Source organism: Lissotriton vulgaris, chromosome 6 (assembly GCF_964263255.1).
Source record: "Lissotriton vulgaris chromosome 6, aLisVul1.2, whole genome shotgun sequence".
In the NCBI taxonomy this organism is placed as follows: domain Eukaryota; kingdom Metazoa; phylum Chordata; class Amphibia; order Caudata; family Salamandridae; genus Lissotriton; species Lissotriton vulgaris.
The window spans coordinates 1,845,524,440-1,846,101,155 of NC_141694.1; the positions used below are offsets into that span (position 1 = coordinate 1,845,524,440).

Here is a 576,716-nt window from a genome sequence, read left to right on the forward strand (position 1 = left end):
CCTGCTGGTGCAGGGTGGACACTCCTTGCCCACAAGGGAGATTTCTTCAGTCTTCTGTGGAGCAGAACGTCGAAGTCCAGAGTTTCTTCTTGTAAAATCAATTCAGGATAATCTAGTTTGGAATGGGACCAGCTCCTACCTTTATTCTGCTAAAGGGGGCTGTACTATGACTAGGTCCCTCCTATGGGTGGGACCAGAAGGGGGGGGTTACACCCCCTATCCTTTGTCCGGTTTCGCGCCAGAGCTGGGGCTGGAGTGCCCCAGCAACTGGTTTGAACCGGTGTATGCACAGAGGCACCTTGTGTGCCCCAGGCATGTCTCATTCCTTTCAGGCCTGTCCTACCTAATACAAAAAGTCCTGTCTGGGGTGGTGCTAGCCCCTCCAAAGGCAGGAAACCCTTTGTCCAAGCCTCCCTCGCTGGAAGGACTCCCAGCAGCAGGAGGTCAGACTTGTGTCTGGTGGCAGCATCCATTTTATGATGCTGAGGCTCGAGGTTAACTTTAACCGGGGTTCACAGTTAGGTACATGTTGTGTCCCTCTAGAAGGGTGGAATGCTACCCCCGTTGCCAGAATTGGCGAGGGGGTAGTATTCCAATTCGTATGACACCTTACTCGACATATTTCGATAATGCTATGCCAAAGTTAGCAATAACCGCAAGGATTATAATGCACTTAAGAGTATATGGTAGGAAGGAGCTACGTCAGCAAACAAGATGGCTGCTTAGGCTCCCGGCTCCGCGGACCTCCGTAACCCGCCGCGATATCCTGTACATTATCCTGACTTTACGCCTGGTCTCTGTGTGCATGAACTGTACCGCACTCCGATGGTGAAATCCGGAAACTTTTATCGGCTTGTTGGAAGAAGTTCTGTCGTGTTGAAGTTTGCGGCCTGCTCCAGCGGTGAAGCCGGGGCCTCGAGTACTTTCACAGCCGGGCTGCAGTGCAACAACATCGGCCTGAAGAACCAGGTTGGGTCCGGTCAACCGGAGTGGAGGCTTTGTTTAAGCCCGAATTTGGCGGCGATCGTTTCTATTGCTCATTATCGATGGAGGAGTGATTCTGCTTATTGCTGGCTGTGAGTGGGGGTTCCCGTCCCACGGACCCGGTATCGGGGCCGCCGGGGTTCGTGTTTCGGGGCCTCTGGCCTGCGGCCTTAACAGTGTAGACCGTGGCTGCGAACAAAGATCGGTCACCCTCCGCATCTGCACGTTCGCGATCCTGTTTGTCCCTCCCGAGGATGCCGGATTCACCCGGGGAGGTGATTGGGATTGATATCGGGCATGAGACCTTGGATCGAACAATGCATGAGCCATCGCTGAGGTCAGTACTGGCGGAAATTTGGGCATTTCGATCACAGGTGGATATCTTATTGAGCAAATTGAACTCGCGCCTATCTGAGATGCTCCTGGTAGACCCGGACCCGGCCTTACGGTTGAAACAGGAATCTGCAGCCATTCAAACCGTGGCCATTTTGACTCCGTGCGAGAGCCCCATGAGGAAACAAGCATTGGAACCATCGGATGGTGCCCTGGGAGACTGTGTTCCCGAGGATGTCATGGTATCACCGAACCTTCCGCCACTACCGGCTCTAGAGATATCAAAAGGCGTTCCCCTCCCGGAGACTTTTGTTTGTGACTTTCCTTTCCCTTTGTGGTCGTCTTCTCCTTTCTTGGTGACTTTACCACTCCCGTGCAGGATACATTGGGACTGTTCATCCAGGAGGGAGAGGTCTTCAGCGTCTAAAGTTCCCGTGGACCTACTGCCTGCGAGTCGCCATGGATTGATTTTTGATGACTCTTTTTTCCTTTATTATCTCTTTGTGTGCCTTTGGGTCTCGATGGGAGGGGTCCGTGTTCTTGTTCGGAAGGGCCAAGGTTAGGATTGACTAGGTCGGGAAGGATTGGAGTGGCTTTCACAAGTGTTCGACCTGTAGTGCTTGCTCTAAGAGGCTGGGCGGTGTTTTCTGGTACCCTCTACTTTCTTCTATAGTGTTGTCATAAGTGTTCTTTTATTGATAGGGGGTGGCTGTATCTGTCGGGGGGTCTAAAGGGGCTGGGAGCCCGAATGTCTATGCCCTCCTCCATTCTTTTTTCCTTCCTTTAGAGTTTTAGTTATTAGGGGCGACAGGCACGCTGCTAGTGGGGTTAGGCTGTAGCCATCTACAGGGGTGCAGGGTGGGGGGCTGGACGGGGGTTTATTTATTTTGCCTTTTTAATTTTCTATGGCCTTTCTTTTCCTTCTTTTTCTTTCTTAAGGATCAGTATAGCTACGAATCATTCGGACTTTTATCGTATGCTTGTATCTAGTGCTCATGCTTTTCTGATATCCGATTTACGGGTGGGCAGGTTTCGAGAATTGGCGCAACATGGAATGTATATTGTGTGTTCATTTGCATCGATCTGTATACTTTGGCGCTGATTCTCCATCACAGTGGTTATTATGTGTCTATCCTGTTTCTTACCCTGTCCCCCGCATTATCTGGTTTTGATTGTATGGCACCTGATCCTCTCTCATATAATATAAAACGAAACCTCTGACTCATTCTGAAACTTAGTTGTGCATTCTTATACCAGTTTTGTCCTGAATCGCCGCCGAACCTCTGGGTTGTCGGCTGATGAGCTGTGTAGTACTGTAATATCGGTGGTCTTAATCTATCTAGCGGCCAGCCCCCCCGGTTGTAGGCCCATGCTTGTATTTTCTTGAATGCTACAATAAAGGTTTTTAAAAAAACAAAAAGAGTATATGGTATAGCGTTATCATGGAAACAGCTAAAGGACTTGGTTCCGAAAGCTGCAGACAGGCTCAGCTCATGCTAGAGCACCGTCTCACATAATTCCAAGCACTCTGCCTCCAGGATTGTTAAGGCCTGCCATAGGAGTGACTTATAGGAGTATATGTGTCCATTTTAGGTTTAGATATAGGTATACTATATCTAAAGCAAAGGGTGATTACACCACCTTGACCCAGCTGATTGATCGACCAGTTGTGTCAGATTTGGATGGCCAGCTGGGGTGGCATAATACATGCTGCAGCCCTGGTAGGCCTTGGGTTCACTTATGCCCTGTTACTTTTGGTACACTGTACAAGGACTTACAAGAGTGACCCAATACCAATTGGTAAATGCACCTAAAGTACATGGATTAGCAGGCCCACAGCCAGGGAAAGTCGTAAACCAGTGAAGCAAAAAGCAAAAATCTGGGCTGACCATAGGATTGCAGACCCTACTCTCCTACACTCAGAATACAGTTAACACTATTATAACAGCTAATAAGGTTGATGTCCCGTCAGTGCTTTACTTGATAAAAGAAAAGCACTTTCATTCAAACATGAAAAATATACAACATATACAACTAAAATACACAGTCAAAACAAAATGTTTCTAAGACCATCTGTAGGAAAGTGCCCGTTTTTGACATGGTCAGCCCCCACATTTTGCTTAGTATTTGATGTAATTTCGACTGGAAATGCACTGGGTCCTTGCTAATCAGGCTCCCAGTGCCAGATTCTTTCCCAAAAGCGTACAAATGTTTTCTCCAATAGGCAATACCTTTATCATTCTTTGTAAGTCCCTAGTAAATAGTATCTAGGGCCTGAGGTACTAAAGAAGGTCTCTAAGGGCTGCAGCATGAATTGTGCGCCCTAAAAAAACCCTCACCATAAACCTGCACGACTGCCACTGTAGGCTGCATGTTTTGGTGCAGACATAAGTGAAAACACAACATGACACACATACCTGAGTGCCATATCCCTTAACACTGCATGCAGTATTTGTAAGTCACCCCTAAAGCTGGCCTTACAGCCCTAAGGCAGGGTGCTTAATATTACACGTGAAGGCATACCAGCATGAGCAGATATGCTCATGTGCTGGTCAGTTCCTTTTTTTTATTTTTTTAAGATTTTTATTTGCATCTCATGGGACAAGTACATAATCATTTGATCAGAAAAAAAACATAATAAATTCACTAATTCCATCAAATGAGAAACAAAGCAATCATAATCAATTTTTCCGCAAAGTAAAACGTATCTCCAAGAAGAAGGTATAACAATAACAAGAGGCATATAGAAAAACAGAGAAAAAGGGAAGTATCATGACATTATCAATCCCCATATCCTTTCCACTTTCAGCTTAGCCTGAATACCCCGTGTTGTAGCTAAAGCAGATTCCATATGATAAATTTCCTTAGCTAGGCTCCACCATTCCATAACTGTCGGCGGGTTGTGTTGTATCCAAGCCCTTGCTATGACTAATCTCGCGCATGCACGTACGATATTAAGTAAGTCAATATTAGCTTTATCCCCCCCGGAATAACCAACAAGCACGTCTACAGGTGTCAAATCAATAGAGCAGGCCAATTTCGTAGATATAACTTCAGTCACATCATTCCAATATTCACCTAATTGTGGGCAGGAAAAAAACATGTGAGTTATGTTTGCTGCACTCGTATTGCACTTTGGGCATTTTGTACGCTTGTTAAAATTATTATTGTTTGCCCATCTAAGAATCCTATCTGGTGTGTAATATAATTGACATATAGTTTTGAATAATTGTAGTTTTAAATTGGAAGAATGTATAGATCGGTGGAGGCTGTTTAGTGAAGAAGTAATTAGGTTAGGAGCCACAGCAATTCCCAGTTTCCTAGTATATTTTTCAGCAAGTTTTACAGTCATCATTTCTATGGCTGATAAAGATTTTATAGCCTAAACTAATCCATGCTTTATCATTTTCTTTATATATACAGTCCCACAAATCTGAATCCTGGATTTTCAATAGTCTTAGTTTCCGTACCAGATAGTCTCTGATTTGAAAGTATTTAAAACGGGCTTCCTCCGATATGTTATAGCAAGCTTTTAGCTGTTCAAAAGAGCAAAATCCGTTGTGATCAAACAGATCTCCCAAGCTTTTAATACCCACTTCTGACCACCTAAGAGCCCATAGATCATGGAATATTTCAGGTAAGCCCGGGTTAAACCACAATGGGGTTTTATGATGAAAGTTAGAGGTCTTGCATTTGACCAAAATGGAGCGCCAAATGTTAACCAGATCTCGTATAGTCTTAAATTTAACGCGTTTGAAGTAATTGGGGTCGTTTATTTTGTAAAGGAACATATTTACATCCTCCCCTAACACAAATTTGTGGAAATACATACTTTTATCTGGAATTATTAGACTTTGGAAGCGGGTCAAGAAAGCAGCCAAATAGTACGCTTTTATATCCGGTAGGCCGAGTCCTCCTTGGATAAATGGAAGTTTAAGGAGTGAGATAGCGCGGCGGACTTTCTTATACCCCCATATGAAACTGCTAATAATTCCGTCCAATCTATTAAAGTAAGAATTATTTATACGTAAAGGAATTGAGCGAAACAGATATAGATACTTAGGTAGTATTTTCATTTTTACTAAATTAATTCGGCCTATAATACTTAATGGTAGTTTATGCCATTTCTTGAATAATATACCTGTTTCTTTCAATAGAGGCTCGTAATTTAACGCCAATATTAGATTAACATCTGATGAAATCTTTACCCCCAAGTATGTAGCCAGATCACATACCCCTTGTAATGGATTTGATGGTCTATAATTAGGGCTCCCGGTTTTATGGTATTTATTTTTTTGCCATTTCCGTCTGTATTTATCCATATTTATTTTTTGGGCATTTTTTCTGTATTTATCCACATTTATTTTTTTCACAAGCAAAAGACGACGCTACAGCTAGTATTTTTCCACATTTATTTAAATTGACAATGCACACATGCGCTCGGTGGTTATTGGTCAATTCGCCAGGCTAGATGAAGATTTGCTTACTGCTCTGGCTGTAACTGAAGCAGTTTGCAGCGTGGGCGTGGACTGTAAACTGGCTGATTTAATATATCGCACCAGCCCTTTTTTTTTCAAAATTGCATTTATTGTTAAAAGAGCAGCAGGTTTTAACAGCAAGTCGCCTGGTCATTACTGCAGGTCGCAGCCAGTTGTGGTCCCAGTGCCAGCTCTCACCAGATGTGCAACTGGACTGCTGCAATGTTACCATTCTGAACAAAGCTGCCAGCGGTCAGCGCTGCTCACCGCTTGGGGCTGGCTCAGCTGCGCACTACTAGCAAACTCTGGATACATTCACCCATAGAGTTCTGAATCACATGCGCAGGTCAGAAGAGTCAGTGCAGTGATTTTCCCAATGGCTGCGCAACCGAGACTGGGTACTTAAAGGCGGGCCGAGTTGGCGGTAACTATGTGCCATTTGAGATAGCCGCAACTTAGCACTGCCGCTCTAGTGCTCAAACCATTTGTGTTGAATGTGCTGCAGTGCCAGTTAAATAAATAAGTCAATTGATTATGCGGGCACCCGAGTGAGAGTGCCTGCAGCTATACCTCTTGTGAATGCTGTGTGAATTCTCATCAGTGTAACCAGATGTACCGTGACCGCCGTGGGAGCATTCGTCATGGCTCAGTTCTGGCCCGTACAGTAGTGGCCCTGGCTTTGTCAAGTAAAATTAGTGCGAAGGTATTTACCTCATTTGACACACTAATGATTGGAATCTCAATGTCCTGCCCACCCAGCCCCCAAAAGTTAATTGCCCCTGTGCCGAGTTAAAGAATTACAGGAGGAGGCCGGTGCTCGTCCTGTCACCTCCTGACCTGACACTTGCTGCCTTGCTGCTTAGCCCCTGTTGTGCGGGGTCCCCCATGATTCTTTCAGGTCAGCGTGAGTCTTAGAGCAGGTGCTGAATGTCTTTAAAAGGCACTAGCAAAGCTCTGAAGACAACGTGCTGCTGACATAAATTATTTTCCTGCTAAGGTCCGAGTTGTAGTTTAAATCTCATGATTGAAGTTTTATTATCAGGGTTAGATACTTGTTTTACGATAGGATCAGGTTACAAGGGCTCTAGGTTAGTGCCCTTCCGTTTCGTGGGCTTTAAAGCAGTTTCAAAATCTTCTTACAGTTTCTCGTTGTTCAAATGAGTAGAATTTCTGATATATATATGTTTCCCTTATTTCATTGTTTGATTTCGGGCGGCCGTGAGAAAGTGTCACTCATAGTTTTTTAAATGCCACTCATTATTACACAAACATTTTGGAGATGTCACACGTAGCAATCTGAAACCTTGACAGCTATGTGCAAGGCAACTGCCTTACTAGTTCTCCCTCTGTATAATCCTATTTGCAAACCGAGCACTACATCACAGAATCTGCTCAATTAAAACCCAGTCTCCGAGAAAAAGATGGGTGCTGGGAGCAATTGGCATAGTGAAGAGGCCGGGGATGAGGTGTGAAAGAACTACAAAAGCCTCATTAACAATTAAACGGTCTTTCAAAGACCTGTGAAGTAATCGGCTGCGCCCGGGAGAATGTCAGCCCGGGCTGACACCTCTTAACCCTCTATGGAGGGGAGACACCAGATGGCTGGGAGTGTGATGTTAATAAGAAAATATACTAGTATTTTCCCGTTTTTATATATAAATACAGATAAAGGAAAACTTGTTTTCCGTCTGTATTTATATGTAAAAATCCGTTTAAACGGAAAACCGGGAGCCCTATCTATAATTCATAAAATTTGAGTCTTAGTACTCTATTTAATCTATATCCAGATACTGAGCCAAAATCCCCCGCTTCTATTATAATACCCTTTAACGCTTCTTCGACATCATTGGAGTACACCGCTATATCGTCCGCGTATACAGTTATTTTGAGTAAGTCTACTCCATTAACAAAAGGGGAAATCTGATCCCTACCTTGTAGTGCGATCAGAAATGGTTCCATTATAAGGGCAAATAGTAAAGGGGATAGAGGACACCCTTGTCTGGTCCCCCGTTCAATCGGAAAGCTAGAAGAGCATTTGCCCATATAACAAACTTTACCAGCTGGTTTATCATATAGTGCCTGAATCCAGTTCAAGAATTGACCCTTTATACCAAAAGCAAGTAATGTGGCCCATAGAAAGTCCCACCCCACTCGGTCAAATGCCTTTTCTGCATCTAATAATATCATACCGAGTGGGGTTGACTTAATCTGCGCCACATCGAAAGCCATAATAGCCATATTATTATGAGCCGTTGTGTCCCTTTTAGGGATGAAGCCGTGTTGTTGAGGTGATACCATTTGTGTCATTAATGGTGCTAACCTAGTAGACAGTATTTTTGCAAATATTTTGGCGTCGCTATTTATGAGGGATATAGGTCTATAGGACCCTCTTTCAACAGCTGGTTTACCTTTTTTCAAGAAGAAAATAATTTGTGTTAAGTTCCATGAACTAGGTGCTTGCTCCCCTTTCCCAATAGCCTGAATCACTATAGACAGGAGTGGTATTAATTCCTCCGCGCATATTTTAAATAGCTCTATAGGAATCGAGTCTTCCCCTGTGGCTTTCCCTGATGCCAGAGAGTAAATGGCTGTTCTAATTTCTGACGGTGTAATGTCCCCAGCTAATTGATCTTGCTCCGGGTCAATAGGTAAAACTTTATTTAAGTTTAAATAGTTCTTAATTTTGTCATTATCCACCTCGTTCTCCGGGGTATATAGCTCCTGGTAGTATTGTGCAAATTGGTTTAAAATAGCCTTTGTGTCTTGAAAGATTTGATTATTGGCCCCCTTAATTTCTTTAACGGCCGTCTGCGCTCGATTCTCGGCCACTCTATATGCTAATATTTTCCCTATCTGTTCCCCACATTCATATTGGCTTAGTTGGTATTTCTTGATTTTAATTATGCTTTTTTCCCTAAAAGTCTTTTTTAAAGCTGATTTTAGATCAACTAGTTTAATACGTAATGCTTTCTCGTCCTCTCCTTTTATAAGCGCTTCAGACAATAAGTTTTCCATATTAAGTATATCCGTTGTCATTTTCTCATCCTGATTCCTACGTTTCTTATTTTGTTGCCATATATACTGCTGGGAAAACCCACGGATGCTGGCTTTACATGTATCCCATATATCCTTGGTGTTGCAGAGTGGATATTAAATTCTACAAACTCCTTTATATGTTCTTTTACTTGGCCTAAAAAGATAGTATCTGTAAACAGATATCTAGGGAAAGAGAACACACGGGGAGCTTGTCTTTCCATTGTTATCTCAAATGTCAGCATAATAGGGTTATGATCAGAAGTGACTCTAGGGCAGATTGCCATAGTGCCATTTTCAAGGATAGTTTGTGTGCGTCAGAGTAGTATGTGTATCCTGCTACATTGGGGTATAGATATCTCCAAGCATCCTTGATTAGATGAGTTGCTGCTAAATCTAAAATTGCAGCCCTAATCTTCCGCATCCTTTGAAAAGATCCCCTTCTGGTTGTATCTAGGTTATAGTCCATAATGCAGTTAAAGTCTCCGAGCATAATGAGTTCCCCTTCCCATCCAAACAGTTCCAAATTAATTTGATCAATAATCCGGGGTTCATCCACATTAGAAGCATAAACGCCACAGATAGTGTATTTAAAGCCTTCAATTATTACTTGTGCCATTGCCCATCTCCCAGCTTTATCAGTCAGTGACTTATTTACCTCTACTCTAAGTTGTTTATGTCTTAGAATTGCAACGCCCCGAATAGAAGCATTAAAATTGGTAGATACTAGGACCACATAGCCAAGCTGTTCAAGTAGTTTCCTATCTTTGTATGCTATGTGAGTCTCAGTTAGTACTATAATTTGAGGGTTATACATTTTGAGCTCTTCAAACACAAGATTCCGTTTAATTTTACTATTTAAACCAGATACATTCCACGTTAAACACTTTAATTGAAACATTTAAAATAATAGATTTTACTATCCTTGATTACGAAGTATTCTAGTGTTTTCCCTTTACTACCCCCTTCACTTATCTACCCTGAATTGATAATATACCAAATGTACCCAAAAATATCATACTCTTTGCTTATCTGCCAGACCAATACTTTTATCAGTTTACTTGCCCTCAAGATGCTTTTTTTCCCCCGAGCAATAACCCCCCACCACCCCTTACTAACCCCACCCCCACCCCTTCTGTTTCTTCCTACAGGTCCCCCCTTTCTCCTTGCTGCCGTTGTAATGGCAGCATGCGCAGAGTCGTAGCTCAAAGGATCTGGTACTATGACCAAGCTAAGTAACCTGTGCTATCCCGCAGTCATTAAGGAGAGAAGAGAAAAAAAAAAACAAGAGAAGAGAGAGAAAAAAAAGAAGCATAGGCTATATTGAATCTATAAGTAATCAATAAGCAATATTGAATCAACCTACGCTGCAAATTAAGTAAGAAGACAAATAGGTGAATTCAAAAAGTTCAGTGATTCAATAATTCATCGCGATATAACCAGAAACTTCAGTAGCTGTGGACTATGTAGTTTTCAGCTGCAGTATCAATATCAATGTTTAGGTCCATGTCCACTTTTCTCCACTTTCCATTTGTCTACAATATGCTCGATCTCTTTTGCTTCAGAAAAATAATATGTTCGACCATTCTTTAGAACCTTTAGTTTAGCCGGTTCTTACAAAAATACCTGACCGCCCAATTCTTTTATCGGGTCGATAAATTGTCGTAACTGCCAGCGCCGATCCATAGTTAGCTTACTTAAATCGGATCTAACAAAAAAAGTAATTGAGTCCGTGGTCACTGGAGTATTTGGTCTTGCCTTTAATGAGATCGCTTGTCGTAATAAAAAATTACCGATATAGATCAAAATAGGACGTGGGCAATGTTCCCTCTAATTTTTTTCCTCTGTGTGCAGCAGTGTGGGGTCTCTGTGCGCTGCAGCCATGGTTATGTGCGCCAGGAACCAGACCGCGTGTGTGGGTGCAGCGCCAAATATCAATCCAAACTCATGCTAAACAAGTGAAAAGACGGGATTTTCACACATAAATCGCCACGTTAAGGGTCTTATGGCAGGTTTGCAATTTAGACACACACCATTACATGAATTGGTTATACAGGCAAGTACACTTCGGGTTTAGAAAAGCACAAGACTCCAATGATAGTACCATTATAAGATTTTACTGCTGTAGATGTAACGTTACTTGTTGTATTGTATATCTGGATGCACAGACGGAAAGAAGCAACAAAATACCAGTCAGGCGGCACACTAGGCTAAGCAGAGAGATTTCTAACTTGCGTGATATCTAGAAGAAATTCAGAAAGTCCAAAAGAACGACGTGTGCTTTGCAGGTTGTTCGATTGGACTTTGGTCAGCCAACTTCAACTAGGCACAAGCCAGGCCGCCTTTAACACTGGTGGAGCCCTTCTGCGACAATGTTTGTTGGCGCCCTCCAATGGCCACCTCTACCATGGATTCCCTCACTAGCACCCTTTAACAGCGGCCCTCAAGTCTCCAGAACTACTGGCTCTCTGAATCATTTAGTATTATAGCACCACTCATACCAGTGTAGGGTATCAGAGCACTTTACATAATACACACATTGCACAGAGACAATCATAGTTGTGTAAATCAGCGTATTGGAAGTGTTACATCAGACAAGACTACAAGGTGTAGTGTAGGAGTCATCGATACTAGTAGGCAATATAGTTTACCAATGCTTATTCTGGAAAAGTACAAATTCAGAATTCAAAATGTGACCCCATTGTTAGAGTTTCTCTTAAAAACAAGAATAGTTTTTTTACCCAAATGAACCCTTTTGGAAAGATTAGGATAATAAAAGACTGGGCAATAAAACACATTGCTCTAACATAATACTTGCAGTTAACACGCAGCTGTTTGATGACAGTTAATCAGGGGTGTGGAATTTTCCAAATAATCTAGTTGTCCAAGGGACAAAATGCCACTGAGATCTACATGTCCTGTAAAAACCACGTGTCCCACCTACTCCAATCCCTCATCAAACATAAGGGCTTTGGCTGACAGAGAAACATTAACCCAATTTCCGTTTTTATCCACATTTAAAAAAAATACAGATAAGAAAATAAATGGTTTTCTGTCTGTATTTATCTGTAAAAATTAGTAAAAACGGAAAACAGGGAGCCTTAATTATGAAGAAAAAGTTAGCTTTGGTGAAATAAAATATTTGCCAAAGATCACACAATTTAAGCATGGAAGCCCTTTTTTTTAAATTAATCAAGCAAGGTTCTCTCTCACAAAGAGTATGTAAATAGTTCTGGACCATCAAGAATTCTGCAACATCACAAATAGCAGATAACTACTGTAAATATACTGTGCACTCAAGAAGGATATTGCACAATGTCACGACTATGCACAACTAATTGCAACCAGTACTTACTTAACTCACTGCTTAAAAAAAAATCATGATCACTAATAAGGAACATCTGTCGCCAACAAGCCACACCTATTCAGAATACTGGACTATCCCAGAGCATGGCACAAAAAATGGACAGACAAACAATATCCACCTGCTTCAAGTAAAACTGTAGATACAAAGACCAAAAGAATCCCGGACTATGATTAAATAATATAACGTCAACGTGCATTTGCAGACCTATTAGAGGCAGAACTGTAGTACATTGCAGTGCTATTTATAGAGGCCTGGCTCCCCTGTTTCATACAAGTCAGAGTGGTCTACTTGTGTGTTCATTGGCAGAGGTGCCCACAGCCTGTTTTGTTTCCGTGATTTAATGTCTACTTGTCCGTCGGACAAAATAGACATTAAATCTTCTTGCCCAATGATAAAAACAACATGGTTCGGGTGTTGGGCGATATGATTCCCCCACCCGTTAATAGCTCAATGCTCTATATTAGGATTTTGACTTACAAACCACAAGTAACAAAATGAGCTCTCTTACAGAAGCCGTAACCCACTAACCTATTTTCATTTATTCACTTTGTTATCTGCATGGCACATGTTGTTAGCAGGAGACATTTTAACCCACTGTAGGACCTTTGGATGTGTCAAAACTTCCACTAGACAAACCTCTATCTCTTTCCAGCAAGACTATTAATCACCAGAGTTATCTAGACATTTTAATTGATGCCTGAAAATAGCTGGAGGCCAGGAACATGCATGACATCCAACTCTTCACACGAGGACAACACCCTCATTATATGTATAGTCAGCTGCATGCAGCAAAGCCTCGCAGCGGCCTTCGTCTATCTCCATGCACAGCACACAATCTGGCAGCCAACTACTGCTGTGTATAACTTTTAAGAGGCTTGGCTGCAGCAAGCCCAAAAGCACGATGTGTGCTTTACACATAGCTGCCAAGGTTTCAGATTGCTTGTTTGTGACATTTTCATAATTACAGTGTAATTATGAGTGACATTTCAACAACTGAGTGACCCTTTCTGGCAAGTAAAATCCAGCCATGAAAAAGAGGAAAAACCTATAAATAAAAGAAATTACAGCTATCTGAGGGGTGTAATGTCTCATCTTTATGTTTCCGTCATTTTCATTGCTTGATTTTGCTTGAAAGTGCCACTCTCATTTGTTGAAATGTCACTCAAGATTACACTGAAATTATAAAAATGCCCCCCATAGCAATCTTAAACCTTGGCAGCTATGGCCTCTGTCCCGCCCGAACTGTCAGCTGAGCAGAGCGCACATGCATATGCCCGAGCCAGCCACAACAGAGACCTGTAATACTAGTGAGGAGGGGCTGGTGAGGTGACTTGATTGAAATTGGCAAAATAGAGGCGGGAGACACCGCCTATTCCCTTCTTTTCTTTTGCTGAATTTGTTCTATAATGGGCTATGGCTGAGGGCTGTTTGTGGCCCTTTGTGAAAACATTTGTTAATTGCAGCACCGTCATGCGCTGCAATTAACAAACATTTTCACAATGGCTCACAATCAGCCCCCAACCGCTCCTCCTTAAGAGAAGACATTTAGCAAGTCCAAAAGCACGAAACGTCGTACTTGCCCGGCTAAGCTTTCTGGCTCATTGGAAGATAGGTTTTGACCAGTCTGGCCCTACAACAACTGCCGCAACAACTCTGCCCATGATGGCGCCTAAAATCCCTGTAAGGAGCACAAGAACCACAAAGCAGACGGGAGTAAATACTGTGGAACTCGAAGCAACAACAGCGGCGACAGGGACAGTAGTATTAGCGGCAGCGGACTTAATCCCAGACGGCGGCAAGAAAGGGAGCAAACAGGAGAAATCTGGCCTCAATGCTGGTAAGACGCTTCCCTGCACACAAAATCTGAATGTGAACTCTAACCTGATCCCTAATGTAGCACCTAATGTAGCACCTAACAATTGCATACTAAGTCTTGCTACTATTGACTCTTTAACTCAATTGAAAGGCAAAGCTAACTTAATAGGGGTGGAGCATAATATTATTGACACTGACACTGACACTGTTACCGACACTAACACCGATACTGCTCTAAGTGCTCTAAGTGCTCCTGTCGCCTCTACTGATGGTAATGATACACAGACTCAACTAGCTACCCTGTCTGCTACCGATGATGACACCAGGCCACAGCTCAACACTAAAGCTTTAAAAGATATAAATTCCTCAACGCCGTCATCTAGCCCTTCTACCTCCCTACCAACAGAGGTCATAGAAGATATATCGGATTGCACCTTAACTGTAGGGGAAAAATCGATAGTAGTGGCTGACCAACTACAAGGAAATGGATTGGAGGCAACAGGGGCGGCAAAGCAAGATGATCAGATTAAACCGGCTGAGCAATTAGATGGGTCAGACACGGATGAGAATTATAGTGATTGTCCAGATCAGGGTAACTCCATGCCATCGCACCCAGCAAAAGGAAACGTCAGCGGTATAAGGAAAGGGAAAGGAAAAGTGAAAAATAAACTTTAAAAAATGACGACCAAACCTAATCTAGCAACGGTGAAAATAATTGCCGAAAACAGTCCTATAAGGAAGTGGGTACAGGCAAAAGGAGGTTTTAAAACAATGGTCAGTTCCATTACTGCCAGTGCAAGTGTACAGGGAAGCCATTTTAAAACGTGCTGAACACTGGTGAAAATGAGTTCCCCAGCTACATGTTGGCTTCACTGAAAGTAGGGATGTTTGGTATGAAACATCTTGTATTAATAAACCCACATTGATTCCAGTGTATGATTTATTAATACATGCTCCCAGAGGGAACTTTAGAGGTGCCCCTTGAACACCTACCAGCCCCTGGTGTGTTGGCTGAATAGTTTCTGTCTGTGTGCCACCAGAGAAGAGTGTATGACCCCAAAAGTGAAAGCTTTTGCTTGCAGGAGCTTCCAAACACAGCCTGCTCAAGAAGAGGATGAGAACACCCCCCTCCCACAGGATGACCTATTGAATCGAATTCCAAGGCAGGGGAGCTTCAAAGAAGCTACTGCCTTCGAAATTTGAGTCTGGCTCACCTCACAGGGGAAGAAGCCAACTTCCTTTGATCAGGCCCCTTTGGCACTTAGGCGGGCACGAAAATTAGCTAGTCAGGTAGGCGTGCCAACCCCCAGGCTAGCACCACCCCGAACGTGGCCTAATCTGAGGTGGGCACGGCTTTTCAGTGTTAGCTATCTTTGTATTGGCAAACTTAGGAAATCTGGGACAGTGTTATGCTCACTAAAGAACCTTCTGCACCTGTCACCCTCTGGGCCATGGAGAGGAGCAACAAAAGTGTCCCTATGTCCCCAAGCATTGTGAGGCCCGAGCCCCTCTGTTGGTTCAGCCTGACTGGCCTCCCAGTCAAAGCCTGCAGCGCCTTTACTCAAAGAACTATCTCCATAGAGTAACATTGGGCTGCTGACTTTTTTGTACCCCTGCACCCAACTGCCCTAGTAGTTTAGTCTGCCCTGTTCCCATGATGCACTGGGCCAGGGACAGACTGATTTGCATATAGCCAGGTTCTGAGCTGGGTTGGGGCAGTGAGATAAATAACGGTGATGGATCAAGCCCTGATCTTTGGACTGGGTAAGAGTGGTCTGTTTAACTCAGACACTCTGTTCATCACCACCCCCTTTTCTAAATCCCAACTGCCCTAGTGCCCCTAGTGGTGTTCTGCTAATGATGCCTTGGACTTTGTGTACCACTCACCTTAACACCTTGAGTTTAGTTCTGTAAGTCGCTGTAGTGCACCTGAATGCTGTACTTGTAACTTCCTCCGAGATGTTAACATAGCAACTTCTAAAAATAGTCAACTTTTTGAATAAAAAAGTATTTCTATTTCAATACTTACTTAACAGGTTGAATTGGTTCTGGTGCCATATATATATATATATAAAGATACTTGTTATTTTTAAAAATTGGTGTGGCTCTCATTATTGGTTTGTGTGCATCATTTTATTGTTGTATTTGCAAATGCGTAACGGTCCTCTCTGATAAGCCTAAGGCTGCTCGACCATAATACCCCTTAGAAGAGCCCTGTATGATTGCTAGAGCCAGCCCCTGTCCTCTCATAAGGGAACCCCTGGACTCTTTACACAATGGATCTAATTTTGATATGTCGTCAAAAGAGCCAGTTTCCTACACCAATTGTGTGAGAGCTCTGACAGTGAATAGTATTACAGTGCCTGGACGTAGCCATTCCTAGGATCACTTAATGCTTGCTTTCTGCCACATGTCTGAGGTATTACTGACTTCTGCAGCTGGGCTTCCAACCCAATGTCCTTCTGGCACGGTACCATCAAATTTGTCCAGCACTCTGCTTCCTTCACTCCAGCTTCTAGCAGCACAGCCTACCTACAGAGCTCCTATGGCACAAGGTCCCTCTGCCACCTTGAATCATACCTCCGTACAGGCATGTCTAAGCGCAAGAGTCTGCTGAAACATGCTCAGGCCCCTCCACTGGTGGAAGTACCCCTCACGTGTAAGGCAAGGGGTGCTACCTGATAACCATAAGCACTAAATCTGACACACATGTGAAAACCTCTCATCCAGTGACAGCCATTTCCTTGTGCTTATTTACCAGTAGATGCAACGGCTAAGACAAACTAACTGCGAATGACTAAATTCTTGGTGCATGAATCTGTTCATTTTGAGTTAGTATCACACATGATGCGTGACCCTTAGCAGACCAGCCCTAGGAAATTAGTGCATAGTCCTGCACCCATTCTTACGTACCTGTATTAGTGACCCATAGAAGTGGCCACTGCCCACGTACTGCCTTAGTAGGAAATCAAGGGTGCCATCTCAAGGAGACTCCTTTCTATCTCCAATGCTGAAATATTAGGCAAAGTCAGGAGAGAACAGGAATGCTTACTGAAACTTTTTGTGACAGCAGTCCGCTCTGCACAAGGCCATCCAACCATTGGATCCAAAAGAGTCTTGACTCTTCATCCGAGGAGGCCCCTTAGGGTGAAATAAACTGCTATTCCTTCTTCCCGCACCCCTGAAGTGTGCAGGAGCAAAGAAGAGTTTGATCCTGCTGCACCATGACTGGATCAATGAACTCCAATGCTTTATAAATCCTTGATTGAGTAAACACAAACAAATATAACTGTTAAAATAATCACTGGTCTTGTGGGTCCTCTGTTAACCCTCTATTTTAAGTGACAGTTCCCTTTAAAAATGGCTCGTGTTTGAAAATGATCCTACACTCACAAGTCCCTACTGCATTGGATGTAGATTTGTTAGAGTGATGCCACTGACGAACTGGAAAAGGGAGGAAGATATAGGGGTTGGCTACTACAACTGCAAGTCCACTGCGCGTCATAACAACAGGAATGCTGCACTCGTATGAAGCAAAACGAATTCAACTTTGACAATTCACACACCCAGCCCTCTGGTGCCCGAATCACGTCTGCAAAAATAAGAGATTAAAATGACAAACCAAGGATTACCTTTAATTAAAAAACAAAACTGTTTGACTTGTTCTGGGTGTAGTTGAGGAGAAACAAATCACTCATGAATTGTTAGTTCTGCCTGTGATGTAGTTCCCAGCTTCCCAAGAAAACAATCGTATGACTGTACTGGTGGATGCTGGAGGCTTCCCCTGCTGCAGGTCTTTGTGGTATTGAACTTTTCAATAGATTCATCATCACATTGTATGTATTTTGGATTCTTTTTTTTATTCACCAAGTATGTATTGCTTTACTTGCCTTGTGTGGCTTGAATGTCTTTGAGGAAAGGACGATCTGTCCATCCAAAGCCTTTTGAATATCTTTACTGAGATTTGTAAATAACAGAGACCCCATCCACAGACGGAGCACAGGTCCACCCCAGCAGCTCTCAGCCATGCTTTCTATTTCTCGCCCAGTTCGTGCTTGGTTGCCACCCTACGCATCACTCCTAGGTTACACACCAGCTGTCCAGGGGGTTCTATAACCTAGGATACCACAGTCTCTTCATGTTCTAGAACAGAATGGTGGTGTCTGATTCTTACAGTGACAGATGATTAAGTTGCTCTTGGGACCTGGGAGTGACCAGCTACTTTCAGTCGTGGCCAACAAACTCATGAATACAGTTCTGGAATTCAGCTTTCTTCCGGAGCCGATCACTTTCTACAATCTCCCTGTAAAAAATTGCTGGGTTTCATGAGGGTTGCCTGTGTGTCAGCACCATTCCCTCCTACCTACACTGGGTGAGTAAAGATTTCTGTTTTTAGGGAGTCTTGCATTGCCACTGTTTGTGTTGTATTAGCTTGGTGTCTAAACCTTATTATGCAGCTACTTGTGCCTGGGGTGGCCACTTTTCTCAGTAAAATACCCTGGCCATTGCTTTACATCTTGCTTTTCTGGAATGGCATCTAGCCAGTTACACCTCTGTTTGCTAGTCATTCAGAAAGGTTCTCCTGTTTAGGTGATTTGTTTGTTCCTGTTCTGCATTTATATTTCAAAAGTGAAAATATGCAGCATTTAACTGTTTTACCCAACTTTTTTGTTACGGACCAGGCAGTTAAAATATAAGCTTTTTAAAAACCCTACTCGTCGTGCAGGTCCTCCTAAAACTGTGTACGTAAGCGAACAGCACAGCCATCTGTGTTGTTGATGTGCTATACAATATTGGGGTTGTGCGTTGTTGATAGGATGCACTGTTTGGAGTGATTAACTGCTGCTGTGCTTTACAATAGAGTGATTGACTGCTGCTGTGCTGTACAATAGAGTGATGCATTGCTGCTGTGTTGCAGTTTGAGGTGATCCATTGCTGCTATGCACAAGTTGTGCAGTACAGAAGAGTGCTGCATTGCTGCTGTGTTGAAGCTGTGATGTAAAGTGTGAGGTCGTGCACTTCTGCCTTGTTAAAGTTCTGCTGTACAGTTTGAAGTGATGCATTGCTGCTGTGTTGAGGCTGTGATGTACAGTGTGAGGTCATGCGCTGCTGCCTTGTTAAAGTTCTGCTGAATGGTTTGAAGTGATGCATTGCTGCTGCATTGAAGCTGTGTACAGTCGCACTGCTGCCATGTTAAAGTTCTGCTGTACGGTTTGAAGTGATGCATTGCTGCTGCGTTGAAGCTGTGTACAGTGTGCGGTCGAACTGCTGTCTTGTTAAAGTTATACTGTACTGCTTGAAGTGATGCATTGCTGCTGTGTTGAAGCTGTGATGTACAGTATGAGGTCATGCACTGCTGCCATGTTAAAGTTCTGCTGTACGGTTTGAAGTGATGCATTGCTGCTGCGTTGAAGCTGTGTACAGGGTGTGGTGGCACTGCTGCCTTGTTAAAGTTCTGCTGTACGGTTTGAAGTGATGCGTTGCGGCTGTGTTTCAGTTTGCGGTGATCCTTTGCTGATATGCTCAAGTTGTGCTGTACAGTAGTTATACATCGCTGCTGCGTTGAGGCTGTGTTGAATGGTCGGGTCATGCACTGCTGCTGTGCTGAAGTTCTTCATTACTGCTGCGTTGAAGCTGTGATGTACAGTGCGAAGTCGTGCACTGCTGGCATGTTGGAGTTCTGCATTGCTGCTGTGTTGAAGCTGTGATGTACAGTATGAGGAGGGAGCACTGCGGCCTTGTTAAAGTTCTGCTGTACGGTTTGAAGTGATGCGTTGCTACTGCGATGAAGCTGTGATGTACAGTGTGACGTCATGCACTGCTGTGCTGCATGTTAATGTCCTGCTGTACGGTTTGAAGTGATGCATTGCTGCTGCGATGAAGCTGTGATGTACAGTGTGACGTCATGCACTGCTGTGCTGCATGTTAATGTCCTGCTGTACGGTTTGAAGTGATGCATTGCTGCTGCGATGAAGCTGTGATGTACAGTGTGACGTCATGCACTGCTGCATGTTAATGTCCTGCTGTACGGTTTGAAGTGATGCATTGCTGCTGCGTTGAAGCTTTGTTGTACAGTGTAAGTCATGCACTGCTGCCATGTTAAAGTTCTGCTGTACGGTTTGAAGTGATGCGTTGCGGCTGTGTTGCACAGTTTGCGGTGATCCTTTGCTGATATGCTCAAGTTATGCTGTAGAGTACAGTTATACATTGCTGCTGCGTTGAGGCGGTGATGAACAGTATGACGTCATGCACTGTTGCCATGTTAAAGTTCTGCTGTACGGTTTGAAGTGATGCGTTGCGGCTGTGTTGCAGTTTGCGGTGATCCTTTGCTGATACAGGGGCGTAACAAACGCCCCCGGAGGCCCCGCAGTGCGGGGGGGGGGCTCCCAAGCTTCAGTAAATGAAGAGGGCCTCGGGACCCCATCAGTGAGAGAGGCTTGCGCTGAAGCAAGCCTCTCTCCCTCCGAAGCAGATGCAGGCTGTCTGCAGCCCACGCTCTGAACTCTGAGCTCTCGCCCCCTCCCTCTGACTGAAGAGAAACAATGTTTCAACTTACATTGTTTCTTCAGTCAGAGCCGGAGGCAGGCCCAACAAGGGTGGGGGCCACACAGGGCTCTGCTCCTCTGAGAAGTATCAGCTACTCCGACTTCCCACAAGTGCCAGCCGCTCACTCTGCCACCAGTGCCAGCCACTCACTCTGCCACCAGTGCCTGCCGCTCACTCTGCCACCAGTGCCAGCCGCTCACTTTGCCACCAGTGCCTGCCTCTCACTCTGCCACCAGTGCCTGCCACTCACTCTGCCACCAGTGCCTGCCGCTCACTCTGCCACCAGTGCCTGCCACTCACTCTGCCACCAGTGCCTGCCGCTCACTTTGCCACCAGTGCCTGCCTCTCACTCTGCCACCAGTGCCTGCCGCTCACTTTGCCACCAGTGCCTGCCTCTCACTCTGCCACCAGTGCCTGCCGCTCACTCTGCCACCAGTGCCTGCCGCTCACTTTGCCACCAGTGCCTGCCTCTCACTCTGCCACCAGTGCCTGCCACTCACTCTGCCACCAGTGCCTGCCGCTCACTCTGCCACCAGTGCCTGCCACTCACTCTGCCACCAGTGCCTGCCGCTCACTTTGCCACCAGGGCCTGCCGATCACTCTGCCACCAGTGCCTGCCGATCACTCTGCCACCAGTGCCTGCCGATCACTCTGCCACCAGTGCCTGCCGCTCACTCTGCCACCAGTGCCTGCCGATCACTCTGCCACCAGTGCCTGCCGCTCACTTTGCCACCAGTGCCTGCCGTTCACTCTGCCACCAGTGCCTGCCGCTCACTCTGTCACCAGTGCCTGCCGCTCACTCTGCCACCAGTGCCAGCCTCTCCCTCTGCCACCAGTGCCAGCCTCGCTCTCACACTGCCACCAGTGCTAGCCGCTCACTCTGCCACCAGTGCCTGCCGCTCACTCTGTCACCAGTGCCTGCCGCTCACTCTGCCACCAGTGCCTGCTGTTCACTCTGCCACCAGTGCCAGCCACTCACTCTGCCATCAGTGCCAGCCTCTCACTCTGCCACCAGTGCCAGCCTCTCATACTGCCACCAGTGACTGCCACTCACTCTGCCACCAGTGCCAGCCGCTCACTCTGTCACCAGTGCCTGCCGTTCACTCTGCCACCAGTGCCTGCAGCTCACTCTGCCACCAGTGCCAGCCTCTCACTCTGCCACCAGTGCCAGCCGCTCACTCTCCCACCAGTGCCAGCCTCTCATTCTGCCACCAGTGCCTGCCGCTTACTCTGCCACCAGTGCCAGCCTCGCTCTCACACTGCCACCAGTGCCAGCCTCTCACACTGCCACCAGTGCCAGCCTCTCACTCTGCCACCAGTGCTAGCCTCTCACTCTACCACCAGTGCCAGCCTCTCATTCTGCCACCAGTGCCTGCCGCTTTCTCTGCCACCAGTGCCAGCCTCGCTCTCACACTGCCACCAGTGCCAGCCTCTCACTCTGCCACCAGTGCCAGCCGCTCACTCTGCCACCAGTACCAGCCTCTCACTCTGCCACCAGTGCCAGCCTCTCACTCTGCCACCAGTGCCAGCCGCTCACTCTCCCACCAGTACCAGCCTCTCACTCTGCCACCAGTACCAGCCTCTCACTCTGCCACCAGTACCAGCCTCTCACTCTGCCACCAGTGCCAGCCTCTCACTCTGCCACCAGTGCCAGCCTGTCATTCTGCCACCAGTGCTAGCCGCTCACTCTGCCACCAGTGCCTGCCGTTCACTCTGTCACCAGTGCCAGCTGCTCACACTGCCACCAGTGCCAGCTGCTCACACTGCCACCAGTGCCTGCCGCTCACTCTGTCACCAGTGCCTGCCTCTCACTCTGCCACCAGTGCCTGCCGCTCACTCTGTCACCAGTGCCTGCCGCTCACTCTGCCACCAGTGCCTGCCGCTCACTCTGCCACCAGTGCCTGCCGCTCACTCTGTCACCAGTGCCAGCCTCTCACACTGCCACCAGTGCCAGCCTCTCACTCTGCCACCAGTGCCTGCCGCTCACTCGGTCACCAGTGCCAGCCTCTCACTCTGCCACCAGTGCCAGCCTCTCACACTGCTGTCACCAGTTCCTGCCGCTCACTCTGCCATCAGTGCCTGCCGCTCACTCTGCCGCCAGTGCCAGCCTCACTCTGCCACCAGTGCCAGCCTCTCATACTGCCACCAGTGTCAGCCCCTCCCACTTCCCACCAGTGCCAGTCGCTCACTCTGCACCAGTGCCAGCCTCTCACACTCCCACCAGTACCAGCCTCTCACTCTGCCACCAGTGCCAGCCTCTCACTCTGCCACCAGTGCCAGCCTCTCACTCTGCCACCAGTGCCAGCCTCTCCCTCTGCCACCAGTGCCAGCCGCTCACTCTGCCACCAGTGCCAGCCGCTCACTCTGCCACCAGTGCCTGCCGCTCACTCTGCCACCAGGGCCAGCCTCTCACTCTGCCACCAGTGCCAGCCTCTCACTCTGCCACCAGTGCCAGCCGCTCACTCTGCCACCAGTGCCAGCCTCTCACTCTGCCACCAGTGCCAGCCTCTCACTCTGCCACCAGTGCCAGCCTCTCACTCTGCCACCAGTGCCAGCCGCTCACTCTGCCACCAGTGCCAGCCTCTCACTCTGCCACCAATGCCAGCCTCTCATTCTGCCACCAGTGTCAGCCCCTCCCACTTCCCACCAGTGCCAGCCGCTCATTCTGCACCAGTGCCAGCCTCTCACACTCTCACCAGTACCAGCCTTTCACTCTGCCACCAGTCCCAGCCTCTCACACTGCCACCAGTGCCTGCCGCTCAGTCTGGTACCAGTGCCAGCCGCTCACACTGCCCAGGTTTGCTACACTCCTGCCCAGTGCCAGTTCCTGTACAGTGATGCCACCTATATCACACTGTGCACCAATGCCCAGCAGTGCCAGCTCTGTGCACTGCCCTCATGTGTTCGTCAGTCCCCCTCAGGTAGTTGATGGAAAGGTTTAGACTCCTTGGCCAGCACTAATATTTGTTCACTGTCTTGCAGCTTATCTTTTTTAGCCTACGTTTTCACATGAAATCCCCTTAACTCCGTGCCCAGAAAGCGCTATAACTTAAGATGCCTACTTCATTCCATAAACTTCTAGTCACGACAGGAAGTGACGTCACGAAAGGTGGCTTGCACCATCAGACTCATTGCCTCCCCTCGCTCACCCCTTAGATGCGATTGCTTCAGAGAAGCCAGCGCATGAGCAGCGTTCTGAATGAGCTCCGATCTTGCCCCAGAGAGGCCAAAGAGTGAATGTGTGGCTCCATTTGCTCCAGTTATCGAGATCCGGGTTAAATAAGTGGGAGGGCGCCGTCCACATGTGTGGTACCCCCGACTCGAGCCCTGCATTTACTCCTGTAAACCCCTGCATCTAGGTATAAATCTAAACCTTTTTGCTGTCCAGTATTTCCTACTGTAGATTTACACCTAAGTGTAAACTTACATGTTTCCACCCACTAGTGGACTTTCCTTCAATAGGATTTATGAGTCTAAAATAACTCCCAGAAACTTTTCTCTCGTAGGTAGTGATTTCCACCACTGTAGTGGACATCTCCCTATGAGGAAGTATAGGGAAATTATTAAAGCTTATTTTTAATTTTAAAAAAATGAAAATATTGAAATATAAAAATAAATGTAAATTCATTTAGGATATTTATAATAAATCTAGTTGTAATAAAATAAAATGTTGCAGCTGGGGAGACAGTGGAGAGAGAGAGTAGAGAGAGAGTGGAGAGAGAGACAGTGGAGAGAGTGGAGAGAGAGAGAGGAGAGAGAGAGAGTGGAGAGAGAGTGAAGAGAGAGAGACAGAGTGGAGAGAGAGACAGTGGAGAGAGAGACAGTGGAGAGAGAGTAGAGAGAGAGAGTGGAGATAGACAGTGGAGAGAGAGTGGAGAGAGCGCGGAGAGACAGTGGAGAGAGTGAGCGAGAGAGTGGAAAGAGAGAGAGTGGAGAGAGACAGCAGAGTGAGAGTGGAGAGAGTGGAGAGAGAGAGAGAGAATGGAGAGAGAGAGGGTGGAGAGAGAGAGTGGAGAGAGTGGAGGGAGACAGTGGAGAGAGAGTAGAGAGAGAGACAGAGAGAGAGAATGGAGAGAGAGAGAGAGTGGAGGAAGACAGTGGAGAGAGAGATAATGGAGAGAGAGTAGAGAGAGAGAAAGTGAAGACAGACAGTGGAGAGAGAGTGGTGAGAGGGGCAGTGGATATAGAGTGGACAGAGATGATAGAGAGAATGGAGAGAGAGAGAGTGGAGGTAGAGTAGAGACTGACTGGCTGACTGAGACTGAATACTGACTGACTGAGAGACTGACTGACAGAGAGAGAGAGACTGGCTGACTGAGAGAGTGACTGACTGACTGACATAGAGAGAGAGACTGACTGACTGACAGAGACTGACTGACTGATGTAGAGAGATAATAATTGAAAGAGAGAGAGATTGACTGACAGAGAGAAAGATAGAGAGAGAGGCAGAGACTGACTGACTGAAAGAGATAGACCTGGGGTCTCCAACCTTTTGTGTAGTGGGAGCTACTTCTGGTCAGTGAAAATCATCGTGAGCTACCAAACCCCAAGCAACTCGCACATTTTTCAGAGAGACCTCCCACGCCCAGTTTCATTGCCATTAAGGTTAAAAACCCTATTTTCTTGAGAGCCCACTATAATGTGGTTTGAACGCAAGACTTAAAGTTCACTAGAAACACTGAAAGGATTGACTTTGGATTTGTGTTGTGTTGTCAAACCACTTTACAAAATTTCACATTAATAGCTTCAAAATCAAGACCTTTTAATAGCTGTCACTGAAAAAATCATTGTAATGCAGCTCAATTAACAAACAAACAGGAAAAACAATCCTACCTTCAGTGTGGAACTGTAGGATGACCTCTAAGGCTGTGTAATCTGGTAGCCTGGCGGGGGCAGTTCCAAATCACTTAACCTCCCAGTGCCTAACAAAAAGTAATTTGTCCGTTTGTAACGTAACTGGTGCTCATGTAAAGCGCTATGATACCTTCGGTTCTAGTTTGCACTATAAAATTGCACACAAAAATAAAATGTCACAGTTCCCCTTGAAAAGTACATTCCCCAGGGCCCAGCCTGAAGAACATTACTGCTTTTCAAGACAAGCTGGCATACTATTGCAGCCATACAGGAAGATGATGGGTACTGGGCAGCATGTGTGAGCCTTGGCTCCTGGCCAATAGGTGGGAATGTATTAAATAGGTAGGGTCATGACATGCCACATTACTGACATGTGGGCTGTACGTTAAGAAGACTCACACACACAACAGTGAGACAACAAAATAAAGCATACGTCACAATAGTGACACAACACAAGGCGTGAAAGAGGAGGCCACTGCTTGTCGGAATGGGGAAGAAAAGAGGCCCGGGCACCAAATTAGAAGTGCACGTCTGAGGCTTAATCCTATCCTGTGTGGAAAGTGTAGGTGTGTAAAAACATGAGATGGTGAGAAAAGGTGTTAGGACAGGCTCTACTACTGAACACACATGAGAATGCAACAATTGTCCCATGAGACTCACTTATCACAGTACATCACATACTTTTGAGGTATACAACGTCGTAATGGAATCATTGATCACTTATCAAATAATACCAAAAACGAGAACAGAACAGTTCTCTCTTAGTTTCCACAAATAACTAACTTACTAGGAACGCAGTGCAATATGTAATAATGCAGATGACACACTGCTCAAACGGTGGACTTATACAAAAATGACACTGTACAAAGGCCCACGTTGTTTGTAAGATGATCTGAAACAAATATGATAATTAGATAGTAAATTAAATAGCGCTACACACAAGGACACTTTCAGTTTTTATGGCTCTTTTTTTCACTTTCTTTTTTTTTCATTTAAGGTACAGGGAGATTAAGTGATTTGACCAGAATCACAGGATGTCGGAAAGTAGAAAGATGCATGTGCCCAGCCCGGAGAGCTTGCTCAACCCCTGCCACCAGCGCCCTACAGTGAGGGTGCACAGCTCTTCGGTGCCCCTCCAATGAAAGACCGAAAGTCTGCCTCTATCAAAGCTCTTTCTTTTCTGCCCAGTGCTCTGACGCCCGTTTCAAGGAGCAGGGGAATGTTGAAGCGAGCGAGGGAGCAGAAGGACAGGATTAAAGGGTTGGTCGGACAATCATATATATTCGTACAGCCAGCGTCTCATCCCCGGCCTGCACAAACACAAACATATCCCTTGGACAGGTTCTGTGACCTTGGATGCTCGGAAATGCAGGCGGGTGGATTACATAGGTTTGTGAGGCTGAAGAGGCAGGATTCAAGCCTATATGTGTTGCTTTGCTAGTTTGCTGTATTACCCAGTCCCGGAATCTTGTGAAGATTATTAGAAGCAAACGCAGGGAGACAGCCTTAGGTCGTCGCTAACAGAGATTCGCTGTGGGGCTGGGCTCACCTGGGTAGGGTCGGCCTATAGGTGGCTGGATCGCACGGTGCCAGTCACATTCCCGGATCTCCAATTACAGGCACAAAACCACAATGCAAATGACTGTACAGATCTGCTAGCAACGTTACCGGAATAGTGCAAACTGGTGTGTCTTAGCCACGGTACATCAGAGGACTTGGAAAGAAGATGACCAACCGCTTCTCTATCTCTCAGTAAAAGACCCTGCATGCTGGATGGAGGCTTACACATGACGGCATGCACTATTGCAGGGTCTTTAGCAGGCTTGGCCTTTAGTGTCGTATTTCAAGACTCCATGCCGGATGTGCGCCCATGACTTACCTGCTGCTCTGGTATTTTATTTATGCGTTTTTATATAGCTCGGACTTTACCCGAAGGTGTCAGAGCGCTTCACAATAGGAACAGAACTGATACATGCAAATATTACAAGTGAACAAATTAAAAAAACAAAAGTTACATTGCATGAGATAATGCATTTGCGGTGAACAGAGACCCTCACAATTAAAAGAGAAAGCGTGCCACCTTCTGTTGTGGAAGGACACGCATGGGGACTGCAGGTGGAGGGAGAGACTAACTGGGCACCTGCTGTTATGGCCTGCATCCCGGCTGAGCCCTCCCGCTCCTATCCTCTTACAAATAAATAAAAGAAAAAAGTAGTTTGGCTTGGGAAACAAGACGCGCTAGTGGCTAATTAGGTAACTGCAGAATTAAGTTAAAAGAATTCTGATCTAGGCTGTCCCCCTTGACCCCGCATCGTGTGATCCTCGGCAATTTTCTTGCCATTAGCTCCCTCCCATATGTACGCCAGCCTTCCTGCTGCTCATTGGGCATTCTCAAGCGGAAAAGAAAGCTGCAGGCCCAACACCTGAAATCACCAATGGCAGAATACGGAGCTGTACAGTATTTTTTATTCTTTTTGCAATTTTATATAGCACAAACTGGAGGGCAGAAGCCGCCCGCCGTTTTTTTTTGCTCCCCGTCTGTTGAACACCGACACTTTCACTTAAAGAAGGGAGATGCGAGAAGGGATCAGACTGCGGGGGGGGAGGGGAGGAGGGGGAGGGCAGGGACACGGGAAAGACATGCTGTGAGCTGCTGACATACCCGTGCAGGATCCCGCATTCTCCCTTCCACTGAGGATCGAGGGAAATTAGGTGGCAGGCTGTGCTGCTGAAAAAAAGGCAGACGGCGCGGGTCACAGCAGTTCTATACTGCTTGCGCGACCGGCATCTCTGTCCATCCACCTGCTCTACCCTGCCCGCCTGCTGCAGCTATGACGCACCCTTCCTTGGCAGCCCAAACAAGCCCAAACAACACTGAAGGGCTACTAAATTGAGCAGGAAGCAGCGCGAGCTACTCAGAGGGTCTCTGCGAGCTACCTGTAGCTCGCGATCGACCGGTTGGAGACACCTGAGATAGACTGATTGACTGCGAGAGAGACTGACAGAGAGAGAGACAGAGAGAGAGAGAGAGAGAGAGAGAGAGACTGATTGATGTAGAGAGAGAATGACTGACTGAGAGAGACTGACTGACTGGGAGAGAGAGAGACTAGGAGAGAGAGAGAGAGACTGACTGGCTGAGAGAGAGACTGACTGAGAGAGAGAGACTCACAGAGAGACTGACTGACAGAGAGAGAGACTGACAGAGAGAGTCACTGACTGAGGGAGAGAGAGACTGACAGAGAGAGAGAGAGAATGACTGACTGACAGATGGAGAGAGAGACTGTCTGGAAGACTGACTGACAGAGAGAAAGAGAGTGAGAGACTGACAGAGAGACTGAGAGAGAGACTGACTGAGAGAGAAACTGACAGAGAGAGGAACTGACAGAGAGAGGGACTGACAGAGAGAGGGACTGACAGAGAGAGGGACTGACAGAGAGGGACTCACAGTGAGAGGGACTGACTGACTAACAGAGAGAGACTGACTGACTAAGAGAGAGACTGATTGAGAGGGAGACTGACAGAGAGAGACTGACAGAGAGAGACTGGGACTCTGACAGACAGAGAGACTGACTGACTGACTGACAGAGAGAGAGACTGACTGACAGAGAGAGATTGACTGAGAGAGCGAGACTGGCTGACTGAGAGAAACTGACAGAGAGCGACTGTGAGAGACTGACAGAAAGGGAGAGACTGACTGACAGAAAGAGAGAGGCTGACTGACTGAGACAGACTGACAGAAAGAGAGAGATAGAGAGACTGACAGAGAGAGAGACTGACAGAAAGAGGGACTGACTGAGAGAGACTGACATAGAGAGAGACAGACTGAGAGAGACTGGCTGACTGAGAGAGACTGAATGACAGAGAGAGATGGACTGACAGAGAGAGAGAGACTGACTGACTGACTAAGAGAGAGAGAGACTGACAGATGACAGACTGACAGAAAGAGACTGACTAAGAGAGATAGAGAGACCGACTGACTGACAGAGAGAGAGAGAGAGACTGACTGACAGAGAGAAAGGGAGAGAGACGGTGATGGAATTGGGGTCAAAGTGTGAATGAAGCTATGCAATGCCTATTAAGATTGCTATTGTCTACAAATAAAAATGTATTATCAAAATTTGCTCTTTGTAGTTACATCTGCTTTTGAAATACTGCATTGTCGCTTTGTCTAATGTTTTAAAACGGAAACGAGAAGGAGCAGTGGATGCACATTTGTCAAAACTGAACGATGAGTGGGCCCGGTGTTGTATATCATGACAGGAGTCTGCATCAGGAAACCCACCTAAAAATGGGCAAACTACCCCGGACTACTGATGGCAGGGGCCCTGTAAGGAATGGACCACCACCTATGATAGCCTGCGGGCAGACTAAGCCCAACTTTTAACTCCACCATCCAGTGTTACTTATAACGGCTGTATTGGTGACAGTGGCGTAACAATAGCCCCGCATCCCCTGCAGTATGGCGGGTCACTGGCCTGAGAGATCTAGACTGGCACGGAGAATGGGAGGGGGCCCCCTCCATGTAGTTTGCAGGGGGGCCCCCTCAAGTTTTGTTACGCAACTGTGCTGATATGCTCAAGTTGTGCTGTACAGTAGAGTTATACATTGCTGCTGCATTGAAGCTGTGATGTACAGTGTGACGTCATACACTCCTGCCATGTTAAAGTCCTGCTGTACGGTTATGCATTGCTGCTGCGTTGAACTATGTTGTATGGTTTGAAGTGATGCATTGCTGGCGTCTTATATGGTTGTGGCTTGACCAGCTCGAGTCTCGTGCTCTCTGTATCAGTTATTTGAGGGTCTCTTCCAAGATCCTGTCTGTCAAGGGTGGTCTCGGTGAAACTTTCCCATGCACAGTTTTATTCACAATTACATTTGGTTAGAGCTGAGAAACGTATAGTAAGACTATTACAACGAAGACCCGAATAACAGCTAACACGTGTGTACGTGCAATAATTCTACGGGTGCATGCAGATGAGACGAACAACTTCTGTTCTCGCCATTGACAATGTGACATTCACGTCCTTGGTATCTACTGTCAATCATTCACTGTGCTCCCGCCCCCGTGCATTACGTCGTCAGGACGCCTCTGTCCTTTCCCACCCAACGGCCTTATCCCGCGCGAGGCGTGACTTGGCAGGCTCGCGCCGGTTCATCCTCGTGCTGTGACGAGCAACGAAGCAGCTGAGCCAGAGCCCTGAAAGGACCGCGGCCTCCCGTCCGACAGGTAGGCAGCGTAGCATAACCCGCCATGCCTGACTCGCGCGCTCCTCCCCAGCTCTTCGTGCGCGCACGCGCGCTCTCTCGCGCCTGTGAGCGGAAGCGGCGGTTTCCGCTCTGTGATGTCACGCTGACGCCGTCATTAACGAGGCGGTTGTTGCTGATAGACATAAAAGAGAGACGCTTTGAACTCTGGTGCGCACACACAGGGTTCCCACCTGGCCTTTATTATTATTATTTTGTTTTGCATTTTAATGGCCCATCAGTATGCGAATTAGGAAAATTCCCCGAAAGCCAGTGTTTTTTTCTCGTCTCAGTAGACGCTCCATGACTGCTAGTTAATGTAAACAAGGGCAGAAATGCCATGTTATTCAGGAATACAGATACTTTACATAACTCTGGAGTGAATGTGGCGTTATGGAGTGGTTGGAGTCTCGTGTTGACTGCACATCCTGTGATTCTCGGCAAATCTTTTAATGTCGAGGTACCTAAAAATATGATTGTAACTTAGTGTAATGTGACATGCACGAAAGCATGGCATTCTCTTTATAGTGAGTTAAAGGCTGTTTTAATCAAATCAGGCGCCATGCCCTGTTAGGACATGGTACACACTACAGCGTTCGCATGCTGAGCGTAAAATGAAGAGTTTCTGATATCCTGGCTTTTGAATCTGGACTCTGCCTCGTGCTAGGATAGTCTATGTACAAAGGCTGAGTAAAGCCCTGCATCTAGAAGGGTGTAAGAGTCTTCCCTGATTGGACAGTGGACCAATATGTTTAAAAAAAAAATGAGTTTAGCATGTAGAGTAGTGGCGGCAATCACACTGTTTTCTGAATCAGTAGTTGTGACCTGATCTTTTTATCTAATTCACAGGAGTGGAGGTCTGCTGGTCCACTCGGGTAAAGTTCTGCTACTATCTGATAGCCCAGGTCCTAATGCTACCATCCAGTGCATGTTCTGCATATGCACAAGATGGAGATGAGGTTGTTTCCCTATACAGTTGGAAGTGTATTGCTGATATTCCTGATGCTGGAACGAGGAGACCTAAAAACTGAAATGGGTGAAGGAGGTTGGGCTCTCTTTAGCTTTAGAAGATTAGGTCCTTCTGCTTTGAGGGGTTGCCGATTAGCCTCCCTGAGCACTGCCATTTGGTAGATAGTGTGGTTGAAGGGTGGGACTGTAGTCTGCTGTTGAGAGTTAAGGCGAGGTCAGTATTTTGTCTCTTTCGTAATTAGTGCTTAATGTGTCTGTTGATAGCTTGGTGTAGATAGTACTTACTTCTCTGTGCCTCTGTTTTGGTTGCTCTAAATTGGATTGGAGACAACCCTGCTGTGAGAAGTATACTATATACAGAAGCTGGGTCTGGAAGCCAGCCTGTAAACGGAACATTCTTTGAACCAGTTGAATTGAGTTTTTTTTAACAATATTGCATCACAGTTTCAAGAGTATCACATTAGATTCACTGACATTAACATGGGCTACATACCCATTCTTTGACCCAGAGTAATGTTGAAATACAATATAACTGACAGGAGTTATTGGTCCCCTCTTCTTGTTTCTGCAAACTAACAATAAAGTAAAAATCAACAACTGATCATGTAGTATCCATTATTCTAAATAATTAAGATGTTTCTCAAGCATTTTGGGCTAGACTAGTGTGCTCCAATTATTTGCAGTAACCATTAATCAGGAGGCATACATCTCTGTAATAACGTTCACAAATTCACAACCTCATGGTCAGAAATATATAAAAGTGCCAGTGTCTGCAGAGGCCTGAAAGGGGGAAGCGGAGAAAGGATAGAAGAAACCCGCACTTTCCATTTTTAGCACCTAGAGGTCACCGCAGCAAATCATTTTCAGGAATCTATAAAAGTAGCCCATCTTTGTAAGTCTTGCAGTAAGACTTCCTAGTCTGCTGCTATGGGAAGTCTGCAAAGACCATGTACTTTTTTGCGTTGTAATTCCACAGACTCAGCCTTATCCCACTTAAATGTCACCGGACACCAGTGGACAATACTCAGCAGTGTCTGAGCCTTCCAGTGCATGGCAGTAAATCTTGAAACTATAAGGAGTGCTGAGTCAATAAATTTATTTATGTCCGCTGTTTTTTGAACGCTTATACAGTCCCAGTAATGCACCCTCCATCGTACTTATTTTGGTGCGACTGATTACTTCGGCCAATGCGTTGGAAACATCACCCCAGAGCGAAAACTACTGGTTAGTTCCAAAACATGTGAGCCATATCTGCCTCTGGTCTATGACATCAGTTCGAGACAGACTAACCTAAACATCTGGTGTAGTGTTGCTAGCGTGAGATACGCTTGATGCAGGATGTTATGCAGTATATATTGAAACTTAGCATTTCACAATTGTTTTATTGTGTACAGTAGTGCCCACTCCTTTGTCATCAGTTCCCACCCCACGTCCCTCTCCCAATGCCTATGCGTCCCGGCGAACAGGTGGAGCAAGTAGTAGGTCAACACTCGAAAAAAAACACGTGATCAGTCAATGACCCAGCACCTATTATGTGGAGTGTGTGTACCTATAGGTGCTGGTCTGGCTTTGCATCCGTGATGTTTCATAGTCAGGCCATCTCAGCTAACAGACAACCATGAGCCATGAAATGACCCACCTTTAGCTTGTTTTCCTCCTGCAACCTATGACAGAAGCACATAGTCATCATATAAGGCACCCAGCATGCTCACCCCTGCTGACTTCCATAACTCTGAGCCTTCCCATCCTACCATGTCAGCAAACAATGCGATTTAGCTTAAGGTGATTTCTGATGAATATTGCAGGATGGAAGGCATAAGTGTAGACGATGATGAACACTACCACATGCTATCTTCAATAGACTATTCAAATCTGATGGTGTATTGGCTTTTGGAAGCATGACCTGCTGAATCTCCCGCTGAGCCCGCTCACCGGTGGGGTGCCCTAATTCCTCTGTATAATGTCCTGCAAGCCAATGTATGGACCATTGGAGCTGTGCTGCCAGATAATAGTGTTCAAAATTAGGGGCTCCTAATTCCACCTTGTCCACTGGGAGTTGTAACTTGCGAAGTGCAGCTCTCCGCCTACCTAGGGCTGGGTATAATGTGCTAAATATAGATTTTGTAAGATGCACCAGGAGATTGCAGAAGTAGTACAGTAGGTGGGGAACATGACCATCTTGGATAGCGACTCTCTACCTTGTACCATGAGTGGTAATGTGCTCCAGAATGCCATTTGGGGTTGTAGAGAGGCAATAGCCTTAGTGAGGTTGTCATCTATGAGATCTTGCGTCATCTGATAACAAGGTAACAGAATGTGCGAGGCTCCCACCGCAAGGGGAGAGTGTCTACAACTATGTGTTGTTGATGACAATTAGGGTGAAGTGGGTAGAGACACGATTTAGCCCAATTCACACCCAAACCAGAGGCAGCTTGAAAGTGCTGCAGGAAGCTTAATATGCTTGGTATGCCTTCTCGGATGTAACAGATATAAATTAATATGACCACATATTGCAAGACTACGTGGAGCTCAGCATTTAGTGGAATGCCCTAATCCTGCCCTTCTTGCCCAAGTCACTGTGCGAGGGACTCCATCGCCAGAGTGAAAAGTAGAGGAGACAATGGGCAGCCCTGCTGCTTTGCTCTGCTTACCCGGAATGAGTGGGAGATATAGTGACCAATCCTCACACTACCTGGCTCCACATATAGGAGGCGGATACATTTATGTATTCTACCCGAGATGCTTATAGTGGTTAGGTCGAGAATAAGTAATCCCAGTCCACTGTGTCGAATGCTTTCTCTACGTCCTGTCTCAAGCATGCTGCATAATGCAACTTGACCGTCGAGAGCTTCATCACCCTGTGCAAGCGACTGATGTTAAGGGTGGAAGACCTGCAGGGCACAAAACCAGTCTGATCTGAGTGGAACGGGCGTGGCATGTGTTCGTATAGTTGGCCTGCTACAATCTTGCTCAAGATCTTGTAGTTGGACCGAAGCATGGACAGTGGTTGATACAAGCAGAGCTCCAAGGGATCCTTCCCTGACTTCGGGAGTGACACCAGTAATGACTCCCAGAGTAATAATGGGGGTTGAACTACTGACAGGGCAGTTTGGTATAGTTCTAACAACTTGGGAGCCAACTGGTGCATGTACGGCGTATACAATTCGATGGGTAGTCCATCTAGCCTGGGGGTTTTTATTAGTGGCTGCTCTCCATATTGCTCATCTCACTTCTTGTAGTGTAATGGGTGCATTAAGCTCCTTCATATCCAGGGGGTCGATAGAGGTTAATGTAACCAAGGTAAGAAATCTTTGTATGTCAGCCTGGTGGTCAAAGAAAGGAGGATCATATAAGGCTTGCTAGTCAAAGTCAAAGTCAAATGATTTATATAGCGCGCTACATACCCAGAGGGTCTCAAGGCGCTTGAAGAAAGGAGGGGAATTACTTGTCGAATATCCAAGTTTTGAGTTGTTTTCTGAATGCTAGGTGGTTCTGAGTGAGGCGAAGGTGAGTGGGAAGTGAGTTCCAGGTTTTAGCTGCCAGGTAGGAGAAGGATCTACCTCCCATGGTGGTTTTGTTGATGCGAGGTACAGTGGCAAGGGCTTGGTTGGAGGATCGTAGCTGGCGGGAGGGGGTGTAGAAGGAAAGACGTGAGTTGAGGCATTCGGGTCCAAGTTCGTAAAGTGCTTTGTGCGCGTGGGTTAGGAGGCGGAAAGTAATCCTCTTATTGACAGGGAGCCAGTGGAGGTTTTTCAGGTGACCAGAGATGTGGTCTTTACGCGGGATGTCTAGTATGAGTCTGGCTGAAGCGTTCTGGATGCGTTGGAGTTTTTTCTGGAGTTTTGCTGTGGTACCGGCGTATAGGGTGTTTCCGTAGTCCAGGCGACTCGTGACCAGTGCGTGGGTGACCGTTTTTCTAGTTTCGGTGGGGATCCAGCGAAATTTTTTTTGAGCATGCGAAGAATGTTGAAGCAAGATGAAGAGACGGCGTTGGCTTGTCTGTTCATAGAGAGTGAGGAGTCCAGGATGACGCCCAGGTTACGTGCGTGGTCCGTCGGGATGGGTGCTTTTCCAAGGGCCTCTGGCCACCAAGAGTCATCCCAGGCGGAGGGGGAGGTACCCAGGATAAGGACTTCTGTTTTGTCTGAGTTCAGTTTCAGACGGCTGTGCTTCATCCACTCGGCTACTTCTTTCATTCCTTCATGTAGGTTGGTTTTGGCAGTGTTAGGGTCTCTGGTGAGTGATAGGATCAGTTGAGTGTCGTCAGCGTAGGAGATGATGTTGAGGTTGTGTTGGCGTGCGATGGCCGCGAGGGGGCTCATGTATACGTTGAAGAGGGTGGGGCTGAGTGAAGATCCTTGTGGCACGCCGCAGATGACTTCAGTGGCCTCTGACTTGAATGGTGGGAGGCGGACTCTCTGGGTTCTTCCGGTGAGGAACGATGTGATCCATTCCAGTGCTTTTCCTTGGATTCCGATGTTATTGAGGCGCTGTAATAGGGTGCTATGACAGACTGTGTCGAAGGCTGCGGAGAGGTCAAGGAGGATGAGGGCGACTGTGTCTCCATTGTCCAGTAGAGTTCGAATGTCGTCTGTTGCTGCGATGAGGGCGGTCTCAGTGCTGTGTTTGGCTCGGAAGCCGGACTGTGAGGAGTCGAGGGATTTGTTGGTTTCGAGGAAGGCGGCGAGCTGGTTGTTGACAGCTTTCTCGATGACTTTGGCCGGGAATGGAAGGAGCGAGATGGGGCGGTAGTTTTTGAGTTCGGTGGGGTCAGCTGTGGGTTTTTCCAGAAGGGCGCTGAGTTCTGCGTGTTTCCAGCTTTCCGGGAAGGTGGCGGAGTTGAGGGAGCAGTTGATGACGTCTCGGAAGTGTGGTGCTATGATGGAGTCTGCTTTGTTGAAGATGTGGTGAGGGCATGGGTCTGTGGGGGATCCTGAGTGGATGGAGTTCATCAGGCGGATGGTGTCCTCAGTGGAGATTGTGTTCCAGTCATTAAGGATGTTCAGGGGGGGTGAAGGTGTGGCAGAAGGATGGGTGGGTTGGTCTCCGGGTTGGTTGTCGAAGCTGTTATGGATGTCTGCGATTTTGTTGTGGAAGAATGAAGCTAGGGAGTCGTAGAGGGCTTGGGAGGGGGTGATGTCATTGGAGTTGGCAGTGGGGTTGGTAAACTCTTTGACGATGTTGAATAACTCCTTGCTGTTGTGGGCGTTGTTGTCTAGTCGATCTTTGAATGCGGCTTTCTTGGCAGACCGGATAAGTTGGTGGTGTATGCGGGTGGCGTTTTTGAAGGCGTCCTTGGTGCTGGTGTTTGGGTCTTTTTTCCAGGCCTTCTCGAGGGAACGACAGAGTTTCTTAGATTTCTTAAGATCATCGTTGAACCAGGGGGCGTTTTTGCTGCCTAGTTTGATTTGACGTTTTTTCAACGGTGCTAGGATGTCAGCACTGTTGGATAGCCATTGGGTGAGGTAAATGGCTGCTTGGTCGGGGTATGAGGAGTGGGTAGGGGGGTTTTGGAGAAGCGATGAGGAGATCTGGTCGATGGTGATTTTGTTCCAGTTTCTCGCAGAGTAGGTTGAGGATGGTTGTGGGTTGTGGTCTTATTGTAGATAAAGTGAACGCATCTGTGGTCCGTCCAATGGAGAGCTGTGGTGTGACTGAAGGAGACATGTTTGCTGGAGGTGAAGATAGGGTCGAGTGTGTGACCTGCAATGTGGGTGGGGGAAGTGACAAGTTGTCCGAGTCCGAGGTTAGCGAGGTTGTCCAGAAGGGTGGCGGCGTTGCTGTCATTGCTCTTTTCCAGGTGAAAGTTGAGGTCTGCCAGTAGAATGTATTCTTCGGAGGGGAGGGTGTGTGGGGTGATAAAGTCAGTGATGTCGTCACTGAATTGTGCACAGGGTCCTGGAGGTCGGTAGAGGAGGGTGCCTCTGAGTGTGGTTTTGGGGTCGGTGTGGATCTGGAAGTGAAGGTGTTCGGTGTTGGCAAGGTTGACGTCTGAACTGGTTGAGATGCGGATGGAATTCTTATGGACGATAGCGATGCCTCCTCCAGTTTGGTCGGTGCGGTCCTTACGGATGATCTTGTAGCCTTCCGGGATGGCAATGGTGATGTCTGGGGCTGATGAGGCGTTCATCCATGTTTCTGTTAGGAAGGCGACGTCCGGTGAGATGGTGTCTAGTAGATTCCAGAGGTCGATGGCGTGCCTGTGGACTGTGCGGGTGTTGAGCAGGATGCATTGTAGGTGGTTGGTGTCAGCTCTCTGTTTTGTGTTTGTGGATGGGGAGTTGATCTTGGTGCCGTCGAACTTGCAGGAGTTGCAGGAGAAGGGTCCATGGGTGTGTCCAGGAGCGGCTTGGACGCAGTTGGGGGACCGGCCGGGGTTAAGGGCTAGGAGGGTGGTGGCATCGTATGTAATGCGGGTGGGGTGGGTGGTACGAGGCCCAGGGGGTCTGGCGCTGGGCGCGGTCCAGGCGCGGACGGGCGTAGACAGGCTTACCTTTGGCGCGAATGGGGCGCGGTCGCTGCGCGTGAACGCTGCGCGCAAATGCTTCTTTCATAAGTGGATAGTGGGAGGGGAGGGGCGAGGCAGGCTCAGCTGGGAGGCGGGAGCGTGATTGGAGGGACGGGCTTGGACGTCACAACAAGCAAATGGCTGCAACAATAACAACAACTTAACGCAGGGAGAGGTTGGGGCGAGCAGTGGAGCGCTATTACTAAAACAGTTAATTTGCAAATGAAATGGCTGAGTGGTGGACGCTGTGAGGGGTCACAAAGTAGCGCTATGAACACAGCACATTACAAGTATAAAGCGGCGCTATGAAATTGAGCACAGTGCAATGAATAACAAAGCAGCAAAGCAGCGCTGAGGTCAGAGCACGTTTAAAACACAATGCGGCACAATGATAATACAGCAGGAAGAATGCACAGAGCACAAGCAGCGTAGGAGTAGCGCTACGATACCCAGGAGGACAGAGGGGAGCAACCGGATCTGCACGAGTCAGGACGGTTGGTTGGAGTGGTAAATCCAATAGGTATGTCCACTTGGTTGGTAGCCATGAGTGTCTGGTCATTCTGATCATAGTGATAGGTGTAGGTGGTGTAGCACTGCGCAGGAGCCATGCTAATAAATGGCTTGACTTGTCACCTTCCGCAAGCATTTTGGCTTGGTACGCCTGAAAGTCCAAGCTGCGTGGGTTGTTCTATCAGTTGGGCATGTCGCTCTAGTGACTCAATTCTCCCTGTTTTGCACCGTCAACCTGAACTGCTGCTTCTAGTACACCCAATCAACTTTCAATATGTATCAAATCTTTGTGCAGGTCAGCCCTGACCCCCATCACTGCATGGATATTATGCCCTCTATCAGTGATGAAATACAACTAACGTTTGGAACTAAGATAGGTAACTGAATTCACAAACTCTCGAAACAAGGAGTAGCACTGCACTTGTGCCTAATACTTATACCTGCCATTACCAGACCCAAACCTGGAAGTATGGGAAACAGCGAAGGGAAGGAGGAATTATCGACCCTTGGGTACCAGTGGCCCCAAGCCAGTTCGATTAGAGATTTACAGAACCTGCATATTGTAGCATGTTGTATTATGTTTTCTGTAAAGTACTTTTCTTTTTACAAAACATAAGCACTCATTTGTACTCTCCGTTTTTGTTCTGCTGGGTTATTATTGAGTTCTGAGCTTGACGCACCTTCATGCTCCCTCCCAGAGCAGCCTGTGACTGCTCGCCATTGCTAGCACTGAGGGTCAGGTGCTGAAGGAGTTGCACTAGACCCAGTTCCCAGTTTTCACAGCCATAGTAGGGCGTACCCCGGAATATTAGAGGCAAATGATCCCAGGCCACTGTGCTGGCATACCCCCTCACCCGAAAGGGGTCTGACATGCCTAATACTTAACCTGGCCTTAAAACTAACTTTCTTCACAAATACAAACATCAACAATACGTTTTACAACATTGTAAATGGATGAGCTAGTTGGGAACATGAGTGAAGCAACACAGACGGGTGGCGTGAGAGGCAACATGGTGGGCGGTTGAAAAGCAACACCAGAGAAGCATGGGGGCAAAAGAGAGCAACATGGAGGAGGAGAGCTGGAAAACACTAGCACTCTCGTGATTGGTTAAACAAAAAGAAAAATGAATTCACTACAAGTGAGCAGAGGAAGCATAGAAGCCAGCTAATCAAAAATATAGGTAAGAGGCATGCACCACTGGGAAGGACAAACAAGATATATAATAAGCCCGGTCCTTCACCAGTGCCCCAAAATGAATCTTCTTTTAAGCATTAAGGGGCAGATTTACAAGGCCCTTGCACCACTTTTGCGTCACCTTTAACATGGGAAAAGTGACGCAAAAGTGGCGCAAGGGCCTTGTAAATCTGCCCCTAATTGTCTCTGTCAAATCATCTCTCCTCTGCTACTGCCGCCTCAGAAAATTACTCAAACACGGTTTACGTAATCTATGAATCTCAAAATCTCAAACCTGGGATAACTGTGCCAGTCACACACATTTTCAGAAATGCATTTAATAATATTGTGACAGGAGAACATAAAACAATAAGCTGACTAAAGGCATGTTAGACATGTGTGACGTGTGACGGGAAATGGTTATCTTTATCAGACTTCAAATGCTATATTTCTATGGTAAACATTTAAAAAAGTGACAATTTAACCTGGTTTTAAATAAGGATTTAGCAAAGAGAAAGCAGTGTATTAGGCCTTTTCGGAAATTTACCGAACAGTTTTAAATGTAAAGACAATGTTCACGAGCTGCTAAAAGGAACCCTAAATTTGGAAAGGCACGGATTATGGAGGTGAAGTTTGAAATTGGTACGAGGTCATTTGAAAGCTTAATTCTTTTCACGGACAATTCTGCATGAGAAAGGGTAGCCAACACAGGTGATAAGCGGGCCATTTACATACGTGCAGGGCACCTCAATCATTGTAAAATAAAAGCCAATTGTTGCTGAGCAGCTTTAAAAGAATACTGTAAAAAATCCTGTATAAGTAGCTCTTAAAATTGTGTATTCACATAGTGCAGAAAACACAGTTCTGAAGGAGGCACCGAAAAAGGGCAACATCTGCCTTGTGGGTTTGATAAGATCAGATCTTACATTCCAGGCTTTGAAGCAAAGGGAAATTGAGAAAAGAGGAAGGGCGGAGCATGCACTGTCTGCAAAACACGAATCCAGCCTGGGAAAGTATTCAAACTAAGTATCTCTAGGACCCAAAAGTATGTGAACTGCTCAGGACTGTAGTCTTCTCTCCGATGCTCCCATTTTTCTAATACACGTTGTGCATAACCTGCATCAAATGCTGCCATTTTCAATAATGTAATTTTGCAGACCTGTATCAATGCCATACATCAACAGTAAGGAAGAGCACAGAAGCACACAGTGCTTGAAAGCAGCACAACGTGGGGGCAGGCGGTGGGATGGGGGAGAAGCGTTTAAGAGAGCAGCCTGAAAAACACATGCAGTCTCATGGAGTGCTTCACGAGAAAGAAAAAAGTTCCTGAAAAGCAGACCCTGGTGGAAACATAGAAGAAGACAATCAGAGAGATGGCAACGAGGCTGTGCTCCACAGGAGGGACATAGACATTCTGGACGGAATAAAACAAATAACGTCAGCAAATAGATGTCAAGCTAATGTGAGTCACAAGGCAAGGGTAAGCAATCAGTGGAATGCTAGGTAAGCTTCCAGCATGTCCCCAATATGTCTTTACAACCACATAGCTACGCTGCCTGATAGGTTTCAACCTAAAAACACATCTCCCTATTAATCTTCCTATGTACTGTGTCTCTGGCTTTCAGCTTCTCAGTCCCACGCCATACCATTCTGGGCACCGTCTTTGTCCAAGTTACTGCCTTTACACTTCCTTCAAATTCTTCTTTTTCTGTTTCCAGAGCGCCATTCCAGTCAGCTCAATCATTCTCGCCCAAATTCAACAGCAGTACATCTGGACAGCCTCTTCCCTTTTGCCAAAGTGGGCAGTAACTACCCCATCACATAACCTCTATACCCGATCACGCTACTTTTATCCTCCCTACTCACATTCTCAGCTACCTCCCAAAAGCCTGCTTCTCTGCTGGACAAGCTGCCAATTTAACAAGATAATAAATGCAAATCCACTCCATCTTGTTTTCCTTTAGACTCTGAACACAAAGTGCACACTGAGAAGTGTGGCTCACTGGTTAGAGGAGGCAGACCCTGATGCAGAGGTCAGACCCGGGACCAGGGTTCAATTCTGGACGCGGCAGGGTCTTGAGCTCAAATGTCCACGGACTTGATAATTCTCGCCTCGGTGCCTACTTGAATCATGGGTTCACACTCTGCAACTCTGGGCAATAGCTTGCTTAATCTCCACTATGGCCCCACCGCGATGGGATGCCTGGTCTTCACCTTGGGGATGCCCAGTAGGGGTTATCTCGCAGGGAAAGCCAGGACGGGTTCCCAAAGCAAGCGCTAAGAGACCTGTTGGTGATTTGGCGCTATATAAATCGAAATTAACATAACATAACATAACACATCAAACAAAAGGAAAAGATTTTGCCCCCCGGGCCGAGTATCTGAACCAACTTCTTACAATGCCACTGCAGTCGCCACCCTCAAGTATCTGCTCACATAAGCTCATCTCTACCTGCCGATACCACTTACCTTTAGCTGCAAGTCCAAAATATTCCACCTTCATAGCCGCTCCTGCCCTGAGGAAGTGAGCCTCCAACTCCAGTGATTGGAAACCCCAAACCATCCTTACATCACTCAACAACCCATTCCTAGTCACCGCTGCTCCATTTATATGTCTAAAAACCTCACCCCACCTTTGCCCGCAACCTCAGAAATCACTCCAAACAATCATGCAGACACAACCCGCTGATTCTGATGTTTGATAAAACAATTTCTTTACCTCTGCCCGTCTGGTATTTAGCAGTACAAACAATAAATAACCCAACGCTCAGTCTTCCTCTCAAATTCCACATCATGCACAAACTGAACATGACCACTTCCCACTCACTGAAACACAGTATCCAATACCACCACCAGCAGCTCTTAGCCACCCAGTCATTAATCGGTGTTTCAGTTTGTCCTCCCTCACCGCCTCAACCAGCAGCTTTAGAACCTCCATCTTCTTTCTCACCCGTTGTGCCTCCATCTTTACTGAATCCAGCTCAGTACCTAAGAATATGATGCGTGTGTCCTGGCCACCAGTTTTCACAAGTGCCAGTGGTACCCACAGACACTCCATCAACTTCTTGAATGCCCCCAACGCAGCACTTTACTCCCCATCCCACTATTACCAGAGAAAATGCATCCCAAAATGTATTACCTCGTGTAAACCCATCAGAGTCATGAACGTCCATTCGAAAAAGGCGCTAAACTAATCAAAAAGTATGTATGACACTGAGAACCTCACGGGCAATGCTTTGTCCACATAAAATCTTCCTTCAAAATGCATTGCTTACAATTGAAAATCATCTGTATGCACTGGTAACAACCTAAAAGCCAATTTGATATCACAGCCACCTCTGCTCCCATCTTAGTATTCTTGACCAATAGCAGTGCATCATGCATGGTAGCATACCTCACCAAACTGTCCTTTTTAGGTTTCGCCTGGCGAACAGCTGCGCAAGTAGCATTTCGCGCAGGCGAAAACTTTTGTTTACTAGTATGGACAAAAGTCCCGCCTCAGTCTTCCATTGGCTAGCTCTATAAATGGAGGCTAGCCATTGGAAGACCGAGGCGTCCGTCATTCTGCGAGGCGACTCGTGGGCGTTTCTGAGATTTTTTCTCATCCAGCCCCTTTGTTGCCATCATTGCGGCGGTGGGCGGTTCCTATTTTTTTTGGGGGGGGAGGTTTGTTTTGGTCATTGCAGGCCAACCGCCGCCGGAAGAAGTCCAGGTGAGTGCTTTTTCTTTCCTTTCTTGCCGTTTCCGCCCCCCCTCCCGCTGTCCGTGCCTTTCCCGGCCCCCACTCCCGCTGTCCGTGCCTTTCCTGCCCCCTCCCGCTGTCCGTGCCTTTTCCGCCCCCTCCCGCTGTCCGTGCCATTCCTGCCCTCCCTCCCGCATACGAGTGCAATTTGATGTACGTTGTTCGGCTTTGTTCTGAAAAAACATGATTTTCACTATTAATTTTTCAGATTTTACCTTCTTTTCCTACAAAATGCAAATGCTTATGTAGCATTCCATGTTTTTAGCTAGATTTGTACTGCCCTACTTACGGTCAATTACACTGAAATCCACATACAGACGAGTCTTTCCGAAAGTGCAACATCTGTGTGTAAAAGTACATGTGCAACACAACCCAGTCCCTTAAGAGTCCCAGGATTACTGAATCTCTGTAGTACAGATCAGCATCTCACATTGATAATTTGTCCCCACGCGCTTTTAACTCCAGATAACTCACCTATTTTCTAAATACCTAATCTAAAAAAATAAGGAAACATGGTATAATTCACAATGAGCATCTTAGGAAATGGGAACTATCTCTAGACAGCAATCAACCTGGTAGGTGGGTACGCAGCAGCAGCAGTGGACGTTCCTCAAACACATCCAATCTGAGTTGTCTCTGATGAAAGATTCAGACTGCATGCTTCCAACAATGTTTGCACTCCTATGTCCCTCGGTATGTCAGTTTGGGAACTAACATGCACTGTAGCATAGGAAATTAAAGGAATCTTCCGGGCATCTTTGCAAATTAAATCCCTCAAATACTTGTTTCGGCGGTGAAACAGGGCATGTGGCTACATCCCATGCCGAATCCAAAGAGGGTAGTGTTGGAGAAATGTCTCCCTTTTGGGTCACCAGGATTCCATGCTCTTGCTTATGGGAAGGGTACCTCTCTGTGTTGTGGTTCTCTTTTAAGGAGAATCAATCGCCAGATTGGTACCTTTGAGTGTAATGATTGCATGGCTCCATTAAAAAAGATCATCAATTGCTTCCAGTATGCTAATTCTGTAGAACGGTTTCATGTTAGCCAAGCATGTTCATGGCATGTAATATTGCTGTTCCATATCCATGATCGAGTCAGTGCAGTTCAAGTCAAGTCATAGAATTTATATAGCGCACTACATACCCAGAGGGTTTCAAGGCGCTTGGGAAGGGGAGGAGGATTACTTGTCAAATATCCACGTTTTAAGTTGCTTTCTGAATGCTAGGTGGTTCTGGGTAAGGCAGAGGTAAGCGGGAGTGAGTTCCATGTTTTAGCAGCCAGGTATGAAAAGGATCTGCCTCCCATGGTGGTCTTGTTGATGCGAGGTACAGTGGCGAGGGCTTGGCTGGAAGAACGTAGTTGGCGGGAGGGGGTGTAAAAGGACAGTCGTGAGTTGAGGCATTCTGGTCCGATGTCGTAGAGTGATTTGTGTGCGTGGGTAAGCAGTCGGAAAGTGATCCTCTTATTGACGGGTAGCCAGTGGAGGTCTTTAAGGTGACCAGAGATGTGTTCGTTGCGTGGGATGTCTAATATGAGCCTGGCTGAGGCGTTTTGGATTCGTTGGAGTTTCTTCTGGAGTTTTGCAGTAGAACCTGCGTAGAGGGTGTTTCCGTAGTCCAGTCGGCTCGTGACCAGAGCGTGGGTGACTGTTTTCCTTGTTTCGGGGGGGATCCAGCGAAATGTTTTTCTGAGCATGCGAAGAATGTTGAAGCAGGAAGAGGATACGGCGCTGACTTGTCTGTTCATTGAGAGTGAAGAATCCAGGATGACGCCTAGATTCCGTGCGTGGTCTGTTGGGATGGGTGCTTTTCCGAGGGCTTCCGGCCACCAGGAGTCGTCCCATGTAGAGGGGGATGTACCTAAGATGAGGACTTCTGTTTTGTCTGAGTTCAGTTTCAGACGGCTTTGTTTCATCCATTCGGCAACTTCTTTCATTCCTTCGTGTAGGTTAGTTTTGGCGGTGCTGGGATCATTGGTGAGAGAAAGGATCAGTTGAGTGTCATCCGCGTAAGAGATGATGTTGAGGTTGTGTTGGCGTGCGATGGCCGCGAGGGGGCTCATGTATACGTTGAAGAGGGTGGGACTGAGTGAGGATCCTTGTGGTACGCCGCATATGACTTCAGAGGCCTCGGACTTGAATGGTGGAAGGCGGACTCTCTGGGTTCTTCCGGTGAGGAACGAGGTGATCCATTCAAGTGCTTTTCCTTGGATTCCGATGTTATTGAGGCGTTGTAAAAGGGTGCTGTGGCAGACTGTGTCGAATGCTGCAGAGAGGTCAAGGAGGATGAGGGCGACTGTGTCTCCATTGTCCAGTAGAGTTCGGATGTCGTCTATTGCTGCGATGAGGGCGGTCTCAGTGCTGTGTTTTGCTCGGAAGCCAGATTGTGAGGGGTCGAGGGATTTGTTGGCTTCGAGGAAGGCGGCGAGCTGGTTGTTGACAGCTTTCTCGATGACTTTGGCCGGGAATGGAAGAAGCGAGATGGGGCGGTAATTTTTGAGTTTGGTGGGGTCCGCTGTGGGTTTTTTCAGAAGGGCGGTGAGTTCAGCGTGTTTCCAGTCTTCCGGGAAGGTGGCGGAGTTGAAGGAGCAGTTGATGATGTCTCGGAGGTGCGGTGCTCTGACGGTGTCTGCTTTGTTGAAGATGTGGTGAGGACATGGGTCTGTGGGGGATCCTGAGTGGATGGAATTCATCAGGCGGATGGTGTCCTCAGTGGAGATTGGGTTCCAGTCGTTAAGGGTGTTCACGGGGGGAAGATGATCAGCAAATGGTAGGGTGGGTTGGTTTCCGGGTTGGTTGTCAAAGCTGTTGTGGATGTCTGCAATCTTGTTGTGGAAAAATGAGGCTAGGGAGTCGCAGAGGGTTTGAGAGGGGGTGATGTCGTTGGAGTTGGCCGAGGGATTGGAAAATTCCTTGACGATGTTGAAAAGTTCCTTGCTGTTGTGGGCGTTGTTGTCAAGTCGATCCTTGAATGCTGTTTTCTTGGCTTTTCGGATTAGTTGGTGGTGAGTGCGGGTGGCGTTTTTGAAGGCGTCCTTGGTGCTAGTGGTTGGGTCTTTTTTCCAGGCCTTTTCAAGGGAGCGGCAGAGTTTCTTGGACTTCTTGAGATCATCGTTGAACCATGAGGCCTTCTTGCTGCCAGGTTTGCTTTGACGTTTTTTCAGTGGTGCTAAGGTGTCGGCGGTGTTGGATAACCATAGGGTGAGGTTGGCGGCGGCTTCGTTAGCGTTAGAAGAGATGGCTGGGGTGTTTCGAAGGAGCGATGCGGAGATTTGGTCCGTGGTGATTTTGTTCCAGTTTCTTTGCAGGGTAGGTTGGAGGTGGATGCTGGGTTTTGGTTTGTTGTAGGTGAAGTGAACGCAGCTGTGGTCAGTCCAGAGGAGGTCCGTGGTGTGGCTGAAGGAGACATGATTGCTGGATGTGAAGATGGGGTCGAGTGTGTGACCTGCGATGTGGGTGGGGGAAGTGACTAGTTGTTTAAGTCCGAGGTTGGCGAGGTTGTCCACGAGGGTGGCGGTGTTGCGGTCGTTGATCTTTTGAAGGTGAAAGTTGAGGTCTCCCAGAAGGATGTAGTCTTTGGAGGGGAGCGCGTGTGGGGTGATGAAGTCCGTGATGTCTTCACTGAATTTTGCGCGGGGTCCTGGTGGTCTGTAGAGGAGGGTGCCTCTGAGTGTGGTTTTGGGGTCGATGTGGATCTGGAAGTGAAGGTGTTCGGAGTTAGCGAGGTTGGCGTCAGAGCTGGTTGAGATGCGGATTGATTTCTTATGGACGATAGCGATTCCTCCTCCTGTGTGGCTGGTACGGTCTTTGCGAGTGATCTTATAGTCTTCAGGGATGGCAATGGTGATGTCTGGTGCGGAGGAAGCATTCATCCATGTTTCCGTAAGGAAGGCGATGTCCGGAGAAATGGTGTCTAGTAGATTCCATAGGTCAATGGCGTGCCTGTGGACCGATCGGGTGTTGAGAAGGATGCATTGTAGGTGGTTGGGGTCGGGAATCTGTGGTGTGGTCGTAGCGGAGATGTTGTCGGTGCCGCTGAATTTGCAGGAGAAGCAGGAGAAAGGTCCATGGGTTTGTCCAGGGGTGGCTTGGACGCAGTTGGGGGCGCGACCGGGGTCAAGGGCTAGGAGGGTGGCGGCATCGTAGGTAATGCGGGAGGGCTGGGGAGCGCGAGGGGCAGGGGGTCTGGCGCTGGGCGCGGTCCAGGCGCGGACGGGCGTAGACGGGCTTACCTTTGGCGCACCTTCGGCGTGGCCGAAGCGCGTGGACGCTGCGCGTGGGGACATCAGACATAAATGGAGAGTGGAGGGGGGCGGAGGAAGGGAGGAGCAGCTGGGGAGGCGGGTGCGGGGCGGAGAGGAGGGGCTTGCTCCAAAGCACACACAAACAAAATGGCAGGGGAAGAAAATACGATCTGGGCGAGCTTGGGGCCACAAAAGTATTAAACAAAGGGGAGAAGGCACAGATGAACCAGCAGCAGTAAAAACGGTACCAGCTTAACAAAGCGAGCGCAGTGCGAGCTGAGATATGCAAATGATATTACTTCAATGCGGGCGGTTACAAGGAGCAAAAGCGCTGCGTTGCAGGTAATGAGTGAATAGCAGTGCTGTAAATGCTAGAAGCGCTACGATACCAGCCAGCAGTAATCCGTCAGGGATGTGAGGATGGCGCTGAGGGAACTCGGCAGAGCGCGAGTGAGCGGCCGCCTCTTACACCTGCTTATCCTGAGCCTCGGTGTCATGTCCTCTCTAAGAACGAGTACTTTATGCTCATGGGAGCCAGTCTCCATCCATTTCCAGATACTGAATTCCTGGACACCAACATTTTCATTTTTTCCTGGGAGACGGTCGGATAAGTGATGGTTTGTTCAAGTGTAGTGAGGGCTGAAGGTGCATATTTTTGTTAAGGAAAGTGAGAAATTATACATTTTCTGCTACATTTTTCAGTTGCATCAAAGGCCTAGCTGATGAAAGGAGTTTGAAATCGCCGGCGCGTGTGTTCATTTCTATCTGGCAGACGTCTGAGGCGCCATGTTCTCGGTCTTGTTTCAGTGACGTGCTCATCTGGAGAGGTCGGAGGCCCCCTCAAAATTGGTTATCGGTTGGATGCCGGCTTCGCGTTGCCTTGGTACTTATGTCTATAAAAACCTGCTAAATCAATGTTAAGAGTGTTCACGTTGTCAGTATCGTTCTATGATTAATTGCCTCCTTCATGGATTCTTCCGAAGGTGTTAATTTTGTAATGGTAATCGGCTTGGAGTGCCAATCAGATGTGATTGAATGCATCCCTCAGTGCGGGCTGCTCTGTGCCTTTTTAATTTTTTATTTTCACCTAAGGTTAGGCTGAGCTCACGTTAAGACTAACATTTGAGTGATTTTGAAGAGTGTTTTATTTTATTCGTTTTACCTGGACTTAAACCCTTGCTGTGAAAATTTCCTTACAGCAGGCAGCAACTGTGTAATATAAATTAACTTGAATATTACACTGCCCTGTTTTATTTGATGTTCTTTGTATTTTTATAGGAAAATTCCACCAATTATATGGCCTAGTAGTGCTTTCGGAATCTAATGGCTTTCGGAAGCTAATGGCAATGTAAATGACAATGCCATTTATTTATCTGTTTTCAAAACCAACACATAAATACAAATTTTGTCATTTACAATGCCAATAGCTCTAACTTTTCCAAAGGCGAAACCATTGCATTGTAAATGCTTGTTAGGTCTAGTCTAGCAGTGCGCATGCGAGGCTCTGCAAGGCATGGTTTTAGTCCCTCTCTGGGCTTTGGCCAGGCAAATCACTTGTAATTGGCTCCTTGTAGTGCCCCTCGTAAAATCTCCATGCTCTATGGTCTCTTTGTTGTCTCTGTCCCACCTTTTGGCTATTTGTTTCCGTCATGGCGACTGCCCAGTTACATGGATCAGGTCACTTTTGACCACCTATGCACGTCTGGCGCAATACGTTTTTTTTTTGCTTCAGCTCCCTCGCCGTCCCTAAACCACTCACCAGTATCTGCCTTTCATGCTCTTTTCATCCAGCCCCCTAACCCCCCACCCCCCCAACAGACAGTGTGCTGGCTCATGGATTCAACACGCCTGCTTCTCACCCAAGCAATTTCAGGGAATTTCATTGTAGTCCAGTACCGCAATGGCTGCCGTGACCCGTTTGTCTTTCCCAACGCTGTTTACACACACACACATGCTGTCTCTCGCTGCTGCTTCACCCAATCTCCCCATGTCCACCACTCCTCCCCTCCCAAGTCATTGCTTGTTTGGTTTGCTACTAATTGTCTCCAGAACAGTTTTTAGGTCTCACCTTTTCCATTCCGAAGGAATGGAAAATGGAGAGAATTCAAGTGCTCAAAATACTCGTCAAACCAAGGGTTTTTTGGTGCGGTTTTCTTCGAGTTCACGTGGCCACAGGCACACGCTTTTGGGCCATAAACTTTCACGGCCATCTGTTCCCCAGCTCCAGCACCTCCCCTCTCTCTCCCCGCACACAGCCTTACTTGGATTTCTCCTCCCCCTCCCCAGCCAGCTTCCCCCAGGCCGTGTTCCCTCCCACCTTTCCTCCTGTCTGTCCCTTCTTTCATTCACAACTTGTTTGTGAATGCATTAAAACCAAAAATGTTCTATATCTGTTCTAAGTGCACCTGCCTGCAGGTAACCCATACTATGTTCTTTTATAGCAATAAGCCATGGTTCATTTTTAAAATTGCTATTTTTTATTGCACACATTTGACTACCATGTTTAGTTGTCAGTTTGTGTTTTGTTTAACTTGTTATTTTGTGGCACGCTGGTATAATAAAAAAAAAATAATAACCTTCGCCCACGCTTGCAAAACATTTTCGTTTGAGGTAGCTCAACGGACTAAGTGCCTGCCCTTGTAAAATGATAGATTACATCTTTTATCATTTTGCGGTCGTTAAAAATTGGACCCTCGATTAAGATAATAAAGTCTGCAAATAAAGCGCCACGAGTGAACTGAAGTGTGGTGTGCGCTAGAAAAGGTTCAAATCACTGTAACTTTCTTTCTGTATCTGTTGGTCCCCTCTCTTTTCTCAACATTTTCTCTCGTATCTAGTTCTCCCCCCTTCCCATTTTCTATCTTCTTTCTGAGCTCAGAACTATTTGATTCTCAGCCTTTTCCATTTTTTCTAGTAACTGTCATACGTGTGCTCCTTAGCACCATCTCCCGTTTTTTTTTTATTATTATTATTTTTTTACAAATTTCCCATCCTTGCCCCTGCTTGGAGTGACCCCTTTTCCCCCCTGATTTCTGGCATACGTGAGCCCGGGCTCTCCCACACACTTACTGGTCTGCCTCTTTTCTCACCATCTCAAGCTTTAGGTAATATATCTGAGCCATTTGTTCACCCTCCCTCTCCTGTTTCTTCCTCAGCTTCTGACCCACGCGCGTCTCCTCCCAGCACCCAGCCCTCCCTCTCTTGCCCCCCCCTAATATCTCATCTGTGTGTGCTTTCCTTTATCTGGCCAGGTCTACCGCCCATTTTAAGAGGTCCGCCAAGCAGGCTCAGAGCTCTTTTGAAGGTTTGTTTTCTCTGGAGGGGAGGTGGGGCTCGGATGAGAGAGAGTAGGCCGCTTTTAATCCTCTTAACAGTTCAAACTTTTCCCTCCGCTTCATCCTGCCTCTCCTTGAATATTTATCCCTTTATCGCTTCAAATGGCCCCCTTCTGCCTCTTTGTTTGCGCCCTGGGGGGCTCTGCATATCACACTGTACTTTGTGTTTACAAAGCTTTCTCTGAAAGGGGATAGAGGTGGGGGCTCGCGGGACTGGGCACCCCCTGCCTCTCCTCTTGCATATGTGTCTCCCCCTGCTGTGCCTTTGTCACTGACACCGCAGAGGAAAGCGCGGCTGTGCGGTAGGTGTGACTGTTTACCTTTTCTCGGTACCCCGGGTTGCAATGCCATAGAGATTATAAGGCCAAATGCTGAGTGGAATGTACGTACTGTACCTGCTTAAACGGCAGGTACAGCGCTAGCCCCTCAAAACTCGTGGCCCCAAAACCTAACAATCTGTACCACTGTTCTCAATCTTGATAATCTGAACCTGTTTCGACATTTCGCGTTGACATTTAATTAAACAATACTGCCCTTTGTTGGCCCCCAAAAATGATCACAACATATAGTTTATACCCTGGCGTCTCGTCTCACACCAAAATACAAACCAAAGAATGCGTAAGGTTTCTGACGAGATGTTAGTTGTGGGAACAAGTGACGCCAACATTAATTGGTGGTAAGAGCCTGGACAATGAATGAACAGGGATTATATAGCGCTGCAAACGTCCCGGGTTTACCAGGAGAGCCCCGAATAGTCAATGACTGCCCTGGAAAATATTTGGCATTTTTGGTGAAAGTGAAACACACAAAAGGTGATACATATCCTTATGTAGCGGTGCGGGATTGGTATGGAATCCGGACCAGAAAGCAGTTTCAGTAACACAAATGATAATGTGTCAAAGCTGCATTTAATTTCCTCCTAGTGACATTGCCATGTGTTTTATATGTTGGTGAGTCCTGTCAAGTCAATTCACGGTGTCCCACCGTCACTACAAAATAATAGTCCTACTTCTATGTTCTTGGCATGTCCCAGTAGGACCTCTAATATGAACAGAACTTGGAAGACTTCTTTCTGTAGCACTCCTCCCCTCTCCTTCTAACTCAGGGTGTATCCTTCTCTTCACTGCTCTCCTTATCTCCCTCTCCCTCTCTCCTTCTCTCCTCTCTCCTATTCTCTCTCTCTCTCCTTCCCTCTATCCCCGTCTCTCCTGTCTCCCTCTCTGCACTTCTCTCTCATCCTCTTCTCTTCTCTTCTCTCCTTCTTTCTCTCTTTCTCCCATCCATCCTTTTCCCCCTACTCTCCTCTCTCCCTCGCTCCACTTTTTTCCTTCTCTCTCCTTCTCTCGCTCTCCCTCTCTCTCTGTCTCCTTTGCTTTCTCTATCTTTCTCTCTACTTCTCTCCCCTTCTCTCCGCCCACACTCCTCACTTCCATGCTCTCCGATTCTCCATCACTGTGCCTTCCTCTCTGCCTTGCTCTCTATCCTCTCTGCTTCGCTGCATCCCCTGTCTTCCATGCTGCCCGCATCTGTCTCCAGACTCCCTTCTCCCGTTTTTATCTCTCACTAACACACCCTCTCATCTTTTATATCTTCGTGTCTCGCTCATACTTTTTTGCACTCATCACCTTTCCTCATCACCCTCGCACTTCATTATACATCTCTCTTGCACTCCTTCCCTATCTCTCTCTCCCGCCCATCTCAGTTTACTTTCTCCCCTTCTAGAAGGGTGTAAAAAGGCTGTTTATTAGGGAGCAGGGTGGGCAATGAAACAAACATCATAGCAGGATGGGCAATAAAACAAACACCCTTCAATAATTAAAAAAAATAAAAGCCATTGTTATTTGTAATATCAATACATCTAAGTCACGTCAATACAAAACATGTGGCATTACAAATGCTAAAAGTGTCCCATTTGCTAAAGTTAAAAGTATTGGCATTGTAAATCACAAAACATAAATATAAAATGTCATTTACAAAACCAATAGCTCCAACTTTCCTACTGCGAGACCTATTGGCAACGCCAGTGCTTGTTGTGCACGTGTCTGTCCCTTGTGTATATATGCCCCTAGACCGATTTAGGCAGATGACTTCCGATTTTCGTAAGCAAAACCGGCTTTCTTGTGGAGCTGATTTTTTTTTTAATATACCGCTTTCCTGCTGTAAAACACTCGCATATATGTTTATGTAACTTTCCTGCTGAAGGGCGTGCTCCCTGTGACATGGAAAAGGGGGGAGGGGCGGGGGGTTAAAGTACCCGATGCAGAACTCTTTGTGAAACTTGCAACACACAGTGGGCCAGCACCAGTAAAGTATTTCAGAACATGGGGTTAATATGCTGAAAGCAGAGCTCTGTGTATGAGCTTAGGTTTAAATATGTTTAGTCCGTATTTATTATGCTCGTTGAGAGTGGAGCCTGGTACAGTCGTAACTGTACCCCCTCGGTGTACAGTACACAGGCTGTCTGGCCGAAGCTTGAGGTGGCATTGGCGTGAAATAAGACAACCTGCCAACTCTTTCTTCAGGGCTGCCAAGGGCTACATGTCATGAGTTACTCCTGACCAAATCTTTTTTTATTTGTTATATTGCCCGTCATTTTGTATTGACTAGTTTGTAGTTTTAAGCCTCCCTGTGTAACTCTGGGACTACAAATACCAGAATGCAAAGCAGGGTTTGGTGAAAGTCAGGCCTGGTTGGTGTTGTCACACATATTATGGGTCACTTATTAGCTTTTCATCTCATCTCTCCCACCTGACACTTTCCTTCTCCCACAAACTTTCTCTCTTCCTTTCTGTTTCCCTCTACCTTTTTTCTCTTCCTCTGTCTTCCCCTTCCAGTTAACTGACTCTCTTTCTCTCTCACTGGATTTTATCCCACCAGTTTCTGGCTCACTTTTTTCCCCTACGACCACTTGCGTTTCCAATATGCCCACTGTTATGATGAGAGTGGCCAGGCCATCCGCTCTCTTTTTCTGGGACTTGTTTTTTACTTTTTGCATTATTACTGTGGCCTGCAAGTCCCAGCATGCACTGTTGGCGAAATACCCAGATTCCTGAATCGCCGTGTCTTGGCTTAGATGAGTTGTACACCTGCCTCTCTCATTCTTTATAATGTGTGTGATTGAACCGCCTGCCTCCCTTCTCGCTTACAGATTTCTCTCCACCATATCTCCGACTCTAATCGCCCCAACTTTTATTGGTCGCTGTGCAGCTTTCTCCAAAGCTTCTCTTCCCCTCACTCCAAGCTTTCTTCCTCAGACGGCTGTTTTCTCCCTCTAATTATCCAGTTGCCTCTTCCATATTTCTCTCGCTCCCACTTCTCCCTCTGACTTCTCTTCCCTTTCTCTCCTTCTGCCTCACCACTTGCTTCCTTAACTTTCGTGAGTCTCTTTTCTGCTCTCCTACCCTTCTCTCTCCCACACATCTCCTTACTCTCTCTTTTTTCTAGCTCTCCCGCCTGCCTCTCTCCATTATAAACTTCTCCCACTTCCCTCCCCCAGCATTGTGTCCCACCTCTCCCATAACCACTCTGCAGTGGTGTCATGCAAAATGATGGGTTACTTAAAGTGTGTGGCGGCGGGTCCCCGACTCATGAATCTTGGAGATTTATTAGGCCCTAGGCTAAACTGTTCTAGGGACAGAAGGTTGTCCACCCCCTGGCCCCTCCCCGTGTGGGGTTGTAGGCTCCTCGGTTACACCACTGCGACCATTTTACTCTCACCTTTTGGTCTCCCCAAACTCATCCCTCTCATTGTCCCACCTTTTTCACCCACCTCTGTCTCTCAGACCTTCCGTTCCCATATATGTTTCCTTAGGCAAGTATTTATTCCTGAATCAGACTGCATGACCCAGTGTGTAGTAATTGTATAGCTCTTCAATACCTTGTGGCACTGCACCCAGGATAATGTGCTGTATGGTAAAAACGTATAAGGTCCCAAAGGCTAGACTTGTCGGCTATGCCAATGCTTGTTTCACAATAGTCATTTACCGACAAACCCCAGGCAAAGATAAGGGATGTATTTTGTGAAACTGTCATGTCAACCTTTTTGGCACTGCATCCAAAAGTTGACATGAGCAAGTCCCTCACATGACCAACCCATAAAGAGACCAGCCTCCCTCCCTTCTCCTTTACTCAAATAGTTCCTCACAACCACTGGTCAGTCCCTTGCCAACCTCAAATTCTCTGGCACAATCCTACTCTCGGGCTCCTATACCCCAACCTAAAACAATGTGCTGAGCTCTCCATTAGTTCCCTGGTAACCTTCCTAACTGGTAACCAAGCAGCAAAATCTCCAAACTGCCCTGCCAACCAGAGGAGGTGCCCCCCCCTCCAATGCTATTACCACTTCTACCTCTCCCTGACACCCCCCCCCTCCAAACCCTCCTTGGCACTGAACCACATGATGCTTCACTTCACACTTGAAACACTTATGTCAAATGTCAAAACCGCTTGTTGCAAATGCCCTTTCTGGTTGTCCTGAGGAATACAAAAAAGTGATGGGAGAAATAGTTGGATTAATCTTAGCCCCTAGTAATTAGTCTATCGTTTTTTTTTGTCCACAATGCCACCTTAGACAGGACCCCTGTATGCAAACTAGCCTTGATTCTGCTCCAACAGGCCAGATTAGGTTCATTTTGAACTAAAATACAAGCAACCCCAGAGCAGTTTTGGTATATATGGGTCTTTTCAGTCGGGTGCAGCTTGGTTCCGATGGCACAGTGAGCACGGGATCTACGCCTGGGCATACCTTCACACTGAGGGATACAAAAAAGTGATGGGTGGAATGCTTGAATTAATCTTATGCTCAGGTATTTACTTAGGAGGGCACCCTAGTGCATTGGTTTTTCCAACGTGCCACTTCAGACTGGACTTAGCCTAATGCAATTCAGCCTTAGTTGTGTTCTAATGGGATTAGTCCAGAACTGAACATTCAACATGCACCCACTTACCCTCGTCCCGCAGGGTGGGGCCAGTTATTTGCCATAAAATTACTGATACCCACAAAGGGATAGTAAGCTAACAGCAAACCACTGTGTGTGTGGTTGGCCAGCAGAGAAGGCCTCGTGGGTGCTATCCACTGCAGCCACACATTTTCCAACTCACCTCCTAGGACCTCATTATCCTCCACCATCCTTGCCCTGAATGCCTCGTCGTATCACATCCAGGCCTGTCCCGCCAAATTCACATAGGTCTTAAGTATAATGTCCATATATATACACACCGCGCATAGCACCATTCCAGATGCCTCGCTCAGTAGAAACTAGCATATATCAACAAGCATTGGAAATGCAATAGGTCTCGCCTTTGTTTAAGTTAAAGCCATTTGCTTTGCTAATGGTATTGTATTATAGTTTGTATTAGTTAGTGTTTGTTTGTGTTATGTTGTGGGAGTATATTGTTAGAATTGTTTTTGTTAGCTGTGCAGTAGTTTAAAGCATAGCATTAGTATGAGAAGAGCGGTGTTTAATATTTGTTAGGAAAAATGATTCGAAGAATAGCATGAGGGTTAATGAAGTATAGTGAGGAGTAGAATATATTGAGGCAGAAGAATGGTGCGGGGGAGAGCATCTATGGAGAAGGAAGAAAGATTGGAGGAGATTAGCGTTATTTTGAATGAAGGAAAGTGTGGAAAGCAGTATGATGCATAATGCAGGTAAGATAGGTAACCACCTATGTTTATAGGATTGGTATCTTATGGCAAAAGTGTGTACCATGCCTAATTCCGGTGGAAGGAAAACCAACCAACCTGAAGCACCCGATGACTAAATGACTACAAACCACCGAAATCTGGAACTTGTAGCTCGATCATTTGCACTAGCAGGAACCAAACTACGTATCCCATAATGCATCAGTCTAGTAAATAAAAGAAAATGACGGGATGGGAAATATAGTGTCATTCAAATCTGTGGAAAGAATTAACACTCCTTTAGTATTCCAGAACCTTGTTAAAGCCTTCCCTTAGGCTTCACGTTCAACCGTAGTGCGTTAAGGCGACTGCACTGGGCATACAATAGTATGGAAATAATTAACTTAACATAACTTCTGGGCCAGGAGAGGTTAAACTTAGTTTAACGTCGAATCATATGGCTTCTGGCAGCAAGAGAGCAATGTCCCAGCGACTTAGCAATACAAGGGCAAATCAACCCCTCCCCAGGCTCCTACACAAAAGCTAACTTCAATATTTTGGTCTGAGCTTCACTTCTTGTAGGATTAACTTGCTGAAGTGCAGCCAAGCTGTCAAAAAGAATCCTGCAAATGGATTGACAGAGGGAAAGAAGTGAAGCGTGCATGCATGTGTGTGAGGCAGAGGTGTGGTGCAGCGGCCAGGGCACCTGACTTCGGAGCACAGGGTTCACGGTTAGATCGCCGGCAGCTCAGCTCAGCACCATGTGACTCTGGGCATTGCTCGCTTAATTTCCACGACGGCCCCCAGCGCCTTGAGACCCGTAAGGGTGAGTAGTTCGCTCTTTACAAATACGGATTTACATTTTTACAGAGAGAAAGGGAACAGAGGGAAATATATATATACATATATATAGAGAGAGAGAAAGAGGCAGATAAACAGATAGTGAGAAATGGTAGGAAGAGAACAAGTTCCAGACTTTCCCCAGATCCTAGAGCTGGAGTGTCCAGGATAGGACCAGGGGGCTGGAAGCATGCTAAATGTTCAGTATGTTGTCTCAAAGCTACTTACATATAATAAATCCGCTCAGAATAGTCAGGAGTTACCATGTTTATGACCTTTCTGGACCTCCGGTGGACACCTCTGTCATAGTCTGTAGGGAGTACCGAGGTAGTATCAGAGGTGTAAGCAAGTAGGGTTCATGCTTATTTTGATATGGAAAGATTTGTGTCGAAAGCCTACTTGACTATCCAGGGCAGTTTATTTGTGTAGAAAAGAGCCATCTCCTGGAAAGTGGGGTGAAGGTTGTATAAGATACAGTACAACATAATTACCGCACAAACAAAAAAAAAGCAGTGTCAAATCACAAGTTTCACTTTAAAAAAACAATAGTTCATTCGCACACACTTTATAATAAAAGAAAGATTGAACCCCAAAATAACGGTGGCAAGTGTCCAACCCTAATTGCTGAAAAAATATTCAACCTCACAGATTTTAAGTCATCTGGCCTAATGTGTAACTCATGACACTGAGGCTTTTGACACCTGTGAACACCCCTATTCCTCTCCACAAAGTTAAACCAAAATAAAGTCCTCAGTTACGTTACAGGCCACACTGCCTTCCTCTAGTTGCTTGCGCTCTCACTCCACCGCCATTGCAAAGAACAGACCAGTACAACATTAGCTAAAGCACATGCCCTGGCAGGAGCCTCCACTTGCATCACACATTGGGCTATGTCCGAGAAGGCCTTCCTCTCCGGTGGCTGCTGGGGGCCTGTCTGACCTGTTTGTGAAATGTCCCATCTCCTATCACCTCCTTCCTGCTCACTGGCCAGCTGACTGCTGAAGCATCCCAAGCATGCTGTACAATCCCACCCTGAGTAAAGACTCGGAGCCAGGAGTCAAGGAAGGCACTTCTTTACTCTCCGCCTTCTGCCTTACAACTGCCCTCTTTCCCCCCATTTCCTGTCCATCCCCTGCCCCTTCCCTTCCTGCCTGCCCTGTCCCAACTGCAGGTCAGGCAGATGCGATACGACACCTCCCCCTTTTGTACAAAACAGTCTTACTGTCTTTAAAGTTCTTCAATGAGGCGAACTGGTCGCTTGATGTGTCGTCGTGGACGGCGGGGCCGTTCCGACCCCGGAGTCTGCCGATCCCTCACATCTTCATGGCTTGCCCGGGTGAAGTGATCTCGGTCACTGCTCTCACTCTGACTCAGGGAGTCGGCACTAAAGTCGTAAGTTTGAGTTTCATCACACTTCGGGGACGTGCATCTCTTGAAGTGTGATATGTTTCGAGTTATTCGCTTGTGATCTGCTTCAGCTGTGATCATAGTCCCTTTCCGACTGGAGACTCACAGGGGGGTGAGCAAGGTATCGACTGTCCGCTTTTGTCGTGCGATCTCGTCTGACCATCACCCAGTCTCCTTCCTGAATGTCTGCATGTTTTGCATGTCTCCGCTTATCAGCGTATATTTTCATCTTCCATTTCTTGTCATGATCTAGTTTGACCAAGGTGTTGTTGTCAGTGGTCACAACTCGAGATTGTGAGGCGTTGCTCAATGCAGGTAGCCGGGTGCGAGGAACTCGTCCTAGCATTAGTGTGGCTGGGCATTGATTTGTGGTGCTGGAGGGGTGGTGCGGTATGCCCGCAGTACTTCATTCAAGACCTGTTGTATGTCACGGTGAGCGAGCTCAGCTTGTTGGATTGCTTTCTTAAGTGTTCCCATAAATCGCTCAACCATGCCGTTGGCTTGGGGCCATAACGGTGTTATTTTCTTGTGTTTGAAATTAAGATGTGTTCCAAATTCAGCGAACTCATGTCCGTTGAATGGTGGCCCTGATTTTACTCTCATGGGGATGTCCCAGGCTGCGAACGTTTCATCAAGGATGGGTATCACTGCTGTGCTTTGGTGGAGGAAACTTGATGTGCGATGGGGAATCGTGAATATTCGTCCATGATGACGATGATGTACTTGCCCGACTTCAGGGGCCCGAAGAAGTCGATGGCCACTTGCTGCCATACCCCTTCTGGTAAGTCTGACATCTGCAGTGGGGCTGGCGGTTCCTCACGACTCACTAGCTGGCACGGGGTACAGTCTTTAAGTGTGTTTTCCACCATCTGGTCCAGTAGTGGGAACCAGACACGTTCTCTGAGTGCTTTCTTGGTATCGACTATTCCTCGGTGGCCTTCATCGGCCAAATTGATGACACCTTGTCGTAATTTCTGCGGGATCACTATCCTACCCCCTCCCAGCAGGAGGCCCTCAGTACTGACAGATAGTTCTTCCTGTATGTGTTTGAACGGCATTAGTTCTTGGGTGTTGTGGCTACCATTTTGAGAGCCGTCCTGCAGGTGTCTCCACGAGTTGGTGCGTATGCGGTTCATGACGTCTTGAAAAACGGGGTCTTGTATTGACGCATCACGGGTGGCTTCCAGTGGTACTGTTGGAGGGCACGCGTTGTCGATGACGAAATGAATATACTCCTCTGCCATGGAGCTTCTTTCCTTGGTGTGTGGATGGGGTGTTGTGACATGTACTCTGCTGGATTCTCTGATTTTCCAGGCTTATGGATGATGGTGTAGACGTAGTCTTGGAGGCGCAGTCCCCATCTTTCGATGCGCGGGGGCATTTTGGCTCTGGGGTTTCCAAATATCGTGACAAGGGCTTGATGATCCGAAATGAGGGTGAAGTGTTTCCCATATACAAAGAGGTGGAAGGGTTCGCAGGCCCATACAACCGCGAGGCTCTCCTTCTCGGGCTGCGAGTATTCTTTTTCAGTATCAGTGAGACTGCGACTGGCATAGGCGACTATGTGTCGTTGATGAGAGTCCTCTTGATATTACGCAAGGATAGTGCCTAGTCCGACTTGGCTGGCGTCAACAGTCACTTCAGTCTTTCACTTGGTGTCGAAGTATGCGAGGTTGATGGCTGAGCCACTGCTCTCTTGATTTTGTTGAAGGCTTGGTCACAGGCCTGTGTCAACAGGAATGGTTGTCCTTGGCGAGTGAGTTCTCTGAGTGGATAACTGATTGTTGCATAGTCTTTGATATATCGTGCGCAGTAGCTCGCCATCCCTAAGAAGGATCGGAGGTCACTGATGTCTTGTGGTTGTGGTGTATCTGCCAGGGCTGACACTTTCTCTGGGTCAGGTTTCATGCCATCTTTGGAGAAGATGTGGCCGTAGAATTTTAAGGTCGATTTGTGGAATTCACACTTGTCGGGATTCAAAGTAAGGTTGGCATTGAGCAATGCATGGCAAACTCTGTCTAGTGCTGTGTGATGTTCAGTCTGATTATTTCCAAATACCAGGATATCATCACTATAGTTGAAGGCATTGGGGATGCCTTGAATTACTCGCCTGATGGCTTCTTGGATTATCTCGGCGGCCGAGGATATCCCGAAATTAAGGCGCGTGTAACGGAAAAGTCCTTGATGTGCTGTGAAAGTTGTGATATACCGTGACTTCTCGTGTAGTTCTAATTGATGGTATCCCTTGTTGAGGTCCAGTTTTGAGAAGACAGTCGCTCCATTGAGGCGGGCGATCATATCACTAATGTGATGTCCTGGATGCCTTTCTCTCTCGATGGCCGTGTTGGGCGCACGCATGTCCACACATAGGCGTACTTTGTTGTCTTGCCCCTTTTTAGGTACTATCACCACTGGAGATACCCAAGGTGTGGGACCAAAAGAGCATTTAATGATGTCCGTCCTTAGTAGTTCCTGTAGTTCGTCATCTATAGCCTGCTGCAGATGGAATGGCACTTTCCTGTGATGTTGCGCCACTGGCGTTACTAGCTCATCGATGTGTAGTTTGACCTTAAATTGGTTGAGCTTTTCTAGACCCTTGAAGAGATTTGGAAATTTGCTGACGATGTCAGGGGTGTCATCTACCATATAGAGAAGGTCTACGAGTTTGAGCTTGTTCTGCTGTTGGCAGACTAAGGAGACAGTCTGCTGCGTCAGGACCTTCGACCATATGAACCTATGCTTCGATTTGTCGATCTTTGTATGTTAGTGTGGTACTAAATCTGCCTAGGCATGGCAGCGGTTTTCTGGACATCCAGGTGTAAACTCGTACTGCAGCAGGTTCTAGTTTAGGTCTGGGCGTCATGCTTTGGTATTCGAGGGTGCATATATAGTTCAACGACGCTCCAGAGTCTAACACGAATTTCGCCGGGTGATTTCCGATTTTGATGTCTAATTTGGGATATTTCTTTAATCTGTCCGGATCTGACACCATGTATATGTATTCGTCACTGTCCTGTGACACGGGAGTATGTGGCGATGAGTCTCTGGACGTTGACCTTCTGGATTGGTATGAGTTGATTGAGCGATCGCTTGATCGTGATGAGCTGCCTGAACATCCTTCCTTGCCTTTTACTGCTCGAGCATGATGGTGCGTAGTCGGCCGTGATGTGGTTGACTTCCGCTCAGACTGTCGCGTTTGACAGGCCACTTCAAAATGATTGTCTCTTCCACATCTGTGGCATTATTGATCGGTGGCGGGGCATTGCCCCGAGTGTGGGTATTCTTAACCACACCGGTAGCATCTCGATGCAGGTTTGCTACTTCTATCATGTCGTGGCTCATAACGTGATGACGTTCTTTGGCGAGATGATGTTCGTTTGGACGCCTGCGTGAACTTTCTTGACTTGGGGTGATCCGAACGACGTTTAACGTCGGTGCGGGTTTGCATCCTAAAGGCATGTTCTTTCTTTTCAGGCTTCGTGGCTTCCATTTTCTTGGCGTGATCTTCCTCCTGATCATTTATTCTCGTCATTTCCTCTATTTCTTCCAGCGTGTAGTTTTTCTTTAACAGGCGGCGTCGCAGGGATTCGGACTGGCAGCCTTCAATTATGCGCAGTCGCAGCGCATCTTCTGTGTTGAAGGCGGCGAACTCGCAATGTTGGGCCAAACGCTTGATGCGTACAATGAAATCACCCATGGACTCGTCCTTTTCTTGTGACGCTAAGTTAAATGTGTAACGCTCGTAGTCCAAATTGCGCTTGTGTAGGAATTTCCGGTCTAGAGCCCCTTTTACCTCATCATATGAGGCGGCGTTGGCGGCGGGCAATTCTTTGATAATCTGCGCAATGTCTTTCCGCCCAGCTCTTCCATTTAGGTCCCATGCTATTTCCGGAGGTCAGCTCCAGGGGATCTGGCGGGCGCAGATAGGATATTCCCATGAATACTTGCGGCACTTGTTAGGGTTGAGCCGCCGCTCCGGTGCCCGAGGTGTCAAGCTGGGTGGTCATCTCGAGGCCGTTAGTTGATTCCTCTAATCACTGGCTGCTCGGCGCAGTTCCTTTTATGTCTCCTTCACTTGGGCCTTGCCTGACTTTAAGATGGCCGCCACTGAAAATCCAATAGGGTCCTATGGGCGATGCCTGACTTTAAAATGGCCACCGCTCGGGACAAAACTCTTCTCCCACAGTCATTGAATATGTCTCTCTCTCTGTTGTAGAGGTCCTCAGACTGCAGTATCTTCACTCTTATAAAGAACTTCAGGCACACCCCAGCTCATTCACTGTAACTCACAGAGAGATGGGCTCCTGGTCGTTTCCACACTCCTCACGCATCTCAGTTGGAGTTCCTTCAATTTTGACTGCAATCTGTGTCCCAGCATGGACCCCGTGTGCTTGGGCTGCGCCTGGCGTGCAGCGCTCCTGTTGAGCAGCACTTTTCGTTTCGAATGCGGGCTGCCGGCTCTTCAGTCTTCGGCCGCGATTTTTGCGGCAGGTGCGGGTGATGTGGGTTTTGAGTTATCCCACCCTTGTCGGCAGTGTACAATCCCACCCTGAATAGTCATGGAGTCATGGAAGGCACTTCTTTACTCTCCGCCTTCTGCCTTACAACTGCCCTCTTTCCCCCACTTCCTGTCCATCCCCCGCCCCTTCCCTTCCTGCCTGCCCTATCCCAACTGCAGGTCAGACAGATGCGATACGACACACGCGGTCCGGCTGATGGGAAGTGGATGTGTGGTGCTCACCTCTGACCTGCAGGAGCTGAGACTGTCCATAGAGATGCAGACACAGAAGGAAAGGCCGCCTGCCCTCGCTGGGGGTGCCACACATGCTCTGGCTGGGTGGCTGCCTCAAACCACACTATCTCTCAACTTTTGGCAGCAGCATGGCAGCGTGTAAGAAGCAATCCAGTTGAATAAAATTAAGATGTTTATTAACCAGCACAGCATACAGATCCCAGCAGGACAAAATCCAGATGCAACTGACTCTTAGTAATAGAACAATACATTAGCAAAGTTCTGTTTGGAATAAAGAACTGTCATGGAAAAAACACATGTTGCATGCCTTAAAGGAGCATGTATACATAACCTAAACATACATAATATATATACTATAAATTATAGAATGTAACACAGCGCTACTCTCAACTTCAGACATAGATTCCCTATTTATTTATTTGTGACCAAATATGACATTATTTTAACTTCCTGAATGTTTAAAAACAGTGGATAAAAATTGATTCAAGTGCATAGCATATTTAACAAAGTAGTGTTATGTTATACTTAGTCTCAGTCGTACTCCAATCTTCACCCAGCAGTCAGATTCTCTTGTCGGCACGACTGACAGATAGCTCAGTGATTTCCAACATACAGCACTTCAACAAAGCCAGGATGGCAGAATCAATATCCTGACAAGACATCCTCCCATGTTCCAAAAGGTCAGTTAATGGAGTACCTTAAATTGTGTAACGCTGGTATTTGTGTTTTACAGGACATGAAGAGCTTTTTGGAAAAAAACTGTTTTTAAATTATTATGTGCAAATAATAACACTCGCTTCCCGCGCAGGTGTTTGTTGCAATATATCGGCTGAAGAAGTGAGGATGGCGGGTGAGCGGGGGGAGAGGACAGATCCCGTACCCCAGGCCCGTGAGTTGAGAGCCATGCATGGTACAAGTCATCAAGTATACTGCTCCTGTTCTGGGATTTTTGCTTATTAATCATCTAATTAGTGCAATGGAAGGAAACCAAGACCACAACAGTCAGAATGAAGTCCATTTGCAAGTCCAGAACTGGTGGTCAGCTGGTTCATGTTGTTAGGTGACCCTACAGCTGTTCTCTCATATGTGGCACATCATCGATGGGAGGCACCAGGGCTGGCTGGAGATCACACTGCTGTTGATGGCAATGACGCACACCCTCCCAGCCTTTTAGAAGGAGCGGTCCGTAAAAAAATCTCCAGTTTTCCACTGGTGCTGCACAAGCCTTGCTAGTCCCTCAGACTGACTGCTAACCGATGAACAATCGACCGGACAGCTAAACTTAGTTCCTCTCAGCCCTTCGATCTCTTATCTTTATGGGGCCATGTGTTTCTAATTAGCGTGGAGGCATGCACTGCCCCCGACCTCTCAAAGGAAAAAAATCTTGAGGAAACCAAGATTTTTTTCATTTGAGAATCCGGGGGCAGTGCGTTCCTCCAAGCTAATTAGAAACACATGGCCCCATAAAGATAAGAAAATGATTCACGACAGCCATGAAGCAGACAAGCCTGTTCAGAAGGGCCATCTGAAAAAGGGAAAGGGCAGTGGCTACAAATCCCCATTTCCAATGGCAGGCCACTGTTTAGCATAAACGGTGATGCTAGCCAATGGAAATGACGGGCGGGGCTTCAAGCCACTTATTCACACTTATTTACATGCTGTTATGGGCAAAAGATGCCAGAAATTTGGTGCTGACAGTGATGAGTCTGTCTTGTCTTTCATACAACAGCAGGTGACATGTGCCATTCCAAAAGATGGGGGTGACAAGAGCTTGAGATATGTTCTACGATTTCAAATTCATAGATGTGGGAAGTACTGTGGATGAAAATACAGATGCAAAGGAAAATTCTACACAAGATGTTGATTTGGATTCCCATGACCTGTCATCTCAGAAGGAAGAGTTAACAGCTTTTGTCTGCAGTCAGACACACCCTGACATGGAGATCTCCGAAAAATACGTATGTCAGAAGAACAGAAGCTTCCAAGTATATCAATGACTACAAGCCTGTGATTCTGACGATGTGGATTGCAAATATGGATCTACAATTTATTGCAGACAATTCTATCGCTGTGGCTTGTATTGTCACTTCTTATATAATAAATCAGAGAAGCCTGTGATGAAAACGATATGGGAGGAGATTTCTACAGAAAAGATTCTTACGAAGAAATTATAGTTTCAGTTTGAAAATGCATTACCACAGAGAAATGTAATCCTACGAATGTTCAAAGAAGTTGAGCTCGGCTAGTTTGTTCTCCAAGTCAAGAGAAATTGTGTGGCTAAGCCAAGCCCTTTGCAAGAAGTCGAAATAGAGTATTAATGTTTTTCCCAGAAATACAGTACCTTGCAGAATTTGATCCCGAAAGTAGAAACATTCTGAAAACTAACATGCTCGATACATACTACCCAAGAAGGACTCCTCATCTTCAAAAAATGTGTCTCTATGACGTACTTTGGCGCAATACCTATAGAAGTAATGTAACTGAAAACATACAAAATGGAATATATTCAGTACTTGGGTGTGACAGCTGTTTGGTGAGACACAACAAAGGGAATCTAATTAACCACCAAAAGCTTAGTTGCCAAACTGTGGAGAGAAGACTTTTTTTACTTCACACTTTTGCAGTTGTTCAAGCCACGGCGTGCAGAATCAGATTTACTTGGACAGTATGACTGTTGTAAAGACTCTTTGGATGCTTTGAAAAACAGAATTGACTGTTCAGTCTTTCCAACCTACTTGCAAATGTTGAAAGATGAGAATGAACAGGAAGAAACAATTGCAGCCAAAGTTCTACACCAATAAGTCAAGATCCTCTTGGAGAACCACTTATTCAAAATGAAGAAGCTATAGCTGTGAATGAGCTGCAGACTGCAATGCAAGAAGCAAGAGAGGAAACTATGGATTTTGAACACTTAAGAGACCAAATGAACATGAACAGAAAGAAATTTACAACGAAGTTAAAGTTAAAATAGAGCATGGGTTTCTCCACAAGAGGAAACAGTGTGACTGTTCCTTGTACAAACCAATATTACTATACATCAGTGGTCAAGTTGGCACTGGAAAAAAAAGTTCTCATTAGTTATCTACAGAAGACTACAGAATCAAATGTGTCATATGTAGAAACAGCACCAACAGGATAAGCTGCTCATAACATTAAAGTGATTACTTTCCATCACCTACTAATGCTACCTATTGAATATAACAATACAATGAAATACTAGAAATGATCTGGGGAGGCTTGCCATGAGGTATGAAGAGTATTGAAGAAAATGAAGTTTTTAATAATTGATGAGGTTAGCATGGTATCTAACGTAATGCTTGCCTTCCTACACTTAAGAATGCAGCAGATTTTAAGAACAAACTACGATGTGCTCTTTGGCGGTAAGCATTTGATTGAATTTGGGGACCTACTGCAACTGACCCCCGTAAAAGGACAAACTGTTTTCAAAACTAGAAATTCTCTGGGGAGTATTGGCAATGTGAATATTTGGTTAAAATTTAAATACAAGGAACTACTGAAGAATATGTGTCAGGCATCCAATATGCAGATATCCTGATGGACATTAAAGTAGGATTTCTAACACAGGAGGGAAAACATGCTTTGGAAACTCATCTTATTAAGAAACTATTTCCAATTAATATTACTGCAGCTGAACTAATGTACAAATGAACTGATGAACAGAAGTCTATAGTTTGTTTAATGCCAACACTTGACGAGCGCTCCAAGTTTAACAATTACTACAACTAGAGAAAGAAGATATTTTGTAAATCACAGCTATTGATAAAAAGGAACATGAGGGAGTCACAATACTACTGACAGAAAATCTAAAAGCAAAATTGGATGCTTTCGAGAAGTCGGTATGCAAAACTGCATGATTAGAAAAGTGATTATGCATCAGTAAAGACTGCTGAGTAATTTTGCGCTGTAATTTAAATGTTGAGGCAGGGTTAGGAAATGGTGCAATGGGTAAAGTAAATAATTTTATTCATTTTCCAAATAGAGATGTGGTTGAATACTTGGCCATAAAATTTGATCAGATCGATAGTGTAAAGCCGATTGGCCGTTGTGTTGTTTGTTTTTTGCTAGTGAAATACTTATGTGTAGCGCCAACATCTCTGTCATATACTGTTACTGTCCATAAATCACAAGTTTTAAATGTAGATACAGCTTTTATTATTATAGGAAATACTGTATTTAAAGAAGGCATGTCATATGTAGCATTGTCGCGAGTTAGAACATTGTCCGGTATGCTTTTGATTGATTTTGATGAAAAGAAAGTTAGTGCCGATGCAAGTTGTGTAAGAGAGTACAATTGGTTAAAAAGTGGACGTGCTCCTTATTTTGGCCAATACCGTTTAGAAGAAACTGATAATCTTTCCAAAACTGAAGATTACAGAATAGTGTACAGATGCTGAACAAAAGAAAGGACACCAGGATAAAGTAGAAGCTGTTAAGAAGAGAAAACTGGAAAATGATGTCGATATTTTAGATTGCCAGTTGCAAAACAGTTCAGGTACCAACTGCTATGCAAATGTTGTTCTCAATGTACTGTTTCATCTACTACATCTAGTGAACCAAGTTGAACAAAAAACAGATAAGAGATTGTGTGCTACACTGTATCACTTACTCCAACGTTTACTAACTGACAGAACTCTGACACATTCTGCTGTAGGTTTTCAAGACCTTTTAGATAAATGTAGTGGATCAGTAACGTTTACTCTCAACAGTCAACAAGATGCACAAGAATGTATTATGGTTATGTTTTGAGTTTTAGAAGAAGATGATGTAAATATTGATGATTTATTCAAACTGAGTTACTTAAACATGGAATTATGACTGTGAAGATTGTGATCATTCATCTATCACTAAAATATACTCTATTTAGCATTATCAGATTCAAAAAGTGTACCTTTTGACAAATAGTTGAAAACCCAAGACTTGACCTGTCCAAACTGCAGATCTCTACATTAATCCTAAGACGAACGGGAAATACCTTATAGTATTCTACAACGTTACAGAGGAGATGGTTCCAAATTCTAAAATCAAATTACAAACTACAAAGCTGTACAAATATCAACTAAAGGAACTACTTTACAACCTCAGGGCACTACATTCTCTATTTATAGAGTCAAACTCAATGGATGGAATATAATGACATCAACCTAAAAAACTTCGTTTTCAAACTACCAAACTCTTATCTTTTCTTTCTTCACCCGAAGTTCTAAGGAGGAATTCAGGATATAAAAGTGTCCCTCTGCATTTCTTACACATGGTTCATTACTCTTCTAGACATTATTCAGCCTTTTGGGGGTAATGTCTTTAAAACGTCTTCAAAATTCAACATTCCTTTTATCTTCCAGAAAGGAGTTAACACCACATCTAAATACTACACTGTGTAATTTAAGATACAAACAGAATGGACATAATTCAATTACAGCAGCTTTAAGTTGAAAATGTCCCCTTTTGTTTCATTAACCAAACTTCTACTTACTACTCGTGGAAAATAACGATATTGTCTTTAAGGATCATCAGCATTTTAACATCATTTGGCCTACCAGGAGTGATTTTCTCAAAAGGAGCTCTAAAACTGAAAGGTGCTCATAATTATTTGTAATATTGTACCAGGTATAATAGTTTGCGAAATATGTTTAACATATGTTTATTTTGAGTACTGTAGTAACATCAGAAAAAGCTTAATGAATTGTACAGACCACCGTGTATAATGAAGTAGTATGAAAGCTACAGCAAAAAAGCAAAAATGATATTTTTACTACATTGTAATACAGTGTTACAACATGTGTAATGAGTATTGTTATAATGGTGTGAATTTGGCGATAAAATACTAACAAATCTTTGTTCTTTTTCTTTCTAAATAGTGGCTAGAGTTCAACTTTATACGATGTCTCAAAACATGTTTTCTATAAAAGACATATTGTTTAGAGATTATCAAGCAGACTGTTTTTAGACATAAAGTGTTGTTGCCATAGATTAGCATAACTTTCATTGGCCGATTTTGGAAGTAAAACTTTCACTATGATACAGGATAGTTACAGTCAGTCACATAACAACTTATGCAAACATTCAGACAGTTATTCATAAAGGCACTCACAAAACCACTATTTCATTCATAGAGTGTATCACACCGCAACTCGTTCACTGAAATAGTCACTGATACACCCATTCACTCACCCTTACTGTACTCACATACTCTCATTTACTGATACAGTGAGGTGTGATTTAGCTTTGGGTGGTAACTGGAAGTATTAAACAGTGAGGTGTGATTTAGCGTTGGGTGGTAACTGGAAGTATTGAACAGTAAGGTGTGATTTAGCATTGGGTGGTAACTGAAAGTATTAAACAGTAAGGTGTGATTTAGCATTGGGTGGTAACTGGAAGTATTAAACAGGGAGGTGTGATTTAGCGTTCGGTGGTAACTGGAAGTATTAAACCGTGAGGTTTGATTTAGCATTGGGCGGTAACTGGAAGTATTAAACAGTGAGGTGTGATTTAGCATTGGGTGGTAACTGGGAGTATTAAACAGTGAGGTGTGATTTAGCGTTGGGTGGAACTGGAAGTTTTAAACAGTGAGGTGTGATTTAGTGTTGGGTGGTAAGTGGAAGTATTAAACCGTGAGGTTTGATTTAGCAGTGGGCGGTAACTGGAAGTATTAAACAGTGAGGTGTGATTTAGCATTGGGTGGTAACTGGAAGTATTAAACAGTGAGGTGTGATTTAGCGTTGGGTGGTAACTGGAAGTATTAAACAGTGAGGTGTGATTTAGCGTTGGGCGGTAACTGTAAGTTTTAAACAGTGAGGTGTAATTTAGCGGTGGGTGGTAACTGGAAGTATTAAACAGTGAGGTGTGATTTAGCGTTGGGCGGTAACTGGAAGTTTTAAACAGTGAGGTGTGATTTAGCGTTGGGTAGTAACTAGAAGTATTAAACAGTGAGGTGTGATTTGCCGTTGGGTGGTAACTGGAAGTAATAAACAGTGAGGTGTGATTTAGCGTTGGGTGGTAACTGGAAGTATTAAACAGTAAGGTGTGATTTAGAATTGGGTGGTAACTGGAAGTATTAAACTGTAAGGTGTGATTTAGCGTTGGGTGGTAACTGGAAGTATTAAACAGTGAGGTGTGATTCAGCGTTGGGTGGTAACTGGAAGTATTAAACAGTGAGGTGTGATTCAGCGTTGGGTGGTAACTGGAAGTTTTAAACAGTGAGGTGTGATTTAGCTTTGGGTGGTAACTGGAAGTATTAAACAGTGATGTGTGATTCAGCGTTGGGTGGTAACTGGAAGTATTAAACAGTGAGGTGTGATTTAGCGTTGGGCGATAACTGGAAGTTTTAAACAGTGAGGTGTGATTTAGCGTTGGGTAGTAACTGGAAGTATTAAACAGTGAGGTGTGATTTGCCGTTGGGTGGTAACTAGAAGTAATAAACAGTGAGGTGTGATTTAGCGTTGGGTGGTAACTGGAAGTATTAAACAGTAAGGTGTGATTTAGCATTGGGTGGTAACTGGAAGTATTAAACAGTGTGGTGTGATTTAGCGTTGGGTAGTAACTGGAAGTATTAAACAGTGAGGTGTGATTTGCCGTTGGGCGGTAACTGGAAGTAATAAACAGTGAGGTTTGATTTAGCGTTGGGTGGTAACTGGAAGTATTAAACAGTGAGGTGTGATTTGCCGTTGGGCGGTAACTGGAAGTAATAAACAGTGAGGTGTTGTAATGGCCGGATTTTCTGCTTAGATGGGATCAGCCCCCAGGGGCCCCTATAACCCAGCCAAAACGTACTCACCTCCCTCCTTAGAACGTATTCACAATGGATATGGATAGATATATAGGTATATACAGGTCGCACCTAAGGATGGGGAATAGCAATACACATGCATAGGTTTTCTACAATATCTTATTCACATCAGTTGGTCTCGCGGCCACCCCGACCCAGACCGGTCTACCCTAGGGCAGATATGACACACAATCCGGTGCGTCTACACATGGGCCTGCAGAACCCAATGCTCTCCTTTCCAAACGATCCACAATCCTGTAGATCTACACGCCAGTATCCTCCCTGACGCTCTCACTTATGCAAGCCACAATCCTGTGGGTATCCGCGTTGGTAATCCCCCCCAACGTTCTCACTAGCGCCGCATATCAACGACGACCACATTCCTATGAGCAATTATCGGGACAATGTCTCAGTTATCTACTTGGGATAAAACTATGATAATGACTTTTAATACGGTTCCCAAATTATATGATGTACCTCCTATTCTTGGCATCAAAGGTCCACTCACTCCCTCTTTGTTCGATCACTATTTACCTGATCGGGATTTCACATCCGTTCATGCAAACAATTTGCGACTAGGAGATCCATTTACCAGGATTGAACAGGAATACAAGGCACACATTAGTTCTCTAAGAACTAGGGTATTTATTGACAATAGATACACATCACATTACTATGCAACATAATTTCTGTAAAGAAAAGGTAAAGATTAGAATGCGCGCTTATTGGGAAAGGGCGGAGGTCACCTTGTTAACATGAAGTCGGGGCTCGGCAGTCATCTAGGTTCCCTTCTCGTCTCTGTGTCCTGGCTCGCCTCGCAGTCACACCCCAGCCGTCACAAGTACACGTCTGCACCGCTAGGCTCAACCTCGTCTGCTTCCCTCCAGGCCACCGGAACCTTGCTGGTTATTAGCTACCGTCTCTCTCTCTCTCTCTGTGCCAGTGCGCTCCGCGCTAATTCTCCTTCAGTCTTTCTCAGAGAGTTTCGGTCTTAAATCTTTCTCGGACTTCAAAGATGGCGACTGTCCGCCATGAAATAATTAATGGCAGAGATGCTAACGGCTAGATGCCGCCTACGAACTAACTGACAACTGACTAACACCTTCGCTAATATCAAAGCCCGTTCCTTCATGGAAAGTTACGGCCAGCAACCTGCCGCCCACCAAATTCTTGTACCTCCCCGTACCAAGGACACGTTCCCAGCCGGCCGGCCTGAAGTTGTGTCTTCGGAGTGGAGAAAAATACATTCCTTCGATAAGGGCCAGCCTGAGCCGGTTCTCTCCAAGCGAACAACAGCTTGAAACTAAAACACTACACTTGACCTAGAAGGCCTCTCGAGCTACCAGGCAGAGAGCAAAATGGAGTCTGTCTCGTTGATGGCCTACAGGGCCCGCAATATGCGTAACTCCATGGGAAATATCCTAACACGTTAGCAAATGGGCAAATCATGATTAGTACTTATGTATCTATCCCTTAACTTAAATTCATAAGCCCTACACTAAGGAAAGTGACACGAAAATGCTCTAATATATGGAAGGCAGGGGTCCTGTCTATAGTCCTAATCCCTATGCTATGGGGGTGATAGGCTGGAGTCATTCTCCATCATTCTCCCTCTTAAAGGAGCCAGAAAAAGGCAGCCATTACATTACACCCCTTGACTCCAGTCTATTAACCACAAACTAAATAGAACTTACATCAGTAGAAGAATAATAGGAAACAAAATTAACTGATCTAAGTCTCTTGCTAAGTCTACAAAATTGGAGCAGGGAAGGGATACACTGAATAAAGCAACAAACAGCTATTAAAACACAAATGGCAACGATAACTCCCCCTAAAATCTGTCGTAAAGAATGCAAGTCAGGTAACCAATTAAAGAGCCAGTCAAAGAAACCCTGATCTATGTGTTGTCTAATTTCTGCAGTCAAGTCGTGGAGTTTGTCAATATGGGCTTGGATCGATTTAGAATGGTCAGACAAATTAAAACAGCATAGGCCCTCAAAATCAGAACATTCATGTCCATGTTTTAACAGAAGGTAATCAATAGCAGCGCGATTCTGTAAAATAGCTCTACGTTCGCCTTGGGCATCTAATAAAAGATCAGATAAAACAGTAGAGGTTTGATTGATGGACTTAACCATCCAGCAGGCCATCTTGCCGATCGTTTTGGCATTATAAACGGCCAATGCAGGCACTCCAATAATAGAAAAAGCTAAACCAAGATATTCCGATTTAGAATAAAGATGGACAGAGGAATCACAGTCCTCATGCAATGACATTGAATCACGTACAATACGGGAACGTGAATTAGGATGTGAGGAAAACATTAATAAACTCAATCTAGTGATGGCACATGGGCCACCAGAAATATTTGCAGGAATATAAGGCCAGGATGAATTCCCGCAAGAAAAGAGCCATCCAGATGGCAATAACATGGAACGATAATAACTAGGGGCAACTAACAGACGTTGACATGTCATATTATTCTTCACAGAAAGACATGAATTCGGAAGTCTCTTTAAACACAGCAATCGTTGATGAGCTGAAAAAGAAGTTGCAGCTTGTATTTTTAGCTTAATACATTCGGTGATAGCCTTAGGATCACATGTCATTATAAAACATAGGTCTCCAGGGGTAATATTAAAAGTAGTAATCCGGGAATGAATAGGGATATCGAGGTCTGGAAGAGCAGTACATAAGGGACAGAATTCGTGGGCCGCAAAATCGCCCAGAATAACATTTGGTCGGGCATTCGAGATATTAAAAATATGTCGCAAAGTCTCGGTAGATGCTGGGACGGCAACCAGACAGGTCGCTAAAATGTCAGTGACAGACCTCATTGGGGTAAGACAGAAATGTGGAGAGTTCGTCACTCTCTTTGCGAGCGTTATCCAGAAGTTAGAGGACGTGCTCCACGCAGACCGTGGAGCTCGGATTCTCCCATCAACCGGCGTCGGTGGATCCTCTCCTCTCCCGGCGTAGCAGGCCAAAAGGAGTCCAACGCCGACACATCCTGCAGCAGCAGTCCAGAGAATGATCTGAAAGAATACACATACAGGCCTTAATCATTCTCGTAAATAACATTTATCAGCTGGGACAGCTTCCCAGCCATCTTTCCCTGGCTTCTTCACCAAAACGGTGTTGTCATGACCGGTCGCAATAATATCAGCCTGTTCAGGAGGATTTTTAGGCGATTGCACCCATATTTTAGCTCCAGGAAGATCACATGATCCGAAGCCTTTTTGTCCTCGCACAGTTAGTAACGTTGGGGCAGAGCCTTTTTTGATCTCACCACTGAAGACAGGCATAATCAGTAACTGAGCAACGCGGTCAGACTTTTTAATCAATAAGTCAGTCTCACTGCTATTAAGCAGGAGAACCTTAATCTCTCCCTGATAGTCACTGTCAATCACTCCTCCGAGCACTTGTACACCTTTCAGGGCCAGGCCCGATCTGGGGGCAATTAATCCAAAACTACCGGCAGGTATACAGACACCAATGCCAGTTTCAACAATGATTCGGTCTTTTCCTGGTAAATTTGCGTCATTTAAAGCATGCAGGTCTAGGCCTGCGGAACCTGGGGTCGCTCTACATGGAGCCAAAGCACCGGGGATAATTTCCCAATACATGATAGTGTTGGATAAAGAATTAGGCTTTACATCAACATTTGGAGGAAACAAACGCATCAAAGGGGATTCAGCATGTAATAAAGGGCGATTATTCAAAATCAATAAAGCTTGAAACAAAACATCCTTCCAATTCTTGTATCGGTCATCAGTCAATTTGCGCAATTGTTCCTTTAACAAACCATTCATTCTCTCAATCAGTCCTGAAGCTTGTGGGTAATATGGAATGTGAAACACCCAATCAATATTATTTTCCGCACAGAATTCCTGTACTAATCTTCCACGAAAGTGGGATGCATTGTCTGATTGAATCTGGAATGGGACACCATAGTACAGAATAAGCAGCTCCAGAGTTTTAATGGTATTCACTTGGGTAGCGTTCTTGCAAGGGAAAGCGACCAGAAGGCCACTATAAGTGTCAACAACTGTACAAATATATTGACAATTCCTGCTCATAGGGAGCGGACCGATATAGTCAATCTGCCAAATTTGAGCGGGCAATTTGCCTCGATGTAAGTGGCGTCGAACAATTTGAGGCACCTCCTTTTTCCTAGAATGCTGACAAATGGGACAATGTAGAATGACATCTTTAATCAAAGAAAAAGGAATATGAATTCCTCTATCGGCAGCCCACCTGCTAGTGGCTTTTTCTCCAAAATGTCCTGCTTTCTGGTGGGCCCACTTCGCCAATCCCGCCAAATCAGAATCTTGCATGTCCACCACTGCCTCAGCAATTTTAGATTTTTCATCTGCAATGTTATGAAAGAATTTATCAAGGGAGTCAATTGGAGTGTGAGCATCCACGTGAAAGATTGTTACAGTACTCTGCGGGAGCAACTCCCAAATTTCTTGCCATAATTCTTTTCCCCACAATTCTTTTGAATGCAATTCCCAATTATGATAATGCCATGTTGGTAACCAAACCGCCAGTCCATTCGCAGTGGACCAGGAATCAGTAAAAATATGACATGTGCCAGGCAATTCCTGTTTCAAAACCTGGTAAACTGCATAGAGTTCAGCATACTGACTACTCTTACCATCTCCAGTTGTACTCAATAATTTCTGCGTGATTGGGTTATAAGAAACAGCTTTCCAATGTCTTTTGTCACCGATGAACTTCGCTGAACCATCCGTAAACCACACATGTTTTCTATCCTCCACGGACAGATCATCAAATGATTTACCCCACTTAACGGGAGACTCCTGCACTACGGGTACCGAACAATCGCTTTCAGTCTCATTGGAGGACGCCTGCGCCACTCGCTCATGCAAAACCGCCACACCTTTCGGACCCACACGTGCCCTGTCCTGAACGTACCATTTCCATTTAATCACACTCGCCTCCTGAGCATGTCCAATACGATGGGACTTCGGTGAACTCAAAACCCACTGCATAATGGGAATTTCAGGCCTCAAAATCACAGCATGGCCTAGGGTTAGTTGCTCGGTATCCACCAGAGCCCAATAACAAGCAAGTAATTGTTTCTCAAAGGGTGAGTAACGCTCACCAGCCGCAGGTAACTTTTTGGTCCAAAAACCCAATGGCACCTTTTGTCTGCCCTGCTTTTGCCACAGGCTCCAATTGGCATACAAACCTTCCACGGACACATTCAAGTCCACATCACCTTCACTCACAGGCCACAAATCCAAAGCATACTGAATAGCTTCTTTAGCCAAATTAAAAGCATTCTGTTGAGACTCACGCCATTCAAACGCATTCTTTTTACGAGTGACTCGATATAATGGAGCCAGAATCTGACTTAGATGGGGAATATGCTGACGCCAAAAGCCAAACAAACCAATAAAACATTGAGCCTCTTTCCTGTTCCTAGGAACTGCAAAATCAAGTATTTTTCGCTTCACCTGTGGGATCACTTCTCTGTGACCTTCATGCCAATTGATACCTAAAAATTTCAAATTTTGGGATGGAGTTTGTAATTTGTCAGGATTAATTTCCCAACCTTTCGCTCGCAAACAGTCAAGGATCTGATCTAAATGGGACTGTACCTGATCTCGCGTTTCACCTTGAATCAAAATGTCGTCAATATAATGACAGACCTGAACTTGTGGATTCGTGGGCACTTCAGACAAATGCTCTGCCACCAGCCGGTGACAGATCGTAGGACTGTGCACATAGCCTTGAGGAAGACTCCGGAACGTCATTTGACGTCCATTCCACGTAAAACTGAATTGTTCCTGACACTCGGGGGCAATCGGAATTGAAAAGAAAGCATTAGCAATATCAATAGAAGCATACCATGTACCTGGATGCTTTTGAATTCTCTGAATCAAAGTGACAATGTCCGGTACTGCAACAGTCAATTTAGGTGTATGTTTATTCAATTCTCGATAATCAACAGTCATGCGCCAAGAATTATCACTTTTGCGCACGGGCCAGACAGGGTTATTCCAAACAGATGTGACCGGAGTAATAACTCCCGCGTCAACCAAATCCTGAATTGTAGCTGTAATTTCTTCATGACCACCTGGGATACGATATTGCTTCTGAGAGACCACTTTCGTGGCTAAAGGAATTTTAATAGGGGGCATTCGCAAACGGCCAACCCGTACGGGTCTGGTCGAAATGTACTGTCTAGTTCCAAATTGATAACAACCATCATCCAAATGCAAAGTCATTCCTTTCAAAATGTCAATTCCAATTATATATTCCAAAAGTGGTACAACCAACACAGAGTATTCTCTACGAGGAATCCTACCAATTCTAATGTCAAGTGCAGTTTGCACTGCGGGGGTTTCTTTTCCACCTAAACCAGTAATTGTAAAAAACTGTCCTTTAAATTTCTTTGATTTACCGTGAATTAAAGTGGCCTCCGCCCCAGTATCAACTAATGCTCGGGCCCTTTGGATATTACGATGTTTCCCAAAAATCTCAATATCTACATAGGGTCTGTTGTCTCTGTGAGCCCACTTGTGTACCGGAGCTTGACCTATTTCCTAGTCATTTTTCCCGCGTTCTGTCAACCAAGACAAATCAGGATAAATGCTCTCAGTTTTCTTCGGTATCAAAATGTCTTGTTCATATCCGTCTCCAGTACGAAACGGATTATTGTCATGTTCAAAAAATTGCGAATTACGGTCAGAAAGTCTGTTACGATCCTCCCTTCTTCTCACCTCAGGGGAATAACTCCTCTCCTCTCTATGCCGATTGGAAACACGATCATCTCTCCCCCTTTCATGTTCATCTCCTCTCCCCCTCTCGCCATTACGATGAGGGGATACATCACGTTCACAGCGCCGACCATCACGGCGATCAGAATTCACACATCGTCTCTCATCACCACTGTCATCCGAACCACGGTCATACTCATTCTTTCGCACACGACGGGCACCCTCCTTCCGATCCAAACCACGCTTACGAAACATGTCCCATAAGCGATTATTAGGCTCACCGTCAATGTCCTCCCTTTTGACACCATCAGCAATAAGAGCAAGAAACATATCACGTCTAGAGAACTTATAGTCCCCCCCAGTACGACCCTCAGGTCGAGATTGCCTTTCAGGTTTAAACCACTCACCCAGCTCACCAAGCTGACGAATAGACTCAAGCACAGCAGACAAAGGATTGCCAGTTTGATTAATCAACAAAGTCATCATAACCTGCTTGTAAGCGACAGGCGAAGAACGGATAATTCGATTGCGCACAGAGGATGTTAAAAGACCATCCAACAATCTGTCAGAAGTGCTAAGAAAGATAGCAGTTTTCATGACTTCCTCCTTCAAACGTTGCGACGCATCGCGCAAAGTGTACCATGGTTTGTCATCAATAGGCCAATCAGATTCGGTAGGATATTTGTGATTACAGCCGTCAGACGCAAGCTGGAGCAAGGTAATTTGACCAGCACCATTATAGTTCCGAAAATGATCTTGAATAGTGGAATCAGAACTCAAAGAGCAAAACCGCAAGCAATCAACAGCATCAAGCATAATACCGGCAGCGCCGAGTTCATAAAGGCGCACCATCCAGGTAAGCAAGGCCTCACCAGGCCGTTGTCGAAATCGTTGTAAAATGTCACTAACCTCCTGTTGTGTAAAATCCTCAATACAATCCAAAGCAATACCAGCAGGATTACCAGGGGCTTGTTGTAATTTACGTTGAAACACAGGGTGAGCAGAAACCTCAGGAAGAGCTTTCGAAGAAGCCCGCGTCTTAGATTTAGAAGAACAATCGGGGCAAGATACGTCATCCAAATGGGAAGAACGTGCACGGTCGCTATGAGGAACCGTATCAGTATAAGAAGCAGATTTACAGTCACGTCCGGAGTGAGAAGATTCGCGCTTATCACCCTCCTCAGCCGAGGAGTCCGAAGCATTTGAATCCCAGATATTACCATCCCACTCATCAGGATTCCAATCCATTCCGGCTTTTGCTACAACCAGACGCACTTTCCGTGTCGATACCCGACCACGACGATGTTTGTACTTATATCGTGCAATGCGGACCGCAGCTCTTTCGGCTATGGTCTGATATGTTTCAAGTTTGTCGGCAAGCAATTTATTTTGACAACGCAAAAGAGTATGCGCATTTTGCAACTCAACACACTGTCCTTCCATGTCCTTAAACTGCTTCTGTAGCTGAACAAACTTCTCATGAAGTATTCTGTATGCATTAAGAACAATCCAACCTCTGCGTCCTAAAATAGGAAGCTCATCACCCTTCACTACTGGCGCTTTCTGTAAGCACGATACCACATCGGCAGGCTCTGCCTGCTCCAAACAAGAAGACCAATTTTCACTCAAACCAGTAGAATCAGCCCACTCACGGGCCAAAGCCTCGTAGGGCGTACACTCCCAGCCGGGAATCTGAATCGGTAACTTGAAAACCGACGGTGATTTTTTCGCAAACATATTTACACAAAAAAGTTATATACACAATTATAAACAAAATATTATACGTACGAGCCGAGCGCAAACCAACAAGATCAAAACAATACAGCGCACACAGGCTTCGTAAACAGTTCGTGACGCCAGATGTAATGGCCGGATTTTCCGCTTAGATGGGATCAGCCCCCAGGGGCCCCTATAACCCAGCCAAAACGTACTCACCTCCCTCCTTAGAACGTATTCACAATGGATATGGATAGATATATAGGTCTATACAGGTCGCACCTAAGGATGGGGAATAGCAATACACATGCATAGGTTTTCTACAATATCTTATTCACATCAGTTGGTCTCGCGGCCACCCCGACCCAGACCGGTCTACCCTAGGGCAGATATGACACACAATCCGGTGCGTCTACACATGGGCCTGCAGAACCCAATGCTCTCCTTTCCAAACGATCCACAATCCTGTAGATCTACACGCCAGTATCCTCCCTGACGCTCTCACTTATGCAAGCCACAATCCTGTGGGTATCCTTGTTGGTAATCCCCCCCAACGTTCTCACTAACGCCGCATATCAACGACGACCACATTCCTATGAGCAATTATCGGGACAATGTCTCAGTTATTTACTTGGGATAAAACTATGATAATGACTTTTAATACGGTTCCCAAATTATATGATGTACCTCCTATTCTTGGCATCAAAGGTCCACTCACTCCCTCTTTGTTCGATCACTATTTACCTGATCGGGATTTCACATCCGTTCATGCAAACAATTTGCGACTAGGAGATCCATTTACCAGGATTGAACAGGAATACAAGGCACACATTAGTTCTCTAAGAACTAGGGTATTTATTGACAATAGATACACATCACATTACTATGCAACATAATTTCTGTAAAGAAAAGGTAAAGATTAGAATGCGCGCTTATTGGGAAAGGGCGGAGGTCACCTTGTTAACATGAAGTCGGGGCTCGGCAGTCATCTAGGTTCCCTTCTCGTCTCTGTGTCCTGGCTCGCCTCGCAGTCACACCCCAGCCGTCACAAGTACACGTCTGCACCGCTAGGCTCAACCTCGTCTGCTTCCCTCCAGGCCACCGGAACCTTGCTGGTTATTAGCTACCGTCTCTCTCTCTCTCTCTGTGCCAGTGCGCTCCGCGCTAATTCTCCTTCAGTCTTTCTCAGAGAGTTTCGGTCTTAAATCTTTCTCGGACTTCAAAGATGGCGACTGTCCGCCATGAAATAATTAATGGCAGAGATGCTAACGGCTAGATGCCGCCTACGAACTAACTGACAACTGACTAACACCTTCGCTAATATCAAAGCCCGTTCCTTCATGGAAAGTTACGGCCAGCAACCTGCCGCCCACCAAATTCTTGTACCTCCCCGTACCAAGGACACGTTCCCAGCCGGCCGGCCTGAAGTTGTGTCTTCGGAGTGGAGAAAAATACATTCCTTCGATAAGGGCCAGCCTGAGCCGGTTCTCTCCAAGCGAACAACAGCTTGAAACTAAAACACTACACTTGACCTAGAAGGCCTCTCGAGCTACCAGGCAGAGAGCAAAATGGAGTCTGTCTCGTTTAAGGCCTACAGGGCCCGCAATATGCGTAACTCCATGGGAAATATCCTAACACGTTAGCAAATGGGCAAATCATGATTAGTACTTATGTATCTATCCCTTAACTTAAATTCATAAGCCCTACACTAAGGAAAGTGACACGAAAATGCTCTAATATATGGAAGGCAGGGGCCCTGTCTATAGTCCTAATCCCTATGCTATGGGGGTGATAGGCTGGAGTCATTCTCCATCATTCTCCCTCTTAAAGGAGCCAGAAAAAGGCAGCCATTACAGGTGTGATTTAGGATTGGGTGGTAACTGGAAGTATTAAACAGTGAGGTGTGATTTAGCGTTGGGTAGTAACTGGAAGTATTAAACAGTGAGGTGTGATTTAGCATTGGGTGGTAACTGGAAGTATTAAACAGTGAGGTGTGATTTAGCATTGGGTAGTAACTGGAAGTATTAAACAGTGAGGTGTGATTTAGCGTTGAGTGGTAACTGGAAGTATTAAACAGTGAGGTGTGATTTAGCGTTGAGTGGTAACTGGAAGTATTAAACAGTGAGGTGTGATTTAGCGTTGGGTAGTAACTGGAAGTAATAAACAGTGAGGTTTGATTTAGGATTGGGTGGTAACTGGAAGTAATAAACAGTGAGGTGTGATTTAGCTTTGGGTGGTAACTGGAAGTAATAAACAGTGAGGTGTGATTTGCCGTTGGGTGGTAACTGGAAGTAATAAACAGTGAGGTTTGATTTAGGATTGGATGGTAACTGGAAGTAATAAACAGTGAGGTGTGATTTGCCGTTGGGTGGTAACTGGAAGTAATAAACAGTGAGGTTTGATTTAGGATTGGGTGGTAACTGGAAGTAATAAACAGTGAGGTGTGATTTGCCGTTGGGTGGTAACTGGAAGTAATAAAAGTGAGGTGTGATTTAGCGTTGGGTGGTAACTGGAAGTAATAAACCGTGAGGTCTGATTTAGTGTGGGTGGTAACTGGAAGTATTAAACAGTGAGGTGTGATTTAGCGTTGGCTGGTAACTGGACGTATTAAACAGTGAGGTGTGATTTAGCATTGGGTGGTAACTGGAAGTAATAAACAGTGAGGTGTGATTTAGCGTTGGGTGGTATCTGGAAGTATTAAACAGTGAGGTGTGATTTAGCGTTGGGTGGTAACTGGAAGTATTAAACAGTGAGGTGTGATTTAGCGTTGGGTGGTAATTGGAAGTAATAAACAGTGAGGTGTGATTTAGCGTTGGGTGGTAACTGGAAGTATTAAACAGTGAGGTGTGATTTAGCGTTGGGTGGTAACTGGAAGTATTAAACAGTGAGGTGTGATTTAGCGTTTGGTGGTAACTGGAAGTATTAAACAGTGAGGTGTGATTTAGCGTTGGGTGGTAACTGGAAGTATTAAACAGTGAGGTGTGATTTAGCGTTGGGTGGTAACTGGAAGTAATAAACAGTGAGGTTTGATTTAGCGTTGGGTGGTAACTGGAAGTATTAAACAGTGAGGTGTGATTTAGCGTTGGGTGGTAACTGGAAGTATTAAACAGTGAGGTGTGATTTAGCGTTGGGTGGTAACTGGAAGTAATAAACAGTGAGGTTTGATTTAGCGTTGGGTGGTAACTGGAAGTTTTAAACAGTGAGGTGTGATTTAGCGTTGGGTGGTAACTGGAAGTAAAACAGTGAGGTTTGATTTAGCGTTGGGTGGTAACTGGAAGTAATAAACAGTAAGGTTTGATTTAGCGTTGGGTGGTAACTGGAAGTAATAAACAGTGAGGTTTGATTTAGCGTTGGGTGGTAACTGGAAGTAATAAACAGTGAGGTTTGATTTAGCGTTGGGTGGTAACTGGAAGTAATAAACAGTAAGGGTTGATTTAGCGTTGGGTGTAACTGGAAGTAATAAACAGTGAGGTTTGATTTAGCGTTGGGTGGTAACTGGAAGTAATAAACAGTGAGGTTTGATTTAGCGTTGGGTGGTAACTGGAAGTAATAAACAGTAAGGTTTGATTTAGCGTTGGGTGGTAACTGGAAGTAATAAACAGTGAGGTTTGATTTAGCGTTGGGTGGTAACTGGAAGTAATAAACAGTGAGGTTTGATTTAGCGTTGGGTGGTAACTGGAAGTAATAAACAGTAAGGTTTGATTTCGCGTTGGGTGGTAACTGGAAGTAATAAACAGTGAGGTTTGATTTAGCGTTGGGTGGTAACTGGAAGTAATAAACAGTGAGGTTTGATTTAGCGTTGGGTGGTAACTGGAAGTATTAAACAGTGAGGTTTGATTTAGTGTTGGGTGGTAACTGGAAGTATTAAACAGTGAGGTGTGATTTAAATAATAAGGCATGATTTAGAGCTGGTGGCAATGAAAATAAAACCTCGAGAGGCGTGATCTACATTTGGGTGGTCATAGAAGATCCTCTGATTCCTGGAGTAAGTTCCAAACCTGGAGGAGAATGTGCTGGAAACTTTTCCGCCCATGGGTACGAGTTTGCAGATCGCATTTCCTGTACAGATCGGAGGGGGTTCCATTATGGCTTAGCTGTAGCTCAGACCCTTAAAGTGGTATGTTTTAAATGTGTATTAAGTGCTGGACAGGCGGTGGCCTCTAGTCTTGACGCTCATTGTTAGATTAGGACGTCACAAATTCGAATCACGAAAAGGGGTTTGCTTCCCATAACACGAACCCCCCACCTCGGTGGTCGTCAAGCAGGACATGGAAACACTTCCCACATAGGTTCAAAGCAAACATGACATCCTTCCAAACACCCAACACGGGCTAGCATGCTACTCATGTAGGCAAGCGCTTCAGCGCCAGGCTCACATAGGGGTAATAAGCGCTATAATGCTGCAAATAGGGTGACCAACCGTCCGTAAATTTCACGGACAGTCCGTAATTTGGACCCCACGTCCATTGTCCGTGAGGAAACCTTTTACGGACGCCTTTTGTCCATAATTTTGGCCATCACAGGGAACAGCACTGCTCCCCTGTGAGAGGCCTCACCTTCCTGATGGGGCGCCTCGCGCTCCTCCTTGAGCACAAGAGCAGCCCCTCCCCGCCCATTGTCATTCTGTATCGGGCTGATGATTGCCACATACAGAATGTCAATGGGGCAGTCTGGGCTGGTAAATCATGTGGCGGCCTCCTCATGCCTCGGTGTACAGCAGGGCGTTCTGTAAAATAAAAGGCAAAACGCTAATGCTGCAACTTTAGCAACGTAAGAAAACAGTTTATATAAAGAAGCCTGTAAAATAAGTTAAAAAGGACGGGTTATCGTTCTTTCACTGTCTCATCATTTTTTAACTGAAGTATTTTCAATATTATATCCAACAAAGCCATGGTTGCTGCTTTTTTTATTTTAAGCAACTAACAACCATTGACAAAGCCAATAGTCCTGGTTTTTGTTGGCGTAATGATACTTGCTGTATTATATATCTGGATGCAATGGCAGAAACAACATAATACCAGTAGGGCGGAACACTACGCTAGCGCTGATTTTTAGCCTAGGTGTTTTAAACTACGCCCTTAATTACATCGAACACTCCCTTTGAAGAGACCCCCCATTTTTTTTACACCACTTCAAGCCCTGGAATCAACACCATGTCACAGTCACCTCACATCCTGGCACTGTGCATCATGTGTGACTCATGACTTCTACGTTTTCAGTCTGCCTATGTGCAGGGGCATAGTGAACTTTCCCGCACCCCACCCCTTGCTTTAGGAACTACAGCAGGGGAGAAGTTCTTCATGGACCTCTTCTGTCTGCAACTCTGCAGACAAAGGCTCAGCTCATAATGTGAAAAAGTGGGTGAGTAAATAAGTGAAGGAATGTGTGAATGGCTGGATGGATGACTGAAAGGATGAATGGATGAATGAAAGGGTGAATAGATAGATAAAAGAAAGGATGGATGGATGAGAGGAAGTATGGATGAGGGAAAAGGTAAATAGATGGATGTATGGGTGGAAGGGTAGATGGATGAGTAAAAGGGTGGATGGGTGTATGAAAGGATGGATTATTGAGTGAAAGCTTAGATGATGGGCGAGTGAATGGGTGGATAGATGAGTGAAAGGATGGATGGATTGAATTGATAAGTGAAATGGTGAATGTATGGATGGATGAGTGAAAGGTGTAGATGGACAAAAGGATGAATAGATGAGCGAAGAAGTGAAAGGGTGGATGGATGAGAGAACGGATGGATGGATGAGTGAAAGGATGGATGAGTAATAGGATCAATGGATGGAATAATTTAATGGATGAGTAGATGGATGAGTGGATGATGGATGGATGGATGGATGGATAAGTGAAAGGGGGATGGCGAGAGAAAGGGAGGATGAATGACTGAAAGGGTGAATGGGTGGAAGGATAAGTGACTGGGTGGATGGATGAGTAAGTGAATGAATGAATGGCTGGATGGGTGAAAGGGTAAATGGCGGGATGGACGAGTGACTAGATGGATGGGTGAAAGAGCGGATGGATGACTGTATGGATGGATGGGGTGAAAGGGTGGATAGATGAATAATGGATGGATGAGTAGATGGATGGGTGGATGATGGATGGATGGATGGATAAGTGAAAGGGGGATGGAGAGAGAAAGGGAGGATGAATGACTGAAAGGGTGAATGGGTGGAAGGATAAGTGACTGGGTGGATGGATGAGTGAATGAATGAATGGCTGGTTGGGTGAAAGGGTAAATGGCTGGATGGATGAGTGAATAGATGGATGGGTGAAAGAGTGGATGGATGACTGTACGGATGGATGGGGTGAAAGGGTGGGTAGATGAATTATGGATGGAAGAGTGAAAGGGTGGATGAAGGGATGGATGAGTGAAATGATAGATGGAAGGATATATGGTGGATAGGTTTGCAAATGGTTGAATATGTTTGGATATAAATGGGCACATAGATGAAAGGACAGAATGAATGGTGAAAGACTGAATAATAGATAAAAGAATGATTACACCATGTAGCACCCATTATCTTAAGTAGCATTTCCTATACATTGACTTTCACGTTAATATGAGTCATTGTCTCTATATAATGTGTGTGATGTAACGCACTCCGACACCCTGCCCTACATAATTGGGATGAGTAACACTATAAGAGAAATTAAATACACATGAGAGACGGTCTAAGTGAAGATGAGGGGCACCATTTAAGGGTGATAGCAAGGCAGGACTGGCCGGACCGGGCATCGGATGTTTCCCTGGGAGGCTGGAAAGGGGGGGAGCGGTTTTGTTACTGGGGGCTGGCACTGCAAAGTTCCTTGTATATCCAGTAGTTTTTAATCAACAATAAAAGCGGGCTCACTTATATTCAGGTGTGGTTCACCATTGTCTGGTGATTAATGTACCTGCTGGAGCGAGATGCGAATTTTGACTTGTCTAAGGCAGCAAGCTGCAGCCATACTGAAAAACCGTGAAGTGCACGATTGTCTAAACCTAATATAAACCTATTTTGACTTGTACTTAGAAGGTTGTCTATTTACTTACATATATACTATTGCGCGACCACCTCTGACGTATCTTTAAAACTTACCTTTTGTCCTGAATTTTGACCTTTTGTCCTGAATTTTGACCGTTTGTCCGGAATTTTTACACTCACCGTCCTGTATTTGCACCTATGCCAGTTGGTCACCCTAGCTGCAAACAGTACATCACATTTGTGATACTCTAATCTAACAGAGAGAGCTGAGAACCTGTCAGTCTGTACTTTGCCCTTTCCAAATTTGTAAAATGCGGGTGAAAGTTCACGCTGCGCATTCCTTTCTTTGCCCTGAGGACGGCACAGGGCGTGTTTTCCTGGAATACGCCACATGCTCCTGCTTGCAGGCCTCGGATCTTCGGGAGGGGTTCCCTCGGCAGCACCCACTCTGTGGAGCTGACTGACCCGTGGAGGCCTCTCCGAGGCCTTGAACCCTGCACTCCCGCCAGCGCCCCCTGCCGCCGCAGCGCGTCCTCTGCACCCCTACCTACCACTCTTGACGTCTGTCTCTTCCCGCAGGGATCATGGCGGGCCTCTGGCGGGCCTACCAGAAGCTGGTGTCCAGACATCCCTGGAAGACTCAGATCGGGACAGCTGGTAAGAGACACCCACGGATTTTACTTTCAACCTGTGTAATGCTACTTTTTCTCATTTAAGAAACAGCGTGTGTATTCTGCCTTGTGTGCTAAAAAAATCACTTCTAAGTCCTAAGTATACAATACAGAGTCCCAGTTGTTTCATGCTCTGTCTAATCTGTCACATGACACTAACATCAAAGGAACTTCCCACCAGTTCGCAATGCAGCTGTTTCCAGAGCTCAGCCCCGGGTGAGTGAAGGGCGGAGGAGGCGAGGCGCGCCCTGCATGAAAGCATCTTTCAGTTTCCCAGCTCGGTGTCTATTGTTTTGTTGTGGCCCCGCCCTCACGTACATCAAGTATGCGCTACATAGGGCAGTGTTGGAATTATGTATCCAATAGATGCGCTCTCAATTTTATTATTTATTTTATTTTATTGAATGCGTTTTTATATAGCGCGGACTTTACCCGAAGGTGTCAAAGCGCTTCACAATAGGAACAGTAGTGGTACATGAGGAAAAATTACAAGTCAGCATGTTACAAAAGCAAACGTTACGTTACATAAGGCAGTAGTGACAATTGTGCATGTATCAAGAGCAAACCAAATACAAGAGGTAGCAAACGTTACGTTACAAGAGGGAACAAGCATTGGAAATGCAATACGTCTCGGATTTTTTTGAGTTAGAGCTAATGGCATTGTAAATGGCAATGTCTTTTCGCCATATGTTATGGAGTGTATGCATGTGGTGTGTAGTGGAATTATGTGGTTTGGATTGGAATTGTTCACCCTGCACACTCACACACTGTTCACCCTGCACACTGACACACTGTTCACCCTGCACACTGACACTGTTCATCCTACACACACACTCTCACACTGCTCACCCTGCACACTCACACACTGCTCACACTACACACTGCTCACCCTGCACGCTCACACACTGTTAACCCTTCATACTCACACACTGCTCACCCTACACGCTCACACACTGCTCACCCTACCCGCTCACACACTGTTAACCCTACACACTCACACACTGCTCACACTCACACACTGCTCACACACTGCTCACCCTACACGCTCACACACTGCTCACCCTACACACTCACACACTGCTCACACTACACACTGCTCACCCTACACGCTCACACACTGCTCACCTTACACACTCACACACTGCTCACCCTACACGCTCACACACTGCTCACCCTACACACTCACACACTGCTCACACTACACACTGCTCACCCTACACGCTCACACACTGCTCACCTTGCACGCGTACACAATGTTCACCCTGCACGCTCACACACTGTTAACCCTTCATACTCACACACTGCTCACCCTACACGCTCACACACTGCTCACCCTACCCGCTCACACACTGTTAACCCTACACACTCACACACTGCTCACACTCACACACTGCTCACACTCACACACTGCTCACCCTACACGCTCACACACTGCTCACCCTACACACTCACACACTGCTCACACTCACACACTGCTCACCCTACATGCTCACACACTGCTCACACTCACACACTGCTCACCCTACATGCTCACACACTGCTCACCCTACACACTGCTCACACTCACACACTGCTCACCCTACACGCTCACACACTGCTCACCCTACACACTCACACACTGCTCACACTCACACACTGCTCACCTTGCACGCTCACACACTGTTAACCCTGCATACTCACACACTGCTCACCCTGCACGCTCACACACTGCTCACACTACACACTCACACACTGCTCACCCTACGTAATGCAAAAAGACCTAGCACTGCCCTTTGGCATGTGTTGTAATCGTACAGTAGGTTGTGAGTAGTTGCGCTTCATTGGTTGAGGCGTCCCCTCCTTGCTGCTCCCCTCACAGAGGGCCGGCTGCCTCAATGCAGCTCCCAAGACACGTGTTCAGCTGTTCTTTGCTTTAGCTCCTGTGTGTCAGTGCACCGTGTAAGCGCACAAGCATATCCTGCTCTCTCTGGAACAGTCACTCTGCACTCTGCCCTCAACACTCTGCCCTCAACACTCTGCCCTCAACAGCACTCTGCCCTCAACAGCATTCTGCCCTTAACAGCACTCAACAGCACTCTGCCCTCAACCGCACTCTGCACTCAACCACACTCTGCACTCAACAGCATTCTGCACTCTGCACTCAACAGCACTCTGCACTCAACAGCACATAGCACTCTGCATTCAACAGCACACAGCACTCAACAGCACACAGCACTCTGCACTCAACAGCACTCTGCACTCAACAGCACTCAGCACTCTGCACTCAACACCATATAACACTCTGCCCTCAACAGCACTCAACGGCACTCTGCACTCAACAGCACTCTGCACTCAACAGCACTCTGCACTCAATAGCACTCTGCACTCAACAACACTCAACATCACACAGCACTCTGCCCTCAACAGCACACAGCACTCTGCCCTCAACAGCACTCAACAGCACTCTGCCCTCAACAGCACTCTGCCTGCCCTCAACAGCACTCAACAGCACTCTGCACTCAACAGCATTCTGCACTCTGCACTCAACAGCACTCTGCACTCAACAGCCCTCTGCACTCAACAGCCCTCTGCACTCAACAGCCCTCTGCACTCAACAGCCCACTGCACTCAACAGCACTCTGCACTCAACAGCACTCTGCACTCTGCACTCAACAGCACACAGCGCTCTGCACTCAACAGCACACAGCGCTCTGCACTCAACAGCACACAGCACTCTGCACTCAACAGCACACAGCACTCTGCACTCAACAGCACACATCACTCTGCACTCAACAGCACACAGCACACAGCACTCAACAGCACACAGCACTCTGCACTCAACATCACTCTGCACTCAACAGCACACAGCACTCAACAGCACACAGCACTCTGCACTCAACAGCACACAGCACTCTGCACTCAACAGCACACAGCACTCAACAGCACACAGCACTCTGCACTCAACAGCACACAGCACTCTGCACTCAACATCACTCTGCACTCAACAGCACACAACACTCTGCACTCAACAGCACACAGCACTCTGCACTCAACAGCACACAGCACTCTGCACTCAACAGCACACAGCACTCTGCACTCAACAGCACTCTGCACTCAACAGCACACAGCACTCTGCACTCAACAGCACACAGCACTCTGCACTCAACAGCACAAAGCACTCTGCACTCAACAGCACTCTGCACTCAACAGCACTCTGCACTCAACAACACTCTGCACTCAACAACACTCTGCACTCAACAACACACAGCACTCTGCCCTCAACAGCACTCTGCCCTCAACAGCACTCTGCACTCTGCACTCAACAGCACTCTGCACTCAACAACACTCTGCCCTCAACACTCTGCCCTCAACAGCACTCTGCCCTCAACCGCACTCTGCACTCAACAGCATTCTTCACTCTGCACTCAACAGCACTCTGCACTCAACAGCACACAGCACTCTGCATTCAACAGCACACAGCACTCAACAGCACACAGCACTCTGCACTCAACAGCACACAGCACTCTGCACTCAACAGCACTCAGCACTCTGCACTCAACACCATATAACACTCTGCCCTCAACAGCACTCAACGGCACTCTGCACTCAACAGCACACAGCACTCAACAGCACACAGCACTCTGCACTCAACAGCACTCTGCACTCAATAGCACTCTGCACTCAACAACACTCAACATCACACAGCACTCTGCCCTCAACAGCACACAGCACTCTGCCCTCAACAGCACTCAACAGCACTCTGCCCTCAACAGCACTCTGCCTGCCCTCAACAGCACTCAGCAGCACTCTGCACTCAACAGCATTCTGCACTCTGCACTCAACAGCACTCTGCACTCAACAGCCCTCTGCACTCAACAGCCCTCTGCACTCAACAGCCCTCTGCACTCAACAGCCCTCTGCACTCAACAGCCCACTGCACTCAACAGCACTCTGCGCTCAAAAGCACTCTGCACTCAACAGCACACAGCACTCAACAGCACACAGCACTCTGCACTCAACAGCACACAGCACTCTGCACTCAACAGCACACATCACTCTGCACTCAACAGCACACATCACTCTGCACTCAACAGCACACAGCACTCTGCACTCAACAGCACACAGCACTCAACAGCACACAGCACTCTGCACTCAACATCACTCTGAACTCAACAGCACACTGCACTCAACAGCACACATCACTCTGCACTCAACAGCACACTGCACTCAACAGCACTCAACAGCACACAGCACTCAACAGCACACAGCACTCTGCACTCAACAGCACACAGCACTCTGCACTCAACAGCACACAGCACTCAACAGCACACAGCACTCTGCACTCAACAGCACACATCACTCTGCACTCAACAGCACACAGCACTCTGCACTCAACAGCACACAGCACTCTGCACTCAACAGCACTCTGCACTCAACAGCACACAGCACTCTGCACTCAACAGCACACAGCAGTCTGCACTCAACAGCACAAAGCACTCTGCACTCAACAGCACTCTGCACTCAACAGCACTCTGCACTCAACAACACTCTGCACTCAACAACACTCTGCACTCAACAACACACAGCACTCTGCCCTCAACAGCACTCTGCCCTCAACAGCACTCTGCCCTCAACAGCACTCTGCCCTCAACAGCACTCTGCACTCAACAGCACTCTGCACTCAACAACACTCTGCACTCAACAGCACTCTGCACTCTGCCCTTTGATGCCTGCCATCTACTTTCAGGCCCCGTCTGTTGCTGCGGTGTTTAGTTTGGCACGGCCAGGGAGCAGAGAGCCGGGCGCTGCTCTGGGTGACGTGCTCGGTTTCAGAGGGTGCCGTGACACTTCTCAGAAGAAACACTCACAGTGCTATGCAATCTGCAGTTCGGGTGGCAGGACGGAAAGAAAGATTGTTTCCCCGCAGCCCAGCCGCAAACAAACACTGTTCCTTGAAACGTTAAACTGCAACTTCAAGGAAATGTTCCCAACAACAGGGATTACAAGAAAATAAAAACATTTAATGTCAGACTGAAGTCAAGGTTTGGCCGGGAGGCGGCATGCGCACACACACAGCTGAGAAAAAAGAAACTCAAGAGTGGTGCACGCGCGCCCAGCATCAGTCTTCAATTATCGCGGGCCCTGACAGCCGCGATAATTGCAGAAATATGGCCTTCTGGTGCGCATGACCGCACGCAATATGCCATAGGCGGAGCTACTCTACCGCCTATGGCCTATTGCGTGCTCTTTTCCAAAAACACATGCACGAGAAGGCCAATTGAAATGCAGCTGGCAAAAAAAAGACGAAAAAGCACGAGCAGCCAGGAATTTGTTAGGTAGGTTTTCGGAGGCCCTAAGAAAAGGACTCTTGGGCCACGCCCACACTGCTACGCAGTGTGACGTAGGCCCGAGCCCTAAAAAGTGACATGTGTGCAGGTTACAAAAGCGTACAAAGTACAAGTAGAGGTATAATACTGTACTAAAAGGCAGATACTCAGAACACTAGAACAAACGTTACGTTACGTGAGGCAATAGTGGCACTTGTGCATGTATCAAAAGCAAACAAAATACAAGAGGTAGCAAACAACACATTACAAGAGGGAAAGTGACGTGTGCATGTTACAAAGGAGTACACAATGCAAGTAGAGCTATAATACTGCAATAAATGGCAGACTCTCAAACCACGAGAACACATTGGAAAGGCACTTCTATAGTCATGTAGAACAGAATTTCCAATAATGGAAGGACTTCCTTCAGATAATTTAGAGGGGTGTGAATTAAATTTGGAGGTGTCTTTGGAGGAGGAGAACTTTGAGGTCCGTTTTGAAGACCTGGGAGGAGGTGGTGGTCCTGAGCTGAGGCGGAAGTGAGTTCCAGATTCGCACCGCGTTGCCTTAAAAGGATTGGGCCATCGATCTTTCCTTCTTGAAAGTGGGAGTTTCAAGCAATAGATTTTCCGCATTACGTGATGGTCTAGAGCCTCCAGAGAGTTTCAGTTTATTCGCCAGGTAGCGAGGAGAGGAGTAGTGTAAGGCTTTGTGGGTGATTCAGGCAGTCTTGTAGATAGATCTTGCCTCTATGGGAAGCCAACAGAGGGTGGATAAAATGGGATGATGTGGTCGCTTCTTTTGGCCCCATATATGAAACGAGCTGCTGAATGGAGAACAGATTTAAGGGGAGACATGTGGGATTTGGGGAGGCCAGTAAGAAGAGAGTTGCAGTGGTCCAGTCTGGAGAGAACCAGCGATTGGACCAGGGTTTTAAGGTCATGCTCTGAGAAGAAGCGACATATCCCCCAAAGAAGGCGCAGTTGGTATCGAGCAGACTTTGCAATGGAATTAATGTGGGAGAGTAGATTGAGTTTTATGTCCAGTATGACACCAAGGGATTTTGCGCTGTCGACAATGATGGGTTTATTGTTAAGTATATTCATCTGGCCCATCCATGATTGAACCGGGGGAGGAGAAAGGGAGGAGGAGAGGAGGAGGAATTCAGTTTTGGAGGGATTCAGAATCAGTTGATGAGTTAACATCCAGTTTTGAATGGAGTCGAGAGTAGAGCTTAGGATAGAGAGATCGTGAGTGGAGGCCACCTTGAGGTAGATTTGAGTGTCGTCCGCAGAGATGATAGGGAATCCCGGATTTGCTTAGAAGATTTCCCAGTGGTTCTAAGTAGAGATTGAACAATGTGGGTGCAAGTATGGAGCCTTGAGGAACACCTTGACCTACCGCCAAAAGAGATGAAAATCCAGCTGTGGAGTCAGCCACTGTTGTACACATGTTACAGGGTACCTGCACTTCTATTTCTCCATTTCAAGCACTGGTTATATGCACTTGGGGTATTCTGGAGCTGAGCAGGTGTGTGTGCCTAGCCCTTCCTATCTTAGGTCGGTTCATTGAAAAAACAGGTTTTCAGTTTCTTGAGGAATTCAAGAAGAGAGGGGGCACATCTGATGTGAAGTGTGAGGCTGTTCCATGCATTAGGAGATGTAAGAGAACGCCTGTCCTCCTGATCTGCTTCTGTGTATGCACGGATGTGTGCGCGTAGGAGTCCTGCGGAGCAGTGGTGTCTGGGTGGTTGGTGGAAGGAAATGCAACTCTTCAGGGTGGTGGGACTTAAGTTGTGTAGTGCCTCGAATGTGTGTAAGAGGAGTTCGAGATGAGCACATTTGTGTATCCAGAGCCAGTGATGTAAGTTATGTGTGGGAGGTTGAGGATGAGTCTGGCTGCCAAGCGCTGGATAGTGAGTTGGTTGGTGACCTTGGCATAGAGGGTGTTCCTGTAGTCCAACTTGCCAGTGATTAGGGCGTGAGTGATAGTTTTTCGTTTGTTGCTTGAGAACCATTTGAAGATCTTCCTCAGCATCTTCAAGGTCTTAAGGCATGATGCAGTGATGGTGCTGACCTGTGCGGTCATGTTCAGTTTGTATTCAACGATTATTCTGATGTTTCTGGCATGGGTGCCGGGTATTGGTGTGGGTTTGAGTTCGGCCGGCCACCAGTTGAAGTCCCACTGTGAGATGTTCTTGGCAAAGCTCACTACTTCTGTCTTGTCGGTGTTCAGCTTGAGACAGTTGGCTTTCATCCAGTTAGCAACTTCTGTTATGCACACAGTGAACTTGTTTCATGTGTTGGGGAGTCTTGTCCGAGCCAAAGAGTATGAGTTGCGTGCCGTCGGTGTTGGTGTCGTGTGTGCGGATGACGTTGGCCAGAGGGATCAAGTATCAGTTGAAGAGGGTGTGGCTGAGCGATGAATCTTGAGGCACTCCGCAGATGCATTTGCGGGCTTCCATGCAGTAAGGTGCCAGGCTGACACTTGTCTTCTATCTGTTAAGGAGGAGCAGATCTAGCAGAGAGCAGGTTCTTGGTTGCCAATTTCGTGCAGGTGCTTGATGAGGATGGGTGTGAGACCGTGTCAGACGCTGCAGAGAGTTTCAGGAGAATATGGGCTTATGTGTCTTCTCTTTCAAGGATCTTGCAGATGTTGCCTAAGGCGGCAATCAGTGCTGTTTCTGTGCTGTGGTTAGGCCTGCCTCTGGACTGTGTAGGTTCTAGTAGCTGGTGATTGCTCAGATGGTCGTGGAGGCATTGGTTGATAAGTTTCTCTAAGGCCTTTGCTGTGTATGGTAGGAGGGAGATGGGTCTCTAGTTGGAAAACATGGCTGGGTTTAGCGAATGGTTTCTTGAGCAGGGGCATTACGGTGGCATGTTTCCAAGTGTCCAGTAATGTGGCTGAGTCGATGGAGGCATTTAGGACGGGTGTTAAAGCTTCGCTGATCGGTAGGAGTCCTTTGGTGAATGCATGATGGGAGCAAGGGTCAGATGGGACCCCCATGCGGATGGCATTCATTGTAGCACTGATTTTGATGGTGGTGATGGCGGGCCATAAGGCCAGGGTTCATTTTTTGGCTGTGATGGGAAGTTGAGTTGTGCTGGAAACAAGGTGTGGTTGAGGGGCGAAAGTTCTGTATATAGAGGTGAATTGTTTACAGAAGAATTTCGAGAGCTTGTTGCGAAGGTCTTAAGTGGGGTTGACAATGCTTTAAGTGGCAGGAGGTTCCTTAAAATCTTTGGTGATGGTGAAGATTTCCTTGCTGCTATCAGGGTTTGCATTGATACAATCCACTAGAGCTGTGTGCTTGGTGTTCCGTATCTGCTGGTGGTAGTGTCTTTGGGCTTATTTAAAGATGTCTTTTTCTGCATTGTCTTGAATTGTTCTCCATACTGGCTCCAGTTGCTTACAGTGGCATTTTGTCAGCCTTATGTGTACCAGCTGGTCTGTGGTCCAGCTCTTGCCAGTGGGTTGCGCTTGGTGGGAGCCAGGGTATCAGCGCATTCGGTTATCCAGCTGTTGAGGTTCGTGGTTGCTTTTGGCAAGTTGCTGATGTGCTCAGCCTGGTGCGTGGAGAGGGTGGAAGTCCACTCCTCTTCTTTGATGTTTTTCCATCTGCGATGGGCGGTTCCGTTGGTGGTAGGCCGGTGGTGGTGCAGGATGGGTATGCTGAAACTGATGAGGTTGTAGTCTGTTGAGGTCATAGCTGCTGGCTTGCCCACTGTGATGTTGCTGATTGAGGAGAAAATGTGGTCCAGTAGATCCCTGGTGGTGTGGGTGTGTTCAGTAATGTACTGGGTGAGGCCAAAGTTTATGAGGTTTTCTAGAAGGGTCATTGAGTTTGGGTAGCTGCAGTCTTCTAGATGAAAGTTAAGGTCTTTGCGGAGGATGAAGGTGCTGGAGTTGATAATGAGAGGAGTAATGAAGCTTGTGATGTCACTGTCAAAATTGGTGTTGGTATAGTAGGTCTGTGTAGGAGGGTTCCGCCCAGGGAGAAGTTGGCTGTGATGCACATCTTGAAAGTGAGGCCGAGCCCCACCCCAACTGCGCTTACCTGCATGGGCAGCCATTGGGTTTTCTAGATATGCTGTAGAATTTGGGTTGGTGCGGTGTTCTAAGTTATGGTAAATGTCTCTGAAGAGGATAAAGGTGCTAGCGATCATGAGGGGTGCGACGAAGTCTGTGACATTGCTTGCGAAATTAGCTTGGGGTCCTGGTTGTCTGTATATGAGGATTTCGCCCAGGTAGATGTTGGCTGTGATGGGTATCTTGAACGAGAGGTGTTCAATGTAGCTGGTGGGGGTGTCCGTGTAGATGTTGCAGCTGATGGTATCTTTGGATATGATGATGACTCTACCTTCGAGCTTGTGTTGGCGGTCTGCCTGGTGATATTATAGACCGTGGAGGTGGCTGCACTGTTGTGTGGTGCAGAGGTTAAGTTTAGCCATGTTTCTGTGAGGAATAGCAGGTCCGGAGCTTGGTCGTGCAGTAGGTCCCATATCTCTATGGTATGTGTGGTGAGCCTACTGTTGTTGAGGAGCATGCATGTGTTGTGTGGCTGGTGTTTGGTCTGTGTGAATTTGAGCGGGTGGCTGGTTTTTGTGAGTGTGAACAAATGCGGGGTTGTTGATGCAGGAGTGATGGGTGTAAGTGTGTAGGAGAGTGCATGAGAAATTGCAGGAGGCATAAGTAAATTCTCTTTCCGTGTTGTGTAGTGTGGTAGCAGTGCGGCAAGTGGCGACTGTGGTTGAGAGTGGTTTTGGAAGTAGGGGACCCCTATATAATAATGCACTTGCTATACATAGAGAAGTACAACAATTTGGAAATTCTCCGCAAGTTTCTTTTATCCAGTTTTGGGCATCCTTAATATACTAACTCAGATTATCGCTACTATTTCATCATATATCCTTCTGGTCGCTCATATTGTCGTGTTTCATCCTTCAAGGCAATCAGACACTCGTGATAAGGATACCCTGTCAGTTCCCCAGGATCTGTTCCAATTTATTATTTGTCAATTCCCTCACTCTTCATCAATTTTTGGAGCATCTATGATTGATGGTCGGTTTTTCATACTTGGTTATCAGATTTGTGTGTTCTATCTTGGTCCGTGTGTTGCAATAGACGGTTACCTGATGAAGGCCCAGAAGCCGAAACGCGCGTAGTCTTATCTACCGCTTTGCCTCCATCGTTTTCTTGTCCACGTGCTCTGTCTATGTTTGTCATGTTTTTTAGGAGTTTTTATGATGTTGTTTTATAAATAGTTTATCGCTCCTCTACAGTCAAAGAATAATGTATATGGATTTCATCAAAGAAATCCTACAGAATCAATAATTGATTAATACAATTTATAAATATTTTCTACCCATGTGGTAATTAATTCTTTCTACGTGGGCTTTCTCTATTTCATTTTGGTTAGTCACCTAGCTTTATCATTTTTACCACTCGCATTTCCTTTGTATAATTTGCTGCTGTTCTACTTTGCTATAGACCTTTTCCAAATGGCTGTGGTTGAGAGTACAGTTGGGTAGCTATAGGTAGGGGGAGAACCAGGGTTCCTGGCATCGGGTGCGGTCCAGCGCAGGGAGCGCAGATGGGCTTGCCTTTGGTATGTCTGCTGTGCACGTCTATGCTGTAGATGCCATAATGTAGCTCCTGGGAGGGAGAAGCACAGGGTGCAGTGGCCTGTAAGCCAGTGATGCCACTTCCTGTGCAGATGCAATATAGGACATCCAGTGATACCACTTCCTGTGCAGATGGAAGAGGGATTTCCAGTGATGCCACTTCCTGTGCAGATCTACTCTAGGTTTCTTATGGACTAGGCTAATCGTGATCATGGCGTCCAGGCCCGTGCTGTGGTGCAGGATGCCTGAGAGTATTAATGAGCAGGCTCTTTTGTGCCATCGCGCCCAGTACCCCTTTTGTATCATTAAGTCCACTTCCCCTTCTATGGTACATTGGTCATTGCTAGGCTAAAATACCCATTACTTTATCGAGCTGAAATGAAATAGATTTGGGCAGGGCCTAGCTGAACTAAAGCGGGATAAGGCGTTGACTGGGTGGGAAACTTTCAAGGCTCCTTCGGAGCTAGTTGGAGATATTTGACAGCACTAATGTCAACTTGATTTTACTAGTAATACAAGGACCCGTCTTCCTTTTCTCCAAAGCTTAACATCCCAGAAGAATCATGCAGGCCAGTCTTGTGCCCTTTATTGCAGTACTGCTTAACTGATGCGAGACTTCCGGGTTGCCTTTGCCCAGGTACTAAGGACGTCCATTTCTGATGGATACATCTACCTGAGGATTCCTCACCTTTTAAACATCCCAAAGCTTTTTCTTCAATTCAGAACTCCAAGATGTTACAGAATAATGGATTCAATTTGTTTCTAAAACGTCTTCTCTGGCAATTTACATGTTTCCAAAGGAGACATATTTAGGGTGGATAAAATACGGGGCATTTATCAGAGACAGGCAAACAGTGCAGAAGAGAACTTCACCAACACAATGCAGCCTGAAATCATACTAAATACTTTAAAAAACGTTGTTCCTATCTTGCTGCATGTTTTGAGAAAACTATGTTTTCAGTCCTGGCCGTTCTTGGGCAACACAAAATCTGGGAGGTTTCATCTCACACGCTTCTACTCAAACTGGAAACAATGCTTTATAACAGAAAACCCTAATCTAGCACCATGGAATCCAGATAATATGAAAAGACGTGGCAACCCTAAAGTGAAGCAGTTCCCAGTGATGTGTCCTGATAAAATATACCAAAAAAGGAGGCATGCTCGAACCAGTAAAGTAATCGCTGAAGAGCCTAGTTACTCTGATTACAGCATTAAACAAACAGAGGAACAGGGTAAAATGCTTGTCAACTGAAGTCTTCTCTCTGGTGTATTCTCATCTGAGTTTTTCATTCATCATCCGAAGTGGCTAAGTACCAAATACTAGACACATTAAAAAAATATATGCAGTGTGAGAAAAAGTGGTTGCTTTAATCAAGGTTGCTATTAAAAGTTTAATATCAAAATGGTTACCACTCCAAAGTAAAATTAAAGGAGTGTAAACGTTTTAAACTCAATGTCATTTTTGCATTATGAAAACTCAAGCGAGAACATAGCATTTCATTATTCAATTGCAAGAGATGGTATTAAAACGTTTTGTTATGTACCGATCAGAGCACACATGCTCATATACTGGACAATAACATGTAACGTTAAAAACACACACACTTAAGTAGCTGGTTCTCAGCAAATGATTTTCAGTATATTTCGAAAGTCAAAGATATTAGTCCAGGCATGAAATAGAGGCACTTGTCCCAAGATGACCCAATGTTTTGACTGAGATTTGCTCAATACTGCAGAGTGTTTTAAATTAATTACCTAATTACGGAGCTTCGCAGAGACTGCAATTTAATTGTCTGTTATTTCAGAACACAAGGGACAAGGAATCAAATTAAAGCATTTTAACAGTTTACCTTATTTCGCCATACTTCTTGGGCTACTAAATCCGGCTCAGTTGAGCAAGAAAATGGTCAGTCTTTTAGCCAATCCAAACTGAATATGCATGAGATTCATTTACATGCTCCCGATTTAAAATGGCAAATATCTGCATATTCATTGGGTAGCCTCAAAAGCAGACTAGATTGTTTTAAGAAGATGCAGTTAGAGACACCAGCCATATGACTTCGCTGGAGTGCATTCTTGGCCCATCCGAACCACACTCAAACAAAAGTGGTGTAAAACTAGCGCAAGCAACTACTTCAGGAAAGTGAAATATTTTATGAAGAATTTATTAGGCTTTCAAAAAACTGTATATTTCTACGAGGTAGTGGTGCTAAGTAAACCCACTCCCCAAATGCTCTATCGGAAACGAAATTTAAAAAACAAGCGTGCACGCGCATGTTGCCACAAGAGGGCGCCGGTGTTCCATTTCTTTCTATAATGCAGATAAAGGATCCAAAAAAGAACCACCACGCAGCTCTTGGCATTGCGTGGTGGTGGTGGGGGGGGGGGGCGGGGGAGCGGCATTGGGTGGCAGGGGCGGGGGAGCGGCTTGGGAGCGGCTTCCTTTGAAGTCTGATGCAGAGGCTCAGACAAATGGTGGTGTGTGATGTGCGATGTGGCTGGCGATGATGTGCACGCGCCTGGCTCACATGAACTGTACGCGATCCGCAGTTGGGCAGACTTTTCACAAGCCTTACTATAAATCTCGCCTATCATCCCTATGGGATAGAATAGACGAGACCTAAAGCGGCGTCATGGTTCCTGACGTTGGTCTTCAAGGGATGAGTCTACAAGGTCGGTGTCTCTCCACGCCCGAAGTCACATGAAGATCGAGGTGAGGTCACCCTGGCGCCGTCTCCATTAGCCTTTCCAGCATCGCTGTTGAGTCCAAGCCTGCCATCGACTTTGCCTGGACCTCCTGATCCGGAGGTAGATCCAGTTCCTCCTCCTTCTTCCCTTCCACCTCCTCCACAGGAGCAAGAGTATCCAACTTTCCCCGTTCCAGGGTTCGACCCTTCAAATTCATGAAATGCTATGTACAGCGTTTTGAGTAGGGAGATGACTCCACCTGGCACGCCTGCGGGCCCCATGGGTCTGCTATCATATTCATCTGGAGGTTTTCCAGCAAAATATCAGAAGGTGTCGTTCCTGCCTTTTATGCAGATGGGCCAGGTATCCCTGCCTCCTCCAGTCCTTAGGAAGGTGACTCCATCGCCAGTAGAAGTTCAAGAGGAGTCTCCAGCACCTGTTGCACCCTTTCCGATGTCGGCTCAATCCGGTCTGGTGTCGCATCACTCAACTCCAGTTCCATTCGCCTCTTCAACACAGGTGCTGAAGTCACCGGTGCCATCATTGAAGTCGAGGCATAGATCTTGAAAGACAGCTCAGAGGTTTCTTGAAGAGTAGCAGTACTTTTTAGGAGAAAGAGATCCTGAACTGGAAGAGGGAGAAATAGTGTCATTTGTCCAGAATTTGAGGGGTTGGAAGTGGCAAGTGGTTTAGACACTTCCCCGGAATGGGAATTTTTGTCTCCAAAAGTTATTCTTTCTCTAGAGGTTATGTAATACCCATCAATGATTAGGAAGGCAGCTGACACGTTGTAACTGCCTCTTCCATCAACTGACCTCAAGTCTAATTTTACCCACAGAAGTGCTGCATTCAGCTTCTTCCACATCAGAGCCTTTTGTTGCCTTTTAATGATGCGTTAACTGGACTAACTCTAGATATTTGGCAGAAGCCTATATCATCCTCAACTGTCTCAAGACCAATTGCGAAGAGTTACAAGCCGGTTCTGGGGAATCCACTCATCCTTCACCTGAGAGTTTGGTGGCACATGCTTCCTGTCCTTACAAGTTAACTCATGAGTCTTTCCAACATCCCCAGCAGATAAAGAATCTAAAAAAATTAAAGTCGGCCAAGAAAGCGTTTTCCTCTGGTAGCATGGCATTGAAGTCAACTAACGCAGCTTATTTGTTGGGATGCTACATTCATGCACTGATGGACTCTGCCAAAACAGTGATACCGAAACTACCTGAGGATGTTCAGGGAAGCATTACCGAATTGTTGAACGACAGTCACTTTGCTGCTCGAGAGGTCATTCAGTTAGACCTGGATACCACCGATTCGGTTGCAAGAGCGATGGGGACTTCAGTCACTACAAGGAGGCATGCATGGCTCAAAGGTTCGGGTTTTTCGACGGATGTGTAAAACATACTGATGGATTTGAAACTGTTTGACACCAAAGCAGATTCTGCCTTGGAAAGATTTATGGATAGCAAGGCAACAACTGGAGAAGAAAGACTAGATGGTCTTGATCAAATTGCAGGACGCGTATTTTCACATCCCCATTCTGCAATCGCACAGAAAGTATCTCTGCTTCATGGTGGGGTCTCAACATGACCAGTTTGTGGTCCTTCCACTTGGTCTTACGTCCACACCTCAAATTTTCGCAAAGGTGATTGCGCTGATCGCAGCTCATCTCAGAAGGTGGGGAGTACTAGTATTCCCTTACCTGGATGATTGGCTGATCAAAGGCAAGTCTCCAGAGTTGGTGTTACATCACTCAATTGTTGTTCAACCTGGCTTTTCTATCAATACCCCCAAGTCCCACCTAGAGCCCACGCAGTGCACCCTGTTCATAGGAGCAGTACTAGACACTATGGTGAGTGGAGCCTTCCCTCCTCCTCAGAGAAGTCTGGACAGTCAGGCTCTGATTCCGATGTTTCAGAATGGAGCTATGTTTCCAGTCCTGAAGGTCTTCCACCTGCTAGGTCTTATAACCTCCAGCATTCTGTTGGTCACCCATGGACGCTGACGCATGAGGGCCCTCCAGTGGTGCCTCCGCAGGCAGTTCTTTCACCATATCAGAGATCTCAAGGAGTTGGTCAAGAACTCCAGAGACACTGCATCGGATCTTCAATGGTGGAGTCTGTCCAGCAATCTTTCTCAAGGGAATCTGTTTTACTCTCACCCTCCGGTGCCCTCAGTGATAACGGATGCCTTCACTCAAGGGTGGGGAGCTCATCTGGGCAATCTGGAGATCAAAGGACTATGGTCTCTAGAAGAACAATTTTTTCATATCAATTTGTTGGAATGGCGAGCTACCCGTCTGGCTCTCAAGGCCTTCCTCTCTTCCCTTTGCTGTTAGTCATTGCATATCTTCACAGATAATACTACCACAGTGTGGTACATAAACATCGAGGAGTCAAGTCATCTCTTCTCTGCAGAGAAAGTCTACGACTCTGGTCCTGGGCTCAGATCATCAGATTTCTATCATAGCAAACCACTTGACCAGAGTTCTAAATGTGCATAAGGACAATCTCAGTTGGCATTTTCCAGCCAATCACTAGTGGTGTCTCCATCTGGAAGTGGTTCTTCACATTTTCTGGCTATGGGGGACCCTTCAGATAGACCTTTTTGCTACTCACGAGAACAATCAATCTATCAATCAATCAGAACAATTTGTAAAGCGCGCTACTCACCCGGAAGGGTCTCAAGGCGCTGGGGAGGGGGGGGGGGGGGGGTTGGGATCTGTTACTGCTCGAAAAGCCAGGTCTTGAGTTGCTTCCTGAAGGAGAGATGGTCCTGGGTCAGCCGTAGGTGGATGGGGAGGGAGTTCCATGTCTTGGCCGCCAGGTAGGAGAAGGATCTTCCTCCGGCGGTGACTCTGCGGATGCGTGGTACGGTGGCGAGGGCGAGGCTGGTCGAATGGCAGCTGGCGGGTGGTTGTGCAGAAAGTGAGGTGGTTGTTGAGGTATTTGGGGCCCAGGTCATGGAGCGCTTTGTGTGCGTGGGTGAGGAGTCTGAACGTGATCCTCTTGCTGACGGGGAGCCAGTGCAGGTCTCTCAGGTGGGCGGAGATGTGGTTGAGGCGGGGGATGTCCAGGACGAGTCGTGCGGAGGCGTTCTGTATGCGTTGAAGTCTTTTCTGTAGTTTGGCAGTGGTTCCCGCGTAGAGGGAGTTCCCGTAGTCCATTCGGCTGGTGACGAGTGCCTGGGTGACTGTCTTCCTGGTTTCGGTGGGGATCCATCGGAAGATCTTACGGAGCATGCGCAGGGTGTTGAAGCAGGATGACGATACAGCGTTGACTTGTCTGGTCATTGCGAGGGCGGAGTCCAGGATAAAGCCCAGGTTTCGGGCGTGGTCCGTTGGCTTGGGGGTGGTGCCCAGGGCAGGGGGCCACCAGGAGTCGTCCCAGGCGGAGGGGGATGATCCCAGGATGAGGACTTCCGTCTTGTCTGAGTGCAGCTTCTGGCGGCTGTTCTTCATCCATTCGGCGACGTCCTTCATTCCCTCGTGTAGGCTGGCTCTGGCATTGGCCGGGTCGTTGGTGAGGGAGAGGATCAGCTGGGTGTCGTCGGCGTATGAGATGATGTTAAGGTTGTGTTGGCGTGCGATGGCTGCGAGGGGGCTCATGTAGACGTTGAAGAGGGTGGGGCTGAGTGAGGATCCTTGAGGTACGCCGCAGATGACTTCGGTGGCCGCGGATCGGAACGGGGGAGGCGGACTCTCTGGGTTCTTCCGGTGAGGAACGAGGTGATCCACTCCAGTGCTTTCCCTTGGATTCCGATGTTGCTGAGGCGCTGTATTAGGGTGCGGTGGCAGACTGTGTCGAATGCTGCAGAGAGGTCCAGGAGGATGAGGGCAGCTGTTTCCCCGTTGTCGAGCGGGGTGCTGATGTCGTCGGTGGCTGCGATGAGGGCAGTCTCGGTGCTATGGTTGGCTCGGAAACCGACCTGTGAGGGGTCGAGGGATCCGTTCGTCTCGAGGAAGGCGGTGAGCTGTATGTTGACGGTCTTCTCGATGACTTTGGCAGGAAAAGGGAGGAGCGAGATGGGGCGGAAGTTCTTGAGGTCGGTGGGGTCTGCTGTCGCTTTCTTCAGGAGGGCGCCACCTTCCCGGAGAGCTTCAAGCTCTCCGGGAAGGTGGCGGTGTTGAAGGAGATGTTGATGATGTTTCGGAGTTGGGGTACGATGATGGAGCCGGCCTTGTTGAAGACGTGGTGGGGGCAGGGGTCGGTAGGGGATCCGGAGTGGATGGTGTTCATCGTGCGGGTGGTGTCTTCGGTGCTGACCGGAGTCCAGTTGCAGAGGGTGGTGGTGGGGTGCGTTGTTTCGGAGGTTGGGTGCGTGGTTGGTGCGTCAAAGCTGTTGTGTATGTCGGCGATCTTGCATTGGAAGAAGGAGGCGAGTGTGTCGCAGAGGTCTTGCGAAGGTGTGATGTCGTTGTTTCCGGCGCTGGGGTTGGAGAGCTCTTTGACGATGCTGAAGAGTTCCTTACTGTTGTGGGTGTTGTTGTCCAGGCGTTCTTTGAATGATGTCCTTTTGGTGATGCGGATCAGCTGGTGGTGTGTGCGGGTGGCGTTCTTGAGGGCGGTCATGTTTTCTGTGGTCTGGTCGTGGCGCCAGGCTTTTTCGAGGGTGCGGCAGTTTTTCTTGGATGTTTTGAGTTCGTTGGTGAACCACTAGGCTTTTTTGCTGCCGTGTCTGCTGGGAGGGTTCTTCAGTGGTGCGAGGTCGTCGGCGCAGTTGATGAGCCACTGTGTGAAGATGCGGGCTGCTTCGTTGGGGTTCGTCGTGTTGGTGGGAGGGTTCTGGCTGAGAGAGGTGGTGAGCTGGTCAGTGGTGATCTTGCTCCAGCTCCTGCGGGGAACCTGTTGCGGGTGGTGGTGAGTCGTGGTTCTCTTGAAGCTGAAGTGGACGCAGCTGTGATCGGTCCAGTGAAATCCGGTGGAGTGGCTGAAGGTGATGTGCTTGCTGGAGGAGAAGACGGGGTCAAGCGTGTGGCCGGCGTAGTGGGTGGGGGTGTTCACCAGTTGCTTGAGTCCGAGGTTGGCGAGGTTGTCCAGCAGGGTAGTGGTGTTGCTGTCGTTGTTGTTCTCCAGGTGGAAGTTGAGGTCCCCTAGGAGGATGTAGTCAGAGGAGGCGAGGGCGTGCGGGCTGATGAAGTCTGCGATGGCTTCGTTGAATTGTGTGCGTGGTCCCGGGGGTCTGTAGATATGAGTGCCTCTGAGGGTGGTCTTGGGGTCGGTGTGTATCTGGAAGTGGAGGTGCTCGGCGGCGGTGAGGGTGTCGTCGGAGTTGGTCGTGATGCGAATGCGGAACACACACATCCTGTCATTCTACAACCTTAATTATCTGATGCAGGGAGCATTGGGGGACGCTTTTCAATTGGACGGGGGCTCCCCGCTGTTTCACTTGTTTCCCCCAATACCTTTGATTCCTCATGTTGCAGGTCCATAGTCTTAAGACCCCTTGCACAACTTTCTATCCAGATAAGTCATTTTGAGATACAGGACAGCTTTCCTGCCAAAGGTGGTTACTCCCTTTAACTTCCCACGTTCTATCCTCCTCCACATCCATCTAAAGAGGAGGAAAGGCTTCATCCATTGAACCCCAAAAGGGCTGTTAGCTTTTATGAGGACAGAACTTGTGATCTTTGGCTGGATGATCAGCTGTTTGTTGGATATGTGGGCAAGATGAAAGGAAAATCAGTGTATAAAAGGACTTTATCACGATGGATCATCCTTTGCTTTAAGATCTGCTACACCATGGCTCACAAAAAACATCCAAAAGGTATTAGAGCTCATTCCACTAGAGCTAAGTCTTCTACTTCTGCTTTAGGTAGAGGTGTCCATGTAGCTGACATCTGTAAAGCGGCGGCTTGGGCCTCCCTCCACACTTTTGCTTAGAGTTGAAGTGAGGAGGGCCGGTCACTTTGCACGTTGTGGTTTGGAAGATTTTGTGGTATTGCAGACAGGCACCCACCTTTGATTGCGGGAGAGCTTGGGGATCCTATTCAAAAGGGGAGACGACCTTTACAACGCGGGTGTTTCGCTGTGGTAGGTTTACAACGCGGGCTTAACAATGAAAGTCGTTTCAATGGCTTGCGTTGGATGGCGCTGTAAGCTAAGGAATAGTATCGTTTACTATTCCAACACCTTCCCTACTGTACATAGACTGGTGTTGGAATAGTAAATCCTACTATCCCTATGTCCAGCGCCCTCCAGCGCAAGTCGTTGAAATGACTTGCGTTGTAACATACCACAATCAACATAATCGCATAGTAACATCATACATTCATTCAAAAGGTGAGGAATTTGCAGGTAGATTTATCTATCAGAAGAATAATTAAGTTACTTACCTTTGCACTGCTTTCTCTGGTGGATACAGTAACTACCAGCAGACTCCTCACTGATCCACCTTCCTCCCTGTTGCTTGTTTGCATTTACCAAAAAGAAACCTATTTGTATTTTATGTTTCAAACCAGACTTCCTTGTTTTCGCTGCAGTGGAAGGCTGGGTTATTAAATCCACCGAAGTGCAAATGGGGCTGACAGGAGGGGGGGCGCCTCCAGCCTGTTCAGTAGGTAGACATGTGGAGGGGAGGGAACAGTCCCGTAATAAGAGCGGGACATCCTCCAGCGATGCTAGAACCTCACAAGTGTTGAGAGGGCCACCCTCCTGAGAGCCAGGGGTAGAGAAGGTATCCATGAGTGGCCTATTTTTCATAATCTCAATAGAGCGCCGGCGTTCCGCTCTACGCTCAGCCAAGGAGAGTTCCCTATCACTATCAGACAAGGCCTTAGAGAAGTAATTGTCCAGGGTCCCGTTTCGTATAGCCCCCACCTTCTCAATACGGCCCTCAGCAGGCATCAATGCCATATCCACCTCCCTTATCACTGGGTGCAGTCCCAAAAACGAAGGCGAAAGAAAGTGGGCCCAGCCCGGCCTACGTTGGCCTATGAGGGCCTCAGAGGGCCCGCCCTTTGCCCGGGCTTCGCCCCGAGCTCCGTCCCGCGCGCGTCCCGCTGCGTGAGTCGGGTGGGCTGTTTATGACCACTTAGCGAAGGGGGCGGAGCCGCTGCGGGAAGAGGCTTCAGGTGTTGGGAGTGCCTCGCAGTCCCGCAGCGGTGTGGGCGGTATGGGCGGGTCCTTGTATCAAACGGTGGCAGCTCGATGCCCAGAGCCGCGTCCCAGAGGCAGGTAATCCTTGGCGCGCTGTGTCTTTTCCGCTGCAAAGGCAGGAGAAGTTTAACCCAACAGGTTCAGCCCACGTTTAAATTGAGTAGCACCCGCGCAGCGGGTGCTACGAAAGTTTATGCAGGCACCGGGCGGGGGGCGGGGCCGCTGCGGGAAGAGGCTTCAGGTGTTGGGAGTGCCTCGCAGTCCCGCAGCGGTGTGGGCGGTATGGGCGGGTCCTTGTATCAAACGGTGGCAGCTCGATGTCCAGAGCCGCGTCCCAGAGGCAGGTAATCCTTGGTGCGCTGTGTCTTTTCCGCTGCAAAGGCAGGAGAAGTTTAACCCAACAGGTTCAGCCCACGTTTAAATTGAGTATTTTATGTATGTATTGCCTATTTCATATGTATATATGTAAATATTTGATGTAAACATCAGAGTATGTTATTGCATTTGTGATGTTGGTTTCACCTGTTTGCCTTGAAGGCATGAAAATAAGTGGGTTTGAAGTGACGTCAGCACGCCAACGAGGGCCTCTTATGACTCCAGTGGCATCACATGGAGCTGCGTACAGAGCCATGGGCATTGTGACGTCCTCGTTGACCGGGGGAGCTGTCAAGAAACATTTCCGTGGAATGCTGGCGCGCTTCGGATATACAATAGATGAGGAATCCATAGGTAGATACTGTAGCCACCAGAAAAAACAACAATCTGAGGGAAGTAACTTGTTCTTTTAGCCACTACATCCCATAAATGTGTATTTAATTACCACTGGTACAATGGTAATTATATCCACAATTCATATGGTGCATACTATTCAGCTGCACTCTCTTGAACTTCAGGGGTCATTGCTGATTTAGACCCATTTTATGACTTCAGCTGATTTGCATATTTTTCCCCAAATTACACATTTTTTCAGTTTTAAGGACAGTGATGCTACCAAAGCATCTTAGAGGCCACGAAGTAACGTTTACAAGGGAACTGAAGTTAGTGAAGCCCCCAGGCTATGTTAAAATACACTGAGCACATACAGACAATTGTAAAAGCAAACCAGACTACCTGGAGCCCAGAGATCAGCCGAGGGTGCAGCTGGTCTCCATGCTTTTCAGGGGATGGTGGAAATAGTGGGTCACTTCCCACTTTTGAATCCCAAGTGCCTTTTCCTTTAGGAGCCTCTGTCTCTCAATCTAGCAGGCGTGGTCATGGTCTTGCGCTGGTGGGGGCACCCAGCAGACCTGGGGAGGCCCTGCTGTCATTTGTGGCACCAGTCACAAACACAGACTGACCCTTTATGGCAGTATAATGACCGCAGGTACAACAGATACCAGTTCTAGAACTGTAAGTACTAGACAAATAATTCAGATGGTTCGGGATTCCTGGTGACTTCTTTCGGCTAGTGCTGGTGAGAGGGCAACTGCCTCCTGGAGCCTCTGGGGGTATTCTCCCTGGCCTGGATGGTCTTCTTTCTTCCTCCTTGGCACCTAGATGCCTCCAGGCAGTGGTGCACTATATACAAATGCCATTTCATTTCTTGTTTATTTAAACAAGGAACAAGAGCAACCCATAACACGATAACTGCGCTTCAGACTGTCCAATGATTCACATAACATGAGCCTGAGTGAAGGCTACAGACCAGGTGTGCGGAGTGGAATTCCCGTCTGAAATGCTGCTCCGCACAGTTCTAAGTGGCCTGGTGTTCCTGCATCTGGGATTCCTGGATGAGGAAAAACTGGACCGATTTCCACCGGCCTGTACACCAGTCCATAAAATTGCATAGCAAAAGAGCTACACTGCAGGCGACATTCTCCACTTCCTCGCTCCACTGTCCCATCTCCATCATACCCTCCTCCCTCCCTCCCCCCCCCCCCCCCCCCCCCCCCAACACACACCCACACAACACAGGACTCCTGTTCAGAGCAGGTGGCAAGTGTCCGCGATACACCGCACCGGAATAGGAAATTCCATGTTCTGGGTCTGCACATTTTTCCCCAGTTCAGAGGGGGTTAATTTATAATTCCAGGCATTAAATGCGGGCATTCGAGTCCGTATCAGAAATTCCGGCCTCTCGTAATCGCTGCATACCTCGCAGGTGTATTATATGTACTTACTCACTGACATCAGTTGAGTAGCAAAACAAAGCCGCAGTGCCCCATCTGAGCAGCAGAGGGCAGCAAACGCTCACGTTTGAGGAAGACGCCTGGAAACATTGCTTTTTTGCAGCTACATTTTGCAGCCAGTACGGACCGGGCTGTGAAGTCCCACACATCTTAAAATACACTCTTTCCGAGGAGGGCGTGAAGCTCACATATAGGACATGAATTTCTTCATGTTGTTCCAGGTTAGAAGTCGACAAAGGGGTAATGCTCTTGTGGCCCCAGGTACCACTGCTGGAAGGGTCTCGCAAAGCAACGGTATTCAGGGGACGGTTGAAGGTAAAACCCGTCTACACCAAAATGTATCTGACTTTGCAGTAATACTGAGAAATTTCCTAGTTTACACAAAGGAAAGTTTCAATTCTATTAAGGACACGTAGGCGAGGATTTTGCTTGTCCTTTCTCCATTTTATTGGACAGCACGTTAAAAGAATAGAGAAAAAACATCATCCATGAACTACCCTAACCAACATGGCAGCGGTAGTCATGGTAGCACATTAACCAATCACAGTCCATACAACAGCATAAAGGAATCCCACGTCGGTAGTCCTTCCTCTTTCTCCATTGCCGTTTTTTCTCTCAGCTTATTCTTGTGGCGTGGCAGTTTTAGAATATTAATATTAATATTAATAACGTGCTGTCCAATAAAATGGAGATAGGACAAGCAAAATCCTCGCCTCCGCTTCCTGACATAGAATCATTGTGATCCGGTGTTTTTCGAGTTATCCAGTTTGACATGGTTTATTTATACGCTTTTGGAGTTTCTTGTACGGAGTTTTGTAAACACTGTTCATAACACTCCCTACATGAGCATTATTATAAGCAGAGGATCTTGATGCGCATGCGTTATTCTAAATGCCAGGTAGCAGGAAGCCGCAGCGCGCACCCTAGGCCTCATTACAGGATGGGCTGCCCCGTGACCTCTGCGCTAATAATGGAACAGGAAATGAGATCAGGTGAGCTCTGTCTCGGATGGCATCACAGGAAGTGAAAGGAAATCCTACAATAAGGGCAAGTTTAATAAGTTATCAAAGACACAAGTGCTGATCGTTGCCAGTTATATCTTAACCGGAGCACACAGGATACTGCGGTCTAAATGGCAACTTTTCTAGCACCCAAAATTATAATTAGCGACACACATTTTATTTTTTGCAGCATTTCTGCAGCACTTAATTTTGCTATAATTATTTCATTTGGTATATTTCTCAGCATCGAAGAAAGGCAACTTATATCTGTTGAGCATAAAAAATCACCAAGAGGTCAACCCAAAAACATTATTTAAGCCATTTGTATTGCCACAGCTTCATCTTGGCTATTTTGTTCTAACTGTTTTAGCCCAGCATCCTACTTCTGATAATAGAGCTAAATCACCTACACCCTGATGGGCTGATTGAAGTTTTATTGAAGCGTCTACAGTCCTCGTGAGCTGCTGCTGCCGGTGAAAGAACTGACAAGGACAATGGGGTCCGTCCTCACACACTGAAGTCGTCAATATACATCTCCTCCAAAACAATGCCTGGTCAACTTCTGGGCCCACACGTTCAAACTAAAAGCGACGCCCCAGATGCTCAAGCCAGGAATAGATGGGGTATTCTTGTCCTGAGATAGGATGCCGAGCCACACAGTATGTAACAGGCACAATTTGATGCCTGGTTGGACATCACCCCTGTACTTGCCCACCTTCTCAAGGGCCTTCTCAGATGCTTCAGTGAGCCCTGCCATTATCTGTTTTTTTCTGAGGGAGATGAGTCAATTATTTTCTCCCCCCTCTCCCCCCGGTGGTGTGTAGGGATGGTTGTAGTGACTCCAGAGTAAAGCCTGAATTGTATCTTAAGTTCATAGGGAGGTCCTCCAGGCAATCACTTACCTTCAGTGCCACTGGTGTCTGACTCTGGAATACATTCTTCAGACCCAACACACTTTGACATTTATCCGCCACAGTGTCCAATGGCACTTTATTGCGGTTCTTGGTATCACAGGTCAGACTCCTCTGCAGATCTACTTAGGACTCTGGAGATTTGCTCAGTTGCTCTCAGATTCAACAAATCCAGCCGAGTGTCAAGGTGCCTGCCAATGCCCAGCAGCAAACCAAGAATTCAGCTGGGTACTGCAAGTGCCGGGCGTCATTTGTGGTTTCATTCTGTGGGCTATGTAGGGTGTTCTAGGTTCCTTCACTTTTTTGCTAGTAGTCATGTAGAAGATTTGCAACGCGTATCACAGGAAAACATTTGGCTCGACACAAGGCTTCCGGAATGATTGTCCAACAGGATTCATGATGCGCGCCAACCAGCTGGTGTCTGAAAAGTCATGAACACCTATGCTGTATTATCTGTGTTAAAGAAAATAATGTTCTACAAGGCAATGTTGGAATCTGTGAGAATCCTCACAATTGCTGGCGCTAGTCCAGTGCTTGCACTGTGTTTTCGCTACCTGGTGTATCTGGAATCAGTGGCCACCCTGCAAAGCAAACAATGCCAAGAAAACATCCAGTACACAGCGCTCCTCCACCCCAGGAGTCTTGGCTCATTTGACACTGATCTTTCTATCTTGCAGCTGCTTATTCAGGTCATCCTTGGCTCCCACATATCTTTCAAGGACATAACATTCTTGAAGGTGAGGAGTTCATAGGATTTGCGAAAAATCTGCGCAACACAAGGTGGCCACTCATGCTCAGTAGAATGTTAAGTGCTGCACAAACATTTATCCGCTCGCTTATTATTTCTGTAAGCTGCGCACTTTGTGAATAACGGATTCATGGTTGTTTGACATGCACGTTACGATGAAGAGTAGGGGTCTGTAGAGTCAGTGCAGCGTTTCATGCCTTTTTTGGGGATCTCAAATGCATATCCACAATTATGTGGTCAAACACTGTCCACTGCCACGTTGCATAAAGAGCAAATGAGTTCCTTCATTGAGGTCTCCGTCAGTGGCACTTCTTGCTATGGTCACATGATTCCTTTAAATGTCCTTGATGTCCCTTTCTTAGCTCGCACAAATGGGTGGGTTCCATTGGTCTCCAGAAACTCAATTATTAAACTAATATCCGCACTCTCTGTTTGTTGGTTTGTGGCTCCCTTCGCTCAGCATATCACGACACTCCGCAGTACCTTGCTTCAATGTGTCTACTCCTTTAGAGCTCTTTACTCATCCACTTGTCTTGTTGTTGAGAAAAATAAAACAAAAAATGCAAAAATTTGCAATACAGTTAAGCAAAACGCCTAACCTCTAAAATGCAAGATTGGCAATTCCTTCTATGCATGAGCTTTTCACCAGGTTGCAGTTGCTTGAGAGAACCGTTCTTGGAAAACCCAATAGGCTCATTTAATAGTATTCTAATTGAGCATAAAATTACTAGGGAATGTAATTAGTTTGCTATGAGTTAAACGTGTATGGTATCATGAGTAAAACAGTAATATTTAGAAGTAGGAATGTTTGTGCAATGTGATTAATTATCAAGCTGTGGGCAGGAAATATTAGATTTGGTCAATTATTATTTTTGTTTACCTAGAACAAACTTGACAGTTTTGAAGAGACTGTGTAATATTTTGACGTGATATTTGTTGTACAATTTGTGGGCCAAATATTTTAATAGCTCAGTTCATGCACTGGCTTAGGCGTGAGGTCCTTTCTGGGCCCAACCTATACCCTGGAGGTGCGCACCAAGGATGCCCAAATTATACGGATAGCGGACGACTGTCCCTGTTGTGGGTTTAGCACATGGAGCGAGCGACGGTGGCAGTGCACTGTGTTTTGTGAATCGATAGCTCTGGCCGTACTTCTTCATCTGTGTCCCTGGAGTGAAGACCTACTGGCCCAACCGTGCAAATGTTCACTTCTGTGTGCTTACTCAGATCCAAGAGTTAACATTCCACGTTTTCTGAGTATATATGTTTATGTGGCTTGCGTGGCCCATGCCTGGTCAGTTTGAGTGAACAAGAGGAATGGAGGCCTGTGAGGTCCATTTCAGATACCCCAGGCTGGCCCTGTGCACCAGACAGAGGTGAGGTCTGAGACAGAAGAGGTGTATTGCTGACATTCCTGAAGCAGGAGGGAGGAGACCTAGACACTTTAGTGGGACAGAGGAGACGATCTCCGTTAGACATTTAATTAGGCCTTTTACTGAGATGATCTGCTTATTAGTCTTCCGTATCACAGCCATTTGGTAGATGGTGGGGTGATGGGTTGGACTGCACAAATGGTTGTTCAAGGTGTAAAGCAGACCTTAGGTGAAGCCAGCCTTTTGTCTTTCACCAGACCCCCTGACAAGCAGGTGCAGAAAGCTCACACCTTTTTGTGCCTGTGTTGTGGGTGCTCCACACTGGAGACTACGCTGCTTTGAGAAACATCCCTCTGCACAAATGCTGTGTCTGGATAGCAACCTATAGAGGACACTTGAAAGGAGAACCACCCAAAACCAGTTCTGAAAGTGCAGACCGTGAACCCACATCTCCTGTCTGCTTTGCCTGTATTCAAGTGGGGTCCACCGAGCCACTTGTTGTTCCAGGTCCAAATTCTCTTTGATCGAGGAAGCGAGTGCTCTGCAGAGTACTCAGAGCTGGCTGTACAACCAGAGCTAGTGTCTACATGACTGCCAACTTTCTAGAGGTGAAAGAGAAACACCTGAAGTCTCCCCTTGCTGCCAGAGCTGCTCAGCTGCCAAGAACACCTATAAGCCAACCTGCCTCCTGAAAGAGGGAAAGAGCCTGCCAACCCTGCAGGGACAATGATTGGCTGTCCCGGAGGAGCGAGGGGTAGAGTGACCCAGATGTGGTGAGTCTGCAGGAGCTGAGCACTATGGAGAGCGATCTGTACGTCCTGGTGTTGGCGGGCTGCAGACTGTCTTATAGTTCCTGGTTAGGATTGTGAGAATATGGCGCAGCCCAGCTGCTATGCCTGAAGTTCTTGATGGCGAAATAACCTTCGCTGCTGACTCAAAGGATCAAGTGTGACATGACTTGAGTCACTGTTACAAATAATCGAGTGCTGCGGGACCTGAGCCGCTATTTCAAATGAGGCGTGGCCTGAGCCGCTGTGCGAAGCATCCAAACATGGAGTGACCGGTGACTTTGTACTAAGAGGTAGCGACTGTGCCTTGACCGGAGTTGTGGACACCCCACCCACCTGGTGATGCTCACTTGTCGCCTCATCTCCTCAAAGGATTCAGTCCATCTGTGGCTGCAGTCTTCCGGTCACGCACAGCGGGGTGGGGCTCCAGTGCACACTGCCCGGACCACAGTGACCCAGCTCCCTCCTGAGAAGCATTGGACCAGACTCAGACGTGACTGTGAGAAGCGCACGACCAGACGACTGCTTTACGCTCTGCCCCAGAAGCAGGGGAGCGGTAAAGCCAGCAGCAAGCAGGGCATCTGCCAGGAGGCGACCAGAGCAACAGCCTTGCATCTGTACAAAGACTGAGAGACTTTAGGTCTCCTTGAACATTGAGGGTGAAACTACACATCAGCTCATTCTTGGTTCATGCCCAGGTGGGCAAAGAGAGGCTTTAACCCCCCTCTAGCGCCAGGACACTATCTTGATTCCTGAATATATCTCTTTGTAATATGTAGTCCTATTGTGTAATAAACATACTTTTCTTTTTCATACGCTTGTGTATATGTTGGGTGCTGAGCTCGAACACCCCACACTAGCTCCCTGAAAAGCCTGTGTCTGCTCGCCATCACTACCATTGAAAGTAGAGTGCTGACGGGGTGGTACTTGGCACAGTTTGCAGAGCCATACTAGCAGGGACCCCAGGACATCAGAGGCAAATGACCTCAGCCCTCCAACTTGACACCTACTAGCCCCAGGCTGGTCGAGGCCCCCACGCTGAACGGGTTTTTGCAGCCCTTTAATGCCAAAATGTACCCTCTGTCTGTACCTTATACATATGAGAAATGATGTAGTTACCCCTGTTTTCTGATGCATTTATTTTATTGCTTATTGGCATCTGTAAAATACTCTGACACCCTCATGGCCTTTGTTAGCGCTAAAGAAAACTATAAATGAACAAAGACATTAACAACACGAGGTAGGAGAGCGCTGGAAGAAGGAGGGAATACAAGATGCCAACATGGTGGCTGGTTCATAAACAAAGTCTTGAATCTGAGAGACTTATGTTTAGTGCTGTCTAACTCACTACATTTGTGGTATTCACAGATCTTTCTTTCTCATGGAGTATGGCTGTAAACTGTATGGATTTTCCACCATAAACAAATCCGCCAATGTAGTGTAAAATTGCAAGTTGCACTTCATTTTATTTATTATTAACTTTACAGGGACTTTATTTAGGGGGGATCAGGGTTCCTTTCCCACATGCACAATGAGTCATAGGTTTTGTGTATACAGAGGTCCATGCATGTTTTCGTGAGAAAGAATACCGACAAAATCCAACTATGAGGATTTGCACAAAACTTTGTCATAGATAACACTTTCCTCCTCTCCATGTACATCCCCTTTCTGAGTTCAGGCAAATGACAAGTCTGCTTACTAAACAGAGTATTCCACCTAAGTAAGTTTAATTCTACTTTGATCCCCTGAATCTCGGAATCAGGACTTTTGAATGGGAAATGCCAGCGTCTGTCGTTTTGTGAATCAGGACCTAACAGATTTATGAATCGGTCCCCTGGAGACAATACAGATCGACCTTCAGAGGAAGCATATTGATCAACTATTTTCAGATCCAGATTATCCACTTTTAAGAAGAGTCCTTAATTCTTCAAGTGTCCAAGGGAGTGATCAGGGCTTTATGTAAATATTTTCCCACTAGTGGTAATGTTCAAAATTCCCAACTTTGTGAATTTTTAATGATTGTTGAGTTATTACAACTTTTCTGATGCTTGAAGATCCATACCATAAAAAATGTTTTAAATAATTATGTATGGTATGCTTCTTTTTGTGGGAGATTTCTGTCCCAAAAATATAAGGTTATCATGTTTTTTTTCTATTAAAAGGTAAATGATGCAGGTTCTTAGAATTCTTTTTACATTTCTGCAGCTTTTCAGAGTTGCCCAACTTTGTACACCTTTGGTGACTCAAATATACAAATACTGACTTCTTATTTGTATGGGGAGTGTTGCCACAGGGACTTGAACAACAGAAAATATATCCACAGTCAGATCCTCTCCCTCACCAAAGACCCGGTCATCGCCAAATCCAACCTCCACACGGGAATGAAGGCCGTCGCAGAGTGGATGAAGACCAGCCGCTTGAAACAGAACTCAGACAAAACAGAGGCCCTCATCCTTCGCTCCACCCCCTCCGCATGGGACGACTCCTGGTGGCCGACCTCACCGGAGCTGACCCGACACCCACGAACCACGCACACAATCTGGGGTTCATCCTGGACTCAATGCTCGCGATGACCCAGCAAGTCACCCTCCAAATGCTCCGCAAGATCTACAGATGGATCCCCACCGAAAACAGAAGAACGGTCACCCAAGCACTCGTCAGCAGCAGGCTGGACTACGGCAACAACCTCTACGCAGGAACAACAACCCCACTCCAGAAGAAACTCCAGCACATACTGCACGCCTCATCCTTGGACTCCCTCGCCACAGCCACATCACCACCCACCTAACAGACCTGCATTGGCTCCCGGTCAACAAAAGAATGACTTTCAAACTCCTCACCCGAGCTCACAAAGCACTCCACAATGCTGTACCAGCACACCTCAATGAACGACTGTCCTTCTAGACCCCGAACCGCCAGCTTCGCTCTGCCGACCTTGCCCTCGCCACCGTCTCACGCATCCGCCGAACGACCGCCGGCGGCAGATCTTTCTCCCACCTCGCTGCAAAGACATGGAATACCCTCCCCGCCCACCTGCGTCAGACCCAGGACCTGCTGACCTTCAGGAGACTCCTCAAGACCTGGCTGTTCGACCAGTAGCTGCCCCCTCACCCCCCAGTGCCTTGAGACCCTCACTCGTGAGTAGCACGCTCTACAAATGTCTGATTGATTGATTGAGTCAGCAATGAGAACGAGGCACCAGAGAGATGGAAACTCATAAGGAAGAGAGACCTTTGAGGAAGGCCACATCAAAAGGAGTAATGAAAGCTAAGGAACCCAGGGTGGAATGCTGTAGTCCCACCTAACAAGACAAGAGACGGAATCTGTACCTTTTCTTTCACCATCAGGAGGCTGTGACATAGCAGGTAGGAGAATTGATTGGCAGACACCCATCAGTGTAATAAATCTCCATTAACCATTTTCCCATTCATCATGTAAATCTTTGTAACTGTTGGGAATATGGAGCCAGATATAGTCGTGACGCGCCCACAGATGCAGGCTCTGATAATGCCTCGGCCCTGAGAGGGTTGGGGGAGAAGCTGTGATGGTAGAATGTCAGAACATACCTTCGTGTCTTTGATTGAATCCTCTGTGGGTACTAATTAGTTTACATTTGCTGAATCAATGGATGAAAGTAGATTTTAAAGTAATACTTTGGCAGTGCAGGAAGAAAGTTTCCACCAATCAAGTACATAAATTGTGACAGCACTGCTATATACTGGGTTCATATTAAAATCAAAATGTAGTTGCTTATTGGCAAGTAGCAGATTGGTTGATATGTTTTACATAAAAAGATTCTTCGCACGAAAAACTAAAACATGCAGCAGGAAGAAAAGATTGTAGTTTGCACCTATGGAGTTACGTTTGTTCATGGGCTCGAGCCATTAGTATGAGCACGGTGCATATGTGCACAATTCATGCCAGATCTAGACTTCGTGAGTTTGCAGCTCTGTAAGCTCCAAGTGAGGTGAATATAAAAAGGTGAACTTCTTGGATTCCTTGAGAGACAGCCCTGTCAAAAAGTCCTCAGCGCCAAGATGTTGTTTAGTTCACGATGTGAGCTATTTAACGGGCCATTCGCACGGTCTCATCTGAATATCTCCATGGCAACATGTTTACTAGAATTTAGATACTTTTAGCACTGAAGGAAAGAGAGAGGGCGATTCTATAGGTGCCCCGAGGCAATATATCCTTAAGATCATTCTGGCTGACTATTGCCCTGAAAGCTGTCATGACATTATGTGAAGCAAACCCTGGTTTATGAAAGGAGATGCGCGCCCAGGCGATTTCCCTGGCTGCTGTGAACATTGTCCTGTATCCACAGAGGTGGTCCTGGTTCTCCTATGTGTGGTGGACCCCCTGACTCAATGAGATGACAAAGACAAGAAGGACATGTTTCTTGTTACTGCTCCCCTGAAAATGGAGCTACTTGACTGATGGAGAAGAAAGAAGCACAGGGCACCCACCACAAGGCCGACTGGGCCTCGGTGTCTCTCAGATGTAAGGGTGTGACGGGTCAGGAGGTGTCATTGATTGAGGGCTAGAGGATGTTCAGCTCTTGCAGTAAGTGTCCTTACAATCTGAGGTGCGCAGAAACCTTTAAAACAATTGCCTAGAGCTTTAGACCTCAAGGATGGATTTCCACCAAAATTGAAAGTCACTTAACATCTAAGGTTCAGCATACCAATTTTTGGGATGTTCTGTTCAAGGGAAAAACAGAAGGGAGGAGGCACAAAAGTTGTGTTTTCCCATTATAGCTGCCAGGGGAAATTTTGCTCGCGCCTACAGCAAAAAATGCTGAGTGGATTTATTCTGAAGAAGTTGGCATGAAAGTAGAACTTTACTGTGAGAAATAGTTTTTTTGGTTGATGGGTTCAAGCAACAGCTACAATACTTGTCATGGTGACACACAAGCAAACACCAAATTAACTTGTCATTACTCCTCTGGTAGCTTGGTACAAATCAGGCAGGCTTAACTCAGAGGCCCTATGGAATGCATTTATGCAGCACTTCAAACAGTAACAAAGTGAAAACACAACACAAGAAAAATCCCACACCAATTTAGAAAGCAGAGTGAATCTTAATAAATCATTTGCCACCGAAATCAAATTGATAGTGCTGAAGATTTGCAATGTTAAAGATGTAAGTGTAACAGTGCTTAAAACCACAAAGTTCAAAAAAAGGAACAAGGAGACCATAAAAGTCTGAAGGGACCAAGGGTGGACAATGTCAACTGGCCCAGCTCAACACGAAGAGTCTGCAACTTGACACCCAGGCCACAAGGTACTGTCCAGCGCACAATACTTGAACCCGTAGCCGGCCCGCGCTCCATTGTGCTCGGCCTGAACTTGTGTATTTGTCCCGGCCTGGTACGACCAAAGAACCACAGTGGCCACTTTGGGGTTTTATGTTAAGAAAAACAGTGGCCCCATACAAGCTAAATTGGTATAATATCACAATTTAACAATCAAAACTGGGATTACGAGTGTATCAAATGGAAAGATAGAAACGTTTATTAACAAATAAATTTAACGCCAAAAATATACGGAAAGGTGAGTGAGCAGGAAGTGACAGTATCTATCCACGTTATGCTCGCGCCCCGGGATACAGTCATATCCCGGCGCAACGCTTAGTTGTAGCCCATAGACGCCTGCTAGCTCACTCGTATCATTCATTGCGGGCACAGCACAAGGAGCATTCACTGCTCCCCTTGCTGCCAGAGCGCACGGAGTTCTGGACCTTCACTCATTATACATCGCCTATTCAGGTAAGCGTACTCTGCTCTTTACCAACCCTTTTGGCTGGCACTCGCTTCTTTGCACACTGAATTAATTACTCCCCTCCCTCAGGCTTGGACTTAAAAAGCCCTACCGGAATTGTGCCCCTTCGGTCCCGGACGGGACACTACCTTCTCTCCAGGGCTCCTGTCGGGGTACCACGCGGGTGGACGGCGTCCCCCCCACTTATTTTAAGGGGTCTTACCGGGTGGACGCCGTCCCCCCTGTGCAAAAGCTGTGCTGAGCTGGCGCTAGCGCTGTCTACGGCTCCGGGTCATGTGCTGAGCCGACAGTTCCCAAAGACAGTATAATTAAGGCCCCAGGCAGGGCGCCTCCACACCAGCAAGTGAGCCATTACCGACACAGGCACCCCCCGGCAAGCCCATTCAGTGATACGTCATGGCTGGAGTCAGGTTACAAAAGCACAAAAACAGCCCCTCCAAAAGCTCCTCGAGTGCGATTCCGAGCCTCGCCCCGCCTCTCTCGCGCTCCTCCTCTTCGGGGTAAACTGCCTGGTTAGCTAGCTCAGTGGGTAAAAGCAACTGCATTAGACATCAGTGTATGCTTTGCAAGGCTCATGTTTTTTTTTCTCACTTTTCCGCCATCTAGTTTTACCCGAGTGCACTGGGCAAAAGTTGGGCTGTTGTAAACTTTGTCTACTAAGTAAGACTAGTCTCGATTACGGACATTCTTAGTAGGTCATTGCGTCACTTTCAGATGAGCTCTGTAGAATGATATATGAAAGGTTTCTGCAATATTAGGTACTCGTTGCCGTTTTGTAAATTATTATTATTTATTTTCTAACTGAATTTTGAACTGGCTGGGGTTTGCACAGGCGGAATGCGACACGCCAGCGAGGCCGCAAGCCCCCTTCACACAAAAGATAGCCCCCTCCAAGCATGAGCGTCCCCCCACTTCTAGTTTTTTTGACCTTTCGTGACGTCACTTCCGGTCGTGCCGTCACTTCACGTATTTGTGCGTCCCCCCACTTCTAGGTTTTTTACCTTCCATGACATCACTTCCTGTCGTGACGTCACTTCCGTCTCTGAGCGTCCCCCCACTTCTTTATTTAGGACTTGAGCCCTGCTTCTCTCCCTTGCCCCTCATCTGCCGCCTATTCAGGTAAGCCCCCTCTGCTCTTTACCGCTGATCGTAGAAGTCACTCGGCTCTTCGCGCATTAATTTATTTACTCCCTCCCACAGGCTTGAAATTACACTTCCCTACCGGCTTTGTGCCCATTCAGTCCCGGACGGGACACTACTTTCTCTCCCTTGCCTCCTACCTGCCGCCGCTTCAGGCTCCCCCTGCCGCATCACCATTCTGGTAAGATCTTGGGCTCTCATTTCGCACTCTGCCCCCCTTGCTCCGGTTATCCCCCTTATTCTTAACTGACCTTCCCCTCATTTTAGGCCCCTTGACGCTTAATTGCCCTCTATCCATCGGGATTCCCGCTGGCCATTAACGACTTAGCCTCAAAGTTAGTCCTTGTTTCAACGTGCCTTGCATTAGCGCCCTCTATCTTCCTCTTTTCACTTCACTGGGGTACATGTCCTTGCCAACTCTTGCTCCTATTGCCCGGGCTAACCTGGCACGTTCAATTAAATATCTGACCTTCCCCTCAATTCTACCTGCGTGCACACGTCTAGCTCACTATTCCTCGACTTTTCACTTGGACAATATCTATTGCAAATCGCCTCATTTTGATTCCTGACGTTATTCCGATAGTTCCTCCAACTCTTCTGTGTAAATTCACTTCCTCATTAATTTGAACTTTCACCATTGGCCATTTACCTGTCATATCTCCACACCGTGTTCATTAACCCGCATTGCCATTAACTCAATGTCAATTGCCTTCGTTGACCAGGTCCCTTTCTTCCACGGGCCAGCGATCGCGACTTTTCCCTGATTATTACTATGCCTTGTGGGCGCTAATTTAGCCAATCATGCCTTGCTAGCCTTTCTCTGGGTAATTATATATTGACCATAAACAAGCATATTGTCACCTGCCCAATGACCACGGACAAACTATTTTGATGTTCTATATGTATTTATTAATAGTTCAGCACAGAACAGTAAGGGGATTCTCCAGAGGGATAGGTGTCCAGGATCGTCGTGATGTCCACTGTTACCGCAGGAGTCCGGTTGCCTCTTGCTTCTTGTTCCTTTTCTGTCCACCCAGTGGTCGTCCCCTCAGTAGAAGAAGAGAGAGGAGGTCAGTAAGGGTCCCCCGGTCTGCTTTAGCTCCCTGCCAACCCGTTCCCTTTCTCCCCTCTTTATTTATCACACTCCCCTTTGTCCTGTGCCCACCCTGAAAGAGTTCCTGTTCTATAGGCACTGAGGAGCCTCTTACCTCAGAAGCCCCGTCGAGTCCTGGTTTTTTCTCTGACCCTACCTGGGTCTAATGCTATTTTGTTGGGCATTTCTCTCTCTTCCCCCCCTTTTAGTTAAACAAACACAAGAACGCTATTTGCAGCTTAAACAAAAGGATAGTGAGCCAAATGGTCAACTCGATTGGGGAACAGATGGTGAAGGGTCTCTCTCTTTCCCTCATCTCGTGCTCCCCTGCTCACCCCGCTCCCTTCTATAATCCTGTAATCAGCGACTGGGTGCGCAGCCAATCCCCCAGCCGATCCCGGTTCCCGAAATGACTTGCCTGAAGCCGTGACCCGCTGACAGGGTCACAGCCGCCTCATCCGGCACGCCTTCAATAGGGGACCCCTCTGCTCCCTGATGCTCTGTATCTCTGTTGGCTTCCGGTCTCCTCGCACCGTCGTCTCCTCCACTCGCGCTCTCCGTCTCCGCCTCCTCAATCATCCTGCTCCTGTCTTTGCTTCGGGCGCTGCTGCGTCTCTCTCTATCTTCCCCGAACTTCTCCCTGCTCTCGGCGTCTTCCGGGTCTTTTATTCCCGGCATGCCCAGCCTTCCTAGTTTCCCTGGAGACGGCGGAAAGTCGTGTTCCTCAGTGCCCCTGGGGTATCCTGCCTCGTCCCCATGGATCTCCCTGCCACAGAGCCTCCCAACCAGGCATGGCCGATCGGGCCATGGGAGAGCAGCGGACCGGGAGAGGAAGTCCACTTTTGTCTGCTGGGTGCCAGGACAGTGGGATACCTGAAACGAGAAAGGTTGAAGTGCCAGGAACCATCGGAGGACACAGGTGTTAGAGTCTTTGTGGCATGCTGACCAAACCAGCGGGCGTGGTCCGTCATGAGGAGAAAAGGGCAACCCAACAGGTAGTATTGTAGGGCTTGAACAGCCCACTTGATATCCAAGAACTCTTTTTCGATTGTGGAATAGCGGGCTTCCCGTGATAGTAATTTGCGGCTAAGGTAGACAATGGGGTATAGTTCTCCTGAGTCAAGTTCTTGGGAGAGGACACCGTGAAGTGGGTAATGTGTTGCTCCCAGGTTTGACTGTGGACCACTATGTCGTCGAGATAGGCATAGTCGCTATGGGGTCATAACACCACGTCCATGAGTCGTTGAAATGTGGTAGGGGCCCCGTGTAGGCCAAAGGGCAGAACCTTAAAGTGGTATACACCTCAGGAGGTGGCGAAAGCACTCTTTTCTCGTGCCGCAGGAGCCAACTCGATCTGCCAATACCCCTTTGTTAGGTCCAAGGTTGTCATATACCGGGCTGTGCCCAGCCTCTCAATCATTTCGTCAACTAGGGACATTGGGTAAAAGTCAAAACGGAATAGGGCGTTTAGGCGCCTGTAATCTACACAAAGCCGTACCGTGCGTTTGGTTTTGGCACTAGCACTATCGGGGAGCACCAAGGGCTATGGGAGGGTTAGATTAAGTTGCTTTGTAACATATCCCTTACCTCGCTCTCAACCACCCATCTCCTAACTTCTGGTATTCGATAGGGCCTCTGTCTGACTGGAGCGGCTCTGTCAGTTGAAATGTTGTGTTGAACAAGGGGGGTTCTTCCTGGTTTTTGGGAAAAGACATCTCGGAAGTCTTAACGACAGACAGGAGCGTCTATTCTTGTCCCTGGGTTAACTGGGAACCCCAGGGTACCTGGATGTGTTCCGTGTCGGGGCCTATGGACGTGAAATGGATTTCCCCGTTCGAGGGACCGCTACTCTGTATGTGACTGGGGTGACCTGGGCGAGTATCACGTAAGGGCCCTACCACTGGGCAAGGAGTTTGTTGTCGGAGGAGGGGATCTTCCTTCTGGGTCGCCCTGAAACTAGGTGTTGGTCTGGAGTCCCTGTCCGTACCTGTGGAGGTAGAAGGAGTATCAGTTGACCCGTTCAACACCCCTCTCTACCCCTGTTCTCTCTTCTCCCTTCAGGTTTTTTTCCTTTTATACCTACCCCCTTCTATCTCTGATGTGGATAAAGGGGCCTCTCTTAGCCAATTCTATTTATCCTTCTCCTCAATGGCCCTAGTCAGGAGGGCAGAGAAACCCACGTAGTAGGTCCCTATGATAATTTCCTCAACCAGACGGGGTATCCCTCCTACCCTGATTGGTCCCTCTTGTCCTTTGTCCCCTAGGGTCACTATGGCTGCGGGGTAGGTTTTCTGATCACCATGCACACATAGTATGGTTACTTTCTCTCCCTCTTGCCATTGGTGCTCCTGTATACGCTCCTGGAGGACTGAATGGCAACAGCCAGAGTCTATGAGGACTTTGGTCTCCTCTCCGTTCCCATAGAGGAAAAGACGATACACTTCCTTCCCTTCTCCAACCCACAACACCCCCCCTCTGGTATGCCCTATGTCCATAGGTTCAGCCGGGAGGGCCTTCTGTGGGCAATTGCGCGCTATAGGGCACCATTCAGCACACTGGAAGCATTGGGGTCCTTGTTTGCCATCATTGCTGGTGGGTCTGGGTAGAAACCGTGGGTCGATTAGAGGCCTGGGAGGACGTTGTGAGGGAGCCGGCGAGGAGAGTCTCCATCTGTGGACCATCTTTGTGGGTATGCGCGGAGTGAACGCCCATGTCTCGGGGACCCTCTGGTGTGCACACGCCAGCTCTATAGCATGGGTGACGGTGAGGTTTGGATGCTGTTTCATCCAAGCTCGGGTAGCCATCGGGAGTCCCTCCAGAAACTGCTCCAGGAGTACTCTATCCATCACCTCTTCCATGGTGGACGTGTGTGGTTGAAGCCAACGGTTCCCCAGATCCTGGAGTCTATAAAAGAATGCCTGTGGGTTATCCTGGGGTAGCATTTTCTCTTTCCTAAAACGGGTGCGGTAATGTTCTTGGTCGTACCCTAGGCGCTCGAGTATGGTCTTTATTGCCGCGTAAGGTGTAGAGCCCGCTGGGTTCGCCGCTTAGTAAGCGGTTTGCAGCTCTCCTGACAAGAGTGGTGCTACGTACTGACCCCACCTGTCAGCCGGCCATTGGGCAGTGCTAGCCACCCTCTCAAAGTTAGTGAAAAAAAAGTCGGGGTCCTCCCCTGGTTGGTATTTATTTTATTTTAATTTTAATTTCTTATATCGCGCTGGACTCAATCCCGTAAGGGTATCTCCGCGCTTTGCCAGCCAGAACATTAACAGAGTCAATGAGATAGATTAATGGGACTGAGATGCTTCCTGGAAGAGGAGAGTTTTTAATGCCTTTCTAAAGGACAGATGGTTGGTGGTCATTCTCACATCTGTTGGAAGTTTATTCCATAAAACAGGGCCAACTGAGGAGAATGCTCGGTCTCCCTGTCTGGATTTTTTTGTTGCAGGGGGTTTTAGAAGAGCTTGGTTACTTGAGCGGAGTGACCGGCTGGGTTGATACAGCTCAAGTGATTGAGAAAGGTATTTAGGACTATCCCCATATAATGATTTGTGGACCGTACAGCATATCTTAAAACTGATGCGCTGCCGTATAGGGAGCCAATGCAGCTTATCCAACAAGGGCTTAGAGGGAGTCCTAGCCGGTGCACTCATGACCAGTCTAGCCGCAGTATTCTGGACTACCTGCAAACGGCCTACTGCATCTGCATTTGCTAAAGTCAGCAGGCCGTTGCAGTAGTCCAGGCGGCTAGTAACCAGGGCCTGTACGAGTGTCTTCCTGTCTAAAACAGAGATCCTGCTCTTAGGACAAAAAACCACGAACCTCCCCTCTAACATCTGGCCCGCCTGCATGGGTGAACCCCCCACTCCCAAGAAGGAGGTCAAGAGTCTCGGAGTGTGGCTGGAGACCGACCTGACCTTCAGGACTCAGGCAAGAAAGATGGCCGGCACTTGCTACGGTCTACTTAAATCTTGCAGGAAGGTAATTCCACTTCTACCTTTCCAGTCGCGCCTCATGCTGATCCAGGGCCTAATTCTATCGAGGCTGGATTACAGCAATGCCATCTACCTGGGCGCCCCAGAATCCACCCTGCAAACGCTGCAAAAAGCTCAAAACGCCGCAGCTCGTCTCCTGACAAACACCCCGGCCAGATCATCTGCCAAGCCCGCCCTGAGGAAGCTGCACTGGCTTCCGATCAGGGAAAGGGTCATTTTCAAAGCCCTCTGTCTTGCCCACAAGGTTCTCCATAACACTGGCCCTCCCATACTAAACAACTGGATCACCCCCTATAGACCCACGAGAGCGCTCCGCTCGGAGCACGGAAACCTCATTACAATCCCCAAGGTGAAAAAGGCCCGCATAGGTGGCCGCCGCTTCTCGGTAAACACTGGAAACAAGTGGAATGCACTCCCTCTGAGCCTCAGAACAGAACCCAACCTCCTCCGGTTCAGAAAAGCCCTCAAAACTCTACTCTTCCCTTAAACCGACACTCTCCCGAATTTCACCCTTCGTGAGTAAAAAGGTTTTTAGCGCTGGGATACCCACTGGGTGACTACGCGCTCTACAAAACAATAAATAAATAAATAAAGGTGTCAGGAAGATACGGGAAGACTCGTCTTAGAAGGCCAATGGTGTGGAAGCACAATCCTGCGATGTGGTTGGTGTTTTCCTTAAGGGTCAATTTTTGATCAATTTTTACCCCTAGATTTTTAACGTGTGGCTTTGATGTTGGAACTGGACCCAGATCCAGCGGCCACCAATCTGGAGACCAAAGAAGACTTGCTTTGCCGAAGAGCATAACCTCTGTTTTTGCAACGTTACATTGGAGGCAGTTTGCGGCCATCCAATGTGACACTGCCCTCATACCCTCAGCAAAGTTTTCCTTGACTTTAGGGCCAAGGGAGCTGAAAGGGTAGAGGAGCTGGGTGTCATCAGCGTAGGAAACCGGTGTGAACCCATACTTCCGCACAATCTCAGCAAGGGGGGCCACATATACATTAAACAATGTAGGGCTAAGGCATGAGCCCTGTGGCACCCCCTTCGTGAGCACCTTCGAGGTGGAACGGTAGGGGCCCAGGCTAATAGATTGCGACCTCCCGGAAAGGAAGCTCTCCAGCCAGGATAATGCTAAGCCTCCGATCCCCACTCCCTGCAAACGGCTGAGGAGGATGTTATGAGACACGGTATCAAAGGCCGCGGACAGGTCCAACAGCACTAGAATCATGGAACCCCCTCTATCCTGTGACATTTTGATCTTATCAGTCACCGAGAGGAGGGCCGATTCAGTGCTGTGGTTGGGCCTGAACCCAGATTGTGATTGGTCCAGGCCCCCTGTCGCCTCAATAAAGCTGGAAATGATGGTGTTGACGTGTTTCTCAGCCAGTTTGCTAATAAAAGGGAGGAGAGAAATAGGGCGGAGGTTGGAGAGCTCTGACCAAGGTAGGGTGGTGTTTTTGCGTATGGGGTTCACTGCCGCTTCTTTCCAGGGTTGTGGGAGTTGTCCTTCGGCAAAGGAGAGATTCATTAGTTTTTGAATAGTGGGGCCTAGAGATTCCGTCAGGGGGGAAATCATTTTAGCAGTAATCAAATCAGTGGGGGAGCCGGTCTTCATTTTGCTAATAAGTGTGGTCAGATCTTTTAGAGTTATTTCTGGAATTACATGAAGGGTATTCCCAAGGGTCACCGTTGGGGAAATTTCAGAGGTCTCAGTCTCTAAGGGACCTGAGACTTTCATGATTTTCTTATATATCCCCTCAATTTTATCTTCGAAAAACTGGGAAATTTTATTGCAGAGATCTTGGGTAAAAATATCCGGGCTCTCACAAATTACTGGGTTAGTGAAGGCCTGTATGATTTTAAATAGCTCTCGGGTAGAATTGCCTGCTTCTGTTATTTGGGAGGTGAGACTGATTTTCCTCGCTTTTTTAATGTTTTTATAATAAGTGGTCATAGCTACCAAATATCGGTCCTTGTCTTCCCCCTTACGTGTCCGTCTCCAACGTTTCTCCAACTTCCTACACCCCTGCTTTTCTGCTTTGCGGGCCTCAGTGTACCATGTTTCCCTCTTAGCTATGGTTGGCTGCTTCTGTAGTACCGAACTCGGGACGTTAGGGTGGACTTTGCTGCTTGCAAAGGTGTCAGTCAGCTTCTGAATGGCAGAGTCCTGTATGGCTTGGTTCTGTGCGATAAGCCCTGCCTGAGCCTGCAGAGCCTCCTGCAGGTGCTCCCTGTCTTTTTGGGCTTGCGTGCTTTGTCCTTGCACCACTAGTTGGAGGTGGCGTTGGCCCTCAGCCAACTGCATCATCATGTCGTCGAGAGTGATAGATTGGGACATGACTTCTGGGTTTTCTCAGGAAGGGATGGTGGTCCGGGCAATCCCACTTCTGACACCACTTGTCACCTGCCCAAAGACCACGGACAACTATTTTGATGCTCTATATGTATTTATTTATAGTCCAGCACAGAACGGTAAGGGGATTCTCCAGAGGGATAGGTGTCTGGGATCGTCGTGATGTCCACTGTTACCGCAGGAGTCCGGTTGCCTCTTGCTTCTTGTTCCTTTTCTGTCCACCCGGTGGTCGTCCCCTCGGTAGAAGAAGAGAGAGGCGGTTAGTAAGGGTCCACCGGTCTGCCACCCCATGCCCTTTCTCCCCTCTTTATTTATCACACTCCCCTGTGTCCTGTGCCCACCCTGAAGGAGTTCCTGTCCTTATGGGCCCCGAGAAGCCTCTTACCTCAGAAGCCCCGTCGAGTCCTGGTGCTTTCTCTGACCCTACCTGGGTCTAATGCTATTTTGTCGGGCCTTTCTCTCTCCCCCCCTCCTTTTAGTTAAACAAACACTAGAACGCTATTTGCAGCTTAAACAAAAGGATAATGAGCCAAATGGTCAACTCGGTTGGGGAACATATGGTGAAGGGTCTCTCTCTTTCCCTCGTCTTGTGCTCCCTGCTCACCCCGCTCCCTTCTACAATCCAATAAACAGTGACTGCGTGTGCAGACAATCCCCCAGCCAACGCCCGGTCCCCGAAATGATTTTGCCTGAAGCCGTGACCTGCTGACAGGGTCACAGCTGCCTCGTCCGGCAGGCCTTCCACAGGGGACGTCTCTGCTCCCTGATATTCGGGGTATCTATCGGCTTCCAGTCTCCTTGCACCGTCGTCTCCTCCACTTGCGATCTCCGTCTCCTCCTCCTCAATCGTCCTGCTCCTGTCTTCACTTCGGGTGCCGCCGCATCTCTCTCTGGCTTCCCCGAACTTCTCTCTGCTCTCGGCGTCTTCCGGATCTTTTATTCCCGGCATGCCCAGCCTTCTTGGTTTCCCTGTAGATAGCAGAAAGCCATATTCCTCTGTGCCCCTAGGGTATTCTCCTTCGTCCCCCTGGAGCTCCCTGCCACACATATATGACCTTAACCCTTGTGATATATATATATATATATATAGTAATTTTAATCTATTTCCCTCCCCGTTTCTCCCCACACCCTTTTCCTACCCTCTACACCTATGCATAACCAGGCAACTTCCCAGGCACTTGTTTCATCACTTAGTCCTGATGAGATACCAATACCTAGCTGGGATCGAAAAGTCGTCGACACAAACATCTTCAACTCTGTACTGTAATTTGTATCTAATTGTGAAGTATGAGATCTAACTCTGATTGTGACTTTTTGTTTACCTATATTTTCACAAATTGAAAAGTCACTTTTTAAGTCACTTGCCTGTGGTAAGAAAAGCAGCTGATTTCCCATTACCCTATAAATTCCTGCTCACTCACCTTTCCGTATAATATTTTTTGAGTTGAATTTAATTGTTAATAAAAGGTTCTATCTTTCCATTTGATACACTCGTAATCCCAGTTTTGATTGTAAAATTGTGATATTGTACCAATTTACCATGTATGGGACCACTGTTTTTCTTAACATAAAACCACAAAGTGGCAACCATGGTTCTTTGGTTGTACCAGGTCGGGACAAATACACAAGTTCAGGTTGAGCACAATGGAGTGCGGGCCGGCTACGGGGTCAAGTATTGTGCGCTGGACAGTACCTTATAAAAACAGAACAATGTCATACATTCGCCCCAGTACAGAGATCTGGGCCTAAATCCATCGTTTTTTTGCACTCCACACCACCCCAGTTCAGACATGGCCATATGCAAATCAGCCTTGACCCTGTGCCTCATGTTATGTTATGTTATGTTATGTTATGTTATACTGCATTTCTAAAGCGCACAGCTACTCGGAGTGTCCCGGCACTGCTACCCTGAAACCCCCACCAACCAGCTAAGTAGGAAGAGCCTCTAAAAGAATGGGCTCAGAACAATAGTGTTTTTTGAAGACAGCCGGATCAGAAACCCTCCTGAGAGCAAGAGGAAGCTCATTCCAGGCTAGGCCTGCTTTACGGGTGAAGGAGCAGCCACCTAACCTCTGGCGCAAAAAGCGCGGATTCTGGATGAGTAGTTGGCCCGAAGACCGCAGAATCCTAGAAGGGATATAAAAAGCAAAGCGCTTCTGCAGATAGAGTGGGCCAATCCATACAAGGCCCGTTGAACAATAGCATTTTGAATTTCAAACGGGCCTCAACTGGGAGCCAATGAAGGTGGCGGAGATGGACCCGCACACTCTGCCTGGAAGAGAGACCCAGTAGGAGCCGGGCAGCCGCGTTTTGGATTACCTGTAGCTTTTTTATCAGATAGCCTGGACATCCAACTAAAAGCACGTTGGAATAATCCAACCGAGAAAGGATCAATGCCCGGACTACTGTTTCTTTGGCCTCCGCAGGCAGAAGGGGGAGGAATTTTAGCAGAGTTTTAAGTATGCCAAAACAAGTCCCTTTAAGTTTTTTGACATGCGTCGCAAAAGTAAAATTTTCCTCGAACTAAACCCCCACATTTTTTGCAAGGCCCTTATCTGATTGAGGGGGCGGAAGTCTGGAGACCACAGTCTGGCTCTAAAACCCGCAGGAAACGCTCCAAACAGGAGCACCTCCGATTTCTCCTCGTTGCACTTAAGTTGTGCATTGGCCAGCCCGCAAAACACAGCAGAAAGACAGCGCTGAGCCGTGTTGACCGAGTCCTCGCCCCTTCTCCAGGTGAACAATAACTGCGTGTCGTCCGCATAGGCCATCACCTTAGCCCCCAATGACTCCACCAGGTAAACCAGGGGAGTCACAAAGATGTTAAACAAAAGGGGGCTAAGTGAAGAGCCCTGCGGGACACCAGTGGAGAGAGGGGAGGGTGACGAGGCAAACGGGGGCAGCCAGACTTGCTGTGACCTATCCTCCTAAAAGGATTGCAACCAGCTCCACGCCGTGCCCGCAATGCCGATGTCGGCAAGTCGCTCGAGGAGGAGAGAGTGGGGAACCGTATCGAATGCCGCCGAGAGATCCAGCATCACCAAAGCTGCTCTCCCGCCGGCATCCAAACAGTCCCTAATAGCCTCAGCCAATTCCAGCAGTGCCGACTCTGTGCTACGGGTGCCCCGGAACCCCGATTGCGCAGGATGTAGCGCGCCCGACTTCGCCACATAGTTGGTTAACTGCGAAGTGACCACCTTTTCGCAAACCTTGGCCAAACTAGGCAGGAGAGAGATGTGTCTATAGTTCCCGGGAAGCAAGGGGTCGAGGGTGGGCTTCTTAAGTAAGGGGAGTAAGAGGGCCTGCTTCCAAGCGAGCGGAACATGCGCCTCGCGAAGCGGCTGGTTAATCAGATTATTAACTTCAGGATTGACCGTGTCGGCTAGATCAGCCAGCAACCGAGCCACGCAAGGATCGTTGGGGGAGCCAGATTTCAACGCCCCAAGGATTTTGCCAGAGGCCAAAATGTCGATGGGGCTAAAAGCTGAGAAGGAATAATCCGGGTCCTTCGCCGCACTAAACCCCCACAGACGCCGGGAAGGCATCAGGTTTTTTGGGAAGGAATCTTGAATATCCCTGATTTTCTCCCTAAAGTGGTTGGACAAGGTGTTCGCCCAGATGACTGAGGGGGTAGCAACTACCTCCTGTGCACAAGGCGCCACAAAACTCTGCACAATGGCAAAGATTTCCTTCGCATTATTGTTCGCCCTGTCAATGCGCGCGGCAAAATGGGTGCTTTTTGCCGAGGAGATGGCTGTATAATACAACTTCTGTTTGTCCCTAAGAGCCTGTTTGGCCATAGGGCAGTAGCCGCTGGCCCTCCATATTCTCTCCAGAACCTTACAAGAGTGTTTGAGATCCCTCAACTCTGCGGTAAACCAAGGCTTGGAGGGGGTTTCTCTTCCCAACTTACAGGGGCCAGAGGCCGAAAGGCTCATGACGGCATCACTAATCCAGCTCGAAAATGTGGTAACATTGTCCGGTAAAGTACTCCCAAAGGTCGGGCGCGAGGCCACCAGCTTAGCGCTCAGAAGCGCAGCATCAATCTTCCTGGCCTTAGGGGCGCGGTGGCAGGGAGGTGGTTGGCCTTGCTGGGCCGTCCACCAAAAGAATACTGGGAAGTGGTCTGACCAGGTGACCGGGAGGGGTTTTCGGACCAAAACCGGGAAATTCGAACAAATGAGGTCCAATGTGTGGCCCCCCTTATGGGTTGGATCACTCACCCATTGGGAGAGCATAGCTAACTGGAGATTATCCCGGAAATTGGCGGCGTCCGGCACCGCAAGTGTCCAAAAAGACCCCCGCAGGACCCGGAGGGAACAGTCATAGGAACAGTCCAGGCCGAACTGCCAAGCCATGTCTTTCCAGGACCAGAATCAAGCATCCTAGGACCGGTTTCTGGCTATCAGCCGTCTTCAGCCAGGATAGCTTGACTCCAGTGGTGTGGAGAGCATGGGACTCACGTCTGAGCATACCCATCCCACTCAGGGTGACAAATGCAAAAACAACAGTTGATGGACAGAATGCAGAACAATGTCATACATTCACCCCAGTACAGAGATCTGGGCCTAAATCCATCGTTTTTTTGCGCTCCACACCACCCTAGTTCAGACATGGCCATATACAAATCAGCCTTGACCCTGTGCCTCATGGGAACAGTCCAGCCCGAATTGCCAAGCCATGTCTTCCCTTGACCGAAATCAAGCATCCTAGGACCGGTTTCTCGCTACCAGCCGTCATCAGCCAGGATAGCTTGACTCCAGTGGTGTGGAGAGCACGGGACTCACGTCTGAGCATACCCGTCCCACTCGGGGTGACAAATGCAAAAACAATAGTTGCTTGGCAGTTCGGGCTGGACTGTTCCCATGAGGCACAGGGTCAAGGCTGATTTGCATATGGCCATGTCTGACATGGGGTGGTGTGGAGTGCAAAAAAATGATGGATTTAGGCCCAGATCTCTGTACTGGGGTGAATGTATGACATTGTTCTGCATTCTGTCCATCAATTGTTTTGCATTTGTCGCCCCGAGTGGGATGGATATGCTCAGACGTGAGTCCCATGCTCTTCACACCACTGGAGTCAAGCTATCCTGGCTTAAGATGGCTGATAGCCAGAAACCGGTCCTAGGATGCTTGATTCCGGCCCAGGAAAGACATGGCTTGGCAGTTCGGGCTTGACTGTTCCCATGAGACTCAGGGTCAAGACTGATTTGCATATGGCCATGTATGAACTGGGGTGGCGTGGAGTGCAAAAAAACGATGGATTTAGGCCCAGATCTCTGTACTGGGGTGAATGTATGACATTGTTCTGCATTCTGTCCATCAATTGTTGTTTTACAGTACCTTGTGGCCTGGGTATCAAGTTGCAGACTCTTCGTGTTGAGCTGGGCCGGTCTACATTGATGAGTCATCAACGAAGAGCTGCGATGCAGAATCCAGTGGCAAGATGCATTGTGCAGCCGTGAGGTTGATGAAGCCGGCGGCATGGCTTGCGATGCAAGGTCCTGTGTCGTAGCTCAAGGTTCCATCGATGAAGGCTTGCGATACGAAGTACTGCTCAGTGGCGGTTTCGAGGAGCTGCGGGGCAGCGATGTGAGGTCCTGTGCCGGAGTTACATCATGTAGCTGTGGTTCTGAAGCAGAGTTTCGACAAGATGTGTTGAGCGGTGTCGGTTCTTGTTGAGCACCACAGCTCAGCTGGCAGAGCACCTTCACGCCCCCTTCACGGATTCAGGACTGTAGAAGCACCACTTGGCAGGATTAGGACTCACTGCGGAAAGAGTCCAGGTGCAGGGTTCAAAGGGTTTGGAGCATTTTCTGTCCCTGAGGCTCTGATCAGGAGGCCAGTCAACTAACTATTGTAGTCACCCTTGTGATCCTGGGTTCACGGTTCGGGTCCAGGCTTTATCACTCAGGCATCAGAGCAGCAGCGTAGCAGTCCTCCTTGCAGCAGAGCAACACAGCAGTTCTTCTGAGTCTTCCACAGGTCCAAAAGTGATCGGAAGAGTTTGGGTCTAAGGGGCCACTACATCCTCCTCCTAAAGAGGTTTCTGGAATTTCCTGCCTCCCTGCCCTGGACTTAGCTTGTTTGGGGACACAAAAGACTAGTGTGAACCCCTTTTTAGGTCTCGCCTAGTGAACGCTGCGCATGCGCGGCTTCGCCTTGGTGAGACTATTGTTGTGGGTTTTGCTTGCGAAGGGAGAAAAACCATGTGTACGCCCGGACAGGTGTGCACATCTCCTGTCCCCGTGTAGGGCTGGCATTACACAGCACGCACATCATTCGCTTTCACTATCCCTCCCCCCGTCGGCTGCACAGAGACTGCTTGTACCTCCAGTTACGGCTTACACTTGTTTAGGTTGAAGAGGGGCGTTCTGCGATCACAGGTGCGTCCATCTGTTGCTGTTGTGGAAACGTGTTACATACAGAGACGAGATCGGTGTGCTGCAGCTCAAAGAGGAAACAAGGAGAAACACCCTTGAACTTAAATGCACCCTCTGCTACCCACAGGCGCACAGCGCTCAACACTTGCTTCGGCTGGCATTTCCTGTTCCTTGGAGGTTTTTATCTTTTGTTCTAGCTTATGAGCAGAATATGAAGTCTCTGGGCTATATCCGTATTTGAGTAATTCCAAGAATGCTCCCTTTGTAACGAAAGCGGGCGACAGAAATTAAACACAAGGGCCCCGTGATTGTAATTTAGATTTAACCAACCCGCCTTGAACGCCATGGCAAAGACTCAAATAACTGCAACAGTTGCCAAAAAAAGTACATAAACATAACTGCAAACTACCCACGTGTGACGAAGGTCACTTTCAGCCCTCATTATTTTTTCAACCAACTATATAATCTGCATGTCAGCACTTATTAACATTTAGAAAACAGAACTTCCAGAATTAGAATCCAAATGTTTTAGAATAAAAGAAGGAAAAGTAGCAGCTGGCTAAAATGTGACCATATGTATTTTTTTATAGAGCGGACTATTACCACGCAAGGGGTGGTCTTCCAACCATTTGGTGGGTAGCCATTGAGTCACAGCGTGGCTTGTATTTTAGCAGTTTGACCTGTATTTTTATGTTAATTCTGTTAAAAAAATAAAAAGAGATAAAATCAGAAAACAAGTACATTTTCCTCAAACCAAATCCGGGCCCATGGTGATAAAGGGACAAGTGATTAGCCGGGTCAATGGGTTTTCTTATCAGGGATAGCTTTTGTCTCTAGGGTTAGTTGGTTCAGCGGTAGCAACTTCGCTATGGCGGAGGAGCATGGCATCGATATATTTTTACTTTCCTGTCAGCGACACTCTTCTGCAGACCAGGGGGCACCACAGGCAGAGGGTGGGGGCACCGTGCGGGCCTCGGGGGGAGGAAGAAGTCATACATGCCACCCTGTTGATAAAACCTTCAAAGTGGGGGTGTACAGAAACAGCAATCATTCAGAGTCCGAGGCATTTCTAGATTTTAAAAATAAACCCCAGCGTCTTCCCGATATGTCATCCAGAAGTGCTTTTGTTGGTCTTTTTACCATAGGCATCATTTACAGTATTTATCAGTGCGCTGTCCTGAAAGCAAAGTGCGTGCCACAAACGCATACGACCGCCGCCCCGCTCGTCACCGCCGCAGTCTTTTCTGGCTCTTGCGTTCCTTTGACTTCATTTCCTAAAGTGCCTTGAACACTTGATACCAAACCCTTCATGAAACACTATTTCATATGTTGCTGATTTACATGCTTTCCTTTCTCAATCTATTTCAGTGAGGTATAGGCGCAAGGGTTCAATGTGCTTTGCAACATGGCCTAATGCAGTGGCATGGGGTGGTGGGCTGGGCTAGGGAGGATAGTGTTGGTGCAATTTGCAATGGGCACCATGGAAACGTATTACATCCTGGCAGACTGTACCACCAGGTCAGCCCGCGTGAATGGAATGTTGGGAGATTGTATCTTCCGGTGACAGTTGGGACACTTCTGGTGGAGGATGCCCACCTGCCATGATGTATATTACACTTCGCTCTACCAACTGACTGGTACATATTAAATTAATGTTCTTGTTTACCTCACTGTGTTGTGGTGCCTCTATATGCCTGCCTCGACAGCAGGTAGAACAACATGGCTTGGTGGTGGTGGTGCACGTGGGGCCTGGAGACAGAGCTCTGCAACTGCATGCAAATGATGCCCTGAAAAAATGGCTCTCAATTGAGCGGTGTGTGCATTGGTTTGGGGGAAAGAGGCCTGCACCTATAGTGGTAGGATATAAGCTAAGATGGTCCCCATGAGGACACTGCTTCTTGGCATTGAGCGGCGCACAGGGGTTGGGACAGCCATGCACCTAAATTGATAGGATGAGAGTTAAGATGACCACCATGTGTACACTGCTTTTTAATTCTGCCTTTTTGGTGTCAGTGAGTAACAATTACATTCAACACCTGGGCACCTAGACACCTGGGACTTGAAGTGCCTGTACACAGGAGACTGGTAGGGAGCAGCCATGATTCAGCTGAGCAGTCATGGTTGAAACTGGCCCTTTCAGGGAGTAACTAACTACTGCTGAAACAAGCATTTGCATTGCAATAGGTCTCGCATTTACTCAAGTTTATGCTATTGGCATTGTAAATGACAATGCGCTTTATTTATGCATTAAAAAAACGAAAACCAAAAAAAAGCATTCTCATTTGCAATGTCAATAGCTCAAACTCATGTAAATGCGAGACCTATTGCATTGCAAATGCTTGTTTAGTGTGCTGGGGCAGAGTCTGTGATGTGCAAGTGTGGAAGGTGACAGATCCGCCACTCCATCAAGCCTTAGATGGCCCATCTTGCCAGCTCCTATTCCACCTTTGATCACTATCTGGGAGTAATACCCCAAGACCAACTACCAGCTACATTTAGTCCTGTGACCCAGGATGCAGGCTGTGGGCACCAGATGTTTGGGACAAGAAAATGCCATCTTTCTAAAAGAGGCATTTTCAGAACTATGACTTAAAATCCAACTTTACCATTAAAGAGGGTTTTAAGTTACCCTTGCAGCTGCCATTTTGTAAGCAGCAACAAAGGGACTGTTTTGTGCTGAAAATCGTGATGAATTTTCACTAAAAAAGAAATGGGGAACTAACTTTCCAATTTAAAAAAAGTATGGAGAAAACTCCTGCGCACAGTCAAAGGATGAGCATAGCTGGAGTTGACTGTCTACATTGGTAACCAGAGAGGGATTTGCACCCTGCGGCAGACTGGTTGCAGGGCCTAACCATAGGCCAGGTCCTGCGACCAATCTCCAGTCGCAGCTGCGCACAGCCAAAGGCCGTCCATGGCGGGAGATGGCCACATGTGGCGGACTGGGTGCTGAGCCTGCCCAAAGGCCAGACCCGGCAGCCATCCTCTACTGTGCATGGCTGAAGGCCATGCACAGCAGATGTTCCCAGACTCACCTGGTCGGCCCTGCAGCCAACATGTACTGCTTGCGGCCATAGCAGTGGATCGCCGCATACCTCGGGTTGGTTGCAGGGCGGCTATAAGCAAGTGAATTATGAAAAAGAAAAACTACAAATTCACAAAAAACACATACAAAACCACCAACATTTATTTGCCTGTTATTGTTAGCAACACATAGCACAGATGCCATAACTAAGGTTGTTCGCCATGCTAAAAACATCACTTTGCCAATGGCACAGGAACAAAAGTCAGACTACCTAGATCAAGGCATGACGGATTGTGTTAGTTATCGCTTGCATTTTATGGATTGCTAACTATAGCTAGCAAATGTGATTAGTTTTGTGCGTTTGAGCCAGAGCTATATCACAGTTTTTAATTTTTAAGTGTTTCTTTCAGTGAAAAAATCAAGTATAAATATATATTTTACACTGGTGGTGATAGTGCCAGTGTAATGTCAGTTAGGTTAAAATTTCCATCTGAAAGCCATTTTTGTTAGGTCTCGCCTGAGCCAGCGCATGCGCTGCCCTGTGAGACAGCGCATGCGCTGCCCTGTGAGACATTTAGTAAGTGGGCTTTTAAAAGTCCTACCACACGCTTTTGCTGGCCTCAAGCTTGCGGTTATGCGTGCGTGCACACACGCAGCCGCCATGTGGCTTTCTGTCATGGCTCATTAAGCCTTGCGTGCCTCTCTCCGCCTTGCTTGCACTTCAATTCCCTCCCCCATCACAGAACGCGTCACTCTGCTGGCCTCCATGTCCGTCCTTCCTCCCTCTCACGAAATCAACTTTACCCCTCATTCTTTTATCTTATTTTCTTGTCCGCGTTCGCGCAGCCACAACACAGGATTGCTCTTTGCAGTTCCGGCTCAGATCTTTTGATCAGACAGGCTCATCCTTGAAGAGTTGACAACAGACTGAGCATTCACGAGTTTATATGAGGTGTAGAAAACCGTGTTAGAAGAGAGTTTCAAAGCAGAGTAACTGAGTAAACACAGGCCCCGGCCCCTTCTGATAACCTGCCTTCTCATGTTTTGCCAGTTATGTCTCCATGCCATTGATGAGATTCTTTTTATGTTTTTCTTCAAAACAAAAAAAGTGCCCAGTTCTGATGCCGCCGGAGAGCGCTTTCTTATTGCGCTCGAAGCACAGAACTTGAAACGCGTCTTTAAAGTCGATGCCTGGGTCTGTGGGTGTCGGAGGTGAGCCCAGAAACAGCAGGGGTGTTTGAACTGGTGCTGTGCGCTCCGCCCAAGAGCCCTTTTACCACAGCCACGCTTTCATCCGGAAACTATTCTAATCATTCTTCCTAAAATTAAAAAGTCTTCAAATTCCACAGCTGGGTCAGTGGGCGTCAGTGGTGAGCGAGGGAGCAGGATTGTTTTTTGACCCTGGGAATTTTGCGGCACCCACATACCATTACCAGACATGACCCCTGCCCGCTCGTGCACCTGATGTCTCAGCTCGTCTTTTTGTTTGGATGCTAACACGACACCCAGTCAGTGCAACTGTGAAATGTCAGTGCTTCATGGGGGGTGGTGTCTACTTGCCCCTCTCTCTCACAAGGTACAGAGTCTACACCTGTCTCTCTTCATCTCTTTTCTCCCTCTCTAGCTGTTCCTCTCTTTTAATCTCCTGTTTCCCGCTCGCTCTCTCTCTTCCTCTCATCCCTTTCCATTCTGCTTTCTCTCTTCTCTTTTTAGCTCTTGTCCTTTTCTTCATTCTCTCTTTATCGCCCCTCTCATTTCATTGATATTTCTCCTTCTTTCTTTTTCTTATTCTCTCTCCGTCCCTTCCTCTTTCCCTCCCTCTCTTCCTCTCTCCTTCTCATCCTCTCCCTCTCTCTCTTCCTCTCTCCCCTCTTCCTTCCTCTCTCCCTCCTTCCTTCTCTCTGTCTCTTCCTCTCTTCCTCCATCCTGCTACCTACTTTCCTCCCACCCTTCCTCCATCTCTTCTTTCCCTTCCTCTTTCCTTCCCTTTCTCTTTCCGTTTCTCCCTCTCCCCACCTCCCTCCCTTCTCCCTCCCTACCTCTTTCCCTCCCGCCCTCTCTCCGTCACTCCCTCCCTCCTTCCCTCCTTTCCTCGCTCCGTCCTTCCCTCTCTCCATCAAACCCTCTTTCCTCACCTCCATCTCCTCCCTGCCTTCCTACGTCCCTCCTTCTCTCCGTCCCTCCTTTCCTCTCTCCTCCCTTTCTCTTTCCTTCTCTTCCTCTCTCTGTTCCTCCCTATCTCCCCACCTCCCTCCTTCTCTCCCTCCCTCCCTCTCTCCCTCCCTGCCTCTCTCTCCCTCTCTCCGTCCCTTCCTCTTTGCCTCCCTACCTCTTTCCCTCCCTACGTCCTTTCCTCTCTCCGTCCCTCCCTCCCTCCCTCACTCCATCCCTCCCTCTCCCCCTCCCTGCCTCTCTCTGTCCCTCCTGCTCTCCCTCCCTCTCTTACTCCCTCCCTCCCTCTCTCCGTCCCGGTTACGCGCACAGGCACGAGCGGGGACGCCATATGGCTTTCCTCTAGCTCTCCCAAGTGCTCGCGCCTCACTCCGCCTCTCTGTGCCCATATAGGTCTCCCTTCAGCAGTCACCTCCCTGCTTTTCGATGTGTTCATGCGTTTCCCACTTGAGAGGACACCTCCCCCTGCCAGCAACTCACCCATGTCCCTCCTGGCATTCACTTCTCGGCCCCTTGGCACTCACCCTTCACCTCCATGGCACTGGCCTGGCAGCTACCCTTTGCCCCTTGCACTCACCCTTCCCCTCCCTAGCACTCACCCATGACCCTCCTGACTCTTACGTCTCACCTCCATGGCACTCCACCTTTATCTCCCTGGCACTCACCCTTCATCCCCCTGACCTGGCACTCAACCTTCATCCCCCTGACCTGGCACTCACCCTTCATCCCCCTGACCAGGCACTCAACCTTCATCTCCGTGGCACTAGCCCTTCACCCCCCTGGCCTGGCAGCTACCCCTAACCCCTGGCACTCATACTTCCCCTTCTTGGCACTCACCCTTCCCCTCCCTGGCACTCACCTTTCCCCTCCCTGGCACTCACCCTTCCCCTCCCTGGCACTCACCCTTGACCCTCCTGACTCTTACGTCTCATTTCCCTGGCATTCACTCCTCACCTCTCTAGAACTCACCCTTCACCCCGGCCTGACAGTCACCCTTGTCCCTTCTGGCATTCACTCTTCACCTCCCTGGCACTCACCCTTGAGCCTCCTGGCATTCACTCTTCCCCTCCCTGGCACTCACCCTTGAGCCTCCTGGAACTAGCCCGGTTTCCCCCAAGAACAAAAAATAACTAGCACTGGCATAGCCAATAAGTCCTTTGGGACCTTATAAGTGTTTGGCCACGCAACAGTTGATGTTGTTGCACCAAGGATATTGTGCTGCATAATTAAATACTTATAAGGTCCCAAAAGCGAGACCTATTGGCTTTGTCAATGCTTATTTTGTTAGTAACTTGAATGGTGTTTGATGTATCTGCATGAAACTTTTCCAAACAATTTGGTTCTTGATGACAAGTATTATGTGGTTCCATCCATTTTACATATTAATTCCATAGGAATCTTTGCTCTTCTTGACAGAATAAACAGCTGAACGGAATTACACCTTAAATTTGGCACCAGATACAACTTTAATCAAGAACTGTGCTTTAATTGGTTTGGTGTAAATCCTTTCAGTAGTTTTTCAAGAAATAAGCATTTAAAAAGGTGCTCAGGTTGGGGCATGAAGACGTTCCATAGCTAGACCTTGAATTTGTGGATCTTCCACGGACTTCGAAATCCATGGAGGGGTCACAACTCAATTAAAAAAAACATTAAAGTACCTCTTTGGTCTAAGGAGCTTTATCTGCCTTCGAGCATTGCTTATTTACGAATTTGCCACATTCTGATTGGCTGTCTGCTGCCATTACCCAACATGATGCACTAAGCAAAAGAGAAAGGATATACGGGGGCAGGGTATCCTGACCCTGACGTCTATGTGGCGGGACACCCAAACTGTTTTGTACTGCTGTCTTCGTCAATCCATGATGGGCTTTTTATCCTGAATATTCCCTGGGTGCCGCAGTACCATCAGTATTGACGAATTCAGCACAGAATCTACAAAGCCTGCTAAAAAAATGAATGAAAGTATTTTAACCCCGTGGTCGCCGTGCTACCCCCTCTCCCCCCCAGCACCGCGCCGCCATGCTCGTGACGGGCGCGCTGTGCTTATGACGGCGTGGTTCCGTCACGACTCCGCCCACTCGCTAATTCGCCTGCACAGGCGGTGAATCAGTGCCGCAGTACCATCAGTATTGACGAATTCAGCACAGAATCTACAAAGCCTGCTAAAATTGCAGAAAAAATGAATGAAAGTATTTTAACCCCGTGGGCGCCGCGCTACCCCCTCTCCCCCCCAGCACCGCGCCGCCATGCTCGTGACGGGCGCGCCGTGCTTATGACGGCGTGGTTCCGTCACGACTCCGCCCACTCGCTAATTCGCCTGCACAGGCGGTGAATCAGTGCCGCGTGGGCGGAGCGGCCGCAGCATGACGGAACCACGCAGTCATGAGCACACGTCACCCGTGGCTTATGACGGTGAGGTTCCGTCATGAGCAGGGATGGGGTTAAACACTAATGCTGTGCTTGCCCAATGCCCCAATGCTGGGGTATGCCGCACATGGAATGAGCAGGGCCTGGACCCCTGCCAGACCCTGCTCCTGCCATGTGCAGCCAATTCCACTCAGTATTTCGCTGAAGGCTGTGCACCGCAGGAATTGGTTTCCAGTGGAGGGTAATCGAAGGTCCTGCAATCAACCCCATTGTAGACAACTGAAGGCTGTGCACCGCAGGAGTTGGTTTCCCGTGGAGGGTCCGAGAAGGTCCTGCAATCAACCCCATTGTAGACAACTGAAGGCTGTGAGCAGTGGTGGCTATCAGCCTGCAGTAGATTGCGTGCGGGCCTGGCTGGAGGCCAGGATCTGCAGACAAACCCCGACTGTGTATGCCCAAAAGCTGTGTGCTGCTGGAGTTTGCCACCTGTGGACGCTTGGGCACAGTGCCTGGTTGGAGGCCAAGACCTGCAACCAACCCTCCACTGCTCACAGATGAAGCTCTTGTGCAGCTGGGATTGGCCATCCACAGAGTGTTGGCTGCATGACCTGGCAAGAGGTCTGGTCCTACACCCATCCCCCTCTGCACATGGCCAAAGGCTGGGGCTGCAGGTGTTGGTTGTCCATGAAGGGTTGGTGACATAGGCTGGCCAGAGGGCAGGCTAGACTACCAACCCTTGTGGGATTACCTGCCAGCTGAGTGTGCCAGGCCCTGCGACGGACCCCCATTGTGCATAGACAAGCCCAATGTGGGGCAGGTGTTTGCCACCTACAGAGATTTGGGCGCTGGGCCCGGCCAATGTCTAGGCTCTTCGGCCAACCCCATTGTACACAGCAAAAGGCCTGGAGCCTAGGCCCTGCGGGCAACGTCTCTGGACACAGCCATGCACAGTAGGGTCGGCTGCCAATGGTGTGTTGGGCACAGGACCTGGCAGAGGCCAGGCATAGCAGCCAACCACCAGCTCATGCGCAGCTGAGGAGGACTGCCAAAGAAGTGCTGGGTGCATGTTGTGGCTAGAGGTCAGGCCCTATGACCAGACCTATGGTGCAGAGTTGAAGGCTGTGCGCTGTTGGCCACCTTCAATGAGTTGGATGGCCAGCGACCAGGTCCTGTAGATAATCCCACTGCATACAGGCATAAGCAGTAGTGGTTGGCTGCATGAGGAGGGTGCACCCTCGGCCATGCGCAGCGGGAGTTAGATACCCACATAGTGTTGTCTAGGTACTTTGGCCAACCCCAGCCGTTCCAAAGGCCATTCAATGTGGGTGCTGGCCACTCGCGGATGGTTGGACGCAGGACCTGGCTGGCAGCTAGTCCCTGGGGCCAATCACAGCTGGGGTTGCTGGCTGCAGAGAGTTGGGCTCAGAGAACTCTTGGATATTGTGTATGATCCAAAAATACAAAGATTCATTGAAAAAACTTTAGAAATTCACCTATAAACTCAGAGTTGAAGTGCAGGTACAAATTAAAGCCAAACAATCCAATGAAATCTTTGAGTTATGGCTAGAAGCACAATCCATAACTTGCACAACAGCCATGCAAACCATAGCACACACACCAAATGCACTTACAACCTGCCAACATGTATACCAATCAATAACAACACCTAAAAGTGAAATGTAATTAAACAACACATAATCAAGCCAATTTATGATACTACATTCGTCATGGTCTCTGCCAAAGTGGTATTGGTAATGTGATACGTAATTTCATCTTCCAATGATTGAACGCCATGCTGTGCCGTAGACCGCAGGGAAATACTTGCATTCCCTTACAGTAGTGGAGGGTTTGCTTTTCTAGACCTTGAATGACATCATTTTGATATGCAGGCCCTTTTGTGGCTTACTGACTCCACCCTATGCTGGGAACATCACACTGAAAAGGACAGAGTTGTCAGTGTCTCCATGCAGACACTACTAATAGATTGTCTCTCAGACCTGGCACTGCAGCCATGGTGAGATTCACAATGACGGCTTGTTATGCATTAGTGAGACTGGAAGAGAAGACTAGGATATCCTCACCCTGCTACCACTGGGTAATAAGAGAGCGAGTCCGATAGCTAAAAGAGGGTTACCCACCCCTCGGTAGTGTTAAGGGTTGGCCCATTTAGACCATATATCAGGAGGGTGCTTTTCTAAGGCTGACCAGTTTAGTGGGAGAAGAGAAGCCACCCCATTGGGGTGTTGGAAATTCTGCTGAAATCAGGCGATGCTGATATCTCCTAATCGAATACGCAAGCTAGGGCATTCCAAGTGCGTACACTGTTCATATTATACACTAGTGACCTCACATAGAGTAGACCCTGCACCCTGTCCCGGGTATCATAGCTGCCAGGCCCTGGAAGCAGACCTGATGCATTTTTCTTGGTACTATCTACAGATTGAACCTTATTGGGAGGAAGTCATGGGGATAGTATCTGAGGCTGCTGCCCTCAGATACAGACTTTCCCATAGTTAGCCCTGGTGGAATTTGTTGAAGACATCCTGACCCAGATCGGACACCTGGTGGCAATAATGCTGCTAATGGCCAGACTGAGTGCAACCCTGCATCAGCCACAAAAGGCCAGTCATGGCTACTAGATGTACCTATGACGCAAATGGAACGAAACATGTCGATCACTTGAGAGCAGGGCATCCATAACTAGGCACCTCGTTACTAGTCCTGTGCCCTCTCGCTCTTTTTAGTTAGGCAGTTTACCTCCCTAATAAAAGTATTTAAGGACTAACTGACCAATTTTAACTGACACATCTCACATCTACACACACTAGGCCTCTTACCCCCACTGCACCCACCGGCAGGAACAAAAGATCCCTGCCAAAGAGCCCCGTTTGGGTGCCCGTCAGGTATTGTAGCGCCGAACTGACGAGGGGCAGGCTCAAATGATTAAGCATGACACCTAGCTTGCTAGGTGTGTGTGAGAGCCCTAGTTACAACAAGGGGAGCTCCGCTTACTGTTATACACTTCACAATACACTCCGGTTTTTTCCTTCCCCACCGTTCACTCAGATGAACTGCATACCATCATTTGAACACTAGTCTTGGTGGGGCATGTACGCTGGACCTCGGTAAACTTGCCCCGCGGTCCCTATATTTGGTTGAAAGTACTAAATGTAAATGTAAATGTGTTTGTATTTATATAGCGCCTTATACCAAGAGGTCTCGTAGCGCTGTATTCATACCGCTGTGGAACCCTTTCTGGCTTTCCTGTGAGATGTCCACTACTGGGCATCCCCAAGGTGAAGCCAGGCATCCAAGCGCTGCTGGGGCCGTTGTGGAGATTAAGCAAGCTATTGCCCAGAGTGGGACCCATGATTAGACTAGGCACCGAGGCGAGAATCATCAGTTCCCGGCGATTGAGTCCAAGAACCACCGAGGCGGGAATTGAACCCTGGTCCCAGGCCAGACCTCTGCATCAGGGTCTGCCGCTCTAACCATTGAGCCACGCTTCTCCAAGTACTATATGTACCTACAACCTGAAGTGACACACTGGGTGCCTTAAGACATCATTTCATTATAAACTAGGTGACTAGGAGCTATATGGACAAAAGATGGGAAGGATGGGACAAGATGTGGTGATGTTGCTATCAGGACCCTTGTGAATGCCAATTGGTACCCAGCGAGGGCTGGAGCCACTGGGGAGGCATCTGCTGACCTGTGTCGGTCTAGACAGAAGGGCAGTGGAGGGCCCTCCGCTCGCTGATGGCAGCATGTTCTAGGTGAAAGAGAAGAAACCCGGGAATATCAACCAGAGGCTCTAGACCTGCCATTGTACACCTTCTGCCGCTCCATTCTCCAATGGAGATCCTGACAGTTCATCATTATCGTTGATGACAGTGGATGAAGATTATCTCCAGCCTGGACACCGGGACTCCAGATAAAACAAGCATTGGCAAAGCAAATAGGTCTGGGTTTAATATGATAACACATGGAGCTTTGGCACATTGCAGGAAGACACTTGGGGTGGTGGCAGCAGAAAGGGCTATTATCGTAAAGTAGTCCCTCATGCAGACCAATTGAAGCATTGGGCTGGAAGTGGAAGGATATAGCCAAACAGCCAGTAGCATTAGGTGAGCGATGAGTATTCCACTGGGCTGAGTCAAGACGTGCTGACAAAGTCTTCTTCCAATGGCTGATGGAGGCTGGTCAAAGACAGCAAATGGTTGAAAGGGGCGGACCCAAATCCATGTTCAAAACCCCCAGACCTAATGAGAGAGTATAACAGGTTTCTGTACTCGCTGGCCGAGAAAGAGCTGTACACGTTCTGCTCAGGAAGCAGGATGGCGATCTGTGGAGAGGAATGTGCATTTTCGGAACTGGTGGTGCATTGAGTAGCGGAGCAGCAGAACCCAACACTCAATGACAGCCGGAGTGTCTCCGACACTCCTTCACCTCTGAGGATGGCAGATGTTGGGATCTGTTTCTTCTAGGTCCTTCACGGTCTGCTGTTGCCCTGCCAGATTAGACCTACATGGAGCCTACAGATGTCATCCTCTTCATGAGTGAATGTGGAGATCAGCTGGAGGAGGCTGAGCAGGAAGATACCCAGGTCCTTGTGGGCCATCTAGACGTCCTTGCCATCAGGTACTTATCGTCTTCAGTGGGTGTTCATGTAGGAGCTACCTAAGTGAACATCGGCGTCCAGCTTCCTTGTACATTTTCAGAGGAAGCCTAGCTGCGGGGGCTTCATTGGTGGTGCTGTGACAGTCAGAGCCTGCAGAAGGATGTGGCCTCTCTTCAACCCTGAGACCCAGTCCAATAGTAAATTAGAAATCTATATGCATGTGGTGGAGGATGTGGTGTAAGGTGTGTTCATATGGGCCAGAAAGAAATTAATCCAAATATGGCAATCATGATATTGCACTGATTCGTCTGCGTCTGTCATTTGTGTCTGTGATCCATTCCCCTGACCTTTCCACACGTATGCACCACTTTACTCAGTGTAACCCATACCATTCTGCGACATTGAAGGCAGGTTGCACTATGAGGCGATGCTGACTGTACCTGTTCTTCCTGCCAGTTTAGAGTGTTCACTTTTTTTGCAGGGTGTATGGGGTGAGGGAGACCGAGGAAGAAGGGCTGGGGGCATAGAGGCAGTAGCTTGCACACCTATGGAAGAAGCTTGCATTGCTGTTACCTATGCTGTGCCTCCTCTTTGTGCGAGGGAAGCTTGCAAGGCGTTTAACTTTTACTGAAGAGATTTACAAGGAATCCTATGAAGGAAGCTTGCATTGCTGTTACCTATGCTGCGCCTGCTCTGTGTGAGGGAAGCTTGCAAGACGTTTAACTTTTACTGAAGAGATTTACATTGAATCTTATGAAGGAAGCTTGCATTGCAGTTACCTATGCTGTGCCTGCTCTGTGTAAGGGAAGCTTGCAAGGTATTTAACTTTTACTGAAGAGATTTACATTGAATCCTATGGAAGAAGCGTGCATTGCAGTTACCTATGCTGTGCCTGCTCTGTGTGAGGGAAGCTTGCAAGGCGTTTAACTTTTACTGAAGAGATTTACAAGGAATCCTATGAAGGAAGCTTGCATTGCAGTTACCTATGCTGTGCCTGCTCTGTGTAAGAGAAGTTTGCAAGGCATTGAACTTTTACTTAAGAGTTTAACATTGAATCCTATGAAAGAAGCTTCCATTGCTGGTACCTATGCTGTGCCTGCTCTGTATGTGAGGGAAGCTTGCAAGGACTTTATCTTGTACTGAAGAGATTTACATTGAATCCTATGAAAGAAGCTTGCATTTCAGTCACCTATGCTGTGCCTGCTCTGTGTAAGGGAAGCTTGCAAGGTATTTAACTTTTACTGAAGAGATTTACAGTACCTATGCTGTGCCTACTCTGTGTGTTAGGGAAGCTTGCAAGGCTTTTAACTTTTACTGGAGAGATTTACATTGAATCCTATGAAAGAAGCTTGCATTGCAGTTACCTATGCTGCGTCTGCTCTGTGTGTGAGGGACGCTTGCAAGGTTTTTAACTTTTACTGGAGAGATTTACATTTAATTGAATCCTATGAAAGAAGCTTGCATTGCTGGTACCTATGCTGTGCCTGCCCTGTGTGTGAGGGAAGCTTGCAAGGTGCTTACCTTTACTGAAGAGATTTACATTGAATCCTATGAAGGAAGCTTGCATTGCAGGGTTCTATGCTGTGCCTGCTCTCTGTGTGAGGGAAGCTGGCAAGGTGCTTAACTTTTACTGAAGAGATTTACATGGAATCCTATGAAGGAAGCTTGCATTGCTGGTACCAATGCTGCGCCTGCTCTGTGTGAGGGAAGCTTGCAAGGTGCTTAACTTTTACTGAAGAGATTTACATGGAATCCTATGAAGGAAGCTTGCATTGCTAGGTCCTATGCTGTGCCTGCTCTGTGTGAGGGAAGCTTGCAAGGCGTTTAACTTTTACTGAACAGATTTACATTGAATCCTATGAAAGAAGCTTGCATTCCTGGTACCTCTGTGTGAGGGAAGCTTGCAAGGCCTTTAACTTTTACTGAAGAGATTTACATGGAATCCTATGAAGGAAGCTTGCATTGCTGGTTCCTATGCTGCGCCTGCTCTGTGTGAGGGAAGCTTGCAAGGTGTTTAACTTCTACTGGAGAGATTTACATGGAATCCTATGGAAGAAGCTTGCATTGCTGGTACCTATGCTGTGCCTGCTCTGTGTGAGGGAAGCTTGCAAGGCGTTTAACTTTTACTGAAGAGATTTACATTGAATCCTATAGAAGAAGCTTACATTGCTGGTACGTATGCTGTGCCTGCTCTGTGTGAGGGAAGCTTGCAAGGCCTTCAACTTTTACTGAAGAGATTTACATTGAATCTTATGAAGGAAGCTTGCATTGCTGGTTCCTATGCTGTGCCTGCTCTGTGTGAGGGAAGCTTGCAAGGCGTTTACCTTTTACTGAAGAGATTTACATTGAATCTTATGAAAGAAGCTTGCATTGCTGGTTCCTATGCTGTGCCTTCTCTGTGTGAGGGAAGCTTGCAAGGCATTGAACGTTTACTTAAGAGTTTAACATTGAATCCTATGAAAGAAGCTTGCATTGCTGTTAGCTATGCTGTTCCTGCTCTCTGTGAGGGAAGCTTGCAAGGCGTTCAACTTTTACTGAACAGATTTACATGGAATCCTATGAAAGAAGCTTGCATTGCAGTTACCTATGCTGTGCCTGCGCTGTGTGTGAGGGAAGCTTGCAAGGTGCTTACCTTTACTGAAGAGATTTACATTGAATCCTATGAAGGAAGCTTGCATTGCAGGGTTCTATGCTGTGCCTGCTCTGTGTGTGAGGGAAGCTGGCAAGGTGCTTAACTTTTACTGAAGAGATTTACATTGAATCCTATGAAGGAAGCTTGCATTGCAGTTACCTATGCTGTGCCTGCTCTGTGTGAGGGAAGCTTGCAAGGCGTTTAACTTTTACTGAAGAGATTTACATTGAATCCTATGAAAGAAGCTTGCATTGCTGGTTCCTATGCTGCGCCTACTCTGTGTGTAAGAGAAGCTTGCAAGGCCTTTAACTTTTACTGAAGAGATTTACATTGAATCCTATGAAGGAAGCTTGCATTGCTGGTACCTATGCTGTGCCTTCTCTGTGTGAGGGAAGCTTGCAAGGCATTTACCTTTTACTGGAGAGATTTACATGGAATCCTATGAAGGAAGCTTGCATTGCTGGTTCCTATGCTGTGCCTGCTCTGTGTGAGGGAAGCTTGCAAGGCGTTTAACTTTTACTGAAGAGATTTACATTGAATCCTATGAAAGAAGCTTGCATTGCTGGTTCCTATGCTGTGCCTGCTCTGTGTTTGAGACAAGCTTGCAAGGCATTGAACTTTTACTTAAGAGTTTAACATTGAATCCTATGAAAGAAGCTTGCATTGCTGTTACCTATGCTGTGCCTGTTCTGTGTTAGGGAAGCTTGCAAGGCGTTGAACTTTTACTGAAGAGATTTACATTGAATCCTATGAAAGAAGCTTGCATTGCTGGTTCCTATGCTGTGCCTGCTCTGTGTGAGGGAAGCTTGCAAGGCATTGAACTTTTACTTACGAGTTTAAATTGAATCCTATGAAAGAAGCTTGCATTGCTGGTACCTATGCTGTGCCTGCTCTCTGTGTGAGGGAAGCCTGCATTCTTTTAACTTTTACTGAAGAGATATACATTGAATCCTATGAAAGAAGCTTGCATTCCTGGTACCTATGCTGTGCCTGCTCTGTGTGAGGGAAGCTTGCAAGGCGTTTAACTTTTACTGAAGAGATTTACATTGAATCCTATGAAAGAAGCTTGCATTGCTGGTACCTATGCTGTGCCTACTCTGTGTGTGAGGGAAGCCTGCATTCTTTTAACTTTTACTGAAGAGATTTACATTGAATCCTATGAAAGAAGCTTGCATTGCTGGTACCTATGCTGTGCCTGCTCTGTCTGAGGGAAGCTTGCAAGGCGTTTAACTTTTACTGAAGAGATTTACATGGAATCCTATGAAAGAAGCTTGCATTGCTGGTTCCTATGCTGTGCCTGCTCTGTGTGAGGGAAGCTTGCAAGGCGTTGAACTTTTACTGAAGAGATTTACATGGAATCCTATGAAAGAAGCTTGCATTGCTGGTACCTATATTGTGCCTGCTCCTGGCTGAGTTGTGCTTCTGTACCTGTTCTGTGCCACTCCTGCAAAGTTCCACATTTCAAGATCACTGTTAGGATTGCACAAGTTAAATAAATCTACAAATCTTTAAATGGAGATTAAAAAATACATTATTGATCGGGACGGCTCCGGTCCTGGTTCACACAAGTACGATAATAATCCTTTAGAAAGGCCTTGATCCAGAATAAGTAAACTAGGATAGTAAAACAACCTACAGAGTGTTACGTTTATCCACAAAAACCATGCAATAAAAGAATACAAAACACCACTGGATTAGGATGCTGTTCACAGGGGTTGAATGGAGCATTCTATGAGATACTAATGGCAACTTCATCACCGAGGTCTCCTTCTACACACCAGAAACGTCCCTACTTTGGCACTCCAATGCCTTGTCAGGGGCCGTAGGCGCTATATAAGTAGAATCACATTTACATCCCCAATGACTCGCCGCAAAACTAGAGGCCTAAATTAAAGCATCCTTGATTGAATACATTTGATTCTGTCTCAGGACGTCAAGCCGGACACAACCCCTGGTAGAAGATTCTTGCACTGCCTTTGAGTGTACAGCATCAGCTTTGTTTATAAGGGGAGCTTTCACCGCTGCTGCCCTTGCTGTGCATGTCCTGTGTGTGGGCTGGGAGGCTTGCCCTGGTGGTCTGTGTACTATATCAGGTCTGTCTTCACTTGAAACGTGCACTGCTCTTAAATATACTGTGCCTGTTCTGTCTATGTGTGACGCTTGCACTGCTGCTGTCCAGATGGACCTTTTGTGTGTCTGATGTGAAGCTTGCACCGCTGCTACCCCTGATGGGCCTCTTCTGTGTGTCTAGTGTGAAGCTTGCACTGGCGATGTCCCTTATGGGCCTCTTGTATGTGTCTGGTGTGATGTTTGAACAGCTGATGTCCCTGATGGGCCTATTCTGTGTGTCTGGTGTGTTGTTTGCACCGCTGCTGTCCTGATGGGCCTCTTCTGTGTGTCTGGTGTGAAGCTTGCACCCCTGATTCCTCTGATGGGTGTCTGGTGTAAAGCTCGCACCGCTGCCGCCTCTGAAGTGCCTCTTCTCTGGTTCTGGTGTGAAGCTTGCACCGCTTCTGCCTCTGATGGGCCTCTTCTGTGGTTCTGGTGTGAAGCTTACACCACTTCTGCCCCTGAAGGGCATCTTCTGTGTGTCTGGTGTAAAGCTTGCACCGCTGCTGCCTCTGATGGGCATCTTGTATGCGTCTAGTGTGAAGCTTGCACTGCTGCTGCCTCTGATGGGCCTCTTCTGTGGTTCTGGTGTGAAGCTTGCACCGCTGCTGCCCCTGAAGCGCCTCTTCTGTGTGTCTGGTGTGAAGCTTGCACCGCTGCTGCCTCTGATGGGTGTCTGGTGTGAAGCTTGCACCACTGCTGCCTCTGATGGGCATCTTGTATGTGTCTAGTGTGAAACTTGCACTGCTGCTGCCTCTGAAGGGCCTTTTTCTGTGTGTCTGGTGTGACGTTTGCACTGCTGATTACCCTGATGGGCCTCTTGTGTGTGTCTGATGTGAAGCTTGCACTGCTTCTGCCTCTGAAGGGCCTCTTCTGTGTGTTTGGTGTGACGTTTGCACCGCTGCTGCCCCTGATGGGCCTGTTCTGTTTGTCTGCTGTGAAGCTTGCACCGCTGCTGGCTCAGATGGGTGTCTTATGTGTGTCTGCTGTGAAGCTTGCACTGCTGCTGCCTCTGAAGGGCCTCTTCTGTGGGTCTGGTGTGAAGCTTGCATTGCTGCTGCCTCTGAAGGGCCTCTTCTGTGTGTCTGCTGTGAAGCTTGCACCACTGCTGCCTCTGATGGGCATCTTGTGTGTGTCTGATGTGAAGCTTGCACTGCTGCTGCCTCTAATGGGCCTCTTCTTGGGGTCTGGTGTGAAGCTTGGGCTGCTGCTGCCTCAGATAGGCCTCTTCTGTGGGTCTGGTGTGAAGCTTGCACCGCTGCTGCCTCTGACGGGTCCCTTCTGTGAGTCTGGTGTGAAGCTTGCACTGCTGCTGCCTCTGATGGGCCTCTTCTGTGGGTCTGGTGTGAAGCTTGCACTGCTGCTGCCTCTGATGGGCCTCTTCTGTGGGTCTGGTGTGAAGCTTGCACCGCTGCTGCCTCTGATGGGCCTCTTCTCTGGGTCTGGTGGAAGCTTCCATTGCTGCTGTCTCTGATGGGCCTCTTCTGTGGGACTGGTGTGAAGCTTGCACCTCTGCTGCCTCTGATGGGCCTCTTCTGTGGGTCTGGTGTGAAGCTTGCACCACTGCTGCTTCTGATGGGCCTCTTGTCTGTGTTTGGTGTGAAGCTTGCTCCACTGCTGCCTCTGAAGGGCCTCTTCTGTGTGTCAGCTGTGAAGCTTGATCTGCTGCTGCCTCTGAAGGGCCGCTTCTGTGGGTCTGGTGTGAAGCTTGCACTGCTGCTGCCTCTGAAGGGCCTCTTCTGTGTGTCTGATGTGAAGCTTGCACTGCTGCTGCCTCTGAAGTGCCTCTTCTGTGGGACTGGTGTGAAGCTTGCACCCCTGCTGCCTCTGAAGGGCCTCTTCTGTGGGTCTGGTGTGAAGCTTGCACCTCTGCTGCCTCTGCACTGCCTCTTATGTGGTTCTGGTGTGAAGCTTGCACCACTGCCTCTGCCTCTGAAGTGCCTCTTCTGTGGGACTGGTGTGAAGCTGGTGTGAAGCTTGCACCGCTGCTGCCCCTGATGGGCCTCTTCTGTGGGTCTGGTGGAAGCTTGCATTGCTGCTGCCTCTGATGGGCCTCTTCTGTGGGACTGGTGTGAAGCTTGCACCGCTGCTGCCTCTGATGGGCCTCTATTGTGGGTCTGGTGTGAATCTTGCACCGCTACTGCCCCTGATGGGCCTCTTCTGTGTGTCTGGTGTGAAGCTTGTACCACTTCTGTCTCTGGTGGGTGTCTGGTGTGAAGCTTGCACCATTGATGCTTCTGATGGGCCTCTTGTCTGTGTTTGGTGTAAAGCTTGCACCACTGCTGCCTCTGAAGGGCCTCTTCTGTGTGTCTGCTGTGAAGCTTGCACTGCTTCTGCCTCTGATGGGCCTCTTGTCTGTGTGTCTGCTGTGAAGCTTGCACCACTGCTGGCTCAGATGGGTGTCTTGTGTGTGTCTGCTGTGAAGCTTGCACTGCTGCTGCCTCTGAAGGGTCTCTTCTGTGTGTCTGCTGTGAAGCTTGCACTGCTGCTGCCTCTGAAGGGTCTCTTCTGTGTGTCTGCTGTGAAGCTTGGTCTGCTGCAGCCTTTGATGGGCCTCTTGTCTGTGTCTCGTGTGAAGCTTGCACTGCTGCTGCCTCTGATGGGTGTCTGGTGTGAAGCTTGCACCACTGCTGCCTCTGATGGGCATCTTGTATGTGTCTAGTGTGAAGCTTGCACTGCTGCTGCCTCTGAAGGGCCTCTTCTGTGTGTCTGGTGTGACGTTTGCACTGCTGCTTACCCTGATGGGCCTCTTGTGTGTGTCTGATGTGAAGCTTGCACTGCTGCTGCCTCTGAAGGGCCTCTTCTGTGTGTCTGGTGTGAAGCATGTACCACTTCTGTCTCTGGTGGGTGTCTGGTGTGAAGCTTGCAACCCTGCTGCCTCTGGTGGGTGTCTGGTGTGAAGCTTGCACTGCTGATGCCTCTGGTGGGCCTCTTCCGTGTGTCTGGTGTGAAGTGTGCACTGCTGATGGGCCTCTTCTTTTGGTCTGAAGTGTACCTTGCACCGCTGTTACCTTCGATGTGAATCTTGCACCAATGTTTCCCCCGATGGGCCTCTTCTGTGTGTCTAACGTGTACCTTGCACCGCTGCCTCCTCCAATTGGCCTCTTCTGTGTTTTTCGGTGTGAAGCTTTCACCGCTGCTGCCTCTGAAATGCCTCTTCTGTGTGTCTGGTGTGAAGCATGCACTGCTGCTGCCTCTGAAGGGCCTCTTGTCTGTGTCTGGTGTGAAGCTTGCACCGCTGCTGCCTCTGATGGGCCTCTTCTGTGGGTCTGGTGTGAAGCTTGCACCGCTGCTGCCTCTGATGGGCCTCTTCTGTGGGACTGGTGTGAAGCTTGCACCGCTGCTGCCTCTGATGGGCCTCTTCTGTGGGTCGGGTGTGAAGCTTGCACCGCTGCTGCTTCTGATGGGCCTCTTGTCTGCGTTTGTTGTGAAGCTTGCACCGCTGCTGCCTCTGAAGGGCCTCTTCTGTGTGTCTGCTGTGTAGCTTGCACCGCTGCTGGCTCAGATGGGTGTCTTATGTGTGTCTGCTGTGAAGCTTGCACTGCTGCTGCCTCTGAAGGGCCTCTTCTGTGGGTCTGGTGTGAAGCTTGCACCGCTGCTGCCTCTGATGGGCCTCTTGTCTGTGTCTGGTGTGAAGCTTGTGCTGCTGATGCCTCTGATGGGCCTCTCGTCTGTGTCTGATGTGAAGCTTGCACTGCTGCTGCCTCTGAAGGGCCTCTTCTGTGTGTCTGGTGTGAAGTTTGCACTGTTGCTTCCCCTGATGGGCCTCTTAGATGTTTCTGGGGTGAAGCTTGCACTGCTGCTGCCTCTGATGGGTTTATTATGTGAAGCTTGCACTGCTGCCACCCCTGATGGGCCTCTTCTGTGTGTCTGATGTGAGGCTTGCAACGCTGTTGCCTCTGATGGGCCTCTTCGGTGTGTCTGGTGTGAAGCTTGCACCGCTGCTGCCTCTGATGGCCCTTCTGTCTGTGTCCGGTGTGAAGCTTGCACTGCTAATGCCCCTGATGGGCCTCTTCTGTGTGTCTGGTGTGAAGCCTGCAATACTGCTGCCTCTGATGGGTGTCTGGTGTGAAGCTTGCACCCCTGCTGCTCTGATGGGCCTCTTCTGTTGGTCGGGTGGGAAGTTGCACTGCTGCTGCCCCTGATGGGCCTCTTCTGTGGGTCTGGTGTGAAGCTTGCACCCCTGCTGCTCTGATGGGCCTCTTCTGTGGGTCGGGTGTGAAGCTTGCACCGTTGCTGCCTCTGAAGGGCCTCTTCTGTGTGTCTGCTGTGAAGCTTGCACCACTGCTGCCTCTGATGGGCATCTTGTGTGTGTCTGATGTGAAGCTTGCACTGCTGCTGCCTCTAATGGGCCTCTTCTTGGGGTCTGGTGTGAAGCTTGGGCTGCTGCTGCCTCAGATAGGCCTCTTCTGTGGGACTGGTGTGAAGCTTGCACCGCTGCTGCCTCTGATGGGTCCCTTCTGTGGGTCTGGTGTGAAGCTTGCACCGCTGCTGCCTCTGATGGGTCCCTTCTGTGGGTCTGGTGTGAAGCTTGCACTGCTGCTGCCTCTGATGGGCCTCTTCTGTGGGTCTGGTGTGAAGCTTGCACTGCTGCTGCCTCTGATGGGCCTCCTCTGTGGGTCTGGTGTGAAGCTTGCACCGCTGCTGCCTCTGATGGGCCTCTTCTCTGGGTCTGGTGGAAGCTTGCATTGCTGCTGCCTCTGATGGGCCTCTTCTGTGGGACTGGTGTGAAGCTTGCACCTCTGCTGCCTCTGATGGGCCTCTTCTGTGGGTCTGGTGTGAAGCTTGCACCACTGCTGCTTCTGATGGGCCTCTTGTCTGTGTTTGGTGTGAAGCTTGCACCACTGCTGCCTCTGAAGGGCCTCTTCTGTGTGTCTGCTGTGAAGCTTGCACTGCTGCTGCGTCAGATGGGTCTCTTCTGTGTGTCTGCTGTGAAGCTTGGTCTGCTGCTGCCTCTGAAGGGCCTCTTCTGTGGGTCTGGTGTGAAGCTTGCACTGCTGCTGCCTCTGTAGGGCCTCTTCTGTGTGTCTGATGTGAAGCTTGCACTGCTGCTGCCTCTGAAGTGCCTCTTCTGTGGGACTGGTGTGAAGCTTGCACCCCTGCTGCCTCTGAAGGGCCTCTTCTGTGGGTCTGGTGTGAAGCTTGCACCTCTGTTGCCTCTGAAATGCCTCTTATGTGGTTCTGGTGTGAAGCTTGCACCACTGCCTCTGCCTCTGAAGTGCCTCTTCTGTGGGACTGGTGTGAAGCTGGTGTGAAGCTTGCACCGCTTGCACCGCTGCTGGCTCTGATGGGCCTCTTGTCTGTGTCTGGTGTGACGTTGGCACTTCTGCTGCCCCTGATGGGTCTCATCTGTGTCTGGTGTGAAGCGTGCACCACTGCTGCCTCTGAAGGGCTTCTTCTGTGGGTCGGGTGTGAAGCTTGCACTGCTGCTGCCCTTGATGGGCCTCTTCTGTGTGTCTGGTGTGAAGCTTGCACCCCTGCTGCCTCTGATGGGTGTCTTTTGTGAAGCTTGTACCCCTGCTACCTCTGAAGGGCCTCTTCTGTGGGTCTGGTGTGAAGTTTGCACCGCTGCTGCTCTGATGGGCCTCTTCTGTGGGTCGGGTGTGAAGCTTGCATTGCTGCTGCCCCTGATGGGCCTCTTCTGTGTGTCTGGTGTGAAGCTTGCACCCCTGCTGCCTCTGATGGGTGTCTTTTGTCAAGCTTGCACCCCTGCTACCTCTGAAATGCCTTTTCTCTGGGACTGGTGTGAAGCTTGCACCGCTGCTGCCTCTGAAGGGCCTCTACTGTGGGTCTGGTGTGATGCGTGGACCCCTGCTGCCTCTGAAGGGCCTCTTCTGTGGATCTGGTGTGAAGCTTGCACCGCTGCTGCCTCTGAAGGGTCTTGTCTGTGGGACTGGTGTGAAGCTTGCACCGCTGCTGCCTCTGATGGGCCTCTTGCCTGTGTCTGGTGTGAAGCTTGCACAGCTGCTGCCTCTGATGGGCCTCTTCTGTGGGCCGGGTGTGAAGCTTGCACTGCTTCTGCCCCTGATGGGCCTCTTCTGTGTGTCTGGTGTGAAGCTTGCACTCTTGCTGCCTCTGATGGGTGTCTGGTGTGAATCTTGCACCCCATCTGCTCTGAAGGGCCTCTTCTGTGGGTCGGGTGTGAAGCTTGCACTGCTGCTGCCCCTGATGGGCTTCCTCCTACTATGTATGTCCTGCGGGCCGATCGGCCGGCAGACAAGGCAGGCGGAGGCGTCGCCCTGATTGTCCATTCGGATCTTCATTTCTAAATACATTTCTCCCCGACAATCACGGCAGTCGACTGTTTAGTGATATGATCTGCCTCCTTCCAAATTCCTATCACCTGTGTCCTTGCTTACCGCCCCCCCCACTCCACTCCCCACTTCAATGCTGAGTTATAGGAACTGCTTGCCACACTAGCAGTTCATAACTCCTCCGTCCTAGTACTTGGTGATTTTAACTTCTGGCCATCTGATCCCGCGGAAAACTCGGTATCTAAAGACTTCACTGATCTTCTCTACAGTTTAAATTTTGTTTCACATGTGCTCACCCCCACCCATATCAAGGGGCATATCCTGGCCAAATCCGGTCATTAAATATTCCGGTCACATCCCCAATCATCATGCCCTGTCCCTGGTCCGATCATTTTCTGATTTCGTTCTTCCTAGACCTCAGTCCGATTAAACGGCCCTCTTTCCCCAAAAATACCTGGGCTCGTAATTGAAACAAGGTCGAAATTCCATCCCTTTGCTCCTCCCTTCAAGACTCCTATCCTGCCCTAGAGGAGCTTACCCCCTCATCCCAGCTAGCTGCCATCAATGTCTGGCTCTCTAGGACATGCAACCAAGTGGCCCCCTTGAAACGTGTCACAGTTAAACGCGCTCATAACGCCAACAAATGGCTTACTGATGACCTTAAAGGAAAGAAATGAGCTGTGCGTCAGGCCGAGCGCGCCTGGAGGCGCGCCTATTGCCCAACACTGAAAACCCACTACTCACTCATGCTCACCATTTATAAAAAGGCAATTCTCCTGGCCAAGACCAACTATTTCTCGGGCAAAATACTTTTCGGCCGAGGGAAATATTTTTTCCACTGTCCACGAGTTGGCCTTATCAGACAGAACTTCTCTCAAACCTCCCCATTCTCAATCCCTCTGTGATTCTCTAAACAATTCTTTCATTGAGAAAATTGCAGCCATCAAGGCTAACATACCTCCACCTCCCTCTTCCCCCCCTGCCTCTGAACCCCCACCCAACAGGCTCCATCTAGACCACATACCTCCGCTGACCAGGGAAACTCTATCTTCCCTGTTGGTCTGGGTTAAATCCGGTTCCCCCTCTGATGTTTGCCCAGGTTTTGTTCTGAGAGAGATCTTTCTAGCTTGCCCCCGCCCCCCCTTGGTTTTTCTCAACGATTCCCTCAGCAAAGGCTCTGTCCCTGACCTTCACAAAGTGGCAATGATAATCCTCATCCTGAAAAAACCTGATGCTGACCCCTCTTCCCTTTCTAATTATCGCCCTATTTCCCTTCTCCCCTAACTGGGCAAAATCCTGGAGTGCTACATCACCACTGTCCTCGGCTCTTTTGTCAAGGACAATGGTTGTCTGGCCTTCTGCCAGGCCGGCTTTCGCCCTCTCCACTCCACCGAGAGGGTTGTGGTCTCAGTCCTGGACAGACTCAGGGAGGGGATGGATGCCAACCGGTCCCAAGCCCTGGTCCTCCTCGATCTGTCCGCTGCCTTTGACACGGTTGATCATTCCATTCTTCTCACCCGAGCCAGCGGGCATCAGGGGGCCCCTTTGGCTTGGCTCAGTTCCTTCTTGAGAGACCGCACCCAGGCCGTTCATCTTGCAGATTTCTCTGCCTCTCCAAGCAAGGTGCAGTGCGGCGTCCCTCAGGGCTCCTTCCTTTCTCCCCTTTTATTTAACCTGTACATTTTCCCCCTCATTTTTGCTTTACAGCAACTGGAGGTCACAGTTGCAGATGACCTCCAGTTGATCTTCAACCTCTCCCACTCGACTGAGTCCATCCGCAATTTTCAATCGGTTATGATTTTCATCAGGGACTGGATGAATTTCAACCACCTCAAACTCAACCCAGATAAAACTGAGGTGGTTCTCACCGGTGGCACATCCAGTCCCTGGACCCCACGTTTTGGCCCCCCTCACTTGGTGGCCCTCCCCTACCTTCTCACTCAGTTCAAACCTTTGGGATCACGCCGAACCAACACCTCACCCTGCACTCCCAGATCAGTATGGTGGTATCATCTTGTTTCTTTACCCTTCGCACCATCAAGAAAATTTCCAGATTCTTTTCCCCCTCCGCCTTAAAACTCATTCTGATGGCAATGGTGTTATCTCGCCTTGACTACGGCAACATCCTGTACAACAGTGTCCCGGCCTATGCCCTTCGACGCCTTCAGTTGGTCCAGAACCAAGCTGCCCGCCTCATCCATGGTCTCCCTAAATTGCACCACGCCACCCCTTTATTAAAGAACTTGCATTGGCTGCCCATCAGAGAGCGGGCCTTTTTCAAACTTGGCTGCACCACGTTTCAGGCCCGAGCCGGAACTGCTCCAGCTTTTACAAATTCCGAAATCAAAAATTACACCCCGGTCAGAAAACTCCGTTCCCCCACCCAGTCCCTTCTTTCTGTACCACGTTTCAGGAAAAAAAGGATGGGGGGGGGTGAGATTCGCTGTACTTGGTCCCACTTTCTGGAATTCCCTCCCCCCCACCATTAGATCTATTCCCTTGTACTCGGACTTCCGCAAGGCGCTCAAAACTCATCTTTTCCTGCAAGCCTTTCCGCCTTAACCTCCTGCACCCCATTTCTCTAGGTTCAATTGCATCCTCAGCGCCAAAAAACTGCTAGGTATATGGGCGCTTAATAAATGCTTTTAAATTCAAATTCAAATTCTGTGGGTCTGGTGTGAAGCTTGCATTGCTGCTGCCTCTGATGGGCCTCTTCTGTGGGACTGGTGTGAGGCTTGCACCGCTGCTGCCTCTGATGGGCCTCTTGTCTGTGTCTGGTGTGAAGCTTGCACCGCTGCTGCCTCTGATGGGCCTCTTGTCTGTGTCTGGTGTGAAGCTTGCACCGCTGCTGCCTCTGATGGACCTCTTCTGTGTATCTGGTGTGAAGCTTGCACCCCTGCTAACTCTGATGGGCCTCTTTCCTGTGTCTGGTGTGAAGCTTGCGCCGCTGCTGCCTCTGAAGCGCCTCTTCTGTGGGTCTGGTGTGAAGCTTGCACCGTTGCTGCCTCTGACGGGCCTCTTCTGTGGGTCTGGTTTGAAGTTTGCACCGCTGCTGCCTCAGATGGGTGTCTGGTGTGAAGCTTCCACTACTGCTACCTCTGAAGTGCCTCTTCTGTGGGTCTGGTGTGAAGCTTGCACTACTGCTGCCTCTGAAGTGCCCCTTCTGTGGGACTGGTGTGCAGCTTGCACCGCTGCTGCCTCTGAAGAGCCTCTTCTGTGGGTCTGGTGTGATGCTTGCACGCCTACTGCCTCTGAAGGGCCTCTTCTGTGGGTCTGGTGTGAAGCTTGCACCGCTGCTGCCTATGAAGGACCTCTTCTGTGGGTCTGGTGTGAAGCTTGCACTGTTGCCGCCTCTGTTGGGCCTCTTCTGTGGGTCTGGTGTGAAGCTTGCACTGTTGCTGCCTCTGAAGGGCCTCGTCTGTGGGTCTGCTGTGAAGCTTGCACCGCTGCTGCCCCTGATGGGCCCCATGTGTGTCTGGTGTGAATCTTGCACCACTGCTGCCCCTGATGGGCCTCTTTCCTGTGTCTGGTGTGAAGCTTGCACCGCTGCTGCCTCTGATGGGCCTCTTCTGTGGGTCTGGTGTGAAGCTTGCACCGCTGCTGCCTCAGATGGGTGTCTGATGTGGGTCTGGTGTGATGCTTGCACCGCTGCTGCCTCTGAAGGGCCTCTTCTGTGGGTCTGGTTTGAAGCTTGCACCGCTGCTGCCCCTGATGGGTCTCATCTGTGTCTGGTGTGAAGCTTGCACCGCTGCTGCCTCTGATGGGCCTCTTCTGTGGGTCTGGTGTGAAGCTGGCACCGCTGCTGCCTCTGATGGGCCTCTTCTGTGGGACTGGTGTGAACCTTGCACCGCTGCTGGCTCTGATGGACCACTTGTCTGTGTCTGGCGTGACGTTGGCACTGCTGCTGCCCCTGATGGGTCCCATCTGTGTCTGGTGTGAATCTTGCACCACTGCTGCCTCTGAAGGGCCTCTTCAGTGGGTCTGGTGTGAAGCTTGCACCGCTGCTGCTCTGATGGGCCTCTTCTGTGGGTCGGGTGTGAAGCTTGCACTGCTGCTGCCCCTGATCCGCCTCTTCTGTGTGTCTGGTGTGAAGCTTGCACCCCTGCTGCCTCTGATGGGTGTCTTTTGTGAAGCTTGCACCGCTGCTGCCTCTGAAGCGCCTCTTCTGTGGGTCGGGTGTGAAGCTTGCACTGCTGCTGCCCCTGATCCGCCTCTTCTGTGTGTCTGGTGTGAAGCTTGCACCCCTGCTGCCTCTGATGGGTGTCTTTTGTGACGCTTGCACCCCTGCTACCTCTGAAGGGCCTCTTCTGTGGGTCGGCTGTTAAACTTGCACTGCTGCTGCCCCTGATGGGCCTCTTCTGTGGGTCTGGTGTGAAGCTTGCACCGCTGCTGCCTCTGAAGGGCCTCTTCTGTGGGTCGGCTGTTAAACTTGCACTGCTGCTGCCCCTGATGGGCCTCTTCTGTGTGTCTGGTGTGAAGCTTGCACCCCTGCTGCCTCTGATCGGTGTTTTTTGTGAAGCTTGCACCCCTGCTACCTCTGAAGGGCCTCTTCTGTGGGTCTGCTGTGAAGCATGCACCGTTGCTGCCTCTAAAGGGCCTCTTCTGTGGTTCTGCTGTGAAGCTTGCACCATTGCTGCCTCTGAAGGGCCTCTTCTGTGGGTCGGGTGTGAATCTTGCACTGCTGCTGCCCCTGGTGGGCCTCTTCTGTGGGTCTGGTGTGAAGCTTGCACCGCTGCTGCTCTGATGGGCCTCTTTTGTAGGTTGGGTGTGAAGCCTGCACTGCTGCTGCCCCTGGTGGGCCTCTTCTGTGTGTCTGCTGTGAAGCTTGCACCCCTGCTGCCTCTGATGGGTGTCTGGTGTGAAGCTTGGTCTGCTGCTGCTCTGATGGGCCTCTTCTGTGGGTTGGGTGTGAAGCCTGCACTGCTGCTGCAACTGATGGGCCTCTTCTGTGTGTCTGGAGTGAAGCTTGCACCCCTGCTGCCTCTGATGGGTGTCTGGTGTGAAGCTTGGTCTGCTGCTGCTCTGATGGGCCTCTTCTGTGGGTTGGGTGTGAAGCCTGCACTGCTGCTGCAACTGATGGGCCTCTTCTGTGTGTCTGGAGTGAAGCTTGCACCCCTGCTGCCTCTGATGGGTGTCTGGTGTGAAGCTTGCTCCGCTGCTGCTTCTGAAGTACCTCTTCTGTGGTTCTGGTGTGAAGCTTGCACTGTTCCTGCCTCTAAAGGGCCTCGTCTGTAGGTCTGGTGTGAAGCTTGCACCGCTGCTGCCTCTGATGGGTGTCTGGTGTGAAACTTGCACCGCTGCTGCCTCTGAAGGGCCTCTTCTGTGGGTCTGGTTTGAAACTTGCACCGCTGCTGCCTCAGACGGGTGTCTGGTGTGAAGCTTGCACTGCTGCTGCCTCTGAAGGGCCTCTTCTGTGGGACTGGTGTGAAGCTTGCACCGCTGCTGGCTCTGCTGGGCCTCTTGTCTGTGTCTCCTATGAAGTTTGCATCGCTGCTGCCTCTCAAGTGCCTCTTCTGTGGGACTGGTGTGAAGCTGGCACCGCTGCTGCCTCTGATGGGCCTCTTATGTGGTTCTGGTGTAAAGCTTGCACCGCTGCTGCCTCTGATGGGCCTCTTCTGTGGGTCTGGTTTGAAGTTTGCACCGCTGATGCCTCAGATGGGTGTCTGTTGTGTGTCTGGTGTGAAGCTTGCACAACTGCTGCCTCTGAAGTGCCTCTTCTTTTTGGACTGGTGTGAAGCTTGCACCGCTGCTGCCTCTGATGGGCCTCTTCTGTGGGTCTGGTTTGAAGTTTGCACCGCTGATGCCTCAGATGGGTGTCTGTTGTGTGTCTGGTGTGAACCTTGCACAACTGCTGCCTCTGAAGTGCCTCTTCTTTTTGGACTGGTGTGAAGCTTGCACCCCTGCTGCCTCTGAAGTGCCGCTTCTGTGGGTCTGGTGTGAAGCATGCACCGTTGCTGCCTCTAAAGGGCCTCTTCTGTGGTTCTGCTGTGAAGCTTGCACCATTGCTGCCTCTGAAGGGCCTCTTCTGTGGGTCGGGTGTGAATCTTGCACTGCTGCTGCCCCTGGTGGGCCTCTTCTGTGGGTCGGGTGTGAAGCTTGCACTGCTGCTGCCCCTGATGGGCCTCTTCTGTAGGTCTGGTGTGATGCTTGCACCGCTGATGCCCCCGATGGGCCTCTTCTGTGGGTCTGGCGTGAAGCTTGCACCGCTGATGGCTCTGATGGGCCTTTTGTCTGTGTCTGGTGTGAAGCTTGCACTGTTGCTGCCTCTGAAGGGCCTCTTCTGTGTGTCTGGAGTGAAGCTTTCACCGCTGCTGCTCTGATGGGCCTCTTGTCTGTGTCTGGTGTGAAGCTTGCACTGCTGCTGCCTCTGATGGGCCTCTTGTATGTGTCTGGTGTGAAGCTTGCACCGCTGCTGCCTCTGATGGGCCTCTTGTATGTGTCTGGTGTGAAGCTTGCACTGCTGCTGCCTCTGATGGGCCTCTTGTATGTGTCTGGTGTGAAGCTTGCACCGCTGCTGCCTCTGATGGGCCTCTTGTATGTGTCTGGTGTGAAGCTTGCATTGCTGCTGCCTCTGATGGGCCTCTTCTGTGGGACTGGTGTGAAGCTTTCACCGCTGCTGCCTCTGATGGGCCTCTTGTATGTGTCTGGTGTGAAGCTTGCACTGCTGCTGCCTCTGATGGGCCTCTTGTATGTGTCTGGTGTGAAGCTTGCACTGCTGCTGCCTCTGATGGGCCTTTTGTATGTGTCTGGTGTGAAGCTTGCACCGCTGCTGCCTCTGATGGGCCTCTTGTATGTGTCTGGTGTGAAGCTTGCACCGCTGCTGCCTCTGATGGGCCTCTTCTGTGGGACTGGTGTGAAGCTTTCACCGCTGCTGCTCTGATGGGCCTCTTGTATGTGTCTGGTGTGAAGCTTGCACCGCTGCTGCTCTGATGGGCCTCTTCTGTGGGTCGGGTGTGAAGCTTTCACCGCTGCTGGTCTGATGGGCCTCTTCTGTGGGTTCTGTGGGTTCTGTCATGGGTCTGGTGTGAAGCTTGCACTGCTTCTGTATGCATTGTACATGTTCTGTGTGGTTATCTGATGCTTGTGAAGGGATTTCCAGAATGAACACTAATGCAGAAAGTATTTCTATAGCAGACTTGGCCCGGAAGCCTGTCACTAAGCACTTAAGGAGGTGGAACCGGCGGGAATACCATATTATCAACAATGACATGCCCCTCACCGACATACGCTTTCATTGGAAAATACATCTAATTTATTTCAGATCTGTGTAATAGTGATTATACGGTGTATTTGTCAGCCATCGTGAAACCTTTGTCTCCCCTCCACCAAACCCCCTGTGGCTGTGGAACCGCCTTTGACATTCGCCATTTTCGAAAAACGATAACGATTCCATTTAGTCACAAACCTGTTGCCTTGTATATCTCAATTTGTTATTCTCAATGTTTAAGACTTAGAAAGTGGGCTTGTCTCGCATATACAACCGTGTAACTAAAAGCTAAACCCAGTTTTATTGTTAGGTGTTGCTTGACAACACAGCCGTCTATGTGCCTGTTGTTATGTAGGGCTCTCGCTGACAAGAACCACTACTGTGAATACCAGATTCACTGCTGTGATAGAAAAAATGGGAGATAGAGGAGGGTGACGGTGTGGCATGATGGCAGGAGGGTACTGGGGAGGGATGTTAGGGCACCAAGTGTAAGAGGGGCGGAAGCGGAGGCAGGTATGGGTTACGCATGGCCCCCAATGACTTATCTGCTCCTGCACAGCTGTTGAACGCAGGACAGATGATCTGGGGTGGGCCATACCAAACATAACATTGTATATGGATAACAATAAGTAATGCCAACTTTTTTCACAAATCACTTTCTGAGTCACATCATAGAGAACTCGAGTTTCGATGTTGTTGTCATTTGATGCCATTCACAACCACAGAGGGTGGTATTCATCATCTGTAATTCTATGTTACTCATTTTTAGGTCTCGCCGGGCGATAGCAGCGCATGCGTTGCTCTCGCCAGATGCGCGGCTTTCGCCAGATAGGACCTTTTGTAATCGATTCTCCCAAAGCCTTACATGCACGCGTGGGGATGGACAAAGATGGCTGCTCTCGCCATTTGTCCAAACCTAACAGCATGCGCATGCATGTAAGGACAGTAGACAGTCCACCGCCATCTTATTAAACACGAAGTGTAAAGTGAAAGCACACAGTTAAGAGGACTGGCACGCATACACTGTGCGCCAGCCCGGCCGATCTCCCTTGTTAAGCTTTGGGTTCCGTCTTCTTGGTAATTACTCACCATAATGTCTGGCATCAGTGCCTATTGACATTACAGACAAGTTTCCAACTCTCCCACGGCGCGGCCACGCGTGGGAAGGCCAGCGCTGCCAGTCAGCTTCATGCAGGGGAGGAGGGTTTTGTTTGATAGGCTTCTATTAACAATGTACATCCATGTACCATGGGCAGTGGTGATGTGGAAACGGGTACGAGGGCGAGAGTAGTACTCGTGCTGTCGACGGCATGGCTGATGTATCAAAGAGTTTTCCCAATCCCGTATCTATGATAAAATGCTTTAGTACATTACACCTTTTATTGATCTTGCACAAATTGCTCAATTCAATTAATCAGTCTCATGTTTCAAAATTGGAGAATAGGAGCAGGTGTTCACGGTTATAGAAAGTGCTATATGTAAGTAGCACAGCATTCACACAAGAGTCCACCATCTGTATGTGTATTTGATCATGTAATGCATTATTTATGTGCCGTGACCCTTAATAGAGTGTGGACGACTTGTTAGCTGGTAACCCTATGCATAAGGGAGTAATGTACCCTGAAATAAAGTCCCCGTGCCCTGTATAGCATTCATATTTTGTGCACTAAGAAAATGTACGTGTGGGGAACATGAGCATCACGTACCAAAGATGGACTCATTGTGTAATTACTGTTTCTGCCTTACAATTTAACTGTCATCGAAGAAAAAACCCCATCTGCAGAAGGTGTGGTTCGCCCATTAGGACTTCCCGCACAAAGTGCACATCGGGGCTCCATTGATCTGTAACATTGAATTTATTAGCTGAAGTAGTTGCTGGCCGCTCCATGCTTACGGCCCAATCTAATCAGCTTTCTGCTTGCAGTGTGTGGGGCACTGCTGACCTCTGGCGGCCATACAAACCACAGCAGCTTTGGTGCCAATTAAGGGTTGAGCGTGGTCAAGGGGTGTGTGCTCCTTGTAGCTGTCCTAGGACAAAAATAAGCAGTGTGAGTCACCGCTTTTATGGCCCCAGTCACCGCCTTTATGGCCCCAGAAATCGAATCTAAACACGATAGCCAACTGATCGACCTCCTACTCACAGCGGCGGTTAAGACTATCCTTACCAACTGGAAAGACACGAGTGGGGCGTCCTTCAAAAGCTGGTTCAACTGGGTCACCTTCCTCAGAGGGGCAGACAACATAACACAAAAACAATCACCAAAATGCAGCGCTAAGGGCGAGATGTGGCACTCCCTGGATAAGTTCCTAGGCTCGCACAAAACGCCTTAAGCAGCCCACATGACTCAATACCCCACCACCAACCAACGCCCAACGAAGACGCGTGAACGCCCCCTGCCAAATAAAAAAACGAACAGTCACCACTGTCTTACTGTCGTCTTTTTTCTTTCCCTCCTTGCTTTCCCACTTTCGCTTTCCTCTTAAAAAGGCCATATAAAGACCATTCAACCTTGCAACGCCACGAATCGTAAATAACTAACCAACATGTATTTATCGAACCGTACAGAATGTACGCAATATTAACCCCGACGGCGATATAACATGACCAGTCTTGTCTATCCAACGTGTTAATGCCTAACAATATAGAATGTAGACCAACTGTAGCCACAACGGGGTTATAACAGGACCAGTATTGCCTTCTTTCTTTCTGTACTGTCTATGCTAAAAAACTGTTTCTAATAAAATCATTTGAAATTAAAAAAAAAAATAAGCAGTGTGACGTTATCATCCATGCAGTCTTTTAGTGGCCGATTTTAAGCAGGACCCTAGAACCGTGTGGTTGAGTGTGGATGCTGTGCTTGGCATTGAAAATGCAATAGGTCTCGCCTTTGATTAAGTTAAAGCCATTTGCTTTGCTAATGGTATTGTATAGCAAAGCAAATGGCTTTAACTTAATGAAAGGCGAGACCTATTTCATTTGTAATGCTTATTTATACAAATAGTGGTTCTTGGTTCCACCCAGACCTTTAATTGGGCAGGTATGGTCCGGAGTGGAGTACCTGCACTACTTTAATTTATAAGGGAGAGTGGCTGCACTTTTCAGGAGCAGACAGGTACTCTGAATAGTGAGTACCCGCACTTCTGTATTTCCATTTAAAGTACTGTTTCCACTCAGACGACTCAGTGCAAGATATACAGGTTACTGGTTACAACAAGCATTAGCAATGGAATAGGTCTCGCCTTTGGGACCTTATATGTTTTTTGCTATGAAGCACATTATCCTTGGTAAAGCGATATTGGTATTTTACGGACCTCTCCTGGTCGTTTTCTAGCAAGACAGTTAAATAGAGGCAGTTACTAGTAAAAATTAAGTCCCTTAGCGGAAGCAGACAAGTCTTGGAGCAATGCTCCAAAGCCCACACAAAGTACATACAACAGATCCTCCAGATAGTGCAAGCGCTGTCTAGGCTTGACTTAAAAAACTGGTTGCATTTTGAAACTAGTGTTTTTGCAACAAGTAAAGAATATTATAAATTAACCTATGTAGTAATAAGTTACTTATTAAAAATCTGATTTGTAGCGGGTTGTAAAATGACCTACCTCATGAATAGTAATAAGGTTGGTCACAAACTGTGATTTAATTTAATTGGTGGCTCTGACGGGATGAGAGTTGTCAGTGGGCCCCTGGACCGCAGCCTACTCCCCAACATACTTTTATAAATTCATACGGGTGAAGAGGGTCAAGGGGGTCCCTTCTCTTTAGTGAATGACCTACCATCCCAGCCTGGAAGTCTGTGACTTTTCAATGTTTTGCAACCGGCTTATGGTCACAAAACTTTGATGCAACTTGTTATTTGTTAAGGAGGCCTACAACACGCCGCTTTGAAATAGCAAACCGAGATGAGGTTGCAGTCACATTTTGGGAGTCAGTAAAAGTTTACTGATTCCTAAAATTGATTTTTCGGTTAAAACTGTGAATCTGAGTATCTGCTAGAGACTTCTAGCTGCAGAGCCCTTACCTTTGAATTCTCCAGGCGTCAGGCTGGATCTGCAGCTAGTGATTGTCTGTACCAGATAATGTGTTACCGAAGGTAAGTACCTTGTCGTTTGCAGCCATAAAATAGGTTTGCACATCTGGGCCTGTTCCTGCCTTCCGTTTCTCAGGTACTGTTTTGTATTTCAAACGTACACTGATTCATTCATAACGAGTTACATTCTTCAATTGATAAATGCGTATGTTTTTCGTTTCGTTTTATTTACTGTGGCAGGCTTAGGCTATACAAATGACTACATGACAAATGATTTTAATCCTTAACTTTGTTTTACATTTTATTTATTAAAAATGCACCTTCAGACCAACTTTATATTAGGGTGCTGAATGAACACTGGCAATAAACCTATAGTGAATAACAGGCAGCCACTGGAACCTCTCACTGTGAGTAGCCTGTCTCGTCTCAATCAGGACCTGAATGAGGAACCTTCAATAAATGTTTCTGGCGGAAGGCAATATTCAGTTTATCACATCTGGGTGTATTTGTACATCCCACTGCCTCAGCTGCTGTTGTGTGTACTTTATGAGGGTTGGGGGGTGTGACCTCAGGTTGAGTCTAGTGTACATTCTCCGGGTGGGGTGTGGAGCATTGTAGGTACTCTCCTCTGTATCACTAGGGTGAGGTGCTGCAGCCTCCGGTGTAACATTCGGTGTATCTTATGGGTCGGTCAGCTGCAGCCTGTGTACAGCATGAGTATTGGGGCTGTAGCCTCAGACAGACTCTTGTGTACATTATGATTCTGATGATGCACAGATTGAGACCCACACACATTATGAGAGTTGGAGATTCATACACGAGGGTTGGGTACTGCAGACTCCGCTGTAACATTCGGTGTATCTTCTGGGTCGGTCCGCTGCAGCCTGTGTACAGCATGAGTATTGGGGCTGTAGCCTCAGACAGACTCTTGTGTACATTATGATTCTGATGATGCACAGATTGCGATCTTTACACATGATGGGAGTTGTATATGCTTACACGAGAGTGGGGTGCTGCAACCTCCGGTGTATCTTCTAGGTCGGTCCGCTGCAGCCTGTGTACAGCATGAGTATTGGGGGTGTAGCCTCAGACAGACTCTTGTGTACATTATGATTCTGGTGATGCACAGATTGAGACCCGCACACATTATGAGAGTTGGAGATTCATACACGAGGGTTGGGTGCTGTTGCCTCAAGATGGAGTCTCATGAACATCATTAGGGCTGGTGTTCAGGAGTTCCAGGCTTGTGTGTTGTCATTGCAGGTGCACAGCCTTCAGTTTGTGTTTTAGTCTGAGAAGATCTCTCTGTATTAGTATAGATAGTTGCTGGACTGGATGCCTGGTTGATGAGGTAGGTTTAGCCGGCTCCCTAAACGCCAGCAGCTGCTCTTATGGGTGGTGCGGTGAGTTCCACTAGTGTGTGTCTGACGGATCTGCCACCAGAATGAAGATGGCAAGTAAACTGGGTTAGCTTGGTGTGTGGGCATGCTTTTTGTGAGCATTGTGGCAGATATACAGGTCTTCCCATGATGAACGCTTGGGTACTTTCCTTGAATGGAGTATTTTTTGGGTACCAAGCACAGTTGATGAAATGATAGGACGTGATCTCGCGGTCTGATGACCACAGTTGTCGGTCTTTCCCCTGAGTCTTGTAAAGCGTGTGGAGGTTTGCAGGCCAGACTGAGCTACACTCCAGAAGAGCAATAGTTTGTACTTTCAACTTCAGGGGATCTTCATTGATATTAATTGATAACCACAGAATACCCCACCCATGCATACTGCACCTTTTATAAAATATTTTTATTTTTCACTTTTCGTGGGAAAAAGCAGTTCTCAAATCAAAGGTATATTTTTAAAAGCTTATCGGCAACCTACATTGGCAAAATGTAATTTATTTTCTTTACAATGCAAGAAAATTTAAACTTCAAAAAATCGCCAATGAAATAGGGAGCCGCGCAAAACCCATTTCGCAAACTTTTTTTTGTGTTGCAATTCTTTATTGAAAAATTAAATATATATATATATATATATATATATATATATATATATATATATATATATATATATATATGTGCATCAAACAATTCCGACCACTTCCGACGTGCGGCGAAGCAGGAACTCAGACCACCACAGCAGCTTAGGCAAGGTACGATTTTATTTCCGTTCTTTTACCGCAGCCAGCAAAGACGCGTTTCGGGCTTCAAGAGCCCTTGATCACATTCAGCTTCGTATACATTTTTGCCATTTTTTATGTGTGCTTTACACCATGCACGCCCCCTCACAGGTGGATCTTGGGTCATGTGATCATGAATATAAACAACAGACTATTGTGCATGCTGTATCGTAACCGGTATATCTGCATAAATGCAGTTATGTATATAATCATAATAAGCCGTAATACATTGTCATTTCGAGGTGTATAATATTAGAAACAACTGTCAAGGTATAAATACACAAACAAAAATTGATAATCATTGTTAAAACATTCATATTTTCGTTATGACTAACTGGATAAATCCAAAATGTTATACTGTTTTTGTACAGCCTCTCCTCCACTGTATCACTCATTTGTTATTGTGTACAACAGTTTCAATTATTTTCCGGTATTGATCAACTCACTGCTCCCAATAAATCTTAATTTTTCTAACAATAGAAAAAAGTGCTTGAGTGCCAAATTGGTTATACCTAGTGCAAATACTGTAATAAAGTGCCATAGCATATGTGCAACAACCAGCAAACAATAAATATAAAGTGCATTATACTATATACATTAACAAACAGAGTTGATAAAATTATATTTCACAGCAGATTCATTCCATACAATCTCAATAGTTCATAGTTTTCTCCAGCCGGATAAAAACCACTATTAAAAATATATAAAAGAGTCATAAACATCTAGATGTAGGTAGACCTTTACCGGTCGGAATCGGCCGAAAATACCGATTTTCAGCCGTTTCCGACCGGTAAAGGGCTATGGAGATGTAGGGGCACAAAAAACTGACATATTTGGTCATTTTACCGAATCGGTAATTTTACCGAATCGGTAAAATTACAGAATCGGTAAATTTACAGATTCTGTAAATTTTACCAATTCGGTAAATTTACCATTCGGTAAAAATACTGAATATGTAATTTGAGATGTAGGTAGCATTTCTGACAGTGCTACAGGGCCTTTAGAATTCGGTATTTACCATGCAAAACAATTGCATGGTAAATTACGAATTCTTGTGTACATGCACATCTCTGCATGTACACCTGTGCCATGTGGCAAACAGACATGCCCTAAGGGTATGTCTGTGTGCCACATGGCGCAAAAGCCAGTTACAGGGGTGCAACAGGGTGTCAAAGTGACACCCTGTCCCCCTTAGCAATTCGTTATTTTTACCGATTCAGTAAATACCGAATCGGTATTTGCTATTGAATCCTATGGGCTTCAAGGCCCCTAGGATTCAATAGCAAATACAGATTCGGTATTTACCGCATCGGTAAATACTGAATCTTACCAATTCGGTAAAAAATACCGAAATTTTACCTACATCTCATTTACGGATTCATAAATACCAAATCAGTAAAATTCGGTATTTATGAATCGGTAAATGAGATTTACCTTCATCTGGCCCAAAATGCTTAAAAATACAATATCAACATTGGTTGTTAAAAGAAGGTTTCGTGCAAGTGAGAGAATCTAAAAATCAAGTTTTTCATTCTTATGGGCAATGTAGTATGGCACCACCGATCTTTGCTGGTATTATGTGGTGCCTCTAATGGCATCTAGATACGCTCCTTCTAATCTTGGAATTCGCTGTCATTATAAATAAGTATGCATATCCTCAGCATTATTCAAACCTCGTGGCCATTTACTATCTAAATCAAGGATAAACTTGGTCTTTAATTGTCTCAATTGCCTTTCTCTGTTTTTGTTATTAGGTACAGCACTGATGACAAAATAGGAAAGGCAATTTATATCCTTGTTATGACATGTATAGAAATGGTGTGCCACGGGATAGGCTGTGTCATTATGGAGGATTGCTCTTAAGTGTTGCAAAATCCTGACGTGCACCTGTAGCTTTGTGCTACCCACATAATTTAAACCACAGGTGCACGTCAGGACATAAACAGCAAACTCCGTTTTGCAGTTATAGCTGCCTTTGATGGGAACTGGGGATACATTAAATGGTGTCTGATAAGATGTTTCATTACACCCAAATTTACAAGCACGGCAAACCGTGCATCTTTTAAATCCCCTAGATGGCTCTAACCACACTGTAGCTTTTCTTGTTTCTGGGGAGTTCTTATCCAGATCGTTGCCCATAGATCAGCATTTTCTAAAAGTCACCACCGGTGAAGAAGTCAAGCGTTCTTGTAGGGTGCTATCTGTTAGGACAATAGGCCAATGTTTTTGAACGATTGCTCTGATCTTTCTCTCCTGTCTTGAATAAGTGGTGATGAGTCTGGGGTTGTCTATTTGGATATCCTCATCTACTACTTTTGTCTCTTCTTTTTTGAATAGACTCGCTCTAGGGCGTACTTGTGCTTTTTTGATGGCATCATTGATGAGTTTGTCACTATACCTCCTCATACTTAATCTTATTCGCATTTCTTCTTGGCAACTGTTATAATCCTTTTCAATACTACAGATGCGTTTAAGTCTGAGGACTTCTCCATAGGGTATACTAGCTATCAGATGCCTAGGGTGGGAACTATTAGCATGGAGCCTAATGTTCCCAGCCGTAGGCTTCCTAAACATAGTACTCTCAAGTCTGTCATTATCAACGCAGAGTCTGACATCTAAAAACTCAATTTACGTTTTGTGGATATGTGAAGTAAATGTCAGGTTCATGATGTTATCGTTAATATCCTCAATAAACTTATGTGCAGCTGACAAATTTCCTCGCCATATTATAAATACATCATCTATGTATCTAAAATACGTGGCAACCTTTTCCTCAAATTGTGTCTTGTACTTGCGCCTGAGGACCTGTTCCTCCCACCAGCCTACCTGTAAACACGCATAGCTGGGGGAAAACAGGCCCCCATGGCAACTCCCCTTAGCTGTTTAAACAGGATGTTATTAAAAAGGAAGAAGTTGTTATTGAGACACCAACTGATGAGTTCCACAATAACTTTATTGTGACCATAGAACTCGATGGGTCTGGTCGCCAGAAAATCTTTTACAGCCTCCAGGCCCTGTGTATGGCTATGCTCGTATACAAAGATTCAAGTCAAGTCATTATACTTTTATTCGACACATGTATCATAAAAAGTACAAACATGAAATACATACATAGTTATAAAAACAATTCATTACATACATAATTACAAAACAGTTCATTATTTTAAAAAAGACATCTAAGAGTTATGCGGAAGAATTGACTTGATGGGCATTTTTTAAAATCTTAGTCCTAATGATCCAGGCACATGATAAGAACTTTGCAACCCCACAAATAGTAACCATCGAAGAGGTATCGGAGATAAGAATACGCAAAGCTGATTTGTAATCTCTAACCCCAAGGATCTTTAGTACTGGTTTTAGCCATTTCTTCCTGGGTAAGATGTATGCCTTGCAGGCAAAGAGAAAGTGGCCCAATGATTCCTCGGGGTTTGTACACCCTGGACACATTGTATCCTCTTCCCTCCTATTGTTCCATCTGGAAGTAAAAGTTTTGAGGGGCAGTGTTCCATGTCTAAGTTTAAGGTATAAAGTCCTTTCCCGAGGAACCTGAATGAAGTCCAAAAACAGTTCCAGTTTTAGGGTGCATTTATGGGTCAAAAAGGTCTCAGTCAGATGACCCCAGTGTGGGTTCTGTAGCGCCTTGGTCTCTATCCAGTCCCAATATAATTTTTTCACCACTTGTTTTGGTGGAGGTGATTGGGATACCCAAGCATCACTTAAACCCACACTTGCTACAAGCTTTTTTAAATCATTTAGCCATCTGATTTTGCCTGAGGTGTTTGATTTTAGTAATTCATCTAGCACGAGGGCATAATTTGCTAGTTCTGGGGTCCTCCTCAAACGAACCCAATATAAGAGGGGACGGAGTTGGAGGATATCCCGAATAGACTTTCTTCCCAGGTCTAGGAATAAAGGTTTGAGTGGGGTAGAGGATGGGAGCGACACCAAGTCCCTCATAAACTTGTTCTCTGATCGAACAAGGTCGTTGGTGTTCTCATTGCCCCACAGTTCCGAGCCATAAACAGCTGAGGCAATTGCTTTCCCCTCGTAAACTGATAAGGCAGGGGCAACTGGCCTACTTATAGAGAGGCGTTGATTTTTTAAAATAGTGCCGGAGACCCTTTTAAGATTTAAAATCATTTTACATATATGGGGTTCCCATTTCAAGTGGTTATTGATCTTAACACCAAGATAATCAAACTCATCGACCACCTCTAAAGGAGATCCATTCAGGGTAACGTGGATATTCCTATATTTTCTCTTAGCGGTCATGACCATTAGTTTAGTTTTAGTCGTGTTTATTGTGAGTCCCCGTTCCTGACAAAAAACACTAAACTGATCGAGAAGAGTTTGGAGACCTGTGGGGGTTTTAGATAAGAGGAGGGTATCGTCGGCGAAGAGGAGGGATGGTATTTTCTCCCCTGCCATAATGGGGGCATCGGCGGGTGTATCTTGCAGATGCTTCACAACCCCATTTATAAAGAGGGAAAATAAAGTGGGGGCCATCACACACCCCTGCCGCACCCCTCTGTTGACAGGTATACTCTTAGTGAGTTGCCCCTGCGCCCCCCAGCGTATCTTTGCATATGTTCCCTCATGGAGTTTGATGATAAGATTTAGCAGGTAAGATGGGAAACCCATATCCAATAGGACATTCCAAAGTTTAACACGGGGTATTACATCAAAAGCCGTTTTGAGGTCAATAAAAGCCAAGTAGAGGCTCCCTCTGGCTATTGATACTGTTTTCCAGAAAACTGCACAGAATCTGAAAACTTGGTCAATGGCCCCAACATTGTTTCTGAATCCGGCCTGGAAGTGGGACAGAATGTTTCCTTCCATAAGCCAACCCTCAATCCTATTTACAATTACCCTGCCAACTACTTTTTGGATAACGTCAATTAGACTAATTGGTCTGTAGTTGGCAGGGTCCTCTCTCTCGCCCTTTTTAAAAATGGTAACAACTTCAGCACCCTTCCATGAGTCCGGTACCTGGTGGCCTAAATGAATAAGGTTCAAAACATTTACAATAAAATCAGCCCAGACCAGTGGGTTAGACAACAACAAATCACCCGGTATTCCATCCGGGCCAGGTGCCTTACCCGGTTTTATTTTAAGGATTGCCTCTTGTACCTCACGGGGCGAAAACAGTTCATCAAAAGAGCCATCAATCCCATGGACCGTACAATCAGTACCTAGTGTGGGGGATACTGGCCCAGCTTCTAGGGAGCCTACGCCATATAAATTTGAGAAGTGGGAATACCATTGGGACTCAGTAATATGGTTTGGTATAGGCTCAGCACCTCGTCTATCCATGACGTGGATCAGTTTCCAAAATGCAGTAGCATTTTTCCCTTGAGCCGCTTCCTTTAGAGCCTGCCAATGTTCCTCTTCCCAATCTTTTTTGGCTTTCACAATACTAGTGCGGTACTCATTTCTAGCTAATCTAGCAGCTGGGGCATCCTTATTTTTAATAGCTAATAAAATTGCTTTCCTTTTCTCTCTACCAGAGGCAGTGTACCAAGGGTTCCCCTTTTTTTGCGTGCGATTAAACAGATGACAACCATTTGTATTTTTTGAGAAAAACGTACTGATCTCCCCTACTAAGTCTTTATACTTAGTTGCCAGCACCGACCCCTGAAGCTGAAGTGCAATTTGGTTCACTGGGGCCAAGGCAGATGAGGCAGCCAAAACTAGAACCCTAATATTCTCAAGTGTCCCCTCATTGCACCTAACCACATTCCATTTAATCCTGCGATTACAGTTAGAGGGGACTAGTTCTTTGGTAATCAGCTCATTGTGAACCTCCTCACCACTGTTGTCTCCCCAGAACATACCCATACAAAGGGGATTATGGTCGCTATCAATCCTCTGACAGACCTCCATATCAACCAGGTTAACCCATGACCCTACATCCAAAAGGATGTAGTCAATCCGTGACGGGGAACCTAATCGACTGACCATACCACATCTTTTATTTTTTCCAAGAAATCGCCTGTATCTTTTATGAAACTGGGGAGTAATTAAACTAAATCATGTAGAAAGTGGTCAATGTACTGACCAATGTTCTCACCTGCACTATTAATGGCAGAAATAATAGGTCTGCCTGGCACTGGTGTTACTCCTTTATGTATCTTAGGAATAAGGTACAAAATGGACAACACCGGATATTCTTTGTACAGGAATTTGCTTTCTTCATTAGATATAAGGCCCTCTCTTCTCCATTGTGCCAATAGTTTCTGTAATGTATCTCTGGCTTTTTCGTATTCCTTAATGGAGGTTCTTTTATAGCATGTTTCATTACCCAATTGCCTATTGGCTTCTGCTATGTAATCTTTTTTGGGCCATAGTACCAAGTTTCCGCCTTTGTTGGATTTTTTTATGACAATGTCACAATTATCCCCCAGTTTTTTGATCAATTTATCATAGGCCACTTTCCTGATATTCATAAACGTAGAATACAACATAATGTATCCGAAATAGTCCAAAGGAAAAAGAAGAGGACAAACTAATCTCTAATGTTGGGTTAAACTGCAGACCCCTGAAAGTTGTCCAGATGAGATTCAAGAGTCAAAACATTGAACTGTGACTGACAGTCACTGACCAGCTTTGAAAATGACCAGTCACTAATGTATTCCAGATCTCTGGACCCATCACAGCTACCTTTGACACGCACTATCTCCCCAAGGTATTATTCTTACTTAGTTGTTCTGTTTTCACCCTTTTTTTCCTCACTGATTTTGCATGAGCGTCAAGCCACTCTTGCAATAAAATAGGGGGCATGAGACAAGTGCCACTCTGAAGAGGGCAGAGCTGTGTGAGCCAGCCCTTCTCCAGACACCGCTGGCACAAGGAACGCTGACTCATTAGGTGCCTTGGCTCCAGTTCAGGCTGCTGTTTAATTAATGAAGTGATAGTCGTGTCGCTCAGTCGCCGCGTGCTGTAAACAACAGGCGGGGGCTGGTGTGCGCCATCTTGGGGGAATTCGAATGAGGTAAATTGACCATCTGTTCCTTGCATAGATAACTTTCCCTGGGGGTAGGAGGCACCTGTTGGTGTTTGCCACCTCTTCTCTTCCCCGTTATCCTCCCACAGCCAGTGACATCTTCCGCCCTCCCTATCCCTGGCCCTCATCTATCAGCAAAGCCCTTGTTGGAAGAGAGCTATTAGCCCCCTGGTCAGAGTCCTTCCCTCTGGTTTTGAAGTGTCCACAGTCTGCTAATCCAGTCCGGCTCCTGGGCCGGGGAGGATTAAAGCCCTCGCTTCATCTTTAATGGCACGACTTTTTCCATCCTTACGGTAGCTGCTCACCTGACATTTTATTGGGAGAATAAATGATGCAAGTTTGGCCTCTATATCTGATGCTCTCCATGTGAACTTGGGCTTTAATAATGTCAGTGATCGCTGTTGGATTCTGCCACGGCCCACTCGTGCATGCCTGTTCAGATCTGAAAGAAACAGAGTACGAGTTTCTGCCTTGTGAGAGCATCATCAGATGTAGTGGAGGTACTCTTACCTGGAGTAAATCATATAAAATCCAACATAACAGTATTTATAGAGCGCGGCTGCTCTCCTGTGGGGGTATCCAGGTACTAAGATCATACTGGGCTCAGTCGAAAAGCCAGGTCTTGAGTCCCTTTCTGAATTTTGTAACAGAGTGTGATGTTCAACGGTGAAGGTCGTTCCAGGACGTGGTGGAGAGGGAGGAGAAGGAACAACATCAACTGTAGCTTCGGCGGATGCAGGGAGTGTATGCAAGTGTGAGGGAAGTGGAGCACAGGTGTCTGGGAGGTTGCGGAAGTTCAGGAGGTGGTTGATTTATTCTGGTCCCTGGTTGTGGAGGGCCTTGTAGTCAGTATCTTGAATCAGCATCTCTTCTGGATGGGGAGCTCCTAAGTTGGTGGGCGATGTGGGTCCATTTGGGGAGCTTGAGGATGAGTCTGGCAACTGAGTTCTGAATCGTCTGGAGGCTCTTCAGAAGTTGGGTGGTGATTCTGGCATAAAGCTTGTTTCCATAGTCCATTCAACTGGTGGCAAGGGCTTGAGTGATGGTGTTCCTGGTGCTGACTGGGATTCATTTGGAGCTCTTTCAGAGCATGTGGAGGGTGTGGAAGCAGGTGGAGGAGACTGCATGGATCTGTTGTCTCATCGTGAGTTTGCTGTTCAGGACGATGCTGAGGTTGCTAGCGTAGTCTGTCTATATGGGTCAGAGTTTGGCAGGCTACCAGGTGTCGGCCCACAAGGAGGTGTTGTTCCCAAAAATCAGCACTTCCGTCTTGTCCGTGATGAGCTTCAGGCAATTGGTTTTTATCCAGTCGACGACACTCATCATGGCGTTGTTGAAGTTTGTTGTAGTGGTGATGGAGTCTTCTGAGAGCAAGAGGATGAGATGGGTGTCATCTGCGTAGGATATGATGTTGAGTGTGAGAAAGTGCCCTCTTTCTGCATGGTTGCCCCCACTTTTTGCTGGATTGCTGATGTGCTTTGACTGAGTGTGCCCTGGGCTCCTCCTAACCAGGTACCCAGGTCCTATGATCTTTCCCTAAAACTGCATTGAAGCCTAAACCCAATTTTTTTTTTTTAAGTTTTGTATAGCGCTTCACAGCAGGTACAGTTATGAGCAATTTTTGGCAAAGACAAAGAATCTGCAATTTACAAACTCAAGAGCATTATAGACAAAGTTACAAAACAGATCTTCAGGCTGAGGGGTTTCAGGAAGAGTAGTTTGTTGCCCTTCCCAAAGTAACTTGTGGATTTCTCGTTACGTTCGAGAGCGCTCTAGGAAGAGGGCTTTGAGTAGTATCCTGAATTTCGGGAAGGAGGGGGTTCTGATGTGAGGGTGGGGGTGGGGGGGGTGGAGTTCCTGATCTTAGGTGCATTTCCCGCGAAGGATTTATTTGCGGTTTTGTGTTTCTGTGATTTCAGTGGGATGAGTAGAAGCGTGTTGGAACTTCTGAGGTTCCTGGACTGACCGGCCCTTTTGAGTTTGGCGGCCAGGTATTCTGGTTTACTTGTGTGCAGGGCTTTGTGTGTGAGACAGGCTGTACGGAAGCTGGCTCGTTGATCAATAGGGAGCCACTTCAGTTCCTTGAGTGCCGGAGAAATGTGCTCGAATTTCTTAGTTCCTGTGACCATTCTTGCTGCGGCATTGAGGGTAGTGGTCAGGGGACCTAGGTGAGATTTTGCTGTCCCTGTCAGAGCTGCGATTCCATAGTCAATTCTGGAGAGCACCAGTGCCTGGGTGGCCTGTTTAAGATCTTTCGGTGGGAGGAAGGCTTTTATTTTGTTCAGCAGTTTCAGATTTAGGAACGCACTTTTGGCGGCTTTTGTGAGGTGTTTTTTCATTTCCAGTTTGGGGTCAAGGGTAATACCTAGGGATTTCACTGAGTCCGTTGGCTCAAGGGCACCATTGAGGGTGTCTATGGCTTTGAGCCATTCTTTGATTTGAGGGTTTTCGGCTCTGTTAGAGATGAGGAGAACTTCTGTTTTCTCTTGGTTGAGTTTAAGGTGGTTCACTGAGAGCCCATGTTGGACCTCTTTGAGCGTGTCATTTAGTCTGTGTATGTCTTTAATCGAGGTGGTTTCCAGTTAAAGTTGTGTGTCGCCCGCATAGAGGTGGAAGGGGATGTTGGAGTTCCTGAGAAGTGCAGTGAGGGGTTCCATGTAGATGTTGAAAAGTTGTGCAACTCCTCTTCTGACGGGAAGGGGGTCACACTCAAAGTTATTGATTTTTATTCTTTGCGTGCGGTTGTGAAGAAAAGAGGAGAACCATTTTAGTACCGTCATTTCAATGCCCGCTCTTTCATGGAGGACTTTGAGGAGCAGGGTGTGATAAACTGTGTCAAACACTGCTGATAAATCTAGGAGAATGAGAAGGCTGGATTGGTCTGAGTCAAGTGACGTGAAGATCGTCTAAGACTTTTAAGATTGCGGTTTCGGTGCTGCATCCCTTTCTGAATCCTAATTGGTGTGGGTCCAGTAGTTTGATATTCTCTAGGTGTTGGGTTAGCTGTGGAAGAACACATCTTTCTAGAGTTTTGGATAAAAGGGGAAAGTTTGATACCGGTTTAAAGTTGTTCATGTCCTCAGTGTCTAGCCCAGGTTTTTTAGTAGCGGCGTGACTTGCCCTACTTTGAGGCAATCTGGAATGATTCCCGAGCTCAGTGAGCTATTGATGATCTTGGGGCTAGGGTAAGCTTCAGGTCTTTAGCCAGGCTCGTGGGCCGCTGATCTAGGGATCTATCTTGGGGGAATTCAAATGAGGTAAATTCACCATCTGTTCCTCGCATAGATAACTTTCCCTGGGAGTAGGAGGCACCTGTTGTTGTTTGCCACCTCTTCTCTTCCCCGTTATCCTCCCACAGCCAGTGACATCTTCCACCCTCCCTATCCCTGGCCCTCATCTATCAGCAAAGCCCTTGTTGGAAGAGAGCTATTAACCCCCTGGTCAGAGACCTTCTTCCCTCTAGTTTTGAAGTGTCCCCAGTCTGCTAATCCAGTGCAGCTCCTGGGCCGGGGAGGATTAAAGCCCTCGCTTCATCTTTAATGACATGACTTTTTCCATCCTTACTGTAGCTGCTCACCTGACATTTTATTGGGAGAATACATGATGCAAGTTTGGCCTCTATCTGGGATGCTCTCCGTGTGAACTTGGGATTGAATGATGTCAGTGATCGCTGTTGGATTCTGCCACGGCCCACTCGTGCATGCCTGTCCAGATCTGAAAGAAACATATGAGTTTCTGCCTTGTGAGAGCATCATCGGGTGCAGTGGAGGTACTCTTACCTGGAGCAAATCATATAAAATCCAGCATAACAGTATTTATAGAGCGCGGCTGCTCTCCTGTGAGGGTATCCAGGTACTAAGATCATACTCGGCTCAGTCGAAAAGCCAGTTCTTGAGTCCCTTTCTGAATTTTGTAAGAGAGTGTGATGTTCATTAGTGGCGAGGGATGAGAAGGACCAACATCAACTGTAGCATCGGCGGATGCAGGGAGTGTATATAAGTGCAAGGGAAGTGGAGCACAGGTGTCTGGAAGGTTGGTGAAAGTTCAGGTGGTGGTTGATTTACGCTGGTCCCTGGTTGTGGAGGAGCTTGTAGTCAGTATCTTGAATTGGCATCTCTTCTGGATGGGGAACTCCTAAGATGGTGGGTGATGTGGGTCCATTTGGGGAGGTTGAGGGCGAGTCTGGCAACTGAGTTCTGTATCGTCTGGAGGCTCTTCAGAAGTTGGGTGGTGATTCTGGCGTAGAGCTCTTTTCCATAGTCCAGTCAACTGGTGACAAGTGCTTGAGTAATGGTGTTCCTGGTGCTGACGGGGATTCATTTGAAGATCTTTTATAGCATGTGGAGGGTGTGGAAGCAGGTGGAGGAGACTGCGTTGATCTGTTGTCTCATCAGGAGTTTGCTGTTCAGGACGATGCTGAGGTTGCTAGCGTAGTCTGTCCATATGGGTCTGAGTTTGGCGGGTTACCAGGTGTCAGCCCCCAAGTAGGTGTAGTTCCCAAAAATCAGCACTTCTGTCTTGTCCGTGAGGAGCTTCAGGCAATTGGTCTTTATCCAGTCAGCGACACTCATCATGGCGTTGTTGAAGTTGGTTGTAGTGGTGATGGAGTCTTCTGAGAACAAGAGGATGAGATGGGTGTCATCTGCGTAGGATATGATGTTGAGTGTGAGAAAGTGCCCTCTTTCTGCACGGTTGCCCCCACTTTTTGCTGGATTGCTGATGTGCTTTGACTGAGTGTGCCCTGGGCTCCTCCTAACCAGGTAGCCAGGGCCTATGATCTTTCCCTAAAACTGCATTGATGCCTAAACCCAATTGGCATCTCTGGCCACAGGTCAGCCCCTGATAAATGGTACCACAGATACCCAGGGCACTGTGACCAGAGAAGGCCTCTACGGGCAGCAGCACTTATTTTGCCCCCCTTAGAGGTCCTGTACCTTCACACCCACTCACTGCCTTTGCAGGCTGCGTGTTTTGGTGCACAACAAAGTGAAGAGTCCATATGGCATACATCCCTGTGTGCCATGCCTACAACCCACTGCCCTGGCATAGATCAGTCACCCCTCTAGCTTGGTGCACTATTCAGTGGTGAGGGTACAGGTGCATGAGAACTGTACCCCTACAGTGCCCAAGTCCATTCCTGGGCACTGTAAGTGCAGTGCTGCCATTAAGAGTATATGGTGCTGTGAGTTTGTCATTACGAACTCCACAGCATCATAATGGCTACACTGAAAACTGAGAAGTGTGGCATCAAACTTTTGGCATCAAACTTCTCAGCACATTAAATCCACACTGATGCCAGTGTAGGATTTAATGAGAAATGTACACAGAGGGAATCTTAGAGATGCACCCTGAAAATGAACCTAACACTAGTGTGCAGACTGAGTGGCTGCTTTCAGCTGCCATCGCCAGACATGTTTCTGGACCCCTGGGTCGAGAGCCTGCTGCTCTTGGGGGCCTGAAACAATGCACATCCTGGGACAAGGTGCCAAGCCTCCCCCTCAAGATGGGCAGGGTTCATGAAGGGGAAGCTTCAAAGGTTTGCCGCCATTGTGAGCTACCCCAGGCCACTTGCTGCTTTCAGCAACTGGTTCCCACTGGTTCTGACCCCCCACTTTGGATACCACAATGTTTAGCTTGAAATGTATGTGTTGTAATGTCACTGGGTTAAACCAAGCCCGAAAACGGCAGTTAATACTGAGGGACTTGCTGTTGATAAATCACAAATATTGGGTATAACTGAAACCCACTTGGCATACAAAGACCGGCAAGTCTTCAATCAATTGGAGTATGATAGCATCATTTGTTCATCTCAAACATTCTCCATACGCAGTGTGGCTATAATGAAGTCGATGAGCTTGGCAGTATAATGGAACCATGCATGCGTTTACCAAGCATGCCAGTTCCATGCAGGTTGAACAATAAAATTCTTAACCACGAATATGCCTTTACCACTCATGCCTTCACAACAACTCATCCGTTGTTAAGGCATATATGGTAAACACTTATCCCTGGTTAAGAATTCACAAGTAAGTCTTAACTCCCGACCCTTGCCCCCCCCGTCCCCCCAGCCCTAGTAACTTTTTCGCTCTCGCCCTCCCCCTTATCCGTAAAAACTAAGCCCTAAAAACTACCCTGCCTCTCTGCGTATTATAATACCGGCCCCTGCCCGAGCCCAAAACGCCCTCCAAGCCCTGAAAATGACCCTAAATCCCACCCAGACTCTGAAAACTACCCCAAAACCCTTCAGCCCCACTTACCTCACTGCGATCTTTTCCTGCTTCCGTCGATCTGCAAGCCCTACAGTGCATATGCCTTAACCACGCACGTGCGTGGTTAAGGCATATGTGGTAGCGCTTGCGTAGTTCAGCCTTCATTGTAAAGGCTGTTCGTTGTTCAGCATTCGTGGTAAAAGGCTGTTTCCCGTCAGAACTACCAGGACCTTCATGGATAGCAGGGGAAGGTGGGTTTTAGCTCAGCTAGTAATTAATGGCTAGAAATATACTATTTGTGTTGTTTATGGCCCCAATCTGGAAGACCCCTGGTTGTGTTGGATTATCTAAACATGGAAATGCTGAATTGGTTCAGATATTTGATTGTTACTGGTGATTTTAACTGTGAAATGGAGTGCAATATCGACTCTACTAATCGTCAAGAAAACATTAGGATGATTAGAACTCGGGCTTCAATCTTGGAACTTATGAGGTTGTACGGGCTAGAGGATGTATGGAGAATTCTAATCCCTCTATCACCAGTGTACACCTATTACTCCTCTCCCCATAGGCAGTATTTACAAACCGACATGATATTCGTAAAAGGGCAGATGTTAGAGGGGACAAATATTGAGATGTGTCTTACATGTACTTCTTGTCACAATGCTATCATACTGACTATGCGTATTGAGCAAGAAGTGGTGTGAAGCAGACGGCCATTCTCATTTCCTCGCCATCTCATTGCTAATGTGGAGTACCAGGGGTATTTAAAAAGCTTACTGGTAGAATTTATACAAATTAATAAGGGCACTTCTTCAGCTGCAACTGTGTGGGACTGCATGAAGGCATACATTAGGGGGGTAAGACTTCAGTTTATTTTAAACTAAAATAAACGAAGGCCACTCGAACTGGTCCAATGCCGGCAGGATTGTCTGGATTTCGAATTACAGCATATGCAGGCAAATCTTTCCAGTGACGCTAGGTAGTGCTCCATACATCTAAATCTGAATGAGAGACGGCAAATGCTTAATCGGGGGATAACTGAGAGGGTAAACAGCCAAAATATCGACTACAAAATATCGAATGGACATAATATCGAGTTTAAAATATAGGCTGGACAGAATATCGAATGGTCAGAATATAGACATCAAAAATATCGTTTTGAAGGTAAGTAATGTAATATCGAATTTTAAAATATAGATAGTCAAAATATCGAAGTACATAATATAGGTTAAGAAAAATATCGACATTTTAATAATATCGAATTTTTATAGTGTATTTTATGTTAAAAGTGTTTATTTATGTTATAATGTAATTTAATTAATGAATTTAATGTTATTTAAATTTTGCGTAATTTAATTCTGTAGCGGGTTGTGGGTTTATAGTTGAATAGGGTGGGAAGTAATTTAATTATAATTAATTATATGTAAATTTATTTTTTGGTATTTGTTTATAATTAATTGTTAATTAATTTTCATTTAGTAATTAATTACATTTTAATTGCCAATTAATTTGATTTAATTGATTAATTGATACTTATGTTAATTTAACTAATTTAATTTCTGTAGCGGGTTGTGGGTTTATAGGGGAGTAGGGTGGGAAGTAATTTAATTATAATTAATTAAATATGTTAATTTATGTAGTGTAATTTAATTATAATTAATTAAATATGTAAATTTATTTATTGGTATGTGTTTATAATTAATTGTTAATTAATTTTTATTTAGTAATTAATTACATTGTATTTGCTAATTAATTTTATTTAATTGATTAATTGATAATTATGTTAATTTAACTAATTTAATTTCTGTAGCGGGTTGTGGGTTTATAGGGGAGTAGGGTGGGAAGTAATTTCATTATAATTAATTAAATATGTTAATTTATGTAGTGTAATTTAATTATAATGAATTAAATATGTTAATTTATTTATTGGTATTTGTTTATAACTAATTGTTAAATTACATTTATTTGGTAATTAATTAAATTTTAAATGCCAAATAATTTTATTTAACTGATTAATTGATAATTATGTTAATTTAATAATTTAATTTCTGTAGTGGGTTGTGGGTTCATAGGGGAATAGGGTGGGAAGTAATGTAATTATGACTAATTACATATGTTTATTTTTTTGTGTATTTGTTAGATTTTAATTGTTAAGTAACTGTTTAACTAATAATTAATTAATGGTTAATTTGTGATTAATTAGTGTTAATAGATAATTAATTGTAATGATTAAATTAAATTAGTATTTGTAATTAATTAATAATTATATTATATTAAAGTGGTAATTACTTTTAATTTTTTTATAGATATTAAAATGTATATCTTTTTAAATAATATATGAAGTATCTACTTTCTCTACTGTTGCACTTACTGGAGTGGGAATAGTAATTTTTACCCCTACGCTATCTAACGCTTTCCCTACTGTTGCACTTTCTGGAGTAGGAATAGTCATTTTAACCTCTACGTTATCCAACCCTTTCCCTACTGTTGCACTCTCTGGAGTGGGAATAGTAATTTTTACCCCTACGCTATCCAACGCTTTCCCTACTGTTGCGCTCTCTGGAGTGGAAATAGTAAGTTATACCTGTACGCTATCCAACGCTTTCCATACTGTTGCACTCTCTGGAGTGGGAATAGTAATTTTTACCCCTACGCTATCCAACGCTTTCCCTAATGTTGCACTCTCTGGAGTGGGAATAGTAATTTTTACCCCTACGCTATCCAACGCTTTCCCTACTGTTGCACTCTCTGGAGTGGGAATAGTAATTTGTATCCCTACGCTATCCAATGCTTTCCCTACTGTTGCACTCTCTGGAGTGGGAATAGTAATTTTTATCCCTACGCTATCCAACGCTTTCCCTACTGTTGCACTCTCTGGAGTGGGAATAGTCATTTTACCCCTACGCTATCCAACGCTTTCCCTACTGTTGCACTCTCTGGAGTGGGAATAGTAATTTTTACCCCTACGCTATCCAACGCTTTCCCTACTGTTGCACTCTCTGGAGTGGGAATAGTAATTTTACCCCTACGCTATCCAACGCTTTCCCTACTGTTGCACTCTTTGGAGTGGGAATAGTAATTTTTACCCCTACGCTATCCAACCCTTTCCCTACTGTTGCACTCTCTGGAGTGGGAATAGTAATTTTTACCCCTACGCTATCCAACCCTTTCCCTACTGTTGCACTCTCTGGAGTGGGAAAAGTAATTTTTACCTCTACGCTATCCTACCCTTTCCCTACTGTTGCACTCTCTGGAGTGGGAATAGTAATTTTTACCCCTACGCTATCCAACGCTTTCCCTACTGTTGCACTCTCTGGAGTGGGAATAGTCATTTTTACCCCTACGCTATTAAACGCTTTCCCTACTGTTGAACTGTCTGGAGTGGGAATAGTAAGTTTTACCCCTACGCTATCCAACCATTTCCCTACTGTTGTACTCTCTGGAGTGGGAATAGTAATTTTTACCCCTACGCTATCCAACGCTTTCCCTACTGTTGCACTCTCTGGAGTGGGAATAGTAATTTTTATCTCTATGCTATCCAACGCCTTATCTACTGTTGCACTCTCTGGAGTGGAAATAGTAATTGTATACTTCCACTATCCTACGGTAATAATATTGAATATATTTTAATTATATTATGTTACTATATATATATATGTTTTAACAAATATGATTGTAAACATTTTTTTATAACCTTAATTATTTAATTATTATAAGGTAATTTAAGTATTTTTAAGTATATTGTAGTAAATAATTTTTTATTTTAATTTAATTTAACATTGTTTTTAAAAAAGTCGATATTTTTACAAAGTATATTTTTGTAAACAATATTTTTTACTCGATATTTTTGTACTTACCTATTTGTAGATACAAAGTCGATATTCTGTCTGTCGATATTTTGTCGCCGATATTTTTGGTACTCGATATTATATCCCTCGATATTATGTCAGTGATCCAACTGAGAGGGTCGCTGCTAGTTATCAGAAGAACTAGTTGTGGAGAAGTGTGGCTCAGGGGTTAGAGGCGGCAGACCCGGAAGCTGAGATCGGCGGGTCTTGGGCTAAATATTCCACGGACTCGATAATTCTCGCTCCGGTGCCTTCTCGACTCACGGGTTCACACTCTGCGACTCTGGGCAATAGCTTGCTTAATCTCCACAACGGCCCCTCGCGGCGGGATGCCTGACTTTCACCTTGTGGATACCCGCTGGGGCTATCACACAGGGGAATATCAGGACGGGTTCCCTAAGCAAGCGCCGGGACACCCACTGCGGGTAGCTGTGCGCTATATAAGCTCAACTACAAGAACAAGGCATTTCAGTATGAATAATGTGAAAAAGTGGGTCGCCTCCTTGCACACCAGATATTTGATAAAAGGGCTAGCTGTACTATAAGGCGTATTGTGGGGGATGATGGGGGTGAATATACTCAGCCCCAATTGATAGCTGAGCAATTTGCCTCCCTTTATCAAAGGATGTATAATAAGCCAGATAGCATTCATCATCAGATTCTGGCAAACTACTTCTGTGATGGCTGGATTCTCAGCAGAACTCTGTGCTACAAGGGGACATCGGCTTGGGGGAGGTTGAAGCAGCTATTACTGCCTTACCATCTGGGAAAGCTGCCGGAGAGGACACAATACCTCTTGAATTCTATAAAGTGTTTATGCATACACTCACCCCAGAATTCATAGACTGGATAACATATATCTGCAGTGGAGCAGATGCCGAACCTCATGGGAAGTGACTAATATAGTGATATTTCTTTAAAAGGATAAGCCATCGGAGGAAAGGGGCTCTTACCGCCCTATTTCCTTGACAAATGCAGATGCTAAGGTGTTCTCCAAAATCCTAGTTACACACACGCCTCGCCCCACTCATTCACAAACTGGTCTCAGAACAACACCACAGTTTTCCTGTCATTTGATGTAGCCAAAAAAACGTAAAGATCAGATTGGCATGATAATGCTGGATGCAGAGAAGGCTTTTGACCGGGTCTCCTGGGAATCACTGTGAATGACCATGGGTGCCTTTTGGATAGGTGATAGATTTATAGCACTAGTGCAGACGTTATGTAAAAATGCGGCGGCTAAAGTCCTGACGGGTGGTAAGCCCTCTAGCTTATTTTCAATATATGTAGGGCTATGCACCAAGGGTGCTCACTCTCCCCCTGCTGTTCACTCCTTATATAAAATCTTATTTAAGACATTTAACATTGAATAATGGCATACAGCCAGTATGAGTAAACGGTATTGAACTGAAAAGAACTGCGTATGCAGATAATATCGCAGTCTTCTTTATTAATCAGAGTGTGGTCATCAATTTTATATCTAAGGAGGCAGAACAATTCGGCACATTCTCTGGTTACAAACTTAAGTTATCTAAAACACAAATAATCCTAAATTTTAAAACACTAACCCGTTAATTGGAGTCACTGACACGGCTACCTATTACAGCATATGGTTGCGCAACCATGTGGAACATATTATTGCGCTTAATTACGAGCACCTCCTAAAAACAGTTATTGCTAACTTGCGATAATGGCATCGGCTCCCCTTAAGTATCTTGGGGAGCTGAAATATCATTAAAATGAATATTCTACTGAAGTTTCTTTACTTATTTCCCTCTTTACCACTGCAGGTTCCTCATTTCTTTTTCAAACGTCTGGAAGGGGCAGTTAGCAGTTTCATATGGGGTTATAGGGAGGCCAGACGAGCGATCCGTTTTATGAAACTACCTTATATACAGGGAGGATTTAAGCTACCGGATTTCAAGATATACTTTTGGGCCTTGTTTATTGGTCAGATACAAAGTTTATTGATTGGGAATAAACCTGGGCTGGTTGCACTTGGGTATCAACTGGCACTGGGTTTCGATATTAGGTGCTTGATGCACAAATTTGTCGACCCCAACTATTTTAAGAGGGTCAGATCAAGGGGATTAGAGATGTGGTTCGGATTTGGCGTGAAATAAATAGTACGTTTTCCATACCAGAGGTCCACTTTTATACTCCATTGTGGTGCAAGCCATCATTCCCGGACATATTTCATAACAGCATAGGGCAAGCTTGGGGACATTTGGCCGTACATGATCTGGGTCAGTTATATGACACTCAGGGGTTTCAGACTTTTGCCTCGCTTCAGGAGACATATGGGCTCCCACAATGTTATTTTTTCAAGTATCTGCAGGTGAGGGATTATCTCTTTACATAGGTGTGAGTTTAATAATGATCAAGAAACGCCTGAAATTCTTACATATCTGGATCAATCTTTAAGGGAGTCAGGGAAACCAAATATAATCATAATGTACCAGGAGTTTATTTCTCATGCCCAGGATGAGTGTGCCATCGGCTTTAAAGTGGAGCCAGTGCCTTGTGACTGTGGCCATAGTCACTGATATACAGGATGCCTACGAAACACTAGATCAGTCATCTATTTTAGTTAACCTGAAGCTACAGCAGTTTAGGGCAGCTTGTATGCACCTGAGGCATTTCTAAGTGGCATCATCTGGAACCCCTGCGTGGTCATACTGCTTCAAGTGTCGCCTCCATGCGGCCGATAAAGTCCATACGTTTGCTGAATGCCCTGGGCTCAAACTTTGTGGGATAGCCTATTTCACTTGATATCAGTACAACTGGTGCTTGAAATCCACTTGAATAGCAATGAAATACTGAGTGCCCATAAGCCCAGGGTGGATCCCAGTCTTAGCTCTCGTCTCAGTTATAATAGTTAGTGCACGCTTATGTATCGCTAGGGTATGGATTGACCCCGCACCGCCCAGAATAACTGAATTTTGGGCCATGCTCCGTCGAACTTATGAATGTAAAACTGCAGTTTCCGAGACCAGGGGACCCTGATCAATCAAAAAGGTGGAAAGGATTTGGTCTCATTTGCACTGGATATATTGATGGTTGTATCAAACCTCCATGTCGTAATTTGAATGTAACTGATTTAACCCAGCTCTCCAATCAATCTCACTTTTTCTATAATGTTCCTTCCTTTCTTCTTTCTCAATCTTTGGTTTTATTTTATTTTGTTCTACTTTCATTGAGAACCTTAATGATGATGTTTTATAAATATATGGCAACAATGAAGAATTCATATATTGTTCGTTCTGACTCTTGGAGGGGTGAGAAAAAAAGAAGTAAATCTGTTTGCCTATTGCAGAGTTTCCCTCAATTGAGTCTAGGCGCTTTAAAATGAGTTCTCAACCGGAATCCTGACCGTTTCCTCCTCAAACGGAGCTTTGGTCTTGACCTGCAACAACAGCCGCATGGTCAAGCCCCTTATTTTTGACCCCCAGCGCCACTCGAGACAACTCTGGCAGGGCCCATCGGTCCAACTCTGTACCTCAGCTGCACTTTATTCTGACACATAAATTCTCTATTCACGAGTGTCTCTGTACAACACGGTGACGGGGTCGCATTCTGCACCTGTCATTTACTGCAGTACATGAAGTAAGAGAAGGATCAATGACTGTCCTTACATCCCAGAAGCAGATCGTCCCAGTCCCCTTAAACAAGTCCTGCTGATGAACACCGGCAATCACCAGCACAAATTAAGCACTGGAGATGCATTGACAGAGTTGGCACTTTAGCTAATCCTTGCCCCTTGGCGGCTCCACTTTAGCTGTCTTCCCAATTTTAGCATGGCAGGGCTATTGGGATCGGGTGGGGAGGGCTGGCTTTAAAGAACGAGCACCGAGGCCAGTTACACCTTACAGACACAGTGGCGGGAGGGAGGGTGGGATGAATAACCCTCGCTGTGGGGACCGGCTCGGTTCTCACATCATGGGCTAACCCTGTCAGAACTACTATCTTTGTGGGTACTGGTGCGTTGTGAGAACCTGTCGAAGTAGTATGTTTAAGGACTTTCGAGTGAGTGTATCAAAAAACTAAAAGCAGGCAGATTTACCCTGGTCCACTTTATAACCTACTCTCCTATCAAAGCGCGTGTGGAGTTAGAATACTAAATACACACTTCAATGGCCGGTCCTTATATTATAGGTATGTTATAGAGGTGGGGGAGGGGGGGCATGCCTGCGTGTTTGTTTTAAGGGGCCTCCTCTACATTGGAGCCAGCTGTCTCACTACATCCATCTCCGGCACAGGGAGACAATGTGAGTCTTCAAAAAATACGATTTGTGCTCTATTCTTGCACTTCATAAAATACGAATAATGCTCTATTCTTGCACCGGTGAGCACATGGTCCCATGAACAATATATTCTCATGGTTAAGAAATGGTTGTGGGCGTGACCCAACTTTGTGTGGGCAATGGAAAAAGAATCAATGATCAAGAGACATACCACTCTGGATGACCAAGTGAGAACATTGATCACGACAAGACTCACCAACAATCACTTGTGTTTCAGTGGTCTTGGTTTTCTAATGTTTCTTTTTTTATAGAGACTAAATAAGATTGTATGTCCTGACTCACTTTGTAAGGAGTTCTCAGTCTTCTTTTCTCGAGTTCTCATGAGCTCCTACTTAGACCCCCAGGTTTTCTTGGTATTAATAAAAAGAGCACTGAGGCATGCCTGCAGTCTATATGTTTCTTGACACAGTCGCCATAACTGGGGTTTGCATGCCGCTCTGGCCAGGCACCCGATGTCTGGTTGAGTAGCTGCAGGTCTCTCAGAGACAGAGCTCTCTCCCCAGCTGCACCGCCTCTTCTGTAGTCCTGCAGCACCCGAGTAATTTATGAATGCCATAACTTCCTGTGCGCAGGGCGAGAGGAAGCTGCAGGAACACAGGGAAGCACTTGTGCTAATTGAAGTTCATCTCTGGGCTGCCTTTGGGAGAAGGGGGGCGCATTTCCGGCGCAGGCTGTGATTGGCTGTGCGGGAGCCAAGTGTCTGGCCGTCTGTCTGCCTGCGCACCGCCCGACAGGATGTCATGACGCGGCTAAAAGCAGGAATAAAGTCCCCTCCTGGTTGGCGCGGCCCATTAGGGATGGCAGCGGGCCAGCCCTTCTCATCCGAGCGGTAATTCAAGACGGGTTTGTGTAATTGGAGATTAATGGCCGCTGGGGGATGCTTGAGAGAGACGCCGAGTATGGAAATGCAGAGACGTGATGTGCTGTGCAGACGCGGAGATCCCGAGGCCCGGAACAGCAGGAGGGCGGGCGAGGCACACCCCGGCACCTCGCCGCTTTTTTCATCATCTCCTCACTTTTGTTCCATTCATGCTTTTTTGCGATCGGTAAATTTAGCCAGTAATCACGGAAGTGCAATGTTGCAGTAGTAAATCACCCCCATCCCCGGGAAGTTTACTAGTTTTTCTTACAGCACACCCTTGTTTTGCACCTAGGGTACGAGCTGGACATGGTCCTTGATGGGACAGGTATGAGTGTATGGCCCTTCCAGACTCTGCCTTGAGTGCATGGAGCCGGTCTAAACACCCTTCCTTGGAGCATCTTCGCTCCCTTCCTAGCACAACAATTTATCACCATCTGATCCGCTGGCACAAACTATTTGGGGCTTTTACCCTCAAAGAGGTCCATGTCATCAAACACAATGCAAAAGTTGGCCTAGAACAATTTTCTCCTTACTCTGGAACTGGGCCCACAAGATCTGTATGCGCCAGTGTGTCAGACTCCAGCGATTCTGTACCTCAGTCAGCCCAGGGAGGTTGACCTTGGGATTTGAGGTTTGACCTTGGGGTTCTGGTGTATCGTGATCCCGTTAAAACTGTGGATTGTACATCCGAGGATGCCCAATCACTTGCACAATTTGAGATACTATGTAGAGCTCCTTACAAGTCAAAGCACACCCCAGTAGGGCATTTGTTGGAAATGCCCAGAGATTTATGAAGTGTGCATGTGTGGAGGGGGACTCTTCAAGAAGGCACAGATGGCCTGTGTATCTCATGAGCCTCCCCATTCCCTCTTATTTCCCATTATTGAGAACCCAGAGAGCCAAGGACTTCTTTACCAACAGCCTGTGTTGCATCTACAGACGTCAGTACTCGGGTCACAAGTTCCGCAGCCATAGCAATGGGTTATGCAACTGCTGCAGCTAGTACTGGCCCCACAGCCTGGCTCTGTAGCTACTACCTCTAGTTGCGCCTCTACAGCCATAGGCTCTTGTGCCTGTTGATATCTGGCAGCCACAGGCACTGTATCCGCTACAGCTAGTCCTACTTATTTCCAGGGCCTCAGGCTCTGCATATTAACCACATCAGTGCTCATGACGAGCTCGTCATGAGGCACAGTGGAGCTGTGCTCATGACGAGCTGAGCTCGTCATAACCGCCGCCGAACGCCCATGCTCAGTTTGTCATGAGCACAGCGCCACCGCGCAGTGTGACGAACCGAGCTAGTCACAAGCACCGCAGCGCTGCGTGCCCCCCGCACCATGGCGGAATTAGCCCCCCGGCGAAGGGGTTAAACCTCTAGCGCCACCTCCTCAGCTGGAAGCCCTGTATCTGCAACCTTTAATCCGCCTTCATGATCCCAGACTCTTTATATAGTGCCTCCAGTTCCACCCCCTCAGCCAGGTCTGTATGTGCAGCCTCTAGCCCACCTCCACAGCCGCAGGCTCTATATATACTGCCTCCAGCCGCACCTCCTCAGCTAGGTCTGTATCTGTAACCTATAGCTCGCCTTCACTGCCACAGGCTCTTGTATCTGTTGCTAGCCCACCCCCAGAGGCATTGTTTGAGCCGCAGCTAGTCCCAACTCCACTGCCCTAAGCTCTGTTTTCTGCAACTACTTGGCTGCCTCCACAGCCTCGGTCTCTGTATTTGCTCTTGATAGCCCCACTTCCAAAGAGTCTGTATCTGTTGCATCCAGCTACCCTTCACAGCCACAGAATCGGTATTTCCTCTCGCCAGACTCATCTTCACAGTCACAGGCTGTGCATGTGTTGCTGCTTCTCCAGCTTCCCCAGCCGCAGGATCTGTATGTGTTGCAGCTAGGCCAGCCTCCATAGCCACAGGTTCTATACGTTTTGCAGCTAGGCCAGCCTCCATAGCCACAGGTTCTATACGTGTTGCAGCTAGGCCAGCCTCCATAGCCACAGGTTCTGTACGTGTTGCAGCTAGGCCAGTCTCCCTAGCTACAGGTTCTGTATGTTTTGCAACTAGGCCAGCCTCCCTAGCCACAGGTTCTGTATGTTTTGTAGCTAGGCCAGCCTCCATAGCCACAGTTTCTGTACGTGTTGCAGCTAGGCCAGCCTCCATAGCCACAGGTTCTGTATGTTTTGCAACTAGGCCAGCCTCCCTAGCCACATGTTCTTTATGTTTTGTAGCTATGCCTGCCTCCATAGCCACTGGCTCTGTACGTGTTGCAGCTAGGCCAGGCTCCATAGCTACAGGTTCTGCACGTGTTGCAGCTAGGCCAGCCTCCATAGCCACAGGTTCTGTACGTGTTGCCGCTAGGCCAGCCTCCATAGCCACAGGTTCTGTACGTGTTGCAGCTTGGCCAGCCTCCATAGCCACAGGATCTGTATGAGTTGCAGCTTGGCCAGCCTCCATAGCCACAGGTTCTGTACGTGTTGCAGCTAGGCCAGCCTCCATAGCCACAGGTTCTGTACGTGTTGCAGCTAGGCCAGCCTCCACAACCACAGGTTCTGTACGTGTTGCAGCTAGGCCCGCCTCCCTAGCTACAGGTTCTGTACGTTTTGCAGCTAGGCCAGCCTCCATAGCCACAGGCTCTTTACGTGTTTCTGCTACTCCAGCTTCCACAGACTGTGTACATGTTACAGCTAGACACATCATGGCACACAGGAGTAACATCTATGCAACAAGCCCAGGCCTAGAGCGGGCCACACATATAGAAGTAAGGAGGAAAGAGTCTTACTAGGTGGGCTTGGTACTTCCTACTGGCAGGGGGCAGCTGTACATTTTGCTCGTATTCACTGCTTCTAGCCACTGGTGTTTTCCACGTGGGTGAGAGCCGCCTAGGGCTGGCCGACGTATGCGTCGGTGTTCTTGCACCAGTAGCCTGATGCAACTCCCCCGTCGCTCATTTTGGAGAGCAAAACTTTAATTTAGTTAAAAGGGAGCCAGTCAAAAAAACTTGTATTTAGATGAAATGATGCAGGCAGTGACTGAAAATGGCAGCAGACCAAATTGTGGAAGAAAGCTCAGAGTGAAGTCACCGCTGCGGGGTTATCAATCTCCGCGAGAAGCTACGCGGGTGGGAAACGTTCACACTTCCTATTGGGTGAAGGCGGGAAACCATTACTGGGGAGCTTTCGATCCCCTCTCTTTCTGTATTACACCTTTGAACTCCCACAGATGAAGGCAAGAGGTGCCTAAAGGCCGTCAGCAAGTATTTGGGGCCCATTTGTCTCGCTGCGCTGTGCTCTGACAGCATACTCTCACGGCGCGCAGCAACGCGCCAGCCTGTCAGCGCAAAGGTGGCGAATACCTTATCAATGAACGACTCTTCTTTCTGTATTAATCAACTTCCAGGATATCCATTCATGGAATACCCTGTGAAAATGCTCTCCCAGAGTGCACCACTGTGCACTGCAGATACGCCACGCCGCACCAGCCTGCAGCCGAGCAGTCCGAGCAAAGTATCTTTGGTTTGGTTGTGGTTAGCAGTATGAATGAAAATCAGGAACATGGCTATTTTGACCGTATATTCTTAACAGGTATCTAAAGTCAGTTTTTGTAAATATTCTCTGTTTGCTAGTCTGCTTTTTCATAATCCATACAACCTTAAACGTGGCCTTATGCCCACCAAAAGAAGATGGGCCTGTTTTAAGATTAGGTCAGTACAGCCATCTTACCTCACGCAGGCTTCTCCAACGAGTAGCTCGTGAGCTACTGGTAGCTCTGCAGAGTAAGCAGCTCTCTTAGCCAAGTCTACTAAATTACAAGCTTTTGATTGGACTAATTAATACATGCATACCAGAATTGAGAGTGTGTATTTATGATGAAAATGTATTTATTTTCAAAACGTATAAGTTGATATTTGGAAATAAATGTCTACATTTCCAAAATATATTATAAACTTATATTTGAGTCATAAATCATGTGATGTTAGGGCGACTTAATATTATTACTTTGGTCCCATGATCATTGCAGTCATGGCTGCGTGTATTATCCATATGGAAGCATTCCAAACTAGCAAAGTCTTTTTTTTTTGTTTTGTTTTTTGTACGTTGCTGCTGGCAATCCTGCTTAATGTACTGAGGTGATCAAGGCTGGTAATCTTGCATATGTTGGCTACTAATGTATTTTTCTGACGTGGTTACTACTACATCTCTAATAATATTAATAGCTAATAATTATTTTCATTGACCAAAAGTAGTACTAATTACAGATGCGGCTGATGATCCTGCCTCACAATACGGCATATTCCTGCTGCTCACGTTCTTCTCCATTACACTTCACAGTTGGGGTTTAGGCCTCCTTTCTACTTGTAAAAAACATTTTGTGTGCATGTTTAATTTAGTTGGCATGTCGAATATTAATTATATTCCATTAGTCGTACATTGGTTGCCCATGGGTGTCACAGTTGTCATTGTAGTATGTTAGAATATTATTGTCAAAAAGCCGAATGATATCAAATTTGTGTTCTAAATAGCGTTTTAAAAAATAATGTCTCATTGGGTTTAGCTTTATATCAAGAACTCCAGTCTTTGATTGCGTTCTCCTACCCCATAGCTGACGAATCTGTCGTAAAAGCAGTAGGTGAATTGTAGTAATGTGTGTGAGAGTCTGGTCCCTAGACGAAAGGGTGCCGGGAGCCTTATCATGGTCCGCTAACATTCTGTGAGGTTTAAGACTTGGATGAGCTCTTCAAAACAGTAACTTTGCCATTGTGTCTTGGTTAGTCATGAGAGGTTGACATTGGCCAATGGTACACCTTTTCCTAATGTTTTTGCTGTTTGCCCCCACAAGTTTTTATTATTATAGACATGATTTTACACATCTTTCTTCACAGCTGTTTATAGAGGTTTCTTTTATTATTTTATTTGAATTTTTATAAAAGGCTTCATGCCATCTCATGGTAGCTTCAGAGGGCTTTGGAGTAGGAATAAATAAAAGAGGGAACATATTCAACAAACTCGATCAACAAAACGGCCTGTGGCCGTCAGTCGACAGCAATAACCTGCCTCTGCTTAGAGGTGAATGATGTCAAAGCTTTTTTGTGGATTATCCACAGAATCGTAGTAAATTGGCCTTGAAGGATGCAGTTGATAAACTGACCAGCAATGGAGTAACAAAACGTGAGAGACCCCAACCCCTTCCCCCTGCAAGATGTGCCGGAGGGTCCCCTCACACTCACATCAGTAAAGGCTGAGGGGGCCCCACTCCAGTATGGGTAACCCTGGGGCCCCCCGCACTGCGGGGGTCTTCGTTACGCCCCTTCTGACCAAGAGGATTCAGGGTAAATGCAAGGGTGCCCATTTGGCACACCTCACAGCATAGAGAGAATTATTACCCTAGGCCTGGGTGAGGAGGTGGATTTTTGGTGTCGTACTACATTTGAGCATGCCCTTTTGGCCTCTAAGCTGGGGTGTTTCACCGAGAAACGTCCCTGCACAAGGAGACGTCTTTTGCTGAATTTCTTGCATCTGGTCGCCAGAGTGGCAAATAGATTGCAGTCAAACAGACTTTAGAATTTCTAGATGAATAATAAACCACAAACAGGTGGCCCTGTAACCCGCCAAATAGCCGGGTAAAGTTTTGTGTATGAGACAAAGGGTCATCTCTATGCAAACGTACATTAATCCTCAGCCGATAGGGTGCTTTCAGTGCAGGTGTGATGTGGTCTTGGTCAAACTGAGCAACAGGCCGGTGGCATGGTTCTAGGCTCTCTGACATTTTTAGTAAAGCCAGACAATTTTTCTGCATATAACCCTCAACTTATATTACACAATGAGCCACACCACATGTGATAGATCCCATGATACATCTTGTAAATTCAAGTGTATTTGACTGTTTTTGGCGCACATGTGATAACTGATTCTGTAGAAGTCGTGTATACTGGTGAGTATATCCAATTTAAGAAGTGAAAAGCAGTGGAACTCGGCCACCATTGAGGGTACCCATATGTGAGGCTAACTATTGAGGAGACGAAGAAGGTATTCGCACGCTTTGATGTTTGTGATTTTGTAGGAAAGATGCAAGTTTTTATAGTCAATGATAGGACATGCAGGTGAGAGGTCTAATAGAATTAGAATGTAAGCGGTTCCTTGCTCACCGTGGTTGAGTGGTTCTCCCCTAATATTCAGAATTATTATTTTAGTGTTTTAGCAAAAGGACAAGAGATCCTTACAATGGGAAACAGAATTTTACCTCAAAAAGACTTTCAAATGCATGGCAGTGATTTACTTTTAACATTTCGAAAATAACTAAGAGTTGATCCAGTAGTTCTACTGCTGTTTCCGTGGTAGAGCATTGATTATAGCCCAACCCGGCCTGTTTGAGTACTTTCACTATTAACCGAATGCGATGAGGAACTGACTATTCCATTCATATGGACTGTACTGTGCTACCAGCATAAAAACACACATATAATGACGTATTTATTTCCCCAGATGATGGGTTTTTATTTCCCCAGATGATGGATCATATTTCTTGGTTATGTTTTGGTTCACAAGTAAAGCACTTTACCTCTTACCAACAATTTCACACGAGCCATTGAACAATGTATTAACAATGTACTTTATTTCGTTATATCTTTTTGTTGGCACAGAAAATCTTTCAACACTATTTCATATTCCAAAAAATCCATCTTTTGGCCATGTTGTGTGCCCAGATACTAGGCACATACATGTATGTGTATATTCCAGCCTGTTGGCCAGATTTTCTATTGTAGGGGTAATGTCGATAGCAAGCCTTGAGCTGCATTATTGGAGGTTCAAAGGTTGATTTGCAGATCTCAGTACTTCGAGGTGTGTCTCACCTTGTCGCAGTGAACTTGGCTACGGCTAAGGCTGTTGCTCTAATAAGTGTCACATAGTAAAAGTGATTTAAAAAAATGATGAATCAAGAGAAGCATGCTTGTTGCTCCTTTGTACCAGCAGATCTGAGTTGTCGTCTTCCTGGATCACACTGGCCAGTGCATCAAAATCCTCTAACAAGGATTGAGCAGTATAAGCTGCATAGGTTCCCGCGCTCAGACGGTTGTAGCAGCATAACATTTCTTGAGTGCATTTTCCTTTTTCTTGTCTGCTGGGTCTGATGAAGAACATTCCTCAGGGTTTACTGAACGGCGGCCAATCAGGATAGCGAGAATACAATCTTTCTTGATGTAGTGGGACGAATTATGCTTTTCTTCCTCTAAGACATACATCCTCTGCGGAAAATGTGAAACATTAAGATGCTCCAGATCCCTCCATCACCTAAGCATCTGGGCCTTAATCTTGTCATGAAGAGATAGCCTGGATGGTTTGTCCCATTGAGGGGAAAAACATTTGGGATCCTGGACTGGTGGCACGTCTGGAAATTCTGCCTTATCTCAGATGTGATCTAAAATGTAAGCCACCCCCTCTCTTCTCTATTTTCCCGGACGAAGGAGTATTGAGTTAAGCCTTATCAGGTGAAGATAAATCACTACAAAAAACAAGAGTGGGAGTGATGAGGAAGTGTCCATAAAGGGCACTGGAAGTGGATACCTCCTCCTCCAAAGGATTGTACAAAACACAGGGATCCACCTTCAAACAGGTGTTTTTAGAGAAAAAAGGTGTTCTCACAGGTCAAGGAATCATGCACAAATATACAATACCCAGTAGGTATTCCCTATGTTGATATAGTTTTGTTGGAGATGGAGCCGCGGGGATGCATCACTTGAGCAAGGCACTGTCTGACAACCAAATGGGATTGTAGACGCCTTTCCCCCCCGGCCTGAGGCTCATGGAGCATTGTCTCCAACAAAACTATATTAACATTGGGAATACCTACAGGGTATTGTATTTTTGTGCATGATTCCTTGCCTCTTCACTTGACAACAGCATTTGTGTGTATATATATATATATATATATATATATATATATATGTATAACAATCCAGCCGGTAGCCGCGCCAACATTCCAAGCGCAGAATCCAGCGCGTGGACACAGAAAATACGCCTAAAGCCAGTCTTTCGATATTTGCTGCTTTTATTTAATCATAAGGTGCAGGGTGAAAAAATGCCGAACAGACGCGTTTCGGACAGAGCGTCCTTGCTCACTGTTGGCGGGAATGTGGACCACAATTCATATATATAGCATACATTTCACATTAACGCGCCCAATTTCAAAAATATGTTTATGGAAATAGACATAGGACTCACACATTGCCTAAGCCTATATTAAAACGAGAATGGGTGCCATTTTGGAATGGTACAAGTAAAACGCTGTCAATACATAACATTTCATTACAAATAATTATTGTGCAGCTGTATACTAACAGTATATGCTAAGACAATAGCAAAATTATATATATTGGATCAAAACGCGCAGATAACAATGTGGATATCAATGGATAGAAACAATAACCGTACAAATACATATGTAGTTAATTTTTCACATTAGTGTGTGTCAGGGTTATTAAATGAATCTACCCATACCATGTATTGTTTGAAACAACCATGGGGAATTATATATAATAAATTGGAACAACATATTGATACATATATCCACGTTGATTTTTTAGATCAGAGACATAGGTGCCATTATATAATAAAGTGCATAGTGCAATATGTAAACATTCATATGTGCAAAGTTCTGCATAATAAAGTGCAAAAGTGCTTCTTTGTCTTGCTGTGCAAATACGCATTAATGTCCACCTATGCTATTAATTTATATCAACATGGTATTATGATCCTATAACGTGCATAAAGCCCTTCTATTATAATTTGCTATCATGTTCAAGAAATAGTTTCCCTATGGTACACAACATATATAATACATGAAAAATAGCGCGAATGACGTCCTGTTAATTTGTAGGAGCATATACTGAATAAAGTGTATCTGAATGCTAATGCTATTATAACGGTGGTCTATGTTTGATCATCTTGAATCAAAAATAATAATATGTGAGGAGAAAAACGTGACAACTGAAACTTAATGCCCAAGGGTAATCATTCATATATTATATATATATACTAGCAGCCCGTCCCGACGTTGTCCGGGTATGAAATAGAATCAGTGCAATGTGTGTAATAGGCAATTCAAAATTATTTTAAAATCTCCCGGTATACAACATGTTTTGTTCTATTTGAATCTGGTCGGAGAATAAATAGGTTATGGACATTGCCGGGCCTAGAGATGAAAGCCTGTTAGTTACACTGTGTCCAGAAATGTAAGTCGTTACGTATGCAGCATTCGGCAAGTTTGACAAAAGGTAGTATGCAGCATTCGGTAAGTATCAGAACAGATAAGATGAGTGAGATGCCTTCTGTAACAATTGCCATGCAGTGTGTGCGCTGTGTAGTCCGTTAGTTATGGTAACGGCATTCACCCCCAGTACGTCTGACACGCCCCCAGCCCCAATGAAAATGCGAAGTGTGTGACCCTGTAACTTGTGTGTCCGGTATTTTGCCATCCGCTATTTTGCCATTTAGACAACCCACATGGCGTGAACGGCGAACGCACCAGAATTTTCTTAACGCACCGCCTAGTGTTATTGTAAAGGCTTTCGGCCCCAGTACGTCTGACACGGCCCCAGCACAACGCACACGTGCATAGTACGTCTGACACGCCACAGCACAAATGAAAATGCGAAGTGTGTGACCCTGTAACGTGTGCGTCAGCGCCCCCAGCTGAACGCATACGGCCACTTTTTGTGTGTGACCCTGTAACATGTGTATCCGCACCCCCAGCTGAGCGCATACCTCCACTTTTTGCATGACTTGTCCGCTCCAGGATTTACAAATGCCGCGCGATTACCGCGCCCATTGGCCATGCCCCCAGCACAACGCACACGTTGTGTTTCCCCACGCCCACAAGGAACGCTTCTTTTTGTCGGAATGCCGCGCCCCGCTCACAAGGGACTACTTTGCCAGTAAGGTTCTTTTACGTTTCTAATGTATATGGTGGGCATCTGTATAGCATATGTCTTTATGCTGCAACTGTCCTTTCCAATGCTGTATTGGTTGTTGTGATTGGTGCTGTGGTTCCTGAGCTTACCCGCCTCAAAGGTTTGGGTTCTCTCTTTATTATATTAGTATAGAAGATATATGTGTCACTGGACGTTTTTCTTGAACCTACCAACATTGTCTCGTTAGAGTAGTGAGAATGAGAGGGCTCTGATTTTTTTCCTGAAGAAGAAGCCTTGTGCTTTGAAATATGTTGACACATACAGGAGGGTCCGCACATTAACGCAGGATACCTCCAACACACCCCTTTTAACTGTGCCAGCTCGAGGGAATATTAAAGTTATTAGTCCACAAGAGCCAGGCCTTTTTAACTACACTTTTTCACTCACCCCTTACCCTTCTTCTTACCTATTCCTACACCACACATAGTACTGAAGTTCAGTGCTCCCGCTTAGTCGCAGGTTGTAGCACGCCCTGTCCCGCAGCGGGACAGGAAGACCCTTATGATGAAGCATGACACCAAGGGCCCTTTTAGTGTGTGAGGGGTATTTAGGCAAACACTGTGTGCTTTCAACCAACATAGGAAAGACACAGAAAGACCTGTGAGAACACCTTTTTCCCTCTAAAACACCTGTTTGAAGGTGGATCCCTGTGTTTTGTAGAAGATAAGTCACTGTCAGCTCCTACTGCTTGGAACTTACACTGCGTCTGCACCTCTTCTTCTCCCCTTCTTTAGATAGTTCTCTGGAAATTGCCTCCCTGGTCAATTTCTGAATCTCTTTAGCCCACATGAACTCCTGAAGCCCCAGTACTGGTAGTTGAAGAACAGTGCCTAGAAGTGCTCCAGCACACCCTTTCGTCTTCACGATCAGAAGTTATCTGAGGACAGATGTTTTCTCTTTGCAGCTCTCTTTGGTAAGACTGAAGGCACACAGAGAAACCTTGCTTTAAATTAAAATGCTCAATTAGGGACAACAGTACTGACCAATTGGAAATAGAGGAATATACCACCTGTCCTCTCATTCCTTTTTCTTTACAACTTCTTTTTTTAACCAATTAGTAGAAAGATTCACAGCCTTAAAAGCATGAATAAGTAATATTCATGTTGCAAGATGGACAACGCAAGCCATCAAATTGGAAGCAAGCCTGTAAGAGTGGCACTAAAGTCAACTATTGGTAAAGCCAACCAATGCTAAGCAATGGGGAGGCTTGAAGCCAACTGTAAGTTGTTGGTAAGCTGCCAATAGAGCTAAAAATGGTATGAAAAATAAAAAACGCACAATGTAAGTAAATGGGAATAGTCGGATCCAAGAAGAAGCCCAGAATTTGGGTTGACTGTGGAACATCAAAGAGGGGCAGGGGAGGTAGGGCAGTGGACGGCAGTCTCTGGAGAGGCAGTGGCGCAAGAAATATGAGTTGAACCAAAAAGAGGTTTATCGCAGGGCCAGAAACATTTACCACTCGGCCTGCATGAAAGCCAAAGCGTGTTATGTTACAACCTCCATCAACACGGCTGTAAATAAATCCCAGACTCTTTTTAATACCGTAAAAGATCTGGCTGGGGAGAAATCGAGAGCTGAGGTGAACCCTCTTAACACTCAGCAGTGCCAGGATCTGGCGTCTTTTTTCGTTGGAAAGATTGAGACTATCATCTCCAACATCAACCAAAATTGTACCGATACATACAAGCAGGACGACACCCCCCAAGCCCCCAGAGGAGATTACCGCCTTGAAACTTGGCCTCCCATTACTCTGGATAAACTGAAGGAATTGTCAAAATCCATTAAGTTGGGTTCCCCACGAGACCCTATTCCTATTAGCATCATCTGCCAGTTGGAGGACTCTGCTTTGACCATCATAGCTGAGACACTTAACTCCTCCATAGAACAGGCCACAGTTCCAGCGCTATGGAAACACGCTATGGTTAGTCCACTGCTTAAAAAGCCGGCGGCCGACCCCACGATACTGGCCAATTATCGTCCAATATCGTTACTTCCTGCTTTCTCTAAAATTTTGGAGAAGCACATCCATAGTGCCCTCTCAATCTACGTGGAAAATAATGATCTGCTTCATTCTTCCCAGTCCGGTTTTAGGACTGGATATTCCACAGAAACTGCCCTTCTTGGGGTCACAGAAAAGATCAGGGAGCTAATGGATGACGGCCAAACGGTCGCATTGGTTCTGCTGGACCTTAGTGCGGCGTTTGACACCATCTCTCACTCCAGACTGCTTGTCAGGCTGGAGGAGAATGGTGTCGGTGGCACGGCACTGAATTGGATCAGGTCTTACCTATCCCTTCGTACCTTTCAGATCTCCTTTTCCTTGGCATGTTCTGATGTGCTCTACTCCCCCCACGGTGTGCCACAGGGCTCAATCTTGAGTCCTCTATTTTTCAACTTGTACCTCCGTCCACTTGCTGACCTTGCAGAGAGTTATGGTCTTGCTTTAATGACCTATGCAGACGACTCGCAAATCCTTTTCTCACTTTCCAAATCTGATCCGTCTGCCCCATCTGCACTCAAAACAGGCCTTCATGAAGTTTTTAACTGGATGTCGGATAACCAATTAAAACTTAATGGGGAGAAAACGGAGATCCTCCTCTTAGGGAAAAGCAAGGACCTCTGGAGTGATCCCCATTGGCCGACGTCGTTGGGTAGGCTCCCGCCACCAGCCACCCAGGTTAGAAACCTTGGGGTTATCATAGATGACGGACTATCTATGACGCAGCAAGCCAACAAAGTGGCAGGCATGTGCTTCGCTATTCTTAGATGGCTACGCAAAGTTGTCTGGATGTTACCGCCTATTACCCAGAAGACCGTAGTCAATGCCTTAGTTACATCTCGGCTTGACTACGGGAACATCCTATACCTGGGCTCCAACAAAGCAGTGATAAGACGCCTGCAGCTTGTGCAAAACTCTGCTGCTAGACTGCTATGCAGAATCCCTAGATCTGCTAGGATCACAAAACATCTTAGGGATCTGCACTGGCTAAGGGTGGAAAATCGGATTCGATTCAAAGCCCTGAACTATCTGTTTAAAATCAAAGCTGGCACTGCCCCCAGGTACTTACAAGATCTTGCCAAGCCCTATTTCCCCAACCGCAACCTTTGCTCTTGTACAGCAGCGAATTTTGCTGTTCCCAGGTACAAACTGGCCAGAATGGGTGGGAGATCCTTTTCCTACCTAGGGCCCACCCTCTGGAACACACTCCCCCCCCCCACATACGCAAAGAAGAAAATCATCTGAGATTTAGAAAAAGTGTTAAAACTTGGCTGTTTGACAAATAGTTGGCTGCTGACTGTCTCCTCTCCTATTGTGTTTTGGGCTCTGTTATCTTGGCGCCGGGAAACCCTTTGTGGGTAGCTGCGCGCCTTATAAGTGTTATAAAATAAAATAAATAAAAATAAATAATACAGTGTCTGATTTGGGAGGTTCCCCCGTCAAGCAAGAGGTGTCAAGGAATTGAACGGGAACTGGGAGGAACTAGTGGCATTACGCAGGCCCTGAAGTATCTGCATAGCGGGGTGGGGGCATCCTTAAAGGGGCACACAAATAAAGTGTCATGAGCAGTTGAAATACCTCCAAACAGAAACAGTGAAATAGCAATAGAAACAGGAGCAGCATTTACAATTCTACGTCTGTTAAAGTGCATTCGAGTAACTTGTTTATCTTTTATGGTCGAGTGAGGGGCATGATATGGATGCAGCCAGGTGGTGTGAGTGATTAGTATGGTGCTGTATTGTTGCCCTGACATAGGCATGCTGTTGTTGTATTCAGAATAAGTGAGGATGCAAGTCTCAGCACCCGACCTCTTCATGCATGACGAGATCAATTCACTTGACAAGTTACATTAAAGCCCATATGTCCATTCTGGGGCTGGCGGTGGAGGACTTGAGCCAACTTTCTAAGACGAGGCAGTCCCATCTTCTGGAGGCACCGTCAGGTAGTTCCGCTGCTGTAGCTGGCTACACCTCCCGAAACGTGGGTAGCGTGCATCACTTCAACCAAACAGTAATGCTTGGGACGCTTCTATCCTTGACGAGTACCAGGTGAGTGCCGCTCCCCGCACCTTGACGTGTCATGGCTGTAATGATAATTGCCACTTAGCAGTTGACTAATGGACATGAAGTGAAATGGCTCGTTAGTGGTAATGATGTTACAAACGAAGCAGTCTGGCAGCGGGTGGACGTATGGAAGTACGTGGGCGCATAGCTTGTCCTGAGCGTCCTGAGAAGGCTTCTGCCCACGTGAACCGCAAGGGAGGGATTGTCCAATGAATGCTGGCGCTCCTCGGCTCTTTAGCATTGGTGCATGAGGTCCCAGTCTCTAGAAGAGGAAGATGCCAGGGAGAGATAGCAGAAGTGCCAGTGCCACCTCACAGCCTTGCGCTCTAAGGCTATGTAACTGTGAGTGACTTGAGACCGAAGGTGAGACTATTGCATAGTGTGACACACTATGCAATAGTGCTGAATTAGGGCTGAAAAGCTAAGAAGGTCTCTGAAGCTCCACATCACAAACATCATGTGCTCCTAATAAGATACAAAAAGGTAAAACCTCTAGGGTGCCTTCTTGTTCTTTGCAGCTCCAACATTTATTTGTGTTTGCTACTTGAGTGTCGCTTTCCAAAAAGATTTTGGAATTATATTACTGCTTGCATCTTCTGCATACTTAATTTCAAATGGACACCTGACTTGGCAATCATAACCTAAGGAATCCTCCCACCTGAAATAAATCTGCCTCTTAAACTTGTGATGTATTCCTACTTGACTCCCTTCTAACCCTTTAACAAAGTCAGTTTTCTCAGCACGGAATTATTTGACACCGCTGTCCGTTCATAAGGGGTGGGGGCATAGACTCCTTTTGTAAGATGGCTGACAATAATCTGAACTACTTCCTACTCCACTGCACATCCAAAATTAACGTTTGGGAAATAATGGCCCCTACATCAAAAACACAAAGCTCTTTACTCCACAAGACCCCACAGCAAATCCTTCCCGCCACCAAGATTAATGAGAACCCCACCTATAGTCACCAGATCATCACCACACAAATACAAAACCATACCCTACCCAGTTGTACACCACACACTCCCTACCCCCATTTCTACCCTCTCACTTGCTCTATCTACTTTCTTCTCTACCTCTTTTCTCACTCAACTCACTATCCTCAGTATAAGAAGTAAGTGATAGTATGTGTACAGAAAGCACTGACATATATATATTTGAATCTGCTTTTCACACAGATATCACTGTATAAAGCTTATTCTAAAACATTTTTCATTAATAATCAAGATAATTCACTGGATTGTTTTAACATGCATTGTCAATTAAACTAATGCACAATAGGACATATACTTTATATTGACGAGGAAGGCTCTTGCACGTAAACCCTATGATATGATGTACACATACACGATCTTATCTTTTTTCATTCTGCTTTTATGTTTATATCTGTTTCCTTGTCAATATGTTCAAAAAAATGTTTTGAAAAGAAAAACATCTAGGTACAACCTCATCAACACTGTGATTAAGGAAGACCAGGTAAATGAAACCACTGAGCGCTGCACCTTCAATCTGAAATATCTTAGAAGAATGTGAGCAGCCCACTCAGAAGAATGCTGGCAAAAAACACTCGTGCTTCTGCCAGTGTAGTCCCTGGTGCTTCCAAACACATTTACGTTATCCTTTCCCTTGTCAAATCAGACTAGCTTCCCTTCACAGCTAGTATTGACTTCAATCAGAATGAGTTGATTTAATGTAAGAGTTTATCAAGCTTGTGCAATATTTGTTCGAGAAATCCAATATAGTGTTATCATTCTTACAATTATAGCACTTACCATTGACAACAGATGTCAAGTGATTATACGTGTTTTATTAACTTAGAAAGGGTGACAGGGTTGAGTGGGACCCACCAGGATTCGAACCTGGGGCCTACAGGTTATGCTTGATTCTCAACGGCGGGCCCAATAATCCGATTGAGTTCTTTCACGACCAGACGTGATGGATGTCTGGCTGCTCTCCATGTCTTCCTACTTTGGACAAGGTTAAGCGTATGGGTATCTTACTAAATGTAGAACGATTCGCTGCCAGCGACGTCACTCCGACAATGAACAATGAACGGAGAGTTTAATTCAGCGCCAGCACTGCTAGGAGATCGATAACCCCAGGCAGGAGCAATACGTTATAAGCTCCACGCGGGAGGCTGGCTGCCATTTAGCTAAGAGGTGCACTGACTTATTATCCTTCCACGAAGACATCTGACGGCGATGGCCGGGCTCGGGGGGATACACGTGTGCAACATTACAAGACCACTGGCTTGCTTAATTCCAAGTTAAGGGAGGTTGTTTGGTATCATCATGTATGGAGCCCAAACCTGCTGTTTTTCACTGAAGAATCACATTGTTATTGACACTTGCATTATAGTGTGCCCCATGATCACTACTTTGGGTGCACTCTACAAATATCATGGTGAAAGGCAACCTCTTTGAGTCAAATGTTTTTTGCAGGACAATACAGCATGATGAGCTGTTTTTGAATGTTGTACTTGATTCCAAACTTTTTGTGCAAAGCACTTTAAATGTTCTTCTCCTCGTTAATGCTCTATACTGCCTTTAGTAGTGACAGATTTCTAAATTTAAAGGAATCCATCCTCCAATACGCCCTTCTTCCCCCTCCTTAGACTCAAAGGGGACGTCTGAAGATTTGGGGTAAAGAGTTGGGATGAGGCCCTTGCAAAGAAACCGCACATCTGCCAAAGCCACAGCAAGTCTGGGACGGACTTCCCCTCTACCTCTGGAAATTAACCTCACTGGCAGAATTCAGGAAGGGACTCACAACCTGGCTTTTCGACTGAGCCCTGAAACCTAGCGCCTGGAAACCCTAACGGGTGATTAGTAGTTCTATACAAATACTGATTGATTGATTGAACTGTGTGGCATGCTATCTTGATGTGCCATGTAAGGGGGCTCCCCAATTGAAGCTGTGTTCCTCGAGGCTTTCATTTCAGTGCACTCTCCAACCACCAGTGGCCAATAGTCACCTTGCTGGTTAGACTCCAAGCACTCAATCCCTCCATCGGCCAGGGTCCCCACACAGTTTGCACTAAATTCTGAGCAACAAACCCCCATGTGCTGGTCTTCACAAATACCCAAATAAAAGACCGTGTTCTCTGTTTCGTGAATCTGTTTGTGTGAACAACATCACAGTTGTAGGATCCGCTTTAGTGGATGATTGACAGTGGAGCGAGGAGAGGGAACACTACAGTTATGCAATGGGCAAAACTACACCCACAGAAGAGTGGACTTACATGAGTCAAAATGAATGCAGATACCACAGTGCTCCATATGAAGTGAAAACTTGCCAACACGAAAGATCACAAGGTAGCATACAACATGCAATATACATGTCTAGTCCACTTGTCCCCTTTAAAAATTCGATCTTGTCGTGTCTGCTGCCAGCAACACACTGTGCAACTTCAGAGCCACCACCATGGAGACTGCTGCCATGGCCATGGGATCTGTGCCAGCCTTTGGGAAAGGTTCTCCCAGTGTGAGGGAATAGGGCACATGTCAGTGAGATAGGGGTGTCCGACATGTAAATGAGGGTGAGAGAAAACTATGGAGAAGTGAGGTGGTCAGTTGTGAAGACATGGGCTGAAGACATGGTTGCGAAGACATGGGAAAGGTCCGATGTTACCTCAAGGATAATGTCAAGATGACGACATGAGGTGGATGGTCACAGGATGGGTGCTTGAAGCGGGTGGAGTATAACCTGTGAATGATGTACCATTTAGATTCAGGCGGATCTGTGTAGGTAATATCTCGGTGGGCAGGAAGAGAGTATGGGACATGTTGAGGAGATCAGGAGATGGTTAATAAGTGAGAAAATGTCTATAGCTCAGCACCACAAATTGAAAGTCCAGTAGGCTGCTCTTTATTGAAGAGTAGGGGACATGACAAAAGAAGTCTATTTACATTTTCTTTCTCAATGTCAGGATATTTTCTGTCACGCACAGTGACATAGATTATTCCCAAAGTCTTGATCTCAGAATGATGAAGCATGTGTGTCATTTACAATTCAGTGTTCTGGCCATGTGGCATAGTTTTCGTTGGGTGAATAGATGAAGTTATTAGATCCACTCAAGGAGTGTACTGAAGAGGCACGGGTTGAGAGAAAGATATGCTTTTATTGTGCAATCAGGCAGCATCTCTCTGGTCTCCATGCTTGGCTGGAAATGATCGCAGCATAGACTGCATCCGCATTTCCACATGTGCTGCCACCACAAAGCTGCCACCACAAAGCTGCCCCATGACTTCTGTGGACCATCGGCAAGGAAGAAGTGCCAAGCCTTGCACTGGAGGAAAGATGCCATACCTGAGTTTCTTCTTTGTGTGCCTAGTCAATGCCATGTATCGGAAGGAAGGGGCATGGCCAAGCCATATTTTTATTTTTTTAAAACCTTTATTGTACAGTTCAATAAAATTACAAGCACGGGACAACAACCGCAGGAGCCAGCCGCAACACAAGAATAAGACCCACTATATTATCAAATGACACAGCTCTTCAGCCAACAACCCTGAGGTCCGGCAGCGAATCAGGATAAACATTGTATTGAGCTCACAACACGTTACAGGATAAGACGAAGGTTTCATTTTATGTTTAACCCCCCCCCCCAACCTAAAAAGCAAGGAAAAAGAAACAGGCATATCTGGTACCATACATTCAAACACTATGATAAAGTGAGCAGGTACAAAAATGGGATAATCACAGATCAATTTAAAGGGAACGACCAAGGCGCCTGCGCTAGCAAGCACAAAACAGGATGTACGACAAAGCAATCTATAACCCAACCCAATGTTATGAAAGGAGAGCGAAAGGAAAGCATTAGATAAAGAAACCATAAAAACTAAACTAGCTAACAAAAATATAGACCCATCCCCCCACCCTGCACCCCTGCATGTGGCTTTCGCCTAACCCCAACTAGCAGCGAGCCTGTCGCACCGACTAACTAACTACAAAAAGTAAAAGAACAATGGAGGAGGAGAATGTCATACAAACTCCCGGTCACCTTTCCCTCCCGCCTGAAACGAACAACCCCAGTCCTAAGACCAAAGAGTACTCAGACATATTATAGACCGAGCCAGACAGGGCAGACGTTAAACACCGCCCAACCTCCCGCAAGCATTACGTTAGCGACTCCCTTGTCCTTTAAAGCCCCGAAATCAGACCCAGACCAACAGTCTTATCCTTGACCCCTCCAATCTTTCATGCAGACTCTGTCCGTTAACACCATCACCGCTCCAGGAGAGTCAAAGTTCGTAGGAAGTTCAATTAAGATTAATATGAGACCAGTTGAACACATTGAGTCTCTGCAAGCATCAGCCACCGGTAAGATCTCCCTCACGACATGCAGTCCAGATATCCTTTCCTCCGTAGATGTAAAAGAACCACAAGGGCGGGAAGGGACGGTAGTGACTTTCGGTTTTTGCTAGTCGTAGTCTCAAGGAGTGAAGAACCAGGTAGCTCCACAATAAGCGGCTGCGATGGTGAATGCAGTGATACCCCCAGAGAAACAATTCTGCAAGTATTCTGCAAACAGGTCAATGGCGTCAAAAGTTTATCGCGCACGGGGTCTCCATCCTCCTTTACTACGGGCATCGTGGGAGAATCAGTTCATTGAAAGTCATGCAATAGAACAGAGCCCAGACTCGGTAGCCCAGTTTCGATGTCACCAGCGATCATTTTATGGACAAGGGTCTCCAGATGCAATTGAAGTGCCCCGATGGCGACCATTACGGTCTTCAAGGACGGCTCACAGGTCGTCCGATCCGCCTCCACTCGCTTGGTTCCAAGCATGGGCGGGTTCCTCAGAGAGCCGGGTCTCTCCGGGAGAAGAGGCAAGAGCGGAGCGGACGGCAACGGAGGGTGCATTATCTTTCAGCAATACGCCACCGCGAGCGAGGGCCCCGGCCCAGCAGACCCGGGAGGTGGCGACCGGGTCGCCGGGGATGGGGACTCCCCCCCCCCCACAGCCACAGACGAAGCCTATCACCACTCCTTCAGTATAAAACAGACCAGACACTCGCCACCAAAAACAGGCCAGGATAACCTCCAATGCAAGAGACCGGACCCTGTCTGAGTCCCACGGCCGAAGTTATTCAACTGCAACCCGGCTGGGCAAGTACTCGAGGCCCCGGCTCAGAAGCTGGGTTAGGCCGAGATCTTAAACACGACACAACTCCGTCAATCTGGGTGATAAATTTCTCGGGACCGCACCGTTAGATTCAGCAACAGTTCATCCACACGGGGGTCGGGCGTAAAATCAGGATATCTGGCAGGATCATCAAGCAGCAGGCTAGGGTCGGGGAAGCCGGGAGCCTATGCGGCCATCTTGGTTGCTGCGTAGCTCCTCCCCCGGCCAAGCCATATTAAGTGCCTTTCCCAGTAGGGTGGTCTATCTAGATTTCCTTCCGGAAGTCCTTGCTTGGCTTTTTCAATTATTTGACGCCATGGAAAGTTTGGTGCCCTGCTTATTTTTGCCTGCACACATTGTCACCTTCATGCAAGAGCTAACATTGCCATAGAAATGCTTTGCGTTCATGGCTTTTTCCTCCTGACTGGGACCCTGATGAGTAGATACTCGACACCTTACATAAGTACTACTAAGTACAGGGTGGCACCGAGAGGAGTCTCTTTTTTTGTCAGGCAGTAAAGAACAGCAATCAGCAGACCTTCACAGGGATCACTGTTTTGGGGTGTAGTGTTTTGCTGGGTGTTAGAACGTTTCTTTGACTGCATCTGTTGGTGAGGAATAGGGTTTAAAAGAATTGTTTTTAATGGGAATTTAATTCCACGGTTTCTTGCAAGTTAACAGTCCGCCTGCAATGCAGGTAGTGAGGTCTGCTGGCATTATTGACTACTGCCATCACTCCAGAGATCTTAGTTTGATTCCATGGTCACAGGTTGACACCTCAATGGCTCTACCCAGCCTTTTTTCCTTTCCAAGAGCGATAAAATGAGTACCAGTGAGTTAGATAAGAATAAACATTCATCTGTCAATAGTGCCAAGAGACCCCCTTAGCTGAATGTGTGCTGTACAAATTTACCTGTTATTTTGGTATGTTTTTTTCAGACTGAGATGGAGGGATCAGTTAAAATGAATGGAGGCTCCCACTGCTAAAGATTTCTCTTTGATGGGATGAAGGGTATTTAGTGTTGCAGTCGGTGGAGATCCCTACTGTTGACACAATATGGCAGTCACATGCCATTGTAGAGTTAAGAGTGACCACTTAATTTGGGTTCATGTTTTTAAAGGAAGAGTCTATGAGACACAATGACTCTTCATCAGAGATCAGTAGTCTCCCCATAAATATAAGGTATAGACACTGACGTGATATTTCGTGGCTGGGTGTGGGGCTGAGCGAGTGACAACCCAACTACATAAATGTACCGAAAGCCACCCTCCCCCAAAAATCTTCGTTAGTCAAAAATTCACCCCTTTTATTTTCCCAAGAGTACTAAAGTCTGCATTTGAAAGTGCTGCAGGAGCAAGGCAACTCACTCTTGATCCTTCCTAAGGAAGCAATAATATGGAGGTAGGCGTGAAGAATAAGAATGGAATATGAAGTGCGAACTGAAACGCACCCAAATGCTGTTAGTAATTTGTTGCAAAAACATGATACAACAAATGCAATGTAAATCAGTTTTTAGGTTTCCACTGGCATCCGCTGCGCAGCAGCGTTCGGGCAGGCGAAATCTTTTGTTTAGAGTATGGTGCCTTTGTCACGCCTCTCACTTCCATTGGCTACCTCCATAAAGGGAGGCTAGCCATTGGAAGTGAGATCTGTCTGTCATGGATCGAGGCGACTCGTGGGCGTTCCGGCGATGTTTTTCTCATCCTGCCCCTTTTCCCACGTCATGCGGCTGTGGGCGGATGTTATTTTTTTTTTTGGACGCCATGTTTTGATCATTTGCCGGAAGATGTCCAGGTGAGTGCTGTTTTATTTTTTTCCTGTCTTCTTGTGCCCGTTCCCGCCCCCCCTCTCGCTGTCCGTTCCTGCCACCCCTGTCCGTTTGCTCGTTCCCCCCCCCCTCCTCCCGCTGCTCCTGTGCCGCCCGCGCCACTGTTCCCCTCCCCCCGCCACCGTCCCTGCGAACCACGGAGACATGTTTCCGACGGTATGTCTGACTGCTGATTGCTGAAGGATGTTTTTTGGTTATATATCTAGAAGCTGTGAATCATTATCGCGGGGTTACCACAGACTGTCTGCAAATGTTTACTTTTAATTCTGTTGGCGCTGCGGGACATTTTGTTTCCTCTGTAAGCACTATCTCCAAGAGGCATTTCAGTCAGGCTGAGCTGAATTCCGGCAGCCCCATCTCCCCGCCTGCTGAGCTTGTGCGTCCCCGCCCAGTCCCAGTCCTCCCCCCCGGAGAGGCACTGCCTGGCTCAGGGCTCAGCTTCCAGTCTAGCTGACGCCGCCGCCTCCTGCACTTTTCAGTGTTTTCGTGGGAGAGCCGTGCAAGGCCGCCTGGACTTTGGGAGCAGTGGAGCCGCGCGCTCGCAGTGCGTGAGGAGTTTTTTAACTTTCTCCGGAACTTCAGAGCTCAGCTGCAAGGAACATGCCAACCCGCCGCCGATTACCAATCCGTGCCACCCTCCGCGAGGGCACGCACAGCTGCCAGCATGTTTGAAGGTACGAGATACACTGGGTTTACGTTTCCTACTTTCTACTGCATAATCCTGTAAATAGTTTGTTTTGTAAAATTCAAAGCACAGTTTAGTTTAATAACTTCTTTTACCACTTTCTTGTTAAAATAGGGTTTCAAGCTACCTTAGTTGTGCAACGTGAAAAACAGTTTGTCCAGTTTTGAAACGTAAAGGTGAAAGCTACTGAACAAAGTTAATGTTTTTTCAGGCATTTTCAATGATAATATACTATTCGTTTTGGCAAAAAGCTTGTTGAAAAGCAGTCTCAGTGAGGTATCATTGATGATAGACTGAAACATGTTTGCCTTGGGTGACTTACGTTTATTTTTGTGCGCTTTCAAGCACAGGTTCCTGTTGCATTTTGTTTTCAGGCAGGAGGCCTAATTTAGAGGTCAGAATGAAATGGGTTAAAAATGCAAACTATTTTTGTGCATGTTTTCCATCTTCCATCTGATGCTTGTTGAGAGGAAGCTGTTTTTGTATGCTCATTTTTTGCCCTTAGTTTGCAACCAGCTTACTACATGATGGTGATAAAACATAGTGCACAACAGACGCAATGAAATGCACAAAATCAATTATACCTCATTCACTTTTAGTGGTGCATAATGCAAATATATTCATGTAGAGCACAGTGTAAAAACTCCTCTGTCAACATGGCCTTAGCACCAGTTGTTTTCTCAATGCTGCTTGCATTCACATTACTGCAACAAAAAAAAAAATGAAATTATGCTTTTAAAATTTGTCCGTGTTGTTTTCTGCCTACCCCCACCCGCTGTCTATGTTGCTGCCTGCCTACGCCCACCCGCTGTCTGTGTTGTTGCCTGCCTACCCCACCCGCTGTCTGTGTTGTTGCCTGCCTACCCCCACCCGCTGTCTGTGTTGTAGCCTGCCTACCCCCACCCGCTGTCTGTGTTGTTGCCTGCCTACCGCCACCCGATGTCTGTTGTTACCTGCCTACCCCCACCCGCTGTCTGTGTTGTTACCTGCCTACCCCCACCCGCTGTCTGTGTTGTTGCCTGCCTACTCCCACCCGCTGTCTGTGTTGTTGCCTGCCTACCCCTACCTGCTTTCTGTGTTGTTGCCTGCCTACCCCCACCCGCTGTCTGTGTTGTTGCTTGCCTACCCCCACCCGCTGTCTGTGTTGTTGCCTGCCTTGAGGGAGCTGTCTCTCAGAACTGAAGGTCCGCTCTCTACGAGGTGGCAGGGATTCTGCTGAAGGCACTGGAAGCTTGCTCCAGATAGTGGCAAGGAATGGCTGGACACAGGTCACATTGAGCACGCATCAGTCATATTCCATATCGAAACAAGGTGTGTGGCTTATTGCGAGTCTCCCCTCAAATCCCACGGCTCCCAATCGAAGCTGTACAGATTGTGAAGTCTTATTTTGGGAGTCAATACTGGATGTTTGGCCCACCTGTGCAAATTCAGCAGCACACCTGACAGAGCACTGCGGAGGCCCGTGATTAGTGGGTGGATCTCGTTGCCAGGCAACAGCAAGACACTTTCAACTTTTAACCACCATAATAACTGCATTTTTTTCTCGAGGTTTTACCTACACCTTAAAGAAGACAGCTGCACAGTTACCACATCCTTGTGACTGGGGGTGAATGTTTGCATTGTTCAGCATTCCGTCCATCGTTTGTTCTTTTGCTTCCGTTGTCCTAAGTGGTCTGAGATTGTGTGTCACATGTTGCAAACCTGGCTGCTGATGTTAGCCTCTCATCCTTCCAGACTGGGAAAACAATCACCAGCGTGACTGTTCACGAAGCTAACACATCTATGGAGTACTACATGCATGTGTTGCTGCTTCATGGAGTGTGCATATGCTGTATATTGTGTGGTAATCACTTTTCTCATATGTAGTGCTGTGCTGCCGACACATTAAACAAAAATGTATAATTTACAGTGGCCCACTATTTGCCCATCTTAATAGTGAGCAGAATGTTGGGGTAAATATAACACAATTCTCTTCCTGAGCAGTTACTAAAGCATTATCTTAGAATTAATCCACAAAAAAAGCATCAAAATTATATCTGGGGTAAATATGTAGCAGGCTGGAGAAATAAAACACAATACATTCTACACTGTTTAAACCTTTTCGTGTTTTGGTTACACTGATTATTGGAATGAGTGGTCGATTAACATATATTTGAGCCCTTCTTACAGATTTTATGTTGTGGTCATGTTCTTTATGGTAATATATCTTCCGAAATCTCGATCACTGGTCTTTAACGTAATTACGTTTGATTTTGAGGTTTCAAAAACAGCCATTTCCCAAGGGACCGGGTGGCACTGCATCCGGAGTCTATACACCTCTAGGTGATAGCTCTAAAACTGCCAAAGTCAGCAGGGAGTGTTTTTATAAAGGTGCGACCCTGAGGAATGTTCTTGTATGTATGAATGCACGGTGGGAGGTGCGTCTGTACCAATTTACCTGAATGCGCGCAGCGCGAGGGGTGTTTCTCCGTGTGCAGGGATTTCTGTGCCAGTGCGGGGTGAGTGGTGTTCTACAGGAGAAGGGGTGGGCCTGTGTAGATGCAGGAGAAGGGGTGGGCCTGTGTGGGTGTAGGAGGACTGGTGGGCCTATCTGTGAGTGCAGAGGCAGGGGGGTTGCATGTGTAAGTGCTGATACAGGATGTGTGCCTATGTGAGTGCAACAGGAGAGGCGTTTGTGAAAGCCAGGGGAGGAAAAGTGGTTTCCCTGTGCAAGTGCAGGGGATGAACAGTGCTAGTGTGAGTTCAGAGTGATGAGTGTGTCTTTGATAGTGCAGCCCATTAAGGTCATACTTATTTGTACTGGCCATGCTTGTTTCTTAACTTCCTGACATTTTGACGCAGCATGAACACATTACTTTTTGTGGTCCAGCCCACGTAGTTTAACTTGTCTGATTGCAAAAGGCCTACTGTGTGCCTACAACCTGTCCATTGCTTACCATTGGTTGTGTTTATTGTCAATCTCATTTATTTGCTTCTTATTCGATGACTTTTTTTGTCTCGGATTGTACTCCGTGAGAGTGCATAGGTTTATCAGCTCTTTTCTTCTGTCCCCAGTGTGATCCCCACAAACTTTCCACCCCCCTATGTTCAATGTTTCTCTCTCAGAGCTGTTGGCAATGTAAATAACAATGCCATTTATTTATAAGTTAAAAAAAAAAAGAAATGTCTTGAGCAATCTCAATAGCTCTAACTTTTCCAAAGGCGAAACCATTGCATTGTAAATGCTTGTTTAAAAAGGGCTGGCACGCGGAGTGAGATGTAACATGCAGAGATTATTCCTTCCCTATGCTGAACTGTTTGAAAAAATAAACATGTTGCCATAAATCTATCCTTTCAGCTGATCACTGTAAATTTTATAAAAACAGATCATAAGAATGAAAAGACTAATCCTGTTTTGTTTGTTTAAACTTAAGCTCTGTAACTTGCCTTTTGCCTTCGCTGCAGGCAGCAGACATGGTGACATCGTAACAAATCCGCTGTAATACCTTATTAATAACTTATGACAGTTAAACAGCTACGTCAATTCTTTATTACAAGTGACTAGTGACGTCACAGCTAGACAATAATAAGTAATTCAGAGACGGGGTTTTATTCTGGATTGGCAGAATTCCATATATCATAATGCTACATTACTGTGAAATGAATGCAGTCTTAACAGTGCATGCTTTGCTTTTGGTTGATGGGACGTCAATCCCCTCCCTTATTAGAAGTATAGCAGGGTGCGGGTGGTTACCTGTTGCCCTGCAGCACATTATTCCTGCTCTCTGGTCTGCTTTTAATGTAGATTTGACCCGATTAGTGTTTTATGGGACTCTAATCAACCGTTGTTACGGAAGCTTGAATGGGTACAGAGGTAGAACTTGAACATGACTTAGACCCCGTGCCACGTGGATAGGAGTGTGAATGGGCACAGATCCAGAACTTGAACATGACATAGAGCCCCTCAGTGGGCATCCCTGCCACATGGATAGGAATGAATGGGCATGGAGACAGAGCTCCTCTGTCCCACAGTAGGCATGTTAGTGTTAATATAGGCGAATGCAATGTCAATGTGCACCGTAATATATGTACGCATAACAATGTCAATACCAGTAATTACGATATCGATGTACGTCATAATACATGCGCCAATAACAATGTTAATACCTGTAAATACAATGTTGATGTATGCTATGACAAATGTACGCATAATAATTACAATGTCAGTTAATGTGATATCAATGACTGCCATGTTATGTGTACATGTAGTAACAAACTCTTATCATTGCTGCTGAATTCACCCGAGATGACCTCCCCATCAACCCAGAGTCAGAAATACGTGGTCAGACGGGCCCTGCGACCCAAGCCTACCAATTGATAGGTCAACTGTGGGCTCCAGGTAGCTGGTCCCGAGATGCTGAGTATATTTAGACATCCCTTCCCCAAAAACACACAGCCTCGAGATTCTTCAGAGTTTTGCTTTGCACTGATAAAGCAACCCCACCATGACGACATGTGCACCATATTTGGACAGCCTGACCCTACCGGCACGCCCTCGGGCCCCGCAGGCTCGAATGATGAAGTCCCTGTGGGTTCCGTGCCTTCGGCTCTGGCCACGGCCTCCAACTGACCCGTTCCCAGACCCGCACACCAACAGCGACCTACCCCAGTGCTGCGTCCGGCTATGTCCTGGTCCCAAAGAAGGACTGAGGCCTTCGTAGTATCCTCGACCTCAGAGCCCTCAACTACTTCCTCAAAAAGGAGATGTTCAAGATGCTCACCCTAGCTCAGGTCCGATCTGCCCTGGAACCAGGAGACTGGATGGTAGCGCTGGACTTGCAGGAGGCCAATTTTTATATCCCTGTCCTGCCTGCCCATCGTTGCTACCCGAGGTTTACGGTGGGCAACAAGCACTTTCAGTTTGCTGTGCTCACCTTCTGCCACACTAGTGCCCCTCGGGAGTTCACCAAGATGATGGCGGTGGTCGCAGCCCATCTCCGGAGATCTGGGGTTTCAGTATTTCCCTATCTCGATGACTGGTTGTTGAAAGCAAGCTCATCCCAAGCAGTCGTGCCCCACCTTCAGACTATTGCGAACCTCTTGCATCCCCTGGGGTTCACTATCAGAGTGCCAAAGTCACACCTGATTTCCTCTCAGACGCTCCCTTTTATTGGAGCGGTTCTCGACATGGTGCAGTTTCGGGCGTATCCTCCCGAATGGCGAGTCCCGGATATTCAAGCTATCGGGATCAGGATCTCCTTTAAATTCAACATGCCTCTGCGGCCGCGCAGCAGGCGTGCCAGCAGCGCCAAAGGCAAGCCCGTCTGCACCCGTCCACGGCCAACTGGGGCTAGGGGCCAGAACCCCTGCTGGATTTAAATTAAGAAGCTACTACAGCCCTCGGAGGCTTCGCGCCCTTCGCCCTAGCCTGGCTGATAAATGTAAGCACAGCATAAAGGTTGAGGGTGAGAGCTGGCAATATAGCCACTGCTCGTTCAGGGCGGATGAACAAATAGAAATGAGGGAGGGAGGCGCCGCACTCAGGCTATCTTTAATAAATTGTAGATCCTTGAGGAAGCATAGATTTGAGATATATGACCTACTATCTGAAGGTAAAACAGATGTCATATTCCTCATGGAGACATGGCTGGACCCTGATTCTGCGCCTGAAATCTTGGAGGCACTCCCGAGTGGTTATGGGATCATGAGAGCCGATAGACAGTCAGGGAGGGGGCATCACAATCATTTACAAGCATGACATTCAATGCTCTCTCACACCCGCTGACATAGCTGATGGTGATACAGGCTTCTTCACTATCTGCACAGCCACTAATTATGTCATGAAGGGGCTATTGATTTATAGACCCCCGGGAACCCATGTGAGGGTACCATCCAGCCTTACTGACTAGCTTGTCCAACCTGCCCTACGGCATGAAAAGTTACTGGTGCTGGGCGATATAACACTTGCATTTTGATGATGCACTCAATACGGGGGCACGAGTTGCGCCAGAAATTAGAAGTGCTGCAACTTTTCGTAAAAGCCAAACTTCCCACTCATAAGCTGGGTCATCTACGTGACCCTATTTTTGCCAACTGGAACGCACTGGAACTGGAGCCTCCGCTTCGGGTGTTGTGGTCAGATCACTTTCTGATCACGTTTAGGATAAAGTTGCCCCGGCCTAAAATACAGGAGGAAGCTAAGTCCGGTATAAAAAGAAGGAACTGGGCTGGTTTTTCCTAGGGGGCTTTTAATCTGGCCTTTCTAAGGGAGGGTCCCCCTCTGGCCGGGATGTAAATGGGTGTGTAAAGCTCTCGAGAGACGTATAATTGCTGCTCTTGACTGTACTGCACCTTGGACAACTAAAATATCCACTAAGAGACGTAAATCAGCGCCTTGGTTTAGTGAAGAGTTAAGAACTGCTAAATCCACCTGTAAACACCTAGAAAGGCGCTGGAGAAAAGATTTTTCAGCCCATCTGGAAGTAGAATACAAAATTAGCCTCAAGAGCTACCATTTGCTTATTAGGAAGGCAAATGCAGCTTATTTTAATGGTATGATCCAAACAGCAGAGAATTCTACAAAAGAGCTGTTTAAGGTCTTTAAAGAAATCTCCTCCCTGGCATCCGTCGCAGAGCCTATCCTGGGCTCTGAGGAGTCATGCAATCGAGTTGCTGAGACTTTTATGAGACATCTTTTGGAGATGTCTTTTGTGTTAGGAGTGGTCCCGGAAATGTGGAAGGAGGCTGTGGTACTCCCTCTACAGAAGAAACCTCATATTAGCGCTGACCAGCTTGACAACTTGTGCCCCATCTCTCTGCTTCCATATTTTGCTAAGGTGGCGGAAAAGATTGTGAACACTCAACTCACTGCACATATTTCTAACAATAATCTTCTTCATCCTTCCCAGTCTGGGTTCCGGGCTTTTCATTTTACTGAATCGGCCCTGCTGTACTCCACCGAGACCATCCGGAAGTTTGTGGACGAAGGGCAGACAGCGGCCTTAATTCTTTTAGATTTAAGTGCCGCTTTCGACACTATTGCCCACCATACCATGCTTCATGATTTAGAGAGAAGTGGTGTAGGTGGTGGAGCATTAAAGTGGATGAAATCCTTTCTATCTGAGCGCAGTTTTCAGGTCATGCAGCGCAGTTATTACTCTAGGAACATGAAGCTGAGCCAGGGGGTGCCTCAGGGCTCTATTTTGAGCCCAACATTGTTCAATCTGTATGTCGCCCCCTTGGCTAAGATCTCAGATAAATTTGGGATTAAGGCCCAGTCCTATGCTGATGATACCCAGCTGGTGGTCTCTCTGACCCAAGCCCGAGCTGAAGCTGCCTCCAACTTTGTATCCTGCCTTCAAGAACTGGCTTTATGAATGGCAAATAATTGCCTGAAGTTGAATGGCAGCAAGACCGAGGTATTGGTGATAGGGAAGGCTCCATCAGTATTGTCTTCGGCATGGTGGCTGGGTCCTACTCCTATTCCTTGTGAGCAAGCAAAGAATCTTGGGGTTTGGGTGGACAACAAGTTGTCTTTCGATTACACCAGGCGGGTGGCAGGCACCTGTTTTGGCATCTTGAGGGGACTACGGAAAACCCTTGACACCCTACCCACGACATCCAGAAAAATCTTTGTTCATGCTCTGGTATCCTCTCGTCTAGATTATGGCAATTCTGTATCTGGGTGCAACTTTCAGATGTTTGCAATGTTTGCAGTGCATCCAGAATGCAGCAGCAAGGTTAGTTCTCATGCTCCTAAAGAGTGCCTCAGCCACTGGTGCGCTGGCCACTCTACACTGGTTCCCCATTAGGGAGAGAGTAAAGTTCAAGGCCCTGTGTGTGAGTCACCGGATATTACAGAGAAAGGGGCCCAGTTATCTGCATGGTCTTCTAACTCCATATGTTCCGGCAAGACTGTTAAGGTCGAGCGGGATAGGGAAGGTGCATGTTCCTAAAATCAAGAGAGCCAGAATGGGTGGTTGCTCGTTTCATTATTTGGCGGCTCAGCTGTGGATTCGCTCCCTCAGGCACTCCTGCTGGAGTGTTCTGAGTCTATCTTCCGGAAAGGTCTAAAAACTCACTTGTTTCCTGCCTCCTAATTTGTTCGGTTTAGTTGGTTGTTGCTGTTTTTCTACTGCTAGCTTAGCACTGGGACGCACTGGCCTCAGTGTATCCAGGCGCTTTACAAATGTAACTATTATTATTATTATTATAATACCAATGTTTCAGCCTCTATTCTGGATTTTGGTGAGAATGACTGAGGCTGTTGGGCCTCATGGCCTACTGCATCCTGTGAGTGGAACATAGGGGCTCTGCAGTGGGACCTGAAGTTCCAACGGACACAGCATTGGGGAAATCCCACCGACCTCGTTATGATATCGAAGGGCACTGCGAAAGACCTGCAGTGGTGGCTGACAAACCGCGATTAGGTCAAAGGCAAACCTCTCTCCCTTCCACACCCAGATTTCACAGTATTGACGGTTGCGTCTCTTCTGGGATGGGGCTGTCATCTAGGAGAGGTGGAGATCACAAGACACTGGTCTTTGGCGGAAGCCAGGCTCCACATCAATCTATTGGAGCTTCTGGCAATCCGATTTGCACTGAAAGCCTTTTTACCATCCATCAAGGGAAGGCTGGTTCAGGTGTTCACAGACAATAGTACCGCCATGTGATACAGCAACAAATAGGGTGGTGTGGGGTCATGGAATCTGTCTTTGGACTTGGCTGGAACAAAAGGGCATTTCCCTGGTTGTTCAACATCTGGCCGGTTCTCAAAACGCCAGAGCGGACAAACTCAGCCGAAGGTACCTAGCGGATCACGAGTGGCGTCTCCATCCGGAGGTGGCAAAAGGTCTCTTTCAGCTGTGGGGAGAGCTTTGATTAGATCTGTTCGCCTCCGAAGAGAACGCGTAATGTGAGCAGTTTGCACATTGGAGTTTCCACGACGCTTTTTGTCGTGAGTGGAACGCCCATACCACTCCGGCTCAGAGTGCTCAAGAAGATCAGGATCGACCAGGCACAAGTCGTTGTTGTGGCTCCGGATTGGGCACAGAGAGTCTGGTATCCCAAGCTTCTAGCTATGACCATTGATACTCCGATCTGGCTTCCCCTGAGGTTCCGTGACGGTTCCGTGACGACTTGAACCCGTGTTTTCAAGTTTGTCGGAAATACATAAAAATGGTATCAGTGAACCGCAAATGATCCATTTCATATATCCTAGTGTTTTCGCTACGCTACGAGCAAGAGCACTCCTTCCATTGACATATTTCTGATATACCCACGGCATCCATCTTAGATCGTGGCCGCCATTTTGTGTTTCCTTGCCCTCACATATGCAATAGCCTCTGATCATTTCATTTACTCCACTTTGATTAAGGACACGTAGCCTTAGCCGGAGATTCACCTCTTACATGACACGTGCACCTTAAACCAGATCACGCTGTAGCTGCATGACTCGACAAAGGCTGCCTCCTCTGCCCAAGGCCAGTCCTGCCAAACTGGTCTTCGTGTCCATTGTACCTGATCATGATTAGGCGGCCGAAGCCGGTAGCCTTGCCCATTTACAACCCACAAACATCTCTTATCCCGCTTTTCTATCTTCTGCACCTGGCTCTGTTCCTTTCCTTCTGGGCCTTTATTAGGGGGAGGTAACGAACTTTACGATGAGGCGGTCCGGGTCCTGAATGCAATATTGACAGGGGATTGTGATGAACTAGTGGGAACCCCTCTTCGTAGATGTTTGGTATCAGATTTTATCGACAGTTCCTGTGTAACGCCAAATATTTATTGTTTAGAGACACAAAGGTTTGGGAATGTACCGACATGTGAAATATTTGCCTAGAGCACAATTTTTAGTATATAAGGAGCGACCCACTTTGTACAAATCGAACAGGCTCCTAGTTTCTGCCCGTGCGTAGATTCTGTGACTTCTGTGTCCCTGCAGTAATAAACCTTTGGTCTTTGACGCCACCATCGAGAAGCCCGTGTTTCTGTTCATTTGTGCACCAAGGCAGGTGGAACTCCGGGGTCTTTGGGTGTTGTACCCTGACACCTCTGGACGGAACCAAAAAGTCCAGAACTCCAATTGGCGCCCAACGTGGGGCGACGTCATTCGGTACCGGTCCAAAAGCCTGAAGAGTTCGAGAAGCTTCGTGTGAAGATTCCTGAGGGAGGCGCCCCACTTCATCGATCCCGGCATATCGCAAAAGTGGCCCTGAAGTTCTCTTCCACGAGGGTTTCCCGTTCAGGACGGCTGCAGTGGGCCGTTGCCTTGACCGTCGCCCTGTCTTGGACCCGAAGTGGTGCAGTCCTTAGTACGGCGAAACGTGACGGGTTTCTCCTTGGTGACGTCTTCAGTGCCTCAGTTAAGTATTTAGTAATAGCTAGCTGGTTACTTTTGTGAGGATTGTTAAAAATCCTTGATCGGTTCTTGGTTTAGTTTGGTTTTGTTAGATTATCATTGGTTGTTCTAGTTACGATAATCTATTTGGTTTAGTTTTGGGTATCGATACATCAGTTCGTTTTGGTAGGCCTAAGTTCTTGGTTCGAGTGCACATATTTGTTTCGTGTTTGTTTGTTTTGTGTTCCGGACTGAAAATGGTAAGTCGGAAAATGTTGTCTTGTTTTAGTTGCAACAGTGACTCACGATTGGAGGACTCTTGTCTGGTTCCTCCGATTGGGACTCCCCTATATGATTTATATTGTAAGTATGGCGTGGGTCCTATAACTTATAATGAGATATGGGTCCGTTATTGTAAGAAGGATGGTGTCCTTAGTTGGCCACTGCATGGTAGTTTTGAGCAAGAGATTCTCGACAACTTAGAAGCGAAATTATTTAGGAAGAAAGCCCGGCCGGCAATGTTTGACTCTTTTCGTTATTGGCGGAAAGAATCCAAACAGAGAGAAATGAAAAGGTTGAAGAAAGAGCAAAAAGAACAAGAAGAGTTAACTCTAGAGCAAGCGACTAAACAGTTGCAGGCTAACGAGTGTGAGAAGGTCATAGATATAGCCATTAGAGAGCATAACCTAGCGATTGACAAGTGCTATCCTGCCTTGCCATCGAAAATGGCTAAGATACTGGAGGACTCCGAAAACGATCCTCTGCTGTCTTATCTGTTACGGTCACCTCCACCGTATGCACAAGGTGCTACGGCTCCGCTCATCCCGAATGTTCAATTGCCGGTTGCTGGACAACCTGGTGCTCCTGCTCCTGTTCCTCAGAACCAAGTTCCTATACTTCCTGTGGTGAATGTAAATGTTCCTACAGCTCCTCCTCTTCCCGCACTGCCAGCTCCTATACCTACCACTGTACCTACTGCTCCAGAAGCTATTTTCCTCGATACTCCTACTGTTTCGTCATCTATTCCTACCTCTACTGCATTCTCTATGTCTGCGAGTGTACTAACTCCACTTTCTGTTCGTCGAAGAATCACTGATTCAGTTACTAATATGCTGTCTCCGATATATAAAACCCTGATTAAGACTCCTACTCCTGACTCTGTTCAGAGACGGAGTCAGCTTCCTAGTACTGAGGAACGGGGAGTTTTAGACTCCACGGCTCTCAGATGGATTTCGAAGGGTAGAAGATATAGTACGAGAGATGTGTTAGAGACATTTATGCAATGGGGAGAGCCAACGCAACGATACGTCTTTGATGAGATGTGCTCGTTGTTACGTGAAGAGATAGAAGAAGACGATGTCGAATCAGATTTGGAAGATTTAATTAGGGTTCAAAAGGAGTTTGCTGCTGGAATGATAGTGGGTGAGAAAATAAAGCAAGCGATGGAACTCATTTTAAGTTTTAGGAGTGATCCATCTCTTCGTTCTCCGAGAGATTTAGAGAAAGGTAAAATGAAGCTAAGTCGCCAATATCCTATGAGGGAGGTTCCTCCAATTTGGCGCGAAGCAGTACAACGTGATGATAATGCAGGAATTGCAGCTGCTCCAGCGCAGTTCCAAAGAGTATGGATACATATTCCATGGAAGCGAGCAGAAGTGTTAGCAGTGAAACAGGCCTTGCCAGATCCACGTAAGAATCCAGCTGGATATTACAAGGAATTAGCGCAGACAGTTGAGGCTTGTATAATGAACTTAGCCGACATTGATATGTTATTTGGTAACGTAGTTCCGCAACCAGTGTGGGCTAAAATTCGTAGAGAGGATCATCAGGCTGCTTTAGGTGGTGATTGGGCAGCTATCACTGCAGCAGATGCTCAACAAATAGGTGGTGCGAAACCCGAACCTTTGATCGCTAATCTGCCAGGTAGAATAATTGATTTAATGAAGACTCTGATGCCAGCATTGCGTGTTAATTGGGACAAGTTGTCAGCGTGTAAACAGAAGAAAGACGAAAGCGTCTCGGACTTCTTCACGAGGTTCGAAGAGACTTTTGTAGATCATAGTGGTCAGGATATGAGCACAGAAGGAGGACAAAGATTGTTTGTCGATAAATTTGTGCATAATTTGTTACCTGAATTATGCAATAAATTAAAAGACTCAGAAAGTGCGTGGGCTGTATCTACGACAGCGCAAATACTTGCGACTGCGCAGTACTACGAAAATAGGGATAAAGAGGAAAAGGAGAAATCAGAAAAGAAAACGAAAGATTTAAAAACTAAAGTTCTTTTGCAGCAGGCGTATCCGCCTCGCACGAATCAGACTAATACGCAGCAAAACTCATACCAAAGGACAGATTATAGTACATCAAGGCCTCAATATCAATGGAATCAATGCGCGTACTGTAAGAAAGAGGGTCACTATAAAAATGAATGTCCGATCTTAGCGCAAAATAATGCAGCAGCAGCTCAGAGAGGTCGTGGTGGTTTTGTGCAGAATTCTAGAGGACGAGGACGAGGTGCTATGCCTCCGCAAACGAATGATCGTCCCTCCAATCACTTTGATCAACGAAATGGACAATCTGTTCAGCAAAATAGATCTCAACAATATCTTGTTGAAGATTATTGTGAAGTAGAAGAGGGTTTTCAACAAAATGGGTACTAGGACAGCCATGGACAGAGAGAGGGAGTAGTATCAGTTCCAGTGGATCAGAGTGGGCCTTATGTCGCAGTAGCAACATCAGGTGTAGTCGAACCGTTTCTGTTGGATACTGGTGCCGCAAAAAGTTCTATAATGCATGCGAAACTCCCTGGCGCACCTTTGTCTGGCTCAACAAATGTTTCCGTAGGTTTTTCAGGCGCCCCTGTGTACAACCCGATATCTGGTCCTTTGTCTATTTCTGTTGGACCGTGTCACTTGAAAGCACCCCTGATTTTGACGACAGGTTGTAATGAAAATCTGCTTGGTTTAGATTTGTTAAAACGACTATATGCGACATTGTACTGTTCTCCGGAAGGAGTACAGCTTACTTTGGGTAAAAGACTCACCTCTCCGATGTACTTGTCAATGGACGCACTCCCGCCGGAGCTACGTTCACTCCCTGATTCTCTTTGGGCGACTGGTCCCAACGATGTAGGTCTACTAGAAATTCCACCGTATGTAGTAACTTTGAAAGCGAATGTAAAATTTCCAAGAATTCCTCAATATAAAATATCGAATGAAGGTGAGCGTGCACTCTTATTGATTGTGCAAGACTTGATTAAGAAGGGTGTAGTTGAAGAAACTAGAGGAAATGTCTGTAACAGTCCTGTATTACCGATTCTGAAGCGAACTGACCCTACAAAACCTCCAGTTTATAGGTTTGTCATAGACCTTAGAGAAGTTAATAAGATTGTAATTCCGCAGTTTCCTGTAGTGCCAGACATTACTGCCTTGTTAACATTGATACCTGCTACAGCTACATGGTTCTCAGTTATAGACCTAAAGAATGCTTTCTTCAGCATTCCGATAGCTGAAGAAAGTAGGGATATTTTCGGCTTCTGTTTAGGAGGTCGCAGTTTCAGATTTAAACGCGCTCCACAAGGCTATTGTGAAAGTCCATCCATTTATAGTCAAGCTTTAAAAAGTCAGCTAGATTCTTTTGTCCTTCCTCCAGGTTCTGCCCTAGTACAATACGTAGACGATCTTTTAGTGGCTGCCGATGACAAGGAAACTTGCAAAGCAGCTACAATTTCGTTATTGCATCATTTGTCTAATTTGAATCATAAGGTGTCTCCTTCCAAGATGCAATACTGCTGCCAAGAAGTAACCTACCTAGGTCACCTCTTATCAAAGGAGGGAAGGAAGTTGACCCCAGAAAGAATAAAAGCAATTACGCAGATGAGTGTTCCACGCACACAGAGAGAAGTACGTGCCTTCCTAGGTATTACCTCTTACTGTAGGCAGTGGATCCCAAATTTTTCACTTTTAGCGAAACCGTTGGTAGCCTTGACTGGGAAAAATGTTCCAAGTCCGGTGCCATGGTCTGATGAATGTCAAGAGAGTTTTATTGAGTTACGAAAAGCACTATGTTCAGCTCCTGTATTAGGTACACCTGATTACAGCAAGCCATTCACGCTCTACGTTCACGAAAGAGAAGGTTGCGCGTTGAGTGTTCTGACACAGAAGTTTGGTGATAAACAACGCCCTTGTGCGTATTTCTCATCAACATTAGATCCGGTAGCCAGAGCGTTACCTAGTTGTTTGAGGGCTACAGCGGCAGCTGCAGCTTCCATTCGACAATCTGCTGGTTTGGTGATGAACAATATGCTAGTGGTCATGGTTCCTCATGCAGTGGATACACTCATGAACCGAACGAAGACTCAACACCTTACTAGTGCGAGATTATCTGGTTACGAGCTGACGTTATTAGCGAGTCATATTCAGATCAAAAGATGCAATGTATTGAATCCAGCAACATTGTTGCCGACTGATCAAGAGTCGAGTGATTCTGAGCCACATGACTGTTATTTCAAAACGGAGGAAGAGACAAAAGGTCGCATCGACTTGAGGGATACTCCCCTATCCGACCCGGATGGTACGCTATATGTGGACGGGTCATGTTTTAAATTGGAGAATGGTGATGTGACTGCTGCCTACGCGGTAACGACTTTGAAGACGATTGTGGAGACTGCAAGAGTGAGTCAGAATTCTGCCCAAGCAGCAGAATTAATAGCTCTTACGAGAGCGTGTGTTTTAGCTGAGGGAAAGAGAGTGAATGTGTTTACAGATAGTCAGTACGCATTTGGCGTGGCCCATAGTTTTGGCCGGTTGTGGAGAGAAAGGGGTTTCATTACGTCCCATGGGACTAAGATTCAACATGGTCAGCTAGTTAACGACTTGTTGGAATCTCTAACCTTGCCGACTGAAGTTGCGATTGTGAAGTGCAGTGCTCATAAAGCAATCACGGATGATGTTGGTCGTGGGAATGCCTTTGCTGATGAAACCGCTAAACAGACAGCTAGAGACACGATGAGTAGAATGTACGTTGCTACGTCTGCAAGATGGATTGCTGAGTCTGGAATGTGTGAGGACACTATGGAAAGTGTGAAAGAGATTCAGAAAGAAGCGACTGAGGAAGAGAAACGTGTATGGAGAGAAAGTACGGGCAAGTTGGACTCGAATGGATGTTGGATTGATTTGACAGAACAGCAGCGTTGGATGTTGCCTGATGCGTATGTGCTTGCAGTAGTGACGATGGCGCATGGAGTGGCGCATATAAGTTCTAAAGGGATATGTAAAATGTTAGCTCCGGTTTGGAAGAATGAGGGAATCAGTAAGTGTGCAGAGAGAGTGGTGAAAAATTGTATGGTGTGCTTGATGCATAATCCTGGCAAGGGAACTCCAACTCCAGCTGGTCATTTCGCTCCTCCTTCCTGTCCCTTTGAAGTGATTCAGTTAGACTTCATTCACATGGAACGCTGCAACAATTTAAAATACGTCCTGGTGGTAGTTTGTGCTTTTTCCAGGTGGATAGAAGCATACCCATTAAAGGACAACACTGCTCTATCTACTGCCAAAATTCTTCTCAAGGAATATTTCCCTAGGTTTGGAATGCCACGGATTGTATGGTCAGATAACGGAAGTGAGTTTATAGGGAAAGTTATGCAGAGTGTGTGTGCTGGTCTAGGATTGAAACAAAAATTCCATAGTGCAAACCATCCCCAATCTGCTGGTTTAGTCGAGGGTTACAATGGCACTCTGAAGCTTAAGATAGCCAAGATACAAGCATCCACAGGTTTGGCTTGGCCAGACGCACTTCCTTTGGCTTTGTTATCAACGAGAGCAACAGTGCATTCTAGAATAGGGCTTTCTCCATATGAGATTGTGTTTGGCCGTCCGGCAAATATCTGGGGTGTGCCGAGGCCTAAACACTTTTGCTCCATTGAATATCCTATGTTGATAGACTACCTTTACGACTTGACTGCTAAATTGAGTCTTATTCATCAACAGGTCTTTGATGCTTTGCCAAAACCTCCGGAGAGTCCAGGGCATCAGCTGAAACCCGGCGACCACGTGGTGGTCAGAAATTTTGCGAGGACAAAGAATCTTCAGCCTCGCTACATCGGCCCCTTCCAGGTCCTGCTGGCGACGAGGACAGCTGTACGTGTTGCTGGTCGCAAGCACTGGATCCACGCTTCTCACGTAAAGCGTGTTCCACTGCCGCTGCCCTACGACGACTGGGTGAAGAAGGGAATTGGTGCCTCCGAAGCTGAAACAACTCCGAAATTTGTCCCTTTCAGCGATGCCGATTTGATTACTGACACTTTGAAACTTGACTCTCCTCCTGAAAGGACTCCTTTGAACACTGAACATTTGTCTCCAGCATCACAAGAAACTTTGCTATCTACGAACTTAAACTCTGCAACAGCTGCTAGTGATACACTATTTTCCGATCAGACAGTACCAGCGAAGAAAAGATACAACCTTAGAAGCCATAAAAAGGACTAATAAAGCAGGCAACTGCATACTGTGATTTTGATATATTTATATATATTTTGAACTTTTGCCTTCAGCCAGGAAGTTTGCTATTGTTTATTGTTTTTAAAATTGCCTTGCCGTCTGGGTAGCCGTAGGGTCGTGGCTGTGTGCCTAGTTTGAATTTGCAGGGGTCTGACACAAGGTCGATCTTTCTGTTGGTTCTGGGAACTCCCAGGGCTGATAGAGGCATTTTCATCTACGTACACATCATCAGTGGTCGCGAGCGGATTGTAGAAGATGGAGCTTCCTGCGCTGCAACGAAAGAATGTGATTTACGTTCGCAGAAACAGACTTAATAGAATTCTTCACAGCAAATGTTTCTTGATGCAATGTGCCGTTACATTTTTGATTGTTTTAGCAACATTGGTGGGTGGAATTGTCTTTAGCATAAATTTGATTTTTGTGCCAGTTTCTACAGTACCTCCCCTTGATCCTGCTATTTCTACTGTTTCCTCTATACACTCTTTTCACTCATTTCCAGAACATGAGCAAGCTCGACGCTCAGAATTCACCAACAACACTTTTGTACAGCTCTTGCACCAACACCAACTGGTAGTTAACACTACAGACTGCTGGGTATGTGGCTTGATACCTCACACTATGGATAAAGGTATTCCATATCTGGTTTTGCCTTACAGCTATAATGGATCATTTCAGGCTTTCCAAACCATCTTTGCTTATGCTCTCGAAACCTATCCTCCACGTCCACCACGTTCCACTAAATATAACTCTGCCAACAAAGCTTTAGTCCAGGGAATTATTGATATGGTCAAGGACGTCAATAATACTCCATCATACCCTAGAGACGAATTGCGAGTATATTTAAGTTGGAATACTTCAGAGTATCGCCTTAGTTTAGGAGAAAGCAAGCGTAAAAGCTCAACTCCAATCTGGGTCGTACCTCACCGAGGTCAGGTCTGTTTGCAAGGTAATGGGAGAAATCCGAGAGCTCAGCTAGGGAGGAGTGAGTGCGTAGAGACTTATGTGTTTCCGGCTAACTCTTCCCCTGCCTTTCTTACTGCTAGGGGTACCTATTTCATTTGTCGAGACAGAGCTTATACATGGTTGCCTGCCGACTTTTCAGGTTCATGTTATATTGCTCGATTGTTGCCTCCGACATACACTGCTTCACCGGATTACCACAGAATAAGAGTAGCTAGAGGTGTCTTCAGCAAGGAAGATACCGCTGGTCAGGAAGCTGGAGACTTCTTCAAAGGCTTCCTTCCGTTCTGGGGACCTATGGCCAATAGTAGAAACATACGTCAGCTAACACGGGTAGTTGAATCTACTATTACTGAAACTGCTGGTGCCCTTAGCAATCTGACAGCTGAGCTTCAGGCGGATAGGCTCATGACATTGCAGAACCGTATGGTTCTAGATGTTATACTTGCAGATCGAGGTGGGGTATGCAGAATGATCCAATCGAGCTGCTGTGTCTTTATTCCTAATAATGCTCCAACAGTTTACGAGGCGATCTCTAAGTTGCACAAGATTTCGGACTCAATACATGTAGACAAGGGAAACTGGTCCTTCATGGAGTGGTTTTGGACTCTGATCTCGGCGTGGGGATGGAAAATTCTAATGGTCATTGGTGTCATCTTAGTATTCCTATTCTCATGTTGTCTGATTATCCAGTGTGGTCCTGCTCTGTGTAGTCTTTGTGCTGCGACTTGTCTCAGAAAACCACCTGCGCTTGGAGAAAAGACACGAGAAAGGATGATGATACAACAACATGTCACTGACCTGATGAGCATAGAACTAGATTCTGACATAGACTGAGTAATTGCCTATGTAAGGGCAAAAGGAGGGTCTGAGGTTCCGTGACGGTTCCGTGACGACTTGAACCCGTGTTTTCAAGTTTGTCGGAAATACATAAAAATGGTATCAGTGAACCGCAAATGATCCATTTCATATATCCTAGTGTTTTCGCTACGCTACGAGCAAGAGCACTCCTTCCATTGACATATTTCTGATATACCCACGGCATCCATCTTAGATCGTGGCCGCCATTTTGTGTTTCCTTGCCCTCACATATGCAATAGCCTCTGATCATTTCATTTACTCCACTTTGATTAAGGACACGTAGCCTTAGCCGGAGATTCACCTCTTACATGACACGTGCACCTTAAACCAGATCACGCTGTAGCTGCATGACTCGACAAAGGCTGCCTCCTCTGCCCAAGGCCAGTCCTGCCAAACTGGTCTTCGTGTCCATTGTACCTGATCATGATTAGGCGGCCGAAGCCGGTAGCCTTGCCCATTTACAACCCACAAACATCTCTTATCCCGCTTTTCTATCTTCTGCACCTGGCTCTGTTCCTTTCCTTCTGGGCCTTTATTAGGGGGAGGTAACGAACTTTACGATGAGGCGGTCCGGGTCCTGAATGCAATATTGACAGGGGATTGTGATGAACTAGTGGGAACCCCTCTTCGTAGATGTTTGGTATCAGATTTTATCGACAGTTCCTGTGTAACGCCAAATATTTATTGTTTAGAGACACAAAGGTTTGGGAATGTACCGACATGTGAAATATTTGCCTAGAGCACAATTTTTAGTATATAAGGAGCGACCCACTTTGTACAAATCGAACAGGCTCCTAGTTTCTGCCCGTGCGTAGATTCTGTGACTTCTGTGTCCCTGCAGTAATAAACCTTTGGTCTTTGACGCCACCATCGAGAAGCCCGTGTTTCTGTTCATTTGTGCACCAAGGCAGGTGGAACTCCGGGGTCTTTGGGTGTTGTACCCTGACACCTCTGGACGGAACCAAAAAGTCCAGAACTCCACCCCTTTGAGAGGATCTTCTGTCACAGCAGCAGATGAGAGTCCTCCACCCGAATCTGTATACTCTCCGCCGCCTTGCGCGGACTTTGAGCAGCGACAGCTGACAGCTTTTGACCTTTCTCCCGAGGTCTGCAAAGTTATTCTGGCAGCTATGCATCCCCCCACTAAATCGGTATACGCCTGCCAATGGAACACATTTTGTAAATATTGTACAGAACGGTCTATTGACCCCTTACCAGCCTCTTTGTCAGATGTATTCCTGTTTAGCCTTTCATTGGCCCAGCAGGGCTCAGCTTTGGGCACTCTGAAGGGCTACCTTTCGGCACTCTCAGCTTTTCTTCGACTGCCAGATCAGCCTTTACTTTTTAAATCCCCTCTGGTGCAGAGATTTCTGAAGGGGTTAACCCACTTGTTTCCCCCTTTTCCTTTTTTATGCCATAGTGGGACTTTATTTGGTCCTTACCTTCTTTATGTGTGCACCGTTTGAGCCGCTATTACTGCCCTCTATGGTTGCTCACTACCAAAACAGCATTTTGGTGGTAATCACCTCTGCCAGGAGGGTAAGCGAACTGCAGGCACTGCCATCACAGCCTCCTTACCTAACCGTCTTCCTGGACAAAGTGGTACTAGGAACTAGGGCATCCTTTCTGCCCAAGGTTTTACATCCCTTCCATCTAGGACAGTCCATTACTGTACCCACTTTCTATGCACCTCTGCACCCTTCCAAGGAAGAGGTGCATCTGGACCCAAAAAGAGCGTTATCGTTCAACCTTGATCGCACAAAAAAATTTCTGGTGGATGACAGACTATAGGGTACGAGAGAGCAAACAAGGGGCGTGCAATTCAAAAGAGGATCATGTCTTGCTGGGTTATCCTCTGTATTAAAAATGGTTACGCCTTGGTAAAGAAGCGGCCTCCTAAAGGCCTTAGGACCCATTCCACCAGGGAGCATGCAGCCACCACAGCCCTGGAGCGTGGAGTTCAAATTGTTGATATCTGACAAGCTGCCACCTGGGCATCTATGCACATGTTTGTCAGATACTATTGCCTGGATTCTCAGGTTCGAAGGGAGTGCCTGTTTGGCCGCTCGGTTCTGCAGGATTTTCTGGTCTAAAACTTTTCTGCAGTCCCACCTCCGAGAAAGGTATTGCTTGGGTATTAATTCAGAGTTAAGGAATCTGCAGCTAGATGTCTCTATCAGATGGATAAGTTACTAACCTTTGGTAAGGACTTATCTGGTAGACATTATCTAGCCGCAGATTGCTTACCGACTCGCCCATACTCCCTGCAGTGCCGAATTGTTTTTAATGTCAGGGCTGTTCCCCTCAGGGGCCTAGATGCCTTTTTTAACACACCATGGTCAGTCACTTCATGGCTCTGTGCTTCTGGCGTTGAAAGTCGTAAAAAGCACTGACGTCAGCGCGCCGGAGTGGCGGTTATGTTGACAACACTGACGGCACCACGACGTCGTCACACGGAGTTGACCGACACCACCTACTGGTGAGCAGGGGTACTGCTAAGAAAAATCTTCTGGATCCAGCATGATCCAAGTTCAACGGTAAGGAATCTGCGGCTAGATAATGTCTCTACCAGATAAGGAGTTACAGAAGGTTAATACCTTGTCCTTTAATTCACAAATGGATTTCTTTCTCTTTGTGTGACCAATACCCAAGACACCATACTGCATAATGCAGAAAACACATCCCACATCAACATCCTCATCCCAATCTGATTTTTGGCCTTCTTCATCCTGAAGACGTTTTTATTTTAGAACAATTTTTCTTCTAGCATACCCTAGCATATAACCAACAACACCACACCCTGAACATGTTTGTTTTCTGGCAGGACATTTTTTGTCGCAAGCTAAATGCACAATACTTCCCCGCCTATAGCATTTTTTAACGTCACCACCATCATGTTTTTTCTCAGATTCTGTTCTTGTTTTATTGGTAAGATTACTCTGAATAATGTTTTTAGATGAATTATTTGTTTTCATATATAGAAATAGCAATGTTGTTAACATCATCCATATTCTGCAAATTCTTTAATAACAACTTTGGCGCAACACCCAGTTAATTCTGCTTTTGTTTTTTTTACCAGAGCAATAACTCCTTTAATGGTGATTCCCCATTTACCCACAATTTGTCCTGAATATTTGGTTGGCTGGCATGCATGATAATTTGATCATATATACATGTGTCATACAGTGCTCCAAATCAACATATGATAGCAAGATTATAAGTTTTTGTACCCCTCCCCCCAGACCCAAACAGTATAATAATATTTGCCTCCTCAAAAGTTATGTGACAGCAAAACTGCTCTTTCCACTGTTACCAACCCATTTCGTTCAGCTCGTAAAAATGCTTCTGGAGCAAATAGGTACAAATACGTCATGGCAATGAGAATGAGGACATAGTTATGTAATGTTAGATCTGTTGTAATATAAAAAAAATGCCGTTAATTCACACCATAAGCTTACATGAGTACTCCATTTTAAAGCTATGACGTCATGCCACACTCCGTCACACGCTCGGCCCAGTTCCATGGGTTGGAGTTGGGTACAACTTGTCAAACTAAGCAGACGTGTAATGTATACCTGAGCCTGCCGTAATGCAGAGGCGTGCTGGGGTCCTCCGGTGAGGTGTTTCCCTTCTCAGAGTGTATCAACCGCTCCCCTCAGGGATACGATAATTAATTGGTGTATCCGATAGTGCGGAAGTGGTGCTTACAAACAATATGGCGGCACGTTCTGTGACCCGCTTGGTCGCCTGCGTTACACCGACGTCACGCACTGACATCACTGACGCATCCAAAGCGTGTTGAGCGTGACAGTTGCAGTGCGCGTGACTCCCAATGGATGTCGGATGTCTGCTTGTTTGTTTGTGGAGCTGCCTAATGCCTAACAGTCGACATCTGTACAATGAATGTCGCTTACAGCTCATACAAACATTTGCATACGCCGATGAAACGCTTTACCCCCCCTACCTGAAAAACACCCCATGTCGTTTAAACCAAGAGTTTCCTGTTCACTTGTGTACATCCGTATGAGAAAATAACTCCTAGGCAATTGAATAGTTTTGAAAGAACACAATAAATGTCACTATGTAAAACGCAACAGAAAGAGAATTCTATGTCAGGACAGGAGGCTCCGATTATGCTTTCTCATTTCTTTAATGAAATGCTCAGCAGCCAATCAAAAAACAACTACAAATCCCATGAACACTTGGGAATGACCTCAGGAAACACTATAAAAGGTCCACAAATCAGTCTTTCTTCCTCTTTCTTTGCTGCTCCGCAGCCAGTTAAGTCTATTTTGCCTTACTTGCATTGCTTTTCTTGTAATTGCTCTGCTTTGGTGTGTACACTTGCCTTGTATTGCGCTGTTTGTGCTTTGTTGCGAATTGCTTGTGTACTCTTGTTCGGTTTTCATTACCGATATTCCTTCCTGCGTCCGTTAGCGGCGTGTCTTCCTGGGAGCGTGTGTTCACCTCCCTGCGCCTGGCCGCGTCCTTTGTGCCCGGTTGCCTTAGTGGAGTGGGAGCAGGGGTCGGCGGCTTCTTGGGGGAGCGCGAGCGCTCTCGAGCCGGTGTTTCAGTGGCAGCAACGTCGCACATGCGCGTTGCTTGTTTCCGGTTTCTGGCTGTTTGCCTCACGCCGGTCGAGTGAAGGAACGCTTCTCACCAGCGCTCACGCCCACAGCCCTGAACTTTCGACCCCGTCTACGCCGGAGCACGCTGAGGTGTTTTGGCTGATAATTGTGCATAGGCTCTGCCTAGAGTGGTTTATTGGCAGGCTCTCTCCCTCCACGTTCTATTGACTTCGGAGTTTGGTTCTTTCGACCATCTCTTGGGCCTGCTTTGGGGTTCTCACTCCCCCTTCCTGGTATCTCGATACCCCATATTCAGTCAGTCATCTAGTGGGCATTTACTTTTGTACTTTGATACAATGTCTGAATACTACGACGCAGACGATGACTGTTATTATGATGAGGAAGAGGATGACTCCATGGAGTACAACCTGGCCGAGGAGTTGGACAAGGGAGTCCAATTTTCAGTCAACAAGGCCTTGGTTCGAGCCATCACCCCTCTTAAAAGACACCTCAGTGACTATGCTGTGCAGCAGGGGTGGTTGCCGCCTTCTCAAAAGGCTGCGAAGTCCCCTCTCAATCCACATAAATCGGATTTTCAAAGGCTGGCACGGGCCTTGTCTTCGGACAAATCCAAAGCTTCTGTGTCTCATCCTGTCGACGAGTCGGACCAGGCTCAGGCTTCTTCGGAGCACGATTCTTCACCCCCAAAGAAGCGTCTCCGTAAGGAACGTTTTGTGGACGCACCTGAACGTCCCCTTCTCTTGAACTTTGAGCCGGAGGATATCATCCACCCCAACTCAACATCATGGTTGCCGGCTCCGGCTGTGGCCGCCTATCTTGAGGCGCACGTTCGCCACCCCTTCGAGGCCCCTGTCAGGGCTCGTCTACGCTCGGAGTGTCCGAGGCCAGATCTTGCGGACAACATGGCGGAGACTCCAGAGGTGGATCCAATGATGGTAACGTACCTCAAGAAGTACGCCAAGGACCCCAAGAAGGGTCTTGACCGCTCGTGGAGGTCCTGTCAGGACAAATTGATGGATATGCTGGGTCCTCTCGCTAAGATCTTGGATTTGGGCTTCAAGGCCAAGGAGGCTTCCGCGACCGTCAACCCTGACGAACTTATTGAATGGGCTCAACGAGCTGTCTGTATGTTTGGCAACGTTAATTGCGCCATTTCCGCGGAGAGACGCAGGTCCATTCTCCTCAAGCTTGACCCGAAACTGGCGGAATTGGCCACGTCTGAAGCCGGTCCGGAGGCGCAAGGTCTTCTTTTTGGTCAGCCTTTCCTCAAAGAGTTGACCAAATTCGTGTCCGCCTTTAGCGGCATTGACAAGGCGCAGGCGTCTTTGCGCCGGGCCATGCGTCCGGTTTTCGGCAAGGCCGGACGACGGGGACGGTCGTTCGGCCGCGGGTCACAGCAGCAGTCCCACAGGGGAGTTCCTCAACAGCGCGGCGGTCAGTATGACGCCGGTTATTCCACCCGCGCAAATTTCTATCCTTCCCGGAAAGGAAAAGGCCAGTACGGCAAGGGACGATCTGGTGGTCACCAGGGACAGTACCAGGATTCCGGAGCTACAGGTGAGCTTAATTCCGGCATGCGATGTGATGCTGGGGGGCAGGATACAGTTTTTTCTAAACAATTGGCGCTTGATCTCCAGCGATGCTTGGGTGCTGGAAACCGTTCAGGGGTTCAGAATCGAATTCTATCACCCAATTCATCAGACCCGTCTGCCGACCCCTATGCTTTTTTCATGTCACTCTCGAGACAGTATGTCAAAGGAGATTCTGGAACTCCTCAGCAAGGGGGCGATTGTTCCAACAGTACGCCATCCTCAGGGCTTTGTCAGCTCAGTCTTTCTGGTGGAGAAAAAGGGAGGCGGCTCCCGCCTAGTTCTCAACCTGAAAGACTTCAACAGCGGGGTTGTATACAGGCATTTCAAGATGGAGGGCATCCATCTTCTGAGGGATCTCCTTCGGGAAGGGGATTGGATGGTCCGCTTGGACCTGAAAGATGCTTATTTATCCATCCCGATATACGGTCCCCATCGCAGATTCCTTCAATTTCAATGGCTGGGTCAGTGGTACGAGTATCAGGTTCTCCCGTTCGGTCTCTCGTCGGCCCCGTGGTGCTTCACGAAATTGCTGAGGCCTGTGGTGGAACATCTTCGTTCCAGGGGGGTCAGACTGATTATTTACCTGGACGACATCCTTTTTATGGCGGATTGTCCCCTCAAGCTCCTACAACATCTGGAGTGGTCCATCACCCTTTTGCAATCTCTGGGTTTTCTAGTCAATGTACCCAAATCGGTTTTGGTTCCCGCTCAGTCTATCGATTTTCTGGGTTTTCGGATCGATTCCTTGACTTGTCAACTACTCTTACCCAACCAGAAACTCCGTTACATCAGGAGAGAGTTGACGTCTGTTATTTCCAGACAGACTGTGTCGTTGAGGTCGTTGGCGCGTGTAGTGGGCCTTCTGGCGTCCTCCATTCAAGCGATCTTCCCGGGTCCCTTACATTACCGGGCGATGCAACGCTTGAAGATTCAACATCTTCGGAAAGGCCTCCGCTATTCAGATCAAATTCCTCTTTCGGAGGAAGTGCGAATGGAGATGCAATGGTGGCTAGACCACATGGAGGCATGGAACGGTCGAGCCCTGTTCGGGTCTTCTCCAGAGCTGGTGATAGAATCGGATGCCAGCCAATGGGGCTGGGGAGCCCGTTGCGGGTCCATCTCGACGGGGGGTCGTTGGTCTCCCCAAGAATTGTCCCTTCACATCAATTGCCTGGAACTCCTGGCAGGGTCCTTTGCGATCCGGTGTTTTTCCCCCATGCAGGCGAATTGTTGCATCCTTCTCCGGATGGACAACGTGTCGGCAGTCCGTTATGTGAACAAACTGGGCGGGACACGGTCCAAGATTTTAGCGGAGATTGCCAAAGATTTTTGGCATTTTTGCCTTCACCGGAAGATCACAGTTATTGCCGAGTATCTTCCGGGCCGCAACAATCAAGTGGCGGACTGGCACTCCCGTCATCTTCGGGACTACAGCGACTGGAGACTTCACCCTCGAGTCTTCCGTGCCCTTGTTCATCTTTGGGGCCAGTGTCACCTGGATCTTTTTGCATCTCGCCTCAACGCGCAGCTTCCCCAGTTTTACAGCTGGAGACCGGACCCATCAGCTCTGGCCACGGATGCTTTTCTCCAACAGTGGCCCTCGACTCTTTGCTATGCATTTCCCCCGTTCATGATGCTTCCCAGAGTCCTGGCTTACGCCAAACGCTTTCGAGCGGAGCTGATTCTGATTGCTCCCTTGTGGAGAGCTCAGGCATGGTTCCCGGTTCTCCTGGAGATGTGCTGCGCCCCTCCTCTCCTTCTTCCCCAGAAGCGGACTCTGTTGCAGGATCCTCTCGGATCTCCGCATCCCCTCATTCTCGCCGGCACTCTCCAATTACTGGCATGGCGAATTTCGGGGATCGCTGGTCGATCCCAGGCATTTCTAGCGACGCTGCCACCTTTATCAGTAACGCCTGGTCTCCCAATACCCACAAGCGGTATCGGGGAGCTTGGAAACGATGGAGTGATTGGTGTGCTCAACGGGAGGTTGATCCCGTTTCGGCAGATGTCAGTCTAGTTATAAATTTCTTGACTTCTTTGGCCACGTCGGGCCTTGCCTACCGGACTGTTAATAGTTTCAGGTCGGCGATTTCGGCAGGTCACATCCATATTGATGGTAAACCTGTTGGGGAACATCACTTGCTGTCCAAACTTTTGAAAGGCATCCGCCTCGCGAAACCTCCCACACCGAAGTATGTGTCTCTGTGGGATGTTTCGATTGTCCTGAGATTCTTGGAGGCCTGGCCTTCTAATCTTCTTTTGTCCCGGAAACAGTTGTCTGCAAAACTGACAATGTTATTATGCCTAGTTTCTTGCAAACGTGTTTCGGATATTCGGGCTTTGGACCTAGCGGGCCGCTCCTTCACACCAGAAGGTGTTACTTTTACTCTTTCTCGAAGGACTAAAACCAACACCTCATCCATTTCCTATCCTTCATTCCCGGATCACCCCAACCTGTGTGTTGTGCAATGTTTAAAGGATTACGAGGTGAGTACCGCTTCTTTGCGCGCGGATTTGCAAGGTCAGCTATTGATAGCTTTGCAGAAGCCTTTTCGCCCCGTAGCCCCAGCTACATTGGCTCGCTGGGTGCGCTGGCTTATGTCCGAGGCAGGCATTGATGTCTCTGTGTTTGGGGCGCATTCTGCTAGAGGGGCGATGGCCTCCAAAGCCTTTTCTATGGGTGTAACTCTGTTTGATATCATGAGGGCTGCAGACTGGTCTTCGGATTCTGTTTTTAAGCAATTCTATTATAAACCTATTGTTAGTGTTGCCTCTGTTGTAATTGATGAGCTTTGAACAAGCATAATCGGAGCCTCCTGTCCTGACATAGAATTCAAAATTTGCAAACATTCGTGACAAGAATTTTCAATTCTATTAAGGACAAGGAGGCGAGGATTATCCCACCCGGACTATGCTTAATTGATATAAGCATTTACTGTATATCGAATTTGTATTATTACAGTTGTAAAGAATTCTATATTGTTTCCCTTCCCTGTATTTCTTGCTCCCTTGATGTTGGGATATTACGGCTCTGTCTCTGTTTCAGGTTCCGACCAGAAGTGATTTGGTTTTACATCATGAGCCTCACCTGTCTCCTTGTGCACGGACCCCGGATGTTTCCTCCTTTGCGTTGAAGATCTTGTGGATTTCGGCGGCCTGCCTGGAGCTGATTCTGTTACTTTATCTGGGATTATTGTTTGATATCGAACTTGTTACAGAAAGAAAGAGGAAGAAAGACTGATTTGTGGACCTTTTATAGTGTTTCCTGAGGTCATTCCCAAGTGTTCATGGGATTTGTAGTTCTGTTTTTTGATTGGCTGCTGAGCATTTCATTAAAGAAATGAGAAAGCATAATCCTCGCCTCCTTGTCCTTAATAGAATTGAAAATTCTTGTCACGAATGTTTGCAAATTTTGAAGTATCAAGAATATATTTCCAATGTAATAATCACTTCTTAAAAACATCATAAATGTACTAAAAATGTTAATAATATTCAACACATTACAAAAAATAATTAAAAAGTGGCAATGATTTAAGACTTAAATCATTGCCACTTAATTTATTTTTGTATGTTTTTTATGACAAGAAATGATGTGTTGAATATTACGGACATTTTCTTAATAAAATTGTTTTTAAGAAGTGATTATTAAATTGGAAATATGTTCTTGATACTTCTCTTTCTGTTGCGTTTTACATAATGACATTTATTGTGTTCTTTCAAAACTATTCAATTGCCTAGGAGTCACTTTTCTCATACATATTTACCCCGCCCTAGGAATTGTTATATCAATTGTTCAGGGGGTCCTTGCTCTTTTCATTCAGACTTGTGTAGATCCGCTAGGCTTCCTGATTGTATCCGAGGTACAGTGCGAAGGTTCACTCCTGATACAATACATCTAGGGCTGCTTGTACTCCATTCTCAGTTCGCCGCCAGCTTTGTTTAGAATACTTCCAGTGAACATGCAAGCTTGGAAAAAAATTAATTGTAGACCCAGATGCCAACCCCAGCAATGTAGATCTTTCTTGTTACACAGATTTTCAAGCACTAATCGACATTCTAAGAACTCTCCACAATATCTCCCACTAAGATTGCCCCGCAAGTTGTCCATGTAGGGTCAAATAGCATATGGTATGTTGAGTACAGAACAAGACTGCATAACGCAGTGTTTTCGGGCATGTTACAGTTTGTTGCCACCAGTTCTTCTGTAAGTGCAGCCTGCTGTATGGTGGTGGATGGCCGGATGGGAACAGAGGAAGCTGTGAGAAATGAGATTCAAGTCTCATTAAGTAAACTGTGCATGTGCCCTTCCTTCCTCCTCCGCAGAGAGATTAAAAACCGTGCGGTGAGTGACTTTGATGGATGAGGACATGTTTGGGAAGGTGAGTGATGAAGTGATCTTCACAACAGGTGTGTGGAGGTGGAGCGGACATCACCACCTTCTTTGCATGAAACATTTTATTTTCTGTTATTTGTTTTAATGGCTGTATACGTGCCTGAGTAGGTCTCCAGAGTGCGTCACACCACCTCACTGTATTTGGAACCATATGGTACAGTAGTTTCAGAGCTAACATCATCGCACAGTGAAGCATCCTTTGATGCACCTCAACATGATGGACCATGGTTAGATCTTTCGCTACAGCTTTGGAAGAAGAGTATAACATGTACCTCGCCCTTCCTGAGCTAGCAGGACATTCCTACAAAGCTTCCTCCACCTTTTACATGCAGTCAAACTTTGTACCATGATCTGCCGCAAACAGTAGCTCTAAAAACAAGCTGATCTCTATTCACTCACCTCAGGCTACCTGTCTGCCCTGTGCCTGCCCCTTGGCAGTGAAGGCCATTGGGGGACAAGTTAATGGGAACTCAGCCTGTGGGAAACAGATGTTTGAAGTACTTTCCCTCTCTGCTCGTAGCTCAGAGTTCCTGCAGTGGTACATTTTTTAATCTCCTAATGACTCTTTCATTAATTTAAAAGGGCTTGATTTCAACTGGTCAGGGGCCAAGCTTGGTAATGGAATGTAAGAAGAGAGCCTCGGATTTTTAGGTTAATGGGATCCGGTGATGGTTCTGGTTCTAGAGCTGCACACGCCAAGGCTGTGGCGTGTCCGTGCGTCACTCGCATGGAGCCATCCCAAGAATGACACACTTCGCAGCCTGTGCTTCTCTTTGCTGGTGTCTGCAGGGTAGTGGTCAAAAGATACACCCTCTGCTCTTACTGACAATCTTCCATTATTGTGTAGCTTGTCTTCATGTCATTGATCTTGGTCTTCCTTCTAGCTTGTCATCATTTCATTGACCTTGGTCTTCCTTCTAGCTTGTCTTCATGTAATTGCCCTTGGTCTTCCTCCGTGTAGTAGCCTGTTGCTCATCCAGCACCACCTTGAGACTGTTATTGGAAGCATCCTGTTAAGGGTCCGAGTTTTAAGTCTGTGCCTTCACACAAAGCGCATAGAAAGGGCTGCCGTTGTCATTGCTGTCTGCCAGCCATCTGTTTGTCTATCGTCCCTCCTTGCTTCAGCACACAATATTCTTCCCACCTCCTTTAACTCTTTGCCTCTATTCTTTAATATCTGCATCCCTCTCCTTCTAGCCATCTTCTGTCCTCCAGTCTTCCATTAATCCATTCATGCACCCCCTTTCTCTCTCTTCTTCCATCATTCCTCGTCCCTCCACCCCTTATAACTCTATACCCTCAAACTCCTCTCTGCCTTTCTTCCTGTGTCCTGCCCTTCTTGCTATCCCTCCTTAATCCCTTCCATTCTCTCTTGATTCCATACCCCATTCCTGGTGCCTTCATTACTTACCTTATTTGTTTTTCCTTTTCTCTCTCCATAAAACCGCCCATTCCTCCCACACTTTCTTTCATTCTTTATCCCTCCTATCCCCTCTTGAGTCCATACGTCCTCTCTGGTCTTTCCTTCCTTTCTTTTTCCTTTCCCTCTTTTTATTAACACCTTCTCTTCCTCCCTCACTGCTCCCTTTCTTCCCTCCTTCATCCCTCCTATCTTCTCTATACGCCCTCCCTGGTCTCTTCCTTCCTTTCTTTTTCTCTTTTCTCTCTCCATAAAGCATACCCTTCCTCCCCCATTGCTCTCTTACGACCCTCCTTCATCTCTGTCATCCTCTTTTGCTTCCATACTTCCTCTCTAGTTCCTTCCTTTCTTTCTCTTTCCTATCCTGTCTCCTTAAAACCTTTCTTTCTTCCCTCACTGCTCCCTTACTTCCCTCTGTCATCCCTTCCATCCTCTAATGATTCCTTGCTTCCTTATTGGTGCTTTCCTTACTTTCTTTTTCCTTTCCTCTCTCCATAACACCTTCCTCTTTCCCTGCTCCCTACTTCCCTCTTCATCTGTTCCATCGTACCTGATTCCATTCTTGTGTCTTGGTTCTTTCTTTCCTTCCTTCCTCTTTCCTTTTCCCTCCATCATCCTCTCTTGAACCATGCCTTCTCCTTCGTCTCTTTCTTCCTTCCCTTTTTAGGTCTCGGCTAGCGTAGGCTGCGCTTGCGCAGTCTCGCTGGTGAGATTTATGTTTTCTAGTAGTGGGGCTTAAATCCGCCCCTCTTCTCCATTGGCTTGCTACCTAAACGGCGGCCAGCCATTGGAGAAGAGGTTTGTCTGTCAATTTAAGCCCTGTCTTTTTCGGATTGGGGCGTGTTTTTTCGGTTCCTTCTCTCTGTGACGTCTTCAGTCAATCAAAAAAACACCCTCCCCAGTCTGAAAAGGACGGGGCTTACAGACTCATGCGTGAGCCTACCCAATGCTTGTTACTTTGAGACACGTTGTCACGTTGTTTGCTTTCCGCATGGATTTCAGGATTGATGTAAGGTATTACAAAAACCTCGATTCACCGCGATAATCTTTGCCATAGCCATCTATCATGATTAAAATACATTGTTCCTGTAGTTTGTAATGGTTTCCAACATGTGTTTATTTTTTGGGCAGTCGTAATATATTAGATTCCCCGTGTTTTGTATTGTACCTGTCGATATTTTTATTGTAGTAAAGTCGCTGTTATGTGTAAAGTCACCGGAGTCACCGTCCCCAAGACCGATTTATGTTGTATCCAAACTTATAAGATGGCCGCACCCAGTCACACGAGAACAGCGGCTTCCGCTGACCGGGATGTGCTTGCGCAGCCTATCGTTTCCTGTATCTGTGAGGTCGGCTATGTGAACGGATCTCCTGCACCGTTTCGCTTTCCCAATAGGTCGGTAACCTACGCTGGCCAAAAACACCGGTTGCCCCCTCCTCCCCGCCTGGCAGAGACAAGACACACTGCCGTCTGATAAACACAAACCCGCAGGGGGAGAAGTACTGTAGGCAGCTTCCATCACTGTCTACTGTCCAGTTTCCCGTCAGTGCCCCTTTTCTCCCAGACCGGACTATGGTGCTCTCTGATTCCCCTAGCTGATTTACTGTGCGCTGCGGTATGCTGCTGACGGTGTTCTGCCTGCGCCGGGACTGCTCGGAACTCACCTTCTCACTGGACGTGGATCCGGACTTCGAACTCCAGAACTTCTGTGCTTTATGTGAGCTAGAGAGTGGCGTGCCGTCCGTGGAAAGCACTGTGAGTCGGATTTAGAGAATTAGGGTCAGGGCGGTAAATTGGAGAATTGTGTCATCAAACGGGTGAGAGGAAGGGAATCCGGTTCCAAATGTTTGTTGGTTGCTTCTCAGTGTAGTATTAAGTTTGTCAAATGTAAATGTATGTGTCTTGTAAAGCGCACTGCTGCCCTGAGGCGTTGTGGCGCTGTATACCGCCGGGGAACCCATCCTGGCTATCCCTGTGAGATGGTCCCTACTGGGTATCTCCAAGATGAAACCAGGCATCCCCGGCGAATGTGGGGGGCCGTTGTAGAGATGAGGCAAGCTAATGCCCAGAGTTGCCGAGTGTGATCCCTGGTTAGAGTAGGCACCGAGGCAAGAATTATCGAGTCCGCTGACCCTGGTCCACGACCCTGCCGCGTCGGGAATTGAATCCTGGTCCCGGGCCGTTCTCTGCTTCCGGGTCTGCCGCCTCTAAACAGTGAGCCACACCACTCCACTTGTAGAAGGACTCAAAGGTCCTTATACAAATAAGGATATGTTGCTGCTTTGTTATGTAGATACATATAGTCGTCATTGCCACTAATGATAGGTGCGCCCCTGTCGGAGTGCACAGATTTCCGGCGATCTTGGAGTTGGAGCAAGGTATTGCGAGTTTGAGTCAGAAGGCATCTGATTAACGGAACTGCCGTAAAAAGGTGAGATTAGTTGAGCTTCGTTCATTTTAGTATGTCAGCAGCAGTAACTCTGAGCGCAGACCCTGTGAAACAGGAACTGGGGTGGTCTGTTACTGTCTAAATTGAGGTTATTGTATTGCTAAAGCTCGACAAGGTTTGTTTGTTTATCCTACATTTTCTTCATATTAACGGTGGGGCAGGCACTGTTAAAATTCATGGGATTTCTTTGTTTTTGCCTACAGAAACTATGTGACTAAATGCATGCAATGAAAAATCCCTATTCAGACTTGTTTAATTTCTCAGCAGGTCATTGAAATGTGCTTGTTTAACAAAAACAACAGAGCTTAGCTGTGTGTGTGTGTGTGTGTGGCTCTGTGTGTGTGTGTGGCTGTGTGTGTGTGTGTGTGTGTGGTTCTGTGTGGCTCTGTGTGTGTGTGTGTGTGTGTGTGGGTGCCAATGCAATAGGTCTCGAATTTGCAAGAGATTAAGCTATTGGCATTGTAAAGGACAATGCCATTTATTTATCTGTTTTCAAAACCAACACATAAATAACAAGATTTACAATGCAATAGGTCTCGCAGCATTAACGTTTGAGTTACTGGTATTGTAAATGACAATGCTTTGCATAAATTTTTTTATTTTAAATTTGCAATTGGTATGTAAACATTGTTTGTGAAGGAGGAGTATCCCACATGGAGATATCACTCTTCTTCACTCGCTATCGGGCCCAAGTGTCCTAAAAGTAAATTTCCTTACATCCATTTACTGATCCACTCGCACATCGTTGCTAACTGCTATAAAATCTGTATTTCCTCTTAAAAAACCAAACAACCCTAGCCGTTTGCAACCTCATTCAGGTAAACCCATCTACATTTTTTCTCGCACACTTTCTAGATTCTTCTTTCTTCCTCTATTACCCTTTCAATCCAAGTAACAAACTCACATGTCCACTGCTCAATTTTCACTATACTAATCCACCACTAATTCTTTTTGGGGTCCGGAGTAACGTGCCACTCGCCGAAAATCTCTGACGCCTGCTCTGGGGTAGTAAGCACTATATAAATACAATTTCATCTCATTACTTACCTTAATCACTCAGGCATTCACTTCAACTCACGAATGAACGTAGTGCAGCCACAAACATGTCTCCCAGAGTCCTCCACACCTCTCACCCACAGACAATAAGCCATACCACCCAGACCCAACTCCTTGCACTTACAGCTGTTATCAGTCAAGAATCCAAAGCTAGTCACAAACACTCACCTCTAACTGACAACCACTCCTAACTCGTGACTCATCCACTCACCTCCTTTCCCTCATTAGCACCATGGGCACAACGTACTGTCCTGCTTACCACAAATGACACTGACAAAGCTGAGGCGTTGAAGATCTACCTTTAAGCCGGGATCACTGAAGACAGATCAACAGAGAGTCAGGCTGGGAAGAGAGCAGTCTTCCTTCAGCATGTGCGGTGCTATCACATGTGCACACATGTGGAGGAGCCTGTACATGTGTAGACACATGTGTCCGGCCTGATGCGCAGAGGGGGCCCTCCTCCCCCCTGTACAGAAAGGATGGAGAAGGGCCCAGTCCCCTTTCCGTTCCCGGGGGGTCTGCTGCTGGGAGGGGGCAGGGGGGTCACCACTCCTCCCCCTACCCCTCCCCTCCTCCACTGAGCCCCCGCCCCACATGTGCACACTGGGAGGCGGTGACCCACGGCACAGCCGGGCCGGGCCCCCTCCCCCCTACCTACCTCGGCCGGGACAGGCGGCGGTGGCCGCTTCTGGCTCCGGTCCCTGCACGGGCTCCCTCGGCGGGGCGCGCACCGGAAATATTGTATCCACAGCATTGCTGGGTGGGTGACAGTGCCAAGATGCTCCTTGGAGTGAAAGTTGCGCTCTATAAGAATTACATTACATTACATTACATTACAGTACGCATGTGCAAGAGAAACTGTCTCCGCTAAGCCGTGCTCGCGATGGGTCCAGTGCGCATGTGCAGATGGTCTTTGTCTCTTCCAGTGCTGTGATTGGCTCTTGGTCGCTCGTCCTCTGTGATGAGTGGTTTTCTGCCCGGTCACGGGGGGAATGGTCTCGGAGTGCCCCGAGGGACAGCCCCGCGGAGGCTGCAGATGTCCGGAGTGGCGGTAAGTGGGACTTAGTTGTAGGGGGGCGGCTGGGGGGGGTTTGGTGCGCTTGTGTGTGTGTGTGTGCACGCGTGTGTGTGTGTATGTGTGCAACGGAAGGGGGGTGTCTCTGTATGTGTGCGTGCGTGTATGTGCGCTCGTGTGTGTGTCTCTGTATGTGTGGGTGCGTGTATGTGCGCTGGTGTGTGTGTCTCTGTGTGTGCGCATGCGTGCAGGGGGAGGTGTGGCTGTGTGTGTTGGAGCTTCCCAGGAGACAGGAGATGACCACCGCGTGTGCGTTCGCGCGCGGCCCGCTCCAATCCCCGATTTTGGGATGCGCGTGGCCAGCTCTTGTCTCCTGGAAAGCTGAGTCGCTCACAATAGGTCTCTGGCGAGACAGCGCATTTGCGCTGTAAACGCCACGAGACCTAAAAATGTGGTAATTTACAATGCCAATAGCTCTAACTTTTGCAAAGGCGAGACCATTGCATTGTAAATGCTTGTTCTCTTTGCTCTCCTCTCCCCAGAACACTTTCCTCCTCATCACTCCTTTACTTTCCTCCATCACTTTTATCAACTCTTGATTCCATGCCTTCTCTCATTGACCTTCCTTTCTTTTTCCTCTTTTGTTCTCCTCTCTCCATAACACCTTCTCACTCACCGATCTCTTACTTCCTTGCCTTCCTTCCCTTATTCCTAACTTGTTCCTCTACTCCTCTCTCCCGTCTTCCTTCCGTATTCCTTCATCACTCCATTACTTCTTTCTTCTACTCCTTCTTTCCTTACTAATTTTCTTGCTCGCCTGCTTCTTCAACTCTTATCTTTTTTCTTTCTCCCTCCCATCTTTCCTTCCTTGCTTTTTTATCTCTACTTCTTTAACCTCTTTTTCCTTTTCTTTGCAAATTCTTCTCTCGTCCCTTTTCTCCCATTCTCATAACGTCATTCTTCGCCTTTGTTTTTCTTCTTTTCCTTCCCTAAATCATTCCTTCTTTCATTTCTCCAATCGCTCCTTCTCCTTCCCTTTTTTCTCATTCATCCCTTCCCTTCCTTTGCTCATTCTCCCTTCCCTTCCTCCCACCCATACATTCCTCTGTGCAACCGTCCAATCCATCATCTCCTTCTTTCTTTCACCGTTCTCTTAATTTATTTTTTATTATGTCTATTGATTTCTAATCAATTACCTTTGCAGGTTTCCGGCTCCCCGTGCAGCCTGGCGCCGCCCGTAAAGCACAACACCGCCGCGTTCCCACGCGGTTTGTGTTTAAACCGTAATCAATTAAAGGCCGCAGACAGTGCAGACTCTAACAAGATCAGAGGTGGCAGCTGCTGCAGCAACCGAGATCGATAGCCTGTAAACCACGGCACAACTACAGCAATTAATCCAATGACACGTCAACAATCTTAAATTATGTATAAAAAACAGTCACATTATAAATAGTAATACGCAGAGCACAAGTTAATCTATAGGACGTGGACTGAGGGTAGGGTTAATCTATAGGATATAGGTGCATGTGAAAGGTTGCAGTGAAAGCATCTATAGGACGTAGGGTCTTCACCTTCAGGACACAGAGGATTATGGGTAGGGACACAGCAATCCTCTGTAGAGTATGAAGGCCGACGGTAACTATAGGACAGAGGGATCTCTAGAAACATAACGTGTATTTGTAACGCGCATCTTCACCCTTGGGTATCTTGGCGCTGAATAACAGATGTTTATTGGTACCCAACTCAATGGTACTCATTCTATCGACCTCAGGTGGATGAAAGGCTGAGTAGACCCGCCGGGATTTGAACCTGTGAGCATGAGGTCGAACACAGGCCCCTGCAGTGGCGCATTTGTCCACTGGACCACCAGGGACGATGAGATAATCTATAGGACAAAAAGGAATCCGATAAGGTTCAGTACGATGCTCCTCAGGATCTAGGGCTATAGTAGAGGAATCTGTCAAACCTGGGGACAGACACACCGAGATAATTTATGGGATATAGGCGATCTGACATGATCTGTTGTACATATTGGTCTGTATCAAGGTTATTTTATAGGATGGGTATCATCTAATCTGCAGGGGGTAGTGTGAGTATAGGACCCTGAGGGCTGGGGCAGGAGTGTGGAATTCCTATAGCCCAGGACATATTGTTTGGGGTCAAGGACAACACATTTTCATGTTTATTTTGTCCTTGGGGAAAGTAGGCCCAACCCCTTTGGTTGCGAGATTACAGTACCACAATATAAATTAGGGCAGGGCATTGTCTGCAGAGAAGTTAATATCTGTGTTCATATGTTAATGCTGTTCGTACTTGTATTTATAGTTCATTAATACAAAGGCTTTATTATTAGTGTGACCACTCTCAAGAAATGTAAATTCAGACTGTACAATTGACGGTAGTTCCAGTATAAAAATCTGTACACACGTTTGGAAAGTTTAACAATATAAGACTACATATAATGCTTCTAGGATGCTCTCTGATTAGATGCAAATATATGCAAAAGCTTGAAAGCAAGATTGATGATTCTTTGCTTTCAAAATAAAATGTTCATAAAAAAATGAAACTAGGAAAAAACGTTTTGCTAAACTACTATGAAATTTTAGGTACCATTTATTTGAAGCATATTTTAGTAAAATATGTTGATGCATGCTAGTATTTTTTTAAAAAAAATCTTCAAACAGAAAATCAGTGTAACCAGTTCCAACAAAATATAGGAAACATACAAATAAACAAGTATTGGCAAAGCCAATAAATATGACATTGGTGGTCAGTCTTTTGGTTTTGTCAATGTGTGTCTTGTTTTGACGTGGTTTTTGTAAAACATTATTGTTGTGGGAGGTGCCAGGCCCTTATTATAACAAACATTGGCAAAAGCCAGAATATTTTTGTTCTCGAAAACCACACATTGCCGCAGTAGTTCCAGGCACTGAACAAAACTAATTTGCATGCCTATATGCTCCTTGTGAAAGAACATAATGTTGTCACTCGCAGTGAACCTGACGAGTAGATCGAAAGAGAGAGAGGTAGAATTTTAATAAAAAACAAAAGGTCTTGGTTAACGGCAGACCTAAATAGGGGTCCAATTTGTAAAGAAAGTCACCGAAGTGTATCCATAGTATGTCCTTGCATTAGTGCAGATTTATGGCTTTCATCAATTGACAAGAATTTACAGATGTAGGTCAGGTAATCATACTTCTAGAAAAAATTTGTGAACCGCATTTTAGCAAAAGCAAATATGTATGTGTAAATTTGCTAATGCGAAAATCTATTGAGCGGTAACAAGATCACTTTCCCACCAACCACCTTTTTCCCTAACCCTGGAAGAAGTTTGATTTCTGCCCTTGTCAGGAGTAAATTTCCAACCTTTCTTTGTATGGGAAAATATTAGAGATGAGCTAATGAAAACCCATAAAAATGCAAGTTAGTAGCTTTGCAGACTCATAAGGGCATTCCAAACATGGGCAACTGTTGCTTACCGCTACTTCCAGCCACAGTATGTTGGACTGTGGAAAGGTGGCAAAGTAAGGGAATTGCTAGTATTCAAACCCTACTATGGTATGAGCCGTGGCATAATCAGAGAGGCTATTAGAAGAGCTCGTATATAATGAGATTGCTGCCGTCATTTGTGGCCACACTACATGGCACCAAAGGGACAAGTGGATTTTGTTACAGGACAAATAGATTTATGAAGCAGCCTGTACCATGGACAAGTAGATATTTTATTCAATTCCACGCCCCTAGTGCTGAGGGTAGGGACATTGACACAATCTATAGAACATATGATAGGAACACGCAGCAAGGTAATCTACAGGACATAATTTGCGGTAGGGACAGGAAGGTAATCTATACGAGATAATGGGCAGTAAGAGCAGTGAGATAATCTATAGAAGATATGATAGGAACAGGCAGCAAGGTAATCTACAGGACATAGCTTCTGATAGGGTGAGGGAGATAATCTATAGGACATAGCTTGGGGTAGGGACAGGGAGGTGATCTTTAGGACATAGTGGGGAATAAGGGCTGTGAGACCATCTATAGGAGATAGTGGTCAGTAAGGGCAGTGAAATAATCTATAGATTGTGGATGCTGGTGTAAGGCCAAAGGGAGAGCTGTTTGGGCCCTGGATTAGGGAAAGTGCTGTTATGTGTAGTGATGAGGGGTCAGGTGTATGGAGGGGGACAAATGCTATAATCCATAGGGGACTGCGATAGGGATGGCGGGGTACTGAAGAGCCCGTAGGGTACTATAGTAGAGAAAGGAGATAAGCTATATCACATATGGGCTGTAATTGCCCATATTCTATAGGGGGCTACAGTACGGAGGGGAGGGAAGCAATGTCAGCTATAGTTAATGCAGTAGGAGCTGGAGGTAGTGTATGGCCCGTAGGTGGCTGCAGAAGGAGCTCGAGGTAGTTTATGGCCCATAGGTGGCTGCAGTAGGAGCTGGAGGTTGTGTATGGCCCGTAGACGGCTGCAGTAGGGAGGGCTGGTAGGCTATAGACCTTAGGTGACTGCAGTAGGAGCTGGAGGTAGTTTATGGCCCATAGGTGGCTGCAGTAGGGGCTTGAGGTAGTGTATGGCCCATAGGTGGCTGCAGTAGGAGCTTGAGGTAGTTTATGACCCATAGGTGGCTGCAGTAGGAGCTTGAAGTAGTGTATGGCCCATAGGTGGCTGCAGTAGGAGCTTGAGGTAGTTTATGGCCCATAGGTGGCTGCAGTAGGAGCTGGAGGTAGTGTATGGCCCGTAGACGGCTGCAGTAGGGAGGGCTGGTAGGCTATAGACCTTAGGTGACTGCAGTAGGAGCTGGAGGTAGTTTATGGCCCATAGGTGGCTGCAGTAGGGGCTTGAGGTAGTGTATGGCCCATAGGTGGCTGCAGTAGGAGCTTGAGGTAGTTTATGGCCTATAGGTGGCTGCAGTAGGAGCTTGAGGTAGTGTATGGCCCATAGACGGCTGCAGTAGGGAGGGCTGGTAGGCTATAGACCTTAGGTGACTGCAGTAGGGAGGAAACATAGCCTATAGCCCGTACTTGGATGCAGTAGGAGCTGCTGGAGGTAGTGTATGGCCCGTGGTGAGGGTAGTTTATAGCTCATAGGTTGCTGCAGTAGGTCTATAACCATAGGTGGCTGCGATAGGGAAGGAGGTAGGCTATGGCCCATAGGTGGCTGCAGTAGGAGCTGGAGGTAGTGTATGGCCCGTAGACGGCTGCAGTAGGGAGGGCTGGTAGGCTATAGACCTTAGGTGACTGCAGTAGGGAGGAAACATAGCCTATAGCCCGTACGTGGATGCAGTAGGAGCTGCTGGAGGTAGTGTATGGCCCGTGGTGAGGGTAGTTTATAGCTCATAGGTTGCTGCAGTAGGTCTATAACCATAGGTGGCTGCGATAGGGAAGGAGGTAGGCTATGGCCCATAGGTAGCTGCAGTAGAGGTGGCTGCTGTGAGAGGGTAGGCTATAGCCCATGGGCGGCAGCAGTAGGTGTTCCAATGCCGACCAGCCTAACACCGCAGGAGTGAAGAACGTCCCAATCCTCTACCCTTGCCGTAAACCCCCAACACCCGCGATCAAACCGGGTGGTGGAGAACACGACTACGGGAGAAGGTGGGTAACAAAACAAGGGAACCCAAGGTCTTGGGGAACACAGCTCGTCTCCTCTGTTTTCTTGCCAGCTGACAACTTGACTCAGACGAGACCGCTATAAATGAAAAAAAAGGGGACAAGATTAAACACACCCCTACTAATATTACCAGTGCCAAGTACACACACGAACCACCGACCTCCCTGCTTACCCCAGTTAACAAATGCGAGTGGCCTGTTACGAAACAGGATTTCTTCCACTGCAATCGTATTGGTTGTTTCTTTGCGTAACCCCAGACCAACCACGTCCCCTCGGGAAACACCGAGAACGTCAAAGGAGGTGGAATGCACAAACATAAGACAAAAAGGGACAGGGGAAAAAAGGCATCAAGGGAATTCGAAAGACACCTAAAAAACCCATGGAATCTAATAAAAACACGAAGGTAGCACAAGAAAACGGCCGTTATTCAGCTCCTTCGTGAAACCACCCAAACAATATACAACAAGGTGGTTTGGATACAAAAAGAGGTAAATAACAGGACGCTTGAACTCTAGGAAACGCAGCCGCGAATCCAGAACGTCACCGATGATCAAAAACAGGTCCCCAATAAGGGTTCAGCAACACCCAATGGAATAAGAAACAGGGGAACAGGGAAAAAAGGGAATCAACACCCAGCACTTGAAAAGACCGCTGGAACAGAGCTCCAAGGAAAGGGAACAAGGTAGAACAACAGGAACAGGAAACACACGGCAAGGGACCATAGTAGAAACCAAGCACCTGTTTCCTGTTGGTCGCCCTCTTTTAAAGCGAGCTCTAGGGAGCATCTATAAATTCGCATATGTACTTGGCACCTTAAGCTAAAACCAATGAACGGGAAACTAGACAGAAGGCACCAGGCCCCCCTGAACCCCAACAGTAGGGAGGTGGAAGTAGTCCATATCCCATAGGTGGCTGCAGTGAGGGGGGTAGGCTATAGCCTGTAGGTGGCTGCAGTAGGGCAGAAAGTAGGCTATAGGCCATAGGTGGGAGCTTTAGGGAGGGGAGGAAAGCCATAGCCCATCAGTGTCTGCAGTAGTGAGGTGTGGTAGTCTATAGCCCACATGTGACAGCAGTAGGCAGGTGGGGGTAGGATGGAGCCCATAGATGGCAGCAGTAGGGAGCTGGGGGTAGGCTATAGCCTGTAGGTGGCAGCAGTACAGAGGGGCGGTAGGCTATAGCCCATAGGTGGCAGCAGTAGGGAGGGGAGATAGGATATAGCCCATAGGTAAAAATGGTAAAGAGTTGGGGGTAGGCTATAGCCCATTGGTCGCTGCAGTCGGGAAGGAGGTAGGCTATCGCCCATAGTTGGCTGCAGTGAGGGGGTAGGCTATAGCCCTTAGGTGGCTATAGTAGGGAAGAGTGGTAGGCTATAGCCCATAGGTGGCTGCAGTGAGGGTGGGGGTAGACTATACTGTAATCCGTTACGGTATTGAAACTGGGACAGTTGGGATCTGTAGCCTTTTATAGTGATAGAACATAGACAGTTTGGTGATCTCTAGTCGTTTACGATGCTAGGACAGTTCAGTGATCCGTAGCCCTTCAGGGTGTTTGGGCAAGAACTGTTCACTGATCTGTCACCCTTTACGGTATTGGGACAGTGACAGTTTGGTGATCAGTAGCCCTTACGTGTGCTGGGACAGTTCTGCTATCTATAACCCTTCAGGGAGTTTGGACAGTGACTGTTCACTGATCTGTCACCCTCTACGGTATTGAGACAGTGACAGTTCTGTGAACAGTAACTCTTAGGTGTATTGGGACAGGGACAGTTCAGCGATCAGTAACACTTTTGGGTGTTTAGATAGGGACAGTTCAGTGATCTTTAACCCATTACGGTGTTGGGATAGGGAGAGTTGGGTGATAGGATCCCTTTAGGGTTTCGGGACAGTTCTGCTGGGATAGGGACAATTCAGATCTATAAGCATTTAGGGTATTAGAACAGGGACAGTTCAGTAATCTAGCTGTTTATGATGCTTGGACAGGGACAGTTCAGTGATCTACAACACTTTAAGGTGTTGGGACAGTGACAGGACAGTAATCTGTAACTTTTTGAGGTGTTGGATAGGGACAGTTTAATCATCTGTAGCCCTAAAGTGTGATGGGACAGTGACCGTTCAGTGTTCTATAACACTTTAGGGTGCTGGTATAGGAGGATCATAAAGCAAATAGGATGGTGATACAGAGTGCGAGTTATGTTATTTAAAGCATTTTTAGTGCGCGCAGCTACCCCAAGGGGTTTTCTGTCGCAAAGTGTAAGTAGGGGAGATATCAGAAAGGTAGTCTAAGTAGCGAGTTAAACCCTGCGTAAAGCAAGAAGGGATGTCGCGTCTCTCAAAGAAGCTGAAAGGGAGTTCCAAAGTTGAGGGCCGATATAGGCAAAGGAACGACCTTTCATGTGAGTCAACCGGAATCTTGGTACAGTAAACCGAGCCTGTAGAGAAGATCTCAGAGGGTGGAATGGATGGTATAGATGGACTAGATCCAGGAGATATTTGGGAGACATTCCGGATTTAGCCTTAAACATGTAGCATAGCGCTTTAAACTTGATGCGATAAGCCGCAGTAGGCCAGTGCAGCTCACAGAGATTGTTGGAAGTTGAGGTGAACTTGGGTAACCGATAGAGAAGCCTGGCGGCTGCATTCTGCACAAGCTGTTGACGATGAATGGTTGATTTGTCGGCACCCAAGTATAACACAATGCCATAGTCCAATCTGGAAATAATAAGTGGTTGGACCACAGTCCTTTGTGATGAGAAGGGGATCAGCCACAGGATATTTTTTAGCCATTTGAGTACCGCAAAGCAGGTAGCCATCACTTTGGCCACTTGTTCTTTCATGGATAATGATTCGTCCACAATAAAACCCAAGTTCTTAACCTTGCTTGAGGGATTAGGAGGAGCACCTACCTCGGCGTGCCAATGACGCTGTCCCCATAAATCCGGTCTTTTGCCCAGAATCATGAATTCTGTTTTATCCCCATTGAGCTTGAGCAGGTTTTTATGCATCCAAAGAGAAATCTTTCTCAAACCCAAGCTGAGATTAAAAGACCCCTGCTCCTGCGTGGACGACAGAGAGAAAATAATCTGAGTGTCGTCCGCTTAGGAGAAGAGAGACAGCCCAGCGGATTTCGCCACCTCCGCAAGCAGGCAGATGTATATGTTAAATAGCAGTGGGCTCAACACCGAGCCTTGCGGGACTCCCGAAGAAAGAACATGGAAATCGGACCTGGCAGAAGAAGAGGTGACCTGAAAGGATCGGTCCATAAAGAAGGAACAAAACCACTCCAGGGCCACTCCATCAAGGCCAAGCGCCATCAGCCCATCCAGGAGGATATACTGACACACTGTGTCAAAGGCAGCGCTAAGATCTAATAGGATGAGTGCTGTTGTTTCTCCCTCACCCAAGTGCTGCCATAACAACTCGGTTACCCGCAGGGTAGATTCTGGAGAGAAGCAGGAATAAAGGGACCCCCTCAGTAATTCTTCTAGGTCAGGGAAAAGAGGGGACTAAATGAACACAACACTATAAAGTTTCCCTCAAAGACCATCATACTTTACCCAACGACATTGTTCATATTATGTTCGTATTCTTCATAAATCAAAGATTAAAGTACAACAGTGAAGACAAAAAAATCATCTCATTGTGTCTTTTATTTTCTCAATGCACTTATCTTACTATTTTTCTTTTCTCATTATTTCACGTTTATCAAGAGATAATTTTCTTTTTTCTCACATTTCATATAATTTCTAAAAAATACATACATGGTAAGCAGTTCATAATCATGAATGCATTTCCATAAAGTTAATACAAGAATCAATTCAAGAAAGTTTCATAACAAGTATATACAACAAAACACCCCTGGATACCATTCGATATACACAATCACACATAAAACATTCATATCATCCAATCTCACTCATACAATATCTGTACAGGGTTGAGTTTTATGGGACAGACAGGAATCTCTGCCTCTAATCCAGTCTTAGTGTGAAGCACAAGACTACGCACTCGGTCGACACGCGTTTCAGTGGGTTTGGAGTTGTAAAAAACCACCTTCCTCAGGACCTATCCAGATGCGACCTTTCATTTCCCAGGGGACCTAAAAATATATAAAAAATGTCACCACCATTGCACTCACAAAATAAGGTTACAAGTATTCAGTACTAATTCATTATCGACCTCAGCAAGGACATTCATATGTGACTGCAAACCATATATCATTGCCCTAACCACAATCATTCCAGAGAAGAACGTTTGGAAAATTTTGATATAAGAAAATAATAGGAACATCAAAACAGTCCAAGTTTAGCAATCTATTTAGAGATCAGTCAAAAAAAGGGGAAAGAAAAGAGTGTGCTATAATTATCCGGGGTCAGCCGACTTAACTGGTTTAGACACCATCACCATCACCGTGGGAAAAAAAGTAGCATGTGATCCTTAATTGGGCACCTAATATCCCATAGGTATCACTACCTTCATATTCACTTACATCCTGTCAAAAGGGAAATTTTATCTCAGCTAGTTTCTTCATCGTGGGGAAGCCTCAAAGTGCCACTTTGGATGTCATCCGATATCCGGAAAAAACTTGTTTAAATTGCCTGCAACCAAAAATTTAAAATTGTCTATAAGTCTATGGCCATCTAGTATAGTACGATCATAGACTATCTTGGCAATGATGTCTTACCCAATTGGCAGTAAGATTATGCTCTCCCTAATTGTAATTCCTCTCATGTATAGTTATGGATGGCCGAAACTTCGAATATAGACTAGGGAAGGAAATGAGACAAAGCCCATAGTTGACCAGCTAGTAACAATACATTTTATAGTTTTAGAAAGTCGCATTCTAACAGTTACTGACCTTATTTGTGGCTTCAAATAGTGTTTTACTATATATCTTTTTGCTCTCTCATATGGCTTGGCAATCACTCCAAGCCTATAGGAAATATCAACAAAGATGACTATGATCTCTATAGATTGCTAAACTTGGACTGTTTTGATGTTCGTATTATTTTCTTATATCAAAATTTTCCAAAAGTTCTTCTCTGGAATGATTGTGGTTAGGGCAATGATATATGGTTTGCAGTCACATATGAATGTCCTTGCTGAGGTCGATAATGAATTAGTACTGAGTACTTGTAACCTTATTTTTTGAGTGCAACGGTGGTGACATTTTTTATATATTTTTAGGTCCCCTGGGAAATGAAAGGTCACATCTGGATAGGTCCTGAGGAAGGTGGTTTTTTACAACTCCAAACACACCGAAACGCGCGTCGACCGAGTGCGTAGTCTTGTGCTTCACACTGAGACTGAATTAGAGGCAGAGATTCCTGTCTGTCCCATAAAACTCAACCGTGTACAGATATTGTATGAGTGAGATTGGATGATATGAATGTTTTATGTGTGATTGTGTATATCGAATGGTATCCAGGGGTGTTTTGTTGTATATACTTGTTTTGAAACTTTCTTGAATTGATTCTTGTATTAACTTTATAGAAATGCATTCATGATTATGAACTGTTTACCATGTATGTATTTTTTAGAAATTATATGAAATAATGTGAGAAAAAAGAAAATTATCTCTTGATAAACGTGAAATAATGAGAATAGAAAAATAGAAAGATAAGTGCATTGAGAAAATAAAAGACACAATGAGATGATTTTTTGTCTTCACTGTTGTACTTTAATATTTGATTTATGAAGAATATGAAAAATGTCGTTGGGTAAAGTATGATGGTCTTTGGGGGAAACTTTATAGTGTTAGATTCTGTTGAGAAACGTGCCCTAAAACTGGACTCGGAAGGATTAAGGAACTTCTGGGATTCCACAAAAGAGGTCAGCTGGCTATTAGCACGCTTCCCCAGGATTTTAGAGAAAATGGGCAGGAAAGAAAAAGGACAAAAATTAGAAAGGTTAGTAGGGTCCAGATCCGCTTTCTTTAGGAGAGGAAGGACCATTGTGTGTTTCCATTTCTGGGGAACTACCCCTGCATTAGGAAGGTCCATGATCATGGATAAAAGGCAGGGGTCTAACTGCTGAACCAAATGGGAAGGAAGAGGGTATAGGGGGAGCCTGATTTAATGGAGTGGAGAGTGTAATTAAAGGACATAGTATGCAAAGGAAGCCAGGTATTGAGTATAGGTGAAGGGCTAACAATAGACTGCAGGTTAGATTCATTAGCAGAAACAAGGTTCTGAGTAACTGCCGGAAACTCTGCATCATCCAATTGCACTTTCTGTTAGAGATTTCTAGCCAGTTGGGAATGAATATTTTCAACTTTTTTAATAAAAAAGAGGGCAACTTCCTCACATTGAGTGTGGAAGAGAAGAAGGGAGGTTGACAGCTTACAGGGGTCCAGCAGCCCCTTCACTACCTTAATAAGTATTTTTGCACAGTTTTGGACTTCTATTTTCTAAATCTTTTTTGAGTAGAAATCGGCACGAGCAGATTTGCAAAGCCCATGATATTTGTTTGGAGGATTTTGTTATTAGTTTTGGAGACTTCTGTGTAAGATTTACTCTAAAGCCTTTTGAGGACCTTGCAATGTTTTTTTTTGTTGCATGTTAGCGTTTCATTGAACCGAGGGGATCAAGGCAAACACCAGCCAGAGCTTTTTACAGAGGCCGGAAGACATTTGTCTACAGCTCCCATAAGCCAGGTATGAATAAGATCCTGGTCCGAGGCCAATACTTGTTTACTGTCCGGTCTAGTGTCATGAAGTTCATTATTAAGGGTTACAGCTCACATGGGCATTGATGGGTTAGGACTTGCTCACTACCACCCGCTACCACATATTTCTGTTCTGAGCTTTCACTTTACAATTTTGCGGAATGGGCTCCAAACCTCTTAATGCAAAAAAACAAATTGTGTTAAAAACCATAAGTCCACCTCACCCCATGTAACTCAGTCTACGAAACATGTTAAACTGTAGTGGTACTGAGCATTTTGGAAGTCAAGAGATTACTTTAAAACAAACGCTTAGCTCATGTTAATACCACCAATGGTTAAATTCAGTATGCATGCTAAAATTAAAGACCAGCACTCAGTTGTGGTACATGCGGTCAAGCTTCAAACCATTTCTTTAATTTTTAGTGAAACTGCTTCACCTACTGGCCACCTACAAAAATGGTGTAACATAGTGGATAATCAGTGCTGCACGGGCCCTGTAATGTATGCATTAGTGGAATGCATGTTTTACTTGTCAGCTCTCCCTCTTTTTTGAAGTGGGTCTCTCTGCAACAAAACCTATTTCACAACTGTTTTAAGGTTATTAGGTAATCCTGTTGTAGGTTAAAACCTATAATAAATGATGAAACCCCACCGAAAGTGAAACAGCCCTTATCAGTGTAGAAATAGAAACACTGATAAACACAGCACAACCCCAAACTAAAATGCTCTTCAAAGATAGGAAAGTAAGAGAGAGTGAATAATTGTATTTCTTTTTGAAGAAGCCAACACAATGTAACTTTGTTATACAAAGAACAGTAAGAAAAGTGTTCTAAGATTATTCTACTTGAGTTTAATTGTTTAGGGATGACACTAAAATATTGTCTCTTCTTCCTTTTGTTTCTTCCAGTTGTATATGATTGGATTAAAGGCTCAGGGCTTAGAGGTATGTTTGAGCTCTGATCTATTTATTTTATACACTATAGACAATCAGGGAAAATTAAAATCACATTTGATCCCTTGGCAGTGTTTAATTCTTTTATTGATTAGTGAAGTAGCTGGCTCATAAGAATATTGACCAATATGACTTATCACAGTTAATTGAAGACTTTAAATGGGCAAGCCCTTTGATACATCAGCCCTCTTTTCTAACAAGTCAGTATTGATGCAGGACACCTGCCAAACACCCTAGGCTTTAAACATTTAATGCAAGGTATAGTACCTGTGCAAAGACCACTGTCACCATGCACATATTAGTGGTAAAAACATGACACAATGTTTGACATGCCAACAAAAGTCAGAGCTGCAAGATGTCCCATTGTTATGTGTGATTTAAAGTGAGAAATTTGCTTTCGGGACACTTGGCAGCTATGAATATCCACACAACAGCAGCACCACCTTAACATAGTCAGGCACGGGGTACAGAATAACGGTGGCAAGCATGGTTAACACATTCCATTTCAAGTGACGTATGGTGCAGAGATGCAAATTAATCAGGTGTAATTCAGAATGTTGACCACCCCTCCCCTACAGTATCTTAATTTTCAGTAAAGAGTAGGCGAATAACCCCCAACGGTTTATAGGAATTTGTTTATGAAAACATTTGAACATAACACTTTTATTTGATTGATCCATCATTAGTCCTGTAAACCGGACGCCGTCCTAACAGAGTGAGTTTGAAAGGTAATGAAGTGAGAGAGAGGGTAGTGAGATGTAAGTGTGAGCGAAAGTGCAATAAACAGACATCGTGTGCTTAAGACAGTGCACCACAAGTTCATTGGACACTGCCAAGGGGAAGACACTACAGACCCTGCATTACTTCTTCTTTAAATTAAATATGTGCTTCATAATAATCACTGCAAAACATAGCATGTTTTATAAACACTGGTAAAACACTGTTTTTGTCTATTTTAGGGATTAGGCAGTGGCATAAACACAAGTAAGCACTGATTTTGAAAAGTTTGGAAATTACTGAGAAAACACCACTGAAATCCACAAAAAATAAACACTGAAAGGAAGACTGCCGAGACACTAGCATGGGAGACATTGAAACAGGAGCACCAATACTGACATGGGAACAGTCACAGTGGAACGCTGACATGGGACATGAACACTAATAGTGCGGCACAAACAGGGGGCAGTTTCATTGAGGCACCATCACAGAAACACTAAGAAATGAGAATACAGACACCAAGATAGTGACACTGGGACACAATACCAGAACAGTCACACAATCTATGAACACTGATACAGGCACAATGAAGCGGGACACAGCGCACTAGTGTACTGACTTGACTACTGCCAGTGATGAAACAAGGGCACTGATATGGAGAAACTGCAGTTACGAGAACACTGACACGGGTACTAACGCTGACATGAAATAGTTGACATGGGAACAGTCACACTGGAAGGCTGACGAGAGGGACAAACAGAAATGGTGGGGCACTAGACACTAACACAAGAACACTAAGAAATAAGAATACTGCCACCAAATTAGCAACACTGGGACACAATACCACAACAGTGACACAACCTAGGGACACTAATACAAAGACACTGACTGTGTGTGGGGGGCAAAGCTGACACTAAGATACTGACAAAACACTGGAACAGTAGCACAGGGCACTAACAGGGAGGACCCAACACTGGGGTATTGACCTTTAGTTAATGGTGGTGACACAGAGAAACTCACAGAGGGACATCAGTATTAATACTGACTCTGACACTAACATGGACATTGGGTACCACAGCTCTGCCATGAGTGACTACTATAGTGGCTCTGCATAGGTACACAGACACGGACACGGAAACAAGGGGACACTGACATTGGGATGCTGACACTGACACAAAGTGAAACAGAGGATCTGACATTGGAATGCTGGCACTGGGGAAATGGCACATATATTTCGATATGGATACTGGCCAATGAGAGGGGGGCATTGAGATGGCAAAAGTGTTACCTGTGGACATAGTTACGCCAATGATAAAATGAGGGCGTTTATTTTTGGACACTGATATGTGGACACTAAAGGAGGGACATTGTGACTGGCACTGATATTGGGAGACTGACACTGTGACATAGGCAGTGCAACATTCAGGGGGACTGTATCACCAACACAGGCACTAAAATGTTCAAATCAAGTCAAATCAAAAATCTTTATTCGGTTGTAGAATTTACAATCATAAAAGTACAATTCTTAAGTACATATTTAAAAACTTTACAATCAATTCATTTCATATGGCAAATAATGACACAGTATACAGTACGAAGAAAAGGGTGGTACATCAGACACTATGAGCATGATCAATATTTGGCTAAAAACATAAATAACTGTGTTCTTAAATAAAAGCACCTAAAACATTCGCAGCATAATTAACCATCCATACTTTTCCTGAAGCAGATGGCTTTTTTAAAAAAGTTACAGACAAATAATGTACAATCGCTATTCAGTAGTTGTAAATAGTAAAGTGCAGGTTTAATTTGTGCAAAACTCAATTTTTTAAGGCACGGTTTAAGATATAATTTCCGTGGGATGGAATAATAGGGGCAGATAAAGAGAAAGTGTGCCAGATCTTGAGGAGACTTTCCGTCGCAGCCACAAGCTGGCAACACTTCACCCCGTTGAGCCCCACTTGGTACTGCCAGTAGAAGATGATAAAGATCAAAACGGAACCTTATTAGCAGAAACCGTTCATAGCTAGTCATCGGCCATATCAGGTAAGGTTCCAGTTGTGGACATGTTTTTAATAGTAAGTGTTTCCTCACACTGGCCTTCTGTATCTCAACCTCTTCTCTGTCAGTACATCTTAACAATAGTATAGCATTCTTGACAGAAATAACATCAGATTTTATAATTGAGTTGGGAGCATAAAACAGGTCCGGCCGACCAATTGCCGTTAAACAATCCTTTATGTACTTCACCCATGGTACTTTGAACCTCCCGTCTAGCTATAAGGCTTCTTTCAATAGGGCATGTGTTAGTGGAATGTCAGTGTTAAGCCAACAATTCAGCCAGCACAAAACAGGACTTACTGCTATTCTGTCGCCTAAATAGGGGATCCCCAACTCCTCATGTACAGAGTAGTTCCCAGTACCCCTTGGCAGCCTCAGAGTCTTTTTCAGGAAGTTATTTTCTGTAACCTCTAGGTCTTTAATCTTACGATAGCCCCAGAGCTCGCTCCCATAGCAGGCGACAGCAACACTTTTTGCCTGGTACAGTTTAAGCAATGCGGCCGTAGGGCAATTGCCGATTTTTTTTGCAAAGCCAAGAATGGCCGCATTAACCCTTGTTGTTTCACCCTTCTTTTTAGAGACTGCTGGGCCCCACGATAGTTTATGATCTAGCAGGACCCCAAGGTATGAGAAGGAGTTAGTTGATGGGATTTTTTCCCCATTTATGCTAAAGGAATCAGTTTTCCGGGTTCCCTTTCCTGTTTTCATGACGTAGGACTTGGAATTATTTATACTCAGGCCACGTGACTCCATAAATTTATAGAAGGAATTTAATAATTTCTGTAGACCGATTGCTGTTCTAGATATGAGAACAGCATCGTCAGCATAGAGTAATACAGGTACCCCTTTGCGCTCAACTAGGGGGTAATCTGCTTCTGTGTTTAAAAGAAATTCCTCCAATTCATTTATGTACAGGTTAAAGAGGAATGGGGCCAGGATACAGCCTTGTCGAACTCCCCGGTTTATTTTAAATTCGTCCGTAACTTTAAGATCTTGAGTGTAGCGGACGTTTGCTCTGGTATCTGAGTGCAGATCAGCAAGGAAGTTGACAAGATTCCTCTCCACACCCATTCTCAGTAAGGTAGCCCATAGTAAACCTCTGTCCACGCAGTCAAAAGCGGACGACAGGTCCATAAATGCCATGTAGACAGTACCTTGTCTCGCCAGGGTATATTTGCTTAGAATCAGGTATAGGTTCAGGCACTGCGTAATGGTCGAATGGCCTGATCTGAACCCATATTGTATGGGTGAAAGGATGTTATTATCTTTAGCCCATGTGGATAACCTATTAAGGATTACACCCCCTACCACTTTAGCTACTGAATTTATTAAAGAAATTGGCCTGTAACATAACGGGCTGCTGCGATCGCCCTTTTTAAAAACGGGGACTATAGTCGATAGACCCCACGTTTTTGGGCACCCCGTTATCACCGCTGCGTTTATTACAGCCGTGAGAACTGGAGCCCAAAAGGGTATGCTAGACTTGAACAGGTCCGGCGGTAATCCATCCGGGCCCGGGGCCTTGTTGTTGGTTAGACCCTGTATTCCCCTAGCGACCTCATTTACTGTGAAACATAATGGAATCACAGTTGATGTTAAAAAATCATGATCTTCCCAATATTCATTGCTCTTAAAAATTGTGCTGAAGTAAGTCACCCACTCCCCCTCTGAGATATTTGTGCCAAGAGCTGTGTCATTTGGATTATCAAACAAAGGTTTGTTGATTATTTGCCAAAACTTGCTGCTATTCCCCAACACTGATGGGTCTAAAAGGGATTCAGTAACGTTGACCTTAATTTCTTTTTTTCTAACAGCTATTGCCTAAAATGTTCACTTGGTCACTGACACTAGGTCATTGGGACACTAATACATGGACACAAAACTAAGCCAGTGAGACCACAGGCAGCCAACCATGGACAAAAGAACAGGTACTCCAATTTTTCCAGCTAAATAATGTTCTTTAACTGCCCCTAGCTCCAAGAGGGTATATCATTTGTAGGGGCTGTTCAGCAGGGATGCTTTCTAACTTTTATTCTTGAGACAATAAAATAAGGCAGCCTCTCAGATTCCAAACAGACTGACTCCTCAGTCCTGCCCAAAATAACTGCAACATCTGCTCCAACCAGGTTGAGTTCCCAGAGTACGCCAATTCAGTTTCCATCTCTGAAAACAGGCCACATGCATTCTGCTGTCTCAGTGCAGAGAAGAGGGCTTCAATTGTGCTTGGCCTGCTACATGTGGAGGAGAAGAACTTTGTTCCATTGCTGGCAAAGCCTACTATATTATTGAAACTTCTCTGACTCCCACTTGACCAATTATTTTGGAGAGGAAGAGAGCAGTACACAGTGATGGTTTGGTTTACTATTAAAATGCATCACTGCTACCAGGACACAAGTCCTAAAAAAAGAAGTGTGGGGACTAACCTAGTTAATTAGTATGCAAGTGACATCACAGCATGTGACTTCACAGCGTATGACATCAAGGCGCGTGACTTCACAGGAAATGGCATCGCAGGAAGTGGCATTATGAGAAGTGACATCAGATATTAAGCCCCCACATATACGTTTAAAATGGCTATAATGAGTACATTGGAGCACATTTTGACTATACAGGCAAACCCTCCTGATTTAGGCAGAAGATTCACACTTTTGTAAGCTACGCATTAAACAATGTTGCCTTTTCTCAGCGTGAACTTCCTCTACCGATAGTGCTATATAAGAAAACATAGTAATATTTAAATATTACAACGCCTCCTCAGGGGTAGTAAGCACTATATAAATGCTATTTAGTTTGTGTAAATACTTGGAGATCAACACACCTGACATTCTAACAGTGCATGCATAGCTCCTAAACAGAGCCTGAACTAAGTGAAAAGCTGCCTCTTTTAAGTATTTGTGAAGTGCTAACAAGGCGTGAGCCATTGTTTCCCCTCTGCTGCATTTGCATCAGGTGTGAGGCTCCTGACTGCTGCCAGCCAGGAGACTGAACAAAAAGAGGCCTGATGACCCCTCAGATTCGCCCTTTGTTATGGGCCCAGCAGGAGTCTGAACTAAGAAAGCCCCTCCCCGCCTACACATTGTTGACGATCAAAAGCAGAAAACAACCTGCAAGCGCTGCTGAATGTGTCCCGGTGTTCGCAAATTACACCGGGACAAATTCAGCATTTCTTAAAGGGGGTCCAACTTCTTGGACTCGTGGACGGTGTCCACCCTGTGAAAATAGTGGGTGGACGCTGTCCACCCGTGTGTACCCCCGACTTGTTCTCTGACTGCCACTGACTGTCAGTGACTTGGGGTCCAATGCGGGGCATGTGGTGGTATGCTGCACATTTTAAGTAGTCTGACCATTGCTTTGCGGTAACTGCAGTTTGTTCAGTATGTATCGATAGAGAATTGATGCAGAACAGGTAATGGAGGCCAAGTGGTTTGTAAATGTCACTAAAACCCTCTGGGCCTGATTTACAAAGGGCCTCTGCACTCACGGCGGAGGCCTTCAGTTGTGGACGAGTCTCTGCACTCGGGGCAGAATCTCCACCCGAGTGCGGAGACTACCCCGCGACTGTGGGGTCGCATTTTTATACTACATGCTTATTTTGAAGTAGGTAATTTGAAAAAGTTCAGCTGTGTAGTTTCTGTTTACCTGTCTCGAATACATGCTGATTAAATAATGGGCAATGGTGAGGGTCTGTCAATTTATGCGATTCTGTGAAAGACGTGTTTACCACATATTTATGGATTTACAATATTTGCCTCATAATTTACATTTGCAGATTTCAACAAAAATGCGGTTTATAGCTCAAAAGGATTAAATTCATACTGTTACAAAATGTAGTACATAACTTGTGTTTATTGGTGCATAATTTAGATATTCTTGCCGCATGATTTGGTCATCCTTGCTGTATAATCCCAGTAGCCCTTACTGCGTTAATGCTCACTAGTTGTTTGGGGGCTGTGATTATGGGGATGAAATTCATTTTTGATATGTCACTGTGAAATATTTTCTATATTTCACAGTTCCCTGTGATATATGGATTTTATACCAATTTATTTTGGTGAAGTGAAAGCACAAAACGTTTAATAAACAAATAATGGTCATGGTTAGTTCAGAGTTTCCTAGTAAAGGCACTTTTTGACCTCGTAAATATGTTGGCACAGTTTGATAAAATTGCATGAAACCTTCCAATGAAAAGTTCATCCACTTGTCACATTGTTTGAAGACATCTAACCGGCAAAAAGAGGGTGGCCAAAAAAGTGACATTTCCTACAGGATTCTTTGATGTCCAATACAGAAAAAAGGCTGAGCGAATTCACTGCAAACGTGGCATGAAAGTAGAACTTTACTCAAGAAAGTGCCTTTGCTTGGTTTAGTATGAATCTGTCTAGGAGTTTGTGAGAAATGAACGTTTAACTATTAACCCGTTTGTTGCTTCGAACGTTCTGCGCCAGTGCTGAACGTTCGAAGAAACGGGTGCTGCCGCGTCGGCCAACGGACCTGCGCAGCACTGGCAAGGTAGTGCTTGCGACGACCGTTGGCCGACGGCAGCACTAAAGGGGTTAACTAAGAAATGTTTGGGCATGAAAGAGCTAAATTACAGAGGTCTGCAAATCCTGGTTTGAGGCCCTCCATGGACAAAAAACATATTCGACTATGATTGAACAACAAACTTTTGGGGATCCAAAGCTTTCTGATTTACTGGCTGCAGCTTCAGAAAATTGTGCAACTGCTATTATAGGACACAGGGGCTAACTTCAGGCATTCTGAATTTTTTTTTTACAGAGACAGAGGGAGCATCCTGATGGCGCGAGATTACCAGTTCAGGATTATTTCTAAACTAACATACTCACCTGGGCCCATAAAACATTCACACCTCTAAACCGGTAATCTAATTTCCTGCCTATCAGGATTTTAATTCCTTATTATGATGTGTACCTGTACACCATGACTTACCAAAATCCTTGTCACTCTATTTTCTCTAATTCTTTAAATCTGATGGATCAAAAAGAGTTAGAATAATAGGTATGAAAACAATTTTTTATCTTTCTCATGGAATAACCACAAACTCGGGAAAGTTTTAAACACTTTATCTATGCAATATTTTGTGAGTCAAGTACCTGTAAAACACAACCAAAGACTTTTCAAGTAGAAAAATGACGATCAAAGTAAAAATATTTGGAGACTTAGCAAACTTATTTCTAGACATTGGTACCTGGGAAGGGTGAGAAAGGGAAACGGTACAAGGACATACCACACAGATTATATTTACCTAGAATGGTGTGAAGACCAACCCCTGGTCAAGGGCTGGAAAAAAAAGGGCTCCCGACTAATCGGAAGCCAACAGGTCCGGACAGGTGCAGGACAGGATAGGTAACCTCCGCTAAGTGCAACGCCAGCGTCACACCCCTCTCTGCAGCTCCTCTCGTTTCCCCGTCTAGGTAACAGAGTCTTCTCCCACAGCAATCTTCCGATTCTTCTTTCAGAGTGCGCGACTAGCCCTCTGAGGTCTGTGGCATCCACGATTCTGTTCTAGCATACGTTGGGTCAGTGACAGGCCTGTGACAAGTCGGACAATCTAACTGAGTAAGCCTACCATAGTTATACCCTTTCAGAGTATGTACCACCCCCCTAATGTTGCAAATTCTATGTGTTCCCTTCATTTGATTGGTCAAAAAGACGGGGAGAGGTCATCACACCATACCAGTTTGAAGTCATTTTCATACAATGTAATTGATCAATGTTCCCGCCCATTTTTTACTTTCCCATGCATTTTATTCCACCCAGCAATATTTAGTTTCAATTCATATACAATGTATTAGATGCAGTCAGTATTTCCTCCTTTCTTTGGGTCAAAGGATGAGGTTCCCAATTACATCGCGGGTAGGATGGGAATTGGCTGCAGTTCAATGACAGAGCTTCAGTGATTCAGTGCTCTAATGCGCACGCGTAATATTTTCAAAATGGAGTTTATGACACCCGTCAGGCCCAAATACGAGATATCAATAAAGTAAAAAAAAGACATATTAGAATACAAAAATAAATGAGTGCACTGTATGCCACTTATTTCTACTTAACCCTATTACTTTATTTTAACTAGCATTATTGGTTTAGCAGAAACGAGGTTTACTTCAAGCATGAGCAAATGCATTAGTATGTGAAACTTGAAGCGGCCATTTTTGGCACTACTGCGCAGCTGCAAGAAATTCCCACCAAAAGCAACAGTACAGCACACTACATAGATGTAGTAGACACATGTGCAGTAAGGTTCCCACGTTTTCGGCGGCCATTTGTAAGACACTTGGATTACTGGTTAGTAAAACACATAAGCAAGCTTCCCCTACATAAAATACATGTTGTGCGGTGCAATTATTAGTACTTACAAAACATGCTGGTTAATTTGTTGCATGTTATTTCAAGAGGATTGAATCCAAGCAAGTTTCTGTACGTATGAAACCTTGCTCCATCAATCCCCTGACCAAATCGCTCATGCGTGGGAGTAGCCTAAGGGAACCCACCCCTGTGAAAAAATATAACAAGAAAACACAGATTTTCTTTTCTTAAAGGCAGTGTTGGCCTGCGAACCCTGGCAGAGGGACCACTAGCCGGCAACAGGTTTCATGGCCAGGAGTCATGATCCCAAGGCAAGCCTAACAGGCCTTTGCGGGACCTTTTGTGGTGTCCCTGGGCTCAGACACAAAAAGTCCAGCACAGACCCATGAAGCTAGCCGTAGCTTTGCAGCACCTGGTCATGAAGCTTGCTGCGGGTTCACACACCCAACGGCATGATTCATATATATTTTACTTTTTTAAAGCCAGATCTGGCAAAAGGAGCAAGGGCGTCTGTGGCAGGTTGACCGTAGGGCCCTGTCGAAGGCTGGTCGTGAAAAGGAGGCTAAGTTTAAAGAGTAGTGGATGTGGTAAATGATCAAAAAGCATAGTAAAGGTTACAAAAAACACTGACGTTTTCCAATTATGGTTTAGTAAAATTACCATAAACGTGTCTTCATCATGCACTGTTTAGGACCTCACATATGACATCAATTATAATGTTAATATTTAAGAAATATGATTAGCTACTGAAGGGCTTCAGTTATATGTTTTTAGTTTTTTTAGCACCTTGAAAAAATGCACAAATTTGCAAAAATGCAGTGGGAAAAAATAATCACGTGGGAAAGGATAAACCCTATGACCACCTTTAGGCCACAAAGAGGAGTATACAGGTACCCAGATGTGTATTGGGTGATAAACTTGTGAATTTGCAAAAAACTTCATGAACACTTGGCCACCATCAGTGTACATCCTGGATAGCATAGCATGACGTCAAATTTCAGTAGTTTGTTAGCTTTTTGTTCTCTAAATTACTCATATAGAGCAAACCTAGTTTAAAATAACAGAGGACTGAACATTGAATTATCAAGGTGCAAGATTGGGGAGTGACAGAGTTTAAGATCAGGTAAGGAGGCATGCCCTGTTTTAGTCATGTGTTTTTTTGAATCATCACATGCATTAAAAACTCCAAAGTAGCCTTTAGAAACTATCCCACGAATACGTGGAGATACAAACCCCAGGGCTAACCTTTTCTTAGTTAAGAAATGGACATTAGCAAGAGGTATTGGTTGCTATGCTGGTTAACCACAGTGGGGGAGCACCTTGACCTGCTTCAGCCTATGCTGCACCCTCAAGTCCCTTGGCTAGGGATCTATAGGAGGAGAATTTATTAAACCCTTCAGCACCTGCCCAGAGCCTATTGCATCTTTGAAGTGATCCGCATCCAGGAGGCTCAAACCTACTTCAGTTTTGGATGGATGCTGACTCGCCAATTCTGTCCATGCCCAGGAGACTTCATCAGCGGCATCGTCTTGGTGAGTCTGACTACATTTACGAAAGCACTTCATCGTTGCACTGTACAGCAAGAGCCCTACATCAAGCAATGGGCGTAGAATATTGCTTGTAATAAATAACTTCCCAGATGTTCCAGAGTGCACTCAAATACTCCTTATATTGGAACAAGCAGTAAAGTTTGATGTCCTTGATTAGTGGAGCTGTTTAGAATATTTATGTTAAGGAGCTTCAAGCCCTTTGGTAGTAATAATTCTTTTTTATGGTATTTCATATGTCTGATGACGTGCCCTCTTGCCTGACTCAGTTGCCTTTCTATACTCTGCTGCTTGCCCTGAAAAAAACAGTTGTTTGAATATTAGCTGCTAGTCTTAAAGAGTTAAGCATAGGTGTAGATTGACCTGATCAATGTAAAAATGTCAGGACATCCAGATAGGACTGATTTACCTACAGTAGATCACACTGGATATCATCCGGATAACTCTAGCTTATGGCAGACACCTGTAGGCTGGTTTCTAGAGATGCCCAGAGTTTGATGGGTTGTGATAGCCGCTGAACACTAGTAACAGGTGTAATGAACAGTAGGCTTTTGAGACAACAGTGTGCATGTATCGTGAGCAAGGCTTTGGAGACGAAATGCGTAGCTGAGATGCTGAATTCGGAATACATCTTTTGCCATCATCAGGTCCTGAGTGCACGCTTGTTTTTCTGCACTAAATGAAACCAAGTTGTTGCATCATTTAGGACGGGCACTGCGCATAGCCAGTAAGTAGTTATAGTTAGGACCTAGTTTCCACAGACGAAGCATTTTTTATTTTGCCAATAACTTTGCTGCTGTTTGATGAATCTTCATGAAATGTTCAAAAGTAGTACGTAACTTACTTCAGCTACTATGTGGAAAGTTTTGGGCTGATTTGTCAAGTGGAGAAGTAGAAAAGGGGGGTTCCCATGCAATTTCCGATAGGGATTTAAGACACGACTACAGCCCGTACCGTTGAACGGAATGGCACCAAATTTGGGAGAAAGCTAGATCTTGGTCCAGAAAGAGTGATGTTTGTAGTTTGGTGTGCATCCGTTCAGTAGTTTTGTAATTATTAAAAGATCTATACATTTGTATATTTAGGGACACGGATCCTGTACAGATCTGACAGATCTCATGCTGAGATCTGATTGGCTGGCAACACTTCAACCAGGAAGTGTGACAGCCATCTTGGGACTCTGACTCGTCCGAGTACCAAGAAAAAAGGATTAAAAAAAAGAAGGTGATAGGGTAAGAAAACCCTGAACCCCTAGGTCTGGTTGTGGGGTTTCACAGGGACCCGGCTGGGGTCCAAAAACATTTTTATTGTGGAATTGCGGAGGATCCACAAATCTGCTAAAATAAAAAAATAAAAAGACGACTGCAGTTGCTTTCTATATGCCCCCTGGGTGGGCCAAGTCCCAGGGGGTGTATTCATTTCTATACTTTAGGGAAAGAGATGCTTGCGTCCCCCCTCCCAGGCCTATTTCAGCCTCGGGGACCACCTCCTCCCGGGGCAAGGCAGTTTTCAACAGAGGGCAAGGGGACCCTGTGGCCCCCCTCTCTGGCAGTTTTCAGCCCAGGGGACCACCACCTCCTTGAGGCCTGGCTATTACTTTAAAGGGAGAGGGTGGCCATGCGCCCCCCCCACCCAAACTCCCCAGGGCTGTTTTCGTTCTCGGGAACCACCACCTCCCTGGGGTAATGCAGTGCACTTTAAAAGAGGAGGGCTGTGCTTCCCCCCCCCTCCTGGAGCCATTAATGTCCCTAGGGACCGCCACCCTCCTGCTATGTCCAGAGGGGTCCACCATTGGGACAAAGCGGTTTCCCTGCCTGCACTGGTATGGGAAGGGAAACTTCTGTATGCTCTTGCTTGGCAGGGACTATAGTAAAGTTCACACCAAGGGAGAGCAAACAGTCCGCTCCCAGCAGACGGGAGCATGTAAAATGCTCCAGCCTGTTTAGAGCAGACTTACATCTGTTTCCGAACCCGCTGTTAAGCTATGAAGGAAACAGATGAAAAAATTGCTCCCGCACCAGGGAGCAGCATTTTAATGCTAGTTCCGGCAGGAGACAGGGAGTTGGATGATGCTGTGGAGGCATTGGGGCTCCCCCTGCAGCCTCCAACAGAAAGTCAGTGGGAGGCCTGGGTGGGCTCCAGGGCACCCACCATTTAGTGGCCAATGCCGGGGGATGGGACCCCGGGGACAGAATTAGCCCGGAGTGAGTTCTGCGTTCCCCCTACTCCCTTTAGTGTGTGGCTGGGTCTCCCCCTACTCCCTTTAGTGTGTGGCTGGGTCCCTGGGGATGGGTTCCCCAGGGTCAATATTGGCCCGGGGAGGGGGACTTCATGTCCCCCGTGAGTTCGTACCATGAGGTAGACGTGTGTTTATCATGCCAGAAGATGATTCCCAAAGCTCTAAAGGAGAGAGGTGATAGCTGTTCCATCTCCAGTACCCTTTCCGGCATTGCCTTAGAGTCTGAGGCTTCCCCCGACTTCGCTTTGACGTCCTGATCCGGAGCTGGAGGTACATCCAATTCCTCCTCCTTCTCCACCTCCTCGACAGGAGCAGGAGTATCCAACTTTCCCTGCTCAGAGGTCTAAATTTTCCAATTTTTTAATGCTATGTATACATTTTCAGCAGGAAAATGATTCCATCTGGTGCGCCTGTGGGCCTCATGGGTCCGTGCAATCGTATTCCTTAAGTGGATTTCCGGCGCATTATCAGCACATTCCTGCCTTTTCAGCTTTTTGCCCAGATTTTCTGGCCAACTCTGGCTCCGAGGAAGGCGACTCCTTCGTCAGTGGAAGCTCAGCAGGAGTCACTGACGCAGGTTGCTCCCTCTCCGACGTCGGCTGAATTTGCTCCGACTTTGCATCACTCGACTCCAGTTCTGATAGCCTCTTTAACATAGGTGCCGAAGTCACCAAAGTGGTTTCCGACATCACCGATGCCAGTAGTGGCTTCACCGACGCCATTATTGAAGTCAAGCAATATATCTCAAACGGAGGCTCAAAGGCTTCTAGACGAGAAACAGTACTTTTTTGGCAAAAAAGGTCCTGAACTGGAAGAGGGAGGGATTGTGTCTCTTGATCCAGACTTTGAAGGTTCAGCAGAGGCAAGTGGCTTAGACACTTCCCCGGAATTAGAATTATTGTCGCCAAAAATCATTCCTCCACCAGAGGTTACATCATACCATTCAGTCATTCAGAAGACAGCTGACCTGTTGGAACTACCTCTTCCATCAACTGAGCTAATGTCTAATTTGCTCACAGAAGTGTATCTTTCTACTTCTTCAACATCAGATCCTTTATTCCCTTTTAATGAGGCATTGGCTGTACCAATTGCTCACAGAAGTGTATCTTTCTACTTCTTCAACATCAGATCCTTTATTCCCTTTTAATGAGGCATTGGCTGTACCAATTTTAGAGAGATGGCAGAAGCCTATGTCATCCTCCATGGTTTCTAGACCAATTGCTAGAAGATATAACTAGCTCTGGGAGAGCCACTGTTTTTGCCTTCTCACCCTTCACCTGAGAGTTTGGTGGTACAAGCTTCCTGTTCTTCAAACTCCTGGGTCTTTTCCTGCATCCCCAGCGGATAGGGAGTCTACAAAATGGAGCAGTTGGCAAAGTCCACTAATGCAACTTGCTTGTTGGGACAATATATTCATATATTCATGCACTGTGCAAAACCGGTTATCTCAAAACTACCTGAGAAAGTTCAGGGACACTTTACCGAACTGTTAAATGATGGCCAGGCTGTAGCTCAGCAAGTCATTTTGTCTGGATACTGCCTATTCAGTTGCAAGAGCGATGGGGAGGATGCACGCATGGCTGTGAGAGGGTCTAGTTTCTCGCTGGACATGCAAAGTACTCTGATAGGTTTGCCTTTTGATGGTTTGAGAGTGTTTGGTGCCAAAGCAGATTCTGCCTTGGAAAGATTCACAGATAGCAAGGCAAGCAACTGCTAGATCTTTGGGCCTTCAATCGCAGCCCAGGGATTACAGGCAGCATCAGAGGTTCTGTGGGTTTGGCAGAAACTTCTCCTTTTGTGTAAGGCAGCAACATCAACCACAGCAGCTGTCCAATCCTCTCAATAGAAGTTATAGGGGGCAGAGGTAGAGAATGAGGAGCCGCCCATCAGCCATCTTCTTTCTCCTCTGCCAATATCACAAGAAAGCAGCCCTGGTTTTCCCATCTTGGAGCATGCTTTTCCGATGGGAGAATGGGTGTCCCAGTTTCTACCACGGTAGAGATTCATAACATCGTATCAGTGGGTAATAAATATTGTAGAATATTGTATTAAATATTGTAGAGAAGGAGTCCCCCCTACCCTTCCAGGTATTTCCCCCACCTGAACACCATCTTCTGCTACTCTAACCTCTTCAATCCTTGCTTCAAAAGGGTGCACTGGAGTTGGTTCCAGAGCAGGAAAGGGGTCAGGGATGCTATTCCTGATAATTCCTGATTCCCAAAATAGATGGTCTCCATTGATTTGCAGGATGCGTATTTTCAAATCCCCATTCTGCATTCGCACAGTTCTATCTCCACTTCAATGTGGGGTCTCAACACTGTCAGTTTGCGGCCCTCCCGTTTGGTCTAAGTTCTGCACCACGAGTCTTCACAAAGGTGATGGAAGTGGTCGCGGCACATCTCAGAAGGTGGGTAATGCCAGTATTACCATACCTGGATGATTGGCTGATCAAAGCCAATGCTCCAGAGTTGGTGTTGCATCACTTGCAGTTGACAACTCTGTTATTGTTCAACACGGGCTTTTCCATCAACAAGCCCAAATCCCACCTATCGCCCTCACAACGCACCCTGTTTATAAGGACAGTCCTGGATCGAGCCTACCCTCCTCCTCAGAGTATTCTGGACATTCAGGCTATGATTCCGATGTTTCAGAATGGAGCTATGGTTCCAATCCTTAAGTTCTTGCACCTGCTAGGTCTGATAGCCACCTGCATTCTGTTGGTTACCCATGCACATTGGCACATGAGAGCCCTCCGGTGGTGCCTCTGCAGGCATTGGTTTCAACACAATGGAGATTTCAAAGAGTCGTCGGGATCTCCAGGGACACTGTAGCGGGTCTTTGATGGTGGGTGGTATCCCGCAATCTGTCTCCAGGGAAGCTATTTCTCCCTCCTCCTCCGGTGGCCACAGTGATAACAGATACCTCCACTCGAGGGTGAGGCGCTCATCTGGTGGATCTGAAGGTCAAAGGATTTTGGTTTCCGGAAGACCAATTACATCATTTCAATCTTTTGGAATTGCGGGTGATACGTTTGGCTCTCTAGGCCTTCCTTCCTTCCAGTTGCGGTCAGTCAGTGCAGGTCTTGACAGACAATACTACTGCAACATGGTACATAAACAAACTGGGAGGAGTAGGGCCGTATCTTCTCTGCAGAGAAGCTCTACAACTCTGGTACGGGGTTCAGGAACATCAGATTTGCATCATAGCAAATCACTTGGTCAGAGCTCTAAACGTGCACGTGGACAGTCTCAATCTGCATTTTACTACCGATCACGGGTGTCGTCTCCATCCGGAAGTGATTCTTCACATTTTCTGGCTGTGGGGGGCTCCTCAGATACACCTGTTTGCCACTCATGAGAAAGTGTCATGTCTGCCATTCCGCAGCCTCCAGTATGAGGAAGCGTAGGGGGACGAGTTTCAATTGGACTGGGGCTCCCAGCTGTTTTACACGTTTCCCCCATACCCTTGAATCCTCGAGTTCTGAGGAAGATTCGCCAAGACCAGGCCCCGATCATACTAATAGCCCCAGATTGGCCACAATGGGTGTGGTCCACAGACCTTCGCCTCTCACTCTGCCCTCCGCCCTGTCTCCTTCATTGGGCAGCCCTCTCGCAGTCACAGGGGCAGGTTCTACACCCCCACTTCGAGAGCCTGCACCTACATGCCTGGAGATTGAAAGGGACAAAATGAGGTTTTTTTCTCTCCCCCTGATGTGGTGGATGTTATTTTATCGGCTAGAAGACACTCCACCACATTGGTTTATGCTGGCAGATGGGCTGTAAAATGGTGTTGTGACAATTCTATAGACCCCTTAAAGACTCATTTGTCCAATATTTTACATTTTGTTCTGTTGTTTGGGGCAGCAAGGCTGTACAGTTGCAACATTTGAGGGCTATTTGTCTGACCTTTCGGCATTTCTTTATTTACCTGATCAACCTTCTCTGTTTAAGTCCCCTTCAGTGTTAAGGTTTATTAAGGGACTAACTAACAAATACACTCCCACTCTGTTTATTATGCCTCAGTGGGATCTTAATTTAGTGCTAACTTATCTGATATGTTCTCCATTCAAACCTTTACATACTTGCCCTTTAAGATTACTTGTAAGACAATTTTTCTAATTGCTATAACAACTGCTAGATGAGTTATTAAGTTGCAGGCCCTAAATTTTAAGACCCTCTTCCCGACTTTACATGCTGGTTTTGAGACCCAGGCCTGCTTCTCTGCCAAAGGGGGTTACGCCCTTCCACTTGGGCTAGTCCATCACCCTTCCTACTTTCTATCCTCCTCCTCCACATGCACCTAAAGAGGAGTTAAGGCTTCATCAATTGAACCCCAAAAGGGCTGTTAGCATTTTTGTGGACAGAACTTGTGATCGCCAGCTGGATGATCAGCTGTTTGTTGGATATGTGGGCAAGATGAAAGGAAAAGCTGCGCATACAAGGAATGTGTCACAATGGATCGTCCTTTGCATTTAGATCTGCTACACCGTGGCTCACAAAGAACCTCCAGAATGTGTTGGAGCTCATTCCACTAGTTAGAGGAGTCCCTGTAGTTGACATCTTAAAAGCGGCAACTTGGGCCTCTCTCCACACTTTTGCAAAGCATTACTGCTTAGACTCCGAAGCGAGGAGGGTCGGGCACTTTGCTCATTCTGTTTTGCACCATTTTTTGGTGTAGGCAGACAAGCACCCATCTGTGAGTGCAGGACTGCTTAGGGATTGTATTCAAAAGGAGAGGAATATGCAGGTAGTTGTATCCATCAGAAGAACAAGTTACTTACCTTCTGTCACACTTTTTCTGGTGGATATAGTATGTACCAGCTGATTCCCTACTGACCCACCCGCCTCCTCGTTGCTTGTATGCATATACCAGAAAGAATTTTCTTTGTATATCTTGTATGTATTTCACTTTTTATATATATATATATATATATATATATATATATATATATATATATATATATATATATATATATATATATATATATATATATATATATATATATATATATATATATATATATATATGTACCACGTGAATCCTCTGAATCTCTCGGTGTTTCCAGCTTCAGCTCCAGCTTAGCACACCAGCAAACAGAAGGGAGACGGACCACAGAACTTCAGCATAACGATTTATTCGGTACACAAAAAGCAGCTACGCGTTTCTGGCAAGTTATACCCTTGAGCACGCTGCAACATGTACTAAAGACATAATGCTTTTTTTAAATGCAAAGTTCAAAGGGAACACCCCCTCACAGTGACGTGATGTGTCATGTGACCAGTAAACAGTGAAAAAATACTGCCGCAGTTATTCATTTTTTTGAACAAACAAACTTAATCAGTAACTGGATAAATCCCGGATTCTTGAATGTACAATACTGACAGTAAATAAACTGATCACAATCAAATGTTTAACATGAGAACACAATCTTCCTGTATAAATACAGATTACTTGTATGACTTAGAAACATTCTTACATACAGTGTAATGTTCATAAAGCTTATCTGATCTTATAACCGGGGCAGCTAATAAAGTGCTAAGTGAGGGTGAAGTAAAGTGCAAAAAAGAGAAAGTGTGAGAGAGGGAGCTAGGACGTTCTGTGCAATACCATTCATTAAGCAAGAGACGGAAAATATCATGGCACATATAAGTTTCACAGATCCCTGGAAACGAGTAAATATCTCAAAATTCATGAACATGATTCGTCACTCTATAATAAATAGTATAAATAGTATAAAAATAGTATTAAAAAAATCCAATACATACACCTAAACTTGTGGTATGCGTGTACCCATATATACAAATAAATATATAATTGCATATATATACACTCAGTAAGAAATTTAAAACCCATAATTAATATGACAATTCATGTGAATAAATTTAACATCCGTCACAGTACAAAAGTAGAAAACAGTATAGAAAAATAGAAATGTACATAGATACAAATATACAAATATAAATATCCATATACACAAATCTACACTAAGGAATAATACAAGAATGACATCATATAAAACAACAGCGACAAATATCTATATACAAATCGAAGTAGTTATGCTTCAACCCATATATACTAAGTCTCAAGACCGTTTAGGATGGATATATGAGTGAGCAACAGAGAAAAAACCCGACCTCAACCTCGAAATAGGGAACCTAACTAAGAGGGAGGAAACTAAATGCGTCGGGTCTGAAAGATGTATGAACTATTATATATATATATATATATATATATACATATATATAATTTTTTTTTATTTAAAGTTAGAATCTATAATTGCATTGATGATGTTAGTTTCACCCGTTTGCCTCAAAGGCACAAAAAACAAGTGGAAACGGAAAGCACACCGACGAGGGCTTCTTATGACTCCAAGGAAGTCATGCGGTGCTCCGTGCAGAGCCGAAGGCATTGTGACACCCTTGTGGATGTGGGAGAGCTGTCAAGAAAAGGTTTTGTGGAATGCTGGCGCACAAGGTGAGGAATCAGCACATAGATACTGTATCCATCAGAAAAAGCGTTACAGAAGGTAAGTAACTTTTTCTTTTAAACAAAAAATAAACAGAAATTCACCAATTATAGTTATCGGACCGCACTATAACTTGCGCCCCTGCAACAGTGCTTTTGTCGCCCTAAGTGGGAATGGTATGCCGGACCTGGGTCCCTGAGAACTGCGCCACTGGTTTCAAGCTAGGCTGTCAGATGGAGGAGGATACCCCGAAACCGGTCCCAGGATGCATGTTTCCGGTCCAGGGATGGCCTGGCAGTTCCGGTTGGACTGTTCAAATGAAGAGCAAGGTCAAGACTTATTTACATATGACTGGGTCCAAACTGGAGTGGCCTGGTAAGAAAAAATGCGATAGTTTAAACCCAGATCTTTTGTGACTGCGGGTGAATGTTTGCATTGTTCAGCATTCCGTAGATCATTTGTTCTTTTTGCTTTTCTTTTCCCAAATCAGTGATGTCATCAGTGATGTGATCAATAATGTCATTGAGATGAAATCAGTGTTGTCATCAATATCGTTGACCATCATGTGTGATGCAGTATGTGAGGTCATAAGCAGTGCAGGGTGTGCACATTTTATAGTTAGCTCCGATTACTGTAAATGGTGAATTTCTGTGCTTTTTGCTTTTAAAATGGTATGTTTTAAGTGGAATTTTCACCTAACTATAACATCACATAAACCCTTGTTTTTAAAGTGAATTTATGAGGTTTTTCTTAATGTAAGGTAAGGTAAGATATGATGACCATACCTGACTATAATGTCACTTTAACATTTGTTTTTACAGTGAATTGCTAGTTTTTTAAAAAGTAATATTTTATTACCATATCAAACTATACCAACCCCCCGTCGCACATGACCTTTGGACCTTTGAAGCATGGGGGTTGGCCACTGGGCCTGGCCTCACTCCATGCTCAGGCTTTGGCTGTGCGCGGCATGGGAAAGGCCGCATGGCCTGGCCATCTCAATATAAGAGGTGTCATTCTAAGTAAGGCAGACCTAGTGACTTTGTCAAAGGTGCAGAATATCAATCAAAGGCAGGCCGACAAGATTTCTCGGGGGGTGGGTTATCACATCAACACATATAGAGCAGACCTATTGACTGTGTCAAAAGGTCAGCACATTAGTCCATTTGTCATGTTTTACCAAAAGGAGAAATATGATCATTATCCAATGCAGTCATTATTAATACATAAATGAGAGTAATAAAAAGGAACATATTTTTAATAAAACACTTGTATCTAAAACAACCATAAGCGTGTTTGAGAATTTATTTTACAGTCTTTAGGATACAGAATGCCGCCGAAGGACCAACCACAAGGGGTCCCTACGCTCCAGCTGAAGAACCTTCGTCTCCAGCTATAACATTTCAATAAACTGTTGATGTTGCCTCTGGCCCTCTTTGGACACCACAACAAAGAGAAAAATGCATATATAAACCCCTCGCAGTGAATATTGAACAATGCTCTCTAGAGCAGTGAATATTTGACACAGCCTTCTGGATCCCTCGCAGTCTGGATTCCGTGCATCACACAGCATGGAGGCCGCACTGTTAGAGGTGACGGACACCAAAAGGATGACTTTGGATAGAGGGACCCCAGTGATCCTAGTCCTCCTTGATCTGTCAGCATCGTTTGATACCATCTCGCACAAGATGCTGCTAGACAGACTGAGGGGGATTGGGGTGGAGGGTAGGGCCCTTAAGTAGATTCAAAGTTTTCTTTCCGGTCGTACTCAGAGCATCTAGCTAGAGGCACAAAAACAACAGAAGCCCCTGCTCTAGGATAAAAGTAATTAGAACTCAATGGTTTCTGTTTGGTGTGTCAATATTGACTAAAGCACATTAACCATGTTACAGAGTCAGTACAATGTGCCCATAAAGAAAGTTCGTAATGGAGTAGAATTCTTCTTAATGAAAACACTTTATTGTTCCTCTTGTTGTGGCCAACACGTGTTTCATCGCAGGGAAACAGACTGCGAATCTTCAGGGCTGGGTATAGATACAAGAAATACATTTGTATGGTTGTTCTTTAAGAGCGAAGCATTAAAAGTGGTGGGTGAACCCTTAGTGATACTACGCAGGCATGCCATTGGGTGACATGGTGTCATACAATTGTGACTTGGAATCTCGTAGTTCTGGTGACTACAGTGTTTGTGAATGGTGATGTCCTTCAAATGTGGTTATGCAGAATGTGTGAAAGTGACTTCGGATAATCTGAGATTGAATCTTTTTTTATTTGAAACAACGGGGCAAACACAATGACCAGTGTGCGCATTTGTGACATTCATTAAATAGAATTTCGAAAACAATCTAACAGTAGGTGACGAGTGGAAACGAGTGAAAAAGTAACTGTGCTAGTGAACAGGTATACAGACCATTGTAACCTGTAGTGACTTAATTGGTGAGTTTATTGTATCTAAGTGATTTTTAAAGACAGTCAAATTGGAAACATAGATAATTACGTACTGTCAAACTGACACGAATGGAATATCCTATCATAGCTACACGAATAGAATATCCTATCATGTGTCCTATCATATCTATATCCATGGGTGTGATATGATTCCATAAAGTTTAATTTTGAAGAGTATAGTCGAGATACGTGATGGTGGATCCTGATGGATGAAGCATTGATGCTTATCACTTAGTATTATGGACACGTAAGACTTGTCTAATTAATAGTTTGTAGTACAACCTTGTGGAGGTGTCTACATCTTGTGAGGAACCTAACAAACCTTCTATGTGCCACTGGTCAATATGAGCGCCGGCACGGAACAAGGAGGGATGGGGTAAAAGTTTTTTATTTCATTGCAGAGGTGTACAGTGTTAAAAAACCACTCTATTTGGTTTTTGATTATTAATTTTCACATCCGAACACCGTACGTGGGCCTAGCGTATTTCTTCAATATACGCATTTCATACTTAAGATGAGGCACAATTTTGGCACACAAGTCTCGTCTAGGTTTGCGCGTAGTTCGAGTCCTCATCTATGTTAGAATACAAATATACATTAGTTAACTCACCCTTTCTTGCGAGAAAAGACGGGATTTAAGTGTTGAGGCCAAACGCCCAGGAGGGCGAGAGTGTGGGGAAAGCGCTATAGGCGCGTGGTTTATTTCATACCTATGAGTAAGCAGAAAGTGAAAAAGTCGAGAATTCAGATTATGCCGGCCCTTATTAAAGTTAGTTTCCGCGAGAAAGGGGAAAAATGTAGAGAGAACATCGTACCTTATTATGTTCATAAGGGGGCCATAACCGGGAGGAGAGTTGAATTACAGCTGTTACGCTCAGTAACGGAATACAGGCGGGTGCACCTGTAGAGGGAGTAAGAAACAGCCAAGCGGTGTTTTAACACTCTTCTGTGATACTTTAGTGTTTACAGAGTAGCGTTTTTGCTGGAAGGGGCGGATGGACAATTTACCTGGTTAAGCTTGTTCTCCCTCTTGTGGTTCCCGGCGCCGTTTGTCGTAGACGGTCACCTGACCGGAAGTGGGAAGGGCTATTTATGCTATGTTTCCGCTGTTATCCCAGCGTTTAATGAGAAACTAGACCGCGAACTTGTTATCAATTTCTGTTTGAGTAATGGCTGTTTTTAGAAGACATACTATAAATGATTTATACAAGAAGGGTGAGAATTTGATGGTACCTTTGGGGATTATTCTTAATATTGCTAATATTTATTTATAAGCCAGTGAGTGCTCTGATGGACGATGTTCTGGTGGACAGAGTGAATTTGCATATAAGCTCCGAGTTTGAGCTTGGTTATTATCTCATAGGCGTTATGGTAAACGGTGTTCTGATAGAGAAAATGAGTTTGAGTACAAATAATGAGTTTGAATGCAAACTCCGAGTTTGGGCTTAGTTATTAGTTATAAAGGAATGAGTTTGAATGCCAACTCGTAGTTGAGCTTGGTTATTAGTAAAGGGATGTTGGGTTTCAAACTTCTTAGTTCAAATGACACAAGATTCATCAATCTGCAGGCGATTTAACAAAAAAATACATTATTATGAGGTACAGTTATAATCCGAATACATGTGAAAACATAAGTATGGTTCTAATAAAAAATACTAACAAGGCGTTGCGGTGTGTTGTAGCAGTAGACACATTACGAGAATATACCTACAAGTGTTACATTATGAGAGTCGGTTTCTTGAGTAAGCACATGCTATGATTGTCTGTGTTGTTCTTTTTCCTTCTTTATTTTCAAAATCAGTCCCCTAGAAAATATTGCATCTCAGGGTCATAGTTCAAACCGAATTCAATACTGCGCAGACGCATAATCCAGGTTGCTTCCTTGCGTCTCAACGCAAGTTCTCGGTTACCACCCCTTATATGTACGGGTACCGTGTCAATGCCGTAGAAGCTGATACGGAAGTCTTCAGTGTTTGGCTGGTATTTGGCTACATGTAGGGCAACAGGATATTTAGGGTCTTGCTTCTGTATAGCTCTCAAGTGTTCTGAGATCCTGTCTTTAAGACACCTTATTGTGCTCCCCACATATTGTTTGCCGCAATGACACTCAATAATGTAAATTACATATTTCGTGGTACAGTTAATGTTCACTCTGATGTCGTAAGAGTCTCCATTTGGACCAATAAATTTCATTGTCTTGTGTTTCGCCCATTTACACATTGTGCAAAAGCCGCATTTGTGAAAGCCTTTGCTGCGTTGCGTCAGCCAGTCTGGAGTTGTGTCTATTCTTGGAACTGTGGGGCTTAGTCTGTTCCTCAGGGTTCTTCCTTTGCGGAAAGTTATTTGGGGAACTGATGGAATGAGATCCTTGAGTATCGGATCATTTTTAAGAAGATTCCAATGTTTGGACATACTGGTGCGGATAGGTCTGTGTAGGCTGTTAAATTCAGTGATCATCCTCACTGTGGAATCTTTCGCCTTGTTAGTGTTGTTACATTTGAGTGTATCTGTTCTCGTGATTTTGTTGAGTCTTTTCTTGGCTGTGGACAGGGTGGCTTGTGGATAGCCACGTCTTATAAATCTCCGTTCCATGTCTTGTACAGTGTCAGCTAGATCGCTGTCCTTGCTGCAGTTTCTTCTGGCTCTTAAGAATTCACCAAAAGGTATTGATCTGATCTGGTGTGGTGGGTGGTAGCTGTCCGCTCGAAGAATAGCATTACATGAAGTGGGTTTCCTGTAGAGTTTGCTGTGCAATCTATTATCGTGAACATAGAATTCCAGGTCCAGAAATTCTATTATAGTTTTGCTGTGCTTCATAGTGAAGCTCAGTTCCCAATCATTGTGGTTGAGATATTCGAAGAAACTTTGGAGAAGTTCGTCTGAGCCTGTCCACAGTAAGATACAGTCATCAATATAGCGTCCCCAATATAGTATGGAGTCGGTATATTTGCTGCCCTTGGTGCCACAGTCCACAGTGAGGATGATCACTGAATTTAACAGCCTACACAGACCTATCCGCACCAGTATGTCCAAACATTGGAATCTTCTTAAAAATGATCCGATACTCAAGGATCTCATTCCATCAGTTCCCCAAATAACTTTCCGCAAAGGAAGAACCCTGAGGAACAGACTAAGCCCCACAGTTCCAAGAATAGACACAACTCCAGACTGGCTGACGCAACGCAGCAAAGGCTTTCACAAATGCGGCTTTTGCACAATGTGTAAATGGGCGAAACACAAGACCACTCTCGCCCTCCTGGGCGTTTGGCCTCAACACTTAAATCCCGTCTTTTCTCGCAAGAAAGGGTGAGTTAACTAATGTATATTTGTATTCTAACATAGATGAGGACTCGAACTACGCGCAAACCTAGACGAGACTTGTGTGCCAAAATTGTGCCTCATCTTAAGTATGAAATGCGTATATTGAAGAAATACGCTAGGCCCACGTACGGTGTTCGGATGTGAAAATTAATAATCAAAAACCAAATAGAGTGGTTTTTTAACACTGTACACCTCTGCAATGAAATAAAAAACTTTTACCCCATCCCTCCTTGTTCCGTGCCGGCGCTCATATTGACCAGTGGCACATAGAAGGTTTGTTAGGTTCCTCACAAGATGTAGACACCTCCACAAGGTTGTACTACAAACTATTAATTAGACAAGTCTTACGTGTCCATAATACTAAGTGATAAGCATCAATGCTTCATCCATCAGGATCCACCATCACGTATCTCGACTATACTCTTCAAAATTAAACTTTATGGAATCATATCACACCCATGGATATAGATATGATAGGACACATGATAGGATATTCTATTCGTGTAGCTATGATAGGATATTCAATTCGTGTCAGTTTGACAGTACGTAATTATCTATGTTTCCAATTTGACTGTCTTTAAAAATCACTTAGATACAATAAACTCACCAATTAAGTCACTACAGGTTACAATGGTCTGTATACCTGTTCACTAGCACAGTTACTTTTTCACTCGTTTCCACTCGTCACCTACTGTTAGATTGTTTTCGAAATTCTATTTAATGAATGTCACAAATGCGCACACTGGTCATTGTGTTTGCCCCGTTGTTTCAAATAAAAAAAGATTCAATCTCAGATTATCCGAAGTCACTTTCACACATTCTGCATAACCACATTTGAAGGACATCACCATTCACAAACACTGTAGTCACCAGAACTACGAGATTCCAAGTCACAATTGTATGACACCATGTCACCCAATGGCATGCCTGCGTAGTATCACTAAGGGTTCACCCACCACTTTTAATGCTTCGCTCTTAAAGAACAACCATACAAATGTATTTCTTGTATCTATACCCAGCCCTGAAGATTCGCAGTCTGTTTCCCTGCGATGAAACACGTGTTGGCCACAACAAGAGGAACAATAAAGTGTTTTCATTAAGAAGAATTCTACTCCATTACGAACTTTCTTTCTGGGCACATTGTACTGACTCTGTAACATGGTTAATGTGCTTTAGTCAATATTGACACACCAAACAGAAACCATTGAGTTCTAATTACTTTTATCCTAGAGCAGGGGCTTCTGTTGTTTTTGTGCATTGTGTGTGGATTTCTGATCCACCCTTGAGCGGTTACGAGGGATTACCGCCCGCCCCATTGCCTGGAAACTCATACCCTACTACAACACAATACCCTACGGTTACTCGGCAGTGCGCCTTCTTTAATCTGGAATACCTTAAACCCTCTCAGCAGATCTACATCTAGCTAGAGGCGTTTGTATCACAGACCACAGGGGTGTGCCGCAGGGATCCGCGCTGAGTCCTACCTTGTTTAATGTGTACGTGACCCCATTGGCCGACATCATCAGGGGCCATGGCTTTCAGACCGTCTCATGTGCGGACGACACACAGCTAATTGTCCCCATTGGGGAGGACATCATATCCACCCAACTGAAGTTTAGAAGCTGCTTGCCTAGCATTGCCATCTGGATGAGGAGGAATTTCTTACAGCTTAACTCCTCAAAAACTGAAATCCTGTTGTTTGGGAAGGCTGAAGCCATTTGGTCTCCTGAGTGGTGGCCCACTGAGCTGGACGAAGTCCCTCCACCTAGGAGTTGCGCGAAGAACTTGGGCATTAAGATAGATGACAAACTAACCATGGACGAACGGGTCAAAACTGTATCAGGCTCGTGTGTTTGCACCTTGAGGAGTCTTTCCCTGGATCCCCCTGTCGGCAAGGAAAACCCTTGTCCAGTCACTCCTGGTGAGTCGGTAGGACTATGGAAACTCGCTACTAGTGGGAGCAAGGGAAGACCTCTTATCACGACTTCAGGTAGTGCAGAACACAGTAGCCCGCCTTGCCCTCAAAAAGCCGGCAAGTACTCCCATCGGCCCCTCTGCTGCACCAGTTACACTGGCTCCCAGTGAGGAAAAGAGCTATCTTTAAGGGATGTATGACGGTACCACGCGTACTTTAACAACGCGTACCATTACCACGCTACTTTTACCACGCAAGTCGTTACAACGACTTGCATGGAGGGGCGCTGGATAGTAAATTATTTAATTTACTATTCCAACTCCAGTCCCCGTGGACTCTAGGGAAAGGAGTTGGATAGTAAATTAAAGTATTTACTATCCTGGAGCGCCCCCCAGCGCATTTCGTTGTAACGACCTGCGTGGTAAAAGTAGCGTGCTAACGGTACCGCGTTGTAAAAAATGCGTGGTAACCGTTGCATACCATCTTTAAGATGCTCTGCGTGGTCTTCAGATCACTACAGGGGAAAGGTCCTGCCTACCTCAGAAACAAACGTAGGTGGTATCAACCGGCACGACAATTGAGATCTAGCAACACCAACCTTTTGTGTACCCAGAAAATACGGAGGGCACGGAATGGCGGTAGAGCCTTTTCCTATTTGGCTGTAAGCCATTGGAATAAACTGCCACAGAACATCAGGTCCTGCGATGAGCTAACCAACTTTAAGAGACTTTTAAAGACATGGCTCTTTTAGATATGTACCCCCTCCCATTTCCCTCCTCTCACAGCGCCGAGAGATCCCCTCGGGGATGATTCGCTTGCGCTCTATAAATCCACAAAGTAAAGTAAAGTAAAGAGCAGTGAATATTTGATGAGTGGGTAAGCTGCTTTCTTATGTTTACGCTGTCTCGCGCCGTGTATCTGTTGAATTGTTTCGTGCCCCTGTCACACTAGAGGCACCCACAATATATTGTTTTGGTGGGAGCAGTGAAATGAGCCTCAAGGCCCCCGCCGCTCCTCCAGCTCCCCTGCCAGCACCCATCCTGGGTGCCGGTGGGAGCTTGCCACATTTTTGGTGGGTGCTCAGGTTATTCGGGGAACCTCAACATATTGTTAGGTTGGGGAGTGTAAGGGTAGAGCCCCACTACCCCTGCAGCCTTGGCAGCTCCCCCGCCAGCACCCCTCCTGGGTGCCAGTGGGAGCTGGCATTAGTGAATATGCTCCTGCTTGGCGGGAGCTTCATTTCTGCTCATGCACGCCCCTTTCCCTATATTAAAAAAAAGATAATGCCCATTCCCTCCCCCTCTCCCCCTGGCCCAGGTATATGAAAAGGTCAGGCGGGGTGGTGAGCGGAATTACACCAAATTTGCCAGGAAGCTACACATAGGTCTAGAAAGCAGACTTTTTGTGTTCAGTGTAAATCCATTATGTCGTTTTTGAGCTATTAAGCTGCAAAAATATGTGTATATTTGGATGGTTGGGTTTATGGGGCTCCCGTGAGAGCCCCACGAAACCCCCCTGTCCTTTATCGAAATAAATACCCCAGGGGATGGGGTACTGGGGCCTATAGTGGCTCGTGGGGGCACAAACTGCCTCCCCTTGAAATATGTTTTGGTCCTGGGGATTTGGCCCCCCAGGGCCCATTGTGGTTCAGGCAGGATGGCTGCGCCCCCTCCCATTTACAAATATCTTTTGGCTTCCTGGGGCCCTTAGTGGATTGGGGAGGGTGGCAGTGTGCCCCTCCTCTTAAATTAAACAAAGCCGCCGGGGTATAGGGTCCCTGAGACTTGAAGTGGCTTAGGGAGGGGGGTTGCACCAGTCGGTTGGACGTTGGGCCTGGCCATAAAGGCCGACACCCCTGGAGAGGCCATGCGACCCACCTCTCCCTGCGAACACCCATAGGTCGTGCATGACAGGAGTTTGGCTTTATGTATAGTAATAAACTTTTACTTTACGTTAAAAAAGCCGTAGAAATTCACACACAAAAAGGGTTAAAGCAACATTATAGTTGGGTGAACATTTCAGTGACAACCTAATGTTTTAAATAAAAAAAACCACAGAAATAACCCAGTTACAGTTATCTTAATTAAATGTTTCTGTGGAATGCTGGCGCATTGGGGGAATCAAAAGATGAGGCATCCACAGATAGATACTGTATCCACCAGGAAAAGCGTTACCAAAGGTAAGTAACTTTTTCTTTTTAAAAAAACTACTGAAATCCACCAGTTATAGTTATTTCTAGTAACTATAACTTGTTCCGTAATGTAACTATGACTCACACCCTTGTCATGCACAACTAATTATCCCACTTATTACACCAATCATGACATGATCTATAACATCATTGACAGGGTCGTAAATTGGGTTGTAAAACGGGGGGTGTGAGCTTCGGATTTTCTGACAATCCCTCTGGCGTATCATGCTAACCATTACGTGAGACGCAGCTTATGAGGGGGAATAAGGGCCAATGGAAAGGGAAAGGAGTGCGGGCTGTGAGGGGTACTTAAAATTCAATGCTTGGAAAATACCCATGCTTTAAGACCTTCAAAACAAGATAGAGTGAGTGAGTGAGAGAGAGAGAGAGTGTGTGTTTCTTTGTGTATGTGTTTGTTTGTTTGTCTGAGTGAGTATCTAAAAATCCCAGGTGAAATCCCCCAGACACCTCACCATACCCGACTGAAAGTTCCTGTACCGAACTGTTTACTAAAGAATACATTTATTAGGGGGGTGTAACACCCCAAACACCCCCCTTGAAGCTACAGCCCTGATCATTGATAACATCATTTCAACTTCTGCAAATAACATAATTGATGACAAGCATGTGCATGGCGGGACCGCAAATTATAGTTGCCTTAGGACACGAGTTATAGCTACTAGAGAGAACCATAACTGGTGAATTTCAGTGTTTATTTGAGTTTCAAGAGTATCGTTGATATGTGCGATTAGGCTTTTTTTGTTCTGCTTATAACGTTTGCGTTTGGTGAGCGTTGCATAGTCGCTGTGCGAATCTTACTTTAGTTTTAAGTAATAAAAAAATCACTCAGGATATGATGAATCTGTTGAATGGTGATGGGCATTAAATATTCATGCCTCTTCTGTGTTGCAGTTTTCTTCCTGTCCTGTTAATCTGCTTGAACAGTGCACCCACCGCATGTGGTAACGCAGAGCAATCAATTAGGCTGTGTTGGTTCAACCTGATCTTTTGAGTACATTAGCCTGAGTCTCAGTTATCGTTTTATTTGTGGCTTCCTTCAATCTCCTTCGGGTCATAAGTCTTTTGTAATAATATTGGACCATGGTGCCTGATTTTTTCCCCCATCACATCTGTTTGCTTGATTTCGAAATGATCATCCACGCAGCTCCCTCTTAAATTGAGCCGCAGAAAGCCTATAGGAATGAAGACATATGTCCTTTCCCTGAGCTGTTCCAATGTAGATGGTGTCAATTGATTTTTATCCTTTGTGAATAAAATATACAAGTAATAAATTAAGCCTCAGTTGAAATAAAAGACTAAATTGATACATTTTACAAATCAATTACGCATCTCATTACAGCAGTTAATGAAGATATATTGCTCTTTCTGCTACAAAAACACATCAACAAACCTCCATTTATCTCTCTGCAGGAAGCCAGCATGAATAGAGTTGGTGACGTTGGAAATTCTCTACAAACGTGTCCTTCTATGTGGTAACAAGATTTAGAATTATAGATGGGTAACAGTGAATTACTGAAGGGCCCTGAGTGACATCAAGAAGATGAGAGCGAGACTCATGTCGTCTATGATGTCACTCAGAACGCTGAGGTGAAAAACACCCCCGCAATTCACTTTTTATCCATCACTAATTTCAAGTTATATATGGCTCCCAAAATCATTTGTCCTTGCTTTCAACTGTTCCGGAGATGCAGAGAAGTGATGAGGGAGCCATATATAACATGGCCTCCGCTCCCTGTCCCAAATAAAAAATAAATAAGTTAGCAATATGTGGCCTCATACCGCCCAATCCCAACCACTCTCTTTGCCTTCCCTTCCTCTGCTCCAGAAAGTGTGCCCTCTGCTTTCCAGAACCATTCTGACCGGTTTCAGAGAGCCCGACCAGAGCAGCCTTGCATTCCTTTATGACGTAGCCACAGTGGGCTACAGCCTTTGTTAACAACTCCTTTTACCTCATAGCAGAGAGTTACTGGCTTTGCCTCTAGCTATTCACCCCAGCGTCTCTCTACCAGAGCTGCACATAACAATGGAGGCATGAGGTCCTTGCATGTATCCATCCGCCTGTGGGCCGCCGTCATTGGCTGGCTCTGCTGCCTCCACGTTCCATCCTTGCTGCATACACGCCCACACAGGGTCACATCCATTGGGACTCAGAAATGGTCTACACATTTAAATGTAGGATTTTGTTACACATTACTGCCTGTCATGTTTCAAAATGCTCTCAGTGGATTAGGATGTGCTGCTGATAGAAAGTAATAAAGTCTGGCACGCTCATGGGGTTATTTTGCCCTTTTAGTGAAAAGGTGTCTATACTCAACAGTGATCACCAAAGGAGGGTGTTCCTATATATATAAATAAATAAATAAATAAATAAATAAATATATATATATATATATATATATATATATATATATATATGTGTATATATATGTGTGTGTATATATGTGTGTGTATATATATGTGTATATATATATGTGTGTATATATATATATATATGTATATATATATATATATATATATATATATATATATATATATATATATATATATATTTATATATTTATATATATATATATATCATTAAACAAATGCCCTGAAGCTTTAGGAGGTCACTCGGCACTCAGCCATCCATCCGGATTTCCTTGCTAGCTCTCTTTAACCCCTTCGAGGCTAATGACGAGCTGGCCTCGTCATGGCGCTTACCTGCCGTGCGCGGATGACAAGGCCAGCTCGTCATGAAACAATGAAAAAGAATAAAACCCAGCGCAGGACGGGAAAACGCCTAGCAGCCATGGGGTTAAATATCCCAATAAGATATCATCGCCTGGCGCGTTTCGATGTGCAATACATCTTCATCAAAGGCTTGCTGCACAGGATGTTGCAGAGTGTTCTCTTTTTATTTGCAATTCCGCTCACCATTCCATTGTGTGAGCTCTCGCTTAATGCATCATTATTACATGGCATGATGGGACTTGTAGTACCTCCTTTGAGCAAAAAGTATTCCCTAAGTGGGTCTCTGCACACATACCAGTTTAAAATCAGAAACTTCTGGCCACTACAAGTACAGTTTTAGAAAGAACAATTGGAAGTGGGTGCTGGTCACTCCCTACCAAGTGAAGAGGTTTCTGATGCCGCCCAGTGACTCTTTGATCAGGGGTGGTGGTGTCTCAGGGGTTAGAGGGAGCCACTCTGAGCCATTTAGGACTGGTACAAGGAAGCTCGTTCCCAAAGGGGTGCTATTTCCTGACTTTGTATGTCGTTATATTGAGGTAGTTAATATGGATCTAGGATATTACTGTATCAACTAAATCGACTTAACGTCACCCATACATACTCCAGGAGGTCAATAGAATTCAGATTAAGAATATTAACCATATACACACCTTACAATGTAGTGAGTGATAGGTGATGTTGTGGATGTGATGATTTCCATGCGGTGTCTCGCATGTGATACTGATGGCTTGTGTATTCTGATTGGTAACTGAAAAGCTGTTAAGATCCCGTGTCGTTTCTGTGTGAATGGACTCTGCTTGGAAAGGCCAGATCATCTGTGTTGTGAATAGTGTTTGTAGCTGCTGGTTGCCTACGCTGCTGCTCCGTTGATCTGCCTTGTAGAGTGGACAACATCATTGCATCTACCGCATAACCCAGCTTTTGTAGTGGTCCAGGCAGGCTCTCCTGCAGTCTGACTCATTGTGGTTTGCCACTTGGTGGATTGTCCAACGTTGACCTGATCAGCTGACACATAGGATACACTTCTATCGGAGGCGGCTCCATGGTGTTAGCCGCGTGAGTGTCCCCCATTTATTGGCTTCGCTGTGCCATGATAACTGCCCAGCTCTGACTCTCACTATAACACAAATTCCCCCTACCCATCTTCCAAATGACACTACTGGCGTCCGCTTTGCCCACCTTGGATGGACTGACCCCCACATTTGCACACAAAGACCATTTTGTACCTCCTAATTCCAAAACATGGAAGAAAGGAAGGTGCTCAGAGTTTTATTTTTCTCTTGAGCATGCATGACTTCCATGGACTCCTACTACTACTGTTTTTTTTTATTGTCAAATAATTTTAATTGTTCTAAGTTATATGCTCGAAAAATTAGCAGATCTCAAACTTTTCAGCTGTAATCAATTGCATTTTCAAACATTTAAAAAGATGACACAAACAGTGTTAGTCTGGGACAAATTAGGTACATACTGATAAAATGTAATAATTCATTTCAGAATGCACAGGTGATGATTCATCTAGCCGAGGTGGTGCTGTTCAGAGACGTTTGGAATGGGACACGTGGGCAGGTGCCCAGGACCCCCACATTCCAAGGGGCCCCCTGGGAAAGTGAACTTTCTCTCTGCTTGACCTCTGTTCGATTTTTCTATGTAGACCTCTCTACCTCTTTGCCTACCTCTATCTCTGTCTCCGTCTAAACAAAAGCAATTTAAGTAAAGTTTACACATCCTTACTCGCGCCTTACATGGGGGCACTGTCATAGATGTTGGCCAGAAATCATTGTTTTCCGCTATATTGGTCCAGTCGAAGCAATCTGAAAATGTAAGACTTCAACTGCTAGGATAAATTCTGCTAGTCCCCAGAGGTCCATTCCCCATACTTGACAAATTTGTGAGGGCAGGTTCTGTCCTTGTGGATCGTCTTTTCTCTGGTTCTACACATGTTCTTCGTCAGTTCCCAGTGTTGAGGTTCCGGGTCGACAGCACCGCTCCATTTCCTGGCATTTTTCCTTTTAGCTCTGAGGAAGCCCAAACTGATAAATAGTCTTTTGTAGGATGTGGTCTCAGAGTCTTGCCAAGTTCCCAGTATAATCAGCAGGGAGCGGGTGTCAATAGTCACTCCAGTTGCTTTTTCCAGTTTGCCTGTTACGCATTCCCAGAATATGTAGAGTTTGGGGCATTCCCACAGCAAATGTCCCAGGCATGCGTCATCCCTGATTCTTACTATTTTGTGTAATAATATCCTGGTGTGGTGCATTATATACAGTGTTTTAAGTTGTATGAGATAGAATGGTGCTCTCATCGCTATCTCTCTAAGAAATTGCAATGCGTCCTTCCAGTCATCCTTGTCCATTTCCCCTATATCTTTTCCCCATCGAACCCAGAGTCGTTCAAGGTCACTTTGCGTGTTTATCATTAGGGTGGCGTAAATGAGTGAAATGGCTTTTTCTTTAAGAGTCTCCGCTCTAGTGGGGAGTCTTACTGAGTTTCCTCGCCTGCGAAATTGTTGACTGTAGTGCATGGCGCATTTGTCGGTACTTGAAAGTTTGTGTTGGTGCCATTTTGTATTCCCTTTCTAAATGCTCAAACGTACTACACCGTTTGTGTGCCATACGTCTAACAACATCGATAGTCCAATGATGTGCCTTTTTTTAAAGTCGGGTAGCTCAGTGACTCCACTCAGTCTTGTTTCCAGCCATAATTTGGTTTTGGGGGTCAGCCGCTTTTACCATCCAGTTTACGCTTTCCCCCCAGGTAGATCCGGTCCAATTTGAACGCTGGATCATCCAGCGGCAGGTATGCCCATTTGTTTACTACACAGACATGTGCGGCTTCGTAGTCCCTCCAGATGTTTCACAGTGCAATAAGCGCAAGGCGTGGTGGGCTGTGTTGCCACAGTAAGGTCCGGAGTAGTCTGTTTACCCCTCAGAAGAATGCCTCTGGGTATGTGCTATTTTGCAGAATAAAGGTGAACTGAGTTAGCGCAATTATTTTAAATATGGCCGCCCTGCCAAGGAGGGAGAGTTATTGGTTAACATCGGTTTCCGGCCTGCAGTGTAGTGGGTCTGTGTTGTCAGTGTAGTGCATCTGCTCGCTTTTTGAGAGCCAGATCCCCAGATATTTGAATTGGTGAGTGGCAATGACCATCAGGAGGGGGACGCTCCTCCTCTGCCGTTCAGGACCTCAAGGGGAGTATGAGAGATTTTTCCCAGTTTATTTTTAGACCTGAGAATGTCCCCTACATCTCAAATATCACGCCCAGTCTCTGGGTGGGCTCTGCCAGATATAGTAGTATATCGCCCACATAAAGGGACACGCAATCTTCCCAGATGTCTCCCCATCTCCAGCCCCAGAAGTGGGCGTCCACTCTTATCTATTCCGCCAAAGCTTCTATTGCCAACACAGAAAGTAGGGCCCACAGTGGTTACTGTGTAGGAGCTTCACCGATTTCAAGAATCTGGATCCAAACTCGATTTTTGTCAGCATTGCAAACAGAAAAGGCCATTCTGTGGAGTTGAATGCTTTGTGGGCGTCTTGTGCAGCCACTGCCAGGGGCACTTCTAGCCCCTTGGCGGTTGCGATGTTATTGTAGAAGCACCTGAGGTTCAGTTTGGTGGACCTGTGTGGGATAACATTGACTGATCTGGGTGTACCAGGTTGGAGATAACCCCTCATAGCCTGTTATTTGGCACTTTAGCCAAAATCTTGGTGTCTGCATTCAGCAGGGAGATTGGGCAGTAGGTGTCCCATGTATTAGTAAACTTCCCTGCCTTAAGGATCATTGCCATTGTTGCATTCTGCAAGTCTTGGGCCAGTCCTGCCTTTCTGTAAGCCTCCATGTACATGCCATAGAGCGGGTCTACTATGCTTGGGCCTCCGTTTAAAGAATTCCCCTAGGAACCCATTTGGGCCAGGTGCTTTCCCTGATTGGAGTTGTGTTAGTGCCGCCTGCACTTCTGCTTGTGTAATGTCGTCTACTAATACTTGGGCCTTATCTCTCATGGAATCTGCAGGAGCAGTCCCTTACAAAGGCCCACAGATCGCTCGTAGCTGGTATCGTTTATGTCGGGTTCAAATCTTTGCATGTAGTCTGCGAGGATTGAACTGCCCTGTACTAACGAGCTGCCTGGGGCGATAAGTTCCCTGATGTGAGTCTTGTTCTTTCTTGCAAAGCCCTGCAAGGAACTTCCCAGCGTTATCGCCGGCCTCCTAGTCCCTTTTCTGCTCTACCATGTACATTCTCCGTAGTATGTATCCAATATTCCTCTTTTTTTAGAGTAATTTGGGTTTGTGTAGCATTAGCGGTTTTGCATGTAGTCCCTTTCTGGTTCTACCAGCCCCTTTTCCAGGTCAATGGTTTGTCGTGCCCTTTGTCTCTTGTGCCCCACCTCCTTAGAAATGATGGTCTTATATGCTTCCCATGGTATTTCCGCATTCTTCGTTGTTCGTTAGTCTGCAAGCAGCCATTCTCCATTCCCTGGTCCCTTTACCGACCGTATGTCTATTGTAATACTCAGCGGCGAATGGTCTGAAATGCCCCTTGCCTTGTATTTGGCCTCCGAGAATCAACTTAACCTGGTGAGTTGGGTAAAAAAATAGTCTATACGAGAATATGAATTATGTGTGCCTGAATAGTAGGAGTAGCTCGTGCGGGTTCCAGTCAGTGTCCTCCATACGTCCTCCATCCCCATCGCTACATTGAAATTCCCCAGTTTGCCTGCTAATGGGTAGTGTGTTTGCCTGTGGGATGTTCTATCCAGATGCTAGAAAAGCTTGATGGGCAGAGCCATGAACAGACTACTAGCAAAAAGTGGTTGCAAATTGTGCACCAACTTTTTGTGACCATTGTCTAATTTTGCAATGTGACCTATGTACTAAATCTTCAGTTGCAGGAGGTTGCAGAACGACTTGATAATGAATATCAAATGTGATTGGCTACAACCACAAAGAACAGTAGACCACCATCGTTGTGTTTAGTGGAACCAATGCTGCTTACATAGAATCCTGCTTAGGAGGACGTCAAGGGTCTTGCGAATGGTCCACCGCATGTTTGCGATTTGGAATGAGTGTTTAAACACATTTTGGAATTCAGAAATCCTTTACCGAATTCCAATTTGATTGTAGCATACGATAAACAAAACACTATTTTACAGTTGCAAACCCTAAGATTTTGAAACTGCAAAATGGGTTTGTAGACCTGGGCCTCTGTTTTTAAAATGAAGGTTCATTACTGGAATGATCTAGTTCAGTGTTTCTGAACCATGGGGCTTCGGGCTTCTGGGGGTTTGTGATGTCTATTTAGGGGGTCTGCGACTGGTTAAAAAATTAAGTAAAATTATAAGTTTAGTAAAGTATATAAACTTGAAAATATAGACAGTAAAAAGCTACTTTTAAATGTTTTTACATCCTTTGTAAATGTGATGGAATTTAAAGTTGGAGGCTATAAATGATGTTGGTTACCTTCGCTTGATTGGTACGAGCTACTCAAGTACAGAAAACTGAATCTAGTATTCATGAGTCAATCAATCAGGCCCGGACTGTCCGTTGAGGGCACCGGGCAATTCCCTGGTGGGCCGCATGGTTGGGGGCCGGTTTTGGGCCCCTGGGGCCGTTTTTGTTACAGGGCCGTTATGCTGCAAAAACGGCCCTGTAACAAAAACGGCCGAAAACCGGCCCTGTCACAGAGCGCTGTCGCACCTCTCCCCCCTCCCCTCTCCTCCCGGAGGGGGGCCGGCCGAGCACTTTGCCAGGGCCGGTTCTGGTTCCCAGTCCGGCCCTGCAATCAATCAGCATTTCTATAGCACAGTACTGTCACCCTGAGAGGTATCTGGGCGCTGAGGGTGCCATGGCTTCGTTGAAAAGCCAGGTCTTGAGTTTCTTCGGAGTCTGTTCGGAGGTGGTGGGGCAGGTCGTACCAGGTCTGGGCAGTGATGTAGGAGTGGCCCCCGCTGCGGCTGCAACAGATGTGAGGCTGTGTGCGAGGTCGGGTGAGGCGGAGCGCAGGTGTCTTGAGAGCAGGTGGAAGCTCAGTCAGTGGTTGATGTAGGATGGTCCTTGATCGTGAAGAGCTTTGTAGGCGTACATGAGGATCTTGAACTGGCATCTCCTCTCGATGGGGAGCCAGCCGAGGTTTCTGAGGTGAGGTATGATGCAGGTTTGTTTGGAGAGGTCCAGGATGAGTCTGGCTACACAGTTCTGTATGGGCTGGAGTCTTTTAAGGAGCTGGGTGGAGATTCCGGCATAGAGAGCATTGTCATAATTGAGGCGGCTGGTGATGAGGGCCTGCATGATGGTCTTTCTGCCGTTGATGAGAGAGAGGTGTGGCGCATGGGCCAAGATAGCTGACTCTGGAACACAGGGCTCACAGTTCGATCGCATGTGCTGGCAACAGCTCAGCTCAGCACCATGTGACTCTGGACAATAGCTCACTTAATCTCCCCGGCCGGGGTTCGCTGGTTGATTGGGGTTGGCGAGGCAGAGAGTGGTGGGTTGGATGTCAAAGTTGTTTTAGATGGTTGAAATCTTGCAGTGCAAGTAGTCTGAAAGGGTATTGTAGAGTTTCTGGCATTGGTGGATGATGTTCTCTGTCGCAATCGGGTTGGAGAATTCCTTCCCAATTTCGAAGAGTTCCTTCATGTGGTTGGCCGCAGTGTTGATGCAGTCATTGATGGCTACTCTCTTGGCTGCCTTGATGCGCAGGTGGTAGTTGATGAGGGCTGCTTTGTGAGCAGCTCTGATGACGGGGTCCTTGGTGATGCACCATCGCTTCTCGAGTCTGTAGTGTAGCACTTAATATTCAAAGCTCTTGGGTGTACCAGCTGGCTTGTTTAGAGGTTTTGTTGGTTTTGTTGGTTTTTTCTGGCTTCAGGGTGGCATCTCTCTTGGTGCATTTGTTGATCCAGGCGGAGATGTGGACAGCCTGGTCAAGGTCTGCTAAAGTTTTGGGTAGTATGGTACTAAGGGCCTATGTCTATTGAGTCGCAGTTACCTTGCTCCTGCTGTGGTGGGTGGCGCTGTGGTGCTTGACAATGGTATGCTGGGCATCAGAGATGGTAAGGTGAACGATGCTGTGGTCAGTCCAGGTGAGTTCTGTGACGTGGGTAAATTTGATTCTGTCGCCGGAGGTAAAAATGCTGTTGAGTTTGTGACCAGCATTGTGCGTGGGTTCGGTGACTAATTGGTTGTGGACTATGTTGTTGAGATTCTCCAGGAGGGAGGTAGAGTCGGCGTCATCGACGTGGAAATTGAGATCAGCGAGCCGGACGTAGTGGTGGGATTCGATGGCCAGGGGGGACGGTGCTCAACTGGTTTCGTTCTTTCTTAGCCAACCGCCGACAGACGGTCTGGGTCTCATCTGGATCTGCCGAAATGCCGCCATTGGGAGTTGGAGTTCCTCAGGGCTCAGTATTGAGCCCTACTCTATTTAACATCCTCATGACCCCTCTGGCGACATTGGCGGAGTCCTATGGGGCCCGGATCGTCTCATATGCTGACGACACCCAGCTTCTTTTCACCTGCCGCAAGAGCGAAGATTTCGATGGGGAAAGTATCCGTGAGTGCCTTGGGGCTGTTTTCAACTTGTTCCAACTGAACAGCCTCAAGTGCAACTCGGATAAATCCGAGATACTTTTCTTCGGATGCCCATCGGAACCGGATTGGCATGGTTGGTGGCCTGCCGACATGTTCCCCCCAGCTCAGTCATCTAAATGGGCTAAGAACCTGGGAGTTAAAATTGACAACGAGCTCACACTCAAATCCCAGGTGGCTACTCTGACAGGGACATGCTTCGGGATCCTCAGGATGCTTCGAAAGTTCTTTCCTCTACTTTCTGAGGAACACCGGAGGATAACTGTACAGGCACTCATAGGATCCAGATTGGACTATGCTAATGCTTTGTATCTGGGTCTGCCGGAATATCTCTTACAGCGCATGCAGGTGACCCAGAACGCTGCAGCACGAGCGATTTTTGGCCTGCATCGCCGTACTAGTGCCTCTAACCTGCTCCAATCCCTCCATTGGCTTCCTATACGGAAGAGGATAATGTTCAAGGCCATGACCCTAGCCCATAAAGCCCTGCATGCCAATGGTGCAAAATACCTCCAGAAGAGGCTGGACTTTTACCGTCCTGCACGATCTTTAAGATCGGAGTCATTGGCTCTGGCTGTGGTGCCACGTATAAAGACTGCCCGACTAGGCGGTCGGTCCTTCAGATTCCTGGCCCCCCAGCTATGGAATTCTTTACCGCTGTCCCTGCGGGCCACATCGAATCTGCTTGCCTTTAGGAAAGGTCTAAAGACTTGGTTGTTTTCTGGTTAGTGCGCTTTCCCCTTTTTTTTAGCTTCTGTTCTTTTTCTGTTATGTTTTTCCAGTCTTTCTGGGTCTGGAGCTCAAAGCGCCGGGACACTCCTCTGGAGTAGCCGTTGTGCTATACAAGATTCATATATAACATAACATAACATAATGAGGTTGGAGATGGCATCACCGAAGGCTGCTCAGGGTCCCAGGGGTCTTTAGGCATGGGTGCCTCTTATTGTGGTCTTGGTGTCAGTCTGTAGTTGGAAGTTGAGGCATTGTTGGGTTGTCATCAGTGGCAGTGCATTGGATGGTTTCCTTGAAGATAATGGCTATGCTCTCTCCATGTTCGTTGGTGCGGTCTCTGTAAATCATCTTATAGCTGTCGGGTGTTTTAGTTGCAATGTCGGGGTTGGAGGAGGGGTTGGACCAAGTTTCAGTGATGAATGCCATGTCGGGTGCGAGGGAGGAAATGGTGTCCCAGATTTTCGTGGTCTGCTTGCAGAGGGAACGGGCGTTAATTAGGATGCCTTTGAGCAATTCAGAGTTGTTTGTGGTCCCCTGGGTGGAAGCTGCACAGGATCCATCACAGTCTGTGTTACAGGAGTAGTGGCACTGGCGTCAGGTGAAAGGTCTTTTGGTAGATAGCGGGAGGATGTGAAGTATCTGTTGTTTTGGTGTCCGTGGTCGAGAACCAGGAGCTGTGTAGCGGCGGTTGTCTGGCGGGCCAGGGGTACTGGTCACGATCCAGACGTGGATGAATGCAGATGGGCTTGCCTTTGGCGTGCGGGAGGCGCGGCTGTGCAACGGCCTCCACAAGTAGTCCTCGGAGGTGGGAGGGGCTGTCAGGGAGGTGGGAGGGCAGGGAGCAGGAACAGCGTCTGGGTGGGAAGAAAAACGTGTGAAAACAGGTGAGAGCAACGAAGGCTTGCTAACCGAGTGAATCTCCCAAAAGAGGAGCCGGTAATCAAAACCCCAGTATTGTAGTGGGCGGAATACCCTAAAAAATGACCAGGCAGAATAAGGACCAAACTGAGAGAAGCGTAGGCCAGCGGACCTGCTGGTAGCGGTCTCGAGCTCACGGCAGCAGGGACTGGGTCGGAGTCCTGGTCTCGCAGAGCTATTTGGCAGCAGGAGAGTTGCACATGGCCAGAAAGGTTGAGGGCTACTCACTGGGGGGGTGCACAGTAGCCTGTTAAGTAGTCGTGGGAGATGGGGGGGGGGGCTGTCAGGGGGGTGGGGAGCGGGCACACCGTTGGGGCGGAAAGAAAAGCAACTGGAAAACAGGTGGGAGCAACGAAGGCTGCATACCCAGTGAACCTCCCAACAGAGGATCCTGTAATCAAAGCCCCAATAAAGTAATAGGCAGAATGCCCCACAAAATTACCAGGCAGAATAAGACCCAAGTTGAAAGAGTAGCCGTCTCGAGCTGGCCGCAGCAGGGATTGGGTCGGAGTCTCGGTCTCAAAGAGCTATACGATTGATGGCCTTAACTGGAAAACTGGAATGTGCAGACAAAAGGAGCAAAACAGACTAGAATCTAGAATATTGCCTTGCCATTTAGAAATAAAAACACATTTTGAAATGCTCAAACCTCGTCAAAATTAAAAATGGGATTTTTGTTTATTTTTTTGTTTGCAAAGTAAATAAAATATTTAACCCCTTGCATGCTGATGACGAACCACAGCCGTCATGCACTACGGTGCTCTTGTGCTGATGACGGCTGGGGTTCGTCATGGCCCGCCCCTGTTCATTTGTTTACAGCACAGGGGCGGAAACGGGCATGCAGTGAAGGGGTTAATCGTTTTTTGTATTTGTTTGATGTATACTTGTTTCTATATTTCTGAATATTGTGTTCAGGTTCAAAACATTAGAATTGCTTATTCCATGGTCCCCGGCTTTCAGTAGTGCTTTAGAGGTGGTTCACAGAAGTCAAAAGGTTTAGAACCACTGCTCTATTCCACCGCCAAGAACTAGCCGGCATCCGCAATGCTGAGCAACTAGAGCTCTCTGAACATATGCTTTGAAATAAAACATATTCTTAAGGGGATGCTCTTTACAGTCATACTCTTTGTATTTATTTTTACTCGAACCATTTTGTTCATTTTGTACATGTTCTCTGTCCCTCTTTGAACCCCTTGATGTTATTTAAATTGTATTTGTTTAACTGTATTATTTTGTCTGTGTGTTTTTTTCTTTGTGTCTCTGTTTATCTTTTTTTATAGGGTTCTGAATCCCTCTGTTTCTTGTATTCACTTAACAAAACTAACTGAAGGCTGAACTTGCAGGCGTGAAAGATCAGGCCCGCTTCCATGCCGACTGATCACTCAGTGTGCACCACATGCCCAGTGGACACTCAAGGGACCACTTGGCCTTTGGTTGTCCGCCCATCGTTTAGCAATTCGCACTTATTAGGCATTTCCTTCACAGCGCGCGGATGACGTGAAATCCATACAAGATGGATGGCTGTTGGGTCTTCGAGAAGCGTCGTTGAATTGAAAATATTCACTCAGGAGGTTGAGAACAATTACAGGGACCCTCAATCGCCTTTATTGTTATACGGGTCAGCTGAGCCGGTCTGTGACTGCAATCATGGACCCTTCGATTCCATCTCTTTCACCAAGTTGGGTCCATGGTAACTGCAGAAATCTGTTTGTGGCCAACATGGTGGTGGATGAGACTTCACTTATGACATTCATGCAGAGCATTGCCAGGTGGTCACCAGTAGGTGGTTGCAGATTGCACTTACAGGCACTTATAGTACCATTGGTATTGTCAGGGTGGTTCCTACATCACTGTATTTGTGTGGTGGCACACACTCAACAGTTCTGAAAAAGAAGAACATGATAAAAAAAATTGTAAAATTAAAATAAGGGCTATGTAAAGAGAGCAGGGCAATTTTTTTATGGTGAGGAAGCAAAACAATTATTGCGGTTGAGAATATCAGATTGTAAACAGGATATATTCAAAACCCAACAGATCTGTGATGTACCCTGGGAAGAAAGATGAACTCATTACAGTCTAAACTGCACTCACCACTGCTGACAGAGATTTGGGAACCGAGAGGTGCCTTGGTGGATGCAATGGCCAACACTTGTCACAAATACCCAAGGTGCACCAGGACTTCCACAAGAAGGTCTTGGCTTCAACCAAACAACATTTAGTTTTTGGATAAGTAGTCAATGAGTTTTCAGAATTAAAGGCAAGTGTGAAACTTCATTCTGAAACCACATCAGATCAGGTAAAGAAATCAAACTAAAAGGCAATGTGTTTATCAGTTGAAAATCTATGCTCAATAAAATATATCTATACCAAATAGGATCACACAGCCCTTCAAACACAAAAGTCATAAAGAGCCACCTCTAGAGGCACTGGACCACAAGGAGTATAATCGTCTTCTCACTGTGAAAGTTTGAAACCACTTTAGCCGCAATCCCCGGTCGACGCTGAAGAACCATGTGGTCCAGTACCACCCAGAGATAGTGGAATCCAGTTATAAAAACCACCAAATCCCTCAAAAGTTGATCTGACAGGACAGTGATAACCATGGCCTTCCATGTCATCCCGTTAAAAGGCAATGCTGTCAAAGGCCTAAAAGCAGCACACAGACGGCCACCAAAACCAAACGAAGATCCCCAGCGGGAGTCAGGCCTTGTACCCTGGACACTGTACCCCAAACCCCTTGTAGTCTAGAGGCAATCCCCATGTTCCCTCAGCATTACCTGTACGCCTACATTGTCAGCCACTGAACCTTCATTGTGTGAGACAAGCCCATCCTCAACATAGCTTACAGAACTGGTAATAACAGTAGCTTGTCACTATCCCTGGGCCAAACCTCTCTCTGAGATTCACGTCTCTTACTGAAACATGGGTAATGATACCTCTAGCCCTAAAATTCTCCAAGCTCAACTCTACCTACAAAATGTATCACTTTGACCGCCCCACATATTCTAGATGCAGAATAGCACTGGTGTATCGCCCACCGGGTGTAGTTTCCCTATTTGGATGAAATGTTTCCAATTTCCTTCTTCCCATCACATTGAATACCATGAGGACTATTCTATCGGGCAATTACAATATTCGGCCAGATTGTCCTTCTGCTTCTACTGCTCGTAATTTAATGGGGTTCTGCACTACACTGGGCTGAACCCAACAGGCCATCTTCCCCACACACCAGCAGGGTTTATTATTGACCTCACTCTTTCTACTCCCAGCCTTACCTCTAATATTAAAAATTCAGGTTTGATTCATCTTACTATAGGGTCATTATTTTTTAATTTTACTGCCCTATTAGTGCCAGTTAATGCCCTTTCAGTGACAACCATAGACACTAAAATAAATAAAAACAGTTGGCCTCACAAATTAGATGATCCTCCTTGAGCACTTACGAGTATTGAGAACAACACTAATAGTTACCACAGCAGTGGATGCCATTGCTCCATTCAAATGATTTACTATACATCACAATAGGCCATTGACCTCTATACAACCTAAAGAGCCTGTGAAGCCCTTGAGAGAGCCTGAGGATCAAGATCTGTTCTCTAGATCCTTGAAAAAGGAACAAAAAGAATATAGGCAAGCACACCCTTCTCCCGATGCTTCCCGTGTTACGTCTGCCCCCATTGCGTGCATGTGACTACACCGACCCTAGATGCTGCACCACTAATAGCCCCCCTTCAACTGAGTTTTGTGAATCTCTAGCTTCTTTCTTTCCCACTAAGATTTATTTAATTCAAGGCTCCTTATTGCCCCCGTGCACCTGTAATGGATAGCCTGAATGCAGATTTGGCTACAGATGATTTGCCTGAGATCAGCAGTTCCCAAACACTTTTTTGAATGAACTCCATTAAAGGGTCCATTAAAGAGTCATAGCTATGGATGTGAAATCGAGTTCTCTGCTTGGCCCCTGCCCAGCTTGGGTCTTGAACCTAGCCAGTGATCTGCACCTTCAAACTTGCGAGGGCTCCGCACGCCTGGAACAAGCTTGGGTATTCCTGTTGAAGAAACCTTCAGTTGAACCCTTCGTCCTGAGCAACTATCCCTGTATATACTTTCTCCCTTTTGCAGCTAAAGTGATTGAACGAGAAGTCAAGAGGAAATGATAATTTTTTACTAAAGAAAATGCCCTCCTAGAAGCTGCACGAGTGGGCATTAGACCGTGGCACTGGAGTCACTTCCATCCTACGTAAGCTATGCGTGAAGTTAGATCAGGGAGGCACTTTCGCTCTCGGTCTTCTGAATCTCAGCGCCCTTGACATTGTCTTCTGTGTAGTTGTGATTTCTAGATTGAAGGGATCCAGCGTCAGATGTAGGCATTCGTTTTCTTGGTATCGGAAGGAAATGTCCCAAACATGTTGTATGGGTCCTTTTCATTTTTGCTCTATAAGGTTTCCTGATGGAGTGACTCAGGGATCATCACACTTTTGAATCTGTATGTCGTCCCCTTGACCAGATTTTTTAGACAATTTGGCTTTTCTTTCATGTTACAACAATGTGACCCAGCTGGTTGTGTAGTAAGACGAGGGGCAGGCTACAGCTAAAACTAACTTGTGTCTCACCACCGTAGGTCTGAGAATGAAAGAGCACAACCTTAAACTGTATTCGTGTAAGATTTGAGTTTTCGTTTTGAGGGGGTTATTTCTCCCTGCTCCTCTGCCCGTTGGCCTTCTAACCGGGATAACTGCTTATCCGTGTAGCTTCTGTGCACAACATAGGGTGTATGTTCAACCAAACCCTCACATTGTAAACCCAAGTCGATAACATCACTTTCACATATTTCTACCACCTTGAAATATTAAAGAGAATCATTTCCCTCATCCTGGGCAAAATTCAATTTGGGCAATTCAAGTCTGCTCCTTTCTTGATTATGGCAACAGACTGTACCTTGATCTTCACAAGTATTTGCTTCACCGCCTGCAGCTGCTTCAAACTGTTGCAGCTGCTTGGTCTTGAGACTGCCCCTGCCACATAGAGTATCTGTCTCCCACCACCTCTTGCAGCTTCACGGGCTGCCCTATAATGACCAGATTCTCTTTAAGAGTCTTACCAACAGTCATAAAGCCTTGCTGGCTCAAGGCCCTCCTTTCATTGACAGTCTTTTCCTTCTACCAGCCCAACAAAAATCCAAGGTCGACGTTCTTCCTAAAGTTCCATCAGCCCGATTGAAGGGTGTTGTTCGCGTACAAGCAGCTATGGTCTTCTTGATCTTTTATCTGCTATGAATCCTCATGGCTTTTTACAACTAGAGTTCCACATGCCTGTGTTCTCTCATATATCATTCATATTGAGCAGGATAACTGAGGAAATAGAATGTTAGTTCTTCTTGAATCCACCAGCAGGACACTCCGACCAGTGTTTGCACGCCTGATACATTCACACCCATACACCTCTAATGAGGAGTTAGTACCATTTATTTACTGTAGGACCATAAACTAAACATACTTTCATTAGCTGTTCTTTTTATATAGACTTTTATCTGCAGAAAACCGTGTGCCCCATTCCATCTGCAGAAATGCCTGCTCACAACAGTTCACCCACTAAATATACATTAATGGGGTCACAGCTATCTGTGTCTTCCCTGGTATTTAACAATCTCTTTCTACGGGCGGCATATCAAGTTGTAAATATTGTGCTACTAAATATTATGGGCAGAATATCGACTTTCAAACTATTGCGATGGGAAGTATGTATTCGTAAGTATTGGTGTATTGTACTAAACTCCACATACATGTTCTTTAAGGATATATATACATATCTGCTAGGTTAGTAGTTGTGGCATTAAGAATAATGAATCCATCCTTTTTTAATGTACTTCTCTTTCTGATAGTTAGGTAGTAGATTGTTTTATGTTTGATATTCTGCCATAAACCCATATGATCCAGCACTTTGTCTCCTTTTCATTGTGTCATTCACTCTAATCTGTTGATTGCTGTTTGTAGCATCTTCAGGGTATAGAATTCTCCCCTCCTTCAATAATCATCGACCGTACTTTTCTCGCAGGTACCCTGATGGGAGTTGGGGATGTGATTTCCCAGCAAGTGGTTGAGAAGAAAGGTCTGAAAGAACACGACTCAACCAGGACGATAAAAATGATGGGCATCGGCTTCTTCTTTGTGGTGAGTCTTGTGCTGGCCTTGGCCTCTTCGATAGCCGTACTTGCTTAGGTGATAGTCCATGCTGATATGCGTCAGTGCCTTGAGGGCTCTTTCTGCCATGTTTTTGGACAGCACAGGTCCCACACAGTTCAATGCCTAAGGCTGGAATGTACCTTCTAATTAACCAGTTACCTCAGGATGTTTATCTTCTTGAATAGAGTACATCTTAACCGGTCCCCAATCAGTGATTTTCATCATTACCACCTAGGTCTGCATCCTCATCCCTGTTCTTGGTGATCCCCATCCTATTCCTTGCTGAATAAAAGCCCAATCATCCTATTATTGTATCTGTCTCCCTTGGAGACATTTTGTCACTTGTCCTTTTTGTCTGGTCATTGAAAGGCCAGCCTTTAGTGCAGTGTTGGACATGAGCCCATGGACTTTCGGATATTTCTGGATGGAAAAAAGATGAAAGGCCAGGGAATTTAAGGACATTGTTGGTTACTACTCCTCCTCACAGACTACAACAGGGCCTCAACAGAATGCAGAAGTGAGTTCGACCCTGTGCAAGACTCCAAAAGCCCTTCTCGGGTGTCCCTGAGTACAGCCTCTCTCCTGTTCTCTCAGACAGTGGTGACCGTAAATTCTTGGCTACCGATAACTGGGGAAGGAGATGGCGCGGCATCAGGTACTGCAGGGACCACACTCCTATGGGCATGTCATTGGCCTCCAGTATAGATAGCCTATGGAAGAGGAGAGAGACGTATTTGGCATTTGAGTTTTTCTGATTTTGTTGATCCTGAAGAAATGAATGAGCAGTTTGCAATTTTTCTTTTTGGTCCCTGTATTTGTTACTAGGGTTTAGTCAGGATTTGTACAATCTGTTTGGATACTCCTGAATTTAGGGAGAGAATTCAGAAGTGGGTCTAGAATGCACAGGCCCTTCAACTTGCCCTCAAACCTAAAGTTGATGATTCAGTCAGAAGTTGATAGCATTGTAGTGTTAGAATAATATTGGGATGATATGCCTCTATGGGTCCTATCTATGCTATCTATATCTATATCTATACTACTATTATAAAGAGAGAGCTGAAACCTTTGAGGCGGGTAAACTCAAGAAGTACAGCACCAATCACAACACCCAATACAGCATTGTAAAGGGGAGTTGCAGCAGATGGACATAGGCTATACATCTGGACACCATATACATTACAAAGGTCAAACAACCTTAGGGGTAAAGTAGTCCCTTGTGGGCGTTGATCTGCTCTCAGTGATGGGCGGGTCAAAGTAGCGTGGGCGTGTCAAAGTAAACATGTGGGCGTGAACATTGTCAGAGGGGCATGGCCAAAAAATACAAAGAATAAATACATGGCCACCGACTTCACTGTACAAGCCCATCATTGTTACAGGGTGCAGGGTTAAAGAAAGGTTCTGGATTTCAAAACCGCACTATTCACTCTGCACTACATTCACGCCTGTGCAAGCCCGTTCACGCTTGTGCAAGACCATTCACGCTATTAATTATAAAAAACACACTATTTCCACACTATTTGGCTCGCTACTTTTAGGACCCTCGGCGTTAAATGCGCACTATTCAATCAGCTCAACATTTACGCCTTTGTCCGCCTTACCGTTCTCAGAGGGGCCGGTGCTTCCATAAAGAAAGGGGCGCGTCTTTGAAAGAAATACATCAACGCCAACTTCAATACGCGTTCGTTGTCAAAGGGGGCAGGCTTAAATAAAGGGCTGCTGCTAAAGGGGCACGGCTTTCAAAGAAATACATTGACGCCCACTTCACTAGGCATTCGTTGTCACAGGGGGCAGGCTTCAAGAAAGGGGCGCAGCTTACACAAGCACCCAATCACGCTACATTACTCATAATAACTGTCACACTACTTCCGGAGATAACTCAAAGAAACCTTTCATCATTTGTCAAACACGCACGTTGTCAGAGGGGGCTGGCCGAAGAAAAAGAGGCGCAGCCTTGTGAAGCAACGAATTCACTCGCCGGAACATTAACGAAAATTAACTCAGAACACTCACACTACTTACTTTAGATAGTGCGGGCATAATTTCGAAGTTGTGGCCAATGGCGTTCTCACACTAGCACTCACAGTACTTACGGCGCTAACTAAAACATACATTTCCTCTTTTGTGAACCTCGCATGTTCTGAGAGGGGGCTGGCCTCCAAAAATGGATGCCGATTTCGGATGCGCAGAATTCACTCGGCGGCACATTCAACAAACATTACTCTGAACTGTCACACTACTTACTTTCTTTACTGCCCACATACTGTAAAATTTCATCAAACCTTTACTCTGTTGTGGGACTCGGCGTTACTCCAGTAAAACTCACACTACTTGCGCCGATAACTACAACAAAGCTTTCCTCATTTGTGAACCTCAACCTTTCCCACAGGGGGCTGCACTCAAAAAAGGGATGGCGCATTGTCAATTGACGATTTCACTTGTCGGAACATTCACAAAACATTACTCAGAACACTCACTCTACTGCCTTTGTAAACTGCTGAAACAATTTAGAAGTTCAACAAACATTAACTCTGTTGTGGCACTCGGAGTTCTCGGAGGGGGCTGCCCTACTAATTCATAAGTAAGGGGCCCAACTTCAACAAGCAATGAATTCATAAAGGAGCCACATTCACGATACATTACAGCTAACAGGCACAGTACTACGTTTGGCATCTTCAATACATTACACAAACATTACAAAAGTACAGATCCCTACATCAACACGTCAAACACGACGTACAACATAAAAATTAAAGGACAAGTAAACATCCGGTTTACTTTTATCATACTTACAGCACGCTGCATACCTCACCCTTTGCATTTGTGATTTACAGACAAAATACTAATATTCTATAGTCAGACGCTCGTTGGCAATTGCGTTTAGCACAGGGAGACCGTTCAAACTTATATGCCTTTTGGATGCATAACTGTTCTGCAACTTAAGACATTTACACCTCAGCATTACACACTTTCAAACGCTGACTGATACACACATTACACCGGCAATAAACATTGAAGAAAACACTGAAGATCAGCCGCACTATCATTACTGATTTTGGATCTTTATTACAACACAAATTACAATGGTGAAGAGGACGGCACAACAAGGACAATATATAAAACACGGGCACAAAGGATTAAGCGCATACGACAAACACAACAAACTAATCACGAAATGTTAACAAACATCTGTGCTCCATCAACCTCTGCTGTTTGTAATGAACAAAATATGCGATGTTCAAAACGTATTACTCACAGCAGTGCACAGCCCACAACATCCAGTACTATAAACACTAACAACATTCAAACACACATAACTGACACTTTCATTCATACTGGGCACCACAACACAGACAACATACCTGAAACATCAACTTTACAAACAAGAACACTGCTATCTGATACACAAGTAACACAACTCCCATTTATTACAACAACCACACACTGTACACACTGTCAGATCTGCTTTCAACCAAACACAATTACTGACTACATCAACAATCCACATGTAAACATTGGCACCATGGACAATGTCTGTACCAAGTGCAACACACTGAAATGGAAGGCTGAACCTAAAGGCCTTTGCTGCTCCTCAGGAAAGATACTTATCAACAATATTCAAGATCCACCTCTACTCATTAGACAACTACTTGATGACGCTCACCCACTTTCAAATCATTTCTTAACAAACACACGCCGTTATAATACTCTATTCCAAATGACATCCTTTGGGGCAAATGAAGTAAAGGAAGGCAATTTCATGCCTACTTTTAAAATACATGGCCAGTTATACCACTTAATTGGCAGTCTTGTTCCACAAGAAGGCAAGCCTCCACAGTTTCTACAAATATATTTCCTATCTCAACAGCAACAACTAGACGCATGCTCACACATGATGCCAAATTTAAACAGCCAGCTTATTGAACAACTACAAGACACATCGCACAATCATAACACCTACATTCACTCACTCAAGTACAACTATGAGATGAATTACCATGAAGAAGATTTCAGAATTATTATACACGCTGATCAACGTCCTCCAAATACACATCCAGGAAGATATAATGCACTGATGATGTTGCTGTTCTTTTAGTAAACAAAAACAAGGGCCCACGCAACATTGTCTTACATACCCGAGACGGACTATTACGTAAAGTCTCTGAATTGCTTCGATCATATGATCCTTTACAATGCCCCATTCTATTCCCTAGAGGGGAAGATGGTTATTGTCTCAATATACCCCAAGCAAACTCTGTTACTAACAAAACAGTAACATGCATGCAGTACTATGCCTATACTCTTATGCTTAGATCCATAGCTTTCAATACCTTGCATTGGTTCCGCAATCTATTTAATCAATACATTGTGGATACGATGGCAAAGATGATTACGGAAAGACAGTCTTTATACGGCCCAATCAGACCCAACTACACGCAGACAACTACATCAATTTAAAAGATGCACCTAATCAAGATCAGAACGTTCATGCTTTAGATATTGGACAACACATTATTTTACCTGCTACCTTCACTGGCTCACCAAGGTACATGCGCGAAAAGACACAAGATGCTATGACATACATTAGGCAGTATGGGAGACCAGATTTGTTCATCACTTTCACATGCAATCCAGAGAGGCCAGAAATTAAAGCTCAATTATTTCCTAAACAAAGATCATGCGATAGACATGACATCGTTGCACGTGTATTCAATTTAAAGATGAAAGGGCTCATGAAACTACTAACACAAAAAGCTATATTTGGATCTGCTAAAGCTTATATATTTTCTATTGAATGGCAAAAGAGAGGACTGCCACACGTACACATCCTATTGTGGCTTGAACCAAAAATACATGCAGACGAGGTTGATCTCCTTATATCCGCTGAGCTGCCTGATCCTATCAACGATCAACAACTATTTATGATTGTCAAAAAAAACATGTTACATGGTCCATGTGGTGAACACAACATTCTTTCACCATGTATGAAAAACGGCATGTGTACTAAGAAATATCCACTCACTCTCAGTAATGAAACGGAAACTGGTGTTAATGGTTATCCCATTTACCGTCGGAGGAGCCCCGAACATGGTGGACATACACTCACAATGAGTGTTAGAGGACAGGAAGTCACGGTCAATAATCAGTGGGTGTTTCCATATTCACCTGTACTGTGTAGCAGTTTCAATGCTCACATTAATATTGAATACTGCCAATCAGTTAAAGCTATCAAATATATTTGCAAATATATTAACAAAGGCTCAGATCAAGCAACTGCTACTATCGAAAACAAACACAATGAGATAGAAACATATGCGACTCCTGACCGTTTATAAAGAGGCCAAGGCAGCGGGCCGTCTACCGCAATCAATGCGGGAGGCATTAGTGGTACCACTGCTGAAGCCCGGCAGAGAGAGTAGCGACCCCGCGTCTTACCGGCCGCTCTCTATGCTCACCGCAGATTACAAGATCCTGAGCTCCATACTGGCGGCGAGGCTCCTACCACACATGCCAGGACTGGTGCACGAAGACCAGAACGGTTTTATACCGACGCGTAACACCACAATCAATGTCAGAAGACTTGTTCGCCTCATGGACGAGTTGGAGGGGGGAGCTGGGACTGAACTGGTTCTCTCGGTAGACATTGAAAAAGCCTTCGACAGTCTAGAGTGGGACTACCTCTATGCTGTAATGGAGCGATTTGGTCTGGGAGCTGGCTATATTCATTGGACGAAGGTCCTCTACGCGGAGGCGATAGCAAGAGTGAGAGTGGGATCGACGGTGTCCCTCCGCTATCCGGTAGAACGAGGCACTCGGCAGGGTTGCTCCCTTTCGCCGCTTCTATTTGCACTGGCTATCGAGCCACTGGCGGCTGAGGCCCGGACGGGGCGGTACTTCCACGGGGTGCGGGCCCGAGACGGGCAGCAGTTCATCTCGCTTTATGCCGATGATTTACTGCTATTCCTTCACGACGGTGCTGAGGACCTGCAGGGCGCGGAAGCGCTGCTAGAGCGCTTTGGCGCGATGTCGGGCTGAGGGTTAACTGGCCCAAGACAAGTTTGTTCCCGCTACTGGAGGGGGCTGTTCGGCCGCAACACCGGTCGGAGGTGGCCTGGGAACCTGCCTGTATTAAATACTTGGGGGTCCATATTTACCACAAGGCGGAAGACTTGCTTGAGGGCAACCTGGGGCGGTGCGTGCGAGGACTAAAGGGCTGTATAGCCTTCTGGGCCACGTTGCCGCTCTCGGTGGCAGGCCGGATCTCCTTACTGAAGATGGTTGCCCTGCCGAGATTATTGTATTACTTTCGGACGCTCCCAATCTGGATACCTAGCTCCTTCTTTAGGCAGCTTAGATCTTTGATTACGACGTTCATTTGGGGAGCAGGGCGGTGCAGAGTGGCGCTGGCAACGCTATCTCGCCCGAAAGATCAAGGGGGACTGGCAGTGCCGGACTTTGAGCTTTATTATTTAGCGGCCCAACTGCAGGTCTTCACGCAGGAGGTGGCACGAGTATTCCGGGGCCCGGAAGACGAAAGCTTGCGGGGGACGCCCAGGCACGTCTTGGCGTATATTACCCTCCATCAGCGGTTAGATAATCGGGACTTGTCGTTGGAACAACGCACGTACCGTCAATGCTGGAACCGAGCACAGAAGAGGGCGGGAATTCGGCGCCCATATGCACCGGAGATCCCTCTGGGCATGCTGACAGCATTACCGCATGGCGGCGACTGGTCGCATCTGCAGGGGTGGGAGGAAGCGGGGGTGCAGGTGATTGGGGACCTTTATGAAAATGGTACGCTACTCCCGTTCCAAGAATTAATGGAGCGCTTCGACATCCCGAGAGGGGGATTTTTACTTCATGCGGCAGTAACCAGGGCAGTGCAGGCCCACTGGGGCACAGGACTCGAGGAACCCGAGACGGCAGCCGCATGCCAATATACCATGATGTCAGCGGGTACACTCAAGGCGGTGACGTGCCTCTACAATAGAATGGTGAGAGAGAATCTCCCTCCTCTTACATCACTGAAAGCCAAATGGGAGGCGGACCTGGGTAAAGACATACCTGACACGACGTGGGCACAGCTTATCCTTGGGGCTCGCAACAGCACGAGAAACGCTAGATTTCAACTGATCCACTACTATGTACTGCATAGGGCGTACATGACCCCGGGAAGGATCAGGAGGTATTTCGGCGCGGTAACGGCGACCTGTCCCCGGTGCCCGGAGGAGGGGGCCGTATTAGTGCATATGCTGTGGTCGTGCCCGGCCCTTCGGGATTATTGGCAGGACATAGGAGATGTGTTGAACGAAGTGACTGAAAGGTCCATCGACTATGGACCGGCGGAGTGTCTTTTACATTGGTTCCCCCATACCCCCAAAAACAAACTCACGAGCAAGTTTATTGATATGGGATTGATGGTGGCTAAGAGGGAGATCACTAGGAACTGGAAAGCGAGGGTGGGTCCGACCCCACGGAGGTGGCGGCAGGAATTTCTGAAATGGGCGACGGCTGACAGCACACACAGGTACCAGCTTGCGCGCAGGACCCCTAGCCAGACAGCGGCTGACACTGCAACTTCATGGGAAGTGATGGTACAAGCACTCAGAGATAGCGAGGCAGACGAGGAGGGGGAGGCCCCCGAGGCAGTTAGGGCAGAAGGAGCAAGCTAATGCCCCAGGGGCGGCAGGTATGCTTGGGGGACGAAGTAAGCACTTCAGGAACGGAGGAATGATCGTTGCAAGGGCCATAGACAGGTGGTGGGGGGTGGGGCGGGACAGGGGGGGGGGTTTCAGGTTTTTTAGCGCGGGGGATGGGAGTTGGGGTTTAGAGCGTTGTTGAGCAGAATTATAAAAGTAGTCATGCACACAATCCGGACACCAGCTACTCCTTTATCTTTAACATCAGGCGTGGAAGAGCAGTGACATCATCGCCGCCCAACCCCCGGGTTGTGGGCACGACGGCTGTGTGTGAGACAACGAATCATATTGTGTAACTGCTCAATCTTATGGTGCTGATTATCTATGCATTGGCCTGTATGGGTGTGACTACAATAAAAATTATTTAAAAAAAAAAAAATGAGATAGAAACATATCTAAATGGATGGTAAATTAGTACTTCTGAGCAAGTGTGGCGCATTCTAGAGTTTCACAGTGGCATCCCACTGTCACACATCTAGCTGTACGTCTACCAAATGGACAAAGAGTATATTTCCATGAAAAAAACATGAAACACGTAGCACAAAACCCAACGCCCACAACACTTACTGCCTTCTTCAAATTGTGTGACACCGACTGTTTTGCTAAAACATTGCTATACCAAGAAGTTCTACAATTCTATACCTGGGCTAGTTCGACATTTACACGTAGGAAACGTGGCCAAAATGTATTAGGACACCCTGCTGTAAAGAAAGACTCAGCTCTTGGCAGAATGTACACTTTCGCCCAAACCAATCCGAGTGCTTCCACTTACGCATTCTTTTACAACATGTTCGTGGACCTACAGGGTTTAACAGTCTTTTAACCGTTAATGACCAATTAATGCCTACCTATCAGGCAGCCTGTAAAAAACTTGGACTCATTGAAGACGACCAACATTGGAAACATACATTAGGTGATGCTGCACTTTCAGATTGCCCATCAAAACTACGTCAATTGTTTGATACTATTCTGTTGTTTTGTAACCCATTAAATCCTATGGCTTTATGGGACGAATACAAAGAACATTTATGTGAAGATATACTACACACTAAGCGTCAACAAACACATGATAACTCAATACCAATCACTAATGACATCTTTATCCAGGGACTAATAGAAATAGAAGACTCGCTGTATGTACTAAGTGAAAAATCATTAACAGATTTCAAACTGCCGGCAACAGATCCGCCGGCAACAGATTAGCCTGTTACAGACACTCCTGAGGCGGAAGCCGGGAGGTACGATCGCCGCTTTTTAAAGCACTGAAATTGAAAATCTGTTTTAAAATTACCTGTTGTGGCACATTTCCTGGAGCACTCCCCCCTCCTTAGAGCTGCTCTCACACACCACGCAGCCGATCTTAACGCTGCCGCGGGCCTGTCAACAATTTGTCGCCATCAATCAGGGAAGTGAGGCCACGCCCACCTCCCTTAGGCCACGCCCCCCCCCCCTGGAGACTATATAAGACGCGCTAATTCACAAGCCCGTATTAGCCTGTTACAGACACTCCTGAGGCGGAAGCCGGGAGGTACGATCGCCGTTTTTAAAGCACTGAAATAGAAAATCTGTTTTAAAATTACCTGTTGTTGCACATTTCCTGGAGCACTCCCCCCTCCTTAGAGCTGCTCTCACACACCGCGCAGCCGATCTTAACGCTGCCACGGGCCTGTCAACAATTTGCCGCCATCAATCAGGGAAGTGAGGCCACGCCCACCGCCCTTAGGCCACGCCCCCCTGGAGGATATATAAGACGCGCTAATTCACAAGCCCGCATTAGCCTGTTACAGACACTCCTGAGGCGGAAGCCAGGAGGTACGATCGCCGTTTTTAAAGCACTGAAATAGAAAATCTGTTTTAAAATTACCTGTTGTTGCACATTTCCTGGAGCACTCCCCCCTCCTTAGAGCTGCTCTCACACACCGCGCAGCCGATCTTAACGCTGCCGCGGGCCTGTCAACAATTTGCCGCCATCAATCAGGGAAGTGAGGCCACGCCCACCGCCCTTAGGCCACGCCCCCCCTGGAGACTATATAAGACGCGCTAATTCACAAGCCCGCATTAGCCTGTTACAGACACTCCTGAGGCGGAAGCCGGGAGGTACGATCGCCGTTTTTAAAGCACTGAAATTGAAAGTCTGTTTTAAAATTACCTGTTGCACATTTCCTCGAGCACTCCCCCCTCCTTAGAGCTGCTCTCACACACCGCGCAGCCGATCTTAAGGCTGCCGCGGGCCTGTCAACAATTTGCCGCCATCAATCAGGGAAGTGAGGCCACGCCCATCGCCCGCAGGCCACGCCCCCCCCAAGAGACTATATAAGACGCGCTAATTCACAAGCTCGCATTAGCCTGTTACAGACACTCCTGAGGCGGAAGCCGGGAGGTACGATCGCCGTTTTTAAAGCACTGAAATTGAAAATCTGTTTTAAAATTACCTGTTGTTGCACATTTCCTCGAGCACCCCCCCCCTCCTTAGAGCTGCTCTCACACACCGCGCAGCCGATCTTAACGCTGCCGCGGGCCTGTCAACAATTTGCTGCCATCAATCAGGGAAGTGAGGCCACGCCCACCGCCCTTAGGCCACGCCCCTTCCCCTGTCCCCAAAAGGATGTGCCTCAGCCGGACGCCCAGCGGACGCGCGCTGCGGGCGCGCCGTCAGCGCGCCAAAGGTAAGCCCGTCTGCACCCGTCCGCGCCAGTACGAGCCCAGGGTCCACTCCCCCTGTTCCTCTTGTTTCATCCCCCATTACCTACTCATCAGACACTCTTCGGAAACTGGCAACAAGCACCCCGGACCTCTGTCTTCACTCAATTTCTCCCGATGAGCATCATAACAAATGCAATCACTGTGCATACAAACTCACTCTGCAATCACCCCCCAAAGTGAGGACAATCAAAATGGCTCTGCTCAACTGCAGATCACTCCCCAAGCACAGCACTGAAATAAACCTACTAATTCTGAACAACGACATTGAAGTGCTGTTCCTCACGGAAACGTGGATCAATTCCGCATCCGACCCAGACATAGTCCAAGCCCTCCCTCCGGGCTATACAATTAAACATCTGGACAGACCGCAAGGATCAGGAGGCGGATTAGCAATAATCACCAAAGCCCACCTCACCTGCCATCTTAAGGACAGTCCAGTCCTTAACTGTGAAAACGCTCACTTTTCCCTACATCTCTCCCTGGAAAAAACTCTGTCAGGTCTACTCCTATACCGGCCCCCGGGACCTCTTGGACAGTTCCCTAACTCTCTGGTAGAGACTGCCACCTCCCTTGCCTGTTTATCTTTCAACTTTACAGTGCTAGGAGACCTCAATATCCACTTCGATGACCCAGGAAACAAAACAGCGGGAGACCTCAAAGAAGATCTCTCAGCACTCAGCCTCTCTCTGAAAAACCTCTTGCCCACTCATAAAAAGAGCCACCTTTTGGACCCTATCTTTTCAAATATCCAAGAACTCTCCACATCCTCTCCCCTACCCATCCCCTGGACAGATCACCACCTTATCTTCCTCAAAATCCCAATCGTCAGTCAAATCAGCCCCAGCCTTCCACCCCAAGCGCCTTCGCGCCTGTGGAACAAACTACACACGGATGCCTGGACTCACCAGCTCATAGCCTCCACCCCTACCTTGAATCCGGATCCCTCACTAGCAGACATCCAATTCCGAGATTGGATAGAATCGTCTCTGGACGCTGTTCTCCCCGTCAAACAGCTCCCTAGTAAGAGGAATTCGTACAAATCCCCCTGGTTCACTTCGGAACTACGAGATCTCAGAAAAAGATGCAAAAAACTGGAACGTCTCTGGAGAAAAGATTGGAACCCTAACAACAAAGAAACCTATAAATCGGCCATGAAGCAATATAAAACTCTCATTGAAAATACACAAGCCTCTTACTACGAAGGGAAAATCATGGCTGCCTCCAACTCCTCCAGGGAGACCTACCGCATAGTAAAAAGGCTCATGAAAGTCCCTGAACCGCAGCCGGCCGCTGATCCCACCGGTGCCAGGTGTACCCAACTCGCTGAGTTCTTCTCAGCCAAAATTCTAAAAATCATAATGACTTTCCCCAATACCTATCCCCCAACCGATCTCCCAGCTGGGCCCATCGACCCAGAGGCACCAACCCTGAAAGCCTTCCTCCCCGTCTCCACCGAGAGGCTGTTGGACACTCTCAATCGTGTGAAGAGTGGCTCCCCGGATGACCCAGCCCCCATGAGCAAACTCAAACTAGTAGCCCCCACTATATCCCCCCATCTCACGAGGCTGATAAATGCCTCTCTCTCCAGCGGGATAGTCCCCGCCAGCTGGAAAAGTGCGATAGTTCGGGCACTCATAAAGAAACCTCACCTAGACCCCTTGGACCCTTCAAACTTCAGACCCATCTCCCTCCTCCCAGGCATCAGCAAAGTGGCAGAGAGAATTGCAAATGAACAGCTCTCAACATTCCTAGAGACTAACAACCTCCTTCGCCACTCGCAGACAGGGTTCAGACCTGGACAGGGGACTGATACCGCCCTTCTGGCCGTAACAGAGGAGACAAGGTCCATTCTGGATGCAGGAGGATCAGTGGCAGTGATCCTCCTGGACCTGAGTGCCGCCTTCGACACGGTGGACCACACCATCCTTCTCCACCGCCTCCGAAATACGGGCATTTCGGAGACCGCCCTGGCATGGCTAAAATCATTCTTGGTACACAGGACCTTCCAAGTGGCCGACAGCCACGGTCACTCTAAATCTCTCCCCCTGAACTGTGGAGTCCCTCAGGGCTCCTCCCTGAGCCCCACACTTTTTAATGTTTACATGGCCCCTTTGGAGGACATCGCCTCTCCATTCGGCATAAAGGTGGTCATGTACGCCGACGACACACAACTAGTCGTCTCCATCAACCAGGCCGATCAATCAATGGAGAACCTAGTCTCCTGCCTGCACAATATATCTATATGGATGAGCGACTCCAGGCTCTAACTCTACGGAGAGAAATCCGAAATCATGCTTCTAGGCGACCCAAACAAACTCCCCAAAACCCTTGCCTGGCCAGCTAGCATGGGCACCCCCCCCCCCCCATACCAAAACAAATTAAAGCCTGGGCTTTTGGCTAGACCAGGACCTCAGCTTCAGAGCCCAAGCAAGAAAGACAGCTGGCACCTAAGATCCTTCCGCTCAACCCCCCCAGTCTAGGAAATTTGTGATTCAGGGCCTCATTATATCAAGATTAGACTACGGAAACGCCCTATAACTGGGCGCACCGGTAGCTGTCATAAAAAAACTTCAGCACGCCTAGAACGCTGCAGCAAGACTACTGACGGGAACGAAATCTAGATGCTCAGCCAAACCCTCCCTCAAGGCGCTTCACTGGCTTCCCATTCAAGAACACATCTCCTTCAAAGCCTTGTGCATCTCCCATAAAATCTTACAAGGCAAAGGTCCACCAATACTGAGACCTCTCATCAAGCCTCACAAATCAACCCGACAGCTCAGGTCGGACACCCTGTCTCTGGCGAGCGTCCCCAGAATAAGGAAAGCTCGCACTGGCGGCCTCAGCTTTTCTTATAACGCTCCCAAGCTCTGGAACAGCCTCCCCCTCAACATCCGCAAAGAAAACAATCTACTCTCATTCCGCAGACTGCTGAAAACCTGGTTGTTCCCCCACTAATCCATCCCCAGGAGTACTGTCAGGCTGTTACGTTAGCGCTGGGACGCCCTAGGGTAGCTACGAGCTCTAGAAATCCTTAATCAAATCAAATCAAATCAAATCAAACAGATAGGACTATACATACACCATACAACCATACAGAAATACTAAATTCTACATACAACGTACATCAATACGTTGCACAACATTTGCCAAACTTAGTTCATGATCAGACAGTCGCCTACAACACCATTGTTCATAGTGTTGAGACAAAACAAGGGAAACTATTCTTCTTAGACGCGCCTGGAGGAACAGGTAAAACTTACTTAATCAACCTGATACTAGCAAAAATACTCTCTTTAGGACTATTGGCTCTTCCTGTTGCATCTTCTGGAATAGCAGCTACTTTGCTAACTGGAGGAAAACAGCACATTCTACTTTTAAACTACCTTTAACTGTTTCACTTGAAAAAGAATCTACATGATCTGTACGCAAAAACAGACCTTTAGTCACACTGCTTCAAACGGTGTCTCTTATCATGTGGGGCGAATGTACTATGACACACCGCGCACATAAAGACGCCGTCAACAGAACTCTAAAAGACATTAGAACTTCAACTCTAATCATGGGTGGGGTCACTTTTGTCTTTGCTGGTGACTTCCGACAATCTCTTCCTGTTGTTCCTAGAGGAACGCGTGCTGATATACTAAAAGCATGCTTAAAAGCATTACACCTGTGGGACTCTGTACAAACTCTCACCTTACGCACTAACATGAGGACACATTTGGGAGGTGGAGATAGTCACTTTGCAGATCTCCTACTACAACTTGGTTGGTAATGGAGAAGTACCTAACAGTAATGGTAATATTAATATTGACAACTTAGGTACGCCTGTCTCTAACTTACAGGAACTCATACACCATCTATACCCGGACTTTGAGCATATTCTTACAAAAGTCTACCGATGGATTTGCGAAAGAGCTATAGTTGCACCCAGAAACTCCAGTGTCAACCATATCAATGAACACATACTAAAACAAATCCCTGGGGAGACAAAAATCTATAAATCCATTGATACAGTGTTAGATACTCAAGACGCCGTGCATTACCTGCAAGAATTCCTAAACTCACTTAACCCTTCCAAACCTCCGCCTCATTTACTACAAATTAAAGTTGGAATTCCTATCATGTTATTAAGGAACCTACATCCGCCCAATCTATGCAATGGTACACGACTACAAGTTACAAGTCTTTTACCATATGTCTTTAAAGCAACTATTCTCTCTGGCCCTGCTGCAGGGCAGTTAGCTCACATTCTCCGCATACCCATGATCCCTACTGATCTACCATTTCAATTTAAACGCTTGCAGTTCCCTATTAACATTGCCTTTGCTTCTACCATTAACAAATCTCAAGGTCAAACATACAAAGTTATAGGCATAGACTTACGAGAAGACTGCTGCACTCCTGGACAGTTATATGTCGCACTCTCTAGGTCCGGGAATGTGCAAAATCAATTTATTCTACATCCACATTCAAATGAAACCAAAAATGTTGTATACCGTGAAATATTACAATAATTTCTATTTTAAGTTTACAAACATTGAACACATTACATTTCTTCCCCGGACAACGACGGGACGGGCTGCTAGTTTCTAATAGAAGGGATCAAACTACAAGAGCAATGCGGGTTACAGCCTGTCATGGAAGTGGATTGCCTCGCTCTAAAAAATGGGGTGAAGAAGAGGGCCCTGGGATAAATTACTATTATTGTGAAACAATCAGACTATGGGAGCTCATTTTTCCTGCTGAAAATATATTTAGGAATACAAGAAAATGAACGGTGGAATAATTCAATTAATCACAGCCTCTGGTAACTACTTGGAGCTGCATCCCAGTCCATCAATCTTTTTGCCCACTGTGTCAAATCAGCAGTGGCGGTCGGTATCTATGGGGAGGGGGGGGGGGGGTATGCCTGCGCACCCAAAATAAAATAAAAAGAATAAAAACCTACCTGAACGAGACGCTATGTCCTCCGGTCCTCTTCTCACCACCGGAACTGGAAGCAGCAACTCCCTCGACCATTTTATTTTTCGGAGATTTGGGGGAGATTTTAAGTGTGGCAACGCTCTTCCACTCTACGAAGGAGCCGCCCCTGCAAATCAGACAAGATCCAGGCATATGCAATTCAGCCTTTGTCCTGATTCAATGGGAGCAGCCCAGCTTGACCTAGCATGCCAAGTCTCCTCTGAACGTAATAAAAGCAATTCCCGACTGGTTTCAGCCTTTTTGGGCCTCGTCCGTAGAGTGCAGCTTGGCAAAGTGAGCAAAGTGAGCAAAGGAACCACTTCTGGGCATACCTGTCGCAGTTAGCGCATTACAATGAAGAAACAAAAAAGTGATGGGTAGAATGCTCTAATTAGTCTCAGACACTGATCATTAGTCAGATCTAACCTGCCCATTGTTTTTTTGCTCATCATACCCCCTCAGACAGGAACCAGCCATATGCTAATAAGCAGTGGTCTTGCTCCAAAAAGTACAGTCCAGCCCAAACTGCCAGGCCAGGTCCCCTTCGAACCGAAATCTCAATGCCAGACCAGTTTTGGTCTATTTGAGCCTTGTCAGTAGGGTGCAGATTGGTTTCAGTTGCACATATGATATTTTTTAAATATTCAACAACACCTTTGTCCTGATGAAGACTGTTAATAATGTTTGGGCTGAAACCATATTGGTTGACATTTGTGTACATATGATTCAGTTTATTCATGGCCCATACTTTATGTGCATTAGAATAGCAGTTTTCACTGTTAGTTATACAGCACAGGGTTCCTGCAATTTCTGATGAGGATCACTTTATTCTGATGCCTGTGTGACACAGTTTTCTCCTTTGTATACAAAAGGTGCTTTATTAAAGTGGCTTTTGTGGAAGCGCCAGTTAGTCTTATGACAGTGGTACATGCTTTGTGTAACAGAAACAACGGTTCCAGCGGAAAGTTAGGCTAATCTATAATATTAATCAAATGCACAATCGCAATCCCAAAAATGGGTTACGGTGATGTCAGAAAGAGTGGCACATGCTTCAGCAGAGAGAGGTGAGTCTGATTTTCCCGCTCCTCCAGTTAAAAGAAACTAAGGTATGAATTTCATGGAACTCCTCGGAAGTGGGCTCAGGGGCATAAGAGAGCCTTTTGTTTGCCTTTGATCTCCCTACTTGTAGCTTAGGCACATTACTGGCCCTATGCCAATGGTGGCGTTCGTCTCACACAGTGTTAATGTGAGAGAGCTGGCCTGTTGGTGGTGTGCTCGTTTCCTTTTCTGCATGGGCATTGTGTTAGAAGGTCATCACTGGCCTAGAGCAGCATATTATTGATACACACAAAGAATGAAAGGGAGGGGCTTAAATGGGAGACCATCCTTCTCCTTATCTAAATGTAAACTCACTAAAACTACGCTCTCAAATAAACATAGATTCACAGAGGTAGAAATCAGAAAACGAGGGATCCCTACTTGTGATGAAATACCAAAGTAATGGCCAGAGAAGTATGTGCCCTGTTTGTGGGGGGAGAGAAAGAAAGAGACCCTTCTTAGGACAAGAACCCTCATTCACCCAAGGGTGCCCTGCATCATCATAGGGTTCCATCCTCACACCAGGACCGCAAGTTCCCTGGTGTGGGCTACAACTCTTCTGGGCTAGAAGAGGAGCTGAAGTGTTTTGGGTGAAGGGGATGAAAATTGGGTTGATGAGGGGAGGGTGCAGGAAGAAATTAAAACTGTCTCTAGGGGACCAAATATCTTTATTATGCGGTCTTCTAGGACAGGCTTAAAAAGTAAGAGGACTAGGGGTTATCAGCTAATATACCACTAAGTTAGGTCAACATGTTTCTACCTATCAGTGACCCCAGCCGAGGTTCAGAGCCATTCTTCAGGACCAAAAGGGTTAGTTAGACCGAAAGAGTTAGGTTATCCAAATAACATAAAAAAGTGTACTGGTCACAATGTAACAATGGCCTGTAAATATGAGTGACGGGCCAGGGATGGTTGCTAAAAGGGTACACTGACTCTTTTGATAGATGGTTTTCATATAGTCGTGTCGTTCCTACAAATCTTCATGATCTGCTCATTGTTTAGGTAACATAAACACAGGGATTGCTGTCTAGACTGATTCCAGACACCCCCACAGACTATGTTAGCCTATAGACCAGCTCACAGTGCCACTATAAGCCCACAACCCTTACCAAGGAGCGAATAGTTTCTGGCATCCACTGTACATGACAACTCGGGAACCCCTCAGGGATCGTGGAAACCGGGCAGTACTTTTCGCTCAGTCACTCGTGCTTACTAAGTCACAGATAGATACAAAGAAAAAATAATGGAGACATTTTCAATAAGCATTTATTGAACCAGCGTCATTCTAGTGTAAAACATGTTTTCTGCTACAATCATTAGACAGACACCAGTGCAAAAGATTAGCGCACCAACAGATTAAATAAAAGTTAGAGTTCTACCATGGTGCTAAAACTGTGAATATATGCAGCCATATAAACATGACTGTAATTGGGCATACTCCTAAGATGTTAACCCCACCTAAGTGTACCAACAAGTATATGGATATAAAGTCAAGAATTCCCTAGGAAAGAGCCAACCCCATTACCTGATGCGAGAGAATGAAGGACCCCGTCTTGGTCTTGAGTTGGACACCCCGCAAGGGATGCCAGGCCACTGGGTACTGGAGCTGCGTACAGGACCTCAGCGTCTCGTGTCAGCGTGGAAGCTTTCTCCTCTGTCTATCTAGTCTTGATATGGTTCTTTTATACCAAAAAGATGACCTCAGGGTACCTTTTATAATCAATGTGTGGTGAATACGACTATGCAAGTGAACCTAGAACAATATTAAGAGTACACAATTTCGTTGAAACGCGGAACTCAAAGTCCAATGATTAAGGTCATCCAAATAATTCTTATTGTCCTTATTTTCAAGTTCGTTATCCACTCGATTTTTTATATCAACTTCCAGTAGTAAAAACACCGGGGCTCAAATGTTCAGTTCTGATGGTTTATCCAAACAAAATTTATTGGTCAATTCCCAATTGAAATTTTTCTTTGCAGCCAACACGTGTTTCGTCAAGCATTATTTACATGCATCAATGACTTCATCAGGGCTCAAGAGTTAATCCATGTATCATATTAGCACGTATGATCACAAGTAAAGGAAAGAAAATCTGAGTTCCTTGTATTGTGTTTCACGTTCTGATATTTCTTCTTTTCTTTTTAATACGTCCTCAAAAAATCAAATCCCAAAAGTATCCCAATTCAGTAGGTATCAATATCTCCTGGTTCCTAGATCTTGTTCTTAATCGTTGTAATGTAATAATAATCCATAGTGGTCCCACTGGAGATAGTATATCTGAATATCGTAGTAGTGAAAAATCAATCTTGCTTGGAGACACGAGTACGTGTTCCTCGGCTCAAGACACGTCGTAACCCAACGATAGTAGTCCCAGTGTCTCAGGAAAATTTCTATTGGGAATTGACCAATAAATTTTGTTTGGATAAACCATCCGAACTGAACATTTGAGCCCCGGTGTTTTTACTACTGGAAGTTGATATAAAAAAATCGAGTGGATAACGAACTCGAAAATAAGGACAATAAGAATTATTTGGATGACCTTAATAATTGGACTTTGAGTTCCGCGTTTCAACGAAATTGTGTACTCTTAATATTAATGATTGAGGAGTGCTCGGGGAATTCTTTGTGATTTTTGCTGTACCCAGAGTTTTCTTTGGGTCCTTTGGCATAGATTGGTAACCTATTCCTCTCCCTTGGATGCACTTATATGCAACTGTATCATTTATGAGATCACTTTGCCGGTACTAGCTGTTGTGCGCCTGAATCTATACCTGGTTACCTTCTTTTTACATTATTTGAACCTAGAACAATACCCGTGTTTATGCAAAGTAGTTCTGGTGCCCTAGGGATAAAGATGACCATGACTTTTACACAGAATATGTTCATGCTGTTATGTGCAGGGACTTTTCTAAGAACCCTCATGCATAATAAGTGAGGATAATTTCCTGGAAACTGATCAACATTTATTCAGCATCTAACTGGGTAAAAGGGCAGTGCCAGAAACATTATGCAGAGCAAGGTAGGACAATGTAGGTAAAAGGTCATATAGCTACCTAGGCCTAGATTGGGGTACATTGAGACTCATAATAATATATCGCTCTTCAGCCTTGTGGGTACCTCGCTGGGACCCCGCTGAGCCAGCAACACTCAGACTGCTTTACGGCCGTGTACATAGTACTAGCTCAGCATACACCTGGCTAGTTCAACCTCTTGGGCAGTGGTTTAGTGGTCTGCATGAGCATGTGTGGCATCTTCCTTTTATGTGGAGCCACTCTTCGAGTTAAAGATCAACTCCCCTGAATCTAACTGAAGCATTCCTTGCCCCAAACTTGGATATTTGAAGCTTTTGAGGCCCCAGGACAGATTCTGGCACATAGCAGCTACCCACCACCACTCTGTTTGTAAAGGTAAACATCCTGCGTTGGGTGCTGGAGTATTTTCTGTGTGTTCCTTGTTTACTTTGCTAGTTCCTTGTGCTTTTATTTACAGCTGCCTTATTTCCCTGCAGGGCCCGGTTCTTGGAAAGTGGTACAAGAGTCTAGACCGACTGGTTCCGGGAAACAGCAAAACAGTGGCTGTGAAAAAGATGCTGCTTGATCAGGTGAGATATGGAAGGCTGCCACTTACTTGCAATGTCATTTTTGGGGTAAGGAGGTGCCTCTATGTTCCTCATGTGTGCTGACCCGGATATGCTTCAGGGATGACACCAGGTCGATATCACTTCATGTGTCAGTCATAGCTAGTGGGATGGATGCTGTGCATGATAAACTCCTCTGTGTGCTTCATGAAGATGAGGGTCATGGCATGTGACTGATGGTGCAATAAAGGCAGGCAGGAGATTCTGGAGAGCATGAGAGCACAGGAGCACTAGCTTTGAGCATATTGTACAAAAGTGCCCATGAACTACAGTATTGCATATAATATAACAGTCAATAGCTTGCAAGTAGATGTGCGCCAGAGTCCACCATGATGTGCATCAGTAGTGCATGAATGATACATGCATGTTAACAGAGAGCATGCATTGAGGGAGCCGTAACACAATGGAGCATGGACAGGGTGCAGTGCTTGTTTATGGAGCAAGACACACACATGGTAGACAGCAGGAACATTCAACATAGTGTTCCAGTTCCAAGTTCTCTCTGATCCTCAAGGGGTGCTCCAAAGAATACCCAGAGAAGTACTGCGGAGCCCAGGCTGGTGTCTGCCAAACAGCCAGCTCCTCAAAGTTGAGGCGACATCCCCTGGAGGCGAATCTGGAGAAAGAGCTGTCTGACTGCATGGCCTGACCTGGGAACCCAAGGAGTCCTTCCTCGGTGAAGGGGGAAGGAGCGAGCCGCCCCTGCAGGATGAGCTGACTGTTGGAATGGGGCTCGGAGCAGTTTATTTAAGAGGTTTTATATAGCGCTAGCCAGACCCGAAGGTCTCGGAGCTCTTTACAGCATATAGGAGAAAAATCACATAAAAGAGACAAAAGTCAACATAAGTGTTCAAAAGTTCCAGTGTGCTGTGCATCCGAGGTGCGCATTGAGGAAGAGAGGTTCCGAGGTAGTCTTGATGCATGGACAAAGTCTTGGGCTAAGTCTTCCTCCGAGAGGTGATGGACGAGGACGGGGTTAGGGGACGGGGATGAGGTAAAGAGTGGTTGACCTTGATGCAAGGGTCCATCCACCAGACGCTCACAGACTCTCATGATCAATAGTTCAGACCAGTCCCAGAGATCCTTGGAGGACCACAGAACTTCTGAAGTGTGTTCAAGCAGCCGCCTGTGTCCTCCCCATCATTGTCGCCATGGCACTTGACGGAGTTTGCCCGGTCTGTAGTGCCGGTATTGATATTTGTGCTGTGACTCCCACTGCATACCTGCAACCCTGAACAGCGGCTCTGCGAACTCCATGTCATATGTTCCTGCCCTGAAAGTGAAGCCTGTAAACCTGCGCAGCCCTCCCAAGGTGCCCCAACCCCCCAGTGAGTGGCTACCTTGGCAGTGACCTCCAGGGGTGCCAAGTCAAATATTTTTCCTTGAGGATCGAGGCCGTGCCCTCGAGGAACTGTGTGCCAGATTAGCACATGGCAACCAAGGCGCTGAAGACCCCCAAGCCTCATCCGACTGTTTTTATAACAAACTTTATTAAGCACCACAAAGTGACTTCAAATTGTCATGGCAAGTACGACATGTCATTTTCTGGGTTCTTTTTCTAATCGTAAACACATATTTCCTTCATGTGGATTAAAAACTGCTGGCATATGCCAGACTAAGAGAGGGTAGTCTCATATCTATGAAAAAATGGGTGTATATTCAAGATATACAATACCATGCCTCATCCGACTGTTAATGCGCTCCCATCAGCACCTAGATGTGCCCCGTCATCTCCATGACCCCATGCCTGGAAAGGATGAGTGGTGAAGCGCCTCTACAAGGGGACTCACCAGCGCGACTGACCGTGCACTCACCGGAGCATTGGGACCATCGAGCCGGTGACGCTTGTCAGCGCTGAGAACTGCTAGAACCCAGAAGAGGGCAGATGCCTGAAGCTGCCAGTGCCCTCTGAAGCATCACTGCATGGCCTACAGCCCCCCCACCTGAGCAGGACTGGGGTGAACCATCAGCTTGGGCCTGCATGCCACCAGTGAACCCGCCCTCCTGCGAGAGGCCCATAGTGGCTCTGTGCCGTCAAGGAGCAGAAACGGATGAGAGGCTATATGGGCTTGTAAGGCCGCAGAGTAACTATGCTAAGAGACGGTGGAGTGCTGTACCTGAGGTAGAGGCCACAAGAACCTAAAGCCCATAGGGTGGAGGGAGAGGGGGGAGCAGAGTGCCCACCTCGAAGCACAGGGGTCTCGCACCCGAGACAGGGCCAGACTGGCCACCGGACATTCCTTAATAAACAATGCAAAACAAATGTTTTTAAAAGTACGCTTTAAAGCTATCTGTTTTGCATTGTTCATTTAGAAGCTCCTGCAGCTCCCCAGCAACAAAATCTGCCCCTGCGCAGTGAACCTGGACCCCGCCCTGCCGCCCCAGCAAAATACGCCCTGTAGCCAGTCCGGCCCTGACCCGAGATACTGGTCATCTTCCACAATATTGTGTTATGTAAAATAAAGCATGTGTCTTTTCACAAGAGAATCCCTGGGTTGAACCATTATCTTTTTGTGCTACTGGGTGTACTGTTGATTGCTGAGCCCATGTACCCCCAAACTATCCTCCCAGAGAAGCGAGTAACTGCTCGCCACCGCTACCACTGAGTGCGGAAAGGGTTGTACTTTTCCAGTTTGCAGAGCCATAGTAGGACAACCCCTGACATGGGAGAGGCAAACAACCCTAGCCTCTCAGAGCTGCTGGCAGCCCCTGCTCGCCCTGTGGACCCCCACAAACCGTGTCCCCAAAAGCATTGCTATAATTGCTGTGAACAACCTCTCTCCAATGAGTCTTGATGATGATGTCAGCGCCTCCACCCAGAGTTTAATGAATGTATGTCTTTGAGGAAAGACAATCTTTAAGCTCGCTGTAAACTAAAAGAAGCTATCATCCATCTCTTCCAATCTTCATCTCCTCTGTGTGGTCAGAAGACTTTATAAAAGAAACATTTTAAATGCTAAGGCTCACCTCAATCTATGTATCAATACTGCCAAGATCCGCCTGAAGCAACTCATTGAAGAAAATGTTCTTCTTTCTTTTAAGGCCCTGTTGTTAAATCTGAATAAATGTCCTTAAGCAAAAAGTCAAAACTATTGAACAATAATTGGCCATCATCTTGACCCACAGAAGAACTTGAACCTCACATGCAAGTCCTTTCTGGATTGGTTCCCTTTTGACATCGTTTTAGAAGTTGAATTATTTAAAACCATTACAAGTTGAACATTCGAACCATTTTACAGACCTGGTTCTGTGGATTATTGATAAAGACCTTTCTTGCTAGCTTTAGCCTCATGGGAACAAATTAGCAATCTCTCTCTTCGGCAAGGGGTGTTCCCAGCTTCTCTCACAATTAGCCAAGTTGCTCCCTGACTGAAGAAACTTTCTGCAGACATGAAGATCTCTCTAACTTTCTTCCTGTCCCAGATGGCAGCACAACTTACTCAACTCATGTTGGAGAATTATAGTTTTGATAAAGTTTCAGTTGGGTTTCAGACAGGGCTGCAGCTCTGAAGCGGTCTTGCTTCATGTAGTCGATGACGCACTTTGCATTCTTGTCTCTGGCAACTTTTGTCATCTTGTTCTTTCTGACGTACCTGCTGCATTCGATGCCGTGAACCATCCCATGCTTACTAGGATTCTCACAGAATGTATTCGTATCAAGGGTGTAGTCCTCAAATGGTTTGACTCTTATCTGATGAACCAGTTGCAGTAAATCAAAGTTGATGGTTGCTCTTGCCATTGCCAGCTTTGATGCAGGGGGTCCCAACTCTTTTCATTCTTTGTATCAAACCCAAATGTGTCCTACATAACAACTCAGGGATCCACTGTTGTCAATATGCAGATGATGCACACGTCTGTTTTTGGATTTTCTCCCCATATTATATCCGAATTCTCACCCAAATCATGCCGCCAGGGCTAGATGACCCCTCACCATTTGAAACTCAACCCACTTATAATTGAGTTTCTCCTTGTTCCCACAGTTGACTTTTCCAGTTCACGGTTGACATGCGTGGGGTCCTTGACTGCAAACCTGCTATCACTGATAGTTCCAAATCACTGGTTGTGACTCTTGCTAACAGACTCCACCTTCAAATGCTAATCTGTGGAAGGAGCACTGTGCTGTTTTAACTGTGACTTCTTTAGGCGCTTTGTTAGTTTATCCAAAAACAAGACCTGCCTCCTTTCTCCGACCTTCTCATGCGCACTCATCCTGCTTCTCTGTTGTCTAGCCCTGGCTTCCCTCCATCCTTCTCCCATGGAAGTTAGCTGAATCTTCCTCCTTCCACTCTACTACTCCATATCCTACCTTTGCAGCCTCAGTTCTACCTCCATGTGCGCAGCTTCTCACGCCTCTCATCTCCCTTGATTTCTGGTGTTTTCCTAATTGTATATTTCCCAACTTCAGCTCCTTGCCTATAGTCTCGCTCAGTTGAAGCGTTGCAGGTGTTTCCTGTGCTTTTCTATGCTCCCCATCTCATTTCCTTCCCTTTGTTTTACCTGTTGCATTTACCAGCATTTGTCATTGTATCCTTGTGGTCGACTCCCTTTCTGTTGCACCCAGGTGCTTTCTAACGTAAACCGCTCTGACACCTTTGAGCCATGTTCACACTACATAAAACTCCATGAATAAAATGTTAACTACCTTAAACATAAGCTCATGTCTCAAATGAAAGGCTCCTGTTTAGGATACGGCGAGTCGAGGCGATCGGGCTTCAGCAGATATGGGTAGTACGCACCTCTTGCAAGGATGCCCTTAGCCTAACCCTTGAGTGGGAACTTGGCCAACTAGCCATTCCTAGCGGCATATCCTAACAATTCCACCTAGGCCTTCCATCTGAGTGCCTCGCGAATCCTGATTCATGAGCCTTTGTCAGGATTCTCAGGCTTGTGGTAATTTAATTACTTCACACGTGATGTTTTGTCTGCACAATTTTCACCAGGTAAAACCTGGAAGAATTAATGCAAGTAAAACCCCCAATTCCAGGTTTGTGCTCCTGCGAACAGAGAACATGTGGTATGACTATGTGAAGGGTTTGCTGGATCTCTACGACTGACCCCAGCAAATCCCTCGGCCAGCGGCATCAGCATGGATCGGCGTAGTATCGCCGTCCACGATGGTGTGAGGGCTGTAATGAATGGCTGTTGCCCCCTCATTTATTATTTTCCAGCAGTAGGAGTTGTTTCTTGATCACCTCGGATCCAGCCTTGCCTTTGTGGCTCATTTCTCGTTTGTTTTGTAGGTTGTGCTGTGCCCGGTCTTTTTGGGCTGTTTCTTGACCATTGCTGGTGTGCTGAACGGGCTTTCCAAAGAGCAGATCTGCGACAAGCTGAAACGAGTAAGTGACCCTTTCTGGGGGTCTGAGTGACTGAGTGTTGCTATGAGATGCCACAGGTAGTGAGAGATGAGGGGTTACCTTATTTATTACAAGGGTTCACAACAGAAATGTATTGACCAACAATTGAATACATTCCTGGAGACAAGATCCCTGGAAAGCCCCAAGCGCTTAAAGCAGTAATGAGATACGGGTGGCATGACCTCCCCCCAGTCATGTTCCGCCTTCATGGATGTGCGGTCTCCCGCCATTTCCATACCCTGACTTTCTGCTCTGCCCCAAAACCTCGATAACGGACCGGGGGATTTCTGTGCATTGAACTCAGTGAATAAGGTGGTTTTGGGGGGGGGGGGGGGGAGATGCGTGTGTGTGCGCGTACGTGCATGCATGCGTGTGTGTGTGTGTGCGTGCATGCATAAGGGGGTGTGCACGTGCGCATGTGTTTTGCAAATAAGTAGAATACATTCTGAATCTATAGTTGAAAGTTAAGCACACTTAGTATACAGCTAATAATAATTTCTTGCAAAAACATATTCAGTTTAGTGTAAGTCACTTTCAAAAATTATTATATTCCTAATGTGTTGTGACATGCACAGATAGTCCTTTTTTGTGTAATGAACAATAGCTGTGCAACAAAGCAACACCCTTCACCAAACTATTATGTAGATAAGTGTATAATCGTAAATGCATATTTACTATTCTTAATTCTATATCTATGTACCTTCATAAAAAAATACATATATATATACATATATATATATATATATATCACAGCAAGTTCCCCGCTAAGGAGCCCCGCTCCCACAGGGCAGGCAGTGCAGGGTAGCAGAGCACCCCTGTCCACAGCAAACACCTAATCCACTACGTTTCAGAAAGAAAGGCACTGCACACTGGACTTTCAGGTAAACGGAGGTTTTAATCTTCATACAACAATGTGACTGAGCAATCCTTGCAGTTCATCCTGACGCGTTTCAGCCGTCTCAGCAGCCTTGTTCACAGGTAAGTGGATTGTGGCGTTCTCTGCTCACTAGCACGCCATTTGAAGACTACCCGTGTGCCGAGTAGTCCGCAGTTACAACAATCCCGAGAATGCATTGCGCCACCTTTCAGTCTCAATCCCTCGTAAATGCAATTCATTTTCCTCCTCAAAGTTCAAATCAGGGACATTGCACAAAAGGAAACTTGAACACGGTTTTGCAGTGCATGAAATGTTCAAATTTAGCTGTCCAAGCCACAAATTCAAGTCTTTAAAAGTAACCACCGTCCACCTTCCAGTCCTTGGTGAAAGGAAACCTCCTTTCACTCCCTTGCCATGCTGTCGCTTTTTTAAATAGGCTGAAATCTTCATACCTGTATTTTATAGCATCAAGCAGGCGGATCGGGCTCCTTTAAGACACTCGGTCCGAAAATCACAGCAAGTTCCCCGCTAAGGAGCCCCGCTCCCACAAGGCAGGCAGTGCAGGGTAGCGGAGCACCCCTGTCCACAGCAAACACCTAATCCTCTACGTTTCAGGAAGAAGGTATGAAGATTTCAGCCTATTTAAACAAGCATTTGCAATGCATAAGGTCTCGCATTAGGAAAGTTTGAGCTATTGGTATTGTAAATGACACATTTTTTATTTATGTTTTGGTTTTGAAAATAGCAAAAATAATAGCTTTGTCGTTTACAATGCCAATAGTTATAACTTGTGACACCTATAGCATTTGTAATGTAATATGTGTTGTATTTACATGCCTTAGATTTATTGATATTACAAATACCAATGCCTTTTATTTTTTTAAATAATTAGTACTTAAACAAAAGTTATTGTAATTTATAATGGCAATAGCTTAAACTTTTGTAAATAACTTTTGTGAAGAATATGTTCAGTGTATTTTATTGTGACGAAAATCCAAGAACAGAAGTGAAATACTAACCTCTTTTTGTGACATTTGTAATAAAGCTTGAAACATTGAGAGAACATATTTGACACAGTTGTTGTTGAATGGTTGCACAGATTGATGCTGTGGTGGCGCTGAGTGATGTTGTGGTGGCGACTAGTGATGCTGTGGCATTCAATGATCCTGTGGTAGCGCATAGTGATGTTGTTGTGCCCCTTAGTGATGCTGTGGTGGTGCTGAGTGATGCTGTGGTGATGCGATAGATAGAATGAGTGGGATAGATAGATAGAGTGAGGGCGATAGATAGATAGAGTGAGGGCGATAGATAGATAGAGGGAGGGCGATAGAGTGAGAGCGAGATAGATAGATAGATAGATAGATAGACCCCCTCCCACCCCCTGACCCCTCACACACCTCCTCACCCTCACACCCCCTCACTCTCACACACCCTCACTCATCCTCTCACCCTCACACACCCTCTCACCCTCACACCGCCTCACCTTCACACACCCTCACTCACCCTCACACCCCCTCACCCTCACATGCCTCACCCTCACACCCCCTCACACCCTCACCCCTCACCCTCACACCCCTCACCCCCCTCACCCTCACTACCCCTCAACCTCCCCACACCCCCTCACCCTCACCCTCACACCCCCTCACCCTCACACCCCCTCACCCTCACACCCCCTCACCCCCCCTCACCCTCACACACTCGCACCCTCACATACCCTCACACACCCTCACTCACCCTCACACACCCTCACTCACCCTCACACACCCTCACTCACCCTCACACCCCCTCACCCTCACACCCCCTCACTCTCACACACCCTCACCCCCCTCACCCTCACACCCCCTCACCCCCTCTCACCCTCACACACCCTCACTCACTCTCACGCCCTCACCCTCACACCCCCTCACCCTCACACCCCCTCACCCTCACACACCATCACCCTCAAAAACCCTCACCCTCACACACCCTCATCCCCCTCACCCTCACGCATAACAAAACATAGCAAAACACAACAAAATATAGCATAGCATAACTAAACACAACAAAACATAGCATACATAACAAAACACAGCATTGCAAAGCATAGCAAAACATAGCATAGCATAGCATAAGAAAACACAACAAAACATAGCATAGCATAACAAAACATAACATAGCATAGCATAACAAAACAAAGCATAGCATAACAAAACATAGCATAACAAAACATAGCATAGCAAAACAAAGCATAGCATAATAAAACACAACAAAACATAGCATAGCATAACAAATCATAGCAAAACATAACAAAGCATAGCATAACAAAACAAAGCATAGGATAGCAAAACTAAACATAGCATAGCATAACATAACAAAACAAAGCATAGGATAGCAAAACAAAACATAGCATAGCATAACAAAACATAGCATAACATAACAAAACATAGCATAACAAAACACAACATAGCAGAACAAAACATAGCATAACATAACTTAAAACAAAACATAGCATAACAAAACAGCAAAACACAACAAAACATAGCATAGCATAGCATAACAACACACAACAAAACATAGCATACATAACAAAACATTGCATTGCAAAGCATAGCAAAACCTAGCATAGCATAACAAAACACAACAAAACATAGCATAGCATAACAAAATACAACATAGCATAGCATAACAAAACACAACATAGCATAGCCTAACAAAACAACTCTTGGCATAGCATAACAAAACATAGCATAACAAAGCATAGCATAACAAAGCATAGCATAACAAAACATAGCATAGCAAAACAAAGCATAGCATAATAAAACACAACAAAACATAGCATAGCATAACAAAAAATAGCATAACAAAGCATAGCATATCAAAACACAACAAAACATAGCATAGCATAACAAAACACAACAAAACATAGCATAGCATAACAAAAAAAAGCATAGGATAGCAAAGCTAAACAGAGCATAGCATAACAAAACAAAGCATAGGATAGCAAAACAAAACATAGCATAGCATAACAAAACATTGCATAACATGACAAAACATAGCATAACAAAACACAACAACACATAGCATAACAAAACATAGCAAAACACAACAAAACATAGCATAGCTTAACAAAACACAACAAAACATAGCACAGCAAAACAAAACACATAATAGCATAGCAAAACATAGCATATCAAACACAACAAAACAAAGCATAGCATGACAAAACATAGCATAACAAAACATAGCATAGCAAAACAAAGCATAGCATAGCAAAACATAGCATAGCATAACAAAGCATAGCATAGCATAACAAACACAACAAAACATAGCATAGCATAACAAAACAAAGCATAGGATAGCAAAACATAGCATAGCATAATAAAACAAAGCATAACAAAACATTACATAGCATAACAAAACTTAGCATAACATAACAAAACATAGCATAGCAAAAAAAAACACAACAACACATAGCATAACAAAACAAAGCAAAACACAACAAAACATAGCATAGCTTAACAAAACACAACAAAGCATTGCATAGCATAACAAAAGAAAGCATAGGATAGCAAAAAAACATAGCATAGCATAACAAAACAAAGCATAGGATAGCAAAAAAACATAGCATAACAAAACAAAACATAGCATAACATAACAAAACATAGCATAGCATAACAAAACACAACAACACATAGCATAACAAAACATAGCAAAACACAACAAAACATAGCATAGCTTAATAAAACACAACAAAACATAGCATAACAAAACAAAACATATCATAGCCTAGCAAAACATAGCATAGCATAGCATACCAAACACAACAAAACATAGCAAAGCATAACAAAACATAGCATAGCAAAACAAAGCATAACACACACAACCACACACACAACCACGCACACACAACCACACACAACCACACACACAACTATCTATCTATCTATCTATCTATCTATCTATCTATCTATCTATCTATCTATCTATCTATCTATCTATCTATCTATCTATCTATCTATCTCGCTCTCACTCTATCTATCGCCCTCCCTCTATCTATCTATCGCCCTCACTCTATCTATCTATCGCCCTCACTCTATCTATCTATCCCACTCATTCTATCTATCGCATCACCACAGCATCACTCAGCACCACCACAGCATCACTAAGGGGCACAACAACATCACTATGCGCTACCACAGGATCATTGAATGCCACAGCATCACTAGTCGCCACCACAACATCACTCAGCGCCACCACAGCATCAATCTGTGCAACCATTCAACAACAACTGTGTCAAATATGTTCTCTCAATGTTTCAAGCTTTATTACAAATGTCACAAAAAGAGGTTAGTATTTCACTTCTGTTCTTGGATTTTCGTCACAATAAAATACACTGAACATATTCTTCACAAAAGTTATTTACAAAAGTTTAAGCTATTGCCATTATAAATTACAATAACTTTTGTTTAAGTATTAAATATTAAAAAAATTAAAAGCCATTGTTATTTGTAATATCAATACATCTAAGTCACGTGAATACAACACATATTACATTACAAATGCTATAGGTGTCACAAGTTATAACTATTGGCATTGTAAACGACAAAGCTATTATTTTTGCTATTTTCAAAACCAAAACATAAATAAAAAATGTGTCATTTACAATACCAATAGCTCAAACTTTCCTAATGCGAGACTTTATGCATTGCAAATGCTTGTTTAAATAGGCTGTAATCTTCATACCTTCTTCCTGAAACGTAGAGGATTAGGTGTTTGCTGTGGACAGGGGTGCTCCGCTACCCTGCACTGCCTGCCTTGTGGGAGCGGGGCTCCTTAGTGGGGAACTTGCTGTGATTTTCGGACCGAGTGTCTTAAAGGAGCCCGATCCGCCTGCTTGATGCTATAAAATACAGGTATGAAGATTTCAGCCTATTTAAAAAAGCGACAGCATGGCAAGGGAGTGAAAGGAGGTTTCCTTTCACCAAGGACTGGAAGGTGGACGGTGGTTACTTTTAAAGACTTGAATTTGTGGCTTGGACAGCTAAATTTGAACATTTCATGCACTGCAAAACCGTGTTCAAGTTTCCTTTTGTGCAATGTCCCTGAATTGAACTTTGAGGAGGAAAATGAATTGCATTTACGAGGGATTGAGACTGAAAGGTGGCGCAATGCATTCTCGGGATTGTTGTAACTGCGGACTACTCGGCACACGGGTAGTCTTCAAATGGCGTGCTAGTGAGCAGAGAACGCCACAATCCACTTACCTGTGAACAAGGCTGCTGAGACGGCTGAAACGCGTCAGGATGAACTGCAAGGATTGCTCAGTCACATTGTTGTATGAAGATTAAAACCTCCGTTTACCTGAAAGTCCAGTGTGCAGTGCCTTTCTTTCTGAAACGTAGTGGATTAGGTGTTTTATATATATATATATATATATATATATATATATATATATATATATATATATATATATATATATATTCAATGAAAAAACCATTGGTTTTAGGCCATATATAGTTAGTGATTTGCATTTACAAAACCTTATTTTACTCGCATAAAACCATTGAAATTCCATATATAGTTAGATGCGCTAACTATATATCGCGCACCCGCAATCCACTGCTGATGATGTCAGATATTACATCATTCATGACATGGTCAGTGACATCACTGATGACATCACTGATCACAACATCCAGTGACTGTATGTTTCTGTAAAGTTAAAATATGTCTTACATATTGAAGAATGAGTGGATGTATAAATGTCTGGATGAAGGATTTAGTAGGTGCATGACTGATTGTATGAGGGAGTGATTAAATGTGTCTCACTGAGTGCATGGGTTAGTGATTAAACTGTATTAATTTGTGCATCATTTTATCTGTTGTTCTGTAAACTGCTGCATGTGTTGATCAGTAGCTATATGAGTAACTATATGGGTTATTGATTGGTTGCCCAAGTATTTGTATGGGAGACTGAGTATGTGTGTGAGTGGCTGGGAGGTGTATGACTCTGTGCATAGATGTGTGAGCAGTTGATTCACTAGATGTATGGGTTCAAAAGTGCATGTGGAAACAGCTGTATGGGCGGTTGACTGTGTGCGTGAGTGAATGGATATCTCAGTGCTACATGTCAAAGTAAGTACATATGTAAAACACAGTACATGTGAGAGTTAACATATATAAATAACTGTGCATTAGAGCCAGTGAATGTGTGAGTGGCTGTATGGATCATTGTGAACTTTTATTAGGGATTATATAAGAGAGTAAATATGTGTTAGAATATGTTTCAATAAGTAAGGTGTGTATAACTGTATAGTTGAGGAATTGGAGGTGTGTTTGATTCTTTGCATGACTGTCTAGGTGTATGAGTAACTCCATGGATGAGTGACAATCTGTGAGTGTCTGTTTTCACTGAGTGTATCTAAGGAAATATCAGAGTCTGTAGAGGTTCATCGTATTAACACATGAATGATGTCATCTGTGATGTTGTCATTGATGTCATTTGAGTTGTCATCAGTGATGTCATTTGAGATGTCATCAGTGATGTCATTTGAGTTGTCATCAGTGATGTCATCAGTGATGTCACTGACCATGTCATGAATGATGTAATATGTGACATCATCAGCAGTGGATTGCGGGTGCGCGATATATAGTTAGCGCATCTAACTATATATGGAATTTCAATGGTTTTATGCGAGTAAAATAAGGTTTTGTAAATGCAAATCCCTAACTATATATGGCCTAAAACCAATGGTTTTTTCATTGAATTTTCAAGGTTTTGTAAATGCAAATTCCTAACTATATATCGACTATAACCTATGGTTTTTTCAGTGAATTTCAATGGTTTTTTAATAGCAAATATGAAAAGCTTTAAAATGTCAAGTACGTGATAGATAAAAACATTTTCGTATTTATGCACGCTGATGTGCTTTGAACGCTGCACCCCCCTTCCCCTCTCTTTTCTCTTAGGAGTACTCTCTCTTTGCAGATAGTGAAGGGTAGTTAACGCAGGCCTTTGCCCCGTTGTAATCCGCCGTGCCTGCTTCTCTCTCCATTTGATTGATTGTTATCCAAGCATTTACTGTTTTAGAATTGGTTCTCTTTGGTTCATTCTCTATTTACAAACAAGCACAGAGTCGCAATACTCTGTTTAGTCTTTGCAGATAGTGAAAAATCGTTTAAAAAAACAAATGGAATCGAGCAAAATCAGTAGGCCACTAATGGGATCTCTTTTTGACCTCGCTAAAATAGAAACATTAACCACAACCCCTCATGAGAAATACGAAACTAGTGAGATGAACTGAGCTCCACACCATGAGGGCTGCAAGACAGCTCGGCTCCGTCACCCATCCCGCCCAAAATAACGACAAACCCTATGCAAATATTAAAAATATAGACAACACACCAGCAAAGAAACAGGGTAAAACATTTTATTAAATAACTATTTACATAACGTTGGTTTATAAGATGATGTCAGTAGTGGACCGATGTGTGAATAGGTCGGAAGCAGCACAAGGCGCCAAGATCCGGATGGCAAGTCCTGGATGTTGGGTGCCATAGTTCAGAGTTCTGAGTTTGAGCCTTTTTCAATGCCTGTGCTTTGTTGTTTCCCCTCCATCAAAAACAAAAAAAAAATATAAAACTGTGCAAAAATACAAAAAAATCAAAAAATGTTTACAAAAGCAGTGCTTGTAAGACTGTCTGAAGCTTATTTCCACCTACTGCAGCTTCACTATTCTCAAAGTAAGTGAGGGTCGTTTGTGGACCTGACTGCATTTGAAAACAATGTTATATGGTACCTCCCTAAACCGCTTGACGGAGGCCCCCGAGGGGCGGTGTGATGGCACGGACTCGGAGACTTATAGCACTGGTGTAGCCTGAGATCGCCCCCGACATAGGCGGCCGGCTCCCGGGGTCCGGCGGAACTTTTTGCCTTTTGATGACTCTTCTATTCTGGACTTTGTCCCACAATCCGTTTGACCTGAAGACACGCTGTAGTGGGGCGCCCCTTTACCGTTTTAGTTGCCATTCCGCCCGCTTTTGCTACACTGTGCCTCTTCCGCCATTCAGCTGTTTACCGCCCGCTCTTGCGACTACAGCGTCTCGCTCACCATGTTGTTGAGTTGCTCCCACTCTTGCAGTGCAGCGATAGGCGGCTGCCACAGGACTCTCAAAATGGCGGCCGGCTCTTCGGTTTTGGGCCTGGTCCACTAAAATGGCCCTGGGACACCTTGGAACTCGGACGCTTCCCTGATAGGGCTTGGGTCCCATTCTCGAAAGCGTCCCCTCAGCCGTGAAGATTCTACAAAAGTCTTGGGGGCCCCCGACTCCCGCAGGCTTCTGGTGGGGAGCGGCTGCCATGTCTGCTCGTGGAATGGCCACGACGGAGCTACGAGATGGTAGTGCTCTCATGCTGACGCCAGCTTTAGTCTGAAACATCCAGAAACACTGTAGACTACAATTCGATCAGTTCCGGTAGCGCCCCAACATGACCCGGAAGAGAAGAACTTGCCCTCCCCTCTTTGACTGATGGTTCTTGTTGCCTGTCCCCTCTGTTGTCATTTAACAGAACTTTTTGGACTGCTGAAAGGGGTTGTGTTCCGAACGCTGGTTGGTGGAGACATTTTGACTATATTCTTGACCTACGTTGTCGCGTAATGCGTTATATGACACGCCGCGTTAGCGCACCCGGAAGTGATCCGGGGCGCGGCGCGCAGCGCGTAACGTAAGCATAACAGGTCATGTGACTTGTTAATAAAACTTTTCATTGGTTCATTTTACTTTTGTTATTTTAATGATGAAAAGCTTGGTCATATGACCTAATAATTACGCTTTTTATTGTTTTCGAACATTATTTTTTTTTAAACATATATGTTATAATATTCCAGGCTAATGTACTTTCCCGGAAAATTTACAACTGTCCTGCAAGTAAAATATATTCCTTTTTCGAGAAAAAGGGCGTTTCTTCGTTCCATGACGGAGCTGTTGAGTAAAAGAGACTCGGCCTGCTGTCTTAGTCGCCGATACGCCTGATTATCAGATTCTTATCGATCACTTTATGTTGCAGGAGTGGAAATCACAACTGCCCATGACCATTTATCTTTACTGCGTTCCTACATATTATACCTTTTATCCGTCATGTAATTGGACTGCTTTATTTCACTTGCCTTTTACTGATTCGAAAACAGTGACTAAAAGTAAAAACTTTACCAATGTAAATACTACTACCGTGTTTTGTTTTAAAAACCTTTATTGTGAAAATGTCAGTATACAAATACGGGCCTATAACCACGTGGGCCGGCCACGGAGCAAACTGAAATCGTATATGATGAGGAGACATTTACACTGTAGAGGAACGTAACGAGCGGGCCATTAGGTTGGAAGAACTAAGGTGTCTAACAGTTGCGGAATCGGTGGACGTACATTTTGTAATTAAAATAAGACAGGGCCACTTACAATAAAATTTTCTAGATATACATTTGCGGGCAAGGAGTTACGAGTCCCATTTATACCGGCGCCATTTTGGGCGAGGCCGGGCAGGTCCAAGATATAGTCAAAATGTCTCCACCAACCATCGGCCAGACCAGAACCCCTTTCGGCCCTGTATGCTACAAGATGGTGTCTTCCATTCAGAAAATATTGTTGGCAGCATTTTGAAAGGAAACATAAACAGCCGTTCTCCTAGTGAGTCTCACATTGTTATATTTAGGAAGAATGTTGAAGAGTAGTATGTGGAAAATCTGAAGCCATTTTTCTACAAACTCTCAATCAGCCTTGGATGGAAAAAAAAATCCTGAAGAATGTACAAACTGAAAACCAATTTTTGTCTGTATAGCATCAACAGCAACGCTTGAGTCAGCTTTGTGTCAAGCCGCCATTTTCATTCAATCAATAGCGTCCCCCTGCACACATTCAGGGACCTGGTCGTGTCTTCAGATGAAACGGATTGTAGGACAAGAAGCAGAAAGGAAAAGGAAAAAAGTTCCGCCGGACCTCGGGAGCCGGCCGCCTATGTCATGTGCGACCTTTGGCCACACCAGGGCAATAGTGAAGCTGCAGCAGGTGCAAAAGAGCTTCAGACAGTCTTACAAGCACTGCTCAGAACTCTCAACTATGGCACTCAACATCCAGGACTTGCCATTCGGATCTTGGCGCCTTGTGCTGGTTCCGACCTATTCACACATCGGTCCACTACTGACATCAACTCATAAGCCAACGGGGCACCCCAAGCCGACTTTCGGCGCAGCATTGTAGGATGGCCACACCAGTGCGGCAACTTGCTGGACACCACCTCGGTGCCATCCGGATCTCGGCGCGTTCGAGTCACTGTACCGCAAAAGTGACCGGAACTCAGCTGGAGACGCCGTCTTTCGGCGCAGCATTGTAGGATGGCCACACCAGTGCGGCAATTTGCTGGACACCACCTCGGTGCCATCCGGATCTCGGCGCGTTGTGCTGCCTTCGGCCTACTGTAGCCGCAAGTGCGGACGCAACTCAGTTGGACGGCGAGTGAAACGCTAAGGGGCGCCGCACTGCAGCCGAGGAGCCTCCATCTTGGGGGAGACGCACAGCCCCCACTGACTGACGCGACCTCACAGGCCAACGGGGCGCCCCACGCCGACTTTCGGCGCAGCATTGTAGGATAGCCACACCAGTGCAGCAACTTGCTGGACACTAACTCGGTGCCATCCGGATCTCGGCGCGTTGTGCTGCCTTCGGCCTATTCGCACATCGGTCCGCTACTGACGCCGCCTCACGTGCCAACGGATTTTCTACGCTTTTTGTAGCCCTATGCCGCATAACAGGTCATGTGACTTGTTTATAAAACTTTTCATTGGTTCATTTTACTTTTGGTTTCCTAATGATGGAAGGCTTGGTCATGTGACCTAAAAATAACACTTTTCATTGGTTTAGAACATTTTTTTTCCCAAACGATGAAAGCCCCACCTTGTTTCTGGATGATTCAGACTGAAGCTGGCGTCAGCATGAGAGCACCACCATCTCGTGGCTCCGTCGTGGTCATTCCGCGAGCAATCATGGCAGCCGCTCCCCACCGGAAGCCTGCAGGAGTCGAGGGACCCCAAGACTTTTGTAGAATCTTCACGGCTGAGGGGACGCTTTTCGAGAATGGAGCCCAAGCCCTAGCAGGCAAGCGTCCGAGTTCCAAGGTGTCCCAGGGCCATTTTAGTGGACCAGGCCCAAAACCGAAGAGCCGTCCGCCATTTTAAGAGTCATGTGGCAGCCGCCTATCGCTGCACTGCAAGAGTGGGAGCAACTCAACAACATGGTGAGCGAGACGCTGTAGCCGCAAGAGCGGGCGCAACTCAGCTGGATGGCCGCCACCTGGGGAGGCCCGTTCACGCCGCCTCCCCCACGCCCCCCCCCCCCGGGCCGCCCCACGCCAATTTTCGGAGCAGCATTGTAGGATACCAAAACCAGTGCAGCAGTTTACTGGACATCACCTGGGTGCCATCAACATCTCAGCGCGTTCTGCTGCCTTGGGACTATTCGCACAACAGACCGCTACTGACGAGGCCTCCCTCCGCAACACCCTGGACTCCCAACGCTGTTTTTCTTTGCTGCATTGTAGGATCCCAAAAACCAGTGCGGCACCCAGATGACATCACCTGGGTGCCGTCCAGAACTCAGCACGTTGTGCTGCCTTGGGACTATTCGCACAAAAGACAGCTTCTGACCATTGTTGCTTTTTTTTGTGAAAAATGTTTAAATGTTTTTACAGTTTTTGTTCCGTTCGTTATATTTAAAAGTTAATAAAGTTTTATAATCCCACTTTGTTTGAGTGCTATATATTTTTAAAAAATCGGGTGAATGGGGCCTTGAATCGGGTTATTGTCATGTGTGGGCTTTGCAAGTGTACTGCTACAGGATCGGACATTTCAAACTCAAATGCACGTTCTTTTTCTTACCTTTCCGAAGCATGGAGCGCAATAGCAGGCAGAGAAAGGGTGATGCAAGTGTTGAACACTGCCTGGCCTGGCAAGTTGCTGGCAGTGCCCCCCCCCCCCCGCCCGCCCGCTCCTGAAAGAGGACACACCGCCGCCCGAGTACTTCACAGATCTTTAAAAGACCATGCGCTTGTTCATGAGGCTTAAATGGTTTATCACCCCTTCTAGAACCCCTGCATCGACCCTCTGACGTTTCCTGGAACAATTACCACGTAACACAATACCAAGCCTTTTCAGCTGAAACCCCCGAGGAATCGTGGGGCATATTATCAAGGGGGTTTATCTCCGCTTTTTTGGCTTTTAAAGCCAAGAAAGCGGAGATAAAATTATCTCCCTATTACCAAGCTGTCGCTAACACCAGTTAGTGACAGCTAAAAGGAGATAGCGATCATCTTGGGCCCCGCTTTGCATGTCAGTGATATTTATCACTAATGACATGCAAAGTGGGCGTGCCAAGATGTTAGCGACTGGAAACAGTCCCTAACATCACTATCTCCTATTACCAACTTTTGAAGATATTCGCGCTAAGCACGAATATCTCAAAAAGCTAACACCTGCCCTGAGCAGTTCTTAGCCATGTTATCCAATGGGAGGTGGATACCATGGCTAAGAGCATTTGCTCGATAATGCATGAATATCGCTGACTTTTCAGCGATATTCATGCATTGCGGCCGTTTTTTATCGCATTTGCGATAAACCTTGCTAATAGCAAGGTTTATCTGGGATAAAAATCGCCGATGTGCGGCGATAATTTTTGTCTCTAGCACTGAAATCAGTAGTCTCACGCCTGAATCGGGAGGGTTGGCATGTCTCGATTCTCTACAGCTGGGGCCATAAACTACATCCGCAGGGCTAGGTGATAGCCTGGGACCGGCCTGGCATCTAAAATGGCTGCCGTGCACGACAAAATTGTGGCATTGGAAAAAAGGCAAGATGGCGCAGACAATGTTTATCAATAAGGATTCATTTATAACAAAATATTTTATCGCACTGACAAATTGGCGGTCAACACTTCCTGATTTCCATCGAATCGAACGTTAACAGACGTCACGCAGCAAAAAAAAAAAAAAGCTCACGCACAGCCGCTGGAAGAGATGTATCAACATATATGAGCCTCCTCAGCCACCCTCAGGAAACATAGGGGATTAGGATACGTCTCCCGCACCCCCTTATACCTAGTAATTTAATTAAAACGAAGCACAAAATGGCGAATTCCCGTTTCGCTACCAGTTTGCGGCCCAGTTCGCGGCCCGTGAAGCGCTTCTACCGTGAAAAATCATTTTTTTTTTATTTTCCCCACGGGACCCTTTAATAACCCCAACAACATTCCTAGGGGGTCAAGAGGGGTATACCTTGCCCCCTTTCATTAAATTCCCCCTTCGTTTTTCACCTCTTCTTCTCTCTCGATCCTACCGAGAGATAAGATGGCGGCCGCTCCGGACTGTTTAGAATGTTGACAGACACCGGAGAGCCAATCAGCTTTCTGCGCGCAAAGTTCCGTTTCGCGAAAAGTAAGCGAACCGGAGCGCAGCCCGGAGCGCTGTTACAGATATATATCTTGTTTTGAACGTTAATTTCTCAAAAACTACTGGAGCACATATATTGAGACCTAGCAAAGGCACATCGGGCTAACAGTCCCTACAATTTTGCCAAGTTTCGTGCAAATCCATTCAGCCGTTCGAGCTAAAAGTGAGTCCAACCGCCCTATGGAAATTAACATGGGAAAAACGCGTTTTGGGACCCCCCTTTTTTCTCGGCCCCCCCTCGACAAAACCCCCCCAAATTTTCAAGGGCTGCTCAGAAACAAAATGTGCCATTTTCCTGAAAATTTCAGCCGATTCCGTCCACAAACGCAAAAGTTATTAGACATAGAATTTTCAAAAATCCCATAGGGAATAAATCCTAACTATATATACCTACTGGCGATAGCCAGTAGGTAATATATATATATATATATATATATATATATATATATATATATATATATATATATATATATATATATATTCCAGTAGAAGGCTGGGAGCCGAAACGCATAGTCATCCATCTATGTGTTTGCACTATGGTGTAATTAATAAAAAGAAGAAACCTACTGTCTATGGTGCAGTGAGTTTTCGATGGGGAAGCATATATATATATATATAATGTATATATATATATTTATTTAGTATTTTTTTATTTTGCAAACTGTTTGAACAAGCTTGTTTTTATTATTGTTTTACAACATCAATAACTTTTGGAAACAATGAACTGATATGCAGGAGGTAAATCGCTCTGTTTTCAGAAGCTTTATGGTGCCATGATGAAATCTGGTTGTCTTGCTTTAAGTAGACACAATACTGTTGATAAGTGTACAGTAACTTATGTGAACTTTTTTAGGTCTGTCGCAAATCTCTTGTTCACCCAAAAAAATAACAAAAAGATCTCTGTTTATACACACATAAATGGGCTCTTTGTCAACTATCTTAACCTCTTCAGTGCTCATGACGGCTCATCATGAGTCACAATGGAGCTGTGCTCATGACTAGCTGGGCTCGTCATAATGGCTCCGCGACACCCATGCCCGATAGATTCCCAGCCTGTGCGGGTGAATTAATCAGTGGGCGGGGTCGTGACGAGACCAGCTCGTCATGAGCACAGCTCCACTGTGACTCATGATGAGCTGGGCTCATCATGAGCACCGGCGGCCACGCGCTCTCCTCCCCACCCCCCGCACCGTGGGGGAATTACCCCCGCAGGTAAGGGGTTAATCCACTTTCTATTCAAAAGTCATGCACATTTTGCTGCTGTCTACATTGGCCCAGATGTGCAACCGTTTTTAGCGGTTGCTAGATGAAAATCTGGCTTTTTGCTACTGTTAAAAAGGGTTATATGATATACAAACCCCATTTTTGCAAGTCGGTAACTTATTACCAATTCGCAAAATAGGGTTTACGAGTCGCTATTAGAAAGGAGCATGCCAAGGGTGTTCCTTCCGAATAGCAAGTTGCAGGGGGATTGGGGTTGCAAAACAATCATGCTTGTTTCCGGTCCAGGGAAGACCCGGCTTGGCAGTTTGGGCTGGACTGTTCCCATGGGGCACAGGGTCAAGACTGATTTGCATATAGCTGTGTCTGAACTGGGGTGGCGTAGTGAGCTAAAGAACGATGATGGATTCAACCCAGATCTGTGACTGGGGATAAGTGTCTGAAAAGTTTCAGCGCTCTGTCAATCATCTCCTTCTGTCTGCTTTATTTAAAAAGCAAACACAGGTATGGTATACATTAGTACATTCCATTTTGTGAGTCGCAAGTTGCGAGTCACAATAAATCGCAATTTGCGTCCTGCAAAACGTAATGGTCGTACGTCTGGACCATTGCTCACTTACCGAGACTAGTCCTATTGCTTTTGCTGTTATAATGGTGATGATTGTGTTATGTTTATACAAATTGTGCTATATGAAAACTATTGTGTTGGTCTCACTCCTTAACCCCAACATCTTCAGCACTCTCCTAATTGGTGGTATCACTGGGCAATCAATCAATCAATCAGAACAATTTGTAAAGCGTGCTACTCACCCGGAAGGGTCTCAAGGCGCTGGGGGGGGGGGGGGGGGGGGGGGGTTGCGTTACTGCTCGAAAAGCCAGGTCTTGAGTTGCTTCCTGAAGGAGAGATGGTCCTGGGTCAGCCGTAGGTGGATGGGGAGGGAGTTCCATGTCTTGGCCGCCAGGTAGGAGAAGGATCTTCCTCCGGCGGTGGCTCTGCGGATGCGTGGTACGGTGGCGAGGGCGAGGCTGGTCGATCGCAGCTGGCGGGTGGGCGTGTAGAAAGTGAGGCGGTTGTTGAGGTATTTGGGGCCCAGGTCGTGGAGAGCTTTGTGTGCGTGGGTGAGGAGTCTGAACGTGATCCTCTTGCTGACGGGGAGCCAGTGCAGGTCTCTCAGGTGGGCGGAGATGTGGTTGTGGCGGGGGATGTCCAGGACGAGTCGTGCGGAGGCGTTCTGTATGCGTTGAAGTCTTTTCTGTAGTTTGGCAGTGGTTCCCGCGTAGAGGGTGTTCCCGTAGTCCATTCGGCTGGTGACGAGTGCCTGGGTGACCGTCTTCCTGGTTTCGGTGGGGATCCATCGGAAGATCTTACGGAGCATGCGCAGGGTGTTGAAGCAGGATGACGATACAGCGTTGACTTGTCTGGTCATTGCGAGGGCGGAGTCCAGGATGAAGCCCAGGTTTCGTGCGTGGTCCGTTGGCTTGGGAGTGGTGCCCAGGGCAGGGGGCCACCAGGAGTCGTCCCAGGCGGAGGGGGATGATCCCAGGATGAGGACTTCCGTCTTGTCTGAGTTCAGCTTCAGGCGGCTGTTCTTCATCCAGATGTGCTTATTCACTGTATTTAATGCTGTTTTAATAGTGTCAGGATAACTTTCTCAAGCTTGCTTCTCCCAAAAGATGTATAATAATTTAAATAGCTAAATAAATATAAAGAGGGTGAAATCCCTTTGTATGTTCCTTTTATGTACAGATACAATTTTGTTGATTGTACAGAGCACCAAAGCTGAGTGGCATGAAGGGGGGCAGAAGTTACTTCGCCTCCATTACATGAAGGAAGGGAGGCCGGGATCTCAGCCGCTTTCAGCGGGGAAGGAACAGCGGTCATCCCGGTCCGCCGGAGGGGCAGTTGCATTAGAGGCTTGGCGGAGGGATGCGGGATTCCTGGGGAGGAAGATGGTAAAAATAGAAGTGAAATTGACCAGCCGGGGGAAGTGGCGTGCTGGGACCGCCATTTCCGTGGGCTGGTGCTAATCACATCTTAGCCTGAGGGGCAAGGGGAAGCGCAGAAGTGATAATTGGGCCAGAACGCAATCAGAAAGTGATTAGAAGAAACCCCAGGTCGTTAAAATGATACATTTTACGCTAATAGGAGAGCGCAACAGAAAGACCCACGCACCGAATATAGAAATAAATACATGAGTACAAGGGGCGGAGATCTGGAAAAATGAGCTTGGCCTGAGTAACACACACCAGCCTATGGCAGGGCGACCAGATTGGAAACACCCAAAACTGGGACTTTTCCACAGACATAAAAGAAGGACTCCCGTTGTGCATCGACCTTGGGGCACAGAACAATTTAATTGACATATTTCATCAATGTAGAAAACACAGACAAAACATAACCAAGGGAAATTAAATGAACCTTTTACAGACAACATCGTCTGATAAGGTCTTCTAACTAATCCTGCATTGGAACACACGAAAATGTGTCTCTGTCATTGCTGAGTCGACCCTCTCTGAAGACCAGGGCATCTGCTAAATATGCTGAAAGTTGCCAGGACAGATGGAGAAAAGCTGAGACAGTCCCTGTAGGGTCGGCCTTAGGCATGTGCAAGCTGTGCACCTGCACAGGGCCGCCAAACCCCAGGGACCACCACGCCAACATATATCCTTAATATATTAATCCTCAGAGGATGGATACATATTTGCGTGGCGGCCCCTGGCAGGTTCCACTTCCAAACACCCTGACCCCCCTTCTTCAATGGCCTCCGCGCTCTGCCCCGCCCGGACCCCCTCTTCCGGGGCCCCCTACCTACGCTCCCTGCCCAGCGCCACCATAAGCCTAGAGCCGCCCCTGGTCCCTGCAGACCCAGGGCGCGTGGTCATCCTGGCCTCTGCAGGGTGTGGCCTATTCTGTTATGTTCCAGCTATTGTTGGGTTTCGAACCGCTTCATGGAGCCGCCTTTATTTGGTTTACGTCCACTTTCTTAGTCTGTGTTCAGTGGCACCTTGATGGTAACCCTCTTAAACATGATGATAGCTCCTAGGGATTCCCAGCGGGGCCGGTCTGGGAACCAAAGTTGCCCTTGAAAGAATTTATGAGGTGCTGCACATTTTGCCCCCTGCGCTGCAGCGCCCAATTGAACAGCGCTGCAATTGTGGGTGATGAAATTCCATCGAGGCGCAGAGGCGGTGTGGGAGGGCAGAGGGGGGGGGGTAGGAGAGCAGTGGGGGCCTGGGGGTGAATCCCTGTTAAAAAAAACCTGCACCCTACCAATACAAAGTACCCTTTTTCGGTCCTGCAGTGACATCTCTGCGAATAGTCTCCGCGTGCGTCCTAGCTAGACATCCAGACTTTCTCAAGTGTGCACAGCGGGTGTGTAAAGGCTGCTGTTTGGGATCAGCCTTACAGAGGGATGCAGGCTGCCCCTGGTGCTGCCCTCTCTCTGCTCATGCCACTGCAGAGGGTGCATTCACTGGTCCCTCACTGAAGTACTCCAGGTACCGCTGTCACCAGGAGTGGACCAAGAGCCAACGCAACCGTGGAAAAGGTTCTAACCGCAGCCGCATTATTGCACCGGACAAGCAAGCAGACCAGCGAGCCCTTCCATCACTATGCCGGCTTGGGTGGGTCTCTCCCATCCCAAGAAGTTTCTAAAACTATAGAATAAAATGACATGTTTACAGGCATTTCTGATGTTAAAAACGAATGAAATATTCCCATAATTGATGGCTTGTCATGGAAGCATTATTTCTCTGCAACCATCAGTATGTATAATTCACGAGTTTGTAAAGCCCAACTACTCACCCAAAAGGGTCTCAAGGTGCTAGGGGGGGCGGGGTGGAGCGGGGCACAGCTTCTGGAAGTTTGCAGTGATTCGTCGAAGAGCCAGGTCTTCAGGCCCTTCAAGAACTTGGAGAGTGTTGGTGTCTGTCGGAGGTGGAGAGGGAGGGTGTTCCAAGCATTGGCGGACATGGCGGATAAGGAGCTTCCTCCTGTTCTGGTCTTCTTGGTGTGCTGTACCGTCGCAAGACAGAGCTACGCTGAGCGGAGGTATCTTTGGGGTGCGTGGTACGAGACGCGGTGGTTCATGTAGGCTGGTCTGGTGTAGGGGAGGGCTTTGTGGGCATGGGTGAGAAGCTTTAAGGTGATTCTCTTCTCGACGGGGAGTCTGTGTAGTGTCCATGGGTGTTGGCTGATGTGGCAGTGGGTTGGTTGAGAACTAGTCTGGCGGCGTCATTCTGGACATTTTGGAGTTTGCGGGTGAGGTTCTTGTTGATCCCAGCGTAGAGTGCGTTGTAGTAATTGAGTCTGCTGCTGATGAAGGTGTGGGTGACGGTTTTCCAGTGTTCCAGGGGAATCCAGTTAAAGGTCTTTCGGAGAACGTGGAGGGTGTGGTAGCAGGGAGAGGTGACAGTGTTGATCTGGCGGTCCATTTTGAGTTCGGAGTCTAGGATGATTCTAAGGTTGCGTGCGTGGTCTGTGGGGGAAGGAGTGTTCCTGAGGGTGGGGGGCCACCAGGTGTCGTTCCAGGTGTCGGGGGGTGTGGGCCCATGATGAGTACTTCGGTTTTGTCCGTGTTGAGTTGCAGGCAGCTGTTCTTCATCCACCTGGCGACTGCTTCCATTCCTTCTTAAAAGTTCTGTTTGGAGATGTAGGGTTTGTGTTGTCTGCGTACGATACGATGTTGAGTCTGTATGATCTGACGATGGATGCGAGTGGGGCCATGTAGACGTTGAACAGGGTGGGGCCGATGGAGGATTCTTGGGGGGCTCCGCAGGTGGTTGGTGTGGATTCTGAGAGGAAAGGAGGGAGTCTGACATGTTGCGTTCTGCAGGAGAGGAATGAACTGATCCAGTTGAGGGCCTTGTTCTGTATTCCTGCTTCGTGGAGTCTGTGGGCTAGGCTGCAGTGAGATATGAGACAATTGTGAGCTGCTCTTGTGGGACTGTATTCAAGTCACTCGTCCCATCCAGCCCTGAAAGCAGTCCATTGCCTCCAGCCCACCAGCGGTGAAAAATATGTTCTACAGGCCAGTCGAACCAAGAATCCCCCTGTGTCTTTTCTCTTAGTGGCTGCAATAACCCCCTGATTCTAGATACATGGCTCCAGGTAGATCTTTTTTCTGCAACTCATGCTCTCCATTTATTTATATTTATTTTATTTGGGGGATTTATAGAGTGCAACAGCTGCAGTGAGTGTCCCGGCGCTGGCAGTAAATCTGATCCTCTACTAATGATTCTGGAGAGCAGACAATAAGAGCCAGGTTTTGAGAGAACGCTTTAAGGCCTGGATTTCCCTTGTTGCACAGAGCTGGTGTAGGAGGGCATTCCACCCCTTTGCAGCCAGGTAGGGGTAAGAGCTGCCACCCCACCTTTTCCTTCTGACTTGAGGAATCACCACAAGTGGGGAGTTAAAGGATCGGAGTGACCTGGGAGGTTGGTCGGGAATACACCTGCTGAACTGATACTGAGCGCCAGCACGGTAGAAGGCTGTATGTGTCAAGACCAGCCTCTTGAAGCTCACACGGTCCTTGATAGTCAGGCAGTGAAGTTCTTTCGAATAAGGTTTGTATGTGGATTCTTCTGGAGAGTCGCAACAGAAGCCTAGCAGCGGCGTTCTGGGCCAGCTGCAGTCTCTTCAAGAGATAGACCGGCAGACCCCAATATCGCGAGTTTGCATAATCCAATCTTGAGGTGATCAGGGCCTGGATCACTGTTTTTTGCTGTGGAAGGGGGAGAAGGAAGCAGAACTTTATAAGCAGCTCTAAAATTCCAAAAGAGGAAACCACTACGCCAACCACCTGGGGGAAAAAGATGCTGCGCTAGCACATGACACCCCCAGATTGCAGGCCACGGTGGTAGGGTCAGGAAGCAATGGGACATCTTCGGCCAGAAGTCGTTATCACAGCTGGGCGATGGGATCCCAAATAGAAGGATTTCTATTTTGCTGGTATTACTTTGAAGGCAGCTATCGGCCATCCATTGGAACACTGCAGACAAACATGCCTTAAAATTGCCCTGTGCATTAGGGGCATTGTTATCCAGAGTTAGGAGCAATTCTATATCATCGGCATGAGATCCAATTTGTAATCCAAATGATTCTATCAAGGCCGCCAGTGGGGTCGTATATACATGAATAATGTGGGGCTCAGTATGCAGACCCCTGTAGAACCCCAAAGCCCAAAGTTTTTGGTTCCGAATAGAGCCATCCGGACAGATCGGATCTGTCTGCCAAAAAAGAGGGGAGCCCAGTTTGATTGGAGCCGCAGACGACAATGACACCAAGACAAAATGTAGAAGTGTAGTGTGCAAGACCGTGTCAAACGCCACTGATAGATCGAGGAGAATCAGGGCCACCTGCTTCCCCTGATCCACCACTAGCTTAATAGATCAAACACTTCCAGCAGGGTTGTCCCGTTACTGAAGACCAGGCGAAAGCCCAACTGAGAAGGGTGAAGTAACTTGTTCAGTTCTAAGTAGGTTGTAAGTTGTTTATTAATGAACTTCTCTAGTAACTTGGCGAAGGCTGGCAGCAGAGGGATTGGGCGAATGTTAGCAAAGTTGGATTTGTCTGCCGATGGGTTTTTTAAGAGAGGGATGATCTTGGCCTGTTTCCAGCCGCTGGGCACTCTGGCCGACCTAATAGTCAGATTCACCTACTGATTCAATGTGGGGGTTTATTGCCTCACTGTTGGAAACCAGAATATGAGGGGGCAAGTGTTATCAGGGGACCCCAATTTACAAGCTCTGAGAGCGTGAGCAGACTCATCCAGCGAAAGAGGAGCAAATTCCTGCAGCGCATGCCCCATAACACCTGGCCAGAAGGCAGTGCCTCAGGCCTGGTTCCACTTGAGGATCCCCCAGTGGTACTGCCACAAGACTGGCCCTGAAGAAGAGGCCCCTTGTCTGAGACTCCCACGGGTTCTTCTCAGCTGATCCCTTAAAGTTACAGGGAGACCCTCTAATCCAGATGGGGCTCCCATTCTACAGACTGTCACATCTGGAGATATTGAATACACATTTTCCATTCTTGGATTAAGCCCCACTCCAGTGGCGTAATTTAAAACGATAGGGCCCTCTGCAGAATGTGAAGAGGGGCCCTCGAGTCTCCCCAATCTCACAAATAATCATTGGCCTTGGCAGAATGGGGCCCATGTGAAAAATCTGGGGGCCCTGAAAGGCTGCAGGGGCCTGTGTTAAACCCCTGACCTCCTCCCCATTCGATAACTGCCCACCAGTGGCCTTTGGCTGTTGGAGGACATCAGTTTGCACATCAGTACTTAGAGCACCTTTTTTGATGTGGCCCGACTTGGCCCTTCTGGCAGGTTCACCCCTGAACTTTTTGCTTTTAATTATGACCTAGTGTTAGTGATTTTTGGCTTCTGCGCACTTTACCACTGTGTCCCAGGGTAAAGGGTTTCTGTGTATAAAAAGTGGCTGTGACCCCTTAGAAAATGTTCTTCCTGATCCTAACTTGAGGGGGGCCTGCTGCTGGGTGCCAGGAGGACCGCCACTGGGGACTGCCTCCCTGCCTGGAGGGCCCTGTGACCTTTGCCCCCTCTGCCTTCCTAGGGCTTTTTGCTGGACTTTGCCTGGAAGTGTGACTCTGTTCCTGAAGCGCCTGGGAAGCGCTTGCTTTCTCCTCCAGGGGAGCGCTGTTGTTTCCAGCTGCAGCCCGGAGCTGCCCTCCCCTGTTCCTGAGGAATTCCCCGGCGTGGGGATACCCCTTTGCTTAATTTCGACGTACAGGTGCCCACCCTGCGTCTTTGTGTGCTGGCGACAATTCACCCCGGGAGCCTGCCCCGTTTCTGCCGGTTTTTATCCCTGGCAGGTTCCCACTCCGCCAGGGACTTTGTGCTTTAAGCGGGTGCCTACCCCGCTTGACATTATAAATCCTCCCGGGAGCCTACCCCGGATATTGCCCGGGAAAATCACCCCTGAGGCCGAGTTCTTCCCGAAGAAGGCAGCCGCTGGCATCACCCGGGGAGCCGCGCTGCCATTGGTTAAGGCTGCGGGAGGCTCGCCGGGCGACCCTCACTGTCATTGGCTGACCTAAGCAGGAAGCAGACAGGAGCCTGGAAAGAGCAGCAAATCCCCCACCGCGCCCTTTCCCCCGCCCTCCGGGGCTCCCGGTAGTGAGGGAGAGCCCCGGAGTGCAGCTGGGGAAGGAGAGAGAGAACCCCGAGGAGCGGGAGCTCTCGTGCACCGGCCTCCAGCAAGCTCCCGTATGAAGGAGAGCCCAGAAGCAGAAGACTGGCGAGGAGAGCACCGAGGAGCAACCGCGGTGAGTGAGGGCTCCTCCTTCTCCTTCTTCCGTCCCACAGAGCAGACCTGCGGGTCACTCCAACGTCGGGGACACTTTGTTTAAGAGCCCCGTGGCTCCCACTTCTTTGGGGGCAGTTGTCTAGAGCCCACAAGAGGCTCCTGGGCATTGTTGTTGTTTCGAGTCCCCCGAGCGGGACTCCACCGATTGCGGGGGCAGTTCCTGGTGGTAGAGCGGCCCCGGTTGGCAGCAGGCTGCTCCCCCAGGGCAGCAGCAATTTTGTATCCGAGCCCACGAAGCTACACGGGCATTATTATTTCGCGCCCACGAGGCTCCTGGGGGCATTCTGTAGCAAGAGCCCGAGAGGCTCCAACGTTGTGTGGCCGCAGTTGTTCAAAGCCCACGAGGCTCCCACGTTGTTTTGGCCCTATTTGTTTATTTAGAGCCCCAAAAGGAGAGCCAGGAGGTACGCTGGTGCCAGGCTCAGTTTCCCCAGCTGCCCAGCACTTAGTGGGCAGCTGCTTCGTTTGGGCCTTGCGCAATCTTCCGTGGCTGCCTGCGCAGCCTGCCCTGACTTTGCTGGACACAGGGCGTTTCAGCCCCTAAGAAGCCAAGTTGGCCTGGGGGACAGTTTATGTGCTGTGCCCTTGCGTGGGGTACATGTTTTTGCCCCATGTGATCTTTGCACAATTTGTGATTACCTGCCTAATGTGATTGTTATATCATATGCAATGCTTTTATGCCTATACCTCTAAATGTATTTTTATGCTTAGGAGGGTGTTTTCCTAGTATAGGTGATGCTAGTGAGTTCATGGTTCCCTGCGTGATATTTGCCTAAGGTGTTTACGATTGCGTAGGTGGTACTTACCTTTTACCAGTGGTTACTGGTTGTGTGCTACATTTGCTATTTGGTGCTACAGTTATTATATGTGCTAAGTGCTATTACTACAAAGTGCTATTTCTAACAAGTGCTAGTTCTACCAAGTGCTTATTCCTAACAGTGGTCCATGTGGCCCTGTCCTATGTACATACTCCCCTGTAAATTCTGCCTGTGCCAGTGGCACATTGTAAAGTGTGTGTTTATTATCTAATGTGTTTGGCATAATACAAAGGCTATTGTTATATATAACCTTGTGTGGAGTTTCCTTTGTGGTGGGCCTAGGGTGTTGTTGCTGGGTGCGCGCGCAAACGCTTTACACATCGCCTCTGAGATAGGCCTGACTGCTCGTGCCAAGCTACCAAGAGGGTGAGCAGGGGTCGTCTTGGCGGGTTACTTCCTTGCCCTGACGTAGAATGGTGGTTTCTGCCTGGCTTTGGCACAAGCTTCAGCCAACCGGAAATTCCCATTTCTAACAGGCCCCATGTACGTTTGATAACCCTGCTTTGACCTACGAATGTTTCACTATCTTTGTTTTCAATATCACTAAGTTGGTTAAAACGTACCATTCTTTGTTTTTGCTCCAGCAAATAGCTCAATCGATAAACCCTGTTCTACACCTGACTAGTGTCCTGACACTGGGATCTGAGAAACCACGACTACACTTTCATCTATTCCAAAGTCACAAAGCGTAGTTGAAATCCTGGATCCTGGGCCAGGAGTCCATGTTGATCTGAAAACTGGCATGTAGTTTTCAGGCCTATCTGTCTTGCCAATACCTGGCAAGAGAAAGAGATCTTCATCAAACTGAAGATTCTCAAGTGATCACACTGAACCTGCTCCCCTGGTTATTTCAGCTCAAGGTGTCCCCAGTAGGGGATCTACTTTCCTCCTCTAAGAGCAGTAGTTGCACACTCTCTGGTGGAGGTTGTGGGATTCCGAATGTAGGAGGCCGATGCTCCATTGCTGCAGACGGAAGGCCCCTTCTGTACCGCCTACCTTATTTCTCGTATGAGGAGTGTAGTTAAGAAAATGAAAGACCAATGCCCTGCTGCTATTTCATTAGCAGGTGGCCCTGCTAGCCAGGCTTGTGTCTCTGCATTGAAGCAAATGCCTTTCTTCCCACCATTCAAGAGCCCAGTTCCCTGAGATCTCCTGGCCAGGGGCACGTCCAGCCAGCCCTCAGTCTTGGACCTTGGATCCTGCATCCAGTCAGAATTTAGACCTTTCCAAAGTCATCCAGAACTTCCCAAAGTCCTCTAGACTGTTCCAAAGTTACGCATGAGGCCAGCAGGATTTCCAACATTGACGTTTAGCGCCACAGTCATTACTGATGTCCCTTCTGGTACACATATAGATCTTTTATCTTTGGGCTTTCCTTCTCTGAGTCACATAGAACAAATATACCCGGGGACAGCAGCGTTTTACTACAGCACGGTCCTAGCGGATGCTTACAGAGAGAGGCTTGTATGTTGGCCTGGGGTAGACCACACAACAGTACAGTTGCTGCTGGGTAGGGTAACTATCTCACCTCTTACAAGTCATCAAGGACATTGTGTCCAGGCCTCGGTTCTAAGCCCTCAAATCAGGTGTGTTAGTCTAAAATACAAGAGTTTATTAATGCCCTCGATTGGAAACACTTTCCATCTGAGTCGGACATCAAAACTGCATTAAAATAAAAGAAGCCCCTATTAATAAATCAGATAGCTAAAAAGTGGCCCAGGTTTCCAAATTGCGGCAGTTTTGAACTTGTAAAGACATTCTTTATAGGTTCCTTTGTAAGGTATGGAAGAGTGCATGGATTTGAGCTTGTTGCAAGCAATGTTTGTTTCAATATCAGGGAAATCAACTGTAAAGACAGGCCAGCCGACCGCGAAACAGGGCCGCCAACAGCGAAAAAAGGACCACACACTGACATGTCAGACAGGCCCGCCGGGCACTGCCTGATTGCCCTATAGACCAGTCCGACCCTTTCACCTGTGCTGACATGGACTGGTCTCCGAGCAAACACTAATTTTATTTTTAAAGTCTTGTGTGCCATTGGTAAATAATAATGATAATTACGCACTTATATAGCACACGACTACCCGGAGGCATCTCAGCGCTTGTACGAATACCGCCGAGGAACCCTTCCTGGCCTTTCCCTGTGAGGAGCCCACTCTTGGGCACCCCCAAGGTGAAGTCAGGCATCCTCAGCGTTGTTGGGGCCGTTGTGGAGATTAAGCAAGCTATTGCCCAGAGGCGCAGAGTGGGGCTCATGATCAGAATAGGCACGAGGCGAGAATTATCAGGTCCGAGGAAATTGAGCCCGAGACCCGCCGAGGTGGGAATTGAACCCTGGTCCCGGCCAGACTACTGCATCAGGGTCTGCCGCTCTAACCATTGAGCCACACTTCTCTACTCTATTGGTTTGCTGGCTCCTCTCAGTCCATGCGATGTAATGGACCCTGGCCTCATTTGACAGTGCTGAGCTTGGCGCGTTGGCAGGCTGGCACTAGGATGTTTCTGTCACAATCCGGCCAGCTTCCAGGAATGTGTTGCAGCTGGTTGGTGCCTATGGGCGCCAGAAACAAGAGGCTTGTGTCACAGATACTGCCTTGTTGATGCATCCGCAAGTGGGGTCGCGGAGCAGCACTCCGCCTCTGTCCAGCCGCTGTAGTGACACATGCCACGCTGTCATATCTTTAAAAGCTGGCACTGGTCAGGATAGGCCTCAGTGTGTTGCGGATTTGTACCGCGCCAGAAGTGTGTCCCCCAGACTGGTCATTAGAGAGAGCGCAAGGTCTCCACCAACTCTGCCTCCATGCTGTCACTAGCAGCACTGAGCAGTAGAGCACAACTGCGACTAGTGAGCAGCATCTCTGCCGCATTTGAGGGTCAGACCGCAGCCAGCGTGAGCCGCATACAGGACAGCAGCTATAGGGGGAGCGGCAGCCCGCATAGGGCCGGCAGAGAGAGTTGGTAAGATGCAGGCGGGGCAAACATTAAGAGAAGCACAGTGATCTCTGTCACTGGTTGGGGAGATAATGTGTGTATGTCATATTTTGTTTCTCTAAAACAATGAGAAAAGGGGGTTTAAAATCTGACTTCTAAATTGTGATAAAAGGTGTGTTTATGAAGCCAAGTTAGATCATGGCCAGGCAATTCTACACGGTTCAGAGACCCCAATACCATAATTTATCCATGGTGCTGCAATCAGCTGCAGTGGTCACAACAGCCCTGGAAAGTAGTGGCCAGTCCAGTAGTTTCTCGGGTTTTTATGGTGGGGCAGTTGTGTAAATGACCTTCCATTTCAGTATACTTTGCAGCTGTTTCAAGATTGTTTTAGAGGTTTTCATTGCTCAAACGGGTATCATTGCGCTTTACATACACTTCAGTGGTTCGTTTTACTCACAAGTAAGTGTCACTCTAAGTGTCACACATTTGGTCGTTGAATGTCACTCATCAGTACACTGAAACCATGGAAATGTCACATATAAGCAATCTGAAAATTTGGCAATTATGAGATGTGAAAAGAGCAGGGATAGGATGCTTTGTCGCCGACAGGCCTTTGCGCGCTAGTGACGCAGGCCGTGCTCAGAATTACCGAAAATAATAGCGAGAACGGTGTAACCTGGAAATCACGCTGTTAGGCTTGTACACACTCATTTGTGCCTCATACCGGCTTGGGGCGGTTCTGCGTCTACCAGTTTATCTTTACACCCTTCTGTCTCATAGTCGGAGGTTGTTAAATGGAGCCGTGTGAAACACAAGGACGTGTGCCTGGAAGCTGTGGGTGCCAATGTGTCTCCAAGGATTAGTGTGTCCAGAATCCACCCCTTCCCACCTTCCATGCCTCATCTCACTTGTGCATAGAGTATAGAATAGGCACCATACCCCGCCCCGTGGTCACGTCCGGGTCAGAAGGAACAGGAAGAGACAGGGGTGGCTCTGCAATGTGCCTTTTCACCCTCTGCATCATGACACACTGGACTGCCGCTCTCCGCCTGTCCTGCGGAATCTATTGAAGCGCCTCTCTCGGGGGCACGTTGCATTGGAAACTAGACTGAGTCAAGTGCTTGTAGCATATAAGACACTAGAGACTGCTGAAACTAGGGGTGCAGGAGCTTCTCCCGCACCCCAGATGACCTTTGAGGATTTAAGATGGACTATCAGCCATAATGGTCTTTGAAATTGTCTGTTTCTTGCAGTGCTTGCTCCTTGTTCAAATGCAGAGGATCAAGTGTCAGCCAACCGCACAAGACAGACTGATGCTAACTCTCCTCACATCAAAGTATTTGTCATGTACTACTACGACTACTGCAACGCACTATATCTGGGAATGGGTGAAAGGCAACTCACCAAATTACAATCAATCCAGAATGCCGCGGCACGAGTTCTATTAGATCTCCCAAAGCGCCACCCTACTTCCAGAGCCATACGCCAACTCCATTGGCTACCAGTTCGGCAAAGAGTACAATTCAAAGCCCTCTGCCTAGTTCACAAAATAGTTGTAGGAGGAGGAGCCGAGGACCTGAAAGCTCCCTTTCCTCGCTACACCCCTAGCCGAACTCTTAGAGCTATGGGCCAGGGCCTTATTACCACCGCAAGAATAAGGAAGGCACGCTGGGGAGGCAAGTCCTTCTCCCATCAAGCAGCAAAGCTATGGAACGCCCTGCCCTTTAAGCTTCGGTTTCAACCTAATAAGAATAGCTTCAGAAAGGCACTAAAGACCTGGCTGTTTACCACGCTTTAGGTAACCAGCAGAAACCTCACTTCCCTCGCAGCACCAAGACGCCACAGAATAAGTACGCTTAACAAATAATTCAGTCAGTCAGTCATGTATTTGACAACAAATTGGCCACATTTTAAAACTTGAACCCCTAGGATGCACCTACAGTGGTACAAGAGAAGGTGAAAGGAGAATGTTCCAGAATGGAAACTTTTGTTCTCATTCATGTAAACAAAAAAAATTATTTTTAATTCAAAATATACCGATAGTATGGGAGGTAGAAATGTGGCACATTGTGCCTGAATCATATAAGCAAAGCATTCTATGTTCATTTTACCGAAATTTGAAAATATGTCAGTTTCAATTATGTCTTATTTAAAATCCACAATAGCAAAGCCCCAAATCACTGCATAATGTATTATTGGCTTACCTGCCTTTTGTTTTACATAGTGACACGTATTTAGAGCAGCACAAATGAACGAAATCCCATTTTCAGCGGGTATTAATGTCTGCGCGCTCAATGCATGTCTAGGTGAGCTGGGGTTTATGATGCAGGTTTACTGTATCGGGTAAGACTGTATTACAGGATATGTTAACTGTGTTACATTCCCACCAGTAACATGCTCGTGCTGCATGTTTTTTATATGTAGTACTTTATTCTTGCCATGTCATGTACTGCTCATAGCCTTACTCTTGTCATCACTGATGGCTTGTTAAATTACATCATTGATGACATCACTAGTGACACCTCAAACAAGGGAGGCATTAAGCCATCATTTGCCGTTTTATTCACAAATAATACATCAACCGGCATGTGTGATAATGACCCATTTATCAGTAGGATGAGTGGATGTTTTTGATGTCACGCCGCTAGTGAGACGTTTTTTCTTGACTAGTCACTTGTCCTGGAACTGCAAGGAGGCCCACACCCTTGCTTGTTTAAAAACCCACCACCAGATGGGTCGTTTTGGATTGTGAATATATGTTTGTGTTTGAAGTGTGTATCACGCTTTGTTGAAGTTTTCCAAGGGTCCATACCCTTTGGCCACGATGGCGAATGGCAGTTCATCGGGTCATATACATAATTAATGTTGAGAATACTTTGGGATACTAAGCCACATTGTGACTCACGCAACAATGAGCCATGTATGAATTGTGCTTTACATATTGTAACTCTACAACCATGTACCCTTTTCTTTCCACAGAGACCATATTAGGTCATTTTTCATGATAATGCCTCACTAAGGGCCAACTCAAGCCCTGAGGCTAAACCTAGCAGCCGATTTTTGCTGTTAAGTTTTAGGACCATAGGCATTTAACATTTAGTTTAGAATTGAGTATTTTTGTAGGGATCAACAGAGGTCCTGATGAGTAGGCAGGAGGGGTCTGCCTATGAAACATGTCATGTCAACAAAGTAGACCACACTTGTAATTCTACTTACTAATCCCATTTTAATGTTCCCAGCTTTCGAAACCATTAAAGTTAATTTTTTCGACTAGCCAGGGAATTTTTAACCCTTTTTTACACTACCATTCACGTAAATAGGTCCCTACACTCCCTAACACATATCACTATCCTCATCACATCACATAGCCTATTGTCAAAAATATAAGTGCTCCCGCGTCACTCGTAGGTCGAAGCACGCCCCGCCCCGTAGAGGGACGGGAAGACCCCAATGATGGGAGAATGACACTATGGGATTCATAGTGTGTGAGGGGTATTTTTAAAAACACTCAGTGCCCTCATTCTGCCACTCGCAGAGAGGCCTGATTTTCAAATTGCAGTGTATCCACGAGTTTAGAGAATATACACAATCATATAAAATTAGTCACCACTCACATTGATAGAATCCCATTGTTGACAAGTCTAGTTCAGGAGGGTGATTCTATCATCTCCTCTACACTTCCCCAATTGATTGTTTGGAACACCTCAAACAACATCATTGGTGACATCCACAGATGGCACCGCTTTGTTTATTTTATATTAATTAATATTTAATGAGTGTCTTTCTTTTAACCCCTTTGACGCTCATGACGAGCTCAGCTCGTCATGAGTTACGGTTCTCGTACGCTAATGACAAGCTGAGCTCGTCATGAACCCCGGGTTTTTCAAAAAGTCAGCTCACAGCGGGAAAAGCCGCTGCGCGCATGGTTTTAATAGTATTATAACCAATAATATGTTTACTAGTAAACTATGAATCCACTCAATTTACGTTAGATACACCATGTAATAATTGCACAACCACTACTACAGAACATATCTTTCCTTTACCCACTAACTTTATATTATGACTCACGTTATTATTGCCACATTTAAAACAGCTACAAGACACTGAATGATAAACAATGTACAGATGCACACCCACAGATGCACCGCCACATATTCACCAACACAACATGGAGCAATCAGAATAGTAACCCACAGCGCAGATATAAAACATGAAAGACTCCATATCAAACAGCACACCTACTATCGTATAAAACACACTTGTGTAACATAACTAGGCCTGGGCGGAGTTCGCAGCGTTCTGCTACGTGGAACTCCACGAAGTGCAAAAAAAACTCCTACACGCTACACTGAACTCCGTAAGCGACAGAGTGCATTGGATCAATGCTGTTCCCAGTGATTTTCAGTGCCAGGTGCTTGTCTGCACTGTGCAATCATCGCAAACAGCACTATGCACAGAGCAAACGGGCGCTGCTTCCTTTCTGCTGCTCGAGTAGGTTTTTACTCGAGCAGCAGCTTTCTCAATGCAAGCTGACAATTTCTCAACCCGAGCGGACATTTTCTCAACACGAGCGGTCACGAGCATACGTGACTACTCGCAATGAGAAATCTGACCGCCTGCGTTGAGAAATCTCGCCGGCAAATTGATTTTCCTCACTTGCGCTCGGCAACTTGACGTTGACGTACGCGAGCGAGGGAAAAACTCTGCTATGCGGAGCAGAGTTTTTCAGAAATCTGCGATCTCTGCGTGACGCGGAGTGCGGAAATCTGTGCAAACTCCGCGAGTGGCGCGGAATTCACCAACCAGACTTAAACATAACCCTATATGGATAGGCCAACTTAATATCGACTCCAGAATCGTTTACTATCAGAATATCAAGGACCAAACTATTGTGTATGTAAGTGTGTATATATATATATATAAAGTGTAGGTTTACTTACTTCACTTTAATAGCTTTTCTTTTAGTTCGTACATTATATTGAAAATGCATTTTTGGTTTTCCAATAACTTTGCCACCATTTGCGGAATCTGCACTAAACTTTGCAAGGTTCATCAGGTCAAATTTCTTGCATTTCTATGCAGGGGAAAACGAGAAAAGAAGGATAAAAAAAGATGTTTCTCATTTTATCTCGTGCCAGGGAGCCTTTGGATGCAAAAGCAATGGCTGGCCCTTAACTGGGTCAAAAGTACAGGCCAAGTTGCTGCTTACGGGAGCCCCCACTCCTGAACACTGCAGCCCCATCATTCTTCCCTGGTCATCGTCTCATTCAGTGCCATTAGTGTCTGCGTTGGCAACAGTGGGAAAGAACCTCCCTGCACAACACACACGACTCATACCACCTAAAGAAATCACACAACCAACTCACCTGAATTAATCGTATAACCAACTCACCTAGATTTTTTAAACATGGATTCCCGTACCTTCTGCAGCAATGGATTGAAATAAATCCTCCCTTGTCGCCCAAAATGCAATATCAGAGTCAAAGTAATTTAAAAATGGATAGCGAGGGACCCAGGTGGGGGCAGAGAGAGTGTAGAGACCCTTGTGAACAATGCTGGCTCAGGATCCTCCATTCATGTATGGGGAAGTAGGCAGCAGGCCACAGGTTGCAGGTGCACCACGTCAGGACCACCAGGATCTTAGGCTCGTGTATTTACACTCTCTCACAAGGGCGGCACGCATGATGCATGCCGCCACGCATGATGTCCATCATTCTGGACAGATCCAGACTGTCCATCTAGCCTCCTGGCACACGCAGGGACCCAGGATGCTATGTTTGTGGGCATGGATGGACATGGGCAGGATATGAGAGGGCTCTGGAGTCCACCCTCAATCGCCCATGAAAAAGGAACCCTACCATTGGCATCTGTTTTAGTGCTTGCAAAATGGCACCCCTCGATCAGGACAATGTATGTATTTATTATATTGTCTTGTGGAGCGCTGTTTTGGGAAGGGCGGCCGCTTCTTATGGCTGATCTGTGTGCTGAACTCAAGCTGGCCATCCTCTAGCGGGTTTAAGGCAGGTCTGAGTCTGCAGTGAACAGATACTCTCATGCACGTCATTGCAGACAGCGCGAGCAGTCCGCCTGCACTTACAGGCCCATGTTTGTTTCTTGGGGGAGGGGGTGACAGCGGCGACTCCTCCGCCCACTGCTCTGTGAGCAGTAGTTAAAGGAAAACTAAAATAATATTAGAACATTGGAATGTTGGGAGCTCCATTGTAGACAATGGAGTGCTCCGGGCTGCTATGGGCCGGTACAGGTCCGCAGAGCAACCTTCCAATGTTGCTTTTGTTCACAGCTAATGCTGTGAACAAAGGTCTCTCGGAGCTCCAGGGGATTTAAATTCCCTCGGACTCCGAGACGCCTTTGTTTTTTTTTGTTAGAACATTCTGCCCTCTAGTGGCAGAATGTTCTAATAGCCTTATAGCCCTTCGTAGCTGGGCTATACCGGCTATTAAAGTCCCGGTCCCTTGTTAAACTCACTTTCGGCTCTGACCTTTAACGCGGGAGCGGGCCTTTAATAGCCGGTCCGTTGCGGGCTATAAGGCTATAATAACCAGTGCTATTATTTTCATTTTTCGTTTCCTGGTGCGAGGTGGGGTGGGCTGCCGGAGTCTAGGCCAGAAGAGGAGTGGTGAGCACACGCTAAAGTGTGTATGACAGTTTGGCCAGCCGTCTTGGGACGGACAAACCGTGAGGCACACTTTGCACTTTCACCACCAGGCTGGAATGCACAGCCTGGTGGGGAACATGCCCAGGTTCCCACTCTGTCTCTGAGCGCCCAACCACGACGCTCAGACCAATCACAGCGTTGCTGTAAGGCAGCGTTGTGATTGGCTAGGGGAGTCAGGAGCCTGGGCGCCTCCTGGTTTCTGCTGTGGAGGAGCCGAAGAAGGCCAAGAAGTGGAGGCAGGCCGGCCTGCAGCTAAGTGTTTTAATTTTTTGTGTGTCTTCATTTAAACCCCCCCCCCCCCCTCCCCCCCACCCCCGGCTGGCACTGGAGGTGGCGGTGTCAGTGAACTCGAGATGGGGCGGGAAATCTCTCTGAGGAGTTTTGTACTCAGATCCTTCTTGAAAACTGCCAGATTCGGACGTTTCCTGGTGTGTGACCATAAAATATGAAAAGCCTGGTTGAACTTACGTGATAAATCAAACACTGAAAATCAGCGTGTGTGCACAGCGAGGTAGGTCGTCCTTTGACCCCGGAGCCCTTCTTACCACTCACCTGTAATCCCGCTCTGTTCTCAGTATAGCGCCTCCATGTAAACGTGGGTGATTAATCCGGAGGCGGGTTTTTGGTACCCGTCGTGCCGCAGAGCCATCCTCTGCCTTCAGATGCTCGCTGACAGCCCCCCCCCCGGGGGCACGTGCGTCGGGGCCGCGCGAGCCTTGATCACAGAAGGGTCGCGGCCCCCGGGGGCCCCACTACTTGCCAGACAACGTTAGGTGTAGAATGAAGCCCCCGGTCTGTGCGTTGAGTCAGCCCGAGCCGGGAGGGGTCTCGGGGCGGATCGTGCCAGGGTGGGCATGCGTGGGCCACTCTGCAGACATCACGCCTGGCGCATCTGAAGGGGCCAAAAGCCGGCTCTGCTCACGAGAGAGTGGCTCAAGCGTGTCATTTCACAGCTCTGTTTATTGTTAGGGTTCCACTTTAGTTATAATAGGGTTGCTGTCAGCTGCTAAAATGGCGCGAAAAGTGAAGCCGGCGCCGGTGAGTTCTGTCTGTGTGTTTATTTTTATTTATTTATATATTTATGCATTTTCATATAGCGCGGACTTTACCCGAAGGCGTCAGAGCGCTTCACATTAGGAACATAAATGGAACATAATGAAAAACATTACAAAAGAACAGATTACAAAAACATACGTTACTTACATAAGGTAATAGTGACAATTGTGAGCAAACACTGTGTGATCTGTCCTTCGCAGGTACCAGCCCAGCGAGGCCCTCTCATCATCCGATTCATTTTCAGAAGTCCACACAGTGCTTCCAGTTTGAATGTTGTTCTAGCATTAATTAGATTTGAACATGTACAGGTTTAGAGCATTGGCAATCTACCTAAATAGCAGATTGTGCCTTCTTTACTCGTTCCGATTCAAAATTATTGGCATTATGTTAACATTAATATGGGTTTGGATAACCGATTCTTTTACAAAAAGTGTACAATGACTGACACAATGCACCATTCACCGCCCTTGTTTTGCCCCCTGCTCCACCGCTCCATTGTCTTTATGCCCAGAATCACCCTAGGGGTGTCTCTTGGGCAGAGTCTTCAAATGTTTTTGTAGGGAGCCCCCAAAGCAAAGAGTTTTCAGGTTCTGGCATCATTTCAGGGGCACTCTTTTTGTAGCTCATAATCCACACTAAATGTGAGAATTATAAAAGAGCAAATATATTTATTTATTTAGAGGTTTTATATAGCGCTGGCTGGACCCAGGAGTATCAGAGCGCTTTACATTTTTTTGAGACAAGAAGGTCAAAAAGACAGAAAACATACATAGCATCAATATATGAAAATAACATATAAGCCTTCGCCTGACATATTTCACAATGATAAATATGGGAAATAAGCACACCAAACAAAAACAGAAATCGACCAAAAACGCTACTTCTCATAATTTGGGTGTTTTGGGCCCCGGTGCACCTGCACCTGCCGCACTGATAGCTGCAGACGTGAGTAGCAGGCTACCGCCTCGGCCTCCTTCATACCTTCTCCACTATGGCTTACCATCACTCCAGTCTTGAAACAGACTCTGTCCCTTTCAGAAGCGATGGGCTCCCGCCTGTTGCTCCCATCTTCACAGTAAGGGTGTCCGCGGCCCTACGGCTAGCATAGAAACGAGCCCCGGGCCCCTTTTGTAAAGTAAGACGGTCATAAATGTGTGGCAGAGGGCCACTTACACCCCGTGGCCCAAGTACCACGGCACCTGCTTCCCTATGATAGCCACTGCCTTGTAAAGCGGGAGCTCTCCGCAGCCCTTTGTTATAACAATGGCCCACATCTATCCTCACCCCCTCTGTGCCAACTCTCTGAGGCCCAGCTAAGGTGTCTCTCCGCAGCCCTTTGTTATACCAATGACATCCATCTAGCCTCACCCCCCTCTGTGCCAACTCTCTGAGGCCCAGCTAAGGTGTCTCTCCGCAGCCCTTTGTTATAACAATGGCATCCATCTAGCCTCACCCCCCTCTGTGCCATCTCTCTGAGGCCCAGCTAAGGTGTCTCTCCGCAGCCCTTTGTTATAACAATGGCCCACATCTATCCTCACCCCCTCTGTGCCATCTCTCTGAGGCCCAGCTAAGGTGTCTCTCCGAAGCCCTTTGTTATAACAATGGCATCCATCTAGCCTCACCCCCCTCTGTGCCATCTCTCTGAGGCCCAGCTAAGGTGTCTCTCCGCAGCCATTTGTTATAACAATGGCCCCCATCTAGACTCACCCCCCTCTGTGCCATCTCTCTGAGGCCCAGCTAAGGTGTCTCTCCGCAGCCCTTTGTTATAACAATGGCCCCCATCTAGACTCACCCCCCTCTGTGCCATCTCTCTGAGGCCCAGCTAAGGTGTCTCTCCGCAGCCCTTTGTTATAACAATGGCCCCCATCTAGACTCACCCCCCTTTGTGCCATCTCTCTGAGGCCCAGCTAAGGTGTCTCTCCGCAGCCCTTTGTTATAACAATGGCCCCCATCTAGACTCACCCCCCTCTGTGCCATCTCTCTGAGGCCCAGCTAAGGTGTCTCTCTGCAGCCCTTTGTTATAACAATGGCCCCCATCCAGCCTCATCCCCCTCTGTGCCATCTCTCTGAGGCCCAGCTAAGGTGTCTCTCCGCAGCCCTTTGTTATAACAATGGCATCCATCTAGCCTCACCCCCCTCTGTGCCATCTCTCTGAGGCCCAGCTAAGGTGTCTCTCCGCAGCCCTTTGTTATAACAATGGCCCCCATCTAGACTCACCCCCCTCTGTGCCATCTCTCTGAGGCCCAGCTAAGGTGTCTCTCCGCAGCCCTTTGTTATAACAATGGCCCCCATCTAGACTCACCCCCCTCTGTGCCATCTCTCTGAGGCCCAGCTAAGGTGTCTCTCTGCAGCCCTTTGTTATAACAATGGCCCCCATCCAGCCTCATCCCCCTCTGTGCCATCTCTCTGAGGCCCAGCTAAGGTGTCTCTCCGCAGCCCTTTGTTATAACAATGGCATCCATCTAGCCTCACCCCCCTCTGTGCCATCTCTCTGAGGCCCAGCTAAGGTGTCTCTCCGCAGCCCTTTGTTATAACAATGACATCCATCTAGCCTCACCCTCCTCTGTGCCATCTCTCTGAGGCCCAGCTAAGGTGTCTCTCCGCAGCCCTTTGTTATAACAATGGCATCCATCTAGCCTCACCCCCCTCTGTCATCTCTCCGAGGCCCAGCTAAGGTGTCTCTCCGCAGCCCTGTGTTATAACAATGGCATCCATCTAGCCTCACCCCCCTCTGTGCCATCTCTCTGAGGCCCAGCTAAGGTGTCTCTCCGCAGCCCTTTGTTATAACAATGACATCCATCTAGCCTCACCACCCTCTGTGCCATCTCTCTGAGGCCCAGCTAAGGTGTCTCTCCGCAGCCCTTTGTTATAACAATGACATCCATCTAGCCTCACCCTCCTCTGTGCCATCTCTCTGAGGCCCAGCTAAGGTGTCTCTCCGCAGCCCTTTGTTATAACAATGACATCCATCTAGCCTCACCCTCCTCTGTGCCATCTCTCTGAGGCCCAGCTAAGGTGTCTCTCCGCAGCCCTTTGTTATAACAATGGCATCCATCTAGCCTCACCCCCCTCTGTCATCTCTCCGAGGCCCAGCTAAGGTGTCTCTCCGCAGCCCTGTGTTATAACAATGGCATCCATCTAGCCTCACCCCCCTCTGTGCCATCTCTCTGAGGCCCAGCTAAGGTGTCTCTCCGCAGCCCTTTGTTATAACAATGACATCCATCTAGCCTCACCACCCTCTGTGCCATCTCTCTGAGGCCCAGCTAAGGTGTCTCTCCGCAGCCCTTTGTTATAACAATGGCATCCATCTAGCCTCACCCCCCTCTGTGCCATCTCTCTGAGGCCCAGCTAAGGTGTCTCTCCGCAGCCCTTTGTTATAACAATGACATCCATCTAGCCTCACCCTCCTCTGTGCCATCTCTCTGAGGCCCAGCTAAGGTGTCTCTCCGCAGCCCTTTGTTATAACAATGGCATCCATCTAGCCTCACCCCCCTCTGTCATCTCTCCGAGGCCCAGCTAAGGTGTCTCTCCGCAGCCCTGTGTTATAACAATGGCATCCATCTAGCCTCACCCCCCTCTGTGCCATCTCTCTGAGGCCCAGCTAAGGTGTCTCTCCGCAGCCCTTTGTTATAACAATGACATCCATCCAGCCTCACCCTCCTCTGTGCCATCTCTCTGAGGCCCAGCTAAGGTGTCTCTCCGCAGCCCTGTGTTATAACAATGGCATCCATCTATCCTCACCCCCACCCCTGCCATCTCTCTGAGGCCCAGCTAAGGTGTCTCTCCGCAGCCCTTTGTTATAACAATGGCATCCATCTAGCCTCACCCTCCTCTGTGCCATCTCTCTGAGGCCCAGCTAAGGTGTCTCTCCGCAGCCCTTTGTTATAACAATGGCATCCATCTAGCCTCACCCCCACCCCTGCCATCTCTCTGAGGCCCAGCTAAGGTGTCTCTCCGCAGCCCTTTGTTAAAAAATGGCCCCCATCTAGCCTCACCCCCCTCTGTGCCACCTCTCCGAGGCCCAGCTACAGTGTCTCTCCGCAGCCCTTTGTTATAACAATGGCCCCATCTAGCCTCACCCCCCTCTGTGCCATCTCTCTGAGGCCCAGCTAAGGTGTCTCTCCGCAGCCCTTTGTTATAGCAATGGCATCCATCTACCCTCACCCCCCTCTGTGCCATCTATCCGAGGCCCTGCTAAAGTGTCTCTCCGCAGCCCTTTGTTATAACAATGGCCCCATCTAGCCTCACCCCCCTCTGTGCCACCTCTCCGAGGCCCAGCTATGGGGTCTCTCCGCAGCCTTTATTTTTTTTTTTTTTTTTTTTTTGTGGAAAACCTTTATTTGTAGAAAAAGTACACCGCTATTCAGCCATACATCCCGGAGGCCAGGCAGCATTGAGGTAGCAGGTAGGATCGTGTACAATGCTGTGCGCAGAAGCAATCAGGTTTAATTTTCAATAGCATCAAACTTAGTATAAATAAACCAAAGAATAAGAAAGCCTCGAAAAAGGCTAAGAGAAAGAGGCGTGCGCTAGGCACGAAAGAGAGTCAAAGAGAAAAAAGAGTGGCTGAGGACAGTACAGAAGTAGTGGAGTTGCGCAGCGGGAGGGGGTCGAGGGCCGCACACCCAAGACAGCATACAGTAACAGTGACAACAGTAAGGCATGTGGGGGGCAACACACCAGGATAACCCATCTGGAATTACGGGAGGGGGCTCTACGGGGAAGGTTGGACTTCAGAGTCAATCTCTATTGGGGGGTCACAAATGTCACCTCTATAGGAGTTCCAGGCTCCCCACACAGACCTCCACATTTCGGGCTTGCCCCTGGCCACGTACACCGTCTTTTCACGCAGCATGCACCAGTCCATGTTGGTTTCCCATAAACTGAGGGAGGGAGGAGCAGGCGCACCCCATTTCTGGGCGATGTCCCTCTTGGCCACCATGTTACCCAGGGTGACCCAACGGGTCTGGGCTACACTGTAATCATTCGGACACCAAACATTGAGGAGGCATCGCCGGGCCTCAGCCGGTAGGGCCACTCCAGTCACTTCTTCCATCACCTCATACACTCGCGTCCAATACCGGGCAATCCCAGGACACTCCCATATGATGTGTAGGAAAGTAGCAAGCATACCACAACCCCTCCGACACAGGCCGTCCGTGGAAAGTCCCATATGTATGAGTCTAGGGCCAGTGACATACACCCTGTGTAGTATTTTCAACTGAACAAGGCGGAGTCGTGCTGATATGGCCACCTCCCTAGGGGAGGAGACCGCTGATTGCCACTCCTCGTCGTCCATCTCTATACCATCATTCACCCAGTGCATCCTCAATCGTTCAAGCAAATCCACTCTCACATTGATAAGTTTTTTGTACGTCAGGGAGATAGCGCTGTCCGGCATGTGGCCGTCCAGCACCCGGTCCTCCAGGGGTGAAGACTCAGGGATCGCATCTCCTTCCGATACGTGAGGGGAGAGGGCATGACTAAGCTGGGCGTGTCGAAAATATTCCGTCGACGCCAGCTGGAACTCAGACTGTAGCATGTCAAACGACTTGATCCTTCCCCTCGCCATCATGTCCCCAACCTTAGATATCCCATTAGTGTCCCACCGGTCGAAACCCTTAGTTTTCCACAGCTTTCCCAGTATGTCCGAGTCATATAGGGGGGTGGCCAAGGTAACCCTATCTTTCCAGCCCAGGGTGTCTGTGACCGCGCGCCATATACGCACCATCGTTTTGGTGGGGCCCGTCAGCTTTCGGTCCAAGGACCTGGAGTATAAGGCTCTATAATAGTTCCCATCGTTCACGAGCCACCGATCCATGGCGTAGCCCGGGCTGGCCGCTGGGCCATAGAGGCCGTGGTTGATGGCCGCAAGCTGGGACGCCCAGTAGTAGCGTCGCATATCCGGCAGGGCGATACCCCCGTCGTAGCACGGTATGGTCAGCTTGAGCAACGAGATTCGTGGCCTCCCATCCCACAACAGTGCTCGCTGCAGGGATTCGATCTCCCCAAAGTATTTGGCCGGGACCGGATCTTGGGTGTTTTGCAAAGCGTAGAGGAAGCGAGGTAGCGCCATCATTTTGAATAAAGCGGCTCTGCCCATTAGGGAGATCGGTAGCTTCTTCCAACCCTTGACATCCCTGCGTAAACGCGCAAGCGGTGGTAGAAGGTTCTGCGAGTATCGGGCTCGGGGGTCGCGCGACACGTAAATGCCCAGGTATCGAAAGCCCTGCTGGGCTATCTGTATTGAGCACCCACGGGGGAGGCGCGGAGTGTCTCCACCCAACGTGTATAGTGAGGATTTAGACCAGTTGATCACCAAGCCGGAATGTGTCCCGAAGGTACCCAGTAGGTCAAAAACCACAATAAGCGAGCGGCAAGGAGAGGTGAGATACAAGAGGATGTCGTCCGCGTAAAGCGACACTCGGTCCTCAAAGCCAGGTGACCACGTAATCCCGGAGACATCAGGCTGTGTCCTGATCCAAGCCGCCAGGGGCTCCAGTGCCAGGGCGAACAGGAGCGGCGAGAGCGGACAACCTTGTCTGGTGCCCCTGTGTAGCGCGAAGGAGGCCGACAGCCGACCATTGACGGCCACATTAGCCAACGGTGCGGAGTACAGCAGCCGGACCCATCCGATGTAAGCGGGCCCAAACCCCAATTTGGCTAGGACTGCCCACAGGTAATTCCACTCCAGCGAGTCAAAAGCCATAGTGGCGTCAAGAGAGGCGAGAACTGCAGGTTCACGAAGCAGGTGAGCACGTGCCATGACCGCGTGAAGCCTCCTCAAGTTGAGCGCCGTGTTCCGGTGCGGTATGAAGCCGGACTGGTCCGGGTGAACCAAGTCCGTGATCACACCCACCAGCCGGTTGGCCAACAATTTGGCCAGGATCTTGGGTTCGGCGTTCAGAAGCGAGATGGGTCTATAGGACCGGCACAAATCACGTGGTTTACCTTCCTTGTGGATCACCACAATGGTGGCGAGTCTCTGGTCGAGGGGGAGTTCTCCCGTCTCGCGGGCTTCAAGGAACATATTGAGCAATGGTGTAGCCAGCGCGTCGGCCTTGAGTTTATAAAGCTCGACCGGGATACCGTTGGGTCCCGGTGCTTTGCCGGAGCGCAGCGAGCGGATCGCCAGGGCCACCTCATCCACAGACAGGTCTCGATCCATGTCTTCTCGGTCAAGATCCGAGAGGCAGGGAAGGTCGATGTCCTCCAGAAAGGAGGCCGAGACAGACTCTGGGAGAGGATTCGCGGAGGTATATACCCCCTCGAAGTATTCAGCGAAGGACCCAACTATAGCCGCCGGGTCCGTCAGGGATAAACCATCTTCACCCACCAGTTCTGGGACCACCCGGGACGCCAGCTCCCGTCTATCCAGCCACGCCAAGAGCTTGCCCGCCTTATCACCCGAGTCATATATCCTGCCCTGCTGTTCCCTGCTCAAGGCCTTCGCTTCGGACTGTTTAAGGGAGAGAGCGTGAATCAAGTCGGGAGACGGGTCCAGCTCCAGTTGGGCGCTCAGGTCAGCAAGATCGGATTCCAGCCGCACCACGTCCTCATCTCGGCGGCGGCGAGCCTCCGCAATCAGAGAGAAGGCCTCGCCACGAAGCACAGTTTTAAAGGCCTCCCAAAGGGAGACAGCGGAGTCAACGGAGCCAGTATTTTCGGCGAAGTACCGGTCCATAGCTTTAGTCAGGAGAGCCCTGGTCTTAGGATCGCGAAAGTACCACGGGTTAATGGGAGCCACTCGCGAAGACGCGGGTATCTGGAAGTCAAAGGAGACCCAGACCGGGGAATGATCTGAAATGCCCCTAGCTAAGAGACGCGCGGTGGACACAGACTGCGCCTGGGCAGCCGGGGTGAGGACGTAGTCTATTCTAGAAAGGCTGCCGTGGGCACCCAAGAGGAAAGTGTACTGCCGCTGGGTAGGATGTAACAATCGCCAGCAATCAATCATCCCCATGGAACTCAAAAATTCAGACAGCCAAGACTGGGAAGGGCGGAGATCCCTGGATGGAAAGCGGTCCAAGTCCCCGGAGACTACGGAGTTGAAGTCCCCACCCACCAGCAACAAGCCCTCGGGGAGACCTAAAATGGCGCCTCCCAGGTCCCTGAAAGTAGTCTCCTGCAGCCCCGGGGGAACATAAACCGAAACCAAAACTAGCGTGCGGCCCTCCCACTTGCCCACCAACGCCACGTATCTGCCTCTTTCATCAGCAAGTGTAGACTCCAACTCCAACGGGAGGGACGTGCGCACCATGATGCCCACCCCTCTGGAACCCGAGGAGAACCCTGAATGTGCCACCATTTTGTATCCACGTCTATCCAAGGCCTTACAGGCATGCCCCACCAAGTGGGTCTCTTGTAGAAAAACCACATCAGGCGAACAACGCTTGAGCATCTGCAACACAACACCCCTCTTAATACGGTCCCCCAACCCGTTCACATTCCAGCTCAACAAATTAAGAGATTTACCCCCTGTTGGACAGGCCACATGAAGGGCCGCTCTCCCCCGGCCCGACCAGGCCCGAGCCCGGTCACACAAGTACCACCCACCACCATTGCACACCCTCCGTCCCCTCAGGGACCTCTGCCTTCGAACATATCGACCTCGTGGGCCCGATCCACTGCTGGCCCACGCGCCCTCCGGGACGCCATCTTGGACACTCCACCACGAGGCCGCCTGGCCCCCGATCGACCTCAACCCTGGGCCTAGCCAGGCCTCAGACATCCCGGCACCACCATCCACCCAGGAGGTGAGCGGGCTACTTGGTAAGTCAATGGGAGAAAGAGGTGTCGATGGCTCTCCCCCGCCAAGTGCCGCTCGGCCATCGCCTCCTCGGGCGCTGGCTCCACCCCCCTGCTGGGTGTCGGGACACCCTCATCCCGGACCTCCCGACCTCCAGGTGCGAGGGTCCGGACATCAAAGAACATCAGCCCTATAACTGGGGCAGCCCAGAGCAGGAGGGCAGTGGTATCTTGGAGTCGAGAGACGCAAAGAAGAACTCATCCTTGACGGACTACTGGCGCTGCCATAGCTCTGCCTCGTGCACCTTCGTCTTGCCTGCCGGCGCTGCCGCAACCTTCGTAACCTTCCAAATCCTTCATCGTCGTCGGGACCTGCTGGCGTGGCCGCGGACCGTTTGCAACCATCATCTCATCGGGACCTGCTGGCTCCGCCGCGGACCGTCGTTTCCTACGTCCATCTCGGGACCTGCTGGCTCCGCCGCGGCCCGATCATCTAGAACGCCGAGCTCGAGGATTGAGAGCTATTTCCACTTTTTGGTAACAAGACTGTCCCGCTACCCTTTTCCCAAACCAGAGACCAGAATCGAGGGGACCCCTGAGTCCAGACCTCCTTGTACAAATCCATCGTACTTAAAGAATTGCCTATAAAGTATCGTTGAACCTTACCCTTGTGTGGTGTCCGTCTGTGGGGGGGAAGTTACTTGTCTGTACGATCGCTGGAGACGGCTCTCCCCGGAGACCTCTCCCCTTATCCTCGGCCGACCCTCCCGGTCCGTCTAACATTGGTGGCCAGCGGCGCGATCCGAATCACCGCATAATCGTACAGAGAGTAGCTCACCCCACGACGAAATCACGATGACGACTAAAGAAAGCGGAGCAACCGAGAAATTCCAGATGGAGAAATTGGACGAGTACAGCCATCGTGAACTAAAACAATTCTGCATCGAACTAGGTATCGCTACCACCGGACTAAGTACCAAAGACGATTTTAAGCATGCCCTAGAATCTTGGACAGAAACCGGGGCTGCCGGAACCCCGGATCAAAGCATCGCAGCAAAGACCACCACGGCCCCTGAAGAGCAAAGAACGGGTCTCTCGCAAGACGAGATCCAGGAACGAGAAAAAACCCGACTACACGAGCTGGAAATGGCCCGACTCAAAATGGACATTGAACTTAAATTGGCCGAACAAAAAATCAACTTAGAGCACCTGCGTCTCCGAGAAGAAAGAGAGGAGAAACAGAGACAAAGGGAGCTCGAGGAAAAGAGACTGGCATATGAACACGAGCGGAAACTAGCTGAGATCGATCTACGCAAGCAGAATAAAGAAGTAGGGGTGTACGAGCAACCCCACACCCCAGGGGCAACAGAGAAAAAGGTACACATCCCCAAAGACGTCGTTCGAGAATACTTCCGAGAGGACGACATCCAGCAATGGTTTAAGGCCTATGAAATCGCTATGACTGCACACCGGATCGATAGAAGCGATTGGGGAGCCGGGCTATGGGGGAGATTCCTCAATGAGGGCCGCGACGCCCTGCTACAGCTCCCGGACCACCAGATGACCTCCTATGACCATATGAAAGCTGCACTCCTCACTCGCTATGGCCTCACACCCGAGATGTACCGTCAGAGGTTCCGAGACTGCACCCGCATCCCGGGTACAACTTGGGTGGACTATGTAAACTACTTTAGCAGAGCCTTCGAGGGCTGGATCAAAGGAAGCAAGGTCACAACCTACGAACAACTGTTCAATCTGATGGTATGGGAGCACCTATCAAACAATTGTTTTATTGAACTCCGCCAACACCTCCTCGACAGCAAGTTAACCGATCCCCGGCAGCTCGCAGCCGAAGCTGACCGATGGGAGATCACCAGAGTGGGCCGGAATGGGTCCTACGAACAGAACCGGAACAACAACGGTCAGCACCGTCCCCGAGGAGGAGGAGGGGGCCAAGGACGAGGAAGAGACAACGCCCCGGTCACCCCCGCTACCAGCACCACCCCCCCGGCCAACCGGGGCAGCACCCCGGCGCGACCGGGATACCGAGCCAATGTTACGTGCCATCGATGCCAACGAGTCGGCCACTATGCAAACGACCCAAATTGCCCACAGTACCAGAGCCCAAGACCCCGCCAGGTGGCTGCTGCTGCCCTGGGGGAAGAACAGATCTCCGAGGAGCAAGAAGAATATGAGCAAGAGCATCAGGAATGGGAGCCAGCCGCCATGGCTCTAGCCTGCCTAGGGGGGAAGGACATGGTCCCGCGGGTCCCCCTACCCGCTAACACCCAGAAGTACAGCCAATGGGTGAGCATCAATGGACGCCGGGCCGAAGCCCTTCGTGACACCGGGGCCAGTGTAACAGCCGTCCGCTGTCACCTGGTGACCCCAGAACAGTATCTGCCGAACATTCTCTGCCCTGTACGCTCAGCCGATAACTCAGAAAGCCTGTGTCGGATGGCCTGCGTCCCCTTTGAGTGGGGAGGGGTCTCCGGCATGTTGAAGGTAACGGTCCGAGACGATGCCCCCGTAGACTGCCTCCTGGGGAATGACCTTGAAAGCTCTCCGTGGGCAGCCGTAGAACGAAGAGAACACCTGGGGATGTTGGGCGTCCCGGACTGGGCGTGTGTCACCACCCGGTCCATGGCCGCCCGTGCCAACCCCCGCCCAGAGGAACCCGAATGGCCGGCGCCGCCGCCTCCGGTCGCCCCGGCCGAAACCACTGACCGTGACGCCCCCCCAGAACCAGCTCACTCTCCAGACCTCGCTAACCTCGACCAGTGGCCCCAAGAGGGGGGGCCCACGCAAGAACAATTTCGCCAAGAACAGAAGACCTGTCCCTCCCTCGAGGGACTCCGCCAGCAAGCGCTCGCCCAAAGCGCAGGGGATACCTCCGGAACACACTGGATCTACTGGGACAATGATCTGCTTTACAGTGAGCAAAGAATCGCGGAGCTGGGAGCCAGCCGAGTACTAGTGGTGCCCCTCCGTTTTAGAGACTTTCTGCTAAACCTGGCCCACGATGTCCCCCTGGCGGGACACCTGGGTCAAGATAAAACCTACAATCGTCTGGTGACCCACTTCTTCTGGCCCAAAATGAGGAACGATGTACACCAGCATTGCAGATCTTGCCCCACGTGCCAAGCCAGTGGAAAGAGCGGCCGCAAACTAAAAGCCCCCCTGCAACCGTTTCCCGTGGTCGCCACCCCGTTCGAGAGGGTCGGGATCGACATCGTGGGGCCCCTGGACCCGCGTACAAAACAAGGCCATCGATTCATCCTGGTGCTAGTGGACCACGCCACCCGCTACCCCGAGGCTGTTCCCCTGCGAACTGTGACAGCCCCGGTAGTCGGCCGGGCCCTAATGGGGATCTTCTCCCGTGTGGGCTTCCCCCGAGAAGTCGTCAGCGACAGAGGCACGAACTTTATTTCTAAATATATGAAGTCCCTCTGGCAACAATGCGGGGTTACCTACCGATTCACGACCCCCTATCACCCTCAAGGGAACGGACTCGTTGAGCGGTTCAACCGCACGCTAAAAGGGATGATCGGGGGGTTGGAAGAGCCCCTCCGTCGCCAGTGGGATGTGCTGCTGCCATGCCTCCTCTTCGCATATCGAGAGGTCCCCCAGAAGTCCTTGGGCTTCAGCCCGTTTGAACTGCTGTATGGACACCCAGTACGGGGGCCGCTCAGCCTCGTCAAGGAAGGCTGGGAGATGCCCCCTCTCAAGAACCCACCAGATGTCTTCCGGTACCTCCTAACCCTCCGCAACCAGACCCGGCGGTTCAGAGAGCTGGCAAAAGCCAACCTAGAGGCCAGCCAAGAGGACATGAAAAAGTGGTATGACCGGAATGCCTCCTCCATCGAATTTGAACCTGGGCAACAGGTATGGGTGATGTCCCCCACCGAACCCTGCGCCCTGCAAGACAAGTGGACGGGGCCCTTCAAAGTAGTCGAGCGCAAGGGTCCTGCCACCTATCTCATCAACATGGAATCTTCCCGGAACCCCCTCCGGGTCCTCCACGCTAACAGACTGAAACCCCACTTTGTGCGTTCCGAACTCAGCCTCCTGATGGCCACAGACAATGGGGCTGAAGAAGACTCCGAGCCCCTCCCTGACCTCCTACGGACTCGGGAGAAAGACGGCTCCGTGGACGGGGTCCGACTCTCAGAGGCCCTCACCCAAGAGCAACGCCAGGAGTGTCGGGCCCTCCTATCACAGTTCGCCAACCTGTTCTCCCTCACCCCCGGTGTCACTTCCTGGTGTGTGCACGATGTGGACACGGGGGACAGTCCCCCTATCCGCCACCGGGCCTACCGCGTGCCAGATCGGGTACGAGCCTGCGTCCAGGAAGAGGTAGCAAAAATGCTCACGCTCGGGGTCATCGAGCCCTCAGACAGCCCCTGGGCCAGCCCTGTAGTACTGGTCCCCAAAGCGGCCGCACCCGGCACCACACCGGAACTCCGGTTCTGCGTTGACTACCGGGGCTTGAATGCGGTCACCCGAACAGACGCACATCCCATCCCCCGGGCAGATGAACTGATTGACCGCATGGGAGCTGCCCGCTACCTCAGTATTTTCGACCTGACGGCGGGCTACTGGCAAATCGGCCTCCCACCCCGGGCCCAAGAACGTTCTGCCTTTTCCACCCCCGATGGCCATTACCATTTCAAAGTCATGCCCTTCGGCATGAAGAATGCCCCCGCAACATTTCAGCGGCTCGTCAATCAGGTCCTGGCGGGGCTCGAAGGGTTCAGCGCTGCCTACCTAGACGACATCGCTGTATACAGCCACCAGTGGCCCGAGCACCTCCACCACCTCCGAGCCGTGTTACAAGCCCTTCAGCAGGCTGGCCTCACGATCAAGGCCAGCAAATGTCAAATTGGTCAAGGGTCTGTAACCTACCTCGGACACCAGGTGGGAAGCGGCCTGGTGGCCCCTCTGCAGCTCAAAATTGCCGCCATCCAGTCCTGGCAGCCCCCCATCACCCAGACCGAGGTACGAGCCTTCCTGGGCCTCACGGGCTATTACCGAAGGTTTGTGAAAGACTATGGTACTATAGTGGGGCCCCTCACAGAACTTACGTCCAAAAATCAACCCAAGAAAGTCAACTGGACCGCCGATTGTCAAACAGCATTCGAGCAATTGAAAGCCGCCATGTGTTCCGCCCCTGTGCTCCAGGCCCCCGACTACAGCAGGGAGTTCGTCGTCCAGACGGATGCCTCCGACCATGGCATTGGGGCAGTCCTGTCTCAAGTAAACACCGAGGGCCTTGATCAGCCAGTGGCCTTCATCAGCAGACGACTCCTACCACGAGAACAACGCTGGAGCACCATAGAGAGGGAGGCCTTCGCAGTGGTATGGGCCCTCAAGAAACTCCGGCCCTACCTCTTTGGCACACACTTTCGGGTACAGACCGACCACCGACCCCTGCAGTGGCTGATGCAGATGCGGGGAGAAAACCCGAAGTTACTACGTTGGTCCATCTCCCTACAAGGGATGGACTTCACCGTTGAACACCGGCCTGGGCCAGATCACGCCAACGCAGATGGCCTGTCCCGGTTTTTCCGCCTCGACGAGGAGAGTCCCCAAGAGGATGGGTAACTCTCCCCGCCTTCAGCTGGGGGGGACGCATGTTGGACAGGCCACATGAAGGGCCGCTCTCCCCCGGCCCGACCAGGCCCGAGCCCGGTCACACAAGTACCACCCACCACCATTGCACACCCTCCGTCCCCTCAGGGACCTCTGCCTTCGAACATATCGACCTCGTGGGCCCGATCCACTGCTGGCCCACGCGCCCTCCGGGACGCCATCTTGGACACTCCACCACGAGGCCGCCTGGCCCCCGATCGACCTCAACCCTGGGCCTAGCCAGGCCTCAGACATCCCGGCACCACCATCCACCCAGGAGGTGAGCGGGCTACTTGGTAAGTCAATGGGAGAAAGAGGTGTCGATGGCTCTCCCCCGCCAAGTGCCGCTCGGCCATCGCCTCCTCGGGCGCTGGCTCCACCCCCCTGCTGGGTGTCGGGACACCCTCATCCCGGACCTCCCGACCTCCAGGTGCGAGGGTCCGGACATCAAAGAACATCAGCCCTATAACTGGGGCAGCCCAGAGCAGGAGGGCAGTGGTATCTTGGAGTCGAGAGACGCAAAGAAGAACTCATCCTTGACGGACTACTGGCGCTGCCATAGCTCTGCCTCGTGCACCTTCGTCTTGCCTGCCGGCGCTACCGCAACCTTCGTAACCTTCCAAATCCTTCATCGTCGTCGGGACCTGCTGGCGTGGCCGCGGACCGTTTGCAACCATCATCTCATCGGGACCTGCTGGCTCCGCCGCGGACCGTCGTTTCCTACGTCCATCTCGGGACCTGCTGGCTCCGCCGCGGCCCGATCATCTAGAACGCCGAGCTCGAGGATTGAGAGCTATTTCCACTTTTTGGTAACAAGACTGTCCCGCTACCCTTTTCCCAAACCAGAGACCAGAATCGAGGGGACCCCTGAGTCCAGACCTCCTTGTACAAATCCATCGTACTTAAAGAATTGCCTATAAAGTATCGTTGAACCTTACCCTTGTGTGGTGTCCGTCTGTGGGGGGGAAGTTACTTGTCTGTACGATCGCTGGAGACGGCTCTCCCCGGAGACCTCTCCCCTTATCCTCGGCCGACCCTCCCGGTCCGTCTAACACCCCCCATCATCAAGGACGATCCGCGCCCCCTCCCCCACCCACAACGGCGCCCACAGCAATAACATTTCAGTCCAGTAGTTCCTCAGCCGGAACAAAGAGTAAAACAAAGAAAGAGTACGAAAAAACACACCCCAACTACCCACCACCCTGCACCCCTGCATTAGATTATAATCCACCCCAACTAGCAGTGTGCCTGTCGCCCCTTAACTAACCTACAAGAAGCCCACAGAGGAGAAAGGAGGCATCCCATCCCCCCCCGTCAACCCCCATATTAATTACAAAACGAGTCAAAATAATAGCAGCAATGGCAAAAGCCGAAGCCCCTCACGGCAACCCAGCTCTCGGAAGGCAAGTAAACAAACAATCATTCCTGTGCTTCCGCGCCTCCGGTGGTCTCCTCCGTCTGGTCGGTCGGTTCATGTCGTTCCTGGGGCAGGGTATAAAGCCAGTGTCCCACCTCATCTGGGAAGTCAAAGAAGAAGGTCCGGTGGTCACGCTCGATGCGAAGCTTGGCAGGATAGAGCATGGAGTAACGCAGGCCCATTTCCCTCAGTCTCCGTTTCACCCCCGTAAAGCTCTGGCGCTTTTTCTGGACAGCCTGGGTGAAATCCGGGAAGAAGTTCACATCAGAGTTCTGGAAGCGGAGAGGGCCCGCGGTCCTCGATGCTTGCAGGATAGCGTCTCTGTCCCTGTGGTTGAACAGCCTCGCGATGATGGGGCGAGGGGAGGCACCCGATTTCGGCGGCCCACCCGGGATCCTGTGGGCCCGTTCCACCGAAAAGAACTTACTCAGGCCCCCCAGCGCCAAGTTCTTAACCACCAGGTCTTCCACAAAGAGTTCAGTTGAGTCCTCCTCGGCCTTTTCCGGTACTCCGGTGATGCGAACGTTTTGGCGCCGCGCGCGACCCTCGAACTCGTCCAGTCGACGCGCCAGCATTCCATTAGCCATTTTCAGGTCGCGCACCTCCAGCTGTATATCAGACACATCAGTGACCAGGCTGGAAGTCTTGAGGTCCAGCGATTTCACCCGGTCATTAGTTTTCCCGAGGTCGGTCCTGATGAGGTTTAACTCAATCTTCAGGGAGTCAACCTTGCTGGACAGTTCCTCGCGGAGAGTGTGCATCTCCGTCTTCACCCCCGTTATCGCTCCCATAACGTCCCGAAGTGTTATCTCGGAGTCGTCCGGTGATTCATCCCTTCTCGAGTCTTTAGTACGACCCGCCAGTACCGGTGATCCCTTAGACTGGGAGAATCGCTCCGGTATGGTGGACTGGGACTGGGATGGTTTCCTGTTGAGCCGCTGTGATTTGCCTGCGTCCGAGCCGCCCTTGCCCGCCATGTTGGCACTCTCGGGACGGGGGGACACCAGGGGCGAAAGAGTCCAGTGTAGTATGCCCAATACACACGACGATATCTCCAAAGTCCCGTGTTGAGGCCGCACAGCAAGGCGCTCAAGGATCAGAAGCACCCATCGGGAAGACGAAGCGTAGGCAGGGAGGTACCATGTGGAGACACCGCTGTACCCCACAACGGTCGCCAGCGATGCGGGCGGATCCTCCGGGATCCGTCGAGCTAGCTGTGTCTAGGAATGTCCGATTTTCATTCCGAAAGCGGGTGCCGCCTCAGGACCGGCTTAGCAACCGATTCCCACAATCGTGGGACAGGATGGGTCACAGGATTATTGCGGAGGATCGGGAGGTCTTCGGAGCTCCGAGCTCACGCGGCCATCTTGGTTGGCAGCGAAGCTCCTCCTCCTCCGTAGCCTTTTGTTATAGCAATGGCATCCATCTAACCTCACCCCCTCTCTCTTCCATCTCTCTGAGGCCCAGCTAAGGTGTCTCTCCGCAGCCCTTTGTTATAAAATGGCATCCATCTAGCCTCACCCTCCTCTGTGCCATCTCTCTGAGGCCCAGCTAAGGTGTCTCTCCGCAGCCCTTTGTTATAACAATGGCATCCATCTAGCCTCACCCCCCTCTGTGCCATCTCTCTGAGGCCCAGCTAAGGTGTCTCTCCGCAGCCCTTTGTTATAACAATGACATCCATCTAGCCTCACCCTCCTCTGTGCCATCTCTCTGAGGCCCAGCTAAGGTGTCTCTCCGCAGCCCTTTGTTATAACAATGGCATCCATCTAGCCTCACCCCCCTCTGTCATCTCTCCGAGGCCCAGCTAAGGTGTCTCTCCGCAGCCCTGTGTTATAACAATGGCATCCATCTAGCCTCACCCCCCTCTGTGCCATCTCTCTGAGGCCCAGCTAAGGTGTCTCTCCGCACTCCTTTGTTATAACAATGACATCCATCTAGCCTCACCCTCCTCTGTGCCATCTCTCTGAGGCCCAGCTAAGGTGTCTCTCCGCAGCCCTTTGTTATAACAATGGCATCCATCTAGCCTCACCCCCCTCTGTCATCTCTCCGAGGCCCAGGTAAGGTGTCTCTCCGCAGCCCTGTGTTATAACAATGGCATCCATCTAGCCTCACCCCCCTCTGTCATCTCTCCGAGGCCCAGGTAAGGTGTCTCTCCGCAGCCCTGGGTTATAACAATGGCATCCATCTAGCCTCACCCCCACCCCTGCCATCTCTCTGAGGCCCAGCTAAGGTGTCTCTCCGCAGCCCTTTGTTACAAAAATGGCCCCCATCTAGCCTCACCCCCCTCTGTGCCATCTCTCCGAGGCCCAACTAAGGTGTCTCTCCGCAGCCCTTTGTTATAGCAATGGCATCCATCTACCCTCACCCCCCTCTGTGCCATCTATCCGAGGCCCTGCTAAAGTGTCTCTCCGCAGCCCTTTGTTATAACAATGGCCCCATCTAGCCTCACCCCCCTCTGTGCCACCTCTCCGAGGCCCAGCTATGGGGTCTCTCCGCAGCCTTTTGTTATAACAATGGCATCCATCTAACCTCACCCCCCTCTGTGCCATCTCTCCGAGGCCTAGCTAAGGTGTCTCTCCGCAGCCCTTTGTTATAAAATGGCATCCATCTATCCTCAACCCCCTCTGTGCCATCTCTCTGAGGCCCAGCTAAGGTGTCTCTCCGCACCCCTTTGTTATAACAATGGCCCATCTAGCCTCACCCCCCTTTGTGCCATCTCTCTGAGGCCCAGCTATGGTGTCTCTCCACAGCCCTTTGTTATAACAATGGCGTCCATTTAGCCTCACCCCCTCTCTCTTCCATCTCTCTGAGGCCCAGCTAAGGTGTCTCTCTGCATCCCTTTGTTATAACAATGGCCCACATCTAGCCTCACCCCCTCTCTCTTCCATCTCTCTGAGGCCCAGCTAAGGTGTGTCACCCCTCATGCAGCAACTACCCCATACACAATCTGCAGTCACTCAGAATCTCTCGCATGCCTCCTAGAAAAAGTCACTCAGATGCTCCCCCTCTAGATCCTTCCAGCACCCTCTCAGCTGTTCTCTCCTGCCTCCATGCAGTACTCATAGGTCACGCATTACTGAAAGTTTGAGCTATTGGCATTGCTAAATAATGCAACACCAATAGCTCAAACTTTAATAATGTGAGACCTATTGCATTGCAAATGCTTGTTTTTAGGGTGAGCACTGTAAGGAAATGTAAGCTCAAATTGCACTACTGACAGTAGTTCCAATATAAAAATGTGTAAACACATTTCCAAAGTTTAATATGAGGCTACGTACAATGCTCCTAGACTGTTCTCTGATTAGATGCAAATATTTGCAGAATCTTGAAAGAAAGTTGATTCTTTGCTTTCAAAATAAAATATTCCCAAAGATGCTACTAGGATAAACGTTTCACTAAACTAATGTGAATTTTAGGTACCATTTCTTTGAAGCATTGTTTAATAAAATGTTTTGATACATGCTAGTATTTCCAAAAATATTCATAATGGAAAATCAGTGTAACGAGGTTCATCAAGATTATGGGAAACATGAAAATAAACAAGCATTGGGGAACCCAATAGGTCTTACATTGACATTCAGACATGTGTTTTGTTTTGATAGAGTTTTAGTAAAGCTTTATTGCTGTTGGACAGGCCAGGCCCTCACCATTATAGGAAATATTGCCCAAAATAAGTTTTGCTCTCAAAAAGCATGCATTAATCCCTGGCACGGTGTGCCGATATGCTCCTTTTGACTTTCACTTTTATGTTTGGAAGGGACTTGTGAGGGGGGAGTCGGGACGTTCATAAAGCTTCTTTTTATTTTTATTTTTATCTTATACTGTAAAGATTTTAAGTAATCATGCAGTTTATTAATAAAATTGTCAAAAAATTGCTCCTTTTGAAAAAGTAGAATGCTATCACCCATGTGGAAGCAAGCCGATAGATGGATAGAATTTCAGAAAAAAACAAAGTTCTCGGTTAACGCCAGTTCTTAAAGGAAGTTACAGAAGTACACCTGAGGTATATGTGCTTGCATTGGTGCAAATTTATGGCTTTAAAAATGTATAAGATTTTTTTTAAAGTGAGCCAGGAAATGGTCCTCCTAGAAAATATTTGCAAACTGTATTTTTAGCAGGAGCAAATATGCATGTGTAGATTTCTTACAGCGACAATCTTCAAAGTGTTTACAAGTTAATTTTTCCTTCAATTCCTTTTTCTCCAACTCTGGAAGAATTTTTACTTCTGCCATTGTCAGTAGTACATTTCCAACCTTTATCTCTGCATGGGAAAAGATTAGGGAAGAGCTGGTGAAAACCCCTAATACATGCAAGTTAGTAGGTTTGCACAGACTGAAAAGGGCATTCCAATGCTAAAACTTGCTTACCGCTCTCACCAGCCTCAGGATATAGGTAGGTGTGATGAGAGATGGCAAAGTCAGTGAATTGCTAGTATTCAAACCCTTCTATGATACCCTTCTATGGTATGAGCCTTGGCATAATCAGGGCCTCATATGAGATTGCTGCCATCATTTGATGCCACACTATGTGGCAACAAAGCGACAAGTGGATTTTTTTTTCACAGGACGAGTAGATTTATAAAACAACCTGCCCCATGGACAAGTAGATGTTTAATTAAATTCCACTCCCCTGACAGTCTACTCCACTCCACGCCCCTCTACTGTATGACACTCCAATCTACGACACTGCATGCCTCTCTCCTCTATGACACTATGTTTTAGCCATGCTAAGCAGCAGACACGCTGGAGTACAACATGGCTAAAACACATTGTGAAAGCCAATAGCTGTGGCATAGGCGCGACCTATTGGCTTTGCCAATGCTTGTTTGGACTGTATCCGTCTTTTTTCAATCGACTATCATGAATCGAGGACAAGCCTGATCCTGTGTTGGTCTTCTGATTGTGTTTTCTTTTTTGCACATCGGGACAGCCTGACTCCAAGACGGCCATTGTAAAGCTTTGGGCGATTAACAATAACCATGATCTCGTGAGACATTGTGGCAGCCATCTTGGGGCCAGGCTGTCCTGATGCCCAAAGTTTGAGAGTATGCAGACATCTTCCCCACTTCTGCAGATTGTCTGCATCATTCCTCGGCGGTGCATATACATGACATGACTTATTATTTTCTGAGGAAGTTGTGGCAAAGGGAGTTTGACGAAATGCGTGTTAGCCAGAGGAAATTAATGAAAATAAAAGAATAACCTTTGGATAGTACATGCAAGGCCTGATGTGTGATCCATGACTCGCCCACCGGGAATCACCAGTGGAGTTGGGCATTGCATGTGTTTGAAGGGCGCTGGTGCCACCCGCTGCCCGGTTGGAGCACGAAAAGGACATAAAAAATAAGGACTATTGGGGAATGTTGTCTGGAGAGCTTTGCACAGACATTGAACTCTGGCCATCCTTTAATTACTTATGACGTCAGGAGAGCTGCAGAGATCTCACCCCTGCCATGTTCATACTCTGACGAACATAGCATGAGGCCAACATATGCGCAGTCGCATCAGAGGCGGCCAATGATGCGGCAGGACTCAGAAGGGTCCTTTTCAATGTTTCATGTCTCGTAATACGAGGCCGAATGTGTCCAATGCGAGCCGCATGATTTGTAATCTGTTTATTCATTATTAAAGCCCAACATAAGGCCTCAACCCAGTGCATGACGGCCCCTTATGGGTACCAGAGGAATGTAAGCGAAGCTAATATCCCCCTAGCCCCTGTTCGCAGTCTGCTGTTGAAGGTGAAGACATCTTACCTGCCTGAAAAGGTCTGACGCCTTCAAATAATAAGTGAGTTCTAGTTTGGGTGACATTTTCTTGTGCGCTCCTTGTTGGGCTGAGCTGAGATTGATCCTTCCTGGGACTGCTGTTACAGCATGGCCTTCCACTGACATGACATGACAAGTACACATCGCTCTGTATTGAGTTTGCTTCCCTCTGGGGCCATTTCAACCCCCCCCCCGCCCCCTCACAGGGATGTAATTATGTAAATAAAGGAGTGGGCCTGTCCCAGGCGCACACAGAGGGGGGGCTCTCATTCTGAATTGATTAGCTGTCTCCAGATGAGTAAATCACCACATCTCAGGGGTGCCTCTTTGTTATCATCTGGCGTCCCCAGGACTCAGGTTGTTTGCACCCCCATCAGAGTGCGCCCCCCCCCTCATGACAAAGTGCAGAGGCGACGCCTCTTTCAATGATTATTCCCACTAAAGTGTGGGCCGCGGCTGGTAATTGTCCAGCAGGGGTTTAAAGAAGGCCGCGGGGGTCGCAGGGGGGCCACGGCCCACTTATGGAATCGATATGTACATGTCAGCTTGGAGGAGAGGTGCTTATCAGCCGGGCCCAGAGGCGCGTGACAGCACAGCGCCCTGAAGCGCCCAATCCGCGGTTTCTGAAAGGTTTCGTAAAACTCTCAGGCGATGAAGCTGATAACTGAAGGGTCCGCGCATTAAGGTTTACCCAGCGGCGGGGGGGGGGGGGGGGGGGGGGGGGAGGTTTCAGAGGGGAGGTTTCAGAAGGAAGCATCCATCTTTGGCACTGAAAAGAACAGTGTCCATGGTACAGGATTTCAAGAAAAGAGTGAATCCCAGAGCACCCTGCAGCCCTGTGTTTATGATAGTGAAATAGTGAACTTAAATGCGTGACACATTTCAGTGGTACGTCGAATCCCGAGGATAGCCACAAAATGGGCCCTTTGGACTATGACATGGCTTGCCCGTTTGAGGCGAAGAAAGTAGCATAGAAACATTGGTCTTTCCACAAAATGACAGGGGAAAACAAATCCGAGATTTGCTGGCTTTAATGTGCTAATGCATGTACAAGCAGCCGTGCACAATTGCACACAGCCTGTGTGCCTTGTCACTGTGAACCCTGCTGGATGGCACAGCACGACTGGTGAGAAAGAGGGCACATGCCCAGAAGGCACAGAAAGAGGCAGGGCACCCACAGACGAGACAGAACTAGTCTCTGTACATTGTGCATATTTGTGTTAACTTACCAAAGTAAACCCTGTTGGCTTTACCAATGCTTGTCTGTGTTGTTTGACACTTGTAGTTTGTATTGCCAATTGAAATGCAAGCTTTGTATACCAGAATGCAAGGGGATGCCTGGATTGGATGAGATACATTTAACTTTTAACAACGACAGGTGTCTTCTAAAATTGGGCAAAAACGCAATTATTCCTGCGAAATTCCATGGATTGCCTTTAACTTTTCACTAGAACATGAAAAAAATGTACTTTTAAAGCAAAATGTGGTTTGCAGGTTACATTTTGAGTGCTCTTTCCACGCGTATGTGCGCTTCGGGTAAACTAAGTCTTGTGAGACTCTGGCAGAAGAAGCTCAAAAGGCTCTTGCCCAATATTTTCTGCATAAACAATTTTCCTGGCTTCAAAAATTACGCGAAATTGCGTAACGCGAAATGTCATACTATGAAATGTGGGTATTACACACTTTTTAATAAGACAACAAAAATCTCCACCTGTACTAAATCATTCAGTGCTTATAAGGTCACTGGAAATAAACATCTCACTCCCAGAAGAAAGTGGATCAACAGACAGACCAACATAGGATGTGAATACATGAATACGTTTTAATCAATATTCATAAAAAAAACAATGAATACATTTCAATACATATGATGACAAGACAAAAAACAATGGAAAGGAAATAGTAAACCCCCACGGAAAATAGTCATTCACACAATCACTCCAACTCATACCCATTCATTCACCTACGTACTGATCCTAAAGGGATCCGTTCATTCAAGCCAAGTAAAAATACAAAAATGACAAAGGGCGAAGACCTATGGGTCTAAGTGGGATGAAAAGCAAGACATGGGAGAATCCTATTAGGTATAATATTGTTTAGTCTCACTGGTGGATAACAGTCCAGATAATGCAAAAGAAACAAACAAACTATATATTATCACAGAATACATGTTGCAATAATGAACACTGAAGGGTTTCTTCCTCCAAATGATGAAACGAATGAGACGATGAGGGAACAAGCAGTTCAGATAGGCTTCGCCAGGTTACTATCGTGGTGCCGACGTAACGTTTCGGTGTGCGACCTACTAGAGGTCTGACCTTCATCAGGGCACGTGTCTCCTCAGAGACAGAAGTGGGGGTATCTGTGTGTAAGTAAACACATGTAGGTGTAATCATAAAAGCATATATACATCATGATACCTTTTAAGCTGCCTAATGGTAAGGGCTCATAATATTCATCCTACATTGAAGGGAGAACAATATACTAATAGCAGCAATAAAAGACACGAGACCACAGTGCGAATACTGTGAAAAGCAGTGTGAAGATGTGAGATCCAGAGTGACAGGGGAGTATGAAGGAGTTGCAGAAGGGTAAGATACAAGGGATGGTAAGAATCCGATTTAAAACACAGTTGTGCTCGGAGAAGAAAAGGAATTGGTGTTGACCCCAGATCACATAGATTCATCCATTTTAAGAAAATAGAAAAGAGTGCCCACAGAAGGGCCATAAGAGGATACATAATCTCATATAGGATAGTAAGTGTATAAAACAGAAGGAGACAAGGCGAGACACGCGACAAAACAAAAGGGACAACGTAGACGCTGAATGGGATTCCCATAGATGGATTAATCCAAGATATAAGCTCACACCTGTCCTCGAGACCACTGTTTATTCTAGCACTATACTTTGTTCATTTAATCTTTTGCAATTCCCTTCGAGAAGAGAAGAGAGCAGTGAAGGGGGGGTGGATGAACCGGGCGCGCAAAACACTGGAAACGTGAGGGTTGTAAAGGAGGAAGCGAGAGATAACTGGAGGGGGGCACGCGAAGGACGGGGAGGGGAGGGGAGGGCCTAGAAGGGTGTAAGGACGAGGGACTGCCAGGACAGGAGTGTGCCAGCCAGCATGTTCTTTTGATGTGTAGCAGCAGGCAGCGCGGCGCTCTGTATCCATGTGCCAACTGCTACGTGTGCCCCGCAGTGCTGGCACCCAGGCGGTCTACCCTTACCCCTGAGCCAACTCCTACGTGTGCCCCACAGTGCTGGCACTCAGGCGGGTTCATCCTCACCCCGGTGCCAGCTGCTGCGTGTGCCACACGGTGCTGGCACTCAGGTGGGTTCATGGTTCCCTCTTGGCCGGTGGTTCCCAGGAGCAGGTGGGGGATTCCCGCCAGAGCTGGGCGCGTGCCCCCACCTGGCTGCCGCTGGCACCGAGAGGCCTGGCTGTATGTAAGCGCCAGTTCCTGCCCACTCGTGCCTCCCAGGTGTGCCCGTTTCCCTCCTGGCCCTTCCAGCCTGGCACCAGTGCCCACGCTGGCCGGGTGCCCGTCACGCTTCTGCAGGCACTGCTGGGAAGGCTGTTCTCTGGCCTGCGCGTGACACGGGGTGCTGCTGCCTGCCCCGGGTCCCGTTGTACCTGCCCAAGGAGATGGCAGGCGCCTCTTACCCCCATCTAGCGGCGTGAAGTCGTGATTCCTCCCACGTGACTGCTAAGAGACGAGTCACAATACTTAAGATGTGTGTCAAACTACACACCCTGCTGTCTCGTCACTGCCGTGGGTGGACAGGTTTGGCCATGACGTCACAGTGAACGTATAGTTTTCACAAGTGTGCATTGTATCTCACAGGCTTCTCTCGCAGAAGTTAACGATGTGAATTCCGGCTTCTGGTGGCTTAATGCAAAGAGGCGCGAAACAAACAATATTGGCAGCGCTTGTGAGCTGAGCGCATATTGTGTGCGCTTAGGTATTGCACTTTTTTGCTCTTTGTTGGTGGCGAAGCTCCCGGTACACATTAAAAGTAAAACTCAAGAGCGCTACAAATACCGTTTCCACACTGTTGCCCTTTTTATGCACCTATCCGTGTAAAGCGGGTTGAATGTGTGCAGCGCACACACGTGTGATTCGCACTATATGTTTTACATGTCTCACGGCACCCGCTGTTCATCTGCTGCTAACGCCTTCTGTGTGGGAATGGTGAGCTGTGAACACATCTTTACAAACCCTTTCTGGATATCTTCACACGCTTCCTCTGGCTCTGTGCGAGGCACAGGTGTCACAATGGTGAGTTGTGCACACATCTTTACAAATCCAGCCATTGGGCCGTATTACACAAAGTGCCCTGGGGAGCTCACCCACGTTTCATGTAGTTTTCCTGTCATCCCTCATCCACGTTTGATGTTGTTTTGCTGTCATCACTCACCTATATTTGGTGTTGTGTTGCTGTCATCCCTCACCCACGTTTGCTTTTGTTTTGTTGTCATCCTTCACCCATGTCGGATGTTGTTTTGCTGTCACCCCTCACCCATGTTTGATGTTGTTTGGCTGTCATCCCTCACCCAGGTTTGGTGTTGTTTGGCTGTCATCCCTCACCCATGTTTGGTGTTGTTTTGCTGTCATCCCTCACCCACGTTTGATGTTGTTTTGCTGTCACCCCTCACCCATGTTTGATGTTGTTTGGCTGTCATCCCTCACCCGTGTTTGATGTTGTTTGGCTGTCATCCCTCACCCGTGTTTGATGTTGTTTGGCTGTCATCCCTCACCCAGGTTTGATGTTGTTTTATTGTCACCCCTCACCCATGTTTGGTGTTGTTTTGCTGTCATCCCTCACCCACGTTTGATGTTGTTTTGCTGCCATCCGTCACCCTTGTTTCATGTAGTTTTGCTGTCATCCCTCACCCATGTTTGATGTTGTTTGGCTGTCATCCCTCACCCAGGTTTGATGTTGTTTTATTGTCACCCCTCACCCATGTTTGGTGTTGTTTTGCTGTCATCCCTCACCCACGTTTGATGTTGTTTTGCTGCCATCCGTCACCCTTGTTTCATGTTGTTTGGCTGTCATCCCTCACCCAGGTTTGATGTTGTTTTATTGTCACCCCTCACCCATGTTTGGTGTTGTTTTGCTGTCATCCGTCACCCACGTTTGATGTTGTTTTGCTGTGATCCCTCACCCACATTTGATGTTGTTTTGCTGTCATCCCTCACCCATGTTTGATGTTGTTTTGCTGTCATCCCTTACCCATGTTTGATGTTGTTTTGCTGTCACCCCTCACCCACGTTTCATGTAGTTTTGCTGTCACCCCTCACCCACGTTTCATGTAGTTTTGCTGTCATCCCTCACCCACGTTTCATGTTGTTTTGCTGTCATCCCTCACCCACGTTTCATGTTGTTTTGCTGTCATCCCTCACCCACGTTTGATGTTTTTTTGCTGTCATCCCTCACCCATGTTTGATGTTGTTTTGCCGCCATCCGTAACCCATGTTTCATGTAGTTTTGCTGTCATCCCTCACCCACGTTTGATGTTGTTTTGCTGTCATCCCTCACCTATGTTTGGTGTTGTGTTGCTGTCATACCTCACCCACGTTTGATGTTGTTTGGCTGTCATCCCTTACCCATGTTTGATGTTGTTTTGCTGTCACCCCTCACCCATGTTTGATGTTGTTTGGCTTTCATCAATCACCCAAGTTTGATGTTGTTTTACAGTCACCCCTCACCCATGTTTGGTGTTGTTTTGCTGTCATCCCTCACTCACGTTTGATGTTGTTTTGCTGTCATCCCTCACCCATGTTTGATGTTGTTTTGCTGTCACCCCTCACCCATGTTTGGTATTGTTTTGCTGTCATACCTCACCCACGTTTGATGTTATTGTTCTGTCATCCCTCACCCACGTTTCATGTTGTTTTGCTGTCATCCCTCACCCACGTTTGATGTTGTTTTACTGTCATCCCTCACCCATGCTTAATGTTGTTTTGCTGTCATCCCTCACCCATGTTTGATGTTGTTTTGCTGCCATCCGTCACCCAGGTTTCATTTAGTTTTGCTGTCATCCCTCACCCACGTTTGATGTTGTTTTGCTGTCTTCCCTCACCCACGTTTGATGTTGTTTTGCTGTCATCCTTCACCCACGTTTGATGTTGTTTTGCTATTATCCCTCACCCATGTTTCATGTTGTTTTGCTGTCATATCTCACCCACGTTTGATGTTGTTTTGCTGTCATCCCTCACCCATGTTTCATGTTGTTTTGCTGTCCTCCCTCTCCCACGTTTGACGTTGTTTTCCTGTTATACCTCACCCATGTTTCATGTCGTGTTGCTGTCATATCTCACCCATACTTTATGTTGTGTTGCTGTCATACCTCACCCATGTTTGATGTTGTGTTGCTGTCATACCTTACCCATGTTTGATGTTGTGTTGCTGTCATCCCTCACCCATGTTTGATGTTGTTTTATTGTCATCCCTCACCCATGTTTGATGTTGTTTTGCTGTCATCCCTCTTCCACGTTTGATGTTGTTTTGCTGTTATACCTCACCCATGTTTCATGTTGTGTTGCTGTCATATCTCACCCATACTTTATGTTGTGTTGCTGTCTTACGTCACCCATGTTTGATGTTGTGTTGCTGTCACCCCTCACCCATGTTTGATGTTGTTTTATTGTCATCCCTCACCCATGTTTGATGTTGTGTTGCTGTCGTCCCTCACCCACGTTTGATGTTGTTTTGCTGTCATCCCTCACCCATGTTTGGTGTTCTTTTGCTGTCATTTCTCACCCATGTATGGTGTTGTTTTGCTGTCATCCTCATGTTTGATGTTGTTTTGCTGCCATCCGTCACCCAGGTTTCATTTAGTTTTGCTGTCATCCCTCACCCACGTTTGATGTTGTTTTGCTGTCATCCCTCACCCATGTTTGATGTTGTTTTTCTATCATCCCTCACCCATGTTTCATGTTGTTTTGCTGTCATCCCTCACCCACATTTGATGTTGTTTTGCTGTCACCCTTCACCCACGTTTGATGTTGTTTTTCTATCATCCCTCACCCATGTTTCATGTTGTTTTGCTGTCATACCTCACCCACGTTTGATGTTGTTTTGCTGTCATCCCTCACCCATGTTTCATGTTGTTTTGCTGTGATCCCTCACCCATGTTTTATGTTGTTTTGCTGTCCTCCCTCTCCCATGTTTGATGTTGTTTTGCTGTCATACCTCACCCATGTTTCATTTTGTGTTGCTGTCATATGTCACCCATACGTTATGTTGTGTTGCTGTCATACCTCACCCATGTTTGATGTTGTGTTGCTGTCATCCCTCGCCCATGTTTCATGTTGTTTTGCTGTGATCCCTCACCCATGTTTTATGTTGTTTTGCTGTCCTCCCTCTCCCATGTTTGATGTTGTTTTGCTGTCATACCTCACCCATGTTTCATTTTGTGTTGCTGTCATATGTCACCCATACGTTATGTTGTGTTGCTGTCATACCTCACCCATGTTTGATGTTGTGTTGCTGTCATCCCTCGCCCATGTTTCATGTTGTTTTGCTGTGATCCCTCACCCATGTTTTATGTTGTTTTGCTGTCCTCCCTCTCCCATGTTTGATGTTGTTTTGCTGTTATACCTCACCCATGTTTCATGTTGTGTTGCTGTCATATGTCACCCATACGTTATGTTGTGTTGCTGTCATACCTCACCCACGTTTGATGTATTTTGCTGTCATCCCTCACCCATGTTTCATGTTGTTTTGCTGTGATCCCTCACCCATGTTTTATGTTGTTTTGCTGTCCTCCCTCTCCCATGTTTGATGTTGTTTTGCTGTTATACCTCACCCATGTTTGATGTTGTTTTATTGTCATTCCTCACCCACGTTTGATGTTGTTTTGCTGTCATATCTCACCCATGTTTGATGTTGTTTTGCTGTCATCCCTCGCCCATGTTTGATGTTGTTTTATTGTCATTCCTCACCCACGTTTGATGTTGTTTTGCTGTCATCCCTCACCCATGTTTGATGTTGTTTTGCTGTCATCCCTCACCCACGTTTGATGTTGTTTTGCTGTCATCCCTCACCCACGTTTGATGTTGTTTTGCTGTCATACCTCACCCACGTTTGATGTTGTTTTGCTATCATACCTCACCCGCATTTGATGTTATGTTGCTGTCATCACTTACCCATGTTTGATGCTGTTTTGTTGTCATCCATCACTCATGTTTAAAGTTGCTTTACTGTCATCCCTTACCCATGTTTGATGTTGTTTTGCTGTCACCCCTCATCCATGTTTGGTGTTTTGCTTTCAAGCCTCAATCATGCTTGACGTTGTTTTGTTGTCATCCATCACTCATGCCTTGCGTTCTTTTGCTGTTATTCCACGCCATCCGTGCGATTGATCCCTGCTAGCGCATAGATATTCAGTATCCATCCTTTGAAGCTCTTCAGTAGCATTCTCTACATCCCACCTCTGGGATTACAAAGTCCAGTGACGACTAACCATTTCTTGGATTAATCCCTATTGGTTTTTCTTGACACTGCAATTTAACTAATGTAACCTGGTCCTGATGATCGCCTAAGACTTCTGCAAGCCCAAATGCCGTTGACTCCTACAGTGGAACTCTTGACGCCCCTACCCACGGATACCCTGCTCAATTAAAATTGAATTCTCATATCATTAATTGTCGAGGTATCCTGAACATATAAATCGTGGTTTTATCTCACTTGTCGTTGCGCCCACCATTCTCACTGTCTATACCATGTCATGTGGAGAAGTGTGGCTCACTGGTTAGAGCGGCAGATCCTGAAGCAGTGGTCAGGCCCGGGACCAGGGTTCAATGCCCGACGCGGCAGGGTCTTGGTCTCAATGTCCGCTGACTCGATAATTCTCGCCTCGGTGCCTACTCTAATCATGGGTGCAACTCTGGGCAATAGCTTGCTTAATCTCCACAACGGCCCCAACAGCGCTGGGATGCCTGGCCTCCGCCTTGGGGGTGCCCAGGAGGGGGCATCTCACAGGGAAAGCCAGGAAGGGTTCCACAGCGGTATACAGCGCTAGAATGCCCCGAGATGGGGCGGCTGTGCGCTTTACAAGTATACACACATTTACATTTACATTTACATGTGTCACTTGCACCGTCACTACACTTCACAAGCACTTGTGCACAGTATTTTGTTGGTTACATGTCATTTAATGTAACGCAGTGCTACTGACTCATGTGCTTGAACATATGAAGTTCTATATGTCCAACATGTCTACTAATTGGAATATATGCTACATTTATATGAAATGTTTCCCGGTTTTTTCCCCTATGGATTCCATCCTGTACAATGAACTGTGTCACCACACATATATGTATAATTGTCCTTTAAATAATACCCTTGAGACATTGTTGTTTGTTACAGATTATTGCCCTGGTCTCTTTAGGATTTTTGGTCTACCTTCTGTAGTCTGTTACTGTTATTCCACACCCGTCAGCCTCAGTGTATATCAGTAGATGTGATGTGTCCTGTGAAAGTAAAAACAGTCGTCGTGGTTAGTGACGCAGGTGAAGGTGGGCTGACGTGGTACCCTTGGAGGAGCCAGGTACATCGGGTGCCCAGCTCTTGCCCACTCTGTTCGACTTGTACCTGATAATTAGGTGTCTAGATCCCCAACATGGTGCGACTCAGGAGATGAAGCACTAGAATGACCCACATTGTGGCCAATTAACTGGACCTCCAGAGAGAATTAAAATGGTTATTTATTCATTAGACGCCCGCTGAGAGCTGGCAGACCCTTCCTTCTCCTCCTGCTCCTAAAGTCAGACATTGGGTTTGTCTTTGTCAACCATGTTAAGGCTTTTTTCTCACTATGTAAGCTGCCTATGTGTACATTAACCTGCTTTACGTTGCTACCTCCAGCTGCTGCCTCTTAGAACATTATGGGCCTCATTCACAGAGGTAAACTTATACTTTTGTGGAAGTTTACAAATCTTTTGCAATTCACAAACCAATTTGCATGAGTAGTATCTTTACGACTGCCTATCTTTTTACATGCGTAGTCTCCGCAGTTGTAAAGATTCTACTCGTAAAAATCCACAGTAAATTGCAAAAAATCGTGAATCTATACAAAAGTATAAGCTTACCTTTTTGAACCAGGCCCTATGTGCATACCAGTAAAGCCAAGAAATTGAGGTTTGTCACCTAAGGATATACACTTTTTTGCTGTTACATTATGAGATTATTTTTCCGTCAGTTACATTTTACATATTTTTTTCCTTTGGGTTGCCCAGTTAAATGTCGTGATTAAGATTTTGAGATTTCTATGTGTGCTGAATTTTACTCTAACATAACTATTATTTATTTTTAATTGTAGTAAACAGTAAGTAGGTCTTCTTTGTCTTTCCATGCTGCCAGTAAGGACTACCAGCCTATAGCAGTGCATACATTGACAGCAAGGGGGTTAAAATGGAGATATTTCCTAGAGAAGTGAATCACTTTGGGGTTGATTCACAGAAGTAATCTGAGATAAAATCATAAACTTAATCCTGTTGGTATTAAGGCCATATCTCGTGAAGCCGCCTTTTTAATCTCGGCATGTGTTCAATTCATTTTAATCCGTGGATGTACCTTTTCACACATTATGCCGTTTGTTACAATTCATGAAATACTCTGTTTGCAAGTCCTCTTGTATTCCAATTTAGAAACCCACCTACTTGTACTGTGTGTCCTTATTCCATCTGTTCACGTTACACCCTTATTTCATGCCATAAACCTGCCCCCTTCCCATCCTAATATTTATTTCAATATATAACCGCACCCTTTCAGAGCTTGTGCACTAATCTAATCCAAAAAAAGCACTATTCACACCTCATAACCATAGTCCAATCCATTAACACTCTGTTCACAACTGGTACCCTTATTCCTCTTCATAAGCCCTCCTCTAGGCATCTTTAGCCCCCTTATTCCAAGTATAAACCCACCTTTTGACATGTAGTACCCTTATTTGAACCATAAGCCCACCGATTGACATCATATACCCTTATTCCTACTCTAAGCCCAGCTCATGACGTTGTGTACAATTATTCCAACTATAAGCCCACCTTGTGACATCATTTATCCTTATTCCAACCACAAACCCAAATCTTAACACCATGTACCCTTATTCCAACCATAAATCCACCCTTTGACATAATGTATTCCAACCTTAAATCCACCCTTTGACATAAGGTATTCCAACCTTAAATCCACCCTTTGACATAAGGTATTCCAACCATAAGATCACCCTTTGGCATTGTGTCTTTACTCCAACCATGAACCCTCTTGTGGAAATCTTGAACTCTTATTTCAATCTATGAGTAGATGCATAGACACATCTGTTCCTTATTCCAGGCCTCAAGAGAGCTGAAATCATCTTTATAGTCCTTAAATGCTTTTTTAAAAAGTGTAAAAGCAGGGTTCAGCAGATACTCCTTTCCACAACTTTTCACTTCACCATGAATACTGTTCTAGACCGTGGACAGAGTGCCAGGTGTGTGAGTGCAAGCATCCACTGAGAGGGTTAATTAACAATGAATACTGTTCTAGACCGTGGACAGTGTGCCAGGTGTGTGAGTGCAAGCATCCACTGAGAGGGTTAATTAACAATGAATACTGTTCTAGACCGTGGACAGTGTGCCAGGTGTGTGAGTGCAAGCATCCACTGAGAGGGTTAATTAACCATGAATACTGTTCTAGACCGTGGACAGTGTGCCTGCCAGGTGTGTGAGTGCAAGCATCCACTGAGAGGGTTAATTAACAATGAATACTGTTCTAGACCGTGGACAGTGTGCCAGGTGTGTGAGTGCAAGCATCCACTGAGAGGGTTAATTAACCATGAATACTGTTCTAGACCGTGGACAGTGTGCCTGCCAGGTGTGTGTGAGTGCAAGCATCCACTGAGAGGGTTAATTAACCATGAATACTGTTCTAGACCGTGGACAGTGTGCCTGCCAGGTGTGTGTGAGTGCAAGCATCCACTGAGAGGGTTAATTAACCATGAATACTGTTCTAGACCGTGGACAGTGTGCCTGCCAGGTGTGTGAGTGCAAGCATCCACTGAGAGGGTTAATTAACAATGAATACTGTTCTAGACCGTGGACAGAGTGCCAGGTGTGTGAGTGCAAGCATCCACTGAGAGGGTTAATTAACAATGAATACTGTTCTAGACCGTGGACAGTGTGCCTGCCAGGTGTGTGAGTGCAAGCATCCACTGAGAGGGTTAATTAACAATGAATACTGTTCTAGACCGTGGACAGAGTGCCAGGTGTGTGAGTGCAAGCATCCACTGAGAGGGTTAATTAACAATGAATACTGTTCTAGACCGTGGACAGTGTGCCAGGTGTGTGAGTGCAAGCATCCACTGAGAGGGTTAATTAACCATGAATACTGTTCTAGACCGTGGACAGTGTGCCTGCCAGGTGTGTGAGTGCAAGCATCCACTGAGAGGGTTAATTAACCATGAATACTGTTCTAGACCGTGGACAGTGTGCCTGCCAGGTGTGTGAGTGCAAGCATCCACTGAGAGGGTTAATTAACAATGAATACTGTTCTAGACCGTGGACAGAGTGCCAGGTGTGTGAGTGCAAGCATCCACTGAGAGGGTTAATTAACAATGAATACTGTTCTAGACCGTGGACAGTGTGCCAGGTGTGTGAGTGCAAGCATCCACTGAGAGGGTTAATTAACAATGAATACTGTTCTAGACCGTGGACAGTGTGCCAGGTGTGTGAGTGCAAGCATCCACTGAGAGGGTTAATTAACCATGAATACTGTTCTAGACCGTGGACAGTGTGCCTGCCAGGTGTGTCTAGACCGTGGACAGTGTGCCTGCCAGGTGTGTGAGTGCAAGCATCCACTGAGAGGGTTAATTAACCATGAATACTGTTCTAGACCGTGGACAGTGTGCCTGCCAGGTGTGTGAGTGCAAGCATCCACTGAGAGGGTTAATTAACAATGAATACTGTTCTAGACCGTGGACAGTGTGCCTGCCAGGTGTGTGAGTGCAAGCATCCACTGAGAGGGTTAATTAACCATGAATACTGTTCTAGACCGTGGACAGTGTGCCTGCCAGGTGTGTGAGTGCAAGCATCCACTGAGAGGGTTAATTAACCATGAATACTGTTCTAGACCGTGGACAGTGTGCCTGCCAGGTGTGTGAGTGCAAGCATCCACTGAGAGGGTTAATTAACAATGAATACTGTTCTAGACCGTGGACAGTGTGCCTGCCAGGTGTGTGAGTGCAAGCATCCACTGAGAGGGTTAATTAACCATGAATACTGTTCTAGACCGTGGACAGTGTGCCTGCCAGGTGTGTGAGTGCAAGCATCCACTGAGAGGGTTAATTAACCATGAATACTGTTCTAGACCGTGGACAGTGTGCCTGCCAGGTGTGTGTGAGTGCAAGCATCCACTGAGAGGGTTAATTAACCATGAATACTGTTCTAGACCGTGGACAGTGTGCCTGCCAGGTGTGTGAGTGCAAGCATCCACTGAGAGGGTTAATTAACAATGAATACTGTTCTAGACCGTGGACAGTGTGCCAGGTGTGTGAGTGCAAGCATCCACTGAGAGGGTTAATTAACCATGAATACTGTTCTAGACCGTGGACAGTGTGCCTGCCAGGTGTGTGAGTGCAAGCATCCACTGAGAGGGTTAATTAACAATGAATACTGTTCTAGACCGTGGACAGAGTGCCAGGTGTGTGAGTGCAAGCATCCACTGAGAGGGTTAATTAACAATGAATACTGTTCTAGACCGTGGACAGTGTGCCAGGTGTGTGAGTGCAAGCATCCACTGAGAGGGTTAATTAACCATGAATACTGTTCTAGACCGTGGACAGTGTGCCTGCCAGGTGTGTGAGTGCAAGCATCCACTGAGAGGGTTAATTAACCATGAATACTGTTCTAGACCGTGGACAGTGTGCCTGCCAGGTGTGTGAGTGCAAGCATCCACTGAGAGGGTTAATTAACAATGAATACTGTTCTAGACCGTGGACAGAGTGCCAGGTGTGTGAGTGCAAGCATCCACTGAGAGGGTTAATTAACAATGAATACTGTTCTAGACCGTGGACAGTGTGCCAGGTGTGTGAGTGCAAGCATCCACTGAGAGGGTTAATTAACAATGAATACTGTTCTAGACCGTGGACAGTGTGCCAGGTGTGTGAGTGCAAGCATCCACTGAGAGGGTTAATTAACCATGAATACTGTTCTAGACCGTGGACAGAGTGCCTGCCAGGTGTGTGAGTGCAAGCATCCACTGAGAGGGTTAATTAACAATGAATACTGTTCTAGACCGTGGACAGTGTGCCTGCCAGGTGTGTGAGTGCAAGCATCCACTGAGAGGGTTAATTAACCATGAATACTGTTCTAGACCGTGGACAGTGTGCCTGCCAGGTGTGTCTAGACCGTGGACAGTGTGCCTGCCAGGTGTGTGAGTGCAAGCATCCACTGAGAGGGTTAATTAACCATGAATACTGTTCTAGACCGTGGACAGTGTGCCTGCCAGGTGTGTGAGTGCAAGCATCCACTGAGAGGGTTAATTAACAATGAATACTGTTCTAGACCGTGGACAGTGTGCCTGCCAGGTGTGTGAGTGCAAGCATCCACTGAGAGGGTTAATTAACCATGAATACTGTTCTAGACCGTGGACAGTGTGCCTGCCAGGTGTGTGAGTGCAAGCATCCACTGAGAGGGTTAATTAACCATGAATACTGTTCTAGACCGTGGACAGTGTGCCTGCCAGGTGTGTGAGTGCAAGCATCCACCGAGAGGGTTAATCGTGTGGGAACTCTGGCATCTGACTATGACAGGGTGCCTGATTTAGAGTTTGGAGGACAGAGTAATGTTCTTAATGGTTATGGAGCAAACTAATTTGTTTCCTCAGCAGACATCCCCTCCCCCAAATGTAGAGATGCCTGCTGGCCCTCAGGAGATCTCGTAATCTTATCAGGAATCACCTGCATAGCAGTTTCTGTCAATGATGTCAACTTTTGACGGATGGCTCTGTCAAACGTGACGCCCGCTGTCTTGCCTTTACAAAACATCAATGTAAAAATAAAAAAAACTCCTAAAGCGGGAGCTTGTTTTTGAAAAATGTACACCTAATGGCCCCCGCCGCATGGAAGATTTCTTTCATTGCATGAGAGTGACTTTTTTATTTTGCTGCCCCTCACTGCAAAAGGCTGGTGGAGATTGACAGCAAAAAAAGCCACTTGACTACCCTCTCTAATTTGAGGGGATGATAGAATGGCTTACCTCCAACAGCCAATGCTTCGTCAGGCTGTCGGAGGAGTGTGTCTCTGTCGCTGACACACTATTGGTCCACCTGACTCCACATCAGGTGCGCGGACCGAGGGATTGGTGGAGAGGGTACCCCGTTGCGATGGGATAGCCTCTCTGCCAAACTCTAAATCAGCCTCAAAGTCTCTTTAAAAACATGAGCTCTTCTGTTGCCTGGTCTTGTAAGTTGTGCAAGAACCCAGCTCCTTAAGTAAACACTGGTTTGCCCCATACATGGTGCTTGGTCCTGACAACAAGTCAACACCACAATAAACATACTGGGCTGAACTTTGAGTTTGCCTAAGACTGTAGTGATTGGTACAATTTATCATGCATCAAGGGTCAGCTCAAGGTCAGTGCAAAGGTCACCCAGATCCATTGGGGGACGAATGGATCCCCCCATCATACATATAGTGGGTGAGGCTAGAGTATGAGCAAGCAGCTTGTGCTGTGATTGGCAGGTCTGCGGGAACATTTCTATATTCTTAGCGCTGGAAGGCCCGCGCATTGACTCATCTGCGCTGACGGTTGCTCGTGAGCAGTAGTTAACCTTGGACATGAAGTGTGGGCGACTGTTCTTGCAAACCACATGGTATTGTTACACACTTACAATTACTGTCATGGCTATCTGTCACCGAGACAAGTGCTTGCCATGATCTGTTCCTACTGGAAGACTGGCTCAGGCAGTACTTGGGTCCAGGTGTGCCCCGCAGCTGGACTTGACATGTGCACTTTCTTCAGTGATGTGCCAAGATGATTTCTCTCCCGCCTACAGGTATCTCTGAGCACAACTGGTCAGCTTGTAGTAAAGCGCTTTATCCAACAAGCGGACTTTGGCTCCTCTTTATTCTTCCATTAATTGATTTATCTAACTTGTTGAGGGCACAGTCACCTCAATGGATTCCTTACCACAATAATTTACCAAGGGCTTAGACAGACATGTGCAGGTGAGAAACAGACTGGAAATGCTCCCTGGATTGACAGCTCAGATTGGTGATGGCTCTCAGATGGTTCCATTGACTGGGTCTAGTGCAGAGAAGCCCCGTCCTCCTCTCCCCACTGACTTAGGGCTCTGGAAGGAGCGTTGACATTGCTGACTGCAAGGTTCCTCTCAGATGGTACCGGGTTTGTTTGTGCTTAAGGAATAGGGGACTGAGGCATGGACGGTGCAGTGCGTAAGATCAGTTGTCTCTAGACGTATGCCCATGGGTGTCTTTTTCATACCTGCGGCCAAGATCTACGCGCCTTCACACCGGCCGCCAAAAGTTAATTTTGCATCAGTGGCTCTCCGAAGATGCGAAGCTGTTTTAAAAAATTATAAATTACTTTTACATCACTATGAAAATGGAGGTGGGGTGTATGTGGAGGACTGTGAGTTTGGCTGCTGAGCAAATCGGGATACACATACTGTATGAGACAGTCACTCAGCGCGCCCAGGTGTGTAGGCACCTCTCGTTAGCTAAGAACATGCTCGGTGAGAGGCGCTTTTTATATTTATTTATGCAGTCATTCAGAGAGACTGTCTCTCTGAGATTTCTTAGTTGTTCCGGTGAGTGGAGAAGTGTGGCTCACTGGTTAGAGGAGGCAGACCTGGAAGCAGAGGTCAGCCCAGGACCGGGGTTCAATTCCCGGCTCGGCGGGGTCTTGAGTCCTAAAAATGTCCATGGACTCGACAATTCTCGCTCCGGTGCCTACTCGATTCACGGGTTCACACTCTGCGTCTCTGGGCAATAGCTTGCTTAATCCCCACAACGGCCCCTCGCGGCGGGATGCCTGGCTTTCACCTTGCGGATACCCTGCCGGGGTTATCTCACAGGGGAATACCAGGACGGGTTCCCTAAGCAAGCGCTTAGACACCGCTCGGTGATTTGCGCTATATAAATTCCTGTACATTTACATTTACATTTACAATGTCTCAGATTTTTCTCATATCTGGCTGCACTTCTGACGCTTGTCACCTGACTTCATTTGTACACCATACCTCTGCAACTACACGTTGCCGCTGTTTGCACTATTGTCGCTAATGACCTTATGCTTTTTTTCATTAAGACTTAATGATGTTTTCTGTGTCATTTATTTTTACACATGTTCACCTATGTCGGGGTCCTTCTGTTCACAGCACATGTTCATTCAAACAGATGCCCCGTGTCTCCTCTAGCCCAGCAGCGTAGGAATGTTCCCTTCCTAAACAGGGGTCTTCCCAGAACCCCCCTGCCCCCCCCCCCGAACGTGTCTTCTGTTCAGTGTCACCCTAACCTCTTTGATGTTTGCTACACCAGTGCAGGGGGCCGTGCTCAAGTCCTTAAGACTCGTCAAAACAGGCATTTGGTTGATTCTTGGAAAGCCTCTAGGTGAGAAAAAGCTGTCACTTCGCCTGACCATCCTTGTTCTACACTGAGCAGTTACCACCCTGACCTTTCTTCTATGGTGGGCCATAGCTGCCCTGACATGCCTTCTTCTGCACTGGGCAATAACCGCCCTGACATTCGCCTGACCTTTCTTGTTCTATGCTGCGCTATAACCACTTTGACCCTTGCCTGACCTTCCTTGTTCTACACTGGGTAATAACCGCCTTGACCCTCTCCTAACCTTCCTTGTTCTACACTGGGCAATAACCGCCTTGACCCTCTCCTAACCTTCCTTGTTCTACACTGGGCAATAACCGCCTTGACTCTCTCCTAACCTTCCTTGTTCTACACTGGGCAGTAACCACCTGACCCTCTCCTAACCTTCCTTGTTCTACACTGGGCAATAACCGCCTTGACCCTCTCCTAACCTTCCTTGTTCTACACTGGGCAATAACCGCCTTGACCCTCTCCTAACCTTCCTTGTTCTACACTGGGCAATAACCGCCTTGACCCTCTCCTAACCTTCCTTGTTCTACACTGGGCAATAACCGCCTTGACTCTCTCCTAACCTTCCTTGTTCTACACTGGGCAGTAACCACCTGACCCTCTCCTAACCTTCCTTGTTCTACACTGGGCAATAACCGCCTTGACCCTCTCCTAACCTTCCTTGTTCTACACTGGGCAATAACCGCCTTGACCCTCTCCTAACCTTCCTTGTTCTACACTGGGTAATAACCGCCTTGACTCTCTCCTAACCTTCCTTGTTCTACACTGGGCAATAACCGCCTTGACCCTCTCCTAACCTTCCTTGTTCTACACTGGGCAATAACCGCCTTGACCCTCTCCTTACCTTCCTTGTTCTACACTGGGTAATAACCACCTTGACTCTCTCCTAACCTTCCTTGTTCTACACTGGGCAATAACCACCTAGACCCTCTCCTAACCTTCCTTGTTCTACACTGGGCAATAACCGCCTTGACCCTCTCCTAACCTTCCTTGTTCTACACTGGGTAATAACCACCTTGACCCTCTCCTAACCTTCCTTGTTCTACACTGGGCAATAACCACCTTGACCCTCTCCTAACCTTCCTTGTTCTACACTGGGTAATAACCACCTTGACTCTCTCCTAACCTTCCTTGTTCTACACTGGGCAATAACCGCCTTGACCCTCTCCTAACCTTCCTTGTTCTACACTGGGCAATAACCGCCTTGACCCTCTCCTAACCTTCCTTGTTCTACACTGGGCAATAACCGCCTTGACCCTCTCCTAACCTTCCTTGTTCTACACTGGGTAATAACCACCTTGACTCTCTCCTAACCTTCCTTGTTCTACACTGGGCAATAACCACCTTGACCCTCTCCTAACCTTCCTTGTTCTACACTGGGCAATAACCGCCTTGACCCTCTCCTAACCTTCCTTGTTCTACACTGGGTAATAACCACCTTGACTCTCTCCTAACCTTCCTTGTTCTACACTGGGCAATAACCGCCTTGACCCTCTCCTAACCTTCCTTGTTCTACACTGGGTAATAACCACCTTGACCCTCTCCTAACCTTCCTTGTTCTACACTGGGCAATAACCGCCTTGACCCTCTCCTAACCTTCCTTGTTCTACACTGGGTAATAACCGCCTTGACCCTCTCCTAACCTTCCTTGTTCTACACTGGGCAATAACCGCCTTGACCCTCTCCTAACCTTCCTTGTTCTACACTGGGTAATAACCACCTTGACTCTCTCCTAACCTTCCTTGTTCTACACTGGGCAATAACCACCTTGACCCTCTCCTAACCTTCCTTGTTCTACACTGGGTAATAACCGCCTTGACCCTCTCCTAACCTTCCTTGTTCTACACTGGGCAATAACCACCTTGACCCTCTCCTAACCTTCCTTGTTCTACACTGGGTAATAACCACCTTGACTCTCTCCTAACCTTCCTTGTTCTACACTGGGCAATAACCGCCTTGACCCTCTCCTAACCTTCCTTGTTCTAGCTGGGCTGCAACCGCCCTGACCTTCGCTTGACCTTTCTTGTTTAACTGATTTGATCCTTGCCTGACCATCCTTGCTCTTCGCTGGGTGATAACCAACCTGTCCTCGCCTGACCTGTTTTGTTCTATGCTGAACACTAACCGCCCAATGGATGAGAGTTTCAGTCAGTGACTGAAACTTTCTTCCATCGCCAATGAAGCTGAGGGCCCTTCACATAGCAGGACATGATCTTAAGGCAAAGGTTTCAAGCACCCTCCAGACCCACCCTAGCTTTTTATAGTGCTGGGGTGATGTGTTCTGTTTCATCTACATTGGCAGTGAAGTATGCATCTGGAATAGGTCCACCTGGAACATAGCAGGCCCTAGATTCAGCCCATTGCCATGGCATCAATACGATGAGGTAGGCTTCAGGTACCCATGATAATGCCTGGCTCAGGACTAGGGAAGCTGCAGTGAAGCGGGTGACTGTGAATCTGGGGCCAGTTGCGAGGCCGATGGTGAGTTTGGTAATCATGTGAGTGCCCTAGCACAAGTCATGTCTGTTTGATCCAAGTGAGTGTTGAAGGGTACTTCCATTAACCTCTCCACCTCTCTCTTTTCCAGGACTACACCGATGCCCTCATCACCAACTACTATGTGAGTACAGTGACGTTGACAGGACTGGGTGGGAGCGCGTGGGCAGCGGGAACCAGGAAAGAGCCCTGGAACAAAATATTCATCCCCATCCCAAGCGATACAGTGGAGCAAGTGTGCAAAGGCAGGCCCCCGCCACCACTGGACACAGGGGGTTCTCCTGTCCACAATGAATGCCAAATGGTGCACTTAACTCTGTATATTTTCACATAGTTATTGGCAACCGACCCATAGATGCTTTCCTTGCAGTTCTGAAGGGGTCCTGATGAAATGTTCTGTGCACAGGAGCAGGGTTTCTCTCCAGCACCGTTCTCTGTCCCTCCTCACTTCTGTTTCTCTCTCTTACGTCAGGGGCGGCCTTAGGCATGTGCAAGCTGTGCACCTGCACAGGGCCGCCAAACCCCAGGTGCCGCCATGCCAATATATATCCTTAATATAATAATCCTCTGAGGATGGATACATATTTGCGTGGCGGCCCCCGGCAGGGAATTGATGGCTTCTGGCTCTGTTCCACTTCCAACTACCCTGACCCCCTTCTTCACTGGCCTCTGCACTCCTGACCTCTTCTTCCGGGGCCCCCTACCTACGCTCCCTGCCCAGGGCCGCCATGAGCCTAGAGCCGCCCCTGCTTACATGACAGTGCGTGGCCAGGGCAGTCACTGACCGAGGAAGGGAGGAATGTGGAGTTTATTCACTTTATTTATGTGCCAAATGTGAAGGAACATGCAGGGTATGTGGTAAAACGGGGGGGGGGGGGGGGGTAGTTCACACAACGCCACTGCAAAAATATACCTTATGATTGAAAGTTTGCGTCTCTATCATAGTGCGCTGTTTACCTTGTGCCAAGGGATAAACATTGTTTTATTTCTGTAACTGTGTGCTGGGTAAAGATCAACCTTTCTGGAGAGGTTGGGCGCGGGTAACCTGAATATATCTTTCAATGTAGACATTCTTTGCACCTATGGGTTTATCTCTGTAAGATATATATACCCTTCACAAGCTTATGGGCGCAGCCAAGTTGAATGTACTTTTTTTGTATTTACGCCTGTAATCTCCCGTTGTGTATTTACAATTGTGTATTTATACTCGTAAATGGGTTTGTGCGAACTTAAAATTGCATCGTTTGCTGCCACGGACGTGTTTTTTGTGTCACACTGTGAAAATGTCTGCCTCAGTAATTGAACACTCACTAACATTCAAGTTAACATTCAAGTTTGCAAGTTATCACAAAGACTTCAATGCAAGTTTCCACACTAGACAAAGTTAAATATTTACTCCTTCACGAGACCCAATTATGCATGGGCAGATGTAGGTCGCCCAATACCGTTCGGTAACGGCCGAAATTACCGAATTTCGGCCGTTACCGACCGGTATTAGGCTACTGAGATGTAGGTGGCCTGAATTGCAAATTCGGTAAATAACTGATTCCTTAAAATACCGAATCGGTAAATTACCGAATTTGCAATGTAGGGATCACTCAAATGAGTGCTTTTCCCATTTTTGGATTCCTTATGTACTACCAAATATAAGTTGGTGGTAAATAACGAATACCTTTGAAAATGCAAATCTGTGCATTTTCAACTGGGCTATGTGGCAGACATACATGCCCTTAGGGCATGTATGTGTGCCACATCTGCACACAAACACGATTCAGGGGTGCAACAGGGTGTCAAAGTGACACCCTGCCACCCTTGAATGTGTCCCCCATTTTACCGAATCGGTATTTACCGATTCGGTAACTGCCATTCATTCCTATGGGCCTCCAGGCCCATAGGAATAAATGGCAAACACCGGATTGGTAAATACCGATTCGGTAAATACCCAATCTTACCGATTCAGTAATGTTTACTGATTTTTTTTTTGCTACATAGCATTTACTGATTCTAAAATACTGAATCGGTAAAATTCGGTATTTCAGAATCGGTAAATGTACTTCACCTACATCTGGCCCTATATCCCCATGTAGAGTGGGAACGTGCAGGGAAATCATCCTATAAAAGTAGGGCAAATAATTTCTGCATATCTAAAAAAAAAATTGAAGTGGAAATAGACTTTCGCATAGAATGTACACAGTCATAAATATACACTTATCATATTTACGCAGGCATGAACATGTCATCCACGGGTAAAACTCGTGGAATTCACAAAATAATTCCCGTCCTGCTGCTAGGAGCAACGTTTTAGAAGTACTCCTGGAATTTTTTTGTGAATTCTAAAAATTGTCCAAAGTTGAATCCAGGCGTAGGCGCGTGCCCGCGGGAGTAAATCGACAGCTTTCTTGGAGAATTGGGCATTTTATGATGCGTTCTGCCTGGATGAGCAGCTCTGAAGTAAACACCCAGTTCTCGACTCAATATCATGCCATGCAACATAGAGACCACTCCGTTGTTTCAGCAGAGGAATCTTTGCAGCGGGCTAATAGTTTGGGGGATGTGGCCTGCAAAACTGCACCCGTAGTAGCCACTTTGGGCAGAGATGCCCAACCTCAGGCCAACCTCTCAGAAGACAAGGCAATCAATGTAGCATTCAGGGGTACAACTTGTATATTGAGCACATGCCAACTAGCTAGCGGCATAGCGCCTGCATATGTGATGTCATTCACTCATCTACTCCGCCTCATTCACTCACTCTTTCGTGGTGCAGGCAGACAGGGCCAGTCCAACATCCAAACACAGCCATGGTACAATACTCCAGCAGCTGTCTTAGGACCCAGGGGCAAAAGTTTACTATAGCAGTGTAACGTGTCTATTCCCACTTTACCTCTTTTTCTCTCTCTATGTCTTTACTCTTCTCTTTCCTCTGTCACGTTCTCTCTCTCTTTCTCTGTCTCTCTATTTTTCTTTTTCTCTCCACCGTGAGCTTCCTCATTCCATTTTTTGCACCGATTACATCATTGCCTTTGCTCTTTGCTGCTTTGCCCTCTTTCCTCTTATTCCCCTCCCATGTATTTCCCTCACCCATCTCTGTGCCTGCTTTTCTGCTGTGGGAGGTTGAGGAAGAGAGCCATGAAAGGAAGCATCATCACCAGCCTTAAAAAATAGGCAAAGCACCCATGTTTTCCGTAAAGTGACGTCAGAGAAAGTTTATTTGAAGCCATTCATACCATTCACGTTAATAGGAATGTGTCTATTTTCAAGATAGAAACAGGTGTATTTTGCTACATTTAATATATAAGCATACTATTATGTCAATCAATCAATCAGTGGTTTGTATAGCTCGGCTACTCACCCGTGAGAGTCTCAAGGCGCTGGGGAGGGGGCTGCTGGTCGACTGGACCTCCTCGCCCAGACGGAAGAGCCAGATCTTGAGATTCTTCTGGAACTGGGTCAGCGACGGAGATTGCCTGAGGTGGAGGGGCAGGGTGTTCCAGGTCTTGGCAGCGAGATAGGAGGAGGATCTTCCTACGGTTCTGGTCTTGTGGGTGCGTGGGACGGTGGCCAGGGCAAGTTGGTGGAATTAAGTTGTCTGGCGGGTACGTGGAATGGACCCACTGGTCCTTCATCGTGGAGACCTTTCTAGGCATGTGTGAGGAGCTTGAAGGTGATTCTCTTGTTGACTGGGAGCTGGTGGAGTGTCGAAGGTGATCGGTGATGTGGCTGCAGAGGGGGGTCTCAAGGACAAGTCTGGCTGCTGCATTTTGAAAGTTCTGCAGTTTCCTAAGCTGTTTCTGGGTGGCGCCGGTAGTCGAGTCTGCTGATGATAAGTGTGGTGGTGATCGTCTTTTTGGATTCTGTGGCGATCCATCTGAATGCCTTTCGTAGCAAGCAGAGCATGTGGAATCAGCATGAGGATACCGCGTTGATCTGGCGGTTCATTGTGAGTGAGAAGTCCAGTATGATGCCTAGGTTTCGTGCATGATCACACAGATCATGCACAAAACCTAGGCATGGAAGGGTTCCCAGTGCGGCGTGCCACCAGGAGTAGTCTCAGGCTGAGGGAGGGGGAGGGAGGGGAGGGGGAAGTAAGGATAAGTACTTTGGTCTTGTCCGAGTTGAGCTTGAGGTTGCTATCTTTCATCCAGGTGGCAACTACCTTCATCTTGCTGTGAAAGATGATTCTGGTGGCTGTGGGTTAGTTGGTGAGAGAAAGGATCATCTGGGTGTCGTTGGCATAGGAGACGAAGTTGAGTTTGTGGTTTCTGACGAGGGCCGCGAGGGGGGCCATGTAGACGTTAAAAAAGGTGGGGTTCAGGAAGGAGCTTTCGGCCACTCTGAAGCTGATCAATATAGGCTCTGAGAGGAACGGCGGTAGCCTGACTGGGTTTGTTTGCCAGTAAGGAAGGAGTGGATCCAGTCCAGGGATATGTTTCGGATGCCAGCGTCGTGAAGTCTTGTAATTAGGGTGCTGTGGGAGACGGTGTCAAAGGCGGCTGAGAGACCCAGTAGGATGAGGGATTTATTCAATTGAATGATTAGTTTATTTTAAGCTAACATTTGGGATCAAGATGGAAGATATGCTTGCTAATTGATTTCTTTCAACTCGTCAATTCTTTTAAGCAATTTCTTGTAAATGGGTACAACTCCGTTCAGGAGCGAACAATCATATGGAGTAAATCTCAAAGAGGTGTATAGAACACACAAAATCGGGTGTATATATGAAAGTATTACATTTTATATCAGAATCTTTCAGGGTACTTGTATACAATACATACAATGAAACAAGAAGGTAATTATTATGCACTTGAAAACCTTCACTGTAACAATTGCAACACTTTTTCTTAAATTAAACCACAAATCATTTTGTGGCAAGCATATCTTCCATCTTGCTCCCAAATGGTAGCTTAAAATAAACGAATCATTCAATTGAATAAATCCCTTGAAGGTACATTTACCCATCCCTCTTACTTTGCCAGAGCCCTCAAGGGTAGTTTGGGTTGCTCATTTCTCTCACCAGTAGGATGAGAGCTGCTATTTCGCCTTGGTCGAGTAGGGATCGAATGTCGGTGGCGGCGAGGAGTGCGGTCTTGGTTGCTTCCGAAGCCAGATTGGTAGATGTCCAGGACATGGTTCTCTTCGATTAACTCGGAGAGTTAGGCATTATTGACCTTCTCGATGACCTTGGCTGGGAATGGGAGTAGAGAGATGGGTCTGAAGTTCTTGAAGTTTGTCAGGTAGCTTCTTCAGCAGAAGGGTTGATCTCAGTGTGTTTCCAGTCGTTGGGGAAGGTGGCAGTTTCGATGGAACAGTTGATGATGTGGTGGAGCTCTGGGAGATGGAGGTGGCTGCTCTATGGAAGATATGGTTCAGGCGAGGGCCCGAAGTGCTTCAAAGTGGATGCTCTTCATGGTCTTGATTGTGTTATCTGTGGTGAGTGGAGTCCAGTTGAGCAGGATCTGTTGGGGTGCGACATGATTGTGTGCGCTGGTGACAGGCGTTGTGGCAGGGTCTTGGGTATCAACGCTGTCGTAGATCTGCCTGATCTTGTGGTGGAAGAAGGTGCTGAGTTTGTTGCAGAGGTCTTGGGAGGGTGGGACGTCTGTGGTGTCGCTGTTGGGTCTGGCGAACTCCTTGATGATGGCAAAGAGTTCTTTGTTATTCTGTGTGTTGGCGTTGATTCTGTCCTGGAGGGCCCTTTTCTTTGTGGTTTTGAGGAGGAAGTGGTGTGCTTTGACGGTGGTTTTGAAGGTTGCGTGGGTTTCTGGGGTTTTGTTGTTCCTCCCTTTCTTTTTGAGTCATATGCAGGTGCGTCTGGACTCGTTGCTGGTGGGAGTGAACCAGCTGGCCTTCTTGGAATGTTGCTTTCCTGGTGCCTCCTTGAGGGGTGCATGAGTCTCTGCGCAGTTGGAGATCCAACGGTGAAGGTTGTGTTCTGAGGTGTTAACGTCTGCTGATGGTGGTGTGGTAGTGCTGAGGAAGGCGGTGGGATTTTCTTCGGTGGCCTTGTTCCAGCCACAGCAGGGGGGGGGGGGAGGCGGTGACGGCGAAGGTGTACGATGGGATTGTTGAAAGCGAAGTGCACACAGTGGTGGTCGGTCTAGAGGAGTTCGGTTGTGTGGCTGTAGGTGATGTTTCCGCTAGTGGAGAAGACGGAGTTGAGCGTGTGTCCAGCTACGTGGGTCGGAGCGGTACTAGCTGCTTGAATCCGATGTTGGCAAAGTTCTCCATAAGGGAAGCAGTGTTCTGGTCACTGGGATTATCCAGGTGGAAGTTGAGATCGCCAAGTAGGATGTAATGGTGGATGCGAGAACCTGAGGTGAGATGAGGTCTACGATGGCATCGATGGCAGGGAGGGCTGTAGACGAGGATGCTATTGAGGGTGGAGTTGGGGTTGGTCTTGATCTAGAAATGGAGGTGTTCCATGGTTGTTATTGAGTCGGTTGAGTGAGTGGTCAGGTGGAGGGTGTTCTTGTGGACGATGCCTCCTCCTAGTCGGTCGGCACGGTCCTTGCAGGTGATTATGTAGCCGCTAGGGATGGCAGTGGCGATGACCGGACCAGAGCTTGAGTTTGTTCAAGTGCCCGTGAGGAAGGCGTTGTCGGGAGAGGCGGCATCGAGGAGGTCCCAGATTTCTCTGGCATGCTTGTGGAGGGAGCACGTTTTGAGAGGGATGCAGCTGAGCTAGTCATGTGCGCTGTTGGTCGGCTGGGCGACGAGAGGACCTGGTGTGTTGGGGTGGGCGAAAGTGTAGTTGTAGTTCCGGCAGGCGAATGGTTCTTGGGTGTCCTTCGGCGACGTAAGGTGGCAGGCAGTGTGGCATCCTGTGTTGAGGGCGAGGAGGGTGCTGGCTTTGTAACGGTAGAAGGTCCTTGGCACTGGGTGCGGGCCAGGTGTGGACGGACTTGCCTTTGGCATATCTTTGGCGCCCCAGTGGCACAGCCATACAGCAGTCGCCATTAAATAGTGTGTGTGTGCTGGACAGCTGGGAGGCAGGAAAGAGTCACTGGAGGGGGGCGTGGCTGTGGGGATCGCAGTGGCAACGGCGGTGGATCAAAAGAGAAAAAAGTGCAAATAGACAGAAAAAAGGCAAAAGGAGTAAAAGGCAAAAAACGCCAGTAGAAAAACAGAGGAAAGAGAGACAGAAGGGCAACCCGCAGCAGAGCATTGAAGCTCTACTATTAGACCAACAAGGCCTCGAACTCCTGACCAGAGGGTCAGCAGCTGCAACGGGGGCAGCAGCAGCTACCAGGCGGAGCTGTGCAGGGAAGAGAGCAGTCTACTAGAAGGTCAGTGGACTGACACTATATGGTTGTAATGTGTGTATTCACATATAATCCAAACATTCATGTATATGACTTATTTTGCCTGTAAAGGTAAAGCAGTGAATGTTTGAGAGAGCATACTTGCTTATGTTTAAAGTCTAACCTTTACATTATCTGTGTCACATAGGTAAGTGTGATGTTGTAAATGAGAGCAGTTTTCCATCATGTTGTGTGGGCAATCTATGTTTTATTAGTGCTCAGTAGCATTCCGCTTGAAATTTGAGCACCAAACAAGAACCACTAATCAAATAAATGTTATCACACATAGAAACGTGAGAAACATTTAGACACAATTACACCTTTTGTAAATCACAAGCATTTATCTATTGGCGCGCAAATCTGTGTTCAATTTTAACTTATGGGGCATGCCAGCATCTATGACCGGGAGCGGTGTAGTCCCTATACAGACGTTTGTGCTCCGCGACAAAACTGTCACTTTCTAGTTACGGGAACTCATATACTAATGCTGAAACATTCTCATAAGAATGGCAGACAAAGGTTCTCGTTTCGATGCTTTATATAGGAATTAATAGGCAAATTATAAAAATGTGCCATAAGTAAGTTTAGCAGCAAAGCATATAAGTACAAGAAATAAGTAAAGTTATGGAATAAAATCTGGCATAGATTTGCCTTCTAAGATGGGGATAAGGGAATCCCTCTTGTTATAGAAATCCACGCACGTGTATAGGACTTTAGACAAAGTCTTTCATACATTCTGCGGGAATACACAATTCTCAAGGTTTGGACCAATGGGAAACAAGCGAGAAGAAACATAGTACTACGGAATACATTTGAGGATCCTCTTGGGATAGTTGTACATTGAGATTCAACCATTCGCACAGTCTTAGCTGCACAGTTAATCTGATACATGATAACCTAAGCCCGGGACAGTGAGAACTGTCCTTGATTTAGTGCTTATTTGAGTTAAAACTAGACCAGTTTTATTTAGAACAGGAATAAGCAGCAGTTATCATGTGATATATTGGATGCTGAGGCAAGATGGAGGGCAGTGTAAACACGGGCTAATGTTAGCGAAGCTCAGGTCGCTCTGCTCTTTTTATTGACAGAAAATCGATGCCCACATTTCCATCAGGGAAAGTGGCAATTGAGGTCAGAAATGACGCATAATGAGAACATAGTAGAGTGAATAGGGTGGGAGCCGGGGCGCACAGAGTGGTACATCTCAAAAGCGCGGGCAGTATGCGATGAGCATGTTGTGGTGCTGATGTTCAGATAAGAGTGACAGGGGGCTTTCAATTGCAGTTCTAAACGTTTGCCATCTTCCAGCCTTTAGCCGGGCTAATCACCACTTTTCACACCTTTACTGGAGCTTCATCAGGCACCTGCAATAGTTCATCCAGCTGGTTACCAGAGGTTAAAGGTGCCCCATCAGCCGCCTATGCCACGGCCTCTGTAGACATTGCTTGGCTGCCCAACTGGCCAATCCAGTCATATCTACAAACCTCCCCAGTGCCTGCTCCCCAGTGCCTGCTCCCCAGTGCCTGCTCCCCAGTGCCTGCTCGCCCATCATTTCAGGTCTCAAGGCTGGTCCAGCTGCAGAGTCAAAGCTCTAAAAGAGGTGGAGCTTCCAGCCCAGGCACCTTGATTCTGTCTCTGGGCGCAGCTACAGGACTCCTGTACGATCGTGAGATGTATTAGGAAGGATATAAATGAGATACCTTCAGAAAAGGAGATACCCAGTCTTCACCCACCCTCCTGCGTCCCAGGGATCCTCAGCAGTTCAATTCGGATAGGGTGCGTTCATCGTAATGTTGACTGAGAATAAACAACTGGATCTAAAATGGAACCACAACCAGCCCAAGCTGAACCCTCACCAAAACCTGGCTGGCCACGGCGAACTGATGGGATCCAGACGCTTCATTTTGCGTGACGACAACACCCATAAGCACCAGAACCTGTTGTCTGTTGCCTTCTTTTCTTAGGACATCTCTTGAGCTTGAGGGCGAGCAGCCTTCATCCGGCGTGTCTTCCGAAACCCAAGTGTGAAGGGATATAATGAGCGCTGATTTATCGTGTAGTCTATTGAACATATTGATGTGTTTCCGTGGAGTCATTTTAGTGCAGGGGTGTCCACCATAAATCCGTGTCAGAATTTTAAGACATCCATGTAATATATATTTACATACAACTAATATTTTGAATAATCAACGGTAAGCCTGAAAAGGCAGCATGTATCCATCAATGTGTATGTGTTCCATATTTATTCCATTATTTTAATTTATTGATAGCATACACTTATCTTTCATAACTTCCTGACATCCAGGGGAACTGGAAGAGCAGAGGGCTAAAGGAGTTACTGACCAAATAGCCATGTTTAAGAATGTTTTTGAAGCCATGATGACTCGCAGTCAAGCGAATGGATGAAGGATAGAAATGCCATATCCTGGCAGCAAGGGAGAAGAAAGAGCGCCTCCCTTAGGAGTTCTATACGCGTTTGGAAACAGGAGTAGGCAGGAAATGAAATAGCGAAGCAAACAGATAGTCTACACGCAATCAATGGGTTCTTGATAAACTCAGCTATTGTCATCAATGCAAAGACTTTTAGAACTGGAGCCAATGCAGACATCTGAGGTGCCGGGAAATCAAGGCATGGCCTGGGAGACCGAGCGACCGATGGGCTGTCGCGTTCTGCACCAAGCGGAGTCGATGAAGTTGGGAGTGAGGCTGGTCCAGATATAGGGCTGTGCTCAAATTCCTGAGGGACCCAACACCTGCCTGGATGGATGTACAGCAAGAGTCCACAGGAGGTTAGTCTTAAGGTCTTCGAAAGGATCCGCTGATTTAAAAAAAAGGAGGTGAAAGCAACTTTTCCAAATGGGGGGAACTGATAAGATGGACAAATTAGACCCCAGGTCATGGACTCCAGAGATAGATTTGCGCCACACCAAAGAGTAGAGAGCACCTGTCTGAGGTCCGGAGAGATGGAGACCTCATCTATGAACTGCTGCCCATTGGCCCCGGATCCCCCAGTCTGCTCCCGCTCCCTCCTGAGAACCTGATAACCCGCATTATAATCATCAACAGAGATTTGCGTCGGTGTAAAAATGCCCATGTTTAATATTTGACATTTCATAAACATGACAAGGCATTTCAAATTCATTAATTACAGTAAATTCATTAATTACAGTTATCAACACAATTTTAATATTGACTTTCCATATCTTCTTCTGCAAGATTCTAATCCTCCAGCACTAAGGGGCCTTCCAGTTCGCATCTTCCATGCAGCATATCACGCAAGGTGCAACCCACCTGCGCCCATAAAGAGTGGGCCCCCAAACCTTTGATAAACCCCCCAACCACCCCCCCCCCCCCCCACCCCCTCGCTCAGGTGACATCAGGGGCCAGGGAGAAGTCCGGTGAAAATAGGAGGGGGAGGGCATCGGAGCTGATTGGTCCAATAAGGAAACAAAAACATTCTAGAGTGAAGAACCCATTCATCATGCCATGTACTATTCTGGACCCGGCCTGTTCGTCGTGCCACTAAAGCCCTACAGGGGCTCAGTGACTTCCCACGTGTTTCTGGGGTTACATCACAGGGCGCGTCACACGTCACCAGCCCTGGGGCCTTCCGGGTCACGCCCTCGGCTCAGTGACCTTTCATCCATCGAGCCGTGCGTGTGAGCGTGATGTTGGCGCTTCAGGGCTGCGGTGATTATTTCCGAGAGAATATACGCACATCTACGTGCTCATTTCGTCATTCGCTGCACGTTATTTCTGTTCCTCTATTTCCACTCAATGTTCGCCTGCGGAACAATTGTTGTATGAGGGCGGTGTCCGCAGCCATCACGTCCGGGCCCACCTAGAGGCAGGCAGAACAAGCCCTGGGACTCAGCAACCTCCAATCCCATTCACACCCTATTTTGTCTGCTAAATCGCCCTCCCTTAAAGGCACCGGAAGTACAGGGAGCGGGAGGGGCTGTAGCACCGGAAATGACAGTGGTAGAATTCAGAAAATCCAGGTGGCTTGTGCAAATCCCCAGGTTACGGGTTTATTTGTAGATTGACAAGGAGCTCACTCAGTGTTTCCCATTGGGCCAGTAATCTGGTTTATGGCCCTTGATGCCAAGACGAGAAGGGGGCTGCAGGAGCAGCAGATAGTTGATCCTGTTGAAAGTTGCTGTAAGGCTTGAAGGCCGGGATCACTCTGCCGTCCGCTTCCATCCATAGGTCATCCGCGTCCAGAAACCTTGGTGGTGCTCATGCTCGGCCAGAGGCCAGCCCGAAGGCTTCCAGGAGGCTCGACGCTGCACCCGAGCAGCCGATGCTCCTCCGGCCATCAGGACAGAAGGAGGCTTCATCAGACGGGTCAAACATACCCCTGAACTCGGGGGTCTTGTGTTGGCTTTGTTAATGAAGAGTGAAAACTGTGGCTGTATGTTGAGGGGTTACCGAGGTATGCTGGAGCCATTAATCCATGTTTATGCATCTGCCATTACTCTTGAGGGCAGCTCCTTGACTAGCCCTGCTCTCAGGCCTTTGCCCAACATGAGCCTAAACATACCAAAATCCTCAGTTGCTGGTGGTGTCTGCGGAGGAAAACTGCGTAAGCCGGGCAGCGCTTGCCTTGACTGTTGACCAATGGGAAGAACTGGGGGAAAAGGAGGGAAACCACAAAATCCTTCAGGTTTTGAGTTGAACTTTCTCTGTCACCTCATAAGATATATGTAAATAGGATTCCTATTGTGTGAAAGAACTGCGGGCCCAATTCACAAAGGGACTTACGAGTCGTAAAGTTACGAGTGCGGAGTCTCCGCACTTGTGGCGGAATCCCCACACTGAGCACTGCAGTGCGGAGATTCTGCTCCGAGTGCGAATAATCCACCTCGAGTGCAGATACGCTGCACTCGTAACTTTACGAGTCGTAAGTCGCTTTGTGAATCGCGCTAAGATTGTGTATTCTACTGTATCAATACAATAACATGAGATGCAATTTTTGTAAAAATAAGATACATGTCTCCTCCTAGGGAAAACCAAGTTAGGAATATTGTATGTTACTAGTAATCTAGCTGTTCCTTTTCTATCACTCACCATATTTGTTTTTGTATATATTTTTGTTTTTATTAATTTGTCTTTTTTTTCTTTCAGATCTGGCCAGCTGTACAGATGGCTAATTTTTATTTCACACCTCTGCATTACAGGTAGGCCCACCTTGAAACCTTCCTCATGTCATACTTGGTAATAAGCCTCCATATAAGGCAAGGTCATGTTATATATAACTTTTCTTCGCGATGTGCAGCAGAGTTTTTTCCCCGCTCGTGATCGCGAACGGTAAGTTCGCGATCGCGAACAGTAAGTACGCGAGCGCATGCTGCCGCTCGGGTAGAATTTCTACCTGGGTGGCTGGAATACCAGCACAAACTGCAGTTCGCACTGCACTCCACCACTTGCGGAACTTCACAGAGTTTTATTTGTAACTTCGAAGAGTTCCGCATAGCAAAACTCCACGAACTACGCCTGCGCATGCTATGAGTCTTGCTGAACTCTGATACTGACATTGCTAGAAGACAGTTTCATATCAACTTTCCTGTGGGTGACTTTATTTTGTTCTCACTGTGACTCGCCTGAGATTTTTCTTTTTATGACCCTTTGATCTGGAGTCACATCTCCAACGGAACATGGTCCCGACTTCTAGCCTGTTGATGGTACATACGTAGATGGACAGAGTGGAGCATGCCATCGATTACCACTAATGAGGAAAGCGAGGGGCACCACGACCCTCATAGTAATAATATAACAAGTTGCACTTGTAGCATCTGTGCGTGTGTTCAGAGTGGACCACACTCCGTCTCATATCTCTTGTCCACGCCATCGAGTCCGTCGTTTCTTTCCCTTTGATTCACCAAAACTCTATTGAGGGACTCATTGAGAGTTTATTTAAGAGGAAGCAAACTCATGTGACTTGAGAACGAAGTGCTGGATCCAACTGAGAACCGCAGTAGGATTTCTATCACCACACCTGTTGGGAAACAGTATTTACAATGCTGTAAACACAACGCTGTAGTTTAAAACGCAGTCGTTACAACAACAGCGTTGTTACCACGCATGCCATTACATCGCAAGTCGTATCAACGACTTGCCGTAGGGAGCGTGCAACACCAGGGAATGTGTTGGATTTTAAATCCAACGCATTCCCTGCTGTTGTACAAACTGGAGTAGGATTAGTATTAATACTAACTTCAGCTCGCACCCTACAGCAAGTCGGTGATACAACTTGCGATGTAATGGCACGCGTGCTAACAACGAGGTAATTGAAACAACCGCGTTGTGAAAGGACGTATTTTAAAGTGCTATATTCCACCGTCTGGAGGGAATTCTGCCATTGGATACATTTTACTCTTCCATCTCAATTCAAAGTATTTTCCATTACAACACAACTATACATCAGACCCTTGGTCTCCAGCATATTTTTTGTATTTACATTTGAATTATTCTGTACAACTAGGGACACACATTTCATCAAGCTCTAAAATGTATAGGTGGCCACGCCCACATCCAGTCTAAGCCCCACCCCTGGACCCAAACCTTGTAGAGCAAGCCCCGCCCTGTTAATACCCATTCATGGCCAAACCCAGCCTCCGTCCAGTGAGAAGTGACTTTACCTAGTGAATTAGCCTCTGACCTTGGACACTGGGGACCTGGGTTCTAATTGTGGCTTTACCAATTAGCCAAAATGGTGTGACTTGATGGTAGTATCAGGTCATCAACCACTGCCTCAGGGTGTAAATATGGTTAATGTAAATATGTTAAAAAACACTGTTCCGCGTGCAGCCCAGCGCAGTTCCAATGACCTGTTGACCCCAGCCTCCAATCGCATGCTAGTGTCTGCAACCCGCGTCCCGTGTCAACGGGCAGCCATACACTCTGCTGTTCTGTGTACAACACTTCATAAACTACCAGACCTCACGTATTCCGGATCACACGCCTTCAAACCTACACCCCACACTGTGTTGTGCCGTTTTGGTAGGATACGTAGTGTACCCTGAGCATACAGTTCTGGGTGGAGTTACATACTGAATGACAGTAGCCTCTTTCGAGAGGAGTCTGTGCAGTAAACTAATATGGTGCTTAGCAGAAGAGACAAAGAATCACACACCGTGTCAGGCGCGACAGACTGATGTGACATAGACCGTATTGATCCAGCGGGCCATCAGCCAAGTGTGTGGCAGGCGTTTGACCTCTGGTCATTCTTTGTCTTCATCTGAGGAGTGTTTAGCTTTGTTGCTGGAGGACAGATTGAGAAAGCAGTGGTAATTGACCACAATTCCCAGCCCTGCTCGTTGATGTCAGAAGCCATTTGTCCAATCAGGATCCACCCAGCACTCCTTCCTTCCCAATGTCACAGATTTGCATATTGTGAAATCTTTCACAGCTCTGGAGTTTATTGGGGCATCTTTCAGCGATGCACATGCACTTCCACGTGGTCCACATTTCCACTTGAGGTTTGTGATTTATTTGGGGCTCTTGACCTCTGGCCTCAAAAGGATGGTGTGGTGGAACCTCAGTAGCTCTGGCTGAGGTATGAGCAGCCTTCTTGACATTCTAAACACTACTGGACTTTGGCTGGACGTGGCCAAAACTTAGGCCCTTACTTAGAAACTCACATGTTTCATATTCTGAACCACTCACCCAATGTTAACATAACCCAGAACACCGAAGACTAGTATCACATTTGTAAGGACTTCCAAAGTACCCTCCTGAATTCCTGTACTTGAATATATCCTGAGCTAAATCCCACAAGAGTAATTGTCCTTCGTAAAACAAAGTCGAGACGATCTTCTTTTGTTCTCCATTTATTTTTCACTGTTCTTCACACATGAACCTAGCCAACACGTGTTTCGTCTTTCGTGGTGTAAACCACAGACTTCATCAGGGCTAATTCTAACAAGAGAATGTCATTTCAACAATTATCAAACGTTGTAATTTTTAATAAAACGGGGAAACTCCCAGTTAACACATATTTGTAATACGATGTACTATAAGGTAAGGTGTGTGGCCTCTCCTAGTGGACGTGTCCCAATCACTTTATCAACGTAAGACCAATATCAGTAGTGTACTCCGCATGTCTGTGTTTGTTGGCGTCCAGCCTCCTGAATTCCTGCACTAGGTATTTACGTGTCGGTGGTTAATGCTTTTTAAGCTAGAGTTAGCCACCACTGTGGAGAGTATTCTGTGAAAAGTCTAATCACTGGGGGCATCCTTTTAAGGTAGGAAGCTGATTGACCTAAAGTCTTCAGCTATGGCGAAGAAAGGGGGGAATTTACCAGGACAATTATTGAAAGGGATGGAGTTACTTTATGACTAGGTGCAACAGAGGATTGCACTTAGGCTAGGCTTGTAGAAGGACTGGTTCAATAGTCGTTAGTATTAGAAGCGGGGCACATTGTTGACGTGGGCTCTTTCCTTTTGAGAGGGGCGTAGAGACTGAAATACAGAGATGGCAGGCGGTGGTGAGGTCCCTGGCTGCTGGGGCTGTGAGTATGATGCTACTTCCCCCTCATTCCTCAGGAGAAATGTTATTTTAAATATTTCTTTATTGACATTTCTTCAAATACAGTGGCAGGTCAGGGCATGTTATGTTATGTTAATTTATATTTGTAGAGCGCCAAATCACCAAAAGGTCTCTAAGCGCTTGCAGCATAGACCAAGAACCCGGGAATCCCTCATTCCTGCTGGGCTCAGCACGATTAGGGTGAGCTTATCCAAATACCTCAGTGTATGTATGAACAGCTGTAAAATAGACATGGAACAATGCCCACCACCTTCAAGTCTTACATTTAGCTGAACAGTGGAGACAGCCCCTAATATAGACACAAACAATCAGCATGGTCCCTCCTCCACTCCAGTTGGGTATCAATGTCTCAGCTCAACCCTGCGTTGGAGGAAAACTTTAGAGAAACTAAGATAAACGTGAAACTGTGACTCATAACTTGGCAGACATAATCGATTACTCATAACCGTTTGTGCACTAGACTCAGCAGAGAGGGTGGACATAAGACTCAGCAGAGAGGGTGGACATAAGTAATGATAACTTCTCAAATAGGCAGGAGGGGAGGCAAAAATATCCCATCTAACGGCCATGCCATCTAACGGTATGGTTGTCTTGGCTTCATGAATACATATGCTGATACGATGCACTGATGTGTGTCCCGCTTAGGCCCTCGTGTTGTCGCGATCCAGGGCAAGGATTTCCTTCTCGCCACAAGCGAGAAATGCCTCTGACACTTCTACTCAGAGTCCTGCATTAGGCTGTCTCCGAACCCCCGTCTCTTCTCTCACCGTAGAGCAACAGCGTCTTCCCTGGCCCATAGCCCCAGAGACAAGCACCAACGAGTGCGCGGGGACCCTCCTGCAATCTCCAATGAAGGGCGATTTCCCTTATCGCCTAGACCATGGCTAGATCAAGAAATCTGTCATGCGCTCTACGCTGTTTTTTCCGTGGGCAAATGTCCAACATACAAAGGGGCATGAAGCCATCATCCCTCCTACCCAGTGTAGGTTCCATATCTGCTGTCACTGCGCTCCAGAATCGCCTAATCGCAGGGCATTCCCACTCCATATGTAAAAACCCAGCTTCTCTCAGGGCACATCTAGGACCTTGCATGTGGTCCGTCTGCTGCATAACATTTATTCTGTGGGGGGTCAGATATGTGGTATGAATGTAGTTAAATTGCGTATGTTTCAAGCGAGTGTTGCACAAGAACTTGTGGACGTATTCCATAGCCAACCCTCACTAGATATCCTGAAACCTCCGGCCCAGTACTACCTCCCACCATTCACGTCTACGTGACAGATCGCCCATGACCATTTCCAATGCTGATTTGTATAGCCACGAGACCAGCTTGCGCCCATGTCCAAAATTTAGAAGGACCTTACGGCAACTCATGGGTCCAGGGCTCTGTCTGGTCCACATGCTCCGTATGGCCACCCCACGACCCCTATATGTGAAGAACTATGTGCCAGGGAGACCACTCTTTTGCATTAAAGACTCCAGTATAGGCAACGTACACTCCGCGTAGCAATCCCCTCTCAATACCAATCTCAAGACATTGCTCCAATCCGCGCTCCTTGAAGTATCCCTACCTGCAGGCAGGAATTTCCATCAGTGAAATCACCGGGACATAGAGCACTGGATGATGCAATCTCGCTGCCAGAGCTCTTCAACATCTCATTGCAAAAGTTGCGATGATGGGGCATTCCATGTGACCCGTCCCAGCAGCCAAGCCACAAGGCTACCCCTGCCTGGGGTTCAACAACCCCCCCTCCAAGATCCTGAGCATCTGTACCCGCTAACCATCTGATGCAAATTCACCGAGAAGAAGTACAATTGCATGTCAGGAACTCCCAAGGCCACAGCTTCTGGTGAGGAGGCAAGGAACACACAGTTCCGCCCTCCATCCGAGACTAATTCCCGGAGTACGACATCAAGGGCCTTAAACCAACCCCGGGGTATCCAAATCGGGAGATTAGTGAAGTAATTTTGGACATGTGGAAGGACCACCATCGTGGTAAGAGCAACTCTCGCCAAATGGGAAACCTAATAGATCGCCAAAATTTAACACCACCTCTAAGTACCCGCAACGTAGCCACCAGGTTAACTTCCTGCATATCCTCTTTACTGTGGAATACATACATGCTCCCCCAAATACTCCAGCAGAGTTGGTGCCCATTGAATACAATACAGAACAAGTATTTCAGTTCAACCAGGGACTGGGGGAAGGCATATGTTTTCGCCCAATTAGTTGTAAGACCCGAGGCTTCACCCAAATCCTCCAATACCGATATGCACCACGGAATTCCGAAGATAAATGAACATGTTGTCGGCATACAGGGAGACACTACATGTACTTTTGCTTGAAATGGTATACCCCAGGGATGCCCTCAATCCTCATTATACGGGCAAAGGATTTCACAGCCAATGCTAAGAACATTGGGGAAAGGGAGAGGGTTGCCCCCGTTCACTGAAACACCCATGAGGATTCGGAGATACTGCCCCCACCTTCACACGGGCCCGTGCACCCAACGAGGGTCAAGATTCATCCTTCGCAGCACCTCCTGCAAGTAGGACCTGCCCAGCATGTCAAAGGCTTTGCACAAGTCTACAAAGAGCTTCAGGGCACCTCGGGCATATTCTTCCGGCATCTCATCCTGGAGGCGCAGCTCTCTACAGATGTATGAGGTGTTGCACTGCAACCATTCTGATCACTAAGGACAAGGGTGGCCAATCGGTCATGCATGCACCTGCCAGTATTTTGCTCAGTATTTAGTAATCAATGTTTAACATCAATAAATGTTGATATGCCTCCACTTCAGAGCGATCCCCTTCTTGCTTGGGTACTGAAACAATAAGAGCCTTCCGAGTGGTAGCTGGCAGGCGTCCCACTTCCAATAAGTGGGCATAGAGCACAGCAAGTCTAGGGGTGATTTCCACAGCATAAGTCTGATAGAACTCAGCACGTAGGACTTTGGTACCCGGTGTTTCCCTCCCTGCTAGGTCTGCTATGGCGGCCCTAATCTCTTACTCTAGCATAAGACCTTACAAGGTCGCCTGGTCCTCAGCGGCCAGGCGCGGGAGCTACGCTCTACCCAGGAACCCATCCAGTACTGCAGCCGAGGTCTCCGGGTTGTTCACCATTCAAATCCTGATAGTAAGATGTGAAGACATCAAGAATCTTATTCTACAAGTATACTAGGTGACCCTGGCTTTGCCTGATGTGGGTGGTGGAATAACTGCGTTGGTACTCTCAACTCAGCCAGGAAAGCAGCCTACCTGCACGCCCTCTCCCCGCATGCGAGCTGTCCTAGTAGTCCCTCCATTTGAGGGAGCGCAATTGCTCAGCGATTACCAAAATCTTTTCTCTATGCTCCAACATTCTAGGGCATGCCGCCTGATCAGTGAGGCGGGTGGGGGGATGGCTTTCTACGTCCACCTGATCCTTTTCCAGTGCTGTCAGCCGATCTATCAGCAACTTACGCAGCCCCACCGACTGCCCAGTGCAGAATCCCCGGACCACCACCTTGAACACCTCCAATTCAGTAGCCACATTCCCTGTTGACCCCGCATTGTCATCAACATAGTCACTGGAAGAGTTGGAGAGGTTCTCTGAAAGTGGTTTCTAAATAAGCCTCCAAGTGGATTTGACCGATATACGTTGTTGCTTGAACATGAAATATATTGAAAAAACAAGAAACAAGAGGCGTTTGGTAAAACAGTAACAGTTTGTTTAATTAAACATAGTGGCTGGGAGAACAGTTACAGGCACAGAGTCTGAGGACCGTCACAAATTACCATGGGTCTGCGACTTCCTTTTATAAAGTTTATCGTAGGTAATAAAACTTTTCCAGTGATCCATGTATAGTGCAGAAGTGAGTTGCTGCCTTTGGAGTCATAAATGAATTGTCTAATGGGAAATGCAGGTGGGCCTCGACCTATCGTAGACTCAATGTGTCCATTGCCCGGCATGGAGAGCGCATTATCAGTGTGTGTGCTGTATCCTGATTGGCTATATGTTTGTAACTCATGTGGCATCTGACTGCATGGTGTTTTAGGAGTGCGTGTACCCCATTTGGCCATGCGTGCTTTATTGGGGCCAATCTCCCTTGACCATTGTAGTGTTGCTGCACCTATCTGTAGGATTGGTTTAAGGTTTCCTGTTCACACGTTTGTGTGCAGACTACATGCCATCCCACCTGTGACCTATCAATCAATAACCTCTAGCCTAGGTCTAAGTGCTTGCTTGGCTACGTACTTGCGAGTTGGAGTTGATGTAGAGTTCCCAACAGGTGAAATCATTACTAAAGACACAATTTCGTTCTCATGAACGAATGTGTATAATTTTTCATAATAGCATCAGCTTTTTTCATATTAACAACGGCTCTGCCATGCCAAGCCAAGAAGTAGAGGATTGTGGTCAAAAAGCTGCTGCGCTAAATGTTCTACCCTGGTGGCAACCCTGTGGACGGCCGGTCTACACAATCAGAAATCAAGGCGTACATGCAAGCCATGAATTGGGGAGCAATATGTGTATTCCCTCAGACCCGCCTGCCTCGCTTGCCAAGTGTCCAGTAACCCCCAGTGTGAGCCCCATCCTCTGAGATCTGCCTCGAGTCTAACGGTCAGAGAGTCCAGAAGGGGTGGAATAGAGCGGTCTGGATTTGGATGTGCAATAGTGTTATAATCACCCCCCCCTCCGCCCCCCCCCACCCAGAAGCATCAGGGTTTCTGGTACGAGCACCAACAGCGGTGCCAGGGGGTCATAGAACTATGATTGATTCATTTCCTTTGCCTATAAACTGCCAACATCAACACAACACAGTTTAGACATCCCCTAATTAAGACGTACCACCCCCCTTTATCGATATGTGCGGACATGATGTCCACCGTCCCCAGCCAAATCAATATCAGTGGGCCTCGGGCATAAGACAAAAAGGTCGTGGCGTGCACCCAACCCCTCCATCTCCGCTGCAGAGCATCTACCTCCCCACCGGTCAGGTGCCTCTCCTGCAGGAGAGCCACATCCACCTTTCTGCACGAAGTTATGAGAGGATTTTGTACTCCGCTCATTCTGACTTAGGAGAGGGAAAGGTGTGCTTTGTGTCATAGTGATGACAGCACTTTTCCCATTACCCTCCTGTGCCCCCACCACCACTCAGAACTGCATAAATGCCACCCATCGCATGGCAAGTCCAGTGCTTTGCATTTTGTCCCGTGCCTCCCTTGTTTAACTTTCCCAACCTCCACGACAGTGCACCAGTGGCTACCCGTTCCAACCAAACAACCAGCTAGAAACAGTTGACGACAATGCAAGCATGTAGAATGAACGCCACCACCGACATCAAGTGACATGCTGCACAAATCCCCAACAGCCGCCAATCGCACCACTCATCTGGTGCTGCAGTGGCGTTGCTCACCACCCCTCAGGGTAGCAACAGTCTAGGAATAAGGGGGACTCAACCAGGTCCCCACACCGGCCCCCAGGTGTCCAGGGACCTGTCTGCTGGATGGAGGCAGTCAACCAGCGGACCCTCCAGGCTAATTGCCTGCCATGGGGCCCCCTCCACACAGCACCCTCAGCCCGTACTTCCAGTGGGCTCGCCAGCGCTGTCAGTCAGGTCCTAGAAGTCCTGGATGTAGGGCTCAGCAATCTGCTTCTTCCCCAAGGAGGGGCCGCGGCCCTGCATGTGGGATTGGGAAAGTCTCTGCACCACGGTCACCATCTTTGGATCAGCCCGCCACTGGCACCGATGTCCGCTACACCTGCGCCACTCTCCTACATGCCACATCCGACCCGCCATGGATCCTCCTCGATGCCAAAATCTGGAACACTCTCCCCCTCTCCATCAGATCAGAGCCTAAACTACTTACCTTCCGAAAGCTCCTTAAAACCTGGCTTTTTTTAAAATCATCTTTTTAATAAATCATCTTAAAAATCCGTAGCCCAACCTCTGCAGCGCTGGGACGCCCCTGGGTAGCCATCGCGCTTTATAAATTATCTTTTCATTTCATTTCATTTCATTCATTTCATGCCAGACTGTGGCTCCAGTCAGGGCCCCCCGATGGAGACCAATTCGGGCTGAAACATGGCGGCGGCCGCCATTTTATTATGGTGGGGTTGCCGCAGCCAGGATCACCAGCCCCATCCACAGGGGAGAATCCAGACCTCCCCGCTGATGGGTGCGCGGCAGAAGATATTGGGGCGGCTGCCAGAGACCTCTCTTTGGATGAAGCCAACTTTTGTGGCCACTAGCCATACCCCCCAGGAGCTTTAATTCATGTTGATGGTTGTGGGAGGAGGGTTATAAATAGGGCTAGTACTGGGCACAGGTTCCAAAAAGTCACCTATCTGTGTGGTATTTTGTATGTGTGTATGTTGCAAGGAAGCTAATAAATATAAGCTGATGTGGCCACCGAAGCTGTTACTACCGCAGTTGATTGACTGCCATATGCTGTGCCACCCACTGACTGATATACCATTTTAATGAAGAAATACACACTAAAGATATGGGGGAGAAGCCCCAGTAGGAGAGTTTAAGTTCTAACTCACAAAAAGTACGTTCTCTAAAGAAATGTATTTCCTAGGGACAGCTAGTACATTACAATAGAGTATCTGAAAATATCGGTCTAGTTGAGGATAAAGAAAGACCTTTTCTTTAAGGACGAGAACCCTCACTCACCCGAAGGTGGTCTGCTTCATCATGGGGCTCCCTCCTCACACCCGGGCCGCAAGGTCCCAGGTGTGGGCTTCAGCTTTTCATACGAAGATCTGAAGAGGAGCTGAGGTGTTTTGGATAGAGGAGGCCGAAGGAATCTGTGAGTAAGGGGCAGAGTGCAAATGAGAAAGTAATGTGTAAATGTGAAAATATTAAAACTGTCTCCAGGGGACCTAATAACTTTTATTCAGTGGTACACTAGTACAGGATTAAAACCAAAGAGGACTAGGGGTCAACAACAAATAGACCCCTACTAGAGGTCAACATGTTTCTGCCCTCTATCGACCCCCAACGGCGTTCATGGGCATTCCTCAGGACCAAATAGAAAAACTAGTCACTCTACATATAAAAAGTGGAAATTAATAATAAAACTAATGCTCTGCACAGCTGTTAATACTGGCCGTCAAAGGTTTGTAGCCCATATATATATAGCGCTTCATGAATACACCATCTCATCTGTAAAAACGAACATAGATTCATGATCCAATTGTAGTCTGGCCAACATTTATGCAAAATTTTAAAAGAGCCCCCTCAAAACAAATTCTGTGTGTGTCAAACATAAAATAAAATTGAATTGTGGTTACCTGATTAGAGGGATACTATTACCTTTCTTCCGCCATAAGGTACCCCACTTAAAACCCGCTAGTGAAAAAAAACAATGGGTTACATGGAAGTGGTGTAGAGCAAGGCAATCATATGCAATTCATGTAAAAATCAAACAGAGTGGTATGCATGGCGTACATGAAATATACAGGTAAAGACAATGAAGGAGAGCCCTGCTTTATATTCAATGGGGTCTCTCTGAAAACCCATACCCGGGTAATTATCTCTTTCTAGCATGTAAATCATAAAAAACTCCATTTATTCCTCTAATCAAAAGAAGAATATCCATTATCAAAAACTGCACCAACCTTAGGGGCATTAAGTATTATGGGGATCTGGGAACGCAATAATAACAAGTTATTACCAGTCCAATATGGGATGGCACTCCGGCACCCAACTAAAAATAATCCGGTGTCGACCGTATTTAAGAAAGGGTGTGGAGTCTCAGACCCTCCCCCGACACACAGAAAAAATTCTAGTCCAAATCTCTAATATTCTCTTATTATATTCATTGGGCCGCACTCACCCGTGGTGTGGTCTGAGTCCTCCCTTCTATGACGAGGTCCCGGCAAGAGGAAGAGACCCCGTGAGAACGAAGTAAAAAGGGGAAGTGATGGAGGCCGTAGCGGGTTTTCGTCCTTAAAGAAAAGGTCTTTCTTTATCCCCAACTAGACCGACATTTTCCGATACTTTATTATAATGTACTAGCTGTCCCTAGGATGCACATTTCTTTGGAGAACATACTTTTTGTGAGTTATATACCAGGGCAAAGGCAAGCATTGAAACACTGTACCCTTAATGTGTCCTGCAGAATCCGCCTCCTTCAGATTCGATGAACCTTAGACGGGGGCAAATGCTGGGTTTTTCAGAAACTGTGCCCCTCAGGTCTATTGTCCTTGAGATGCTGTGTCTATCAGAGGTTATGTATGAATGTTGTTTTAGTTTGATAAAATCCAGACAACACTCAAAGGTGTTTGTGGTGGGATCATGAAGAGGTAGGATTGTGTGATGGGGCTTTGAAGAGATGGGGACATGCAATGGGTCACCGAAGACAAGGGGCTGCCTAAGCATGCAAGATGAGCCAAGGAGAATGGTATGAAACCAAGAAGCAAGTGAAAGGACTGAAGGTGAAAGAGGCACGGGTCAATTATAACTCTATAAAGCATCTGTGACTTTCTGCAGTTTCAGAGTCGTCTTCTAAGAAGGTTCTTTTTCTGTGTCTCCTTTTCTAGGTTAGCCGTTGTACAAGTCGTTGCTATTTTCTGGAATGTCTACCTGTCGTGGAAGGCAAACAAGGTGTAAAACTGTACGCACTCAGGGGTACTGCGCTACTTAGCGTGGAATTACGGGTTTTCCATTTTTGGCATGTGTTATCACTGTTAGTACAATTCATTTGTTACTAAATAAATGACATGGAACCAGTCACCATTTTATGCATATTCAATGTATCACTGACTTTTTCACATGCACATATCATAATCTATATGTGTAAGTAGGTGGCAGCCTGTTTTTTATCTTGTATGTCTGCCTACCTTTCCCTAGGTTTGTACCTGTATTTATCATCCAGTTTGATCTGTTTTCAACCTTAAATTGTGTAAAATGTAAACAAAAGAGAACATAATAAAATAATGACTTTACTGTCTTTTACTTAAAGAGGTTGTACGAGATTGTATGTAAAACTCTGCCCACCATCTGGCGACGAGAGGCTCTACTGCTGGCACTGATTTTGCGAGCTTGCGATCAGGCTCAGGTGAGACCCAGTTGGCAGTGGCAGGAGTTTGATCTTGCTGGTCCCCCAGGGGATGATTCATCTGTCATCTTCCAGTAAGTGGTGATGGTGCTGAACACTGAGTATCCTTTCCAGTTCTATCAATAGAAGTTGGCTTCGTTCACTTCCCTGTGGCACCGGCACGGCCTGTTTCCTGTTGTGCGGAGAAAGCCCAGCGACTGCGTGACTGGAGTTCCTGCTGTGTACGGCCAGAATCATGCATAAATAGGACTATGGCAGACAAACAAATCATCAAACTTGATGTATGTGCAAACATATGTAATGCATTAAAGTCTCACTGAGTTGTTTTGTTACCTTTTACTTCCCTTGTACTTTTTGTATTTGTCTTAACTTTGGGGCACCATATAATAATTTCCTTCATTTTATCTGTGCAAGCCTTATTAGCATACAAGGTACAAACACCTCATTAGCTCCCTTCCTCTCAGTCCATTCCTGATATTTGACTTTATACCTTTCATCCTTAAGTGTACCTCAAATAACATGGTTTACTCAGTTAGGTAGGAATACAAACCCTCATTTATGTTGATTACGATCACAAGAGTGCAGTACCACTGTCTGCATACAGATGTCCTCACAAATGACTTAAAGCTGTAATTCCACTGATGTGCGAAAGTGTCGGTGTGTGCAGTCTCTGTGATTTAATTGATAATTTGCTTGGCGATGCGATATGTAATATCAGTCATATCACCGGCATGTCATTTCTTTTTTTTTTTTTAAAGACCTTTATTGCATTGTTCCACGTTACACAGCGTTCAGCCTACAACCCTCCGGGCTGGCCGCACCATACGTTAATGTTAATGTTAAGCTGTATTTATAAAGCGCACTGACACCAGAGGTTTCCTGGCGCTGAGATTGTGATTGGGGTAAGGCTGAGAGCTAGTGGGAGTTCGAGAAGAGCCAGGTCTTTAAGCTCTTTCTGAAACTCAGCAGAGTGTCAGATGTTTTAATTTGTAGGGGGAGAGAATTCCACAGCTTGGGTGCCAGGAAGCTGAATCTACGGCCACCCAGTTTTTTTAGTTTGACCGCCGGGATGGTGAGCAGGTGGAGATGGGCAGAACAGAGGTTACGGGCCGGGCAGTGTGGGTTGATGAGGGATTTCAGAAAGGCCGGGCACTTGGTCTGCCGGGCCTTGTAAATTAGGCAGCCGATTTTGAAGGCAGCCCTTTGTTCAATGGGCAGCCAGTGCAGCTTGGACAGAAGGGGTCTAGCAGATTGCCATTTGGGGGCTTTGCAGATGAGTCTTGCTGCCTGGTTCTGCACCATCTGGAGGCGATGGAGCAGGGACCTAGGTAGGCCCCAGTAAAGAGAGTTGGAGAAGTCGAGGCGGGAGAGAACAAGAGAAATGACGATTTGCACCAATGCTTCATGGGAGAGCAGGTGGGAGATTTTACGGATTTTTCGTAGCTGGAACATACTGGCTGAGATGATGGCTCCGACATGGGTTTTAAGAGAGAGGTCAACATCAATAGTAACGCCCAGGCTTTTTACCGCGCTTGACGGACTGGGAGGAGTGCCCAGCTCGTTTGGCCAAAATTGTGGCCCCCAGTGTGCCGAGCTAGTGCCAGGCAGGATGAGTTTCGTTTTCCCCGGATTTAATTTGAGCTGGTTGGAAATCATCCATTGTTGGATGTGTAGCATTACTGCCTGGAAGTTAGATGCGGCATCAGGGATGTCTAAGGGGAAAATAATCTGCATGTCATCTGCATAATTGAGGACAGTGCATTTCCAGTTACTTAGTGAATGAATTAACGGTCGAAGGTATACATTAAAAAGTAGTGGTGAGAGGGAGGATCCCTGAGGGACTCCACAGGTGGTGGGTACCTGGGTTGCAGTAAAGGGGCCTAGATGGACTGTTTGCACTCTGCCCGAGAGGAAGGACTTAATCCATTCCCGGGCAGGTCTCTGGATGCCCGCCTGTCCGACACGGTGGAGAAGGATGTCATGGTCCACCGTGTCGAACGCGGCCGAGAGATCCAAGAGGACCAGTGCCTGTGGGGATCCTCTGTCGGCATTCTCCCAGAGAGTGTCGATGACTTTTAGAATGACTGCCTCAGTAGAGTGAGCTGGTCTGAAGCCGGCTTGGTTAGGTTCCAAGAAGCCAGAACTCTCTATGAATGCCAACAGGCAAGTTGTCACATGGGCCTCCAGAAGTTTAGAGGTGTAAGGTAAGAGGGAGATGGGCCTATAGTTGGCAGAATTGGCGGGGTCAGCTCCAGCTTTTTTTAGGAGGGGAACTAGTATGGCCTGCTTGAACACAGAGGGGACCGTACCAGTGCTCAGGGAGGTGTTCAAAAGGGGAAGAATACTATCAGGTAGAGCTGAGAAGACTGCCCTAAGGACTGGAGGTGGACAACAGTCCTTGGGAGAACCTGATTTAATACGAGTAGTGAGCTCAGCAAGAGTACTGGGTGTGATAGCTGGGAACTGAGTGAGGGAGCAGGGGTTGAGATGGGAGGAGTCTAAAGGACTAAGGGAAATGGGAGGAGAGATGGCGTTCTTGATGTCTGCGATTTTCTGAATAAAATAAGTATTGAGCGCATTGCAGGTGTCTTGGGTTGGGGCCTGAGAGGGAAGTACTCTGTGATCCGATGAGAAATCATTCATGATTTTAAAGATTTCTTTGGATTTGTTGCGAGCTGAGTCGATTCTTTCAGAGATATGTGATGCCTTAGCTTTAGTAGTAGCGTTTTTGTATTCATTGCGGGCCCTCACAAACTCTGCAGGGTCCTCCTTGGAGTAACCCCGTCTCCAGTTGTGTTCTAGGTGGCGTAACTTTAATTTTTGTGCTTTAAGTTCCTCGGAGAACCAGCGATGGGAATTGCCATACCTAGTATGTGCAAATCTTATGAGAGGGGCGAATCTGTCACTGGCTGATTGCAGCCAGGTGGTTATTCCGTCATCCATAGAGTCAATACCAGATTCTGGGTTAATGATGGGGCAGGTATTGGCCACAAAGTCAAGGAACCCCTGGGAGTCATAGGAGTTCCATTTACGACATAGTCCACCAGGAAGGGTAGGGGCCTTAATGCTCCCTTTGATCGTGATGGTAACCTCTATCAGGTGATGATCTGACCAGAGACAAGGGGAGATGATTGGGCGAGACAGGGCGAGGTTGTGAGTCCAAACATGGTCCAGAATGTGACCCTTGGTATGGGTGGGTAAGGTAATGTGTTGTGTCAGATGTAGACTGGTCAGAATTTCAAAAAGCTCAGTAGCATGGGGCCCTGCTAGGTCGTTGTCGTACCAATAATTGAAATCGCCGAATATGGCGATTCTAGAGTGATGGGTAAGCAGGTCAGCTACCTGTTCGCTCAGAGATAAGGGGAAAGATGGCATCGACTGAGGGGGGCGATAGAGTAGTACAAGAGCGAGGGCACCACCTTCAGTTTCCAAGCTGATGACTATGTTATCTGTCCCAGGTAGAGTAAGCGAAGCGGAGGTAAGAAATCTGAACTTTTTATGGATGATGGCCGCTACTCCACCTCCGGGGCGGTTCAGAGGGCGATTGACGTTAAGGATGTAATAGTCTGGAGGAAGGTCAGCCAGAACATCCGGGTGGGAATCCGGGGTGAGCCATGTCTCGGTCAATAACAGTACATCAGGTCTATCCGTGGTAAGCAGGAGGAATAGGTCAAGCTGGTGTTTCACCATGGAGCGAGTGTTGAGGTAGAGCACTCGAAGTTGTGTATCATTGCTTAATGCCTGTGGGGGCACTTTAGGGCGGGGATGGATGGTACTATGGTCAGCTCTGGTATATGGGCCCGATGGGTTTTTTGAAATGTCCAGGTGTGCAATACGCTCGGACACGCCTGGCGGTAATAGAGGGTTTGGGTACTGCAGTTCTCTAAGTGCAGTTGCTGGGTAGGTGGTGAATTGACCAGGGTTTCTGGCCCCTGGGCCTGGGCGGGCGCGGACAGGCTTGCCTTTGGCGTGCCTTCGGCGCGTCGCCGGCGCGCCCGCTGCGCCCGTCCGCTGCGCCTCCAGGATGAGAGCTCCATTTTGTAGTGGCCGAGGGCGGGAGGGGCCTAGCGCTAGACTGGTGTCCCATACGTAATACATGCATTGCTTTATATAGTACACAGCCCATTGCCGTCAACCCTGGGGTACGGCGGCGCTATAAACTGCAAGTGGCTCACAGTTTGAAGTAGGATGGTGAAGGTCCGGTTTTTCTTTTTTTTATAGCCACAAACCAAGAGCATGTTTCCAAAGAATTTTGTCAAGTGAGGCTAACAACTGAACAACCCCCTCGCCCCCAACAAGGTCACTACATTGAGCACGGTAAGTCCACCGCTGTACCGGTGATGCAACTTTAGTGCCCCACGCTCAAACACCTGGAACCACAAGATCGTTAGGGCCCTCCTATATCCTCAGAGCTGGCTTGCGTTGTGGGCGGAGGCTCGCAGATGCCTCCCCTGAAATCGTTCCAATTGGACCACACTTCCACCCATTTTCGGGGACACCCTCTTGCCACATACACAGTCTTTTCCTGTAGCATACACCAGTCCATATCACTGTGCCAGTCTGTGAGTTTTGGTGGATTGGGGCTTCCCCAGAGTCTGGCAATGTTTCTTTTTGCTACCATTTGTCCGAGCGTCACCCAGAGCCTCTCTTTCGATGGCAGGTCCGTTGGCTCCCATATGTTGAGGAGACACATCTTGGCCTCTGGGCGAATTTCCACCTCCCATACCTCCTGCATGCACTGCACCACCCTTCTCCAATACCGCTGAATCTTCGGGCAGTCCCATAGTACATGGAAGAAGGTACACGTGCCGCCACACCCCCTCCTGCAGAGTACAGTGTCAGCCCTCCCCATTAAGTGTAGTCTTGTACATGATATATATATTCTATGGAGTATCTTCAGCTGGATTAGTCGCAATCGGGCTGATATCGCGACCTCACGCGGTGAGGCCAAAGCATACAGCCATTCTTCTTCACCTATCTCCAGCCCATCAGCAACCCATTTCTCTCGAAGGGGAAGGAGCATGTCTGGGGGGGTATTGATTAGTTTTTTATATGTAAGTGATATGGCTTGTTCTGTCATGTGCCCATCAAGTAATCTATCCTCTAGCGGGGAGGTTTGTGGTAATTTAGTCTCAGGTGGGATATTAGCCTGCAGGGAGTGTCGCACCTGTAAATACCTAAAGTGTTCGGTTTGTGCCAGTTCGTATTTGTCCCGCAGGTGGGCGAATGTGTGGATCCCTGCAGGGCCCCATATATCCTTGATTTGGGAGATTCCGATCAGGTCCCAGTTACGGAAGCCCTTGGTGCGTCCCAGATTGCCTAGTTTTTCAGAGGCCCAAAGTGGCGTGGCCATTGTAAGGACTCCCGACCATCCAAGTTTCCTCTGAGCGATATGCCAGACCTGTACCGAGTGTAGTGTAGGTCCAGTGAGTCGATATGTTCCCCGTTTAGAGTAGAGTGCTATCTCATAGTTCCCCCCGGGAAGCAGCCATCTGTCCATACCGTAGGCGGGATCATTCCCATCGCCATACGTCCCTTGGTTGATCGCTGAGAGGTGGGCCGCCCAGTAATATTTGCGAATATCTGGGAGGGCTATGCCGCCGTCATACCATCCCAGCGTGAGTTTGGTCAATGCGATTCGAGGTGATCCGGCCCAGAGGAGATCGCGCGGCGCCGCCTCAATCGCTGCAAAGTAGGTATTGGGGACCAAGTCTGGATAATTTTGTAGTGCATAGAGAAATCAAGGCAGCGCTAGCATCTTAAATAGGGCTGCCTGGCCCAATAGAGACAGTGGTAGGTGCTGCCAGGATTTGGCCTCCCATTGGAGTCGATTTAATGGCGGTTTGAGGTTGCGGTTGTACAGTAGGGTCTTGTTCGTGGTAATGTACACTCCCAGGTACGTGAACCCGTCCTCTGCCACCGTGATAGGGCACGTGTCAGGGAGCCTCGGAGGGTCACCATGTAGGATGTAAAGATATGATTTGCTCCAGTTGACCCGAAAGCCAGAGTTACGACCGAAGCTTGCAAATATGTCAAGCGCAGCCATTATCGACCTGCGCGGCCTGCAAAGGTACAGGAGGATGTCGTCGGCGTAGAGGGATATTTTGTCTTCCCACCCGTCTGCCCAGACTATTCCCTTCAAGTAAATGTCCTGCCGTATCCAGGCTGCGAGCGGCTCGAGGGAAAGGGCGAAGAGAAGGGTAGAGAGGGGGCAACCCTGTCTAGTCCCTCTCTCAAGTGTGAAAACCTCAGACACCTTGTTGTTTACCAGTACCTGTGCCAGGGGCTCTGCATAGAGAAGTCGCACCCACGCTATAAAGTGAGGTCCAAAGCCCAGTTTGCGCAGGACTGCAAACATGTATGGCCACTCTAGTGTGTCGAATGCCTTGGTGGCGTCTAGACAGACCACCACCGCGTCCTCCTTTAGCCTGTGGCGCTGCCCCAGCGCGCCATTTAGCCGTCTAATGTTGAGGGCCGTGTTTCGGTGGGGCATGAACCCTGACTGGTCAGGGTGGACCAACATAGGCAGCGCCGATTTGAGCCTATTGGCAAGCGTTTTAGCCAGTATTTGGGATCCGCGTTGAGTAGCGAGATTGGTCTATAGGATACGCATGAGTCTTTGGGTTTCCCTTCTTTCGGTATCGCCACTATGGTCGCTATGCGCTGATCACGCGGCAGCACCCCTGTCTCCCTGCTCTTTTCGAACATGAGTTTCAAATATTTACTGGTGACATCGGGTTTCAGCTTGTAGAGCTCTATTGGGAAGCCATTGGGTCCCAGGGCCTTACCAGGGCGGAGGTCTCCTATCGCATGCTGTAGTTCGGCCTCAGTAAGCGGGCTATCAATGGCCTCCCGATCTTCATCTGATAGGGAAGGCATTCGAATATCAGTTAGGAGGTCTATAGAGTCCTCCTCCAGGTGGTCCGACTCCCGCCTGTAGACCTGTTGGTAATGTCTCGCAAAGTCTTCCACTATCCCTCGGGGCTCCGTAACTACAGTCCCTGACTCAGTGCGTATTTCTGGCACCACCTTTCTGGCCTGCTGTTTTTTCTCAAGCCAGGCTATAAGTTTTCTGGCTTTATCGCCCTGATCGTACTGTCTACCCATCTTATGCCGGGCCACAGTCTGAGCCTCTTGGGTAACCAGTGCTCTGTACTCCGCCGCCTTTCACTGCAGTTTGTGTTTGACTTCCCTGGACCCATTTTCCAGCGCCTCCCTCTCTAGGTCCTCCAGTTCCTCCTCAATTGCGGTGACCTGCCTACATTGTTCCTTCCATCTAGCCGAGATGGCTGAGACCGCCTCCCCCCTAATCACGGTTTTGAATGCCTCCCACGGGGGGGTCCACTGAGCCAACATTGTTGTCGAAGTATTGTGCGATTGAGTTGGACACCGTCTTCCTAGTGTCCTCGTGTTTTAAATGCCAGCCGTTTATTGGTGTTATGCAGCCCTCATGGCTGCTTCCAGATGTTATGTGTGTAAGGACCGGTGAGTGGTCTGAAATGCCTCTAGGCAGAAGTGTTGCTTCCCGTATTGTAATGTCATGTTGTAGCAAAGTAAGAATGTAATCTAGGCGCGAAAAGGAATGATGAGACCCAGAGAAAAAGGTGAAGTGACTGTCTGTAGATTGGAGCATGCTCCAGACATCAGTGAGCCCGAAGGCATCAAGAAAGTCCGCCAACCACCTCTGCCCCTGTGGCAGGTCCCTGGGGGGCTGTCTATCTAGGGTCCCCGAAACTACTGCGTTAAGGTGCCCACCCAGAACTAATTGACCGTCGGGGAGGGAAAGGAGTAATGTGCCCAGGTCCGCGAAGGCCCGAGTTTGGAGGCCAGGCGGAATGTAGACAGAGAGTAGGTTAAGTGTGCGGCCCTCCCACCGTCCTGATATAGCCGTGAAGCGGCTCTGTGGGTCAGTTTTAGTAAGGTCTATGTGGAGGGGCAATGAGCGGCGCAGGAGGATCCCCACCCCCCTAGAGCCAGAGGTGAAGCCAGAATGAGCTGCTAGAGTGTAGCCCCACCTATTGAGGGCCTGACATACATTCCCCATCAAATGAGTTTCTTGCAGTAGTACTGCGTCTGGCTGGTGTCGCTTAATAAACTGTAGGACTATAGTGCGTTTAAGTCTGTCACCTAATCCATTAACATTCCAGCTGAGGATTTTCAGACTCTTCTCCCACCTCCTAGCCATATCCTTTGCTCTGTAAGGTGCTTCGTCCCACCACCCCGGCACTTCGGCTGACTCCGTGACAACTTATTTTGTGTGACCGTAAAGAATCCCCAACTCCCCACCCCACCCTGGTTCCCACCCCGCAAGTGTAGTCAGTGCAAGCATTCAAGACCATTGACTCCACCCTCCCCCGCCTCCTCTGTCCCCAACATCCCTGCCCCCCTCTGCGAAAACAAAACCCCCCTCCCTGCCCCCTGCTCCGTGGGTTCCAAACTACCCACCACCCCAATTAGCAGAGCGCCTGTCGCCCAACCCCACCCCGGGAAGATCCCACCGAGGAAACTCTACTGGGGAATAACGTGGACCAGCCCCATCCTGGCCGCCCGCCCGTGGTGCCCCATGTCTTTCATCCCCTCAGGCCGGCAGTTCATCAGATAAACAGTGAGCCCGGCTCAGAGACCCTGGGCTGGCAGTCACGCTGCCCCCTTGGAGCAACCAAGTCTTACATCAAACACACATGTTATACATTACTGTCCGACGGCTTCTCATTAGAATGTTCATGGCCTTATCTCGCTGTGTTGTCGCTAGGTGAGTCCCAGCGGGGACTGTTGGGTCTCGAACGCCAGGACCGCTGGCTCTGCTCATCACCTTCCACTCTCCCTGCCGCTGACCCCGGGGAGGGATGCCCTGTGTCTCGTCATTGTCCGTCGCTTTGCAGAGGGAGGGCCGCAATCTTCGCCGTGTCAAGCCATTCCTGAACCGCCGCAGGCGAAGTGAAGAAGAGGGATTTACCGCCAGTTATGATCTTCAGCTTAGCGGGAAAGAACATCATGTACCGAATTCCGCGGTCTCGTAGCGCCGCCTTGACCCCCTGGAAGGAGCGCCTCTCCTGTTGAACCTGAAGCGTGAAGTCCGGGAAGAAGCGTACAGTGGCCCCCTCGTATTGTAAATCACCATGTTGTCTGGCAGCCTGGAGGATTGCATCACGGTCTCGGTAGTTAAGTATTTTAGCAGTAATTGTTTGAGGGAGGGCCCCTGGTTTGGGTTTCGGGATCGGGGCCCCGTGAGCCCGCTCGACACTGAAGAGCTTCGACAGTCTCTTGGGTTTCAGGTGGGGGAGGATCAAGTCCTCAAGGAAGAGCTCCATACTGTCCCCTTCAAGTCCTTCCGCCACACCTACCACTCGTATGTTGCTCCTCCGAGCCCTACCTTCCTGGTCATCGAGCCGTAGGGCCATCTGCCGGTGTTGGTATACTAGCTCGTTAACCCTGCCCTCGAGCCGCTTCTCCGATTCCTGCAGGGCTTTAATGTCCACTTCGTTGGTTTTGGACCGGTCCGTGGTCTTCCCCAAGTCGGCCCGGAGCAGGTTCACCTCGATAGTGATCTTTTCCATCTTCGTCTCAAGGCAGGTGCCGAGGGTCTGGATGGCCGCCATTATGGACGTCAGGGAGGGTTCCCCCTGACCTGCGCCCTCCTCCGTCGCCCCTCCGGGCTGCGTCGGTGTTTTTGCTACCGTGTAGTTGTCCAGCTTGTTCGCCTGGGTCACAAGACCCCCTTTAGGCCGCATGCTTGATCTGGTGCCTCTTGGACCGGATATTTCTTCGCCCTGCCTTACTTTGGGGTGTCCGCGGGTCAGCGCCAGCTCCAGTCTTCTCCCTCCAATCGGGCGCAATTGCCAGCACTGCCTGTCCTCCCCAAGATTAGCGCAGAGCAGGGGCCCCTGTATGAGGCGTGCGCCGCAGTTTATCAGCCGTGGTTTTCAACAGCTTGGGGCCTGCGACCCTGAACCACTGCCCCACGCCGCCTGCAGGTTCACCGGCGTTCAGGCCTCCGCCGTGGCTGGCGACGTGAGTCCTCCACCGGGTGGGTATCTCAGTTGACACTATAGTGGCCGCGACGGCCAGTCCATTCAAGGGCCACCGCAGGCCGTCTGTCTCCTCCCCCCGCAGGCGGCAGTCTCGCGGGGAATGGCTGCGTCCTCCCTCCTTTCAAGGTCGTCACCCGGCTGTACCTGCTGTGCCGGTCCGCAGGCCCTCCGAAGCCGCAGGGTCTCGTAGGCAGCTTTGCCAAGCAATTCAGGGGCAGCAGTCTCCCGGCGTCGCAGGCGAGGCCGCGCCCCCCGCCGATCGCGTTGTGTAGTAGGCCGGGAGCCGGGGCCTCGATTGATACAGGCAGTGGCTCCGGGGCTCCAGACGCGAGATGTCGGGCAGCCGCGATCGACGTTCGGAACTTCCTGATAATTAATGTCTTCTATTATGTTATCAATGGTTACATTTGTGACTTGAGCTACCAATTGGTAGCACAACCCTACACAATTTTAATTTCTATACATACTTTCTATTTTGAGACATAACACATCCTTTTTCCAATGCACAGCATACTTACCGGGGAGTCCAGTTGTGAAGAGAGCTGTCAGGGTGTCACCCAGCGCTAAATGGGGACCAGCTGGTGAAGAATTCCACCCTAGGAGGGTGAGAGTTCATATCCCTTCACTAACAACTATTTCAGAATGGATCGAAACATGTAATGGTTCAAACCTCAGCTCGGTGCTCTGTATTGTTGTTAGTTTTTTGACATACTAGATAAGGGACAATGCGCAGTCATCCTCTCTTCTGAGAAATTGCTAGAATGTTGCGGGTACGTCCAGCGACTCCCTCACTGCCGTTTCCTCTTCAGGCATGCTGCAGAGTAGTATAGGTGGCCAGAAATGTCGAGGAGATGTTGCGGTTCCAGCTCTCGAACTGCAACCTCTTGTAGTAAATATAATTAGCGATGCAGTTGTTACCTCTGGTCTGTCGAAGAGTACGGATATCCAAATAGCCATACTTCTGCATGGTGCTATGTTATTGCCTTTCTTTGTCCCATGATTCCACAGTCTTGCTCCCATAAGTCTTTAGGAGGGTTTTTGTTACACCATACTAAGATAGCGAACTATCCTATCTTTTTCCCTACGATTTCCCTATCCAAGATGGCAACTACTTACTTCATATTACATCACTTCCTGCCTGTAGGTATATAAAGGGCCAAATATTTCATTTCATAGCATTGCAACACTCTTTGCTCCATTGTTGGTGCACTCTACTCCTATCTGGTGTATCTTCGCTTCCTGTTCCTGTTGGAATCCTTGGAGCCTTCTGCTCTTGCTTGGAATTTCCTGTCTTTAGGTCTATTTTCCTTGCTGGGGTCGTCTTGCCTTTTTCCGTGGTCTTCTCGTTTTTGCCTCCTTTTTGGGTTTCGCCTGCCGAAGGCTGCGCTCTGCGCAGCTTTTCGGCGCAGGCGAAATCCTTTGTTTACAATAAGGACTTCGGGAACGTCCCCCGGCTCCCATTGGCTAGCTCCATAAATGGAGGCTAGCCATTGGGTGCCGGATCTGTCCGTCAAGGCCGGACCAGATTCGGGGGCGTTCCCGAGAATTTTTCTCTTTTGGCCACGTCATGCGGCGGTGGGCGGGGCTTTTTTTTTGGCTCGTCGAGGTTGTTTGGGCCATTTGGCGGCCGACCGCCGGCCGAGAAAGTCCAGGTGAGTGGTTCCTTTCCTGTTCCCCCTCCCGCTGTCCGTTCCTTTCCCGCCCCCCCCAACGTTCCTGCCCGCCCCCCCTCCCGTCCGTATGCCCGTTCCATTTTGTAAATGCTTGTTTATTTATTTTCTGAATAGTGCTGGTGATACGTAGGGTAAGGTCGTGTTTCCCCCCGCCCCCGCTGTTCGTGTCCCCGTCCCCGTAGGTGCTTGTTAAGAAATTGTCTGTGCATTTAGTCACTGATGTAGTCTGGTGTTGGATAATTTCGCTGTTAGCGCTAAACTTGCTCAGACGTCTTAATTGATCATATTGTTACACAATTAGCCGGTGCACAATTCGCAAAGTTTGCTTTTGTGTAGTTACCTGAAATTCTGCACAAAGACACATTTTGCGTTACAAACAAATCATGAAAAAACCCGCCAGGAACAATAGCCTGTTCTGGTCGTTCACATAATTCCCATAATCCCGTGGTAAAACAGTGATTTATTTCTCCATGTGTTGAGATTACTTCATTTTGGCAATTTCTCACAAGAATAATGCACAATTTACAAAATGACACAAGATTGCCCTGATGTGTAAACTTCAACTAGGTCTAATTACAATGGGCATTTATTACCCGTTGAATAAAAGAAATGTTCTATTAGCATGCAGGCAGAGACAGTAAACCAGGAAAAATGTCAGTTGAATTTGTATCCTCTTCAGCGCACTTTCCTCTGCTCATTTTATCTTCAGTTAAGCTGGACGAGCTCCGGGACAGGTCAAGCCCCCGTTTGATTTGTCATACTAAAAGAAAACGTTTGATTTGTTTATTAAGGATGTAATCTGGTGCATGTTTTTTTTTAATAACATTTATAAATTCAAGTTTAAATGTTCGAAAACATATAGTTAGATGACATTTCATTTTGGAAGACGTTCATAATAATCATGTTTGTATATCGTGAACAAATATAAAAAGAATGGTGACTCTCCACTTTACAGAACCGCTAAATCTAATGTTTTTTATTTTCTGAAGTGGCTAAAAGACAGATATTTATGGGCACATAAATCATAAAAAATAAATAAACTGCCGTTGGAAGCCAGACTCAAGAGAAAGACCAAGCAAGGATCTTGCTTTGATCTGAATTGTCTCTCTCCGGCACTACTTTGTTCTGTGGTAATGTATTCAAACTTTGTACAGCTGTTTGCTTCTGAGTAGAATCTCTCTTATGCAGAGTGCGTTCATCGATCAGCATTCCAAACCAAACTCGCACACCCCAAGACTCGTCACATACCATTAATGGGGTCACAGACTAGCCCCGCTCCATTACCTTCTTATAAATCCGCCCCGTCTCATAGGTTCTTCCTTTGGCCCTGGCATCTCAAAAAACCGGACCTTCTCCCAGAGCTTTATTTATTAAAGACATTGTTATCTTGGGCACTATGGGGCAGATTTACAAGTCTCTTGCGCCACTTTTGTGCCACTTTTCCCATGTTAAACGTGACGCAAAAGAGGCGCCAGGGGCTTGTAAATCTGGCCCTATGTTTGTTGCCTTGCCCCATCCTTCACCCTGACACTTCAGTCTATGGCGCATGTATTCTCCCCAGCTCTATTTCACATTAGTTCAGAGGAGGTTATTGATATCTTCATGTAACGACACAACACCCATAAAAAATTAAGGTTTTCATCTTGCGTTTTTAAAGGTGCGCTCAGTTAGCCCCTGGGCCTCCCTAGGGGAGCCTGACAACCACCCAGGGTCTCATCCCCTCAAAGGATTTTGGGTATGCAAGACATTGCTGACAAAAGGCTTTGCGATAACCTCGGAGTGGGTGGCATTGGCTCCAACTGATGTATGAAGTGGTATCTGCAGCTTGGCCACTCTAACTGTGCAGTCGGTGCATGTCTGAAGTGTTAGCATAAGGCTAGATAAGGAGACGCAGCAAAATGTAACCTGTCAGAGTGCTGGACTAAAGAACACACATCACCAGTCCATCTCATATCAGTTGTTTAACTCGGTTTGCCCTCGAGTTTCTTTGGTAATGTTAGAGAGGCTGATATGTGACTGTTAATACTGCAGCCGTCCTGGTGCACCCGAGCAAACAGCCTGAGTTCAGACCCCTTGAACCCAGGGATCAGCCTCTCCATACCTCAAACAATGTACAATCCTCACGGCCCCAAAGGCGCTGGTAATTATTAACAGAGGCCTACCTGTTTCTGTGGCCGGTCACTAAAGAAGGAAGGTAATAATCTATATATTTTTAAAACAAACAATCAGAAGTCTGGCTCGTCTTAACCGCCAAAAATGCATTTCTGCAGTCCCTGAATCCTGCCTGCAGCGCTGAGAAGGAAAACAAGTTAGCTGAAGAGGAGCTATCAATAGTGCAGCAGGTAAAGTGGCCCCAGGACCGAGGAGTGCTACCCAGTTTACTATCCAAGCAATGGGCAGAGAGGCCTATTTCCTGCCTGCACCAGGCCCCACGACACCTTGCTACGCCATTGCAGGTTAAGCGCTGACGGTGTGAATAAACATATTTAATTGTTTGTAGGTATAATATCTCATTTTTCTGTCAAGGATGCATACCAAGGCTGCCTGTCACCGTGTACACGTTTGAGAAGATGTTGGTTGCATCTCTCTTCTGTCTCTGCAGATATCTTATCTCGAATGTGCACAACTTTACATGAAATGTTCACCGTTGTTGTAGTTGTAGAGATTTCCATATAAAAGAATGGGCTCCTGTTCAGGTTGCCACACTAAATCCACACACGTTGTTCCAATGCAAAAACTATGTAGATTGCTCTGAGTGGCAACTTTAGGCCATCATTACAAGAATCTTGGTTAATTGTGCTTTGTGAGGTAATTGCTGTTTTTATTTATGATTTCTTTTAATGAGATCACACAAATCGCAATTCTAAGTTTCGGCAGCAATATCACTTGGTCAAGCCTGTCGACATTTGTTGGGGAAAAGGCCAAGTATTTAACAGAACATGTAGATGTTTGGTGACGTAAGCACCAGCAACTGCATTTTATTCCCCCAAAACTCTTGATTCGGTCATATTTATCATACCCGATAAATTCCGATTCAGCAGAGTTAGATTTTATGAGGTGCAATAAATATCTCTATGGCCCTCGTTAGAAGCCGTCCAGTTCATTGCAAATGTACGGTAACTATGATTGCACCCGGCTTCTCTCTCTCACATTTACACTTCTCTAGGCGCAGGATACATGTATGCATATGTCTGTACTATTTTAGAAGCATTTGGAAGCACTGTTTTCTGGCTGTAAACACAGTGCTGGAATTGGCCGTGATTCATAGTTAACTTCCTACGACCCTCCCTATCCCTACACCCAATAACTCTATCCCTCCCTCGTCCTTGTATACCACATCCACCATCCGTCCTTGGCGCCCCACCCCCCTCCCTACGACCCCCTCGTCCCTCCTTCACCCCATCTCTTTTTGCCCGCCATGCCCCAATCACAGCATAATCTGAAAAAGTGTGGGCAGAAGGTGAGGTGGGGAGCTAGAAAGGGGAAGGAAGGGAGAGAATCGGGTGCTAGAAAAACTCGAGGAAGATTACTTCATATCATTTTTTACACCTCGGTTTATTTTATTTGAATTGTAACGGATCTTGGTGTAGAGTGCAGAGTAGTGAGTGTGCAGAGTAGTGAGTGTGCAGAGTAGTGAGTGTGCAGAGTAGTGAGTGTGCAGAGTGACTAGGGAGTGCTAGACAGTGCAGAGTGACTAGGGAGTGCTAGAGAGTGCAGAGTGACTAGGGAGTGCTAGAGAGTGCAGAGTGACTAGGGAGTGCTAGGGAGTGCAGAGTGACTAGGGAGTGCAGAGTGACTAGGGAGTGCAGAGTGACTAGGGAGTGCAGAGTGACTAGGGAGTGCTAGGGAGTGCAGAGTGACTAGGGAGTGCTAGGGAGTGCAGAGTGACTAGGGAGTGCTAGGGACTGCAGAGTGACTAGGGAGTGCTAGGGACTGCAGAGTGACTAGGGAGTGCTAGGGACTGCAGAGTGACTAGGGAGTGCTAGGGACTGTAGAGTGACTGCAGAGTGACTGCAGAGTGACTGCTAGGGAGTGCAGAGTGACTGCAGAATGCTAGGGAGTGCAGAGTGACTGCAGAGATTAAGCTAATGGCAATGTAAATGACAATGCCATTTATTTATCTGTTTTCAAAACCAACACATAAATACACATTTTGTCATTTACAATGCCAATAGCTCTAACTTTTCCAAAGGCGAAACCATTGCATTGTAAATGCTTGTTATTCCTGTAGTCTCCACCTGCAGTAAGAGTTTTTTTCCCTTCGTGCTTTTTCCTCTTTGGGACTTCTTCTGGAAGGCACAGTCTGCTCTAGTATTACGTTGTCTGCAGCACCGTGGCTACCCGAAAGGGTTGCCCTTAACTCACACAGACCAGAACCTCCAGAAACCGAAGTCAGGCACCATCTCTGTGAACCTAAGTTTGTAAGAAAAGTTCTGATTGCGACTGGAGGGTTCCATCACGGTAAAGATCCCCTAGGGTGTGAAGGCCCACTGTTTGCCAGGCAGCGTGTTCTGCTAGCGAGATGATGCTGTTTCTCCTAAATGTACCGGGCAGGGTCATTGCCAGGCATAGAGAATTGTCGTTTGCTATGGTAAAAACAATGGCGAAACCAACTATATGCCAGTCCCTGAAGCATAGGGTCAGGCGTTGTAGCCCAGGTGCAAGGATGGAACTAGAGAAGAGTGTTGGGTAAGCTCCAGGCGGGCAGTGTCGTGGCAGTATCAGTCAGCTGCAAGCCTGATGGCCATTCAGCCACCCATTGAAGCTGGGAGGCAAGATAGTAATGTTCAAGGTTAGGGTGTAGCAAGTCCCTCCTGATCTGTGGGCACGTAAAGCTGCGAGAGGGCCACCCTGCACTGAGATTTGTTCCAAATGAATTCCTCCAGTAATTTCTCAAAATAGCGAAAAAAGGGTGGTGGAATGGAGAGGGCAACCATCTTAAGGAGGGCTATTCGTCCTTCCACCGACGATGGCAATGTCTGCCAGAAGGCCACCTGGGCCAGTAGGGATGTGGTAGCTCATGTGAAATTGCAGTCATACTGGTCCATAGGGGAGTGATACACCCGGAAACCTAGGTACCGGAATGTGGCATGTTGCCAGGTTATTGGAACCCTGTCTGGGTTAGGGAGGGCGGGTGTGAAGGGGAACAGACAAGATTTAGCCCAGTTGACTTTCGGGCCAGAGAGGTCCGCAAAGCTATTGAATGTCAGGGGGATCATGGCGGGAATCAAGTGCTCATCTCTATGGTAAAGGAGCAGGTCATCTGTATGAAGAGAGATGGAGTGAACACCGCCACAAAGGGGAATGCCCCACTCACCTCCCTGCTTCTGAAGGGCACCTGCCAGTGGTTCTGTTGCCAGGGAGAAGAGAAGTGGGGAGAGTGGGCAGCCCTGGCGGGAACCTCTGCATCTGTTAACTGGTTCCGAGATTAGGAAGCCAGTTTAAACACTAGCTAATGGCAGGTTGTACTGCAATTTGACCAATCAAATAAAATAATTCCTGATGCCATAATGTGGTAGTGTTTCACACAGAAGGGCCCACTCTAAGGAGTGGAAAGCCTTCTCTAGGTCTGGAATCAGGCATCCGGCTTGGGCCACTGATGCAGAGCATACTTCAGGACGCAAAAGAAATGCCGCACGTATGAGAGGTGTTGGGGCCCGGATAAATCAGTTTTGGTCCAGATGACCAGTGTCAGAATCAGAGGTGCCAGCCTGCCTGTGAGAGCTTTGGCCAGCACTTTATAGTCAGCATTAGGCAACACCAAGGCTCTGTACAAGCCCAGTGCAGTGTGATCCCTGTTTGGCTTTGGGAGGGATATTCGTGGTGCCTCGCGAAGGGAGGCAGAGATGCATGAGCCTGATAAGGCCTCTTTATACTGTTTTTGCAGGCAAGGATGGGGTATAGGCTTTGTAAAATTCTGCTGGCAGGCCGTCTCGGCCCAGGGTCTTTCCTGTGGCAAGGGTGCATATTGCTTCCTGTACTTTAAATATTGTTATGGGATCATCAAGTTCTGTCTGTTGATCAGGCATGATGGGGGTAGGAGCACAGTGGTGAGGAAGGAGCTGATGTCATCTCGAAGTGGCACTCCACACCGACTGGTGTAACGAGGTGTAGTGGCATGTCAGCTCGTGTAAGTTGTGCATATAGAGCATAGCACCAGCAGCAGAACCCAATCCCATAATGGGAGGCCATGGTAGATCTTGACGTATCAGCCATTAACAAAGATTTATTATTATTATTATTATTAAACCATTTATTAAGCGCCTGGTTACCCAAAACAGTGTGTCCCCGCGCTGTATACTGCACAAAAAGCTAAAGGAGAGATCGGGGTAAAACAATTAAGGATTTAAAGGCACCGGAATTAGACCTGGGGAAAAAGAAAGGTTTTAAGTTTTCTTCGGAACATGCTTTCGGAAGGCTCCATCCGAAGATCGAGCGGGAGATCGTTCCAGCATTTAGCCGCCAAAAATCTGAATGAGCGTCCGCCCATCCTGGCTCTGGTGATTTTGGGAAGTTTGAACATCATCCTTCCGGCTGATCTCAAGTCTCTGGTGGGGCGATGTATTGTTAGAAGGTTAAGGAGATAGGCCGGACCTTTGCCCTGAGCTATCCGATGAGCGAAACAAAGCGACTTAAATTTAATCCGCTCTCTTATAGGTAACCAGTGGAGTTTGGATAGAGCTGATTTACCTGATGCTCTACGAGGGAGTTTGAGTACTAGGCGAGCTACAGCATTTTGAGCACATTGAAGTTGGTGTATTCCTTTTTGGCTCAACCCTAGGAGCAGAGCATTACCGAAGTCAAGGTGGGGGGTCACTAAGGCATGCACAATGGTCTTTCTGGAATCAATTGGCAGAAGATCCAGAATCTTACGGAGAGTTTTCAGTATACTGAAGCATCTAGCTGTAACTTTGTTCACATGAGTTTTATAAGAGAGATCTGAGTCCAGTATAACCCCCAAATTGCGTACTGACTCTGCAGGACGAGGGGGACTGCCCAGTTCCATAGGCCACCACATATGCGACCATACTGAAACAGATTTCCCAACTACCAACAACTCGGTTTTATCGCCATTGAGGCGTAGACAGTTGTGGTTCATCCAGGCTGATACCGATGATATCTAAAACACAAGAGAGTCCCTAATTGTTGGAAAATATCCTCAGTCAAGGCCCCTTATGTCACAAAGGGCACACCGTGACTTGAAAAACACAAATATAAGTCTAACGTAATCCTTGATTTCAGTCAGACCACAACTAATATACAGACAACAACCAAATTCAATTAGAAACTCAGGGTCTAAGAAAAAGTTTAAAGTATAAAATAAAATTAAAAATATAAGTCTTGTGGCATCCAAAAAAATTCCTTAAGTTTGTATATCTTAAAATCAATAATTTTATTAAAAATCATCGCATTACAGTACATCACATTGCATATTACATAATCATACAAAACATTATCATAAAAACCAAAGAGTCGACGCGGCGTTTCGGTGTCTTGACGAGTTAGTCACACCTTCTTCAGGACGGTTTTTAAAATCACTTGCGTATCAAGTGAGACAGATATTGATTAATCGTCTGTATTTGGCCTCTATTTCTTAATCCATTAGAGGTATATTTTACCATATCATAAAGTATTTCCACCTTTGTCCAGATGTCAATATACTGGAAAGGTTTGCTGCACCAGGGATGACCACCGTTTGGATAGATTGGTTATGTACACTTCAACTTTCGTTTTGAAGTTTAGAGTCACCTCATGGGGTCTGGAGGAGCTATGGATCCTTCCTCCTGCTTCCGACTTTATGCGTCTGCTTTATTCTTCCTTTCTATTCAATTTATCTTCATGACGTCCAGCGGCCTCCCTGTCATCTACCTCCTGGTGCAGCATCCGGGATATCTGGTGCAGCATCCGGGATATCTGCAGATAAATAGAATAGGGGGCAGGTCTTTTGCATACCTCGCACCTAGGCTTTCGAACTCTCTGCCTACCAGAGTCTGATTTGAGGACAATTTTGCGATGTTCAGGAAAAAACTTCAGACATCTTTTCTCTTAACTCTGTCCTATTCTCCTTTAATTTATTCACTTCTCTAATTATGATGCAAACTCCTAGACAATGAAACTTGAGAGGCACGCAAACTGGCGGAGTCTCACTGCCTAGCAGTGGCTATATCTGCAGATATCCCGGATGCTGCACCAGATATCCCGGATGCTGCACCAGGAGGTAGATGACAGGGAGGCCGCTGGACGTCATGAAGATAAATTGAATAGAAAGGAAGAATAAAGCAGACGCATAAAGTCGGAAGCAGGAGGAAGGATCCATAGCTCCTCCAGACCCCATGAGGTGACTCTAAACTTCAAAACGAAAGTTGAAGTGTACATAACCAATCTATCCAAACGGTGGTCATCCCTGGTGCAGCAAACCTTTCCAGTATATTGACATCTGGACAAAGGTGGAAATACTTTATGATATGGTAAAATATACCTCTAATGGATTAAGAAATAGAGGCCAAATACAGACGATTAATCAATATCTGTCTCACTTGATACGCAAGTGATTTTAAAAACCGTCCTGAAGAAGGTGTGACTAACTCGTCAAGACACCGAAACGCCGCGTCGACTCTTTGGTTTTTATGATAATGTTTTGTATGATTATGTAATATGCAATGTGATGTACTGTAATGCGATGATTTTTAATAAAATTATTGATTTTAAGATATACAAACTTAAGGAATTTTTTTGGATGCCACAAGACTTATATTTTTAATTTTATTTTATACTTTAAACTTTTTCTTAGACCCTGAGTTTCTAATTGAATTTGGTTGTTGTCTGTATATTAGTTGTGGTCTGACTGAAATCAAGGATTACGTTAGACTTATATTTGTGTTTTTCAAGTCACGGTGTGCCCTTTGTGACATAAGGGGCCTTGACTGAGGATATTTTCCAACAATTAGGGACTCTCTTGTGTTTTAGATCACTTCACCCTGTCCCATATTGGCACATAGGGGATCTCCCTCCTTTTTTCTTGATACCGATGATAAACAGCTCGAGAAGTTGATGGCATCTTCTCTACACTCAGGCGTGAGCTTTAGTAGCAGTTGTGTGTCATCGGCATAGCTGACAATGCCCACCCCAAAACTCTCGACTATGCAGGCCAGGGGAGCCATCTATATGTTAAATAAGGTGGGGCTCAAACTCGAGCCCTGTGGAACCCCTTGGCCTACACTTCTGCGAGAGGATTTATAGGGGGGGCAGTGCAATTGGAAACTTCTGTTGTTCAGGAAAGACTCCAGCCAAGCCAAGCCATTCCCTTCACTCCAATACCTGCCAACCGAGACAGCAGCGTCGAGTGCAGCACGGTGTCAAACGCTGCACTTAGATCTAATAAAACCAACGCTGCTGTCTCTCCCTCGTCCACGATACTCCTCAAGGCTTCGGTGGAAAAGAGTAGGGCTGATTCTGTGGAGTGACCTGCTCTAAAGCCCGATTGAGTGGGGTGCAGGAGCGAATGTTCCTCCAAGTAGCTCATGAGCTGCTTATTTACCACCTTCTCAACGACTTTAGCGCAGAAAGGGAGGAGGGAAATGTTTATCAGTAGTGGCATGGGTACGAGCCGAATGAGCAGCATAGTTAAGACAGCGCATTCTCTTTAATAGTGAACCGTGTTCGCGTTGAGCCACTGCTAGGCAGTGAGACTCCGCCAGTTTGCGTGCCTCTCAAGTTTCATTGTCTAGGAGTTTGCATTTGATTTGGGATATGTCTTTGTCGAGCTGCCTACGTATGATCCTATTTACCTCTAAGCAATGGCCTCTAATCACCACCTTAATTGCGTCTCATTCGATCAGTCTGGCGGCTGCTGTTCCGTTATTAAGCTCAAAATAATAATCAATAGCAGAGCTGGGTGAGGTGCGGAAGGGGGAATCTTCTAACTGCTGTTTGCAGTCTCCAGGTGAGGATGGGGGGGGGGGCAGTGTCCCATGTGAGTTGTAATTATTAGGGATTATGATCTGAGTGAGTGCGGCCTAGGTAGTCAATATGTGTGACGGAAGGAAGTAGGTTAGGCGTAGCGACCAACCAGTCGATCCTAACATGTAAGTTGTGTGGCGGAGAGAAAAAGGAGTACACTCTTGCACTGAGATTGTGCAGTTGCCAGATGTCAACTAGCTGCCAGTGCAGAAGCCAGTCTTGCAATGCCTGGGCATTGAATGTTGCAGTTGTGAGAGGCAACGGAGGGAAGGAATGCTTAAGATCAGTACTCAAGATGCAATTAATTACCTCCTCTAAGCCACGGAACCCCGCCCCTGCAGAAGAGCGTATCAGATAAGTTGTGGAGAAATGCAACTTGGTCTGTGCTAGGTGCCTATATGGTGCCTATGAGGATATGGCGACTGTCTAAACGCCCTTCTACAAATACATAACGGCCCTCTGTATCTACAACAACACCTTCTGCCGTGAAGGGGCCCCTGGCCTAACCTAGATTAGTGTGCCCCTGGCATAAGAGGGGAAGTTGGTGGCGAACACCTGGCCGAGCCATCGCTTTTGGAGCTTTGTGGCTTCTGGGATTGTTAAGTGTATTTCTTGCAATAACGCTACGTGGGTGAAGCAGCGTTTGCGATATGAGTAAACAGCATATCGGCAGGAGAGCGTATGTATTCCCCACACATTCTAGGTGATAACATTAGGGTGGTTCATGTTGTCAATGGAGGAAGGTGTAATGTTGGCTACCTCAGACAGAGAGGGTGCCAACGCATGAACAATGGGAGCATCATGTAGGTGTGAGGGACCTGGCCAGGTCCCATATAACACAAAAGACAGAACAACTAATACCATTAGAGCAGAGTTACAACATGTGTCCGCCCAAACTGCCGAACAGTGTGCGTCAAAGACGGCAATGCAAACTACAAAGAGTGGGAAACCACTGAGGTTGCAGCAACCAAAGATGGGGTACCCCATGTGATAAAGATGCGTGTGCACCAGGCAGTGTTAACAATTGTGGACTGCTGTTTGTCCCCAGAATTAAGAAAAATAGAATAGGGGGCAGGTCTTTTGCATACCTCGCACCTAGGCTTTCGAACTCTCTGCCTACCAGAGTCTGATTTGAGGACAATTTTGCGATGTTCAGGAAAAAACTTCAGACATCTTTTCTCTTAACTCTGTCCTATTCTCCTTTAATTTATTCACTTCTCTAATTATGATAGCACTGGAAAGCCTGCTTCAGTTAGCCATGCACTTTAGGAGTTCTGGAGAATAGAGTAGGTGAGCAGTTCCCCACCTGAGTCCACGGCAGGGTCCAGAGCAACTTAATTGTGCCACTTAAACATGACAAGGAAGCACAGAAACAATGCGATCGCGTGTCAGTAGTAGTGAGGCTATGTGGGCACTAGCAAGAGGTAGGTGACTGGTTGGTGCACCCTCAGAGGGGTGTAGCTTTAAGGTCTGAGACTAGCTCACTGTGATAGTAAAGCACGGCAAGGAACTGCTGAAAAATATACCAGGAAAGCGTCCGCTGCAAAGAACAAGCATTTGCAATGCAATGGTCTCGGCATCATTAATGGTAGAGCTTTTGGCATTGCTCATGACATTTTTTTTTTCTTTAAATCACAAATAAATGGCATTGTCATTAACATTGCCAATACACAGCACTCTGCACTCAACAGCACACAATGCTCTGCACACTCACTGCTCTGCACACTCACTCTGCACTCACTACTCTGCACTCACTACTCTGCACACTCACTTTGCACTCACTCCTCGGCACTCACTCCTCTGCACTCACTCCTCGGCACTCACTACTCTGCACTCACTACTCTGCACTCACTACTCTGCACTCACTACTCACTATTATGCACTCACTACTCTGCACTCACTACTCTGCACTCACTACTCACTATTATGCACTCACTACTCTGCACTTAGCACTCACTACTCTGCACTCAGCACTCACTACTCTGCACTCACTACTCTGCACTCACTACTCTGCACTCACTACTCTGCACTCACTACTCTGCACTCACTACTCACCACTCACTACTCTGCACTCACTACTCTGCACTCACTACTCTGCACTCACTACTCTGCACTCACTACTCACCACTCACTACTCTGCACTCACTACTCTGCACTCACTACTCTGCACTCACTACTCTGCACTCACTACTCTGCACTCACTACTCTGCACTCACTACTCACTATTATGCACTCACTACTCTGCACTCACTACTCTGCACTCACTACTCACTATTATGCACTCACTACTCTGCACTTAGCACTCACTACTCTGCACTCAGCACTCACTACTCTGCACTCACTACTCAGCACTCACTACTCTGCACTCACTACTCTGCACTCACTACTCTGCACTCACTACTCTGCACTCACTACTCACCACTCACTACTCTGCACTCACTACTCTGCACTCACTACTCTGCACTCAGCACTCACTACTCACTACTTTGCACTCTGCACTCACTACTCTGCACTCACTACTCTGCACTCAGCACTCACTACTCTGCATTCAATAGGTCTCGCAGCATTAAAGTTTGAGTTATTGGCATTGTGTATGACAATGCGTTGCATAAATTTTTTTAGTAAACTTTGAATTGGTGAGCAGTGAGAGTGTGTGCAAGAGTATGCTGTTGCTCACAGCTGTTATTATTCACACAGCTCTAATGATGCACCTCACCACAGGGCTGATGCAGTTATTATTCACAAAGCCCAGGCGGGCCATCACAGCAACATTGGATATCTCTGGAATTGTATTTTACAGACTGACATCATAGCACAGTTATTCGAAGAGGAAACGAGCAGCGCACAGCTGGCGAACGCATCCCCTCAGCCCGAGCAAGCCATCAAAACACAGATGTCTCGACTTGAGAGAGAGAGAGAGAGAGGAAGTCGGGGTTCAAGGGAGCGCTTGGTCCCGTGGACTCTGGTCTGACCTGGGCTGGGCACCAGCAGCACGTGTGCACTGTGCAACAGGAGAGGCACAGTAGTACAACCGGCAGTGCTTAATTTGTAAATGAAAGAGTGCCGGTGCCCGAAGCTCCTGCTGAGAAGTCCAACAGACGCCATTAACTAAAAATACGAACTACAAGCTGCCTGTGGAATCAACTGGAATTTACTCCATGGCAGTTTGATAGCCAGCGCTCTCTAACGAAGGGCGTCTAGAAGAAGGGGAAGGTGGCGCGCGCTGCTTATTTTGGTTAGAGTCCAAAACCACTGTTCTGAGAGTAACAACGTCCAACGTAATCTTTGCCAAACCGGTCACTGTATTTGCAGGTGTAGCCAAACTGCTTTTGCTAGATTCATACTGGGCAATAAAGGTGGGCCCTATACCCATGGCCCCTTGTCTAAGCCTGGACTTTCTATCGGAGAAAAGTTCCATCAGGGTGCTTTCAGCACGGATGTATTCTAAAGGCATTGCCAACAATAAACAATAAAACCGCAGACAGGAAAAAAACTGAACTCCCGAGGACCTCTTGATACTGAAGGGCCTCCGTGCAACATGCCGACTCTTTCTCACATCAGCGAAAGCACTAACCATCACCATCAATGAAGCCACAAACAGAAGCAGAAAGCTGTTCAAGAAAATCAAGCACTACATCTGCCACCTGCTAAACTGACCCATTCCTCACTCCACAGAACGTTGCAACGTTATCAAGCTCTTCTTCGGTTAAAAAGATTCAGAATATCAGACAATACCAAGCTGATTCATCTCACACCCACCTTTCCTGTATATTGCTGCTATGTTCAGCCTTCAAAGCCATATCTTTCACCAATCTGGCTGACAATTATTTTTAATGATTTTCGAAAACCTGTATTTAAATCGTTGGCAATGATTACAAACAATATGTTGATCAGTGTCATCTGCGACAAAGCACTTACATCATACATATTTTACAGTTTATACCATGACACTCGAACAGGGTAGGTAAATGAAGAAGGAAAAAATGTGGGTTCACAAAGGGAGGTTCACCCTTTCCCCCCCATATTGGCGCGCCCTACGATCTCCATCCCAGTGCATATCCAATACACAAACAGTGTCTTTCCTGTTGGCCTGGTGTTGGGGCAGCAAGGGTCAGGGGTAATTTGCAAGACGAGCTATGTAAACGGGTCACATTATTAGGGTGGGGCCCTGCATTTTGTTAGTCAGCCCCCCCTGAGGGGGTCTCTGATAGTCTGAGATAGGTGTTAAAAGGTTTCCAGATATCATAGGGACACGATCTCAGTGACAGCAGCTCCCAAATGTTAGTCAGTTGCTAATGGCAGTATGCAGTGTCTTTAAGCCAGTCTCGGATTTGTGGAGCCTGGGGGCATTCCCAATTCATTGAGTCTCTGCGTTTTGCAAACAGCAGCATTAGTGCGATCAGTTTACGAACACCACGATCCACTTCTGCTACATAGCCCAGCAGCGGGACAGGTTTAGTGTTGTGTATTATTATCTCGCTAGTGTTAAATATTTCTCCCCAGAAGTCCGTGATGACCGGGCATTGCCAAACCAGGTGTAGGAAATCCACCAATGGAGAATGGCAACGTGCGCAGTGAGAGTCTGCAGCTAGCCCCATACAATACGTTTGAACGGGTGTTCTGTAAATGTGATGCAGAAAATAACAAGGTTTTCTCAGGGAGGGGGAGCTGTGCACGAAGACATACTACTTGACCCGTGAGGCTTCCTGGAGGGTTGTCTCTTCCTGTCCCACTTTGCCCCGTGTTTATTTCCTCTGCGGGGCTGTGGAGGAAGCACAAAGCACGCCCCCTTCTGCGTGACCCTCCTATGATGGGCTGGCTGAGAATGAAAGTCTTACCATTGTTCGCTACGGCGCGCGCACTCCTGAAAACGAAAGCTATGGTGGGGGCGGGACTTCCGCCTTGTGCGCGAAGCCCGCACCCACGAGTGCCTGGCCCGAGGAGCAGTGGTTGAGGCTGCAGATCTCCGGAGTGGCGGTAAGTGCCCTTACTTGTCGGGGGGGTAGAGGGGGGGGGTGCGCTTGTGTGTGTATATGTATGTGTGCGATGGGGGGCCTTGGTGCACGTGTGTGTGTGTGCTTGTGCGCGCGCGCGTGTATGTGTGTGTGTGTCCAGGGGTGTGTGTCTATGTATGTGCGTGCGTGGGCGCTTGGGGAATTGTCAGAAGAGGTCCGGCGTAGAGTGTGAGGCGAGGTGGGGGAGGGGTGGGTGCAGTATCATGGGCAAAGGAGAGAGCGGACGAGGCACTGGGAGGCATGCGAAGGGGGGGCGAGAGTGCCGGGATAGTGGGCAATTGAGGAACATCAGCGATGTGAAGAGTGGGGTGGCATAGCGAGCGCTGAGCAGGGCTGCTGCGGAAGGGACATGAAAATGGTTGATCACCGGAGTAGCAACGGCATAAGGGGCCCGTTGCTGGAGAGTTTTTAAGAGGTGCGCATCTGTCGGCGGGGGGCGGGCGGCTCCTGTATTGGTGGGGATGTGTGTGTCTGTGTGCATGCGTGTGTGTATGCGTGTATGCGCAGGCGTGTTTGAAGCTTCTCAGGAGACAGTGGCTGAGCGCGTGGCCCGCGGCAATCGGCTCAACAGGAAATGCGCGCGGCCGGGACTGTCTCCTGGGAAGCATAGTAGCTAACAAAAGATCTCGGCGGAGACGCGCTTCCGCGCGTTGAGCTGAGACCTAAAAACAATGTGTAAGGAATACAGGTTAAGTAACAATAGGCATTAGAGAATGCTGACATCAAATGGATGTATACTTCAGATGTCTGCGGTGTGCCATCAGGAGGAACTGCTGAGTCCATCCCAGAGGGCCAAGTGACAGAGGAGCAGTCATCACTCAAGGATTTGGTGGAGCAATCTTCATGGTCTGAACTCTAGGTGGCCTCTCCAACCTAGAGTTCTGCAGAGTACAGCGTCTTTCAAGTATAACCTGATCGAGATAGGGAGCAGTAATAGACCTGGACAAGCATCCCTGACGGTGGTCTCCGGCGGTGTCATGCTGCGCTGCTGTCTCGGACTGAGACCAGCGAGTGGCTGTAGGTCCTAATGTCTCCAGCAAATCTCATACTTAGAGTAGTGATACTAGAGGAACTCTAGTTGCATCCCATTTCGGGGAGCTAGACGGTGTTGGATGCCCCGCATAATCAGATAGGAGTGTCAATTCCCTGACGAAGGGCATGCCATCAATGCCCGAAATGCATTGGACACATTTAAATGTCAGTGCCTGATCTATAGAATGATGATTATGATTTGGAATGAAAGTTGAACTGAATTTATGAACTGATTCATCAAACATCCAAATTTGGAACTAAGTATACAATAAAATGAGCAACCATACTAAATTGAATGGAAACTGTTTTCTTGCATAAAGGAAACACAAACTTTTGTGTGCCAACCACGGGATGCAACTAGAGTTCCTCTAGTATCACTACTCTAAGTATTTAAACTGACACCGTTGGACCCTCGACGCCACCGGGTTGTGCACCACCAAAAATTCTAAGCGCAGATTATCTTTTTGTCTACCGTTGAATAAACATATTGCTGTGCATCTTCCGCATTATACTTCCAGCAAATCTCACACATCTCCCGGGGATTCGAAGAAGCGCGTTGTCCCATTGGCTCCCACTCTGAGGTGGACAGGGAGCAAGAGCAAATATCGGAGTTCCAGTTCACTGAGGCGTCATTTGACAGCCAAGATGGAGTTCCTTGGTCATTGCACTGCCACAGGTTAATCTGGGAAAAACATTACGCTGGCATTTTCAACAACAATGTCTTTGAGTTTCTGAGTTTCCTACAGAATGGAATCACAGTAATATAGAAAGCTGAAGAGCAACCTTGTGGGATAAAATCCAGGTAGAGGCTTCTTCCCTGGGACGCTGTGGGCCCTTTCAATTGAGTAGAACTGTGAAAGAGCAGCTGGAGGAAGCAGGGCTCACATCCAGCACTCAACATATGTGACTGCGTTGTGTTCCTGAGTCCCCTTGGAGAGTCCGACCATGCGGACATTGTTCTTACTGAAACAGCACTCTGCATCTTCTGCCCTGCACTCCAGTGCATGAACCCAGTATGAAAGTATTTGCAGGGGATGCTTAAATTTTCTGGGATTGTAGCTGAAGTTCAACAATGGCTTGCTCCTCGGTGTGAACTTTATCAACTAGTTTGTGGTGATTCCCCATAAAGCAGTGTGAGGTTCATTGTCACATTTTCTATCTTGTTTTCAAGGGGTGCTCCCTAGAGCAATGCACATTTTTTCTATGGCTTCCAGAACTATGTCCAGTTTGTCCCTGATGGACAGGGGATGGCCGGAGATATCCGAGAAGTCAGGGCCACCAGTTGCCATGCCGGTGGTCATGGACGAGCGCACAAATGTATTCTGGTAGTGCAGTACGTTTGTGAGTTCCAGGAGAGCACTTCAGACCACTGCGATGGAGTACCCTCATGCTGATGCCTGTCGACCCACACAGGCACCGAAGCATGAGCAGCCCAGTGTGGCCAGGCAGTGAAGCACTACTGCAAGGGTGCCAGTGCAGTCAGCAGTTGAGAGGGCAGAGGGATGCAGACAGGAGTACGAAGTGCGCTCCACTCAATTGCAGACGGCCACTCTGGGTACAGTTAGCCAGCAGTTGCAAAGGGATACCAGCGTTGGTTGGGCACAGAGCGAATGTGATGGCAGCAGAGAACGTTACTTTCCTCAGCGATGATCGGGGGTCTAAAAGTCCTTTGCAAACACTGGCCCACTTTCCCGTCTTGTGGCACGCTCAGGTAGGTGCAGGTCAGGAAACCTTCAGGCCAAAGCAATTGGCTAGTGTGTGGAGCATGAAGCAGCCCAGCTCCAGGGAGCGTCAAAGGCACTGCCTAGGGGGATTACATCTCTCCTTGTCTCTGAGTCATGCGGCATATGCCCCCAGGCTATTGCTGTGCTCTAGTGGGGGTCTCTTGGAAGCACTGTGTAGCGTAGCATTGAGAAGGCTCAAGTTCTACTGCCACCGGTGATCCTCACAGTGAGCCTGGTGTCAAGGCAGGGCTAGAGGCTCAGTCTGCGGTCGGCAGCGGGCCAGTCAGGCCCTCGCTCCCCTGCAACGAGTCATGTACTGCAGCGGCCTCCATGTAGCGCGCTGGGCTGCATACACCTCAGAGTGACCAAAGCAGGGCTGCGTTTCTAAGGGGTCAGCAGCGCCTCCTTAAGTGTGCGCGGGCCTTACCATGACTTGGCGCTCCAGCCAGGAGTTGTTGTATGTGACTGGGGCTCCCTCTGGGTCCAATGATGTCACTTCCAATGTCCAGACCAGGACCTGCGGGCAGAAGTGGCCGGATCATGAATGCTGCACTGGTTGGTGCAGTATAGTGCCATTACAGCGAGTCTAGGCCCTGAGGCCCAATAGAAGCAAAGGGCAGGGCAACGTGGCCTCAGCACATCTCCAGTGACCACAGGGTCATGTCGGTAAATGGGGTAGTTCCACCTGTGCAAGGTGCCACAAGGAGTATGATCCGTGTTGATTGCGTCCGCCATCTTGGCTGCAGAAGTCACCTACCAGCACTGATGTATAGAGCTCTGTATAATGGCGGTGAAACTCTTTTGCAATGTGTAAGGTGCCTGTAATTTTCCTCCGGGTCTCTCTAGATTTCTTGCACCCATGTGCTGTCTCCTTCCTCCTACGCTTCCATGCCATTAGATTCCCTGCTGTGTTGCACACCTCCCATTTTATGTGCTTCCCAGAGTATCATTCTGGCTGCACTGTTATTAGTATTTTCTTGAAAATATTGTTCAGTGATATGTTGCAGTTCATCTGCTACTCCCTTATGTTTTAATACCCAGGGGTCTAATTTCCAGCCTCTAAGGTCTCTACGCCTATGTATATTCACTTCCACATAAAGCAGTGAGTGATCTGAAATCCCTCAAGCCAAGAAGCAGGCACTCGGAACAGTGGGCAAGTGTAAACCTTATGTACATAGGTGATCTAAGTGCGATTATAAATTATGTTCCTCTGAGTAGAAGGAGAATTGTCATGTAGAAGGGTTGCAGTGTCTTGATGCCTCACATCACCACAAATTGCTTGAAATACGGACAGCCTCTTGGGCCACCCTTTCTTGCTCGGTCCATGGCCTAATTTCTTGACCAGATTTTAGTCCCTCCGCCGGACAAGCTGCCTACTAGGAACCTGCAGGAGTCGGGTCCCCAAGTATGTTAAGTCCGCTGTTTATAGCTGTACGGGGTAATCAGACTGAACCCATTATCATTATCAAGCCATCCCATCTACCAACCACCCGACCACGGGCAAAATCCAGGGAAAAGGTTTGTTTCAGTAATATAGCAAACCCTGTAGAGCCAGAGGTGTAACCTGCATGAGCTACCAAGCGATATCCCCCGCTCGTCAACATCTTTCATTTGGCTACCATCAAGTGGGTCTCCTGGAGTAGCACCAAATCCGTAGCTCGGTGTTTAAGGTATAGGAAAATTACACCCTGTTTGATTTCACATCCCAATCCATTTACATTCCAGGAGAGGATCGACATACAGCTCTCCCTCGGAGTCTCACTGGTATAAGTCATTTGTCTATATCATTCATTGCACATCTAAGTATATATTCCAGAATCGTCATCATGCCTACCGCCAGCATACACGCCCATCACACAGAACAAAACATTCTGAAGAAACTTCCAACATTCCCCATAACACCCCTTTCCCTCCTGATCCCACCCCGCCTCCCGGCACTGCAGGTGTAAAACACCTGCCACCCCAATTCGATAGGAGCCTGTCCCCCAAGCATGATGAGCTAAACTAGTTCAACAATAAAAGTGAAACAAAGTAAGCGGGAACTGATCATAATAGAAAACTCTAGCCAGTCCCATGTCTCCTCTGAAGATGAAAGGTTCCATGTTTTCCTGTTGGCGATGATGCACAATTTGTTAGGATACAGCATCATATACTTGATTTTGTGGTCTTGCATGTGGCGTTTGACTTCATCAAAGGAGCAGCGTTCATTTCGGACCGCCATGCTAAAATCTGTAGAAATATAAATGGTGTGTTTTTGTATTTCAGGTCTCCGAAACGGCAGACTGCTTGTTGGATGACATCTTGATAGTTGAATATCCTAGCTATTATTTTAAGGGCAGGCTGCCCAGGCCTAGGAGGTGGGGATCGGTGCCCTGTGGGCACATTCCACAGAGAAAAACCTGGAGAGGCCTTTCTGTTTTACATGATTAAGGACCAAATCCTATACAAATAGGTATACACCAGGGCCCTCTTCCTTCTCCGACAACCCCACAAGATGCATGTTGTTATGGTGTGACTGCCCCTCCACATCCTTCACACGGACAAGTGGAACAGTAGCATTTTTCTGCATGGGTGACTCCCCGCTTGTCTCCTCCCCAATTCTGTTCATCAGAAGGGGCTCCACTCCACATCCCCCGGAGAGCAGCCTCGGCCAACGTCACACACTGTGGCTGTCCACACCGCTAGACAGCTCCTTCAGTCCCCAGTGCTAGGGAATACAGATCCTGCTGGCGAGGCTCTCAGTGCTCAGGCATCTCTGTCCCACATTGGGTGGTTGGTTGGTTTGGAGGGTCACACTTCGCTAGCTCCCCCGCTGAGTCCTCAGCAGGATACATCTCCCTGTGGCGACCGGCTCACACGAGGAACTAGTCGCAAAGGGAGGGCGTGTCCAAACACACTCTGCACCCCCTTCAGCCTTCGAACCTCTTAAATTGCCGATTTTGTCTCACTCTCTCCAGTCTAGGCCACGCCGTCAGTCTCCTGATATTGGGGATGTTAGAGTGATCAAAGGGGCCCCCAGCAGTCCCGTGGCCACCGCTCTGCAATTGTAATCTCCGCTAGAACTGAATGGTGCATATTAATCAGGGTATTTGAGGGGGAATTACACGCTTAGTATACAGATCGATCAAGCTAGAATGTCTGCCATCTTGTTCAGTGCTCAGTCACGTCCCTCAATAATAATTGTTTTTATTTACAGAATTTAAGTTAAGGGTCTGACCCTATGCTCTTGTCACTAACTCCTAAATAAAGTACTATGCTTATAAGGGATGTGCAGATGAAAATGAAATCAGTCACCCAAAAGGTAAAACCTAAGAGGGTTGTGTCTAGTTCAGGAGGGTGAGTTGCTCTACCATAAACTTTTAGAACTAAAGTTCTGCAAAACAAGCAGTTTCCCTTTCCATTCTGAAAAGTGTACCTTCTGGGTATTCTGGTAGCAACCTGTCAGCCCGCCTGGCATTATTTTTGCCTCGATCCTGTTATTACACTTTTTCCCCTTGGTAGCATAATCATCCCTCAGATTAAAGATAGTGTCATGATGCCATTTTGCAAGCTATCCTTGTATAGCACGCATTGTCATGTTAGCTTCCACAATTCCAGAGTGTGTAAACCGTATCTAGCTTTAAACGCGAATGGAGGAGCACACTTAACTGACCATCAATTTGTTGAGATTTTCTACTGACAACTTACACTGAAGGGGGTAGGCAGAACATTGAAATGCCCATTTGAACCAGAGCACATGGGGCAAGTAAAGCCAACCCTCCTTAAGATGGTTCCTTTCGCCCTGCCCTGTAGCACTGTTGGTGAGTCTCTAGTAAGTTTTGCTGATACTGGCAGATTGATACCTCTGAAATGTTGGTACGGCTGTAGCAAAGTAACTTATGTGGAAGCATCTGCCAGACATGAATGACTCGACACCAGACCTACCGTCCTTTCAGTGGTACTGGCCTGTTGGGTGAAACCTCTGGATTTACATATAGGTCAGTCTGCCTCTGCTGAAAGTGGCCATATTACCCTGGCACCTCCTGCCTATCAACTAGGTAAACAAAGCAAACACAAGGAGATGATGGACGGAGAGCTGACATTTTTCAGACACTCACCCCAGTCACAGATCTGGGTTGAATCCATCATCGTTCTTTCGCTCACTTCGCCACCCCAGTTCAGTCCCAGCCATTTGCAAATCAGTTATGACCCTGTGCCTCATGGAAACAGCCCAGACCGAACTGCCAAGCCAGGTCTTTCCTGGCCAGGAAATAAGCATCCTGGGACTGGTTTTGGGGTAACACCCCTCATCAGCCAGGCTAGCTTGAATCCTGTGGCAAAGTGAGAATACCCTGCCAGCTTAGGGTGAACAAAGCAAACACAAGGAGATGATGTACGGAGCGCTGAAACTTTTCCAACACTCACTCCCAGTCACAGATCTGGGTTGAATCCATCATCGTTCTTTAGCTCACTTCGCCACCTCAGTTCAGACCCAGCTATATGCAAATCAGTCTTGACCCAGTGCCTAGACCTGGTTGGCAGTCCAGCCCGAACTGCCAAGCCAGGTCTTTCCTGTACCAGAAACAAGCATCCTGGTCCCGGTTTATGGGTAACAGCCCTCATCAGCCAGGCTAGCTTGAATCCAGTGGAAAGGTGAGCAAGGGAGGGTAGGGACGTGGCAAGCTTCAGTTTTTATGGGAGGTATCACAGAGTCTGAAGGCTGCAGTTAGAGAGACAAGATCCCTGTGTGGCCAAGACCAGCTCACTCGGGTGCAGGAACCCCTCCTTCATCTTTACTCTACACACCCTTAATAATGTGTGTGCCTTTGCATCTTGTGGCCCTTGCTCATTCCACTGCTTCGAATGTATCTTGTCTGAAAAGACACTGTGCATCTGGGCCACGTGGGGATCACGTCTCCTTAAGTGAGGAGGAGCTCCAGTGCCTTGTCTTCTAGCACTATGCCCCCAGCACCATTCAGAGGCTGGGCCTAAACTATAGATGCAATGTTACCTAGCAGCCAATCAACTGCTCCTCTTTTACCTGATCTGCTCCATATTCATGGTGACCTGGTCATCTTGCCAGGGGTATAAGGTAGGCACCTTTATGGGGAGCACCTTTGACTCTTGTAAATTAGTTCCCGCTGTGCAAGCTCTGGAGACCCCACCAACCCGCGCTCAACCGGCTCGAACCACCATCTTAGTTTGCACATAGCATTCTGCTGCCCAAAGCCCTGGTTTGCTTGATGCATATGCTTCTTGCTGCACAGAACTCAAGTGACCTCCTCTTTCTGTTCAGGACCTCGAGGAGCACTGTGAGAAGTTGGCCTGATATATGATGCTCACTAGTTCTAGTGATCACCTTGTATCAGTCCAAACAACCCTTATGGTGATTGGTTGTAAAGTCAACCTTATAGACCAGCTATCCTAATGGTAGCATGGACAAAGCAGTCTTAGGCTAAACTCTTTTGGCATGTGAAGCCAGCTGTTTTACCACATATAACCCCTTGAATACCAAGTGAAAGGACACCACACAGGTTGTTATGAAAATAAACAATATATTTATTAACTAACATACACCTCTGAACTCTTTATGAGGTCAGAGGGCTAAGCACATGACAAGACTCTTAGGAAAAATAGGTTAAGTTACACAAGTACAATGTTGCCCTAGGGGCACGTCAAACCATATACTAAGTAAGTGGTATAAGGAAATCGATAGAAGGAATGGAGCTGTCCAGAGGCTGTAGGATCGCTGGGACTACACTACCCTAACTTTAGGTAAGTAATAGGAGGCCCACGGGCCGCGTGTGCAAAGTGTGAACTCACACGCGAGATGCGTAACAAAGTCAATGGACAGTACAATTTACGAAAAAGGTGAGTACAGACAGTTCTGACTAGCCAGGACTAAAACAACTGGAAATCTGGACACTAGGAGAGTCAATCTACCCTTGAGCACCGAAATGCTCTTGTTACCTCACCCACGAGCTGCGGGTGCATAGGTGTGAAAGTGCGTCGGGTTTCTACGTTGAAGTCAATGAAGCCTTGAAGAAAGATGCTGCAGGCGACCAGGAGGAAGCTATCCGGAGTGATCCAAGGGTGGATCAAGGAAGATGAAGACCTAAAAGCAGAGGGGACAATGTTCAAAGTCACTAGCCAGTGACTGGAGTGGAACCAGGAAGGAACCAGATGCTGTTGTCGCGATCAGGTGAAGAGTGGACGGTTGACTCTGCAGCCACGTGGACCAGGAGGTGTCCTTGATGACCAGGATGGAGGCACGAGCTGTCCCACGCAGGCTCTCGCTGTCGGCAGTGTTGGTTCCGGATTCGGCGTCAACAGGCCTTGGCAAAGGCAACCCATGCGGTGAGTGGAAAAGGCGTCTGGTGCGGACCAGGAGGGTCCGGGGTGCTTCTCCTTTGCAGGGAAGCAAGGGCCAGTCTTGAGCAACCAGACCAGCGGTGTAGTTGTCGTGGATCGTCGTCTACGAGGTCACTAGCCAGCCGGCAAGTGACCAGACAATGCGTCGAGCAGCAATCAACCAAAAGGGCCCTACGCAGATCTCGTGGATGCTGGAGGGCTGATCTTTTATGCAGGAGCTGCTCGGGGCTGGGGCTTCTCAATCCCAAAAGCACTTCGTCGAAGATGCCTCTGAAGTCGTGCTGGAAGCAAAGTGCAGTTTCTCCAAGATGGCCGGTCCCACGTATCTCGTCGCACCCACGGATCTCAGCTGTGCTGACGATGTAGGTAGAGGTCGGAGAGGTCTGGAAGTCTGGGTCTCGTCGGGCTCTGAAGTCTGGATCCACCAGGGAAGACGACAAAGTGAACCGCTGGAACGCTTAATGGTGCCTGCTTGTGCAGGGTGGTCACTCCTTGGCCACAAGGGATATTTCTTCAGTCTTCTGTGGAGCAGAATGTCGAAGTCCAGAGTTTCTTCTTCTAAAGTTGTTCAGGAATAATCTAATTTGGAATGGGACCAGCTCCTACCTTTATTCTCCTAAAGGGGGCTGTACTATCACTAGGTCCCTCCTATGGGTGGGACCAGGAATGGGGGTGGTTACACCCCCTATCCTTTGTCCGGTCCTGCGCCAGCTCTGGGGCTGGAGTGCCCCAGGAACTGGTTTAGACCGGAGTATGCACAGGGACACCTTGTGTGCCCCAGGCATGTCTCATTCCTTTCAGCCCTGTCCTACCTAATACACAAAATCCTGTCTGGGGTGGTGCTAGCACCTCCCAAGGCAGGAAACCCTTTGTCCAAGCTTCCCTCGCTGGAAGGACTCCCAGCAGCAGGAGGTCAGACGTGTGTCTGTGGTGGCAGCATCCATTTTGTGATGCTGAGGCTCGAGTTAACTTTAACCGGGGTTCACAGTTACATACATGTCGTGTTCCTCTAAAAGGGTGGAATGCTACCCCCGTCACCAGAATCTGCGAGGGGGTAGTATTCCAATTCGTATGACACCTTACTCGACATGTTTTGATAATGCTATGCCAAAGTTAGCAATAACCGCGAGGATTATAATGCACTTAAGAGTATATGGTATAGCGTTATCATGGAACAGCTATAAGGACTTGGTTCCGAAAGCTGCAGACAGGCTCAGCTCATGCCAGAGCACTATCTCACATAATTCCAAGCACTCTGCCTTCAGTCATTTTATGGTTAGATATAGGTATACTATATCTAAAGCAAAGGGTGATTACACCACCTTGCCCCAGCTGATTGATCAGCCAGTTGTGTCAGTTTTGGATGGCCAGCCAGGGGTGGCATAATACATGCTGCAGCCCCTGGTAGGCCTTGGATGCACTTATGCCCTGGGTACCTATGGTACACTGTACAAGGACTTAAAAGAGTGACCCAATACCAATTAGATATGTACCTAAGGTACATGGAGTCCATTTTAACAGAGAGAGCAGGAAGTCTGGGGTCCTGAATGGTAGGATCCCATGCCAACTATGTCGAAAACCAGCAAAACACTAGGCAAAAAGTTGGGGGCAATCATAGTCCGATATCCACCTTCCTAAAAGCACCTCTTCTTGTACATGATCGGCTGCTGCACGAGCCCTTGTTCGTCTTGTACGTGCACCCTGGTATTCCTGCACATCACCATGGAAACATAGTGACCCACCAGGTAATATCATGTGTCACAAGCCTTGGTGAACTCCTCTTTCCACACAAGCCCATGTTGACATGCTTCTCTTCCACATGATCTCTTGCTGCACAAGGCACTAGTGATGGCCCTTTTTGGTCATCATCTCCTGTTGGACACCGTCCCAGTTTAGGCTTGCCTGTTAAGCCATGGGGACCTGCTGCTTTTCCTCATTGCCCTTCTCTGCTCGCACATGATCGCTTGCTTCATGGAGCAACCACGCAGCAAGCCCCAGGAACCACAGCTGAAGGTGGCTACCTGTATTTGAAGCATGATGACCGCTGTGTTAAATGAACTGTAGTTGAATTTCACTTGTAAATGTTTTTGTGTTGTTTTACTGGAGATGTGGTGTTCACTGTAATGTATTGGATCATCCCTGAGAAGACTCCATTAAATTGCCTTTCGGGTCTGAAACGTTCATTTGCCTTTAATTAAGAACAAGACCTAATTTGGATAAAGTTCAGTAAGTAACTGGATATTTTTATGTATCTGGATGAGAACTAGAGTCAACCAATGAAGGTTTTAGTTTCTAGTTCTTCTTTTTAAAGGACCTGGAGGGCTACCCTTCTGCTTTTGATCTCGAGGTACACAGCACATTAGTGACTTGCTCTTGGTACACATGGCATCAGTGACCATCTTTACATACTTGTGGTTCTGGTGAAATGTTCTGCCGCTACAGTGGCCTGATTTTCCAGCATGCCACCTGCACATAGGCAGGGTAAAAATGTTGTTCTTGCATGTGATCTGTTACACGGAGGCTGGGAGACCTGCTGAGCTTTTCACACCAAGTCCTGCTGCCCAGATCCTGTTGCCTGGTCCCATAGCCATTCCATTGTGGAAGAGGTGTGGCGCAGCGGACAGTGCGACTGACGCTGGAATCTGGGGCTCACGGTTCGATCCCAGACACCGGCGTGAGGTCAGCCCAGCACCATGTGACTCTGGGCAATAACTTGCTTAATCTTCCTGAGGGCCCCCAGCACCGGGACACCACTTCGGAGGTAGCAGTTCTCTTTACAAATACTGGTATTTCATAGCCCACACCCAAATGACCGGCTCATCTTACACATGATGTCTCATAGCCCACACCCAGGTGACCGACTCATCTTGCACATGATGTCCCATTGCCCACACCCAGGTGACCGGCTCATCTTGCACATGATATTCTACTGCCCACACACAGGTGACCGGCTCATCTTGCACATCATGTCTCATAGACCATACCCAGGTGACAGTCTCATCTTACACATGATGTCCCATTGCCCATACCGCGGTGACCGGCTCATCTTACACATGATGTCCCATTGCCCACACCCAGGTGACCGGCTCATCTTACAAATGATGTCTCATAGCCCTCACCTAGGTGACCGGCTCATCTTACACATGATGTCCCATTGCCCATACCGAGGTGACCGGCTCATCTTACACATGATGTCCCATTGCCCACACCCAGGTGACCGGCTCATCTTGCACATGATGTCTCATAGCCCTCACCCAGGTGACCGGGTCATCTTACACATGATGTCCCATTGCCCACACCCAGGTGACCGGCTCATTTTACACATGATGTCCCATTGCCCACACCCTGGTGACCGGCTCATCTTACACATGATGTCCCATTGCCCACACCCGGATGACCGGCTCATCTTGCACATGATGTCCTACTGCCCACACACAGGTGACCGGCTCATCCTGCACATCATGTCCCATTGCCCACACCCAGGTGACCGGCTCATCTTGCACATGATGTCCCATTGCCCACACCCAGGTGACCGGCTCATCTTACACATGATGTCCCATTGCCCATACCGCGGTGACCGGCTCATCTTACACATGATGTCCCATTGCCCACACCCAGGTGACCGGCTCATCTTACAAATGATGTCTCATAGCCCTCACCTAGGTGACCGGCTCATCTTACACATGATGTCCCATTGCCCATACCGAGGTGACCGGCTCATCTTACACATGATGTCCCATTGCCCACACCCAGGTGACCGGCTCATCTTGCACATGATGTCCCATTGCCCACACCCAGGTGACCGGCTCATCTTGCACATGATGTCTCATAGCCCTCACCCAGGTGACCGGGTCATCTTACACATGATGTCCCATTGCCCACACCCAGGTGACCGGCTCATTTTACACATGATGTCCCATTGCCCACACCCTGGTGACCGGCTCATCTTACACATGATGTCCCATTGCCCACACCCGGATGACCGGCTCATCTTGCACATGATGTCCTACTGCCCACACACAGGTGACCGGCTCATCCTGCACATCATGTCCCATTGCCCACACCCAGGTGACCGGCTCATCTTGCACATGATGTCCCATTGCCCACACCCAGGTGACCGGCTCATCTTGCACATGATGTACACCCAGGTGACTGGCTCATCTTGCACATGATGTCCCATAGCCCACACCCAGGTGACCGGCTCATCTTGCACATGATGTACACCCAGGTGACCGGCTCATCTTGCACATGATGTACACCCAGGTGACCGGCTCATCATGTACACCCAGGTGACCGGCTCATCTTGCACATGATGTACACCCAGGTGACCGGCTCATCTTGCACATGATGTCCCACTGCCCACACACAGGTGACCTGCTCATCTTGCACATGATGTCCCATTGCCCATACCGAGGTGACCGGCTCATCTTGCATATGATGTCCGATTGCCCACACCCAGGTGACCGGCTCATCTTGCTCATGAACTCCTGCTGCACAAGCCCCAATTAACTACTCATCTTGCACCCAATGTTCTTGTGCACAGGGCCCTGGTGATGTGCTACTCTGGCAGATGGTCTAAGGGCCTGTTATCAATTCATATGATCTAGACATGTTCCTTATCCTAGAAACAATCGCTAGCCCCTCCTTCGGATCGCCCCTCGGGATTCTGGTACATGGAGTTCTTGAGTGGTTCACCCCAGTGGGTGCAAGTAGGTACTTGTTGGACTGATGATCTCTAGACCCGATACATGTCCCGGGTTTTAGGATATTGCCCGAGACATGGCTCGGGTTTCGGGATTACTTCCCTCATCAGTAGAGAAAATAGTTAGGGGTGGAAGAGAAGGCCGCCAAGCAACCATCAAAAGCCTCGATGCCCGAACCGGCACGCCGGTGCGTCGTCCAGGAGCTCGTCAGCTCAAAGCTCAAGGGAGCCAATTTGTAGAAACAATCGCAATGTACCGCACACCGCTAGCCCCTCTTCCGGATCGCCCCTCTGGATTCTGGTACATGGAGTTCTTGAGTGGTTCACCCCAGTGGGTGCAAGTAGGTACTTGTTGGACTGATGATCTCTAGACCCGATACATGTCCCGGGTTTTAGGATATTGCCTGAGACATGGCTCGGGTTTCGGGATAACTTCCCTCATCAGTAGAGAAAATAGTTAGGGGTGGAAGAGAAGGCCGCCAAGCAACCGTCAAAGGCCTCGATGCCCGAACCGGCACGTAGGTGTGTCGTCCAGGAGCTCGTCAGCTCAAAGATCAAGGGAGCCAATTTGTAAAAACAATTGCAATGGACCGCACACCGCTAGCCCCTCCTCCGGATCGCTGACAAGCTCCAGGACGACGCACCTGCCTTTACCGATCCTCCGGTTATTAGGCACAATTATCAATGCACTGACCCTCTTTGATGGACCCATTGATGCATGCACTGTGTAGGGCCAATGACCCACCCTGCTCCTTCTCTGACTAGGCTCTTTGTTATCTGCATTATGTCAAGCAACTGGTGTCCTTTTTTTGTTTATTGATGCTTTTTCTATGTGGAGCCATTGACTTCTGTTACTAGGTCCACTGATGCGCTTTGTGAGGATCCCGACATGCATGACCTATTCCTAGCTAATAGTCCTCTTTTTTTAATTAATATTTTCAGAGTGCCAGTTACTTCCAGATTGTTATTGGCTGTTTTATGTGAGATGCTTTTCAATCTTAAAATAAGCCACTTACTATTTTGTTTAATTGAATTCAGCCTTTATTATTTCTTTGATAATGGATCCAATATCTTGCATATGTTACTTGCTTTCTGTCAGGTGGTGCCACTATTTTCAGCCTATGGCTGGCCCAGAGACCTACAAATGAAGTTGACTTCCTGTTTTTCAAGCTTGAGGACCTCTGTCTTACTGAACTTTAGTTAGATTTTGGAGGTGAAATGTTTTTGGGTTGTTTTAGTGTAGTCAAAGTGTTCACTGTAATTTATTGGATCAGCCCTGAGGAAGACTTGATCAAATTGCCATTTGGGTCTGAAACGTTCATTTGCCTTTGATTAAGAACAAGACCTAATTTGGCTAAAGTTCAGTACGTAACTTGATACTGTAATGTATCTGGATGAAAAAAGTGCCACCCAGTGGGGATTTTAGTCTCTAGTTCTTATTTTTAAATTCAGAATATGCTATCTTTTGTAAAATATCTTATTTGCACCTCCAACGCACTTTACTTGGTGAGCAGCGAGGCGTTTCTGCTGAATAATACCGCTGCACTGCAGCAAGGTATATCTTCTAAACCATATATACTGCATTGTAAAAAAATATATGTAAATAAATTAGGAGCAGCTTTTGTCATGTAATACTTTGTTGGCCCCTTGGAAGTTCTTACAGATGGTGGTGACTCCAGCTCCATTAGATAAGACGGTATTTTGAATGATTGCCCGAGGAACCATGCGAGTCTTCTATGTAATTAATACCTAGATCCCGCTTGGGGTACACAGTTGCCTTTTGTGCTATACTGACTCCTGTGACGCATGGACCTGGTGTTTGATCAGACCAGGACCCTAAGAACTTCTGTCTGTGCACCTGCACAACATACCGCACCTATAAGGGATTTATGGATGCTTCTGGCATCATGTTTTACAAAAACAGTACAAGTAAATGATGCAGTATCTGCCTTTTAAATAATCCCCTTATCCACTGAGTCGTAAAGTGCTTATTACTGGGCGGAACATAAAAAACTTGACATTTATATTTTACTGGAACTGCTGCAGCATTTACTCTCTGGCAAAGGTTCAGAGTCTTCACTCCAGCCAGCTTCCTCAGCAGGTTTGATGACCTCCCTGCGGCTCCTCGCTGCCCGCACAACATCTTGCACCATTTTGTGTTTATTTATCTGTTTAGAGTGACCCATTAATTCATTTTAGTACAATCATCAGCTCTGTTTTTGCTCTTGCACTATGAGAACATCATAGAGGATAACTTAATAGATCATCAAAACCATACATAGCGCTCCGTCCATCATCCCCTTTTGTATCTCTTTGTTCGCCCTAAGTTGGCAGGGTATGCCCAGACGTGGGTCCCTTGTTCACTTTGCCACTGGATTCAAGCTAGCCTGGCTGATGAGCAGTGTTACCCTGAAACCGGTCCCAGGATGCTTGTTTCCGGTTCAGGGAAGACCTGGCCTGACAGTTCGGGCTGGACTGTTCCCATGAGGCACAGGGTCAGACTGATTTGCATATGGCCATGTCTGATCTGGGGTGGCTGAGTGGGCTAAAGAGCGGTGATGGATTAAACCCAGATCTGTTGACTGGGGGTGAGCGTCTGAAAAGATTCAGCCCTCCGTCCATCATCTCCTTGCGTTTGCTTCGATTTACAAAGATCATCAGGCATGCTTGATATGTCAACTGCCCAGCCTACTATAACCTTTTAACCATGCATAGGGGGGCATTTAAAACCTGGTGCCCTGCCACAGGGGAAAAGCTCATGGCCTCCGCTACTCAGGCCAAGGACTGTCCAACCTTTTAAAGATCCGCACCTACCTGGCTGGGATTTCTTTGATGTGAGGGCAGCCATGGCAGCAGTCCCCCTTTCAGAGCACTGCATGCAGGCACCATTTTTAAAGCTCCCACTTGCCAGACTTTTTTGGATTGAGAACATAAACTCTCAGAGCTGGAGTTTGTTGTCTCAATACAAAACATGGACAGCCTGAGATGCAGGGAGCTTTCTCCCTGCACGCTGGGGGCCATTTTACATTTCCCCATCTCTATCTACCATGCCCCAGCAGGAAACATGAGTGATGGTAGCCCTGCCCTCAAAAGAGTAGGATGACCATCATTGTGACTTGGTGGCCCCTTGACAGATGGGCCACCAGGTCGGACATATACATCAGCATTGCCGTCGGAGGTGTACATCAGCATTGCCGTCAGAGGTATATATCAGCATTGCCGTCGGAGGTATACATCAGCATTGCCTTTGGAGGTATACATCAGCATTACCGTCGGAGGTATACATCAGCATTGCCATCAGAGGTATACATCAGCATTGCCGTCGGAGGTAGACATCAGCTTTGCCGTTGGAGGTATACATCAGCATTGCCTTTGGAGGTATACATCAGCATTACCGTCGGAGGTATACATCAGCATTGCCATCAGAGGTATACATCAGCATTGCCGTCGGAGGTAGACATCAGCTTTGCCGTTGGAGGTATACATCAGCATTGCCGTCAAAGGTATACATCAGCATTGCCGTCGGAGGTATACATCAGCCTTGCCATCGGAGGTATACAGCAGCATTGGCGTCAGAGGTATACATCAGCATTGGCGTCAAAGGTATACATCAGCATTGCATTTGAAGGTATACATCAGCATTGCCGCCCGAGGTATACATCAGCATTGCGGTCGAAGGTATACATCAGCATTGCCGTCGGAGGTATACATCCGCATTGCCAACGGAGGCTCAACCAGTGTCAACAGGGCCCTTCCACCTATTCTGATATAGGTTAGGAGGAATGGCCTAGGGCAGAGGAACGGCCTAGGGCAGAGGAACGTCGAGCTTGGTGTGGCGAAAGCACCACAGAATTATGGTGTTGCTTTCGCTTTGCCAGTCTCTAAATGAAGCCCTTAGTTTCACTTCTACACCTATTCTTACCTTCATCAGTAACGCTTGTTTTCATGGCCCTACTGGATGGAAGAAAGGGGTGGTCAGATCCCTTTTAAAGAAGACAAACCTTGGTCCCGGTTAGAAATGGGATCACCAATTCTACGGGGGGTAGCATGGAGCAGGGCGGGCAGGCCAAACTTCAGAGGACATGTGTAAAGCATTCACGCAGTACCCACAGACGACACACCAGGCACACCACAAAAGAGACACGACACTGCTTCTGGTTGGAAAATGAATAAGTGTTGTATTATATCCAACCTGTAAAGGTAAAACACAACAATAACAGTAATCACAAGGGGGCGCCATCTGGCGCCAGAACAATGAATGCAAGGGGGATTATTTTCAAGGGAAAGGGGCAGGAATAAAAGGTTAAGTCCGTGAGTCCATGGCTGAAATAAAAACGTGTTATCATTGGCATGAATCCTTAGTAGAATACGTGAGGGAAATAAATACTAATGCTGAAACCCAAGGTCAATATCGCAGGGCAAACTCAGGCCCTAATCCTTGGCCTCACCTAGACGTAAGCTGTAGGCGTAAACTAAAGGATTAGACATAAAATACACACTAGGTATGGAGGCATAGCCACACAACAGGGCCTGCATCCGCATCTCCTGTGAAAAGAAACAGCCGGTACCTGCCCTTAACAACTGGCATAGACATGCAAATGTAATATCAGGCCTGGGCTGACATAATCAGGCCCACCCTGGGGCACATACCTTTGGCACAGAACATATCAACAGTGGGCATAGCACTAGGTATGACACAGCCGGACTGGCCTTAGCACCTCCTGCAAGAAAAGAAACAATGGGTGCATAACATTGACATCGGGCCACCTCTGGGTGTCAGGCAGGAGCCTTATCCTTGGGCAGCAATCACGGTGCTCATAAGAATGGCAGAGCACACATCCACATTGGCTCAACTAATCATGAGTAGGGGCGCAGTGACCTAAGCACCCAGCCTTAACCGAATAGGGGCTCAAAAGCACCTCCAGTGACATAAAAACACTAGGCTCCCAAGACCGGCATCCCCCCCCCTCAACAGTGGTATCACACATGAGGCAGGACCATCTGCAGCTAAACTTCCATAGCCTGACTTCTCCTATTGGCCTGGAATCAGGCAACTCACTACTGCAGGCACAACCCAGGTCCCTGAACCACCCGGGGCCCACACCTCTGAGTCTCTGTCCTGGGTCTACTGGCCCAACTTTGCAGGTGCCCGCTGCCAGGCGGGGCACCTGGAGAACAATACTGTTCCTGTGGGCGGCAGTTCACCACGGAATGCTGGCACCGGGGGTTGGGCACCGGCAGTATGCCCAGATACAACCCCCAACACAGTCTGTTTGAGCCCCACACTCACCGGGCTCTTGGCAAGGTCTCCACGCTTCTGCTCCTCGCTTCGGGCTTCCTGGGCAGTAGGGTGGGAGGCAGGCACCGACAATGTGCCTCGAGGCCTCACCAGACAGACGCAGACACTGCTCCCCGAGCGGAGGTGGGGTAGACTCCAGCCCTATTTACAAGGCTGAAAGGCGGCAGGATGTGGCGCGATAGCGCTTAGGAACACTAAAGCAGCCTCTTCCAGCTACGCAGCTCTAGCCACCACACAGCGCTTTTCCTCAGCCCAGCTCCTCATACAGCGCTTCTAAATCACAGCGCTTAGCAGGCAGCACTTATCCAGGGCCAGGCAGCCTTTCCAACAGTCCAGTGCTTAGTTGAAGTGGAGCTTTGCAGGCACACACAGCAGGCAGAACAGTTCAGGCACTTCAGGACTACCCAGGGCTTCTGCAGCACAGCACCTCCAGGATTATAGCGCTTTGGCACGCAGCGCCTCCTCCAGGCCTAGCACGTCCAGGAGCACAGCGAAAGGGGGGCGGACAGTCCCAGCAGCAGGCCCAGAGTAACACTCCTCACCTCCTGGGTGGCGGGGTCCCAGATGCTCCTTCCCTTCTGGGCGCTTCTTTGCGCAGCGCTTGCGTAGCGCAGGGTCCTGGCAGCTCCAGGGACCTAGGGGGCCCCTCCTTCCTCAGGAGCCCGGGGGACAGAGCAGTACGCACTACTGGGCCAGGTCAGCAGGTAGCGGGGCATCATCAAAGCAGGGTGGTAGGATTTCACCATCTCCACTGCTGCGTGGCCCTCCTCCCACACAGCAGCCTGAACTCCTGAAGTGGGGCTTCACAAGCCCTGGGGACAGTAGGGGGTTCTCGATGGGTGCAGGGCCCAGCACACAGGCCCAAGTGGCGGTATCCCCTTGCAGCAGGTCCCCTCACATTCCTGTCCCAGCTCTGTCTCTACTCATCACATCCCTGCTGCTCTCCCTATACCAGAAAGCCTGGAAGCTTCTAGAAGGTCCCTCCAAATGCTGGAATTGCTGGGTACCAGACAACTAGACGGCTAACCCACCTCAGACAGGCAAACTAGTTCTAACTGGCACAGGGGGAAGAGTAGAGCACCCTGGGTGCCAGTCTTTCCCTCCAAATGCAGGGGTGGCTGGGTACCTAACAACTAGACTGCTAACCTCCTGCAGTCAGGTGGCACAATGCATAGCCTTGGCAGCCATTTTTTTGGCAGCCATTTTAAATGCAAAACACAAATGCAGCATTTCACCAGGGTACATGTTTACAATGGGGGAAAATAAATGTACACACCATTGCATTGCATTTAACATTAACATGGCGTCTCACATCACACATGGCCTATTCGGTAACCTTCACCATGGGGGAGACATCTCAAATTAGGGGGGCAAAAAGCGAAACATTTTGGGGGAAAAGGGCCAAGTCTAACACAACTCCCCCCAGCCAAAAGCCAGGGTAGACCAATCAATGCCTTGATGGGCTTCCCTGCTTGGGGCGGAAAAAGGTGGATGCAGGCCCGCAACTTCAGGGGCATCTGCAGGTTCCTCGCCATTCTGGAACCCGATGGTTCCAACTCGCAACCCTCCCTTTACCAACCAAACCACCCCACTGGTGTTCTCTAGTGGGATGTGGCCAGGACTGGCCTCTAGGCCATCCAGAAGTCTTTGGCCCTCGTTCTCTCACAGAGTGGGAGGCTTTAGCCTCAGGCCCGTGGTACCCTTTGACCACTCTCCTCCTACCAAACTGCCAATGGTCCTCCCACCTGGGGTCTACACCCTCAGGCTGACCAGCCCTTAGGGGTAAGGCTCTCCTCCCCCTGCCTCTCCTTCTGGGGTTCCGCCCTCTCCTCCTCCACGAAGCACCCTCAGACCACCACTCTCTCTCCAACCTGGAGTCGAAACCCTCAGGTTGAACCGGTGACAGGGGCGAGTCCTCCCTCCCGCTGCACCCCCTCCCAGAGTTCCGCACCCTCCTAACCGGAGTAGTACCCCTGAGAGTCAAACCCGGGGGTACACTGTTTACAATCGCCCCACCCGCCAGGGCAGGCAACCTCTGTCCCTGGCCACCCAACCCGGGATCTGCGTCCTGTGGCTGAGCTGGTGACAGAGGAGAGACCTTCCTCCCTCTGCAACCCCTCCCAGAGTTCCGCACCCTCCTAACCGGAGAAGTACCCCTGAGAGTCAAATCCGGGGGGGACACTGTTTACAGTAGCCCACCCTGTGACTGCGGTTGGGGCACCTCGGGACACCTCCCCGTCTCACTCCTTCCTGTAGATAGGATGTGAGGCCCTACAACCCTCTCACTATCCTGGGACCTAGCTGGGCTACTCCTTCACTCTCCCACCTCGCTGGGTCGGAAGATCCCTGCACCACTTCCTTTAGGATCACTCCCCAATGCCCTCTCAGACTCTCTGGCACTTACCCAGAGGTCTGCCTCCCGTGCAAGTTCCCTGGGGTCTGAGAACCTACACTGCAACAGGTGGTGACGCAACTGGGAAAAACACCTGCGTAGCAGGCGCTCCTTGATGACTACCTGGAATAACCCTTCCTCATCATCCACTGTGCGATCCACCAACCAACCCTCCAATGCAGTCCAACACTCCTCCGCAAACTCCTTCCAGGACTGGTGGGACAGCTTTCCCCTGCCCCGGAACACTAACCCGTCCCCCTCTTCCTGGGAATCAGGCACCGTCTCCTGGGCTCTGGGAGTGGGACTACCTGCACTGAAACCACTCTCGCTGCCACCACTGGATCCCACCTTACTGGTGAATCCAGACCAAAAAAACAACCACTTTCAGGGGACAACCTACCCACCTGAGCTAGTCTCTCCGCCATCCTCTCTCGCGCTAGGACCATTTCCGACTCTATCCTCTGCTCTTCCACCCTCAGCTGCGCTAACTCCTTGGCATGCGTGAGCTTTGCCAGCGCCAGCCGATGCTCCCTTTCTTCCCTTCTGTCTACCCACTCATCTGGGGACTGGGAAAGGGATGTTGCAGTGCCCCCGGGACTGGACCCAGTGCGAGACTCCCTATCTATGGTGTCCTCCTCAGCTACTGGTGTCTCTGCCCTATAACCTTCTTCCTCCTCATCATCAGAGTAACCATCCTCCAGGGTTATGGACTGGGAGCCTTCCCTCTGGTCTCTACCAAATCCACCCTTCAAATATGCGGAGGGGTAATCAGACAGGTCTCCCAAGGGCTCTAAGGGTCCCCCTCTCTTAAGAGCTTCGTAGAGGAACAACTTCCTTTTAATGCTGCCTACTGGGGGTATCCCTCTCTCCTTGCAGTAACTCTAAATTTCCTGGTCGGTGTAATCCATGAGGTTGTCCTCATTATAATCCGAACCCCATCGTGGCGAGGTACACCCGGGACACACCACCCACAAGGCACCAAGGGGACACAATTTCAAAAAAACTTTTTAGGAGGAAGCAATCATGATAAAGAAAACACAATAATCAGGCAAACAATAATCCCCAAAAACTGTGATTACTTCTCAGTGCTCTGTTTGCAATGTAACCTGTGGCCGCTGTGGTACTGCGCAAACACAAGTCCTATCCCACCGCTCGCCAACAATGTTAGAAATGGGGTCACCAATTCTACGGGGGTAGCATGGAGCAGAGCGAGCAGGCCAAACTCCTGTGAAGCATCCAGGCAGTACCCACAGACGACACACCAGGCACACCACAAAAGAGACACAACGCTGCTTCTGGTTGGAAAAAGAATAAGTGTTGTATTATCTCCAACCTGCAAAGGTAAAACACAACAATAGCAGTAATCACAATGGGGCGCCAACTGGCACCAGAGCAATGAATGCAAGGGGGATTATTTACAAGGGAAAGGGGCAGGAATAAAAGGTTAAGTCCGTAAGTCCATGGCTGAAATAAAAACGTGTTATCATTGGCATGAATCCTTAGTAGAATACGTGAGGGAAAGAAATACTAATGCTGAAACCCAAGGTCAATATTACAGGGCAAACTCCGGCCTTAATCCTTGGCCTCACCTAGACATAAGCTGTAGGCGTAAACTAAAGCATTAGACATAAAATACACACTAGGTATGGAGGCATAGCCACACAACAGGACCTGCATCCGCGTCTCCTGTGAAAAGAAACAGGCGGCACCTGGCCTTAACAACTGGCATAGACATGCAAATGTAATATCAGGCCTGGGCTGGCATAATCACGCCCACCCTGGGGCACATACCTTTGGCACAGAACATATCAACAGTGGGCATAACACTAGGTATAACACAGCCGGACTGGCCTTAGCACCTCCTGCAAGAAAAGAAACAATGGGTGCATAGCATTGACATCGGGCCTACAACCTGGGATGCATCACCCCAAATGCAAAAATAGCAATAAATAATAAATAAATAGCAATAAATTGCGATTGCATTTAAGGAATCACAAATTGAGATTCCTTAAATACAATGCATTAAAGTAAAAAAAAATTGTGATATCGCTAATAGGAGTCACAAATTACCATCAATTTGTACTTGATGGTAATTTGCAAAAACTTTGATAAATGCACTAAAGTGCATTTTTCAAAGTTCCATTTTACACACACATGCCCTTGGGGCATGTGTGTGTACAAGATGTACTCATATGCAGATTTCAGGGGTGCAACAGGGTATCCTTTTGGTACCCTTGCACCCTTGAAGTTACATGCACAATTTGCGAGTACCTATTGTGTACTCACAAATTGCGAATGCAATTCCAATTCATTCCTATGGGCCTAGAGGCCCATAGGAATGAATTGTGATTGCATTCCTTACTTGTGACTCGCAATTTCTACATGCATAGGCTTTCGCAATTTCTTAATTGCGATTCCTTAATAATTGCAATTAAGGAATCGCAAAAGTCTACCTTGATGCATGTGCCCGCTAGTCCTAAAGCCATACTTTGAAAGAAGATGGCACCTAGGAGCCATTCTGTGCCCGCCTGTGTCTCTCAGTTCCCTTCCAATACTACGGCATATATGTGCAGCCTGACAGCAGGGGGCAGGGACCTGGCCCCTCTTCGAGTGGTGGCTGTGTGTGACTCACAACTTAGGTCATGACATGTTTACAGGGCTCCTGCTGGAGCCATCTTTTCCTAGAAATACTACTTTTTCTGCAGCAGTTCTGAGGTAATGGCGCTGTAAACAGGCCGCTGCGGCCATTTAAGGAGATAGATTTGTTTTTGGAGGCGCCCTTATTAGAAAGTTCCCATTAAGTTATCTCAGGATAGACCTATAAAAGCCTCTGAAGCCAGTAAAACCTGCCTCTGGAGCCAGGGTGGAAGCTGAGATGATGAGTTAACACTTTATTGTGGCCGTAGCTGCTTAATTCAGAAGATTGGATCAAATAAATCATTTTGATTGGATTGAAGGTTGTATAAAGCTGGTTGAATGACATCACTTTCAGTTGTGGATAAAGTCTGTGTATCCTTGCTCTAAAGTCCACCCCGTCTGTGCAGTGGGACCGCGAGGATGACGGCGCGCTTGCGGTCAATGGCGTGAGACTGGGTATGGTTTAAAGTGACTACCAATCCCATAGCCTGTTCATCTGTATTGCTTGGTTTAGGTCCTGGTTGTCATTTCTTGGTCAGCTGGAATTTCCAGACCTTGCTGTCCTAGGGGAAGATGTCTCCTGTTAGGTTAGAGTAATGCAGAGCTGTGAAGATGGTGCCTGCCCCTCCTGTAAGATTTCAACAACTAAACTTTCAAAGTAGAGGCTTGGTCAGCCGCAAACGATGAAACAAGAGCCCAAGAATATGAGAACCCTGGCATGATACATGTAACACCCTGCAATGGCCAAGGAGCAAGAGGCAAGCAAAGTCCATGCGCAGCGCGTTGTCCAGCAAGAGAAGAGGTGATTTTTGCAAAGTTGAGTTTGGCCTGATGAAACTTCAGATCGCGTCCCTTCTTCGCATCTTTGTCCGAGTCTATGATTGGGGCGGATTACTTGTACTCATTTTGCAGATGAGTACAGCTGCATTGCTGTATGGGGCTATCAATCCGGATTTGTAGAGCGCGGCTAATCAACTCGAGGGTACGCAGGCGCTTTGTTCTTGCTGGGATCAGTCGAAGAGCCAGGCCTTGAGGCCCTGATCAATGTGAACCTGCCTGTTGAATTACCCTCTTTTTCAGAAAACGACTTAGCAAGGAAGTTGTTTGCGGCGCCCACAGGGGCGGCTCTTAGCTCATGGCGGCCCTGGTCAGGGAGCGTAGATAGGGGGCCCCGGAAGAGGGGTCCGAGCGGGGCAGAGCGCGGAGGCCAGTGAAGAGGGGGGGTTCAGGGTGGTTGGAAGTGGAACAGAGCTGAAGGCCGCCAAATCCCTGCCAAGGGCCGCCACGCAAATATGTATCCGTCCTCAGAGGATTATTATATTAAGGATATATATTGACGTGGTGGCCCCTGGGGATTGGTGGCTCTGTGCAGGTGCACAGCTTGCACATGCCTAAGTTCGCCCCTGGCGCCCACATGTAAACAGTCTGCACTGGGTCTCAGTGAGAATCTTTTGAACCCTGCTGTGCCAAGCTTGGCAAAGTTCTGCTCTGCAGCTCCCACCACGAAAAAGTTCAATCATGGCCTTTTGTAATCTGGCCCCTTCCCTGATGGTTTGGTGTCACCCCCTTTCGCACTATTTAAATCTCACAAGACTAGAACTCACTTAGGCTCGGTCCTGTTTCTCTTCCTGTTGTTTACGAACGGCTGTACTTCAGCTGCACACAGCCGAGGTCAGGGGAACATCACAATTGGTACCAGTCCAGCTCCTTCTGTGATGATTTTTGAGGGGGAAGGCACAGCAATATGTGACCTGTTGATGCAGGGATTTAAGTGGGATGAAAAATCTGTGGGTCTCTCAAAGGGGCGTGGGCAATGTAATTAAGGGCGTGGCTTAAAAACACGTAAGCTAAAAATCTGTTCTTAGCATAGTGTGCCGCTCGAATGGTATTTTGCTGTTTCTGTCATTGCATCCAGATATTTGATACAACAAGTAACATCATACCTCCAACAAGTCAGGACTATTGGCTTTGTCAATGGTTGTTAGTTACATAAGATAAATAAACAAAAACTACTATGGCTTGTATATAATATTGAAAAAGCTTCTACTTAAAGCCCTGGTGACACCGCGACGATGTTGCTGCTCCTGAGTTTCAAAAAGAGATGGAAAATCCAGACAGAAAATGACTCTTTAAAGGATTTATCTTCGCCTACAACGCCCACCCGGCATGATGTCATGCTGTCACTTCTCCACTACAGAGAAGTGAGCAGTGTGAGCACGCGAAGACTAGTGAGAAGTGAGCAGTGTGAGCAGCGCACATCGATGAGCCGCTGTCACTGCAGGCCAGGGCACAAAACAGAGCCCGATAGAGACCCGTTTCGAGGCCCCCTTTGAAAAACTGCTGGGGCTCAGACCCGGTGAGACCCGGCCCACTTAAAGCTGGGTGTTGATGCATGAAAGATACGGGTTACATTCAGAAGTTTTCTGGCGTGTCATATGTAAGCACGTCAGTCTCGTTTATGAGTGATACTTTTTGTGATTTTGATAATGTTAGTCACTGTTTTTGGACTCGAGTGCCAGGATATGATGCGTTTTGCGCCCGGTGCTGATTTCTAATGTCGGTGTCCCTGATTGCAAAAGCTGCTGTATCTGAATCAGGGTGACCATTTGGATCTCACATCCGTTGTCCGTGAGGAACCCTGTTACGGACGCCTTTTGTCCGTAATTCTGGGCCCTGTAGGGAGCAGCACTGTTCCCTGCATGAAGCCTCAGCTCCCCGATGGGGCCGTCTCGCACTCCTTGTCTGAGCACAAGCGCAGCCACACCCCGCCCTTTGTCATTCTGTATGCGGCTGATTGCCACATACAGAATGACCATGGGTCAGTCTGGGCTGCAAAAGCCTGTGGCGGGCCCCCCCCCCCAGCCTCCGTCTAGGGCAGGGCATTCTGTCCGACAGAAGAAATGTACAAAAATGCCAATGCTGCTACATGAGAATCCAGGTCAAGAAAAGAAGCTGGTGGAAGAAGTTATAAAGAAAGGAGAAGAGTTTTTTCACAGTCTCATCATTTTAGAACTGATGAATTTTCAATATTATATTCAAGGAAGCCATAATTGCTACTTTTTTATTTTATGCAACTAACAACCATTGACAAAGCCAATACTTCTGGCTTGTAGATGTAACGTTACTTGTTGTGTTATATATCTGGATACAATGACAGAAGAGGCAAAATACCAGTCGGGCAGGACACTATACTAAGCACAGATTTTTCGCGTAGGTGTTTTTATGCCACGCCCTTAATTACAGAGAACACCCCCTTTGGAGAGACCCCCAGTTTTTTCATCCCACTTAAAGCCTTGGAAACAACACCATGTCACAGTCACCTCATGGCCTGGCACTGTGCATCATGCATGACTTTTTCAGACTCCCTCTGTGCAGGGGCATAGTGAACCCCTCCCCCACACCACACCTCGCTTTAGGAACTACAGCAAGGGTGACATTCTTGATGGGCCTCTTCTGACTGCAACTCTCCAGACAAAGGCTCAGCGCCTAATTAATATGAAAAGGTGGGTGAGTGAGTAAGTGAAGGGATGGGTGGATGGCTGGATGGATTAGTGAAAGGGTGAATGGATGAATGAAAGGTTGAATAGATGGATTATAAGAGAAAGGATGGATCGATGAGTGAGTGAAAGGATGGATGAGAGAAAAGATAAATAGATGGATGTATGGGGGAAAGGGTAGATAGATGGGTAAAAGGATGGATGGATGAGTGAAATGATGGATGGGTTGATGGATTTATAAGTGCAAGGATGAATGGATGGAGGGATGAGTGAAAGGGTGGATGTAAGGATGGATGAGTGAGTGAAAGGTAGGGTAGAAGGACAAAAGGATGAATAGATGAGTGAAGGAGTGAAAGGTTGGATTGATGAGAGAAAGGATGGATGACTGATAGGGTCAATAGATGGATTCATGAGTGGATGAGTAGATGGATGGTGGAAGGAAGGATGGTTAAGTGAAAGGGTCAATAGAGAAAGAAAGGGAGGATGGATGGATGATTGAAAGGGTGAATAGGTGGAAGGATGAGTGACTGGCTGGATGGATGAGTAATTGAACGGATGGCTGGATGGGTGAAAGGCTAAAAGGCTGGATGGATGAGTGAATGGATGGAAGAGTGGATGGATGAGTGTACCGATGGATAGGGTGAAAGGGTGGATGGATGGATAATGGATGGATGAGTGAAATGATGGCTGGAAGGATACATGATGAATAGGTTTGCACATGGTTGAATATGTTTGGTAATGGATGGGCTTCATTATATACTATTGCGCGACCTCAGCTGATGTGTCTGTAAAACGTACTTTTTGTCCCGAAGTTTTGTCCTGAATTTTGACCTCCTAGCCTGAATTTCTGTCCTGAATTTTGACCCTTTGTCCTGAATTTTTACACTCACCATCCTGAATTTGCACCCATGCCAGTTGGTCACCTGAATCTGAACCACCCTCCAAAGTGTGGGGTCCATCTCCGAACTTAAACTACTGTGTTAAGTCTACATCTCCCCCGATTGCTTCCAGACAGGAGAGGACTAAGACAGGGGCAAAAGGGGCAGAGCTCCGGAGAAAGAAAAAAGGCCAGGCATTCTTCTCAGCAAAGGCTGCCGCTACTTTTCCCTCTCATATGTCTTTACACCCTCCCCCATCACAACAGCCATTGGCAACAGTTCACAGAGACAGAACTTGTGTACCACAACCCCACAGAGACATAACACTCCCAAGTCCACCCAGGCTTCCATGATGCCTCCGTCTCACTACATCTGTCCTGGTTACATTCCCGCTGCTCTCTCCTGGACCTGGAGGTGGCGGCACCAGGGGCTGATTAAACCAACTTTATTCATCACAGGTAGATTGCCTTTTAGAATGTGCAAAGTTCTACGCTTCTGGGGGCTCAGAGCTTTGCTTTTCACCGCTTCCCTGGGGTCTTCGGAGTTGTGTCAGGGGGTATCCCTCAGTCCTCCAGTGTGTCACCCTGCTTCCAGAGAGACCTTTTCACCACCCTCAAGGGTGGAAGAAGTGGCCAGAAGTAGTCCTGCTCCAGAGCGGCGATGTGCAGCGCCTCGCTTGCGGCCCAGGCCGTCTTGGGCTCCATCGAAAGGCTTTCCGTGTTATCCTTTAAAGGGTTGATGCGTTTTGTGCTGGATACTGATAGCCACAGAACACAGTTGGATTGGGATTAAAAATCGGCCCCAGCAAGATAAAAAAAAGTGGCCCACATTTGCATATTGCCTTTGCAAAACACTGCTTCGGTGAAGTTTTATAAAACATAAGGGGGTGGGGAGGGGGGGCGAAAAAATGCACAGATTTGCTTGCACTGGTGAAACACACCTGAATACAATTGAGGCCACTTTTGCTCCGGCCCTCTGTCCCTGCTCAATATGCATACATTAATGGGCCGGCCCAGCGAGAGAAAAGGAGTGACACCTCTGGCCTTTGATAAAAGGGATGTTATTAAGGCCCATTTGCCTGCAGAAAGGCCACTCGCCGCTGGCGGCATACGCACAACGCAGAAACTGCCAAATCGCCCCCCAGACTGCTCAAAAAAGCAGTGCACAGCTGGAACTGGACACCGGCCCCTCGGGCATTGCCTGAGTTATCAAATTGACGCTGCCACAGAGTTAACCTAGGGATGTGAGTAGTGGTATCCGTGAGCATGCCTCTATGCTGCGGCCTCCTTTGGGTGGATGCGTTCCAGAATGACGCAAGAGCTGAACATGAAGCGGTGATGTGTCTGCTGGAGCCTGCCACAGTCAGCCCAACCAGACTGGGGAACATTAAAATGTTAGGTGTGTGGTTTTGGGGGCAGAGCAAAGGCATGGATGGAGCTGAGATTCGCCACAAAGCACATAAGACCCACCCCATTGCTATCACTGGCAAACAGACTTATAGCGTCATCACACAGGAATCCTGTGTGGAAGGACCCAAATTCTTGAACCTAGAAATGCACAAAGGCAGGAGAGGAGTTTTATCAGCACCCCTTGTGGCAGAGGATTGAGATGTAAACTCTGCGCTCATTGGAGGGCTGACCTGACATCACATTGCCACGCCTCCCACTGAATCTAAACAACAAGTAAGAACCTGAACTTGGCATTGTCTAAGAATTACAGATGGTTAGACTGTGATGAAATACATTGGTACTTGTGAAGCACAGCATTTACTGGGGCAATATCAGTTTACAGGCTGTGCCACAAATCACAACATTACAGTCTGGATGTAATCCATGTATTGGGTGTGTTTTGTATCTCTTTATAGTGCTTCATCGTGCAGGGTGCCATGCCACGGAATCCCAGACAATCGCATATATTCACCGGACGACATGCTGTTTGACCTTCAGCAACTATTCGATGGCCATAGGAGGAACACAAGTCATTTTCCAGTTTCACACTCCTGAGCATTAAGGGTCAGGCTTGTTTTGGGCCGTTTACCCCTTTTGACTGCAGAGGAGTGAAGATGACCTTCACACCTGTGAAGGTGTCATGCTTCATCATTGGGAGTTTTTGCTCCTTGTGGGGTCAGCGTTGCAATACCCCATGGGCTCCGCGAGAGGGCTCTTTGGCGAGATCTTTTAGTAGAACGCTGTGATGGTGAGTGCAGGTGTGTGGAACAAGTGAGGTAGTGGGTTAAAAATACCACAGAGGTACCCTGAGAGTAAGTTTGATCCCTGGGTTCCCCTGGTAAGGTTAAAAACAGTATCTAAATTGTTAATTGCCAACGATGAAGAAACACAATTTAGTGGTAGGGGGGGTGATGTACACCAACATGTTCCACACCATAATGGTCCAGGAGAGATCCATGGAATTTCATCAGGACCGGAGGTGGTTTTGGAAAAAAAGAGAATCTATCCCTACCCTTTCTGTGGAGAAGTGTGGCTCACTGGTTAGAGGAGGCAGACCTGGAAGCAGAGGTCAGCCCGGGACCAGGGTTCAATTCCCGGCTCGGCGGGGTCTTGAGTCCTAAAATGTCCATGGACTCGACAATTCTCGCTCCGGTGCCTACTCGATTCATGGGTTCACACTCTGCGACTCTGGGCAATAGCTTGCTTAATCTCCACAACGGCCCCTCGCGGCGGGATGCCTGGCTTTCACTTTGCGGATACCCTGCCGGGGTTATCTCACAGGGGAATACCAGGACGGGTTCCCTAAGCAAGCGCTTAGAAACCGCTCGGTGATTTGCGCTATATAAATTCCTGTACATTTACATTCTATGGGATAGGAATGGGGGTGCAGGTATCAATTAATTACCGCCCTGTTCACACGCAGTCATGAAAAAGATCTAGAATATGTATACCCATTAGAGGGTAAACCATTTGTGGTTATCTCCTGTAATCCAACCTGAAAGAGAGGGGAGAAAATATAGAGTAAGTAGGAGGTCCCCGGATTTCTCGCAAGAAGTCAAACTTTGTACATATTCTACGTATTAGTAAAACAACATGCTTGGCTTTCAATGCAGAACTCCCAAATTGCATAGTGTCACTCATTCCTCAGTATAAAATGGGTGACATGCATTCTTGTGAAGTTAAAAACATGTACAGACATGATCGACACACATACACATAAAGTGACAGAAACATAGTGATATACGCGCACTGTAAATCCTCCTTAAACTGCGAGGGATTTTATTCTTACTCACTTATCGTAAAGACTGTGTCCGTAGGTCAGAGCAGGTGCCCGCTGCAAAACTGCGGTGTAAAGTCAGTGAAAGCAGATTAACAAGATAATTGTCATCAAGTTTTTCCATGCAGTGTTAGGAACAGTCAACTACCCCATCGCCTGCTCGCCTGGAAGGAGGAGTTACCAGACTGGATCTGTTAAGAAGGCTAGTTCCAGCTGCTGGCAAGGGTGGGGTGCGCCCGTAACCATGTGACCAGCAACGGAAAACCGGGGCCACGCGGGATATGTGTGGGGTTATCGAGTTGTGCTGCAAACCCATTTCTGGAGTGCCTATCTTGGAGTGGTGAATCAGGGCTGTTCAAGGCTGTGTGTAGCTTCCAAGAGTATGTATTCTCATAGGGATAAGTATATAAACATAAAAAACATGATTGGACCTGTTCAATTTCACAAATACTCTTCCAAAGCTTAGAGAGAATCCTGATAAATGGTACACTCGGATGGAACAGGTCATGACTATTTCCAATGTTTTGAGGGAAGACATGAATGTATTGTTTGAGATGTCAGTCCCAAAGGATATGTGGGCAGAGTGTAAGAGGGCAGTCGATTGGCCAACACAAGAACCACCTCGGGTAGCAAAGACAAATGCCCCTTCGCTCATTGTTAAAAACAGGTACAATGAGTATTTAGAGCACCCGAAAACAAAGGACCCAAAATTCGAAGTTCTGCAACATTCTAGTAACTCGATACAGATGCAAGGAGGTATTTACCATCCTCAAGCAAACCACAGAGTATCCTTGGACCCGATGATAACCCTAGGAGATCCAGTTCCTATGCTGTACGAGACTTCCGTAAATTTCAGTCAGGGCCAATGACAGTGCCTGAGGGTGAAGGAAGAGTGCGTACTTGGAGCAGTCCTGGAAGTGGACCAGAGTGGACCATATTTGGAAGGTGAGGGTAACGAGCATCCCGTATCTTTCCTGATAGACACTGGAGCCAATCGTTCAACAGTTCGGGAAGGGAAGTCCATGCTGTAGGTATTACAAATCAGCAGTACACCAATCAAACCAACGCCCCTGTACCCGTGAAAACAGGAGATATTAAAGAGCATCATCAGTTTGTAATCTGTGATTCTAGTCTGACCGATCTGTTAGGATGAGATCTGATCTGTAAACTCAATTGTGCCATTTATTGCATTGACTATGGAGTTAGAATTGAAACACATGTAGCTGACACCGAGTTTAAGTTGCAGTCCCCAGAGCCTGTAGTCAGATCATGCCCAGTTGTTACAACAGAGGATTTGCCAGTAGATCTGAGAGAGACAGTTAAGGAGGAAGTCTGGGATATCACTGGAAGAGAGATCAGGCTGATTAAGGATGCTAACCCCCAGATGCATCAAGCACCCATTTTGCTATTCCTTATTAGCGAAAAATAAGGATTCGCTAATAAGGAATAGCAAAATGCTATGCATGAAGAAATCACAAAAAAAATTGCGATTTCTTAAAATTCCTTAATTGTGACTCGCAAATTGCAACTCGCAATTAAGGAATACCTCCCTATTCATCTATGTTACCCCACTTGCACAGGTGGTAAGATCCTTTGGCCTGGACGTACTGTCATATGCTGATGACACACAGATCTTGGTATCCATCACCCAGCCAGTCTGTGAGATCGCCTCCAAGTTTAGAGCTTGTATGGAGGCAGTCTCCAATTGGATGACATGTAATTTCTTAAAATTGAAAGGTGAAAAAACGAAGTTATGGTCTTCGGAGGGAGCCAAGATCTCTGGTCAAAGGACTGGTGGCCTCCATCCCTGGGAGATTGCCCGACTCCCACTCCTATTGCTAAGAACCTTGGAGTACAAATTAATCCCGCCCTTTCCTTTGACCCCCAGGTAAATAGGACAGTGTCTACTTGCTGTGGCACCATCAGAATCTTAAAGAAAATTGCCCCTTACCTGTCCTTGGCAGCCCGGAAACAAGCAACAGCTGGCCTAGTACTATCGAGGCTAGATTATTGTAATGCCCTTTATGGTGGCATCAATAAAGGCTCTATCCATCGCCTCCAAATGGTGCAAAATGCTGCAGCCAGATTGGTTCTAAGCCTTCCTAGGAGGACGTCTGCAACAATGGCCAGAAGGGACCTTCATTGGCTTCCGATTCCATCTAGGATCTCCTTCAAAATTCTCTGTCTGGCCCATGGTGCTATACATGGTTCAGGATCTGAAAGCATTAAATCTCTTCTGTGTGCCTACACCCCCACTAGAACGCTTCGTTCATCTTCAAAGAATAGGCTGGTAGTCCGTAGGTTTGCTAAGGTTAGATGGGGAGGTAGAGCCTTTTCCACCTTGGCTCCCAAACTGTGGAACTCCCTTCCCCTTGAGCTTACCAGTCAATCCTCCTTGGCAATTTTCAAAAAACTTCTCAAAACCTGGCTTTTTTCTCAAGCATATTAGATTCTTGCTCTCCCGATGGCCGTTGGTCTAGTTATCTGGAGTCTGGACTTTCCATGTCTGTTCGTATTGCGCCTTGATGCCCCTTGGGGCTAAGTCTTGCGTGGTATAAAAACGCCATTCATTCATTCTATGGGCCCAGAGAGCCATAGGAATTAATGGGAAGACAATCTCAATTTGCGATTCTCAATTAGAGAATCGCAAATTGAGATTGCAATTTCAAGGGTGCCAGGGTGTCAAAAGAACACCCTGTTGCACCCCTGAAATCTGCATATGGGTACATTTTGCACACACACACGCCCTAAGGGCATGTCTGTGTGTAAAATGGAACTTTGAAAAATGCACTTTAGTTCATTTTTCAAAGTTTTTGCAAATTACCATGAAGTTCAACTTCATGGTAATTTGTGCCCCCTATTGGCGAAATCGCTAATTTTTTTACTTTAATGCATTGCATTTAAGGAATCTCAATTTGAGATTCCTTAAATGCAATAGCAATTTAAGTAATCACAAATTTGAGATTTCTTAAATTGCGATTTTTGCATTTGGGATGATGCATCCCAAATGCAAAAATGCCGGTCGCAAAGGGGCAGATTCTGAGAATCTGCCCCTTTGTGAGCAGCTTTTAGCTTGATGCATCTGGGCCTAAGCTCCTTAACATCAATCTACGACCCAACCCTATTTAGCCGCTGACTCACCCTTACAAAATGTCCCCAGAGGTTATTGCAGTGATGCATGATAAAAGAAAGCATCTTGACGGAAGTTATAGGAACTCCATGTAGCTCCCCAATCATGGCTTTACAGAAATCCAACAGGAAGTAGAGGGTCGTACAGGACCTCTGAAATATCAACCAAGTTGATGTTCCATTCTATCCTGTGGTACTGAACCCTTTTGTATTCTTATTACAAATTCCCCCAGAGGCTAAGTGGCTCACGGTCATTGACCTTTGCCAAGCCTTCTTCTCGGTCCCGCTATATGAAGAGAGAAAGTTGCTTTTTGCATTCCGGTTCCAAGAGAAGACCCTTGTGTAGTTTCACACCTTCACATGGTAACTGCAGTTACCATGTAGTTCAACATTAATCCAATACATTGACGATCTCCTGATCGCATCGATGACTAAGGAAACTTGCAAACACGACACAATTGCCTTACTGAACCATTTGGCTGAGAATGGGCTTAAGGTCTCTCCTGAGAAATTAGAATACAATCAGAGGGAAATCATGTACTTGGGACGTCAAATAGTAAAGGGAGTGAGGTGAGTGTCTCATGAACGCATAGAGGCAGTCCTTAAGATGACGTTTCCAACTACTCAGAGAGAAGTGCCAATGTTTTTGGGCATGGTTTGCTACTGCCGACAATGAATCCTGAGCTTTTCCTTTGTGGCGAAGCCTTTACTGAGGCTGATGCTCACTGATGTCAGTGACCCGGTACCAAAGGATTATGAAAGCATGGAAGACTTAAAGGAGCACAACAACCTGCTATGTAGGGCACCAACTGTTGGAATATCAGACTATACAAAATAATTTGTGCTCTTTTGCCACGAAAGAGATGGGTGTGCTTTGTCTGTACGAACACACCTCCCTTGGGAAGACTAATTGTCCTATCTGTTATTTCTCAGCTGCTCTTGATCTGTTGGCTGCAGCACTGCCTGGTGGTCTCAAAACGGTTGCGGCGGAGATTGCCTGATACTAAGCTCTTGAGTCTAGCACCTTCAACGGATGAACCATGTCATTCGGAAGGAGAAACTGTATCCAAAATGTTACCGAATACTGTACATAGCTTTAATAGCTGAGGGGACTCCAACATACTGCCCCAGAGTTAGAAAAGGTTAAATGGGAAAGAATGGGGTGTGTAAAAGGTACCAGTGACATTTGGGTATCCAGAGAGGGAATACTCATTCTCCCCACTTCCCTCATGCCCGCAATGGTAGGACCCATGCTTTGTCTGACCCTCATGCCCACTATTGTACGACCCATGCATTGTCTGACTAATGCATGGTCCGACTCATGTGGATAGAGATGGGATGGTATCCACTTTTTGCACCTATTGGCACAATCCCCATTTCCGATCGTAGAGAGCTTTTGCCAGAAATGCATCATATGTCAGAAGCAGAATGTGGGCATAAGAGTTGCAGTGGCCATAAGTCACATCGGGATGTATGATGGTACCTTCAACCATCTCCAGAATCATTTTGTGGAGATGCCCTGATGTAAAAAATTGTGGTATATCCTCATCATTGTGTGCCTGTTCTCATAATTGTTTGAGGCATATTCCACCAGGGGATGTGAAAGCCTAACAGTAGCCATACTACTGTTGCAGAAGTCGATACCTCAATTCGGGATGCCAGTTCATCTTGAATTGGATCAAGGAACCCATTTCAAGAGCGCGATCATGCGTTTATTATGCACTGCTTTAGGGATTGACCATAGATTCCACTACGGCTATAGATCTGATGCATCAGATGTTGTCGAAAGACTGAATGGGATGATCAAAGGTAAATTGGCCAAAGCTTGTGCCTCCATGTCACTAAAGTAGCCTGACGCTCTTCCTTTAGTGCTCATTAGTATCCGAAGCACCCCCCGTAAAAGAACTGCTTTGTCACCCCATGATGTGTGAATGGGAACAGCCATGCGAATACCTCCTGTCCTAGCAGCCACCCTAGTGAATATCACAGATAACCTGGTCCTCAAGTACTGCAGGGGATGGCCTGATGTGGTGCGTTCTATATCTCATCAGGTCAGTGCTGCTACTCCAGCTGTTCGCGGGTTCCCAGGGCATGATCTGAATCCTGGCGACTGGATTCACGCCAAGAAGCATGTCCAGACGTCCTGCCTGGAGGAACACTGGAGAGAGCCCTACCAGGTGATCCTGGTCACCGACACTGCTGTCAAGTGTGCTAGCCTGCTGAATCTGATTCAAGTCTCCCATACCAAGAGGTCAAGGCATGAATAGGAAGTAGTGGAGCCAACAGGCACTAATTCTTTGAGCCGGCCCAGGCTCGAGGTGACTGAGGTCTATGAAGAAGAGGAAGTCCAGACTGATAGTCCACAATCCCCATAAACGGAGTCTCATTTGGAGCCAGAGGTCAATGATAATGCTGTTGTCCCAGCAACCATTGTGATACCCCTTACTGGATAAAGGATACGCATAAACCAGGGAAGCCTGAGACCAATTTACCACTGCAAATCTCACAAGGAGTAGAGGCTGGGGCGGGACAATGAAGCTCCACCTTGGAGAGTGGGTCTGCCTCATCAGAACCGGAGCGCTCAAGCACCTCTAACGGTCGAAATACAGCTGAAGATGGCTCGCCAAAGACTACAGCAACCCAGAAGAGACTGTTGACACCCAAGAAGAGACTAGAGATGATTATGGAAGACAGTAAGGTAGACGAGCAAGAACAGATTGACCAAATCAACATTGTAGATTCAACCTGTACCAAGCGACCCAAACAGGAAAGAAAGGTGAATCTGACGTACTCAGGTCCTATTTGGACATACCTTGCCAAATCAGGTTCTACTCTATCGACTGCCTCACCGATGTTGATGAGCCTCCCTGAGGCAAAAGGACATCACAACAAGAACCTACTCAGACTTACTATTGACAACCGTTGAGAGGATGGATAGAGAGTTGGGGCAATAGTCAGAGGACAATAGTTCACTTCGGTCTCCTGTTGATGCAGAATAAAAATGCCAGTATGTTTCAAGAACTACCCACTCCACTTAAACTTTTCTTGATCTGATTTGGATTAACGTGGTGCAGCCACGCTGCAAATCTTTACCTCTATGTATGGCATTACCATTTCTGTTTCTATGCTTGGATGGCTGTTGGAAGTCTATTTGTTGGGAAGGGATATATCTTATTTATCAATCAATACTACCTTTGCACCTATAGATAGACCTTCCCTTCCGAGTAGAGTGACTCACCTTAACAGCACAAGAGTGTGTATAGTTCTAATATATATATATTACCAAATGTTAGCTGAATATGTGAAGGTCCCGTAGGTTGAGGATTGCTATGCCTGCTCCTGGCTTCCAGCCGCTTTAGCTGAGGGAGCCGCATACTTCCACTTAGCTCTGTCCTATTCCTTCTCTTGCTCTGTATTCTTGAACCTTTTCTATCGCCAGAGGTCAATCAAACTGTTTTATTCTGACTTTGATGATCCATTGGTGGAGATATTGATTGTTAATGGTGATAATTTGTGGACTACTAAACACATTTCTTGCTCTTATCAAAGGTTTAAGTCAACGGAGCAGTGTGAGTATATGATGAAATTATATACACTCTTAATTAATGTGAGCAAAACTAAAAAGACCAAGCATGACATAACATGCAAAATTAACCAAAATGAGAAGGTGTTTATTGATAAAGTGAATACGAGGATAAATAAATAAATAGATGAAGGGGGAGGAAAAGACTAGTGCAGAACAGATTATTGGGAAAGGTAAAGAGATACTAAATGAACCACCCCTTAGATTGAATATTGAGGTTCCTAAGAAGGGATCTTTGTACGTCATCTGGCATCCAGAGTGGAATGAGACAGTCAAAAAACTCGGATGGAGCGAATCCAAACATTACTTGGTAAAAGAGTAGACCTTCTCAAACTTACATACACGTATAAAAGTGATCTATTATGTGTGTTTAAAGTCAGCTTATTTCCAGCTACCACATAACCGGACAGGTAGCTGTTACGCTGCTTTAGTTTTCTCTAGAATATATCACACTAATGAGTTAGACTTTCTTCTTGAACAATACATAAGCAGAGGTAAGTGTAGCTTTCATCAGATTCCTAGTGACATGTGTGAAGCACTCATTCCATCCTTTGGAGTGGCATTAAATGATGTTAAAATTAGAAAGTTATCCATCTTGGTTGACCGTCTTGCCACTAACACAACAGTTGCGTTAGCTGTAATAAATTCAGAGATGCTTGCAATGAGACCTATGATTTTGCAGAATTACCTTGCGCTGGACTTGCTCCTTCCAAAGGAAGGCGGAGTTTCATGCTCGGGAATGTTGCGAATACATTCTATGCATAGATAATCAGCCAGACAACTACATTACGAATATAACGCATAAACTAACTGAGTTGAAGGAATCAGGTGCCAGGGAAGGAATAGGAGCAATATTTGGATCCAATGGAAAGAGATTTGCTAAGGTAGCAGAATGGCTTGGTTGTGTAGGGGGAGAAATTCTACAACTGCCTCTAACCCCTCTTTTACTTACATTGCTAGGGTTTTTTCCTTTAAATTTTGCAAAGAATGTTATCATTAAATGGTATGGATTGTGGGTACAAGAATCTGTCAGCAACAAGAGGAAGAAAGAGGAAGAGACTTGATGTAAAGGTTGAAGAAATGCCAAGTGACCCTTATGACACCATGAAGGATTTGGAAGAATCCAACAAGAAAAACCCGAAATTAATGAGTGACGTTTTTTAATAAAGTTGAAATCATCGGTGGGGGAGCTGATCTCCTTTCTTACTTTAATGCCTTTCATAACTCGAATTGTGTTTACAATGTCCTCCATCTTGTACCGACGTCACCAATTTCACCTGTTATTGTTGTTGTTCTTTCGTTCCAAATATATAATTGCAAGGCTCATACTAGAGAAACCGACAAGTTTTCCCAGAAACCTCTTCGCTACGTATCAACTGTTCCAGGCTATGAGCATGTATCGATGGTACTGTTGAACTAACTGTGAGAATGTTTACAAATTGCATATCCTAACATAACGTGTATTTGTAAAGCGCACATTCACCTATGGGTATCTTGCCACTGAATAACAGATGTTTATTGTTACCCAACTCAATGGTGCTCATTTTATCTTCCTCAGAAGCACACAAGGCTGAATGGACCCAATGGGATTTGACCCTGTGACCACAAGGTCGAACACAGGACCCTACAGTGGATGCATTATTCCACTGAGCCACAGACCCGGCCACACCCATATAGTGCTACCATGAAAGAATCCTCAATAATATGCTGTAATAAAATGTTTCACACTGTTTGTTCCCTATTGGTGCATATCTTGAGAAACGTGTACCCATGTAGGATGTTTAACTGTCTTTGTCTAAAGTCCTATAAAAGGACATAGATTTCTATGGGCAGGGATATCCCCTCTCCCCACTCTTAGAAGGTTCATCTATGCCAGATTTCACCTAGAACTGTTCTTCGTACTTATGACTTATGCTTTGCTGCCAAATTTTCCTAATGGCATATATTTTGTAGCCTGTATATAGTTCATTATATAAAGCTTTGAACCTGCAACCCTTATCTGTCATTCTTATTAGAATGATTATCACCTGCTACTGAACTTAATAGAGTGACGACTCCAGTCAGGGAGAACCAAAGTTCATGCCGGGACTACACCACTCCCGGTCGTAGGGGTTGGCTTGCCCTATGAATGGTTTTTAAGATACAGAAAGGGCGCTGACACATATTATGGGAAAAGGAGGTGAGAGGCCACTCTCTGTTTGTGTTCTGCTTCATTTAGTGCTGTTTCTTAGCGCAAAATGCATCCTCTTGTCCATTTTGAGCTCGACTGTGTATTTTGCTCTAACAAAATAGCACTAAATGTCAGTAGAAAAATTGGGAAAAAATCCTACCCAAAGAGCACATTTAGCAAGCACAAGCAGCCACTCCCATTCGCTATTCATGATCTGTTGCATTTAGAGCTACTTCTTAGCGCATAATGTATCCTCAGGTCACTTTTGGATGCATGGGGGGATTTGTGCACTAACAAATAGAGCAAAACTCAGAATTGCTATTCTTGTGTAAATCAAGGGTTATCTTGCAGAATTTGTTGGTAATTCTGAATGATTACGTGACACTGAATTACATGAGTTATGCCCGCCTCTAATATTTTGGATATCTCATCTACCATTTACATCAAAAAGTTTAGAAACTTATTTAGCTTAATAAGTATGTCAACAACTACAAGGAATAGATTGTCTTGATCCCCTTTGACCAGCGTACAGCACAGAATCTCCATGTTATCAGTTCTAGATGGCTTGCATAGGAATGAGGATAAAGGTGAGACATTGGCTCTGGTCTTGTTGGATTTGTCTGCAGCTTTTGACATGGTCGACCATAACATACTGGTTGATTGTGAGGAAGCCGCTGGCCTGCACGGCCCTTCACTCAACTGCGCAACGCCATTTTTAGTATACAGCGCACACACAGTCCATCTCAGCTCCAAATCTTGCTCAAAACAGAATGCTGGTGGAACATTTGATACAAAGGAAGGGTCTGGTCAGAGCAGTCCTCTGTCTTGGAAAAGAACATAGACAGGGTGTCGATATTAAAAGAGCTCCGGGTACACCAAAACATCTAGCAGAACAAATGGCTACCAGAAAATGCACCTCGGCTGAGCTCGAAGGGAGACTTCTGCAGAGCCTGCGAAACCAACGGTAAATCGCAAGGAAGGACGGGGAGTGAAAACCTGGCTCTCTGAGAAGAATAACTGCTAAGCAGTCTGGTAGCCAACTCAGAGACTGTGAGAGCATCGGATCCCCTCAGCGCCTGCTCTGCGGCCTGTTGACTTTCCAAGGTAGGCACTGCTGATCTCAAGAACAATCCATAGTGCATAAAATCAAGGATTTTTTATGACTCCCATTAGGCTGGTTTTAAATTCTTAAGGCGCGCCATGTTTAGATTTTTTTTGTTGTTGAAAATACTTTATTGTCAGGAGGGCATAAAAGTTATTCACATTGACATTTGCGATCAGCAGTTTCACATCAGTACATGTTTGTAACAAAGCTACGGATAAAATACACCACAACCTAACGTCTGTGTTTATCTCCATACTATGGATATGAAAGAAATAAGAGCAGCTATTTTGCACAAAGTCTCACTCATCAATACATCATATCCTATTTCAATTCGCAATCTGCCCATTTACGATACATCAATCTGTTCTTATCAAGTTCAACTAACAGAAAGAAGAAAATTTCTACATCTATAAAACTCAACTAATGTCATCGCTTCAGTAGAGTGTTGCACCCTTTCACAGTTAGTTGTTTTCCACTGCACATAGTCAGTACATTTTCAAAGGTATTATCATTTTCTCGCTCCACCCCAACATCAAACCCGAGTTCAATATACAAGTTCGCCCCTTCTAGTCTTCTTCCTCCTCTGACTCTAAGTCGTCGTCCTCCGGCAAGGGTGCACATGGTTCCCCCCTGTATTTATTCCACGGCATCCATACTCTATTCCATTTTCGGGGGCAGGCCCGCAGTACGTACACCGCCCTCTCCTTCACCATTAGAAGGTCCATATTCCTAATCCATCCATTCACCGTAGGCAATTCTGGAGCACCCCATTTTTGTGCAATGTCTCTCTTGGCCACTGTTACAGCCAATGTGACCCATAATTGTCCATATCTGTTCAGGTCAGTAGGGTCCCAAATGTTCAACAGACACTTACGGGGCTCAGGCAGGAGTGATACCGCAAGGGCTTGGGAGATTGTGCGCATAATTTGTCTCCAAACGTTTTGAATTAGTGGGCAATCCCATAGTGTGTGGAGTAGAGTTCCCTCCTCCCCGAATCCTCTCAGGCAGAAGGGGTGTGGTGCCCGCTGTATCTTGTGTAGAAGTGTCCTGGTGTAATACGTGCGGTGTAGAATCTTGAGCTGCACCAACCTGAACCTAGCCGAGATACCCACTTCTCTTGGTGACGCAAGCGCCTCGTTCCATTCTGTGTCGTCCATGTCACCCAGTTCCCCAACCCACCTCTCTCTAAGTGTCTGTGTGGGGTCTGTCAGGTTGTTGACCAGTTTTTTGTATGTGAGAGAGGTTGCCTTTTGTTCCATAAAGTCTGTCAGTAACCTGTCTTCTAGTGGGGACGATTCCGGGAGTGTGGTGTCAGGTGGAATTGCGTGTAGTAGTGCGTGCCGGATTTGCACAGACCTGAACGTCTCAGTGGGCCCTAGACCATACTGCTGTTGTAGTTGTGGGAATGCTACCACCGATCCCTTGTCTCAAAGGTCTCCTACCACAGAAATCCCAATTTGGTCCCATCGTGCGAAACCTCTACTGGACCTCAAGTTTCCTAGTGATTTCGCGTCCCATAACGGCGTCATCATTGTGATCTTTCCCTTCCAACCCAGTCGAGATTGCGCCGTGTGCCACAGGGTCACTGTATGTAACGTCGGTCCAATCAATTTCCGAACCTGGGAATGATTGTACAACACTGAGAGCATGCCGTCCGTCCCCAACTGTGACCAGTCCGCCTTGTAAGCGGGGTCCTCCCGCGGGACGTGGATCCAGTGATTAATTATCTTAAGTTGGGATGCCCAGTAGTACAATTGAAGATTGGGTAGCGCAATTCCCCCTTCATACCAGCTTTTTACTAATTTGTCATGTGCTATACAGGCTGGGCCATTACTCCATAGCAGAGCAGACACCAATGCAGCGACCTGTTGGAAGTAGCGTGGAGCCACCACATAAGGGGTATTTTCCAGCACGTAGAGAAATCTAGGGAGCGCCATCATTTTATATAACGCTGCTCGTCCAAGGAGGGTGAGCGGCAGGGTAGCCCAGTACTTAACGTCAGCACGTAGACGCGCCAGAGGCGGCTCCAAGTTCTCGGTGTAAAAGTCCGCCGCATTAGTGGTGACGAAAATACCCAGGTAATGTTTAGATTTTTTAACGAAACCTGACCATCTACCTTAAGGGTAGGAGGAAGATGGTAAAAGAGAATGATGACTGCAACCTCCCTAGCGTCTCTGGAGCAACCCTGAGCTTCCATCATCCTTTCACTTGAAGCCACAATTCTGAGGCAGATCCCTCAAGGTGAAGAGACGGGAACTGGAAGCACTCGGTGAGGTTGAATTGACTATTGAAGAAGCAGGTTGGCATTGGCGATGCCAACACAGGATCTCCTGTAAGTCCTCCGCTTAATCTTACTGAAAGTTTTTCATTTCTTTGTGAACTAATGGAGGAAGTGCATATAGGGTACCCTTTGGCCTTGGAAGTGACACTTCTAACCTCTAAACTTTTGCTGATGGCACAAGTGAACAAAATTTGGGCAGAAGGGCCAACCACAGGAGACTGAGTCTGGTTATTATTTCCTGAAAATGAATCTGACACAGAACATGAATGCTGAGGATGGAAAAATCCTCCTTAGATGCTCCACATGCCTATGCTCCCTCCCTGGAAGGTAAATGGGGAGAGATGAGAAAAGCTTCTACCCAACTTCCGGCTGTATGAGCAAGTGCTGACAGCCTTAGGATATGACTACCCTGCGATGGTTTTCGCGTGCTATTGCTGTACTACAGTCTGTTCTGGTACTTACTGCCTGATCTTTCAGTCAAGTGGCATAATGGAGGAGCGCTTGCCAAACCACTGCCAGCCCTCTCCAGTTGGAAGCGTTGGATCTCTGTTCCTTGCTCCAGAGGCCCTGCAGTGGTTTTTTCTCCAAAGAAGCCCACCCATCCTCTACCGCTTGCATCTGTCTTTATGAATACAGGGTTGGGGGATCCGAAAGACCACCCTGAAATAAATGCTCATAATCTACCCACCATTGTAGATTCTCAGCGTCATCAGGATCATGAATTTGAAATCCCTCATTTGTAGAGCACCACGGAAGTAGACAAGCCAGTGGGCGACTGTGTGATCCGGCCCATGGAACGACCATGACATACATGCCCTGCGCCCTCAGCCAGCCCATTGATGCAGCTTGCTGCCTTTCCCATAGTCTCTGGAGAGAGACCCATAGTCTGGAGAGACCCATCCTCAGATGATGCTTTCCATGGCTTGCCAGCGCACGTGGCCTGGATCTGTGCAGATGACTGCTCCAGTGAACTGAAGAGCAAACGTCTTGCACCTTCTCGCATCCCTTCCAAAGACCGGAGGAGCACACCACCCTCCCATGGTGTATTACTCTCCTGCTATAATCTTGCTGATTAACCTATTGGCCTTTACCTTAGTTACACCATGTACTGTTAGCGCATATGTTTGTTCTACCTGTTTCTTGCCTGACCATTTGTAAAGTGCTCTGATACCCTCTAGGGTCATGTTCATGCTATATAAAACGTCATGAATAAATAAAATAAATAATCTCCTAAATACATACAAACGCCCTTACCCTGAGAGTGCAGAATACTCACCAATGGTGCCAACACTATTGTGAAAACTCACAGAGTACTTGGAATGTAATCTCTCCTTCCATGACACAGTACCTTGGATATCTTTGTGAGTTCTGATCTGTTGGAGTGTAGAGGTAGGAATATGGAGCATCGAGAGAGGCCGGTAAGCTTCCTCACCATTGAAATTATCACATGCAGTGTCACCATCTTGAATGTTTGTTGCATAACAAAGATACTGACTTTCTCCAAGTCAAATACTGGTCGAAAATACCCTGAGAATTGAATAACAGGCTTAGCCTCTTTGTCTTTCTGAAACTGGAATAATTGCTGCCTTATCCAACCAATCCTGAAGAATCTGATGCAGTGCCTGCAGCCAATCATCCACTGAGATTCTGAATCATTGCTGCATTATCCAACCAATCCTGAAGAATCTGATGCAGTGCCTGCAGCCAATCATCCACTGAGATTCTGAATCATTGCTGCATTATCCAACCAATCCTGAAGAATCTGATGCAGTGCCTGCAGCCAATCATCCAATGAGATTCTGAATTATTCCGAAAGCATCTGGAGCAAGCTTTCAAAAGTGAATGTGATACCCTGATTTTATAATGCACGGCACCCACTTGTTGAAACAATTCTTTTTTTATAACAATATTTTTCTTGTGTATAAGTGCGAACAACAAAGGAGGATGAGAACCCGGACCCATAACAATATCAAAACAGCAGAGGGAAGTAAGACATCACAGCATCAGCATAGGCATACATATTGTGCAGCATCCAACAACAGATTAGGATCACAATTAAACATAAAGGCAAGGGAGAGGAGGTGGCCTAATTGCTAGGGCGGTCGACCAGGGGCGTCCGCAGAAATATTTCCAGGGGGGTGGGGGGGGGGGCAACATTTTTACTTCATCACCATCCTCCGACATGATTGAGCACAAGTATTAAATAAACAAATAAAAAATCTATTAAGACAAAGAGCTTAAATAAACAAAGAAACCCATGGATCGGGAGAAAAATCGTGTGAGGCTCCACAGCAGATGACCTGGCAACTACAATGGAACAGAGGAAAAGACAAACAAGCATTGGCATAGCCAACAGGTCTCGCCTTTGGGACCTTATCAGTGTTTAGCCACGCAACACTTGATGTTGTTGCACCAAGGATATTGTGCTGGGTAACTAAACACTTATAAGGTCCCAAAGGGGAGTCCTATTGGCTATGCCACTGCTGTTTTTTTTACATGACAAACAGTGCTATAGGGCTACAGCTGCCACTTAGTCCACCACATCCCACGTAGATGCTGCAGTCATCTTTGAATGGTTTTAAAGCCAATTCAAAAGCTGTCACCAGTGTATGTGAATCCCCATCTTAACTGTGAGACTGTTCTCCTGCTTCCCAATTCTATTAAATACATAGAGCATCCCTTTCTGAGCTGCACGGCTCATCCTACCCACGTTTCATGCGCAGATTTGAAATACTGATGGTTTGGGATTCCCAGAATTCAACTGGTTGAGAGGTGGAGAGGTGTAGAGAGATGTAGAGAGAGGTAGAGAGAGAGAGAGGTAGAGGTAGAGAGATAGAGAGGTAGAGTGAGGTAGAGAGAGAGAGGTAGAGAGAGGAGGTAGAGGTAGAGAGAGAGAGGTAGAGGTAGAGAGAGAGAGAGGTTGAGTGAGGTAGAGAGAGAGAGGTAGAGAGATGAGGTAGAGGTAGAGAGAGAGAGGTAGAGGTAGAGAGAGAGAGAGGTTGAGTGAGGTAGAGAGAGGAGGTAGAGGTAGAGAGAGAGAGGTAGAGGTAGAGAGAGAGAGAGGTAGAGTGAGGTAGAGAGAGAGAGGTAGAGAGAGGAGGTAGAGGTAGAGAGAGAGAGGTAGAGGTAGAGAGAGAGAGAGGTTGAGTGAGGTAGAGAGAGAGAGGTAGATTGGAGATCCTAGCATTTCCAGAGCATTAAAGGCACTACTCATTTGTAACGTCATTCCTTTCACTGCACATCCTGCTTTATCTAAATAACCAGGGCCCGCATATACAAACGGATGTTGTGGTCATAAAGCTTACAATTTGCAGCATCACAGTGGTTGCTACTACAAAACCCCCTTTTAGAGTTGCGAATAACATTCATGATTGACAAAAGGGGTTCTGCATCTTGCTTCACATTGGAATTTGGAGGGGCAGTGGAAAGGGTGCTATCTCCAAATTGCAATTTACAATGACATGTATCAATGGTTTTCAAACGCAATGGCAGTCGCAAACCATTGATCCGATGCCAACACTGAGCTGCAGTTGATTCAGAAAAGAAAACTTGTCTCTGTGGGGCAGCTTTCCCTTCAGAATCATGTCAGGCGACAGTGAGTACAGACAGTGGTCCGGGGGCCACACTCAATGCTGCAATGAACATGAGGGACTGCCCCTTTGGAGCTCAAGGTGTAAACTCTTTAACCACATGGCTGCTAGGCGTTTTCCCGTCCTACGCTAAAAAATCTAAAACACCATAAATCATGACGAGCTGGCCTTGTCATCCGCGCACGGCAGGTAAGCGCCATGACGAGCCCAGCTCGTCATTAGCTTCGAAGGGGTTAATCCATCTCATCTGCAGACCCTTCTGTAATACTAGTGCTTATGGTGCAAAAAACAGGCAGACACACCCATTGCATCTCTGGGTGAATTGTGTATCTCGGTGCCGGGTCTTCTGCCTTCGTTAGTATGGAACGGGGGATGGATGCTCAAAGGGAACAACACTGATAATGACATGAACATTATTCTAAAACCTTTTCAATCCCTTTTGCTGCACTATTTCTAATTCTAATGTTCAAACCGTGCTCCTAATTCAATAAAGAGTAGATGGTGCAATGAGTGTGGAGCTGTGGGAGAAGATTGTGGAGAAGTGAGAGAGTATTGTGGAAAAGTGGGGGAAACTCTTAACAGTACAAACCCTCTATAACAGAGCTTCCATTGTGTGTGGCAGCCCGGGATGAGACATCTTCACGGGTGCACACACAGCCGCACCCTAGTACTTCACAGGTCTTTTAAAGACCTTTTGCTCGTTAACAAGGCTTTGATGGTTTTCACCCCTTCCTAGGGCCCCTGCAGCTCCACTCTGCCTTTAGCTTGAAAAATGTCCCCCCCATCCCCTCCCCCCCGAAATTTGACTCTAGGTGCGCCTCTGCTTCAAGCTGTGGGAGCAGCCAGGCCCGGACCCTCTCTCTTGCCCATCAGCAGCAGTTTTACCGCTCATCAAGCAGGGCAGTCATTGCAAGCGCTTTCTCACGCTTTTAAAATTGAAGGCCCTGCAGACAAACACCACTGTGGGGACTGTCAATAGTGACGGACCGGTGTTCCGGAGGGGGGGGGCAAGTGCCCCCCCTTGACCTCCCCTGCGGACGCCCATGCGGTCGACCTCGAATCTGGGGAACTGGGTTCCAGTCTCGGCAATGACACTGAACATCCTGTGATTCTGGGCAAATAACTTGGGGGCTTACTTACAAGCCTGTTGCGCCGTCGGTGTGTCACTTTTAATATGGAAAAAAGTGACGTACTGGTGGAGCAAGGGACTTGTAAATAAGTCCCTTAATCTCCCAGTGCCTAACAAAAATGAAAATGTGTCCTTATGTAACGCAACTGGTGCTATGTAAAATGTTCTGATACCAGATACCGGGTCAGGTTCGCGCTATATAAAACTATGTAAAATAAAATTTAAAAAATGAATTAATAAAGGCAATATGGTATGAACTTCAGGCTTGCCACAGTGAAGCCTAGTTTCGCCATTGATGGGGTCAAAGTTGTAGTACTTTAACCAATTCTTCCAGACTTTGAAAGATTTACTTGGGCACTCCCTACTCTCATAGGTGACCTTCTCCAACGCCATGAACATATCCATCCCCCTCTTCCATTCCCGTAGGGTCGGGATCTCTGGCATGCCCAGTGTTGGCTGCATCCCTCTTCGCCACCACCAAGGCCAACTGGCAAAAGAGGAGTTTAGCCTGTGGGACATCCACGTCAGTTGGAATACCGAAGAGAATATACTTCGGCTCCAGGGGAATAGCAACCTCCAATTATGTCCCGGAGTTCCCGCACTATTTTTGTCCAATGGGGTTGTATGGCTGGGCATCTTCAATGCCTGTGCACATACATTCCTCCTACACCACTACATGTCAGACAATCTGGAGACACTGCACTATCCATTTTGTGTATGCGTTCACTATCATAGTAGACTCGATGCAGAATCTTGAGGTGTATCAGCCGCAGCCTGGACTCAATGGCTACCTCACGCGGGTGCATCAGGGCTGCCTCCCAATCTGTCATCCATCTCACCCACATCTCTCTCACCGTTCTCTCAACTTCATCAGTGTGTCGGGCATGTTGTTGTTGGGTTTTCTGTTTGTGAGGAAGACCGCCTTTTCCTCTATCTCGCTCCTGAGTAGCCTACCCTCTAGAGGAGCATAATCAGGCATTTCAACTTCTTCCAGTCCCCCATCCTGCCATGCTTGGTGCAGCTGCGAATACTTTGATTATTGCTTCGTGTGCATCTGGAATTCCTAAAGACAGAGGAAGAGAATAAGTTCTCAATCCTCCAGGAGATCGCTGATCCTAAGAGATCCCAGTCATGTCCCAGGCCCCAAATCCCGTGAGTTTCCTTAGTTCCTGCTTCACCGCCCCCTCCCCTAGAGGCGTTTCTCTGGTCATCTGTTAGCCCACCCTATGCATCTGGTGGCTTTGGCCCACATGACGCCTCCAGTGCCACCCGTGTAGCCGGTAGCAACTATTGTGTTCCTTCCCCCATACATATATTGCAATGTTGAAACAATTCTTTGGCCGACCCCCTACTCTGAGAATGCTCCCTGGCATAGTCAGGATCTGGTGGTAGGGGCAGACAGGGAGGTGGAAGCTTGCTGGGATTTGTCAGATGCGCGGGTACCTCGGCTACTCCCCCTCCTCTAAAGGAGTGTGGTGAATCTTTTGTTGTTGTACCAACTAGTCTTTTGCATCCTCTACCAAAGAGGGGTGCCAGTGCCATTTGTTTACTGTCCTCTGCTGACTTCTTGACCACCTCTACCAGCTGCTGACCGAACAGCACCTGACAATGCAAGAGCTTTTTGAGATGGGTCCGCTTTCCATGCTCGCAACCACACATCATCTGGCTGCCAACGGGCAAGTGGACGATGCTGCCGCTGGGCATCGATGATCAAATAGCACATTGGAGTGAAAACTTACCCTCTGTTCGATTATTGACAGGGGATTTAAACAGTCAAACTCCTGTTGCAACTATCTAAGAGAGTAAGAACATCCCTGAGAAGTGATTGGACAGGGAATGCGGGCTATGTGCTTGCCCTGATCCCAAATTTGGAAGTCATCACAACGAGGACTACTTGAAGTCATCTCGAGGTCTAACAGGAAGTCATGGAGAGGACTAACAGGAAGTCATCTCGAGGACTAACAGGAAGTCATCTCGAGGACTAACAGGAAGTCATGGAGAGGACTAACAGGAAGTCATGGAGAGGACTAACAGGAAGTCATCTCGAGGACTAACAGGAAGTCATGGAGAGGACTAACAGGAAGTCATCAAAAGGACTAACAGGAAGTCATCTCGAGGACTAACAGGAAGTCATGGAGAGGACTAACAGGAAGTCATCTCGAGGACTAACAGAAAGTCATCTCGAGGACTAACAGGAAGTCATCATCACAACAAGGACTAGCAGGAAGTAGAAAGGCGTTTTCTGAAACCTCTTGCCCACCATGGTAACATGGTAGAGATTTTACAAACTAAGGAAGGGCCCCACTTTGTGATATTTGTACGCGCCAGCACCACTAAGGCACATCCCAGTATGTGCAACCTTAAATGATTCCTATGTGGACAGAGCATGTCCACTAAGACAAGCCCACCATTCACTAGGGGAAATATGTTCACCTTCTCTGGAGCTACTGGGGCAGGTCCCAAAACCAGGTAAGGGAGCGTAAAAGAACGGTTTTAACCTCTAATTTGCTAAAGTACAACATGAAGCAGCACCAAAGAATTACAACTGTGAGCGCTCTAGGAAAAGCAGGCGTTAGATTGGGGCAACAAGGAGTAATACTTTTTTTTCTCCTTGTTTCTGCTCTTTCTATGTGTGCTGCGTTCAGCAGCAGCCAGAGAAAGATCAACTCGCCATTGATGACTGTTCATGTGCAGGGAGGTGTCCCTTCCTGCACATAAACAATCATTCCCTGCAACAAAGACACCTTTGCGCCATGGTGCAAGGGTGCCTGTGCTGCCGCTTGGCAGCTTTGTTAAGCACCAGATTAAGGGAAAACGCAGGGATGCACCGTGTTCTTGTGAATAGAGCACATCCCTGGAGATTTTAAAAGACACAGCGCTGCGCTGATAAATTGCTTGCAGCGCTGGGTCAATTCTTTGTGAATATGCGCCTTTGTCTTTTAATCTTTCAGGAAGGGTTGACTTCGGTCTAAGGGATCACGTTTAAAGGTATTCTCTCTATAGGTGTGTTTCCTTAGATATGTAAGGTAGGTATGTACTAAAGTTATTGTTAGGCCGGGAACAGGGATGATGGACTATTTGTGGGGCTGGTCCTTGGTTCGCCAACACTATAACCGCAGCTCACCAAGGTACTGATCTGAAGGTTAAGACTTTGAATCCTAGCAAGCCAGACTCATCCTTCTATCCTGCCATTGTTTCGAGGATGGTAAATTGACCACCTTTATATTTCTGTTCCTTCTCACACTTAGAGGCGTTAGAAGAGCAGTTAGAAGCACTATATAAAAAACGATGTGTTAATAGATGCAAGTTATATAAATTGAGCATTTTAAGAGGAATGTAGCAGTGCTGTGTGTCGCCCTCCAGCTTGCTTTTTGCTAGAGTGAACGATTTTTGCTTGGGCTTAAATCCTGGAAATTATTTTTAAAAAAAACCCTGTTTAGACATTGATTTAGTCTGGAGTGTCAAGTAGAATCTTTTCTGCCTGGCACCCTCACCCTCGACTCTTCGCGAATCGCGCCTGCCCACCCACGCGTTTGTGATTGCCGCCTCCTTGGTGAGCCTGTCTGGCAAGTGAATTCTCGACAGACCCAGCATAAGCAACAAAGCTGCTCAGCGGCGGGACCAGCAGAAGCCAGATGTTGAGGAAATGTGCTGCTAATTGCGAATTAACACCAACTTGCATGGAGTTATTAAGGAGCGATGGGAGCTGATGCGAATGCATGTCAGCGAGTCTACTGTCATTAGATGAAGACCGCTGAGGCGGGGGGCTCCTGCCGTGCAGAATTAAGCCTTGTTCCATCGCCTTCAATGCAGAAGACAGAGGGAAGCATCTGCCCCATGACGTTGATTTGATGTGAATGGGGTCTTCTCCAGTGCCACATACCACCAACGGGTGGCTTCGGGCACTTGGAACCAAAGTGGTAGCAAAGGCGGCGTGGGGGTGGCCAAGGCACTGCTAGATAAGCCATGGAAGTCTTTTAAATTGACTTGATTGACAACCCGTTGGCCAATGAATGAAGCGTATGTCTTGTTAGATTTATAAATGGCATTGGTTCCTTGCATCTTTTCAGTTGGATAATAGCAAGCCTTTATTCAACATAAGGCAGCCCTCAAAGGCGCAATTTGTCCAGTTCTGCCAAAGAGCAATGACAGGTTCTGTAGGAAGAGTTGGGTTCAGGCAAGATGGCCGCCAATGTCCCAGCAAGCACCTGTACCAACAGCTGGGAAATAAACCCTAAGAATTGCAAGATGGCTGCAAATGTCCCAGAAAGCACCTGTACCAACAGCTAGGAAATAAACCCTAAGAAGTGCAAGATGGCCGCCAAGGCCCCAGCAAGCACCTGTACCAACAGCTGGGAAATAAACCCTAAGAATTGCAAGATGGCTGCAAATGTCCCAGAAAGCACCTGTACCAACAGCTGGGAAATAAACCCTAAGAATTGCAAGATGGCTGCAAATGTCCCAGAAAGCACCTGTACCAACAGCTGGGAAATAAACCCTAAGAAGTGCAAGATGGCCGCCAAGGCCCCAGCAAGCACCTGTACCAACAGCTGGGAAATAAACCCTAAGAATTGCAAGATGGCTGCAAATGTCCCAGAAAGCACCTGTACCAACAGCTGGGAAATAAACCCTAAGAATTGCAAGATGGCTGCAAATGTCCCAGAAAGCACCCGTACCAACAGCTGGGAAATAAACCCTAAGAAGTGCAAGATGGCCGCCAAGGCCCCAGCAAGCACCTGTACCAACAGCTGGGAAATAAACCCTAAGAATTGCAAGATGGCTGCAAATGTCCCAGAAAGCACCTGTACCAACAGCTGGGAAATAAACCCTAAGAATTGCAAGATGGCTGCAAATGTCCCAGAAAGCACCTGTACCAACAGCTGGGAAATAAACCCTAAGAAGTGCAAGATGGCTGCCAAGGCCCCAGCAAGCACCTGTACCAACAGCTAGGAAATACATCATAAGACGTGCAACATTATGGCTGATGTGCTGAAACACTTAGTAGACGTATCATTTTTTATTTATATATTTATTGTTTGTGTTTTCAGGATTAGTGAACTAATAGATGCTTCAGAGCACTGGTTGAGTCAAGAGGAGGGGGGGGGGGGGGGGGGGGTTGTGAAACCACAATCAGGATTAATAAAGTGATTCAAAGTGTCGGCTAGGGAGGAGCCGCAGTCATGCAGGCACCCCTCCCCCCAAACCTACCTCAGCAAGAAGCATTCAAGACTGGCCTTCAGGGGGAAGCCGGAAGGTGTGTAAATAATGTGCAAATACATGTCTGGGCTGTACTGCGCAAGACCTAATGGAGCAGGATGTGAGCTTGTTTTTACACAATAAATGACATTTTATAAATAACTCTGGCACTTTAATAAGCATTCAAAGGGGGGGTCCCTCTCCCGCCCCAGGGTCTCTGAACCCTCACCACAGCTGTTGATGCACATCTGTCCATGGTTTCGTGTACCCACCTCCATCCCCTAACGACATCATTGTAAACACGTCATTATGATTGTAAACTGTATTAATATAGCGCTTACTATCCCTCAGGAGGTGTTGGGATGCTTTGCGATGAGTAGATGGCTACTCCTGACCCCAAGGAGAGATTGGACGATCTGAGACGTTACCGGGGGTGCTGGGCGGGGGCGCCTGTTGGTTGGATGAACTGGATGGAAAGAGAGAAGAGTTTGGGAAGCATGTTTGGGAGTCTGTTCTAGTGTAAAAGGTTTGAGATGAGTCAGAGAGAGAGGGAAAGGCAGATTTAAAAATAAATGTATACATCTATATATACATTTATAAAGCAATACTATATATTCTCTGTTTCAAGTTCAAGTTTCTTTATTTCCTGCAGTCACTTATTATATATTTATATTCTCTGGGTGAATTTCAGAAATTTGAATAATACTTGTGTCCACTTTGTAAATATTTATCTGTCAGCGCTCAGAATGATTGGGGGCAACAACAGAAAAATAAGGGCAAATACTTGCACCTGTCCCTTCTTGTGCAGGCAGCAGGCTGTGCGCAGGGTTGTTGAATCCACAGCCTGGACCAGGGCCGGGCCCTCCCTCCGCTGCACAGAGCCGGGCCCTCCCTCGGATTCACACGGCCGGGCCCACCCTCAGAGGCATGCGGCCGGGCCCTCCCTCAGATGCATGCGGCCGGGCCCTCCCTCAGATGCACGCGGCCGGACCCTCCCTCAGATGCATGCTGCCGGGCCCTCCCTCAGAGGCACACGGCGGGCCCTCCTCGGATTCACACGGCCGGGCCCACCCTCAGAGGCATGCGGCCGGGCCCTCCCTCAGATGCATGCGGCCGGGCCCTCCCTCAGATGCACGTGGCCGGACCCTCCCTCAGATGCATGCGGCCGGGCCCTCCCTCAGATGCATGCGGCCGGGCCCTCCCTCAGATGCACGCGGCCGGACCCTCCCTCAGATGCATGGGGCCGGGCCCTCCCTCAGATGCATGCTGCCAAACACTCCCTCAAATGCATGCGGCCGGGCCCTCCCTCAAATGCACGCGGCCAGACCCTCCCTCAGATGCATGCGGCCGGGCCCTCCCTCAGATGCATGTGGCCAGGCCCTCCCTCGGATTCACAAGGCCGGGCCCTCCCTCAGATGCATGCGCCGGGCCCTCCCTCAGATGCACGCGGCCGGGCCCTCCCTCAGATGCATGCGGCCGGGCCCTCCCTCGGATGCACAGGGCCGGGCCCTCCCTCGGATGCACACAGCCGGGCCCTCCCTCAGAGGCACACGGCGGGCCCTCCCTCAGATTCACACGGCCGGGCCCTCCCTCAGATGCATGCGGCAGGGCCCTCCCTCAGATGCACGCGGCCGGACCCTCCCTCAGATGCTTGCGGCCGGGCCCTCCCTCGGATGCACAGGGCCGGGCTCTCCCTCGGATGCACAGGGCCGGGCCCTCCCTCAGATGCAAACAGCCGGGCCCTCCCTCAGAGGCACACGGCGGGCCCTCCCTCGGATGCACACAGCTGGGCCCTCCCTCGGATGCACACAGCCGGGCCCTCCCTCAGAGGCACATGGCGGGCCCTCCCTCGGATGCACACGGCTGGGCCCTCCCTCGGATGCACAGAGCCGGGCCCTCCCTCAGAGGCACACGGCGGGCCTTCCCTCGGATGCACACAGCTGGGCCCTCCCTCGGATGCACAGTGCCGGGCCCTCCCTCAGATGCACACGGCCAGGCCCTTCCTCAGATGCACAAGGCTGGGCCCTCCCTCAGATGCTCGCGGCCGGGCCCTCCCTCAGATGCACACGGCCGGGCCCTCGCTCAGATGCACAGGCCGAGCCCTCCCTCGGATTCACACAGCCGGGCCTTCCCTCAGATGCGTGCGGCCGGGCCCTACCTCAGAGGCACAGGGTCGGCCCTCCCTCAGATGCATGTGGCTGGGCCCTCCCTCAGATGCATGCGGCCGAGCCCTCCCTCAGATGCACAGGGCCGGGCCCTCCCTCGGATGCACAGGGCCGGGTCCTACCTCAGAGCACAGGGTCGGCCCTCCCTCAGATGCATGCGGCCGGGCCCTCCCTCAGATGCATGCGGACGGGCCCTCCCTCAGATGCACAGGGCCGGGCCCTCCCTCGGATGCACAGGGCCGGGTCCTACCTGAGAGCACAAGGTCGGCCCTCCCTCAGATGCATGCGGCCGGGCCCACCCTCAGATACACGCGGCCGGGCCCTCCCTCAGATGCACGCGGCCGGGCCCTCCCTCAGATGCATGCGGCCGGGCCCTCCCTCAGATGCATGCGGCCGGGCCCTCCCTCAGATGCACAGGGCCGGGCCCTCCCTCAGATGCATGCGGCCGGGCCCTCCCACGGATACACAGGGCCGGGCCTTCCCTCAGATGCATGCGGCCGGGCCTTCCCTCAGATGCATGCAGCCGGGCCCTCCCTCAGATGCACATGGCCGGACCCTCCCTCAGATGCATGCGGCCGGGCCCTACCTCAGAGCACAGGGTCGGCCCTCCCTCAGATGCATGCGGTGGGCCCTCCCTCAGATGCACACGGCTGGGCCCTCCCTCGGATGCACAGAGCCGGGCCCTCCCTCAGAGGCACACGGCGGGCCTTCCCTCGGATGCACACAGCTGGGCCCTCCCTCGGATGCACAGTGCCGGGCCCTCCCTCAGATGCACACGGCCAGGCCCTTCCTCAGATGCACAAGGCTGGGCCCTCCCTCAGATGCATGCGGCCGGGCCCTCCCTCGGATGCACAGGGCCGGGCCCTCCCTCGGATGCACACAGCCGGGCCCTCCCTCAGAGGCACACGGCGGGCCCTCCCTCGGATTCACACGGCCGGGCCCTCCCTCAGATGCATGCGGCAGGGCCCTCCCTCAGATGCACGCGGCCGGACCCTCCCTCAGATGCTTGCGGCCGGGCCCTCCCTCGGATGCACAGGGCCGGGCTCTCCCTCGGATGCACAGGGCCGGGCCCTCCCTCAGATGCAAACAGCCGGGCCCTCCCTCAGAGGCACACGGCGGGCCCTCCCTCGGATGCATGTGGCCGGGCCCTCCCTCTGAGGCACAGGGCCGGGCCCTCCCTCAGAGCACAGGGTCGGCCCTCCCTCAGATGCATGCGGTGGGCCCTCCCTCAGATGCATGCGGCCGGGCCCACCCTCAGAAGCATGCGGCCGGGCCCTCCCTCGTATACACAGGGCCGGGCCCTCCCTCCGATGCATGAAGACTGGCCCTCCCTCAGATGCATGCGGCCGGGCCCTCCCTCGGATGCACAGGGCCGGGCCCTCCCTCAGATGCATGCGGCCGAGCCTCCCCTCAGATGCATGCGGCCGGGCCTTCCCTCAGATGCATGCGGCCGAGCCTCCCCTCAGATGCATGCGGCCAGGCCTTCCCTCAGATGCATGCGGCCGGGCCCTCCCTCAGATGCACAGGGCCGGGCCCTCCCTCAGATGCATGCGGCCGGGCCCTCCCTCAGATGCATGGGGCCAGGCCCTCCCTCAGATGCATGCGGCCGGGCCCTCCCTCAGATGCACCGGGCCGGGCCCTTCCTTTGGATACACAGTGCCAGACCCTCTCTCGGATGCACATGGCTGGGCCCTACCTCGGATGCACAGGGCCGGACCCTCCCTCAGATGCATGCGGCCGGGTCTTCCCTCAGATGCATGCGGCCGGGCCCTCCCTCAGATGCACAGGGCCGGACCCTCCCTCAGATGCACAGGGCCGGGCCCTCCCTCAGATGCATGCGGCCGGGCCTTCCCTCAGATGCATGCTGCCGGGCCTTCTCTCAGATGCATGCGGCCGGGCCCTCCCTCAGATGCATGCGGTGGGCCCTCCCTCAGATGCACAGGGCCGGGCCCTCCCTCAGATGCATGCGGCCGGGCCTTCCCTCAGATGCATGCGGCCGGGCCCTCCCTCAGATGCACAGGGCCGGGCTCTCCCTCAGATGCACGCGGCCGGGCCCTCCCTCAGATGCAGGCGGCCGGGCCCTCCCTCAGATGCATGCGGCCGGGCCCTCCCTCAGATGCACGTGGCCGGGCCCTCCCTCAGATGCATGCGGCCGGGCCCTCCCTCAGATAAATGCGGCCGGGCCCTCCCTCAGACGCACAGGGCCGGACCCTCCCTCAGATGCATGCGGCCGGGCCCTCCCTCAGATGCATGGGGCCGGGCCCTCCTTCAGATGCACGCAGCCGGGCCCTCCCTCAGATGCATGGGGCCGGGCCCTCCCTCAGATGCATGCGGCCGGGCCCTCCCTCAGATGCACAGGGACGGGCCCTTCCTTGGATACACAGTGCCAGACCCTCCCTCGGATGCACATGGCTGGGCCCTCCCTCGGATGCACAGGGCCGGACCCTTCCTCAGATGCACACGGCCGGGTTCTCCATCAGATGCACAGGGCTGGGCCCTCCCTCAGATGCACAGGGCCGGGCCCTCCCTCAGATTCACCCAGCCGGGCCCTCCCTCAGATGCACGTGCCCGGGCCCTCCCTCTGAGGCACAGGGCCGGGCCCTACCTCAGAGGCACAGGGTCAACCCTCCCTCAGATGCATGCGGCCGGGCCCTCCCTCAGATGCATGCTGCCGGGCCCTCCCTCAGATGCATGCGGCCGGGCCCTCCCTCAGATGCACGCGGCCGGGCCCTCCCTCAGATGCATGCGGCCGGGCCCTCCCTCAGATGCATGCGGCCGGGCCCTCCCTCAGATGCACGTGGCCGGGCACTCCCTCAGATGCATGCGGCCGGGCCCTCCCTCAGATGCATGCGGCGGACCCTCCCTCAGATGCATGAAGCCGGGCCCTCCCTCAGATGCACAGGGCCGGGCCCTTCCTTGGATACACAGTGCCAGACCCTCCTTTGGATGCACATGGCTGGGCCCTCCCTCGGATGCATGCGGCCGGGCCTTCCCTCAGATGCATGCGGCCGGGCCCTCCCTCAGATGCATGCGGTGGGCCCTCCCTCGGATGCACACGGCTGGGCCCTCCCTCGGATGCACAGAGCCGGGCGATCCCTCAGAGGCACACGGCGGGCCTTCCCTCGGATGCACACAGCTGGGCCCTCCCTCGGATGCACAGTGCCGGGCCCTCCCTCAGATGCACACGGCCGGGCCCTTCCTCAGATGCACAAGGCTGGGCCCTCCCTCAGATGCACGCGGCCGGGCCCTCCCTCAGATGCACACGGCCGGGCCCTCGCCCAGATGCACAGGCCGAGCCCTCCCTCGGATTCACACAGCCGGGCCTTCCCTCAGATGCATGCGGCCGGGCCCTACCTCAGAGGCACAGGGTCGGCCCTCCCTCAGATGCATGCGGCCGGGCCCTCCCTCAGATGCACAGGGCCGGGCCCTCCCTCGGATGCACAGGGCCGGGTCCTACCTCAGAGCACAGGGTCGGCCCTCCCTCAGATGCATGCGGCCGGGCCCTCCCTCAGATGCACAGGGCCGGGCCCTCCCTCGGATGCACAGGGCCGGGTCCTACCTGAGAGCACAGGGTCGGCCCTCCCTCAGATGCATGCGGCCGGGCCCACCCTCAGATACACGCGGCCGGGCCCTCCCTCAGATACACGCGGCCGGGCCCTCCCTCAGATGCATGCGGCCGGGCCCTCCCTCAGATGCATGCGGCCGGGCCCTCCCTCAGATGCACAGGGCCGGGCCCTCCCTCAGATGCATGCGGCCGGGCCCTCCCTCGGATACACAGGTCCGGGCCTTCCCTCAGATGCATGCGGCCGGGCCTTCCCTCAGATGCATGCAGCCGGGCCCTCCCTCAGATGCACAGGGCCGGACCCTCCCTCAGATGCATGCGGCCGGGCTCTACCTCAGAGCACAGGGTCGGCCCTCCCTCAGAGCACTGGGTCGGCCCTCCCTCAGATGCATGCGGTGGGCCCTCCCTCAGATGCATGCGGCCGGGCCCACCCTCAGAAGCACAGGGCCGGGCCCTCCCTCGGATGCACAGGGCCGGGCCCTCCCTCAGATGCATTCGGCCGGGCCCTCCCTCGTATACACAGGGCCGGGCCCTCCCTCCGATGCATGAAGCCGGGCCCTCCCTCAGATGCATGCCGCCGGGCCCTCCCTCGGATGCACAGGGCCGGGCCCTCCCTCAGATGCATGCGGCCGGGCCCTCCCTCGGATGCACAGGGCCGGACCCTCCCACAGATGCATGTGGCCGGGCCTTCCCTCAGATGCATGCGGCCGGGCCCTCCCTCTAATACACAGGGCCGGGCCTTCCCTCAGATGCATGCGGCCGAGCCTCCCCTCAGATGCATGCGGCCGGGCCTTCCCTCAGATGCATGCGGCCGGGCCCTCCCTCAGATGCACAGGGCCGGGCCCTCCCTCAGATGCATGCGGCCGGGCCCTCCCTCAGATGCATGGGGCCGGGCCCTCCCTCAGATGCATGCGGCCGGGCCCTCCCTCAGATGCACCGGGCCGGGCCCTTCCTTGGATACACAGTGCCAGACCCTCTCTCGGATGCACATGGCTGGGCCCTACCTCGGATGCACAGGGCCGGACCCTCCCTCAGATGCATGCGGCCGGGCCTTCCCTCAGATGCATGCGGCCGGGCCCTCCCTCAGATGCACAGGGCCGGGCCCTCCCTCGGATGCACAGGGCCGGGCCCTCCCTCAGATGCATGCGGCCGGGCCCTCCCTCGGATACACAGGGCCGGGCCCTCCCTCAGATGCATGTGGCCGGGCCCTCCCTCTGAGGCACAGGGCTGGGCCCTCCCTCAGAGCACTGGGTCAGCCCTCCCTCAGATGCATGCGGTGGGCCCTCCCTCAGATGCATGCGGCCGGGCCCACCCTCAGAAGCACAGGGCCGGGCCCTCCCTCGGATGCACAGGGCTGGGCCCTCCCTCAGATGCATTCGGCCGGGCCCTCCCTCGTATACACAGGGCCGGGCCCTCCCTCCGATGCATGAAGCCGGGCCCTCCCTCAGATGCATGCGGCCGGGCCCTCCCTCAGATGCACCGGGCCGGGCCCTTCCTTGGATACACAGTGCCAGACCCTCTCTCGGATGCACATGGCTGGGCCCTACCTCGGATGCACAGGGCCGGACCCTCCCTCAGATGCATGCGGCCGGGCATTCCCTCAGATGCATGCGGCCGGGCCCTCCCTCAGATGCACAGGGCCGGACCCTCCCTCAGATGCACAGGGCCGGGCCCTCCCTCAGATGCATGCGGCCGGGCCTTCCCTCAGATGCATGCGGCCAGGCCCTCCCTCAGATGCACAGGGCCGGGCCCTCCCTCAGATGCACGTGGCCGGGCCCTCCCTCAGATGCATGCGGCCGGGCCCTCCCTCAGATGAATGCGGTGGGCCCTCCCTCAGATGCATGCGGCCGGGCCCACCCTCAGAAGCACAGGGCCGGGCCCTCCCTCGGATGCACAGGGCCGGGCCCTCCCTCAGATGCATTCGGCCGGGCCCTTCCTTGGATACACAGTGCCAGACCCTCTCTCGGATGCACATGGCTGGGCCCTACCTCGGATGCACAGGGCCGGACCCTCCCTCAGATGCATGCGGCCGGGCCCTCCCTCAGATGCACAGGGCCGGACCCTCCCTCAGATGCACAGGGCCGGGCCCTCCCTCAGATGCATGCGGCCGGGCCTTCCCTCAGATGCATGCTGCCGGGCCTTCCCTCAGATGCATGCGGCTGGGCCCTCCCTCAGATGCATGCGGTGGGCCCTCCCTCAGATGCACAGGGCCGGGCCCTCCCTCAGATGCATGCGGTGGGCCCTCCCTCAGATGCATGCGGCCGGGCCCTCCCTCAGATGCACAGGGCCGGGCCCTCCCTCAGATGCACACAGCCGGGCCCTCCCTCAGATGCACAGGGCTGGGCCCTCCCTCAGATACACGCGGCCGGGCCCTCCCTCAGATGCACGCGGCCGGACCCTCCCTCAGATGCATGCGGCCGGGCCCTCCCTCAGATGCATGCGGCCGGGCCCTCCCTCAGATGCACAGGGCCGGGCCCTCCCTCAGATGCATGCGGCCGGGCCCTCCCTCGGATACACAGGGCCGGGCCTTCCCTCAGATGCATGCGGCCGGGCCCTCCCTCGGATACACAGGGCCGGGCCTTCCCTCAGATGCATGTGGCCGGGCCTTCCCTCAGATGCATGCGGCCGGGCCTCCCTCAGATGCACAGGGCCAGGTTCTCCCTCAGTTGCACGCGGCCGGGCCCTCCCTCAGATGCATGCGGCCGGGCCCTCCCTCAGATGCATGCGGCCGGGCCCTCCCTCAGATGCACAGGGCCGGGCCCTCCCTCAGATGCATGCGGCCGGGCCCTCCCTCGGATACACAGGGCCGGGCCTTCCCTCAGATGCATGCGGCCGGGCCCTCCCTCGGATATACAGGGTCGGGCCCTCCCTCAGATGCACAGGGCCGGGCCCTCCCTCAGATGCATGCGGCTGGGCCTTCCCTCAGATGCATGCGGCCGGGCCTCCCTCAGATGCACAGGGCCAGGTCCTCCCTCAGATGCACGCGGCCGGGCCCTCCCTCAGATGCATGCGGCCGGGCCCTCCCTCAGATGCATGCGGCCGGGCTCTCCCTCGGATGCACAGGGCGGGGCCCTCCCTCAGATGCATGCGGCCGGGCCCTCCCTCGGATACACAGGGCCGGGCCCTCCCTCAGATGCACAGGGCCGGCCCTCCCTCAGATGCATGCGGCCGGGCCTTCCCTCAGATGCATGTGGCCGGGCCTCCCTCAGATGCACAGGGCCAGGTCCTCCCTCAGATGCACGCGGCCGGGCCCTCCCTCAGATGCATGCGGCCGGGCCCTCCCTCAGATGCACACGGCCGGGCCTTCCCTCAGATGCATGCGGCCGGGCCTCCCTCAGATGCACACGGCCGGGCCTTCCCTCAGATGCATGCAGCCGGGCCTCCCTCAGATGCACAGGGCCAGGCCCTCCCTCAGATGCATGCAGCCGGGCCTCCCTCAGATGCACAGGGCCGGGCCTTCCCTCAGATGCATGCAGCCGGGCCTCCCTCAGATGCACAGGGCCAGGCCCTCCCTCAGATGCATGCGGCCGGGCCTTCCCTCAGATGCACAGGGCCGGGCCTTCCCTCAGATGCACACGGCAGAGCCCTGTTTGCAATTCTTTTTTTAGGATTTGTAGAGTCATTTTAACTGCAGTATAAGGGGTGACGTCATCAGTGATTCACCGGTGTCATTTGCGATGACATCGATGATGTCATTTAACAACTCATATGTGAGGTCATAAGCAGTGCATGACGTCGACATGAGTTATGGTTAGTCTATCTTACCACAACTGGCGAATTTCAGTGGTATTTAGGGTTGGCTTTGTAAAAATAACTACGATGTATCCTTGCTCTTTCTGTGAATTTCAGAGGTTTTTTTAAATATATGTTAAGTTCTTATAAACAAACTGATCATACCTGTATTTAGCTTTTAATTTTGTTGAGTCGATTCTTACCACGGGGGCAGTCGCCACTCTATAGTTATGGTTCTGCTGCACTTTCCATTGAAAAGGCCCCTTCGGACTTCCCTGTAGATGCTGCCGACTGTAAGGGGACTTGCACCAATCGTGACACCCACTTGGTGTGGTCAGCTAGGGTCAGCGATGCTAATGGTATTGCCCGTCCACACAGGGGAAAAAGCTACGGCTGGGTGTTTTCTCATTTTAGTCCCGACAGGACGTTTTGCTAGCGCCTAAAGCGCTTAATAATTTACAAGAATCTGTGATTCTGCCAAATAATGAAACACTTCCCGTTCATTAGAAGCACATAGGCCCACATGCATCAAGCGTTTTTGCATTCGCAAACGGCGTGAAACGCAAAAATCGGCCGTTTGCGAATGCAAAAACCTTTTTTGGGATGCATCATTTTTTTTCCATTTATTGCAATTTAAGAAATCGCAATTTTTTGCGATTTCTCAAATTACGATAGCATTTAAGAAATCGCGAATTTTGCGATTTCTTAAATTCTATGCGTGATTTTATTTAATTTGCGAATTCGCAATTAGGAAGGGGAAAATTACCATGAAGTAAACCTTCATGGTAATTTGCGAAAAGTTTCAAAAATGCAAAAAAATGCATTTTTGAAACTTACATGTCACACACATACCTGCCCTTGGGACATGTGTGTGAGTAGAATGTACTTACGTGACATTCCAGGGGTGCAGGGGGGGGTCCTTTGGACACCCCCCTGCACCCTTGAAATTGCATTCTCATTTTGCGATTCCTTAATTGCGAATTCGCAAAATGAGAATGCCTTCCCATTGATTCCTATGGGCCTCTAGGCCCATAGGAATCAATGTAAAGCGATTCCTTATTTGCGATTCACAATTAAGGAATCGCAAATAAGGAAAATTTAGAAATCGCTAAAACTTTTGCGAATTTTTAATGCATAGGAATTTGCAATTTCTAAATTGCGATTCCTTAATTTTCGCAATTTAGGAATCGCAAATTCCTACAATAATACATGTGGGCCATAGACTTCTGGGTCTGGTGGCGCGCGGCCAGATGTGTGAAAACCTTTTGCATTTCTTAACATGACGAATTGCAATTTTGGCGCGTTAAAAATGCAAAACTGTCATTTCATATGTCAAAGGCCATGAACTGGTTGCAGTTTGCGATTTAAATTGTGGCTGCAATATAGGAAACGCAAGCAAGGATTACCTATTTATGATTCCTAAAGCACATGTACAAAGCATTTCCTAATACCCTCTACTCAAAATCAATGGTAACCATGTGCAAAATTAAAAAATGCATTTCAAATGCATTTTTCAATGTGACATCTGCACTATGAATTTGGGTGCCCCCTGGGGGGCCTTAAGCCCAGAGGCACCCTTGGGTTTGGATTTCCTATTTAGCCCATAGGTGGTGCAATAGCATTTCCTATTTGCGATTTCCTAATAGCAATTCTACTCTGTAGGAATCGCTATCAGGAAATTGCAAATTTTGTGCATTCCATTTTGCATTTCTTAAATTGCGATTCCTACAAATTTAGAATTTCGTACATTTGGCCCTTAGTGGACGAACATGTCCACTGTAGGGGCCTGTGTTTAACTTCATGCTCACATGTTCAAACCTCTACTGTCCACTCAGCCTTTCATCCTTCCAAGGTCGATAAAATGAGAACCATTGAGTTGGGCAGTCGTGGGCAGCAAAATTCGTGGGCTGGGGAGGGGCGTGGGGGCTAATATTTTCAGTTCACTGATGTGACATGTTTTCTCTTTAGCGCCTCTGCAGTTTCTGGGCGCTGCAGACAGGCGAGGTCGCTATTGTCCTATTTCAATGTTTACCGACCTTGGGAGGATGGACCTGCAGGCAGCAGACCACACCAGATCAGTGCAGCTCGCTGAGCTATCTTGCCAGCTAATTAATACCAGCGCCATCTTATCCAGGAAATCTTAGCGGGCGGTCCCTGCAGCCCCTTTTCGGCGCCTCCAGCTGCGCTCTCATTCTTTCATATCAATGGTAACACAATTATGAACGATCTAATACAACCAGCGTCCCAGCCCCCCCCCTCCCTTTCCCGAGTGACAGCTGCCCTCCCGGGGCCCTGCACCTGTTAATGTCATATGATGATCGCCCTTCGGACCCTGGGACCCGGAACTGCCCGGGGAGCGCCCTTTCCATGGTTTGAATGCCACGCCTTCCTTCGTACTTATTTACTTTGGTGTAGTGCCAGGAAGCTGCCGTGACATGCTTCAGTGCGCGTTGATGGCCTGTTAGCACACAATGAGACAACTAGAAAGAAAACTGTGATGGCATGAAACACGGCGGCGGTGACGGCCCCTGAGGGACGCTCAGTGGGCAGAGAGAACATGCATTCAGTGTGCTGGTATAGCGCCGCCCCTGCAGGACGTACACAGGCACTAAGAGGGGAGAACCAGCTGAGGCAGTCACACATCTGGTGCCCAGAGCAGTCACTTTGCAGCCTACAGTCCTTCATCTGGTGCCTAGAGCAGTCACTCTGTAGCTTACAGTCATTCATCTGGTGCCTGGAGCAGTCACTCTGCCGCCTATAATCATACATCTGTCATTCATCTGGTACCCAGAGCTGTCACTCTGCAGCCTACAGTCATTCATCTGGTACCCCGAGCAGTCACTCTGCAGCTTACAGTCATTCATCTGGTACCTCGAGCAGTCACTCTGCAGCTTACAGTCATTCATCTGGTACCCAGAGCTGTCACTCTGCAGCTTACAGTCATTCATCTGGTACCCCGAGCAGTCATTCTGCAGTTTACAGTCATTCATCTGGTACCCACAGCTGTCACTCTGCAGTTTACAGTCATTCATCTGGTACCCAGAGCTGTCTCTCTGCAGCCTACAGTTATTCATCTGGTACCTACAGCAGTCACTCTGCAGTTTACAGTCATTCATCTGGTACCTCGAGCAGTCACTCTACAGCTTACAGTCATTCATCTGATACCCAGAGCAGTCACTCTGCAGCCTACAGTTATTCATCTGGTACCTACAGCAGTCACTCTGCAGTTTACAGTCATTCATCTGGTACCCCGAGCTGTCACTCTGCAGCTTACAGTCATTCATCTGGTACCCAGAGCTGTCACTCTGCAGCTTACAGACATTCATCTGGTACCTCGAGCAGTCACTCTGCAGCTTACAGTCATTCATCTGGTACCTCGAGCATTCACTTTGCAGCTTACAGTAATTCATCTGGTACCCAGAGCTGTCACTCTGCAGCTTACAGTCATTCATCTGGTACCCAGAGCTGTCACTCTGCAGCTTACAGTCATTCATCTGGTACCTCGAGCAGTCACTCTGCAGCTTACAGTCATTCATCTGGTACCTCGAGCAGTCACTCTACAGCTTACAGTCATTCATCTGGTACCTCGAGCAGTCACTCTACAGCTTACAGTCATTCATCTGGTACCCAGAGCAGTCACTCTGCAGCCTACAGTTATTCATCCGGTACCCACAGCAGTCACTCTGCAGTTTACAGTCATTCATCTGGTACCCAGAGCTGTCACTCTGCAGTTTACAGTCATTCATCTGGTACCCAGAGCTGTCACTCTGCAGCCTACAGTTATTCATCTGGTACCCACAGCAGTCACTCTGCAGTTTACAGTCATTCATCTGGTACCCAGAGCTGTCACTCTGCAGCTTACAGTCACACATCTGGTATCCAGAGCAGTCACTCAGCAGCCTACAGTCATTCATCTGGTACCTCGAGCAGTCACTCTGCAGTTTACAGTCACACATCTGGTATCCAGAGCAGTCACGCAGCAGCCTACAGTCATTCATCTGGTGCCTAGAGCAGTCACTCTGCAGCCTACAGTCATTCATCTGGTACCCCGAGCAGTCACTCTGCAGTTTACAGTCACACATCTGGTATCCAGAGCAGTCACTCAGCAGCCTACAGTCATTCATCTGGTACCCAGAGCTGTCACTCTGCAGCCTGCAGTCATTCATATGGTACCTCGAGCAGTCACTCTGCAGCTTACAGTCATTCATCTGGTACCTCGAGCAGTCACTCTGCAGCTTACAGTCATTCATCTGGTACCTCGATCAGTCACTCTACAGCTTACAGTCATTCATCTGGTACCCAGAGCTGTCACTCTACAGCTTACAGTCATTCATCTGGTACCCAGAGCTGTCACTCTACAGCTTACAGTCATTCATATGGTACCTCGAGCAGTCACTCTGCAGTTTACAGTCATTCATCTGGTACCCAGAGCTGTCACTCTACAGCTTACAGTCATTCATCTGGTACCTCGAGCAGTCACTCTGCAGATTACAGTCATTCGTCTGGTACCCAGAGCTGTCACTCTGCAGCTTACAGTCATTCATCTGGTACCCTGAGCTGTCACTCTGCAGCTTACAGTCATTCATCTGGTGCCCCGAGCAGTCACTCTGCAGCCAACAGTTATTCATCTGGTACCTACAGCAGTCACTCTGCAGTTTACAGTCATTCATCTGGTACCCCGAGCTGTAACTCTGCAGCCTACAGTTATTCATCTGGTACCTACAGCAGTCACTCTGCAGTTTACAGTCATTCATCTAGTACCTCGAGCAGTCACTCTACAGCTTACACTCATTCATCTGGAACCCAGAGCATTCACTCTGCAGCCTACAGTTATTCATCTGGTACCTCGAGCAGTCACTCTGCAGCTTACAGTCATTCATCTGGTACCCAGAGCTGTCACTCTGCAGCTTACAGTCATTCATCTGGTACCCAGAGCTGTCACTCTGCAGCTTACAGTCATTCATCTGGTACCTCGAGCAGTCACTCTGCAGCTTACAGTCATTCATCTGGTACCTCGAGCAGTCACTCTGCAGCTTACAGTAATTCATCTGGTATCCAGAGCTGTCACTCTGCAGCTTACAGTCATTCATCTGGTACCCAGAGCTGTCACTCTGCAGCTTACAGTCATTCATCTGGTACCTCGAGCAGTCACTCTGCAGCTTACAGTCATTCATCTGGTACCTTGAGCAGTCACTCTGCAGCTTACAGTCATTCATCTGGTACCCAGAGCTGTCACTCTGCAGCTTACAGTCATTCATCTGGTACCCAGAGCTGTCACTCTGCAGCTTACAGTCATTCATCTGGTACCTCGAGCAGTCACTCTGCAGCTTACAGTCATTCATCTGGTACCTCGAGCAGTCACTCTACAGCTTACAGTCATTCATCTGGTACCTCGAGCAGTCACTCCACAGTTTACAGTCATTCATCTGGTACCCAGAGCAGTCACTCTGCAGCCTACAGTTATTCATCCGGTACCCACAGCAGTCACTCTGCAGTTTACAGTCATTCATCTGGTACCCAGAGCTGTCACTCTGCAGTTTACAGTCATTCATCTGGTACCCAGAGCTGTCACTCTGCAGCCTACAGTTATTCATCTGGTACCCACAGCAGTCACTCTGCAGTTTACAGTCATTCATCTGGTACCCAGAGCTGTCACTCTGCAGCTTACAGTCACACATCTGGTATCCAGAGCAGTCACTCAGCAGCCTACAGTCATTCATCTGGTACCTCGAGCAGTCACTCTGCAGTTTACAGTCACACATCTGGTATCCAGAGCAGTCACTCAGCAGCCTACAGTCATTCATCTGGTGCCTAGAGCAGTCACTCTGCAGCCTACAGTCATTCATCTGGTACCCCGAGCAGTCACTCTGCAGTTTACAGTCACACATCTGGTATCCAGAGCAGTCACTCAGCAGCCTACACTCATTCATCTGGTACCCAGAGCTGTCACTCTGCAGCCTACAGTCATTCATATGGTACCTCGAGCAGTCACTCTGCAGCTTACAGTCATTCATCTGGTACCTCGAGCAGTCACTCTGCAGCTTACAGTCATTCATCTGGTACCTCGATCAGTCACTCTGCAGCTTACAGTCATTCATCTGGTACCCAGAGCTGTCACTCTACAGCTTACAGTCATTCATCTGGTACCCAGAGCTGTCACTCTACAGCTTACAGTCATTCATCTGGTACCTCGAGCAGTCACTCTGCAGCTTACAGTCATTCATCTGGTACCTCGAGCAGTCACTCTACAGCTTACAGTCATTCATCTGGTACCTCGAGCAGTCACTCTACAGCTTACAGTCATTCATCTGGTACCCAGAGCAGTCACTCTGCAGCCTAAAGTTCATCTGGTACCCACAGCAGTCACTCTGCAGTTTACAGTCATTCATCTGGTACCCAGAGCTGTTACTCTGCAGCCTACAGTTATTCATCTGGTACCCACAGCAGTCACTCTGCAGTTTACAGTCTTTCATCTGGTACCCAGAGCTGTCACTCTGCAGCTTACAGTCACACATCTGGTATCCAGAGCAGTCACTCAGCAGCCTACAGTCATTCATCTGGTACCTCAAGCAGTCACTCTGCAGTTTACAGTCACACATCTGGTATCCAGAGCAGTCACTCAGCAGCCTAAAGTCATTCATCTGGTGCCTAGAGCAGTCACTCTGCAGCCTACAGTCATTCATCTGGTACCCCGAGCAGTCACTCTGCAGTTTACAGTCACACATCTGGTATCCAGAGCAGTCACTCAGCAGCCTACAGTCACACGTCTGGTATCTAGAGCAGTCACTATGCAGCCTACAGTCATTCATCTGGTACCCAAAGCAGTCACTCTGCAGTTTACAGTCACACATCTGGTATCCAGAGCAGTCACTCTGCAGCTTACAGTCATTCATCTGGTACCTCGAGCAGTCACTCTACAGCTTACAGTCATTCATCTGGTACCCAGAGCACTCACTCTGCAGCCTACAGTTATTCATCTGGTACCCGCAGCAGTCACTCTACAGTTTACAGTCATTCATCTGGTATCCAGAGCAGTCACTCAGCAGCTTACAGTCATTCATCTGGTACCTCGAGCAGTCACTCTGCAGTTTACAGTCACACATCTGGTATCCAGAGCAGTCACTCAGCAGCCTACAGTCATTCATCTGGTGCCTAGAGCAGTCACTCTGCAGCCTACAGTCATTCATCTGGTACCCCGAGCAGTCACTCTGCAGTTTACAGTCACACATCTGGTATCCAGAGCAGTCACTCAGCAGCCTACAGTCACACATCTGGTATCTAGAGCAGTCACTCTGCAGCCTACAGTCATTCATCTGGTACCCAAAGCAGTCACTCTACAGTTTACAGTCACACATTTAGTATCCAGAGCAGTCACTCAGCAGCCTACAGTCATTCATCTGGTACCTCGAGCAGTCACTCTACAGCTTACAGTCATTCATCTGGTACCCAGAGCAGTCACTCTGCAGCCTACAGTTATTCATCTGGTACCCACAGCAGTCACTCTGCAGTTTACAGTCACACATCTGGTATCCAGAGCAGTCACTCTGCAGCCTACAGTCATTCATCTGGTGCCTAGAGCAGTCACTCTGCAGCCTACAGTCATTCGTCTGGTACCCCGAGCAGTCACTCTGCAGTTTACAGTCACACATCTGGTATCCAGAGCAGTCACTCATCAGCCTACAGTCACACATCTGGTACCTAGAGCAGTCACTCTGCAGCTTACAGTCATTCATCTGGTACCTCGAGCAGTCACTCTACAGCTTACAGTCATTCATCTGGTACCCAGAGCAGTCACTCTGCAGCCTACAGTTATTCATCTGGTACCCGCAGCAGTCACTCTACAGTTTACAGTCATTCATCTGGTATCCAGAGCAGTCACTCAGCAGCTTACAGTCATTCATCTGGTACCTCGAGCAGTCACTCTGCAGTTTACAGTCACACATCTGGTATCCAGAGCAGTCACTCAGCAGCCTACAGTCATTCATCTGGTGCCTAGAGCAGTCACTCTGCAGCCTACAGTCATTCATCTGGTACCCCGAGCAGTCACTCTGCAGTTTACAGTCACACATCTGGTATCCAGAGCAGTCACTCAGCAGCCTACAGTCACACATCTGGTATCTAGAGCAGTCACTCTGCAGCCTACAGTCATTCATCTGGTACCCAAAGCAGTCACTCTACAGTTTACAGTCACACATTTAGTATCCAGAGCAGTCACTCAGCAGCCTACAGTCATTCATCTGGTACCTCGAGCAGTCACTCTACAGCTTACAGTCATTCATCTGGTACCCAGAGCAGTCACTCTGCAGCCTACAGTTATTCATCTGGTACCCACAGCAGTCACTCTGCAGTTTACAGTCACACATCTGGTATCCAGAGCAGTCACTCTGCAGCCTACAGTCATTCATCTGGTGCCTAGAGCAGTCACTCTGCAGCCTACAGTCATTCGTCTGGTACCCCGAGCAGTCACTCTGCAGTTTACAGTCACACATCTGGTATCCAGAGCAGTCACTCATCAGCCTACAGTCACACATCTGGTACCTAGAGCAGTCACTCTACAGCTTACAGTCATTCATCTGGTACCCAGAGCAGTCACTCTGCAGCCTACAGTTATTCATCTGGTACCCACAGCAGTCACTCTGCAGTTTACAGTCACACATCTGGTATCCAGAGCAGTCACTCAGCAGCCTACAGTCATTCATCTGGTGCCTAGAGCAGTCACTCTGCAGCCTACAGTCATTCATCTGGTACCCCGAGCAGTCACTCTGCAGTTTACAGTCACACATCTGGTATCCAGAGCAGTCACTCATCAGCCTACAGTCACACATCTGGTACCTAGAGCAGTCACTCTGCAGCCTACAGTCATTCATCTGGTGCCTAAAGCAGTCACTCTGCAGCTTACAGTCACACATCTGGTACCTAGAGCAGTCACTCTGCAGCCTACAGTCATTCATCTGGTACCCAAAGCAGTCACTCTGCAGTTTACAGTCACACATCTGGTATCCAGAGCAGTCACTCTGCAGCCAACAGTCATTCATCTGGTACCCAAAGCAGTCACTCTGCAGTTTACAGTCACATATCTGGTATCCAGAGCAGTCACTCAGCAGCCTACAGTCATTCATCTGGTACCTCGAGCAGTCACTCTGCAGTTTACAGTCACACATCTGGTATCCAGAGCAGTCACTCAGCAGCCTACAGTCATTCATCTTGTGCCTAGAACAGTCACTCTGCAGCTTGCAGCCATTCATCTGGTACCCAAAGCAGTCACTCTGCAGTTTACAGTCTCACATCTGGTATCCAGAGCAGTCACTCAGCAGCCTACAGTCATTCATCTGGTACCTCGAGCAGTCACTCTGCAGTTTACAGTCACACATCTGGTATCCAGAGCAGTCACTCAGCAGCCTACAGTCATTCATCTGGTGCCTAGAGCAGTCACTCTGTAGCTTGCAGTCATTCATCTGGTACCCAAAGCAGTCACTCTGCAGTTTACAGTCACACATCTGGTATCCAGAGCAGTCACTCAGCAGTCTACAGTCATTCATCTGGTGCCTAGAGCAGTCACTCAGCAGCCAACAGTCATTCATCTGGTGCCTAAAGCAGTCACTCTGCAGTTTACAATCACACATCTGGTGCCTAGAGCAGTCACTCTGCAGCTTGCAGTCATTCATCTGGTACCCAAAGCAGTCACTCTGCAGTTTACAGTCACACATCTGGTATCCAGAGCAGTCACTCAGCAGCCTACAGTCATTCATCTGGTACCTAGAGCAGTCACTCTGCAGCCTACAGTCATTCATCTGGTACCCCGAGCAGTCACTCTGCAGTTTACAGTCACACATCTGGTATCCAGAGCAGTCACTCAGCAGCCTACAGTCATTCATCTGGTGCCTCGAGCAGTCACTCTGAAGTTTACAGTCACACATCTGGTATCCAGAGCAGTCACTCAACAGCCTACAGTCATTCATCAGGTACCCAGAACAGTCACTCTGCAGCTTACAGTCTTTCATCTGGTACCCAGAGCTGTCACTCTACAGCTTACAGTCATACATCTGGTACCTTGAGCAGTCACTCTGCAGCCTACAGTAATTCATCTGGTGCCTAGAGCAGTCACTCTGCAGCCAACAGTCATTCATCTGGTACCCAAAGCAGTCACTCTGCAGTTTACAGTCACACATCTGGTATCCAGAGCAGTCACTCAGCAGCCTACAGTCATTCCTCTGGTATCTGTAGCGCTCTAGTGCTCCGAGGGTCTCAGGATGAGCCCCGGAAGCACTACCCACAAATGTATCACTTTCTGGCCAGGCGTGGCCAGAAAGCTTTAAATAAAGGGACGGAGGTGGCACGGCACTTCCTGTCCAGACCAGTATAGCAAGAGTGTGTGTGTCCATTACTTTGCCTACGCAAGCGACGCAGTGCTGCAGGCCTCGCCAGGCCCCTTGCACCCCCACACTGGCGACGAAGGTGGGATCTGCCTAAATCGAGCAGCGCCAGCCAGCAGCGCTACCTGCCCGATCAACAACGGCCCGAACACTCCGGCCGCAGCACCGGAGCGGAGCGAAGATGACGACGAAAACAAAGCCAGCCACCCAAGGCAAGAATCCACCTACCGGTAAGCAGCAGATGCAAGGAGCTGCGTGTGGCACCGGCGACGGCAGCGGCAGGACTGCCCAAGCGAGGAAGCGCGCCGAGAAGAGCGACCCGGCAGCAGGCCCGGCAGTGCGCGCATGCGCAGAAGGGGAGGCGCCAACACAAGTGAAAGAGGCCCTGAGAGAGCGCGAGACAGGAGAGGTGCCTCGAACTAAGCAAGCGCGAGGCCCCGAGCGCACGCAAATACCTCGCCGGAGAGAGGAGAAGATATCTCCCGCTAAGGAGGCTGCACGCCACGTCACACGAGAGGAAATAAGAAACAAGCACAAGCACGTGCAAACACACAGAGTCACCCTAGAGACACCAAATACCAGTACCAAACGTACCTGCCTCAACAAGCATAGGCAAATACAACCTGCGAAGCAAGGAGAGACATCCAGTAAAAGAGCGCCAAACCCCCGCCCAACATCAGAATGTCCACAAACACAGGGGGAGCAACAGGTGGAGCGCAGCAAGTGGCCGACCCAGCACAGCGAGCAGGACCCCAAGCACAAGCAACAGCCCCCGGGACGCAACCACCAGCACCGTCAGTCCACTCCCAAATCCAAGCCTTACCACCTTTCAGTGAACTAATAGACCCAGGCACAGCAGCGCCCAGATGGGCCGTGTGGCTAGGACAGCTAAACAACTACTTCACTGCCACGAGGGAGAAGGACAACGAAGTAAAAAGATCCCTGTTACTACATTTTGGAGGCACAGAGCTATACAAGCTATTCAAACACCTGCCAGATACGGGGGACGACACCGACTATGACGCAGCAGTCAACGCGCTAAACGCACATTTTGACCCCCAATTAAACCCGCACTATGAACGCTTCAAATTCGGCCAGTCCAAACAGAGGGAAGGAGAAACTATGGACGCATTTCATGCGCGCCTGAGGGACCTCATAAGCACGTGCACAGATGATGACGAAAAGAAAGAAGTAACTGCGCAGCTCATCCAAGGTTGTCGCAACAAGCACCTGAGGACGCTGATTCTAAGGCAACCGCGCATAACACTCGAAGAAATACTAATTCTCGCCAGGTCCCACGAGCTATCAGATGCACGTGCGACCGCGATGGAAGCAGCCCTGAATCCACGGGCAGAAGCGGGAACCATGGTGAAGACAGAAAGGGTAGACGCAGTCCGCGGCACCAGTCGGGGAAGCAGAGGAAGATGGCCGACCAGGACGCCGCGCCGAACACCATGCGGATACTGTGGCAGAGAGGAACACAACCAAGATGGCTGCCCAGCACGAGGCAAAACATGCTCGAAATGCGAAATACCCAACCATTTCGCAAGCGTATGCAGAGGTGGCTTCCGGGGAAGAGGAGCGTCAGGAAGAAAATCAATCACCGGAGCCGTGAGGCAGTTGTCACTAGACGACGCAGCGCCGTCCCGATCAAGCAAGTCGCCGAGGCAAGCGCAATTTGACGAGTCATCCACAGAGGACGAAGATGAATGTTACTACGTATCATTCGTAAGTGAACTAAAGAGACGGCGAAGGCCCCAGCCAAAATGCCAAATACACATCGACGGGTCACCAGTGACCGGCGTCATCGACACGGGAGCCACCGTAAACGTCATGGGAATCCAACATTATAAGGCACTGAAGCCGAGACCCAAGCTGGTCCCCTCAAAGGCACGAATACTAACCTACGGCAGCCAAGAACCCCTCCCGCTGCGAGGGAAAATGGTAGTCCAAGTTAAAGCGGAAGACAATGAAGTAATGACGACCTTCCATGTCATAGACAAAGAGGCAGACCTCCTTGTGGGAAGCAACACGGCAGAAGATCTTCGCCTCATCGCGTTTGCGAACGCCGTCAAAGCACTCCAAACTGAGGACACCCTAAAAATGTTCCCCACGTTCTTTGAAAGCCTTGGAACCATCAAGCGACCGCCGATCAAACTACACATCGACCCCGCCATACAACCAGTGGCGCTGAGGCACCGAAGGATACAGTTTCACCTGCGCACCGCGGTAGAGAAAGAACTGAACCAACTAGAAGCACAAGGAGTGATTGAGAAGGTGTCAGGGCCAACACCGTGGGTGTCCGCGATGGTAATAGCCGAGAAGCCAATAGAATTAGAATAGAATTCTTTGGATACGTGTTTGACTCAGACGGAGTGAAGGTGGACCCACGCAAATCTCACGCCATCAAGAACGCTCCAGCTCCCACAACAGCGTCTGAAGTGAGGAGTTTCTTAGGGATGGCACAATACTGTGCAAGGTTTATACCCAATCTAGCCACAATCGCAGAGCCCTTACGAAACCTGACGAAGAAAGACAGTTCGTGGAAGTGGACAGACACCGAGGACAAAGCGTTTCGCCAAATCAAGGAGGCACTACTAGACAGCACCACGATGGCATACTTCAACACTGCGAGACCCACAGAGATATTGGTGGATGCCAGCCCAGTAGGCCTGGGAGCCCTACTGTCACAAGAAGCCGAACCCGGGGTGTGGGCCCCGCTGGCATTTGCAAGCAAAGCCTTGACAGCGACAGAATCGAGATACTCGCAAATTGAAAGAGAAGCATTGGCCGTAAAATGGGCCTGCGCCCATTTTCACCTCTACATATCTGGTCACCCATTCAGAATGGTGACGGACCACCAACCGCTAATCCCTTTATTCCGAGGCACAGCACCACACCCACCACCGAGAATTGAACGCTGGGCCATCCAAGTTTAACAGTATCAAATGGACCTTGTATATAGACCAGGGGCGAAAAACCCGGCAGATTTTCTGTCACGCCACCCTTTCACAGAAGGAACCCACAACGCAGAACAAGAAAGTCAGACCGAAGAGTTCATCAATATGATATCAACAGGAGCATGCCCCAGGGCTCTGACTGCAGACACCATCATTTCCCACTATGACAATGACACAGTCATCCAACGGGCGAAAGAAGCAATACAATCAGGATCCTGGGCAAACTTCCTGAAGGACGTCAGCGGGTGGAACGAGGCGGACAAAACACGCCTGCACCAGTTCTGGAAAATACACAACGACCTCAGCTGCGCTGACAACGGATTGATACTGAGAGGAGCCCGTGTAGTCATCCCCAAGACCTTACAAGAGAGGGCGACCACCCTAGCACACGAAGGACACCAAGGCACCCGCAGGATGAAAGCTAGGATGCGAGAGAAGATATGGTTCCCCAACCTGGAAGAGTGCGTTGACGCCACAGTACGAGAGTGCCGAGCATGCCAAATAACCAGCAGCCCTGAAGTACCTGCCCCAGTAATCACAGAAGACCATGCCCCGTCGCCGTGGGCATGGCCAAGTCTAGACTTTGGGAGTTTCCCGGATGGGAAGATCACGGTAATACTGATTGACAGTTACACTAAGTACCCCATAGTAGAAACAGCAGCATCAACCAGTTTCGCAAACATTCGCCCAATCCTCAGCAAAGCATTTGCGATGTTCGGCATCCCGCTTGTCATCAAGACGGACAATGGACCCCCGTTCCAAGGGAGCGAGTTCAAAGAATTTCTACAGAATCTGGGAATAAAACATCACCGAATCACTCCCCAATGGCCACAGGCCAACGGCGAGGTGGAACGGTTTATGAGGACAGTGAACAAAGTTCTGCGAATATCGTCTGCAGAGGGGAGTGACCCAGAAGAAGCACTGCAAGCCTTCCTAAGGGAATACAGAAGCACACCGCACAGTACCACCCTACAATCACCGTGGGCGTTGATGTTGGCTGGACCACGGAGAGACCTGCTACCTATGGCCGACAATTGGGCTCCTGCACCATATTCGCCAGCAGGCACCCAAGAACGGAGAAGAAGGACCAATGAGAAAGCAAGTCTCAAAAGGAGAGCCCAAATAAGAACCCTGAACCCGGGAGAGACAGTATTAATCCGTACAAGGAGACAAGGAGGAAAGTTCAAAACACTGTTCGAACCAGAACCCTGGGTCATCAAGGAGACCAGAGGGACAGCAATCACAGTCAGCCGAGACGGGGAAGAAGTGACTCGAAACATATCATGGTTCAAACAAATACCACCACCGAGAGAACAAAACTCTGACCATGACTCATCTGCAGCGAGGGAAGAAGAAGGGAACACAGCCACAACCAGCACATGCCGGCCCCCAGACGCCGCAGAAGAGTCACCTCTGCTATCACCAAGACCCGCTCGAGACCAGACACCTCTGAGAGGCAAGTGGCAATACAATCTTAGACCCAATCCAAGGCCTAACCACAGACTGGCAGACTTTGCATGTTGAACTGTTTAATTTCAAAATCCAAGTTGGGAAGGGATGTAGCGCTCTAGTGCTCCGAGGGTCTCAGGATGAGCCCCGGAAGCACTACCCACAAATGTATCACTTTCTGGCCAGGCATGGCCAGAAAGCTTTAAATAAAGGGACGGAGGTGGCACGGCACTTCCTGTCCAGACCAGTATAGCAAGAGTGTGTGTGTCCATTACTTTGCCTACGCAAGCGACGCAGCGCTGCAGGCCTCGCCAGGCCCCTTGCACCCCCACAGTATCCAGAGCAGTCACTCTGCAGTCCTTAAAGGCACAGGCGTCCTCAGTTGTTGAGGTGGTCTTTGGCCGCCGTCAGTCACTCCGTCATTCACGCTCTGAGGAGAGCAGCTCTCAGGCGCAGACACGTGTAAACTGTGACTGTCGAGGCGCTATGATGGATGAGACGAGGTGTCACCGAGGGAGGGGTGATTGACACGAACTCCTGCAGTATTGACATCTCCATTGAAACATTTTAGCAGGAATCGATAAGGGTGGATGAGAGAGACAGACACGTGGCAGGGGGGGGGAGGCGACTCCGGGGGGAGGGGCGGGGTCCCTGTTGGGGGCACCGGAGCTGTTCACTGGTGTGAAGCACTGCAGATGGGGAGAGGAGCCAGGCGGGTGGGGTTGGGGTGAAGAGGGGGACCCGGGAGGCTCGTTGTACTGCATGTAAGAGGGGACCCAGGCCCACCAGCGACTCGTGGCCTTTCCTATAGCTCCGCCCTGAGCGGCGTGGGCAGGTGTGTCAGCGGCGCTAGGGTGGGGGGAGGGTCTGTCAAGTACCGATCCATTAAGATATTTACAGAGGTAAATTAAACTCACGCCAAAGTGCTAATCCGGAGTGCACAACCACATGTCTGATTCACATGTAGTGTTGCACTCACAGGCAGATCTGCTCACACGCATGTTTTCCTCTGAGTAAGTCTTTCCCCACAGAAGGGAAGGGTTTTAAGTACTGTAAGTGGGATACAAAAGTTTGAGAGGGTTCTCTAAAAATGGCACGGGCAAAGAAGTGTAACTAGGAATATTTTATTAGAGGCGCCGCCTCAGTAAACATATTTTCAACACAATAAAATATAAGTTATAATTAAGGCTTCCTGTTTTCCATTTTTACGGATTTTTACAGATAAATACAGACAAACAACAATGTCTTTTGGACTGCATTTATTTTTAAAAGTGAATAAATACGGAAAATTGTCCTTCTATTAAGTGACTCTTCGTGCAGTCTTTCATGAATTATAGCCCAACAGCTGAGCAGATGGACAGCAAGGAAAATTAAAAAATAGGATGAGGTTTCTCTAAATAACTGCATGTGCCAACATACATTTGTAGTATAATGCTAATGTTGACCAGTGGATGTACTGCTATGTAATATTAGCCAGCTTGAATAGCTAAAACATGACAGACCTCAAGGTATGAGTGCACGTGTATCGGTTAAGTAAAAATGGAAATGTACAGTTTTACAACTTCATTTATATGCAAAACGCAAAATAAATATGGATAAATACAGATAAAATGAAATATGAATACATACAGACGGAAATATAAAAAAATAAATACCATGAAACCGGGAGGCCTAGTTATAATGTACAACTGCGCTCATGCAAGACGTTTTCCAGTGCGTAAGTGAACTCACTGTACATAGGCACGTGGGATATGGACACGTACACAAGTGAGCTCACTGTATATGGGCTGCACGTGCGCAAGACTACTCACTGTACATGGGCGTGTGCACAAGTGAACTCACTGTACATGGACGTGTGCACAAGTGTACTCACTGTATATGGGCGGTACATGGGCAAATGTACTCACTGTACATGGGATGCACATGGGCAAATGTACTCACTGTACATGGGCGGCACATACACAAGTGTACTCACCTTACATGGGCTGCACGTGTGCAAGTGTACTCAATGTACATGGGTGGCACGTGCGCAAGTGTACTCACTGTACATGGGATGCACATGGGCAAATGTACTCACTGTATATGGGCATGTGCGCAAGTGTACTCACTGTATATAGGCGATACCAAAGGGGATGATGGATGAAGCGCTTGAGCAAATCAAACACTCACCCCCAGTCACAGATCTGGGTTTAATCCATCGTTTTTTTGCACTCCACACCACCCAAGTTCAGACATGGCCGTATGCAAATTAGTCCCTGTGCCTCATGGGAACAGTCCAGCCCGAACCGCCAAGCCATGTCTTCCCTTGACCGGAAACAAGCTTCCGAGGACTGGTTTCTGGCATTCCAGCCGTCTTCAGCCCGGCTTGCTTGAATCCAGTGGCAAAGTGAACAAGGGACCCAAATCTGGGCATACCCTGCCAACTTAGGGCGAACAAAGCAATACCAAGGGGGATGATGGAGGGAGCATCTGAACCAATCAAACACTCACTCACAGTCAACTGATCTGGGTTGAATCCACATGCTCAGACGTGAGTCCCTTGCTCTCCATGCCACTGGAATCAAGCTATCCTGGCTGATTAGGGCTGAAAGCCCGAAATCGGTCCTAGGAGGCTTGTTTCCAGACCAGAGAGGACCTGGCTTGGTAGTTCAGGTTGGACTGTTCCCATAGGGAGCAGGGTCAAAACTGATTTGCATATGGCTGGCTTCAAACTGGAATGGCATGTTTAAAAAAAAAATTGATTTAGGCCCAGATCTCTGCACTGTGGTGAATGTGTGACATTGTTCTGCATTCTGTCCATCAACTGTTGTTTTCCATTTGTCACCCCGAGTCGGACGGGTATGCTCAGACGTGAGTCCCGTGCTCTCCATGCCACTGGAATCAAGTTATCCTGGCTGAAGAGGGCTGAAAGCCCGGGCTGGACTGTTTCCATGGGGCACAGGGTCAATGGGGCACAGGGTCAAGACTGATTTGCATATGGCTGGGTTCAAACTGGAATGGCATGGTGAGCAAAAAAATTATGGATTGAGGCCCAGATCTCTGTACTGGGGTGAATGTATGACATTGTTCTGCATTCTGTCCATCAACTGTTTTTTTTGCATTTGTCACCCAGAGTGGGAAGAGTGTGACGGGTATGCTCTGACAGTCCTGTGCTCTACATGCCACTGGAATCAAGCTATCTTGGCTGATGAGGCCTGAAAGCCCAAATCTGATCCTTGGATGCTTTTTTCCAGTCCAGGGAGGACCTGGCTTGGCAGTTCGGGCTGGACTGTTCCCATGGGGCACAGGGTCAAGACTGATTTGCATATGCTGGGTTCAAACTGGAATGACATGATGAGCAAAAAGCGATGGATTAAGGCCCTGATCTCTGTACTGGGGTGAATGTATGACATTGTTTTGTATTCTATCCATCAGCTGTTGCTTTTGCATTGTGTATAGGCGGCACATACACAAGTGTACTCACTGTACATGTGCGGCACATGCGCAAGTGTACTCACTGTACATGGGATTCACATGGGCAAGTGTACTCACTGTACATGGGCATGTGTGCAAGTAAACTCACTGTATATGGGCGTGTGCGCAAGTGTACTCACTGTACATGGGCATGTGTGCAAGTAAACTCACTGTATATGGGCGTGTGCGCAAGTGTACTCACTGTATATGGGCATGTGCGCAAGTAAACTCACTGAACAGGGGCGGCATGTGTGCAAGTAAACTCACTGTATATGGGCGTGTGCGCAAGTGTACTCACTGTATATGGGCATGTGCGCAAGTAAACTCACTGAACAGGGGCGGCATGTGTGCAAGTAAACTCACTGTATATGGACGGCATGTACACAAGTGTACTCACTGTACATGGGCACGTGTGAAAGTGTACTCACTGTACAGGGGCGGCATGTACACAAGTGTACTCACTGTGTATGGGCACGTGCTCAAGTGTACTTACTGTACATGTGGTTGTGCACACGTTTACTCCCTGTACATGGGCACGTGCTCAAGTGTACTTACCTTACATGTGGTTGTGCACATGGTTACTCCCTGTACATGGGCACGTGCACAAGCGGAAATGTCCTACCGTTGTAGTGCATAGGGATCTTCAGGCCCTTTCCCAGTCATACTCCTGGACGCCGGGCACTTTCACAGCTTCCTGGCGCCGTCCTGGAAAACTTTGCAATTCAATAGGAATTTACTCGAAACACAGAATGAAGCCTACAGGAGCTCATTTCAATTTTTTTGTGTAAATTGTCCCCTCAGAGTACTGACTCCAACATGCAAAAAAATGTAACAGAGACATCTTCCTACACACTGCTTGGGGAGTGGTGAGCTTCATGCTTTCTGGAAAGAGGTAAGTGCACTGTCCTCTGTATTACAATGCGAACTACCAGTGCGCCCACCCAGGGCCTGGAGTGACTTACCTCTCCACCTGCGAACATCACCCTCACTGGTGGAATTCAGAAGGGGACTCAGGGCTTGGCTTTTCGACTGAGACCGGCGAAACCGCAGCACCCGGGTACCCTCCGGGGTGAAGAGCAGCGGCTTACAAATGTATTTATTTATTTATTTACTTGAGTTGTATATAGCGCTGGCTAGACCCGGAGGTATCAGAGCGCTTTACATGAGGAGAGTTATATAGGCTACAAGTTACACATTGCTACAGAAGGTACATCAATTACAAGTTACATCCGTTGGTTCAAATGACTGACTGATCGAGTGAGTGGGTTTCTAAGGGGTCCCAACGGGTGCTCCTGCTTTGTGCACTGCGGCTTATTAAAGGGCAGTTGTCTCCACACTTTTCTGTAGTAAGAGCTACTTGTCTCCCTTGAGAATATCCCGAGCTACTAATATTTTTAGAGTTTTAATACTGACAGCAGAAGGAAATATTGCACTTGTGCCCACCATACACACGGTTGCCAGCAGCACCCCCCCAGAGAATCAGCACGTTCCCAGCGTTAATGTAAAGCATGCTTTGTCAATGGGGAATCCCTCTCCCAGCCCAAGCTGCAGTGCCCCTGGCACCAAGGTAATATCAGTAACAAGTCTCCCCAGACACCAGCTTTGGAGCTCTGAAAATACACACAATTCTGTCTCGAATACACTCTTTATTGTCATACATGTATTTATTCAACCAAGCAAAAGCTTCAGATCTCTTAGGCTTGAGTGTGCACAGGGGGGGCTACTTAGGCGCAGTGCAAGAGCTACCAGCAGTGCACCAGCTACTCGTGGAGAAGGCTGCTATAGGGTACAGAGACATCCAGGGGGAGGGGCAACCAACCAGGTCCAACCAAGAAAAGCTGGCCGGAGGTCATGGACAGGCCACTGCAGCGGGGAAGGCTAGCATCTCCAGCGCCTTGAGACCCTCACGGGTGATTTGCAGCGCTTTATAAATCCTGATTGATTGTATGAAGGTAGGGGGCGCCCACAAAAATTTTAAAAGTGTTAGGCAAATGGAGAGTCTACTACGAGTGTGAGGCGGATGGTGATATCCAAGCAGAAGAAAGTGAATGTGAACAGACTTCCGATAGACAACGAGACGAGAGTAAGGAGGGTATGCTGGAGGGTGGGAGCTGGCCTAGTCAGAATGATAAATAGTGGGGAAATGACGCCACTTTGTGCTGTGTTTAAATTCAGAATCGCTGATACACTTCCCCAAGTCTGTACCTGGCCAAAGTTTCATTTTCTTAAAGAAAAATCTAATAAAAACGGTTTAGCAAAAAAATCGGTACACCATTTTATCTTGAAAATCAAGCATGGATTGTGCCCTCTTGGGCCTGCGTTGGATACCCCTCGTGTATGCGGTTCCGATGTGTCTGGTGAAATAGCCAGGATTTAAGGAGAGACAAGGCCAATGGGCAGTAATCAAGGTAGTCAGTTCCAACTGACCATAGAAAACAGCTGGGTCTGCATGTGCGCAGGGGTGCGACTGAAACCGCTGGTCTCAGATCTCTGTAGCAGCCTGAAGGGGTGCTAGGTGGGGGGTCTCCAGCATCAGCCTCAGGAGCTGTGGGTGACAGAGTTGGCCTTTGCCAGGATATCGCCCTGGGTGGAAATGCATGTGGCGCCCTCGTTGCTGCTGGTGAATAAACTGAAGCAACCATGGAGATGATGGCCGGAGAGCTGAAACTATTCAGACACTCACCCCAGTCACAGATCTGGGTTGAATCCATCATCCTTCTTTAGCTCACTCCACCACCCAAGTTCAGACATGGCCATATGCAAATCAGTCTTGACCCTGTGCCTCATAGGAACAGTCCAGCCTGAACTACCAAGCTGGGGATTCCCTGGACCGGAAACAATCATCCTGGGACCGGTTTCTGGCTAAAAGCCGTCATCAGCCCGGCTAGCTTGAATCCAGTAAAAAGGTGAGCAAGGGACCCACGTCTGGGCATACCCTGCCAACTTATGGCGAACAAAGCAAACACAAGGAGATGATGGGCGGAGCGCTGAAACTTTTCAGACACTCACCCCCAGTCACAGATCTGGGTTGAATCCATCATCGTTCTTTAGCCCACTCTGCCACCCCAGTTCAGACTCAGCTATACGCAAAATGCCTCACGAGAACAGTCCAGCCCGATCTTCTCTGATAGACACAGCTCTGTTCATGCCCTGATGACCTTGAAAAATTCTTAAACAGATTGTTTGAAATACCGGTTTTCTTTAATTTACTTTAACGTTATTGATGTGTGAGAGTCTATTACATATGTTTTGCAGGGAAATGTGTTTGTTTTATGCAGCATCCATAAAAAAACGTTTCTTGTACATCAAAACAGGACCTCACATACGAGAAATGGGAGGAAGTCACCGAAATTATTTGCAGTAAAATTAGACATGCTGCTGTGTTACAACATTGAGATGATTGCAATGGTAAACTGCAGTGCGGAGACCCCACCACCAGTGCAGAGATGCCGCTACGACTCGGAGCCTCTGACCGAGTGCAGAGGCTTTTTGTGAAACAGTGCTGTAATCTTCTTCTCTTCTTTCCATTTATTTTTTCTCTGGGTGATTTTCTAAACTATCATCTGATGATGCATTCGATTGTATTTATATTAACCACCCACCTGGGAATATTGAAGATGTGCAAACTGAAAAGTGGCCGCCATTCTACGCATGCCTCATGTCCATCCAGTCTGTTTTCTCTTGTTTTCTGAGTTGGTACCACTTCTGAACTAAGGCTGCTGCTGGATGCAGTCCTCCCTCCACCCTCTGTCACTCCAGGAACTCGGACTGGGGCCACCAGAATGGAATATTTTCAGTATGCAGTACACACTCCTCCTAGAATCTGTTTTTAAATCTCACCTGCGACAGCATTTGCGCTGCACGTGCTCTTGCTTGCGAGAGATAATGTATAAACAAGGGGCTTGCAGCCCACCTATTGCTTAACTTTGTTAGCTTCATTGTCATTCTTACTTTGCTGCCTTCTAATTGGCCAGCATGTCCTTGCTTCATTGCCTCTCCTTTGGGCTGGAACATGGACCAAGTAGTGATGGCTTCAGCTTGATTTCTCTGCTTCCTCTGATCACGCTGTGATTGAGTTACTACTTTTATTTTTTCTTCTTCCCTGCCGTCCGTGTTGAAACTTTGCCATTTGTAGCTGTGTTGTACTACGTCACACACTCTTTAAAGAATCACTTTCTCACTTGTAATGTATGTTTATTGTGACCACAGATGTTATCCACTTTTATTGTGAATACAGATGTTATCTGCTTCCAAATTTATTTTCACTAAGACATGGATAAAGGCCATTTGCTTTATTTATGTGATAGGATTTTTTGCCAAACGCCATATTTTTTATTCTTTCGAGCATGGGGAGACTAACTGATATGCACAGAATCACAAGGGGGTTGTGCTGAGACTTAACAAGCATTGGTAAAGTCAATAGGTCTCGCCTTTGAGACTATTGGCTATGCAATTGCCTGTTGTACATACTATACAGCACGGGCATTGCTGACTTCGGCAATAATTTGTAACCATGCTGTACAGCTGAGTAACTGCTGTGCAGCATGGCAAAAAATATTAAGTAAAAAAGAACAATTATGCATCCAGTGTGAATGCACTTTTACAAAAATCATATTATTCCTGGCTGCAACATAGCTCTTTTAAAAATGTGTTTTAGCCACACAGGAAAGCATCCTCGGTACTGTACAGCATGGCTACAAAACTATTGCTAAGGCCAATAGCTCTCATAGGCGAGACCTATTGGCTTCGCTAATCAATCAATCGGTGTTTGTATAGCGCGGCTGATCACCTGTGAGTGTATCCAGGTGAGGGGTTGGCTCAGTCGAACAGCCAGGTCTTGAGTCTCTTCCTGAAGACCGTCAGAGCGGGTGATGTACGGAGGTGGGGGCTGTTCCAGGACTTGACAGCGAGGTAGGAGAAGGAGCGGCCTCCGCTGTGGCTTCGGCTGATGTGAGGTGTCTGCGGAAATGCGAGGGTGGCAAATTGAAGGTGTCTGCATGGTTGGTGGAAATTCAGTCTGTGGTTGATATATGCTGGTCCTAGGTCAAGGAGGGCTTTGTAGACTTGTGTTAATGTCTTGAATCAGCATCTTTTCTAGACGGGGAGCCAGTGGAGGTTCTTGAGGTGTGGGGAGCAGCGGGTCTGTTCGAGCAGGTCGAGGATGAGTCTTGCAGCTGAATTCTGTATTGTCTGTAGTCTCTTCATGAGTTCGGTGGTGGTTCCTGCAAACAGTGTGTTGCTGTGGTCCAGCCGGCTGGTTACTAGGCCTTGTGTGACGGTTTTCCTTGTGCTGATGAGGGACCATTTGAAGATTCTTCAGAGCATATGGAGAGTGTGGCAGCAAGTGGAGGAAATTGCGTTGATCTGCTGCTTCATGGTGAGCTCGATGTCCAGGATGATGCGGAGGTTGCAGGGCGTGGCCTGTCAGAGTGGGCATGAGCCGGAGTTTGGCAGGACACCAGGTGTCGTTCCAAGGGGAGGTGTTGTTGACAAAGATCAGTACTTCGGTCTTGTCAGTGTTGCGCTTCAAGCAGTTGGTCTTCATCTAGTCGGAAATGTTCTTCATGCAGTTGTGGAAATTGGTCTTTGTGTTGTCGAGGTCTGCTGAGAGAGAGAATGAGTTGTGTGTCATCAGCATAGGATATGATGTTGAAGTTGTGGGCTCTGACGATGTCAGCTAGTAGTGTCATGCAGGTGTTGAAGAGGATGGGGCTGAAGGATGCGCATTGAGGGAGGCCGCAGATGGTGCTCTTGAGTTTCAAGGTGAAGGGGGGAGGTGGATTCTCTGTGTTTGACCTGCGAGGAATGATGCAATCCATCTGAGAGCGATTCCCTTGATTTCGATGTGATGCAGTCTCTTGATGAGTGTGCGGTGGGATACTGTGTCGAACGACGCAGAGAGGTCGAAAAGGACCTGATACTTCTCATAAGCTCTTGCTGTGGCTAGCTGCACTTTGCACAGGCATGCAGCCAGGGTTTCTGCTGCAGAGAGAGCAGTAGAGCTGCATCAGGCCTCATCTGCTGGCCCAGACATCATGCATCTTAAGAAAACACCTGCTCCACAACTGGAGTGCTGCTCCCTCAAGCCAGATCAATGAGGTTCCCAGCTACCTCTGATGAGTCCCCACCAGCCCCAGGCTAAAACAAACTTGACCCTCCTCCTATCTCTGCCTTACCAGCTATCCCCTGGCCACTGGAGGTATCGTCCGCAGAGGTCAGTCAAGAAGACCAGCCTAATGCATGGTTGAGGGGAGACACAGCTGAATGTCAGCTTGGCAGAGTACAGAGTCACCATCTTAAGGCTTATGGGGCCATGGGCAAGCTAGATTTAGGGCACCTGGTCACAGCTTTTAGTGTATGACTCATTTTCAACTATTTTGTGATGACAAACAGCATGATGGGGGAGGCGGAAACAGCCCTGAGCTCAAGCTGCCTGGCATCCTCTAGTCTAGTCACTTACTACCAAGCTTGAAAAGGCACTAATGAAGGCATTTCTTTTTAATCCAGTAAAAAACAAAGACTGGATTTTGAGGTCATAAAATTTAAGAAAACAATTCACAAGATTGTCTGTAGGACTGGTTAAATAAAAGTGTTTTTATTTTCCTTTTATAAAAAAAACGGGGTTATTGAAGAATCAACTGAGGCCAACATGTGTTTCACATCACACGTCGCTTCTTCAAGGCCAGATTTTTAACATTAATAAACACATTTAAAAAATGTTTTTGATAATGAATGTAGAGTTCTGCAGCCCGATGCCAGTCAGGAGAAGTAAATGCCATACGGTGTTGTATGTCCACAGGGGAATGGGGTGATAACTTTCAGCTACTGAAATGATCGGAACAGGCTTTGGTAAGCTCTACATTATCAAAATAGAAATATTTTTTCTAGTATTTTTTTAAAATCTGGCCCTGATGAAGAGATGTTTGTCGTGAAACACGTGCTGGCCTTTGTTAATTCTTCAACAATCAGATTTTTCTACATGGAAAATAAAAAAACTGTTGTTTTTAACCAATCCTACTGACAATCTTGTGAATTGTTTTCTTAAATTTTATGACCTCAAAATGCAGTCTTCTTTTTTGTCTATTCCCAGTGGGTTTAGATAGATTGATCCCGCTTTTTTTTAGGTCTTGGTGTCAGACCTTTATAAAGAGCCCCACTATCCCTCAATTGTTTTTAATTGAGGGGCATATTATCAAGGGATTTATCTCTGATTTTTTGGCTTTAAAAGCCAAGAAAGCGGAGATAAAATTATCTCCCTATCAGCAACAGGGTGCTAACACGCAAATTCGCACGTTAACACCCTTTTTCTCTACGCATCACCTTGCATCTCTAATGAGATGCAAAGGGGGCGTTCCAGAGAAAAATAATAGGAGAAATGTTGTTAAGCGACATTTCTCCTATTATCAAGGATATCGCTAACCCTGTTAGGGATAAAAAAAAGCAGCGCTAACCGCGGTTAGCGCTGCTTTTTTTACACCTGGTATTTTCCTGACTTAGCCGTGATATCCTATGGAAGGTGGATATCATGGTTAAGTTTGTGAGCCCCTATCATCAAGCTAACGCCAAACTTCGAGAGATTATCGTTGGTTCTCCAGCGATAATCTCTCATTTGGCAGTTAGCGTGAGGATTTTTATCACTGCTGAGATAAACCTTGCTAATAGCAAGTTATCTCAGCGATAATTTCCGGCGATGCTTAGCGATAAAAAAATCGTTGCAAAGCCTAGTTAGCGATAAATATCGCTACTCGTTGGTAATATGCCCCTCAGTGTCCACCCAGCCTGTTGCTCTCTTTGTAGGGAGTCACAATAAGGGTGACTTGTTGGAGAGTTCATGGACTAGTGTGTGCTAATAAAGTGCGACTTTACACAAAGAGTTTGACATTGTAGTTTTAATTTCTGGATATTTATTATCACACATCACAGCTGGTACTTACTGAAATAGTGTAAAAGCACTGTTATATCATTTCTCATCATTCTATCAGGTGAAATCAGATTTTTTCCCCTTAATTCTCTTTCTATGGATTGTCTTTCCTTCCTTTCTGTGTTCACTTCTCCGACTCAACAGTGACCTCCGTGTTGAGTAAGATAATGGGGTGGTATGTACTACAGGAGTGGGACGGAGGGACAAAGAGAGCGATGTAATGAGAGAGTTGATATATAGGTCCTAATTACGATGTCGGTTTGAGTTGCCTCCGAACGACACCGTATCAGTGTTGGAACCGACAAACCTATGGTCAGCAGTTCCAAGCACTGTATTACAATGTGACCGCACATGCTGCGGTTGCAAACTCCCATTTCCCTATGGGAGCTTGTACGGAAACAGGCCGCAGCACAGCTCCCATAGAGAAATCAGTGTTTCTGTAAATCCCTGCACCGTGTGGCAGACACCTCACGAAGTCTGCCACATGGTGCAGGGATTTCCAGTGCCCACCACGCCTCCAACCAGAGGCTGCAAAGTCACTTTCCTACAGGCTTTTCATGTTAGAAAGGCCGACATGAAAAGCCTGTCGGAAACCGACATCATAATCCCGAGGGTGGAAATGCCATCTTTGGAGATTATGTGCGGCCTCCGACTGGTCGACGTGCTCCTTGAGCCCACTGGCAGCCAGTCGATTCAACCGGCCGGTTTAAACTCCAACTGCCTACATTTTAATTAGGCAGTCGGTCTTTAAACCATGGATGTTGGTCAGAAAGCCTCCGACCTGCAGTCGGAGGCTTTCCGTCCGAAATCCTAATGAGCACCATAGAGGGAGAAAGCCATAGAGACAGCACTCAGGGACAGAGACAGGTGACCTAGGGAGAGATTTAAGGTAAAGGGAGACAGGTGAGATTCCTAGAGTGTCAGACAGAGTGGTAGAACGAGAGGAAGAGGTACATAGAGAAAGCCAGGTAGATAGATAAGTAAGGTTGCACAGTGAGGTGGGGAGGTAGCGAGAGCTAGATATAGCGAGAAAGAACTGTGGAGAAAGGGAGATTTGTGGAGTGCACTGAGGGGTGAGGTATACCAAGAGAGAAGTAAGGTAGAAAAAGGTGAGTGAGACACCTAGAAATAGACAAGAAGAGACGTGTGTTATTGAGGGAAGCGTGGAGAGATGCAATACAGAGAGAACAGTGTAATACGGAAAGGGACAAAATGGGAAGAGCAGTGGCGGCTCGCACAGGTAGCACTGTGGGGGGCGAGGCAGGGCGGGGGCGGAGCTGGGTGGGGGGAGTAGTGGAGTTTAACATACAATGGGAAAGTGTAGAGTAAAGAAATAAATAAATAAAGGCACTTACTTTGCGCCTTCTGTCCCACAGCGTTACCTGTGCGAGCCACCACTGGAGAAGAGGTATAAAAAGACAGGCCTGGTAAAAAAAAGTTGTGAGGTAGAGAGAAGGGTAGAGAAAGGGCTAATACTCACAAAGGGAGATAAGGTGTGCAGAGAGAGAAGAGTTAGAAAAAGAGGGAAGATGTTGATATAGAAGTAGCGACAGAAAAAGAGGTGCGGTAGAAAGAGTTGTGAGGTAGAACGACATAATAGGTGAAAAGGAGAGATGTTTAAGGAAAAGAGAGACGTAGAGACTGAGATGTGAGATAGGGTGATTTGAAATAGAGATAGAGGTACAGATTGGAGATGAGAGAGTGAGGAGGTAGCAATAGAGAAGACAAGGTAGAGATAGAGGTAATGATAGTGGTGAGTAGAGGGTACTTAAAGCAACTGAATGGGGAGGTAAGTTGAGAGGTTAAGTAGTGAGTGTGAAGTGGGCTACAGAGATGTAAGGTTGTCAGAGAGGTGTGATGTGGAGAATGAAATGAGGTAGAGAGGGAAGGGACATGCAGAGTTGACGTAGAGGGAGGGGAGGAACAGAGAGACAGGGAGAAAGATAGGTTAAGTAAAGACAGGTGTAAGTTTGAGAGAGATGGAGAAGATGGAGATGCAATACAGGAAGGTCAGATGATTACAGAAGATTGGTGGGGTGAAACAGTTGAGGTAGAGACGAGAGAGACAGAGGTAAAGGCAGGCATAGAGACCAGTAAAGAAAGAAGAAGGTCATAAAGAGCAGGGGGTTTGGTGGAAACGTGTATTGATTGAGGTGAGGTAGACATAAGGAAGGTGTAGAGATCTGAGAGAGAAAATGAGAGAAGGTCATAGAGAGGGTAATACAGTTGTAGAAAGGAAGAGAGCAGGAAAGAGAGGGGGTGAGGTAGAAGAGATGAAGTGAAGAAAGTAGAGCAAGAGAAACAGACAGACAGATCCACTGTTATTAATGTATTTGCTGCCAACTTCCTGCGAATACTGGGGCACAGGGTGGGCAGTCAGGGGACAGTCTAGAGATCCTGTCTGTCCTGATCACTTCACCAGCAGGTCCCTTGGAAGGGGGGCCCTGTGTAAGGACCCACTTTGCCCAATGCTTCAACTGGCTCTGCTGATTACCATTATGCGATTCAGAAAAGGGGGTGGTGATGAACAGAGTGTCTGAATTAAGCAGACCACTCTTACCCAGTCCAAAGATCAGGGCTTGATCCATCACCGTTATTTATCTCACTGCACCATCCCAGCTCAGAACCTGGCTATATGCAAATCAGTCTGTCCCTGGCCCAGTGCATCATGGGAACAGGGCAGACTAAACTACCAAGCCAATTCTTCACCAGAAAGGAGACAAGCTACCGGGGACCGGTTTCTGGCATTTCAGCCGTCTTCGGCCCGGCTTGCTTGAATCCTGATGGAGCAGTGAGAAAGGGACTCATGTCTGAGTATACCCTGCCACACCTATAGTGGCCAAAAACGATTCAGAAAAGGGGGTGGTGATGAACAGAGTGTCTGAATTAAGCAGACCACTCTTACCCAGTCCAAAGATCAGGGCTTGATCCATCACCGTTATTTATCTCACTGCACCATCCCAGCTCAGAACCTGGCTATATGCAAATCAGTCTGTCCCTGGCCCAGTGCATCATGGGAACAGGGCAGACTAAACTACCAAGCCAATTCTTCACCAGAAAGGAGACAAGCTACCGGGGACCGGTTTCTGGCATTTCAGCCGTCTTCTGCCCGGCTTGCTTGAATCCTGATGGTGCAGTGAGAAAGGGACTCATGTCTGAGTATACCCTGCCACACCTATAGTGGCCAAAAACGATTCAGAAAAGGGGGTGGTGATGAACAGAGTGTCTGAATTAAGCAGACCACTCTTACCCAGTCCAAAGATCAGGGCTTGATCCATCACCGTTATTTATCTCACTGCACCATCCCAGCTCAGAACCTGGCTATATGCAAATCAGTCTGTCCCTGGCCCAGTGCATCATGGGAACAGGGCAGACTAAACTACCAAGCCAATTCTTCACCAGAAAGGAGACAAGCTACCGGGGACCGGTTTCTGGCATTTCAGCCGTCTTCGGCCCGGCTTGCTTGAATCCTGATGGTGCAGTGAGAAAGGGACTCATGTCTGAGTATACCCTGCCACACCTATAGTGGCCAAAAACGATTCAGAAAAGGGGGTGGTGATGAACAGAGTGTCTGAATTAGGCAGACCACTCTTACCCAGTCCAAAGATCAGGGCTTGATCCATCACCGTTATTTATCTCACTGCACCATCCCAGCTCAGAACCTGGCTATATGCAAATCAGTCTGTCCCTGGCCCAGTGCATCATGGGAACAGGGCAGACTAAACTACCAAGCCAATTCTTCACCAGAAAGGATACAAGCTACCGGGGACCGGTTTCTGGCATTTCAGCCGTCTTCGGCCCGGCTTGCTTGAATCCTGATGGTGCAGTGAGAAAGGGACTCATGTCTGAGTATACCCTGCCACACCTATAGTGGCCAAAAACGATTCAGAAAAGGGGGTGGTGATGAACAGAGTGTCTGAATTAAGCAGACCACTCTTACCCAGTCCAAAGATCAGGGCTTGATCCATCACCGTTATTTATCTCACTGCACCATCCCAGCTCAGAACCTGGCTATATGCAAATCAGTCTGTCCCTGGCCCAGTGCATCATGGGAACAGGGCAGACTAAACTACCAAGCCAATTCTTCACCAGAAAGGAGACAAGCTACCGGGGACCGGTTTCTGGCATTTCAGCCGTCTTCGGCCCGGCTTGCTTGAATCCTGATGGTGCAGTGAGAAAGGGACAAGAGTGGTCTGCTTAATTCAGACACTCTGTTCATCACCACCCCCTTTTCTGAATCATTTTTGTCCACCATAAGCGTGGAAGGGTATACTCAGATGTGAGTCCCTTGCTCATTGCACCATCAGGATTCAAGCAAGCCGGGCCGAAGACGGCTGAAATGCCAGAAACCGGTCCCCGGTAGCTTGTTTCCTTCCCAGTATAAGAATTGGCTTGGTAGTTTGGTCTGCCCTGTTCCCATGATGCACTGGGCCAGGGTCAGACTAATTTGCATATAGCCAAGTTCTGAGCTGGGATGGTGCAGTGAGCTAAAAAACGGTGATGGATCCAGCCCTGATCTTTGGACTGGGTAAGAGTGGTCTGCTTAATTCAGACACTCTGTTCATCACCACCCCCTTTTCTGAATCTTTTTTGTCCACCATAAGCGTGGAAGGGTATACTCAGATGTGAGTCCCTTGCTCATTGCACCATCAGGATTCAAGCAAGCCGGGCCGAAGAAGGCTGAAATGCCAGAAACCGGTCCCCGGTAGCTTGTTTCCTTCCCAGTATAAGAATTGGCTTGGTAGTTTGGTCTGCCCTGTTCCCATGATGCACTGGGCCAGGGTCAGACTAATTTGCATATAGCCAAGTTCTAAGCTGGGATGGTGCAGTGAGCTAAAAAACGGTGATGGATCCAGCCCTGATCTTTGGACTGGGTAAGAGTGGTCTGCTTAATTCAGACACTCTGTTCATCACCACCCCCTTTTCTGAATCATTTTTGTCCACCATAAGCGTGGAAGGGTATACTCAGATGTGAGTCCCTTGCTCATTGCACCATCAGGATTCAAGCAAGCCGGGCCGAAGACGGCTGAAATGCCAGAAACCGGTCCCCGGTAGCTTGTTTCCTTCCCAGTATAAGAATTGGCTTGGTAGTTTGGTCTGCCCTATTCCCATGATGCACTGGGCCAGGGTCAGACTAATTTGCATATAGCCAAGTTCTGAGCTGGGATGGTGCAGTGAGCTAAAAAACGGTGATGGATCCAGCCCTGATCTTTGGACTGGGTAAGAGTGGTCTGCTTAATTCAGACACTCTGTTCATCACCACCCCCTTTTCTGAATCATTTTTGTCCACCATAAGCGTGGAAGGGTATACTCAGATGTGAGTGCCTTGCTCATTGCACCATCAGGATTCAAGCAAGCCGGGCCGAAGACGGCTGAAATGCCAGAAACCGGTCCCCGGTAGCTTGTTTCCTTCCCAGTATAAGAATTGGCTTGGTAGTTTGGTCTGCCCTGTTCCCATGATGCACTGGGCCAGGGTCAGACTAATTTGCATATAGCCAAGTTCTGAGCTGGGATGGTGCAGTGAGCTAAAAAACGGTGATGGATCCAGCCCTGATCTTTGGACTGGGTAAGAGTGGTCTGCTTAATTCAGACACTCTGTTCATCACCACCCCCTTTTCTGAATCATTTTTGTCCACCATAAGCGTGGAAGGGTATACTCAGATGTGAGTGCCTTGCTCATTGCACCATCAGGATTCAAGCAAGCCGGGCCGAAGACGGCTGAAATGCCAGAAACCGGTCCCCGGTAGCTTGTTTCCTTCCCAGTATAAGAATTGGCTTGGTAGTTTGGTCTGCCCTGTTCCCATGATGCACTGGGCCAGGGTCAGACTAATTTGCATATAGCCAAGTTCTGAGCTGGGATGGTGCAGTGAGCTAAAAAACGGTGATGGATCCAGCCCTGATCTTTGGACTGGGTAAGAGTGGTCTGCTTAATTCAGACACTCTGTTCATCACCACCCCCTTTTCTGAATCGATTACCATTATGCTGCGTCATTCATGACACAGAATCCTCAATGTGTGAGTCACAGAGAACACCAAGCCACTGACAATACCGAGCCCTGCTCTGCGTCCCCACTCTGCATCCTCACTCTGAGACACTCATTTCCCGAATCACAGGAGGTACTTGAAGCCAGAGATAATGCTGAGACATTTGTAATTCTTCACCTCTACATATAGACTGTGCTGCTGATTAAACTGGGCCAGTAATTACCATCAGTAAGTAATAATACTAATTAATCAAATTGGATCTGTTGGGCCTGGCTCTTTTTGCAGGCTGATTCCCAAACTTTGTGCCTTCTTCCTCCAATTTTTCTGACCTGTTTTGTTGGCTTTAGGACTCTGGGCACTTCACCACTGCTAACCAGTGCTAAAGTACATATGCTCTCTGTCTAAATTATATTGGTGATTGGTTTATCCATGATAGGCATATTTGATTTACTAATAAGTCCCTGGTAAAGTGTACCATGTGTGCCCAGGGCCTGTAAATCAAATCCTACTAGGGGGCTTGCAGCACTGTTTGTGCCACCCACACGAGGAGCCCTGCAAACATGTCTCTGACCTGCCACTCCAGTGTCTGTGAATGCAGTTTTAAACTGCCATTTTGACTTGGCAAGTGCACCCGCCTGCCAGGTCCAAACCATCCTTTATACTACATTTAAGTCACCCCTAAGGTAGGCCCAAGACATCCCCATGGGCAGGGTGCAGTGTATTTAAAAGTTAGGACATGTACTGGTGTGTTTTACATGTCCTAACAGTGAAATACTGCTCATTTCGTTTTTCACTACAGCAAGGACTATCTCTCCCATAGACTAACATGGGGACTGCCTTGAAATATCTTTTAGGTGAAAGTTTCCATTAGGAGAAGATAGATATTTGGAGTTTGGGTCTCTGAACTCACAATTTAAAAATGCATCATTTGGTGAAGTTGGTTTTTAAATTGCGTGTTCGAAAATTGAACTTTAAGAAAGTGGGCATTTTCTTGCTTAACCATTCTGTACCTTTGCATGTCTGTAGAATGCACGTCTGAGTTGGCTGACAGTTGGGCTCTTGTGCATTTACTCTAGACAGTCACACAAAGGGAGATGAGGTGTGCCTTTCATATCCTGATGGCCCATCACCAGGCTGATGGGTCTTCCTGATCTAGAGCGGTGGGAGGTGTTGTCAATGACACATGAATAGGGCTGTGTCTATCCTCACACAAATCTGTAGTGTGTCTGGAGCCAGGTCAGGAAAAAACAAGGTCTTGTGCACTACACAGACTTTGCTTTGAAGTTTGCCTACTTCAATGACATAAAGGGGTATACGTATTGGACATCTGACACTCCAAGAATCAGAACACTTCTAGACTGAGGACATTCTGGAAGCGTAACCTGGTGATCTTAGGAGGAAAATCGATGCATCGACTCCCAGCTCCTGTTTTCTTGCTGCATCACTGCAAAAGATCACCGCATCGCCACTGCCTGCACTGAAGCATGGTTCCCGCCTGAAACATTGACCATGATTTTCACCGCAAGCCCCAGCTTGCCATCAGATTGCATCAAAAGAATTGCTGCAGAGTAAGTCCAGAGCTCTGTGCCATCAATTTCCGTGGCACCCACTCCGACTCTCATGCAGCACTTGCTCATGACTGAAGAATCGAAGTGCTGAATCGAAGTGCCTGCCTCCCGGCTGTGGAATGACATAGTGCCTGCAGCACCACTGTTGCATTGTCCCTCGATACTGACGCTTCATTTACACCACGCCGCAGTAAGGAACCGATGCTGCATGTCTATGACGCATCACCTCCCCTGCCACAGTGAGGGACCGAAGTATCACCATGCCTGCCAGTAAGGAACCAACACATCACCTCATCACCTCCCCGGCAGTAAGGAACAGACGCATTACCTCCCCTGCCATAAAGGAACCAACATATCACCTCCCCATTTGTAGTGTAGTAAGGAACTGATGCATCGCTTTTCTTTTCCCGAGACTCACCTCCCCTGTGCCTTGCACTGTCTTTGATTTTTGATGCATCTAAGGTACTTTGTGCTAAACCGAACGCATCTATTGACTTTTTTGGACTAAACCACCTTCATCTTTTAAAATTTATATTTTTGATTACGGATGTTGGATTTTTGTCCTTTTGGTCTTGTTTAATTTAGATAAATATTGGCTATTTTTCTAAACGGGTGTGGACTCCTTATGTGATGTTTTCACTGTGTTAGTGTGTGTGGGTATAAATGCTTTACACTTTGCCTATGAGATAAGCTTGATTGCTCTGTGCCAGGCTACCAAGGCGGTGAGCAGGAGTTATCTTAGCTGTGTGACTCCCTTACCCTGACTGGAGTGGGGGTCTCTACTTGGACAGGGTACAAACCACTGCCAACAAGAGACCCTGGGCCTCATTTATGAAAAGTGATGCCTCTCTACGTGAAAACAGCGATGCGTCATGTTTCATTGCGCCCTCCTTGCGATAGTATCAGTATCATGTTGCAAGGAATTACAGATACATCAGTATTTCTGACGTATCTGTAGGCGCAAAAATAACGCATTGCTTGAGTGTGTCAGAAAAGTGACGCAACACTAGCAATGGGCCATTTACACATGGGCAAGCCCCATGTTAAATGCTCTTGCGTCAGTTTTACGCCTGCCATGAGGCAGGCGTAAGATATTGACACATTTGCGTCCTAGAAGTGATGCAGTGAAATCTCATAGATTTCACTGCGTCACTTCTAAACCCTTTCTTGCGCCGGAACGCCCCCGCATATATTATACCTGGTGCAGTTATAATGTGGCGCAGGGGTTTGCAAAGTGACGCATCTACCTAGATGCGTCACTTTATAAATATAGAGCAGCATGGCGCATTTTCTACACCGCTGGTGCGCCACAAAAAGTGACGCACCGGCGGTGCAAAAGTTACACAAGGGCCCATAAATAAGCCGCCCATTTCTAACAGGATCCTGTTGTAAAACAGAGCCATTATTAATCGAGCCATTGATGAGTATAACTGCGTCACTGATAGCCACTGATAACTCGCATTCACTGGCAACTTTGAGAGCTGTGCAGTAATATTAATATTGATCACCTGCTAATTCAGAGCCACTTTTGAAACTGAGCCACTAGTAATACTAAAGTACTGATCCTAATTCATATATTATATACAACCTTTGATTACACCGTTTTAATGACAGTTCTGAGCCACTGTTGATACCGAACTTTCACGATAACTCTCTGAAAACACTACGCCACTGAATACACTCAGCCACTAATAACACTTGGTAACTGACAACTGCTTGATGGCACTGATGATAATCACCAGCAAATAATACTGATCCATTGATGATAGTGAGTCACTGGTAATAATGAATTTGGGAAACACAAAGTATGAGAAAATGTCAATTTATGCGTGGCCATCCCCAGTGTTCCTAAATTTTATTGCTGTTTTTTATACTCTGGGGCAGTATTGTCCAGTGCTCAGAGTATATGCTTTGACCCCTAAAACAGGCAGCAATTGGTGAATCCCTCATTGGCTTATTTACCTCTCCTATAAGGCCAATGTATATGGTCTAGAAACTGCACCCATGGCATGAACAGTTAAACATCACCCTGTTGACTGCAGAACTTTTTGTGCCATTGTACCATTATAGCATTGTACCATTGGCCTTGAGCCCGCAAGGTATGGTGCTTGGTATTTAAATGTGGGACATGTAGAAAGTTGACATTGACAAGGCCCTAAAAACTAATTTTCCTCTAGGAGGTCTAGCTGTCCTGTGTAGAACACCGGAGTACAGATTAAAACACGGATACTGTGTTTCTGGAATGGGACCAGCTAGAAAAACAATGAAACAACTATTTTTAATAATTATTAAAAATCCAATTTAATGGTAAAGTCACATTTTTATTAATTATTAAGGAAAGGTAACTTTTAGAAAGTTACATTTTCCCTGCCTGAAGCTCCTGGAGCATAATTTGCATGAATTATCTAGCGTCATCCAGCCTGTACTTGGCCTGAATAAGGTCTGAATTGTGTCAAATTCCTCCCAGGAGCTACACAATAGGTCACTGTGATTGACAGGTCAACCTGAAGGGGCAGTGATGACTCCTTTGAACTCAGCAGCATGGTGCGGGCCTGCCATCCTTTTGGCACCACAATCTCAAAGGTAACACTTTGGCACACTTGAAAGGAAGAGAACAGGATGCCAGGACAATGCATGTGATTCCCCTGTATAGTTGCTGAAGCACCCTGCTTTTGTCCTACCAGATGTCTAGCTCCTGGTTTGTTGTGGGTACAGGCCCTGCTTCAAAATTAAATTTACGGTTAGTTGTGCGTGAACATTGATGATTTCCATAGCACAATCACCTATACACCCACGGACTCAAAGCCCAAAATTAATGTGACTAAAGACTTGTACATTTTGGCATTGCCCTGGCACATGGCATAATGGGTATTTTAGTGGTTAAGATAAAGACAGAATAGTGAAAACGTGGATAGGGTTGACCCTGGGAAAGCTTATCCCATTGGTTAGGGAGTGCCCAGGAGTCACTCCTGCTCACTAGCTGGTGCCAGGTATCCACGTGTCAACTTTAGGCACCTACACAGAACGCAGTTTGGACCTGTGAAAGATCAGAAAAAGAATTGCATCTTCTGTTTGAGACCTGGAAGGAGACCTGAAGGGCCGGACCTGCTTCCACTTGTACCTAGGACGAAGAATTGGGCTCCAAGGCTTAGTTGTCTGATGTCCTGTCTGACAACAAGAACAGAAAAATGTACAAATGGACCTATCTTATTGTGCCCAGCTGACCAGTAGCATTTGATCTTAGCTTTGCCCTGCTGTTGGAATGTGCCTGACATCATGTGAGCCTTTAAGTGCCTCCCCAGAGGTCCTTGGGACATTAAAAATGTACTCCTGCGGCTATTTGGGCACTAAAAGAAGGTTTGGAAACTTTTGAAACCTTTTTCTCCTGACCAGTCGGACTTGGAAACTTTAAAAAACTTTTTGACTTTCAGACTTTTACCAGAACCAATCTATTTGAAGTAACCTACCCGGGCTCCAATGCAGTTGGCCTGGAATTGCATCCTGGTGCTTGTCAACCAGGATCCTTGACTATCATTGGCACTCTACTTTTTCCTGCCATTATTTGCACTTTAATCCATATATCGGGTTCTCCATGTAGGATTTTTGTTGTGTTCTTGAAGGTAGTTGTGTAGTTAATGTTAGTATATCAATTCTTAAGTATACAAACTTACCTTCATGATGTTCCAATGGTTGATATTGTGCCGTGATATTTTGCAGGTTGACATTTTTGCCACTGATGTTCTAATTTACAAGTTTATCTTACTGACATATATTAACCAGTGAATATGGCTTACACATCTATAAATCATATTTGTTTTCCCAGTTATTAAGGCCCAACTTACATTATATTTGTCCCACATTTATTCTCTTTGGGAAAAAACCAAAGCCTGTAATTACTATTGTTTCTCTAAAACATTATCCATTTTACAAATATTTGAAGGGTATTTACTTAAGGGTATTTTACTCTTTTTTCCACGTATTCTTTTTTCAGTGACTCTAACCTCGTTACTGTGGATTATCGTGCCAGATTTGAAGAGGGTCTGTTTGGACCTGCATCTTCTGCGTGGCTTACGGAAGCCCCGTGTGATATTTAACACTGTTTCTTTAATAGAACATTATACATGTCATTAGCTATGTCAGGCATTAGGTTGACATACAAAGGTTCTAATGTTAGTCAGTTGTACATGGAGCGCCTCGTGGATGTTTACCTCGGTGCGCTCCAGTCCTGCATGTCCATTGGAGGTGCCACCATAGAGAGGAGGCTAGACAGTAGAGATGGGCTCTGCTATCAGAGGGCACTCACACTGCACCCCTCTGTGTATTTGTGGCTGCTGCCCTCTCATGATAAATTCCCATTCCCCTAGGGGTTGGTCTAGTGCCTCGTGTGTGCGTGCACGCATGCTAACACACAAGTGTTTAATTAAAGAAGCATTGGCAAAGCCAGTAAGTCTGGATTTAATGTGCTAATACAGTCAGCATTTGGACATTAGCACCTGACGCATGAGAGGGAGCTAGAAAAAGCGCATGGAGAGGGCTACAGTTGTAGCGTAGCCCCTCATGCAGTTCAATGCAAGCACTCGAGTGGAGGCGGAAGAATACACCCCGACAGCCAATAGCATTAGGGTGGAGATGACGTCTCCACTGGGCTGAGCCTAGATGTGGATGGCTGAAGGAGGCTGGTCAAAGAAAGCCAAAGGTTGAAGTGGCGGACCCAACGCCCCCTCTATGTATGTTTTAAGAAATAGGTCTGTTAGACAGCTGTGCTTTCAAAACAAGACTTAAAAAGACCATGGGAAATTTTTCTATTTGTAAATCTTTTTCTTTGGCTATGTGGATAAAAGTAGTTCTTATAAAGTATGATAAAATGCATGTGACATAGCACCCCCTACTGCTCATTACAAAGATGTTGCAAGTTTCCAAGCAAACTTGCTGGTTGCGATGCTGGTCCAGGCCAGATTTCCGGGGTATCCGCATAAAATACATTTACATACAATGGGCCAGATGTATGAAGTTCAAATGGGTTCGCAAACGCCGAAAATGGTATGTATGTAGCAAATTTCAATGCAAAATAAGGAATCGCAAATTTGCGATTCCTTATTTTGCAATTGCATTAAAGGAATCGCAAAATTTGCGAATCGCAAAATTTGCGATTCCTTAAATGCAATGTATGATGCAAAAAAAAATTGCTAATTGTCCCTAAGGAATCGCAAATTACCACCAACTTCAAGTTGGTGGTAATTTGCGAATTTCTTGAAAAATGCCCATTTATGCATTTTTCAAAGTGCCATGTGACGCACATACATGCCCTTAGGGCATGTATGTGCACCACATGTACACCCATGCTTATTTCAGGGGTGCAACAGGGTGTCCTTTGGACACCCCCCTTGCACCCTTGAAATTATTCTCAATTTGCGATTAGCAAATTGCGAATCGCAAATGGAGAATAATTTCACATTCATTCCTATGGGCCTCCTGGCCCATAGAAATGAATGGGAAATTATTCCTTAATTGCGATTAGCAATGTGCTAATCGCAATTAAGGAATTTTAAGAAATCGCGAAAAAATAGCGAATTTGTACATACATACCATTTTGCAATTCTCAAATAGCGATTCCTTAAAAATCGCTATTTGAGAATCGCCAAAGTGTATTTTGATACATCTGGCCCAATATCTCTAAAGAAAAATCTTGTACACAATCAGTCACTATTGTGAGAACAGGATGAAATTGTGGGGCTCGAAGACCAATGTGGACACTCGTCATTGAGGGAAGAGAGCGAAGACCAGGGAGCCAGTGTGCTTAGGAGACTGTGTGTCTTTGTACACTGAGGGGCTTATTGACATCATTTTTAACATGGGAAAAGTGACGTGTGGGTGGTGCAAGGGGGTTGTGAATAAGCCGCTGACTGCTTTGTGAGTTGTGACCGAACCAGTGTTTTGTGCTGCGGCCTCCGTGATTCCCTGCAGAACGCTGTAAATACAGGGATAAAGGTCGGCAAGGGACAGCGGGCCACCATCCCTGCTGCCACATTCTGAGAATGCCAACATTTTTATATTTTTAAAACAGTCTGTATTCCTTAAAAACTACTTAAAATAAAAGACATCTGGAAACCTTGTTCGTGAGCTCTATACAAGTTGCTGGTGCATTAAAAGGCTAGTTCTGACGTCAGAACTAGCTTGGTATATTGAAGTCACTGCTAGAAAACCACCATGCCAGGACAGCATGCATTATTAACTAGTACTTTGAGACCTTTTGAAGTCATTATTTTTGTACACCCTTCACTTGAAAATGTAGGGGCAGATTTATGTCGGACTTGCAGCACTTTTGCGCTGCCGTTGCGTCACTTCTGTGACGCAGCGGCGGTGTAAACCCTGCGCCACGTTGAAACATACTTACATTGTGACGCATCTATGGAGATGCGTCACTGTGTAAGGCCCTTCGCCACATGAAACCTGCGTCAGGTTTCAAGTGGGCGTTTCCACGCAGGGGGGGCGTTCCGTCGCAGGAACGCCCCTGAAAAGTGACTCAGTGAAATCTACAAGAATTCACTGAGTCACTTTCCCAACACTGATGCGTCAAAACCCTGCGCCTGCTTGAAGCAGGCGTAAGGCTTGGCGCACCACGTTAGAGATAGGGCAAGTTGGAATAGTGCTGGAGTTGCGTGCCGCACGCAACACAACTTCAGCACTGTGCCAACTTCACGCCCTAGATGCGACACGCGGCGCATCATGGGTGGCACAAGGATAAACTTGCGTGCCGTATCTTTCCTGGCGCATCTCTGCCGATTTGCAGAGATGCATCAGGCAACATAAATCTGCCCCGTAGTGCTTTTAATACAACTCACTTATTCAGTGGTACATTCATTCATTCATTCATTCATTTCTATTACATGGCAGTTGTAATTAGACCCTGCAGTCTCTCTCTCTCTCAGAGCAGGTAGCCCAGAGGCTTAGCTGGTCTAGTGTTGAGGGACAGTTCCCATTCCAATAGCATTGACCAGCTTTTCATTCACAAAATACAGCTACAGGTTGGTGTTTTTGTCCCCGCAGTAAAATACTCATATATTTATCAATATATCACACAGAGCAGCAAGTCACTTTTTCAGCGCTGCATGATAGTAAAAGGGAAGGAATGCACCGTATGCCTCATTCCTGCCGTTTCTCACCGCTTGTGCACAATGGGCTGCCTAGCACCCACACAGGCCCCCTTGCACCATTGTGCAAGCGTGCCTGCATTGTTAGCAGGATTGGTTTTGTGCAAGAAAGTTCCCCTTACTGCACAAAAACAATTCCCTGGGGCCTTTTCCTCTTTCAATGTGGGCAGCAGAATGCAGCCCACAGAGAAAGAGTAAATAACAAGGAGAAATAAACATACTTCTCCTCGTTCGCCTCACTCGTGGAGGCGTAGCAGTCTCGGCACATTCCCAGGTCTACGACTTACGGTAAATCTAAGAATGTATCAAAACCCATGGGTTTTGCATGGAAACACCCACACACAGTCCATGGAGCACCTCCTTTGACCAGAGTAACACAACGCAGGGATTTGCGCTGAGTTGCTTTACTCTGGGTTTATCCAGCTGCTCAGGGCCACCGTGCAAGGCGGCCTCGCGTGGCTCGATAAATTGCATCTCAAGGGTTGCATCGCTTTTGCACCCCAGTGCATGGTGAAAAAGCGATGCAACCCTTGATGAATATGCCCCTAAGATCTTTAAAACATAATTAGCATAAAATGTTATCACATGAGTCCTCACAACTGGGTCGAATGCAGCTTGATTATTCTTGCTGGGTCCTGGAGTAAGTGTGCTTTGCAGATAACAGTTTGCTGCAACTGCCCAACTCAGTCACGGTCCTTTATTGGCTAAAAGCATTTACAAGGGGTGAAATGCTGCACTGTGGTTTAAACTTAAGACACCCAGCAGCAGGTGCATTTATCCACTGAGCGATCTTACAAACTCCTGCATGGATTAGTCCAAGACTACCATCACACTAAAGAATCTACTTTATTTTCTAATCTCTCCCAATTTGGGTAGAATTAGAGGACCAAGGTAATAATTGTAATTGGATTTACATAGCGCTTACTGCACCAGACGAGGCATCAAAGCGCTTTTTGACAGGTAGCACACTACTCTGGAACCGAAAAAGGATTACTGGTGGATTAGTATAAGGAAATATAAGTAAATTTGAGCTCTGGACATGTGAGTCTATTAGTTGGATTGAAAAGGATAACGGGGGATAGAAGAGGGAAGAGCCTAGAAGGTGTTTCTTGGGAGATTATAGCAGTAAGATGAGGTTTGGGATGAGTATAAGGAGCGATGAAGGAGGGAAGAATCTCTAGCAATGGATTAGGGAGATCGTGGTAGTAAAATTAGTTTCAGGATGAGTAAAAGGGGGATAGGGGAGGGAAGAAATTACAGGGTTGTTTGGGAGATCATAGTATTAAAATGAGGTGTGGGGTGATCCAAGGAGGGATAGAGGAGGAAAGAGTCAGCAAAGGATTATTTTGGAGATCTTAATAGTAGAATGCGGTTTGGGATGAGTCCAAGAGAGAAGGTAGAGGATATATTGAGAGGGGTGTAAGGTAAGATATAGGGTTGTGCAATAAAGTCAACTTTTTTTACAATAAGAGTCAAGTAATACATATATAGATAGATAAGTACATATAATTAAACATATTTATATCAAGAAATACAAGTATCTAGACACTTACATATAATCTAATTAGATATGTATATGCACAGGATATGTTGTATATTTATGTTTGTGTATGGTGGTTATGTGGGAAAGTGCCAACTCTTGAGTAGTCTTCTGAAGATAAGATAGTTGTCCATGGCCCTTATGTTTGGAGGTAAATAGTTCCATAGTTTGGCTGCTTGAATAGAGAAGGATGTGACACCTATGGTTTTTTCTTGTATGCTGGGGTTTTGAGGTGGGGTACCAATCTAGAGAGGGGGTTCCTTTGATGAATGACTTTAATGATTTTATTCCTGATGAAGAGAGGTCCTATTCCATGTATCACTTTGTGGGTGACACAAAGCAGCTGGAATGTGGATCTTCTCGCAACCGTGCAGGGCTTTCAACGCTGGGGAGATATGGTCTCACGGTTTAACATGTAAGAGGAGTCTTGCAGCAGATTTCTGAATCCGTTGTAGTCTTTTCATGGTCGTCAAAGGTGATCCGTTGTAAGACTTTAGGTGATTTGATGTTTAGGCAGGAAAATAGGGATGGTAGTCTGGACCTTGTGTGGGAATCCCAGGCGGGAGAAGATGCGTCGCAGGATTTTCATAGTAATGAAGCTTGATCTTGCTAATTTGTCCACTTGGGCATTCACTGAGCACTCAGTTTAACTAAGTAGTGAACCCCAGAATTGAATTGGGGGCTCCTATTTCCACAACCTAAAAGAATGGCCGCTAGAGAGCATCTTCGGCTTGCAATAAATGTAGCAGCGGCTGTGATATTAGAGTGAACGGCGCTTACGTCTAACTCAGAAATGCACAAGACTCCTCGATGTTAGGAAGAGGTTAAGTAAATTATTGAATGTAATCTGCCTTTGGGCCAGTGCTGTGAAGCCACTCACTCACTGGGTGGGCAGCTAACACAGGGACCAACAGCCTCAAATAGAACGCTCAATTTCTGTGTCTAAATGAGGCGCGGAAGTCGATATCTTGATTGAAAGAATCACGCCCCTTCTTCGATCACTGGCTATTTCAGTGACATGACATTAATGGATTGCTTTTCTGATGTTTGATGCTTAAGAAGCTGCACGAGCCCAAGTCCAGATTAGCATATTCATGAAGCTCCATGCTGCTCTGTGTGGTGGGCCCAGTGATCTGCACGTACGGAAGCCGCTGAGGTCAGCCCGGTGTTCCCGCCTTCCGAGGACTGTTTGAAAACGCATTATAAAAGTGTCGCATCGAGTTCCTTCAGGGGATAACGGGGGAATAGGCTGGGACACTGTGAAACAGGAAGCCCTCGAGCTAGAGGAAATACAGCTCCAGGCATTGATTGTAAAGTGATTTTCCTAGTTCATGTATTTCATTTTGTTTTTTCACTTGCCTGACTGTTTGTTCCTTTGCTGCCTATTACAACTACCCAATATTGAAACCAGATCGGATACGACGTCAGTAATCGCCAGTGAAGACATTAGTATGGCTCTCGTGATGTTCCCCTTCGAACCCTCTCACTTCTAACTTTGAAAGAAAGTTTGTGTCTACACTTCAAATTGTATGTTCTTTGGAGTACCAGCAGAGCAGTATTTATTATCAGAGTGGTCAGACATCTGCAAAGTGTGCAATATTAAAAAATGCATGTATTAAAAGAAAGACATGAAATATATTATGCATTTATGCACAACTTCTAAGGGACTCAAATTCAGCAATACTGCATTTCACCTGCCAGAACTATGGTCTTGCTGCCAGCCACAAAGACAATACCTGTCAGAATTATCTTTGACCCACAGGTTACTTGCAAAGCAACGATAGGATCAGTTTTCTTGTCACCCCCTGAGGCATTTTAAAGTCTTCTACTCTTAGGTAGACACACTGCCCCGATATACAAGAATGTAGCCTGGCAGGGCGTCCTCATTTCTGTACACATTACAGAGTTTTTAGGAATAAACTTGCATGTGATGTTGTAGAGAAATGTGGTTAGAGTATTTGTAGTGCCTTTGATATTATAGGTGACAGGATACACATGCTTCCGGGCGTACTCTACAGGATAGCGTGGTTTGCTGGGAGGTGTAAAGGTGTGGTTCTGAAAGTTATGACGTAATACGTACAGTGTGTGTTTGTATGCTGAGTAATAAAGACGTCTGTCTGTCATGTTCAGTTGCATGCTCCCCGGCTGGGGAAGACTCTACAACTGGCAGCGAGTATGGAATACATGCCCCAAAGAAACACGGCTGCTCTCTCTGAGAGTTTGCAAAGGTACTGCAAACTGTGTGTGAATGCCATGTGCACCCCAAATCGATGCAAAGCAGTCCGCGGTTGGCACATGTGGAGTCAAAGCCCTGCTCCATCCCATAGCCCATATACAGCCATCGAAAAAATTGAAGGCCCTGCAGAGGAGCTCATTCAAAAAGCCTGTCAGAACCCGCTGGTAAGGTTGAAAGAAGAGACACTGCACTGTGCCTTAACACAGAGCCATCATCCATGCAAAGCAAATGCTAAAAGCAGTGACAACCAGGTACGAAGGCAGAAACTTACCAGTACAGGCGATTAAAGCGCCACCCGATCTCGAATAGGACGTGATGACTCAGGCACGAGGCCGATGCATGCAGCTGTTGCAGGTGGCATACGGTGCAACAAACACTGCCTGAACAGTACATATTCCCAAATGTAGTAGAAGGGAGCATGAAATATACTGCAGTGACATTTCTTAAGCGACCACCACAGTTTGACATAGTGGAGAAACAGAACATTGGTGCCCGGATGTAAATGGAAATGTTCTATGACTTCATAGATGTGCTAGAAGAAAAAGACAATAAGAAAATCATTCTTTTTAAATCTTGATGTGTTGGAGGGAAAGAAGTGCTAAAGAAAATCTCACAGGCTGATGCAGTATCGTACCAAAAGATAAAAGAAGCATTGGAAGCCAAGTGCAATCCAATGCCAAATGTTGACTATGAAAGTTACGTCTTCAACGAGGCTCAGCAACAGGCTGGTGAAACGATGGATGAGTCTGTTGAGAGACTTGATGCAATTATCAAACACTGTACATTCTGTGACTTTAATGATGAAGAAGCCATGCGCCTCAGAATCATTGATGGCTGTCTTTCAGACTCCTTCAGGAGACGAATGTTGAGAAAGACATTCAGTTTAGAGGTAATACTAATGGCTGTCAGTGCAAAAGAATGAGCCGATCGACAAGCTGCTGACATGGAAGCAGGAACAGCATGAAATGAACCCCCATTGATCATGAAAGGCAATCATAAGCACAAAATAGATGCACAAAAGTCGACATCCAATGTGAGTTTTCATTTCCTCATGAAGGTAAATATCCAGCCACAGGACAGACATGCAAATGCTGCAGGAAAGAAAATCACTTCATAACGGTTTGCAAGGTGAAAGAGAAATCAAATACGTCACAGTGAGAAGAAAAAATGGATGCCAGAAGGTTCCAGAAGCATTCTTGCCTCACCCAAAGGCAACATCAGTTACGACAAGTAGAAACCAAGC

At 47.4% G+C, this 576,716-nt stretch overlaps 1 protein-coding gene across 2 annotated transcripts; it reads left to right on the top strand.

Annotated features, from left to right (window-relative positions):
- The first annotated feature begins 30,508 nt into the window (after positions 1 to 30,508).
- Positions 30,509 to 441,118, top strand: MPV17 (mitochondrial inner membrane protein MPV17). 2 transcript variants are annotated; one of them, XM_086928148.1, is made up of 9 exons: positions 30,518 to 30,637; positions 87,562 to 87,639; positions 265,924 to 265,959; positions 313,240 to 313,355; positions 333,337 to 333,429; positions 338,706 to 338,801; positions 415,971 to 416,003; positions 428,305 to 428,357; positions 440,262 to 441,118. In XM_086928148.1, exons 2-9 carry the CDS (start codon positions 87,567 to 87,569, stop codon positions 440,329 to 440,331), a joined length of 570 nt encoding a protein of 189 aa, XP_086784274.1. In that variant the 5' UTR covers positions 30,518 to 30,637; positions 87,562 to 87,566; the 3' UTR covers positions 440,332 to 441,118. The 2 variants fall into 2 exon arrangements, with proteins under 2 accessions (XP_086784275.1, XP_086784274.1); XM_086928149.1 differs by lacking the exon at positions 265,924 to 265,959 and having other exon boundaries at positions 30,509 to 30,637.
- The last annotated feature ends 135,598 nt before the right edge of the window (positions 441,119 to 576,716 follow it).

Coding starts and splice junctions, on each gene's coding strand:
- MPV17 (XM_086928148.1), top strand. CDS start 87,567: ATGGCGGGCCTCTGGCGGGCCTACCAGAAGCTGGTGTCCAGACATCCC. Junction 87,640..265,923: donor GACTCAGATCGGGACAGCTG/GTAAGAGACACC, acceptor TGTTTCTTCCAG/TTGTATATGATTGGATTAAA. Junction 313,356..333,336: donor GCATCGGCTTCTTCTTTGTG/GTGAGTCTTGTG, acceptor ATTTCCCTGCAG/GGCCCGGTTCTTGGAAAGTG.